Source organism: Solanum verrucosum, unplaced genomic scaffold, assembly GCF_900185275.1.
Source record: "Solanum verrucosum unplaced genomic scaffold, falcon-dt-bn FXZP01000060.1, whole genome shotgun sequence".
Classification (NCBI taxonomy): Eukaryota; Viridiplantae; Streptophyta; class Magnoliopsida; order Solanales; family Solanaceae; genus Solanum; species Solanum verrucosum.
In genome coordinates, this window is record NW_026020129.1 from 5893546 (window position 1) to 6470261 (window position 576716).

At 32.8% G+C, this 576716-nt stretch overlaps 49 protein-coding genes, 3 non-coding genes and 2 pseudogenes across 64 annotated transcripts in view; 27 read left to right on the top strand and 27 right to left on the bottom strand.

Moving 5' to 3' along the window:
- Positions 1 to 645: 645 nt before the first annotated feature.
- LOC125827062 (uncharacterized) lies at positions 646 to 61250 on the top strand. Its single transcript, XM_049506420.1, has 52 exons — positions 646 to 875; positions 3005 to 3108; positions 4198 to 4332; positions 4415 to 4465; positions 5496 to 5590; positions 5656 to 5773; positions 6481 to 6582; positions 6666 to 6851; positions 6955 to 7115; positions 8064 to 8234; positions 9526 to 9618; positions 9719 to 10040; positions 10589 to 10693; positions 10770 to 10865; positions 15513 to 15580; positions 17802 to 17922; positions 18003 to 18206; positions 18317 to 18520; positions 18619 to 18728; positions 19282 to 19375; positions 19453 to 19551; positions 20184 to 20345; positions 20435 to 20509; positions 20587 to 21039; positions 21126 to 21473; positions 21562 to 21693; positions 24645 to 24758; positions 24835 to 25019; positions 25250 to 25358; positions 25801 to 25944; positions 26019 to 26315; positions 27012 to 27659; positions 27773 to 27967; positions 29356 to 29459; positions 39995 to 40284; positions 40375 to 40456; positions 40536 to 40850; positions 41108 to 41948; positions 47445 to 47608; positions 48339 to 48495; positions 48827 to 49096; positions 50787 to 50984; positions 52893 to 52935; positions 54862 to 54983; positions 55108 to 55566; positions 55666 to 56439; positions 56538 to 56611; positions 56714 to 57062; positions 57140 to 57238; positions 57334 to 57489; positions 58079 to 58260; positions 58359 to 61250. Exons 1-52 carry the CDS (start codon positions 779 to 781, stop codon positions 61054 to 61056), a joined length of 12975 nt encoding a protein of 4324 aa, XP_049362377.1. The 5' UTR covers positions 646 to 778; the 3' UTR covers positions 61057 to 61250.
- Positions 61251 to 62733: 1483 nt separating this feature from the next.
- Positions 62734 to 67607, top strand: LOC125827075 (uncharacterized). 3 transcript variants are annotated; one of them, XM_049506437.1, is made up of 8 exons: positions 62734 to 62886; positions 62967 to 63032; positions 63267 to 63320; positions 64474 to 64566; positions 64644 to 64709; positions 65665 to 66273; positions 66548 to 66619; positions 67211 to 67607. In XM_049506437.1, the coding sequence occupies exons 1-8, from the start codon at positions 62782 to 62784 to the stop codon at positions 67442 to 67444; spliced, it is 1299 nt and encodes a 432-aa protein (XP_049362394.1). In that variant the 5' UTR covers positions 62734 to 62781; the 3' UTR covers positions 67445 to 67607. The 3 variants fall into 3 exon arrangements, with proteins under 3 accessions (XP_049362394.1, XP_049362395.1, XP_049362396.1); XM_049506438.1 differs by having other exon boundaries at positions 64492 to 64566; XM_049506439.1 differs by having other exon boundaries at positions 64504 to 64566.
- Positions 67608 to 68317: 710 nt separating this feature from the next.
- On the bottom strand, positions 68318 to 75887 carry LOC125827082 (uncharacterized). The gene is made up of 13 exons (XM_049506445.1): positions 75732 to 75887; positions 75539 to 75586; positions 74488 to 74536; positions 74359 to 74407; positions 73012 to 73082; positions 72321 to 72379; positions 72004 to 72105; positions 71589 to 71646; positions 71274 to 71410; positions 71088 to 71144; positions 70139 to 70236; positions 69132 to 69337; positions 68318 to 68626 (listed from the first exon to the last, which is right to left on the bottom strand). The coding sequence occupies exons 2-13, from the start codon at positions 75548 to 75550 to the stop codon at positions 68556 to 68558; spliced, it is 969 nt and encodes a 322-aa protein (XP_049362402.1). The 5' UTR covers positions 75551 to 75586; positions 75732 to 75887; the 3' UTR covers positions 68318 to 68555.
- A 16552-nt stretch (positions 75888 to 92439) lies between these two features.
- On the top strand, positions 92440 to 95996 carry LOC125827073 (beta-amylase 3, chloroplastic-like). Its single transcript, XM_049506435.1, is given in 5 exon segments — positions 92440 to 92847; positions 92849 to 93033; positions 93602 to 93812; positions 94572 to 94682; positions 94768 to 95996. Coding segments are annotated over 5 exon segments (1638 nt in total). The 5' UTR covers positions 92440 to 92508; the 3' UTR covers positions 95560 to 95996.
- Positions 95997 to 96364: 368 nt separating this feature from the next.
- Positions 96365 to 241677, top strand: LOC125827093 (60S ribosomal protein L37a). Of its 3 annotated transcripts, none has more exons than XM_049506456.1 (6): positions 96365 to 96374; positions 239461 to 239499; positions 240033 to 240072; positions 241048 to 241136; positions 241256 to 241338; positions 241413 to 241677. In XM_049506456.1, the coding sequence occupies exons 2-6, from the start codon at positions 239497 to 239499 to the stop codon at positions 241474 to 241476; spliced, it is 279 nt and encodes a 92-aa protein (XP_049362413.1). In that variant the 5' UTR covers positions 96365 to 96374; positions 239461 to 239496; the 3' UTR covers positions 241477 to 241677. The 3 variants fall into 3 exon arrangements, with proteins under 3 accessions (XP_049362413.1, XP_049362414.1, XP_049362412.1); XM_049506457.1 differs by lacking the exon at positions 96365 to 96374 and adding an exon at positions 114506 to 114515; XM_049506455.1 differs by lacking the exon at positions 96365 to 96374 and having other exon boundaries at positions 239401 to 239499.
- Positions 96916 to 117566, bottom strand: LOC125827094 (uncharacterized). 2 transcript variants are annotated; one of them, XM_049506459.1, is made up of 3 exons: positions 117398 to 117566; positions 117128 to 117248; positions 96916 to 96966 (listed from the first exon to the last, which is right to left on the bottom strand). In XM_049506459.1, the coding sequence occupies exons 1-2, from the start codon at positions 117463 to 117465 to the stop codon at positions 117131 to 117133; spliced, it is 186 nt and encodes a 61-aa protein (XP_049362416.1). In that variant the 5' UTR covers positions 117466 to 117566; the 3' UTR covers positions 96916 to 96966; positions 117128 to 117130. The 2 variants fall into 2 exon arrangements, with proteins under 2 accessions (XP_049362416.1, XP_049362415.1); XM_049506458.1 differs by lacking the exon at positions 96916 to 96966 and adding an exon at positions 115053 to 115103.
- LOC125827072 (beta-amylase 3, chloroplastic-like) lies at positions 110375 to 114034 on the top strand. Its single transcript, XM_049506433.1, has 4 exons — positions 110375 to 111052; positions 111648 to 111858; positions 112618 to 112728; positions 112814 to 114034. Exons 1-4 carry the CDS (start codon positions 110529 to 110531, stop codon positions 113603 to 113605), a joined length of 1638 nt encoding a protein of 545 aa, XP_049362390.1. The 5' UTR covers positions 110375 to 110528; the 3' UTR covers positions 113606 to 114034.
- Positions 127145 to 135357, top strand: LOC125827085 (novel plant SNARE 11). Its single transcript, XM_049506447.1, has 10 exons — positions 127145 to 127315; positions 127426 to 127518; positions 129724 to 129817; positions 129916 to 129953; positions 131253 to 131341; positions 132339 to 132418; positions 133635 to 133691; positions 133799 to 133891; positions 133976 to 134050; positions 134976 to 135357. Exons 1-10 carry the CDS (start codon positions 127239 to 127241, stop codon positions 135063 to 135065), a joined length of 786 nt encoding a protein of 261 aa, XP_049362404.1. The 5' UTR covers positions 127145 to 127238; the 3' UTR covers positions 135066 to 135357.
- LOC125827077 (probable serine/threonine-protein kinase PBL19) lies at positions 141342 to 145981 on the top strand. The gene is made up of 5 exons (XM_049506440.1): positions 141342 to 142324; positions 143239 to 143499; positions 144077 to 144199; positions 145078 to 145557; positions 145647 to 145981. Exons 1-5 carry the CDS (start codon positions 141965 to 141967, stop codon positions 145650 to 145652), a joined length of 1230 nt encoding a protein of 409 aa, XP_049362397.1. The 5' UTR covers positions 141342 to 141964; the 3' UTR covers positions 145653 to 145981.
- On the top strand, positions 151779 to 152421 carry LOC125827092 (uncharacterized). The gene is made up of 3 exons (XM_049506454.1): positions 151779 to 152129; position 152289; positions 152327 to 152421. Exons 1-3 carry the CDS (start codon positions 151779 to 151781, stop codon positions 152419 to 152421), a joined length of 447 nt encoding a protein of 148 aa, XP_049362411.1.
- Positions 152472 to 154758, top strand: LOC125826677 (SNF2 domain-containing protein CLASSY 3-like; the record flags this gene model as incomplete). Its single annotated transcript, XM_049506033.1, has 2 exons — positions 152472 to 152813; positions 152935 to 154758. Coding segments are annotated over 2 exons (2166 nt in total), but the record flags the coding sequence as incomplete, so codon positions are not given.
- LOC125826678 (SNF2 domain-containing protein CLASSY 3-like) lies at positions 155872 to 158739 on the bottom strand. The gene is made up of 2 exons (XM_049506034.1): positions 157831 to 158739; positions 155872 to 157644 (listed from the first exon to the last, which is right to left on the bottom strand). The coding sequence occupies exons 1-2, from the start codon at positions 158737 to 158739 to the stop codon at positions 155872 to 155874; spliced, it is 2682 nt and encodes an 893-aa protein (XP_049361991.1).
- Positions 172817 to 175010, top strand: LOC125826680 (uncharacterized). Its single transcript, XM_049506035.1, has 4 exons — positions 172817 to 172847; positions 173486 to 173595; positions 174103 to 174924; positions 174966 to 175010. The coding sequence occupies exons 1-4, from the start codon at positions 172817 to 172819 to the stop codon at positions 175008 to 175010; spliced, it is 1008 nt and encodes a 335-aa protein (XP_049361992.1).
- Positions 190567 to 197851, bottom strand: LOC125827069 (protein NETWORKED 4A). Its single transcript, XM_049506429.1, has 5 exons — positions 197789 to 197851; positions 194836 to 194939; positions 194408 to 194481; positions 194166 to 194274; positions 190567 to 192553 (listed from the first exon to the last, which is right to left on the bottom strand). Exons 3-5 carry the CDS (start codon positions 194420 to 194422, stop codon positions 190833 to 190835), a joined length of 1845 nt encoding a protein of 614 aa, XP_049362386.1. The 5' UTR covers positions 194423 to 194481; positions 194836 to 194939; positions 197789 to 197851; the 3' UTR covers positions 190567 to 190832.
- On the bottom strand, positions 197314 to 197405 carry LOC125827228 (U6 spliceosomal RNA; annotated as a pseudogene).
- On the top strand, positions 221467 to 226317 carry LOC125827066 (SNF2 domain-containing protein CLASSY 4-like). Of its 2 annotated transcripts, XR_007442965.1 has the most exons (4): positions 221467 to 222899; positions 223733 to 225574; positions 225707 to 225810; positions 226142 to 226317. XR_007442965.1 is itself a non-coding variant. In XM_049506425.1 (2 exons), exons 1-2 carry the CDS (start codon positions 221487 to 221489, stop codon positions 225572 to 225574), a joined length of 3255 nt encoding a protein of 1084 aa, XP_049362382.1. In that variant the 5' UTR covers positions 221467 to 221486; the 3' UTR covers positions 225575 to 225650. The 2 variants fall into 2 exon arrangements, 1 of the variants encoding a protein (XP_049362382.1); XM_049506425.1 differs by lacking the exons at positions 225707 to 225810; positions 226142 to 226317 and having other exon boundaries at positions 223733 to 225650.
- Positions 227942 to 238158, top strand: LOC125827063 (eukaryotic translation initiation factor 4G-like). Of its 2 annotated transcripts, none has more exons than XM_049506421.1 (11): positions 227942 to 228059; positions 228178 to 228418; positions 230177 to 230262; positions 231486 to 231608; positions 231904 to 231971; positions 232090 to 232146; positions 232668 to 233472; positions 233589 to 233953; positions 234129 to 236818; positions 237404 to 237595; positions 237662 to 238158. In XM_049506421.1, exons 2-11 carry the CDS (start codon positions 228231 to 228233, stop codon positions 237966 to 237968), a joined length of 4881 nt encoding a protein of 1626 aa, XP_049362378.1. In that variant the 5' UTR covers positions 227942 to 228059; positions 228178 to 228230; the 3' UTR covers positions 237969 to 238158. The 2 variants fall into 2 exon arrangements, with proteins under 2 accessions (XP_049362378.1, XP_049362379.1); XM_049506422.1 differs by having other exon boundaries at positions 237404 to 237563; positions 237662 to 237783.
- On the top strand, positions 229184 to 335661 carry LOC125827081 (serine/threonine-protein kinase SAPK3-like). The gene is made up of 10 exons (XM_049506444.1): positions 229184 to 229187; positions 332239 to 332381; positions 332883 to 332957; positions 334208 to 334309; positions 334408 to 334461; positions 334543 to 334635; positions 334720 to 334812; positions 334947 to 335051; positions 335152 to 335250; positions 335346 to 335661. Exons 2-10 carry the CDS (start codon positions 332259 to 332261, stop codon positions 335619 to 335621), a joined length of 1020 nt encoding a protein of 339 aa, XP_049362401.1. The 5' UTR covers positions 229184 to 229187; positions 332239 to 332258; the 3' UTR covers positions 335622 to 335661.
- LOC125827074 (uncharacterized) lies at positions 242598 to 246738 on the bottom strand. The gene is made up of 3 exons (XM_049506436.1): positions 245393 to 246738; positions 243631 to 243889; positions 242598 to 243204 (listed from the first exon to the last, which is right to left on the bottom strand). Exons 1-3 carry the CDS (start codon positions 246523 to 246525, stop codon positions 243025 to 243027), a joined length of 1572 nt encoding a protein of 523 aa, XP_049362393.1. The 5' UTR covers positions 246526 to 246738; the 3' UTR covers positions 242598 to 243024.
- LOC125827084 (receptor-like protein 43) lies at positions 258568 to 264854 on the bottom strand. The gene is made up of 3 exons (XM_049506446.1): positions 264045 to 264854; positions 258777 to 258957; positions 258568 to 258651 (listed from the first exon to the last, which is right to left on the bottom strand). The coding sequence occupies exons 1-2, from the start codon at positions 264796 to 264798 to the stop codon at positions 258788 to 258790; spliced, it is 924 nt and encodes a 307-aa protein (XP_049362403.1). The 5' UTR covers positions 264799 to 264854; the 3' UTR covers positions 258568 to 258651; positions 258777 to 258787.
- Positions 265097 to 267239, bottom strand: LOC125826681 (receptor-like protein 7). Its single transcript, XM_049506036.1, has 4 exons — positions 267071 to 267239; positions 265916 to 266677; positions 265217 to 265715; positions 265097 to 265142 (listed from the first exon to the last, which is right to left on the bottom strand). The coding sequence occupies exons 1-4, from the start codon at positions 267237 to 267239 to the stop codon at positions 265097 to 265099; spliced, it is 1476 nt and encodes a 491-aa protein (XP_049361993.1).
- LOC125827070 (NAD-capped RNA hydrolase DXO1) lies at positions 268547 to 283739 on the bottom strand. Of its 3 annotated transcripts, XM_049506432.1 has the most exons (14): positions 283235 to 283739; positions 275875 to 275938; positions 274051 to 274286; positions 273336 to 273401; positions 273162 to 273240; positions 272956 to 273035; positions 272837 to 272860; positions 272441 to 272565; positions 271528 to 271744; positions 271392 to 271445; positions 269638 to 269684; positions 269100 to 269184; positions 268953 to 269016; positions 268547 to 268851 (listed from the first exon to the last, which is right to left on the bottom strand). In XM_049506432.1, the coding sequence occupies exons 1-14, from the start codon at positions 283646 to 283648 to the stop codon at positions 268730 to 268732; spliced, it is 1677 nt and encodes a 558-aa protein (XP_049362389.1). In that variant the 5' UTR covers positions 283649 to 283739; the 3' UTR covers positions 268547 to 268729. The 3 variants fall into 3 exon arrangements, with proteins under 3 accessions (XP_049362389.1, XP_049362388.1, XP_049362387.1); XM_049506431.1 differs by lacking the exon at positions 275875 to 275938 and having other exon boundaries at positions 283171 to 283739; XM_049506430.1 differs by lacking the exon at positions 283235 to 283739 and having other exon boundaries at positions 275875 to 276429.
- On the bottom strand, positions 302902 to 309263 carry LOC125827086 (calcineurin B-like protein 1). 2 transcript variants are annotated; one of them, XM_049506448.1, is made up of 9 exons: positions 309070 to 309263; positions 307884 to 308024; positions 307119 to 307201; positions 305738 to 305797; positions 305352 to 305460; positions 305189 to 305241; positions 303577 to 303657; positions 303252 to 303364; positions 302902 to 303167 (listed from the first exon to the last, which is right to left on the bottom strand). In XM_049506448.1, exons 2-9 carry the CDS (start codon positions 307960 to 307962, stop codon positions 303104 to 303106), a joined length of 642 nt encoding a protein of 213 aa, XP_049362405.1. In that variant the 5' UTR covers positions 307963 to 308024; positions 309070 to 309263; the 3' UTR covers positions 302902 to 303103. The 2 variants fall into 2 exon arrangements, with proteins under 2 accessions (XP_049362405.1, XP_049362406.1); XM_049506449.1 differs by having other exon boundaries at positions 307884 to 308019; positions 309070 to 309246.
- A 2776-nt stretch (positions 335662 to 338437) lies between the features above and the next one.
- Positions 338438 to 338509, top strand: TRNAG-UCC (transfer RNA glycine (anticodon UCC)). The gene has a single exon. It is a non-coding gene; the product is annotated as a tRNA-Gly (tRNA).
- Positions 338510 to 345454: 6945 nt separating this feature from the next.
- Positions 345455 to 346687, top strand: LOC125826895 (uncharacterized). Its single transcript, XM_049506238.1, has 2 exons — positions 345455 to 345767; positions 346499 to 346687. The coding sequence occupies exons 1-2, from the start codon at positions 345455 to 345457 to the stop codon at positions 346516 to 346518; spliced, it is 333 nt and encodes a 110-aa protein (XP_049362195.1). The 3' UTR covers positions 346519 to 346687.
- A 1293-nt stretch (positions 346688 to 347980) lies between these two features.
- LOC125826885 (uncharacterized) lies at positions 347981 to 353205 on the top strand. Its single transcript, XM_049506228.1, has 5 exons — positions 347981 to 348533; positions 349542 to 349640; positions 350143 to 350187; positions 351570 to 351707; positions 352741 to 353205. Exons 1-5 carry the CDS (start codon positions 348138 to 348140, stop codon positions 353092 to 353094), a joined length of 1032 nt encoding a protein of 343 aa, XP_049362185.1. The 5' UTR covers positions 347981 to 348137; the 3' UTR covers positions 353095 to 353205.
- Positions 353206 to 354560: 1355 nt separating this feature from the next.
- Positions 354561 to 361110, top strand: LOC125826880 (DNA repair endonuclease UVH1). The gene is made up of 11 exons (XM_049506222.1): positions 354561 to 355212; positions 355435 to 355739; positions 356524 to 356738; positions 357127 to 357203; positions 357423 to 357587; positions 357915 to 358263; positions 358339 to 358706; positions 359701 to 359811; positions 359895 to 360155; positions 360240 to 360463; positions 360570 to 361110. Exons 1-11 carry the CDS (start codon positions 354637 to 354639, stop codon positions 360778 to 360780), a joined length of 2862 nt encoding a protein of 953 aa, XP_049362179.1. The 5' UTR covers positions 354561 to 354636; the 3' UTR covers positions 360781 to 361110.
- Positions 361111 to 361922: 812 nt separating this feature from the next.
- Positions 361923 to 361994, bottom strand: TRNAW-CCA (transfer RNA tryptophan (anticodon CCA)). The gene has a single exon. It is a non-coding gene; the product is annotated as a tRNA-Trp (tRNA).
- A 6364-nt stretch (positions 361995 to 368358) lies between these two features.
- Positions 368359 to 371611, top strand: LOC125826882 (cationic amino acid transporter 6, chloroplastic-like). The gene is made up of 5 exons (XM_049506225.1): positions 368359 to 368720; positions 368992 to 369214; positions 369355 to 369685; positions 369813 to 370041; positions 371040 to 371611. The coding sequence occupies exons 1-5, from the start codon at positions 368363 to 368365 to the stop codon at positions 371609 to 371611; spliced, it is 1713 nt and encodes a 570-aa protein (XP_049362182.1). The 5' UTR covers positions 368359 to 368362.
- Positions 371612 to 373934: 2323 nt separating this feature from the next.
- On the bottom strand, positions 373935 to 376630 carry LOC125826894 (cationic amino acid transporter 6, chloroplastic-like). The gene is made up of 5 exons (XM_049506237.1): positions 376272 to 376630; positions 375766 to 375988; positions 375296 to 375626; positions 374932 to 375160; positions 373935 to 374506 (listed from the first exon to the last, which is right to left on the bottom strand). The coding sequence occupies exons 1-5, from the start codon at positions 376627 to 376629 to the stop codon at positions 373935 to 373937; spliced, it is 1713 nt and encodes a 570-aa protein (XP_049362194.1). The 5' UTR covers position 376630.
- Positions 376631 to 390966: 14336 nt separating this feature from the next.
- On the top strand, positions 390967 to 392965 carry LOC125826886 (deoxyhypusine hydroxylase-B). Its single transcript, XM_049506229.1, has 2 exons — positions 390967 to 391025; positions 391519 to 392965. The coding sequence occupies exon 2, from the start codon at positions 391706 to 391708 to the stop codon at positions 392708 to 392710; it is 1005 nt and encodes a 334-aa protein (XP_049362186.1). The 5' UTR covers positions 390967 to 391025; positions 391519 to 391705; the 3' UTR covers positions 392711 to 392965.
- A 344-nt stretch (positions 392966 to 393309) lies between these two features.
- On the bottom strand, positions 393310 to 398762 carry LOC125826887 ((S)-ureidoglycine aminohydrolase). The gene is made up of 13 exons (XM_049506230.1): positions 398551 to 398762; positions 398319 to 398447; positions 396958 to 397045; positions 396796 to 396872; positions 396083 to 396122; positions 395819 to 395885; positions 395147 to 395232; positions 394906 to 394987; positions 394627 to 394683; positions 394257 to 394295; positions 393886 to 393956; positions 393646 to 393699; positions 393310 to 393560 (listed from the first exon to the last, which is right to left on the bottom strand). The coding sequence occupies exons 1-13, from the start codon at positions 398609 to 398611 to the stop codon at positions 393491 to 393493; spliced, it is 921 nt and encodes a 306-aa protein (XP_049362187.1). The 5' UTR covers positions 398612 to 398762; the 3' UTR covers positions 393310 to 393490.
- Positions 398763 to 399710: 948 nt separating this feature from the next.
- On the top strand, positions 399711 to 429416 carry LOC125826877 (uncharacterized). 2 transcript variants are annotated; one of them, XM_049506219.1, is made up of 35 exons: positions 399711 to 399960; positions 400913 to 401006; positions 401951 to 402045; positions 402178 to 402698; positions 402802 to 403012; positions 403112 to 403417; positions 403997 to 404150; positions 404259 to 404396; positions 406768 to 406849; positions 408005 to 408255; positions 408341 to 408454; positions 408748 to 409010; positions 410714 to 410962; positions 411045 to 411200; positions 411959 to 412099; positions 412203 to 412442; positions 413390 to 413517; positions 414282 to 414405; positions 417556 to 417717; positions 417843 to 417990; positions 418133 to 418233; positions 418927 to 419079; positions 419468 to 419515; positions 419889 to 419996; positions 420874 to 420948; positions 422260 to 422310; positions 423232 to 423375; positions 423471 to 423598; positions 425509 to 425596; positions 426061 to 426120; positions 426188 to 426440; positions 427240 to 427391; positions 427499 to 427569; positions 428297 to 428453; positions 428914 to 429416. In XM_049506219.1, the coding sequence occupies exons 1-35, from the start codon at positions 399808 to 399810 to the stop codon at positions 429082 to 429084; spliced, it is 5490 nt and encodes a 1829-aa protein (XP_049362176.1). In that variant the 5' UTR covers positions 399711 to 399807; the 3' UTR covers positions 429085 to 429416. The 2 variants fall into 2 exon arrangements, with proteins under 2 accessions (XP_049362176.1, XP_049362177.1); XM_049506220.1 differs by lacking the exons at positions 399711 to 399960; positions 400913 to 401006; positions 401951 to 402045 and having other exon boundaries at positions 402463 to 402698; positions 402802 to 402876.
- Positions 429417 to 430183: 767 nt separating this feature from the next.
- Positions 430184 to 434469, top strand: LOC125826881 (subtilisin-like protease SBT2.5). The gene is made up of 9 exons (XM_049506223.1): positions 430184 to 430305; positions 430399 to 430549; positions 430653 to 431065; positions 431239 to 431334; positions 431427 to 431496; positions 431610 to 431892; positions 432271 to 432605; positions 432882 to 433149; positions 433717 to 434469. Exons 1-9 carry the CDS (start codon positions 430184 to 430186, stop codon positions 434406 to 434408), a joined length of 2430 nt encoding a protein of 809 aa, XP_049362180.1. The 3' UTR covers positions 434409 to 434469.
- A 5-nt stretch (positions 434470 to 434474) lies between these two features.
- LOC125826682 (uncharacterized) lies at positions 434475 to 437855 on the bottom strand. Its single transcript, XM_049506038.1, has 4 exons — positions 437751 to 437855; positions 435431 to 435688; positions 435080 to 435256; positions 434475 to 434747 (listed from the first exon to the last, which is right to left on the bottom strand). Exons 1-4 carry the CDS (start codon positions 437853 to 437855, stop codon positions 434685 to 434687), a joined length of 603 nt encoding a protein of 200 aa, XP_049361995.1. The 3' UTR covers positions 434475 to 434684.
- A 362-nt stretch (positions 437856 to 438217) lies between these two features.
- LOC125826890 (light-harvesting complex-like protein 3 isotype 2, chloroplastic) lies at positions 438218 to 440241 on the bottom strand. The gene is made up of 3 exons (XM_049506232.1): positions 439684 to 440241; positions 438797 to 438934; positions 438218 to 438690 (listed from the first exon to the last, which is right to left on the bottom strand). Exons 1-3 carry the CDS (start codon positions 440093 to 440095, stop codon positions 438440 to 438442), a joined length of 801 nt encoding a protein of 266 aa, XP_049362189.1. The 5' UTR covers positions 440096 to 440241; the 3' UTR covers positions 438218 to 438439.
- A 2533-nt stretch (positions 440242 to 442774) lies between these two features.
- LOC125826888 (ATP-dependent Clp protease proteolytic subunit-related protein 4, chloroplastic) lies at positions 442775 to 449511 on the top strand. The gene is made up of 8 exons (XM_049506231.1): positions 442775 to 443078; positions 445450 to 445650; positions 446498 to 446553; positions 448012 to 448138; positions 448483 to 448560; positions 448737 to 448850; positions 448939 to 449054; positions 449128 to 449511. The coding sequence occupies exons 1-7, from the start codon at positions 442818 to 442820 to the stop codon at positions 449008 to 449010; spliced, it is 909 nt and encodes a 302-aa protein (XP_049362188.1). The 5' UTR covers positions 442775 to 442817; the 3' UTR covers positions 449011 to 449054; positions 449128 to 449511.
- A 4375-nt stretch (positions 449512 to 453886) lies between these two features.
- LOC125826891 (expansin-like B1) lies at positions 453887 to 457607 on the top strand. Its single transcript, XM_049506233.1, has 4 exons — positions 453887 to 454100; positions 455181 to 455287; positions 456129 to 456440; positions 457242 to 457607. Exons 1-4 carry the CDS (start codon positions 453959 to 453961, stop codon positions 457440 to 457442), a joined length of 762 nt encoding a protein of 253 aa, XP_049362190.1. The 5' UTR covers positions 453887 to 453958; the 3' UTR covers positions 457443 to 457607.
- Positions 454788 to 454861, bottom strand: TRNAD-GUC (transfer RNA aspartic acid (anticodon GUC)). The gene has a single exon. It is a non-coding gene; the product is annotated as a tRNA-Asp (tRNA).
- Positions 457608 to 459144: 1537 nt separating the features above from the next.
- Positions 459145 to 461793, top strand: LOC125826893 (expansin-like B1). The gene is made up of 4 exons (XM_049506236.1): positions 459145 to 459280; positions 459589 to 459698; positions 460539 to 460850; positions 461388 to 461793. The coding sequence occupies exons 1-4, from the start codon at positions 459145 to 459147 to the stop codon at positions 461586 to 461588; spliced, it is 759 nt and encodes a 252-aa protein (XP_049362193.1). The 3' UTR covers positions 461589 to 461793.
- A 3272-nt stretch (positions 461794 to 465065) lies between these two features.
- On the top strand, positions 465066 to 466891 carry LOC125826892 (expansin-like B1). The gene is made up of 4 exons (XM_049506234.1): positions 465066 to 465223; positions 465313 to 465422; positions 466136 to 466444; positions 466517 to 466891. Exons 1-4 carry the CDS (start codon positions 465088 to 465090, stop codon positions 466715 to 466717), a joined length of 756 nt encoding a protein of 251 aa, XP_049362191.1. The 5' UTR covers positions 465066 to 465087; the 3' UTR covers positions 466718 to 466891.
- A 1479-nt stretch (positions 466892 to 468370) lies between these two features.
- LOC125826884 (3-isopropylmalate dehydrogenase, chloroplastic) lies at positions 468371 to 476314 on the bottom strand. Its single transcript, XM_049506227.1, has 7 exons — positions 475972 to 476314; positions 474514 to 474834; positions 474274 to 474435; positions 474115 to 474189; positions 473823 to 473932; positions 473659 to 473731; positions 468371 to 468791 (listed from the first exon to the last, which is right to left on the bottom strand). The coding sequence occupies exons 1-7, from the start codon at positions 476140 to 476142 to the stop codon at positions 468600 to 468602; spliced, it is 1104 nt and encodes a 367-aa protein (XP_049362184.1). The 5' UTR covers positions 476143 to 476314; the 3' UTR covers positions 468371 to 468599.
- Positions 476315 to 477489: 1175 nt separating this feature from the next.
- On the bottom strand, positions 477490 to 482393 carry LOC125826879 (histone-lysine N-methyltransferase, H3 lysine-9 specific SUVH8-like). Its single transcript, XM_049506221.1, has 3 exons — positions 482307 to 482393; positions 481482 to 481563; positions 477490 to 480780 (listed from the first exon to the last, which is right to left on the bottom strand). The coding sequence occupies exon 3, from the start codon at positions 480735 to 480737 to the stop codon at positions 477576 to 477578; it is 3162 nt and encodes a 1053-aa protein (XP_049362178.1). The 5' UTR covers positions 480738 to 480780; positions 481482 to 481563; positions 482307 to 482393; the 3' UTR covers positions 477490 to 477575.
- A 9038-nt stretch (positions 482394 to 491431) lies between these two features.
- LOC125826883 (GATA transcription factor 26-like) lies at positions 491432 to 499317 on the bottom strand. The gene is made up of 8 exons (XM_049506226.1): positions 498811 to 499317; positions 496074 to 496442; positions 495147 to 495576; positions 494750 to 494822; positions 494233 to 494336; positions 493770 to 493956; positions 493541 to 493661; positions 491432 to 492049 (listed from the first exon to the last, which is right to left on the bottom strand). Exons 1-8 carry the CDS (start codon positions 498848 to 498850, stop codon positions 491760 to 491762), a joined length of 1614 nt encoding a protein of 537 aa, XP_049362183.1. The 5' UTR covers positions 498851 to 499317; the 3' UTR covers positions 491432 to 491759.
- A 13713-nt stretch (positions 499318 to 513030) lies between these two features.
- Positions 513031 to 516373, bottom strand: LOC125826573 (uncharacterized). Its single transcript, XM_049505924.1, has 3 exons — positions 516117 to 516373; positions 514709 to 514819; positions 513031 to 513523 (listed from the first exon to the last, which is right to left on the bottom strand). Exons 1-3 carry the CDS (start codon positions 516231 to 516233, stop codon positions 513296 to 513298), a joined length of 456 nt encoding a protein of 151 aa, XP_049361881.1. The 5' UTR covers positions 516234 to 516373; the 3' UTR covers positions 513031 to 513295.
- Positions 516374 to 516907: 534 nt separating this feature from the next.
- Positions 516908 to 519792, bottom strand: LOC125826787 (bax inhibitor 1-like). Of its 2 annotated transcripts, none has more exons than XM_049506129.1 (6): positions 519517 to 519792; positions 518595 to 518738; positions 518375 to 518466; positions 517567 to 517753; positions 517311 to 517466; positions 516908 to 517217 (listed from the first exon to the last, which is right to left on the bottom strand). In XM_049506129.1, exons 1-6 carry the CDS (start codon positions 519631 to 519633, stop codon positions 517167 to 517169), a joined length of 747 nt encoding a protein of 248 aa, XP_049362086.1. In that variant the 5' UTR covers positions 519634 to 519792; the 3' UTR covers positions 516908 to 517166. The 2 variants fall into 2 exon arrangements, with proteins under 2 accessions (XP_049362086.1, XP_049362085.1); XM_049506128.1 differs by having other exon boundaries at positions 518375 to 518469; positions 519517 to 519716.
- Positions 519793 to 520807: 1015 nt separating this feature from the next.
- LOC125826683 (uncharacterized) lies at positions 520808 to 527399 on the bottom strand. Its single transcript, XM_049506039.1, has 15 exons — positions 526887 to 527399; positions 526736 to 526797; positions 524557 to 525528; positions 524398 to 524464; positions 524240 to 524302; positions 523362 to 523425; positions 523149 to 523242; positions 522975 to 523058; positions 522805 to 522894; positions 522683 to 522710; positions 521875 to 522396; positions 521745 to 521806; positions 521398 to 521507; positions 521225 to 521312; positions 520808 to 521134 (listed from the first exon to the last, which is right to left on the bottom strand). Exons 1-15 carry the CDS (start codon positions 527326 to 527328, stop codon positions 520808 to 520810), a joined length of 3075 nt encoding a protein of 1024 aa, XP_049361996.1. The 5' UTR covers positions 527329 to 527399.
- A 1141-nt stretch (positions 527400 to 528540) lies between these two features.
- On the bottom strand, positions 528541 to 534196 carry LOC125826406 (vesicle-associated protein 2-1). Its single transcript, XM_049505727.1, has 7 exons — positions 534101 to 534196; positions 532440 to 532510; positions 532253 to 532334; positions 531216 to 531325; positions 530998 to 531117; positions 529452 to 529526; positions 528541 to 528816 (listed from the first exon to the last, which is right to left on the bottom strand). Exons 1-7 carry the CDS (start codon positions 534156 to 534158, stop codon positions 528670 to 528672), a joined length of 663 nt encoding a protein of 220 aa, XP_049361684.1. The 5' UTR covers positions 534159 to 534196; the 3' UTR covers positions 528541 to 528669.
- A 2213-nt stretch (positions 534197 to 536409) lies between these two features.
- Positions 536410 to 539931, bottom strand: LOC125826407 (50S ribosomal protein L19-2, chloroplastic-like). The gene is made up of 5 exons (XM_049505728.1): positions 539793 to 539931; positions 539409 to 539711; positions 539036 to 539122; positions 538807 to 538940; positions 536410 to 536664 (listed from the first exon to the last, which is right to left on the bottom strand). The coding sequence occupies exons 1-5, from the start codon at positions 539814 to 539816 to the stop codon at positions 536556 to 536558; spliced, it is 657 nt and encodes a 218-aa protein (XP_049361685.1). The 5' UTR covers positions 539817 to 539931; the 3' UTR covers positions 536410 to 536555.
- Positions 539932 to 547505: 7574 nt separating this feature from the next.
- On the top strand, positions 547506 to 548348 carry LOC125826409 (lysine-rich arabinogalactan protein 19). The gene has a single exon (XM_049505730.1). It carries the CDS (start codon positions 547647 to 547649, stop codon positions 548106 to 548108), a length of 462 nt encoding a protein of 153 aa, XP_049361687.1. The 5' UTR covers positions 547506 to 547646; the 3' UTR covers positions 548109 to 548348.
- Positions 548349 to 553646: 5298 nt separating this feature from the next.
- LOC125826684 (uncharacterized) lies at positions 553647 to 555157 on the bottom strand (annotated as a pseudogene).
- Positions 555158 to 557099: 1942 nt separating this feature from the next.
- Positions 557100 to 558684, bottom strand: LOC125826387 (uncharacterized). The gene is made up of 2 exons (XM_049505697.1): positions 558169 to 558684; positions 557100 to 557741 (listed from the first exon to the last, which is right to left on the bottom strand). Exons 1-2 carry the CDS (start codon positions 558658 to 558660, stop codon positions 557100 to 557102), a joined length of 1134 nt encoding a protein of 377 aa, XP_049361654.1. The 5' UTR covers positions 558661 to 558684.
- Positions 558685 to 564858: 6174 nt separating this feature from the next.
- LOC125826388 (uncharacterized) lies at positions 564859 to 566408 on the bottom strand. The gene is made up of 2 exons (XM_049505698.1): positions 565880 to 566408; positions 564859 to 565494 (listed from the first exon to the last, which is right to left on the bottom strand). The coding sequence occupies exons 1-2, from the start codon at positions 566369 to 566371 to the stop codon at positions 564859 to 564861; spliced, it is 1128 nt and encodes a 375-aa protein (XP_049361655.1). The 5' UTR covers positions 566372 to 566408.
- An 8670-nt stretch (positions 566409 to 575078) lies between these two features.
- LOC125826384 (monooxygenase 2-like) overlaps positions 575079 to 576716 on the top strand; it is a 2864-nt gene continuing 1226 nt past the window's right edge. The window contains exons 1-5 of the mRNA XM_049505694.1: positions 575079 to 575311; positions 575564 to 575710; positions 575994 to 576059; positions 576144 to 576309; positions 576488 to 576716. Coding sequence (XP_049361651.1) covers positions 575148 to 575311; positions 575564 to 575710; positions 575994 to 576059; positions 576144 to 576309; positions 576488 to 576716 — 772 coding nt within the window. The 5' untranslated portion in view covers positions 575079 to 575147. The remainder of the gene's footprint in view (positions 575312 to 575563; positions 575711 to 575993; positions 576060 to 576143; positions 576310 to 576487) is intronic.

Below are 576716 nucleotides of genomic sequence, written 5' to 3' on the forward strand. Positions count from 1 at the left end.
TTTATGTGCCTTACTATATAAAAAAACTAATTTTTTCTTGCACTTATACATACCCAAATAAACTAGATAGTTTATTCTTCTTTCCCATAACATCCGTAAGTCGCATTATATTTAAACTTTCATAAATCATAATAATAATCTTTTTCTTAAGAACACCTATTTTGATATCCGAGAGAGCCACTTTTTCTTTAAATCATGATTAGATCTCATTTCCTACTCCACTCGATGTCATGAACATACTTGTCTTAGAAAAATTGATTTGCCTTAAACTTTTTTTTTAAAGATTAAACAATGTTAATATCGATTTCAAAGTCAAGGGATGAGATCTAACTTAATTAATGACCAAATTGAAATTTCTAAATAAAAAAATAATTAATGCTAACACGTGAGTACCACGTGATTAGCCATTGCTTGATCTTTAGCTTTTAAAAAAATCACTCGGCAAGATATTAGTTGCTCCACGTGTAAATATTATTATTTTATATTATAAATTATAAATGGAGTATTAAATTAAATAAATTAAAAGAAAAATCTCGAAAACCTCCTCATCGTCACTTTGCGTTAGCTTTGAAGAACTGAAAAATAATAAATTAATTAGAAAAAAAAAAAGAAGGAAAAAATACGTGCGAGACTCTTCCACCACTTCTCTCTTTCTTCGTTCTTCATCGCTATGAGGAAACTTGCGGAATACTTCAATCGGTTCGTTCACTGTATATATAGAAACTTGTAGAGTTTCACAATCTCAGTGTTAGAAGGTGATTAGTAGAAAGTCGGAAAGATGTTGGAAGATCAGGTAGCGTATTTGTTGCAGAGGTATTTGGGGAACTATGTTATAGGACTTAATAAAGAAGCACTTAAGATCAGCGTTTGGCAAGGTTTGTTATTGAATCTCCTCAATTGAATTTGGAAATGTTATGAAATGATGATTTTGATGAGCTTTTATGTTATTTGTGTGATGAATTTGTGAAATGTATGCTTTTAAATGGTGTAGATTGGATTAGAACTGCTTTGTTGTCCTGCATTTACAGCATAGGTTTATTGAATGTTTAAAATGTCTTTTGGGATTAAGCTTTTTTGCCTGATGGAATTAGAGACTCGAGGCGATTAATCCATTGAGAGTGTGGATGACTGCTATTTATAGTGGTTCTGTTAGGAACTTTGTATCACTATGGTTTCGAAGGATCATTTTATGGAAGATCTTAGGCCTAGAAGGTTCAGGACTGTTGGCAAGTGAGTGAAGTGAAGTATTTTTGAAATTGAACAAGCTAGAGTAGGCATCTAGAGTAGTCCATTATATGGAAGTGGATGATGAAACAGTCATGTTGCCAAGTGGTAAAGTTTATCTTTTGCACAAGAGCTATACAGTTCATGTGGGCTATTTTTCCTCTATTAAGTTAATGGTTTATCATGTAAACATAACTAAGGGATGTGAATTTGCATAGAATCAAGATAACATGATTTAAGAAAGAGAAACCTGCAAAAATTCCCAATGAAACCCCATAAAAAAGTAATATATGCTTCTAGTTCATCCAACATACAATTTAAGTGGTCGTCAGGGTAATAATAAGTCATTATATGATGACAAGTCTGACCTTTAGATCAACATTGGTGTCGGATACCTGCACCGTGTTCGAGTAACCGGGGTTCAACAAGGACCAAGATACATATCAAGCATCTCTATGTACTTGATATCATTGTTTTTGGCACTGGTCGGTGTCACAAGTAAATTGGGAAGGCTCTAAAGGGATTCAACAAATGGGGCTAGGAAACTCTAGTTAATAAACTGGGAGGACGTTACATCTCTAAATAGATGAGGGATCTTTGGGTGAAAGGTCTTCGAGTTTTCAACAAGGCCCTACTAAGAAAATGGTTATAGAGATTTTGGATGAGCAGACACTCAATGGAGGGAGGGGGAACTTGCTATGGGATTCAGCAATATGGGGTTAAGAAACTTCATTTAATCAGCTGGCATGGCGTTAGAAATTGGAGGTGTTGTGGCGCAAGGTCTCTGAGTATTCAACAGGGTCCTACTAGGCTAATGGTTATGGAGATTTGGAATGGACAAGCATACTCTTTGGTTGAAGATGATAGTGGAGAGGTATGGAAAATTGTGGAAGGGAAATGGAGGACTATAGACATCATACTTGCATTTGTATGCACACATTAAAAGAGTATTATGAAAGAATAAAGATTATTGGTGGCGTAATATTCAGGTAAGGAGATGGGAGCAGAATCAACTTTTAGAATGATTGATGTGGAGAAGAAACACAGCGATTCACATTCCCAAACATTTACAGTATCTCAAGTTAAGCAGTGATTACAGTATGACAAAATCGAAAGACACAGGAGGGAGAAGTATTGGAACGTAAAATCAAGGTAAGGATTAGTGTAGCTAATTCAATAAGTTGCTTAAGATTATGTGAAGACAAATCAAATGACAATTGGCACTAAAGAGGACACGAATCCAGGACAGGGAAGAAAACAAAAAAAAAACAAACAGTAAATTTCAAATTTGCCAAGCACGTAAGCATATTGTTAAAGTCATATGAATGATTTATCAAGCCCAAAGAAGCCGCATGTCCAATGAAAGTTCACCACAAGATCCATGTCCAAAGGGCTACTTCAGCTCCTACTTTCTATTGAGATGAATGATATCAAGTCAGATTAGTGATTCTTTTTTGGGATAATAATTCTAGACATTGTTTATGTACAAGTATGATGATTTATAAATAGTTACTTGGTTTTGTTCGATTTGTTTTTGTATAACAACAAATCAAATCACATATTTGCGGGTCGAGCAAAAGCAGTGGTGCACTTGAACGTACATACATCCATCAATGGATGTGCTCAGCTTTTACGTCTTCTCCGCAGTTTTTTGGGGATGTCATTGTTTGTAAAACAGTTCTTAAGTGTTCTCCTTTACCATATTCGTGGCAGTTAAACATATACTTTTGTGGATTAAAAATTTTGCTTGGTTACTAACACATTGTGGTATATGTGACAGGCGATGTAGAACTAGTAAATATGCAATTGAAACCAGAGGCTCTCAATGCATTGAAGTTACCTGTAAAAGTCAAGGCAGGATTTCTTGGATCTGTGAGACTCAAGGTTCTACCCCTAATATCCGACTGCTAATGAGTTGTTTTGAAGTTTTGAGTACCTGAAAATGAACTGAGTTTTTGGTTGGTCTTGGCTGTGGATGTTTTTGCTTATGACTAATATTTTAAGCTCGAGGGCATACTCATAATATTTTGAATCGTTTTTGGTTGTAATTTTTATCCCACTGTTGTGTGATCTTGGAAAGCAAGTGCCCACATCACAGTAATTAATAATTTAATATAATGATGAGTCGGTATCATTTCTACAAGGAGGATTGATTGGTTACTGAGTACTGAAATAATCTCAACCCTTTGACTTAAAATGAAATTTGAGCTGAATAAACTCATGACATCAAGAAAGCAAGCTAAAATCTGAATTAAATCACCCTTTAGACATATCATTGCATAGTAATTTCGTTTTAACCTTTATTACCTGTTTTCTTGAATTTAATGGTTTAATTTGGTTGTTCTAAAGTGCATTATTATCCAAATTCATACTATAACATATATCCCTATGGACATTGTTGTTACTTTTGGAACTAACCCTAATATATGAGCACTCGTAGTTTTGTAAGTATACTTCCTATTTTACAAGCAAATCAATTCAAGTGTAAATTGTCTACATAAGAACCTTTTGGTTTAGACTTTTTACCAACTCTTGTGTATGACACAGGAAAAAATGGGACAAAAGAAATAAAACCTGAAATCATAAAGGAGACGTAATTTGTAAAGGAAAAAAATAAAAAGGACCCAAGGAAAAAGAATTGTCAGGTCAATGAATTATATCATTTTAAACCTTTTCTTATCGAAGCTGTGGACCTATTTAACTCTTATGCATTAAAGAGAGACCCTATATATATCATTGCACTTAAAGCACCAACAAACTTGGTTTGATATAGTTACAGTGTGTCCACCCGCCAGGGATTCTTATTATCTCTAAATATTTCATTCCTTTTCCCTTGTCTTATGATTTCTCATCAAAAAAAATTTTCTCATCATTTTCCATTTAACATTGGGACAGTTGGTATCCCCTTTATGGGCCACTTGTTAATTAGAATTTATTGTCATTTACATGTCAGTAATAAGTCCATAATTACAGGTACCATGGAGCAGGCTTGGCCAAGATCCAGTTCTAGTTCACCTGGATCGTATTTTTTTATTAGCTGAACCAGCAACCCAAGTTGAAGGATCTACCGAAGATGCTATCCAAGAAGCTAAGAAGAGTAGAATACGAGTAAGGTTTTGAATCTCAAGTAAAATACTTTGCATGTCAACAGGAAATGTTTATTGATATGACCTCTTTTCCTTGCAACTAGGAAATGGAAACAAAGCTTCTGGAGAGTAAACGAATGCTAGAGACGGAAATGGTATATTTCTTTTTCTTTTGTCAAATGCATAAAACCTTTGACGTATGTGTGTCAACTTGAATGCTTTAAATGATGGGTTCATTGATTGTATCTGTCAGTGGTAAACTGTTTATCTGATACCAGCTTACTAATTTGATTGGTGAACACTGGCTCTTGCTTTCAGATGTGAACTTGTGGGTTTCGTGAAATAGCGATTTGTTTATTTCTTGCTCTTGATGAAAGTGAACAGTGAGAGATACAGATAAGATGCTGTTGATTAGCTTCAGTAATTGCAGTATAATCTAGTTGTTCTTAGCATTATCTGTGCATCTAGATAATGAAATGGAGAAGAGGCATTATAGTTTCTGTTGAGATATAATATAATTAAATAAACAAATGTGTTCTTTCTCTAACAACTTAAGCTTCAACATGGTGTCAGAACAGCCAGAGTCCTGGGTTTGCACACCCATTATTAAAAAGAATCACGTGCATGCTCATGAAAAAGAATCAGGCCCACATGTGAGAGACATGTTAGATATAGCATAATTAAGTAAATGAATGTGTGGTCTCTCAAACAACATAAGTTTCTGGATGAGATGGTCACGCACTTGAACAAATTCTTAAGAATGTGAGTTGGTTTCAGTATTATCCATGCTTAGCTAGAAGTAATTAAGAAGTTGAACTGCAGTTTCTTTAGAAGGTATGATTATAATTCAAGGATTCTAGTGATAGTATCCACATCTTTAAATGAACTGAGATTTGACATCAATTATAAGATATTCCTGACTCTTGTTGTGTGTGGCACTCATAAATGCCAAGTTCGATTGAGTTTTACCATGAAAGTGACCCAAGTCTGCTTGGTATGTTCTGTTTTAGTTGTTTATTTTTAATTTTTTACTATTTTTAAGGCATCCTCTTTGGTTCAGTTTATGACATAACCACCAATGGGGAACAAATGGAAATCATATTTCTAGCAGGGAATGGTGGTTTCATAGAATATTGTCCATCATCATCACTTTAACCAATTTTCTTTTTTGCCTTTCTCCTCAAGAATAAGTCCTGGTTGGGGTCTTTGATCAACACAATAATTGGGAACTTAAAGCTTTCAATTTCAAATATCCACATCAGATATGAAGATCTTGAGAGGTAAGGAGGTTCAACTATTGATTTCTTTGAGTTTGTGATGAAACTGACTAGCTTTCACCATGCAGCAATGCTGGCCACCCTTTTGCAGCTGGTATTACCTTAGAGAAACTATCAGCTATGACCGTAGATGATAGTGGGAGTGAAGCCTTTGTAACTGGAAATGCATTGGATTTCATACAGAAGGTCAGTCTCTTCTCTTTCGCATTTTAAGTTAATAATGAAAAGACATAAGTTCTTAACCACCCCCACTCAATGACCTTACATTTCCGTTATGCATTTATAATCAAGCAAACCCCTTATTCAACCTCCCCACATTTCTCGCGACTTTTCGCCCTCGTTGTGTTCTGATTATAGCTGATTAGTTAGCAACGATAGACGTGCAAGACTAGTGGTTTTCACTGAAACAGTTTTAGTATCTCTAGTACTCTCTTGCCTCTGATTGTAGCTCTTCTGTGAAATCATGTCTACAATGAACAGAGGGAACTGAGGAGCTTTCCTTTCAAAAGTGGAGAGGAATCAGTTTTAGAACTGGAGTAAGAAGGAATCCCTTGTTCTGGCCAACTTACTGTGATCAACTAAATATTATGTAGTGCCAGTTGCATATAATTTCCATGGAGTTCGGAAATACGCAAGTCTGCTGTAGGTCCCAAAAGAGAGAAAAATAAGTACAATGTAACTGTTATAGTTTTCTATCTTAGACTGAGATTCACCAGTAACGCAAGTGTGTACTTACATGTGAAACTGTCAAGTCCATATGTACTTAATGCAACTTTAGTGTCTTGTCTAAATTTTTATATGCTGTGATAATTCCTTCCTGTGTTTTCTTGATAAACTGTACTTCTGTTTTCTTCTTTCACACTTTTTATTGATTTGTTTTTTGATATGTTAAGTCTGTAGAACTTGAACGGCTAGCTGTTTATTTCGATTCTGATATCACTCCATGGCATATTGACAAACCATGGACAGATTTGCTACCACAGGAGTGGGTCAAGGTACATTTTAAATGTTCTAGCTATCATTTGGTGCCTGCTCTTTCTGATCTGTTCTTATTCCTAAACCTAGTTCAATTCCTTAGATTTTCAGATATGGAACGGCTAATGGTAAACCTGCTGATCACATCAAAGAGCATTCTTACATTTTGCAACCAGTGACTGGGAACGCTAAGTTCTTGAAACAGCGCCCTAATCCTTCACGTGATAATTTGGACCCTCTTCAAAAGGCAGTCGTGGCTCTGGACGATGTGACTCTTTGTTTGTCAAAGGCTAGTCTTGCTAACTTTTTTTCTCTATTTTTTATTTCTTATCCAATGCGGAATTAATTCTAGCTTGTATTGGCTTTTTTACTTACTTCGGTATGTTGTGCAGAATGGCTATAGGGATTTATTAAAGTTAGCGGAGAACTTTGCTGCCTTCAATCAACGGTTGAACTACGCTCATCTTCGTCCACATGTTTCGGTGAAATCTGATCCAAGGTCTTGGTGGAAGTATGCTTATCAAGCTTTATCTGTTCAGATAAAGAAGGCCAGGTATCTAACTAGTTTCTTCAAAAATTAAGAGACTCACCAAACTGTGGATTATCTCTTACATTTTGATATTCTCACAACACTCTGGTTAGAAGGCTGAAGACCAATTTAATAGGCCTAAACAAAGGTGACGAAAGAGTAGTCAACATGTTTCTACTTGTCCCCATAATCTAAACATTTAACATATTTTCTCTATTTTGTTTCTATTGAGCGAAATTTATAGGGCTTTTAGGAAAAAAGGTGTTAACTTTTAGAAGATGTAATGTCATTCCCTCTTATTTTCCTTATATAAGTCATGTAGATTTATATATACACACTAGACACAAGTGCCCGTGCTAGCCGGACCCGATATCTGTTATTTTTTTTGTCTCGCTTTATGGGACATAGATAAAATTTCGAGAGTCAATTAAATTTTAATATGATTTTTAAATATTTTAAATTGTTAATTATTGTAATTTATAGTACTTTTTACGTAATTTTTAAGTAATATATGTTACTTCCCTTGTCCCAATATATGTAGCACAAATAAAATTTCAAGTGTTGATCAAATGTTGTTAATTATTGAGATATACAATACTTTTTACGTAGTTTTCAAATTAAATAATACATGTTACTTCTTTTGTCCCATTTTGTGTGACACAGATAGATTAATTATCAATCAAATTTTTTATATGTTTTTTTTTTAAAAATATTTTAAGTTATCAATTATCATGTTTTATAGTATTTTTTTTACGCAATTTTTAAATATATAAAAAAATTAAAAAGTATGACGAACAAATTAAAACGGAAGAAAAAAAAGAGAAATATATATGTATGTAGGTGTGGAACCACACAGGTGATGCAGGCATGTTGACCATCACCTATGTGGTTATCCACACTTATACACTAGTAGTGGATGTGGAGAAGATTTGGTTCTTAGTCTTTAATTAATTATGCAATTGTTGTTTGTAGTGGGAAGTTGTCATGGGAGCAGGTCCTGCGGTATACAAGGTTGCGGAAGAAATATATCTCTTTGTATGCTTCATTGCTGAAATCCGAGCCTGATCGGATGGTAATAGATGATAATAAAGATTTAGAAGAACTGGATCGCACACTTGATGCTGAAATCATTCTTCAATGGAGGTAATTTGTGTTGCAAGTTTTTAAAAAATATTATTTCATGAAGTTTGGCTAATGGACTACATCAATTCAAAGGCTATATGTCAGTGTGCTACATTGTGGGATTAAGTATCTTTCAATTAATCCTGACTACGTCATTGGATACAGTTTTGGTGAGCGGATATCTTTAGTCAATTTTTCAGGTGAAATCTGAGTTATCTACCTCCTTCCCCGTTATTCTCTCTCTCTCTCTCAATGAGTCTGAATAAGTTCTCAGGGTGTCAAAAGAAAGAGAGGGAAAAAAGGACACACAGAAACCAAGGTTCATTGGATGTTGTAGATAGAGCTTATCAATTAATCAGAATTCTCAAATGTCAGTCATAATGCCTCAGCTTGCTCTTTTGTGATCATGCCAGTTAGATACCACTTTGGTTAAAGTTGTAGTTTCCATATATAATTTTAGACCAAGTAACTGCTTCAGCTAGCTATTGGGGTTGTGTTAGGTTAAATATTCATTTTTTATTATGGTACTAGAACCAACCTTTGGTAAGCCCATTCTTGCACCAGATTAATGTTCATGTGTGGACTTCAAAAAGTTCAGTTACACATGAGGGAGGGTATTTACTTGGAAGTTTATGAAGGTTTTAGACTACTACACTCGTAGTATATTCAAGCTTTGGATAGGATATTCATATTTTTCGGATGGTATTAGAGTTGGACCCGTTCATGATGTTGGACCACCCATTTTATGTTACTTCACGATCTAGATGTTTAGCCAGGCAAAAAGGGGGGGGGGGATGAAGTTTGAATCCCACGTGTAGGTTCCTTCAACAACAACAACATACAGTGAATTCCCCCTAAGTGGGGTCTAGGGTGGGTAGAATGTACGCAGACCTTAGCACTACCTCATGGAGGTAGAACATGTAGGTTCCTTCGATATTCAACAAACCTCACTGCTTGAGCTAGCTTTATGGTTGATTTAGGTCTAAGGTGCATTCTTCTAAAGTATACCCTATCATTTTTCTTTCATGTATCTTTAGCTTGATTTGTTCATTTGATTGAACAGAAACTTATTGATTGAGTTATTTTATTCCTTCATGATATGTCAAGTGTTTTGTAAAGCAGTTCCTAGGTTTAAGAGTGTTCCAGAAGGTTTTACTTGTGTTTAATTAGTTAAATAATGGTTAATGCCATGAAGAACCATGACAGCCCTACCTACAATGATGTTTATGCGCAGAAGATGTCCTGCCGATGATTTAGAATTTAGACGGATTTTTGTATTAGAGGCTGACCTTTATTTTTAACTTTTCAACAGGATGCTGGCACACAAATTTGTGCAGAAGTCAGTAGAGTCGGATTCTTACCTAAAAAAACAAAAGTCAAAGAAATCTTGGTGGTCATTTGGCTGGTTAATACTGGATCTCTGTAACCCCTTAGTTTCTGTACTGTGAAGTGCTTTTCTTTCTTTTTTCTTAGTTGTAGTCTTATGTGGTTGACCAATTTCTCAGGTCCAGCCAATCAGTTGACGATGAAAGTGAGCAAGCAGAGTTTACTGAGGACGACTGGGAGAGGTTAAATAATATAATTGGGTATAAAGAAGGTGAAGAAGAACCACTGTTGGCTACTCATGACAGGAGAGATGTGCCACATACCACCTTGGAGGTTCACATGAAGCACAATGCCTCAAAGCTTAGTGATACTAACAGCTGCCTTGCTGATTTGTCATGTGATAACCTTGATTGTTATATAAAGCTTTATTCAGAAGCAAAGGTTTTTGATGTAAAACTAGGATCATATCAGTTATGGTCTCCAAATGGCCTTCTTGCTGAGGTAAGAATCTTCACATTCAATTTAGAGCAATGTTGTCAAAGGCGCGCTTTAAGTCTGCTTAAGCCTGAAGCGAGGCACAAATCATGTTGAGCGTTTTGCTTCACTTAGCGGGCGTTTATGTGTAAGGCTCTATGACATACCTTTCCTAGCCAATGAGCATAGTCTTGAAAAGGCGACACCAAAAAATTGACATTTCACTTTATCGTAATTTTTTAAAATTTCTTTATATTTGTCGTTCATGCTTATAATTATTAGTGTTGGACTACATATACACATTTGTATCCCCCCCCCCCCCCCCCCCCCCCCCCATTTATGCCTTTCTTCGTTTAAGCCCGAGCTTTAATTGTTATAGAGAGGTTGGGGAATTGGGGATATACAATTCGTTCTTTTCTCTTTAAAGATTCCGTACAGTGAAAAGTTGATATCTGAAAGCTTGCGAAATGTTGAAGTAGATCTTCTATTCTCTCTCTTTTTTTTTGGGCTGGGTAGGGTGGGGGCGGGGGTTTAAGTTAGACAGCTTCATTTATGGTAATTCATTTTTTCCTCAGAGTGCAACTGTCAATGATTCCTTGGTTGCTGCATTTTGCTACAAGCCTTTCGATTCCAACATTGACTGGAGTTTGGCGGCTAAAGCTTCTCCGTGTTATGTGACAGTAAGCTGAAGGTTTTATTTTATTTCACCAGTTACAACAGTTGAGCGTTTCATCTGATCAAAATTTTTTTCCGTAGTATCTGAAGGATTCGATTGACCAAATTATCAACTTTTTTGAAAGTAATGCTGCTGTGAGTCAGACCATAGCTCTGGAAACAGCTGCTGCAGTACAGGTTAGCTTTAGCTTCTTATAATTTTCTTAGTTCCAGATCCCAATTTTGACATTTTTACTTCTCCTTTTCCATCTGTTCTGCTCACTGGTCATTGAATTGTGGTTTAGATCGCAGCATATTTCATGGTCATAAAACATTTGCTTCTTAAATCCTTACCAGAAAAAGGAAAATTTGCTTCTTAGGGGAAGTTGTCTCGAGCATTACATGCTCATTTGTTGCTTAGGGGAGTGAATGAGCAAGTACCTGAGAACAAGATTTTTCTAGTGCGCTCCACTTCATTTGCTTGATTTTGTTGTTCTTGGCAATGAATGGGGGTGAACCAGTAAGAAGTTACTTCTTTATTGTTAGCTCTTCTTCTTTTATCAAAACAATTTTAATGGAGGTGCCCTGTGGCACATTGACATTATGGGCATTGTATATGTTTGAAAGTAATCCCAATGAGAAGCTTGAAAAGGTTCTTGTTCTATTTTCCCCTGAAACTGAAAGTATGATTGTTGTAACCAATTGGATCATGTGATTGCACGTAACTCATTTCCATGGAACTTGCTGTTCTCATGCTTCTGAGAATACACAGATTGGTAATGTGCTTAGCAGAGGTAAAACTTTGGCGGTGTGTGCTAAAAGGTGACATCTATACTTGAAGTAGTTGGGTAAATGATGTGAGTGTGGCAGACCATTAGCATGCACACAGGGTGTGGAGGATGGACATTGCAATGCACACAGAAAGCACCAGTGGATTGCACGAGTGGTAGATGGCTTGATCCAGGTATAAGTGTGCAAACACGTGGCAAAATTGGCAAGGGTGTGAACAGCTCTCTTCAGGACATTGTTTGATGCTATTGGCTGCCTTTGGCTGGTGGTTGGGACGGTCGATCACTTGTTTCTTAACATTATTTGCTGTTGAATTCAACCGACTTGGACGGGGAATTTTATACATGGTCTAATTTTGGGTGAACATGGGTGAGGGGACCGTCTTTTGCTAGGAGTTGTTCTTTATTTTAGATAATGAAAGCATTCCATTACTACCAACCCAAATCATATGGCAAGTCTTGATTATGATTCTTGCTAATGTGCAGTTGGATCTTGGTTGCTGATAAATCTTTTTGAGAGTGATTTGCTTGATTAGTTCTTCAAGTCATTTTGGACTCAATGGTGTCTACAAATTAAAAAAAGGAAGACGACAAGTGTATCCCTTAAGATTTTCTAATTACACGATTACAAGTATTGAGAATTGTCTGTTCAGTATGAATTTTTTTTCTATATTTACAGTCTTAACACCTGAGCAATGCCTTCATGTAGATCACCTGTTATATGGTATATCCTCAACATAGGCAACCAAAAAGATGCGTGTTTCAGACAATGTCTATGAAGCATTGAATGATCAGCTTCAATTCAGACATGCCATATTTTTGGACTATCGTACTAAATGGTCAGACAATGCCCATGGTGATAACTTGAGACCATAAAGATCGATGTAGTTGACATATCCCAGGAGTAACAAATCCTAATGGTATATGTAAGCTTCGTCATCAACATCTCCCAGAAGTAACAAATCCTCATGTTTGCTCTATGTAGACTTTGTCATCAAGTTCGAAAAGAGGCCAGTGAAACATGGTTGTTATGGAGATTAAGGAGGCGAACAAATACAAGACACAGAGGAAAAGTATCACAAAAACCAGAAACTTAAGTATATGTATTGATTACTAGCCTAGCTTTGAGACAATCTGTCTTCTCGTGGAGTTTCATCCTTGGTATTAAGGAACTATCCTGCAGGTACCATTGTTTTGTGGGATAGTCATTCCTTCAATCATGACCTGAGAGGCTGAGACCAATCAGGGAGACCAATTGCTTCTGTGTAGTCCTATATATTTGGACAACTAATGAATCTGTAACAATGTCATAACCATTTGCATGGACCCTCCAAAATGCTTCTACGCCTGTGTCAGATCCTCCAAAATTGCGCAACTTTTGGAGGACTCGACACGCACCGGACCATATTGTTGATGCTCATTTGAGGTTTGATTTTATCCCAAAGGTGAACCCCAGGCTGGGCACTTTCTCCACTCTTAGTTGATTCTTTAGTGTAGGTACCAATACCGAGACATTAAGACAGGTCACTGATCACCCATGGATGCTATTTTTGGAGATGCATCACTACACAATAGACAGTAGATATCAAAGTGAAATCAGTAATAGAACTATATGAATGACTTTTAGAGATAATTTTTTTAGAAATGTAGTATGCAAACACCTAGTCACTTATATTTGGAACTGTTTTTTTATACTTCAGTATGATATAATGTAGACTACCGGGAGTACATCACCCAATGGAATTTGACACCACTTTTGTGTCGAGGACTTGATTCTCGTTTCATTTCCTATCTGTGATCAAACATAAGACGTCCTCCAGACATTTCATTATGTACTTTCTCAAAGTGACTCTACATGACATCATGATTTGTCATATATAGCTTCGTCCCTAATCTTATCTCTCCTAGTATGCCGACATCCATTTAAGCATCCTCATCTTTGCTACCTTTATCTTCTGCACATGAGCGTTCTTGAGAGAGATCAAAAGTATCAATTGTTGAATATCTTAAATCTCTCAATAACTTTCTTTGGAAAAGGGTAATTGTATTTATATCCATAATGGCTCAGCACCATCAAGTAAGTTCTACGGGAAAAGGTTACATTCACAAAATAGGATTATAGGGGATCCTATGTACAAATGCTAACTTATAAATTGTCAAAGAAATCTACTAAAACTGCTATCTCCCTCTTTAGATCCTGCTTACACCAAAAATAAAAAAAAGATTCAGGCAATTCATCTTAATTTTGTAGATGTGGTTGCTTTTGTTCTCAAAATGTCTGAGGTTTCTTTCTTTCCATACTGTCCACCCAAATACATGCTTGGGATTCTCTGCCCCTCTTCTTCCAATACTCTTCCAGTTCTTTAAAAGTTCCAGGGTTGTTTTTGGCATTCCCCAGTTCACCCCAGCATACCAAAGAACGTATGCCACAGATTTTCAGCTGTCTCACAATGCAGGAAAAAATGCTCATTGTTTTCAGGTTCCTGTCCACACAACAGATATGTTGAGCAGATTTGAAGACTTCTTCTTTGTAGTCACTCCTGAGTTAAACAAGCCTTCTGACTTCCAACAGCACAAAACACGCTATTCTGGTAGGAATTTTAATCTTCCCGATGAATTTCCAGGGCCATTCCATTGTCACACAATTTCTCGTGTTCATCTTCCAGTAGACTGATTTAACTAAGAAGGATCCTTTGCTGGAATGGCTCCACACTGGTTTGTCCGCTACATCAATAATGCCTTTGAATGAATTCGAACACTGAAGCAATATAATGGCTCTATCCACTTCCCAATCAGTTAAAGCCCTTCTGAAATTCAGCTCCCATCCATTCTCCATCCAGGTTTGCCCTACAGTTGCCTGCTTTTGAAGACTCAAATATAGAGATCTGGAAAAAAGTTTTTCAAATTATTCTGATCAATCCATCAATTATCCCGAGGAAGCTTTAACACCATCGCCCACTTTGATTATAATATTGGTCCAGAACTTTGGCCACATATTTCTAATGGTCTTCCAAAGACTACATCCATATGTACTTTTCACTTCTTCAGTTGTCCACCTGTTCATTAAACCATATTTTTGTGTGATGAATCTTCTCCCCAAAGATCTGTCCTCTGTCATGAACCTCCATAGCCACTTTTGTTACAAACTATTGTTATGAATACTCGGTCTTTTGATTCAAGGCCACCATGGTTCTTCTTGCTACAAATTAGAGAATCCCATCGCAAAAGATTTGTTTTTCTTCTTTTTCTTTTGAAAATTACCTGACCAGAGCCTATTTTTGTTCTTCTTCTCTTCACAACCATTCCATAGAAAGTCTTTTTTTTTGAAAATTACCTTTCGGACCAGAGCTTATATTTGTTCTTTTTCTCTTCACAACCATTCCACAGAAAATCCCTTCTTAATTTTTCTATCTTCCTCTCTACCCCTCTAGGGATAGGAAAGCATGCCATCTCGATAACATGTTATAATTATATTAGTAGAATAGGATGAATATTAGCATCTATTGGTGTGGCTTAACGGTTGAACTGGAGAAAAACTATGGGAGACCAAGTTTCATATCCTGCAAAGGAAAGAACCTAGACAATCCTTCACATTTGCCTATATCTTGGTAGTAGGTAGAGATATCGATATGACCTGTGCTGGTGGAAGATATTGAGGTGCGCACAAGTTGGTTTGATTCAATCAATATCAGTAAAAAGCTGAGAATAATTTCGTATTGAGAAAGGTAAAAGAGAGGCCTTTGAATCATTGTGGTATCGAAATAGAATTGAAACTTCCATTGGAAATAGTTAGAAACAACCCAAAAAAGGAAAGGTAAACATTTTGGGATAGGGAGACTATTACTTTTAAGACGTTTCATGTATCACCTTTTTTATCAACTTGTGCAGTTACTACTTGTTTGGTAGGTTGTTTCTCACTATAACCTAGTAGTATGGATATTAATGTCTTGAAAATGTTGAATTATTGAACACATATAAGAGATTATTGGCTTATATATGTATTCCCAATTTATCATTTGAAATGTATTGGTAGATGATGTAATTGCCTTATTGTCAGATGACAATTGATGAAGTCAAACGAACTGCACAAGAACAAGTAAACAGAGCTCTGAAGGATCAATCCAGGTTGGATACTTCTTCTATTTGTTCAGCTTGTATCTTGATATTGTTGAGTTTACTTGTCCTCACAGTGATTTGAGAAGTTAAAAAGAAATATTGTTACTTGTTACCTTTGTCAAAAAAAGAGAGAAAAATTGTTACATGTTTTTTTTTTTTGATAAAGTAATAACATTTCATTAGTGAAGGGCATGAAAACCGTATACAAGGAATATACCAATAAGTAGACAACCTCACAAAGAAAAGGAAAAAAAATTCTCCCTATAAATGTGCCTGATGTAAAGTGTAGGTGGTTTTGGGGAGGGATGGTGTGGTGAACAGGGATCTAGTGTTGAGGTTCAGTGACCTAGGATTCTAGGCATGTCTGGCTATAACTCTGTCAGGTTTATCTATCTTTTGCAGTTTAATGTTGTAACATTGTCAACCCTTGAATGGCCCAAATAAATCTAGTACCAGTAGACATTGACATGTTGTATTCTTTTACACCATCCACTATGACTACAACAACATACCCGGTGTAGTCCCACAAGTGGGTCGAGGAGGATAGTGTGTACACAACCTTACCCCTACTTTTTGTTGCTTTGCAAAGGTAGAGTGGTTGTTTCCAAAGGACCCTAGCCCAAGTAACCGCATATAAAAATAATATGAGAAAGAAACACAACAGTGAAGAAGTCATGTTGAAAATAATGGAGAAAAGAACAGTAGAAATAACAAATAATATGATAGCCTAAGCAAAATGTAAAAAACAACGGGTAATTAAAAAATCAAATAATAAGATAGGAGAATAATAATAATAATAATACTGATAGGAAAAACTAGACAACACTCAACTATCTACTAACTTTCTACCTTAATCCTCGACCTCTATATCCTCTTTCTAGGGTCATATCCTCGGTAAGCTGTAGGTGTGCCATATCCTGTCTAATTACCTTTCCCCAATACTTCTTTGATCTACCTCTACCTTCCTTTAAGCTCATCATATCCAACCTCTCACACCTCCTTATTGGGGTTACTGGGGTATATGAGCATCTTATTTTTACATGTTTAACAATCTCAGTCTCGCCTTCCTTATCTTGTCCACCGTAGGGGCCGCTCCCACCTTATCTAAAAAATCCTCACTCATAACCCATTTCTCCTAGTATGCCCACACATCAATTGCAACATCTTCATTTTTGCTACTTTCATATTTTGCTTTCATATTTTGGACGTGCGATCTATTGACCAGTCAACTCTACGCCTCATACAACATAGCTGGTTTAACCACAATTCATAGAACCTACCTTTAAGTCTTGGTGACACATTCTTATCACACAAAACACCGGATGCAAACATCCATTTCATCCACCACTCCAATACGATGTGTAACAGCCTTACTGATCTCACCAGTATCCTAGATTACATACCCAAGATACTTGAAACTACCTCTTCCAGAGATAACCTGAGTACCCATCCTCACTTCGACATTCGCCTCGTGAGTTATGTTATTGAACTTGCACTCTAAATACTCTGTCTAAGTCTTGCTCAAATTGAACTCTTTAGACTCTCGGGTCTGTCTTCAAACCTCCAGCTGATTGTTAACTTCGTCGCGCGTCTCGTCCATCAATACTATGTCATCCGCAAATAGCATATGCCACAGTAATTCGTCTTTATCTATCACCAAGGCAAAAAAGAACATGCTAAAAGCCGATCCCTGGTGCAACCCTATCACGATTAGAAGTGCTTCGAGTCCCCTCCTACTATCCTCGCCCATGTTTTGGCTTCATCGTACATGTCCTCATTCACCCTAATGTAAGTTACAAGTACCCCTTTTAGCCTCTTAACATCTCCAAAGAATCCCTCTTGGGACTTCGCGCTTCTTCTCCCTATACTGCTCCACCAATCTCCTTACGAGATGAATGACTTCTGTGGTTGAACCCCTGGCATAAGTTCATATTGGTTCTCGGTAATATATTCACCCATCCTCACCCTAATCTCCACCACCCTCTCCCAAACTTTCTTAGTGTGGCTTAGCAACTTGATACCCCTATAGTTGCTACAATTACTAATATCCCCTTTGTTCTTGTACAACGGGATCATTGTACTCCACCTCCATTCTTCAGGCATGCTAGACGTCCTAAAAATGACATTAAACAACTCAGTCAACCACTTCATTCCTGCATTGCTTACACTCTTCCTGAAGATTAATATTGATATCCACTGAAGATTAATATTGATATCTGCTTTCTGCCAGGTTTTTCTTAGATTTGAAAATTGCAGCTCCAAAAATTACAATTCCTACAGATTTCTGTCCAGATAGCACTCACTCAACTAAGCTGCTTCTTGACTTGGGAAATTTGGTGATTTCTACAAAGGTATATCTTAGGATCGTCTATACTATAGGACTAGATATCCCTAAGTTGGCTAATGTGCTGTGTTTATGCAATGTGTGCAGGATGATTCTGAAATTGTTTCACCTGAAGAGATGAATATGTATGTTCAGTTTGATATGGTCTTGAGCGATGTTTCTGCTTTCCTGGTTGATGGTGATTATTATTGGAGTCAAACTCCAACAAATGGAGTTGGTCCATCTAGATCCACTTTTGTTACTTTTTTGCCTGTTATTGACAAGTGTGCTGTGGTTCTAAAGCTGCAACAGGTGATTGCACATTTCTTCTGAACATGCTGTTACATTCACATAATATACCTTAGTATGTTTTCACAGCTTCTACTTTGTGTACAATGCTTTTCATAATCAAAATTTTCCAGATCCGACTAGAGAATCCTGCCTTTCCTTCGATGAGACTTGCAGTGCGTCTTCCTTCTTTAGGATTCCATTTTTCTCCTGCTCGGTATCATCGGTTGATGCAAGTTGCAAAGATATTTGAAGCAGAGGAAATAATTGATTCAGATGTTTATCGGCCTTGGACACAGTCTGATTTTGAGGGGTGGTTGTGTCTTCTTACCTGGAAGGTTGCTTTCAGATCAACATATCCATATTTTCTTGCAGACTAATATGTGCCGTAGTTAGTTGTACATTTCTGATGATTGTGATTTCTTTTATTCTGTAGGGTGTTGGTGGTAGGGAGGCTATATGGAAGCGTAGATACCTATGTATTGTTGGATCCTTCCTTTATATACTGGAAAATCCTGGCTCTAGATCTTACAAGCAGTATATCAGGTAAAGACTTTCGTGCATGTTTGGCATCACCTAATCAATCAAGTTACAACAAAACACCACAAAAGCAACTACGTAAGGCTGGTCAACATCATTTTTTTTTTGAAATTTTGGATAGACACGACCAACTGTATGGAGTTGAAGATCTCATGGGTGTTAGGTGGATACTTAATATGATAAGGTTTCCGGAGGAAGGAGTGCAGTGTAGGACGGTGTCTAGGGCAATGGAGGATTTTTCGGAATTTTTATAAACAATAACTCCTTTTTATTGATGCAACAAGAACAACATACCCAGTGTATTCCACAAGTGGGGTTTGGGGAGGGTGGTGTGTACAAATCCTTATCCGTACCTTGTGAAGGTAGAGAAGCTGTTTCCAATTTATATTTGATAATTAATGGAAAAAAAGAGAAATAAAATAGACAATGCCAAGATTTTTGATGGTCTTCTTGTGAAGCCTATCTAGGTTTTCTGATTGTAATTCTTATTGGTCAGTCTTCTCCATCTTTTATCTGTGCAATGTATCCTTAGCTTCATTGTTGTACTGCCTTATTGCAGTTTACGAGGGAAGCAACTATATCAAGTTCCTCCAAATGATGTTGGCAATGAACAATATGTGTTGGCTGTCTACAGTGCTGAACGATCCAACAACGTACTTCTCTATCTTTGTCTTTTTCTGGTCATGCAGTTTCCGGTTTCTGACCTTGCTTACCTTATTGTCACATGTAGATTGTGGAAGATGCAAATGCATTAATATTACGTTGCGACTCTGAAGATTTAAAGAAGACATGGCAGAGTCACTTGCAGGGGGCCATCTATCGTGCATCGGTAGACCTTCGTGCTCTTTCTCTTATGATGATTTGGAATAAATTACTTATTGACATCCCAATGGTTAGAGGCGTAAAATTGTAGTTCAAATTTCTTAAGTCAGCTAACATCCTTATGTGGGTGTCTATGGTGAAATAAGAATTGAAATGCTATTAATAGTTTGGTATAAAGGTGAAAATGTGGTAAGAGTGGTCAGCGGAATTTGATCTTGGAGGCTTAAGTGTGATAAACCTGTTGGATGCCTTGAAACTTGCAGGAGTCTCTCTGTCTCTGTCTGTCTGTCTGTCTGTCTCTCTTCTAATTTCTTTCCTCTGGATGTTGTTAATAGATCGAGATCCTAACTATAAGTAAATGGGATCAATTAAAAGCAATGGAAAAATAGGTTTTTGATGTGTGATTAAGAACTAGGACAATACTGTCTATTTAAAAAAAATAAAAATTTCCAAGGATTTGACAAATTAAGTCTTCAGAATTTTAGGAGCCTGTATGGAGTGTCTAGCATGGTTGCTATCATGATGGTACTCTTTCCCCCCTTTGTGGGGTTGGGTGTTGTAGAGTGGAACAGGAGTATATATTCATCAAGTCCTAACATGTTGTGATGGGAATGTTCTCAAAAGTGAGGTTTCGTGCAGGGATCAGCTCCTATAACTGGTTTATCTGAATCATCATCCGAGTCTGAAGATTATGAAGCTGATCATGCAGGCAATGATATAATTGATCTCTCACAAATGGAGAGTCTGTATTTGACCGGTGTTCTTGATGAGTTAAAGATGTCCTTCAATTATAGTCATGAGGTGAGTATGGGTGAAAGCTATCAAGAACATTTTTTCTTGTAAAATAAATGACCACACTGACAGTGTAATGTGCTTTCCACTTTCTCTAGCATGATCAGAGTTTTACTAAGGCACTTCTAGCTAAGGAAAGAGGCTTATTTGAATTTCGAGCAACAGGTGGTCGGGTAAGACTACTGCAAGTCTAAGGTTTCTTTTTTCCTATTCTTTTGCTTAAATGGTTTAAATTTAATGTCTTACACAGGTTGAACTTTCAATTAGAGGCAATGATATTTTTATAGGGACTCTCCTGAAAGCTCTTGAGATAGAAGATTTGGTTTGCCGGACAGGGATGTCTGGCTCTTGCTATCTAGCACGATCCTTCATCAGAAATATTACTGCAACCCCCCTTTTAAATGATGTTGAGACCCAATGCAGTGAATCTAGTCAATATGAAGTAGAAGAGGAGTTCTATGAGGCATCTGAAAATTTAAATGACCTGGTTGATAGTCCTTATTCTTCGGGAAACTCTTTACCTTCAGAAAAGACCATGTCAAAGGCTCCTAGTTTTAATCGTTTTGCTGGTCTTCTGCCTATCAATTTTAACGATAGTGGAACTAATCCTGTAATAATGAATGATACATTAGATAGTTTCGTGACGGCTCAAGTGGCTATTTATGACCGGAAGTCACCTCGCTATACTAGCACTGATACAAAGGTCAGCCGGTATTTCTTATGTGACTAAATCTGTCTGCTTAATTACACTTAATGATTTCTAATTTAATTGCTTGTTGGTTATTACAGGTAGTTGTCACACTTGCTACCTTGTCTTTTTTCTGTCGTAGACCAACAATACTGGCAGTAATGGAATTTGTAAATGCCATTAATGTGGGGGAAGAAATCCCTGAGTCTTTCAGTGACACTTCTTCATCAGCCATTACACAGCATGATTATCCCAAGGAAAATGTGGTTGATTCTCAGTTATTTGAAACAATGGATGTGCCTGCAGTGAAGGGTTTGCTTGGGAAGGGGAAGTCTAGGATTATATTTGGTCTGACATTGAACATGGCTCGTGCCCAGATTTTGCTGATGAAAGAGGGTGGATCTAAGCTCGCTACCTTGTCTCAGGACAATTTTCTTACTGATATCAAGGTCTGTTGTTTCTATCAATTTTGATTATTTCCATTGTGATATTTATCATGTGAGTGTGAATTTTCAATCTTGTTTTCTCCTTTGCCAGGTGTTTCCATCTTCTTTTACAATAAAGGCATCTCTTGGAAATCTGAGAATTAGTGATGACAGCCTTCCTAGTAGTCACCTTTATTTCTGGGCATGTGATATGAGGAATCCTGGTGGTAGTTCTTTTGTAGAGGTAATTCATTGTATAGCTGGTGTGGTGGTTTTTCTAGCTATTGCTGCCGTTACTATCATTGATTGCTGTTGTCGTGACTGCTGTCTTTATTGGCTATGCCTATAGTAGTAATGAAGTTTTAACATCCAATTTGCCTAGTTACTCCCGCAGGTATGATCAAAATAGTTGGTGTGCACTTTTCTGGTTTGATACTTTAGCAACCTTTATTTAAAAGAAAAAATTAAAAATCCTTTCACTCAGGGTGTGGCCTAGTGGCCAATGAGTGGATGCGATCCTTGGAGACCTAGATTCTTATTCCAGTAGAGACAAAAACAGCAACACTAGGTGATTTTTTTTCCATCTGTCTAAATCCCTGGTAGGCAGAGTTGCCCAGTATCTGGTTTGGCGGGAGATAAGATGTACCTGAAGGAATAGTTGAGCTGTGCAGAAGCATGCCCTGACACCACCAATTTTTTTAAAAATAATTGGGCACATTGAGTGGAATTCTTTCATTACTTTTGGTTATTTTGTCACCGTCTTGTTAAATGTTACTTTGTTGGGGAGAAGGTTTCATCTTCTGAGGTGGGACACAATAATCTCTCCAATTAGGGATAGGGATTTTTGAGTTGTGTATATGAAGCTTTCAGTAGACACAGTAATCTCTCCTTTTCTTGATCAGCTGGTCAATTTCTTTTCATAGATGAAAATGAAATATAATATCATCAACAAAAGCATGCCAAGAATGATTTAAACCAAACACATCAAGGGAGGCATTTAAATAATTGGGTGTGTCGCACCATAGCACAAAATTTGCATAAAAGCATTAGAAACTTTTATGAAGTTCAAGACTTGGACATTTTCATCATTTAAGTCTAATCATGGAGCAAACCATGCAAACTTGTTTCGCACATGCAGGGAATCTCATTTTAAATTGTTATTTTCAAAGCATGAGTTGATTTGAAAACACACAAGAAGCTTATAGCTCGACATGCCTCAAAGTCGCTCTAGTTTAGCTGAAAGTTGTGTCAGCCGCCCCAATGATACTCAACAACCTCAATCTACATACACAAACTCATGTATATTAACAACGTATCATGACCATACTAACTTAATTAACAAAATGTTCGACACTTAGATTAAATTCTTAAAGTCTCCAAATTTAACACATTCAAGTGGTATAATGCTCAACTGCCTCAAAGGTCGGTCATGGTGTTATAAAGGTTTGGATGTAAAAGAAAAAGATGATTGTATTCACGTATAACATGCTCTTTATATAGAGCAGATACAAAACTGAAAATACTAATCTGATAAGGTACAAAGCAGCAGAAAACCTAGAATACAGGAAACTATCGGAAATCCTAAATAATACCAATGACTAACCATGTATTATTGAACCATCAGATAGCTGAAAAATAGGAAGCTACTAACAAACTCCTAAACTGAGGGTATAACATGTATTATCTGTTAATATGCCCCCGCAAGTGGGGGGTGACTGGAGCAAGCCTCAGCTTGTGAAAATGGCGTAGAAAAGCTGTACGCTGAAGAGGCTTGGTGAGGACGGCAGCAACTTGATCAATGAAGTGAAGGTGATGACTGATGAGCCTCAAGTGTCTTTTGTTGAACTTGTTCACGAACAAAATGGAAATCAATAGCTACATGCTTCATCCTTCTATGAAAAAACAGTATTAATACAAATGTAGGTGGTGCTAACGTTGTAACAGTGAACAGTTGGTGGAGAGATGGAATTGACAAGCATGAGTGAAGGTTTTCTGTTACAACTAAGTGGCTCCTAACATGGAAAGGAGGTAGTCTTGGTAACTTCCTGTCTTTCAATTTATATAGGTGTTTGCCTAGGCATGGAGATTAAGAGAGAAAGACCGACTTTTGGAACTTGTGATCTTAAATATGTTACTTTGGTAGAAAGGCATGTCATTAAGGTAAATGACAATTATAATATTAGATTATTTTCAAATATAGAAAGGTGCAGTTCTTTGTGGAACGGACTATTAGAGAAATATTTACATAAAATTGAACTGAAGGGTGTTGACAAAGGCGTGGCCAACTTGCAATGAAGTTTGGAAGTAAGGCACAACACAAGTTGGGCGTTCGGATGAAGGTGCTAAGATCTGAGGCATGCACTTCAACAAAAACCTGGTGGAAGGCACTAAACAACAAATATAGTACGGAAATTCTTTCTGTGAATAAATAAATGTAAATGGAAAATTGATCCATTAATTGTTAAGTTCATGGATGGCTATGTAGTAATTCAAATTCAAATTCAAATTCAAGATTGGGAAATTAAAAATCTACTGCAGGAAAAAAAACTAGGCATTGAATTTGAATCAAAAGAATATTTTGCATCAAAATGGGAAATCTAAGAGGTTTTTAAACTCTATTAACATTAGTTTTTACTTCATTTCATTTGATTATGGATTTTTAAATTCCTCTACTTCTAATTTTTATTTATATTGTCAGTTTTTTTTTCTTGCATCTTTTATAGCTTAATTTTTGGCTTCATCATGCGTCTTTCTTTACTATAATTTGTGGTTTAAATCTGAACATACCTTTGGTGCTTTTTACGCACCTTTGAAGCACGAATAATATTCAGGAATTGTTGAGTTACACCAACCGCCTCGCTCTCCCTTATTTCTAATATCAATGAAGGAGTGGACATTAACTTGTGCAGACTTCTAGCCAGTTCAGACTTTTGATCGTTGAGCATCTACTGGTTCTTTCATTGAACTATTTTGGCGGAGATTAAACTTACTGTTCGTTGAATAATTTCATGCAACAGATATAGTAAAATAGAAAAAAACCAACAAGCTGTTTGAACAATGTTGGCTTCTCTGCCACAAATTTGCTTTGTTCTTGATTTTGTATCTATTCTTTTGGTTTGTCATTCGATACACTTCTGTGGAGGTGTCTTATTTATTTTCCCGAAACTAACTGGTCACTGTGTTTGTGGATTGCAGCTGGAGTTTTGTTCATTCAATGTTGATGATGAAGACTATATGGGTTATGATTACAGCCTTAGAGGCCAGCTGTCCGAAGTGAGGATTGTTTATTTGAATCGCTTTATCCAAGAGGTAGTAAAGCTTTAAATTTTCTATTTGGCTATTCTTGTGTTATAAATAATGTCATAATATTTTGATTTTCCTGTAGATTGTCAGTTACTTCATGGGTCTTGTTCCAAACAGTTCCAATGATGTTGTCAGAATAACAGATCAAGTTACAAACTCAGAGAAGTGGTTTACAAGAAGTGAGGTTGAAGGATCGCCTGCTTTCAAGTTGGATCTTTCTCTAAGAAAGCCGATAATATTAATGCCTCGAAGGACTGATAGCCTTGAGTGAGTTTACAATTCTCTGGTGATGCTTTCGAGTCACTTTGTTAAAATATGCACCCATCACCAGTTGTCTAATTTTAAATTTTAATTTGCTGCCAATTTTTGGTGTATCTTCATGTTGATATCCATGTCTCTGTATCGCGGTGATATGTGGATTAAACATTTATGAAAGGACCTTTAGTAACTTTTGTATAACAAATAATCACAGCTGATCTCATAGTTTCCTCTTGCAGTTATTTGAAGCTTGATGTTGTTCACATTACTGTCCAAAACAAGTTTCAGTGGTTTTGTGGTAGCAAAAGTGATATGAATGCTGTACACCGGGAAATATTAACTATATCTGTAAGATCCTTATGTTTATCTCTGTTTGTAAAGTTTTTGATGGAGATGCTAGTTGCTAATATCACAATTTTCTACCTGATTTGGAAATTAGACACAGACTGAGAATTAAGTAGTCTAACTCAATAAAATCTCATTTTTGCCGTCAGATTTACATGCTTTTGCATGAAACAGAATTTGCATATTACCAATCAAAAAAACCCGTTTGAAGCTCAATTAATGCATGTTGTAACATTTGAAAAGATTTTGCGATTTGTTCAAAGAGAATCCTTTAAATAGGGAATTTGTAGATTGCCGTAGATTGTTAATTTGGTGGGCTTGCTTTATAAGCTTAATGGTAATACAGGCAGATACGACAATAGTCTACTATTTAATTGTCCCTTTCTTGAAGTTGCTCCAATACGTTGTTCAGCTGAGAACATGTCTCCAATATGCCTTCCTTTAGGTCGAAGATATCAATTTAAATGTGGGTGCCGTCTCCGAATTGGGTGAGAGTATCATCCAAGACGTCAATGGAGTTTCAATTGTTATAATGCGATCACTGCGGGACCTATTACATCAAATTCCTAGTGTTGAAGTTGCTATCAAGGTACTTTAATACAAAAAGTTATCTGACTGTTGTTTTCAAATTTTCCCAATTTTCATGCTGTCTGAAAATTTCAGATTGAAGAATTAAAAGCTGCTCTATCAAGCAAGGAGTATGAGATAATTGCAGAATGCGCGCAGGAAAATCTTTCAGAGACTCCTAATGTTGTGCCGCCTCTGATAGATGACTCCTCATCACCTTCAGCTGACAAGGCACAACATTTATCAGCGAGAAATTCTGATGTTGTTAAATCTGAAGCTGAAGATAAAGATAAAGATAAGTGGATTGTAACCAAGGTCTCTATTGCTATTAATCTGGTTGAGCTTGGCCTTCACTATGGATTGACAAGGGATGCATCGCTTGCAACGATGCAGGTAACTCAGTTTGAGGCTCCTTTATTTAGGTTTTAAAAAAAAATATTATTACCCTTTCAAATTGTACATCCATCTTCTTGCTATTCAAGTTTGTTGAATTTTTGATTCTGTGAAATGAAAGAACATTGTTCTCTGATGTTTCTTGGGTCAATAGTTGTCAGTTAGATGATATAATGGAAACATATCAGGGAACAAATTTTGCTAATTTTCAAATGCATTTTCATTGAAGACAGTGTGAGGGAATTGGTCTTATTGCATGTTTGATCTTTGTTTGCCGTTTTTGTCTGATGAACAAAAGTAAATTTGAGCAGAGGCAGATACTAAAATACAAACAGTTGGGCATGATGTTGCATATCACCTTCATTCTGGTTAGGCAGTTTTGTGAAAAATGTATTTTCTCACTTATTGATGAATTGATCTCAAACAAATATGCATGAAGTGCAATGCTTTGGGTAGTTGTATACATACTGTGATGACTCAATATCTATCTTGAATTATCTCTTTTTAAATCATAAATTTTGCACATCATCAATTATTGATAATAATTAAATAGTCATGGAATGAAAAAATAGTCTAGTGATAAAATTTTGGTGTCTTGTTTGGTTGCAAAGTTTGGGATAACTTGTTCCCAACCAAATGACCCCTTAATTTTATGCATGCAAAATTCTGAATCCAAATCTTATTTTTGTTTTCAAGGTAAGTGGTCTGTGGCTTCTCTACAAATCCAATACAGTGGGAGAAGGCTTTTTGTCTTCAACACTTGAAGATTTCACCGTGATGGATAATCGTGAAGGTATAGCACAGGAACTCAGGTTGGCAATTCGGAAGCCGGAAACAATTGGGTATAATCCTTCACAATCAGTGGCTGATGCTGGTGCATATGCTGGCATGACCTTCAATACTATTAGTGACGAGGACATGAAACTTGTACCTGCAATGGTTATTCTCGATGCAAGATTCAATGAAAATTTGACATCGTTTTCTCTCTTCATTCAAAGGCCACAACTTCTAGTTGCGCTTGATTTTTTGCTTGCTGTTGTGGAGTTTTTTGTACCAAATGTTCGAAGTATGCTGGCAAATGACGATGATGGAAGTTCTCATACTGTAGATGCTGTTATTCTTAATGATTCAGTTTTTAACCAGCCTTCTCCGGAACTCTCACTCTCTCCTCAGAGACCTTTGGTTGCCGATGATGAAAGGTATGATCTTTTCATATATGATGGCAAAGGTGGAATTTTGTTTTTGCAAGATAGGAGAGGAAAAAATCTCTCTTGTCCGAGTGAAGAGGCTATAATTTACGTTGGAAGTGGAAAGAAGTTGCAATTTAGGAATGTTAAGATCAAGGTATGTCCTCTAGACGCATGATTCACTTATTATACAAATATTAATTATGAAGCTCTATTGTTTTGATGGCGATGGAATGGCTAAGTTGATTTCCTTTTTCTTTTGTGGTTCAGAATGGAAAATATTTGGATTCATGCATTTTACTTGGATCCAATAGCAGTTATTCTGCTTCCGAGGATGATGAAGTCCTCCTTGATGAAGCTTCATGTGTAGGACCATTGGAGGATGATTCTGGAGAGACTGTGGATGCTGTGCCATCACAAAATCCTAATGTCAGCAGATCTACAGAATTGATATTTGAGCTGAAGGTAAGATATTCTCTTACTTTTTATGTTTTCATTGGCTTCTACATTTCCGTCATTTCCTTTTTCAAAATGCTTTGAACTGTTTTTCCTCGAGCCGGGGGTCTATCGGAAACAAACTCTCTACCTCCAAGGTAGAAGGGGGGGGGGGGTAAGGTCAGCATACACTTACCCTCCCCGGACCCCACTTTTTGCTGTTACACAGGGTATATGAGTAGCATTAATATCAGTAAAAGATTTTCCTTCCAAAGCAATACACTAAAATGGTTCATGTATGGCCTTTCTACAAATGTAAGCATAACTGCATAAGTCTTTCACCTTACCTTAGTTTCTACAATCCAAAAACTCCGTGATGAGAAACTCTTCTTGTCTATGATTAAATTGTGATACACACCATGGTTTACTCACTTAAGAATGTTTGCTGCTCTCTGGTGTTCATGTAACCTTTCTCCAACAGGTGCTATTTGTTTGTTTTGTTTTGGCAACCCTTTTGTCTCTTTTTAAATTAGCATTTGTGTTTAGGCCTTCCAGTAAATAGGAATGGCAGTCCATAATCTCATGAGTGACCTTAGGTTCAGATTCATGGGTCCTCTCAACACAATCAGTTTGGAGATAAGTATCTCAAAATGTGTTGGGAAGTTGTGATTCTAAATGATCTTGACTACAGTACGAATCATCAAAGCCTTCTAGACAAAAATGTTATCTATACTAGGATTCTTAGAACCAAAAATACAGTCTTCTCAGGGTCTGCTTTCTTTTTCTTCTCCCAAATTTACATCTTTTAAGCAACTTTTTGTCACACTTTTTTCTTCTTCTCCCAATTTTATCATTACTGACATGATCTACATTAGAAGAAATGCTGCCATTTATATCATCGGGGCTTTTTCTTTAATCCTTAGAATGTCTACAATCTGGATAGTAATTTGGCTCTATTATACATTATATATGTCTTGCTGTGTATATGTCGTTTTAGCATGTGATGTTTGTTAGCACTATATTTGATTCTACAATGGAGTGGGATGGCTTAAAGGGGGAAACACCCTTGATTTGCTTCGTGTAGTTTGAGTTATCATGTAGATACGGTCTTTTTGATTCAACTTGAGGGGAAGTAAAGTGGTATGTTTCCATGTTTATGTCTAACTTCATAGCGATTGGAAAACTGACGTAAACAATTACTGAACCTGTTCACTTTAACTATTCCTTGTCCTTCATTTCCTCGCTAAGTGATGGAAATGACCATGAAGATCCTGTATCATTTCCATCTCTCCAGCCTTTCATCCCGACCAAACTTAGTGTTAATGATCTGTGGTATATTGAATTCACAGTAGTTATTTTATAGAAATTTAAACTTGCTACTTGTATTTTCATTACATTTTATGGAGAACTCAATACAGGCTATTGGTCCAGAGCTTACCTTCTATAATACATCAAGAAGTGTGGGAGAGTCTGCTGCTCTTTCGAACAAATTATTGCACACACAGTTGGATGCATTCTGCAGGTCGGTTCTTTCTACTGACCATTACAGTGTGTCGTTTTTGTTGTTACTTTTATCTGTTGGGAATTGAATCTTTTTCATATTGCAACCTGATTTCATGGAACTTCCAAGTTGCATATGGAAGTCCTCTTATCAGCTGTCTTGGGACATGCTAGTTGGTTCAGTAGGCCTATTTTTTTTTTTTTTTCTTTTATTATTATTTTATTTTTTTTCCTTTCCTTTTTCTCTAGAATATTGCTTATATTTGTACTGATGATTTCTCTGATAATATGTCGATTGGTTAGAGTATTGACTCTATGTTTGTTGAATTAGTTTCTAAAATGGTTGTCTCGATTAGTTTTGAGAAATTTTGATGGTGTAAGCTTCTAGTGTCAATAAGATGATGACAAAGGTCCATCCAGTAAGCTCTCTTTAGTTTTTGATTATGCTGTTGATTCGGATTAAGAATGCTTAATGGAGATACTTGACAACACCATAGTATTTTGAATGATTTGCTGCTCTCCCAGTTTTTCTTTTTTTGTATGACACATGAAATCGGACCACTTCATCAGTTCTTCTTTCCCGTGTTACTGTGATGGTCAACGTAAGTTTTGGTAATGCATTACTTATCCTGTGTAGTTTACTAGGTTTTATGAAAGAATTTATGCATCCAGCCGTAATATATAAGTCGGGAGAGTAACTAAAAATCTTTCAATTCCCTTGCTATAACATTGTATTTCCGACTCCCTCCTTCACATGTAGCCCAACTTTTGGGTTCTAATGTGGTGTTGGTCTATTGGATGTGAAACGGTTGTTAGAACAGGCTTACAAAAGGTTGATGCTGATACCTTTTAGAAAATGCTTACGCATCTAACCAAAAATCTTAAAGGAAATCGACGGTGTAGCTCAAGATATTGGTAAACCCTCTTTATGTATTCCTTTGGTTGACTTTATATACCTCGACACAATTATTTATCACAATCGTATTCTTGGTTTTGGGTAGGCAAAAGTAAGGTACATTGCCTTTGAGCCCTGAGCGGAACTTGTGTAATTGGTACCAGTGCTATTTGCATTCGCTACTCGTAGTATTTTTTTCTTTTGTATGGTTACCATTTTTATGTTCCCTTGTAAGTGTCTTTTGTTGTTTAGGTTTTTGAAAATAATTCTAGGTAAGAGTAGTTTGATATAATATTTAAGAGACATTTTGGGATGCCTTTGTTGCGAAGTCCTCTTATATGACCCTATCACGGAGACGAGAAACTGGAAAGAGTATGCTTTTATTGGATGGATTGTATTTATTTTATTCCCTCGTCTCTCCAGCATTTTCCTTTGTTAGTACATGTCCTCTTTTTTGGATTGCTAAGGAGGTAAATCAGAAGAATGAACTAGTGATGCCAACTTCTCATGAAAACGGGTGGCAATGTGCGGGGTGGTGGTGGGGCTTTATAAATTTTGTCAATATATATATATGTTTGTTCACCATAGGACAAAGATCATCGGGTTAATCCTGTATAAAGGATGAATCTTCCTTACAGTCGAACTCCTTTAACCCGACTATTTCTAGATCTTTAGTTAGTAGAATGGTTTCTGGAATGGATTAACCTTCCCAATTTATGAGATGCACTTTTCTTTTTAGTTTGTCCAAACAAGAATGATATCTCTCATAATTAGAAATAACTAGTTCTCAAACGCACGTGTATTTCATGCTAAATAGTATAAATGTTCTAAAAGTTCAAGAATTTGAACTAAATTTTTTTAGCCCAAATAATAATACATTTTTTTTATAGAAAATAAGAAGTCTAATGGAGAGAAAAAACACACAAACAGAGATTCAAAGAATAAAAAATCGAGTCCACCGTACCCCTCTATTTATAGCCAACGAAGGATAGTATGCACATGTGCTTATTGTGCCTTATCAGAAAAGTCTCAACCCTTCAGAAAAGTTAGTACCCTTTGAAAAGTCACAATTCATTGGAAGTCACAATCCTTCAATCTGTAAAGGTGCCTGATATTTAATATAATATATATATCTATCTTCTATCTTTACTACCTTAAAAGCATGAGCTCTCAAACTTGAATGTTGAATTACTATAATACCCCTATTTAAAAATACTCAGTTTATTTTATTTATTTAATCAATTGTATTTTATTAAAAGTAGATATCTTTTGACATTAAAGGGTTGTGACTTTTCTGATGAGTTGTGACTTTTCTGAAAGGTTGTGACATTTTTGATGAGTTGTGACTTTTTCGAAGGGTTGTAATTTTTTTAAAGGGTTGTCACTTTTCCAAAGGGTTGTGCCTTTTCCGATTAGATGTGACTTTTCCAAAGATTTTGACTTTTTCGATGAGGAGTAAATTTTTCGATGAGCAGTGACTTTTTCGGGTTGTCACTTTTCCAAAGGGTTGTGCCTTTTCAGATGAGATGTGACTTTTTCAAAGATTTTGACTTTTCCGATGAGGAGTAAATTTTTCGATGAGTAGCGACTTTTTCATTGGGTTGTGACTTTTCTTATAAGGCACAATTAATACCTATTCATACTACTATTTGTTAGCTATAATAGATGGGTTTTCTCCCCCTTTTAAACTACGATTTTTTAAAGTTTTCTGCTCTTCTTCTTAAAAAATCTCAAGTGTTATTTGCAACAGTTGATTAAGTTTGAAATTCACGAAATTTGAGGTACCACATAAGAAAGAGTTGGTGAGCAAATTGTAGCAAATCATTCATCAATTCACACTCATATTTTCCTTTTACGATATTCATCACATACATACTTCAATATTATTTTATATCATTTTAGAACATTAATACGCTTTTAATTAGCCTACATATTTTATTTATTAAAAGAAGACTTGTTTCCTTCGAATAGTCACACAATTTCAACCTTCATGTTTCTTCGGTCATAAATCACAACCATTCACTCTTTATAAATTCTTGGAAATCTTTTTTTTGTGACAATTTGAGATCATTTAAAATTTTCATAAGTGATTTATCCCTAAACCATTGATATGTTTCGTCGAGGTTCTTAGCATTGAAATTTTGGTATTGACTTTCTATTAAAGAAGAAATGAAGAGAACAGAGAAATGTGCAATTAACTATGAACTTTTCTTCACACAGAAAACTTGTGTATATAGCGTGTGGGGTTTTTCATTTCTTTTTTCTTGTTTTGTTTCTTTAATTAATTTCTTTTGTGTTTTAATTAGAGAGAGAATTTAATAATTAGTGTTCACATAATGAGTGAATAGTGACGAATACACACATTGTGGATTATTTTTTATAATAAAATTAGTAGATCAAGTTGTGGGAGAGACGATAATAATAAACAAATACGACAAAAAAGCACATGATTGGGGTAAGTTATTTCTTTTTGTTTTTCCATTTTTTATTCTTTTCCCCCAAACGAAGAGTTTCTTCCTAATTTTGCTAAAACAATTGACATCAGCGCAATCCATTGAGTTATTAGTTTTGATGTTAAGTCCACTATTTCAAAAATAGATTTTCATTTTAACTTATAATATGATAATAATTAATTTTTAATAGATAATTTAGTACAAACGAACAGAGAAAGTAAAGTATTGGTGGCAAGAGATTTCAATCAGATGGAACACTAGAGTGAATATAACATGAACATATATTTTCTTCTTCCTTCTTCATTGGCTATGAATTGTTCCATATATATATATATATATATATACATATTTTATATTTATATTGAGTATGAAATTTTTAAATATGAACTTCCTCTTATTTTGTGTTCATTTTAATCTGAGAAAATGGTATGTCATAAGATACACTATTTGTTAGCTATATAAAAATAGATATAGTTATTCATTTATTAATTTTTTTTGGTGAAATGGTCTGGTGGACCCTTATACTTGTATGTGTTTGTATTGTGAACCATTCTACTTACTCATTTGTCATCTGAACCCCTGAACTCATCAAAACGCAATATTTTAAACACGTTTTTTACCACTCAACTGTGTGTGTATCACAAACGCCTGCCACGTAATTTTAAAAATAATTATAAAATGACACGTATGATTATAAAATGACACATGTATATATGGTCACTCCATGTCACTTTTCCTTTTATTATATTTGATTCATATACCTATACTTTCTCTTTCCAATTTTTATTTCAATTTGCCATTGCCATCTGCATCTCCATCCCCACAATCTCATTTCAACTTTTTCTTATCTTCCTTACCCTTTTCCTTTTTCCAACCTCTTCTACTCTTTCCATTGAAGTAAAAAATGTTGGCACGATTTAGGTTATGTTGGATTGGGGTTTTGGTGGTGACCGGTGGTGCTAAGGAAAAGTGGGGGTCTATTGGGTGGTCTGATTGTTTCTAGTTGTTCACAACTGGCGGCGTTGTGAAAGTCGAGACTTATTGGCGGAGTTAGTTTGGAGTTTTTGTTGTTGTTGTTGTTGGTTCTCATTTATAGTTGTTGGTTGAAGCTTGTCGGAAATGGTGAGAACGAAGGTAGTTTGGTCGGAGAAGGTGAGGAGGACGAGAAGAAGGCAATAAGTTTGGGTTTGGTTTGGAACTGAAACAAGGGGTCAATGTCAAAAATTATTTGAGTTTTTTTGTTTGATTTTCAACTTATCTAGGTAGGTTTTCGAATTTATTTTCGAATTTATTTTCGAATTTATTTGTTGTTTAATTTGGATTTGATCTCTATATGTGTCTTTGTTTGGTTTTGGGGTTTTAATCAATTAGATTGACTTTGTTGAAATTCTTTGGGGATTTTGCATTTTTGTGCCTAATGTTAGTGTAAGATATTTCAGTAGTAGTGTTATGCCTTCCATGGTGTTTTTCATAGAAAAAGAGAGCCGTATAATAACAAGAAACAATAGAGAAGAATTTTTTGGGAAAAAGATCGGAAAAGAGGCCAAGAAAACCTCAAATTTTGTCCAACAATGGTGTTAGATGCAAATAGAAAGATGATGGCTTCACAAAGCCCTAATGTGACTGTTAGACCCTTTTCCAAGGGTCTCACGCTTCTAATAGGTGTGTGTCACACGCTCTTTAGTAGTAACTGCCACATAGGATGCCAAGTCAAAAAATGTGTTTAAAATATTGCGTTTTGATGAGTTCAGGGGTTCAGATGACAAATGAGTAAGTAGAAAGGTTCACAATACAAACACATACAAGTACAAGGGTCCACCAGACCATTTCGCCATTTTTTTTTATTGAAAAAGTTTAATGTTTTATATCACGATACAACTTCTATAAGATACAAGATACTTTTATTAGACTAATATGATATGTCCCTGACAGAAAAAAGGAAAAGACTACACTTCCGCAAAGATAAGGTCGAAACTTAAAGAAATGAAATATTTTTCACCATATGTATATATTAACATTATTAAATTATGCTACTGAAGTATGTATATCTAAAACAAAGAATTGATCAAGCTAAGTATTTGACTACACTCCAACCTCTATTTCACCATCATTCGTTATTACAACATTTCACTGTAACGACATAATAATCTTAGAACTAATTTTGATGTTATATTTTTTGTCTCTATAACATTGTACTTAATTATAACAGTGTTGACCTTCACTATAAGAGTACTTTTTTTTTGTAAAATTACCTCTCTATGAATTACTCAAATATTCATGATATACTACGTATAAAGATAAAACATTGAAATATTTATGGTAATTGTTATTAGTAGCATGCACATACTAAATTTTAAGTATGAATATTAAGAGAAAAATTGTACTTAAATGGTGTTCGTCATTTATGGTCATTACCTCAAGAGGAAAGACTATTGGTGACCTTTTTTATTTTGTTGGTTAAATTTGCTTACAAAATTGAGTGAAATAAAAAACAATACTACTAAAGAAATGTCACTTTCTCTCCATATTTAAACTTTGAATGTATTTTGAAATGTTTCAATGATTTTGTACATTTTGATCTGAAAATACAAGTAACTTCATGACAATCTTGTTAGAATAGGAATAGGTTTATACAATCCTATTAAAATAGGAATATGTTTATACAATCCTATTAGAATAGGAATAGGTTTATACAATCCTATTAGAATAGGAATAGTAATAGAAATAGAAATAGGAATACTAAATAGTATCCTACTTGGTAAAGGATTGTATTCTAGGGTCTATAAATAGGGTCTTTATGTAATAATGTTAACAACACAACAATTCAATAATATTCTTCTCATATATTTTTCACATGGTATCAGAGCCTCTACGATCTTGGTAAACGATCAAAGTGATTCCGCTGCCGGCGGGCGGCTATTACTCATATATGCCGCCCGTCTGGCCAACAATTATGTTAGCAAAAGTTGGGTCACCATGTATCTTTCCGGTGACTATTTTCTCATATTTGATTTATTTAAGCACTGTGCCATCATTCCGGTGACTACTTTCTTATATCTAACTTGTAGCACCGTGCCATCTTTTCAGTGACTACTTTTTTATATCTAATTTGTGTAGCACCGTGCCATCATTCCGGTGACTACTTTTTCATATTTAATTTTTGTAGCACCGTGTCATCATTCCGGTGACTACTTTTTCATATTTAATTTGTGTAGCACTGTGCCATCATTCCAGTGACTACTTTTTCATATATAATTTGTGTAGCACCGTGACATCCTTCCGGTGACTACCTTTTTTTGCATATCTTATTTGCGTAGCACCGTGCATCTCTCCGGACTACTTTTCATAATTAATTTGTGTAGTACCGTGGATTTTACCGAACTACTTTCTCATATTTGAGTTGCATAGCATCATGTCTTTTTAGTGACTCCTCAGATTTGATTTGCATAGTTCCATTCGTCTTTCCGGTGACTCCCCAAATCTGATTTGTGTAGGGTTGTGCCATCATTCCAACCATACCTATATAATTTCTCTTTTTCATTAGGGTTGTGCCATCATTCCGACCCTACCCATATTATTTCTCTTTTTCAATAGGGTTGTTCCATCAATTCGAACTATCCTATATTATTTCTATTTTCTAGTTGGGTTGTGACATCATTCTGACCCTACCCATATAATTTTATTTCTTAGATTGTGACCACTTTTAGCCATCAAATCTAATACTCCGACATATGAGCATGTTCTGGCCAGTTTTTCGATGACTTGTTTGATATCGACTCGTCTATTGATTTCAACATGATCCATATACTTTATACTAGATTTTGAGCACTTACAACGACCGTTGCATTGTGAAGAAGTCTATATGGAGCAACCACCTAATTTTGTTGCTCAGTGGGAGTTTAGTAGCCTTGTATGTTGATTAGGTAAGTCACTCTATGGTCTGAAACAGTCCTTGCAAGCTTGGCTTGGGAAGTTCCAATACTGTAATTTTATCACTCAGTGTTTTATCAAATTCAGTATTTCATGAGAAGACCAAGCACATTGAGATTGATTATCAATTTTGTGAAGTCGAGTGATCAACTTGCAGATATCTCACCAAGCCCCTCATCAGTCCTCGTGTTAATTACATTTGTAACAAGCTAAGTACATGAATTGTATGCACTAGCTTGAGGGGGAGTGTTAGAATAGGAATAGGTTTATACAATCCTATTAAAATAGGAATATGTTTATACAATCCTATTAGAATAGGAATAGGTTTATACAATCCTATTAGAATAGGAATAGTAATAGAAATAGAAATAGGAATACTAAATAGTATCCTACTTGGTAAAGGATTGTATTCTAGGGTCTATAAATAGGGTCTTTATGTAATAATGTTAACAACACAACAATTCAATAATATTCTTCTCATATATTTTTCACATGTATTAATCATTTAAAGCATTTGTCCTATGTTCTTTCAATTATAATTATTTACTAAAAACCTTTAATTTAGGAGTATTAATTTTATTTCACAACATCGTATACTATATAATATGATACTCACTTGCAATGCACATGCCGTGAAGCTAGTAACATAAAATATAAACATAAATATAAAATATAGAAGATTTACCAATTGAGTGTTATTAATTGTGATATTATAGTAATTTAATATTCAAGTTAGGGGTGTTTTAAGTTGGGGGTGTTATAATCATGTAACATTCAAATTAAGGAGTTCATACTTTTAAGGTAGTATATTTAAATATGAGAGGAAACCCCTCTATTTATAGTCAAAAAAGGATATAGTATGAACAAGTGCTTATTGTGCCTAATCAGAGTCACAACCCTTCGGAAAAATTACAATCCTTTGAAAAAGTCACAACTCTTCTGAAAAATCACAACCAAGTTAAGGAGTTCATGCTTTTAAGATATCATTGGAAAAGTCACAACTCTTCTAAAAAGTCACAATCCTTCAATGTGAAAAGGTGTCTGCTTTAATATAATATATAAGTAAATAAATAAATTTAGAGATATACTGAATTGAGTGTTTTTAGTTGCAGGTATTATAATAATTTAACATTTATGTTAGGGGGTGTTTTTTTGGGGGGGGGGGGTATTATAGTAATTTAACATTCAGGTTAGAAAGTTCATGCTTTTAAGGTAGTATAGATAGATAGATAGATTCAACTTTAAACTTCCTGTTTTACTCTTGTAAGACGCTTTATAGCCGCACAAATATCTATGACTTCGTCTCAAAGAAAATATCTATGGCTTATACATACTGCTACCAACATAGACTTTATGCTAATGAATAAAACTTACCATTCTCAAAAAAAATATCAATGACTTGTTTTATACCACAAATTTTAAAAGTTTTTCTTTCTTGAACTCCATACTCAGTGAAAGTGCATCACATAAAATTGGGGTGGAGAGAGTAGTTACCAAAGACTGGTCAGGTTAATATACTGACTGACCGTTCTATCAGCTGTCTTTCTAGTGTCCAAGAGCTCATGTTCCCTTTCATTTGCAAAGCAAGCTTTTTTCCAAGATTTTTTTATGGTTTGAGGTTCACGGCAGACTAAGCGTCATCCAGAACTTGTTTCAGTTTAGTGGTAACAAAGATATATTTCTTTGTTGGTGTATTATGTGTAAGAAAAAAGATTGTCCAGTTGTGTTAATTGTCTTTTTGAAAAGCTTAACGGTGTTTTCACTGTGGAGGAAAATGTTTTCCAATTTCTTAAAAATAAGGAAAATGACTTCCCCAATGAAAGTAGGGATTACAATTTTCACAAGTGGCATTCCACAAGATTGTGTCCTGCCAACCCTCCAACACACCTCATCCTCACTCCCACCCCCGTAGTCCTCCCATAGTATTGTCTAGATTATATACAAATTCTTTTAGGATAATATTTTTTGCTTACTTACCGACCACAAGAAAATACGTAAGAAAATCACTTATTTTTCTAACAAGCATTTTCCAAGAAAATATTTTCCTTCGTACTGTGCACACACTAAAACTATGAGAGAAATGACACTTCTATTTGTTTTAGATTTGCAATGCGTTCCCTCATATACGAGCTTGATTTCCTTTTATGGGCCAAGTTTGTGTGCTTTCTGATGATGGGTGACTGGTATTTGAAAGGGAAAAAGGGCACTTATAGCCCTCAATCTTGCGATTTAGAGCAGATATACTCCTCATTAAAACAATGTTGCATATATACCCTCGTCATCTAACAAATAGTGTACATACCCTCGTCGTCTAACAAATGGTGCATATATATCCTTTTCGTTAACAACTTCACTGTGTTAATTTTTTTTTCTAAAACTGATTTTTTAGTTTAAAAAATGGGGCCAACAATTTAAATGACCCAACTTTAGACAATACGACCCGAATTACACTTTAGGTCCAAAATAATGACAAGTTATTGCCACGTGGTAAATAATGAAAAGGATAAATATGCACCATTTGTTAGATGGCGAGGGTATATATGCACCACTTTTCTAATGAGAGATATATCCGCTCTAAATCGCAAGTTGAGAGGTTTATTTGTCCCTTCTCCCTATTTGAGATACTGGATATCCACTTGCTCAGGTCTCAAGTTTAACTGTGTGAATCACCTTATCTAAACTCTTAAGCTATCAGGAAATGATTTGATTCATTTATTTATGTTTGGAACTATGATAAATCTCTCGTTTGGTCTTCACATTTTGTTTTTGATTGGGGACTACAATGAGGTGTTTGGATTTTACATTTGGTGTTTTCATCAGTCCTTGTGGCTTTCACTGTAATGATTAATGGATTTAGCTCGAGCTCGAGTGCAATGCAATGTTGAAATAAAAAATATCCCCCGCTGTATGCAGGGGATAAGCACAAGGCTTTGCTTCCACTTTTTCTTAATATTACCTTTAATTTCAAGTTTTAGTGTTGGAATTGAGGCGTTATAGTAGTTGTTGTTGTTATCGTCGTTGTGTGTTAGTTTAGAATGCTAGAGTTTGGCGACAATCACTCACATTCTTAAGTAAGATACTATCTTATATTAGACAAATATCATATGTATTGTGGTTAAGCTATAAAAGGTGTCATGCATTCATAAATAATCAATTAATCCGTATATCTCTTCTATCTATAGTTTTGACACTAACTGTAATTTGAGGACACCTGGTTGTCTGTTGCTCTGCTTTCTCTTAAAAGGTATTATGTAACAAACTTGGCTGTGATGTTTCCAGGATTGTTCTAAAAGGTGATACATTTGACGTGAATGCAAATGTTCTTGGATTAACTATGGAGAGCAATGGAGTCAGAATAGTGGAACCTTTCGATACCTCTGTGAAGTTCTCTAATGCTTCTGGAAAGTCAAATATACAGTTGTCTGTCTCCAATATTTTTATGAACTTTTCGTTCAGCATCTTAAGACTGTTTTTGGCAGTTGAGGATGATATCTTAGCATTTTTGAGGACCACATCAAAGAAAATGACTGTGGTGTGCTCCGAGTTTGACAAAGTTGGGACTATCAAAAGTAGGAACTAGTGCATCCAAGAGTAATTTTTTTCCCCTTGTGTTAAAGAGAGGTCTAAACTGATGAATAATGTTGATTGTTTCATCACAGGTCCGTGTAAGCAAATATATGCTTTCTGGAGAGCTCGAGCTCCACCTGGTTATGGAACAATTGGAGACTATCTGACACCAATGTTAGTAAATTTCCCCAGATTCGTTCTCTCTATTACCTTTGCAAATTTGCCTGTGATACTAACTGCTCTAGTTCAACAGTGACAAACCACCCACAAAAGGAGTCATTGCTCTGAATACCAGCTTTGTCAGAGTAAAGAGGCCTCAGTCTTTCATGCTTATTTGGCCCTCACCCCCCTACGAGGATGGTGAATTGGGGCCAACCACGTGTTTATCTAAAGAAGATAGCACTTGTTCCATTTGGTTCCCTAAAGCACCGAAAGGTTATGTTGCAGTGGGCTGTGTAGTCTCTCCTGGAAGTATGGAACCTCCAATATCGTCTGCCTGGTGCATCTTAGCTTCTTTAGTTTCACCATGTGATCTGAGAGATTGTGTTAATATTGGCATGATGAATCGGTATGTGAAGTTATTTATTTGTTTTCTTTCTGATTCATGGAATCATAGGTACTGGAACTAGTATATAAGCGATAAAGAAAATTTATTCTCATCTTACTCATTTCTTCCAAATTGCATTCAAGTCAAATCATACGACTCATTGGTTTTGCATACTTGTACATATTTTACCGGTCTGTAATGCGGTTACCACTATCACTATACATGCTTTTCAGTTCAATATAGAATATATTCTAATCTGTACTTAGTCTTGCTACCAGATCTTCCAAATTGGCATTCTGGCGTGTGGATAATTCCGTTGGTACCTTCCTGCCTTCAGATCCGACTACTTTGAAGATGTGTGGCAGAGCATACGATCTTCGGCGTATTTTCTTTGGGCTTCCCAGAGATTTTTCTGAAACATCAAAGAGCTCAGAAACTGGGGTTTCGTCTGGTCAAAATCACGCAGTTCAATCAGAGAGGTCATCTACAGTAAACTCTCGTCGCAGAATTGAAGCCAATGCTACATTTAGGCTAATTTGGTGGAATCAAGGTTCTGGATCTAGAAAGAAATTATCTATATGGCGCCCTATTATTCCTCAAGGGATGGTATATTTTGGTGATATTGCAGTTCAAGGGTATGAGTCTCCAAATACTTGCATTGTACTTCAGGATTCTGATGAGCTTTACAAAGCCCCTTCAGATTTTACGCTTGTGGGACAGATAAAGAAACATAGATCAGTTGATGGTATATCTTTTTGGATGCCCCAGCCTCCTCCAGGCTTTGTATCCTTGGGTTGTATAGCCTGCAAAGGAGCACCAAATCAATCTGATTTTGGTTCCTTAAGATGCATCCGCAGTGATATGGTTGCTAGTGATCAGTTTTCGGAACAAAGCATTTGGGATACATCTGATTCCAAATTCACGAGGGAACCATTTAGTTTGTGGGTTATTGGAGATGAGTTGGGACCTTTCATTGTTCGCAGTGGTTTCAAGAAACCTCCAAAGAGGCTTGCTTTAAAGCTTGCTGATCGAGATATGGCTAGTGGTTTAGAGGATATGGTGGTTGATGCAGAAATCAGAACATTCTCTGTAGCCCTTTTTGATGATTATGGTGGCTTGGTAATCAATTTATGCTTTTCGGTAGCTTTAGTTTCTGCTGCACATTTCTAATTGCCAAATTGGTTAAATTAGTTGTATTATTGATAGAACAAATTGCAATTGTTTGAAAATACTACTACTAGGTTATAGAACAACAGTGACATACCTCATGTAGTCTCACAGGTGGGGTCCACAGAGGGTAGAATGTAAGTCGACCTTACCTCTACCTTTGTAGGGTTGAGACACTGTTTCTGATGGACCCTCGACTCAAATGAGAAGTTATATGAAGCTGGGTTGCAAGAAAAATATGTGAGCAAAATATCAAGAAAATGAAGCAACAAATAGTAGAACACCTTACTTTAGATGCTGAAGAAATTACACAATTACTAAATACTACTAGTAAGAGCCTGTTTGGATTGACTTATTTTAGGTGCTTTTCAGGCAAAATAGCTCTTAAGCACTTTTGTAGTGTTTGGGTAAGATGAAAAAAGTGTTTCTAAGCACTTCTTTTTTACACAAATAATAAAAATAAGCCAAAAGTCATATTAGGAGCTTATGCTTATAAGCCATACGTTATAAGTCAATCCAAACAAGCTCTAATCTGGCTACAAGAAGATGGGTCTAGCCCTTACCTCTCCCATCTAAAGGGCGACAACACCCGACTATCTACTAACTTCTACCCTTATCCTCGATCTCCACACCTTCCCAATCTAAGACTATGTACTCAACAAGCTAAAGTTGTGCCATATCCAGTTTTATCACTTCTCCTAGTTCTTCTTCGACCTACCTCTATCTCTCCTAACTCTTGATATAGCTAATCTCTCACACCTCTTTACTGGTGCAGGTCCATCCATGCATCTTCCCTTCATATGCTCGAACCGTTCTAGCCTCGCTTTTCTCATCTTGTCCGATACGTGGTATAATGTCATTCTTAATCATCTCTCCTAGTATGCCCATACATCCATCTGAACATATTCATCTTTGCTACACTCATAGAAGGCGCTCTTGACTGGCCATTTCTTCGGCTTATACAATAATGATGGTCTAATCACCCCTCTGCAGAACTTACCCTTAGCAACACATTCTTATCGCACAGTAGCCCAAATGCATGCCTACATTTCACCCATCCACTCCAATACGATGGGAGACATCATCATCTTTCTTCCCGTCTCCTTGGATTATGGACCCAAGGTACTTGAAACTTCCTTCCTTAGGTATGACTTGTACATCAATCTTCACTTCCACCTTCGCCTCACGCGTAATCCCTTGAATATGCCGTGTCAATTCGTCCATCACTATGACAAATTATAATAGGCTAAGGGCTGATCCCTGGTGTAACCCCATCATGACCGGAAATTTTTCTGATCATCTGTGTTCTAACCCGAGTCTTGGCACTGGCATGCCCTTAATTACCCTAATATAAGCCACAAGTACACTTCTCACTTCCAAACATCTCGACCTCCCTAGGGTCTTTATCATATGCCTTTTCTAGGTCTATGAACACCACATGTAAGTCTCTTCTTGTCCCTATACTGATCCAACAATCTCCTTACAAGATAGATGGCCGTTGTAGTTGATCTCCTTCCAAGGTTATTGGTGCATGTAACCTGCAAAACCTTTTCTGTTCTACTTGTATTACTATTTACTAGATGGTTCTCATATATTGGCATCTCCTTCTTGTAATATCAAGAATACATGTATCACCTTTGATGTAGTAGCATGTGTTAGAATATGAATAAGTTTATACAATCCTATTAGAATAGGAATATGTTTATACAATCTTATTAGAATAGGAATAGAAATAGAAATAGGAATACTTAATAGTATCCTACTTGGTAAAAAATTGTATTCCAGGGTCTATAAATAGGGTCTCAATGTAATAATGTAGACACAACAACAATAATATTATTTTCCTATATTTCTCACATAGTATCAGAGTCTCTATGATCTTGGTAGAAAATCAAAGAGCTTCCGCTGCCGACGGGTGGCACCCATATATGCTGCCCGTCTGGCCAATGATTATGTTAGCAAAAGTTGGGTCACCATGTATCTTTTTTAGTAACAACTGTGAACATCACCATTTCATATTTAATTTGTATAGCATCGTGCCATCCTTTCGGTGACTACCTTTTTTGCATATCTGATTTGCATAGCACCGTGCATCTCTCCGGACTACTTTTCATATTTAATTTGTGTAGTACCATGGATTTTTCCGAACTATTTTCTCATATCTGAGTTGCATAGCATCGTGTATCTTTTTTGTGACTCCTCAGATTTGATTTGCATAGTTCCATTCGTCTTTTCGGTGACTCCTCAAATCTGATTTGCGTAGGGTTTTGCCATCCTTCCAACCCTACCCGTATAATTTTTCTTTTCCAGTAGGGTCGTGCCATCATTCTGACCCTACCCATATTATTTCTCTTTTTCAATGGGGTCGTTCCATCAATTCGAACTATCCTACATAATTTCTATTTTCTAGTTGGGTCGTGACATTATTCTAACCCTACTCATATAATTTTATTTCTTAGATTGTGACCACTTTTAGCCATCAAATCTAATACTCTGGCATATGAGCATGTTCCGGCCAGTTTTTCGGTGACTTGTTTGATATCGACTCATCTATTGATTCCAACATGATCCATATACTTTATACTAGATTTTGAGCACTTTGTTGCTCAGGGGGAGTTTAGTAGCCTTGTATGTCGATTATGTGAGGCACTCTATGGTTTGAAACAGTCTTTGCAAGTTTGGTTTGGGAATTCCAACACTGTAATTTTATCACTCTGTGTTTTATCGACATTATGAATCAAATTCAGTATTTCATGAGAAAAGATTAAGCACATTGAGATTGACTGATGTTAGAATAGGAATAGGTTTATACAATCCTATTGGAATAGGAATAGATTTATACAATCCTATTAGAATAGGAATAGGTTTATACAATCCTATTAGAATAGGAATAGGAATACTAAATAGTATCCTACTTGGTAAAGGATTGTATTCTAGGGTCTATAAATAGGGTCTCAATGTAATAATGTAGAAACAACAACAATTCAATACTATTCTTTTCCTATATTCCTCACATGGTATTAGAGCCTCTGCAATCTTGGTAGAAAATCAAAGAGTTTCCGCTGCCGGTGGGTGGCTATTACCCATATATGCCGCCCGTTTGGCCAATGATAATGTTAACAAAAGTAGGACAAAATGATACATGCATGAACCCCATGTTCAAGGGAAGAAACTCAGTCAGACAAGTCACCATGCATCAATTTTCGGTGACTTTCTAGGGTTGTTTTGTGTCAACCCCATATCCGTTGGTATTTGTGTAGCATCGTTCCATCTTTCCGGTGACTACTTTTCATATATAATTTATGTAGCACCGTGCCATCATTCCGGTGACTACTTTTTCATATTTAATTTGTGTAGCACTGTGCCATCATTCCAGTGTCTACTTTTTTATATTTAATTTGTGTAGCACCGTGCCATCATTTCGGTGACTACTTTTTCATATTTAATTTGTGTAGCACCATGCCATCCTTCTAGTGACTACCTTTTTTGTGCATATCTTATTTGCGTAGCACCGTGCATCTCTCCGGACTACTTTTCATATTTAATTTGCATAGTACCGTGGGTTTTTTTCGGAACTACTTTCTCATATCTGAGTTGCATAGCACCGTGTGTCTTTTCAGTGACTCCTCAGATTTGATTTGCGTATTTCCATTCGTCTTTCCAGTGACTCCTCAAATCTGATTTGCGTAGGGTTGTGCCATCATTCCAATCCTACCTATATATTTTCTCTTTTTCATTAGGGTCGTGCCATCATTCCGACCCTACCCATATTATTTCTCTTTTTCAATGGGGTCGTTCCATCAATTTGAACTATCCTATATAATTTCTATTTTCTAGTTGGGTCGTGACATCATTCCGACCCTACCTATATAATTTTATTTCTTAGATTGTGACCACTTTTAGCCATCAAATCTAATACTCCGGCATATGAGCATGTTCCAGCCAGTTTTTCGGTGACTTGTTTAATATCGACTCATCTATTGATTTCAACATGATCCATATACTTTATACTAGGTTTTGAGCACTTTGTTGCTCAGGGGGAGTTTAGTAGCCTTGTATGTCGATTATGTGAGTCACTTTATGGTCTGAAGCAGTCTTTGCAGGTTTGGTTTAGGAAGTTCAACATTGGAATTTTATCTTTGTGTTTATTGACATTATGCATCAAATCCAGTATTTAATGAGAAGACAATCACATTGAAATTGACTGTCAATTTTGTGAAGTCGACTGATCAACTTGCAGATATCTCACCAAGCCCCTCATCGGTCCTCGTGTTAATTACATTTGTAACAAGCTAGGTACATGAATTGTATGCACTAGCTTGATTGGAGTGTTAGAATAGGAATATGTTTATACAATCCTATTGGAATATAAATAGATTTATACAATCCTATTAGAATAGGAATAGGTTTATACAATCATATTAGAATAGGAATAGGTTTATACAATCATATTAGAATAGGAATAGAAATACTAAATAGTATCCTACTTGGTAAAGAATTGTATTCTAGGGTCTATAAATAGGGTCTCAATGTAATAATATAGAAACAACAACAATTCAATACTATTCTTTTCCGATATTTCTCACAACTGATATTATGCATCAAAATCTTAATGAGAAGACAAGCACATTGAGATTGATTGTCAATTTTGTGAAGTCGAATGATCAACTTGCATACATTTCACCAAGCCCCTCATCGGTCCTCGTGCTAATTACATTTGTAACAAGCTAGGTACATGAATTGTATGCACTAGCTTGAGGGGAAGTTTTAGAATAGGAATAGGTTTATACAATCCTATTAGAATAGGAATAGGTTTATACAATCGTATTAGAATTGGAATAGAAATAGAAATAGGAATACTTAATAGTATCCTACTTGGTAAAGGATTGTATTCCAGGGTCTATAAATAGGGTCTCAATGTAATAATGTAGACACAACAACAATTCAATAATATTATTTTCCTATATTTCTCACAACATATAAATAAGTTCCCAATTTCTACTACTTGTAACATGTCTGGTCAAGCTGTCAAAATCAGTTTATTTTGAGAAGATCTTCATATTAAAAGTGTTTTTTAAACAAGCTCTTTGGGACAGTAGCAGTGATTGGCCAATATTTTAAAGAAGTGTTTTGTGTCAAACTGCGAAAAAGGATATGCTTATCAGTTGTCAATTCTTTCTTATATGGGTATTCTTGTCATAAAAAAATCTAAAGCACTTATTTTTAGGAGAAAGCTTCAAACTGAAAGACATCTTCCACTACTATTCTAAAGCATTTAATTTCTTCACGAACCTAAAAAGAAGTGCTTTATTGAAAAAAAAAGCACTTCTGATCTTTCAGAAGAAACAGGCTATTAATGCTTCTACATGCTATTTGTTATTCTGGATTACATTAACAGGGTATATCCATTATTAATTTATATCTCTTTTTGTTCTACTCAATTCGCAGATGGTTCCTTTGTGTAACGTGTCTTTCAGTGGCATAACTTTCAATTTACATCAAAGGTCTGACTATCTGAATTCCAGTGTGACCTTTTCCTTGGCTGCTAGATCATACAATGATAAATATGATTCTTGGGAGCCTTTTTTGGAGCCAGTTGATGGATCATTGAGGTTTTTTTCTATCTACTTTTTTAACTTCCACTACTTCTTTCATTATTATTGTAACAATTCTACTGATGAGTAAGATGAGTATAAGCTACAATTTTTTTCCTTGAAATGGAAACTAGAACTTTTAGGACCCTGGTACTCTACCGTGACACATCGTGTGAAATGTTCTCTTCCTCTTCATGATTTTTATATGAAATCCTTACATTACTTGATCATGGAACTACTGATTATATTCTAGTTATTTGATCATTTGAATTTTTTTTCGAAGACAGAGATTAAGTTCACACCCCTTGAGGTGTGTCTTCCTGGGCCCTGCATGAATGCGGGATGCTTTGTGCACCGGGCTGCCCTTTTCAGACAAAGATTAAGTTCCTTTCTTGTCTTGCCCAAACATTCTGCCTTGATATTTTGGATCATAAGACTGGAACTGCAACTTTTTTCAATCTTGCCATTATAGCATGAGTTGTATCTATATGGGAACTATCAAACCATTTGAGTCATTCCTATTCTGAATTCTGTGTTTGTTTCTCTTAGATGGTCAATCTTTGCTTTTGTCAGATGTCTACTTATATTTTGGTTTCAACATTCACTACATTTTTTATTGTAGAGATTTAGTTGCTGGGGGGATTTTTTGACCTAGCATATCAACCTCCTTTTCTGCAAAATGTTTAGCATGTATGAGAGCACCTCAGTTTGAGGATTTATTATCTGGAGTGATTTTTTAAATATTCAGGTACCAGTACGATGTCCATGCTCCTGGTGCAGCTTCCCAGATTCGTCTTGCATCTACAAGGGATTTGAACTTAAATATATCTGTGTCTAATGCCAACACAATATTTCAGGCCTATGCCAGCTGGAATAACCTCAGCCATGCCAAGGAGTCCTACCAGGCAAATCTTCTTTCTTTGATAAATATTCTAACCTGGTATCAATTTCTTCAGAATGGAGCACCCAAGCTTAAAGAGCACCCATGTTTAAGGATCATTACTTACACTAAAAATTTCTCTCCAGCTACCTGCTGTTACTTGTTACATATACATGAGATATTACCATGTGATTCATTCCACTGAATATCTTAACACAACATTTGAGTAATTCAAGAAACTATTCAAACTAAAATATGCAATTCACTATGCTTCATGAGATATTGTATCAGATATCTTGTATATCCTCCTCCTCCTGTTAGTAATGTTTCCCTATTTTTCTAATTTTATTTGACAGGATGCAGTCTCACCAACTGGAGGAAGCAGGTCCATCATTGATGTTCATCACAGAAGAAATTACTTCATTATCCCACAGAATAATCTTGGTCAGGACATTTTCATAAGAGCTACAGAAATCAGGGGACTACCCAGCATAATTAAAATGCCTTCTGGAGATAGCAAACCAATTAAAGTACCTGTTGCGAAGAATATGCTGGATTCACACTTGAAAGGAAGTTTTTTTGAAAAAGGCAATACAATGGTGACAATAATCATAGCAGCTGCAGAGGTATGTATCCAGTTTCTTTTACAGTGGTAATAGAAAACTAAAGATTTGTGTAAAATACATCAGCTCCTTCATAAATGACAGTGTTGTGTTTAATGGAGGACATGGAAACTAGGAAAATTTACTCGCTGTTTCACAATAGATGCTTGTGGAGCTGCATTTGCTGCTACTTTTAAGTCATGAGACTTGCGCTATTTTTTATGCTTGTCAAAGATAGATTAATAGAGAGAGAGTAGAGACAAGATGAATAAAATCATCTTCCTGACTTCTGGTAGTAGTTAGGGTTTAAGTGATTTGCTTCCTAGAAACATTTACCAGGGAAATGGTTGTGGAGATTCTAAATCTCTATCTAATGATAAGAAAAAACAGGTACGGGATGACTCATTCAAGTTCTTGCAAATTCATATCAAGTTTAGCCTTCTCTGGCTCCACTTTCCGTGAGAGCAGTCGTTGGTACATTGATTAAGATTTGGGAAGACCATGTGATTGGGGATACCTTTTTTCTGTTGTACTCATGACTCTATCAACCTTATGCTGTCTGCTTCAGAATGCAACCCTTTTTCCCCCTCTGCTCAGTGGTATAAGAATTGTTTCTCCTGGGAGTTCCAAAACTTTCAGAACCAAAATAATAGTAAATAGTTTCCTAACTGGTTTGTCTTTCTAGACTAGCATGATCCTTTGCCATTTGTTGGAATGAATCATTTGGAACTGACGCTCATCTAGGAAGTTCATTTGCAAAAGTTTTTCCTTGAAGCAATATCTTATCTGAATTAATGTTCTTGCAATCCTTAGTTGGTATAAACATAAACTAGAGAACTATTGTGTTTTCTATTATAGAAGATGCAGTGGAGGTAACCTATATTGTTTTCTGGGTCTATCCAGTGTTATTTATTTCACTTGAGGCATGCTTATCCCTATAGCCTAAGTGAAACCCGTGTTGTGTGCTTCTTGTTTAAGGATGCTAAAGCAGATGTCAAGAAATAAAGGCATACACCTCATCAGTCATGAGCTGTGTCTTAAAAAGGCGGCATCAGACAATAAAAATAGTTGTCAGAGTGATATATTGAGTGCTAACAGAACATTATAAGTGTTTTTTCTATGATTATAAACAATTTGAAATTTTTTATACTAGAAATCTAGTCTCTAAAATTTTCAAAAACTTTTTAATGGATGAAATTAAAAAACCCGCCTCCATCAATAGTTTATCCGACCCAAAATAATATACCCTTCCCATGATAACTTTTTGTTGGAACCAGCTAACTTTAACCAGTTCGGCTCATCTATAAGATGCTGATTAATTTATATCTGAAGTCTTTGGAAGCCTGTAGTCTTAGTTATTGTTGTTTGTAACTCATATGGACGCTTTTTTATTTTTATTTTTTAAAACAGGTAGCATTTTGTATTCAAAAGCAGTACATAGGTAGTATTGAAAAGTCATATTTACAAAGGTGAAAATAGATATAAAGTATGCCACAAATAAGATCAAACTAAAATGGTATCTAGGACATCTAGGATTGATTCTGTATCACCAGAGTACAGTTTTGTACACCAAAAGCAGAATAACAAATCTTAATCTTCTGTACTGAATTGCTTCTATCCTCAAAACATCTGTCATTTCTTTCCTTCCAAATTGTCCTCCATATACATGAAGGGATGATCCTCCATTTCTTACATTGACGCCTTTGAAATGCAGTTCCAACAGGTTGAAGGCTTGTCTTCTCATGAGTATGCCGTAGAAGTCCGTCTTGCTCCAGATCAGAGTCACCCTTGTCCATCTCTGTCCATTCAACAAAGTGCACGCACTCGTGGCAATAGCTCATATGGTTCTATATCTTCTGATATAATCTCAGTGAAATGGAATGAAGTATTTTTCTTCAAAGTTGATTCACCGGTCTGTACTTTCTGCCTCTGCAAAGTCTCATAGGACGTACATCATGAATTCATATTACTATTATATTGCATGTTCCTGAAAATAATATACTTGCTGCATATATTGCATGTCTGTCTGCTCATAGAATGCTTAGTGGCTCTGAGGTGGTCTCTTCTTCAAAATTTATTCAATTAATCCTTTAATTAAGAATCATCTAAGGATTCAGATTCAAGAATTGTTGACCATAATGGGGAACTCTAATTGGGTTCTCAAGATCCTTATATTAAGTTGGTTAGTCATACTTTCGATAGCTTGAATTGCCAAGTGGTTGAAAGAAGCAAATGCAAATGAGAGAGTCATTACAACGTGTAAGCTTAATGTGAGTTGTAATGATGCAGAAATGGAAGAGCTTGGAAGGTGTTGAGAGTAGGGTATTTTGTACTCCTTTTTCCTGTTTTCTTTCTTTCTTTCTTTTTTTTTTTTTTAATAGGGGGGAGGGGTGGATTAATATTTGTATCATCTTCTGACATTCCAAGTTTTGTAGACAATTACATGAACTTCTTGGATAGAACTCCATTCTGTGCTGCTGACTTTAGTGTACCTGTTGCTTATATGCTTATCCATCTTTGTTGCAGAAATACAGTCTTTAAGGGTTTACTTATGGAAAATGGCTTTCACCAAAACATAAACTGCTCATATTATGCAAACAACTGTGACCTTTTATCTGTGTTTCCTGCAAACACATCATTTTATGTTTGCTTCTGGAGTCAGTGGAACATGCATTACATTGGTGGGACCTTAGTGAGTACAACTGTTGATCATGTTGCACCTGTCAGATATAATAACAACACTGAATGGTTCTCTGAGTCAAGGTTCCTCAATGTGCTTTATTATGAGGTTTTCTGATCACTGACACAAGGAGAAAATCTATTTGACTTGCGTAGTACATTGCCCTCTCCCTCTCTTGCATGTGTGCTTGGTTCCTCTTAGGATCATATAGAGGTTTACATAGGAGAGAGAGAGAGAGAGAGAGAGAGAGAGCATATCAAAAAGATACATCTTCTTTCCATTGCTTTAGGTGAGACCAAGGTTGTACCTGTAAGGCCATGCCATTATGTTAGATCTCAAAAGAACATAGTAAAAAACATTAGAGACTGGAAGGTAATTTCTGAATTTTGATGGAATCAAGTAAATGAATAATTTTGTTTTCCAAATATGGATAAGGGGCACTCGTCCCCCATCCACCCCCAAAAGCTCTTTTTGCCCTCCTATTTTTCTGAATAAGTTGTAGCATTTTCCATGTACGTGTACGAATCATAGTTGTTGATGGATGTAGTCATATTTACTTTTTAGTTACTTTCTGTCATCTATGTCCAACACATATAACACATCTGCAACTTACCGAGGACAAACCTTAGACAGGAGGGGATGGAGGTCACGAATAAGGGTAGAAAGTTAGTAGGTAGTTGCGAGGTGCTCCTATTACTAGCCTATTCATGTCCTTGGCTGGGTGGATCTCCGTGTCAGTCATAGTATTAACATATTCATGCAGGCTTTGGTTTTGGGCTTTTGATTATCATCTGTGGTTTACTGTGGACTACACCTTGTTCTTAATGTTACGGTTTCTTGCATACATGCTCTGCACTACTTTGCTATTAGCTGTCATGTTTTTCTTTAAATTACTGCCTTGATTTGCTTGAGCCGAGAATCTCTCGGAAACAGCCTCTTGACCTTGGAGAGGTAGTGGTAAGGCATGTGTACACTCTACATTCCCTAGGCGGATTTCACGGGGGTTGTTGTTGTTTTTACTATGTTTTTGGCTACTAATAATTGTTTTGCGTGCTTCTTATCTTGCAATTTATTTAACGTCAAGCCTTTTCCTCATCGTTTTTTGAAAATTTTCATTGTCATGCTTCTATTACCAAACAGGATTTCTGCGATCTGGAGCTTGTTGTAATGGATATGGGAAGAGGTATTTCTTAACTACTATTTTGTCGTTTTACTGCTTCCTTATTTTCATAGCTCATGCAATTTAGAGTTCCAATATATCCAGAAATCTTCTCTTTGTTGGTCTCACTCGAAACAGGCAAACTTTTTTGAATTTGATTAATCAGAAAAACATTTGTATTATGAGTGAAACGATTGTGAAAACATTATCACGGTAGTGGCAAGAAGCAGTAACTGGAAAGTCTAATTGCATTCTTGAATCTGCTTACCAGGAAGGATCAGAATCTGGTTAATTGCAACCAGCTTATGTTTGGATAAAAGTTAAATTAAGACGTTTAGCGATGCATGCTAAAAAAGGCCTTGTATGGATTCTTTTGTTGCTGGAACCTGCATATTAACGACACCATCTACCAACTATCTTCCAAAAAGTACATAGCAAATTGAATTTCTAGTGCTTCCACTTCATTCATAACTGATTGTAAGTGAGTAACATGATACATTTCCCAAGTGAATAGCTTGATGTTCTTATGGATTTGTTGATCTTTTATGGGATATTCATGTCCTCATTTATTTGATTAATTGTGTAAGTTTCGTCATAAATAAATTACCCATGCCATGGAAGTGAATTTAGGGTGAATCAAGATTCACCCGTCCTTTTCCCCATCATCCCTAACTCATTTACATTCCCTCTATTCATCCATTACAACAATTAAATCTTTGGAATTCAAACCAATGATGATCAAAATCTCTTAACCACCTCGAGGCGAACGATAGCCCTAACCTCAATCAAAGGGGTTATTTCCACCATGGATAATCTACCCATACCATATTATCACAAATTCATCAAGCCAGGTGATATTTGTGTTAATATCATAATATAACACAAATAATCCATATAATACTCTCTTTGGTGGTTGGGTTAGGATTTGGGGTCAAAACATCTTCAATGTCTTGTGCCCTAGCTTGGGTGTAGGAAGAATGGGGCGAAAATCCCATCTTTCAGATTTTCATATTGCTAGTACATCAGATAAGTCACGTCATGGTGTAGCCATCACGTGAAAGGATTTCTCTTCACGCTATGGTGCACATGTCGTGTGCGTGAGTGCTGAATCATCCCGGCACTACAATGGAGGCTTACTGTGCTTCCCTTCATTTTTTAACTTCAATGCTCCTCCCTTTATGCTACCATATCAAGCCCACTCATTTCTGATTCTTCCCAACAAACAAATCATTGTTCCACAATCGACACTATGTTTAAGCAACATATCCAACCCCAAACATATAATAGCATTAAATAGCACATTTAGAAGCATGAAATGGGTTTAAAAGTGTATGGGTTTGATTGAATAATGAAGGATTTTGTACATTAGTGAACTTGTCTCTTAACCTTATTTCCTCTTTTATGCACCCACGAGGGCGGGTAGGTGTAGAAGATTGCATGTCATTTGTAGAAAACCATATCTTTTTGTAAGATTTTCTACTTATTGGTATAACGTTTTTTTAAAAAAACTTATTGTTAATAGTATCTTATACCTGATCAAAAAACAAGCATATAGGAGCATGCAGGGCTTTACATTTGCGTGATATTTTCTTGCAGTGCTTGTGAAAGAATGGAATATTTGCAGTAGAAACCTGTTTTTTAACCAGCTCTGTTACATTCATCCCTCTGAGGTGTCCCTTTCTGTTGACATAGTTTTCTGATTAGATTTATTCGTCATAAGCTTAAGCTCATTTATCCAATCGTAAATATAGATATTCTCATCAACTATAACTTTAGTTGAACGGGAAATTGGAAGAATGTGTGTTTGAAGAAATAAATGTTGAGAGCCTGTCAGAATTTCTATTTATCTTTTTGTATTTGTGTCTATATCTTAAGCGTCTGAGTTGTCCATTTGATACAGATTAGACTTATGTGTGGTGCTGTATTTTTAATTTGAACTGTTCTTTGCAGGTTATACTGTTGGTTATTCATTAGCTCCGCTGAACCATATATTTAGACCCCAAGAGAATACAGCGTCTTACAACAGTTCACTTGAATTCAATTGGCTAGAGTTGTCCTCTTCGGGGTCTACGGTGATTTTCTCTTCTGTTCCTTCTTCTTTTTATATTGTTCCTGAAAACAAAATAGGAATTGCTTTACGGTGTCCCGTTTTGCTACTTTTTTATGGCGTCTTGCTTATCTCACCATGAAATGCAGATGATAACTAGTGAAGGAAAAGAAATGAAATCATCAGGAAGAATAAAATTAGCTGCTTACTTGTCTCCTCAACTTGAAGTTGGAAAGAGTGAGAAGTCCTATAACACTAAGGCAAGATCTGGGTTTATCCAGATTAGTCCTACCAGAGAAGGACCTTGGACTACTGTGAGGCTGAATTATGCTGCACCTGCTGCTTGTTGGCGACTAGGAAATACTGTTGTTGCCAGTGAAGTGAGCGTAGCTGATGGAAATCGATATGTCAAGATTAGATCTCTGGTTTTAGTTCGTAATTACACAGAATTTACACTGGATTTACAGCTTAAGCTCAATGCTTCAAATGAGAAAAAAAGACATGATAATGATGAGACACAAGAGGTTTATGTTGATGAAGTTGTGACAGATGAGTTTTTTGAGACCCAGAAATATAATCCTGATATTGGGTGGTTTGACGCTAATGAGGTATGTATACACATTTTATTGTTTTTTTACCTGTATTTTAAGTAGCAATTGGCTTCTCTATTTCTGGTCTTAAGCCATCAATTTCTGTCATTTGGGTAGGGGACAAATGAAGTTGAGCTTCCATCGGGCTGGGAATGGGTTGATGAATGGCATGTAGATAAGAAATCTGTGAACACTGCTGATGGATGGGTTTATGCTCCAGATTTCAATAGTTTGAAATGGCCAGAGTCGTCCAATCCACTAAAATCTGTTAACTATGCAAAACAGAGACGGTGGCTTAGGAACAGGAAAGGCAAGTCAAGAGATCTCAAGGCTCAGATTTATGTTGGGCCTATAAGACCTGGGGAAGTTGTTCCGTTGCCTTTATCTGTCCTGACCCATTCTGGACTATATGTACTGCGAGTGCGGCCTTCATACTTGGGAAAAACTGAAGAATATTCATGGAGTTCTGTAATGGATGTGTCTGGAAACACTCGGGATCTTGAGATGCCAACAGAAAACGCTGGAATATCTGTATCAAATCTCAGTGAGTCTGAGGAACTCCTATACTGCCCTGCAATTAGTGGAACCTCATCCAACAGTAACCGGGGCATGTGGTTTTGCTTGAGTATACAAGCAACTGAGATCACAAAGGACATGCACTCTGATCCAATTCAAGATTGGACCCTTGTGATCAGGCCACCCCTTGCGATTACCAATTATCTTCCTCTTACTGCTGAATATTCTGTTCTTGAAATGCAAGCCAGTGGTCATTTTCTCACTTGCGTTAGAGGGATATTTTCTCCTGGTGAATCTGTCAAGGTTTATAGTGCCAACATAAGGAATCCTTTGTACTTCTCGTTGCTTCCACAAAGAGGATGGTTGCCGTTACATGTTAGTTGTTGTGATAACTTTGTGTTCTCTTCACCCAGTTGATTCTTGATGCCTTTTAATGCACTGTAATGATGCTAACTTCTTAACGTTCTTTACAGGAGGCTATACTCATATCCCATCCTAAGATGGCACCTTCAAAGACAATAAATCTAAGAAGTTCAATTTCTGGAAGGTCTCAAAGAAAATAAGATAGCTGATTAAGTTCTTTCTTCATTTTGTGTAAAATGTTATTTTAGTTTTCATTCTTAATTCTTTAAGCTACTGGCACTTGCAGGATTGTTCAAGTAATTGCTGAACATACGCATACCCATGAAAGGCCTCTGCAAGCAAAGATTACCAAGGTCTATGCTCCTTTTTGGCTTTCAGTTGCACGATGTCCGCCAATTACTTTCAGGCTTATAGACTTGAATGGTCGGAAAACAAAGAAGAAGATTGCTTTCCCTTTGCTATCTAAAAGGAATAATGATCTTGTCCTAGAGGAGATCTCTGAGGAGGAAATATATGAAGGAAATACAATTGCATCTGTTATAAACTTCAAGTTGCTAGGCCTTTCAGCATCAATTAATCTGTCGGGTGAGAAGAGTTTTGGTCCTGTTAAGGATCTTTCTCCGTTGGGTGACATGGTAAAGAATCTTTATCCTGTGTAGTATATGTTTTATCCGTGTTTAGAAACCTATCCATAATCCGTCCTCAATATTAGGATGGCTCGTTGGATTTCTGCGCCTACAACAATGATGGAAATTGCATGCGGCTTTTTGTATCATCAAAACCTTGCCCTTATCAAACTGTTCCAACGAAGGTTCTGTCTCAACAGCAGTATCAGCTTCGTTCTCTTAACTCCTATAGAATCCAATTCAAACATCTCTATTGAGTACTTACCAGCTCTTTTGGCAGGTTATTACTGTTCGGCCATTTGTTACATTTACCAATAGACTTGGTCAAGATATATTTTTGAAATTGAGCAGCGAAGATGAGCCAAAGGTTTTACGTGCATCTGATGTCAGAGCCTCATTTGTATATCGCGACACAGGTGGACCTGATGAACTCCAGGTGAGTGGATTCTCTGTACTGTGTTATCTGAACTTAAAATTAATTAAAAAATGCCTATGGGAAATACATCCTTAATATTGGTGTCTTACACTTTCTTTTTGGCCCTCTACTGAAACCGTGAGGCGTGAATGATATGGTAACGAACTGTCTTCATTTGGCTTTGAACTTCTATATTTCTAAGAGGATATATCTCTCAGCCTTATGATTTTCATTATATATTTCTCATTTGGAATTTAGTATATTTATGGTGCTATAAAGTATCTTTTTCTGCCATTTCTGATGCATTAATCAAAGTAATTTTGTTCCACTCTAGACGCTGCCATAAACGTGTTGACTATTTGTTTAAACAAGGTACTATTAGGGTTACTGGTGTGACCATAGATTATGGACCATGGCTGTGCTAGTTTGAAAAAGTGGATATGTAGTAAATTTCCTGGTGAAGTTTCTTACGTGTTCATTTTGGAAGGAAGGTGTCAATAATACCACATAATTCCTCATTTTTTCCGCCTACTTGATTGTTAGTTATTGCAGTTTTTGAGAGTTAGCTGATAGCAGGCAAATTCACTTACAATTTAATATCAATTTGAAGGTCCGACTAGATGATACAAATTGGTCATTTCCTGTTCAAATTGTTAAGGAGGACACAGTTCCTCTTGTCTTGAGGAGAAATGATGGCACGCGGAGGTTTTTGAAGATGGAAGTCCGTGGCTTTGAAGAGGGGTCACGTTTCATTGTTGTTTTTCGCCTTGGATCAACAAGGGGTCCAATCAGGTACCTGATTAATCTTTGTTTAGTTACAGGGCTCTGCTACTTCAAGCTTCTGATTAATTCAAATCTTGTCTCATTAATCAACTATATATGCTTGATAGGATCGAAAACAGGACGAAGAGGAAGGTCATTAGACTTCGGCAATCTGGATTTGGCAATGATGCATGGATCCAGCTATTGCCTCTTTCAACCACAAACTTTTCATGGGAGAATCCCTATGGCCAAAAACTTATTGATGCTGAGATTTACAGTGGCAATAGCTCTAGGGTCTGGAAATTTGATTTGGAGAAGTCAGGGTTCTGTTCTGAGTGTGATGGATTAGGCTTGCTTTTCCATGTTATAGATATGGCTGATGTCAGGGTTGCTAGGTTTATCGATGAGGGAGCAGCATTATTAAGTTCAAAAGAAGGGAGCACGTCTCTTGCAGAAGTTGGAAATCTTGGCAGTTCTCACATACAGAACCAGATGCAGGAGAATGGATCTCATTTAGAAGTTACAGTTGAGTTGGGTGCAATTGGGGTTTCTGTTGTGGACCATAGACCCAGAGAGGTATTATATTTGTATCTAGACAGAGTATTCATATCCTACGCTACCGGATATGGTGGTGGAACTACTAGCAAGTTTAAGCTTATATTGGGGTACTTGCAGCTTGACAATCAACTTCCCCTCACATTGATGCCTGTACTTCTGGCACCTGAACAAAACATTGATATGCATCATCCTGTCCTCAAGATGACTTTTACAGTGCGCAATGAGAACATTGATGGTGTTCAGGTATACCCATATGTTAATGTAAGGGTAACAGATAAATGCTGGAGGCTTAACATTCATGAGCCGATAATTTGGGCTTTTGTAGATTTCTATAACAATCTTCAACTGGATCGCCTACCCAACAGTTCTAGTGTCAGCCAGGTTGATCCTGAAATACGTGTGGACTTGATTGATATATCTGAACTAAGACTGAAGTTATCATTAGAGAGTGCACCTGCTCAAAGACCAGATGGGGTTCTAGGCGTATGGGGCCCAGTACTGTCGGCTGTTGGAAATGCCTTTAAATTACAGATTCATTTAAGAAAAGTGATCCGCAGAGACAGATTTATGAGAAAAAGCTCGGTCATTTCTGCAGTGGGAAACCGTATTTTTAGAGATTTAATTCATAACCCTCTGCATTTAATATTTTCAGTGGATGTGCTGGGTATGACAAGCTCAACTTTAGCCTCTCTCAGCAAAGGCTTTGCTCAACTATCAACAGATGGACAGTTTTTGCAGCTGCGTTCAAAGCAGATATGGTCAAGAAGAATAACCGGAGTTGGTGAAGGGATCAGGCAGGGGACTGAAGCCCTGGCACAAGGTGTTGCATTCGGAGTTTCTGGGGTAGTGACAAGGCCTGTGGAGAGTGCTAGACAACATGGCCTTCTTGGCTTTGCCCATGGGCTTGGACGAGCTATGGTGGGATTCGTTGTTCAACCAGTGAGTGGAGCATTGGACTTCTTTTCATTGACTGTCGACGGGATTGGTGCAAGTTGTTCTCGTTGCATTGAAATCCTTAGCAACAAGACCACCTTCCATAGGATAAGAAATCCCCGTGCTATTCGTGCAGACAATATACTTAGAGATTACAGTGAGCGAGAAGCACAGGGTCAAGTGATACTACACCTTGCTGAAGAGAGCCGTCATTTTGGTTGCACTGAACTTTTTAAAGAGCCTTCTAAATTTGCCTTGTCTGATTATTATGAAAATCATTTTATGGTTCCCTATTCGCGGATTGTTTTAGTGACTAATAAACGTGTAATGCTTCTCCAGTGTTTGTCTGCTGATAAGATGGACAAGAAGCCCTGCAAAATCATGTGGGATGTACCTTGGGAAGAACTCATGGCACTTGAATTAGCTAAAGCTGGCTACCCTAGACCTTCTCACTTAATCATCCATGTAAAAAAATTCCAAAGGTCTCAGAAGTTTGTCCGGGTAATAAAGTGCAACACTGAAGATGAAACTGAGGTGCCTCAAGCTGTAAGAATTTGTTCAGTTGTGCGTAAGATATGGAAAGCATATCAAACTGACGTGGCATGTCTACAACTAAAGGTTCCTTCAAGCCAGAGACATGTATCCTTTGCATCACATGATAATGATGGAAGAGATTCATTTAGCCAGAAAAAGCCTATAATTGAATCAAGGGGGCTGGCTTCCTGGGGTGCTGTCTCCGATAGAAGGAAATTTGTTCAACATGCTATCACATTTTCTAAGGTATGGAGCAGTGAACGAGAGTTGAAAGGTCGTTGTACATTGTGCCGGAAGAATGTTTCAGAAGATGATGGGATCTGTAGTATCTGGCGCCCTTCCGGTTTACCCCATGGGTACATCTCAATTGGGGATATTACTCATGTTGGTTGTCATCCTCCTAATGTTTCAGCTGTATATCGTTATTCTGACAAATTATTTGCCCTCCCAGTCGGCTATGACCTGGTGTGGAGGAACTGCTTAGATGATTACACCAATCCCATATCAATTTGGCATCCTCGGGCTCCTGAGGGCTTTGTCTCTCCTGGATGTGTAGCTGTACCTGATTTTGCTGAGCCGGAACCAAATGCTGTATACTGTGTTGCAGAAACATTGATCGAGGAGACGGTATTTGAAGAACAAAAGATCTGGGAAGCACCAGATTCATATCCCTGGGCATGTCATATCTACCAAGTGCGCAGTGATGCACTTCATTTTGTTGCTCTCAGGCAGCCCAGAGAAGAATCTGATTGGAAGCCAATGAGAGTTATCGATGACCCACAGCTTCACATTGAGCCGTAGTAAGTTTGTTTCATTATATTCCAGTTTCTACTAACCCAATAAACAAAACAGCTTTCTTGATTTTGCTTTTCCCTGTTGGAGAAATACTGGTTTGTGGCGCTACTTCCATCTTAATTGAAAAGTAGTCTCGAGTAGTTTGTACAGTCGAAACTGTGTATTGATGTACATAATTGTACCATTGGGATCACAATGACATGTTATGGATCTTCCTCAGAGGCTCCCCTTCCCTAAATTTTGGTACTGATCATTTTACAGCAATCAAAAGCTCCTTTAAGCTTTATAGTTATCGATGTTGCAGTCTTCATTTTTCATTTATTTCCTATGTTTACTGAAATCTATGATGGTTAAAGGTAGTTTATAAGGTATTTATTTTGCCTTATATGCACTTTAGCATTATTTCAAAATTTATCAACGGGATCTACGCTAGAAAGGTTGCAAGATCTGTGCTATATATTTTTCATGTCTTCTTATTTGTTGAATAAACTTTAGACAGGAAAAGGTACTCAAAATCGTTAATTCGGAAGGATTATGTGCATCCAATTTCTCTAAATGCTTAATCAATTGAGATCCTAGTCGATGATAATGTTGTTAAAGAGTATATATCCCTTCTAAAAATGTGAAGTTCGCTCATCAAGCCTTAGATTTTGTAGTTTTGATAAAATCACGGTTACTTATTTTCATACCCTAATCTACATCCTCAATCGACGATAATTACCTTCACTTAATAATTTAAGAGTGTGGCCTAGCCGTCAAAAAGAATTGGAGAGGGACTGATAAAAAGTCCCACATCAATAGAGGAATGGGAATTTGGTCTCCATATATGGACTTGGGACAAACCTTCCCTTATGAGTTAGCTTTTAGGATTGAGTTAGGCTCAGGTGTCATATCTTTACATAGTATCAGAGTCATCCCAATTTATTGTTCACCTATATTGGGCCTCCATTTAGAGAGATAAACATATACACAAAAGGAGAGGGATGAGAGAAGGGAGCAGATAATATTTTGATATTTTGCAATATGATAAATTAATAACCATAGTTTTCTCAACTTTGGCTTACATATGAGATATATATAAATTCAACTTTTCAAGAAGCAACTTAATTACATCATACAAACACATTAAATGTTTAAATAATTAACATAAAAATCAATTCATTACATCTTACAAACACCTTCAATGTTTAAATAATTAACATAAAAATCTAATTTAGATAGAGTAGTCAAAATTTCAATGTCTAGATAATTAATTTTATACACTTCAGTACAATATTCGATATTTTTTTATATATAAAAATCTCAAATATTGTACAAAACACCACAACATCAAAAATTAGACTTTCATACGATAATTCAATATATACTATACGATATCCACCCCCCTAATAAAAACGAGCGAATTAATGCTAGGATATTTTATTTCTTATATTATCAACCAAATCAAACAGGACAGATGTCTTCCCTTAATTGGTGTTCAAAAAGTTTCTTGCAAGACGTTCTTACGTTTAATGTCAACAACATGTTCATAGTCATTTAAGTCCCTACTGTCGGCAAAATATAACCAAAAGAACCTCAAAAATCAAGATATTCACATAAATGCCATTACCCGCCTCTCTCAACTTCATTCAACTGCAACTATTAAATTCCACCACTATCAGATCACACACTACACTACCAGAATTCTCTCATAAAAAATAAAACAATTCCCAGTTGTTGATTTGATCAACAATGGAAGGTTTAGTAAAGGGGTTGTTGAATGTGGCTTTTGGCAATGATGAAAATGAAAGAGACAATCAAGATCGTGATGAACGGTCAAGATCCAGTTGGGCGCAGGTTAGCACTCATGACTGAGACTCTGTAAAGATTCAATCTTTTTTAACTGTATGCTTATGGGGTTATGTTAATATGTGCAGGTGGTGACAGGGGAGCAGGAAGATGATGGGGTTAACAGTGATCGTAGAACTGGATATAATAGACAGGTTAATTTGGTTTTTCTTGATTTTTTAGAATATTAGTGTGGAATTTGATTTTAAAGTTTTGATTTTTTTTAATCCTTTTTGATAATAATAATAATAACAAACATAGTGTATCCCACGAGTGGTTCTCAGGAGGGTAGAGTGTATGCAGATCTTATCTATCTTGGGAAGATAGAGTGTTTGTTTTTGTTAGGCCGTCGGTTTTAATACCTTTATAAAAGTTTGAATTTTTGGCAGGATGAGAGATATGGGAGAAATGAGGAATCAAGGCCTCACGTGATTCCCCAAAAGGTACATACAAGTTTTTTTTTAATTATTGGTTCTTCTTTGTTTTATAGTGTCTTCAAGATTCTATGGTGTAAATGTCATGAATATGAGACTCCCAATTCTTGAATTATATGTTTTTTTGTCTCAAGTTTTCCTGTTTATAGAGTAGCTTTTGTGGTCATATTGTAGTTTTTTTGGTAAACTTTGAATATTTACAGTACTGATTAACTTGCTATTGATCTCTAGATTGAGTCTGTTTTTGTAGTGTGATGGGATTTCTTGCTTCATAGAATAACCCAAATACAGTGAGACTGGCCCGAATAGAGTGCGAATGGATATAGAGACTCATATAGCTAAAGGTGAAGCCAGGGATTTTTAATATATGGGTTCTGGACCATTGTTCTTGTTCCTTACTAGGTTCTAGATAGATTATTGTACATATCAAATGAATTTTTTTAACACAAATACAGAATTTGAGCCAAAGCTATTGGGTTCAAACCAGGGGAGGAGTTAGGATACCTCTAAACCCCCTTAGTCTAAAAATTATACTATATTTACATTGTCGAAATTATTCTATATATATATATAGTAGATATTGAACCCCCTTGGCTTCTTCATACATTTACTTCCTTATATTTTGTATCCCCTTGGTGAAAATCCCATTTCTGCCACGTGTTTGAACCCAGTTACTAAAATTGTGCCTTTGCCCCTGCATATAACAATTCCCAACTAGTTTGTGACCGATTTATAGTCATCCTTGTTGTTTTATTAGTTAATCCAAAGAATTCGTTTGGTGGTGTGATGGGATGGGGAAGGAGAAGTGTAATTGTTTTTCTCTTCTTGTTTGTGCAAAGAAGGTGCAGGGCTGCTTGTACAGTTGATTTATGCAATATGAGAGAACAAGATGCAAGTGCTGAATTGATAAGAAAAAGCTCTTGGAATGGTATTGCATGTGATGCAATTTTTTACAACAAGTAACTGTTTGAAAGGCAATAAAACTCGGCTTTAATTTTTTCATATGGAAATTAGTTCTAAACTAAAAGAACATCGTCTTGTATAAGATCTCAAGTGAGTTGAAGAATGAAGTGATAAGTATAATCATGTCACGAGTGTGAAATATTCATGTAATCACTGTGTAGTAGTATGTGGTTTCTGTTTGAACAATAATTGTTCTCAGCCGTCTCAAAACATGCAGGCTTCACCTCAGGGGTACCAAAGAAATGAAGACGAGAGGAGAGACAATGTCAACCAAAGCAGTTGGAAGCAAAAGGTTCGGTCTTGATCAATTATCATATTTATTCTAATCTCCCTCATGGCGGTATTCTCATGTTTTACTGGTATCTACAGGAGGACGAGGGAAACAATGACGGCTGGGAGACAGTCCAGAAAAAGCCTACTAAACGGCACCAACAGGTATTGTTTATGTTTTACAACTTATAGAACTATTCTACTGTCTAATCAAAAAACAAAGAGTGGTTGGCTTTCATCAAGACAAGTTCTCTTCTCTTATACAAGGTAGAAGGATGTGATAAATGATAGCATCTGGTTAAAGAACTATAGTAAAAATCCAAGTGTTAATAATTTTCAAAAGAAAAAACTAAGTGTTAATGTTTTTTCAGCAATTGAACACAAGTGAAGATAAACGTGGATCATAGGGTATAGAAATCATAACTAACCATGAGGTTATAACTAGGCTGTGGAATGTCTCTGTCGTGGGAGTAGGCTGAGTTTTCAAAATCTTTCTTATACAAATTTATGGACAAGTGAAAGTTAAGTGAGTATGAAAAATTTTGAGATATCAACTTGATCAAAGATTGTAGGTTGTGCTATGCAATTTTAACTCCATCTTGTCTTCCCTGATTTGATGGTTTCAGAACAGTGCAATGGTACCGTCTTACTTGTGAGGCTTGGCAAAAAACTACTAAGAGATGTGAAGACATCTATAACTCTTCTAACCTTCATTTTGCCTTCCCTCTAATGATATCAAATCTTAGGAGCTTTATATAAAGTACTTCATGAGCATAAATGGGTGGTAATTGATGTGGAGTGGAAACCTATATCAACTAACAGATCATTTGAGAATACCTTGGCATTGATAGGTTTGAGGGGGAAAGGAGTTCCAATGGCAACCGTGCTTCTGAAAGCATTGGAGCTTAGAGTTTACAAATACTAAAAACTAAACTTTGAAGCATTCTAAGATCCCTTTCCACTATACAAAATATTCGTCATTTTGAAGTGTACTTGCTAGTTCCGCTCTTGTTGTTGTTGAAATAACTCTTTACGGAAATTGGTGACCATGTTCTTTTCTTAAGATTATCTGATCTTAATTTATGCTTATCATATGAAAATTATGAATATGCTGCAACAGGTAAAAATGGATTCTTGGAACAATTACAAAAAACCTCTTGATGAGCAACATTACTCTAATGAGGTTGAATATGGAGTTGACATGGAACCCTCCAAAGAAGAGCTATCAGACTTATCGAAAGCTTGCAACAAGCTCTGGGAACTTGATCTTAACCGCTTAGTTCCAGGGAAAGATTACCAGATTGATTGTGGTGAAGGAAAAAAGGTGTACAATAAAGATGATATGGCAGAAGGATGCTTATTTTCCTGGCTGAATGACGATGTATTTAACAAGCCTTCTTATTCTCGTTTCTGTTCCCTTTTGGATAATTATAATCCACATCAGGGTGTTAAGGAGAATGTAACACCTGAAGAAAAGCGAGAACAAACAGCATTCATAGAAGAGATCAGTAGAACTGCACCAATTAAATATCTGCACAAGTATCTGTCATTGAAAGGCATAGTTTCTGGTAATTATGAAGAATTTAAGAGAATGTTGACACGTCTCTGGTTCGACCTTTATAGTCGAGGTGGTACATCCGCTAGCTCTTCAGCTTTTGAACATGTTTTTGTTGGAGAGATAAAGGAACGCGGGGAGAAAGAGGTGTCTGGATTTCACAACTGGCTTCAGGTGGAATTCCTGCTTTTCATTTATATTGTATCTATGACATTACTCTTCCCCTCTACTTAGAATTAGTTGTAAATTGCAAAGGTAATGTGCATTTTTAAATTTATTTAGTAGAGGAACACGACAAATCAGTCATCGTTCAATAGATTTCATAGCTTGTACCGCTTATCCTTAGTTTTTTGTCCTTTTCACCATAAACTGCATTGAAGTGCAGAATCTGAGCTGTGGAAAGTGTAAGAAAAACTTACATTCTTCTTACATGTTTTATCCTTCGCAGTTCTATTTAGAGGAAGCTAAGGGCAATGTTGACTATCAAGGATATATTTTCCCCCGAAGGCGTGGAGAGATTGTAAGTCATACCAAACTTTAATTTAGTTGTCTAAGCAATAAACAGAATTTGATACCTGATGCATGATTCACTAATCTTTTCTGAATTTAGCAAGTGCTCTAGTAAGAAACTATATGTATTGGTACATGCCGCAGAAAAATGGCACTTTTTGATGTCAAATACTCCCTCCGTTTCAATTTGTTTGTTTAGTTTCGACTTGGCATGGAGTTTAAGAAAGTAAAGAACTCATCTGAATCTTGTGATCTTGAACTAAAGATATGCAGAATGTACCAAAATATTCTTAAATCTTGTGGCCTTAAACATGTCATGTGGGAAGTTGGAATTAAAGAGTTACAGAAAAAGGAAAAAAACATTCTTTTCGAATGAACAAAAAAGGAAAGTAAGACAAACAATTTGTACCGGAGGAAGTAACTAACAATCTCTGGAGAAAATTTCATTCTGTAAACAACATTGTCATATCATATGGAAATGCAGAATCTTGTTCAAAGATGCTGATGTATTGGTGTAAAAGAGTATATCTACCTTAGTTTTTTCCGCCATCTATTTGTATTCATTCAGCATGTTAACTTAAGTTCTCTTTTCCAAATGCAGCCCGACTCAGAAACTCAACTACTCACTATACAATTTGAATGGAACGGCGTCCTCAAATCTGTGTCAAGCAGTTTGATTGGAGTTAGCCCCGAATTTGAAGTTGCCATCTACACTCTCTGTTACTTTGTTGGAGGGGAGGAAAACCACGTCGAGATTGGTCCATATCCTGTTAATATTAAATGTTATCGATTGGGAGATAGCATTGGCTCTGCTTTCCCTGTGGCTGAATGTTGAATGTCACACACATCATTTCTGTTATCTCCATTACTGGACCAAATATGTTTGTGGGATTTTACCATTTGTTTAAGAAATATTCTTGTCTGGTATTATCCGCGCTTCTATTGCTGTCATATTCGAACTGCTGGTGAAATGAAATGCTGAATATTGTTCTGTTCTATGAAGCTAACATAAAGATTGTTGCTCAGCAGTGAACACTTTGGGAATAATTTGCAATTTTATTTCTTGATATTGATCAGTTCTTCTCTTTTCATTTTGTTACAAGTCTTCTTCTTTCAAAAAAACTAGCTGGTTGTCCCTTTTTGGAACACCTGATTAGTAAATGGCCCTCTTTCAATTTCTTTTGCAACTTATAGATCTTTCAAACCATAAGAATATCTTTTGAGCAAACTGAAAATTTTACGAGAAAACACTAGACCATGTTGTAAAATTCTATTTGTTCTTGCCGAAGTTAGATGATATTCAATTGGCAAGTAAGCACTCAAACTTTAAGAGTACACATCTAGACACCTTAACTAGCAACTAAACACTTTAACTTTCCCCAGTATGTCTCGTAGACATCCAACACTGACATGATACATGAATTTTAGTGGCGTCAAGATGACCATTTTGTAATAGAGACGGATTATGATGTGTAGATATGCATACTCAAAGTTAAAAGTGTTAGTTTGCCAGCTGAGGCCAAGTTTGAGCATCTCTTTATGTATAGCACTTCTATAATGGGGACAATATCTAAGTGAAGACTAGAAAGGGACATTTGCAAAAATCAGCTGTTTTGTCCTTCTCTGAAAAGGGCTTTTCTTATTCTATCGTTAGCTTACCATTTGCATAATAACTTGCCCCACTGCACTGTAATTTGAGAAAGCAAAATGTGATGATTGTAAATTCTATTCCATTTCTTCCCCAAAAACATAATCGTTAGAACAGATAACAAAGGCAAATTTTCCTGAACTAAGTTTAAGAGTTGCCAAAAAGAAGGCGTTCACGCCTCACTACACTGGATTTTCAGACTATACATGTATAAAGGGGAAAAACATTCAGTTTACAACCAGAGCATTCGCTACACAGCATGCAACAAGGCGCTACTACAGGTCACGAATAACTACAACTATGTCGAGCTTGTGTGGGGAAACATGTCCTGCAGAGCTTGAGGAAGATTCAAGACAATTTCTGCATATGCTGCAAAAAGCAAAGATGTCAGTTACTAAGCATATCCCGATCGATACATAAAATTCAAATCAACATCAAAGAAGCTTCGGGAGTATTTTAACACAGATATTTTGTCACCAGAAGACTTCTCGTGATTTAGCCTTTAAATTACCACATAAAAGAAATGCTGATTACAAGTGATACTTGAGGCCTTGTTTGGTCTTTCAATCTGAGGTAAAGCTAACTAAGTATGCTCGTATTGCTGTAACTGTCTTCTTAACCTTTTTTATGCTTGACATTACTTATCATTCTAGCAACTCAATCTCATAAACACCAAAAACTCAAAGCAGGTATAAGGAGCTCTTTGTTTTGTTTTGTTTTTCAAATTAAAGGTTAACACAGAATAGTACATAGTAGGAACACCTCATGAATAGTACAAACATATAAGGAGTTCTTCATGAAGGACACAGAATATGCATTGTCAAACAATTTATACATATAGTAACAGAGGGGAATTCCGAAAAAGAAGCAAAACCTTCTGGCAGACTCATGGTTCGGAGTGCATCCTCTGCATACGTCAAACGCGCTGGGATAGGGTGACTTCCAACTCCATTTCCTTTCAGATGCAGGGCAATTTTATCAGAAGATTTCTTCGATTGGTGCATAGGCCATGCCAGGACACTAACCCCAGTGGGAAGTGTAGAGATCAGATCTGCATATCTCAGACTCACTGTCACCTTGCTGCAAGGACACAAATGTTGGTAAGAGTTGGACCTTGCAAGTTAACCCATAATTAAAATATGTAGAGTACTAGAGTAGCACTCTCTGTAGTAACCAAGATTACAGGTCAAACATTTGCTTTAGACAGACATACATATAATGAGATAGAATGAAACATTTGACCAAAAAAATTGTTAGTCAGAAGCACACAAAGGCAAGTCACATATACCCAATCAGAAAATGAAGAAATTTGCTACATATCACGCCGCTTCAACGCATTCCCCTCTCTCCCCGGTATCGTCCCACACAGAAAGAAAGAGCCCCGGCCCGACCTCTAGGTTTCCCCTACTTGCTGCGTCAAAAACTAAATCACAAGCTTCAATCAAAATATTTTCTATTGAGATTTCTTTCAATATCTAGAATATTGCCCTTTCTTAGATAATTATTGATATGAAGATTGCCGGGTATATCAACAAAGTTGTGTTTGGACACAACAGGAGAATGGAGGCTGTGCTATAGGCTGATAACATTTATTTGTAGTTACCAAGTTAAATCAAGTAGTGCACCACTAGAATTAAGTGTCATTAGTAGTCTTGTGGAAGTACCGAACAGAAGAATTAAGTGAACCAGATTATGTTGTTCAGCCTAAACAACATAATCTGGTTCACTTAATTCTTCTGTTCAGTACTTCCACAAGACTACTAATGACACAGGAAAGATCCAAGTTGGAAACGCCAAAATAAAATAAAAAATTCAAAGTCAACCTCCAGTGAAGCACAGTGAAACAGAAGATACAATAACAGAAAGGAAGAGAAGGCATACGAATCAAAATCTTCAATCACAAACTCGATCATATGGTATGGAAGACTATGATAGAGTTCACCAATTTGATTTCCATACAACTCTTTAATAAGCCGAACCTGCAAAGAACAAGTTGTATTTCACCAATACAAATATGTCACTGAAATATATTTTGATAGGTAAAGTAAATTTATACCTAAACGGCACTGAAGAAAACCCTATTAAATCACTAAAATAGCTAGACACTCCCTATGTTATCCATCATACGTTAACTTCATCCCCTCAACACAATTCCTTCCAAATACTAAAAACGTTGTTAATTTTCTTGTCTTGAATTTCTGAATTACAATTACATCCCACAAGCCTCACCTCTTTTCTTTTATTTATGAAGCAATGAGAATTCATTAAAGGCATCAAGAAGATGCATCAAAAGTTACAAAAGACTCAGAGAATGAGATTGCTCCTGTAAAACAAAACTATACTAGTCTAGCACCAGGGAACTAACACATTCCAGAAAATAGTCACAACTAGTTACAACTTACAGGAGTCTGGTCTAGCCAACAGAAAAGACTAAGCAAGCTTTTTCGTTAAGGACATGATATTTTTTTTCTGCTTTCCAGTTAATATCTTCTATTTCTAATAATTATCTTTATTACAATGTTAAGCTGAAATCCTCTCTATTTAGACATCTAGGTTCCCTTTGCCTTGTTTATCCAATGTCCAACCCAAAGATGATTCCACCTCTTCAATTCCACTACTGCTCTGCCCCTACTTTTTCCAAATTATTCCACCAAATCTTCTGTGAATCTAGTAAACGATAGAAAAATTTGAAGAGTCCCCAGCAAAGTTGCAAAGGAGAGTATGAGTGTGATTCAAGCCCATGACTGAGCAAGAAACAGATGAGTAATATCTTTCACCAACAAAAGAGGGAAGAGCTCTGGTACTTCATTATTTTTAAGTTAGGGCATACCTGTTCCCGTCTATCTACATAGGCTTGCAACAGATCTCCAACATGGTCAATAAATCTCTGAAGAAATCATGAATCCAAGTTCAGAAGTATCCAGTCAGTACTATGTATGAAAGAGCTAGGATCTAATAACAATGAAGCAATGACATATTAAAACAGGATCTAATACAAGTGATGTAGTCATCATACTATTGCATTTGACGAGAGAAACTCGTTTTCAGCTTCACGTATTGGCAAGAAAAAAGGGACTGTATGTTCCAGAACAGTCATCTTCTCCAGAAATGACTTGCTCTCAAGCACACAGTGGTATAGGTCACAAGATTCGCCTGTAAATTAGACAAATTGACGTCATTCACCAGTAGTCTAGATGAAAAATCAAAATTTTGACCCAACTCCAACACAATAAACTTCATTTGGGAAATTTGTACAGGTATATCTAAGTATGTATTGGAATGCTCCCACTGGAGAATTGTAGCCGCCACTAGACAATAGCACATGAAGTACCTGCAAATGAAGTATCATATTGTATGCCTATCCTTGCTCCATCCAAGCAACAAATAACCTGCACGAAGAAAAAAGAACAAACAAAGGGGTAAAACAAAGTCAGGTCCATATCCCTCACAATTCCAATCCCTATCAGCACTGCCAACTTGTTGTGATAGTAAAAGTAAAAAACAATATCACACAAGATAAACTGAACTATACATCAATCAGCATTTAGTGGAGACCTAAGATGCAGAAAGGAAAAGAAAATACAAAGCTACTCAAATAATAAGAGTTGATCAACAAAAAAATTAGACATTATGAGAAAATTGTTTCACAATCCAGAAATCTGAACAGGTAATAACTTAAAAGTATCTTTCAAAAATAATTTCTCCTAATAAGCCATGATAAATTGTAGTTACCAGGCACAACTTACCTTATTCCCAACTTTGTAGGTAATTTTATCATGAAATGGAATTGGCAACTGGGTTGTATCCCCTGGCATTTGCATAGCCTTTCTCTCAGCCTCCATGTGTACCTAAGATAAATTGAATCACGTAACAAAAAACATGTGAGAGAATCTGAGAACAAAAGCAGAATAGTTGATCAGTAAGCTAAAACATGCAGGTTTCTGAATCCGGCATCCACTAAAGTGATGAGAGAAAAAGCCAGATTACTGGTTCCTTGATTGGGAAGGAAGTATCTTAAGGAAACATCAAGTTGAAGCTGAACAAATAATTTAACCATACATACCCGCTCTCTTATTGTTGCCAATAAGCCATCATTCCATTGCTCACCTTTTAAGATGAGTTCTGCAAAAGAATTAAATGAGACAGGAATATCCTATTGTCCAGACTAGAAGAAGTACATTTGAAGGACAACTGAAGACCAACCAGGATTGATCAAGGAATAGAACTCATCACTATTTGTAGAACGACAAGTAACATAAGAGTAAAAAAGCAATGTTTATCTATAATAAGCTACCTCCACCGCATACATCAGTTACTGAAACAACTATACCCTTTAAGGACATAGCTCAAGCATCATGAATTCAACAATGATTCAAATGAATGAGCAAGTCGAATTCCTTTTCTTTTTTCCTTTTTTCTTTTTTTGATAAACAAGTTACAAGGTAAATATTAAACTTCATAACAATATTTATTTAAGAAGCTTTTTTTTCAAGTAACAATTTTTAATAAACTTGCAGCCATATACTGCTGTTATAAGGTAAGCTAAGTAGCTTAGATCAGATATCAAACATGGTACAAAAAAAACGCAGAAAATGACAAGGGAAAATCAAGTACGAGACTAAACATTACGTCCCATACCAAAAATGAATCACTCCAGTACTATTTGTGTGCTCAGAACCTAAATAGAACACAAACAAGAGCAAGAGAAAAAGCAAATCAGAATACGATGTGCTCTATAATTCTACCAAAGTTACCTTGAGTTTGAGAAGCACGTGCGGCTTCAAATTCCTTTTGTAGACGATCAAAAATCGACTTATCAGAATCCCTAGAAAAAACAACTCATATGTTTAACTCTTCTATAAATAAAATAGATGCACCAAGTCAAAGAGTATTTCCTTTTGATCAACCATTCAACATGTTTTTTCAGATATTACATGCTTTGACAGAATGAATTACAGGAAATTCTGTTTATTAGTCCATTTCTGTGCTAAAAAGTTCTCTCATGATCATCAAGTAGATTAAGTTGATGATAAATCTTCTTTTCAACTTTTCTAGCTGTTTTTCCCTTCTCTTGAACTCCTCCATTCTTCCTTACCTTTATGGTCCTCTATTCACATTCTTCAATTAAAGAATCAGGGGCGGAGCTACACTAGCGGAAGGGTGGTCAGCAAAACACACTTCGCTGGAAAATTGTACTATGTATAGGTACACTATTACATTTACACCCTCTGTCCGAATTTATATGACTCACTTTCCTTTTCGGTCAGTCCCAAAAAAATGTGGATATATTATTAAATGAACAACCTTTAAACAATTCAGAGAGTTATGCCAGCGGTTAAGGGAATTCAAAATGTCATAAAGGTCACAGGTTCGATCCCCAAGTTTATTATTTTGCTGCACCTAACAATTACAAGACTTTTAGAATAATCTTGTTTTTAAAAAAAGGGAAAACTTTAAAAAAAAAAACACCAAATGTTCTATGACTTAGCTAAATTATTAGGTAGTGAGAATTAAAAATTTATACCCAGTGGTTTGGGCTTGGGACTTCCATGTTGGAGGTCTCAAGTTCAAAACCCCTTGCCAGCGAAAGCAAGGAGTTTGCCTTCTGGGTCGAGCTCGTCACACCGGGCTTGCCTAGTGCGGGTTACCTCTCCTATGTGGTTTGCGAGCTATTGCATAGGAGCGGGGGTTTTACCCTGTGCACACCCAAAGGGTAGCGGCTGTGGGTTTCCCCTGTCATCAAAAAAAAAAAAAAAAAAACTATGTGCACCCCCTCGCCAACTTCTTTAAATTATTTATTTTTTCAAAAAAAACTTCTCTAAACTATTTACTGCATATTTTTTAACACCCTTAAAGAAATTTTTGACTACGTCACTGGTAGTCATCCTACGATCACATATATCCAACCTGTGCGGTCTACTCTTCAGCTCCTTTCTTAAACTTCAATCTAAAACGGATGCATAATATCTTTGCTTGCAAATTTTTACTATGTGTCATTTGGTTAGAGCGAAAATTCTATAACAGATGTGAGATTTATTGAAAAACTTGAAAACTCATGTATATACCAGTAAAAGGAATTATGTATATCTTAAATCCAATACCTAGAAAGACGCTCTGCTAGCTCCGAATGTCTTTTAAGAACATTTGAAACTGCCAGAAAAGGAGCAATATGAATATGGGATGATTTAAGGGCCAAAAAAAAACATCCACAAAAATGAAGAGAAGGTTACATCTAGCGCGTACAGCATCCAGCTTTACATCCTCCTCTCGCATATAATTCTAACATGCAGCCAATGAAAGGTTATAAGCATTGAAAATATAAATAATGTCCAATAAAACATTGCAAAAGTAATTCCTTTTCACTTCAAGAAAGGTCATAAGCATTTAACAATATAAATAAAGAGCAGTAAGGAATCGCCAAAGTTAATCCTTCCACTTCCAAAAGAAGTGGATACACATATGCACTCACAATTTAAAGCACGTGTTTCAAATAAGAGTGCCATTACTGAACAATTACTGCTAATTCTTCACTTATTTAATACGTTACTAATGACGTGGAATGAGCTACTTGAAAGAGTAAGTTAAATCTTCAGTAGATATAATATGTTCACATGCCCTCAAAGGAGAGGTTTAGCGGTCAATTCTCAATAGACACAACACTAAATGAGTTCTTGCCTTCTGCCTAATCCATGGTAAGCATAGACCAGTAACAATGTGGGTAGGAGTTGAACATAGCTGATACCATGTCTACTACTCTAGCAGGATTTAAAACTCAACAAGCTTTTCCTCTCCCCTAACTGATCTTCCTCACACACCCAAAAAAAAAGAAGAAAAAAAGAACATTGTGGTGTCAAACCTAGACAAACTATATTGCTCGGATTCTTCAAAAATGTCAACGGGTGTATATTTTCGGAGAATCCGGCACGAGTGCAGAAACGAAAGTGAAGAATCCGCAACTTAGCAGACAGATGCATGTATCTAAGAGCAATAGATATAACAAAAAATTGTCTGAGCTTTTTCTAACATGAAGGGATGTTAAAACTTATATGCTCAACAAAAACACCTTATTGTGGAAACAACATTAAGACAAACAATTCTGATACAAAGGGGGGCAAATCAAAAACAAAGTTCCTGTAACTGTAATCAATTATCACAAAGTACTCAAATTTCAAAAACCAAAAAATAAACCCCCAACCCACCCCACCCACCACCCAATTACCCCATACCTCATACATGAAATGCTCTAACATTAAATAAAAATCAAGTCTTTAACAATATTACCACTTCTCCCATTCTAACAGCTTCACTCCTTGTTCCCAATTTGATTCACTGCAAAAAAAAAAAAAAAAAATTAACAACGCATACAACTGAAGAACAAACAAACATCTATTGGGTCACGTCAAAAACACGAATTTGAGTTGTGCAAAATTCAAAAGATGAAGAAAAATTGTTAAAAAAAAAAAAAAAAACTCACCAAGAGTTGATTAAAACATAGAAGCTACTGTAATCTTCATAAACTGAATGAATAAAAACCGGTCGTCTTCCGATTTCAGCTTTTGTGGATTTTCTCCGGATGACGGTGGCCGGAAGTAAAAAGGCTTTGTTCTTTGGGTATATTATTTTAGTTGCCTTATTAGTTTGATGAAATTTTATTTGATGCCTCTTTAGTTTTAAATATTACACTTTTCAACCTCAAAGTTTCTGAGTTTTCATAGGAATCTCAGAAGAATCTGGTTGTTGGTAATGACTTGGCAAATAATAATGATGATATTAAAATTTGTCTCATGGAAAGGAAAATAAATGTTGTATTGTACTACCTAGGGTGTTTGTGGTTCGATTTAGATCAGTTATTGGTTAAATTAAATTCAAACCAATTTAATCAGTTTTTTAAAATTCTAAAACCAAACGAAAAGAATAATTGTCGCTTTGGTTCAGCTTTTCTGGTTTTTTCGGTTTGAAAGTAATAAATTTTTTGAGGACATATGTATCTCGATAGACACAAAGGTGTACATGAACAACCCACAGGAAATTTATGGTCGGTTCAATTAAGCAATTAAGCAATACTAGAGTTATTATTATACAAACAAATTGATTCAAGTAATATAAAGTGTGACTATCTTATGTGAGGTGTGGTAGATAAAGACTAAAATAATGAATTTTGATGAACTTGGACTTAAGATTGTAATAGTTGGGCTATAATTTAAGTGTTGGACTTGAGAAATTGTAAAGTTAGACTTAAGCTAATTAATATTTAACAAAATATTAATATTTTATTTATGAATAATATATAAATAATTATAAAATTTATATATCTAATTTATCGATTCGGTTTGATTATTTTTGCGGTTGTTTTTTTATAAAATCAAATCAAACCAAATAGTATCGATTTTCAAATTTTAAAACTAAACCTAACCAAACCAAATATCGGGTTTTTTAATCGGTTTGATTCGGATTACAGTTCATTTGATTTTTTTACCACAACCATGAATAGCCCTAGTACTACCACCTATATATTTGTTAAAAACTTTTTTAAAAAAATCATTACTGAAATATTTATCAAGAGAATTAGTTTCATTGGTCACTTATAATTAAAAATATATATTTAAGAATTTTTAAAAGAGATTTTCATTATTCTTTAAATTTTATACATAAAAGGATTTTGATTTTTTTTTTATATTTATTTTATATTTTAAATTAGAAATGGAAGTTTTATTTTCGCATCTTGTTTGAAAAAGGCACATGACTTTTCTCCTAACGGCACCATTATTTTTTTTAAAAGACACCAAGTTCACATATTTATTGGCTATAAATTTAGAGATCTTTGTCTTAGATTTCAAAAGGTTAGAAACATTGAATTCTTCTCCTCCTCTTTTCATGCATTATTTTTTTTTTTTGAAAATAAAAAGTAAAGTGTTAGCGTGATTTGTACTACCTTTCGAATTCGTTGTAGTTTTATAATTTGAAATTTTTCTGTGCTAGATGTTTTGTTTTGTTTTTAAAGGAATTAATTTAAAATTTTAAACAATAATGAGAGCATTAAATTCTTTAAAGACACACAATGAAGATAGTGGATTCAGAATTAATTTGATTTTACCACTTTAATTACATATTTTGCTTTAAGAATCCCAAAGATAACAATAGATTTGGAGTATTATTGTTCATAAAAATAATTTATTTCTCAAAACAAATTTCCTACTAAAAATCTAAATTAATCGAAAGTCAAAGTGAATATCGAACACATGTAATAATTTTTTTTTTTAAAAAAAAAAGAAGAAGCATATTGTACGTTATTCATACGTATAGGGGGGAGGGGCGGTGGGCATAATCATTTTTTTGTATACAAATAATAGGACAAAAGGTCCCGAAAATAAAAAAGAAATAAAACACTTTGGTGAATTAGTTTATGCCACAATATACACACTATTAGTATATATATATATATATATACTTTATACATATATGATAACAATCAATTATATAAATTTAAATGTTGAACTTGATATAACATTGATTAACATTGATTAATATTGACACAAAAGTATTTGCTCATACAATTAATTCACTGATACAAACTGTATTCGTTAATACAATTGATATAACATTGATACAAATGATAACAGTAAATTATACAAACATAAATGTAGTTGAACTTGACATAATTGTATTTGCTGATACAATTTATTCATTGATACAAATTATATTTGTTAATACAATTGCATTCATTGATATATATGCATATTAATTAAGAAAAAGTACGCAGATAAGCAAACATATACTAGTCAATTAGTTAACATAGCTACAGTTGATTAAATTATCATTCGCCACTAAGACACAATCATAATTTCCACATCCAGAATTTGTATAATTTGGCTTCTAATTGTGTAAATCTAGAATTTGTATGATTCAGTTCCTAACTATAAGGAACCAAAATTTTCCTAATTGTATAAATCCAGAATTTGTATATGTTTACCCTAACTTGTATATAATTATCACGTTGGTACATTTAATTTGTATAAATTCTGAAAAAATCCTAAATGTATGAATTCAGAATTTGTATATACTTAGTTTTTTACCTTGTTTGTATATTGACAAGCGAATTATACAAACGGAAATATCCATAACAAACGAAACTATAGCTATGAAGTGTTGTCAACTGTAGCTAATGAGACTTATTAAGTTTAATCTGTTTGTTATTTATGAAATTTCTTCTAATTACATATACATAATTATCTAGCATGTATACAAACACAAACACTGATATATATACATACTAGTTCATATATACAATTATCCAACAAATATACAAATACAATTCGCATCTCTCCTCTCTCTACCTTCTCGCTAACTCGCCTCTCTCCTTCATCTCCCAATTTCGCTCACCTCTCTCCCCTTCTAACATATAACTACGAATTGTAATTAAACAAACTATAGCTATTTTGTCTCATTATATATATATATAATAACTATTGAGTTTCTTCACACGGTTTTTACCTTTTTTTATTTTAAAACCTTTTTAGTAAAAGTTTTAATTCCGCCACTAACTCTTTCTTGTAAAATAGAGAAAGACACCAAACAAGTAGAGTTATTGACGTTGCAAAGAGGGAGAGCCACAAATTAATCACAATAGGAAAATGACAAACAATTAGCTCTCGTTTTAGGGGACCCTTTATGGTAATAATTTCAAAGGGAAAAGGAAGAGGATTCCGGAAAGAATCAGACCATAAAATTTTAATACGCAATGTTATTTTGTATTTGTATCCGAGATTATTTTCACAATTTAAATTCATGATATTCTAATCATATGACTTTAGTTTTATTAGTTACTCAAGACTCTTCCTTATATACCATCAAACAAAGTCATTTATAGGTCCTTGTGGGATTAACATGAAGGGAAAAGAGTAAAAAATGCCATTAAACTATGTGAAAGGAACAAAAATTCCTATATTTATAGTTTGGCTCAAAAATCCCCTTGCCGTCAATACTTTAGTTCAAAAATGCCCTTACAGTCAATACTTTGATCCATAAATGGGTCAAAAATGCAATTTTCCGAATACATATATATTTTTTTTTCTTTTTACAGCACATCTTCTTCCTAATTAAAATACTATTAAAGAACCACGTTCTTGTTTTCTTTCTTTTAAAATCACTTTAACAAATAAAAATGTAAGAAATATTTTTTTCTTCTTACTCTCATTTTATCAATTAAAATAGAATAATTTCATGTACCCTTTCGACAGATAATATATGTCATATATATAAGATCATAGTATATCCATCATTAATTTATATTTATATAACGATAAAAAATAATTATAATAAAATAAGAAATATTTTTCTTTTTTTTTTTCTGAATTGAACTAAGATAAACATTTGCCAATTTAAAAAAAAATATTATTAGAAAAAAATGTGTTAAAAATAAATAAACAATATAATTATTTGGAAAAAAAAAGTATTTTTGACCCATTAAATAACCATAAGGGCATTTTTGGACCAAACTACATACGGGAGGATATTTTTTGTTTCTTTCGTATAGTTTAAGGACATTTTTTACCCTTTTCCCTATAATTAATAAGATACAAACGATTTAAATTACAAGGATGATATTGTTTAATAGTACTCCTACTAACTTACCTAAGATGTTTACTATTGGAGAATATCATAATAATTGTAGTATTTAATTTTAATGTATGTGTGCTATAATTGTTATAGATCTTCTGATTTTTTTTTAAAAAAAATTAAAGGGTTTTTGAGCTTGTTATTGGATTTGGTAGTCTTAACCTTGAGTTGTATTTTGAACTTGCGCATTTTTGTGGCGTTTGATCCACAAGCTCTCTGACATTTTGTTAGAATTCTGGTGCATTTTTATGATTATAAGGTTTCCTATTATATATAGTTGTATGAGAAAGAGTTGTGATGAGGACAAGCTTCCTTCCGTCAATCTGATTTAAGTAATACGACGATATTTGATTGGTCGAAACATGTCACTTGTACACAAATGACATGTTTTTATTGGGTTTTGATTTGGCTAGTGGCATAATTCATTGGTTTCTTCATTTGACTTGACATGCTATATCATTTGACACGTGATATCAAATTGGACTTCTAAAATAAGATGACATATTGACCTTAGCAATATGGGTTCATCATTCGAAATTCAATTTGACGGATTAGCCTAATAAATTTAAATTTAATATAATATATTTTATGATTCATATTCAATAAATTTTAAATGATTATCATGAATGTAGAATGTAGATGGGACTATTTCATTTTGAATTTGAACTTTTCCTGTTCTCATTTAGTAACAAGCTCTATATATATAAGAACATTTACATGATAACAAATAATCAACACAAGAGGATAACGTTTAATTTCCTCCACAAAATATTACTAGGCAGAAATTAAATGGGAGGAACATATATAGACTTAAAATAAAAATGGCCAAAAAAGGCCAAAATCTATCAATTCACCTAATAGCTGTGACAAATTGGTATTTTCTCTCCAATTAAAATAAAGATTTCAATAAAATCTTTCGGTACTCTCTATGTTTTCATGTTTTTATAATACTAGTGAACTTATCCGCGCTTCGCGCAGTTATAAAAAATGATAAGATGTCGTTATGTATTTATCTAGACATATAATTGTTTTCATAGAGAAAAACATTTTGTTAGTAGTTAGATAACTTCCAACAAAGTCATAAGTTACTCTTTTGAACTAAAAAAATATAATTAAAATTACGACAATATTTTTTTTTGTATAAAATAAAAAATAAAGAGAGATCATAAAGAGAACTATCAAAAAAAAAAAAGAATGCAACATTATTTTTACCCTGGTTACTATCCTAATCATTAAGAAATAAAAATAAAAAATAAGAAATCAATACACAATCTTCCGAACCCTTGTTGATATCCATTTCCACAAGTTGATCACCAATCAATAGTTTTATTCTTCGAGTCAAATTAAAGAATGAATCAAATAAGTATCGTAAACATAACAATTTAAAAGGCTAATATGATCATTTGTCCAAAGTCTTACAATGCTTTTATTTATAGGACTATAATATGAATAACAAATAATGTCAAGAATATGACTATTAATTATTTAGAGATTATGATAATAAAATCATGAGAGTAATGTAAATAATGACCATTAAATTTTGTATTAAAGAATATAAATGAATAGTTAATTGACATATTTATTATTCTACAATAAAAAATAGAGAAATTACAAAAATAAAAAAAGAAGAAAATAAACAGAATTCTTAGCCAAAGATTATAATAAAGATGAAAAACTTAAGAGACTCAAGATATTATTGTGTAGATTTTAGTGTTATTTAAAACTTGTAATGAAATATTTTATAATTGAAAATTCATGGGGAAAAAATTATATTTAGACATTTTAGAGGAACTAAAAAAAAAAAAAAAGAGACAATTATGTCCAACAAAGTCACAAGTTACTATTTTGAACCAAATGAAATTATAAATTTACGACAATCAAAACTTTATATAAAATACAAAATAAAAAGAAATCATGAGAGAACTATAATAAATAACTAAATAAATAATAATACAACATCATTCTTACAATCTTAATTATTAAAACATTCAAAAAAAAATTATGAAATCAATGTACAATCTTCCGAACTCTTGTCGATATCAACTTCCACAAGCCACAATTGTTAGGGTTTTGTCCTGATTTTCTTACCTTATTTTAAGTTTATTTTTTTTCTAAAAGAAAAGACAAAACATTACCATAAATGTTTTTACTTTTCTTGAAAGGAAAATATAATATTTCTTTCATATTTGGTTTATTCTTTCCTTTTAGAAAAATGTTTTGGAGTAGCTAGTTCTTTTCTAGTAGGAAAGGTTTTAGGACTCTATAAATATAGGTTTGTTCCTTCTAAAACAATAACATCCACAATGTAGTCGTTTAAGAGTCTTGTTATGGGGAGATTTATTCTCTCTAAAGTTTCAATGTTTTTCTTTATATTAATTTTGATATAATAATATTTTGATTTTTAGTATAAGTTTTTTGTTATCTGATTTATCAACTATATGATTTGCAAATTGTAAACTTCCGCATGACGCCCTAATCACCCTCATAACCCAACAACAATCACCATTCAATAGTCTTTATCTAATTCTTCAAAAACCAAAGCATCAACATAATAAACACTAAAAACATGACAACTTAAAATGTTAATGTGCTCATTTCAACAAAGTCTTACAATATCTCTATTTATACGACTACAATATAAAATACCAAATAATATCATGAATATGACTATTAATTATTTTAGAGGTTATAATAATAAAAAGTTATGAGAGTAATGAAAATAAAGATCACTAAGTTTCACATGAAAATGACTTTTTAATAATTTGACACTGAGTATTTGATATAAAATTTTGCATTACTTGAAACTCTTGCCAATTTCTTACAATAAAATTCAAGTAATAAAAAGTACGACTTACATGTAAATAAAAAAGGAAAATAATTATATCTTTCCATCAATAATCTTGCGGGAGCTTGTTTAAATTTTCTAACTAAATTGTCAGATTGAAATTCGATCAGTTTATCAAATATCATGGAGAAAATGATTTTTCCCATTCAAAAAAAAGACACCTGCAATAAAAATATGTAAATTTCATATTAGTAAAAAAATTGAAAGCAATATATAAGCTATAAAATGCTATTTATTAAGTTACAAAAAAATTGTGATTCTTGATCAAAAAGATGAGCAAGTTTCACCTAGTTAATTCCTATTCCTAACTCAACTAATAAATTTGATGTTGTAACAAAATTTTCTAATGCCTCTATTTATAGGACATAATATGGAATGCCAAAGATATCATGAATATGACTCTATTAATATGAATTAGGAGTTATGATTATCAAAAGTTCTTAGAGTAATGAAAATAAAAACAATTAAGTTTTTATATTAAAGAATATGAATAAGTGGAGTAGTAATTGAGACATCCATTTTATACAATAATAATTAAAAAATAAAAAAATTTCAACCGAAGATACAAAAGATGAAGAATAGAAAAATGAAAATAAAATAATCATCTTACATTTCTCAAAATAGGTTTTTATAAGTGTGATTTTAAGGAGTTATAAATTTATAAATTAAATAATTTGAAGGTTATGAATATGAAAGGTTAGGAGTTATAGACCTTACTAAATTAATTAAGATTTAAATTTATGTAATTGAAGAGGTGTGTATTAAAGAGATGATTTTATAAAATAAAATAATTGAAAAAAATAGACAAAATGTCAAAAAAATCACAAAAAAGATAAATAGAATCCTTGGCCATTGAGAGGTGGCACATCACTTTTTCATTATCTAGCTTTATATAGATATATAGACTAGTGAATTTAATCGCGCTTCGTGCGGTATGTTAGTAAAATTTAAAAATATTATTTTGTAAATTAAATTGAAACAAATGAGAGAATTTAGTTTGCGTAGAGCTGCAATGTTTTTTCATATTAACAAATGATACCAAAGAACAAATGAATTATCAAGATAAGTTGAAACACCACTAAAAGTAATCATGAGAAAAAAGTAATTGACATTTTGAATTAGATTTGCCCCGTAAAAAAAATAAAATGACTATGATCCTATTTTATGAAATTGACTTCTTCATTCTTTACTAAGGACATGTTACACATTTTAAATTTGATCAAGACTAATTTATTTAAAATAATGAGTTCAACGAAATAGTACAATTATTCTTATACATGACCAATATCAAATTACTCTTCTTTTTATTCTAATTAACTTTTGAGAACAAAAAAAGACAAACTTAAGATATTATATTAATTTCAATTCCTTGACATTTAGTTAATTTAGAATTTTCAATTTAAAAATAAAATAGAAGATAAAATATATAGTTGAACATAATAACCTTGTTTATATTTTTAACATATGAATAATATTGTCTTAATTATCCACAGACAAATATTGTTAAGCTTAATTTTAACTCTCAATTGTATATAATAGCACCTAAATGACAAATACAATGCTATCATTCATATATACTTCTATATGACAAAAAAATAAAAATAAAGTTGCTATTAAAAATACTTTTTCTTTAGCTAAACTTATAAATTTATAGAGATGAATGATGCATGAAACACATTAATATGACCATTGGATTGAAATAATTTTTTATTTTATTTAAAAACTGATAATGAAAATTTCAAATACAACTTTCCAACTTGAAGTTGTATTTCAAGTTTGAAACTATTTTTCCCACTTTCCACTTTTTAAGTTATATTTAATTAAGCAAATTCAAGTATAAATACTTATTGCAAATATAATCTTCCTAAAAAACAAATAACATGATTTTAAAAAAAAATCTATGTCCGATCGAACACCTACTTAAAAGGTGAAAAAGTTATTTTAGGTTGTGAATGGACTTTGCATATTTAAAATTATATCTCGAATAAAGAATTTTATAAGAATAATATTTTGCATCATCTTTATTCTTACGTTCTTTCTTCCCCTTGTTTACTATCACGTCAATCACCCATTGAATTTCATTTTAAACAATATGTAACCCATGAAAATTCACCATTACATGCAATTAAGATCAATATTAGAAAACAAACAAAGTAAGTAAGGACATAATTAAAAAAATCAAAAAGAAATATAAATATTGGCAAAGAATATGGCATCATAAATAACCTTTGCAATTTATAGAACTTCAATATAATTTTCAAATGTGTTTTGCTTATTTCAACACAGGTTCTGAGCTTTTAAGTATAAGGCAGTGTTTAGATTGATATTTTAAGAAATTTATAAACGAAAGGCAAAAGTTGGAAACACTCAACTTTTGGTTTTTGATTTATTTTTTAAAATTCTTTCAATTAAGCATGTTTTGTATTTCTCAAACATTTTCAAAACTAAAAAAATAAATTAAAAGCCAAAAATAACTTAAAATAAGTTAATTCAAATACCTCCTCCAAACACACCCTAAGTAACGTAACTTTTAAAATTTTAAATCAGTAATTGTTGTTGTTGTTGATGTTGTTGTTGTTGTTGCTGTTGTTGTTGTTGTTGTTCAAAATATTTATAATTAAAAAAAAAAGAGGCAAATCAAATTCTGTAAAATTTGTTTTGCAATTCTTATTAAGTGATAATAACTTATTTCTAGGATGAGAAATAATAAACAAAAACAAAGAAAGGAAAAAAAAGTGATTTAAGGAAATAATATCAATAACATTAATGATGAGATTAAGGAAAAGAAGTAAAAGAAATTAATAGTAGTAATGATGGTAGAAATTAAAATATGATCATTTAATTTTAATATTTTATAAAATTGTAAGGTAAATTTTTCAGTCTATTAAAATTAGAAAAAATGTCTAAAATAAAATAAAATTGAGGCGTATTTTTTTTTTGGAAGAGTAGCTTCATTTTCTGAGGAATTATTATTATTATTATTATTGTTGTTGTTGTTGTTGTTGTTGTTGTTGTTGTTCAAAATATTTATAATTAAAACAAAAGAGGCAAATCAAATTCTGTAAAATTTGTTTTGCAATTCTTATTAAGTGATAATAACTTATTTCTAGGATAAAAAAATAATAAACAAAAACAAAGAAAGGAAAAAAAGTAATTTAAGGAAATAATATCAACAACATTAATGATGAGATTAAGGAAAAGAAGTAAAATAAATTAATAGTAGTTATGATGGTAGGAATTAAATATGATCATTTAATTTTAATATTTTATAAAATTTTAAGATAAATTTTCCAGTCTTTAAAAATTAGAAAAAATATCAAAATTAAAATAAATATCGAGGCATAGTTTTTTTTTGGGAAGAATAACTTCATTTTTGAGCAATTATTTTTAAAAAAAGTCAAAATAATTCATAAAAGATAATAAATATTAATATTAGACTAAGATGAGTGTCACATCATATTTTTTATTTCAACTTATTATTACATATAAATATAAACCATTAACAGAAGAGATGATTAAGAAATAATAAATCAAATTCTGTAAAAATATATGTACAATAATTCAAAGCTATTTTGAGTTTTTGTAATTAACACCCTTCCCTTGAAAAAATGAAAATGTAAATATGATGGAGGGCTCACATGGCGCTAGCTTTCGTAGAGAACTGCTTGATAGGACTATCCTTTTACACGAATTTTTAATCTGGTCAGTTGAGCTGAATATAATTAAAAAAATTCATAGCGGAAGACATACACAAATCCATTATTAAATGGATATAAAATTATAATTTGAAGGAAAAATAAATAACGCAAGGATTATTGAAAAATAAAAAAAAATGATTTAAGAAAATAATATAAATAACATTAATATGAGATTAAGGTAAGAAAGTAAAAGTCATTAATAGAATTGATGATGAAATGAACTAAATATAATCATCTTTTCTTTTAAAATTAAAAAAAAATGCCGAAAGAAAACTATAATTAAAAATAAATAAGAAAAATAAAATAAACTTTAATTAAAGGCATATAAAAATTAAGACAAAATAAAAAAAGAAAGGAACTAATAGAATAAAGAAGTTTAAGGAAATAATATAAGCACCGATTTTTTTTAAATTACAAAAAAGATTTTTTGCTTATTCTCCTCCAATTTGATATGAATTCCATAAATAGATTGATTTTCCTCCAAATAAATCTTCTTACCCCCTTGAAGCAATAATCACTCTTCCCGTTAATTTCCAGCCAAATTTAAAAGTTTCTCTCAATATATATCTCCTTGTAGGAGGAATGGTCATTCTTTTAAAAAGTCTTTATTTTAAAGAAAGACTTTTGCTACATGACATTTCTCCTTCCAATATCTCAATAAAAAACATGAGATAATTTCTCTTTTCTTAAAAAATTACAAGGCCTAGAAATTTGTTAGACATTTCAACATTGGAATTGGATATCCATATATTCTTCATCATCGTCGTCGTCATCATCATCACACCATCAAAAGAAGAATGAGAGGCAAAGTGAATGATTTCATTGTTATTAATTACAAAGCCTAGAAATTTGTTGGACAACGTTGAAATTTGATATCCGTATATTCTTCATCATCGTCGTCATCATCATCATCACAACATCATAAGAAGAATGAGAGGCAAGGTGAACGATTTCATTGTTGTTAGTTATAAATACTCAAATATATTTACTTTATAGGCTAAACAAATATAAGTAGTTATGAAAAATGAAAAGTTTTTTATCTTTTCATCTTCATTACCTAAATATATTAGTGTAATGGAAGTTTTTTTATCTTTTCATCTTCCATTCACTTAAATGTATTTTAGCGTAATGAAACTTTTAAAGAAACGTGATTAATTAGGTAATGCATTTAAATACTTTCAATTTTTTGAAAATACAAATAAAAATAGAAAAGAATGATAAAAATTTCAAAAAAAGGAAATAAAAGATAAATAGGAATGTTGGCCATAGAAAGGTGTCACATCAGATTGTTTAGATTCAGCTTTATATATATATATATATAGAAAGAGAGAGAGAGAGAGAGAGATAGATAGATAGATAGATTTGACCTTGGAATATCGATTTTGGATGATTTGATGTCCTAATTTCAAAAATTAAACTATCCCACGATAATAATGACAATAATATATTCAGTAAAATATTTATAAATGAAATTCGAAATCAGAATGAGATATACGTAAATCTTACTGATAATTTTTTTTTATTATTATTATTATTTCTAATGGGTTCTAAACTCAGTCAATTTTTTTTTTTTTTTAAAAGCAGATTTGACTAACGCAAAAATAAAAACTACGACGACAACAACAACAACAGTTGGTATTTCCTTATTCCTTATTTGGTTTTTAATCTCAGAATAAATTATATTAGTATTAGTAATTGATATCGGAATAAGCTTAGCTCATTCAGAGGATGAAATAATAGTGTTGAGATTTGTTACTTGGAATAAATTATCTCTGCTAAAATGTGAAATAATAGTGTTGAGATTTATTATTCGAAATAAAATTATCTCTTGCTAAAGGGTGAAACAATAGTGTCAAAATTTGTTATCCGAATAAATAATAAAAATAACAAAAATACCCTTAGAATCCCTCTACTAAATAAGGTGGATGATTTTTTCTAAACAAACATTTTCCTCTTAAAAATTGTATATACAATGCATGTCTTAGATTGAGTTGTTTGTTTATATAAACTTCTATTTATATTGTTGAATAACTTATAATTCCTAGGTCAATTTAGTTCTATGGTTGACATATTTTAAGAAAAAAAAATATTTTTTAAAATAATGAACAATGGAAACATAAATCGAGTCATTCGAACTGTTCAAAAAGAAAGTCAATATTTTCATTCAAAAATATAGAAGAAATAAAAGTTTGAAAACAAGCGTCAAGCAGCAACATTTATTATTTATTATTCTTTCTTTTATTCTGGGAGAATTAATTTATATCTGTTTTTTTCTTATTATGAGTTAATAAGGGAATAGAGAAAGTTCCATTTCACAACAATGATCAGGAGGTACATATGATTTTATTTTATTTTTAAAATTCCAAGATAATCCGCATAGTCTGCAAATCATACGTGAATGTAAACCGTATTATAAGACAGCTTCTACACAATAGACTTGACTCAAAGGCATTAAAGAGGGATCGATCTCAAACTAACTGTGTGAATGGCCACCCTCCAAACCAATTGAGTCATCAATATATTTGTAGAACAAACGTGGAATGAATAGCTAGGTTTGATTGTTCAGCCAAAAATATTTATATATAATTGCTATTTGCTAGTCAATTTTTTTTTTATATATATATATTAACGTTTTTTTTAGGGGCGGCTATTTAAGTTAAATGCAAATAGAAAATATCCAAAAACAACGGCCAATCCATCACGGCACCTTTTAAACTTTTTATAATTACTCAAAATTCAAAAAGTTATATTTTTCTTGATAATAAATCAGCAGTGTGTAACTATCTATAACTTGTAATAATAATAATTATGGCGAAAAAAGAAAAAAAGAAAAGGAAAACAAAGACTTCATTTTCATATTAAAAAAAGTGGTATATAAGGGAAATGAAATACCCCGAATTTGGTGCAAATTATTAGTTTTGTCCTCAAACTTAGATACACCCTCGATGTGTCACGTGACATAGCAAGTGGTGTCAAACTCTCGGAAAAGCAAAGGGCTAATGTTGAAAATATCCTAACTTGGCGAGAATTTAAGGATATATTTCACTCATTTTGCAAGATCTGGAGTGTATTTAGGTTTAGTTAATCAAATAAAAAAATATTTTTAAAATAATCAATAATTTAAAAATAAAACTAATAATTTGCATCAAATTTAGAGTTTTTCGAATCCTTCTGTTCTCTTAAAGAATTTTTAGTTTTGGTTATCCACGCAAGTATGAAGTGCTCATTTTGTTTTTTAGTTATAGGTCATGCAGAAAGTAGCTAACTTTTGTGGGGTTCCGATAATTTTGGCAAAAGAAAACCATTAATTGATTATCGCCAAAATTATGGCCAAAAATTTAGTGGAAAAAAAATAAGACCAGATACCTCATTATTTGCCATTTATTTATTTTAAACATTTATTTTGACTATGTTACATTGTTTTCATATACACCTTTTTCATAGATTTAAAAAATTAATGAAACTTGAGAAATATCTTGAAGTTAAAAGTCTTAGAAATATCTACGAATATTGTGCTTTATGCATATAAAATAATAATAAGTGGAGTAATATCTTATCTTACCGTTGAAGCATATTCTAAATGCTGCTTTTCATTTGATAAAAATCTTTTTGGCTTCTTTAATAACTAAGATATCCTCAATCATATTATGTTTAGCTTAAGTTTTTTAAGATTATCACTGAAACCTCAACTAATTTCATAGAGTATTTTTTTCTACTTTTCACCAGTACAAATAACCTTATGTTTCGCCTTCACTGAGATTTGAACATACAACATCATAATTTTAACTCAATTCTTTGATCGTTAAACCACACTCTCGAATGCCTCCCCACCCCACCTCAGCAAAACGTGAAAAAAGGGATTGGGGAGGGGGGGTTACTGGTATAAACTTTTTTACCATATTATATTAAAAACACAGCAAAAAAGTGGGTGACATATTGGCACTATGCACCAAAACAATGAAGGTGACTCAGCAACTCAAGGACTTCTGTTTCATCTTTATCCACAAAATATTGGGTACAGATAACTTGAAAATACCAATAGCAGACATGCCGTGTGGATTTCCCCTTATATTCCCAAGAATTTTAACTTACATAATATTACACGGCTAATATAACGATAACAAAATCAATGTAATCCTACAAGTGAAGTCTATGTAGGATAGTATGTATACAGACTTTACCTTTGCTTAGCAATGACAATAAATTCAATGTAAAATCATAAGTGGAGTCTACAAAGGGTAGGATGTATGGAAATTTTACCTTTGCTTAGGACCGACAACAAAATCAATGTAATACCACAAGTGGAGTTTACGAGGATAGGATGTATGCAAACTTTTATTTTACCTTTACCTTTGGAGTTAATATCTTAAAATGTAACTCAACTTTAAAAATTTATTTAGTAAATCATTGAATTTTATTTTATATCAATAAAATCACTCAACTTAGACTTTTATATCAATAAAATCAACTTATCTTACCTCAAAATATACCTCTAAATGTGAATTTCCTTCATCTTCCTTCTTTTTTTTTGTCCCTTATAATTCTAGTCAAAATTAATGAACTGACTCAATGTATCAATTCTTAACAAACATGAAAATCAAAATTGTTCAATTCATACTAATTAAGGACTATTCAAGCTAATAAATTGACAATCTATGACGAGATCCCATTCCCAACTTCATCAGCAAAGATCATCTCCAAAACAAGCCAAATAAAGCTCTTATAAATTATTTTTAATTTTAATCCCAACACATTTTAGCTGAACTTCACAACATCTATTTCTTTTTGGGGTCTCTTTATTTTTTTGAAAAACTCTTTATAACTAAATTAATAAATAAATAAAAAAATTAATTCCATGAGCTGCCTGAGTGTCGTAAAGTTTCAACCTAACATACAATAATTAAGGTGATGATAGCTGATTACTTACTAGATAACTTACGTAAACAACATATTCACGGGATTAACTTAAGAAAATTTATAATATTGCTCCAATTCTGGAGGAATTAATATTTATATTGCAAAAGTTGTCAAATCGGAAATTTCATTGTACGGGTTATTTGGCACTATATTTGAAAGAATGAATTTATTCACTCTTAATGCTTAGAATTAAAAGTGATTTTATTCATACAAAGATTTAAGTTGAGTGATTTTATTGATATAAATGCCGAAGTTGAGTGATTTTTTTGATACAAAACAAAATTTAATAACTTTGCTAGATAAATTCATAAAGTTGAGTGACCTTTTGAGATATTAACTCTTACCTTTGCATGAGAGAGGGGGTTGTTTCCAATACACTCCCGGCTCAAAAGAAATGTAACTAAAAAAGTAAGGAAGGAAGAGAAAAAAATTACCAAATAGCAATGTACAAAACCTACCAACTTTTTACTATAATCCCCTACCCCCAAATTTTCCAAAGGTCATGTGTAAAGCAGATGACATAATCTTTGACTGGATGTATAATTTGACAGTTTTTCTTTCACGTTGAAATATTTTTTTATTGACTTGGTGTAATATTGACAACACAAAAAGAGGAATATAAAAATGGTTGTTTATATGTGTCACCACGTCAAGTAGAGGACAGACTTTGAAAAAGGCATAATATCTAAAATGACCCTTAACTTGGCGTCAACTGGCAACTATGACATTTAATTTTGGGTGTGCACAAATAGACATTTAAACTTGTATAAAAATTGAATAAATAGACACATTCGTCCTACATGACAAGTTATGTCCTACGTGGCATTCTACATGTACTATGCCATATAGGACACGTGTGTCTACTTGTTCAATTTTATACAAGTTTAAGTGTCTACTTGTACACACTCAAAGTTGAAGGGCATAATTATTCGTTGAAACCAAGTTAAAAAGTTGATGAACTTTTGCACTTTTTTTTTAACATTCTAAATAGATCCCACCACCAGACTTGTCTCCTTCATGCACCTCAAACCTTTAGGGATCTTGTTTCTATATCTATAAATACACATTACCTACATCTTCTATTATCAGCACAAATCATCACACATATACTCTATAATAAAAAAAATACACATTCTGTTTATCTATTTTCTATTATCAAAAAACAGAAATAAGAAATGACTTTAACACTTCAATCATCAGCTTCTTTTATCAGTTTCAAAGAAACCAAAGGTGTTAAAACACCTGACGAGTTCTTAGGAATGGTTTCTTTTGCACAAGCCAAGCCATCATGCCGGCTAGTCGCGAAAAGTTCGATGCAAGAAGCTCAACTCTCCCATGAGAGAATCATGGAAGTGAAGAAAATTGAGAAAAGAGAGAAGCTACATGAGTTACCAGCTAATCACAGCAATAGAAGTACAAGGGTACCTGTTTTTGTGATGCTTCCACTTGACACCATGACTATGGGAGGGAACTTGAACAGGCCACGAGCGATGAATGCGAGTTTGATGGCGTTGAAAAAGTTCTGGAGCTGAAGGGGTGATGGTGGATGCTTGGTGGGGATTGGTGGAGAAAGATGGACCTTTGAAGTATAATTGGGAAGGATATGCTGAGCTTGTAAAGATGTGTCAAGAACATGGATTGAAGCTTCAAGTTGTCATGTCTTTTCATCAGTGTGGAGGAAATGTTGGAGATTCTTGCAGGTACTAATAGAAAACTCTTTTCAACAGTTGTTTTGTATCTTGCTATTTTACTGTTTTGTTTTCTTATAACTACGCATCAACTACTTTACTTTTGAGCCGAGGATCTATCAAAACAACCTCTCTACCCCATAAAGGTATGGGTAAGGTCTACGTACATCCTACCCTCCCCAAATTCCACTCGTGGATTACACTGGATATGTTGTTGTTTTAGTACACCACTATTTGCATAGATTCATGACTTATCTAGTTAAGTTCTGATGAACTAGGAAAGTTAGCTTTTCAGTTCTTATAATTCCAAATAACAACACCAGTAGTGTCATGTTAGTACTGTTTCTTAGATCTTTCAAAGGAAAAATATCCAATGGACTTATAGATCGTAGGTTTCTAACAGTTTTCAATCTTTGGTTATTTTGACCAAAGTCCTATTGTGCTGCAATCTTAAGTACTACTAATAGTTCATAGCTCTTAGAGGGAATAATTCAGTGGGAATTAGAATGTCTTCTTACATCTAGACTCTCAGTTCTAGAAGAAATCAAACTATCTCTAAGAATTGTTATGGATTTTGCAGTATTCCTCTACCTCCATGGGTACTTGAAGAAATCAGCAAGAATCCTGACCTTGTCTACACAGATAGATCAGGCCGGAGAAATCCTGAGTATCTATCCTTAGGTTGTGATATGTTACCAGTACTCAAAGGAAGAACACCTATTCAAGTATACACCGACTATATGAGGAGCTTCAGAGAAAGATTCAACGATTACTTGGGAAACGTCATAGTGGTAAGATTTCTGCTTTACAATCAATCACATATCCTATGTTATTACTTTAGTAGTGCACTTCATATTAATTCACCATACCTTAAAGCAACATCAACTGAAAACTTTAAGTATAAGCTTTAGAAATTAAAACACTCAAGCAGGGATAAATTGATATATCTTTAAGGGAGGAACATGAGTTAGTTGGAAACTGAAGCTGCTAATTAATGTAAAAAGAGAAAAGTTTAAACATAAAAACCACTGCAGGTCATATTGTCATAGTTCCCTTTTTGGATAGAGAATAAATAATTCAACCAAATCTAGAAGAAGTATTGGCTGAAGTTTAATCTGAAGTAATCTAAACAAAAACAGATCAGGCAATTTTTCCAAAAGAGAAAAAGGTGGATAAGAAAACAAGTAGAGAGGGGAGCCTGGTGCACTAAGCTCCTGTGCGCGGCATCCGGGGAAGGGCCGGACCACAAGGGTTGAGGTTGTTTCCACAACTCGAACCCGTGACCTTTTGATCACGTGGCATCAACTTTACCAGTTACGTATGGCTCCCCTTCTGGATAAGAAAACAACTGAATAAGCAGAATCAAAAAGTTGCTTTATGTTAGTGTCATGTGGTCCACTTAATTTGCTGGTTACGAATCTAAAAAGTAGACCACTAAAGTAAATAGAATCATACAAATGACACAGGGGACCTCCTTATATACCCATGTTGAATTTTCCAAGCTAAAATGGTAGGAAAACTTGAAATTGACATTCTGTTTTCTTCTATAGGAAATCCAAGTGGGAATGGGTCCTTGTGGAGAGCTAAGATATCCAGCCTATCCAGAAAGCAATGGTACATGGAGGTTTCCTGGAATTGGAGAATTCCAATGCTATGACAAGGTAATTACTTGCATCTATGGCTCGAAAAAAGTAGGAAGATCTTCAGATGTAGGATAAAAAACTAATGTCTTTTTTGTTAATGCAGTACATGGGAGCTTCATTGGCAGCAGTGGCCAAGGCAGCTGGAAAGGATGACTGGGGCCAGGGAGGGCCTCATGATTCTGGGAAGTACAACCAGTTTCCTGAGGATACTGGATTTTTCCAGAGGGATGGAACATGGAACAGTGAATATGGACAGTTCTTCCTAGAGTGGTATTCAGGAAAGCTACTGGAACATGGTGACAGAATACTAGCAGCAGGAGAAAGTATATACCAAGGAACTGGGGCTAAATTATCTGGAAAGGTAGCTGGGATTCATTGGCATTACAATACTAGATCACATGCTGCAGAGTTAACTTCAGGATATTATAATACAAGACACAGAGATGGTTATCTACCTATAGCACGTATGTTAGCGAAACATGGTGCTGTACTTAACTTTACATGTATGGAAATGAGGGATGGTGAACAGCCCCAGAGTGCAAACTGTTCACCAGAAGGCTTAGTTCGACAAGTTAAAACTGCAGCTAGAACTGCTAAAGTAGAACTTGCTGGAGAAAATGCTCTAGAAAGGTATGATGGAGGAGCATTTTCTCAAGTTTTGGCAACAAGCATGTCAGATTCTGGAAATGGATTGAGTGCATTTACATTCTTGCGAATGAACAAACGGTTGTTTGAGCCAGAAAATTGGCGGAATCTAGTGCAATTTGTGAAGAGCATGTCTGAAGGAGGTCGAAATGCTAGCCTTCCAGAGTGTGACTCAAGCAGGACAGACCTCTATGTAAGATTTATCAAAGAGAGTCATTCTAAGAAAGCTACAGAGATTGCAGTAGTGTAAAGATACGGAACTGTATACATGTAATATAGCTATCCCATTGTAGGTTAGCAAAGAAAAGTGGCACATAGAGTACTAAAGTGTCATACTCATAGCACCTAGAAGAGTCCACAAGAATTTGAGCCTGTGTCTGAAATTAAACTATAGAAGACAAGAAAAAGAAGCTAAGTATGCCAATCTTTGCCACCCTGGTTCAGAGGTTGTGAAGCTCTGGGTCATTGGGACAGTGAGAACAATGAGACAGTATCATACAAAGATTTGGATAAGCATATTCTTTTCATTGTACAAAAATTTTAAAAAAAAATCTGCCTTCCACATTTATTATTGAAGAATAAAGGAGCTAATAATATTGCTTCCTACAGATGCATTTTCCTGTTAATATTTACACTTTCTTCCTTCTAGATATTAATTATCAACGAGCAACATGCTTGAATGACAAACATATTGCTACCCAATGGATATTTCAAGTAGAGAAGATCACACTACCCTATTCAATGTATATAATCATCTGAAGCAACAACCGATGCTGACAGATTAGAAACATATCAGCAAGATGGTGATAATTTCAGGCTTTCGAGCCTCCACGGAATTATTTTTGAGCTCTTAGCAATTAACTATTTAACCATGTTTATGAATATTAGACAGTTTATTGAACAAGGCTCACCGCTTGAAGATATTTGTCACACATATGTAATAATGTTAAGAGCTTATATAACAAAGAAAAACTAACAGAACTAAAGTTCAAGTTATTCCAGATGCAAAAGGTATTGACACAATTTTACAAGATCTTTCGAGATTGTACCTTTTCTCACCCTTACAAGAGGAACAAGCGAACAATGTCAACGTCCCATGAAAGGCAAATACAAATCGGGATGAATCTACGATGGAAAGACCAAGTACATGTCAAAAACCAGTTATCAGAGTCTTCACCTTTTTAATCAAACTGGATTTACAAGAGATCCTCCTCCCTCCCAACCTCAGCACAAAAAAAAAAACATAACCCATTCCAAAAGATTTATAGAACTAGAATAGTGACCAAAATACTACTAACATAAAACTTCCCAGATAGAGTTTCTACTGCAGAATTTGAATGGTTGCATGAAATGTACAAAATAAGCTAGTAATCAAGAATTACCATTCAATATCCAACACAATTACACTACCTTCTCAATAAAGAACATCATTATACAGACTTCTGTCTCAATTGTAAAGGTGATTTAGTTATTATGAACAAGGAAGTAAATTTTCCAGCAGAAGAACAAGAAAAACATGAAATCTGAATTGTCCTCACGGTCTCAAAGAGCTTCCTGCCAACGTCTATGTACCTTCAATTGTCTCAGCTTCAACAAGAAATGAGGGATCATTCTCTACTATCGTCCAAAGTCGCATCATCTTACTTTTCCTTAGCACCTGCAAATTTGAAGATAAAGATTAAAAAAGGATTGCTTTTACGAAAATTAGCTAGATTATTTCTGGTGAAGAAATGTGATGGAAATTGCTTTGTCTATTAACAAGATGTAGCTGGTTCATTTTTGAGGATAAAAAAAATTGAGGATAAAAGCGAATTTTGTTACAATCTCAATGAAAATTCAAGAAATATTGAAATAAATAATGAAAGAGGACGTAGTTGTACTCCACAAGATGTGTGTGCTTAACTTTTGTAGTAGTAGAACTCTCCAAACAGACCTTGAACAACCACTTCCATCTTCCCTTGCTTGAGTTCAAGCTCATCATAGAAGACCTTATTTTCTTCATCATTTTCAAAGCAATTGGAAAATTCCATGTAAAAATATATAGTCCCATTAGTATTATAAATTAATAATTATTTAAAAGTACAAATATATCTAAGATAATTTAGTGAAATATGATTCTATTGTGTTTTGTTTTTGTTAAAATTTAAGTCTAGTTGAATCTCATCTCTAACTTTGCTTATTGCATCAAAATTTTTGATGTTGTCTTTTCAAACTGCACCATAAAAATGTGAGTTCTAGATGCGATAATTATTTCTTATACGTAGCTGGTTTCAAACATAAGAAATATATATTACAATTAATCAGACATACATTGTACTTTATCTATGATAATTTTTGTTACGTGAATTCAATAAATATAATACATAATTTAGTAAGATACAAATTTTACTGTATTCATTATACTTTATGTATAGTAAAACAAATTTTATGTGAATTTAATAAATACGATACATAATTTAGTAAGATGTCATGATTTTGATGTGACCAAAATTGACCTTTATTGAATCTCAAAACACTCTTTAAATTAATAAATATTAATTTTTCTATTAAATAATAGATCTACAAAATAATAATATTTAATAGTTCCACCTACACTAATTTTTGTGAGGTTTTACTTTTTTTGTTTTTTGTTTCTCAAAGAACGACGTGAAGGCCATAAAATATTAATACAACATTAACAAACTTCACAACATCAACTCCAATGAAAATACAAATAAATCTCACCTTCAACTTTATATTTTTTTGCATAATCAGGTAAAGTGAAATAATAGCAGTAAAAAAAACATGTGCATACCAACACTTGTTTTCAATTTTAAGACGACACACATGTACATTATAAATGTTTTCATTTCAACCATGTGCAGAGGAAGATTACTCCACTCATGCTAGACAATCAATCCATTTGCGAAGAAAATTACATATAGAATTGTGCATGCAGATTAAGCTCTTACTTGTTATCTGGTACCATATATCAAATGTTTCATAACATAGAGTAAGAAATCTATAGCTTTGATATCAAATGATACTTTGGTAATGAATGAAAAGCTAAATGCAAGTGCAGATAAAGAGCCAACAATATACATCTATTATCTATAAACAAATTACAGCAAATAACTTTTTTGCTTTTGTTTTCTCCTTTGTCTTGGAGAGGCAGATACACATATCGCATACGTTGGCGGATTTAAATCCAAAGTTTCTTTGTCAATTTCATTTTCATTAGAAGAAAAATAGGATGGATATGTAAATTCACCTTTATGTCTCTGCAATCTGTTTTATTTTGAAAATATAATTGGACTGATTTTGAGTCGCCACTTAATTTTTAAGAAAAAATCAAGAAAACTATTCAATTCCACAAGACAAAAACAGAAATTTAGTGAAAACTTGTAAAGGGGTTCGAGGTTCTTATTAGCATTTCGAGAAGGGTTTGAAAGCACCCGAAATGCCCGCTAATACGCAGTTATCCGGCAATTAATTATCTGGCTAAAATAATTTTAACTTAGCTTGAATCGCAAAATTGAACTATTTTGTAGTTAGAACTATTTTAAGGGAGACAAAGAAAAATATTGAAATATTATCTAAGCGAAGTATTTTATAAAACTTATTTATTTGTTAAGTCAAGTAAAGAATGAATAGTTTAGTTTAAGCGATTAATTCAGAATGAGCATCCTTTGGGGCATTGATTAGGAAACCTTAAAATTAAATAAGCACATAAGAACACGTTATAGCAAATAAATAGATAAGGAAAGAAGATTTGGGCCCAAGTCTGGATTTTCTGTCCGCCTGGGCCAGTATTTGGGCCCATTTTCATATTGGGCCTTCGGCCCATTTGAGTCGCCTGCACCTGTCATTTACTAACGTTAAAGAAATATTTTTCTTTGGGCCTTAGGTCCAATTTTTTCACCTGTCCTAAAATTCTAACGGAGTAATAACAAAATTAAATAATAAGAGCTTAGGCCCAAAACAACAAAATACAAAACTGAATATGGGGGCCTTTAGGCCCATTTCCGTATACACTAGGTGTATACTAGTGTATGCAATCAATTTCCGGGGACTTGTTCTTTGATTCCATTTGGCTGGCCGACTTGAAAGGAAAGGATTTGAACATAGAACTCGTCAATGCAAATGGCGATGGAAAGAGTCTGTGAGGACTCATAACGGATGTCACATGCAACACAAATGAATAAAATATATAAGTATAGCTCATTAATCCCTTTCTTAAAGCAAGAAAATAATAATTTTTATATATATATATTAAAATAGAGCATTATGATAGATTATAAAGCATACAAGTATTATGCATCAGTGGACCCACAATGACTCGGTATAGATGTAGAAAATAAATTGAAATCTTGGAAGGAAATATTACTAAATGAACACTAAACTACAAAACATGTATACTATAAGGGCTCGTTTGGTGTGAGGGATAATACCAAATAGTCCCGGGATTAAATTATAGTACTGCTTATTTTGTTGTTTGGTTGGCAAGTTCGGGATAACTTATCCCGGGATTAATAATTAGTACCGGGATAAGTTATCCCTCTCCTTGGGTGGTATAGTAATCCCGAGATAACTTATCTCGGGATAAAATAGGTAAATGACAAAAATGTCTCTTTCAACCCTTTTGTTATATCACTTTTTACATTAATGAAGGGCATTTTTGTAAACAAATAAATTGTTCTTAAAATTTATTATTTTGAATACAACAAACCAAACACTCAATAAAAAAAAATCCCAACACAACTTATCCCATCATAACTAATCCCAACATAACTTATCCCAACATAACTTATCCCATCATAACTCATTTTCAAACCAAACGACCCCTAAGAGTGTAAAGATATCAAAGGAGGGACATAGTTTTAAAAAATACCAATAAACTATGCTACATCAAATATAAATAAATAAAAAGAAAAAGCATAAACAAGATAGTGTCCAGAATTGATAATGAAAAACTCTTAATTTTAACTAACTCTTAATAAGCATGCTCACTAACAAGTCTCTATATATATATATTTTTTTTTTACTACACTTGATATTAACAAAAGGCTCTAATCAAATTAAAAGAATCTAAACTCAAGCTTAAGAGACCATTTTTGATAGAATAGAATTGTGACAAAAAAAAAAAAGACATGCCTTTATTAATCAAGCAGTGCATAATATGAAACAATCGGTCAAAATATTAGAAGAAACTACCAGCCCAATACAATATTATGAAAAACAAAATAATGAACAAATAAGGACAACACTCAGGCTCGCAAAAGACAACAAAGCTCAGACTTACTCTTGACATGATAATAAGCTAACATTAGCAGAAATCTGTAGCTACGAGTCAAATAGAGAAGCAATCGAAGACCAAAACTACTCAGAAGATAAAACTCACAATAAATGATTCAGGCCGCACAACAGACAAGCTCAATATCAAAATCCAAATAAGTTTTAAACCATTCCGAGTAGAACAAAGCACAAAATTAGCCGTTTTCAAAACAAAATAGGCCCATATCAAAGTCAAGAAACTAATCCAACGGCATTTCGCTATTTACATGGCAGCCCGTCACTATTAACTCGAAATAATCGAAGGGAAAGCGAAAGAGCAAAGGAACAGGTACCTTCTCTGGAGCAGTGAACTCAGACGAACCAGTAGAAGCGAGGATGGTTCCACCAAGACACGACTCCAAGAATTTCAGCAAAAATCAAAGCAGAAGCGGACAAGAATAATCAGAATTTGTATTTTTTCCTCTCTGTGATTTAAGAAACTTATCCAAATACTAGTGTGTAGCCATGTAACTATAACTCTAATGTATATTTTCGTTTCTAATCCTCGCCCCTCCTCTCTAATACTGAAAAGAAAAAGAATATTTATAGGAGGAGATTAGGGCTCATTTTCGGGTAAGAAGAAGGGCCCCAAATCAAAATTCAAAAATAAAAAACCTTCCCCAATTCGGACAAACATCCTTTTTCTGAGATTTTCGCCCCATTCCGAAAAGAGGAAAGGGGAAATCAACGTTTGGGATCAACGACTTGTCCTTGGGCGTCGACGTGTCTCGATCTCGCAGCCCCAAGGACAGAAACACGTGCTTTCTGTTTGCTGTTGCTTGTGTCGACGCTGCTGTACGTTTTTTCTGGGCAGCTGGCTCGTTTCGGTCATTTTCTGCGTGAAGAAAAAGGGGGAACGTACAGGGGTCAGTTTGGGGTGTATGTTGTCGGTTGTTTTTGGATGTATGTTGCTGGAATTTTGGGTTGTTGTAATATTGTAATGGGCTGGGTTATTATAGGAATGGATTTCAAGGAAAATGGAATGGATTGATGATGGTTTGAATTGGAGTTTGAACGAATTGGGCTTGGGAATTTGAATAATGGGCTGAAAAAAGTGAATGGGAATTGGAAAAAATGGGCCAAGATGTTGGTCAATTTTTTACTTAAGCACATAGCCACATTAATTGCAACTTCGACCAAATTAAGGTAATTAGTTAATTCGGCTAGAGCTTAAATAAAATGAATAAATATAACTAATTAATGAGCTTCTTAATTTTAACAAAATAAAATAATTGACTCAATTATAAACAAATAACTCGAAATTATAACTATAGCTTAAAGTAAATTAGTAAAACATTTTAAGATGATTTTCAAACATTTATAAAATAGTGTGATTGTAAAAATATACACATTTATTATTTAAAATGGTAAAATTACTTTTAAAAATAACTTGGAAGTATTTTGAATTTCCTGAAACTCATTAATTCAAAATTATAACCATCACTAATAAAATATAAATATTTTTGAGATATTTTTTGCATATTCATAAAATATACTAATTATATACATAAAAACATATTATTATTTAAAATTTACAAAGTGACGCTATTTAAAATGACTTTCAAACTATATATATTTTATTATATCTTGAAACTTTACAAAATTAATTATTTTAAATTGTTTGAAATTGAGGAAGCTCGGTGATTAATTTATATTGTGGAGGTCCAAAATTAGGTGTCAACACAATCAAAATAACTCCCCATTATGTGTAATCCTTGGAACTTTTTCAATAATATTCACAGTCAACATTCTCTTACAAGAAAAATGTTTGATACAAATTGCATTTTGAAATGACCAATAACAAATAAATGGACTTTCTTATATAATGTCATGAAATTTGACTCTTCATAAGGCAGATAACCAAGCCTAAATACAAAAAGATATTACATCATTAGCAAGAAGCAATACAAAAATAAAAGTTATTGATTTGAGGATATGAATAAAATAACTTATAGGACAAACTAATGAGCACCTTTGGAGTCACATAATTTGGTATTCCACAAATTGTAAGTAGTAGTCCATCTTCATTAAAAAATAAACGTCAATGAACTTAATATACATTAAGATACAGTGATGTAGTTAGTATTGGCAATTTATACAGAAGTGTTGATACTTGATCTAGTTGATACTTGATAGATCAGATTAAGCAAAAAACGACTTTGTAAGAAATAAGAAGTTTCCATAGGTGAACTTGTTGAGACAACATACTCAATCCAATATAATAGTTTCAAATATTCTTAGGAGTGCATCTCACTGACAGTCCACCAAGCATATACATGCCAACATGAAGAAAACTACCATTACTTTGAGCAAAAAATTGAATGTCAACTTTGATTTTTATTATTTTTTTTAAAATGCAATTACTTCTTAACATATAAATTTGAAACTAAAATTTCATATTCAAATCTCCCTTTTGTACCTTTGCATCTACTGGATGCCTTAATGAAATCTCACTTACTTCATCAAACAAATAATAATTACAGATTCAACTTATATTACTCTAAGCAATCATATTTTTCGTGACCATGGTGAAATAAATTTATTTTTTACACTTGTGATATAACAATATTTGTTAATCATAGCAAAGCCTACAACACCACACTGACAATACAAACATATCAAGCCAATTAGTCAAGCTAAAACTACTACCTAAAATTCATGATCCATCTGTATTATAACTGGTCAAAATTTCAACTATCTCGGCTGAAAGAGTCAAGTCAGATTCAAGAAACAAAATCGAAATACAGAATGAACAAAAAACTCCACCACACTTACTAATAATGGTTAAGTTGTGCGGACTCTTCAATTTTGATTGTGCAGCAGTGTTGGATGGTCCGAAATATAGTATTTTTAGAAAATTAAGTGCACACCCAATTAACATCTATAAAGAGTCCAAGCAACTTGAAACCTTGAATAATTAAGAAATGTCTGAACTATGACAGAATGTTATAACATTACCAACATAAAGTTTGAAACCGCATCAATCTCCTTTGGTAGGTCCGTTAACAACTATTTATAAAAGGCATGTTCAACAATTTCAAGTTTCAAAGACATTTGACAATTAAACTATGGTGAATAAAGTTGTGTTATATTTCACCTAAGACACATCCTGCTTTATTTGTACTGAAAAGAGAATTTTTTGTTATAGTGAAATTTTTTTAAAAAAAATCTGTACTTTTTTGTAAGTATAGAGTTGCAAATAGCGCACCTGGGCTATTTGCACTAATAAATATTACACTTGTGGTAGTGAGTTTTAATATAAATAAATATTTTGTACTAAAGTTATTTTACAATGATATGATTCAAGCATATGAGCAAATACTATCATCTACGCCTGATTTTTCAATTTTGCAATCATAAATAATCTTCAACACAAGGTACTTTAATGGAAGAGCAAGAAAAAAAAACTTGCACGAATCACATAACTTGTTGCTTTGGGCCAAATAAATCCTAAATAAACTAAAAATCATAATAAATAGCACCAACAATGTATGCAACTAATTGAGTTACCACAGTACTGAATGTTGTGTTTGGTAGCTAAATGGTCTCTGTTGGTGTATTGTATACCCCAATAAGTTGCATTATATATTTCAAAATTGTTGAAATGTAATAGTGAATTTTGTCATATGTATACCACTATGTTATAAATTATACCTATACTAAATAGACAACAACAACAACAACATAGTCAATGTAATCACACGGATGAAGTTTGAGGTATCAAAAATACATCACCACACAAATTTTAATAAGTTTATATTGATGTGTTTTGCTCTGTCTACGAAACATCTAATAAACTAATTGAATGTAAATGCACTTTACAAATAAAAAAATATATTTTATTCATTGAATGCAAATGCACTTTACAAATATTTAAACAGAACACAACTATTGCTAATTGTTAAACAATGGAGGCCAATTTGTCTACTTGTAATAAACTCTGTGAGATATCTATTTAGAAAAAGAATATTTTATGAATGTTGGAGGTGACGATCTAATTTGGGCCTTGAGAACATTGATTCCTCATGTGGGCTTGGAGGCAAACAAGTCGTGAGCTTTGCGCTTAATGGGCCATGGTCGGAAGCCCAATCCCCAGATTTCTTCTCTATAGAAACAGAGTTATAAATTTGGAGCCCAACACAGGCATCAACAGTACCAAACAAACAAACAAACAAACAAAAAAGGGCTCCTCTACACTTTTGTCTTATTTTGTGTTGATCTTTAATTTGTTTGTGTTTTATGTTCGTCTATAATCTATACTTATCTCTTTTAACTAATAATTAAAATTAAAATCATTGTATCATAATAAGACATACTTCAATTTCTAAGAAACTTATACCTGATTAGACATAAGTTTGGAAAAAGAATAGAGTTAGAGGGCTTGTGAAAATGCCATCTCAACTCAATGAGAATACCAACCAAAGAGCCAAATCCAAAAGGGGAAGAGGAGAGAGGGAGTATCCAAATTCCTACCACTCACTAAAGATGAGTTGGCTATTTGAAATAGAAAGCCTCCTCCACCCACTCTTCACCACCAACGAATCTTTTTCTTTTTTCTTTTTCATTTTCTTTTTACATATTTAAAAAACAAACGAATCTTTTCTTCTTATTATTATCTCTTCTTCCATTCTTCTCATGTAATTGCCACTATCTTATTATCTCGGAAAAGCTTCAACAATAACAATCGACACTGTGCTGCTTCCACCTCCGATGTCCACCAATGACGCCAAACCCTCAAAGATACCTGCACAACAATAAGAAATCAACAAATTGGAGATCAATCTCGAATCGATAGCCATTGCATCGTTGAGAACACCATTGAACTCTAGCTCTTCATCAGTACCTTTTTGGTGAATACTTTAAGAAATCCGTACATATAAATTGGGTATCAAAGAGAAAATAGGATTAAATAATCGATTTCTACGCAAACAAGTCAAAATACATATATAAATTGTGGTCTAAAAGTTGAGAAATACTCAATTTATGGAAAAAGATATGAAAGAAGAGGACTGAAGATAAAAAAATAAAAAATCAGAAGAGAAAAAGACACTTACCGGAGAAGATATGGAGACAACACTGAAGAGTAAGCAGTGATGGGAAGAGAGGAGGTCTCTTTATTTGTGTCTAAAGTGTAATTCTAGAAAATTCCCTTTTATAGTCACATAGCTAGATATTATTTAGTAGTAAAAGACTCATTTATCCTTGGCTGTCCTTGGGCTTCTCTTTCTAGAAAATTCCTCTTTAATGTGTGGATGATAGATAGGTAGATATTATTTAGTAGTAAAAGACTCTTTTACCCTTGGTCGTCCCACCTTTCACTCTTCTATAAAAATAAAATAAAAAAAATAAAAAAATAATATATATATATATATAAATACTAGATTCTTAAGGCCCGTGATACGAGCCCAATATAATCGATTATTAATCATTATTTAACAAATATTAAAAGGCACTTCTATAGCATTCCGGTCAATATTAATTAATATTGATTCTGGTAAAAAAAATTAGTATAAAAAATATTAAAATAACCATCAAAGAATATAGTGCATCATTGCATTGAGTTGCTCCTTCCTTAATTAAATATCTTAATTTTGAGTTTTGGATATGAAAAAAATTCTTAGTAGGGACCACAATATCCGAATGTGCCCTATTTCGACGCACATTAGAATTAATCGAACTCCAATATGAATATTGAATACTGAATAAAAAATATTAAATTAAATTAACCCAATAATATTTTTAAGTATAATTGGTATTAAGGATGGGTAGATTCATTTTTTTAAGTTGTAAAACACTCAAGTCTAATATTTAATTTATTTAGTTTTTACTATAATGACACAAATTTATTAGGATTCAATGTTAATTTGTCTGTTAGATTGAATTATATCTTATATAAAAATCATGAATCATTATGTATTATCATCTTGAAATCTATCGTATTCATTTCAATTAATCTGTCATATTTTTCTTTATAATCTATTAAAAAGTAATGTTCCTTTTTTTTCTTAGTTCCAACTCCACATAACATATTTAGGATCACAAGATTAAAAGACATTTACTATATTTCACACATTTTTAATTTAGAACCACAAGATTAAAAAATCTTTCTTAATTTCTTAAACTTCATTCCAAGTCAAAATAGAACAAACAAATTGAAACGGAGAGATTATTCCAAGTCAAAATAGAACAAACAAATTGAAACAGAGAGATTAATATTTTTTATTTATCACACACATAAAAAATCGAACTAAGTAGCATGTTTCATTATCACATGAAGTTCAATATATGTATAATTTATCTTAATGAACATAATTTTCTTAGCATGATACAATATATATTTTTTATTCTCTTTTTTTCATGCACAATAAGTATTTTTTTTAGCAGGAATAAGTATTTTTGTTATTTTTATCAGTTTAGTGAAAAATTTGCAAACAATCACAAAACATAAATGCATTTTCTCTTCTTTTTTTTTTTTAAAAAAAAAATCTATCTAGAATTAAATGTTAAATTAACATGTTATTTTGATACATATATCATTACATATCGTATTGATTTCCTTGCCCAACTTTTTTTATCTTATTCCGAAATTTATTCATAATTTTTGAAATTACTATTAGGCATTTGCTATTTTTGACATCTCTTTCTAAATATTAATATACTTAAATTTATTTACTTCTCTAATTAATGTACTGATTTTCATGTGTTTCGATTCTTATCTTCTTATTTGAGAAAAAATAATAGCAATATTAAGTAAATAAAGTAAACAATCCACTATAATTAATTAAATTTTAATCTACTTAATCTTAAAATTTAAATTATTTTACTATCTGAATATTCTTTTCATCAATGTACGTAAATTGAAAACGAAGAATACTTATTATTTCTCTTCAATGCCTGATTCGCAAAATTTTAAAACTATTTATTTTAAAATTTAGTGAGACTCTTAGTTTACTTTAATTTCATTTAATTTATCTATCCATTTTATTTATTAATTTTTATGGTCCCTAATTAAAATATTTTTATTTTTATTCATTTAATACATTTTAAATATGTTTGTTTCTTTTTGTATTTATTTTAGTGCAAAAAGTAAATGTGTTAATGTAATAAGTATAAATTGAATTAAAAATGGGTCCCATCATGTTTAGATAGTACGACCACTTGTGATATTTTTTGTGTTTTTCATGATAGGAAGTACACGTGTCTATCATAATTATAGCAACTTGGTTGGGTATTTGGGAAATTCAATAATTTTGAAGCAGAAAGTACAGCTGTTCTAAGCTGATAATTTTGATAAAATGACAAAAGTGCCCTTGGTCGTCCTGGTCGTCTTCACCTTTCTATACAAAAATAATATATATATATATATATAATAGATAGAAATAATAGAATAGAAAAAAAAGAAAAAATCAGAAGAGAAAAAGACACTTACCGGAGAAGATATGGAGACAACACTGAAGAGTGAGCAGTGATGGGAAGAGAGGTCTCTTTATTTGTGTCTAAAGTGTAATTCTAGAAAATTCTTTTTTTACAGGTATTATTTAATAGTAAAAGACTCATTTACCCTTGGTTGTCCTTGGGCTTCTTTTTCTAGAAAATTCCTCTTTAGTTTGTGGATGATAGATAGGTAGATATTATTTAGTACTAAAAGACTCTTTTACCCTTGATCGTCCCACCTTTCACTCTTCTATATAATAGAAAAATATATATATATTATTTATTAACTATTTTTTTGAGGGCGGCTATTTAAGTTAAATGCAAATAGATAATATCCAAAAACAACGGCCAATTTTTAAACTTTTTATAATTACTCAAAATTCAAAAAAGTTTTTTTTTTCTTGATAATAAATCAGCAGTGTGTAACTATCTATGACTTGTAATAATAATAATTATGGCGAAAAAAGAAAAAAAGAAAAGGAAAACAAAGACTGTTATAAAATATTATAGTGTGGATGTCCACTACACCAAGAAGTTACTCTCACCCATTATCTCCATTACTTTCCTCCATTATGAAGATAATCATAACCTCCAACTTTATAACACCATTATTCTTGTAACCTTTCACTTCCATAACCTCCTCCATTATATTCATGTTAATGTCATGTTTATGACTAACATTTTGTATGCCTCTATGTTACACTATAAATAGAGGCATAAGGGTTCATATTGTATACACTTGAAGACTTGAAATAATAAGAAAAACTCTCATCTCTTGTCTCCCTACTTCTATTGCTTTCATCTTCTATATTTCTTGTCTTATTTTGCTTTAGTTTTACAACAAATACTTCATTTTCATATTAAAAAAGTGGTATATAAGGGAAATGAAACACCCCGAATTTGGTGCAAATTATTAGTTTTGTCCTCGAATTAGATACACCGTCGATGTGTCACATGGCATAGCAAGTGGTGTCAAACTCTCAGAAAAGCAAAGGGCTAGTGTTGAAAATACCCTAAACTTCGCAAAAATTGAAGGGTATATTTCACTCATTTTACAAGATCTAGAGTGTATTTAAATTTAGTTAATCAAATAAAAAAATATTTTTAAGACAGTCAATAATTCAAAAATAAAATTAATAATTCCTATCGAATTTAGAGTTTTTCCAATACTAAGAGAATTTTTAGTTTTGGTTATCCACGTAAGTATGAAGTGCACATTTTGTTTTTTAGTTATAGGCCATGCAGAAAGTAGCTAACTTTTGTGGGGTTCCGATAATTTCGGCAAAAGAAAACCATTCATTGATTATCGCCATAATTTAATTATGGCTGAGAATTTAGTGGGAAAAAAATAAGACCAGAGACTTCATTATTTGCCATGTATTTATTTTGAAGCATTATTTATTTTGACTATGTTACATTGTTTTCATATACACCCACCTTTTTCATAGATTTAAAAAATTAATGAAACTTGAGAAATATCTTGAAGTTAAAGGTCTTAGAAATATCTACGAATATTGTGCTTTATGCATATATTATAATAATAATAAGTGGAGTAATATCTTATCTTACCGTTGAAGCATATTCTAAATGCTGCTTTTCATTTGATAAAAATCTTTTTGGCTTCTTTCATAACTAAGATATCCTCAATTAAATTATGTTTAGCTTAAGATTTTTAAGATTTATCACTGAAACCTCAACTAATTTCATAGAGTATTTTTTCTATTTTCCACCAGCACAAATAACCTTATGTTTCGCCTTCACTGAGATTTGAACATACAACATCATAATTTAACTCGGTTCATTGATCGTTAAACCACACTCTCGAATGCCTCCCCCACCCCACCTCAGCAAAACGTGAAAAAAGGGTTTTGGGCGGAGGGGGGTTACTTGTATAAACTTTTTTACCATATTATATTAAACACAGCAAAAAGGTGGGGCACTATGCACCAAAGCATAATATATAAATATGACCCTTAACTTGGCGTCAGCTGATAACTATGACCTTTAACTTTGGGTGTACACAAATAGGCACTTAAATTTGTATAAAATTGAGCAAATAGACACATTCATCCTACATGACAAGTTTATGTCCTACGTGGCATCCTACGTATACTATGCCATGTAAGACACGTGTGTCTACTTGTTCAATTTTATACAAGTTTAAGTGCCTACTTGTGCACATTCAAAGTTGAAGGGCATAATTATTCGTTGAAGCCAAATTAAGGGTCATGTTTATGTATTATGCGTTTGAAAAAAAGTTGATGAACTTTTGCACTTTTTTTTTAACATTCTAAATAGAGCCCACCACCAGACTTGTCTCATGCACCTCAAACCTTTAGGGATCTTGATTTCTATAAATACACATTACCTACATCTTCAATTATCAGCACAAATCATCACACATATACTCTATAATCAAAAAATACACAGTCTGTTTATCTATTTTCTATTATCAAAAAACAGAAATAAGAAATGACTTTAACACTTCAATCATCAGCTTCTTTTATCAATTTCAAAGAAACCAAAGGTGTTAAAACACCTGATGAGTTCTTAGGAATGGTTTCTTTTGCACAAGCCAAGCCATCATGCCGGCTAGTCGCAAAAAGTTCGATGCAAGAAGCTCAACTCTCCCATGAGAGAATCATGGAAGTGAGGAAAATTGAGAAAAGAGAGAAGCTACATGAGTTAACAGCTAATCACAGCAATAGTAGTACAAGGGTACCTGTTTTTGTGATGCTTCCACTTGACACCATGACTATGGGAGGGAACTTGAACAGGCCACGAGCGATGAATGCGAGTTTGATGGCGTTGAAAAGTTCTGGAGCTGAAGGAGTGATGGTAGATGCTTGGTGGGGATTGGTGGAGAAAGATGGACCTTTGAAGTATAATTGGGAAGGATATGCTGAACTTGTAAAGATGTGTCAAGAACATGGATTGAAGCTTCAAGTTGTCATGTCTTTTCATCAGTGTGGAGGAAATGTTGGAGACTCTTGCAGGTACTAATAGAAAACTCTTTCTAACAGTTGTTTTGTATCTTGCTATTTTACTGTTTTATTTTCTTACAATTCCGCATCGACTACTTCTGTTTTGAGCCGAGGATCTATCAAAACAACCTCTCTACCCCACAAAGGTACGGGTAAGGTCTACGTACATCCTACCCTCCCCAAATTCCACTCGTAGATTACACTAGATATGTTGTTGTTGTATTAGTACACCACTATTTGAATAGATTCACGAATTATATAGTTAAGTTCTGATGAATTAGGAAATTTAGCTTTTCAGTTTTTATAATTCCAAATAACAACACCAATAAGGCACTTCCTGTCATGTTAGTACTGTTTCCTAGATCTTCAAAGGAACAATATCCAATGAACTTATAGATCTTAGGTTTCGAACAGTTTTCAACCGTTGGTTTGAAATGGTTAACAGAATTTTGACCAAAGACCTATTGTGCTGCAATCTTAAGTACTGCCAATAGTTCATAGCTCTTAGAGGGACTAATTCAGTAGGAATTAGAATTTCTTCATACATCTAGACTCTCAGTTCTAGAAGAAATCAAACTGTCTCTAAGAATTGTTATGGATTTTGCAGTATTCCTCTACCTCCATGGGTACTTGAAGAAATCAGCAAGAATCCTGACCTTGTCTACACAGATAGATCAGGCCGGAGAAATCCTGAGTATCTATCCTTAGGTTGTGATATGTTGCCAGTACTCAAAGGAAGAACACCTATTCAAGTATACACCGACTATATGAGGAGCTTCAGAGAAAGATTCAACGATTGCTTGGGAAACGTCATAGTGGTAAGATTTCTGCTTTACAATCAATCACATATCCTATGTTATTATTTTGGTAGTGCACTTCCTATTAATTCACCATACCTTAAAGCAGCATCAACTGAAAACTTTAAGCATAAGCTTTAGAAATTAAAACACTCAAGCAGGGATAAATTGATATATCTTTAAGGGAGGAACGTGAGTTAGTTGGAAACTGAAGCTGCTAATTAATGTAAAAAGAGAAAAGTTTAAACATAAAAACCACTGCAGGTCATATTGTCATAGTTCCCTTTTTGGATAGAGAATAAATAATTCAACCAAATCTAGAAGAAGTATTGGCTGAAGTTTAATCTGAAGTAATCTAAACAAAAACAGATCAGGCAATTTTTCCAAAAGAGAAAAAGGTGGATAAGAAAACAAGTAGAGAGGGGAGCCCGGTGCACTAAGTTCCCGTGCACGGAATCCGGGGAAGGGCCGGACCACAAGGGTTGAGGTTGTTTCCACAACTCGAACCCGTGACCTTTTGATCACGTGGCATCAACTTTACCAGTTACGTATGGCTCCCCTTCTGGATAAGAAAACAACTGAATAAGCAGAATCAAAAAGTTACTTTATGTTAGTGTCATGTGGTCCACTTAATTTGCTGGTTACGAATCTAAACAGTGGACCACTTAAGTAAATAGAATCATACAAATGACACAGGGGACCTCCTTATATACCCATGTTGAATTTTCCAAGCTAAAATTGTAGGAAAACTTGAAATTGACATTCTGTTTTCTTCTATAGGAAATTCAAGTGGGAATGGGTCCTTGTGGAGAGCTAAGATATCCAGCCTATCCAGAAAGCAATGGTACATGGAGGTTTCCTGGAATTGGAGAATTCCAATGCTATGACAAGGTAATTACTTGCATCTATGGCTCAAAAAAAGTAGGAAGATCTTCAGATGTAGGGAAAAAAACTAATGTCTTTTTTGTTAATGTAGTACATGGGAGCTTCATTCGCAGCAGTGGCCAAGGCAGCTGGAAAGGATGACTGGGGCCAGGGAGGGCCTCATGATTCTGGGCAGTACAACCAGTTTCCTGAGGATACTGGATTTTTCCAGAGGGATGGAACATGGAACAGTGAATATGGACAGTTCTTCCTAGAGTGGTATTCAGGAAAGCTACTGGAGCATGGTGACAGAATACTAGCAGCAGGAGAAAGTATATACCAAGGAACTGGGGCTAAACTATCTGGAAAGGTAGCTGGGATTCATTGGCATTACAATACTAGATCACATGCTGCAGAGTTAACTTCAGGATATTATAATACAAGACACAGAGATGGTTATCTACCTATAGCACGTATGTTAGCGAAACATGGTGTTGTAATGAACTTTACATGTATGGAAATGAGGGATGGTGAACAGCCCCAGAGTGCAAACTGTTCACCAGAAGGCTTAGTTCGACAAGTTAAAACTGCAGCTAGAACTGCTGAAGTAGAACTTGCTGGAGAAAATGCTCTAGAAAGGTATGATGGAGGAGCATTTTCTCAAGTTTTGGCAACAAGCATGTCAGATTCTGGAAATGGATTGAGTGCATTTACATTCTTGCGAATGAACAAACGGTTGTTTGAGCCAGAAAATTGGCGGAATCTAGTGCAATTTGTGAAGAGCATGTCTGAAGGAGGTCGAAATGCTAACCTTCCAGAGTGTGACTCAAGCAGGACAGACCTCTATGTAAGATTTATCAAAGAGAGCCATACTAAGAAAGCTACAGAGGTTGCAGTAGTGTAAAGATACGGATCTGTATACATGTAATATAGTTATCCCATTGTAGGTTAGCAAAGAAAAGTGGCACATAGAGTACTAAAGTGTCATTCTCATAGCACCTAGAAGAGTCCACAAGAATTTGAGCCTGTGTCTGAAATTAAACTATAAAAGACAAGAAAACGAAGCTAAGTATGCCAATCTTTGCCTCCCTGGTTCAGAGGTTGTGAAGTTCTGGGTCACTGGAGACGAGAAAAAGAAGCTAAGTGAGTCGACCTTTGCCACCCTGGTTCAGAGGTTGTGAAGCTCTGGGTCATTGGGACAGTGAGAACAATGAGACAGTATCATACAAAGATTTGGATAAGCATATTCTTTTCATTGTACAAAAATAAAAAAAAATCTGCCGTCCACATTTATTATTGAAGAATAAAGGAGCTAATAATATTGCTTCCTACAGATGCATTTTCCTGTTAATATTTACACTTTCTTCCTTCTAGATATTAATTATCAACGAGCAATCTACTTGAATGACAAACATATAGCTACCCAATGGATATTTCAAGTAGAGAAGATCACACTACCCTATTCAATGTATATAATCATCTGAAGCAACAACTGATGCTGACAGATTAGAAACATATCAGCAAGATGGTGATAATTTCAGGCTTTCAAGCCTCCATGGAATTATTTTTGAGCTCTTAGCAATTAACTATTTAACCATGTTTATGAATATTTGACAGTTTGTTGAACAAGGTTCACCGCTTGAAGATATTTGTCACACATGTTATCTTCTCAGCCACAATAAGAATGTAATAATGTTAAGAGCTCATATAACAAAGAAAAACTAACAGAAATAAAGTTCAAGTTATTCCAGATGCAAAAGGTATTGACACAATTTTACAAGATCTTTCGAGATTGTACCTTTTCTCACCCTTACAAGAGGAACAAGCTAACAATGTCAACGTCCCCTGAAAGGTAAATACAAATCAGGATGAATCTACGATGGAAAGACCCAGTACATGTCAAAAACCAGTTATCAGAGTCTTTACCTTTTTAATCAAACTAGATTTACAAGAGCTCCTCCTCCCTCCCAACCTCAGCACAAAAAAAAAAAAACATAACCCATTCCAAAAGATTTATAGAACTAGAATAGTGACCAAAATAATACTAACATAAAACTTCCCAGATAGAGTTTCTACTGCAGAATTTGAATAGTTGCATGGAATGGACAAAATAAGCCAGTAATCATAACATTCAATATCCAACACAATTATACTACCTTCTCAATGAAGAACATTGTTATACAGACTTCTGTCTCAATTGTAAAGGTGATTTAGTTATCATGAACAAGGAGCACATTTTCCAGCAGAAGAACAAGAAAAACATGAAATCTGAACTGTCGTCACGATCTCAAAGAGCTTCCTGCCAACGTCTATGTACCTTCAGTTATCTCAGCTTCAACAAGAAATGAGGGATCATTCTCTACTGTCGTCCAAAGTTGCATCATCTTACTTTTCCTTAGCACCTGCAAATTTGAAGATAAAGATTAAAAAAGGATTGCTTTTACGAAAATTAGCTAGATTATTTCTGGTGAAGAAATGTGATAGAAATTGCTTTGTCTATTAATAGGACATAGCTGGTTCATTTTTTAGGATAAAAAAAATTGAGAATCGTGGCTGGTTCATTTTGTTAAAGTATCAACTATCAACTAATTGGGATCAAAGTAAAGACTACGCAAAGGCAATAATGACATGTGATTCAAGTATTCATGAACTCTGAAAGCTTTCAGTTTTCATCCCTATTTGAATTATAGTTGAACCTGATTAGAAGAGGACAGGGTATCCTCAGTATAAAGGAAGGCAAAAAAAGTCGCCCTCAAGCCTTTGATCTAGTGGTCAAAGCACGAGTTCAAACCTTGCTGCAAATAGAAGACTGGAATTTTAAGTAGAGAAGAGTAGAGGGTCAAACAAAATCACCATGTTGGCCCTCGTAGATTTCTTGGTTATAAAAGAAAGGCAAAGAAAATCATAGCAGCTAGTATGCCCCAGTATTCTTGTACTGCAATTATTTCATTTTTCCCTCACACTCTTCCACCAAAATCTCTGGAAAAAAACACACTTTTTCTAACTTTTCTGGGTGATAACCAACTAAATAATTTATTCACCTCAGAAACCAAAGATAGAACAATCAATATCTTTCCTTTTCCTTATTGAATGTCTTAGCTATTCCAGCTAAAATGAAAATAATACATGTTTGGTGAACTTTTGTAAGAGTGCAGACCAGTAGACCATGCCATATGTCAAAGTCCTGGTCATAAATAGAGCTAATAAACCTAAGACAAGAAAATAAAACTAGAAAAAAGATTGCCCCTCTCGCAAATCCTTAAAGAATTTGTATAAACTAATTAAATCGAAAGATGCTCTAAATTCAATAAGAAAAAGAATAAATTTACTAGCATTTGTTTAAAAAAACTTGCAACCTTCCTAAATTTATAAAATTTCTTACCTTTTTTAATAAGGTAAGTTACAAAATCTCTTAACCTATAAAATTTCCGACACATAAACAACCAAAATGGGCAATGTTCTCTTAGTATCATCCATCAATACAGGCATCCCTAAATCACAATGTCATCTTTAAGTTAACAAAATTGTAACAACAGTTTTTCCATAGCCGATACAAGCATCGTAAACTAGTAATGACCATGTTGTGACAGAAGCACAGACCAAAGTAGAATCATGTCTATCCATCACAAGTCGATATACTACTACTGATAATAAAGTAACTAATCGCATTCATATCATAACCGTTTTTCCAAGATTCATCACCTGAGCAGCTAAGGCTTCTAGCACATTGCAGTCAAATCCAATAAACAAAATACATCTAAGTAAGCCTAGAGTTACATTACATCTATACTAAGTTGTTAGGAACTATTCATCTCAAGTTAACAAAATGATAACAACAGTTTGTCCATAGCCTGTACATGCATCGTAAACTAGTAATGACCATGTTTTGACAGAAGCACACACCAAAGTAGAATCATGTCTATTCATCACAAGTTCACATACTGCAACAGATTACAGATAGTAAATGAAATAACGGCATTCATATCTTAACCTTTTCCTAAGATTCATCATTGAGAAGCTAAGGCTTCTCGCATATTGCAGTCAAATCCAATTAACACAATACATCTATGTAAGCCTAAAGTCATATCACATCTACACCAATTAGTTTGGCACTAGTTACCAACCCGAAGTTAACATTCTTAGCATTGACCATCTTAATATAAACCCCTCCTTTTCGGATAAAGAAGAAGTATGTAACATATACTCCCTCCGTCCCAAAAACATGTCACCTTTCTATAATTAGAAACAATCTAACTTTAAAAATCCCACTTTTTTTTACCCTTAATGAAATGATTCATCACACAAGTGGTCAAGGAGTGTTTTAAACCACATATTTCAAAAGTGCTATATTTTCTTTCTTAAACTTTGTCAGTGCCAGTAAATTGGGACGAAGTGAATACATATTAAAGGGGGTGGGGTAGAATACCTGCTACTCTTGAGAGTGAGAAGGGGTAGGTGAAACGGAGTCAGAATTTGAATTTCGAAGATCTTCAATCAAACCTCCAAGCTCCTTCCGAGCAGATTCTCTCCCAAACATGAACCCATACCTATAAATAATAACAAATTCGTCGATCCAACCAAAACCCACTTCTTAGATTATCTTTTTATTGAAATTGAACCGTTTATCTGACAGAAATTGAGCTGAAAAAAACGTTCTTTAACATAGAGAAAGATACGTATAGAGGTGATTTATTACCAGCCAGAAACAGCAGAAAATACACCTGAAATTGCAATTGTCTGAAGGAGAGTGAAGCCCTTCTGCATATTTACTTATCGAATTAATGTGAATGTCTTCTTTCTTCTCCGGCAAGATCAAATTTTTGCTTCTCTCTGCAGAGTCTGCACGAACAGTTCTGGGGTTTTAGGAACTGAGTTTAATGCAGATTTCAAGATTCACGAAGGACTAAAACTGAAATATTTTTCGTAAACTTAAGTCCCACTACTTTATGTTTTTTTATGGATAATAAGATCATGCTATATATATATATATATATATATATATATATATATATATATGAGTTTAATGCAGATTTCAAGATTCACGAAGGACTAAAACTGAAATATTTTTCGTAAACTTAAGTCCCACTACTTTATGTTTTTTTTTTTGTTTTTTTATGGATAATAAGATCATGCTATATATATATATATATATAATTAAGGGGTACAGTAGTTTCATTAACCCTATATGGGTTATTAGTTACAGCCAGATTTCCGAAACAAGCTAACTTATTACACGTAGTAAGCTTAACTAGTCTAGAGGAAGTTACTTTGTTCTTGTCATTTGTAAGCTGGAATTTGACAATGTTCGGAGGGGATTAAAAGATGGTATCCATATTATAACTTGTTAGCTTGGAACGCTGCTTTGCCAAAATATTTGCTACGTAGTTCCCTTCCCTAAAGTTGTGGCGGACCACTGGATTCAGCAACCTCTTCAACAGTGACCTGCAATCAAATATAATAGATTCGTAAGGTGGTTGAGGATGGTCTAACAGTCTTAATATCTCAATGTAGTCTGTTTCTACTTCTATCGTGCCCATTTTAAGAGAGTGAACCAAGGAAAGACCCATGTGAAAAGCTTCTAGTTCGGCCATGGCGTGGTTTTGTGCCCTACTTTTGTTTAAAAAATGCCAATAATCTAGTCGCCTGAGTGATTTCTAACGACACCATCGATGTCAGTTCCCTCCTCTGAAGTGGTAAACGCGCCATCCACATTCAGTTTAAAGAAGCCAGTGGGAGGTTGATACTTCACACAGATCTTAGTATTTTCCTCCTTACCAGAAGAATTGGAGAGGTAGTGAAATTCTATGGCACGATTTTTAATAGTGTGGGTGTTGATCATGGTAGTGAGGTTCTTGAAAGTATTATCGTTGCGATTCCCCAGAGTTGCCAAAGGGTTAGGGGGAAGAGAACAACCCAAGGATAATGAGTGTTTAGGTTGGGAAAATTTAAGTTTCTGAGGGTATAGAGCCAGTGATTATTGTCCCTTTGGAAAAAAGAAGTATTTAAGCCCAGATCCAACCAGCATTTTTTGGCAATGTAACAGTGGAAAAAAATATGCTCAATGTTCTCCTTGTCACATTTACAAATAGGGTTAATAGGGTCAGGGAACATGTCAATACGATAGAGATAATCTCTTGTGGGAAGTCTGTTATGGGAATAAAGCCAAAGAATTTTTTTTATCCTATTATGGGTTCGCAGGTTCCAGAACCAAGAGAAAGTGAAGCCACAAGATACTGGAGGGTTGATAACATCATACACAGACGTAGTGGAGATATTGACATTGGAATTGGCAGCCCAGTGTGGATTATCGATGGCCCCCGCGATAGGATTGGGGCAAATAAGGGAAGTTTTCTCAATAATATCTCCATTAAGGTTGAAAGAAATTTTTTGACCAATCCCTAGCAGAGCCATTTCATAAAGTTGATAGATTAAGAAACTCTTCTCCCTTATTTAGAGGGCCTTGGACAAGTTGTCTAAGAGGGGGAAAGGATCCAGCTAAAATTCCAACAATTGATATAAGTACCCGTTTCTGGGGTTCAGGCCATAACTTTGGAGCAAATGCTCCCCCCAAGGTTATGTTTTCCCAAATAAATAAATGAAGGCTTACTAGAGCGTCTAGGGCAGTTGTATTTTTTCATGAGAATACGGGACCATAAGGAGGAGTGATTTTTAATGAGCCTCCACGATAGACCAGTCAAAAGAGCAATATTTTTATCACAAGCCTTTCTTAACCCTAAACCACCCTTATCCTTGGACATGGTGACAATATACCAAGATAAATAATGCAATTTATGCTTAACGCCAGAAGAACCCCAAAGAAAGTCCCTTTGGATCTGATCAATACGATGGCAGACTGTAGTAGGCAACTTAAAATATTGCATAGAGTAAGCATGTATGGAATTGAGCGTAGAGTGAACAAGTGTTAACCTACCTACAGGAGTTAAAAAGTTATGTTTCCAAGTCAAAAGGTTATTGATCATGTTGTCAATGATATCCTGAAAATCCGTAGCTTTTGGCTTATGATTGAGGATAAGAAAATCAAAATATTTGCCAAAGTGGTCAGAATAGCGAAACTTAAATAAAGATTGCACTAGATCATTAATTGAGGAAGAACAGTTCTTAGAGAAAATGGCCTTAGATTTGTTAGAGTTGAATTTTTTACCAGACAGTTTGCAGAAAAAAACCATACATGAGTACATGTTATTGACAGTTTTGGCATTAGCCTTAGCAGCAAGGGTTAAATCATCCGCGAAGAATAAATGGGAGATTTCAGTGTTGCCCGGGCAAAGGGGGACATGATCCCACTTGAGAATATCCACTTGATGGTTGATATAATTCGAAATGAGCTACATATAAAGAATGAAAATATACGGTGTCACCTTGTCTTACACCCCTAGAGGGCGAGAAATAGTTGGTTCGTGAGCCATTAACTAATATAGCAGTTTTTGAAGTAGTGATGCAACTCATGATAAGCTTAGTAATGTTGGAAGGAAATTTGAAAAAAAGAAGGGCACGGTAGACAAAAGACCATTCCAAATGGTCGAAGGCTTTCTCTAAGTCTAGCTTAAGCATGAGAGTGCCATTCTTGCTATTGGTACGATTAATGTGATTCATAAGTTCTTGGACAAGAATTGCATTATCACAAGCTCTCCCTCCCTTGAGGAAACTAGTTTAGTAAGGTCCAATAAGCTTGTTTAAAAAGGGTTTAAGTCTATTAGCAATAATTTTTGTGATAGTCTTATACACAGTGTTGCACAGGTCAATATGGCGGAATTTTTTTAAAAGGTTAGCGTTCTTGAATTTCGAGATGAGGCAAAGTAAAGTTTTGTTTAAATCTTCCAGGATAGTATAAGTTTGGAAAATGCGATGGGAATAGTCGCGCACAGATTGCCTAACAGTATCCCAATGGGCTTGGAAAAAGTGAGGGTGAAGACCATCGGGGATGGGGGCTTTGAAGGGTTTGAAAAAGAATAAAGCTTAAGTAATTTCATGGTCTTGGAGATGGGCGTCGAGTTGGGAGAGATCAAGCCTATGAAACTTTTATTTATATGAACCAAGTTGAAGTTAGAAGAACAAATATGATCAGTAGTAAAGATAGAGTTAAAGTAACCAGAGACATGGGATATAATACTAGCATAATTGGTAATCCATTCATTATTAGCGTCCTTGAAATAAGTGATCCTATTACGCCTTCTCCTATTCAAAACAAACATATGGTAAAACTTAGTGTTAGCATCTCCATCATTAAACCAGTTAATCCTAGATCTAATTTTCCAGAAGTTTTCCTCAATTTTTAGATAATCGTTATATTCTCGAGAAAGCGTATGCTCGAGATTCTGGAGGAAAGAGCTGTAAGGATAGGCTGCGGATTTTTGGATGTTGTCCAGTCTTCGAAGAATGGCTTTCTTTTTTTGAAAAATATTGCCAAAGGTTAGTTTACTCCGGTAGACAACTTTGATCTGGAAAAAAGTAATGGCGTCAGGTAAAGTTCTATTGGACCAACAATCAGAAACGATATTCTTGAATTGAGGGTGATTAACCCAAATTTTTTCTAATTTAAAGGGCCTACAAGAAGGGGTTTGGTAGTGATTGGAAAGCTTAATTAAAAGGGGGTTATGGTCAGAATGAGTTTTGGGGAGGTAGGTGACAGTAGCATTGGGGAAAAGATCTATCCACTCATTATTTGCAAAGCTCCGGTCCAATCTTTCAAGGATAAGGGTTGAATTTTTTCTATGGTGGTTAGACCAAGTATATTTACAACCTTTAAAATAGAGGTCCACCAAATTGCAATTATTAGCACACGCCCTAAATCTAATACTCTTAGAAATACTGATATTCCTACCTCCCCACTTATCCTGTTGGCTCAAAATGTCATTAAAGTCTCTAGCAATAAGCCAGGGGCCATTATAAGAGACAACAATATTCTCTAAACTGCTCCACAACATATTTCGTTTTTCTAATTTAGTGCTAGCATAAATAGCAGTAAACCACCAAAAATTCTTACTAGGACGAACCTGGATCATGCCATGAAGCTCTTGAGAGGAATGATTAATGCGGTTCAACGTAACCATGCTGGAAATCCAAAACAACACAATACCCCAGACCTGCCTTGTGCAGGGACCTCATAATAGTCATCAAAACCAAACTCATCATTAAGATTAATATGGTTTTCCATCTTAGTTTCAAGCAATGCAACCATGCATGTACTATGACTCCTAATGAGCTCCTTAAAGTTTCTCTTAAAATCATCACTATTAGCACCGTTAGTGTTCCACACAATGAAGCTAGATGGTTGATTCATTAAAAGACCGCTCATTGTTGGGCTATATGGCCCCTGATTTTCCTTGTTCAAGAAGCGGCTACGATACATGGTCGGGGTCATCACTACTGCATACTTTGCTAGGGCAGTGTTCAGTGGTGGCTTGAGGTCGAATGAGCATTTTTTCGGGGCTACTGGCAGTTGAGAATGTATTTTTTTGTCCTCTTTTTCAGGGAACATCATAAGGGCTGAGTTTCGAAAGCTTGAAATTTCTGTGAACGAACTCGATGGGACTGGAATCACGCTTCCCTAGTTTTCTCCTAGTGGTGGAGGAGGAGGAATATCCATGGGAACTGGGTTTGGGATCATGATGGGGTGTCCCTGGATCACTGACATTGGTTGCCACGGGAAGAACATAGGGTTCGAGTTTATTGTGTCCTGGGGAGTAAAGAAAGGAAGTTGCACCATGTTTATCATATTTGGGAAAACATTAAGATGATGAGGTATGTTCCATAGCGCTTGCATGGTGCCGAAGAAGGGGGGGGGGGGGTACTTGTGCTGGTGATAGAGGATTCATTGTATTGGTCAACCACATTTAATTGACAAAGTTCTCCATGGCTAGTTTCATCCCCTCTGTGATCAATTGGGTTTTGAGTTCTGAAGTATTATGATGGATTCTACCATTGATGTCCATAGAGAATAATGGTGCATATCCTTGTAGTGCCATCTCCACCCATGACATGAGTTTGGTGAAGAGGATGGACAGGCTGAGTTGCAAACAAAAGAGGGGTTTGTGGAGGTGGTTGCGGAGTGGCTGAGAAATTGGGGTTTTCCATCCTCAGGTTGAGGTTCGATTGTGAGCGTGAGAGAGGATGAAGGCGTACCTTCTGATGGATCGGAATGGAAGCTCGGAACATGGTTGGTGCTATTAGTATTAGTATTATGGAAGGAAATTTTTTCAAAAAGGCAACGGAAATTTAGAATCAAATCAAAATGGCAATATTTGGATGGAAGGATGGATGTCGTTAAATCATTGATTATTAAGATTATTTGTTTATACATAATCAGCTCAACTTGATTAGACAAATAAGAGCAATTTTAAGATTATTTGTCTATACACAAGTATGTTTAGTTGCTAATAATTTTAATCATAAGCCAGTAAGCAAGACAGTTTTAAAAAACAATTTATTAATATTAATTAAATATTTATGTATATGTATATGTTTAGTAGGGAAAAAATTCAATCTTATCTTTATTGAATAAGGAATAGGAACACGAATAAATATGAGTACGTTACTTCAACTAGCATATGCATAGTTTTTATTAATACATGTTTGATCGCGTATTATTATTTCATTACGATATTATTATAATATAGAAGAGCCAAGTTGAGGACGACCAAGGGCAAATTTGTCATTTCCTAAATATTCTAGAATATTTGTTTTTATGTTATGACATCAAAAAAATGGTAATAGATTTATAATGACAATACAACCAAATATCTTTTCTTAAATGCCATGTGTATCCTAATGATGTGACATTTAATATGGACCCACAGTTTCAATCACATTTTCTATATATATATTTTTTTCTCTTTTTTTCTGTAGTGTGAAATTTCATTAAACCAAAAATATCTATTAAACAATGGCATTTTAGTAATTTTAATATTATTTAAGGGCAAAATAATAATTGTATAATTAATGACCAAAATGAAATTCTAGAAGAATCCATACATGCCTTTACTTTTAAAACTAGCCCATAAAGATGTTTTTATAATTGTGTTAAAATGAAAAGTTTCTATTAATTAACTTTTTACAAACAATAATAAATGCTAAGCTTGTTTTGACATGTTTTTGAAAGAAAATTTTGAACTAATTTAAAATAAAATGTGTTTGAATAGTTAATATTTTGTTCCTAAAAATACATTAAAGGGTTATTGCGTAAACATATTTTAATATTATGTTACATAATATGACCACTAAATTCGTATCTTGATTATTAAAATAATCTTTAAAATGACGTATCAATATTTTTTAATTAATTTGAAGAAATATAAAATTACGTGACTAAAAGAATGAACAATGTTTGACTATTAAGAAATTAATGATTTGATAATGTATTCATCAAAAGATTAAAAAATATAAAATTTTCATTTCTATATAGAATATTCTCTTAATATCAAATATGATAAACTACTTAACAGGGAAAATTTGACAAGAAAAAAAAATTAATATTCAAATTCTAAGGAATATTAAAATACAAACTAAAGAAAAATGAGTAGTTAAAAATAAAGAAAAAACAAAAAATGAAAATTTCAATAGAAAAGGGCTTGAGAAATATAGAGGAAGAAAAAAACTAAAAAATAAATAATAACTTGAAAAAGAAAAACAAGTATATTGGTTATTTTGTGGGGGTAAGATTCAAAGTTTTCTTTTACGGCATGATATTTAGAGTGTAGTATCAAAAAAATTTATTAATATAATTTAGAATATAACATTATGTCAATTGTTATCGTATTTAAAAATAAAATTGCTTTCATGATTGTTTTTATTTTTGTGGAGTTAGAAATCAATATTTTAATAAATACTATCAATAATTAGAATATAACATTATGATAATTGTTATTGTATATAGAAATAATTGATTTCATGATTGTTTTTATTGTTGTGGAAGTTAGAAATCAAGTTTTTTAATAAATACTTTCAATATTAAAACCAAAATAAATAGAAGTATTTCTATTATCGAAGACAATAATGAAATGTATCACAAAATTCACCGACAAAGCAAACTACAAACACATTATACTTAAGTTGAAGCAATAGAGATTTGAAAGGCTTTGAATCGATCTTTACGAATTGGTTGACCAATGATTAGTATTTTATCAGATGCAAAACTTATGGTGCAAGTATTACAAAAAGAAGATGATAACATTGTAAAAAATAGATACCACTTGCGAAAATATATAAAGATCGATGAACTTTTTCAAAGATATCAACATTTTATATATTCCTCGAATGCGAAATGTTTTAACTCATAATCTAACACAATTCTCTATTTCCTTGCTGCATAGAATTTTTTGGAATTCAACTTTCTCAATTTGGGTTGTAAACGACGCATTTATGTCGTATGAACATTTGAAAAAGATTATTAAGTAATATATTGAAATTGTTTACTGTAAAAAAATAGTACAAAGTATAGAAATCTCATATAATTAGAGGCTAATTACATCCTATCCCAGAAGTTTCCTCAATTACAAAAATCTCGAATTTTTCGTTGCTTTCGAATACATTCCTTGGTTGTCTAATACATTACTAATGATATATATTACTTCATGGGAGGGATGTATCCAAGAGGGGATATCTATGATCCGAGAGGGGATGAATGTATTCGATAGGGAATAAGAATATATCCGAGAGGGGATTATGATATATTAAGTTGTGAATTTATGTAATTTTTTCAACAAAATATGTGAAATTATATTGGGCCCGTATCACGGGCCTTAAATTATCTAGTATATTTTATAAATATCAATTAGCATGAAGATGTAAAGTAATCAAAACTGAAAGATTTATTTTTTCTATTGGTGCATCAAACAAGTCTTCCTTATATATTAACTTATATACCAAATGATGAAATTAAAGTCATTTGAAAATTATATGATAGAGACATAAACCCAACCAAAAGTAACATATACTATTCGAAATAGACTACTGTCCCCATGTCTATAATATTAGATTACAACTGGCCAATGAGAAGTATTTTATATTGAAAAAATATAATAATGTTTTATAGCTATAGTTTTGATAAATGCGCTTCATAAGTATAGTTCTATTTGCTATGGAGGTTGTGGTTTGCATATTTCTGTCCGTTTGTATATTTCGCTTGTGAATATACAAATGGGTAAGTATATACAAATTCTGTATTTATACATCTAGTAATTTTCCAAAACTCCGTTTGTATATTTCGCTTGCCAATATACAAATAGGGTAATTTATTATGATTTTTTCATAAATCATATACAAATAGCTAGGGTAGACGTATACAAAATTTTGGATTTATACAATCAGAAATCAAATTATACAAATTTTAGATTTATAAAAGTCAGGCGAATAACAAAGATTGGGAAAACTGTAATCACGAATTACAATTTTTTTAAACTATAACTATAGTATTTTTTTTTCAATATGTAACTATAGTACCTAATATAGGTTAAATGTTTTTTATCCTACATAATTTTTCCTTTTATATTCCGATCATAATGGAAGACCTTTACACGATAAATAATTATTTTTATTAATTAGTACCATATAAAAATTACACATTACTTATCGTTGGTGATTTATATTACACCAACACAACTATACTGATATAAATATCATATACTTATCGACTATCTTAAATTTAGACAATCAGATATACGTTAGTTAATTTTGTTTTCTTAGTTTTTCACCGATGCTTGATGTTTATATTAAAATCCGATTATATCTGGATTCGCACCGTTTAGAGCCTCTTAAAAAAAATTTCATATGATATTCGATGTTCATATTGAAGCCCAATTATATCTAGTTTCGCACCATGTAGGACTCCATTCTGAAGGAAGAATTTTTCCATATGGCTCGAACCCGATATAACTTTCAGATAAAAATAACTTCATCCACTGCATCACATTATTTGGTGGTGGGACGATTTAACTTAATTACACACAACTACCTGAAAATCCGAAACAAAGTAAACGCATGGTGGAACCCACCAATCATTTTCAGACAGCCCCAAATTGAACTTCCTAAAACATCGGTTAACATTACTATTGCTATTAATTAGTGTACTAATTAATTACACTAATTACTAATCTTTGACTAATTAATTCCTATTTTCCTTTTTTTTAAAACCTTCTTCAAAAACCCCTCCAAAACGCTCAAGCTTTTAAATTCTCAAAAATATTCGCCGAAAATATAAAAATATTGAAAAAAAAAATGCCTGCAAATTCACGAGAACAGCTCATACATGGTGGCCTTCTCATTTCTTCTATGTAATAATCAAAAAATCAAAAAATTTCAAACCCTATAATCTCAACTTTCATCAGATCCGTAATCAGATCCGATCATTTTTTTCAATTTTCTTTGATCCGATTTGAATCTGCATTGTGTGATAATCGAATTTGGAACAACGGAAAGTTTCAAATTTTCCGATCTGATTATTAATTCGTTTGTTTTTGCAATGTTTTGAGGATCGGCATTGTTTGTGTTTATTGTGATTTTGTTGCCAATTACATTGAGGAATGGCTTCGTTGTCTGGCCTTAGCGAGGAGCTTGGGGAAATCGAAGGACAGATTTTGGATATTTTTCGAGCTCTTTCGTAAGCAATTTTTGTTGCGTTTCTCATATTTATATATATAAAAAATGTATCGCAAGTGTTGATTGATGTGGATTTTTTTGTTTGTTTGGGTATTTGTATTGTGTTTTTAGAAATGGGTTTCAGAAATTAGAGAAGATTAAGGATTCGAATAGGCAGAGCAGGCAGTTGGAGGAGCTAACAGGAAAGATGCGAGAATGTAAGAGGTATTCATTGCAGATCCCTTTTGGTGATTTATCAATGTGTTTAATTTTTGCAATCTGCATTTGCATTTACTGTAAAATAGTGAACTTTGTTTTTGATGTAGAAGAAAAAAATGATCTTTTTGCTTTCATGAATAGGATTTTAGACAGAGAAATTGTCAATAAAGGTGCTTACTTGCTGGGATTGGCTGTACGAGTCCTCCATATCCATTTCACTTCAATATTGTGAATTTTTTTCATTAATTGACTAGTTTTACTCTGCCTGGTCAACCTCCGGAACCGTCCTTTATTTGAGTTGGCGCTGAATGGGCAATGTATGCTCCTATAAAATGTGAAGTTCAAGCAGGTGGAGTTGATTGCAGTTCGAATTGTGTCCAAATGATACATATTTTGAACTTAAAAGAAACAAAAAATACCTGTCAGGAATTGTCACGTTCCAGTAAATGGCAAAGTAATGTAGTTTAATACCATATGCCACTTTTTCTTTCTTACCCCTCCTCCTAGGAGCTCCCACCTTTGCAAAAGTTTAAAGAGCCATGAGGGTTTTAGCTGATGTAGGAAGATCTCCTTGTAATCTGTTGGATAAAAATGGAAAAGAATCTAACTTTTGCATCATATTTTTTGCAAATTCTGATATTTTCAGAATTCTGATTAGTGAGATCAATATGAAGTTGTTTCATGTTAACAAACTGTCTAAGTTGATCGTTCAATGAGATTCCAAATAACTGTGATTCCCTTTTCAGTACTCAGAGGAAAACAAATACAGTATTTTGCATGAACTTCCTGCTTAACTTTGCATTGTAAGATGTACGTCAGGTTGATTGTAGAATGCCAAACTATATTACTTGTAAGTTTGGATCATGTAGCTAGTTTTGGAACTTGGAAATTGCAGATGAAAGGAAAAGTGGTTGCCCAAGGTGTATTTCTGCAATTGGATGCTAAGAAATTAGTCAGGAAGAGTACCCAAAGGTCAATAAAGTGGGTGCAAAACTTGGAGACTAGAGTTCAAGTCCCACGAGAGATAAAAATACTTGGTGATTTCTTCTCATTTGCCTAAACCTTAGTGAAAAAGTTATCTAATACCTGTATTGGTGGAAGTGAGAACAGTCGAGTTGCGCACAAGTTGTCCTAGACGCTACCATTATATATAAAGAAAGACAAAATAAGTTAGTCAGGGAAAATTTGAGGAAACGGGTGAAGAAAACATTATTGTTTATAGGAAACAATCCACAAAAGATATGTGAGAAAACAAACAGAAAAAAGTTGTCTCTCATCAACAATTCCGAAACAGAAGATTTGTCTATCTAGGTTTTCTCATTTACCGTTTTCATCTCCACGCTAATTAAGTTTTGAGCTTCTGAGAGAGATGAACTTAACAAAGAACATTGATTGGCAACCATAATCACTTTTCGATCTCTCCGCAACAAGAACAGTGATCCTCAATTTCCTGGTTATTCCTGTTTGAAGAGGAGCCTTGGAGAAATATTAAAGTTGTCTTTGTGTGACCTATAGGTCACGGGTTTGAACCGTGGAATCAGTCATTGGTGCTTGCATCAAGGTAGATTGCCTACATCACATCCTTAGGGGTGCGGCCCTTCCTAATCCTGTATGAAAGTGAGATGCTTAATGCACTGGGCTTTCCTTCTGTTTGATGCCACCATTGGTTAGCGTTATGTTCTTGAGAGTTGAGACATCCAAAATGGTTGAAGAAACATAAAGTTGTTGGATTTGATTTACTTTCCATTGTTTTGTTATTTTTTTAATTATGAACGGGATCCTTGGAGCAACGATAAAGTGTCTCCGTGAGACCAATAGGTCACGGGTTCGAGCCGTAGAAGCAACCACTAATGCTTGCATTAGGGTAGGCTGTTTACATCATACCCTTGGGGTGCGTCCCTTCCCTGTACCCTACTGACATGGGATAGTTTGTGTACCGAGCTGTCCTTTTTCTTTTGTCTTGTTTTTTTCCTATCAAAGTTTTGAGATCCAAATGGAATGAAAAAGCGTTGAAGTGTTTCTAGTGTGTAATTGGAATCCTTGTAGTCAATTTGGATTATGACAAGCATGCAAGATTGATTTGGAGAACCTTTAGTTGATGTCTCCCTTTATTTTTCCTTGAAAATTCTGGTAATTGAACTATATTGATATACAATCATGCACTGACAGATAATTAATTGGATATGCAATGATGACTAATTACTTTGACAGGCTTATCAAGGAGTTTGACAGAGAAGTAAAGGATTTGGAATATAAAAGTGATGCAGATACTACCAAGATGCTGAGTGAGAAAAAACAATCAATGGTCAGGTTCATTGGGAAGCTTTTCTATATTGTTGATGCCACATTGAATGGAGCTACTTTTTTCTGAACTGATCTTTCTTTTCTCGTCTTCCTTTGCAGATCAAAGAGTTGAACTCTTATGTTGCTCTGAAAAAACAGTAAGTTTTATTGGTTAGCTTTACACATTTTCTACTTCATTTTATTAGTCAGTTGGTTTTTGAACTGATTTACTTTTTTTAATGATTCATCAATCAAAATATATGCTTTCTTCAAATATCTTGGCGCAGAAGGATTATACTTCTTTTGTTCCAGAGTGAGTTGTTTGTTAGCACCTTTACAAATTACAGTATTACGAGTCTTCTCTTTCCCACCATGGAACTGCCTTTCAAATTTTATATTGTTAGCTTTGCCTTGTGGAAATTGAAAGGTCCCTTCTACTTCCCTAAAAAGTCTTATCGCAGTCCCTTACGTCCAGGACAGCTTGATTGGATGTTAGACTGTAATGCTGGTGAAAGTGGATGCAATACTTTAAACAGTATATCCTTGGATGTGCCTGCAAGGCTACAAAAATGAATTTTCTTTCCTCAAGACTTGATGCCCACAAATGAACCTAGGAGTATGCAGCAGAGTTAGAATCATTAAATTTAACAACTGATAAGAACATAGCATGTCACTTGTATATTCACATGAGGTTCCTGACTTGGACATAGTACAAGGTTTCCAGCTTATTTATGAGTTATTCAAACTCAAATATACTCCTTAGATTGTGATACTAGTTGAAGAAATTGACAATAAATTATGTTTCAAGACGTGGATTATTCATGTTAATAGTTAGTCTTCAGTTTTCTAGGTAGGTGAATTTGGTGAGAGCCTAGAGGCTGGAAATAAACATAGAGGTCTAAGATTATACTTTTTTACTGCTAAGTATTACTACTCAAGTCGGGTTAAAGAATAAAGATTAAGGGTGCGTTTGTACAAAAGAAAATGCTTTCCATGGAAAACGGTTTTCCTAGAAAATATTTTCTTGGAAAACAAGTGAATTTCTTACTTATTTTCTAGTGTTAGGTAAGTAAGCAAAAAAAATACTATTCCGCAAGCATTTATATGTAATATAGCAAAACACTATGAGAGTGAGATGGGGTGGGGAGGAGACAATGAACCTGGAATGACATATGGAACTTGTTTTCCCTACTTTCACTAGGGAAGCCATTTTTCTAATTTTTATGAAACTTGTATAGGAATGAAAATGTTTTCCTCCATACCAGACACACACTAAGACTGTTTTTCCTTTGAACATACAGAAGTAGAACTTATGTTTTTCTTTATTGATAAAGTGAACTAGAACTTGTGTTCGCATTCAGACGAACAAGAAAACCCCAACTTTTTGGTTTTGTTGTATATTGTTTCTCTTATTGCTCTGTATTGTAGACTTAATTCTTATGTATGTGATTCTCTAGATATGCAAGCAATATTGAGAACAAGCGAGTAGATCTTTTTGAGGGTCCCGGTGAAGGGTTTGCTGAAGAGAATGGCTTGCTAGCTTCAAGTAAGCAAATCTTTCACTTTTGCATTTTTAATTTTATTCATCCTTCATTTCTCTCTTATCACTCTCTTCTTTTGTGCTGCATTTTGAATTTTGACATATATAATGCTTTCTTTTGGACTGATATACGATGTATTTCTTCTTGGCTCTCATCTGATGATTAGTAGTCCTATCTTTTTTTATTGTTCTCACTTGTTTCTCAGCTGAAGAGCTGGTTTTGAGGTTTCTTTTCTGTTATTTGTTGGTGGAATGGGGTAGTGGAAGCTGTCGTTGAAAGAAAACCAGTTCTTGCTGGTAGGGTCTGGTTGAGATTGATACACAATTTAGAAGGTTACTTTGCATAATTCCAAATTATAATAAGCGTCTTTCTACAATTGCTGAAAATGTCTCATAACTCAAACTATTAGAAACAAAATTTTTCCATGTTCATTTTTTGGGCTTATGGTTAGTGTCAAAATTAAAGTTACACTAGACAACTCTGATCACTTACTAAGATTCAAAATGAAAGTTATTGATGCCTTAGCTTCCTCACCATTAAACCAATGTACGATTTAACCTTCACTTTTTGAATTGCCACAAGTCAAATTGCATAGTGGTGATCGGAAGACTGTAATTTAATCAAAGATGCATCCTCTATATACGTGATATTTGTATGGGAAGCACAATTAAATGCCAAAGCTGATGAAATGAAAAGTATGGTCAAGAGGGGTGTGATTCAGAGTGACATTCTTTTGTCTGGTTCAGATGTTCGGAATTATTTAAGACAAATCTGAAAGTAGAGACTAGGTTGTCGTGTATGTTGTCGCGATGCAATCTGATATATGAATGACTTTTTTTTTCTTCCATACATATGCACATATACATACACCACATTTTTTGACAACTTGCAATGGAACTTTGACCTCATTGATTTTTGATTATTCCTTATACATATGTTTTAAAATAATTTTCAAAGAAATTATTCCTATATAACTTTCTGAGTGCTGATATAACATTGCAGATATGAGCAATCAACAGCTGATGGATCAAGGAAATAGGATGATGGATGAGACAGATGAAGCCATTGAGAGGTCAAAAAAGGTTGGTATATCATTAATTTTATTTTTTTTGTATTGCTAAGATGAATCTCAAACCATATCACCAGTTGGTTCATGATGATTTTAGTTGCCCTTCCCGCCATTTCCAGACTAACAAATTATACGATGAAGAAATGAAACATCTACGATAAAGAAATGAAGCACTATTATGGTCCTTGCTTAAAATGTGTCCGTACCTTTTAGATGAGAAACATTTTGTTTCTTTTCATTTTATTTCCATTTTTCAGTTTTGGAGATTGTTGTTTCTTGGGAGATATTTGATAGTGTCTTGGGAGTTCTAATCACGATTGAGTCGGACCTGGCTTGTTCTGTATTTGGTCAAGTGCAAATCCCTTTTTGGATTAAAGTTAGTAAAAAAATAGGACAGTCTAGATTCATATCACTCAATTGGGAACTTAATGTGGAACTTAGCTGAGATTTGGTTTGATACTGAAAAAGGGCATCACCTCTAACATCATTTTTTACTCATTGCAATATCATACTTCATGGAATGCTATCATTTGCTTTTTCTGTGAATGTTTTGGACTAATGGATTCCCAAGCTAAGGTTGACTATAACATCGATTCAATATCAATTATAGCAAAAGGAGTAAATGAAATCTGGATCAAACGAGTATAATCCCACAAGTTGGGGTTTGGGGAGGTGTGCGTAACCTTACTCCCTTACCTTGTGAAGGTAGAGAGACTGTTTCTGATAGACCTTCGGCTCAAGCAAAGTATAATAATAAAATCAAGTATGGAAAAGAAGATACAATAGTGAATGCTGAACATAATGGAGAAAAAACATTAGTAGTACTTTTTTTATTATGAAAATAAATGTCTGGCAACAAAAATGGGAAATTACAAATTAAGATAAATTACTAATTGAGTAAGACTGTTATAGAGGGGTAATTTTACTAAGAATATGCTGTTATAGTGATGGATTTTGTTGTTATAAGTAAAATGCTGTTATTGAGGTTCCAAAACAAATCCTCAATATTTTGTACCACTAAATGAGCAATGAAGTTTTATGGTATCTTAGACAGTAGATTAAATAGCGACGGTTCCGTTAGTGCATAATGCTTATTGGTATATTAGTCTATTAGGAGCTAGTTAAAGCAAGGCATATGATGCCATTTGAGAAGCGTCTCCTGTGAACTAGGGTTTTTTACTTGCTTCATTGTTCTGTAGAATGGCTTTTACATGCTCTTTTCTCCACAGGTGGTTCATGAAACTGTAAATGTTGGAACTGAGACTGCTGCAGCACTGAAGGCTCAGGTATATTATTTGGAGAAAACTGACATGTTTCAGATGCAAGACCGTAATTTTATATTCAGTTGTTGCCCTTGCTTTGTCCTATGTCTTATATTTGCCTGCTTGCCCAGACTGAACAAATGAGCCGGATAGTCAATGAGCTAGACTCAATCCATTTTTCAATAAAGAAGGCTACACAATTGGTCAAGGAACTTGGTAGGCAGGTCAATTTCTAAATTGTACAATCCCTCTGTCATTACCTTTTCTTTTTATGTCATCCTGTGACTCTAAATAAGATCGTTCTTTAGGTTGCAACTGATCGTTGTATTATGGCCTTGCTCTTTCTGATTGTGATTGGGGTCATAGCAATCATTATTGTGAAGGTCAGATGTCTTTCCCCTTCTTGTGTAGTGTTACCAAGTGCATTTGTTTTTCATGCCCTTTAACATTCCTCAGTCCTCACGTTAGTATTATTTATCAAATATATTTGCATAGTAAACTATATCCAAGCATCATGTTGGATTTTATCAATCGTACTTAGTTTGCCACCTACAAATTCACCCAATTTGCTAAACTGTAGCGGTCTTGTACTTGACAATGTTAGTACAATACTGTAAATTACATTTGTTGCTCTATTTGTCTATGTGCCCATCTAGCATTTCATGGTACAATTTCTTGTACCTTTTAACTATAAAGCTATTAGAGAGCCTAATGGCCTACTTCAAACTATCATTAGAGGTACTTCGGCGCATTAGCAGATGAAGTGTCTAGCATAGCATAATTAAACTTCTAGTTTTCCCAAAAAAAAAAGTGCTATTGCTAGTTATCCTAACAAAGGCTTTTCTTATACATCCAATGTTAGTGCTGTATTTTATGAATGTTCACTAGCTAGTCCAATTATGAAGTACTGCATATAAAAGTCACAGTAGCACATGGGAAAGTGCAGCTAAAGGTGGGTAGCTGATCTTTGAATAGGAGATATATGATAATTATGGAAATTCCGATGAATAGTTTCATGTAAGCAACTTGCATTTCCATTATTTTGTCATGAATGCAGCATTACCATTCACTTGTTAGAAATGTGTTCCCGAAGGGTCTTTACTAGAGATACGACTTTCAACTTTAGTCCCGGCTGGTAGCAGCAATGATAGTGATTGAAATAAAAGGCGTCAATTTATAGAGACTTCAGAATTGGAGATGTACCATTTGATGGAACCCACTGTTCACTTCTTCATAAGGCTTTATCATTGATATTTGGTGCAATGACATATCTTGAGGCTAAAACTGCGTTAACTTTTGGATTTGCAGATTGTAAACCCACATAACAAAGACATCCGGGACATCCCTGGATTAGCCCCTCCAGCACCCAGTCGACGATTGCTTGCTTATCCTTACTGAAATCTGGAAGCCTACCATATTCACAAGGATAATACAATCTACTTCCCAGCGGATTTACTTGGTTTTTGACTTAAGAACGGAGAGTGACCGAGCACACGAGCAAGGCAAGGGATGAAGGAGAAATGCCTGGTTCAGAAAGAAGAGTCTTCCATCTTCTCTCTGGTAATGATAGTTTTCCATTCTTTGTGATGTTTAATGAGATAGATTCATATGATATTTGTTTGTATGATTATTATCTTTAATTCTAGTTAACTGGAACTTTTCATTGAGGAAAATTTGAACTACACAAAGCTTTGGAACTGGTTGATTTGTCAATAGACCAGTATTGTATAATAGCATCATTAATCTTCATTATACTTATAAACCTCTTTTAGTTATTGTTCAATTATTCCAACAAGTTGATGCTAATCACTAGCAAGATATTATTTGACAAAAGCTTTGGTGGAAAATAATTTGAATTTATTAGGGTTTTGATGAATGGTTTTCCAATTTAGTGTGTTTGTCAAATTCGACTAGTTCTGCCATATTGCATTTTTTTCCCTTTTTTGTGGTCAATCTCAGAAATGTTATCTTTGAAAAGTGGAAATTTGACAAAACAGTCACAATACTGATTGCTATGACCCCAACCAAATTTGATATTAAATTATGAAATTGAATTTATATATTAAACAATTATGTTAAAATTTGGGTTTGATGGCAAACCATCTTTCTACCTTTTTGAGGTAGGGTGAAGTCTGTGTAAATTTTATTCACTTTACTCAGTGAGATTTTATTGGGTATAGTTAAAAGAAGCTAATATATTTCAAGTAGTTAAATTATATACGTAACAGGCGCTTAAAGAACTTATCTAAAAAAATTTAAATGAAATTTACCAAATATGATTAAGGTAAAAAAAGGACATGCACGTGTGAAATTTAGCCTCTATATTTGGTACCAAATTTTATAATTGTCAGAAATTACGTAGTACTCCATATTTTAGTGAAAAAGTAAAAAAGAAAAAAATCAACCAAATCAGCAGACTGTTCACCAGTTCACTTAATAAGTCAAAGAGCAGTCCTAAAGTTTCATGTCTCATTATCATTGCACTTATGACACTAATACATACTACTAAATGGTTCTATAATTTAATACTTTTTAAATTTTATTTTACTTCATTTCAAAAAAAAAATATTATTTTTTCCTCAATCCTTTATAAAATTAAATAATGTGTTTAATTAAAATTTCATATCTAATAAAAAATAATAAATTAATAACACAACTTTTGATTTCCTAGTAAATGGGATATGCGAGTAGTAAAGAAAGGCATAAATTTTAGGTAGACATATGATATCATATCATTAAACTAAAATTAACGTTACATGTAAAAGTTTGACAAAAATTAGTGTGAAAATTTTTTCATTCCACAAACAAGTGGAAACAGAAAATTGAGGACGAAACTTTATTTCATTATATACTCCTTCCATTCACTCACGAGTGTTAATTTGATTAATCTTTAAAATTAAATTAATTTATCGAAAAATATATAAGAGATACAATAAGTTACCATCCTTTTTATACTAATATAATAAAAATGATACTATATATTAAAATATTAATTAAAATCTATACAATTTAACTTTCGAAAGAAACGTGACAAATAAAAATAAACCAACTATATTGTGGTTAGAGATCCAACATTTATAGGTGGGAATGGAGACTCTTAAGTCTTAACTGGAAGCATTAAATTAGTCATGTAGAACTGAATTCATGATGTCCAGAGAGTTAATGCACAATGATTTTTTGGCCTATGTAAGTGATTACCTCAGCATCCTATGTAGAATTTTACGCTTTTATTTTTCATATTTTATTTTTTAAGAATCAAACATTATATATTTTTATCATATTAATATAAGAAAGATTGCAATTTGTACAGTTTTTTAAATATCTACATTTTAAATTGAAAATATCAACATAATTTAATTTGATTTTAGTTTTAGAGACTAGTCAAGTTAATTCTCATAAATCAAAACGTAATAAGTAGAATGAATAAAAGGAGTACAATAATTTAACATGTCACCTTCTTGAAAATGAAAATCTCTTGATAATTTTTTTTTTCAAGTCTTTAGCTGATTTATGTAAAACAAATTAATATTAATCAATGAATTTCGAAAATCAATTACTTAAATACAAATTAATATTAATCAATAAATTTCGAATATTGAATGCTGGAAGAAAAGAGAAGGTCCAAAGGGTGAAAACTGAAAATCATTGGTTGGTCTATGAGTTTAATTAATGTTGACATATGCAAGAAAAAAAAAGAACTAAAACAAGGAACAACAGCTCATTATTAGCTGTTGTTGTTACTATACTTTTCAATATAAGTAATACTTTTCAATAATAAGAATTAGGATAAAATAAATTAAATGTCAATTTTCATAATTGGTAGACTAGATAAGTTTTGTGTTTAAATAAAATTGATAGTGTTGGAATTGCTTTTTTTTTTCTTTTCATTCGGTGTTTGATATCTGTTTTGACCTTAACTAATCTAACTTTGAAATCAAACATATTCTATCAAAATAACTTTATTTCTCAATTTAAACTCGAACTGTTTAATTAAAAACTTATAAAATACTTACCACTCGAACACGAAATAGTATGGTAGTTGCCAACCTTATTAGTGGAACTATGGAAGATAGAAGCAAACCCCAAGTCAAGTAAAAAACAGGTCAAATTCATGATACCTTTGTTGAATAAATTACAAGATATATACATATACAATTAAAGAAAAATGCCCAGCCCCAAATATTTAATGAGAGCATAGATATATATTTTTCACTTTGATTACTCATAATTAATATTTTATATTTCAATTTAAATATAATTACTGTATTTCATTTTAAGCAGTCAAATTAATAGTCTGTTTGATCAAGCTTTTGAAAGCAACTGTTCTGAAAATGTTTTATACTTTTCATAAAAAAAATATAAAAGTAACTCGATAAAGTATTTTGCGTGAACAATTTATCAAATTAAATAAAAGGATTAGAAATCCAATTTGAACACAATTATTAATGATATGAATAAGCCGAAAGCTAATCCAATTTGAACAAATATTCCACAAGGAAAGATCATAACCTACTTTTCTTTTTTTGGCAAAACAAGAATATGGTACAATATTTAATTAGATAATCATGGAGATGGATTTTAAAACTTTTAAAACTCTAAACCCATAAGAAACACATGCAAATGCATCTTATATAATGATGATAGTATTTGCCTAAACATGATGTTTAGAATATTAGTATTTATGCATATTGTATATTAAATTTTTTATTGAGTGGAAAAATAGTTTGATTGGAATATCACTATCAACAATAATATATTCAATGTAATTTTATACGTTGAGTCTGAAGAAAATAAAGTATACGCAAACCTTACACTACCTTATAGAAATATAGATGTTATTTCCAAATTCCAAAAGGTCTCAATTCAAATAACGCTTTGAAAGTTATCGAGGTTTACAAAAATAAAACGATAAGTATCAATCATTTTTGGACGTTCATACCAAATACGTAAATTGAAATAAGATTTGGTGGATTTTGTTTTTTAACAAAGTATAAAAATATTCAATTTCTTTTGTTTTTTTGCAAAAATTAAAAAACGAAAATCCTAAACACTTTTTGAAACAAAAGCCACCACACTAAAGTAGTGATAAAATAATTGAGATTCTTCGCTCTTTAACTAGAAATCTCAAGTTTGAATTTTGAACATGGAAAAAATTGTATTAGAAGAATCACCTTTAAAAATGAACCATTTAATATTTGAATGAATCTGAATTAACAGACTTTTTGATACTTTTTTTTTAATTTTTCATTCGATATCTGATATCTATATTGGAGCTCGATTAAATCTGAATTCGCGCTGAAAAGTTTCACACTAAAAGATAAAACACTCCTAAATAAAGATAATTCTATATCCAAAAACTCAAATCCGAAATCTCGAGGATGATTCCAACACTTCACAACTCTCTTTTACATTGGTTGTTTTTGTCTTACGTCGTCCTTCGAGGGCATTTAAGTCAGACAACTAATAGTACTATAGTAGTAGTTTTATTATTGGACACCGACTTTTAAAAAGCCAACTACCTATTTGTAGGGGGTGAACATGACAAGGTATTAATTAACAACTTCGATAATTTTAATTTTCTAAAATACTACTTATATTATTATTCATATCAAATTAATGTAGTACTCCGTATGATTTATAGTTTTAAAAATTAATTTTGATATTTTGAAGTATGAGAAATTGATAATTATAATTTATTTGATTCTGATTTACATATATACTCATATAATAGAAAATTCCCAAGTAAACTATTTTATATATTTGTTTTTTATTTTTATATACATATATTTTCTCTTATTACAATAAAATAATATATATGAATTGTATGTATAACTTCTCTTTTATTTTATTTTGATTTTCCATCCGATGTCAGTAGCATACATTAGAGTCCCGATTAAATTTTGATCGTGCATTGCAGGGTCCATTCAGGAGTGACGCTTTCAACAAGATTTTCTCCATAACCAGGGTGGAACCCAATTTTTCTGATTAAGGGTGAAACAATCTCATCACTGCACCACAAACCATATTGGTGTATAACTTCTATACTTTGATATGATATTTAGAATTTCAGTATTTGTTTTATATATAAATATTGAATATCGTACATGGAATACCAAAAGTCTTTTATATTCATATTCAAATACCATAATACCGATATAGCAGAATAAAGTTTTTTAATTCGCATTAATAATTCAATATCTACTGTATGATGTCCACTCCTACCTATTTATACTTTTAATTCTCAAATCAGTCTTATTTAAAAATATCAAGATTTCAAACTCCCTTGTTAGTAATTCCTCATTATCTTTTACCACTAATAGATGTGGTGCATTGAATGAAGCTGCTACTCCCTTATCAGAGTCTCGAATTTAAGCCTCTTAAGTATGAAAAAATCTTGATAGGGAGTGCTTCTCCCGAATGGAATCCTACGCAGTAAGTATCCAAAATAGTTGGACTCCAAATCTCCAATATAAAGCCGGTATTGAAACACGGGGTGAAAAATAAAATAAAAATTCCTCATCTTTAATTCCTTACTTAATGTACTAATCTTTCCCTTTTGAAGCCTCAAGACTGGACTTGCACCAAAACGCGTTCAACGGTCTTTAACTATTTAGAAATTTCATTATCAAAGAAAATAAACATAAAAGAAATTAATCTATTGCAAAATCAACACTATTTTTTTTGTTCGAAAAATAATAATAAGTTTTTGTAATGATTAATAAATTAAACATAAGCAGTGGAAAACATAAACACGCTGTATTTGACATTTTCTCGTCAAATATTTTTATCTTAAAATCTCACAAACATCATTGTCAAATATTGGTCCACTTGAATTATGAATTATCCAAGAAATCCTCATCAGACAACCAGCAAGAAAATTAAACAAAGAAAAAAAAAAGTACATGAGAAAAGTCTTTTTTTTTCCTATTGGAACATGGTACTCATAGTAACTTTTAAAAAAAAGTAGTAATATCATAGTACAATAAAAAAAAAAGTTAGGACCTGTTGGATATGAGTTTTTTTTTGTTTCCAAATAAATTACATTATATATTAGAATAATGTTTTGGATAATATTAAATAGGACAAGCTGATTTGGATAAGTGATTTTTTTCCCTCACTCACAAAATTTCAACTTATTTTTCTCAGTGTAATGCATTTCCAATCAGTTCAGAGATTGATAAATCTTTCATAAAAACTTAACCAAGCAATAAAGTATCTCATATTCTTTTCTCTGTTTTAAACTGTCTCGCGATACCCTCTATAGCTTGACAACAATCCATTGACCAACTCCAAGTCCACTAGAAGCAACCCCTATTGTTAATCTAACAACAGTAACTAAAGCGACAAAAACTAGTAGATTCATTATAAAATCCTTGAACCTATAAAAAAGAAAAGAAGTTATTGACACAATCCATCAATAGATTATGACTTAATTATTAATTATTATCATATATTTAAAACAAACCAGACATCCAACAAAGGTAATTGATCCGTTAATCGAAAACTCATTTGATTTTAGAATGAATTCATCCTATGTTTGATTTGAATAAAATCGCGATATGACTTATCCCAAAATATTTATATCGCGATATAATATACAGTAACTTATTTTAAAACCAAACAAGACTCTAAAAGAATAGGTTGATTCATTTCTCCATATTTTCTTGGTCATCGTCTTCAATAGCACATCAATATTTTTGTAGTCTTCTCAAGTTTTGTCCTTCCTTGCTCCTTTTCCTTTCATACACGTTAACACGCTCTCTCTCTCTCCTTCTCTCTCTATAATCTTTACATTCCTATGTCACGCTTGTTAAATCCATTTTCCACATTTGACTACTTATACAGCTGCAAAATTCTTGTTTTTTCCCCAATTTTTACAGTTTATTTCAATATATATTGCTTATTCTTTACAATTCTGAAGTGGGTTTCTGAGTTTTTCTTGTTTTTCTTCTGTTTTCTCATATGGGTTTCTCTGGTTTTTGAGTTTTCTTGCTTTTTTACTGATACCCACTTGAAATTTTGTCCCCTTTTGGTGTAAAGCTACCAGTTCCCACTTTTTGATTGACTTTTCTTTGTTCCTTTCTCACATATTTTCATTTTTCTTTGCTTATCCTAGTTTTGTTCCTATTTCAGCTGCAGAAAGTTGGTATCTTTCCATTATTTATCATCAAATTTTGACTTCACCAAGTTATTGACTTGATAAGAGTAGCAGAAGCTTAAAGAAAAAAAAAACTTTTTTTTAACGCTATTGGGGTTTTTTTAATTCAGGAAGTTTCAAGATTTTTGCTTTAAGAAAAATGCTGAAGTGTTTTTATATATTCAAGGATAAATCGAGTTCCCGTAGGAGAGGGGAATCAGCACCAGAATTGAGTAATGAAAGTAGGAGAAATGGTAATTCTGAAGGAAATAGGGCAACTAGGTCTACAGGTTCAGTTTCATCTCCTCGAAGTATACCGGAAATGTATAGAGAAAGAGAGCAAAATTTGAGGGTTTTTACTCTCTCAGAGCTTAAGGAGGCTACAAGGAATTTCAATAGATTGTTAAAGATTGGAGAAGGTGGTTTTGGGAGTGTATATAAAGGTTCAATTCAGCCTCCTAATGGAAAGGGTGATCCTATTGTGGTTGCTGTTAAGAAACTCAATACACTTGGATTGCAGGTATAAACTTTTCCTTTGATCTGTGGTGTATGTATCATTTTCATATTCGATACGAGCAGGGGCGGAGCTTGGTAGGGCCAAACCCCATTACACTGTTGATACATGGTTAAAGTTATGTTTTAAGTATATATAGTAGATGTTGAACTCACTTTGCCGTTAAGTTTCTTGCTTTATGTAAGATCAACCTTGTTAAATGTTGCAATTTAGAGATTTGTTGTAAAGAGGTAAAATTTTATTGGAATCAGAAGTGATTGAGATAAGTCGTATTTGTGACTGCATAAAACAGAATATGCGGTGGCATATGAGGTTTAAATTTGGGCCGAAAACTTGGAAAAACTATTTGCATATGCATTTTTATGTTGAATTAAGTTTTGTTATGTATGACAAATGCTTGACAAATATAGAATGGCAAATGGTAGACTCACTAGCTAAGCTTATTTCGGGACCAAATAGTTGCCATCTCTTTCAAAATGGAGGCAGTGCCATGTTAGCATTGATTGTAGGTGTTAAGATTAGTATAATCAGGCTCTAATTAATTAAGCTAGCAACACGTGTTGCCTTTCTTGCTTCTTTTCTCCACGTTTCCATAATTGATACGTTGAATTCCATGATTGATTAACTTTTTTCCTCTTTACATCTTCTTTTTATGTACTTAACCTATTGAGTACAGAGCCATTGTGATTCCCACAGGTCTAGAGTTTAGAGCAGCACATTTTCCTTTCATTACTGGTTATGTGCTCTATTTTACTTGCCACATATGTTGAATGAGTTAGATGAATTAAAGAGTTCAACGTCCACTTTTGTTTGGTTGTATAAGTTCACTGCCCTCTCTATATGTTATGACATCTTGATTCTTTGTTGGTTTCTCTGTCGCTCTGACAATAAATGTTGCTAATTCTTCATATACTATGCAGGGCCACCGACAATGGATTGCAGAAGTTCAATTCCTCGGAGTCTTGGAGCACCCTAATCTTGTTAAACTTCTAGGATATTGCGCTACAGATGGGGAAAGAGGGATTCAGCGCCTGTTGGTTTATGAATACATGCAAAATAGGAGCTTAGAGGATCATCTGTTCAACAAAGCTGTACCTGTAGTTCCTTGGAGAACAAGATTGAAAATTATCCTTGGTGCCGCGCAAGGGATGGCTTATCTGCATGAGGGACTAGAAGTCCAGGTATGCTTAACTACTCAGATAAAATAATTACACTTCAAATTCTGCTAATCAGGTCACAATTGATTTTCTGCTTATGACATTGAAAACACATATTATCTGACTTTGCTAACAGAGTCGTATCCTTAATTTCAGATGCCAAAAGAAAATCCAGCTGATAATTAGATATATACATTAAACTTGTTTATCAAGCTCTCTAATTACGTGACAATTTTTTCCATTTAATCAAGTTGATGAATTTGTAGCAGTGTGTTGTCAGGGGTTAACCGACATGCTTTTCTTTCTTAACATTATTAGGAAACTGGCAGATACCTGTTCCATTTACTGGAAAAATGCAACAAATAAACTTCGTTAATTCACATGTATCAGTATTTCCAACTAAGTTCTGAAGCCAAGAAAGATAAAACGAGTAGGCGTGGTTGACAAGAGATAGCATGTTTATGATCATAATTAACACCAATTAAGCTAAAAGCATTTTGTGCTCCTAAAAGCATCTTTCTTCTTTCTATCCCTATACAAAACTCTTGAACTTTTTCTTTCATTTCCTTTCTTAATGAATACTTTTTGGTTAAAATTGAAGGTGATATATCGAGATTTCAAGTCATCAAATGTGCTTCTGGATGAGAATTTTAATGCAAGGCTTTCAGATTTTGGGCTTGCAAGGGAAGGGCCAGCTGGTGACCGCTCTCATGTGTCTACCGCGGTAAGTGATGACAATGTTCCATTTTGCATGGATGCTGAATTTTTATAGTGAACTTCCCTAGAAAGAGGGTGTGGTAGGGGTTTGTTATGCCAAATTCTGTACATTCGAAATATACCCGCCTTTTTGGCTAATGCTTGAAGGGACTGCATTTTTATGTCTTCTTTTTGCCTAAGTTACTTGGACTTTTCACTTTCGTGCCGCACCTGTGTCGACACGACGTGGGTGTGGTACCAGAGTTGGTCAATCTATTTTGGGGACTTTGACCAAAATCAACAGAGAAATTTGGGATAAATACAATGATTTCTGTAATCAGGACAAAAGCTAAGATGAAATTGAAGAAAATATAGTGCTTTGTATGAAGACTGGAAAAGAAAAGTAATTTCTATGTCAATCCTTTTCCTTTTATCACCTTCAGGGATTCTCCCCTTGATAAATATTTTTTCCTCAGAATACTTTGTAAGTTTTCCACATAATATCTCATAATTTAGACATCTAACTCTAATTTAGATATTTGAATCATTTTTAGCCGAATCCCCACACCTGTAGGCCATATCTAAACTTGGATTTGGACCCTTGAATCTTAAGATTTAGATCATGAAGGATCCGACCTTTGGATCCACACCTGTATCAAACACCTGCACATGAGTCCGAGCAACTTAGCTTCTCGCTATTGGCTCATATTCCTCTTCCAGTCGCAAGTCACCATGCTGTTTGTTTTCATTGATCTCTAGCTATTTATGTAACCATGTGCTTTATTACTTTACTAGCTGGTATAGTTTATCTTTAGTTATTTTTAGGCCCTGAATTGCACAGGTTAGTCATTCTTTAGACTTCTATTCTCGTGGCCTGATTGTTAATACGCAATTTTTTGTTCTTAGCCGGTGGGGACTTTAGGATATGCTGCCCCTGAATATGTTGAAACTGGACATCTATCAGTTAAGAGTGATGTATGGAGCTTTGGAGTTGTTCTCTATGAGATCCTCACAGGCAGGCGAACTTTGGAAAGGAGCCGTCCTGTGATCGAGCAGAAGCTTCTTGATTGGGTAAAACAATTTCCTGCTGATAGTAGAAGATTTAGCATGATAATTGACTCGAGGCTTCGAAATGACTTCTCACTTATTGCTGCTAAGAGAATTGCAAAACTGGCTGATAGCTGCTTAAACAAGAACGCCAAAGAGCGGCCAAAAATGAGCGAAGCGGTTGAGATACTGACACAGGCAGTACAAGAATCACAAGAAACAACTTCTATTGAAGCTACTGGTGTAGGTGCATCTAGGCCTACACAACTTCCCTTACCTAAACAACTCAAAAAGAAGACCATCGCTGAAACTGCAAGACCAATGAGCCCCTTAGCTCAGGCAAGTCTACTCAAATATGGTCTATACTAGTTAGTCAAAATAAGCTAATATGAACCTTTTTGTCTAACTTTCTTTACCTGCTATTTCAGGCTTGAAGGCTCCACATATCGCGGAATCAAACTTATATCAGCCTCAAAATTGAGATCCTTATGCACGGAACGAGTAAATTTTTTCTATATACGTATATATATGTTAAGTAATATTCTTTGGCAAAAGAAATGGTCTCTTCATGTGTACCATTAGTTCTTTTTGATTAAGTATGTTTACACTAGGGAGAGTATGGCAAAAGGAGGGAAGTTTTCTTTTTTCTATTATAAGTGATACAAGTACTTGTAAGCTCCATAGTTAGGACTTCTACTCACTAGTGTGTGTTTGTGTAAATAAATCCATTTGTTTTCCAAGTTATCAAAGTAACAAATTTTGTCTCTTTATTCAACTCTTATTTGTGTGGCATCCAAAAATCTTAATTATAAAACTCCGCATCTATTCATATATGAGTTCTGAGACTTGGGATTTGGACATGTGATTTCATTTCTTTGATTTGAAATCAAAGATGAAATCAATATTTGAACATGCGATTTCATCTCCATCTAAATTCTAAATTCTCCAAAAAACTTGATTTGGGAATTTCATATCATGATTTCAAATATTTCATATATAAAAATTGATAGATATTTTTTTTTGAGAATACTATAGGAGTTATCTAATATTCTATCAAAGAAGATGAACTTGTGGGTAATATACTGTATGTAAGACTGACAGGCTTCCAATGAGGCTTTAGGAGTGATGAAATATTCATGGAATATAAGCATGATGATATAATTACTAATGATTTGACCAACAAACGACTCAATAAATATAGCAGACTACAACTTATGTTCAATTTTTTTATTGAACTAAATTTTATCGATAAATGCTAATATGTTTTTTTAAGAATAGCTTTGTGATGATGTATTGTACTTTTGTTATGAACTTTTTTTTGGTATGGAATTTTTCTTATTTGGCAAGATTGTATAAAAAATTGAGACAGTTTTGATAGTTTTCACAACTTGTAATTTTATTTTTTACGTTTATGAGCAAAAAATACAACTTAAAAATTCAAATTGCATGTTCAAACAAAACTTCAACTTCATCTTATATTGATTTCGTATCAAATGGCCAAACGGACCCTTAGTATTTTATAATGGGGGAAACTAAACAAATGCCCCATAAATACACATTAATTACAAATATATACCCCTTACATTGATACCCCCTAAATAATTACAATAGATGCCCCAAGTGATAATTTCGCGTAACTGACATATATACATATACTGTATTGGTATCATTAATGTTTCTTGTTCACACCCTGTACTCATTGGTAAATGATACTGTAAGAGTATATATTACCAAATTATCAGTCTTAATGATACCAAGACATCATATATATATATATATATATATATATATATATATATACACACACACTGTGATATCATTAATGTATGTTGTATATAAATTACTCATTAGTAAATGATACTATAAAAGTATATATTATCAAATGGAAATATATCTCTAATAAAGGAAAAAAGAAAATAAAAAAGAAGAACAAAGAGATAAATAATAAATATTACCAAATGATATCTCTAATAAAGGATAAAATGAAAATGATAAAGAAAAAAAATAGTAAAATTGTTATCAAATTGGATAATATGAAGAAAAAAAAGAATAAAAATAATAGATGAGAAAAGAATAAAAGAGAAAATAAAAATAATAAATAAGAAAAGAACACAAGTAATTTATTTTATTTTCTTAAAAAGATTAAAATATAGAAAGAGAGAAAAAATAAAAAGAAGATAAACTAGCCAAAATAAATAAATAAAAATATTACAAAATTGTAACTCTAATAAAGGACAAGATGAAATAAAAATAAAAATAATAAATGAGAAAGAATAAAAGAGAAAAAATAAAAGTAATTAATGATAAAACAAAAATAATAAATTAGAAAAAAACAAAAAATATTAATAATTTGACAAAAGTTTTGGGCGTATTGTGCCTAACTTTTAAAAGGCTAGAGGCGAAATTGGGCCTAAATTTAAAAAGGACTGAAGAGAAATTTGGCATAAACTAAAGGGGATATATGTTGTAATTTATTGAGATTAGTATTTGGGTCAGTGAGTATTTCCTGAATTAGTTTGAGTTGGGCTATAAAATTGTAATTATTTTATGTTTTGTGGTCCATTTATGTAGTTTCCCCATTATAATGTACATATATAGTTGAACTAGACGATTGTTTTTCAATTTTGAAAATTGTATACAATTGTAAATATATTTTTATATACATTTTTTTAAGTGTTTAGGTTCTCCGCATGACAATACTTTTTCTTTTCCATTTTCCATCCCCGCTAATTGGAGCCCAGCTTAAAATCTCTGGTTTAGGATAAAAAAATACTTACCACTCCACCACAATTCTGGATTGTTGGTCACAAAACAACACTTTCCATTGAACAACCAAGCAGATATAAGGATTCTAGCTCATGCCCACTTAGAATAGATGTTCCTCATTTCGTTTGTGAGAACATGGAACATTAAAAAAGCTAGGGATATTACAATATAATTAGACAAATCGCCAAAAAATCATCCTTGTCAATTTAAGAAGGCTCATAATGTGAACCTATTGAGAAAATGCAAAAGTCAAGGCAAAAGAGAAAGACATGAACATACATTATGGTTAATCAAGAACATATCATGAAAACCTCATGTAGGCAAGTTAATGGGCCTCGCAATGACAAACTCATTACGATAGGGTTAACTTAATCAGGCGATAATTAGGGTTCGTGTCAGAAGTGAATAATAAGAGTTTCTCGACTAAATAAGAGAAAGTTAAAGATAGAAACGAAAGAAATAATCTAGAGTTAGCACGTGAGATTTTGAACTTTGAAGGAGATTTGGACCAATAAGACAAGAATCAATCCTACTTATTGAGGTATATTGTTAGCTCTAATCCTAGAACGTTTGTCTTCGTTTACACTATTTTTTCCTATTCAACTTTCTACCTTCAAATAGCATAAATGAAGACATACATTCTAGGATTAGAGCTAACATAAATGAATTGCAAAACATCAGATTGTAACAAACAACATGCCTCAATTAATAGGGCTGATTCTTGCCTTCTTGCTCCAAATCTCTTTCAAAGTTTCAAATCCCACGCGCTAACTCCAAATTACTCTTTCGTTACTATCTCTGACTCTCTCTTATTTATAATCAGAGAACCCTTGTTATCCGCTTTTGACGTGAGCCCTAATTATCGCCTGATTAGGTTGACTTTTTCGTAATGGGCTTGTCATTGCGAGGCTTATTAATCTGCCCAAGTGAGCTTGTCATGATATTTTTTAAACTTTGTATCAAATCAAACATCACATGAATCGAGACGAAAGGAAAATATTCTTTTTGACATAGTTATAAGTTGTAAAAAATTCATACCAAACACTAGGTGAAAAATATATTTTTTTAAAATGAAAAAAGTCAAGGGTTCTTGCTTCATATCATCCTCGTTCCTTTGAAGCTAAAGAGATATTTCAATGTCATAAAATGCACAAAATATTTATCCACTTTAGTCTGTGAAGATTTTTGTTTTTGTACCATCTGAAAGTGATATTACTACACATTTTTTTCACTTTATATGTGAAAGAAATTTTTTATATACATTTGTAGAAAAAATTTGACGTGCTATATATTCTCTCTCATTTGTAGTTTCTCCTCCTTAACAAAACCTAAAACTCCAGCCACTCCCCTCTTTTTGTCACGTTTCTTTTTCTCATTCTATATTAGTGTATGTTTTTTCGATCAGTCCTTGTTGCTCTATTTTTACGTATTTAGAATAGGTTTATCAATATTTTTAGCCTCTTGGGAATATTCACAAATTTCCCAAAATATTAATTATTTTATCGTTTAATAGTTCATGTGTTATGTACTTATGTTAAATTGTATTATTACTTCAATATTTGATGATAATACCTCTAGAAGTACTCCAAATATGACATATTTCCTATAAAAAGGAACATTTTGATTAATAAAAGATAAAATATACCGAGTTACAAGTGTCAAAATCAAAATTTATTACTAACTCAAATACCAAACTTGCAATATTAGCCTTTGTAATTAATTTTGAATTATGACATTCTGGTCACAATAGAGTTTCACACTATTGGTCACCCACCCCGCTATTCTTCAGGTACGAACTACATAAACTCGTTTTTATGCAGTAACTCACCAATCACACAAGAGATACTAATTGTATTAGGCAAATTCGATGCAAAGAACATGACTGAGAAGATGTTGTCAAGTGAAATCGTTTTATGGCCTACCACCCTCTATTAGGGCTGTTCAAAATCAAATCTAAATTGATAATCCGAACTGATAATTTGCTTATTGGGTCAATGGTTCAGGTTAATGGCTTAACTCGAGTCTCAGTTTACCATAAACTTCTTATCGGTTCGGGTCTCGGTTTGGCCATATTTCTAATTGAGTGCCCGATAATCCGATAAGAAGTTTAATTAGTTACATTTTATATCAGTTAAGGCCTTAAGACACGTTTAGCCTTTAGGGTTTACATTTCAATCTTCAGACTCTTTACAGTAATTTTATAGTTGACACTAAAATTTCATAATAATATTCCAAAGCTGTGATATCACTCTTTGATTCACTGTCACTACTCCCACGCGGGCGACTTATTTTGAATATCATTCTCTAAGTGTCTAAATTGAGGTTCAAATGGTTGGTTCCGTTACTTTAAGTCTTTGTTTTTATCTTCTCATTACAATGAGCGATTCAGTAAGATATACCTGCAATGTTGCAATATTACCATTTGCAATGAAAAAGTTTTTATGGTCTCATGATCATTAGTGGTTTTCGTTAGTAGTGTTGCATGTAATGGTTTCTCTTTATAGTTCATATCAAAATTGGCTTGGTTGTTATGAGGAATTCTTTTGAGTTTGCCAGATTAGGCAATAATAGGCAATATTGACATCTCTGTCCAGGTTAATATGAAGTTTTATTAAGTGTTTATGTAGTAATGGACTAACGGTGAAAAGTTCATCAGTGACTACTGGCTACTGTGTACTGTTGATTAGTGAATAGTCCATTAGTAATTCTCAATGAAAATTGTGCGAACTGTTAACGATTAAATCGATAACCGAACCGATAACGATCACTAATCGATAAATTGATATCTTAACGGTTCCATAATGGTTGAGCATGATTACAAACCGATAACCGATAAGTAAAACCGTAAATTCCAAAACAGAACCAAACCAACCGATACGCAACCCTACCCGCTATATTAATTCAGTCACCTTTGTAACATGCTCTAAGAAAATTTTAACACCCTTTGTCACTAAGTTGAGCAGAACATTTATTTTTCAAAATTATTTCGTTATTAATTTACTTTTTCTAGGTTATAAACAAACCCGAAACCTTTCAGATCAGTGGTCTATAATCATCTATCTCATTCTTTTTTTTCTTAAAACCTAATATGATGAAATATTTTTCTTAATCGATCGCTAATTTTTTACTCGAAGTAATTATAAAAATTTACACAAATAAGAGCGACGACATTCAATGTAATAAAATTATAACTACAGGATATGAATTAAAACTAAAGAGCGTAGCTACGATCGTTCCCACAATTTTGAAAAAAATTATCTAATTAAATTAAAGTATACCCTTGCTAAAGAAAGACAATTTTTTTTTGACAATTCATGTGACCCAGTTGGAAGAGTTAACATTCACACTTTACATCGTTCTGAATAGTTGGAACTTGGAATATTCTAATGTATCACAAAATGCACGCACTTTACATAAGTTTTTTCTGTCACGCTAAAAGGCTTGTCTAAGTCACGTTTTGCTTATGCTGTCACTCTATCTCCTTCTATATATATTTGTGTCGATGCATTCAAACTCATCACTCTCTATTACTCTGTTTATACCGTTTCTACAATTCAAAGCTATCCATTCTTGATTTTCCGGCAGAAAAAAGGGCCTTTCCATATTACTCTGTTTTTTTTACAGTTTGGAAGAATTCAAAGCTATCCATTCTTGATTTTCCGGCAGAAAAGGGGCTTTTTTTTTATTCAGGTTAGTATTTGTAAATGCAGTTCAGTCTTGTTGTTACTGTGAAGAATTTCTTTTAGAATTTTGATTGATAACGGAAATCGTGTATTTTGTCTCAGGTGCGGAAGATGGATTCAGGGGATGGCTCTGTTTCAAAGAGGAGGACTAGACAAGAATCTTTAAAATGTATGGTCGAGATAATTGAAAAGAGGAATGAGTTGAGTCAAAGTGGGAATTCTACGAATGGAAGGAAAAGAAAAAAGATGGAGACTTCTGGAGGTGACGAGAGAAATGTGGAAAACAATGGGAGGAGGAAGTTCAGTCGAGGAACTTCTGAGTACTTCACAAATCAGACATTCGTCGAGGAAGTATCAGATGATGATGATTCGTCATCGGAGGAGACTGATCCTGATGTTGATATTGTTGAGGAGGAGGAGGAGGATAGTGATCCTGATGTTGTAATCGTTGCGGAGGAGGAGGTGGAGACTGAACCTGATGTTGTTAACGTTGTGGAGGAGGAGGAGGAGGAGGTGGAGACTGAACCTGATGTTGTTAACGTTGCGGAGGAGGAGGTGGATGAGGAGGACGAGGAGGAGGAGACCGATCCTGATGTTGTTATTGTTGTTGAGGAGGAGGAGAGTGATCCTGAGGTTGTTAACGTTGCGGACATGTGCAGGACAGGGGACAAATCCAAAGAGTTTACTGATACAACCTCATATTCTAAGTCGGAATTCGAATCTTCAACTGATGCTCTTCGAAAGAATCCGATGAAGATTCTTGAAGAGTCTGAGTTTCTGAAGTTTATTGTTGATTCAATAAAAAATGTCCATGATCGTAATGAAGTCATTCCTCCAGAAGAGAAGGAACATGTTTCTGTCAAAGAAACACTCCCTTTAGTATTTCGATTTGAAGACGAGGAACCTCTTCCCCCAGAGAAAGAAGAATGGGAAAAGGAAATTGAAGATCTTTTTTCTGAAATGAACATGTGTATCTTGGAATCACATATTGGATTTACGAATCCATCAGTTTCGCCAATGCAGAGTGGACGACTAAGTGACTGTCAGATGGGAAACCACAAGCTTAAGCTAGATGAACAAATTGGACTCATCTGTTCAGTTTGTTCATATGTCCATTTGGAGATGAAATACATCTTCCCTAATTTTGTAAGTATACGAGTTTTGTTCTGTCAAGCACTTATCTTTTCAAATATTTTTGTAAATACATCTTCCCTCCAATTTATTTATGATTCACTCTTAAATTCTTGAACTTATGTGTCATCTGCAGGTTCAGAGAACTCAAGGGAGGTACGAAAGAAAATGCTTTGGAGAATCCCCATCAGTCTTGGATGTTGACGGTTTCAGAGTTCCTGATTCTTCAACAGCTGAGGATTCTCCTATTTATGGAGAAGGAACCGTGTGGGATTCAGTTCCCCAAAGTGCCAAAGCTACAATGTATCCTCATCAACGTGGAGGATTCGAGTTCATGTGGAACAACATAGCGGGAGATATAAAGATTGAGAGGCTGAGAGAGCCCCTATCGGAGAGTAAGGGAGGGTGCATTATCTCACACCCACCTGGCACCGGAAAAACCCGACTCACCATAGTGTTTCTTCAGTCATATCTAAAGCTGTTCCCACAGTGTCGGCCTGTAGTCATAGCTCCATCAAATTTGCTTCTTAACTGGGAAGCGGAGTTCCAGAAATGGGCGGTGGACATTCCCTTCCACAACTTGAACAGCAAAAACTTCTCTTTAAAGGAAGATGAAGGTACTGTTGGTGTCTTTCACTGTTTATCCGGTGCTGCGAAAAAAAATCCACACCTTATACGGATGGTGAAGCTGAAATCCTGGGCGAAAAGTACGAGTATTTTGGGAATCAGCTATGATTTGTTCAGGATTCTCACAGGAGAAGATGGAGAGGGTTATGCCAAAGAGCTTAGAGAAATACTCCTAAAGTTTCCTGATCTGCTGGTCCTTGAAGAGGGGCACACTGCTCGGAATGAGCACAGCCTTGTGTGGAAAGCACTGAAGAAGGTTGAAACAGAGAAGCGCATACTTCTTTCTGGAACTCCGTTCCAGAATAACATCAAAGAGCTGTACAACACTCTCTCTGTAGTTAGTCCAAAGTTTGCTGCTGATTTGGAGCAGAAATGGGCTTCTCTTAGCAGTTCAATTGACAAGAATGCCCGAGCGTTGGAAGAGCTTAGGGATATTATTTCACCCCTTGTCCATAAATGTAGCGAAAATGTAAAGAAGGTAAGCCTTCCAGGTATACGGGATACAGTAATACATTTGAAACCCACAGACTTGCAGAAGGAGTTGCTTAAAAGAGTTCCAGAGAATCCGGGATCCTTTTATGAACAAAATCTGATGTCTCTGATCTCTGTTCATCCTTCATTAGTGGCAAATAGGAAGGAGTTCTCTGAGTTAGAAAGTCAGCTCAAGGAAAGAAGATGTTGGTTGGATCCTGATATTGGGGTAAAAATGAAATTTGTTATTGAACTGATCAGACTATGTGGTGGGTGGAAGGAGAGGGTTATAATATTTAGCCAGTTACTTGATCCTCTAAACCTGATCAAGGAGCAGCTCAATTCTCTCTTTAGCTGGACTTTAGGCCGAGAGATTCTCTATATGGATGGGAAACTTGATGTAAAGCAGCGGCAGATATCAATAAATTCTCTTAATGACCCTAAGAGTGATGTCAAAGTGCTTCTTGCATCGACAAAAGCCTGCTCAGAAGGGATAAGTCTAATAGGGGCCTCAAGAGTGGTTTTGCTTGACGTTCTCTGGAATCCCTCTGTAGAACAGCAAGCCATCAGTCGAGCCTACAGGAATGGTCAGACAAAATTTGTTCATGTCTACTGTCCAGTGACATCGAAATGGGAGGTTGACAAGATCGAACAACAAACAAGAAAGAAATATCATTCAGATGTACTTCTGTCCAGGAATGAAGAGAACACTTCATGTTCTGTGTCAGAGGATAACATACTTGAATCCATGGTTAAGCATGAGGGCCTCCGTCATATTTTTGAAAAGCTATCTCATGCACCTCGTGTGGTGCCTACTACATGCTTTAATTCTGGTAGCCAACCTTCAAAAGGGAGTAGTTAGGTACATGAGGCAGTCCGTCTTGTTTAGTGTATTTTGTTAACTTGCTAGTCTTAGTAAAATGGCTCAAATGTTTTATCTCTTTCTTGTAAGGCTAGGATGTTGTTACTGTGAGACATTTTTATCTTGTAATCTGATTCTTAGTGGAGAATGCAAAATTTATTTATTGTGCTTTATCTTAGTTTTGAAAAACTAACCCTTAGTTTAGTCCTAACTTTCGCTTACACTGGTGCTTATCGTATAATTCTTTAGCACTGCTTATTGTAATAGGTTAAGTATAATGGTTCCATCACTTCTGCTTGCACAATGATCTGAGCTTGCATGAACTCAGTACTTTAAGTCAAAACTGTGAATCAAGTGCTTCAAACTAGAATCACGATAGATTGTTAGAAACTAAACACTGGTCTGTCGAAATGATTCAATTTTCTGAAGCCTAATCTGTTCTCTGAAGCTTTTCTATCAACCTCACTTGTGTCAAATTGATTACAACTTAATTACCATCGAGACTTCGTGGTATATTGGTATGTTGCTTCACCATTCACAGGTGCAACATCCTTCAGTTTATCTTTAGATGTAACGAAGCCTATCAAACTCTGAGGAAGAACCAACAGTAGATCGTCGAGTCTTTGAAGCCACAAAAGTGCAGCTGCATCATTAGCTGTTGGTTGACTAACTTCTCTGATGGAAGGAAGCACAAATTTCTCTTTCCAAATAAAAAAAGGAGCATTCAAATTCAATTATAAATATTGAAGGAAATCATAAATTTGGTACATAGAAATCCGATATGAGTATACACATAGTATGACTTCCAAAAATGTGTATATAATCCAACACATTCAATGTATTATTTTAAATATAAATCTACTCTCATAAGAACATAGAACATCCTGTGGGTGATGCAAAATCCTATCTGCATTCTTCGTAAACCAGGTGTGAATCTGCACATTCTTGCCTCCAACCTGCATTCTTCGTAAACCAGGTGTGAATGTGCACATTCTTGCATCAAAGTGACTGAAACCAGAAGGAAAGGAATAAGATTCAAAGATAGGTAGTAAACAAGTCAGATTACTTCATGTAGCAGCAAACGAGAAGAAATTAAAGCACATACTAACCTAATTAACTGCTCGGTGCATGAGATAGGTCTTCAAAAATATGTCGGAGGCCCTCATTCTTAACCATGGATTCTAGTATGTTATCCTCTGACACAGAACATGAAGGATCCATCTTGACTTCATTCCTAGACAATAGTACATCTGACTGATAACTTTTTCTCGTCTGTTGTTCGATCTTGTCAACCTCCCATTTTGATGTTACTGGATAGTAAACATGCACAAATTTAGTCTGACCTTTCCTGTAGGCTCGACTGATAGCTTGCTGTTCTACCGAGGGATTCCAGAGAACGTCAAGCAAAACCACTCTTGATGCCCCAATAAGACTTATTCCTTCCGAACATGCTTTTATTGATGCAAGAAGTACTTTGACCTCACTCTTAGGATCATTAAGAGAATTTATTGATACCTGCCGCTGCTTTACATCAAGTTTCCCATCCATATATAGAATCTCCCGGTCTAAAGTCCAGCCAAAGAGAGAACTGAGTTGCTCCTTGATCAGCTTTAGAGGACCAAGTAATTGGCTAAATATTATAACCCTCTCCTTCAGCCCATCGCATAGTTTGATTAATTCAACAACAAACTTAGTCTTTACTCCAATATCAGGATCCAACCAATATCTTCTTTCACTGAGCTGACTTTCTAAATCAGAGAACTCCTTCCTGTTTGCCACTAATGAAGGATGAACAGAGATCAGAAACGACAGATTGGAAAGGGAGCCCGGATTCTCTGGTATTCTTTTAAGCAACTCCTTCTGCAAATCTGTGGGCTTCAAGTGTATCACTGTACTCTTTAAACCCGGAAGGCTTACCTTCTTTACATCTTCACTGCACGTATGCACAAGTGGTGCAATAATATCCCTAAGCTCTTCCAATGCTCGGGGATTATTGTCAATGGAACTGCTAAGAGAAGCCCATTTCTGCTCCGAATCTGCAGCAAACTTTGGACAAACTATGCTGAGAGTGTTGTAAAATTCTTTGATGTTATTCTGGAACGGAGTTCCAGACAGAAGTATCCGCTTCTCTGTTTCAACCTTTTTCAGTGCTTTCCACACAAGGCTGTGCTCATTCCGAGCAGTGTGCCCTTCTTCAAGGACCAGAAGACCAGGTAATTTGAGAAGCATTTCTCGTATCCCTTTGGCATTGCCGTCTCCATCTTCTCCTGTGAGATTCCTGAGCAAGTCATAGCTGATTCCCAATACACTCTTACTTTCAGCCCAGGATTTCAGCTTCACCAAACGTATAAGCTGTGTATTTTTTCTTCCTGCATCGGATAAACAGCCAACGACACGAACTGTAGCTTCTTCTTCTTGGGAGGAGAAATCTTTACTGTTCAAATTGTAGAAGGGAGTGTCCACCTCCCATTTCTGGAACTCGGCTTCCCAGTTAAGAAGCAAACTTGATGGAGCTATGATTACAGGCCGACCCTTCGGAAGCATCTTCAGATATGACTGAAGAAACACTATGGTGAGTCGGGTTTTTCCGGTGCCAGGTGGGTGTGAGATAATGCATCCCCCCCTACTCTTAGATAGGGGCTCTCTCAGCCTCTCAAGTGTTATAGCTCCAGCAATGTGTTCCCACATAAACTCAAATCCTCCACGTTGATGAGGATACATTGCCGCTTTAACATTTAGGGAAACTAAATCCCACACTGTTCCTTCTTCATAAATAGCAGAATCTTGGTCTGCAGAAGAATCAGAAGCTCTGAAGCTCTCAACATCCAACAGTGATGGCGACTCTCTGAGATATTTTCTTCTATGCCTTTGTCGAGGTCTTCTAGCCTGCAAATGACACATAAGTTCATGATTTTAAGAGTGAACAAAATATAAACTAAAGAGCATGCCCGTTTAATTGGGATGGCAAAGCTACAGAAAAAACTGTCATAAATTTAGATTTAGTAGAATGTGTGCAGCAGATTTTTTATTTTTTTAAAAAAGTGCTTGACAGAACAAAACTCGTATACTTACAAAATCAGGAAAGATGTACTTGATTTCCAAAATCACATGTGAACAAACTGAACAGATGTGTCCAATTTGTTCATCTAGCTTAAGCTTGTGGTTCCCCATCTGACAGTCACTTAATTTTTCACTCTGCATCTGCAAAACAGGTGAATTTGTAAGGCTTATTCGTTCTTCCAACATACACATGAGCATTTCAGCAAAAAGATTGTCGTTTTCTATTTCCCATTCTTCTTTCCCTGGGGGAAGAGGTTCCTCGTCTTCAAATCGAAATACTAAAGGAAGTGTTTCTTTGACAGAAACATGTTCCTTCTCTTCAGGAGGAGAGAGTTTATTATGATCTTCACAGTCCTCTTTATACGAGGATTTACACTCCTCGTAATCAGACTCCTCCTCATCCGACTCCTCATCATCAGATTCCTCCTCATCAGACTCCTCATCATTCTTATTCTTAGACTTGTCCATAGAGCGTGGCCGAAGAAAATATGTTCGGCCTTTGTTGTGGTTTTCACTCTCAGCAACAAGTTGAGGTACAATAGCTACATCAGGATCACTCTCCTCCTCCGAATTATCAGATATTTCCTCACAAGTTCCGGAAATGAACTTCCTCCTCTTGTCACCTCCAGAAGGCTCCATCATTCTTCTTTTCCTTCCATCCTCTCCAATATTCTCCACAACTTCACAGTCCTGTTTAGACTCCCCGTCATCACTAAGAAGAATTGGACCTTTGTTGTTTTCACCCTCAACAGTAACTGGAGGACTCCCCAATGGGATATCCACGACGAGCCATTTCTCATTAGTCCCATCGTCCACCCATGTTTTACACCCACATTCACAAGCTGTGTATCCCTTTTTGGTAATGGGACGTTTACAATTTCGACAAAACCATCTTGAAACAGAGCCATCCCCTGAATCCATAAATATGCACCTGAGTCAAATCGCATAACCATTAGCATACTAAAAATTGATCAGAAAATAATTAAATTTGTTTTAGACTTCCAAAATGACAAATATTTTGAGAAAGAGGAAGTCCAACTAAAAGAATAGTGTGAAACAAAGGATAATAACATCCACTACATCAAAAATGATCTTTATCGGCAATTTGTTAATGGCAATAGCTCAATTGCCGCTAAATATGTAGTTTTAGCGGCAATTAGCACTCTTTGTATATCTTTCTGAAGCCTTTAGCGACATTGGATCTAATGACACTTAACTAATGTTAATAAAGACTTTAGCACTCTTTATTAATGTGTCTATTTATTGCCGCTAAAAATTGTTTTTGTTGTAGTGATGTAGGAGTGACAAACGAGCGAGTTGAGTCGATCGAAAACGAATTAAACAAAAATGGATAAAGTACTCGACTCGACTCATTTTTAAATTGGTAAAAATAAGTTACCCAATGGATAATATGGATACCCATATTATAGTAGAGATCTAGTTAAAAACTTTGAAAACAAAATATTTTTAAAGTGTTTTTTATCACCCCACCCCCTTCCAGCCCACCTGCCCCCTATCCCAAAAAATGAAAAAAAAAAGTTTGTTTTTATTAAAAAAAAATTAATTCTTTTTTAAAGTTTTTTTTTATCACCCTACCACCCCCAACTCCCCACGCCCCCTATCCCATTTTTTTTTTTTTTTTTTTTGAAGTTTTCTTACCACCCCACCCCATCCCCCTTCCAGCCCCTTCCCCAAAAAGAGTTAATTTGTTTTTTAAAAAAAAATAGATTTTTTCCTTACCCCCACCCCACTCCCACACACTACCCCAACCACCTACTGCCAAAAATATACATTAACACTATCATTTTTTTTATGAATCAACATTTTTTACCCATTTAACTATCACTTTTAAATGTGTAATATGAATTTTATTCGTTTTTACCCATTTTATATGCGTTGAGTTTCCAACCCATTTAAAATGGGTAAATATGGGTGAATACCCATATAAATTATCCATTTCGTCACCCCTAATAGCATGTATGGATTGAATCTACTATAAATTTTGATTTTGATAGTTATGAAATATGTAACTAAGACAAATATATTGAAATAATAATGTAATTTTAGTGATTTATATTCACATTAAAGTTTATTCAAGTAGTCAACTAATTTTTTTATAAATATTTTTTACTTTAAAATAAAATATCTGATTATGTCATCACATTGGTAAAATAAAAAAATGACACATTAATTACAACGTAGGCAGGGGAAGAGTGTAACACCCCGGATTTGAGAAAGGAAAAATTTCAGATTTTCAGAAGTTGCAGGTGCTACCGACGGAGGCTACGTACGGACAGTAGGTGGGGTCCGTGGTTGGCCACCTCAACTTTCCCCCAGAATTCCTAGAAAACCCTTGACCAACGGCAGGACCTACGGACCGTAGTCCAGGTCCGTGGATCAGACCCCATATTTCAGCCCTCAGATGTCAATCAACGACTGATAGGACAGACCGTTAGTCGACCTATGGTCCGTTGGTCATATCCGTCGATGGGCCAGTCGACTTTTAGTTTAGGGGTAATTGGGTCTTTTCTTAATTATTTTATCCCCTAAACTACTTCGTTTTGGTCAGTTTTAGCCTATTGTTCTAGTCAGATTTTACCCTAAGCCATTATTCACTAGAATTCACCAAGCTTAGAACGAAAAAGAGAAGAAAAGAGGTGATAGCTTTCTCCAAGAACGCAGTAGGCTTTCCTCAGTTCCATCCCCGAAATCAAAAGATTTCTCCACTAAATTCGTCACCAGACATGTGTGATTTCACTATTGGGTTACTTTCGTCTACTAGGTCCCTAAAATTCAGTTTGATTCTTGATTCGCTATATCTTGCGTAGACATAGGGTTTCTAAAACCTTAGATAATAGTTGTGATTTAGCTGTTAGAGTATTCCTAATCAGATTATCATGTTTTCATTATTGTTACTTAGTTATTTGCATGAAATTCAGAACCCTAGTTGTGTAGATTCTCTTAGTTCATGAATTACACATGTTAGGTCAATTAAACAGATATATATTCTCCAGCTTCGAATGTCACATTATCAGTATATAATTGTTACATTCTCAGATTTGCATGTCAGTATTTTGAGCTATTCATACACAATTCAAGTTGGGAGTAGGCTTAGCACTGAGTGGACTAGGGTTTTAGCGTACCCTCATAGTCCCAGAACTACGTGCCCCCGTAGGTTAAGTCCCCTATGTGGGCATCAGATTTAGTGATCACGCCAGTCATGCTTTTATACCCCTGACAAGGTATATCGACCGCTTCGATATGATGTATACATCAGACTCCACGTTTAGCTCACGTGGTTTTATGTTGGTTAATAGTAGCTCCCACAGTCAGACTCTAGTGCATTTGACCAGGTTTTCAGTTATATTTCAGTAATTAGTCTCACCATGTCATGTTAATAATCAGTACTTGGTCATTACATTCAGTTCAATTCATTTCAGTATATTTCAGTATTTACATTATGTTCAGATTATATCATTGCTCAGTTATGCTTTGTTCAACTTACATATTTGTTCAGTTATATTTTATATCCTGCATGCTCAGTACATTCCAAGTACTGACGCATACTCTGCACTACATCCTTTCATGATGTAGGTTCAGGTCCTCAGCATTCAGATTATGCGTAGATCGGTTCCCGATCCATACTCAGTAGCATCAGTGGTCCTCATACTTCGAGGACAATAGACATGTTTTTGATTTCTGTCTTTTATTTCAGTTTCAGTTTTGCTAGGGTTAGTTGGGGACATGTCCCAACAACTCTAGTCAGTTAGAGGCTTTTTCAGACATAGTTTTAGATTCAACTTTAGCATTTGAGTGATTGTTCAGTATTACTAAACTCTTAGAAGTTTATTATATATCCAGATCAGTAATGGGAAATTTTTAGGGGTTATGAGTAAAATAAATGAATTGCAAATACCTCATTTATCATAAATGACATACCTCAATTGATCGATAGAGTTGATTTTTGTCTTCTTGATCCAAATCTCTTTTAATGTTGACAATCTAATGCGCCAACTCCAATTCTTCCTATCTCTATTACATCACGTTCTGGTGTGTGTGTGTGGGGGGGGGATTTAACGTCTATTGTTGTCTTTTATGATTGATTAGCGGGGGTACCTGAGAGGTAATGATTTACGCTGCGGCACTCTCTCTTATTTATAGTACAAAAAAAACCCTAGACGTTCTCTTTCAACATGGGCCCGAATTTGGGTTTCTTGTGTTGGGCTTCTTATTATGAAACCCATTGACTTGTCTAGCTAGGTATGTTTTTCATGATTGGTCATAATATATATTTTTCATGTCCTCTCATGCCGAGACTTTTATCTTCTCACAATAGGGTCAAATCATGAGCGTTTTTGGACTGTCGGTGGCGGAGCTAGAAAATTTATCAAGGGTGTCCAAGAATAATTTTTTTGATAAGTGAGGTGAATGTTATTTTGTTCAGCCTAACAATTTTGGCATGAACGATCCCAACATTCTATCAAATACGAACAATCAATATGTTTTTTCTTCTGCATTGATTTTATAATATAAAAAATATATGAATTACTATGTATAAAGTGAAATACTAATTGATCAAACGAGCCTAGATTTATATAAAACACAAATCACACGATCAAATGATTTTTTTTTTTTTTAAAAGTGATTTTTTCAAAAGTACATTCGATATTGGATAAAATTAAAATTATTATCTATTTAATCACATATTTCAAATAAATTATTTATGTATGTATATATAAAACTCTATATTGATTTAAATGGTAATATTAAGAATTAAGAAACTTGAGAAATATTTAAGATTTTTAGGTGAACTAAAATTAATAATCTAAAATTAATGTATTTGTTTGATGCAATAATAATGGTGTGTGTACAAGTGGCATGTTGTCAAAATAAAATAAAATAAAATATTGTGTTATAATGGGGTTTGAACTCACAACAACTTGATTCAAATGGACAACCTTTACCACTGCACCAAAGGCTCAATTTTTGTCAAGGGTGTCTAACTTTAAATATATATATCATTTAAAAGCAAAATTTGACATATATATACAACATAATTTTTCAACGAAGGGTGTCCAGTTGGACACCCTGGGGTGGCTATAGCTCAGGGTCATCTTAACCACTAGGTCACTAAAGCCATCGCTTGGGCCCCCATATTTTTTTTGGAGGAGGGGCATTTTAAAAAAAAAAATACTTATACATATTATTAAAAAAATTATATGTACTTTTAATTTTTTTTAAAAAACATATAAGAAGTATAAAATAAAATAAAAAATGACCGTTAGTTTTCCCACTTTTTTAAAGGAATGGAACATTTTTGGGAATAATTTCCTTAAGTGGGACGTTGTGTTTCCTTATTATTTCCTAAAAATTTGACCCTATATGATTATTTGTCTTATACTCATCTTTTTTATTCTCTATTTTATTATTTTTATTCTCAATATTGAACTCTCTCCTACAATTTTTTTTTTGATTTACTGTTGTTTACAAGTTACAAAAGAACAAAATTTGCTTTTGGATGTCTTCTTCAAAATCTCAAGTGCAATAAGCAATCATTATATTGCAGGAACTCAACAATATTTCGACATTATTATATCAACTTATCAAATTCGTGAGCCAGATTTTATTATTCTAACTTTATTTTATAGTTTTTCTTGAAAATTTGTTATTGTTAATATTCTTAGTTCATAAGTATATATTCTTTTTTTAGTTATTATTAAAAATTATTCGATTTAATTATGTAAACTAGAAAATATGATTTCGATTTTACCAAAAGAGAGGAATAATACAAGTAGAATATAATGATCTAATGAAAATACTCAATTAAATAAAAAGACTTGATTCTTTACCTAATGCGTATATTGCTTAAATAATAATGTTAACAATTCCTGTAACCGCTGCCTCAATCGAAAGAAGGTTTTCAAAATTAAAACTGATAAAATCTTATGTAAGATCAATATATACAAATTGATTATAAAATCATAATTAATGACTTCGCATCTAAAAAGCTAGAAAAGTAAATTTTAAATAAAAGTATATATGATAATTTATTTATTTTTAAAAAAAAATATTAGGTCCCTCATTAAGGTTTGACTTAAGGCTCCCAATCTTGTTGTGTCGGCCCTACTATAGCTCCGCCCCTAGGACTGGTAATGTTGGATTATATGATATTATTCTCTCATGATTTTTTTTTTTTTATGTTTATGAGCAGAAAATACAACTGAAAAATTCAGATTGCATGTTCAAACAAAACTTAAACTTCATTTTATATGATTTTGTATCACATGACCAAACTGACCCTTAATATTTTATAATGTACATATATCGTTAATCTAGATGATTTCATCAAATTTTGTACAATTTTGAAAATTCTATACAATTATAAATATATTTTTATATAATTCTAAGGGAAAATGCATAAGTACCCCCCAACCTATGCCCAAAATCCCAGAGACACACCTAACATTTACTAAGGTCCTATTACCCCCCCCCCCCCCTCGAACTTATTTTATATGTAATATTCTACCCCTTTTTGGCCTACGTGGCACTATCTTGTGGGCCCATCGCATGTTGACAATTTTTTCAATGATAGTGCCACGTAGGCCGAAAAGGGGTAGAATATTATAGATAAATTAAGTTCAGGGGGGTAATAGGACCTTAGTAAAGGTTAGGTGTGTCTCTGGGATTTCGGGCATAGGTTGGGGGGGTACTTATGCATTTTCCCTAATTCTAAGGGAAAATTGCATGAGTTGATAAACATTATTTGTTTCATTTAATTTATTGTGCGTGACTATAGTTTAATATAATTTGCTATTAAATATAGGGCCCACACCTACTTTGTATAATGAAACAAAAATAGTCTTCCCGGCTTTTGTATACTCATTTATACAAATACAATTTCATCTCTCCTCTCTCCATTCCCTCATTCTCTCTTAAAATCACTCATACACATCCAATATTTGAATTTCAAAATTTATACTCTCCCTCCTAATCATGATTCATTATTGCACGTGGCCGTCCAAATTTTCGCTGGGTTTAACACAAGATTTTGCAGGTAGCCGTCCAAATTTTTGTTTGGATTAACATAAGATTTTGGAGTCAATGCAGGGTCTATTGCAAAATCTAGAAAAATTGAAGAAGAAAAATATATTCAAGAGTTGCAGCAAGTTATCAATAATGCTAAGACAAGCAACATCAAAATAGTTGAAGGGGGAATAAGAGATGATTCATTAGATCTGGACAGATCTAGAGAATCACAACTATTCGTATAAACCCTAATGTATCGCAATTTGTATATTTATTAGTAGTTATTATTTATACACATACAAAATTGTGATTTAATTCCATATATACACATAACTATATTGATGTGTGTGTGCGCGTGGGTGCGTGCGAGCGTGGGTGCGTGCATGCGTATGTGTGAGTCAATATTCATAAACATATACATTTACAATTTTATATTATACTAGTTTTGAGGCACGTGCGTTGCATGTAAATATCAAACTATGTACTACATTAAAAAATAATGTCAATATTATTAAATCAAAACTTTAAGTAAACTACTATAAATACAATAATAAAGAATAAGTTCCTATGAATAGTGGATGTAAATCTTTTTATGATTATTACTAAAATTGTCGAATCAATATTCGCAAACACCTATAACTATTTATAATATAAAGCTAGATATAGATAAGGTAATGTGGCACCTCTCTATGGCATCCAATTAGATTTATCTTTTTTCCTTCTTCTTTTTTCCGATGTTTTTCTCATTTTAAAATTAATTGTAATATGTAAAAATAAAAATGTCACTCTTAAAATCTCTTAGTTAGACCTCTTAAATGTAGTTTCTCCTCCCTCCCCTATAGAGCATTACTTAGTTATTATTGTATTGTTGGAGTTTCTGCTTTTAATATAATATAAATAAATAAAAATTGATATAAAATATAGAAGATTTACAAACTACATTGAATGTTTTTAGTTGAAGTATTATATTAATTTAACATTTAAGTTTAGGAGTGTTCAAATTTTACTGAACTTTGAGATTCTGAACATCTGTAAATCACACTGGAGTTTTTAAGAAGAGTAGAAAACTTAAAAAACTCGTAGTTTAGAAATGTGAGGAAACCTCTCCATTAATAGTTAACAAAGGGTGGTATGAACATGTGTTGATTGTGTTTAATCATAAAAATCACAATCCTTCAGAAAAGTCACAATCTTTCGGATCGAAAAAGTCACAACTCTTTGAAAAAGGTCGAAACCATTCAATGTGAAAAGGTGTGTGCTTTTAAAATAAAATAATATAAATAAATATAATATAAAATATAGAAGATATACTAAATTGGGGTGTTTTAAGAAGAAGAACAATAGAAAACAAAGATTTGTAGTTTAAAAATGTGAGGGAACCCCACTTTTCATAGCCAACAATGGGTAGAATGAAATTTTTTTTATTGTGTCTTATCAAAAAGTCACAACCCTTAAGAAAAGTCACGATCCTTTAGAAAAGTCACAACCCTTCGAAAAAATCATAACTGATCGAAAAAGTCATAATTCATTGGAAAAGTGACAACCTTAGGAAATGTCACATCCCTCTAGAAAAGTCACAACCCTTGGAAAAGGTTATAACTCATCGAAAAAGTCGCGAATCTTTGAAAAAATCACGACCCTTCAATGTGAAAAGGTGTCTACTTTTAATATAATATTATATATATAAATAAATAAATATAATATAATATAACATATAGAAGATTTACAAACTCTCTTAACATTTAAGATAGTTCATACTTTTAAGGTAGTATAGATAGATAGAAAGATAGATATAGATTTGACTAATTTAAATCTGATACGAAATTTTAAAAAATAAAGAATACTTTTAATTTATGAATATGTAGACTATACAAAAATGTCTTAGCAAATAAATTGGAAAGGGAGGAGTACTTATTTAGTCTAGTTTGGACTCTTCAAACAAGTTTTTGATCAAATCCTTTTTCTCCAACAGTTTGAGACTTTTCACAGCTTGAACGCCAAGTTGTAGTTTGTGCAACAAAAAATCATTGAACTTCTTGTCAAGTAGAAGTTGTTGCAAACGTATATTTATTCCAATGAAAATGAGTACACATTAATTATCTAGATAGTCTTCTCGTTTGAAGTTGAGTTATTCCATTCTTCTTGTTGCATCATTTTTTGTTGATCTATCTTATTTATGAACAAAAAAATATTGTAATTGCATAATTGAACAATTCTCACAATCTTCCTTCTTTTAAGAAGAATAAAAAACTGACAAAATTTGTAGTTTAAAAATGTGAAAAAATTTCCCTATTTATAGACAAGGATGGTATGAAAAGTTGTTTATCGTACCTTATCAGATAAGTCACAGTCCTTTACAAAAATCACAACAAAAATGTCACAACTCATCGAAAAAATCACAACTCTTTAAAAAAGTCACATCCTTCGGAGCAATCACTACCCGTCAATGTGAAAAAGGTGTCATCTTTTAATATAATACAAAACAAAGAAATAAAAAAATATAAAATATAGAAGATATACTAAATTGGGTATTTAAAGTTGGGTATTATAGTAATTTACATTCAAGTTAGGGAGTTCATGCTTTTAAGGTAGTATAGAAGATTTAGATAGATGGATTAAAAAGACATTTAATTTAAGGAAAAACATGCTACATGAAGCGCCCCTCTCACCACCCCCACCCCCTTATCATATAAGTCACAGTCCTTTACAAAAATCACAACCATTCGAAAATGTCACAACTCATCGAAAAAGTCACATCCTTCGGAGAGGTCACTACCCGTCAATGGGAAAAAGGTGTCATCTTTTAATATAATATAGAAGATATACTAAATTGGGTGTTTGAAGTTGGGTATTATAGTAATTTAACATTCAAGTTACGGAGTTCATGCTTTTAAGGTAGTATAGAAGATTTAGATAGATAGATGAAGAAAATATTTAATTTATGGACAAACATGCAACATGAAGTCCCCCCCCCCTCCCCCTTTATTAGATAAGTCACAGTCCTTTACAAAAATCACTATCATTTGAAAATGTCACAACTCATCGAAAAAATCATAACTCTTTAAAAAAGTCACATCCTTCGGAGAAGTCACTACCCTTCAATGTGAAAAAAGTGTCATCTTTTAATATAATATAGAACAAAGAAATAAATAAATATAAAATATAGAAGATATACTAAATTGGGTGTTTGAAGTTGGGTATTATAGTAATTTAACATTCAAGTTAGGGAGGTTCATGCTTTTAAGGTAGTATAGAAGATTTAGATAGATGGATGAAGAAGACATTTAATATAAGGACAAACATGCAACATGAAGTCCCCCTCCCACCCCCACCCCCCCAAAAAAAAAAAACATTAAACAGAATAAAAACAAAAGTACAACATATAAATTGGAACAAAGGAGTACATATTAAATCTAGTTTGGACTCTTCAAACAAGTTTATGATCAAATTCGTTTTCTCCAACAGCTTGAACACCAAGTTGTAGTTTGTGCAACAGAAAAATCATTGAACTTCTTGTCAAGTAGAAGTTGTTGCAAAAGTATATTTATGCCAATGAAAGTGAGTACACATTAATTATCTAGATAGTCTTTTCATTTGAAGTTGAGTTATTCCATTCTCCTTATTGCATCAATTTTTGTTGATCTATCTAATTTACCGATAAAAAAATAATGTAATTGGATAATTGAACAATTTTCACAATTTTCTTTGTTTTAAGAAGAAGAAGAATAAAAAACAAACAAAATTCGTGGTTTAAAAATGTGAGGAAATTCCTCTATTTATAGGGAAAAAAAATAGTATGAAAAGTTGTTTATCGTGCCTTATCAGATAAGTCACAACCCTTTAGAAAATCACAACCATTCGAAAATGTCATAACTCATCGAAAAAGTCAAATTCTTTAAAAAAGTCGCAATCCTTTGGAGAAGTCACTACCCGTCAATGTGAAAAAGTGTCATATTTTAATATAATATAAAATAAATAAATAAATAAAATAAAAAATATAGAAGATATACTAAATTGGGTGTTTGAAGTTGAGGGTAATATAGTAATTTAATATTCAAGTTAGAGAGTTCATGTTTTTAAGATAATATAGATACAAATACAAATAGTTCTATATTTTATACAAAAAATTGTATATTTATACATATGCATATACTCTTATATAGTTATTAATTTGTATAAATATTGGTGTTATTATTGTAGTAGAACTCATTTTGGACAAAAATATTTTATTAAAAACGATTAGCGTGAATCATGAGATTCTAAAAAAATTCTATTACCGTATTTAGTGTCCATTATACATTTATTAAAAATAAAATTTGTACAAATTTAAAACAATAAAATCGAGATACACAAATCTAAGGCTCTATAGCAAACAAAACTATAGTTATGAAGCGTAATTAGATAAACTATAGCTATGGAGCATTATTTACTTAAATTTGTTTGCCATATATGAAATTTACCCATTTTTAAATTGTCAAGGCTCTCCACATGACGACACTTTTTTTTTATTTTCTATCCAATGTCCACTACCCACATTGGAGCCCAACTAAAAACCTCTTGTTAAGGATAAAAGAGTAATTGGCACTTCATCACACCCATGAGTTGTTGGTCACAAAATGACACTTACCATTGAACAACCAAACAGACATAAGGATTCTAGCTCATTCCCACTTAGAATTGATGTTCCTTATTTTATTTTTGAGAAGAGGGATCATGTCTTTACCATGAGAAGACATTAAAAGAACTAGGCAAGTTAGAATACAATTAGACAAATCGCCGAAAATTAAACCTTATCATGAAAACCTCACGTCGACAGGTTAATTGGCCTCACAATGACAAGCCCATTACGAAAAGGTCAACTAAATCAGGTGATAATTAGGGTCCGCATCAATAGTGAATAATATGGGTTCTTTGACTATAAATAAGAGAAAGCCAGAGATAAAGACGAAATAAATAATCTAGAGTTAGCGCATGAGTTCTTGAACTTTGAAGGATATATGCACCAAGAAAAAAAGAATCAACTCTACTAATTGAGGTATGTTGTTTGTGACAATGTGATGTAATTGCAGTTCATTTATGTTAGCTCTAATCCTAGAACCGTTGTCTTTATTTATACTATTTTTTCCTATTCTACTTTGAAATTTTTTTTCTTGATTCGAAGGTCTATCATAAATAACATTCTACCTTTGTACATTCGAGGGTCTATCAGGAATAACAGTCTAAATTTAGTGTAATCCCACTAAGTAGGGTCTGGAGAGAGTAAAATGTATACAAACCTTACTATTACCTTAGAGGCAAAATGTTATTTTTGATAGACCATCGGTTAAACATAAACCGTCCAAAGTAGAATAGGGAGAAATAATGTAAATGAAGACATACATTTTAGGATTAGAGCTATAGCATAAATGAATTGCCATTGCACCAGATTGTCACAAACAACATACCTCAATTAGTAGGGTTGATTCTTGCCTTCTTGGTCCAAATCTCCTTCAAAGTTCAAAATATCATGCGCTAACTCCAAATTATTCTTTCGTTTCTATCTCTGGCTCTATCTTATTTATAGTCAGAGAACCTTTATTATTCGCTTTTGACGCGAGCCCTAATTATCGCCTGAATAAGTTGACCTTTTCGTAATGGGCTTCTCATTGCGAGACCCATTAATCTTCCTAAGTGAGCTTCTTCATGATATATCATATAAAAAAGGAACATTTTGATTAATAAAAGATAAATTATACCGAGTCATATATTACAAGTATCAAAATTTATTACTAACTCAAATTGTTTTACTAAGAAAATATATATATATAAGAAAAATGACTAAGTTTTTGAAAAATCGATTAAACTTATGATTTAAGAAAAATCGAATTTCCAAAGAACAGAGTCGCCACTTAATTTGTTTAGTAAAAATCAAGAAAAAACTTAAGGTTCTCAAAAGATTTAAACAGATAAAATCAATTGAAAACAAAAGGGTTTGAAGTTCAATGTACATTCCGAGAAGGTGTTAGTCCCTCGGAATGCCCGCTAACTTGCAGTTAACCGGCGATTTGACTAAAAATGATTTTGACTAATTTTGAAATTTTAAATATGTAAAAGAACTCATTTATTTTAACTAATTTTGAAGTTTTAACTAAACAAAAGAACTTGTTTATTTTAACTTATTTATTTATTACTATTACTATTACTATTTTTATCATTTTATTTATCTTAGGGGGGAATGAACTAAAGGGGAATTTTGAATAGACTTGAGTGTTGGCAAGACTAATGTTAAAATAAGATCTAAGTAATAAATAAAAATAAAAATAAATATATATATATATATATATATACTTTAATTTGGAAAATAACATGAGATAGCAACCTTTGGGAATTTGATTAAATTAAACCATAAGATAATCAAGGTCAGTCAAATAATACAATATAAATAAAGGAGAAAAAGGAGAGAAGATTTGAATTTGGGCTTTTTGCCCATTTTCACCACTTGGGCCTGCTGAAATTTGTCCAAGGCTTTGGGGGGCCTATACTTCAATTTTGGGCATGTACTTTCTGTATTATACCCTGTGTATCAATGCTTTCGTTGTGTATATTGACGTATACCGCTGTATACAAGCTACATTTCAGCTTGTTTTCAAATTTCCAGAACATGAAAATCTAACTTTCAGCCCGTATTCATCAATTTCCAAACTGTGCACCTGCTCTTGATGGGCTGGCTGGCCCCAACGATAACATAGAGCCTTTATGGCTCGACTCGGAAATGCAAGGAAGAAAGTCCATCATGGACTCAAAGGAGCTCACACAACAAAACGAAAAGACACGAATTAGCATCCGAAATGATAAAACTAATGAGACACGACTTAAAACAAAATACAGATCATGTGACTTTGAGCAAGACAATTGCCCAAGTATCATGTGACTTTGAGAAAGACAAAAAAATAAACTAACTTGATAAATGACAAAAGAGATAAATAAATTAACAAACAGTGCTAGAATACTTAACAATGATCTGCATACACCTATGAGCAATAAAATCTCCAAATGTCGATAGAAAAATCATGCCACATAATCAATAAGTACTACACCTCATGCTATAATCAAAATTTAACTCTACCAATGGAACCTAATATTGCTAGTTTATCATGCTAAAACACAAAATGCTATTTGAAGATGGTAAATCATTTTGGAGAGAACTATTATTATATTTAAACAACTAAAACATGATAAACATCTTTACTCAACTTAACTTGCTTATAAGCACAAATAGGCAAAGACAAAACAACGTCCTTGGAGGATAACAATACCGAACAGCAGTCCTAAAACAAAATAAGACGCTAAACAAAGTCTCAAGACGAATTACCACACTCCATCAAAGTTATAGTCACACATCTTGAATGGCCAAGTCGGATTTTCAGCATTTAACAAGAAAGCAAAATAAGAGCAGTGAAAGGCGACATAGTCGGGCAAAAGACATCAAACAGTAAGAAGAGCAACTTCACGTGCTAATAGACCATGAGATCATGAACATGAATATTAAATGACATTCCGATAAATGAATTCAAAATGAAGGATAGTGAAATATATTTAAAGTAAATGCAGGGAGCAGTGAAGCTTGACATGAGACGAACAACCGTATCACATATATATTAGAGACTTCATTGGAATGAAATAAACCATTTAACATGATAGTGTTAACAACCTAAACAAACATATACCTTAGTCCTTACGCTTGACTACAGTATAGACGAAATAATTCAGACCCAATGACGTTGAGCCGTGAGTTTGAGAAAAAGGAAAAAAAAAAGTAAAATAGCGAAGGCACGCCACCATCAAATGCAAACTACAAAAGTTTTGGCTTGTCCGAATAATGGAATCAAATAAGAGCAAATGTATCACATTGAGACATCAACAACCCAACGATAACTAACAGCAAACAACTATATAATAGAGCTTTTCCGACATCAGAAAACAGCACATCGAGATGGAGAAGGAGACGAGGAGAATGCCACAAAGTAAGTAGTATTACCTCTTTCGATGCAGCGAACCTGAGATGAGAATGAGCAGACGAGCAGCGATTCCTCCACCAACGACCTTGGTATCAAGACAGCTAACCCAAAACGCGAACCAAGATAGAACAAAGATTTCCTCGCAACTTCAAATGAGAGAATCGGCTAAAATTTTCTTAGATATGAAAATGTTTGTTCGAAAGAGAATCCCAACTTCCTGTTTTTACTCTCAAAAATTTTAAATTACAAAATCTCTAACGATTGTCTAACACAAAAATTTTCAAACTAAAAAAAACAACTCTCCCCTTTCACATTGAAACAGTAAAGAGTTATATAGAGAGGAGTTAGGGTTCGGATTTTTGGGGGGGAATTCCCGTCCAAATTTTCAAGAATAGAGTCTATTTTTGAAATTCAAACTCCTAATTCCTTTCACCAAATCGGCCAAACACCCCTTTTTTTAAAGTTTCGTCCCCATTCCGAAAGAGGAAATGGGGACAGACGCGTGCTGCTGCGACTGTACTCGTCTGAGAGGGACATTAAAGGAAGAAACAAGGAATAGTACTACCTTCTGTCTATCTCGCTCGGGAGTTGTTGTTGCCGCTGTGATGTTGTTGTTTAGACTGTTGTGTTTCTTTGATTAACAGAGGTGGGCCGGGTCATTTGGTATGGGAGTGGGCTGTGGGAATATTGTATTGTTGAAGGAATTGGAATTGAGTGGGCTGCTGAAAAATATTTTATGCAAGCCCAAAATTTGGTCCTTTAATATAACCAAATGAATTATTGATTTGACCAAATTGTATTTCACTAGTGAATTTGGTTAAAACTTAGATAGAATGAATTAATATAATTAATTTACGAACTTCTCAAACTTAACGAAATAAAATAATTAATTCGAATATAAGCTAACCGATTTCAATAACTCAAGATCATAACTATAAATTATACTAGATTAAATTAATAATCTATTTACTAAAACAACATAGAAATCTTTTGATATGATTTTCAAATATTTATAGAATATACTAATTATATATATAATTATATGAAATACATTTATTATTCGAAACACTATGAAAGTCGATTAAATATTACCTAAAATAACCTTGAAAAGTATTTGAATTTTATAAAACTAATTATTCTAAATCGTTTGGAAATCGAGAAGCTCGAAAAAATTATTATTGGGGAGGGTAAAAATTGGGTGTCAACACAAATACCAAACGTGCGATATTAGCCTTTGTAATTAATTTTGAATTACAAAAAGAAGGAGACTTCTGGAGGTGCCGAAAGAAATGTGGAAAACAATGGGAAGAGGAAGTTCAGTCGAGGAACTTCTGAGTACTTAACAAATCAGACTTTCGTCGAGAAAGTATCTGTTGATGATGATTCGTCGGAAGAGGATATTGATCCTGATGTCATTATTGTTGAGGAGGAGGAAGACAGTGATTTTGATGTTGTTATCGCTGCGGAGGAAAAGGAGGTGGAGACTGAACCTGATGTTGTTAACGTTGCGAAGGAGGAAAAGTTGGAGGAGGATGAAGAGGACGAGGAAAAAGAGAGTGATCCTGATGTTGTTATTGTTGAGGAGGAGAAGAGTGATCCTGGTGTTGTTATCATTACGGAAAAGGAGGAAGAGCAGTTGGAGAGTGATCCTAATGTTGTTAACGTTACGGATGAGGAGGTGGACACTAAACCTGATGTTGTTAACGTTGTGGAAGAGGAAGATGAGGAGAAGGAGAGTGATCATGATGTTGTTATAGTTACAGAGGATGAAGATGAGGTGGTAGAGAGTGATCCTGATGTTGTTAACGTTGCGGAGGAGGAGGTGGAGACTGAACCTGATGTTGTTAACGTTGCAGAGGAGCACGAGGAGGAAAGTGATCCGGATGTTATTATCGTTACGGAGGAGGAGGAGGAGGTAAAGAGTGATCCTGATGTTGTTGACGTTGAGAAGGAGGAGGGGGAGGAGGTGGTGGAGACTGAACATGATGTTGTTAATGTCGCGGAGGAGGAGACGGAGAATGAGGAGGAGGAAAGTGATCCTGATATTGTTATTATTGAGGAGAAGGCGGCTTCTATGTTGAATGCAACAAATAAGGTTATTTCTTCTAAGTCAAATATGTGCAGGACAGAGGACAAATCCAAAGAGTCCCCTGTCCTGCACATGTTTGACTTAGAAGAAACAACCTCATCAATTGCATTCAACATAGGAGCCCCACATTCTCCTTAATGATAACAATATTAGGATCACTTTCCTCATCCTCATTATCCCCCTCCTCATCCGCAACGTTAACAACATCAAGTTTAGTCTCCATCTCTTCTTTCTCCTCCGCAACGTTAACAACATCAGGATCACTTTCAACATCCTCATCATCCTCCTCCATACGATAACAACATTAGGATCACTCTCCTCCTTCTCATCCTTCTCCTCCGCAACGTTAACAACATCAGGTTCAGTCTCCACCTCCTCCTCATTCGCAACGTTAATAACATCATGATCACTCTCCACCACCTCATCCTCCGTAACCATAACAACATCAGGATCACTCTCCCCCTCTTCATCCTCCTCTACAACGTTAACAACATCAGGTACAATATCCACCTCCTCCTCCACAAAGTTAACAACATCATGATCACTCTTAATCTCCTCATCTTTCTCCTCCGTAACGATAACAACATCAGGATCACTCTCCTCCTCCTCCTCAACAATAACAACATCAGGATCAGTCTCATCGTCCTCCTCCTCCTCCGCAACGTTAACAACATCAGGTTCAGTCTCCACCTCCTCCTCCTCATCCGCAACGTTAACAACATCAAGTTCACAAGTTCCTGCAATGAAATTCCTCATCCGAATTATCAGATATTTCCTCACAAGTTCCTGAAATGAACTTCTTCCTTTTGTCACCTCTAGAAGGCTCCATCATTCTTCTTTTCCTTCCATCATCTCCAATATTCTCAACAATTTCATAGTCCTTTTCAGACTCATCGTCATCACTTAGAAAACTTGGACCTTTGTTGTTTTCACCCTCAACAGTAAGTGGAGGAATCCCTAATGGTATATCCACAACGAAAGGCCATTTCTCGTGAGTCCGATCATCCACCCATGTTTCACACACACATTCACAAGTTGTGTTTCCCAATTTGGTAATGGGACGCTTACAATTTCGACACAACCATCTTGAAACAGAGCCATCCCCTGAATCCATAAATATGCACCTGAGTCAAATTGTATAACCATTAGCATACTAAAAATTGATAAGAAAATAATTAAGTTCGTTTTAGACTTTCAAAATGACAAATATTTTGAGAAAGAGGAAGTCGTACTAAAAGAATAGTGTGAAACACCAATGTGACCAAATGTCATGATTCAAACTTAATAACAAGGGATGATAGCATGTATGGTATTGAACCTATTGATAAATTTTGATTTTGGTAGTTGTGAAATATGTAACTAACACAAATAAAGTGAAACAATAATGTAATTTTAGTGATTTAATTTCACATTAAAGTTTATTCAACTAATTTTTTTTATAAATAATTTTTACTTTAAAATATATGATTAGGTCATTACATTGGTAAAATAAAAAAGGACACATGAATTACAATGTAGAGGTGTGTTTGTAAGGAAGGAAAAGGTGTTCCATGAACAATATTTTCTAGAAAGATAAAATGTGTTTCTTATTTATTTTCTTGTGTTTAGAAAAATACTCGATTGAGTTAGTTTTCATTTGGATTAGTTCTGGAGGGATAAAAAAAATAGGGAGTTAAGTTATTTAAGTCACTTAACATTTTTTGAATTATTTTTAAAAATAATTTTATTTATTTGAACATGGTAAATAAGAAACATTTAATAGACGACGGGGTATATCTACACCATCTTTTTTACCGAAGGGTGTATCCGCTCTACACCGCATAGTTAGGGCAAATTTTGGGGTTAGGACTAACATAAATGAACTGTAAATACCTCATTTATCATAAATAACATACCTCAATTGATAAAGCTGGTCATTGCCTTCTTTATCCAAATCTCTTTTAACGAAGAAAATTTAATTTGCCAACTCCAAATCCTGCTATATTTATTACATCAAGAAAAAAGGCGTCTTGTTGGTGGCGGCGGTGGCGATGGTGGGGTAGGGAGGGATTTATTGTCTATTGTTTTTCTTTTATGATAAATTAGCAAGGTGACCTAAGAAGCGATGGTTTACGTTGCGGCAGATATAAGTGATTTGAGTAATCTTTCCTCGTATATAGAGTTAAGAAAAAACCCTAGGTATTCTCTCTTGTCACGAGCCCAATTTGGGCCTGACAAAATTGGTTTCCTTGTAATGGGCTTCTCATTGTGAGTCCCATTGACCTGCCTATGTAAGCTTTTTACGATATTTTCATGATTGGCCGAATATTTTTTTTTCATGATTTATTATTAACTATTGTCTTCTATGATAAATTAGCAGGGTGACCTAAGAAGCGATAGTTTACGTTGTGGTAGATATAAGTGATTTGAGTAAGCTTTCCTCGTATATATAGTTAAGAAAAAACCCTAGGTATTCTCTCTTGGCACGAGCCCCAACTTGGGCCTGACAAAGTTGGTTTCCTTGTAATGGGCTTCTCATTGTGAGTCCCCTGACCTGCCCAGGTAAGTTTTTTACGATATTTTCATGATTGCTCGTAATATATTTTTTTCATGTCCTTCTCCTGTGCCTAAACTTTTGTCTTGTCTTCTCATAATATGCTCAAATCATGAGCGATTTTGGACTCGTAATGTTGGATTATATGTTATTCTCACACGATTTTTTAAATGTATTATAATTTTTCTAGGTATTTTAATACCTTCACATGATGAAGACATGTGATCATCGTGAGCAATTTTAGTAGATTGTTTTTAATTTTCAACCTTCACATGATGTTTTATTATGTTATTTTGTCATTTTAGTACACATCTAAATAATACTAATCGTCTATTATAATGTCAAAACATTCATCATGTGACATTAGTTCCTCATTGATGAAACGTTAATCATGCAATTGGACATGTAATTAAAATTTACAATCTAATTGGTTTTACATTGCTCTTGTCCTTCTCTTGTGCCTAAACTTTTGTCTTCTTACAATAGGCTCAAATCATGAGTTGGATTGATAATGTTAGATTATGTGATTCTCGCATGATTTTATTAGGTGTATTATAATTAGCCTAGGCCTTTTAATACCTTCTTAGGCTGAAGACACGGGATCATCATGAGCAATCTCGGTAGATTCTTTTTAATTTTCAACCTTCACATGATGCTTTATTCCACTATTTTGTCATTTCAGTACACGTCTAAATAATACTAACCGTCCATTATCATGTTGTAACATATATCATGTGACATTAATTTCTCATCGATGACACTTTTGTCTCGCAATTGGATATGTAATTAAAATTTAAAATCTAGTGGGATTTGCATTGCTCTTGTCATTCTCTCGTGCCTAGACTTTTTCCTTCTCACAATAAAGCTAAATTGGTTATGTTGGATTATATATGATTCTCGTATGACTTTTTAGGTGTATTGTTATTTGCCTAGACCTTTTAATACCTTCTCACGATGAAGACACGGGATCATCATGAGCAATTCCGGTAGATTCTCTCTAATTTTCAACCTTCACTTGAAGCTTTATTCTTATTTTGTCATTTTATTATACTTCTAAATAATACTAACCATCTATTATCATGTCGCAATATACATCATGTGACATTAGTTCCTCGTTGATAACACTTTAGTCATGCAAGTGGACATGTGATTAAAATTTAAAATTTAATGGGTTTTGCATTGCTCTTGTCTTATCTTTCATCATAAATTCAAAATTGAAGAGTTTAAGCCTCATACATTATCGTAGTATATCTCGGAGATAAGACACAAGTATCTCTTAAGCTATAATTGAAGTTTCAGCGACGCCTCTGAAATTACTATGATTTCAAATAGTAGAATCAATAATGAGCAATTATATTAGAAAATCAAAATAGTAGGGCATACAAGAAAACCCTTTATTTTGGTCTTACTAATTGAAATTGTAGATATGAGGCATGATGACGAACTGAGTTCCTCACTATTAGGGATGTTCATGGTTATGGTTAAAAAACCAAATCAAACCAAATCGCAATCCGAACCAAACCGATTAAAAAAATCGATATTTGGTTAGGTTTGGTTTTAAATTTTGAAAAACCGATACTATTTGGTTTGGTTTTTATTTTACTAAAAAATAACTGCCAAAATAACCAAACCGAACCAATAAATTATATATATAAATTTTATAATTAATTATATATTATTCATAAATAAAATATGTTAAATTTTAAGTAACTTAAGTCTTTAACTTTACCATTTTCTCAAACTCAAACTTAAATTTTAGCCCATCTATTACAATCATAAGTCCAAGTCCATCAAAATTCATTACTTTAGTCTTTACCTACCAAACCTTTCATAAGATAGTTACACCTTTTCCTAATTGAATCACTTTGTTCGTGTAATGATAACTTTAGTATTGTTTAATTGCTTAATTGAACCAACAATAGGTTTTCAGTGGATTGCTCATGTACTAGGTGTTTGTGTCTATCAAGTTACGTATGTCCTCAAAAATTTATTACTTTAAAATTGAAAAAACCAGAAAAACTGAACCAAACTGTCAATAACCAAACCGTTGGTTATTTTTTTCGTTTGGTTTGGTTTTAGATATTTAAAAAACCGACTAGATTGATTTGATTTGGTTTTAACCAATAACTGATCCAAACCGAACCATGAACACCCCTACTCACTATGATAGCCTTGCATACCTAGAAGAATAAAAATTAGAAAAAGGAGCCTGAAATCTTAGATGACTCTACTTAAGGTTTGCCTTAAGTTTGGGGAGTAGAATAAGAGAGAACTGAGATAACTACCGTAATATCCTCCCCTAATAGATGTTAAAATATCGTGATTAAGACTTAGGAAATTATTAAAAAGACATAAATACCCTTAGAAAAACTCTTATAGATCAACTGATCAAGTCCATGACCTTCCACGATTCATGAAATTCTTTTGTGGAATGAAGACACTTTGCCATCTTTTAAGTTCTCATCCACGAGTCCATCCATGGATCGTAGAATAATCCACGGAATGTGGAGCGTCTTCCTGGAACTAATTATATATATATATATATATACACACATGTGTTGACACCATTTGACACAAGTTGAAGGTTTAGTGTATTGGTTAATGTGGTCAATTTTTATTTTTATTTGAGGTTGTGTGTTCTTCCCCGACTAGCAACATAACAATACATTTTGACTACTACCATTTTGTTTCATTTTTAAACGACACACACTTCACTTATAATTGCACACTTGTCGAGTTATAATGTAAATACCTTTTGTTTTTATTAGTAAGGTTTATTTTGTTATTTTTTTCAGATGTTTTCTTCTTTATATTTATGCACCCCTTAATGAATTTTTTGGGCTACATCACTATTATTAGGTGTGGCAAGAATGGAATGCCCGAATACTCCAATAGAAGCAAAGGAACGTTGAGGCTATTGTGAAGTAATTTGTACAAGTGATACATGATTGAGGTATAATGAAATGAGGCAATGTTGAAACTGAAGCTTGATGGCATGAATTACTATCCTTATAGCGGGAGGTAGATCTGTTCTCTACATTGAGGAGTCACCAGACCCCAAAAACTTTAGAAAAAATCTTGTATATGTTCGAGGGTACTCCTTGAAAATGATAATATAATTTACTTGACACCCTGAACACTAATAACCTTAGGGGGCACTAATTGAGAAGCTAGCTCAATTTTCTTTTGTGCCCCATAATGTTATAGGACAGTGCGGGCACCTACCCTATTCCTAACAAGAAAGGTGAATCTTTACCACTTAATCAAAAATATGTGGAAAGCCAGAGGCAAATCTTTTACTAAATAACAAATATATTTGGGAAAATGCACAAGTATCCCCCCGAAATGTCAGAGACACTTATACTATACTAAGGTCCTATTACTCTCCTCTCCCCCTCCCTCTCCCGAACTTATTTTATAAATAATTTTTCTACCCCTTTTCGGCCTACGTAGCACTATCAACCAGATAGCTTGAAAAAATTGTTAACACGCGCTGGGCCCAGAAGATAGTGTCACGTAGGCCGAAAAGGGGTAGAAAATTATTTATAAAATAAGTTCGAAAGGGTAATAGGACCTCAATATATTATAGGTGTGTCTCTGAGATTTCGGGCATAGGTTGGTCAATTAAGGTTAAATCATGCAACATAACATAGAAGTCACAATAATAATTATGAACACCCTATACCACCCCACTCACCCTTATTCATCATACTTAGTTTTCTAACCAACAAGATCTTTTAATTTATGAGACAAGTGTATTAAGTGATTAGCCCCATCCATTAATCCCACAAATAATATTAGAAGTACATTATTACACACCCAGTCACCCCCTTTCATACTTAAATCGACCATTCTACCATATAACCATGAGCACCAAAGAGGAATTCATAATGCACCAAAAAATTTCATGACATAACCACACCCTATCAACTAGATGGCAAGACATGATAAGTGCTAACACTCCTAGATGTTTTGATGATCTCCTCACAAGTACAAGGACCTGGTCCTCTGCAGAGTATGCTCGTCCAGTGTCAATATGTTGTACAACTGTAAAAGCTGTCTGCGTCAAAAAGTTGGTGAAGCTGCAGAGTACTTTACCAATCAGAAGCAACGAGGTTGCTTGTTCAATTAAGGGGGAAACACCAGTTATTGAATGAATGTTTGTTCACTCACGTGAGGAGTTATGCAGGTTGTTTGTCATCATCAAAAAGGGGGAAATTGATAAGAGCTTATGCCTTTTGGTGTTTTGATGATCTCTTCACAAGTGCAGGGACCTGGTCCTCTGCAGAGTATGAATACTCGTCCAGTGGTCAAAGTGCTGGACAACTGGAAAGCTCTCTGAGTCAGAAAGTTGGTGAGCTGCAGAGTACTCCACCAATCAGAAGCAAGGAGGTTGCTTGTACGTTTGGTAATAACTCTTCATGGTATATATCAAACAACATACAACAATATTATTCATTCATTCAAAGAGAGAGATTTTCAAGCTTCAAAACAACAAGGGACCTGATTGAAGTGTTGCGATTTACTTTATGTACCAGCTGCTTTTGTTTGCTTGTAATAGTTCTGATATTGTAGGATTCGTTTTACTTGTGAAAGAAACGTTTCAAACTTGTTTGAATCATTGTAAGAACTAGGTTAAGGGTAACTTAGGTTCTTACTCTAAAAGTCTATATTAATCGGTTAGGATTAGTATAGTGGGTGGTGTTGTATCCGCTTAGCAAAGTCTAAGTTATCTAAAGGTGATAGCTTAGTGGGCAGTGTTGTATCTGCTCTGGCTCATCTAAGTAATAGGAGGTATTGCTTAGAGTTGGGATTAGTAGCCTAATCTCGGGTTGTAAACTTGCTTTTACTTTTGCTTGAGAAGATTAACGAAAGAAGTTTGAAAAGTCCTAGCAGGCCAGGTCGTGGTTTTACTACCTTGATCAAGGAGGTTTCTATGTAAAGTTGTTGTGCAATCTTTACTTTCAGCACTTTGTTTATTTTCTGTTATTGTAACTGTGCTGAGGACCTGGTCTCATCTAGACTAGTGGACGCATACATTCCAACAAGTGGTATCAGAGCTAGACTTTTCAATTTGGTTAACACCAAGAAAAGGAAAGATCCAGAAGGAATGACTGCTCCACCCAATATGGAAGAAGTTCAGTCTTTCACCAGGCCACCGCGTTTTAATGGACAATACTATGGCTGGTGGAAGAATCGAATGCATGACTACATCAACGCTGATGACTCTGAGTTGTGGGACATCATCATTGATGGACCATATATTCCTACTAAGGAAGTGAAAGACGGAGAACTCACTACAACAGTTGTCAAAACTAGAAAGGAGTACAATGAGATGGACAGTAAAAGGATAGAGAAGAACTATAAAGGAAAAAAGATTCTAGTGTGTGGGATTGGATCCGATGAGTACAATAGAATTTCTGCCTGTGAATCAACCAAAGAGATATGGGACTGTCTCCAAACAGCCCATGAGGGAACACAACGAGTAAAAGAGTCTAAGGTCGATATGCTTACGACTCAATACGAGAATTTTTATATGAAGGAAGGTGAAACTATCTTTGAAATGAACTCAAGATTCACTTCCATCACCAACGAACTAAGGTGCTTAGGTGAGCCCATTCCCTTTAGCAAGCAAGTTTGCAAGATTCTCAAGGTTCTTCCCAAGTCATGGGAAAGCAAAGTTGATGATATAACAGAGGCAAAAGATTTGAAGACACTTTCTATGGATGAGCTGATTGGAAATCTCCAGACCTACGAGATGAACAAGAATAAGTGACGACTGTGAAGGAAGGAAAGAAGGAAAAGTCCATTGGTTTGAAAACGTCTCAAGGTGAGGTGACTGAGGAGGAGGATGAGATGTCATATGTCACTAGAAGATTTCATAAAATTATCAAGAAGCATGGAGGCTTCCAAAAGAAAATCTCAGCTAGCAGAACTGCTACTGCAAATGATCTCTGCCATAAATGTGGCAAGCCTGGTCACTTCATGAGGGATTGCCCCAGTCAAAAGCAGGAAACTCATGACACTAGACCGAGCAAGAGGGACCTAGTCCTAGACCATGCTCGGATGAAGGCCCATGCTGATCAGTTGGTGAGAAAAGCCTTTGCTGTGTGGGGAGATGATTCAAGTGAGTCAGAAGAAGATGCAGAAAGTTATGAAGATGTTTCAATGATGGTTATTGAAGATGATGAAAATGTCTTCAACTCCATTTTCTTTTTAATGGCTTAATCTGATGATAAAGAGGATCAAAATTAGGTAACTCTTCTCGATCTTAAAGATGATTTAGACTCTCTTCCCATTAAAAATTGAGAAAACTTGCTGCTCTATTAATTGATTCGGTTGATGAACTGACCTCTGAAAATTTGATGATAAGTGAAAAGTTGAGTCTGTGCGAAGATGAAAACTCAATTCTTAATGCTCAAATGTCTGAACTGAGTATCAAGATAGGTATCCTCGAGACTGATAGTCTGGAACCCAGTGAGGGACATGGTACCTCAGTAGGTGGAAAGAGAAAGCTTAGCATCTTTGAGGTAGAACTGGAAGAAAAGCTTAAAATCTTTGAGTCCAAGTTAGTTGCTTCTCTTGAAACAAATTCTCAACTGAGAAAGGATCTGAGTAAGGTCAAGAAAGAGTTAAGCCACTCTCTAAAATGGACTGACTCTTCTAAGATACTCTCTAATCTATCTAATCAGAGTTTCAATGGAAAGAAACAGTTGGGACGTAGACCAATAGAACCTCCTTATAATCCTCATAACAAATATGTGTTTGTATTTGACAATCTTTTGTGCACTCACTGTGGTCGAAATGGTCATTTGAAAGAGAAATGTGAGAGTATGAGAAAAGCTAAAGAAAGGCATGTGAAATCTGTTAGATCTGAAAATGATGTTAAAAAGGACACAAGGGACCTGATCCCAGTTATCGTTTTAGCAGAACACTTTACCTCCATAGACAGGAAGGTTTCTCATTAAACCTTTTGACAGTTTTTGGGAACTCCGTTTGAAGTGGGTTCCTAAGTCTAATAAGTGATTCTTGTGCAAAAGAGAGGGAGCAGTCAATGTTGGTACATGTATAGTGGACGCTCAAGGTATATGACTGGAAATACTCTAAACTTCCTCTCTTTATAAGCACACCAAAGTGGTGGTGTGTCATTTGGCGGTGGAAAGAAAGGTTTTATTCTTGGTATTGGCAAGATATGAAGAACTGCAGATCATTCCATAGACAGTGTACACTATGTGGATGGTCTGAAGTTTAATCTCTTAAGTGTGTTTCAAATTTGCGACAAGGGAAATGAAGTCAAGTTCATGTCTGAAGGGTGTGTGGTTACAAACTGTGCAACTAAGAAAATTGTAATGTCTGCAAAAAGAGTCAAGAATGTTTATGTTGCTGATCTAAATTCTATTGAAGGAGACAACTTGTCATGTCTGAGTGCTCAAACTGACGATGCAAATCCTTGGCATAGACGACTGGGTCATGTAAATACCTCTTTACTTAACAAGCTTGTTGCTGGGGACCTGGTCCGCGGACTACCAAAGCTGAATTTCTCAAATGACAAAGTCTGAGACGCCTGTGCAAAAGGTAAACAAACAAAATCTTTTTTCAAGGCAAAGAAGAGTGTGAGCACTACCAGACCTTTGGAACTTCTCCACATAGATCTGTGTAGACCTGTCAGAATTCAAAGCAGATGAAGTAAAAAATATTTTCTTGTAATTATTGATGATTTCACCAGGTACACCTAGAATATGTTTCTGCGAAAAAAAGGATGAGACTGCTGGAATTTTGATTACTTTTGCCAAAGATATCCAACTAAAGGTGTCTTGTCAGATCGTTGATCAAGAAAACTCCCTATGAATTGTTGAATGGAAGAAAACCCTCAATTGCCCATCTTAAGCCATTTGGGTGCAAATGCTTTGTACTAAATAATGGAAAGGATGACTTGGATCAGTTTGATGCCAGGAGTGATGAAGGTGTGTTTGTAGGATACTCTTCTACCAGCAAGGCCTATAGAGTGTCTAACAACAAAAAACTCTATGTGTCGAAGAAAGCATTTATGTGACATTCGATGAATCTGAGAAAATTGATGATCAAAGGGAAACCATGATATGGAAGAGCTGATCTAGGAATGGGAAGACAAGGATATCCAAAACCCTGGAAACAAACAAGTTACAAAGGAAATTGTTGCAGACCTCACAAGAGCACCTGGTTCTCTTGATACTACCCAAAAGGTTCCATCTCAAAATTATGAAGATGATGATACTGAATCTGATGCTGAAATTGAAGAAGAGTTGATCAGAAAGTCCAGATGGAAACATCAATGCAAGAAGAACTCCATCAGTTTGAGAGAAGCAAAGTGTGGCACCTGGTCCCCCGACCTATCAACAGGACCATTATAGGGACAAGATGGGTCTTCAGAAACAAACTAGATGAACATGGGACAATTACCAGAAAAAAGTCAAGACTCGTAGTGCAGGGGTACAACCAAGAAGATGGTGTGGAGGTAAATCAGACCATGTACAGGGGAATCATTGGATCACTTTTGTACCTCACTGCAAGCAGGCTGGATATAGTGTTCAGCGTAAGTATGTGTGCAAGGTTTCAAGCAGTACCAAAGGAGTCTCTCCTGAAGGCAGCCAAACATATCCTGAGATACTTGAAGGGAACTCAGGATCTGGTCCTTTTCTACCCAACAGGTGACTCATTTGATCTAATTGGTTTTGCAGATGCTGATTATGCAGGTTTTCTGGTTGATCAAAAGGGCACATCAGGCATGGCACATTTCCTGGGATCAGCTTTGATTTCATGGGGAACAAAGAAGCAGGATTCTGTGGCATTGTCTACTGCAGAGGCAGAGTATGTGGCTGCTGCATCATGTTGTGCACAACTGTTATGGATCAAGCAACAGCTAGAAGACTTTGGTGTACTTTCAGACACCATTCCTCTCATTTGTGATAACACTAGTGCCATGAACATGGCCAAAAATCCTGTCCAGCACAAGAGGACAAAACACATAGATGTGAGGCATCATTTTCTAAGGGACAATGTTGAAAAGCAAAATGTGGTGATGAAGTTCTGCAAAACTGAAAATCAGTTGACTGACATCTTTACAAAGGCATTGAGTAAAGAATATTTCATTAAAAACAAGATGAGGCTGGGGATGCACAAGATTACCTGATTCCTTGACAAAGTTTGCACAAAAATCTTCTATTTTGACTATGTTACGGAGGGCATGTATCTATACTTGTTTTAATGCTTGTCACTTAAGAATTCACTTCTGGTACATTAATGCAGGTATACACTCATGGTGTGTCTAGCTGAAGGGAAGATTAAATCATACAGACATGGTTGCAAACTAAAAAAGGGACCTGGTCCTCCTGAGGTTAGTATCACGTACGCTACACTGTATGTATCTCAACATCACTGCCACATGTCTCTCGCCCATTCATCGCATCAGTTTCATACGTCTTTTTGCTTTTAAACCAAAAGGTCGTTACTGTTTGGGGACCCGATGTCTTTTTGGTTTTATATACTACTTCTCTTAGTGAATCAAATTACAAAATCTATTCAAACAATTCTTGTTGAAATTCACTAATCCTCTTTCCAAAGCTTTTCTCTCTTTCTCAAAATGCCTAACTCTAATTCTTCTTCAAAGATCCCTATCTCCCAAGAAGTTGAAAATCCTAGTTCATTCAACTTCTCTTTTTCTACTCCAGAAGGCTGCAAAGAAATCTCCTGTGAAAAGGGAAAAAGTTAGAAAAACAGGTGGCTGAAAATTAAAACTCATAAAGGGACCAGGTCCTAGTGTGCAAAAACAAAGTGAAGAAAAGGAAATGACAAGGGAGGATCGGATAACGGCAATGGAGAACCAGAAGGTTTTGAATGACAGAGTCTTTGACCCTGATATTCTAACCAAATTTGGAATGTCAAATCTTTTTTATGTTATCTCCATCAGTTGCTTTTTGAGTTCACCAACAAGGTGTTAGTGCCCAGAACTGAAATGAGAACAGTGGCATCTGTTGTTGATCTTTTTCACATGGAGAAGCCTGATGAACTTGAAGATATCAACCCCTGCCATTATGCTGGAATGTGAATGTGTTGAAGGAAAAGCTAGAGGCAGATCTCAAGTGGCAGATGTTCTAGAGTAGCAGGCTGCTATTAAATGGGAAGTGACGGATCTTACTGAGATTCTGAATAACAAAGAGATTGAAATCGCTACACTGAAGTCTGAATTACAGAAGGCAGTTTCGAGGGGACCTGGTACCAGTGATGGAAATTAGCAGGTGTTGTAAAAGTTGAGGGATGAAAATAAAAGGCTGCTGAAGACAAATGCCTCACTCAGTGAGGAAGTTAAGGCAAATGAGTGTCTGTCTCTGTTTATGCGCACCCTCAATCCTTTTCCCCCTCCGTCCTAAAAGTGTCTTGTTTCCCTAGTTTCCCTCTCTGGTCTTCAATCCTAATTAAAACTCCTGTGGCTTTTTGTTAGTATGACAACCTACAGTGGTCAGTATATATGGTATCAACTCTTTTTTGTTTTGTGCCCTATTCATGTGTGGTTTAATATTCTCTTTATGCTTACATACACATGTTCTGTGTGGCCCAAGGCCCTGAATTCTTTATTGCCTTGCATTTAACTTGAATATGTTTACTGCTTCACCTTTTCAATGATGTCAATAGGGAGAAGTTTTGTTGTAAAGGTTGGCTGTGGAATTAGGGGCATTGAACTAAGGGGGAATAAATGTTGACTGTGAAATTAGGGGCATTGAACTAAGGGGAACATACTAAGGGGGAACATTGCTGTTACTGGTTGTTTGTCATCATCAAAAAGGGGGAAAATTATAAGTGCTAAAACTCCTAGATGTTTTGATGATCTCCTCACAAGTGCAGGGACCTGGTCCTCTGCAGAGTATGCTCATCCAGTGTCAATATGTTGTGCAGCTGTAAAAGTTGTCTGCGTCAGAAAGTTGGTGAATCTGCAGAGTACTTCACCAATCAGAAGTGACGAGGTTGCTTGTTCAATTAAGGGGGAAACACCAATTATTGAATGAATGTATGTTCACTCACGTGAGGAGTTATGCAGGTTGTTTGTCATCATCAAATATAAGGAAATTGATAAGAACTTATGCCTTTTGGTGTTTTGATGATCTCCTCACAAGTGCAGGGACCTGGTCCTCTGCAGAGTATGAATACTCGTCCAGTGGTCAAAATGCTGGACAGCTGGAAAGTTGTCTGCGTTAGAAAGTTGGTGAGCTGCAAAGTACTCCACCAATCAAAAGCAAGGAGGTTGCTTGTACGTTTGGTAATAACTCTTCATGGTATATATCAAACAACATACAACAATATTATTCATTCATTCATTCAAAGAGAGAGATTTTCAAGCTTCAAAACAGCAAGGGACCTGATTGAAGTGTTGTGATTTACTTTATGTACCAGCTGCTTTTGTTTGCTTGTAATAGTTCTGATATTGTAGGATTCGTTTCACTTGTGAAAGAAACATTTCAAACTTGTTTGAATCATTGTAAGAACTAGGTTAAGGGTAACTTAGGTTCTTACTCTAAAAGTCTATATTAATCGGTTAGGATTAGTATAGTGGGCGGTGTTGTATCCGCTTAGCAAAGTCTAAGTTATCTAAGGGTGATAGCTTAGTGGGCAGTGTTGTATCTGCTCTGGCTCATCTAAGTAATAAGAGGTATTGCTTAGAGTTGGGATTAGTAGGCTAATCTCGGTTTGTAAACTTGCTTTTACTTTTGCTTGAGAAGATTAGTAAAAGAAGTTTGAAAAGTCCTGGCAAGCTAGGTCGTGGTTTTACTCCCTTGGGCAAGAAGGTTTCCACGTAAAGTTGTTGTGCAATCTTTACTTTCAACACTTTGTTTATTTTCTGTTATTGTAACTGTGCTGAGGACCTGGTCCCATCTAGACTAGTGGACGCATACATTCCAACAAGACATGCAGCAACTCAAGGGTTATATAGACTCAACAATGGAAACAATCATCTCAAATAATTAGCATGCATGTCTATGCACATCAACATCATCACATACAGTAAAACCTCACTAAATTAATATAAATGGGGCCGTGAAATATTATTATTTTGTAGAGGTACTATTTGATTGATAAATTAATAATTATTAATTTATAGAGTGTTTTTGAGACTTAACCTTGTGATACTGGGATAATAAGAGATTTCAAAATGTATTATCGGAACATATTTTATTGTAGGATAATTAAAAGGCTATGAAGTGTGACATGAAACTGATCCAAGAAAGATTATTGTTTTGTATGTTATCAACTTTGTAATCCTGGCTTGGACGAGAAATGTTCAGCAAGAGACAACAACAAATTATTTTCGACATTGCAAAATTTGTTTGGAGGATGAAATATCATAGAATTTGAATGAACCCACTTGTGAAAATGTCATTCATAAACTTGAGGTAATGATCAATGATCTCATACCGCAATAAAATGGACATCAATAACCTATTGGATTATCCAGGTAAAAATGATACATATTCAGAGGTCTAAAGCTTAAAAGAAATTGTGGATACCATAAAAATCAATGTTGATAATGAAGTTGTAGATGATACAATACCTTTAGAACCAGTTATGCGTAAGGAAACACTTATCATCTAGAACTCTTCACAATTTTATGGAGCAATTAAAAAAGACAACATCAGGACTTTTGGATGCAATAAGAAAAGTTAGAGATGATCAACTTCAACTAGATTTAAAGTTTACCAAAAAAACAAAACACAATAGAATCACATTTCACTAAATTATCTTAGATATACTTGTAGTTTTAAAGAATTATTGATTTATACCATTTGTGAAAATATATTATCTTATTATCTTATCAATATAAGTGATTTTTTTCTTTGCCTCAAGTCGAAATCGTAGGAAAATACTATCTTAAAGAGATTATTAATTTACCGAATATTAATTTGGTGAGGTTTTACTGTAGTTCATCTCATCTGCAAAGGGAACACAATTTACAAGATGTGTTGTTATACATTGAGTTGTTCTATTACCTACTTCCTCTGTGCTTCGAATTGTGTCGTTTCTTCAGCTTGACGGTTTCAGCCATAGTTTGGTGCTATGGTTGTTCGAAATTAGACTTCATACAAAGCTGAAATGTTATTCATATTGGTTTCTGTTATGGTAAGAAAGTGCACAGATATTTAGAAAACCACAACTGGTATTCCTGCAATTACAGACATAGAAAAGCTGGAATACTGGGAAGGCAAATGCCTAACAAAAGGAGCTATTGAACAAAAGAAAAACTGAACCCTAAACGAAAAGCAAGAAGGTAAAAAGGTGTTTTGGACAACAAAAAAGCAGAGTTTGAGATGATCATAACGTCTGCTCACCATCACTAATGGACTTAGGCCGCCATTACAGGTAGTCTCTTATGCTCCAAAGCTTGTCGAAGCCTTTGGTAACCATTTCTATAGTGCTCGAGTGAGAAGCAAAGCTGTCTAATTGCTTCGCGTTTCTCTTCTGCTCCTTCCAAAACTATTTCCTTTTGTCTCTCTACTTCTCTTTCCACTTCTTTAACTCTAGACCTCAGCTCTTCTACCAATTTACGGGCCCCTTCAGTTTCGGAAATCAACTTGGCATGCTCAATGTGCAGTTGGTTCAAATGGTTGTTCATTTGATCAATCTGATCATCTTTAGAACTTAGATCTTCATCTAACAAGGCAACTCTAGCATTTAGGTCATCTTTCTCTGTTTCCAATGCATCACATTTCTGGTATAATGCATCAAGGTTTCTGTTCAGTTCTTCAATATGGTTGTCCCTCTCAGCGATGGTCAACTTTAACTGCTCGATTTCAGATTTTAGGAGCATTTCCATTTCTTCTTTCCCTGCTACAGCTCGTCTAACATCCTCCTCTAATGATTGGCAACGTAGATCCATTTCTTTGATATTATCCTCCAAATATGCTCGTTCCTTCAATAATTTGGTAATTTCGCATTGAAGTTCCAAGTTTTCTTCTGCCAAAGCCTTGTTGGCATTTGATATTGATTCTTTCAGCCCTCTGATTTCTTGATCACGGTCTGACAAATTGGATTTGTACCTCGCAATTCGGTCCTGCAGCTTTGAGACCTCTCGTTTCTCTCTCTCAAGTTTGGCTTTCCAGCCAGAAACATCTTTCTGTGCTGATCCAAGCTGATCATGAAGTAATTTTACGGAGGAACCGTTACTTTTAAGTTCCTCTCTTAAGCGCTCCACCTCCTTCTCTGAATCATGAAGCTTCTCTATCGTTCTCCTTAACTCTTCCTCAAGTGTTCGGATCTTAGATTCTGGGTCCAAAACTTGTGGTTCTTCCTCTGTAGCATTCTCTTGCAGCTCCTCATCAGAAATTTTAGCTTCCTGTCCAGCAGTAATCTCATTGACGTTCTTCACGTAGTCCCCTGATACATACTTCTGAAGCTCAATTCTCAACCTGCTAATCTCTTCTTCTGATAACCGGATCTTTTCTTTTGCATTTCTAAGGTCTTCTTCATACCCAGCTATCCTTGCGATAAGATTATCATTGCCCACATGTGATCCCCTAAAGGAGCTCTCAGAGACCTCTTCATGTTGCTTGCGAAGCTTCTCTTTCACGTCGCGGAGCTCAACCTCTAATTCACCAATCTTCTTACGCAACCCATGGTCATCATCATTGCTTATTGTACTTGAGTAATTATTGATAGACGAATCATCTGATTCAGATTCAGAATCTAATGTTGAGGATTCATCTCCTTCCTTGGCCAGATCCGAGCTACTTCCGCCTGCGCCAAGAAAAAATTCAAATCCAGCAGCACGAGGACCAGGTTTAGGACGGCTTGGTCTCTGATCAGGAGAGGGCAACCTGGAGGGTGGTTCAGAACCCACGTCAGAGATGCCTGACCCCTGTGATTGAAGATCTGAAGGAATATTTTTCCGGAGCTCCCCCGTCACATGATCATAACGCTCGGCTAATGACCGGTACATGCGGTAGAATTCCTCAACAAGTGTGATCAATTCTGGCCTTTTCTGATAATACATTTCTGCCCTTTTAGCAAATGAATCTGCATCCTCTTCAATGAGTTTCAACATCCTTTTGACATTCTGGTCCATCTCTGAAATAATAGACCTATTTGTCATTTTCTTGTATGCCATTTTCTCCATTCAACATAAAAAATTACGAGAAACCACTTGGTAATTAAATTGCCAAAATTAGGTGTTTTTACGGTGCATTTTCCCCAGGAGGTCTGTGTAATAGCTAGTAACCTCCTTTGAGATAAATGGATGAAACTGTTCAAAGTTTTTTCATGGAATCACAAACAAGTACGGTCAATTGGCCTCCGGTCTTCTATGACCATTTTACTTCTTTTTTTCTGACCGTTTTACTTTAATACGGAAACTATCAAATAATTTGAGAAATGTAAAATATAGAATTTGGACACGAAAATCTAAAATTTTAAATACCATAATAGTGTAAGACCAAATTATTATATCATACGATGTCATTAGAATTACCAAAACCACAAAGCATATTGAATGAAATATTTATTTTTGTGTTGCTTAAGAATAGGTCACAATGAATGGAAGTTCAAACAGACACGTTGAAGTTCCAGGTAGGCTATGACTCTACTCAAAACACATTTGATCCACCTTAAAATGATTTAACCAATATTTTGATGCGTTGGGATCATGACCTATGCTTTTAATTAACCTGTTTTGACCCCACCCATCTTGATCCACCGCTCAGTTCATGCCCTATTTGCAAGAGATACATTTAACACCTATACAAGGGGCGACGCTAGGATATAAGGCCAGGGCAAGGGAAGCCAATATGATTTTAAAATTTGTGCATGTAGGCAAAATTTAACACGGGAAAGATAGCTTGTTATTTAGAGCTAGTGATTGGAACATTTGCAAAAAAGAAGTTTGAGCATTTCTTTATCTTCACGAGGTATAGTCAAAGAAAAAAAAAAACACCACCAAGCTAATAAGAAAGCAGAAACTGCATGCGGTATAGTTAGAAAAAAATCACGGATAAGTGTTGAGCATTTCTCTATCTTCCAAAGTTTCTGAGATTTTAGAATTCTTTCCTTTTTAGGTGCAGAAATAAAAATTGTTGAATTTTGTACAGAATATCTTACAAACAAATACCTCCTAAGGCTACCGATTAAATTAATGTGTTAATGGTGGTACAATTAGACTACTATCATAATTGGTCTAAATGGAATGATGGAAAACAAAGAAGAAGACCCCTACCATAATTTGCGCCAGTGTTGTACCATTAGTAGACTACCATACTTCTAAATTTATTTTTTGTTCATATTTAATAGATTTTTTAGTACAAATACATGATTTGGTCAAAAGAACCCGTAAGTAACCTTCTAGCTCCACCTCTGACAAGAGGTTATATGAATTATAAAACTACAGGAATATAGTAGCTATCTGTTATTATGCATTCTAGTAATAGTCAAATCTATTTGTCATAATGATCCCTAAGGGGAAATATTAGAATGCCCGGTGAGTAGCAACTCGTATTACTCACTAGTACAAATTTCAATATCTTGCACGTGTGTGTGTCTTAAATGCATAAATGATTCCCTGTTAATTGAATTCAATTAGTAAGGTGTATCTATTTGGATGGTCTATTTTTGGCATTTGCAGAGTAGCCAAATACGAAATTAAAGGATTTGACAAGGATAAGTAAGGTTAAAGAAGACAATAGCTTACGTTCAAGATTCTCTTGAAGCCACTTGCAGTTTTTGGGATTAATGTGGCTATCCCACCACCAAGCATGTGATTTCTTCGACTCCATCCTCTTCATCTTACTAGACTTCACCTGAAAAGGGAACTCACTCTTAATCTCATGGACAATAAAAACATATCAGAAAGTAAAGAGAGCAAACTTAGACAAGGCAAGCAATACTCATTCAACATGTTAACTGTAAAGTTATGGAACAGAGATATCTTACAAACGTTGATGCCATTCTGTCGAGCTTGTTATTCAATACAAACCCCTCAACTCAAAAAAGTTAAAAAAGATTGCCTGCATAATCATAAAGGTGACGTAAGCCAAACTATCAAAAGTCAACCTCAGTAGGATATATGTTTCTTTGTTTTGGAATAACATGTTTAACAAGTATGGAACAAAAGGTATTTCTACTACTTCACTTCGATATCTGCTATGATGAAGGTTAAAATTCTTTTTGAATACTTAATTTCTGATGGTTGTTGTCTCTCATTTGTTACTTTAAATACAATGTTTGTTTTGATCATTACTTAAATTTTATTGTATGTCTTGTCAAATTCATCTTTATGAAACGATGAAAAGTTCCATTTTATATAACGACCAATTTGACAAGCCCAACAGGCCAGCAGAAAAAAATAAACAACTATGCACCTCCCGTGGACGCCACACACAGAAGGAGCACGGGAAGTTCGATATCTAATCCCACAACTGTCGACGGCTATATTCACGTGTTAGTGTTCTTCCTCATATCATGCCTGTCCAAAAAAAATATAAGAACTACAAGTAAGCCATTCATCTCAAATCTTTAATTATTTTTCATGCGTAAAAGATAGTCAATTACGATATATAACTAAGAAATTATATTTCAACAGATAGGTAACGAAATACAAAGCGTTGATTTTCAAGATAATAATATGAAGTGGGGAGGAGGAATGTATGGTCATACCCAAATCAGATAATTAAGAGATTGAAAGTAGATTCAGTAAAGACAATATTCATGGACACATACAAAGATTCAATAAATGATTTCAATCAGAAAATCCCCAAAAGAACAATTAACAAAAGGAACTAAGTTTTGCAAAATGCAGGGAGAAAGGGCTCAACTTGGGGGGACAAAGCAGGAAAGACAAAAAGAAAGCTAATGATTTTGAGAGGAAAATGCTAAAAAATTGAATCTCCGGCAAAGGAGAGGCGGGAGAGAGATGCTTTCATTCACTTGGAACTACATAATAAATCTCATTTTTGAAAGGGAAGTGGGGAGGGAGTAGGGGCCCATAAGAATATAGAGAGAGGGACAAACTTACCAAACTAATTTGGATTTGTTCACATGGCACTCCCTTCTTTCCAGACAATAGTAACTCACTCTTTCATTTTAATAGCTAATCATTTTCTTTCTCATAAAACCATGTCATGTTTATTACCAAAAAATATATGATTTCTGTTGGTTCTCTGAAAAAGGTGTGAGACTGTCCAGATTGAAAGGACTAATGTGGAATTTGATTTAGCTGATCAATCTCCACAACAAGTTGTTGGGAGTCTAAATAGAAGTACATTAGTTAGGTACATGAAAAGTCTGTGACACAAGATCTGAGTCCTCCAATTAGATGCCATATTACCTTATCTTTTGCATAATAATTACATTGAGTTCCAGAACCATCTCAGCCACATTCTTCCAGTTTCGCTAGCATAAGATACTCATAATTGTCTATCAAAAGGTTCCTGAGGAGTTTATGTCAAGTGAGGATTTTGTGCATCAGCCGAATTGCTCTATTGACTATGTTCTTAATAATGTTTCTACCGTATCATTGCATTGTCATTTAGGGGGTTTTGTAATGGAAATTGGACGAGCCAACTGCTCGTGTGTTTGCCGGAGAATGCTTTGCTTTTACTGGAGAATCAATGGGGTTGTTGAAACGTTGCCTATTCTTGGAAGTGACAACTGGAACTATAAAGAGTGTTGCACAAGGACTATTACATTCTGTGAGAAAATGGGGTGGAAGAGTTCATTTTCTATAGACTTCTGCTTGTTCTCTTGAACACGTTGTAGAACACATTGAAGTTTTCTTTTCCTTCTGCAATCACTAGATATCTTATCTTGAACCTTGAGGACAAGGTTCTTAGTGAGGATGAGGTTATTGTTATGAACCCAACTGTGGACTTGGAAGACCAAGCAAGTCATAACACAGTCAATGGTGGACATGGGCCTGAGGTGAGTTTGAAGCTAAGTAAGAGAATTAAACAGCGCAACAAGAGAGTGGATTTCCTTTCCAGTTTAATCTTTCCATTCCATTGTTATGACCTGTTTAGATGGCTTATAGCTTATAAGCATAAGGAAAAAGGTGAAAATCCTAACTTATGACTTTTGACTTATATTTTTTAGTTTTATGCCGCCTTAAAAACAAATACTTAAATGCACTTTTTTATTTTACCCAAACACTCAAGTGTTTAAAAGCTATTTTGCCTTGAGAACACCTGCGAAAAAGCTAATTCTAACAGGCACTTATTAATCGCAGCAGTTAACATATATTGAGTTGAGTTGTAAGAGGTAGTGTGGTAGGGGTGTAAAAATGAGCCCAAACATAGCTACCCGCTCAGAATTTTATGGGTTTGACTCAAGATGATTTGAATTGGGTTCAATCTCAATACATTAAGCCTAACACATCTTAAAAGAATTTTCAATTGAGCCCAATTTAATCTCCAATTTCAACCTGTTTTAAACTCTTAATTGTATTGATGTAATGTATGTTCTTGTATTTAAATTTTATAGGATTTATCTATCCATTTGTAATTTTTTTTAAATAATTTTCTGGAGTTGATATTCAAATTGTAACTATAAAAGTTAAATAACAATATGTTAAAATTATTGAGATTAAGCGGGTCATGACCCAACCCGTTTTTTTGTCCATTTGAGTCCAGCCCATTTAAGCCCAAAGTAAACTTTAGGGAGCCATGACTCAACCCGATTTCTATTTCAACCCATTTTAATATATCAAATTTCAACCCAACCCAACCCACCCATTTGACACCCTAGGTCCTAGGTAGCGGTAAAGTCTACATACACTCTAGTACTCTACCCTCTTTATACCCCCACCTTGTGAAACCAGATAGCATGTTGGTTTTCCGATGAAGAAAAATTTGAACTATTTCTCGATTTGTGCATGTCGTCATGCTAAAATTCTCTGTACCATTCCAATTTTATGGGAGATGTCCCAAAGGGACATATGTTGGTGTAATTTCCTTTTTCATAGTTGAAGTGTTTGTAAACTTGTTTATTACAAAGGGTTATGGCCTAAACTTCTCTCTCTATGCAAGGAAAGAAATAAACTGTCAGAAGATGATAAGATTAGCTTTTGGTCCAGATCTCTCACTTTCATCAAACACTTCATCTGCAATGTCAACTCCTTCATATCCTTCCCCTTTTACCCCAAAAATCGATAAAACTAAACTAGACTTAAACTAATCGAAAAATTCAATTCAATTCAACTGTCAAAACCGAAGCCAATTAGCAATTTAGAATACAAATTTTAAACCTTTCAAACTTGAATAAATAACCAAAAAAATAACTAAAAAGCAAGAAATTAGACATTAGAAATGGAAAACTAACCAGTTGACAGGCAGAGTGATGAAGAATCCAACAGAAGAAATGGTGGAGATTTGAGAGAAATAAGGGGCTTGTTAACAAAGTCAAAATGACAGCTGAAGTAGGACTTCAATGACCCTTATTGTTGTTATTAATTAAATCTAGCCACGTCTTTAACACAACATTGTTATTTTATTTTTGTTACTTTGAGATATTTTTGACCTTTTTTTTTTCAACCACATCTCTTTTATTTATGTACACAATTTACTAAATAATAAATGAAAAAAAATGAATAGTCACGTTGGTAAACTAATAGTCACCGTATGACTCTTTATTCTTATTAAATACTTTTTAAAAAATGCAATTCTTTAGTATTATATAAATTTTTTTATCAAAAATTATTGAGATAGTCTCATTTTATTTTCCGTGTTTGTATTTGTTGATGCCGGCTCAATGTGAACGAAATAAAATTCGTTTTGAATAGTTTTCATGAAGGAAAGTGCAAAAGAAAAAGATATGTTATTAAAGCCATACGCCATTTGCGGCAATTGTCGTCATTTGTGATACACGCTTTCTCCTAAATTTGGAATTTGTCTTTTTTAGTTTGTTTTAAATTTAATATTTTTTTAAAATTTAATTTTTATAGAATTAACAACTATTTTAAAAAGGGATGTTTGGACTTTGATTGACTTTATTTAAGTATTTTTTTTTGTTTTTTTGTTTTTGTCTAGATGAAATTGTTTAAATTTGTCTTTTCTATACACATTTAAAAATAAAAATTAATAATTTTAAAAGTTAAAAGCTACATTAAATAAGTCAATTCAATCACCTTCTATAATTTAAAATTATAAGATCAAAAAAATATTTTCTTAAATTACTTCATATCAAGTTAAAATCAAATAAATTAATTAAAACGGTGATAATATGTATTTTTGGCTTAGGGCAGTATTACTTTTGGTGTAATTTTATTGACCCTTTTTTGTTTGTTTTTTTCTAATGTTTTTCTTTGGCCCAATAAAAAAATTGTTTCCAAATACTATTTGCTCTCTTCCATTTCTCTCTTTTATTATATATGAATTTCTTAATTTTTTTTTTATATAGAATTAACAAGCATTTTAAAAAGGATGTTTGAATTGACTTTATTTAAATAGTTTTTTTTTGTTTTTGTCTAGATGAAAGTGTTTAAATTTGTCTTTTCTAAACACCTTTAAAAATAAAAATAAAAAACTTTAAAAGTTAAAAGCTACATTAAACAAGTCAATTCAATCACCTTCTATAATTTAAAATCATAAGATAAAAAAAAAAAAATTCTTAAATTACTTTACATCAGGTTAAAATCAAATAAATAAATTAGAGAAAATACATAAAAAAAAACCTGAACTTGGCAGCATAACTTACTTTAGCACTTAAACTACACGGGTGTTTATTTACCCCCCTAATTTCATTTCGTGTGAATTTAATACCACCTTAACAAATGACGTGGCAAAAAAAGAAAAGCAAAAAAGTTAAAGGCGCGTAAATCTTTTTTTTTATAGAAAAATAATGGTCCCACTAGCATATATATATATATGTTGTGTATTTTTCTAATGTTATTAATCGTAAATTTATTGTATCATTATTTATGTCTATCTTTTCTCGTCCTTCTATTTTTATTTTTAACAGATTTTCTATGCATGTGATACATCCTTCAGCATAGCAAAACTTACATTTCGCCCTTTTTTCTCTACTTGGATACCATTTACATAGAATACATTGGTTACTATCTATTCCTTTATTCCTTTCAAATTCATGGGTACATTCTTGTAAAACATTCATCATTGTATTTATTTGTAATTCTTCTAAGTCTATATTATTAAATTCTAGTCCTATCTCATTTATTAATTCTTCATTAGCTGAATCTGACTCATCAGATCGTGTTGTTTCTTCTATTTCTACACTTACTATAGAATATATGCTTTCATTGTCTGACATGTATTCATCTACATTAATTAAAGTTTCTTGAAAATCTTCTATTAATTGAGAATTTCTAGTTCTACTATTATTTCTTTTAGGACATACATTTGCTAAATGTTCTATACTTCCACACGTGAAGCATTCTAGCTTATTTTTATAATTTCTATCATTTCTATATTTTCGAACATGTCTATCTTTATTTAGATAAGGTTTCCTGGCTGAAGATTTTCTTAAATAGTATTTTTTATTATACTGCTTATTATAGTAGGGTTTATATTTCTTGTATCTTTTCTTGGGTTTATTTTGTCCTTTATCATAACTTTGGGTTGTATACATGACATTTTTACAGAAACTCATTTCATTCTGTTTTAATTGTTTCTGTATTTGTATATTTGTACATTTTTCTGTTAAGACTTCCATTATATGTTGTACTTTGTGTCCTATTGACCATTTACCGTTTGGATTCTGTATTACTCCTTCTCTTTTATACCATTTTTCTTCTATTTCTCTGCCTAAGGCTCCTGGTAATTTATTAAATAACTTTTTTCCTAATTCTTCATCAAAAGAATTCCCACTAATTGTACAATAATAATAATAATCTTTAAGAAAGTTTTTTATGTGGAACCAACTTGTAATACTTAACTGTTCTAGGTGTATTAAAGCATTTCTTTGTAAGACTACTAAGCCACTATTAGGGTCTTCTCCTGTAATTAAACTGTGTATTTTATTTGTAAAATTATACGGGTTTGCTCCCAGGTTTACTAAAGCTTGGAATTCTTGTGGGAAATTAGATTTATATGCTTCCCATAAGGCCTTTGCAGATTCTCCTAAAAAAGTTTCCATATATTTATACATTGTTTCTGCGTCTGCATCTTGGTATGTTTTTATATAGTCTGCTACTACTATTCCTTTCCATAAATCTATTACTGCATTCCACATTTGAGGGTCATGTGCTGCTATGTTTAATATTTTTCCTTTACTTCCTCCTTCTTGTAACCTAATGGGTTCTTCTATAGGCATCCTTCTACCCATTGGTCTTACGTTTTCAGTTGCTGTGTCTGGGTTTACCCTATAGACTCGTCTTCTTGGTACATTTCCTATACTTGTGTCTACTGTATGGTGTTGAGAAGTTCGTTGGAACGGGCTAGCACTTGAACTAGTAGATTCCATAAGCTCTTTTTGACTTATTATAGAATCTCTTTCTATTTCCTCTTCACTTTCATACAGATTTTCTAGTATTGTTTCAAGATTTTCTATTTTGTCTTGGTTATTATATTCTTTTCTGTATCCTAGATTATCAGTTCTAAATTCGCATGTTTTAAAATGTCTGTCTACTTCAAATATACCCATATTTCCTGTTTTACATCCTTTACATTTAAAGGTTATATCTGTATTATTATTATATCTTCTTTCGGCTTCTTGCAAAGCTTCATCTACTTCATATCCTTCTTGTATTATTTCTATATTCATAAACTCTTTTTCTTCTTCTAATTCTAACTCTTCTTCTAAGTTCGTTTGATTAGAATAATTATAATTTGTGAATCTAATAGATGTTTCTCCTTTTGTATTAGTATACATTAGATGAGATTCTGGTATGAGTACTTTCTTTTTATTAAATTGTTCTAGGTTCCATTCTAATCCTGCATATTCTTCTGGATTTATTTTTATTGGTTTTATTAATTTTATTCCTTTGTTACCCATTACCTCTACTACATCTTCTACCTTTAATCGAAACCTTGTATTACTTTTAGATGCAACTTTTCCAATGAAACCTATACACATTAGTAAATTATTTCCGCTACTCATTTCTTCGTAGCCTTTAGTCTGGATTCCTATTTTTATGTGCTTTCCGAATTCTCCTAGATTAATCATAAAATCTGGGCTAATATAAAATATTCCTCCATTATTGGTCATATCTACTTCTGTTAACCCTATGATCGATTTCTTTAAGTCAGACCATCTATCATCGTATATTACTATTAATACTTTAGTTCCTAGATTTTTTCTGGTTAATCCTTTTAATCCTACTACTATTAAGCCCATGTGCATTAATGTTAGTCTGTTATGTATAATTCCTCGTAAGGATTCTGGGTTTATTAAATTCATAGTAGCTATTTCTTTTCCTATGGCTGAAATTTGTTCTTCTCTATAATGTCTATATAACTGATTGCTTCTTTCAAAATATCCTGTATCATATAATATCTTTGGGTTTAGTAGGTTCAACTGATTCTGTTGGAATATTCTTAGGTCTTTATCTATATCTATTACTTCATTTAACTCCTGGATTTGTTTATCTTCTTGCTTATTTCTTGTTAATATTCTTGATATAAAACTATTTCCTATTCTATTATCGGAAAAACTTACTCGTGGTCTTTCTTCGGTTGTTGTTCTTCTACCTGAAAGAAAGTCCATTTTTGGGATTTTCTAACTATAGTTGGTTTCTCTTTAGGTGGAGTAATTTCAATATTTTTTAATTGATTTATTAATTCTTCTATTTCAGTGTTTTTAGGTTGTTCTTTTATAACTTCTTTTTCTTTAATTATTTTATCTAGTTTTTTATTTAATTCTATCAGTAATACTATTATAGTGTTATTCTGTTTAATAATTATTTGATCTGATTTACTTGAAGGTTGGTGGTCAGACAATCCTTGTGGATCTGGTTGGATACTTCCTGCAAATTTTAAGGCTTTTGTATAGGATGGTTCTTGGCATAAATCGTTCATGAAAGGAGTTTATCTTCTAGTTGTTGTATCGTCTTTTTTAACTCAATAACCTCAGTTGTTACTAGTTCGACTTGTTCTGTAATCTTTTCAATTAATTCTGTTGTTTTTATTTCTAACTCTTTAGGCTTCTGTGTTATGGTCTTTATTAGTTTTCCTATTTCAGTCTTTGTAGGTATTTGTTCTATATTAAACTTATTATTTAAGTATTGGATTTTTCTATCTAGTTCTAATTGTTGTGATTTTAGAAAATCAAAGTTTTGTCCTAATCTTTCTAATATCTTTTGTTGTTTATTTTGAGTTATTTCGTTTGTTTCTAGTAATCTTACTATATTCTTTTCCTTTTCTTGTGTTTTTTCACTAAAGTTTATTATAAGATCTATTATAGTATTGTATTGCTTATCTTCTGAATGTAAAAGGTGTTCTCCTTGACTAAAATTGCACCTTATTACTGAATTTTCTTTTAATATTCTGTATTTCTTTTCAGGGTAAATTCTTAAGTCTAGGTATTCTAATTGCTTTAATGAATCTATTCTTGCTATCCTAACAGAATATCAATGTTATTAATTCTTTTCCTTTGATTTTGTATTCTACTATTTGCGTATTGGATATCACTATCGATGCTATGTAATTCCCACTTTAGAGCGCTTAACAATTATGGGTTGACTAGTGTTTGTCTATTTACTGAGTATAAACCTCCGTGATTACAAAGTCTATCAGCTAAGTCTCTTGTCTCTAGTACTTGTAAATATATACTTATTGCTTGTTTTAATTTTAACAATTCTAATTTTATTTGTATTTCTCTGTATAAATACCAATATTCTAGTCGTAGTTGATTAGCAAAAGGATGTTTTTTCATATATTATTTTTGTCTTGACCTTAACTGTGTAATAAATTTATATTCTAATCTAGATATTATTTCTATTAGAAAATCTAACCTTATATTGTCTTCTTTAGTCTTATTCAGTCTCTTGTATTCTAAATATAGACTTTCTAACTTTCTTTTAGTCTCTAAATATGTCTGAGTACTACGTAGCGGTCTTCTCATTAAATGATTACTTCCCAAAAACTTCTCGCTCTGATACCAAAGTACAGTAAATACAGTAAATACAGTAAAACTTCTCGCTCTGTATTTACTGTATTTTTTGTATTTACTGTATTTACTGTATTTACTGTATTTACTGTATTTACTGTACTTTGGTATCAGAGCGAGAAGTTTTTGGGAAGTAATCATTTAATGAGAAGACCGCTACGTAGTACTCAGACATATTTAGAGACTAAAAGAAAGTTAGAAAGTCTATATTTAGAATACAAGAGACTGAATAAGACTAAAGAAGACAATATAAGGTTAGATTTTCTAATAGAAATAATATCTAGATTAGAATATAAATTTATTACACAGTTAAGGTCAAGACAAAAATAATATATGAAAAAACATCCTTTTGCTAATCAACTACGACTAGAATATTGGTATTTATACAGAGAAATACAAATAAAATTAGAATTGTTAAAATTAAAACAAGCAATAAGTATATATTTACAAGTACTAGAGACAAGAGACTTAGCTGATAGACTTTGTAATCACGGAGGTTTATACTCAGTAAATAGACAAACACTAGTCAACCCAGAATTGTTAAGCGCTCTAAAGTGGGAATTACATAGCATCGATAGTGATATCCAATACGCAAATAGTAGAATACAAAATCAAAGGAAAAGAATTAATAACATTGATATTCTGTTAGGATAGCAAGAATAGATTCATTAAAGCAATTAGAATACCTAGACTTAAGAATTTACCCTGAAAAGAAATACAGAATATTAAAAGAAAATTCAGTAATAAGGTGCAATTTTAGTCAAGGAGAACACCTTTTACATTCAGAAGATAAGCAATACAATACTATAATAGATCTTATAATAAACTTTAGTGAAAAAACACAAGAAAAGGAAAAGAATATAGTAAGATTACTAGAAACAAACGAAATAACTCAAAATAAACAACAAAAGATATTAGAAAGATTAGAACAAAACTTTGATTTTCTAAAATCACAACAATTAGAACTAGATAGAAAAATCCAATACTTAAATAATAAGTTTAATATAGAACAAATACCTACAAAGACTGAAATAGGAAAACTAATAAAGACCATAACACAGAAGCCTAAAGAGTTAGAAATAAAAACAACAGAATTAATTGAAAAGATTACAGAACAAGTCGAACTAGTAACAACTGAGGTTATTGAGTTAAAAAAGACGATACAACAACTAGAAGATAAACTCCTTTCATGAACGATTTATGCCAAGAACCATCCTATACAAAAGCCTTAAAATTTGCAGGAAGTATCCAACCAGATCCACAAGGATTGTCTGACCACCAACCTTCAAGTAAATCAGATCAAATAATTATTAAACAGAATAACACTATAATAGTATTACTGATAGAATTAAATAAAAAACTAGATAAAATAATTAAAGAAAAAGAAGTTATAAAAGAACAACCTAAAAACACTGAAATAGAAGAATTAATAAATCAATTAAAAAATATTGAAATTACTCCACCTAAAGAGAAACCAACTATAGTTAGAAAATCCCAAAAATGGACTTTCTTTCAGGTAGAAGAACAACAACCGAAGAAAGACCACGAGTAAGTTTTTCCGATAATAGAATAGGAAATAGTTTTATATCAAGAATATTAACAAGAAATAAGCAAGAAGATAAACAAATCCAGGAGTTAAATGAAGTAATAGATATAGATAAAGACCTAAGAATATTCCAACAGAATCAGTTGAACCTACTAAACCCAAAGATATTATATGATACAGGATATTTTGAAAGAAGCAATCAGTTATATAGACATTATAGAGAAGAACAAATTTCAGCCATAGGAAAAGAAATAGCTACTATGAATTTAATAAACCCAGAATCCTTACGAGGAATTATACATAACAGACTAACATTAATGCACATGGGCTTAATAGTAGTAGGATTAAAAGGATTAACCAGAAAAAATCTAGGAACTAAAGTATTAATAGTAATATACGATGATAGATGGTCTGACTTAAAGAAATCGATCATAGGGTTAACAGAAGTAGATATGACCAATAATGGAGGAATATTTTATATTAGCCCAGATTTTATGATTAATCTAGGAGAATTCGGAAAGCACATAAAAATAGGAATCCAGACTAAAGGCTACGAAGAAATGAGTAGCGGAAATAATTTACTAATGTGTATAGGTTTCATTGGAAAAGTTGCATCTAAAAGTAATACAAGGTTTCGATTAAAGGTAGAAGATGTAGTAGAGGTAATGGGTAACAAAGGAATAAAATTAATAAAACCAATAAAAATAAATCCAGAAGAATATGCAGGATTAGAATGGAACCTAGAACAATTTAATAAAAAGAAAGTACTCATACCAGAATCTCATCTAATGTATACTAATACAAAAGGAGAAACATCTATTAGATTCACAAATTATAATTATTCTAATCAAACGAACTTAGAAGAAGAGTTAGAATTAGAAGAAGAAAAAGAGTTTATGAATATAGAAATAATACAAGAAGGATATGAAGTAGATGAAGCTTTGCAAGAAGCCGAAAGAAGATATAATAATAATACAGATATAACCTTTAAATGTAAAGGATGTAAAACAGGAAATATGGGTATATTTGAAGTAGACAGACATTTTAAAACATGCGAATTTAGAACTGATAATCTAGGATACAGAAAAGAATATAATAACCAAGACAAAATAGAAAATCTTGAAACAATACTAGAAAATCTGTATGAAAGTGAAGAGGAAATAGAAAGAGATTCTATAATAAGTCAAAAAGAGCTTATGGAATCTACTAGTTCAAGTGCTAGCCCGTTCCAACGAACTTCTCAACACCATACAGTAGACACAAGTATAGGAAATGTACCAAGAAGACGAGTCTATAGGGTAAACCCAGACACAGCAACTGAAAACGTAAGACCAATGGGTAGAAGGATGCCTATAGAAGAACCCATTAGGTTACAAGAAGGAGGAAGTAAAGGAAAAATATTAAACATAGCAGCACATGACCCTCAAATGTGGAATGCAGTAATAGATTTATGGAAAGGAATAGTAGTAGCAGACTATATAAAAACATACCAAGATGCAGACGCAGAAACAATGTATAAATATATGGAAACTTTTTTAGGAGAATCTGCAAAGGCCTTATGGGAAGCATATAAATCTAATTTCCCACAAGAATTCCAAGCTTTAGTAAACCTGGGAGCAAACCCGTATAATTTTACAAATAAAATACACAGTTTAATTACAGGAGAAGACCCTAATAGTGGCTTAGTAGTCTTACAAAGAAATGCTTTAATACACCTAGAACAGTTAAGTATTACAAGTTGGTTCCACATAAAAAACTTTCTTAAAGATTATTATTATTATTGTACAATTAGTGGGAATTCTTTTGATGAAGAATTAGGAAAAAAGTTATTTAATAAATTACCAGGAGCCTTAGGCAGAGAAATAGAAGAAAAATGGTATAAAAGAGAAGGAGTAATACAGAATCCAAACGGTAAATGGTCAATAGGACACAAAGTACAACATATAATGGAAGTCTTAACAGAAAAATGTACAAATATACAAATACAGAAACAATTAAAACAGAATGAAATGAGTTTCTGTAAAAATGTCATGTATACAACCCAAAGTTATGATAAAGGACAAAATAAACCCAAGAAAAGATACAAGAAATATAAACCCTACTATAATAAGCAGTATAATAAAAAATACTATTTAAGAAAATCTTCAGCCAGGAAACCTTATCTAAATAAAGATAGACATGTTCGAAAATATAGAAATGATAGAAATTATAAAAATAAGCTAGAATGCTTCACGTGTGGAAGTATAGAACATTTAGCAAATGTATGTCCTAAAAGAAATAATAGTAGAACTAGAAATTCTCAATTAATAGAAGATTTTCAAGAAACTTTAATTAATGTAGATGAATACATGTCAGACAATGAAAGCATATATTCTATAGTAAGTGTAGAAATAGAAGAAACAACACGATCTGATGAGTCAGATTCAGCTAATGAAGAATTAATAAATGAGATAGGACTAGAATTTAATAATATAGACTTAGAAGAATTACAAATAAATACAATGATGAATGTTTTACAAGAATGTACCCATGAATTTGAAAGGAATAAAGGAATAGATAGTAACCAATGTATTCTATGTAAATGGTATCCAAGTAGAGAAAAAAGGGCGAAATGTAAGTTTTGCTATGCTGAAGGATGTATCACATGCATAGAAAATCTGTTAAAAATAAAAATAAAAGGACGAGAAAAGATAGACATAAATAATGATACAATAAATTTACGATTAATAACATTAGAAAATAGAATAAACGACCTAGAGCAAAAGGTAATGTCGTTAGAAAAAGGAAAACAAAAACTTGAAGAAAATACAGAATAGGTTCAAAGAACAGAAGAATGGGGGATATACAACACATCTACCCAAGAAGCAGAACTAATGAACATAGAAACTAGAGAAGACCATTATGAAAATTTCATATGTAATGAAGATAAAAAATTCACCACTATTAAAGTTTTAGCTAGACTTAAAATACAAGACGTTGAGTTAGAAACTTTAGTATTAGTAGACACGGGATGTACAGGTAGTATAATAAATAAAAGGATTTTACCCCCAAAATTAATCAGAACATTAGACAAGCCAATTGCAGCGATGCAAATGGATGGAACATACAATACCTACCAACATTATATCGGAAAAACTCAGGTAAGTTTTATTAATACATGTAATGAATTTTATAAACCAATGTATACACTTGACAGGATATGGGTAAGAGATCTAAACATAAATGTAGATTTTGTATTAGGATTAAAATTTATGATACAAAATAACGGGGGAACATTAATTACAAGAGATGGGGTAATATTCTTTAAGCATCTTACTTATACATCGGTACAAACTATTAAATTTGAAACAAAAGGAAGACAAGTTGGTATATCTCCAAGCACTTCTGAAAAGGATAGTTCACATATATGTTGTAAAAACTGCAAAGATAAAAGTCAATGTTGTAAAGATTTAGACCAAACAGAACAATACGAGGAAGAAGAAGAATATGATATAAGAGAAAAAGATTATACTCTAATAGAAGTAGAAAATGAATTCTATAATTTCCAAACCGGAATCAACAGGATAGGTACAATTAGAAATCCTAAAGACCTAGAAAACATAGTAAAAATATTAGACGAAATGGAAATAATAGGAGAAAAGCCTTTAAAATACTGGGAAAATAATAAAGTAGTATGTAAATTAAATATCATAAACCCCGAATACATAATAAAAACAGCTGCCATTGAAGCAACTAATCAAGACTTGGAAGACTTTAGTGTACAAATAAAAGAATTACTAAATTTAGGAGTAATAAGAAGATCTACATCAAAACATAGATCAGCAGCATTTATGGTTAGAAATCATAGTGAAATAGTAAGAGGTAAAGCAAGAATGGTAATTAATTACAAAAGACTTAATGATAATACAAGAACTGATGCATATAAATTACCTGATAAAAATGAATTAATCAATCGAATCCAAGGAAAAAGAATATTTAGTAAATTCAACTGTAAGTCAGGATATTGGCAGGTAAAAATGCATGAAGAAAGTATAGAATGGACAGCATTCACATGCCCGGAAGGACATTTTGAATGGTTAGCCATGCCATTTGGACTAAAAACTGCCCCTCCAATATTTCAAAGAAAAATGGACACTATATTTGGTGACTATAAAAGGTTTGTCTTAGTATATGTAGATGATATCTTAATATTTAGTAAAGATATTAAAGAACATTTAGGACATCTACAGACAGTATTTAGATTATTTGTGAAAAATGGAATAATAGTAAGTAAAAAGAAAATGGAATTATGTAAAAACCATATAAATTTTCTAGGAGTAACATTAGGAGAAGGTAAAATCAAATTACAACCACATATAGCAACAAAAGTTTTAGATATGCCAGATAAATTAGACAATACAAAAGATTTACAAAATTTTTTAGGACTAGTAAATTATGCTAGGAATTTTATTAAAGATTTAGGAAAAATAGCAGGACCACTATACTCTAAAACAGGTAGCAAAGGGCAAAAACATTTTAATATAGAAGACATTAAATTAGTCCAACAAATTAAAGAAAAAGTTAAAAATATTCCAGAATTAAGTATACCACTAGAAACTGATTATTTAATAATTGAAACCGATGGTAGTTTCCAAGGATGGGGAGCTGTGTTAAAAGCTAGACCCAATAAATACAGCGACAAGATAGAAGAAAAAATTTGTGCTTATCAAAGCGGAAAATATAAAGAAAAAGGAAATATGAGCAGCATAGATGCTGAAGTCTTAGCAATAATATATGGTCTTAATAGTTTTAAGTTATATATTTTAAATAAAAATGAAATATTAGTACGAACGGACTGTGAAGCCATAGTTAAATTTCATCAAAAAATAAATCAAAAGGCCAGTAGCAAGAGAAGATGGTTAAATTTTATGGACACTATATCTATATATCCAAATGTTATTTTTGAATATATAAAAGGAAAAGATAATAGTCTAGCGGATCAGTTAAGTAGATTAAATATTAAAATAACTTAAGTATACTTTTTGTTTTCAGCATGAGACCAACCAGTACAATAGACAAAGGCAAAGGAGTAGCCTCAACATCAGACACATACGCTCAGACTGTATTAGGTAATATGAAGTTTAGACCTCAGACATCATCAATAGATATGATAGATCGTATTTACTTCGGTAAGCATAATTTAATCTGTTACCCGAATTCAAATTTATCTTTTAGACAATTGCCAGAATGTGTGTTAGACAAACCTCATAAATGCTTAGCAGACAATTTATGGATGGCATATAATAAAAAGGACAATAAATATTTTATAGCTTCATTAAATGCTTTATGTCAATACTTTACAGACAAAAGTAGAGATAATAAATTTAAATATTATGTGGTAATACATGGTAAGACTAACGGTATTTTTCAAACATGGATAGAAGTAGTAGAATCTATAAATGGAGTTAAAACTCCTCTTTTTAAAGGTTTTAATGATTTTAATGAAGCACTAGACTATGCAAGAGGGATACTTGGTCCAAATTACTATATCTCTCCAGCTCTCAGACAAAATCCCCAAAAAACCCCTCAATACAATATCCAAAAAGACACCGATAAAATAATCTTTTGTGACCATTGTTCTTCCATGACCGAGGCCTTCAAAAGATTAAATGCAAAGGTAGAAGCATTAATCCAAGAAAACACTAAACTAATGGAGCAGATAAAATCACTCAAAGGTAAAGACTCCATTCAAAAGATTGATATCAGTACACAGACCTCAGAAAAGAGTCTTCCATCTCTCGAAAAAATGGATGAGCAGGGTGTGCATTCCCCAACGAATGCAAAAAGATCCACTGTATCGGATAATAATGATACAGCTAGTCCGGTTCAAACGGTAGCCGGTAAAGACACATCAAACCCGTTTATGGCTGTCACTTTGCCAAAAAGTGAAGGTGAAGGTTCTTCATCCAGACGCAGGTTACCCAGATCATTTATTCCGGTAGAGACAACAACAAAAAAGACTATGCTCCATAAAAAGAAAAAGCATGATAAAATAGAGAGCATAATAAAAAAGACTTTAGAACAATTTTTCCAACAGGGACAAGATAAACATGTAATTACTCCACCAAATCCAGATCCAAACGGAGACAGACTAGTACCAGATACAGAACAAAACAGACCTAATATTAGTCCAAGAAATACTAATAATAATATAACCAGATCCAACAGCTCAGGAGAAGAAGACTATCGAGAACATTTATATTATCAGGATGTTCAAAATCCAAATGCAGATGATGATTCAGGAATGAGTTTTGATTCCGAAGCCCTCCACAACCTTGATACATGAAGACAAACTGAAGAAAGAAGAAGGAGAACAAGACAAAACAAGATAATAATTTATAGTAGGAATAAAAGTGAGCCATGTGGGTATGCCCACATTTGTCATGTGAGTGCTTACTTTATCACTATCCTCCAAGGAGGAAAAAACTGATAAGCACGCGTCTGTCTTATTTTGTATGAATATGTTAAAGTCTTGTGAATTATTTTGTGTCAAAGTCTTGTAAAGTAAGAATAATGCATGTGCGATGGGGCCCAATGTGTACCCGGCATGAATTATTCGAGCTAATGTTGGCCAATTTTAGGCCGTTACTTTTTATTCTATTATTTTAGTGCGTCGGCCACGTTTGGCCACAAGGATTCTTCCACGTTTTATGTTAAAACCCCCCTCAACCTCTATATAAAGACACTCCTCTACACTTAAGAAGAAAAAGAAAAAAGAACCAGAAAAATACACAACATATTCCCCTTCCCAATGTTCCGAAAAACCATCTCCCTTACTCAATCCAAAAACTCCTAAAAATCCCTCTTGTAATATCCAGCTTGTAAAAAAGTTTGTTTTAAGTGTGTAAGAGTCAGTCGGGGTTCCCGAAAGGGAAACCTCTCTCAGTCTAAGTCATGTAAGTCTTTATGGTTCCTGTATTTTCCCTAAAAATATATGTAAATTATGTTTGTTTGTTTTAAATTAATGTTAAATATGTAAATATATTGGTAAAACTACCCTTAGTATATGGCTAGACTTTTAACTTCTTAATAACAACGATGGATTAACCTGTAAATTCCTAGGATATTTATAAGGCCTTAAAAAAGTCCGCAACATTCACAGGACATATTATTGGTCGTTTTCCGGGGTGGGGTTAATGAAGAAGTTTTTAAGAATACAGGTTAAAAGGAAGAGATGAACGGGGTAGTAACTTAAAAAAAAAAAAAAAAAAAGTAAAAAAGGGAAAAACAGGACACATATAAGATAAACATGACCAGACACGAGTAAGAGGGAGTACTGAGTAGGATTTACAAAAATCTGATTTTCTGTTATTCTGCTATTTTGCCAATCTCTGCTATATTAAGTTCTGTGTTTGTTTTTATTTTTGCTAAAACCTGTCTGCTATATTAAGTTCTGTGTTTGTTTTTATTTTTGCTAAAACCTGTCTGTATTTTCTGTATTTAAGTCTGTTTAAATTAGCTGTATTTTTTGTATTTTCTGTAATTTTTGTATTTTCTGTATTTTCTGTATTTACTGTATTTACTGTACTTTATATATATAATGAAAAAAAAAAAAAACCCCACCTACCTCATTCTTCTTCTTCTTCAAACCCCTCCACCCCTTTCTCAAAACCCACCCTCCCCTGCTTGTCTCTTCTTCCTCAAACTCCCACCGCATCCTACCCCAACCCCGACCCATCCTCTTTCTCCTTTATCAAACTCTACATCCTATACATTTTTTTGTTAAACAAAAATAGAAAATCACATTCAAGACCCACATAATTTTTTTTATTCTTTACTTTTGAGATTCGATTTTTCTTAAAAAATAATTAGTCGTCTAACTTTAAATGTTACTTATTCTATACATGAATATGCATTAAGAAGTGAAACAAGAAAAGTAACAGAAAATCTAAAAAATTAGCAGTTCGATTTTGCATAAATTTAAAATCGCCATTGTTGATATAAGTTGATAGTTTCACCTAGTTGGGAAAAAAAAAGTACGGTGATTGATATAAGTATTGATGGAAGTACTAGTGAATAATTACAAAGCAATGAAAAATAAAATGAATCAATCAATGTGAAATTTTGAATGTTAAGAAATTGACCCAAATGAAATAATGAAGAGGGTAGGTGAAGAGTGAAAATAATTTTTTTTAAAGATCTGGGAAAGTAAAATAAAGAAAAAATATATTTTTTCAATTATATGACATGTCATCGATGTGGCACTGAGGTATCACTTAGGTTGCGCGCGTGCACTTCACCCATGAATATGAGATTGATATTGTATATGTAAGGTGCTATTAAATTCACTTGCAATAAGATTAGGGGTGTAAATAATTATCTGTAAAGTTAAAGTACTAAAGTAAGTTATGTTGTCAAGTTCAGGGGGGATTTTATGTATTTTCCCAATAAATTAAAATGATGATAAAATGTATTTTTGGCTTAGGGCAGTATTACTTTTGGTGTAATAATTTTATTGACGTTTTTTTGTTTGTTTTCTTCTAATGTTTTTCTTTGGCCCAATAATGAAATTGTTTCCAAATACTATTTGCTCTCTTCCATTTATCTTATTTATTAAAATGATGTAATGTAAATTTGTTATTCTATTTTTATATTTTGATGATTCATTATGTTATTTTTTACTGATAATTATCATTTTAAGTTAATGTTCTCTTATTTTTATTTTCATTTTGTTTCGACCCTTAAAGTGGAATATCCTCTAAGAATTTTTAATTGATATAAATTTTTATTAAAGTTGGAAGTATAATTTGTCGAGGTATTCTAGCTTCGTCTTTTTTTACCTTTTATCATATATTTTTTTAGTTGTGCAATTTCACAAGTGAGAGTCTTTGATATGCACACGTCACACATAAATTTATATAAAATTAAATAAATAGACATGCAACACAACATGATAACTCACCTAAGATACACTCAACAATTAGACATGTGCATGCTACCTAACATTTTGCGTGAAATACTCTAATCACCTAAACATAGAGTTGCTTATCGAATGGTCAGGTGGATATTGATTTTTAAATTTATCAATCCGCTAGCCAATCTATAAGATATTTTGTTAGTTGGGTTACAGATTAATAATTATCAGAAGGTTATTGAGCAGTGTATCGGCTAACCTTTAATTTCTATGATGCCTTTTTTTCCGATGAACATACCTTACAAAAAGAATGACTTTTAAGTAGTAATAAGACCAAATGGATAAATTGATCCTTTATTTTTTAAAGCAAAATAAATAATTATAGAAAAGTAAATAGATTTTCATTGCTCTACAACTTTAGCCTTTAGGAGTTAGGACTAACAAATGAAAATATATAATTACTCTTATATATTATGAAAAATATATTAAATGAGACAATTTACCTAGGATGAAAATGTAAGTACGGTAACTCTTAATGGGTTAACGGTTATACAATAAGCAAACTCAATAATCCACCCCACACCGATAAGCGAAATCCCAATTGTTTATTCGATAACACAATACCAATAAACCAATTTTACAATTGACTTATCGGTTACCATTTGAATCGGAACACCCCTACAATTACATGAGATTCACTCGTCTGATCATAACAAATAACAGTAATCAGGATTCCTTTTTATTTATTTATTTTCAAAATTAGACTTCCCCTTTCATGAAAAGTTGTGACTTTTATAAAAAGTTGTGATTTATATGAAGAGTTGCAACTTTTATGAAAAGTTGCGACTTTTATGAAAGGTTGTGACATTTCTGAAGGATTGTAACTTTTTCAAAGAGTTGTAACATTTCTGATAAGACACAATAAGTATTTGTTCACATTACCTTTTGTTGTCTATACATAGAGGGATTTTCTCTCATTTTAAAACAACGAAAATTCTGAACTTCTTCTTCTTCTTCTTCTTCTTCTTCTACACAATTAAATATTCGTATACTTTACTCATGTTGAGTGGCTCACTGACACCATTGTTTTTGTATCAATACACTGGTGAATAGAATCGTTCCACCCTGAAAGGATCTATTCATTTAAACCTTGGGTACTACAGGGTAATAATTTTCTTAAGGGGACACTGTACATTCAGTGGGCTCAATTTTTTCCTTTCTGTTTCATTCTATTGTTACAGATCCTAGTATGTTTTTTAGAGTCAGTAATTTATGCTTGATATTAATTATTGTTTTTGAGTACATGTTTTAAACTTTGTTGTTTATGTTTCTGCAAAGTTATCGTTATAAGTATTTGTTAGTACAAATTAAATAATACGCGTTAATTGAGTATTCATGCAAGTTTTCTCTACTGAAATTGTTGAAGGTACAATAAAAAAATTTCTTAAAGATCTATGCTACCATCTCTCGAAGACAAAATTCAAATTTGGTATGTCATTGTAAGGACATAAAGACATTAAAAACTTTATCGCATATTAATGTGCGAAGTCAACCAGAAAAAGAAGACAAACATTAATAAACTTTTGACATGGGTTCAAGGATGTATCAGATGACCTATAGAGGAGTATGACTAGACTTGAGCCTCTTTTAATCCCAAAGTCATAAATAACTACACAATAAATTAATTGCTCATATTATATTTGAAGTATGGACATATTCTCAAGTTTACTACAAGTTGAAAATACTTTTCTTGAAGTAATAAATATGTTTATCGACACAACAATTGGAATAGAAGTATAGTTTCAAATTGAACTCCATGGTATGTTGATTTTTAAAAAAAAAACACCTAAATAAACTAAATAATTTTATGTAATATTTTCCCCTTTCAAATATATATAATAAGTTGAATTTGTTATCCAATATAAAACATTTTTCCTTTAATTTTTCATCTTAATAATTACTTATGATACATTTAAATAGGGAACTTTAAAATGATATATGTAAAGTAAAAGGTAGGGCTGAAACTTTCTACATGTTGGAATTGAAATATTTGTTCACTTTTTTCAGCCTTTTAAAAAAATTTTATCCCTTCACCAACGATCATTTATTTATTAGAAAATTTAATATCACAGGTTGATATTCATTTGATTCCCAAAATATCAAATAGTAACACTTCCTGAAAGCAAAATGATAAATTATAAAATCAAATTAAAGATAATATAGTGTTTTAGTCTTAACGACCGATTACGTATTATTATATCAATTTTGTGATAAATTATAAAATCAAATTAAAGATAATTGCTATAGTTTGCATAATTGCGCCCTATAACAAATTTTATGTTTGCTATGGAGCTTTTGATTTGTATAATTCGTTAGATACATCCAATTTTATACAAATTGTTCAGTTTTGTATAAATTCATTTATACATTGTAATTTGTATAATAAGATTTGTACTTGTATAATTATAAGTGCATAGGACTAAAATATATGTATTTGTATTTGTATATACAATTTTCTCTCGCTTTATACAAACACAAACGCATTTTATACATTTGTATATCGAATGGGTAATTGTATACCGAAAATGACTAATTGTATACCGAACCAGATGACAAAAAAATGGGATGTTTGCTGCAAATTACAAATAAAAAACTATGGCTATAACATTTAATTTGAATTAATAATTTGTCATTTCATACAATTTTCCCTATTAAATTTTCGCACGAGGCACGAATAATTTTACTAGTACAATAATAAAAATAATTACTAGGCAAAAAAAAGTATCATATATTTATATAAAAGAGAACCCTAGGCCCGCCTATGTGACGCCACCATAAACCAAAATTCCCTTTCAATTTATTTATTTCCAAAACTAGTCTTCCTCTTTCATGAAAAGTTGTGACTTCTATGAAAAATTGGGACTTTTATGAAGAGTTGCAACTTTTATGAAAAAATATAACTTTTATGAAAGATTGTGACCTTTTCAAAAAATTGTAACTTTTTCAAAGAGTTGTGACATTTCCGATGAGGCACAATAAGGATTTGTTCACACTACTCTTTGTTGTCTATAAATAGAGAAATTTTCTGCCACTATTATTTGTAGGTTTTTTTCCACTCTAGGGTAGTCGAATTCAAATACATTAATTAAGATTTTTATGAAGTTTGTTTCATTCCTCAAAGTTTTCTCCCTCCTCTTTCATGGAGCTTAATCTTTACTATAAGTCATAGTGATTCATGTAACTATGACAATTTCATTTTGCTATTTTGGTGACTTTTATTTAAGGGCCCGTTTGGCCATGTGATATGGTATCATGATATGGAATCATGAGATAAAATTGAAGGTTTGTTTGGACATGCGATATGAAATTTTTGTGTTGTATATTTTCTCATAAACATAAAAATCCCATAAGTTGTAAAACTATTAAAATAGCCTCAATTGTTTATTCAATCTTATCAAATAAACAAAAATTATAAAATCGCATAATAAATTATTACAAAGTTATTTGTTCTTCAGTTAAATAATTGTTTCATCTAACTTTAATTTAATTTTAAAAAATTGAACATAAATTGTACTTGATATGTTCATATCTCTCAACTACTATTACAAATAACCTATAAAGTAGAAAAAAAACATAGATTAGTGAGTAAATATTAACTTAGAAGTTAAATGCACTAAGATAAAAATTAACAAGCATCACTAACTTCTAACCATTTACAAGAAAAATCAATAGTTAAATATTATTGAATAACGAAATTTTAAAAAGTTACCACAAGTTTGAGTCAAAAACACTTCTAATAAAATTTAATCAAAAAAATTATAACTAGTCCACTTGACTAAATATTAATAACTAGTTGATCAAACTTTCCTAAGTCCTCAATCAATTGGACTTGATATCCTTCAGTCATGTGAACGAACATTTTGCAAATACTAAGATTCAGAAAGTGCGGCACCGCCAATGAAAATTGTCTTTTATCAATATTATGCTTAGTCATAAGATTAAGACGTTTTTTCTTATTATGAAAAATCAAAAAAGTATTACTCCTTTTGTTCTCATTTATATTCACCAAATGAATTTCTACTTTATCATTTATATTCACCAAATTTAAAGTGATAATAAATTTTATATTGGTGAGAATAATAAATTTTAAAAAGTAATGATGTGATTATAAATTTTATTTACATATGAAACAAATGGTTAGTAGATATAAATGTGGGGTTGTTTTAACAAAGTATAAACTCATGGATCAATTATTGTATTAAAATATCTCAAATCATGATATGAAATCACATGGTGATTCCATATCATGGTTTTTCGAGAATATGATATCACCTCTCATGATATGAAATCATGAGATGAAATCAGCATAAAATTGCATGTCCAAATGCTGATTTCATCTCACGACACCATATCGTGATATGAGATCGCATGGCCAAACGCCTACTAACTATATTAAAAATTTCAGCAAAGATGATTAAAAATTGATCTTCTCTTTTGTTCCTTTCTACATGTTTCTTCATATAAACAAAGAAATTTGATTTCAATTACAAAGCGACATTACTACTCTTGCACCTCTCAGTCCACAACTCATAACACTGGTGAAATGATTGAATTCATTACATTTGGTTCTTTAGTAAACCAAACTTTTATTTCTGCCACTACTTTTTGTAGGTTTTTTTTGCTATAGGGGAGTTGAATTCAAATACATTAATTAAACTTCTTATGAAGTGTTTTTCATTCCTCAAAGTTTTCTTCCTCCTATTTCATGAAACTTAATCTTTTACTGTAAGTCATATTGATTCATGTATCTTTTGCAACAACTTTTTGTTATTTTGGTGACTTTTTTCTAACTCTGTTAAAAATTCTGTGAGGATGTTTGAAAATTTATCTTCTCTTTTGTCCCTTTTTACAGGTTTCTTCATATACTTTTTGAGAAAATTGCTTGTGGTTTGTGCTATATTTTATAGCACACAACAACAAATATGTGATAACTAATACGGAATCAATGATGAAATTTCTTAAAAGAACCAAAATGATTGCTCTCTTGCTTACCACAATTAATATATTATATTTTGATTGTTTTTTCTTATGTAGAAACATTTTATATGTCATTGCACTCTTCCTAGAATATTAGTATAGAGATAATTAATACACTTTTTTTAACGCAGGTTAACTAATTAGTCATATTTCTTCGTCTCTTCTTTTTGTGCATAATAAGAGATCAAGTTTTCTTGAACCTAACAAATGTCCAAAATACACTATAACAAAAAATAGTTTTTATCGGCAGTAAACATGCACATTAACGAAGGGTGCTATAGCCTTTACCGACATTAGTTAATTCTCATTAGATTCAATGTTGCTATCGACTTTAGGGACATTTATAGAGAGTATCAATTGCCTCTGAAAATACATATTTAGCGACAATTAAACTATTAATTTTCGTTAAAGATCATTTTTGCTTTAGTGACAACTCTTTCTTTTGATAAAGTTTTTTGTTTTTTAGATAAAGAAGTAATAACTTTTTCTTTTGACTTCTTTCAATTAAATTTGTTAACTCTAAACTTGGATACAACCTTTGAAAAATATGTTAAGCAACATGCCTTTTTCTTCTTGATTGTTAAGCAACATGCCTTTTGCTTTAGTGATAACTCTTTCTTTTGATAAAGTTTTTTGTTTTTTTGATAAAGAAGTAATAACTCTTTCTTTTGACTTCTTTCAATTAAATTTGTGAACTCTAAACTTGGATACCACATTTGAAAAATATGTTAAACAACATGCCTTTTTCTTCTTGATTGTTAGGAAAGTAAGGTCGTCTTTATTATTATTTGTGGATATTTGTGAGTTCAAGTGCTCACAAAATCATGCTCTGAGATTTTAATATGCTATGTGTCAAAATTTTGGTTTAGAATATCCAGCTGTGAACAGTTCCATTCAGATGTCACCTATTACTTGATTGATAATTGCATTAATTCTTTGTAACTGCATACTATAACCATAACAATAAATATGGTTCAATTCAAAATAAGGTGGGGCCGGTGATATGAAACCTAAGCAATACTAGTGACTATTTTGAGACAATGAGGAAAAATATTTGTGATGCTAAGAATTTTAGTGTCACTTTAAACATTTACATGATACGGCATACTATAATAAAAAAGAGATTGATGGAGATTTATAAGAAAAGAGCCGAAGGTCCTTTATTTGAATTTAGCTAATTATGGTTTTTTTGTCTCTTCTTTAAATCTGATGTCTGATGTTGTTCTGTATAACTTTTTGGAATTTAGAAAATTTGATTATTGACCAACTATTTTCATGGACATTTTCTTAGACTTCTTTCTTATACTTCAAAATCTCTCTATGACTCATAATTTTTAGATAACAAGAACGAAAATTAAAAAAAATATAGTACTTTAAGATTTCGGAGAACTGCTTTACTTTAAGACAAACTGTTCTTGAAAATATAGTCTATGTATCGAAAATATGAATGTAACCGAATGAACATATGTAAGTTTAATAAAATAGTTCAATCCCGTGCGAAGCGCGCACCTAGTATTTTTAATAAACTAAAAAAACAAATCTGATTTCTAAACCCTAACCCAACCACCCTCCCCCTTTCTTCTCCTAGATTCAGATTCCACCCCCATCCGTCGGCCGTCCCTAAAACTCCAAAATTTCTTCTTCTTTCCCTTTTTAATTTTGAATTTTTACATCAAATTCATTTTTTTCTTCTCGATTTGACCTTTTGGGGTTTTAAATCTAATAGTGTCTGATAGAAAAGAGGCAGGAAAAAATAGAGAAAAAGAACAGCAGCAGCAGTCACCATTTTTTCCGGCGAACAAAACTGTGACAGTTGTTAGAGTAAAGAAAAAAAAAATTAAATATATCTATATAAAATAAAAGTATTTTAAATATTTTTACATTAAAATAAGTAAAAAATTAAAAATAATAAAGTTATGATTTTTAACAATGTGACAGTGTATTATATAAGTCAATCAATTGTAAATAAGTGTCGTCTAGCCGATGGTGTCGGAATTTCATGCCAGGTCAGCTAAAAGTGTATAATAATTATATATGTTAAAGTTGAAAATATGCTGACAAGTTTGTGACTTTAGCCTATAAACTACCCCCTGTTTCACTTCCTTAGCAAAACCAACCACCTCCGCCTCTCTATCTCCGCCTCTCTCACGGCAGGTTTTGTTCAGAAAAAGGTTAGTCTTTTAGTTACTTTTCTTTTATCTCATTGTACACTAGTGTATGTATGTATGTGTGCATTCAATTTTAGTTTTTTAATCAAGAATTGGGAGTTATTTTGATTCTTGATTTTCCGGCAGAATAGGGTATTCGTGAAAGAGTGTTCATTGATGCATGTGATTGTTCTGTTATGGGGATGTTGTTTCTTGGTTGGGTTAGGGGATTTAGTTTCTGGGTTTTTTTTTCTTTTTAATTGTGCTAGTGGTTGTGTATTTTGATCAATAAAAATTGTGTATTTTGCATCAGGGGTTTAGTTATTCTGGAGGATGGATTCAGGGGATGTGTCTCTTCCAAGGAGGAGGACTAGACAGCAATTCTTGAAATATTGGGTTGAGTTAATTGAGAAAAGGAATAGTTTGGGTCGAACTGGTAATCCTACTCAGTCTTCGACTTGTTCGGTGAATATTGTAGAGGATGTGAGTTGTGGGAGGAAAAGAGATAGGGTGGAGGAGAACACAGATTCTGCAGATGGCAAGAGAAAAATGGAAAAATCAGAAGATGGAAGTATGGTAAAGGTGGACAATGGGAGGAGTAACTTCAGCCCAGGAACTTGTGAGTCCATTACGAAACCGCCTTTCATCCACGAAATATCTGATGATGATGGGGAGGAGGAGGGGAAGGAGAATGATGTTTTAATTGGGGAGGCTGCTGCAGGCTCTGCTGTAAATACTGGATCATGTTCAGTATCTTGGTCCAATGTGGGCTCTGTTGGGTTAAAGAGTCCTATGTTGAATGTAGCAGATGAGGTTGTTTCATCCACCTCAAGCATGTGTTGGACCGCAGATAAATCAGAAGAGGTTGTTGTTCCAATTGCATCTTCTGAGTCAGAATCTGAAGCTTCAAGTGATGAGGATAATGATGACTCCGAAGATGAGAATTACCAGGTGAAAGAATCATCAAGTTCTAGTGAATCTGATGATGTAAGAAGTGATAAATCGAAAGATGATGAGGAATCAAAAGATGGTGATACATTGAAAGATGATGATCTGAGTTGTCCAACAGAGCAAGAACACCATGAAGAACGAAACAAGGAGTCAAATGGTGGGGAGCTAGTACCTCAGCTTGCTGTTAAGGGTGAAAAGAACAACAAAGGCCGATCTTATCTTCTTCGGCCGCGCTCACTTCCTAAGTCCAAAAAGAAGAAGTTAAACCATGGAAATTGTAGCAGCCCGATTCTTCTTAGTGAATCCTCATCTGAGGAGGACTGTGATGTTGATGAGTCGGTGCAAAATGTCGTTCAAAAGGATGCTGTTCGAAAGGTTAGAAAGACTCGGAAGAAGATTCTTAAAGATTCTGAATTTCTGAAGTTTGTCGTTGATTCTATAATAAATGTTGATGATCATGATAAACTAACTCCTCCTGAAGAGAAAGAACAAAAGGAACAGGATCCTGTCAAAGAAGCACTTCCTTTAATATTCCGGTTTGAAGACGAGGAACCTCTCCCGCCAGAGAAAGAAGAATGGGAAAAGGGAGTTGATGATCTTTTTGTTGAAATGGACATGTGTATCTTAGAATCACGTATTGGCTTTACAAATCCATCTGATTCACCTATACAAAGTGAAAAAATAAGTGGCTGTCAGATGGGGAACCACCAGCTTGTTCTAGATGAACAAATTGGACTCATCTGTAAAGTTTGTTCCCATGTGCATTTGGAGAGCAAGTACATCTTCCCTCCATTTGTAAGTATACGAGTTTTATCCTGTCAAGCACTTCTCTTTTCAATTAGGAACACAATTTACAAGATCTGTTGTTATTACTTTAATAGATCCCATCTTTATCTTAATGACTGTGTAGTAGTTTTTATTTTATTCTCCTGCAAACCTGCACATATACTAATCTAAATTCATGGCAGCTTTTTCTATAGCTTTGCCAAGCTGGAAGTACTGGTTGTTTTTAGCTGTTAGGATGATTGAGATCTGAAAGCGTGCTTGACATAGTGCATGATAACAATAATGCAGTTGGTTCTATGCCTCAAAGATTCGTAATAAGTTCTTGAATATGTAAACTTTGACAGTTTGCTATGGCCTAATAGTTTCTCTTTCGGTTAAATGGACATGCTAAAAATTTACAGCAATAAATGGAATTAGTTCAGTCAATTAGTTTGTGAGTTTCTTTGTCCATAATTAATACGTATTTATTCTTGATAGTCCATAATTAATATTTATGCTTGATATCCCTAGTTACATGTTCTTTTACCATCCTTTTTCTTGGTAAATAAGTTTTAACTTTATTACCAAATAAAAACAGTTTACAGCTCTAGGAAAAGAAAAACCACAGGACTATACAAACCATAGCCTGGGATAAATTACAACCCCTAAACATAAAGTAAACAGTATGCATCAGTTAAGGATAATAATTTAGTTCACGCAAAATTAGTTTGTAAGATTTGTTAGTTCATAAATTAATATTTACACTTGATAGCCCCAGTTACATGTTCTTTTGCAATTCTTATATTTGATTTTATGAACTCTGCTCTCTAATTTATTTTTTGTTCACTCTTAAATTCTTGAAGGCTGAGAGAACCCGAGGGAGACATGAAAGAAAATATTTTGGAGAGTCGCCATCCCTCTTGGATGTTGATGGCTTCAAATTTTATGATTCTTCTGCCGTTCATGATGCTGCTATTTATGGGGAAGGAACTGTGTGGGATTTAGTTCCCCTTAGTGCCAAAACAACAATGTATCCTCATCAGCGTGAAGGATTTGAGTTCATGTGGAGAAATATTGTTGGAGATATGTATCTTGAGAAGCTGAAAGAGCCTATATCTGGTAATAGGGGAGGATGCATAATCTCACATCCACCTGGCACAGGAAAAACCCGTCTCACTATAGTTTTTCTTCAGGCATTTTTGAAGCAGTTTCCAAAGTGTCGGCCTGTAATCATAGCTCCATCCAATTTGCTTCTTAACTGGGAAGCCGAGTTCCAAAAGTGGGAGGTCGACATTCCCTTCCACAACTTGAACAGCAAAGATTTCTCTTTCCAGGAAGATGAAGCCACTGTTAGTGTCTTCCACTGTTTATCCCGTGCCGGAAAAAACAATCCACACCTTATACGTATGGTGAAGCTGAGATCCTGGGCTAAAAGTAAGAGTGTTTTGGGAATCAGCTATGACTTGTTTAGGATTCTCACGGGAGAAGATGGAGACAGTTATGCCACAGAGATTAGAGAAATACTTCTAAAGTTACCTGGTCTTCTGGTCCTTGAAGAAGGGCACACTGCTCGGAACGATCAAAGCCTTGTGTGGAAAGCTTTGAATAAAATTGAAACAGAGAAGCGCATTCTTTTGTCTGGAACTCCGTTCCAGAATAACATCAAAGAGTTGTACAACACCCTATGCGTAGTTAGTCCAAAATTTGCTGCAGATTTGGAGCATAAATGGGCTTATCTTAGCAGTTCCATTGACAAGAATGTCCGAGCATTGGAAGAGCTTAGGGATATGATTGCACCACTAGTCCATAAATGTAGTGAAAATGTGAAGAAGGTAAGCCTTCCGGGTATAAGGGATATTGTGATACATTTGAAGCCCACACATTTGCAGAAGGAGTTGCTTAAAAGAATTCCAGAGAATCCAGGCTCCTTTTACGAACAAAATATGGTGTCTCTAATCTCTGTTCATCCTTCATTAGTGGCAACGAGGAAGGAGTTCGTTGACTTAGAAAGTCAGCTAAAAGAAAGAGGATGTCGGTTGGATCCAGATAATGGAGTAAAAATGAAATTTGTTGTTGAACTAATCAGACTCTGTGGTGGATTGAAGGAGAGGGTTATAATATTTAGCCAGTTACTTGATCCTCTAAACTTGATCAAGGAGCAACTCAATTCTCTTTTTGGCTGGACTTTAGGCCGAGAGATCCTCTATATGGATGGAAAACTTGATGTAAAGCAGCGGCAGATATCAATAAATTCTCTTAATGACCCTAAGAGTGATGTAAAAGTGCTTCTTGCATCAATAAAAGCCTGTTCAGAAGGAATAAGTCTTATAGGGGCCTCAAGAGTGGTTTTGCTTGACGTTCTCTGGAATCCCTCAGTAGAACAGCAAGCCATCAGTCGAGCCTACAGAAATGGTCAGACTAAATTTGTTCATGTTTACTGTCCAGTGTCATCAAAATGGGAGGTGGACAAGATCGAACAGCAGACAAAAAAAAAATATCATTCAGATGTTATTATGTCTAGGAATAAAGTGAATACTTTCAAGATGGATCCTTCATGTTCTGTGTCAGAGGATACCGTACTAGAATCCATGGTTAAGCATGAGTGCCTCCGTCATATTTTTGAAAAACTATCTCATGCACCACGTGTGGTGCCTCCTACTACATGCTTTAATTCTCGTAACCAACCTTCAAAACTGAGCTGTTAGGTTAGTATGCTTTCTTCTTGTTTGCTGGTACATGAAGCAACCAGACTTGTTTAGTTTATTTTGTTAACTCCCTATCTTTGGAAAATGGCTCAACTACTTTTATCTCTTTTTTATCAGATCGGTTCTTGTCAGATCGGTTGGAGCTTTTTTTGGGTTGTGAAGGACACTTGTTAGGACTTACAGCGGAGCCTAGAAGAATTTTTGCAGTCATCCTTTTATGAGGTGCTTCATGACAGGTACACTACCATGCTATCAGTAAGCATATTTCTGAAGATTCTAAATGATGTATTCACAAGAACTCCTGTATTTATTTCCTCATTACATAATACCGATGAATGATCCCAGGACATTGGAGAACTTCACTAGTAACTAGTGCCCTGCCTTTATCGATAAGCAAACTAGTTAATTTGCCTTACTGTCATAAACTGGAGAACACTCTTAATAAAAAAAATATCAGGAATGCTACGATTTTAGACATGAAAGAACTTTTTTTTTTTAACGATCTTATCTTTTTCTTATTCCTTTCCTTCTGGTTTCAGGCATTTTGGTACAATTCAAGAACGGTAGATTCACGCCTGGTTAATGAAGAATGCTGATAGGAGTTTTCATCACCCACAGGATGTTCTTGTAACATTGTTTTGCCAGACATTTTTTTGTTTCAGAACTGTGAAAAATCTCAGGCTCTTCCATCTGTGTAGCATATTCCTCAACACAATTGTATTTTGGCTTAAGTCTCTTGGTATATATGAGTCCACTTGTAGATAGTAAATTGGCTTGATGCTTATTTATATGTTACTTTGCATTATATTTTATGGTTTTGATAGTTTATTTTCAAAATAATTAAGTGAATACTTTATTTAACAGTGATCACAATGCCTTAACATAAACTTTCAAGTTATTGTAGTTGTGAAGTGCCAAAAGCTTGTGTTCTTTCACATGTAAATGACACACTTGAGTAAACAATTAGTACAGTTTGCAATTTAATCATAGTAAAATAAGGGAAAATAATAAAAGAATAAGAAGGGGGTAAAGTATATGATATGTGTTTGTTAATAATCTTTTAAGTACTTAATTACAGTTAATTTTTTAAACAAAACATATATTGGGGAAGGGGGATTACAAGGTCGAGAATGGAATTATCACTAATAAGGTAAAAATTTAGGTAGCATGTCAACGGGCTACTAAAATTCCCTTAAGCATGATTACTTTAAAAATATTTTTACCTTATTAAATTACTTAACTATAATAAGTTGATATGATTTAATGTTATCTATGTACGTAGTAAATATTCCACCCTTCGATTTTAAAGCTTCATTTTTTTTGCACTTAAAGAGATTTGAATTTTAATAGTTTAGAGTTTTAGACCTTAGTCATTTTAGTGCATTTGTTTACATTAAGATTTAAATACTCTTTTGGTCTGAATAGATCTTAATCATTAATTTTTTTTAATATTACTATGAGGTATTTTGTGTGAATAATTATCACCATCACTCTCTCGATAACCACCATCCATCACTACTAACTACCTTTGTCATCACAACTATCATTACCACTGTCAACCATCACTGACAACTATCATAACTATCAACCACTACTATCAATCGTACACATTCTTCAGTCATCACCATCAACTACTAGCATCAACCAACTTCATCATCATAATCACCAATTCATCACCATCATCACTATCAATAACTATCATCTGTCTTTGATTTAAAAAAAATAAAAACAATCACTACAACACTAACCACCTCCACCATCACAACTGTCACCACCATTACTAGCCATTAATACCCATTTGTTACCACAATCACTACTATAGTCATCTCCTCCACCATCCCAAGTGGACATAAATATTTTATTTTTTTATCAAATAATACTTTCTTTTATTACATTTGTATTCTTTCAATAATTTAATTATATTAATTATGTTTATAAATAAATAAACTATACACATTCATATATAGAGAAATTAAATAAACACTCTTAATATTCAAATGTCTTATTAACCTTTCGCAAATTCGATTAATTCCTCACTAAAATTTTCAAAAACTGGCAACTTTGAATTACCAACACAACCAAATTAAGAAAATAAACTTCCATTAATCTCTTGTGATTTAGTAAAGAAATAATTTAACCATGCAAAGATCTAAATTATTGATCTGATCCCAAAACTAGGCAAAAGAGTTTGAAAGAGTCTCCTAATCTATAGCCCTCATGTATTACTCCTTTCTAAACTGTTTTTTATTTTTTTATATAAAAGTTTAAAAAACGAATTTAATTAATTAATAAAAGAAATAGTCAATATCATGATCCAAAAACATTTCATTTCTAACATTATTATTATTTTTTAAAAAAATTGTTCCTTTTTTTCTCTCCAATTTTTCAGAGTGTTTTTTTGTTGCAGTTCCGTAAAACACACACTCCCTCTGTGATCTGTTTTTCCCCATTCTTCTTCTCAAACACATGCAAAATCAAAATCCAGGTATATATGTATATGTATAATGCATGGATTCTATTTCATTATACATTACGTACACTATATTTCTCTTTGATCAATTGATGAATCGTTAATTTTTTGTTTTTTGCCTCTTTTTTGTTAGTGTGCATGTGATGTGCGAAGAAATTTGAAGAGAGAAGGGTAAAAGAGGGTTACATGCAGCGCAGGGGTGATCAGAAGAAAAGTGAATCACAGAATCAGTATAAGAAAAATAGTAGAGTTGGTGGTCGTTCACCATCAGCACAGCCGCAGTATCAACGGGTTACTTCTGGAAAAGGCGGTGGTAGCTCTGTTCTACCTCCTCCTTCTCCCGATTCCGATTCCTCTTCTCCCACCACGCACAGGTATTTTCCTTCTTTTTTTTTTTTTAAAGGAGTAAGAGCAGAGGTGGAGCCATTATTAGGAGTTTGGGGTTCTAAATTTTCTTTCCCTTCCTTACCCACTGAGTTGTCAATCAGTTTTTTCAGGGTTCACAAGTTAATACATATATATTTTTACTTAATTTTCTACGGAAAAGCTATCTACGGAAATTAACTAATTTTTGGGTTAGACTTATCATAGCGTTTGGTCATGGAAATTGTAAGTATTTGTAAAAAAAAAAAAAAAAAAAAAAAAAAAAAGTAGTTTTTGTTTTTAGAGTGAAAAAATGATAGTATTTGAAAATTTGAGTTGTTTTTGACTTTTTGTGAGTGATTTGGAGTGAAAGGTTTTTTTTGGTTTTTTCAAATTTATGAAAAAGTGAATTGAATTCAGAAAAATTCAGGAATTTTATAGCCAAACGTGTTTTTTCTGAGTTCAACTCCGGAAAAAGTATTATGTGCTTATCAAGGCTTTCCCATTTTGTTTTGCACTTGAGCCAAGGCCTTTAGGAAATATCGTTTTTACCTCCACAAGGTAGTGATAAGGTCGGCATATGTTATACTAGAACTCACTTGTGGAATTTCGTTGGCTATATTGTTGTTGTTGTAACTCCAGAAAAAGTAGAAAAAAATTCATGGCCAAACACCTAGGTATGGAATTTTCACACTTCTACCTACTTGGTCCCTTTATAAATGTGGTGCTTTAGAATACTGACTAGGAGGGTAAATTTAACTAATTTATTGGTGTGATTTAGGGCCAACAGTTTTCTAAGTTTTTTTTTTTAATTATACATTTGAAAATTGTGGTTAGAAGTACTACAAGTCATAGTAGTTGATAATTGATCAAAATGTTTTACGAAAAAATAAAGGTCAAAGTAAAACTTGTTTGAGTCTTCAAATAAATTGTATTGATGTCACATAAATTGGGATATTTGTGGAATGAAACAGGATGAGATAGAGCAGAATGGATGTAGATGATTCGTGGTAATTGAGTTCAACTAGTTTGGGATTGTGTCGTTGTTGTACTTATGCATGTTTGTCAAACAAACAAAGCTTTGCCTTTTCTGAATATGATAAATGAGTACTATACAAGAAAAGTTTTGACCTTAGTTAGGTGATAGTTTTAGATAATCTGTTTTGCTCGGTAAGAAAAGGAAATACAGCAATAAGTGCAGATTAAAACTGAATTAATCTCTTATAAGAAGTAGGAGATCTGTTAAGTTTTGATTTTTCTTGCCAATTTGCATTGGAAACTTGATAGTTTCCTGTGCATGTGATCGAGCTCCCTCATCTGAATTCATAATTCACTGCAAAACATTATCCCGTAATTTTACTATTTGTCTCCTAATTGTTTCATTATGCCTCAATGAGTTGGCTGAAGTTGAGTTTGAACTGCTTCTGAGTTGTTTTAGTTTCTTGACTAGAACATTACTTTATATCATGAAGTTATTGATCTAATTTGCTTATTGAGCTATTTCGTTATTGAGGATCTTCTTATCGGGTAATAATCTACACACTGCATGCATCTGAATGTTTAGGTCACACCTGCATGCATCTTCTTTGTGTCCTCATGGAAAAAATTCTATAATTGTTGAACTTTGTTCCTGAATGGAATTTGACATTTATAATGCTTAGGTCACACCTGCATGCATCTTCTTTGTGTCCTCATGGAAAAAATTCTACAATTGTTGAACTTTGTTCTGTTGAATGGAATTTGACATTTATAATGATTTCTCGTATTAGCTTCAAGAAGTCTGATGGAGAAACAGGTCCACTGAAAGTGACTGATGCTGTGCAAAATGATGCCCCTGCCAGAACCTCAGGATCAGGTTTTTAATTTTCCTCTAACCATTCACTATTCATCTGCTTAATTGTGCTTATGTCAACAACTATCAAAATTCTTTCTAGCCTATCTGCATTGCATACTAGTTTACTGAAAAACATATTACCTTGTTTGAAGCACTTTAGATTTCACAGCCGTTTCCCTTCATCACTGTTGATGAAACATCCTATGCATATTGAACACTTCAACTTTTTGTTTGTTTGTTTGTTACTATTGGATTTTCTAGATGCGTCAGTGAAAAGGATATGGTAAAACCATTGATCTTTGAAGTCCAAATGTTCTGAGAGTCTGTAGGTTAATAGGCGAAATGATGATGAAAAGCTTCATTGGTCTAGGGTAAAGAATCATGAATCAAGATAATTAAAATCTGCCAGTAGCAACTTCACACGGAACCATTTTGGGAATCCTGAAATGGGAGAACTTAAAATCTCGAATCTTGAATCTAGTTTCTTTAAAATCTGGTTCATATACCTTTCCAGAATTGAAAACGCAATGTTTCTAACTAGAGAAAGATTTACTTTAACTTGTAATAGAATATACAATGCATATACTAAAGATCTTACTGTTGCTTTTGTGGGCTTAATGTGCTGATCAGACAGGTATAACTTTTTTCTCTTCTCGTTCTTCTTTAGGTTTTCTTTTTATTTGTTCATCTGTTTGTTTGTTCTGGTTTGCCTCTAAATGATGCTGCAATTCCAGCATGCTTCCTTAAATTCGTCACTTCCAATGGATACGACATTTATCATTATAAATGCTTCTTGAACTTAAAAGGAAACAAACAGATTACTACAAATAGGTTATATGGACTGCAATTATTTTAAACATCTATTTTAGAAAACTAATTGTTGCTCATTTATGGCATGATGAGGAATCTTGTACTAGATATATTATAGTTGTGGTTTTGGTACATAAGTTATGGTAAGTGGAAAATTGGCAAGTCATTTAGTATTCCTTAAAGGAGAGATCAGATTTGGGGAATCTGTGGATCGGCGTCTGCAAGGGTATATAGTTCTTCTCATATCTTGCTTTGTGTGGTTCTCTTGCAAGCACCAGCTTTCTTTTCCTTATTTTCAAGCATCATACCTCTCATCTGTTTTTTCATTGGTTATTTCAATAAATCAATGGAAAGAATAAATCGCTGTGAAGCTATTTTTTCTCATTATTTCATGCATTCTGAGCTTTCTGGATCTTCAATTTCTCTAACTTCAGATAAGTTAGTTGAGCCAGCAGATAGAATCAGACATGAAGATAACCAAATTGTTTCTAGTGCTCTTTCTTCTCAACATACATCTTCAGATTTGGATCCGTCAGCTCCCAAGACCCCCATGAAAGGTATTCTTGCTGTCATAAACGTTCGTACGTGATTAGACATTAAATCATATCCCAATCTATTTTCTCTTGATGGATTCTGTGTATGTCTGTAATTGGACACTCAAGAGTGTGGAATCTCAGTAAAAATGGGAATGAATTGAACGGTGGACATATATGTTTATGCCCACTACATAGTTGGACCTACATCAATGGACTTGCGTATCTGCATTGCTTGTTTCGTATTGCTAACATTTTTAGGATCTCCGATGTTGTTTCATTTACTTGTGCTTCCATGAACTGTGTTTGTATTTGGCAGATGACACTTCTAAAAATGTATCTCTTCAATTTGGAAGCTTTACCCCGGGTTTTGTGAATGGAATGCAGGTACCATACATAAACAAGTCATTCATATATTACATGTGCTTTACGGGATTATGAATTATTCTATAACAAGAAAGATTACATTTAACTTATTATTAGCTAATTTTCTCTTAAACTTCAGATTCCTCAAAGGACCAACTCAGCACCCCCCAACATGGATGAGCAGAAGCGCATTCAGGTAGTGTAAGCTGTCTAGTGATTCCTATGTGTTTTATCTGCAGATACTACTTCAGATTGGATTGTGTAACCATCTCAATGAACCAAATCACAAAAAGTTCACACAAACTAGATAATAGCATGGAGAAACTTGAACAACTCCTCAAATGAGTTACTATCTGATGTTTTAGTGCATTATTTCTGACTGAATAGATCAAGATAAAGCCTTGAGTAATATATTTCTGCCAAATTAAACTTCTCTTCCAATATCGCATGTGGTTGATTGAGAAACCTGTTCTCAGAATTTGGGCATGTATCTCCTCAGTGATAGAGAGAGCTGGTTGTGGGGATTGTCATGGTCTAGCTGTCTTTCTTATTGGTACATGGTAACCGTAACTTGAACCTGTTTTAAGCCGAGGAAGATCATGTTTTCCCTATTTGTTTCAAGAACAACGTTTGTAGTAATATTATGGGTGTTTTCTACTTACTAGCTCTTTCAATTGCCAAAGTGATGTTCTGGTAACGCAACATTCTGTTTTGCAGGCACGATCTAGTCCTTTTAGACCACTGCAGCTTTTGCCTTCTTCTACTCCACATCAGCCGCAGCTAAGAGAGGACATTAGGAAGCCGATGAATAAAAATCCTGATCCTCAGCATCATGAAAGAGATCTACCTGTTCATGTTCAGGTTCCAACAGCTCTGGCTGTCGGTAGCATGCACAAGTTATCTTCTCTCCCTTTTCCGGGGGTTCCAGTCAATCCTCCTTTTCTGCAGCCTCATGGTCCTGTGCAGTTCGGAATGCCTGGACCACAGGTTCAACATCAAGGAATACCTTGTTCTTCGTTCCCAATGCCAATGCCAATTCCACTCCCAGTTGGAAATCCCAACCAAGTTAGGCATCCCCCATTTGTCCCTGGTCTCCAACCTCACCCTATGCAGCTTCAGGGAGCAATGCAACATGGACAAATGATGAACTTCCCTTCTAAATTTGGTCATCAGCTGAGCACTCCATTTGGCAACATGGGAGTTGGGATTCCACCACAGTTTGGGCAGCATGTTAGGAAGGTTAATTCTCGCAAATCTGTTAAAATTACTCATCCTGACACTCATGAAGAGTTGAAACTAGATGAGAAGGTTGACATGAAATTGGATGGTGGTTCATCTGGCTTGGCAATACATCATCCTGGGGGCTTACCATCACAGCCTATGCATTATGGTCCCTCTCACCCTATGAGCTTTTCCCCACAGATGTCCCCGAATCCTATGTTCTTACAAAACGCTCCTTCAGTTCCTATAACAAACTCCCTTGTGGCTCCCTGCGCTCCCGGACTAGGATATAACTCTTCAGGTAGGAAAGATTACTAACTTTTGTTCGTGAATGTAGTTTTAAATATTTATATGCTTTTCCTATTTCCTATCTGCAACTTTAATGTATGTGTGTGATTTCTGTTTCTCCAACTTCAGTTCAATTGGCAATTAACCAAGCTCCTGGCTCTGTTAGAAGAGAGGTTTTGGCGTCTTCATATCCAGTTTCCATGAAGACAGCAGAAACAGAAAAGGCACTGCAACCACCTTTGAGAGTTAACTCTAGTGAAGAGGGATCAAGGATTCTCTCAGAAACCTCTGTTGAGGCGCCAGAATCTGCCTCCAAGCCAACACCTTTTACTTCACCCTCAAGCAAATCACTTATTTCTGTCGATATACCTCCTTCTGGTAGTGCTACATCTATAGGAAGCAATGTTAACCATGTTCGAGGAGTCAATTATGTTGAGAACGAGTTGAAGAACCCTCCAAAGAAAAGCCAATTGCATCCTCAACAACTCCGAGAGGTATGTTTACTTTTATGATAGTGCAGTTTCCACATGTCTTCACATCTCTAGTCTCTCTCAAACTACCCATAGGGCCTACTTTCTGGCAAGGGGAGACCTTTGATTTTTCTGATTATTTCTTATTTAGTTAAACATGACTCGAGCATTCTCATAACTTTGTCTTTCTATGAATCAGGAAGGAAATTCCGTGTCCAAATCGAATCCTACTCCAACAAATTCAGCAGACTGTATTTCTGAAGGTCAAAATGCTGTAACTATAGAAACCCAAGCAGCAGTGAAAGAAACTCAAATTGAAAGAAACTCAAATGATAGGAATGCATCGGATCAAGTATCAAGCACAGGGGGCTGTGAAACTAACAATGTGGTTCATCAGTTGTCACATTCTGCTGCTTCCTTATCAGATTCCAATGTTTCTAAAATTGTGGTGCCTATTGCTACAAATAATAATAAAGAAGTTTTGCCTTCTGCATCTGGAGCAAAGTATAATGAGGATTCTCATATTCCTACTTCACCGTCATCTCCATCATATACCAAAATTAGGGGAAAAGTCTCAGAGGAAACAAAAACTGAATATCGTCGTGTTCAAGGATCAAGTCCAAAGGATAAACATACAAATAAGGTGAAAAGTGCAAACTCCAGGGGAAATAAAAAGAGAAGAGAAATTCTTCAGAAAGCTGATGCAGCTGGAGATACGTCTGATCTTTATATGGCATTTAAGGGACCCAAGGAGAAACTACAATCTTCTGTTTCTTCAGGAAGTGTTGAGAGTTGTTCCAGTTTCACTGCAAGGAAGATATCATCAAGTTCCAATGAAGATTTTTCGGCAAATGAAGATAAAAAGAGTACAGGTGAACCAAACAACTGGGAAGATGCTGCTATGTCAACTCCAAAGTTGGAAACTTCTGGTGACAATAAAATTGTTAATGATAATCTTAGGCATCCAAATGGTGGAAGTGATACTACAGGACAAATGAGATACTCAAGAGATTTCCTTCTTACCCTTTCTTCTCATTTCGGTGATCTCCCTGCTAATTTTGAAGTTCCGTGGCATATGGTGGAGGCCCTTTTGAGTCCTAACTGTAGCATTTCGAAAGGGGTAGATTTTAACAAGAATGGTCCAAACTCCTGTCCTGGACAAATTAATAGCAGACAAGGCAGCTCTTCTTGGTCTGAGAACCGTCCTACTGGAATGGGAGATGATGGCAGGTGGACTAATAAGCAACATATTGATATCAACCAAGGGGGAAATGCTAATGGTGCTCGTCCGGGTCGAGGAAACCACAAGAATATGAGGAATCTACAAGGACAGCCAGCTAGCCAATATGTATCTGTGTTTCCTGCTGGAACAATGCTGCCATTAGCCTCTCAGGGAGGAATACAACATATTCGGTCCGATGCCAACCGCTGGCAGCGGGTTTCTGGCTCCCGAAAAGGTTCATTTCCTTCTCACTCTCCACTGCAAGTTATGCACAAAGCTGACAAGAAATATGAGATACGCAAAGTGACTGATGCAGAAGAGGCAAAACGTAGACACTTGAAAGCTATCCTCAACAAGCTAACGCCACAAAATTTTGAGAAGCTGTTTGAGCAAGTAAAGGAGGTTAATATTGATAGTGCTACCACTCTTGCTGGTGTCATTTCACAGATATTTGACAAAGCTCTAATGGAGCCAACATTTTGTGAGATGTATGCAAATTTTTGTTATCATCTAGCCGGGGAACTTCCTGATTTTGTGGAGGACAATCAGAAAATAACCTTCAAGAGACTGCTCCTTGATAAATGCCAGGAGGAGTTTGAGAGAGGTGAAAGAGAAGAAGCAGAAGCTGACAGTATGGAAGAGGATGGAGCGGTAAAGCTGTCAGAGGGAAAGAGAGAGGAGATGAGGTTACAAACACGAAGAAGGATGTTAGGTAACATCAGATTGATTGGAGAATTATACAAGAAGAAGATGCTTACAGAGAGGATAATGCATGAGTGCATCCAGAAATTGCTCGGGCAGTACCAGACTCCAGATGAGGAAGATATTGAGTCTCTCTGCAAGCTTATGAGCACTATAGGAGGAATGATCGACCATTCCAAGGCAAAGGATTACATGGACGCGTATTTTGATATGATGACGACAATGGCTAACAATACAGATTTGTCTACTAGGGTGAGGTTTATGTTGATGGATATTATTGATTTGAGAAAAAATAAGTGGCAGCAAAGAAGAAAAGTAGAAGGCCCCAAAAAAATAGAGGAAGTGCGAAGAGATGCTGTGCAAGAACGTCGAGCTCAGGTTGGTCGGTCCCCTCGTGGTTCAAGCACTGTTTCCTCTGCTAGAAGAGGGCTGCCTGCAGATTTAAGTCCTCGTCCATCCATGTTTTCTTCTCCAGCTCCTCAGATGACTCCATTTCGTGGAATACCATCACAAAATCGTGGAGTTGGAAGCCAGGATTGCAGGTTAGAAGCTAAACATCCACATGAGAGTAGGACATCATCAGCTGCCTTGCCACAGCGATCTATTGATGATAATAAAACAATGAGCCTTGGTCCGCGGGGAGGCCCCGGAAGGGGAACGCCTTTCAGGGGTCAAGCAATGCATTCTGCTGGTCCCGTGACTGCTGGTGCTGGTGGGTGGTCACCATACAACTCAAGACAAGAATCAATATCCAAATATGCTCCAGGGACAGTTGTGAAGCCTACTGCTAATTATGCTCGGCCAAACCAACATGAGCACGCACATTATGCAGAAAAAGAATTAACAAATACAAATCGTCCTTTTGGGAGATCTGCCGAACCACCAGCGTCAAATTCACCAGGAACGATATGGTCTGAAGAACGTCTTGGAGAAATGTCGATTGCAGCTATTTGTGAATTTTACAGGTATAATTTCTCTCGTCATTGTTTAATTTTTCCACACCCTAATTGCTAACCCTTTCTTTTACGGTGAATCCATGAAAGGAGTTGTGTTGAAAAATATACAAGTGACAAGTGCATTACCGATCAAAAAATGTAAAGAAAGATTACAACTTGAGGACTTTTTTCAGAATCTGCATCATAGCAAGAGTGTAAAAGAATCATCTGAAGGAAATGATAAGACCGGCTAATTAATTATGAAGTTTACATTCTTGAGATATGATAACTTTTATAGACTTTATGCCCCAGTTTAATTAATGCGATCAAGTATTTGTTGCACATATCTGTAACGTGAAAGTTATTTTAGTAAGGAAAATTACTTCTATGATTGTAGCTTCACATTCAGGGAGCCGACATTTTTAAGAAATTCGTAGCAAAGAAAACTACTAACAACATTTACATAATGTACATGGAGTTATTCTTTCATTCTGTTTGACTACATGAGAGAAGATCCATTCAAGGATTTCATTTGGATAATCTCAAAATCCTGCTCTTCCTATACACACCTTTTACAGCTATAAACTTATAATCCGTGTGATTTTCTGGTTCCAGTGCAGTTGATGAGGACGAAGTTGTTCTACGCATTGGAGAATTGAACTCACCAAGCTTTCATCCAATGATGCTATCGATATGGGTAAATGACTCATTTCAGAGGAAAGAAAGGGACAGAGATCTTCTTGCTCGGCTTCTTATCAGTCTTACGAAGTCAAAGGTGGTACTGGAAACCAAACATCTCATTAAGGGGTAAGCTGACTATTTCTTTTCTAATGTCATCCGACTCTTTTCTTATAACTTTCTTACTCTTAACAGGTTTGAATCAGTTTTAGCTACTTTGGAGGACGAAGTTACTGATGCTCCAAAAGCAGCTGTATTTCTTGGTCACATTTTCGGTAGATTAATCAGCGAAAATGTGATCTCTCTGAAAGAAGCAGGACATCTTATACAACATGGTGGTGAGGAGTCTGGTCATCTTCTGCAAACTGGATTGGGATACGAAGTTCTCGAAAGTACATTTGAACTTATAAGATCAGAGAAGGGAGAATCAGCCTTGAAAGATATCTGCAGCGCGTCCAGCACACAGTTGGAAGATTTTAGACCACCTGTTCTGTCCAAATGAACCAGTTTTTAATCATTAGGTGGTGACAATAACCTTTTTCTTTCGACCTGGTTAATGGTTATTCATTATTTTACCTAAGAACAAATGCAGAAGCAGGACAACTGAATATGCAGAATATTTTGTGTAATGCTTAGGCATGTATACGTGACTGTTGATATCAACTTTGTGAAGCATATATCAATTTGGTTTACTGGGCTAGGTGTTTTCCAAGATAGTTTAATGTTCTAGGTAATTTCTTCACTTATGTCCAAGCCTTAGTGGTCAGGGTTATTTTGTACCTGTGTTGGTGGGAGGTAGCAGATACTTTAATCAAGGTGCACGCCCTTGGCGATAATCCTAATCCCCCCCCCCCCAAATTACAACCAATTCTCACTTCTGAATTAAACTCAATGAAACCACCTCCCCTTTTGTTTTTGAACCTTGGTGGGGAGGTAGCAGGTACTAAACGGATGATTAGATGTGTACATAAGTTGGTTCGGACACCGTCTTTATATAAAAAAAATGATATATATATGCATCAAAGTATCTAATGTTATTACATAGGTGTCTGTCCGGTGTGTTATTAGTATGTAAATGCACATAAGCCTAAGTGGAGCACAAATATATTTACCATATGAAGATTGATAAATAAATTGACTTGGGAATTAAGTTTGTAAAATTTGACATAAAACCTTTTTAGTTCCTAAAACAGATTGTATTCAACAGTTTAAATGTAGAGATTATTAGATAAGAAATTGGCAACTCAACGATCGTATCAAAAAATGTAGAGATTGTGCACCAAATGTGGGAGAAAATCTTAGTGAACAACTAGTTACAGGAGTTGTTGATTTTTTGTACCAATGGATCTTTCTAATAGTATTTAAAATTTGACAAGTGTAGCATATAGTAGCTCAAATATGAGGTCCAATTTATGACAATAGTGAGTTTGTTTGTGAATTAGTCAAATAAGATGACTTTTAGAAATTATAGGGTACGAATCACATTTCATGTTTGTTTTTAATAGAAAAAATTCAATCAAACATGTAAATTATTTCAAATATTTTCACAAAAATTATAATCAAATTCAACTTAATAAATTTCAAATAAAGTGAAAACTATTTGAAATCTATCGCGGAACACCTACCAAATTACTTCACTGAAATATAAAATTTTAAGGGAGTTTTTCACAAACATCCCGTGGAATACTATTTACTTTTTTTTTAATCGTATATATAAATCATGCACTCATTACACACAATTATACATATATCATACATCTGCGGGTTATTTTTTAGTTTAAGCGGAAGTGATGCAATTTACAGAATTGTCCAACTTGGTTAAAATTAGGGTTTTCCAAAAAATAGTTCAACAGGCCCAAGATGGTTTACAGATTCGGGTCAACCCGAAGATAACAAATAATGGGCCGAATCTTGTCCACAATGCAACTAATTATACTTCTTTTGACGCTACAAATAAAAACCCTAGTTTTTCTTTTGCTCTTATCACCCTTCAGAAGCAGCCGCTCCAAATCCTCCATCAACAGTAAAAAATGGTACACTTTTTCCTCTATGCATTATGCTTAACTTGTTAAATCTGAGTTTTTATTTGTTCAAAGTGTCAAAAAAACTGTTTTTATTTGTTCAATGAAGCTGTTTCCTTTTAGTTTTTGCGTTTTTTGGTTAATGATGAAAAGGGTCGAATTGTTATGTGGAATTGTTTTTTGGGTTATAGTCTGTTAGAGCTATTCATGAGGTTTATTGAATGTTACTGGAGAATGCCAAAGATTTTATTTTTTTGGGAAATGGGTATAGTGTATGATTTATTGGTAATTTGGTTGTAATATTTGTTAACCCGGAAAAGCAAATGGTAGTATATGTTTCAATTGTTCATTTAATAGAAACTCTCAGTAGAATATATTGAGATAATGACAAATGCAAATACAATTTGTGTGGAGGTTGTGAATAGGTAGAGTTGTTTAGTCTACTCTATAATAGGGAGATGGGATGGTGTAGACAGCACTAGCACATTGAACTTGAGTAAAAGTTGCAGCTAGTTTTAATGTGAAATGTGCTATTTTTGCTGCAGACTAAGAGGACCAAGAAGGCTGGAATCGTTGGAAAGTATGGTAAGTATTACAGCTCATTTTAGAACCTTGCGTTTTGCGGTGATGAGGATATGTTTTGGTAGTATTGTTAGCCTCAAGGCGCTTTCTACTAATTTAGTGGTTTAATTTCTCTATATGTTTTGGTATTATTGTTAGCCTCAAGGTGCTTTCTAGTAATTTAACAACTAAATTTGATCAAGTGGTTTAATTTTTCTATCTGATCTGCTTGGTTAGGAATTTGATTCATTCTACCATTCCTTAAAATTGTTTTTTGCTACATTAGCAAGGCATATTGGAGTCCTTCTAATCCAATACACTTATGATATCTTGTTAGGAGAAATTGTCTGCAAACTGTAGGTTCCTATTAGTATGTAATTTTCTTAGTTTGAACTGTTAGTATGGAGCACAGATAAATTATTATAGAATATCTTTGAAAAATTCTTCAAGCTTAAGAAAAAATGATAAATAATAATAGTCGGAGATGATGGAGTAAATAGACTTTGTGAATTCTGCAGTTTTGAGGCTTGTAATAATATATAGAGAAATATGATGATGAGATGAGTGTTGCATATGGGCATCAAATCTAAACTTAGAAGTTATATCTCCTAGCTTTGCTTATCCTTTTGAAGTTTTGCTTAGATGTTTCTGTTTAGGCTGTGTCATTAACACTGAAATAGATGGTATTGATAGTGAGCAAATGTTTGTTTCCCTTAAGTTTGAGCTGCTGATTGTTACTGTTAATCAAGCATGTTCTATTTTATGCCTGGATTAGATGTATGAAGTGAATGGTTATGTGGGATTGTAGGTCAGGCTAGATGTATATGGTTTTGCAACCTGACAACTTAAATTTTGTTGATAACAGTATGCCCATGAGCTGGAATCAGTTCTTTAAATGGCCCTTTTCATCTGTTGCAGTTGCATAACTGAACTATTGAAAAGCTTCTGTTTTCTTGTCTTTACATTTATGTTTCTGATTCGCTTGCCTTCTACGCTTAGGTACCCGTTATGGTGCCAGTCTGCGTAAGCAGATTAAGAAGATGGAGGTTAGCCAGCACAGCAAGTACTTCTGTGAGTTTTGTGGAAAGGTATGGGCCTGGCTCTGTGCAGTATAATAGTTTTCTTGGCTGCATTTGGATTACTGTTGTATTATAAAGAGTTCTTAAGTTTAGGATTCTCACCATATATATATATACTTGTTATGCAGTATGCAGTAAAGAGGAAAGCAGTGGGAATTTGGGGTTGCAAAGATTGTGGCAAAGTCAAAGCCGGTGGTGCTTACACATTGAAGTAATTACTCTCTCAACTTCTATTGTTTTCCCTTTGTGTGTGTCAATAACTAATCTCTATTTCCTTTTCAATAGCACCGCGAGTGCTGTTACAGTTAGGAGTACAATCCGAAGACTGAGGGAGCAGACTGAGAGTTAGAGCAATTGTCCCCTTCTGGCGGTGCAGCTTATTATGTGTCTACTTATTTTGACATGTTTTTCAATTTTGAGTATTTTATGTTGTGAGATCAGACATGTTTTTCAATTTGAGTACTTTATGATGTTCTGAACCATCTCAATTAGCCATTAGTATAAAACTGTGTTTTCCAGACAATTATTCACTGATGCATTTTGTTGCCATTACTTCTTTATGCCTACTGAAAGGCTTCGTTGCTGGTTGAAATTTGACGTAATTGGTAGTAAACTGATATTTTGCAAATCACTGAAAGGAGGAAGTTTAGCTCAGTTTTTTAAAACCATAGTACTTTTTCCATTTCAATTTATGTTATACCCTTTGTCTCAAATTATGTCGTTTTCTTTTGAAAAATAGTCGTCCCAAATTATTTGTTGTTATAGAAGTTCAGGATAAGATAAACTTTTTTCTTTTTTCATTTTATCATTAGTATAATTTTGCTTCAAGACTACAAAGTCTTTGATTATGGAGTGTTGTCAGTTCTTGAAGCTGTTGATATAGTTTATTCCAAGCTGTTTACTTAGACATTTTATCCATTTCTATTGATATGTTGACAAGGTGACCTTGGCAAATGATATACTCATTATTGGAGATTACATATAAATTAAATAAATACTCAATGGAGATATTTTATAACTTGCATATATAAATAAGGTTAATGTAGTAAAAAATTCCTTCTAATTATGTTTCTCAAGGAGCAGATATAAGGCAAAAAAAGGATAGATATTTTGAAACGAAGAAAATAACATTTTACTACTATTAATAAAGAAAAATATCATTCAGTTTAGAACTGTGTTTTGATTAAGTGGCTGAAGCTATTTTCCCCTTCCCCACCAATTATTGAAAAACACAAAGCCTTAGTTATAGTGGGAAGGTTCCCTGCTATTGAACACTACTTTGGCTACTTGATTATCTGACCTCAAGTCAACCTAGTTCCTACTAAAGGAGTAGTGAAACGGAGCCAAAATTTTCACCAAAAGAGATTAAAATATAAATAAGTGAAGTTCGGATGAACCTCCTCAAGCCTATCTAGCTCCGTCCCAAGGGTGGAATGATACTTTCCACCTATCGACTTAAAATTCTGGATATGCTGATGAAACAAAATTTATAAAGTCATTTGTTAATACAGCATATGTTTAGTTACTATTACTTTATACAACACAACACAGCACCGGTGTTGAGATACAAGCTTAGAAACTTGGCCATTCTCTTATGGCAAAACACAGAAAACAGGAAACTATCTACACTTGCTGGACAGCAACAACAAAAAGAAAAGATAAACGACCTACTTACATCTGCAGTCTTTTTTTTTTGTTGCGCTCTTAGCTCCTATAAGAGGGCGCACTATATATGCATATTAGTAAAGGCCTAATGAAAGGGACACGATAAACTTGCTCCTCAATCAGCTCGTTGCCTGTTGTGGTTCCAAGTTGGTCCCTGGTAGTCTCGGTCTCTGTATCTAAAAACAAGACCGTTGAGAGAGTGCAAAACCATAGCCTCTGCCAACTGAGGGGTTTACACAACTGATAATGGTGAATGGCAACTGTCTCCATTCTGATGGATCTGGTTTTGGACAGCTTTCACAGCTGCTACTCTTGCTGCAGTGGCGGACTTGTTGGCAGAAGAAACAGCTCGTTTTGCTCTTTCATCCACCTTTGGCACATTAATAGCTTTCTCAGCAGCTTGTCTTGCTTCCTAAGAACAAGGAAGAAAATTTATGAGCACATTGAGGTAGAGATAATAAACACAGCCAAATTTATGAGCACATTGAGGCATTGCTGAAGCTTCAAAAAGGGGATTGGAAGCTTCCGCCAGAACACCCTCTCCAGAAACACAGTCAAAAAAGGAAATACAGAACTGTTGAAACGAGAGAGCAATGGGAGGAGCCAAATTTTGCAAATATATTTGCAGCCTGGTTTCTTAAAAAGGGAAAAAAAGAAGGGCCATTTTGTAAGAACTGTCAACTAATTTAGAGGTGGTTTGTGTAACCTCTATCAGTACAAGTTCAAACTAAATTTCCAATTGTGAACAATGGCGAAGTCCGTACTTTTTCCAGCCACTTATTCATTTTCTTCAATGTCCCTACAACATCCTACTATGATCAGGAAACAAGATTATTACCTGGACTGCATGAAGCACTTTAGAATGGTCAATTGCAGAAGGAGATCCTGGAAGGGTGCCAAGACTACTTGAAACATTCAGAATCCCATTTTGCCAGTGACCAGACTGAGTTTCCCCATTTCTGAAAGTGTAAATGCCAAACCCTTGCCTCTTCCCCTCATGCCAGGCTCCTTCATAGCGATGTCCATTTCCAAAGTGGTATACTCCAAAACCATGCATCTTATCTGCAAAATACTCTCCAGCATATGTATCCCCATTTCTGCATGGTCATGCAAATCAACAGACTGGTGAGAAGAAACGCATGCACTGATATTCTCCCAAGAAAGAGAACAGAGAAAAGAAAAGAAATACAAGAGTAAGACAGATCACAAGAAAGAATGAACATGGGTCAAAACAATTTGGCTTCCCCTCATTAACATGACTATCCATGTTTATAATTCCGAGGGCTGCCACGATGCCATCCAGTCATCTTTGTTTATGCTAACATGGCTTGGCTTGGTTGGCCACTTCCCTCTCCCCACCCATTAACTATCTTGAGTTATACTGAGTGCTACATAAACAAGAAACTAAACCTAACTAAGCAAGCAGCTATCCAATTAAGTGATAAGAGTGTGTTAATTCATTTGAATAATACATGAGAAAAGAGGGTGAGAAATGACAACAGAAGAAACCATGGAATTCCAGGCTCCCCATGCGCAGTCAGCAAAAGAATCCTGAAAGTAGACTCCTTGGACTGGAGCAGACAAAGAAGCTAAGCAAGAAAGATACCCTAACATAGAGGAATCAAGTATTAGCAACAGAATACCACCAAGTTGAACTAACCTCAACATGAAGAGGCAGCGCAACAGGATAACTCCAAGTTGAACTAACCTCAACATGAAGAGGCAGCTGGTGATTTCACAAAAGCCAGTTCAGGGTACTGCAGTTATTGCCTGTTCTTGGTCCTCGAAGAATGTCTTTTATTGAGCGTTAAAGTGTAGGTTAATAACTTAATATCTTAAACTTTACACGTTGCTTATCCTCACATTTATAATAATTAAATGCATCATGATCCATAATGTATGTGGGAACTTGAACATATTACTTAGTATAGTCACTATATACCCTAGAGCACCGATAAGCAAGTACACTGAAGCTAAGACAAAGAAATACTTGATACAAAATTATGTTTCCTATTGTGCATGTCAAAAATATGGAACTATCCCAACAAAACTTGAACCAATTGAGCCAACAATGTAGCTCTTGGAATGTGCATGAATTCTAGATGCTACAAGGAAAATTCAAAAAGATCTCTAATCTGACATGATTAAGGACAAGGCAAATGTAGCCGAAGCACATATAACCCAAATTTTGAGAAAAACAAGTGAAAATACTAAGCCTTAGCCATTGAGAATTCACATGAACAGAAAAGCTCTACTTGAAGAATAACAACAACAACAAACCCAGTGTGGCATCTGGGGAAGGTAGAGTGTACGCATACTGTACCCCTACCTTGTACGAGATAGAGAGATTGTTTCCAATAGACCCTCGACTTAAAATAAAGCATTCCAAGCAGTAAGGAAATGCAGAAATGAGAGCAGTAGCAACAATGAAATAATGTGAAATGAAGAGCAGTACACAACATACATAGGAAAGAATAGTAATGACAACAAAATAATGCGATAATCGAAGCGCACACACACACAAACATACTTGAAGAAAACATCAAGTTAATAACTAGAAATTCAAAAAGAAACAGTTGCAAATGCCCTCAAGTGGTTACCTGAAATGATAATGACCCAATCCATGTTTGACACCCCACTTAAACTCCCCTGTATAACTGCTTCCATCTTCACAAGTATGAACCCCATATCCATGACACTGCCCATTACACCATTCCCCAGCATATAGATCCCCAGTATAAGACCTATACATCCCAACTCCATGTCTCAATCCCTGCCTGTATTGCCCCCTATACCTGCTCCCTTTTGACCACGTTTCGACCCCATATCCATCATATTTTCCATCTATCCAATCACCTTCATACCTCCCATTCAAACGATAGTAATAAACCCCACTTCCTGAGCATTTCCCTTTATGAAATTCACCCTCATACACATCACCATTGCTGTAAACTTGCACCCAACAACCTGAAACTGGTTTCCTTTCTTGTTTCGGCTTTGAACCAATTGACCAAACAACTGAAGGTCTAGACTTTGAGGCAGTAGGTGATGAATGAAGATTGATAGACAAAGTTCTAGCAAGAAATATGCGGATAGAAGGAACACAAGGGAGAGCAACACAAAGTGAAACCACAAGAAAAGCAATTACAGCAACAATAAACAGAAAGTAAATAAAAGAACCCCAGTACTGAGTTGAAGTCAACAAGTAAAGAGAAGGCAAAGACAACAATATAAAAAGCTTCAAATGGACTCTAATCCAAGAAGCATGACAAGAGTGATGAAGGAGCCTTAAAGTGATCCTTTTTGTAGCTAACAACACAGGAATAGAACAAGGACATAGAAAAGACTGATTTGATGAAGAGCTAGACTTCAACACAGTAGATTTGAAATGATTGTGTTGTACTTGTTGGTTAACAGATGAAGATGGGGTTGGGGAGTGATAAAGATTAGAACTTTGAGACATTATTGGCCTTTTATGAGGTGTTGACAAAAGGGTTTTTCCTGGTGATTGATTCTGGCAAATAGGTTCATCCCTAAAGTGAATCTGATTGGTTGAAGAATCTGGTGATGGGATCTTGATTTGGAGATTAATCTTGCAAAAATTCTCAGATGGGGTTGACTGATTTGAGGTAAAGATTGGATTTTGATATTGTTTTTGATTGGAAGAGATGAAATTGGATGAAAGGTCACTGTGTTCTTGACCTATCTGAACTTCAAGATTCTTCTGATGCATTTAACGTAAGCTAAAAAATGGAAACTTTTTGTTTTTTCAACTCAAAAAGTTCAATTTTTTTCAATTCTTATAAAGATTTGTGATCTATTTCTTCTGTGGGTATTTGTGCTTTTACAAGTTTTCTGGTTTTGATAATGGCGGTCTAAGATTATTGTATTTGGTTTTTTTTTTTTTTTCAAGAAACAAGACCCAAAGTGGGGTTAAAGCAGAAGCAAAAAAAATTGAAGGTTGGATAATGGGATTTATTATTTTTATTTATATTTTATATTTAAATATAAACCCATAATATTGGTTACATTTACTATTTGGCCATTGAGCTTTGGTTATTACTTATTACCCAAACTCAAATATTTCTTCTTTGCACCAAAATGTTTGGGAAAATGTTACCATAGGTACCTAAATGATAGAAGAAATGTAAACTAGTCCCTAATGTTATACTACCTAATGTCAAGAAATTCTTAAGGTAACGATTGATAAAATGAGTGAACTTTAGAGATTAAGGTTCGAATCGCAGTAGATATGAGAGAAGTTAAGTGATTTTCTTCGATCTATATAAGTTTTAGTGGATAAAGTTATTCGATATTTGTGTTGGTATGAAGTAATATATACATAATGAAATAATTGAGGTGCGCGCAAGTTGACTCGAATATTATCAGTTAAAAATGATAGTTGATGTTGGCTACTTCCTAGTGTAAGTCCTTGATTGTCATACGCTGCAAGAGTGCAGCTATGTTATAATTATCTTATCTTGGTTAAGAATTTTGATATCTTATAAGAGAGATGTTAATAGAAAGATATTAGGTGTATGATTTTTTGAAAGGGGTTAGTGATCGATCAATCGGTATTTTTGATAATAAAGTTATACTAGCTACTCTAATTTTTTCTATAATAATTGCTAGGTGATCGAAAATTTTAGTATTAATCATTTTTCTTTTTTGATGTTTTTATTTATTTTAAGAACTTGATTAATTTAGATTTGCGTTGAAAATCAACTTTTAAAGTAAAGTTCATGTAAGAAAATTTTACTTTAGAAAAAAGTGTGCTTCGATCCCTAGTTTTCAAAACTCGAAACCTCTTATTGATGGCACTTACCGCCTTATCTTTGGAGGTATCCATGGTAGAACTAGGATGTCGCAAGGGCATCGTTCTTACTTCTACCTATATTTATTTCGTTATATTTTAATTTTTCTTCATGAAAATTATAACTTCATTAACAAGGATATATCTATTTTCATTTATTCTTAAATCTTATAGTACATTGAATATGTAGCAACTATCAAAAGTTGGAAACATCATATTCTTATAATTAAGGAGTTTTTGTTTGAAAAGCCATAGATAATCAAGATAGAGACGCATTATATTAATAATTAATAGGATTTGTAAAAGACGTATAAGAAAATGAAAACGTTAATCATGTAACAGATTCCTTTTATCAAATTGCACTAAGTCAACATCTATTCTTTATAGTCACAAATATTTTCAAAATCCTTAATTTCTTAGTTGAAGCTTAATTATACGCAATATAAATACTTAAAGAAAAATATTAAAAATATTCATAAACTAGTCGTGAATTATTAGTTTCATTTTTGAACTATTGACAACCTTAAAAACACTCTTTTACTTGACTAACTGAACGTAAATACACCCCCCGATCTTACAATATGAGTGAAATACACCCCTAAACTCTCGTCAAATTTAGGGGTGTATTCAACGCTTCCCTTCACTTTTTTATTAAGAGTCACATGTCATACAAGAGTTTGAAACCACTTGCTATGTCATATGGTAGATCGGTGGTGTATCTAAGTTTAGCTAGTCAAGTAGAAGGATATTTTTAAGGCTATCAATAGTTCGAGTACAGAATTAATAATTTGCGTCAAATTCAGGAGTGTTTTCAACACTTCTCTAAAAAAAACAAGTAGCGTATTAATTCACATGATAAAACAATCATTTTTTGAAAGAAAAATGATAAGATCATTTGGTTGACACGTTTCGTTTACCAACATGAATTATGTCGGGATGGTTAGAATTCTCCACCTTAATTAAAGGTTTTGGATGGGTTCATGTCCCTGAGAATGAAAAACTCTATTGGCACAAACCTCAGAAATAGACCTTACAATGTGCAAATTCAAATTTAATCGGATCCCATAACACATTGAACACCTATGCGATTTATAGTTTATAGTTTTTTAATAGACATCTGAGTACATCATCCATGAAGAAAGCAAAAGTATTTAATTAACGTGATAGACTAAATATCACAAGATTAATTAATTCAATTGCAACTGGCACCAAAATGTTTCCTTTTTCTCAACAATATTTTTCTTATAATTTGGTGAAGTTAAAACTAATTTAGCTATTAATTAAAGCTATTACCATCATAACAACGAGGCAGGTCAACACATCATACACTATAATTTTTTTTTAAAAAAATATAAGTGTTGTTAGGTACATAATCTATTAGGATTTTGATATATAATATTTTATAAACTCAATAATTTGGGTTTGACAAAATCCAAAATCTTAATTCGTTTATTGTGTTAGGTGAAATAAATGGTGTTGGACGGAATATTTCTGGATTATTTTTTTTTCATATATGCAATGTTATAAAAATCAAAGATTACTTGTCAAGAAAGGAAATACCAATTTAATAACACTACAATTAATTTATTTCCTTTTCTTTTTCTCTGAATCATTTATGTAAAAAATACTTCGTCAACCATGTCAAATTAATGATAAAAACATACACCTTTCATTTCAATTTATGTGAGATTGTTTGATTAGTCGTAAAGTTTCAAAAATAAGAGAAAATTTTGTTATGTTTATGAAATTGTCCTTAATAAAGTCACTTAAGTGCTTACTTTTAGTTATTTTTTTCTTTCACAATAAAGTGTTAAGTGGGACATAAAAGAGAAAAATTAAATTGGTACCATTAAATAGTTGTCAATAAGGAAATGTGACATTCTATTTAAAACAGATTAAAAAAGAAAAGATATCATACAAATTTAGATAAAAAAGGTAGTATTTATTAAAGTAATATAACAAAATAGGTAAAAATGCTTTTATTGTTATTTATTAACTAAAAAAAAACCTGAAACTCGTGCTTGGGATGATACTAGTGTTGATGGAATGAATTTCCTTTTACGATTGGTTTTGAAAAAGCAACTCAATGCACAAAACATCTCTCGTATTAACAAAATTTAGGGAAGAATCTTACCTTAAAGGGTGTGACTAGAAAATCTAATCTACTTTTTTACTCAAATTTATGACCTATAAATCACACTGAGATAACTTTATCGTTGCTCTCAACTTCTCTTCTCAAGAACAATTCCACTATAACCATATATTTTACTTTAATTAATTAATTATTTTAAATAAATAAATAAGAAGAAAAAATGTGTGGCAATTTTGAAATTGGGCACAAATATCGAGGTGAAATATTTGAGGTTTGTGGTCCCTAATCCCAATGATTTTGCTTAGCGTATTCTCTTCTCTGCATCTCTTGCGGGTAACGACAAGAGTAATGAAGGCCCATTTAATTACTGTAAAGGCCCAAGTCCATATTAACGGTTCTAACTGATCCAAAAGATATGCCGCCAAAACCAAACCCGGGCCCACTCTCCACTTTTTTCCTAATTTCCTAATTAAAGAGCTCCTATTTTTCCTTTTTTTTTTCTTTTCAAAAATTGCTCGCGAAAATAATCCAATATGACCACTTTTAAATTAAATAGAGAAAAAAAATTAAAAAAAATTGTAAAAGGAAATATATAATTAAAAATAAGTTTGTAAAGAATTGTCAAATTAAATTTCTCATATTTCTCTTGTTAAGTTCTTTTTAATTCTTTTTATATTATTGAAGAAAAATAATGTGTGGTCAAATATTTAAAAACCTTCTTATCAAGATTACAACTATTGTAATGGATCAAAAATAGATGGTAAGGAAAAGGTTTAAATTTTAAAATACTTCATAAAAGATTGCTATCATTAGAATATTATTCTATTATGATAATATCATTCAACCTATTATTATAAAAAATATTTCGGATAAAAATAATAATTATATATATACTTCGTATATGTCTAGTTTCATTCAAATTTGTTAAGAAAATACTTTTTTTCGAGAATTATATTAAAAACAATCTCTTTATTTTGTTTAAAATAGGAAAATTCTTCAAAAATATCAGTAGGCTTGCAATCTGGTAAGAACATACTCGCATTTTTTAGACATCATTTATGAGATCATACAGATTATGTTATTATTGACGATTTGATGTTATCACATTTCTAGTTTCAATAATTTATTTGGTTTTAATGATAAATTTTGATAGGAATGCACTATACGAGTGGTCAATTTTCCATGAAGTAAAAACTTTCATGATAATAACTTAAGATATATCCTACGATCATAAAGTGATTTGATCAAATGTACAAGCTTAAGTGTAGTTAAAATAAGCCAAACCAAATAGATGCCTTTGAATATTTATTTTATATTTCTATTTTTTATTAAGTTTGTCCTTTACTAGTACTCAATTAGTGATGAGAATATTCGATGATTTAAGAAGTGACTTGTTAATAATTCAGATATTCATAACAATGAAAATTTACCAAATAAATGTCAATTATAATTTATTATTAAGTATACTTATAATGTATAATGTAGTTATAATTTTTATTTTCGCACATAAAAGTACAACCCTCTTAAGTTATATATTTTTGTTTTTCATTATCATGTATGAGCTCAAAGGTTCGACTAATTTAGATTTTATGTTTGAAAGGTTTCACTTTCAAAGAGTAATCGGTCTCTATAAAAAGCAATCATATTTTCAGAGCTTGAGTTTGAGACCAGCTTGGATCAAGAACATATTGAATGCTTACAAATTAACTCTGTACATTCGTCTTTCTTTAAAATTGAATCAAATCTTAATACCGTTCTCTTCGTCCCAAAAATACGTTTGCTTCTCGAGAATTAATTTGACTAATTTCTAAAGCTATATCAAACTAGGTTAGTTCAATATTTTAAGATTAAAATTTTAGATATTAAAAAACGATATGAAAAGTACTATAAGATGTCATTCTTTCATATCAATATGGTGAAAAATATATATTAAAATATTAATCAAATTTTATATAATTTAATTCTCGATAAGCAAAATGAATATAAGTTTTTTTGAGACGGGTAGAATATAATGTAAGTTAGAAACACTTCATATATGTATTGATATAATGAACATTTTTCTTTTAACTTTTCAAGATTACATCCCAGTCACGTGGTTAATAGTCGAATTTCTTATCCTAAAGCAAAGATATTTATTATATCTAAATTAACACTAATTAATATTAAAAGCTTTCACTAATACTAATAAATAGGTCTCATAGCTTCTGAGTCACTAATACTAACCATTCACGTGCTTTCCAATAAATTATTGTGCAAAGTGCAATTTCTTAATATGAAAAGGAAAATTAGGATCACAATTCAAATATAGGATAATGCAAATTGCAATGGATAAGAGAGTTGATTTATGACTATTTTCTTGCTTTTTAAGCATGTTTCCTTCATCATTATTGTGACATGTTCACAATAAATACAAGACAATTTTTTCTCTTTCTTTTTTTTTCTCGAGGCATTCGGTACTTGTTTTAAAATTCGACTAATTTAAATTTACGTAGAAAAATCTTGCTTTGAGAGTAAAGTACTCATTACCATAAACAATCATATACTCAAAATTTGAATTTAAACAATAGCGAAACCACATGCAAAGTATAAGGCGATCAGTTGGATAATTTTGAATTTTTTCATAACTCTTTAATTATTATTTTGTATATGATATGTTTAAAATTAGAAGATTAAAAAATATTTCGTTATATTTTATATATTTTAGCTAAGATTATATAATTTTTTTTTAAAATTTCGTGTTATATCAAATTCAGTAAAATAAATTTAAATAGTTTACAAAATGTTCCTATCCCATCACCAAAGCACACTTGACCACTACATTCAGGAGATCTTTAAAAGAACGACTAAATTAAAAGAAAAATAAATTATTACTATTTGATTAGGATAAGAAAGAAAGAGAAATATTCCATCTGTTACGTACGTAAAATTATTTTCTTGTTAGTCTATTTTTTGAAAAATAATATATTTTTTATTTAGTAAGAAATTAACTTTAAAATATTTTATTTTGCTTTTAGTAAAATAATTTAGAGTCACATAACAATTTATTTTAGATCATAATTAAATTTTAAAATTTTCTATTTGTTTATTAGATTTTATGTTTAATCAAACACCATTATATGAAATCGAAACATAACTTGGACACCTTTTTTTTTCTCTCTCTTTGATTTACCTTTTTTATATTTTGGGGCCAGTTGATTCATTATTAAATGCTGACAACTAACATGTTACAATGTATTCAATATATTAGAAAGACATAATTGAAGGGTCACAATTTGAAGGATCTTTTTTGTTTTGAGCTATAGATAGTAGCTATGGCTAGCTACTTTACTTCAATTGAAACCAACATATAAATAGTTGTATAATTTGTCTTCATTTCAACATAATTATAATGCAATTTGAATTCTGAATTAATGTAGCCAATCTAGATGATACCTAGGAAGCTATGATCACTCCTACCACTAGTATATATGGAATCCATTAATATATATACTACTCTATAATATGACATCTTCGATATTTTAATGATATTATATATACTTAGAGATTATAAAGGTGTATCGAAAAGGTGAGAATGACTGAATTTTGACCTGTTAAGAGATTGAATTAATAAATATTTGGGTCATCAATATGTTTAATTGATTAAATTGAAATATCTAACTTTAATCAAGTTTACATAATATTTATAGTTATTTTCTTAATATTATTAGTACTAAATATTTTTTTTTAATTGTTAAGGCTATACCTAACACATATCAAAGAAATAGTTTGTTTAGATAAATACTTCAATTTTTTTTTAATTGTCAATTTGATCTACATAATCAATCTAACTTTTAGATTAATATTTACAAATTCATTCCCAGCTCAACCCGCCAAAACTTGGAAGTAGTCAAATTTATGTTTAGTAAAGCATAAATTCTTTAATTAAGATTGCAAAGTATAACTTGTGCAATATATAAGCTTGTACCACATAAAAAGATTATTTATTTTGAGAGACTAAAATTAAAGACCAAAGCAAATGACCGGAAGAAATATTCTTTTGTGCTTGATAATGGGACATAGTAATTATGAAAAAGAAAATAATTCCTAAAAAGTCATTTTTAGAGTCCACATTGTCCATTTTTCAACAAAGATTAATTATGGAGAGGTTAAAATTAAATTACTTGTAAGTGGAAAATAATAATATAATCTTTAAACTTAGTTGTCAAAGAAAATAGGACAAGTACGTCCTTATCAATGGCGGGGGTTTAATTAAAGGGTAGATTCATTTATTTAAAGTTTGAAAAGACATTCCAAAGTTTATGATCCATACTTATCAAAAGAATGTTAGTCGATTAGCTGCCTATATTTGACTCTAATTCATCACACATATATATGTCAATTATATTGGTCCCTTAATCATTATAATTTCTATACATGCATGGTGGTGGTGTGTTCGTGTATTGATTTATTTTATTTGGTGTTTGATATGTATTTTTGAAATAATTTACATTACATAAGATCTTTTATGCCAGGGAGCACTTCTTATGAATATATTCTTAATTCTAATATTTTCAAGTTATTGCGTTCTAAATAATAATTTGTATATATTCAATAAATTCTTAAAATAAATATAATATTTGAATCAAAGTTACTGAGTTCAGATGATTTGATTTAATAAAATTTGAAGCAAATTAAGACTTTTATGTCGATGGAGCTAGTGTGTTAGTAGATGCATAATTTTTTTTTCAATTCGGTATTTGGAGTCCCGACTAAATTGGGATTGCGCACTGCATGACTCTTCTAGAGGTGACATTTCTAATAGGATTTTCTGCATACCAGAACTTGAACCCGAAACTTCTGATTAAGGATAAAACAGTCTCATCATTGCTCCACAACCATATTGATTTAGTAAATGCATACTCATCATAATGGATGTACATAACTCTAATTGAAAGGAATTATTTTTATATCTTTTTCTATACTATTGTTGTTAAAGTTATTAAGTATGGTTTATCTTGACGCAAATCCGTTTTAAGAATAGACCAAATTGAACGTTTGCCACTGTTAGAAGTTGATGTTTTGACAAACTCTCTACTTGCCGTTCACACTCCACGGTATGTTACTTGCATTGGAACTCGATTAATTCATATTCCTATAGTATGTAAGACACATTAAAGGGGAAATGCTTTCTATATACACCAACTTCTACTTTTTTTTAATTCGAAATTTCTTATTAAAGGTGAATGAATGATGAATTCTATCCATCCCATCATAATCCTTAGTGATAAGAAACTGGTTGAATTGATTCACTGAAATAACTTAATTGGTACTCCTTCCGCGTCTTAATCTATGGTACACTCTCTTTTTTTAAGTCAGTTCCAAAGGAAGACATATTCTTCTATTTAATAATAACAATTCAACTTTAAAATGCTCATTTTACCCTCGAGAAGAAATATAACCATATAAATATTTGACTTCTTTTAAGTCACAAATTTTAAAAGTTTTCATTTTCTCAAAAATCCATATTAAATTAAACATCATCCCATGAATTGAAACAAACAAACTACTTTATGTCCCTACATCTTTTATTTCTACTTTACTGGAGAATAAATTTTTGAACCCAAAAAATGAATGAATATAAAAATTAAAATCCTCACACACACAAATGTAGATATATAATAACACAGAGAAATATCCAAAGATGAAGTTTCCACATATTGTATGATTGTGCAAATAGGATAGGCTTTGATTAAAATTGCGTTGATCATTCATCAATTCTACATTTCCTTTTCAAGATCAGCTCACTTTTCTACATGGGCCATGACACACATATTATCATTGTCCTTATCACCCCTTTCTCATTTTATTGTCTCCTAATGGCCTCTAAGGGGATATGTGTTTCAACATTCATGTTTTATCACTTCTATATCGCAACAACAATAATATATTTAGTATAATTTTACAAATTGAATCTGAAAAGAGTAGAGTATATATATATATATATAATGGAGATAGATAGATTGTTTTCGAATAATCCTCAATTCAAATATATCAAATTAAAATTGAACGAGGAAATAATAAAGAAAATATGACATCTAATACGAAAAACAATACAAAACATATAGAGAATGAATAGTAATAATAACATCATATGGTAACATACGTAAACAGAAGAAATAAAAACTGTGAATAAGGCTAATACTACGATGTTTATTACTTCTATACTAGAAAAAATAATGCATTGTTTGCTTTTTTTTGGTTGAAAAAGAAAACAATTGATAGAGGTATAAATTTCTTTCTTTTGATGTGACTATCTTTTGTCTTTATTATTTATATATAATAATAAAATAAAATAAAAAATGACAAAGCTAAAGATTAGATAAGAAAGATAAGAGCATGGAATTGGCGGAAATTATATATTCGTTTAGCTATTAGTAAGTACAAATAATAGGGATAATGGTCTGAAAAATACCTCAACTTTGGTCGGATTTGCTGTTGCGATACTAAACTTTCGTAAGGACCTATTACCTCCCTAGACTATTTAAAACCGTATTTTTTACCCCCTGAACTATTTAATAGTGTATTTTAAAAGTATATATGTGCCCACATGGACACATTACTATTTATAATTTTGCATTATTTTTTATGTTCACGTGGGCAAATATATTTGTTTAAAATACGGTATTAAATAGTCTAGTGAGGTAATAAGTCCTCATGAAAGTTTAGTATCACAACAACAAATCCGACCAAAGTTGAGGTATTTTTCAGACTCTTATCCCTAAATAATACTTGTATACATTGTATGTTACAGTGCTCTCTATTGAAAGAGAATACCACTTTTTTTATTTGTAGAAATATTAATCTTCAGATTTAATTTTTATTTAAATAATATGTCTCGTCGAGTTGGCTCGGCTCAATTAAAACACGGTTTCAAACGGCCTGGTGCGGCTTGAGGGGAAGTTGGTTGGGGAAATTGGAAAGGGGTCTGGCCGGATGAGGTTTTGGATCCAGTAAATCTTCCCATGTGCAAGCTTGGGTCTCGGTCCACGGTGCACCAACTTGGTCATCAAACCTTGATAATCTTACTGAATTCAGTAGCTTTGATTCAAATTTTGTATTTATTTTTAAAATATTATTAAATATGTACAAATTATTAATATAAAACTCAATAATTTAGAAAAGCTAAAAATCCGAACCCATAAACCTTCAAATAAAAAAGAAACGTAGGGAGTAATATGAAGCCGCATTTTTAAGATCTCATTTCGTTTTCAAAGATCAAAATAATTGAAGTTTAGGTGCTAAACATGATAAGCACAAATTGTTATTGTCCTCTTCATGTGGCACAAAATTTTTAGAAAGTAAAAAAATACTTTTTGAATTTTATGATTTTAAATTAAAAATATATTAATATATTTAAATGTTCTTTAATTTTATATTCTTAAACATGTCATGGAAACTAAGAAATGCTAAGATTAACTTGTTTAAAAGAAAGAGTTATTTAAAAAAAAAAACGGATTAAAAGAGAATAACAAAGGGTGGATCAATTTTCACAAATTTAATCATAGACCATGAATTTCTTGTATGTGGTGGTTGGGTTTACGAGGTTCAGATTTAATTGGGCCTGGTTTTGGGCCGTCGGGGTCTTGCATAATATGGGGACTTACCAATAACAATCAAATGAGATTCTTACGTACATAAAATGTATTGATTTGATAATTTTAATTTTGAAAAATAGTATATTATTTTTACGATATGGTATATTGGTAATCATCATTTGGTCGAACTCAACTTATATATGTGAATTATGACTTATATTTTTTTTAAAAACGTCTCAATTATATCATACTAACACCTTATTCATATAGAAATATTCAAAAAAATAGACAAACAATTTTTTTAGTTAATCAATCACCTAAAAAGCACATTTCAATCAAGATAGAATAGTCAAAGTTTCAATGTCTAAAACTTAATTGAGGTAAAGAATTTTTTTTCGATAGACCCTCAGTTCAAGGAAAAAACACAAGTCAAAGCAACATAGAGAAATAAACAACGGAAAAGAAAAAGTATTGACAAAGTACTATAGACAACCTTACAAATCTTCCTAAAGAGTAATCGTAACAAGTTTTTTAGTCATGAAATCAACGATTAATACCTGTATCACACACCTCTCGTAGTACATATTTCTTGAATTGTGATAGTAATAAAGATGAAGAATACTTTGTGCATCGGGATGTCCGGGTGCATAAGGGCCAAATTTTAAACATGTTTCCTTATTAAGATAGAAAAAGCACCCAATTTTTTCTATTAGTACTATAGTTAGAGAAACGAAAGAAAAATAATTGAGCTTTGAGATTACAAAATGGAGACTGCGTTAGCGTTCTTCAAAATTCTTAACCAGGTAAACTTCTACCAATACTTTAAAGTTTTGGGATTTTTCTCGAGTTTTTTTTTTTTTTTGGAATTGCAGTTTGAAATTTCTGCATTAATTGGGACTATCTTGATTACATCTTTGTTGTAAATTTTATGTACTAAAAGATATATTCTTTAGGCTTATTTTTGCTAAAGAATCTTGGATTTTTTCGAGTTTCCGTCTCACTTAGGACATGATCCTTGATATTTGCTTCGTACATTTCCTTTTTGTGTGACTCAATTTGAATTTGTAAGTAGGGTTGAGCTAACTTTCAAGAATAAAATGGTCCTTTAGAGAGCGAGATAGATATAGATAACAAAGGATTCATATTGCCAAACTAACAATACAATACAATATAATACGATACATTATGAGACAACCATCCAAACAGAGGGTAGGGGTTGCTATGTCTATAGCTAATTTATTATTTGCCACAAAACTATAGAAATCAACTGTAACTTATTATGTATTTGGCAACCATGTGAACAAACAGATGCATCCATTGATATTTGCCAGAACATCAACACTAACTTGCTAATTAATTTGTGCAACTCTCCAGTAACCTCTGCAGAGACAAATTGAGTTTTTGAATATTTAGGAAAAATATAAACAATTGACATATAGTTATCCAATAAACAGCTACAGAAATAGTGTTGTTCCTCATACAAAACAAAAGATTTTGATGCATACCTGGTATATTGCTAATTCATTCTAAGACCACGTCTTTGACGTCTCTTCTTTTGCCTTGTTCGCTTCTTAGCAGCAATTTGTTGAGCAATATCTTCAGCAAATTTCACATACCATTTTGGTTTTTCCAATAGAAACATTAGGCCTCCTATCAACAATCCAAATATCATACCACAACCATAACCTATTACCACTGCTTCCCATGTGAATCCGCTCATAAAAAATGAATCATCATCATCATCATCGTGTTCAAGTGGTGATTCATTATTGTTTCCACATTCTTTTGACAGTGGAAATCCACATAAATCAGGATTTCCACAATACGAATCATTTGGAAATGTATTGAACTGTTTCCCAATGGGAATGCGCCCAGCCAGATGATTGTAGGAAAGGTTTAAGACCTCAAGAAATGTCAAACTCGACAATTGACCTGGAATTTCCCCAATGAGTCTGTTCCATGAAAGGTCTAATGCTTCGAGCTCATGCAACTTTGCTATTTCTGCAGGAATATGACCACGGAAGCTGTTGTGAGACAGGTTGAGTAACACAAGTGACCTCAAACTTCCAATGGAATTTGGAATATCTCCTTCAAACCTGTTGCTTGATAAATCAACACTCGTCATAATTGAAGTGATTCTCATATCAAACTCATTACCTTTTATCACCAGACTAACATGGTAAAGGTAATCTCTGTGAGTCCTATTAGTAGCTCGAGTAATTCCTGGTTTTTCTTCATCCACATCCATCATACCTCTAAAACTTTTGAAAAGATTTGATGACAAAGTTCCTGTGAACCCATTGAAAGAAAGGTCAAAGATTCGTAACTCAGGAAATGGAAATTCCGACTCCAAATCACCAATTGAACCATGAAAGAGATTTGATTTAAGAATCAAAACTTGTAGGTTTGGAAGTTTCTCCAGCCATATGGGGAACGTGTCATTTAACTTGTTGTTCCCCAAATCAAGAGCTTCCAAGCTTGTACAGTTAACCAAGGATCGCGGGACTTGTCCCCTAAATTGATTGCCGTATAAACCAAGATATTGTAACCCTGTAGGTAAGAATGTTGGTATCTCTCCATGAAAATTGTTTATTCGCAAGTCTAAAACAAGAATGGAGCTACTGAAGTTACCCAAACATCCTGGAATTGAACCACTGAAGTGGTTCTGAGCCAAAATGAGGAATTCAAGGTAAATCAAGTCACAAAAGGATTGATGCAAAGGCCCTTGAAGAAAATTGTTCTCCAAATTAAGGTATTGTAAGAACCCTGAGTGCCATACTTGTTTTTCAAAGCCTGTGAGGAAGTTATGAGAAAGATCCAGTCTACCCATGCTTGTAGAAAACATCCAATCGGGAATTTCACCTTGCAGCTTGTTGTATGAAAGATCAATGTTAGAGTATTCTACATAATTACTCTTGAGCTCATTTGGCAATTTCCCGGTTAATTGATTGTGTTGAACATTTAAAGAAAACAAGGATGGAAGATGGAATAACCAAGGGGGTGTTGCGCCAGTGAAGTAATTGAAGGACAAATCAAGTATTTGTAGCTCTTGAAATCTGCTTATATTAGAGGGAAGTGGTCCAGTTAGTGAATTGTTTTGCAAGTATAATAATTCAAGGCGTGTCAACGTTGCAATTGAATCTGGGAATGGGCCAGTGAAATTGTTACTTTGAAAATCTAAAGTATCTAGCTCTGAAAAGTTGGCAAAGATGTCTGGAATCGAGCCTTCAAAATTAATGGAAGAGAGAAATAAGTAGCTAAGTTTGTTCAGCTTTTGGATAGTTGAGGGAATATTTCCGGTGAAGCTGTTAACTGAAAGATCCAACTCTCTGATTGCAGTGAGGTTGCCAAAGGATTCTGGAATCGAGCCTCGAAAATGGTTGTCAGAGAGATCTAAATGAACAAGTTTGTTTAATTTTGAGATAGTTGAGAGAACATTACCAGTGAAGCTGTTACCTGTAAGTCTCAACTCTCTGATTGCAGTGAGGTTGCCAATGGATTCCGGAATTGAGCCGGATAAATTGCAATACCGGAGGTTCAAATATAAAAGAGAATGGAGATTACCAATTGAATGAGGTACCTTCCCAAATATATCAGTATCGGAGAAGTCCAACGCTAAAATACTTCCACTGAAACTCCAATTGAAATTCGGCAAAGTGCCTGTTAACGGATTCTCTCCCAATATCAGCACTTGCAAGTTTGGTAGATGAAAAATCTGAGACTCACTTAGGTTCCCAAAAATGCCGGTGCCTTGAAGATTTAAGTACCTAAGGGAAGAAGAAAGGTTCTTAGGTAACTCAAATGGTGCGTTAACGTAGTCAAGCAACAGTACCTCCAAATTGGTTAGGTGCGTTAACGTAGTCAAGCAACAGTACCTCCAAATTGGTTAAGTCTTGAAGCAAACTTCTGAAGGTTGTTTGACCAAATTGGAATACAGCCAAATGCCAGGAGAGGTCAAGTGAAACCAATTTAGACAAGTTTGATAATACTTGTGGGATGTGCATTATATTTCCAGAATGCAAAAGATTGAGATGCGTCAAACTACTGAGTTCACTAATGTTATTTCCAAGTGGAAAGTCACTCAACATGTTGAAGGCAAGGTTTAGTCTTTGGAGATGACCAAGTTTTTTTAGGCTGCTGTTAGCATGGATGGTTCCCCAAAGACAGCTCGAAGAAAGATCGAGGCCTATGACATGACCCGTAAATCCATCACAAGTAACACCATCCCATTCACAACAATCTCCTGTAACATTCCACGACAAATTCTTGGTTCGGGCCTTGTTGTCACAGTACTCAGAATTTGAATCAACTCTGAGTTCTTGCTTAAATTGAAGCAAATAAAAAGCTTCATCGCGAGCACAGAGATGTTTCCCAGCATATGTAAGCTGAGATTGTTGGGAAAAAATTATAAAAAGTGAATAGAAGCAGAAAGCTATTAGCAATTGTTGGCACTCCATTTGATATATCTAACTAGCTACGAACTTGTTGTATATATAGTGTGATCAATAATGCATTATTGTTGTTGACCCAAGTCAATTTCCTAAAAGAAAATTGCCAACTCCTTTAACAACCATAGAAACAGTTTCTTCCAATGAAATTACATAGCAGTAGCAAAGAATAGGTGCAACTAGGTGTAATCAAACGGGCGGATTGGGCTGAATGGGTGCAACTAGGTGCAATTTGAGTATGTTTGTCTTATTTTTGAATTTGCACGGAATTTAAAAAAATAAAGAAGAGTTTTGAATTTTATGATCTTAAATCAGCCAGACCATTAATAAGTATTGGTATTTTGCTGGGCAGAGCTGCCCTGTAGATTTTTTGTTACGATATAGTGATATAAGAAGATGGCTTTTTCATAGATCTTTATTATATAATTTTTATACTATTTTATTTAATATAATCGACTATAATAAGAATATTTTATTTTCCAAAGTCACATATCACGTTTACTGAGAAGATTCATTTATTACTGTAGATCAACAAAATTTGATATTGTTAAAAAAATAAATATATGGTTCACAGATATTAAAAGAGTATTTGATTTACGCAACCACCTTTTCTAGGATGGATTGTGTTTAAACTAGGCTTCTATTATAATACTACTCTAATATATTTGTATTGTCCTATAAAGTTTTTTTTTTCTAACTCTAGTATCATTTGGACAAAAATATTCTATGCAATTGGCATAATTATATATCTAGTGTAATTTAGCAAAGTAGTTTTGAGGAGGGTAAAGTATATGTAAACTTTACTTCTATCTTAGAGTTCAGGATATTGTTTTTGATAGATCCTTAGCCACGGTAAAAAAAAAAACAGTCCAAAGTAGTATACAAGTATAGAGAAAATAAAAAAGTAATGACAAAAGTATTATAGATAACTTTGACAATCTTCTTGAACAGTTTTCATAACAAAAATTTGAGTCATGAAAGCAACTATTAATACTTGTATTAAGTTAGCTAGATTATCCGCATCACATTTCTTGAATTGCAATCTTTCTCAATCCTATTAATGCAAGATATTTTGTGCATCGGGCTACTTGACGGCCACCGGGGCAAATTAAAACATGTTTCCTTATTAAAATAGAAAGCACCCAATTTCCTTTATTATTATCCGTTTCTACAGCAAAAGAATTGAGCTTTGATGGTAGGGTTTAGCTTCTTTCTAGAATAAAATGGTCCCAAATAGAGTGAGATAGATATTGATAATAGAGTAATCATATTGGACTGGAAGATGAATTGTAGCAACCCAAAAAATTTTTGCTTACAATGAAATTATATGCACAAAGAAAGGGTGATTTACCAGAATGACCTTGAAAGTTGGATGATCTTGAACTTCTGACCTTGTTTGTTTTGTGGGCGAAACTTTAAGCTTTCCGTTAAAAGGCAAAAGAGGTTAAAAGTTTAAAATCACTTTTCAAGGTCACTTAGTGTAATTTCCAACTCTTGCCTAGTATAAATCTAGCGATTAGGGATGACAATGGGCGGGGGTGGGTTAAAGTCTTGTCCCGCTAAAGTTTGCCTCGACTTGCTCTGTTTTGCTGTCTGCCCTGTTTCAATTCTGCCCCATTTGGCCCTGTTTAGACCCTATTTACATATCAATTGATTTTGTTATCAAACATTAATTTTTTTTCGATTTAATGACCGATATCTTCAGTGGCAATATAAAAAATAGATCTCTGAAATAGCCTCCATGAAAGTTGTAGTTGGGCGGCCTCAAACAACAACTCTTTAGTTTACTCGCATTGTAAACCAAACCAATTGAGATGTTGACACATTTTATAGTACTAATTTCGATTCATAGGCTTCTTTTTCTATTTGAAACCGTATGTAACTTTTCAATTAACCATATGAGGATTTATATGTTGCATTAAACTAGTAGATAATAGAGGATTCATATTGCCGAACTAACAATAAAACACAATACAATATGATACAATACATTACGAGACAACTATAGAAATCAACTGTAACAGATGCATCCATTGCTAATAAACTTGTCCAACTCTCCAGCTACCTCTGCACACACAAATTGAGTTTTTCAATATTTAGGAAACTATAACAAAGTTATCCAATAAATAGCTACAAAAAGTTTTGATGCATACCTGGTGTATTACTAGTTCATTCTTCTTTGACGTCTCTTCTTTTGCCCTGTTCGCTTGTTAGCAGCAATTTGTTGAGCAATATCTTCAGCAAAGTTCACATACCATTTTGGTTTCTCCAGTAGGAACATTAGGCCTCCCATCAACAATCCAAATATCATACCACAACCATAACCTATTACAACAGCTTCCCATGTGAACCCGCTCATAAAAAATGAATCATCATCATCATCATCATTGTGTTCAAGTGGTGATTCATTATTGTTTCCACATTCTTTTGACAGTGGAAATCCACACAAATCAGGATTTCCACAATACGAATCATTTGGAAATGTATTGAACTGTTTCCCAATAGGAATGCGCCCAGCCAGATGATTGTAGGAAAGGTTTAAGACCTCAAGAAATGTCAAACTCGACAATGGACCTGGAATTTCCCCAATGAGTCTGTTCCATGAGAGATCTAATGCTTCGAGCGCCTGCAACTTTGCAAATTCTGCAGGAATATGACCACGGAAGCTGTTGTGAGACAGGTTGAGTAACACAAGTGAGCTCAGACTTCCAATGGATTTTGGAATATCTCCTTCAAACCTGTTGCTTGATAAATCAACACTCGTCATAATTGACGTGATTCTCATATCATACTCATTACCTTTTATCACCAAACTAATATTGTAAAGGTAATCCGTGTCAGTGCTTGTACTTGCTGTTTTTTCTTCATCCACATTCATCATGCCTCTGAAACTTTTGAAAAGATTAGATGACAAAGTTCCAGTGAACCCATTGCAGGAAAGTTCAAAGATCCGTAACTCAGGAAATGGAAACTCAGACTCCAGATCACCAATTGGACCGTGAAAGAGATTTGATTTAAGAATCAGAACTTGTAGGTTTGGAAGTTTCTCCAGCCATATGGGGAACGTGTCATTTAACATGTTGTTCCCCAAATCAAGAGCTACCAAGATTGTACAGTTAACCAAGGATCGCGGGACTTGTCCCCTCAATTGATTGCCATACACACCGAGATATTGTAACCCTCTATGTAAGAATCTTGGTATCTCTCCATGAAAATTGTTCATTCGCAAGTCTAAAATAAAAATGTAGCTATTGGGAGTACCTAAACATCCTGGGATTGAACCACTGAAATTGTTCTGAGCCAAAATGAGGACTTTAAGGTAAATCAAGTCACAAATGGATTGATGCAAAGGCCCTTGAAGAAAATTGTTTTCCAAATTAAGCGACCACAAATCCGTTGAACTCCATTCTTGTTTTACAAAGCCTGTGAGGAAGTTATAAGAGATATCCAGGCTATGAATTCTCAAAGATAATATCCAATCAGGGATTTTGCCGTACAACTGGTTGTATGAAAGATTAACATCAGTGAAATCTGAAGAACTTCTCTTAAGCTCATTTGGCAATCCAGTAAATTGATTGTGTTGAACATATAAATTAAGCAAGGATGGAAGAAGGAATAACCAAGGGGGTGTTGTGCCAGTGAAATAATTGAAGGACAAATCAAGATTATACAGCTCTTGAAGTCCGCTTATATTAGAGGGAAGTGGACCAGTTAGTGAATTGTTTTGCAACTCTAAACTCGCAAGGCGTGTCAAGGTTGCAATTGAATAGGGGAATGGGCCAGTGAAATTGTTTCTTTTAAAATCTAAAGTATCTAGCTCTGAAAAGTTGGCAAAGATGTCTGGAATCGGGCCTTCAAAATTATTGAGAGAGAGAGATAAGGAGTGAAGTTTGTTCAGCTTTCGGATAGATGAGGGAACAGTTCCGGTGAAGCTGTTAGTTGAAAGCTTCAACTGTGTGATTGCAGTGAGGTTGCCAATGGATTTCGGAATCAAGCCTTGAAAATGGTTGAAAGAGAGATCTAACTTAACGAGATAGTTGAGGGAACAGTACCAGTGAAGTTGTTACATTGAAGCGTTAACTTTATGATTTTTGTGAGGTTGCCAATGGATTCTGGAAATGAGCCTTGAAAATGGTTGTATGAGAGATCTAAATGAACAAGTTTGTTTAATTTTGAGATAGTTGAGAGAACATTACCAGTGAAGCTGTTACCTGTAAGCGTCAACTCTGTGACTGCAGTGAGATTGCCAAAGGATTCTGGAATCGAGCCAGATAAACTGTTGGAAGAGAGATCTAAATAGCAAAGAGAATGGAGATTACCAATTGAATCAGGTACCTTCCCAAAAATACCAGTATGGGAAAAGTCCAACTCTAAAATACTTTTACTGAAACTCCAATTAAAATTCAGCAAAGTGCCTGTTATTAAAGGATTCCATCCCAATCTCAGGACTTGCAAGTTTGGTAGATGAAAAAGCTGAGAATCAGTTATGTTCCCAAACATGTCGGTGCCCTCAAGACTTAGTTTCCTAAGGGAAGAAGGAAAATTATTAGGTAACTCAAATGGTGCATGCACATTGCGAAACAACAGTACCTCTAAGTTGGTTAAGTTGTGCAGAAAACTTCTCAAGGTTGTTTGGCCAACTTGGATGAAATTCCAGGTGAGGTCAAGTGAAATCAACTTAGACAACTTGGATAATCCTGGTGGAATCATCTTCCCTTTCAGAAATCCAGAATCCAAAAGATTGAGATGCGTCAAACTAGTGAGTTCACTAATACTATTTCCAAGTGGAAAGCCATTCAACTCATTGAAAGCAAGGTTGAGTCTTTGGAGATGAACAAGTTTTGTGAGGCTATTGTTAGCATGGATGGTTCCACTAAGACAACTCGAAGAAAGATCAAGTCCTATGACATGACCCGTAAATCCATTGCAAGTAACACCATTCCATTCACAGCAATCTCCTGTAACATTCCAGGAAAAAGTCTTGGCATAGTTGTCTTCGTCACAATAGTGAACATTTCAACCAATTGTGAGTCCTTGCTTAAATTGAAGCAAATAAAAAGCCTCATCGCGGGGACAGAGATGTTTCCCAGCATATGTAAGCTGAGATTGTTGGACAAAAAGTGAATAGAAGCAGAAAGCTATTAGCAATTTTTGGTACTCCATTGGATATGTCTAACTAAGTTGGAACTTGTAGTATATCCATCTTTATATAGCAGCAGGGGTGAAACGTGTAACGCACGCACGTTCCCTCCCAGAACTAGTTTTTATACATACAGTATGATCACCCAAGTCAATTTCCACCTTCACCTAGTACACGCACCCAAGTCAACATGACGATTCATACATAATACTTTTTTCATTCTCACTAATAAACTTCAAAACTTGAATCCGCCTCTTAGCAGCCCTGCATAGAGGATTTTCCTTAGCCAAATTCAAAAATACTGTTGACTTGAAATCGAAAATGTACACATATCCCTGTGAATATATTTCACCACACTTGTGATTGAACCTATCAACCATGTTTTCTTCTTGCACACCTCATCAAGTGGAGATCAGACATATTCAAATGTCATGATTAATTCACGATAAGAGATCATTATTTTTCTAAGTTAATGGTTTTGGAACAACTTTCCATTTCATAAAGTCTACACCTTTATGTTTCTAAAATAAAAATTGCCAACTTGAGATATACCCTAACAACCATAGAAGAAGTTTCTTCCAATGAAATTACGCAAAGAATAGGTGCAACTAAGATTTTTAAATGGGCGGGTTAAATTAGATTTAATAATGTCAAAATAGGTTAATAAATAGATGGATCGTTGATCCACTTTAATTTTAGATTGGGTGGAAATGAGCTAAAAAGGAGGTCATAACCTCATCCGTCTAATTCTTACAAAGTTTTATATTTCTTTTTAGTCGGTCTCAAAAAAAGGTACATTTTTTTATTTAGTAATAACTTAACCTTAAAATGTCTATTTTATTCTTAATAAAATATTTTATAGTCACACAAACATCGATCTCTGACTTATTTTAGAACACAATTTTTTTTTTAAAATAATCTTTTTTTCTTGAACTTCATGTCAAGTCAAACTAGATCACATAAAAATTGAAACGAAAGTATCAAGTGTTCTTATATTGGGTGTGGTACGTTACAGAATGAGTTATTATTTTGCCTCTTGCCTCATAATTTTATACCATCGATCAATTTAACTTAATCGACTATGATAAGTAAATCTTTAATTTTGCAGGTCACCATATCATATTTACTGAGAAAATTTACTTTATAACTGTAGATCAACATAATTTAATTTTGTAAATAAAATAAAATAATCAACACCTTGATCTAATTACACGCACCCTTAAACTAAATTACAAGTTCGTTTTAAGTTTTAACGTAATTCAAACGCATAATCCACTGTCAGTGCGTGTGATTACTATTTTTTTGACAAAAATGAATGGCAATGTTAATTTACTTTTTTATTTCTTCCAATTAATTTTGTTAACCCTTGAAAATTTGAGATCAATTTGAAATCGAAAGTGCATACATGTCGCTCTGAACACATGTAACTCCTGCAGTATATTTCACCACACTTATTGAACCCTATCAAACCCTTCTTCATGTAGAGGGTGCACCTTTGTATCTTCGTCGTCTTCATCATCGAATCATCTTTATTTTCAGTGTTAATAGTAAGAAAAAATATCTTTTCAGATAAAGCTATAATGCATCCTTGGCAACTTCTTTCAAAAAATCTTTGTAGATATTGAGATGACTTCCTTCGAATACACAATTAAAAGAACAAAATTGAGAATTCAAATTCTTGTGACCATTTCAGTTTATAACTGCTACACTGTAGTGTCATTATAATTTGCTCCGGTAAGACTCGATGTAACGGAGGTGTAGTTTCTTGCATCATAAAAAAAAAAGGAAATTTACAACTGATTACAGTTGATACAAAAATTCCGCAAAAGAAAAGGGGAACGTTCTTACTCTTTCATCGAACATCGCTATGCTATGGAATTGTTGAAGAATTTAACTGTTGAACATGGTCTGTTATTGCATCAGGACAGGACTGAGCTTGAAGAAGCTCCAAACGCGTAGAATGTTGCGTAAACTGCAATATGTAGTCTTCATCTGAAATCACAATATCGTTCACAAATAAACAAACTAAGCATCAGAGATCTGAAAACATTTCAAATGACGAGACACTAGAGAAGTTTTACTCGTGTCCTTACTTTCTTTTACTGTCCCGTAGAGCCAGCACAAGACTTCGTCTGCAAATGCTAAGCACACTCCACCCTACCACACCAACAGCCAAGAGACATGAGAACTGGAGTTTAATTACCAGGCATTTATGCATGTAGAAACAAAGAGATTAATACCTGCCAGTAATTTTTCATCTTTACTCTGTGTGTTATATCTTTAGTTCTCAATCTTTCTGTGCGAACTAGACGACCAGCATCATCCCTACAGTATAACACAATTACAGATTCATAAAGTTAACCTTGCGTCATTTATCAAAAAATATTTGTACAAATTTAATTTAGGTTGTAACCAGTCACACTGTAAGAACACACTAGTAATTAAGATTATGAAGATGATTACTGAGCATTTCTTTTATTAAATAAGTAAAAAATTTCATCACTAAATACCAACAATCCCATTTTTTTGTTCAGAAAAGTAACATTCTCATTATTTGTTGAAAATTAATGCAGAGACGAAAGAGAAGAAACTCGTGACACTAAGTTGCATAACAACAACCGCCAACCCAGTATAGTCCCACAAATGAGGGGTCTAGGAAGGGTAGGCATTACCCTTAAGTTGCATAACAGATTAAAGAAAAAGAGCAAGATCTGTACCTCAAACCTTAAAAAAGGAAAAGCAAAAGCAAAGATGGAAGATCACAGCATGTAAATTTACCTAAAACCAACAACAATATAAGGTACACCCGCAAGAAATGACTGGATCTGCAACAAAGGGAATATACATAAGTAAAGTAAATAGAAAGCTAAAAAGCTTCAAACAAATGAAAATCTACAAAATTTAAGATATACTAGGTTTAGGCCACATGGTGCAGGGCTCGCAAGTCCCTCACAACCTTTGCCACTTGTACTAGGCCCTGAGGGCTGAAATACTGGGAATATATGAGGTGCACATAGTCTTTTGATAAATGAAGTACAATCTTTAAAATTATTACATTGATTCCTCACTATATCTAACTGTGTTCTGTGAATTTACTAGATTCCGGACAAGTGATTGCATGAACCAAGTTAAATCAATAATCAAGTTTGAATTGATCAAAGATAAAAACAATTAGATTTCAGACTGTTCTGGACTCAAGAGAAAAATTAGTACTCTCACGGTCCCATTTTAACTATTGTTTTGGCTAAAAAAGATCATCCTAGAATTCAAGACTAAAGTAGAAAATTGTTTCCAACTCTACCTTTAATGTTAAAGAAGTAGTCCCTCTGTCCCAATTTATGTGACACTGTTTGACTAGATAAAGTTTAAGAAAGAAAAATTTCGAAATTTGTGGTCTAAAACAAACCTTAGACGCTTGTGTGTCAATAAATCATTTCATTAATGGTAAAAGGAAATTTTTCAAGTAAAGTTGTTCCTTACAGACTAAAACAGAAAGTTTGCCAGATAAATTGGCACAGAAGGAGTAGTTCTTTTAATACATACTCAAAAGGAATCTAATAAATAGGGGTAACTTAGCAAATTATATCTTGTATTTATTATTTTTCTTGATGGGCGTGAAAAGAGCTAAATCCGATAGTTAAAACAGGACTGAGGGAGTATTTCTTATGCAAAGAGGTTTATATAACCTACAAAGTCATATTCATAGCATCCACAATGAAACAGGATAAAATGGAAACCCACTACATGATGGCAGAAAGCAAAGCTTCACTAAATTTCCTTGTCTAGATAGAACTTCCCTAAATTCATGCATATAAACTTAAATTTGGAGATGCCAACAACTCTAAGGAAGCCTGCATTTATCAAATTTATCAATAGTTCCAGTTTCTAGCACAAACTTGCGTTTCCTTCTTTCTTTTTTTTTCCTTGGGAAAAATAACTCATAGTGCTGCCGGTACTATTTCACAAGGACGAAACCTTGACTCCACAGTTCATGCAAAAAAGAACAAGCCTACTCAAGAAAAGAATGTGTAATGATCTCGATAATACTTTCAATCCTATACACCTCCCCCCTCTTTCTACCCTTTTTTTTTTTTTTGATGACAAGGGAAACCCGCAGCCGCTACCCTTTGGGTGCGCACAGGGTAAAACCCCCGCTCCTATGCAATAGCTCGCAAACCACATAGGAGAGATAATCCGCACTAGGCAATCTTGCTTTCGCTGGCAAGGGGTTTCGAACTTGAGACCACCAACATGGAAGTCCCAAGCCCAAACCACTGGGCAAACCCCTTGCTTTCCCTTTTCAATTATTCATTTGTCTCCTATCTCTTCTTTTTATTGGGTGTGATATTTGTCTCCTATCTCATACATCTCTTAACATAATTTAGTTTTCACTTGGAATAGTAGCAACATAGAAAAACTTATCCTTGTGTTAATGTGTTATTGATTTGGCATTTAAAGCACACATAAATACGCATAAGATGCATGAAAGAATCTGCTAAAGAGCATGAAAGATGTGTTTCCATCGTCAATACCCAAAACTTGAGCAATTTCTCCCTCTCGTACTTTTCCTCTGTATGATACTCCAGCTGTAAATAACAGAAATAAGATATAAAAGTTAAATATCAGAAAAGAATGAAGAGAGAAAGAGATCCCAGCAGGAAGGCATACCTCGCGACTAGTCTTTAATTCCACATAAAACCTCCTCCCATCATCAGTTGAATCACAGCAGTCCATTTCAGCCCCCATTAAAACACGATGTGCTCCTAATTTTGTCTTAACTACAGCACAATATTCAACATTGGCATCAACATGATGTATCCCTTCTCCATCAGATCTCCGAGGATCTTCTGTTGCAAGGCTCTCGAAACAATATCCCCAGTAACACCTAGATTAAAGGGGAAAGAAGCCTTATTCAAACATGAAAAGCATATTTAGTCAATACTTCTAATACATAATAACAGATACTTTCTAAACAAACTTTCTTATAAACAAAAAATATTTTTTTCTAAAAAAGCAGATTACGTTTTCATGTTGTCAAATTTTAAGTTATGTGTAACTATTTTGATCATAATATAGTTAGTGACCAACTAGAATTATTTATATCTTTTCATTTCCCCTTATACTAAATTCTTTTAACAAATAAAAAGAGAAGAATTTATTCTAATAAACTCTTTGACATGAGCAGTATAAAATGGATAATAAAATACTCAGTGCTGAATTCACTGAAGAACTTTGTAATTAGCAATTTATGCCAGCCAAATATTAATTACAACAGAGGCAAGTGATACAGAGTGTACAATTTATGGACATGGAATCCCAACTTCATAGTTAAGCCAGCAAAAAAGGAAAACAAAATGGGAAGGTGGAGAAAAGGAGAGAAATTGCATCCTAACTCCATCGTTAATCAGGAATATGGAAATCAGCTGCTCTTTAGTACTGTGAGCCTTTCTTTTGGTTGGAGAATTATTATAGAATCTAAACTCAGCCAACTAAAAATTATAAACCTTCTGAGACGGTTCACATTATCCACAAGTATGCACAATTTTTCCTAAAAACAAGAATTCAGGAAACATTCAAGAACCTTCTACGGTCCAGCACACTCTGTGGCCGTTCTGGCAGTTTATGTACGTCAAGATACACAAGCCCCTTTCTTTTGTGCACTCCCATTTCCCAAGGTTCATTCCTGAGATAAGCAGTAGCCATTATCTGCAGACAAAAAGGACACCCAAGACAAGTGTTAACAGACTAAAGTATCATGTCAACTGAAAATTATATCTGGATCTTGCCATCAAGGACACCAGATGACAAGGTATATAAATGAATATTAATTTGTGCCCGTTAAAAAAACAGTTATTGCTGAAAAAATGAACTATTAATATATTGCAGCTTAATGATCTTCTCCATAATCAATATTTGATACTCTGAAATTGGTCATGCTGCATTATGGAAGCATCAGTCAGAGGAGATTCAAAGTTACCTTATTGAGGTTGTTGCGATAAGTCTGACACAAGGAAAAGGAAAAAGTAAACCACCGTTAAATCAATTGCCAAACACATGGAGTTCTGAAAACGAAGTACAAAATCAAATTTTTCTTACCACGAAATGCATTCTATCAAGTGGTATATTTTTATTCCTGATACTGGCCAATAAGTCGCCAAAACCTTGAGAACCCAAATCTTCCAAAGAGACAGATCTGTCAGATTATACACACAGGTGCAGACAGAAAACAGAAGAACTCTGAGCCTAACCATCAAGCATCTAAAAGTTTCATATTCTCTATACTTCATCCCTCTAGCATATACCTTTCTTCTCAGTAAAAGTGTCAAAACCTTGATTCAGGTCTGCCCCAACATCTTCAGTAATTAGACGCTTGAATAGCCTCTGATATAACAAAGAGAATGTGCTATTATGATTGGTCATTCTGGGTTTGTAATATTGAGATGTAATTAGAAAAGAAAAAAAGACTTAATGCTTACCAAGCTGCGGTCATCAAAGTAGACATCTCCACCTTCAACTCGACTGAAGCACGCGAGTTCACATGGCTATTTATCCCATAAATTAATTACAATAAATTAGAAGAAAAACCAGTTTTACATGCAGAGGTGTTAAAATGTCAAGGGACCAAGAAGGTCCGAATTTTTAAAGGATGTAAGAGGGAGGGGAATCATACAACACCACAATCCATTTATTCTCCAATCAGGAGCAGTCCACTCCAGTTCATACATGTCATGACTAACCAGCAAAGTTTTTTCTGGGAGAATGTAGTGTTTTATAGGCTATAGCAAGGGACAAGTTGAGCCCCATTCAGCGGAGAAATATTAAAATTATATAAAAAATATTCTAGAGAATGAATGAACCTCTAGCACTACAGAAGCTTAATTTGTTTAATGACAAAATACTGAGTATCAGAATGGAGTCCAAATGGAGCAGGAATAGATATGGAAGACTCACATAGCCGACCCCAACTAATTTGAGACTGAGGTGAAATTGTTGCTATTTATACAGAATCGATGAACCCACTTGACACTTGACACAATGGTTAAACCCCAGTACACGAACAAAAGCATAATTTAAAGTTAAAGTTGTACATTTGATCAGCCCAGGTAGCTTTAAAAACAGCTTGGCAGAAGTCCATGTGCTTAGCTAGGGTAGTTTGGCAACAAAAAGGAGAAAACCAGGGAAAGAATCTACCTCTTGAAAAGCTATACATTTTCTTGCTAATGTTTCTTCACTCTTTGCAAACTTCAATTCAGACACAAAGCGTTCATCACGATGGCCATTGAAAAACTTGGAACCATAACCATAGTTCTGCCTTGGGGGATAAGGTCCTGGTCGTGGAAGGATGCCAGCTCCTCTATCATTTTGCCAGCGACCCCGGCCAAATCCTCCCCTTGTTTGGTGGTTAGTGTTACGTATAGGGGGTAAAACTGCAAAAGAGAATGAGAAAGAAGAGCTTAAACAACAATTGACTGGATTAATCGAATATTAATCTAAATGGTGGAAATTGAAACTAATGTTAATGTTGATTATGCATGAGCAATTTCTTTTCTGTAGAAAAAAGTTCCTAGGAATATGGAACCATAGGCTTTTCCTTTTAAGCTTCTCAAAGAGCTAAATCACTGTTTCTCACAACACAATTAAGATTGGCATTCTTCTTTCACAGTTCCAAACCAAGCACCAATCATTCAATTGTTTTTCGCTCATACAACAGAGTGCCAATATAGGCACATCTCCATGAGTATTAACTTAAGTAAAAATATATATGGACATTAAGTAGTTTTTTCACGAAGTAGAAAAGTCAAGGCCATCTAGACGCTATTTAAATTCCTGTATACTTCTACTTTAGATCTCTCATAAAACAGCAAACATGACTCGTGTTGGCAATTTGAGTAATTTATGGTTTTGAACAGCGAAGACATTTTCTGCTTAGAATCTTGAAAATCTACAACTCTTTGATAGCTTTTCACTATGCCAATTATCTTAAACAGCAGATTGAGTTCTCTGTGAGATTCCAAACTGAAGAATTTAAAGACAATGAACTGCATATCACCAAATTCAAAAAAACTCACTAGATGATATCTATAGCAATATAGCATTAACAAGCTACTTCAGTACCACATATCAATCAGAAGCACAACAACAAAAGATGCTCAGCAGCAACAATGGACTACATTCTGTCGGAATCTATTCTGCTTTGCAATTAGAATTATGCAATACGAACAATCAGTTTCATCAAGAAAAACTAAATTATTCCAAATGTAAATTAATCAGCTTATGGCTTCTCTCTTCAACAGAAGAATTCATGGATTGAAAAAAATTGGCTGATAAAATCCCTTGTTCACTTTTCTGCTCCCCAATTAAAAACTGGAGGCTTAAGAATGTTTAAAAATAATTCCTTGCTCTCGTCTGTTTGTTTATGAAAAAAGCTCAAAAAACAAAGAAAGAATTCATGTGTTATCCAGCATCCACAACCAACCCATACAAAAACGCAAAATAGAAACAAATCGAAGAAACAGAAGCAAAATACTCAAAAGTTCCAAAATAAAACCATTAGAAGCATCCAAAATATACACCCCATCAATCAGAGCAAACAAAAGGCAAGTTTAAACACCCAAAAATCAGCTGGAATCCTAGAAGCAAAGTGCTCAAATCAATCAATCAAACAAAGCCAAAACCTGCAAAGTTCCAAAATTTAACCCTCAAAAACATTTCAAAATTACCCTCCTCTCTAAGACCAACCAAATCCCCAGTCAAAAATATCCTAAAACAAGCTCAAAACCTACCCTCTACCCTCAGAAAGTAGGGTAAGGTCTGCTTAACACTCTACCCTCTCCGAACCCCACTTGTGGAATTACACTGGATATGTTATTGTTGAGCTCAAAACCTAGAAATGAAGAGCTCAAATAACTGAAAAGTTCCAAACTTTAACCCTTCAAAAAAGAAAAACTCATCTATCAAACCAATTTAACATTGCAGCAAAATGTTAATAAAAAAGGGACAAAATTAACAAATTACCAGGAACTGGGAAACGACTCTTCGAAAGTGTTTTAGCATAATCTTCGTTATCAGACCCAAAAAGGTCCTTATAATCATCATCATCCTCTTCATTCTGATGATACCCACTACTATTATTATTATTATTATTATTATAATCGTTATTACTATGAGAAATCACTTCGCCGGTATCATCCTCGTCTGCTTCTCTTTCACTCCCACTTCCACTTCCACTTCCACTACTTCTACTCCTATTAGACGATGACGAACGCGAAGAAGAACCCGATGAAGACGATGACGATGCGGCGGCGCCGGCGGCGCCTGAAGAAGTAGATGATGATGATTGTGATGCTGAAGATGGTGATGATTGATTACTCTCTTGCCGTTGCCTTTGTTCTTCTTCATCCTGGTGGTTTGAATAGTTTTCTTCTTCCTGTTGTTCGTCTTCATCTTCTTCTTCTCCGAATAAACGTTTCAAGCGATTCGTCATCTTCGCCTCCATTGTACAGGCGGTCGATTGGTGGTATAACGGCGGAGTTGGTGGGTGGCTGGCTGGCTGTTTTCCGATTTCGATCTTTGCTAGTGTTAGCGTAACAAATTGAGATGTTTTCCGGGAGTTTTTGGTATTTATGTAATGTACAGGGGATATAGTGCAAATATTGAAAACTATGACCCATGGGCTTTATTAACCTGAAGGTCTCTCTCAAGTCCAATTTGTTTTTCTAGGGCCCAATTAGACATTTATATGATGGGCCATTTTGGGCACTATGGCAATCCTGATTTTGAACCCATAAGTACCGAGTAACTTTGTCGACAAACTTTAGACGATGGTCGATAAATAAAGATGATATTCTTTTTTCCTTTTTGTATAAGCACTTGGAGTTCCGAATTTTGCAGATTTTTTTCAAGAAAATAAATAAACAAGAAAGAATAGGAAGAGAGATGAATTTAGTTAAGTACTATAGTAGCTAGTGAATATTAGACAAACTTAGAATAACAACAACAGTATTACAAGTGACTACAACATATATCGGTGGATAATGATGAATCTACGTGACAAAACCTGCTAGCATAAATATCTATTTATGTATACATACATTGTTGAGAAGTTATATGAGTATAGTATACCACGATACAAAATACAAAAAAGATTTTTACACCATCAGATTACATGTTGTGTAGTAGGTAACATACCTCATTATAAAGATTTCATATGAAATCAAACACATATATGAAAAGTACGACGAACGATGAACAAATCCTTGAGCAAGCAGTATTGATTTGATATAATACTTACACTGGAGGAGAAATTAAGGGAGTTGTTCGAGTTTCGGGGTATTGGTCTTGTTCATGTTCGTTCATACTATTGTTGTTGTCAAACTCCCCATTGATGAAAATGCTAAATCTTGGAATTGTAGAGAAAATACGCATAATCCATTCGCGAAAGCTGGTACATGTATTGAAAATCCAAGAAGAACATGTAGAAAGTGTAATGGTAATGAAGAAAATGTACCAAAATAACATTTGTGGGAGTAGAAGTGAGGCTAAACATAGGATATAAAAGGATTTGTTGAAATATCCTGAATTAATATGTATCGTCGTAATTGGATGATGAATTGTTATACGAATGATGGAGAAAAGGAAGGAAAATAATAAAAGGAAGAAGAGTTTGTTCATAAATTCTATGAAAGTTGGGTAATTGGGATTAGGGGTGTTCATAGTTTGGATAAAAACCGATCCAAACCGAAAAACCAAATCAAACCGATTAAATGAACCGATTTAATATGGGTTTTGGTTTGGTTTGGTTTTAGATTGTTAAGAACCGATAGTATTTGGTTTGGTTATGGTTTTGTTCGAAAAAAATCGAAGAAATAACCGAACCAACAAGTTATATACATAAATTTTATTATTATACATACATAATATATTATATTCATAAACAATTTTAAAGATTTTATATATGTTTCATCAAAATTTTATTTTTATAATTTACTTATGAAAGAAAAAAGTCCAAGGTGAGAACATTTTTCTTATTGGTTTCATGTATATAAGTGTCTATGAAAAATCTTTGTGGGACTAAAAATGTCATTGTCTCTTCCTTCTATGCCAAAATAGTGAATTTTGAAGTTTTATTTTGTAAATTCAATGATCGAAAGTTCTTTAATGCCAGCCATTCTAACTATTTTTTGTTTGAATGGATTGTTGTCACTTTTTTCACGTTTTGAATGAATTATTTATTTTATTTTTATGTATGGTTAATAACCGAATCAAACCGAACCAAAACCGAAAACAACCAAACCGATAAATGTATATTATATTTGGTTTGGTTTGGTTTTGATAATTTTAAAACCGATTAAATTGGTTTGGTTTTGGTTTTGACCAATAACCGACCCAAACCAAACCGTGAACACCCCTAATTGGGATGGTCAAATATATGGAAAGGATCCCAATTATCAGAAATAGATAATGTGGATTTGAGGATATTAATTATAATCAAGATCAAGTATCTTAGATCAAACCCCATTAATTCTTTTAAGCTTTTGAGTGTCTTCTTAATTTTTTGGGTCATCTTCTTAATTAGTAGGAAGTATATATAGTCGTAAAATACCAAGTGGATGTTATATAGTCGTAAAGAGATCTATAAATCATAAATTTGAAGCACCAATATAAATGAGTGTGGGACCCAACCACATGCAAAATCGAAATTTCGATTCAACTTACATGTTCCACAATCACACAACTTATTTGTTCCCCAAACATATAAAGTTGAAGTTGAAATCTCCATTTTGCATGTGATTGGGTCCACACTCATATATTTATATTGGTGCTTCAAATTTATGATTCATAGATCTCTTTCTTCTATATAAAGAATTTAAGTTAGAGTGACTATTATATCTATCTATATATAATAGGAAAGGAAAAAAGTCATATGTCAGTACCACAATTATTCTTAAATTTTAGTTCTAAAACTGATATTTTTAGTTAATTTAAATAATAAATTTAATGTTAAAAACAAATAACAATATAAAACAGTTTTAAAAAAAACAGTTTTGAAACTTAACATTTAAATTCAATTTTAAAAACCAATAACAATATAAAACAGTTTTTGTAAATTAAAAAAAAAAAACAGTTTTGGAACTTAATGTTTAAATTCAATTTTAAAAATAAATAACAATATAAAAAAAAAATTAAAAAAAACATTTTGGAACTTAACGTTTAAATAACTGTAAAGCATATTTAAGAAATATAAAAAATTGTAAAGAAAAATATAAGAAATTGTTATATCAAAATTGTTTATAACTTTACTATATCTTTGGAAAGTTCAACTACTATATCTTTGGAAAGTCTTCAATAGACAATGTCAAATAAATATATTTTTTTATTACTTCACAATCTTTTATTCCATATTGTGTTTTTTTTTTTTTTTTGGTAGACCATATTATGTTATTTTTTTCCCTATATCACTTATATCGTATAGTGCACCCGTAATTACGAAATATAGTGATAGTTTGTGTACTTGTAATAATAATTTATTTAAATTGGAGTGGGAATGTGACCCCTTAAATAAATTTGGTCAGCAGAGTATTTATGTCAATTACGTTAGCATATCCGAAAAGGACTCATGTCACATGGTTATAACAATGTCATAATATTAAAGATTACTCATTCAAGAAAAAAAGTTAATCAAAATTGCTTTAAAATAGCAAAATAATAAAATAGTCCTCCGTGGGTCCCCGATTGAGAGACAGCGAGTGTGTATCACTAGGTCAGACATGCATCACTATACTTGGCATTGCATTCTATTGCATTGCACATATTTATCATTAGTGAACTTGATATTGTGCTTTGCTGATCTTATGAGTGTCTTTCTGTGGAACTTTGATTGATGAATATTGAAAAGTAAACCAAATTTACTTATAATAATAATATATGAAAGAGGCTAGTAGCAAAGCTGCTCTTCATCAAACATGTGCTTTAGCTGGTGAACCAAAAGCCAGTCCACTTTATAAGTTTGAATCAAAGCAAAACAATTTGTTATATGTCTATCTGTGCTGAAAATGTTTGCAAGTAAGGATCCAATGGTCACCATCTAATGGAAAAGAAATTGAGGTGCTTCTACTTGAATTCTGTAGGAAATTATATTATATTGTTAGAACATTGTAACGATTAGGTAATGACTATAGGCTAATCATAGGGGGTTGAGATAACATACAATGAATCATTGGTTTGGGAGTAAGGTTTCACAATCTGCACGTCATCTACTAAGCTGTCGATGGAACGAGTTGGTCTTTTGCTTCTTTTCTTTTCATAGTTATTACATTATAATTCAAATTTTGCTATATTGAGATAAATAATTAAATATAATGGTATAAAATTATATGAATACCATTAGATTGATGATATATGGAGAAATTGAAACTTAACCCTAGACTTGAAATTTGGAGAAAATTGAAAGGATTGACATGTTATTGGCATCAAGATTAGAAATTTGATTATAGATTTGAGTGAATTTTTGGGTCTAGGCTAGACAGAAAGTAATGTGGGTGTTTTTAGTTTAAAAACCTTATTGTGATTATTAATGTGAATAGATTGCTTTGAGTTGGAAGTTCAACGAAAGGGGAAAACTCAAATCCCTGAGTAAATTCTTATTTGATTCAGGCAAGTGGATTTTCTAAACTCTTGTTAAGTGTATGGAATTCTTGTATTTCCTTGTAATATGTGTTTGGGGGTAACGAGACTTGGTGATGGGTTGGCGTGTCCACATTGATTAATTCTAATGATGAAAAAGGGGTAATAAAAGAAAATGTGATTAATTGTTTGTGTGTGATGTGTTGAGAATGGTTTGAAAGGTTTGTTGAGTCATTGTTGATGTTGTATCATGATTGTGTTGTTGTGAATTGTGCAATGTTATGAAAATAGTCATCTCTTCATTATTTGTGTGAACATGTCATTTGCATTGTTCTGAGACATGGTTGTGACAAGTGTTATGTGAATTGAAAAAAAATAAGAAATTCAAGAGGATGTACCATTTCGGGGGACGTATTGCACGCCGCGATAGATACTATATTTCGAGGGACGTATCGCGTCAAATTATTGGATAAGTCATATATTTGTTTTTGAAAGCATTTTCTTATTGGTTAAACCGAAAACCGAACCGTTAAAGACCTAAAACCGATAAACCGAAAACCGATAACAAATATCTTATTGGTTTAGCATATTTAAAAACCGAAAACTGATAAACCGAACCGATAATACTTATAACCGAACCGAACCGACCGATACACACCCCTAATGGTAATGGAGAAAATGTACCAAAATAACATTTGTGGGAGTAGAAGTGAGGCTAAACATAGGACATAAAAGGATTTGTTGAAATATCCTGAATTTATGCGTATCGTTATAATTGGATAATGAATCATTATATGTATAACGGAGAAAAGAAAGGAAAATAATAAAAGGAAGAAGAGTTTGTTCATAAATTCTATGAAAGTTGGGTAATTGGGACGATGATCAAATATATGGAAAGGATCCCAATTATCAGAAATAGATAATGTGGATTTGAGGATATTAATTATAATTAAGATCAAGTATCTTAGATCAAACTCCATTAATTCTTTTAAGCTTTTGAGTTTCTTAATTTTTTGGGTCATAATCTACTAGTATATATATTGTCATAAAATACCAAGTGGATGTTATACTCTTTTGACTTTGTTTGGGTTAATTAGGGTTGAAATTATTAATATGTAACATATTCACACGGTGACACATATTCTTCTTTCTTTCTTTAGTCTTTCTCGACATGACTTTTTTTTTTGTATACTTAGAACGTGTAAGTGTAATTTGGTCCAACTTTTAATACTTTTCTAATGTTGATACTTAAATAATATTGTAACTTTGCTTTTTTGTAGTTGTACTTTTTAAATTTGCCTCAAAATTGGGTTTGGATCCCGTCCAGTGGGGATCTCCTCCAGTGCCTCCAGTAGGCCTTTAAATTTATTACACGTGTCTAATTATATTCAATGGACTAGATTAATTTTACTAACCAAAGCCGTAAACTTCCGTCAACAACATGTCTCTCTCCTTCTATCTCCCGTTGTCATACCAATGTTTAAATTCCTGTATACTTCTACTTGAGTAATTTATGGTTTTGAACAGCGAAGACATTTTCTGCTTAGAATCTTGAATATCTACAACTCTTTGATAGCTTTTCACTATGCCAATTCTCTAATTGAGTTCTCTGTGAGATTCCAAACTGAAGAATTTAAAGACAATGAACTGCATATCACCAAATCCAAAAAAACTCACTAGATGATATCTATAGCAATAACATTAACAAGCTACTTCAGTACCACATATCAATCAGAAGCACAACAACAAAAGATGCTCGGCAGCAACAATGGACTACATTCCGTCGGAATCTATTCTGTTTTGCAATTAGAATTATGCAATATAGAACAATCAGTTTCATCAACAAAAACTAAATTGTTCCAAATGTAACTGAATCAGCTTATGGCTTCTCTCTTCTACAGCAGAAATTCATGGATTGAAAAACATGGGCTGATAAAAACCCCTTGTTCGCTTTTCTGCTCCCCAATTAAAAACTTGGAGGCTTAAGAATCTTTAAAAATAATTCCTTGCTCTCGTCTGTTTCTTTGCGAATAAAGTTCAGAAAACAAAGAAAGAATTCATTTGTTATCCAGCATCAACAACCAACAAATACAGAAACGCAAAATAGAAACAAAACAAACTCACTCCAAACCACAACAGAATTTTGGGGGAAAAGAAAAAAACATTGTGTATTTACTCCAAAGTCGAATAAATCAGAAGTAACAGAAGCAAAATACTCAAAAGTTCCAAAATCAAACCATTAGAAACATCCAAAATATACACCCCATCAATCAGAGTAAACAAAAGGCAAGTTTAAATGCCCCAAAATCAGCTGGAATCCTAGAAGCAAAGTGCTCAAATCAATCAAACAAAGCCAAAACCTGCAAAGTTCCAAAATTTAACCCTCAAAAACATTTCAAAATTACCCTCCTCTCTAAGACCAACCAAATCCCCAGTCAAAAATATCCCAAAACAAGCTCAAAACCTACCCTCTACCCTCAGAAAGTAGGGTAAGGTCTATCCTCTCCGAACCCCACTTATGGAATTACACAGAGTATGCTGTAGTTGAGCTCAAAACCTAGAAATGAAATGTTCAAATAACTGAAAAGTTCCAAACTTTAACCCTTCAAAAAAGAAAAACTCATCAATCAAACCAATTTAACATTGCAGCAAAATGTTAATAAAAAGGGGACAAAATTAACAAATTACCAGGAACTGGGAAACGACTCTTCGAAAGTTTTTTAGCATAATCTTCGTTATCAGACCCAAAAAGGTCCTTATAATCATCATCATCCTCTTCATTCTGATGATACCCACTACTATTATTATTATTATAATCGTTATTACTATGAGAAATCACTTCGACGGTATCATCCTCATCCGCTTCTCTTTCACTCCCACTTCCACTTCCACTTCCACTACCACTACTTCTACTCCTATTAGACGATGAAGAACGTGAAGAAGAACCCGATGAAGACGATGACGATGCGGCGGCGCCGGCGGCGCCTGAAGAAGTAGATGATGATGATTGTGATGCTGAAGATGGTGATGATTGATTACTCTCTTGCCGTTGCCTATGTTCTTCTTCATCTGGGTGGTTTGAATAGTTTTCTTCTTCCTGTTGTTCGTCTTCATCTTCTTCTTCTCCGAATAAACGTTTCAAGCGATTCGTCATCTTCGCCTCCATTGTACAGGCGGTCGATTGGTGGTATAACGGCGGAGTTGGTGGCTGGCTAGCTGTTTTCCGATTTCGATCTTTGCTAGTGTTAGAGTAACAAATTGAGATGATTTCCGGGAGTTTTTGGTATTTATGGAATGTACAGGGGGTATAGTGCAAATATTGAAAACCATATATATGATCATGGGCTTTGAAAACCTTTCTATCAAGTCCAATTTGTTTTCTAAGGCCCAATTAGACATATTTATGATGGGCCATTTTGGGCACTATGGCAATTCTGATTTTGCTTGCCTAAGTACTGAGTAAATTTGTCCACAAACTTTGGACGTTAGTTGATAAATTGAGTTGATATTTATTTTCTTTCCTTTATTTTATAAGAACTTAGAGTTCTGAATTTCGGAGAAGCTTTTTCAAGAAAATAAACAAAGAAGAAAGAAGAAGAAGAGGGGATTGAATGAAATTAATAAAATACTATTACAACAACAACAATATTACAAGTGACAACCATATATCTCGGTGGATAATGATGAATCTAAATGACAAAACATGCTATCTCAAATATCTATGTATGTATACATACACCATTGAGAAGCTATGTACTATATCACGATACAAAATATAGAAAGAGTTCTACACCATCAGATTACATGTTTTGTACTGCAGAAGGAAGCAAGCATTATTGATTTGATACAATTACACCGGAGGCAGAGGTAGAGGATTATTGTTGTCAAACTCCCCATTGATGAAAATTCTAAATCCCATTGGAATTGTGGCGAAAATACGCATAATCCATTCGCAGAAGCTAGTACATGTATTGAAAATCCAAGAACAAGAAGATATAATGGTAATGAAGAAAATGTACCAAAATAACATTTGTGGGAGTAGAAGTGAGGCTAAGCATAGGATATAAAGGGATTTGTTGAAATATCCTGAATTTTTTATGTGTATAATCGTAATTGGATGATGAATTGTTATACGAACGATGGAAAAAAAAGAGGAAAATAATAAAAGCCAGAAGAGTTTGTTCATAAATTCCATGAAAGTTGGGTAATTGAGATGATTGGCAAATATGTGGAAAGGATCCCAATTATCAGAAATAGATAATGTGAATTTGAGGATGTTAATTATAATCACGAACAAGTATCTCAGATCAAATTCCATTAATCTTTTTGAAGCTTTTTTTGAGTTTCGTCTCTCTTTGGGTCAGATTTTGTAGATTTTGTGCTGATAAAAAAAGCCCATAAGACGTGTTTTTATTTATACACAAATTTAAGGAGTAAATTGTAGGGTGTGTAGACTTTTTTAATTTAAAAGTCTACGGACAATTTATTTAAAATAAGCTGTCTTAATCCAAATTTTAACAAAGTGAGTGTTTAGCTGTCATGAATCCAAATTTTAACAAAGTATGGTGTCCAAATTTTAACAAAGTGAAGGTGTTTAGCCGTCTTAATCCAAATTTTAACAAAGTATGATGTAAGCTGACTTAATCCAAATTTTAACAAAGTATGGTGTAAGCTGACTTAAATCCAAATTTTAACAAAGTAAAGGTATAAGCTGTCTTAATCTTTGAAATTTCATTTTATTTGGCTGTTTTCATTATATATAAAAATTTGAATCAACTTCATGTATTACATATAATAAGTCTACAATTTAAAAGTGAATAACATCCCAATTATGCTCTTGATCTTCCAGCTATCTGTGAATGAAATTTACATGCGACCTGTAATTCTTTCCTTCTAGATACATGCAATAGTTTTAATTGATGTTGTCATGTATTGATTTTTGACATGTCATTCGTTCCTTTTATATACTTGTTATGTCATAAATTTTACTGTTTTTAGAGAAACCACCTCTTAAAATATTTCAAGTATAAAATACTTTTAAAAAAATACTCAGAAAACATCTCCACCTAATTTTTTTTAAAGAAATTAAAAAAATTTAATTTAATTATTTTTTAACAGATTAAATCTTTATAAATTTTAAAAAAATGGGTAAGAAATTCTTTTTTACGCTTCAAAAAGGTTTTTAAGACATTTGAACCGTCCGCTAACAACAGTTATCCTACGACTTGATAAAACATCTTGACTAACTTTGAAAAGTATTTAAAGGAAAAAAATCATTTGAAAAGAATTGAACGTAAAACTTTTCAAAATAATTTAGAAGGACAGTAAGCTTCATCAAAAGTGATCAAATAAAGAAAGCCAATTAAATGAGATTTGTTTAAGTGAAATAAATTATCATAATAAGAAATGGCTCATCTTTAGGAGATTTAATTAAATTAACCAATCAAATAAAGGTTAGTAAATTTTACTGTATAAATGAAAGTCACCTTTTAAAATATTTTAAGTATAAAATAAGAATTGGAAGTTGATTATACTGTATAATTTATAAGTTCTTTTGTCACTTGTTTCTCAATAGTGTCATAAATTTTACTGTATAAATGAAAGTCACCTTTTAAAATATTTTAAGTATAAAATAAGAATTGGAAGTTGATTATACTGTATAATTATAAGTTCTTTTGTCACTTGTTTCTCAATAGTGTCATAAATTTTACTGTATAAATGAAAGTCACCTTTTAAAATATTTTAAGTATAAAATAAGAATTGGAAGTTGATTATACTGTATAATTATAAGTTCTTTTGTCACTTGTTTCTCAGTAGTGTCATAAATTTTACTGTATAAATGAAAGTCACCTTTTAAAATATTTTAAGTATAAAATAAGAATTGGAAGTTGATTATACTGTATAATTATAAGTTCTTTTGTCACTTGTTTCTCAATAGTGTCATAAATTTTACTGTATAAATGAAAGTCACCTTTTAAAATATTTTAAGTATAAAATAAGAATTGGAAGTTGATTGTACTGTATCAACACCTGTAATTATAAGTTCTTTTGTCACTTGTTTCTCAATAGTGTCATAAATTTTACTGTATAAATGAAAGTCACCTTTTAAAATATTTTAAGTATAAAATAAGAATTGGAAGTTGATTATACTGTATCAACACTTGTAATTATAAGTTCTTTTGTCACTTGTTTCTCAATAGTGTCGTAAATTTTACTGTATAAATGAAAGTCACCTTTTAAAATATTTTAAGTATAAAATAAGAATTGGAAGTTGATTATACTGTATCAACACTTGTAATTATAAGTTCTTTTGTCACTTGTTTCTCAATAGTGTCGTAAATTTTACTGTATAAATGAAAGTCACCTTTTAAAATATTTTAAGTATAAAATAAGAATTGGAAGTTGATTATACTGTATAATTATAAGTTCTTTTGTCACTTGTTTCTCAATAGTGTCATAAATTTTACTGTATAAATGAAAGTCACCTTTTAAAATATTTTAAGTATAAAATAAGAATTGGAAGTTGATTGTACTGTATCAACACCTGTAATTATAAGTTCTTTTGTCACTTGTTTCTCAATAGTGTCATAAATTTTACTGTATAAATGAAAGTCACCTTTTAAAATATTTTAAGTATAAAATAAGAATTGGAAGTTGATTATACTGTATCAACACTTGTAATTATAAGTTCTTTTGTCACTTGTTTCTCAATAGTGTCGTAAATTTTACTGTATAAATGAAAGTCACCTTTTAAAATATTTTAAGTATAAAATAAGAATTGGAAGTTGATTATACTGTATCAACACTTGTAATTATAAGTTCTTTTGTCACTTGTTTCTCAATAGTGTCGTAAATTTTACTGTATAAATGAAAGTCACCTTTTAAAATATTTTAAGTATAAAATAAGAATTGGAAGTTGATTATACTGTATAATTATAAGTTCTTTTGTCACTTGTTTCTCAATAGTGTCGTAAATTTTACTGTATAAATGAAAGTCACCTTTTAAAATATTTTAAGTATAAAATAAGAATTGGAAGTTGATTATACTGTATCAACACTTGTAATTATAAGTTCTTTTGTCACTTGTTTCTCAATAGTGTCGTAAATTTTACTGTATAAATGAAAGTCACCTTTTAAAATATTTTAAGTATAAAATAAGAATTGGAAGTTGATTATACTGTATAATTATAAGTTCTTTTGTCACTTGTTTCTCAATAGTGTCGTAAATTTTACTGTATAAATGAAAGTCACCTTTTAAAATATTTTAAGTATAAAATAAGAATTGGAAGTTGATTATACTGTATCAACACCTGTAATTATAAGTTCTTTTGTCACTTGTTTCTCAATAGTGTCGTAAATTTTACTGTATAAATGAAAGTCACCTTTTAAAATATTTTAAGTATAAAATAATTTTAAAAAAATATTTAGAAAAAATCTCCACTTTTTAAAAGAAATTAAGAAAACTTAATTTAATTGTTTTTTAACAGATTAAATCTTTATAAATTTAGAAAAAGTGGATAAGAAATTCTTTTTTACGCCTCAAAAAGGTTTTTAAGACATTTGAACCGTCCGCTAACACTAGTTATCCTACGACTTGACTAAAACATCTTGAATAACTTTGAAAAATATTTAAAGGGAAAAAAAACCATTTGAAAACAATTGAACTTAAACTTTTCAAAATAATTTAGAAAGAAATACAATTCAACAAAATGCAGGGATGGTGTCCGAAATGGACTCAGATGAACGTCACATGTATCAAAATAAGGGAAAAGTAATTAATGGAGGGTTTTGAACAATTCACATATGCAATTACGCTTTCAATTAGGAACAATCAAAATATAGCTTAACTCAAGATATCTACAAATTACTACAAGCACCAAAGAAAATATATAAGCATATGAAGTATTACTAACGCCCACCACGTGATATACTACATACCACTTTCAATAATTTCACTTTGACAAATTAGCAAACATATCATACTTAGTCATATGAAGACTTGAAACAAAAGGAAATTACTTGTGTGATTATTTAGAGGAAAAAAAATAAACAAAGTAGGGGATATCGACAAATTTGCAAAGCTAAAGTTTTGTAGAGATTGGTTACTTAGCTAAGTTGGTATTTGAATAGATTTTGACCCTAACAAAAGCATACGAATACATAAAAAAGATACAGTTTAAGATTCAAGACCATGAACATATAGATTATAGACTAGTTCTTAAAGAGAATCCAGTGTTACTGAATCTTTATTACACTTCTCGAAAACAAAAAAAAAACTTATTCACTAAAAGGACAGATTATGCAATAGTTAAGAATTTATTGAATTACAAATGACACTAAAGTGATACCAAAGAAAAATAATCGTCAAGTAAACATTGAATGCACAACTACATTATGAGTATTAAGATATTGAAACAAAGTTCCAAAACATATAATTCTAATTTGAACATCAAAACAGTGCACTTAGAGATCATTTTCAAAAAAAGATGTATAGACATAACACATTTATAAATATCTTCTCTACAACAAAAGAAAATGACTTTAACAAAGAGAGTCATTTACTACAGAGACAAATTATGACTAATTTCGATAACGTAAACAAACACATTAATTGAAATAAATTAGGATTGGCAATGAATATTACCTTTCTCGGAGCAGCCACACTAGGACGACGAGCTTGACCGTGAAGCTTCTGCACCACTGTGAGCTCTGTTTTTAGAGGGTGAAAATCTCTTGCTTTCCCCCTCTCTACTCTTAAGACTTTCCTACTATTTTTTCCAACTCTATACCCCCACCCCCCCACACACATTAAAAAAGATGTAGGTTTATATAGAGGGATTTTGGGTTGATTTAGGGAGAAACGGTCGAAATTTCAATTTTGAAATTCAAATTCCAGCGTTCTTTTCGAAGCAACAGTGAAGGTATGGGACGCGGCTGCTGCAGGTGCCACTGCTTTTCCGGATTTGCTGGGATTTGAAAGCTGCTAGCTGGAGAAAAAGACGTTGGCGTACAGGGTGGGGTCGCTGGGTACTGAACTGCGAGGAAGAAGAAGAACAAAGGGTTGGGTTTTGGTACTGCTGCTGTTTTGGTATTTGTATATTCGTATTGTTGGTTGTAGGCTGCTAATAAATAAGAAATGGGCTGGGTATTGAACTAGAGGTGTTTGGGCTGGCGTTAGATCTTTAAGAAATAATCATATTGAGTTTAATTTAGATGAATTAATATTAATTAATTAAGGAGCTTTTTAATCTTAACAAAATAAAATAATTAACTTAAATGTAAATTATTTAACTCAAAATATAAACTATAAATAAGCTAAACTAATTAACAAATGTTTAACAAAATCTTTTTGAGACGGTTTTTGAATATCCATAAACTATACTAATTATATACAAAATTATATAAAACATATATATTATTTAAAAATTATAAAGAAAAAGAGACAACTATTTAAAATAACTTGAAAAATTATTTTGAATTTTATAAAGTGAATTATTTCAAATCATTTGGAATTTAAGAAGTAGATGATTAATTTTTATTGTGGAGGTTCAAAATTGAGTGTCAACATATGTCATTTTATTTGTCTAAATTTATCACTTTTAGTTTCTAATTTATCATTAACTATTATCATTTCGCAGTATACTTTTCAAAATATTGACTTTATTAAATAAAATTGTGATTCTATTTATTATTTCTCGAAAGTTAAGAAGTCACAAATTGTGATTCTATTTATTATTTTTCAAAAGTTAAGAAGGGTGACAAGTCAATACTAGACAAGTAAATACTTCTTCCGTCCATTTTTAATTGTCATGTTGCGATTTTCGAAAGTCAATTTAATTAATTTTCAAAGTTAAATTAGATTTCATTAATTTGATATTTTAAACAAAAAATTTAGATATTCAAAAACTATACGAAAAATACTATTAATTGCAAGTTTTTGCACATCAATATGATGAAAAATAGATTGTAAAATGTTAGTCAAATTTTTTATATGTTTGACTCTAAAAATGGAAATTATGACGATTAATTGTGGACGGAGGGAGTATAAACAAAGGGCGTACAATAGTAATATTATAGTAGAGTAGAGCAAAGATTTGAACATCGCATGACTTAATCATATTTTAATATATAATTAACACGTTTACTTTTATTTTGTGATATACAAATTCTCCAACCATATATAAAAAGATATAGGGAAAACTGTACCTGAAAAAGAAAAACTATTTATAAGCAGTTACTCCTTTACTTTCGTATCACTTGTTTTTAACTATCAATGTGTGTTTATTGTCTGGTACTATCAAAGTATATAATGGAACCAAAGAGGAAGAAATCGTGCTTAAGTGAAAACACTACTGTGTTACTCCTTGATACCATTAGATTTATATATATATATATATATACACACACTCTGATGACATTGAGGATGAACAAACAATGTTTCAGTAAAAAGGTTGTTCTATTACTACTTGAAACCATCAGAGTATATATATACTCTGATGGTATCAAGGATGAAGAAGCAACGGTTCAGTGAATAGAATAAAGGGACAGTTGAGTAAATAATTTGAATCGTGGGTCCAATTTGTGTAGTTTTCCATAAAGATATAAGTATAGGAGACAATAACAAATAACTCAAGGCATTAAATTATGATAATAAGTTCATATTTCGAAGAAAAAAAAATCCGAAAAGAAATAGGAAATAATTCAATTTTTATTTGAAGTTTTTTTTTTATAAATTCAATTATTCTTTTATTATTATTGATGATATATAATTCAATTTTCCTCATGCTTCAACAATTTTATTGAGTATAATATCCGTGTTGTTTATCATTTTTATATTTTATTTTTCTATAATTTAATTAAAGACGAGGATTTCCATTTACAATGTGTGCTTTAAGATATAAAAAAATCTATATACACGGTCATTCACTATTTATGGATATGAAGTTCTTTGTGCCCTTTAAAGTAATATATATATATATATATATATATATATATATATATATATATATATATATATATATATAATATCTTTGTCTTGAATAATAATATTATTAATAATTAACAATAGGCATGAAAATAATAGCACATTTTTATTATATATATACATGAACCGATCAAGAATTGATACGTATAATGCATGTTTCCTCTTTCTTCATTACAATCAAGTCATTTAACAAAAATATTTTAGGAAAAATCGTTGCCAAGGTAGTGATTTCAAAAAAAATAAAATTATTAATCGAGGAAAACGCTGCCCCTAGAGCGATGTAGGGAAAAAAAATTCGACTTAAAATCGCTACTGTAAAAAAAAGAAAAAAATGTTTGGACAAAAATCATTGCGTTTATTTTTGACGGAGTAATGGCGTCAATATTGTGTTAGAGGGAAATCGCTTCGTCAAGAGCGATTTTTCCCTTTTGATTTTAAAAAAAATTGATATGCCCTTTTGGAATTTTTGACAATTTTTTTGGCCCTTTTGACTCCTGCCTCATATTTATGTTACTAAATTACTTATTTTTTGTGTTGGACCCGTGCTTGCACGGGCTTGCTATCGTCTAGTAAGACATGAAATAAGCCAATTACCTTAATTTAAGTTGGACTGATTATTAATTAAATACGGAAAGAATATTACTTTTTTCGTCTCAAAATTAGTGTTACTTTAGCAAAAATAAATTATCCCAAAGTAAATGTCATCTAAGAAATTCAAGACAAAAATTAATTAGTAGAGATAATTTAGTGAATTGCATATTATATTTATTAATTTTTTAGTGAACCTGACTTTTTGTAGCGCTTATTTTGAAATAATGAAAAGAGTAAAAACGGCTTCAGCACTATATTGAAATTCAAGCAAGTATTGCTATAAATTATTTCAAACTCAAGGAATGTTTTGCGCAATTTGAACTTTTGAACGTTCAACCTCTACAATTTTTTTGAAATTAATATCATAAATAAATGTATGTATCATTAATTAGAGAAATGGATATCATAAGTGAAATAATGATAAAATATTTAAGTTTGATATATGTGTCAATTTTAAAATAGATATTATGAGTGAAATATCTATGTGGAAGAAAAAACTATTTTGATTTATTACACCTCTTTTAAAGAACAAATATTTCATCCAAAGGACGAACAAATCTTCCCTCCAGAGGGTGGAGCTAGATCAGAGTATCGATTATGTGTTCGACAAAACACAATAACTTTTAGTAAAAGTCTTATTCTTCTACGAAAGAATACACTTATGTACAAAAACTTTTTCATAATTCAATAAGCTGCATTCTTTGAAATTCAGAATTTTGTATTAGTCACGAGTTAATGTAGTTAGACCGGAGACAATAGATGAATTGTTTGAGCTTGGGGTTGCTGGTCAAACTCGGCATTGATGAAAATGCAAAATCCTGGAATTGTAGAGATAATAAGTAAAGACCATTCCTTAAAATTGGCAATCCAATTAGAAGGAAGTGCCATAATTGTAATGAAGAAAATGTACCAAAATAACACTTGTGGGAGTAAAAATGAGGCTAAACATAAGATATTAAAAGACTAGGAGAAATTTTTTGAACTTATGTGTATTCTCATTGGATGATGAATTGCTATACGAGTGGTGGAGAAAATGAAGGAAAAAAAAGAAGGAAAACAAGCCTAGTCATAAATGTCATGAAACTAAGTTGGACAGATATATGGTAAGGATCCCATTCATTTGAAATAAATATGAATTTGAGAATATTAATTATAATTAAGATCAAGTATCTTTGATCAAACTCCATTCTTGGTAAACTTTTGAATCTTTATATTTGAGTATGTTTACTATAGTTTCTAATTAAATCAATATATATATATATATATATATAGCAAAGATAAGATGGTCGATCAAGAACAAAATTGTCATTTTGGTCATTTTTTGAAAAATGGCTTTGCTCATTCATGCCAACTATAAGACCCAACACATTAAAAGAGTGAAAAGTTGGGACAATCGAGGGTAATTCAGCTTAAAATAATTGTACATTATGCGGTGAAAGTATAATTCACAAAAAAATTTGGATAACATCAATTTATTTATTGGTGTATCCCTCACTAATTAAGTCAAGTGTGCAAAGATATGATTTGAACTTATTATATTTTAGTTTAAAAGTTACCAAATATTTAAGATGAAAGCTTGTATATCGAAGTTTAAACCAATGATTTACTAAATATCAACAAGAAATAATCTTTGCATTATCATCATAGTATAACTTGTCTTCGAGTCAAATAACCCCCTTAGAGTACTATAAATTGCATTTCTTGTGGGTTAAATTTTGGGATATACAACCTATAATGGATATCAATTTTAGCCAAAGATTAGGCTTAGCAACTAAAGCCTAAAAAATTGGTAATGAATATACACATTCTACCTAACGACTAAAAATATAGGAGAACGCAACTCCTAATTACACAATGGTAATGAATATTCAACTTCTAATTTCACGCTAATATTCCTTTCCAAAATTTAAAAAATCCGTCGAACAAAATCGCAAATATTCAGTATCATGAGTACAAATGATTTTATCGCAGTAACATGTACAACCCTCGTGTACATCATTGTATACCCATGTATATCATTGTTATACTTATAACAGACAACTCTATATCGTGTTTCATATATGCATGCAAACAAATTTAAGCAAATAACGTTCCATAGCTATAGTTTATCATATATGTTCCATGGCTATAATTTAGTTAGCTATAAAGCCAGTTGGCGAAGTGACGTTAAGCATCCTTAGGGTCCAGATTAAACAAAAGAAGGGAAAGGCCTAAGCAAAGAAGGGTGTGCCTTAGTTCAGTCCAGTGGCGGAGCCAGAACTTCGACTAAGGGGTGTCAAAATATAAAGAAGTAAAATCGCGTAGAAGTTAAGGAGTGTCAATATGTAATATATACACATAAAAAATAATTTAACTCTAGCTACACAGTATAATTTTTCGACGAAGGGGTGTCGGTCGACACCCCTCAACTACATGTGGCTCCGCCACTGGTTCAGTCTCGAGGACGGGATAATAGGGGCGTAGATTTGTATATCTCTTTTTTTTTTTTTTTTTAAATTTATACAAAAAATTTTAATAAATAGATACATACACGCTAAATACGGTGACAAAAAATTTACAGAATCCCATAATTCACGATAATCATTTTTTAATAAAATATTTTGCCCAAAATGAGTTCTACTACGATACTAACACCAATATTTATACAAATCAATTTCTATATACAAGTAGATGCATATGTAAAAATATACAAATATTTGTATAAATATAGAACTATTTGCATTTGTATATAATTATAAATTGTATATGTATATGAATATATGACTTAAATATACAAATATATAAATACATCTCAATATAGTTATGCATATATGGAATTAAATCACAATTTGTATGTGTATAACTAATAACTAATAAATATACAAATTGCTATATACCTTTAGGGTTTATACGAATTCATGTGATTCTTCAGATCTGTCCTGATCTAATGAATCATCTCTTGTTTCCTCCTTCAACTATTTTGATGTTGCTTGCCTTAGCATTATTGATAACTTACTGCAATGTCATTAGGCCAGTCTTTTGTTGGATTTCAACTCTTGAATAGATTTTTCATCTTCAATTTCTCTAGATTTTGCAATAGACCCTGCATTGACTCGAAAATCTTGTGTTAAACCCATCGAAAATTTGGACGGCTACCTGTAATAGTGAAAATACGATTAGGAGGAAAAGAGTAAATTTTGAAATTCAAATTGGATGTGTATGAGTATTTTAGGAGAGAATTAGGGAATGGAGAGAGGAGAGATAAAATAATGTTTGTATAAATGAGTATACAAAAGCCGGGAAGGCTATTTTTGTTTCGTTATACAAAGTAGTGGTGTGCCCCATATTTAATAGCAAAATATATTAAACTATAGTCACGTACAATAATTAAATGAAATTATACTCTCATTGAATAATAAACTAGTAATATTTACCAACTCATGTAATTTTCCCTATTAAATATATCAATGTATATCAAGCAAAAGATTTTTGTGATATGCAAAGATATACCCGAGATATATGAATATAAAGTGGTATAGAGTAAATTTCAGATATTTGACCCATTGGGCCGTGTAATTTGGACTTCAAAATTGAAGTTTCAATTTGAAATTTGTGTTGGTTTTGAAATTTTGATTCCTATCACAAGTTCACCTTAAAGATGTCGATTCTAAATTTGTGATTTCAATTTTTTTTTTCTAATTTTAAACTTGGCACATAAGTTTATATTTCATAAAAGTAATAATCATAATTTTAATTTTTGCAAAAAAAGAAAAAGAAAGACTCATTCTCGATATGAAGATGTTGTTTGTATCATGTGAGAGGATTATATTAAAAATAGTTAATTTGTTACTATTATTCATTTATTGAGCTAGTCAAGATCTTTATAAGATTATGTGTATTAATAACATATAATGTAATCGTAAATCAATGGAACAGTTACATTCATCTCATCAAGCACTCTAGCATATGAAATCCTCTCCAACTTTTGAGGTACTCTGTTTGGATGGTTGCTACGTATTGTTTCTTTATGTATTGTATTGTATTGTATTGTTTTAATGAATACAATGTTTGGGTAGATTATATCATTTTCCGTCATTGTATAATGTCACACATCAACAATATGACGAAAAAACCTAAAAAAAAGTAGGATACGTAGTAAAGCTACTATAAAACGGTAGGGTGAAGGATTAAAAATAAGACTTTTCATTCCAAATAAATCGTTATTCAAAATGAAAATTTTTGTTATTACCAATGAACGTAACAATACGATACAACAAAAATTTACGTGGGTTTTGTCTATATGTATATTTTATGCTAGCTTCAAGCTTTGAGCTTATTCTTACTTTCGTTAAAGTGATTATATATCTTTTCACTTAATTAAGTAGCTTGAATGTGCAATTAATTAGCTTCTAAACCTCTCTAGCGCATGCATAATTACTATGTCAACATAATTTGGACATTATTTTCTTTGATTGTTCGTGTCGTTTTTGCACAAGTAATGACGTACACATATTTTTTTCTAAGTGATTTCACCACTTAAAGGACAAAAATGACTCAAGAGGAAAATTTGTGACAAAATCAAATAGAATAAAATAAAATAATTATTATGAACAAATAAAAATAAAACTTCAAGCACATAATAAAAAAAAGAATAACAAAACAAAAATACTAACATAATGTGGAGATTCGAGATGTCGAATGACAATGAACATGAACTATTTTTTTTTTTGAAGAAACTCAAAGTCACGAATATATAAATAGAAAGAGTCAACAATAAATTTTTTTTAGCTATAATTCTAATTGATAAAGGACTCAAAGATTTTATGCACAATGACCAACGCAATTAGCGCATCTGTCGGTAGAGGTTCAGATAAAGTAAGTTTTATTTCAATCTAAAATAAAAAGTAGCAGGTATATTTTGAATGAATTAGAGTGGGTCCGTAGGTTTTTAATAACGACCCTACGTTTTTTAATTCAAAGCTAAAATTTAAGAGAGAGAAAAACAATTTAAAACTAAAATTTAAGAGAAAAATAAAACAAAAAATAAGCGCTTTAACCACTTGTGCTGCGAGAAATTTTGTACAAGAAAATGTCCTTTTAATTCCTTATATCGTTTTACTGTTTTCTATTTAAAAAATATATATGTATATTTTAGTAAAATTTCCAATAAAGTTATGTCACGTGACAACCCTTTCAACAACGTAGATCCACCCCTTTGCACAAGAATCATATGGTTAGTTATCTTTGTTGTATCGTTTCAATTTATCTAACGTGTCCAAAAAGACTATCTTTAATAACATATGCATTACAATCATCTTGTAAAGGGATAGATAGAAAAAAGTCTACATATATAGATAGTACCATTGTAATTGTTCGTATGTTTTAAGATTCTTTGTTGCCAATTTTTGCAAAAAAACACTATGATCGACACAGATTCATTTATAATACTACTACTATAGTTTCCGTCTTTTTCCTTCCTTTCTTCTTTTATTTTTTGGATTATGTTAAAAAATATCTTGAAACTATTTGAAATGAATAAAAATGTCATTAGTTGATAGTTTGGTCCAAAAATATCTTTAATGTTATTTAATGGGTCAAAAATGTCATTTTTCAAATAAATATATTATTTCTAATATTCTTTTAAACACATTCTTTTCTTAATAATGATTTTTTTAATTAGAAAATGTTTAGGGAAAAGATATAAATTCACCCCTGAATTTATCTTAAAAAGTCAGTTAAATGTTTAAACTATCATGGCGACAAATAAGATCAACGGAATAGCAGTGGTGGTTGGAAGGTTGGTGAAGGGGTGGGGGACATGGATAGCAAATTAAATCAAAGTTATTACCCTTTTGATATATAAGGGTGGGGAGCAATTAATTTTTCTTGATAATAATTGTTTGGAAATTTAGGGGTTGACTCTTCAATGTTCTTTTGATGCTAATGGGTTGTAAAATTTAGATTACCAAAAGTACTACCTTTTTTGGTGAATCGGTGAGAAATCTATATATATAAAAAGGAGGAACATAGGTGATGTGACACCTCTTTATGGTCTCCATTCATATTTATTTATTTTTTCTCCTTTTCTTGACACTTTTTCTTATTTTTTTTAATTATTTTTTTCTTGCAAAATCATCTTCTTAAGTTATACCTCTTCAATTTTATAAATTCTATTCTTAAATTAGTATTAATAATATTCACAACTCCCAATCCTTTCATATTCATTACCTCTCAAGCTTTTCTTATTCATAACCTCTAATTATTTAATGTAGAAGGTTATATTAACACTATAAAATCACAATAAAATTGTGTGTTATTTACAATATTTTTAAGCTTTGAGGTGCATTATCTTTTTCAAATATGATTTCATATATTACTTTTAATTAGCAAGTAAGGCTAATATGTCAAAGCATATTTTTGTTTCTTCCGGATAAATTATTTTGGTTTGTTATCTTTATGATTCTCTTTATAACCATAAAAATGGAGATTCATTTTAAGACTAATAATTTGTTATTATTTTTCTTGACTCTTGTATATAGGATGAAATGAAATCATCCAGAGATGGAGCTTAATGGATTTTGAGCTATATAGATTCAAATTGATTATTCTTTATTTTTTTTAGGTGCTTAAGAAGTAATGTTTCTATTATATTATTTTCTTTTGGATTATTTATGTTTTTGTCAAAAATGATTATGTGTAGCAGGACTTATGATTAAATGCAATTTTCTCTTTATTCTTTATCTTTTTCTTCTTTGCTAGATAATTTTTAAACTTATTTGATCATATTTTGCAGATCATAGGAGATATATCAATAATGAAAATGGTTAGACATTCTTGCATAATTTGATTTTACAAGGTAAAATAATTTTATATGTCTAATATAATTACAACTCTTTTTTTGTTGAAATCATACATTTAATAATATTTGTTTGTGTTCGTGAAGATATAAATCTTGAGTTTCTTAAAAAAAATTATTTAATTAATTCTCTTTAGACCTCTATTCTTAGATAATTTAATTATATTATACTGATAACACTCTACAAAAAAATTATTTGTTTAAGTAAATTCATCTCTCACTTTTTTGTTGATAATATTAGTTTATTGTATTTGTGGGCTATAATATTTTAAAACATAGAAGCAGAGTCAATGGATATCGAAATGCTACTTAAAGAAATACGTACATATACTTCCATAGTCTGGTGGAGCAATTTTTATTAACAAAAATGATAGAACATGAGAATGTAACGTTAATTTATAATTTTGAAAATATAGTTGGTTTTATTAAAAACAAATTATTTATTAATGTGTAAAATTGCCGTCATTAAATTTTTTGTTTTTGTTGTTTTCTAGGAGATTTCAGGTTGTTTATTAATAAGTCAAGTTGCATTCTTTATATTTTTCATCTTTGTTGTTTTCCAGGAGTTCTCAAGTTATTTCAAAATTGCGATTAATTTATAATTTTAAAAATATAGTTGGTTTCCTTGATTTCTATTTACTTATAATAAAATATCTGTCTCAATAACTCTAATTTGTTTGTCTTTTCATTTTCTATAATTAATGTTCTTTATTAGTGTAATAATGTACAAATATTACTCCTATTATGTTACAAACAAGTCCAAAGCCACATTCTTAATCCTCTTAATTACTGTGACTCTTTATTCTTAGGAATTTATTATATTGAATATAGTATTTATTTAAACTGTGAAATATACTTTTTAATGTTTTTGTGTATAAGCCAAGCAAAATTAAAAGAAATAGGAATTTGTATGCGTCATTTTTTTGAATCTTTTTGCGTAGTTAATTCTCTCTTTTGTTCTCTTTTATGTTTATTTTTAAATTTATTTTCTTACATTCTTTTGCTTTCCCAATATAAGCTGTCCCAAAAATAATTGGATATCTGAACCTAAATATAATAATAATAATAATATATTAAGATATGGAAACTAACTAATTAAGATTGTTATTTTTCATCATAAATGTAAACTTATTGTTATTTAAAATTTAATTATTAAAAAGTTATTAATCTAATATTAAATTAATCTAATATTGTACAATAAAAATAATTAAAGTATGTGATGATTGGGTGACGACGACGTCAAGTCATAGTGATTGTGGATGATGATTAAAAATAGTTTTGGGCTAACGATGTAGTCATGGATAATAACTATTAATGGCGATCTGAGTTTACACATTGTCAAAAAATTATAAGAATATAATTAAAAAGATCATAAAGAAGCAGAAAAGAACGATCAAATTTCAAGTTTACATAAATATAGATAAATTATACTAAAAAAGATCCCAAATAAAAAAGAAAAAAACTATCACATCTCAAGTTTACATTCCAGTAGTTCTAATATTACCTTCTCTTTTTCTCCATGAAATTTATTTTTAATATTTAACTTTTAGAAGTTCACATATATTGATTTCTTAATGAATTTCATAGCTAACCTAAATATTTTTCATAGCTTCTCTTCTATGAAATTCTGTGATTAATAAAAAATTCTTTTTATTAAAGTAATTACTGATATTAGTATGTAATTTTATTTTAATTCTTTTTATAACTGCGCGAAACGAGACTAAGTACACTAATTAGTGGAGAATTCTCAAGTAATGATGAATTGAGTGAGAAATTGTAGAGTTGTGATAAGAAAAAAATAAAGAAGAAAAAGTCTAAAGGAGAATTAAGAGAAGGTGAGCACGAAGGAGGAGAATAGAGCGGGGTGGGGGTCAAAAAATTAGTTTTTTTTTTACTTTATTTTCGACTCAAAAGTGCCTATTTTTTTATTATTTAATTTTATTTTTATGTCACTTCTAAGGTGGTATTAGTTACACTTTTAACAAGAATAAGTGTGCAATAGGTTGTCATGATAGTTTAAGCGAGTAACTGATTTTTCGGGACAAGTTGAAGGGTGAATTTAATGGGGCCTTTTTGACCCATTAAATAACAATAAGATCATTTTTGGACAAAACTATTGAAAACAAGGGCATTTTTTTTACCAAACTATCAACTAAGTACATTTTTGTTCAAGTAACATAGTTTAAGGGTATTTTTGACTCTTTTCCGTTTATCTTTTTTGATCGAATAATTATAATTTTGTAGAACTTTACGAGAAAATCATTTTTTGGTTTTTTTCTTTGTATTTTCTCACGTTCGTCTCCCTCAAGGTAAATAAAGAAACAAGGACCAAAAAATTAAACAATGATTGATTAATTAATTAAATGGATTACAACTTGATCAAGAGCTTTAGCGACATAAATTTAATTAAAATGTGTGAAATGAATAACAAAAGTCTGTACCTTGATTAATTTCTAGTGGATGCAGACAAAATTGTGAAAAAAAAAATATAAGGAAAAAAGATAGAACACATAAACAAAATACATAAATTGCCCACCTCATTTCCGATCAAAAAGTGTTTGTGAGACTTCGAAAAGACATTCACACTTTGATTCGTGAGCAACTTCACGAGAACATTGTGAAAGGAGAAAATGGTGATTGTACTGCTCATGAAGTCTTGATAAACCCTTGACGAACGTAACAAAAGTTACTCGATACTTGTGTCATCAGTAGCATCTGTAATAGTAGGCAGTGTCCTATAGAGTGGTAGTTGGTAATTATTCCCAGCATTGCTATCAAGTTGAGCACGGATAGAAATTGTAAGGACAGGAATTGTTGAGAGTATGTGAAGAGTCCATTCCCATAAATCAGAAATCCAATTAGAACAAGACATGAATAATAAAGAAAATAAAATAATAGTGAAAAAAATATACCAAAATAACACTTGTGGGAGTAAAAGTGTGACTATAACAAAGATACTAAAGAACTTGGAAAAATTTCCAAATTGTATTTCTATACTTATAGGACGATTAGAATAATTAGTCATGTGGATTATTCTAATAGAAATGATGGACAAAATAAAGGAAAGTGATATAAGTAAAAGAATCTTATTTATGAGTATGATGAAACTAAATAATATTGGATCAGAATCATAATATAATAATAAATGAAAAGGATCCCAATCAGAAGAAGTGGATTTGAGGATGTTAATTAGCATCAAAATAATGTACCTTAGATCGTAGATTCTCATGATTAGTTACCCCTATATTTTCCGACCGACTGGCTAGAGAGACAGATCGTTTTTGGTAAATCCTCAACAAATAGTCTAAGAACTATCAAAGGAATATATTCAGAGATCAATCAATTGATCAAAATTTGTATTTGTCGATTCCCCTCTCTCTCTCTCTATATATATATCTAGGGTTGTAAAAACTTCGAAGATTTACACATGACGCGTGAAACACAAAATCAACCTTTTAGATTGACTTAGGCAACTCATAAGCACTGGCTTGGTTAAGGGCACCCACCAGAACCGTAGCGAAAGCTACAACACACAAAATCAGCCTTCTAGGTTTGACTTAGGCAAGGCTAGGACCACGAACATTGAATGCAAGTCCTTTATTGCTTCATTTCTATGAAATTTCATGAAGAATAGTACTATATCTTTTTTATGCTGTAGTCTCAAAATTTCTTCTCATCTATACAAGTAAAAAGTAAAAGCAAATTCAAAATTTTATAGATTCCTCTTATTCCTTTTATTTTTGTTGGGGTGGAATTTTTATGTTTGTTTCCGTCTCTATTTTTCTAGCTTCGTACGTGTATGAAAGATCAGAACGATCAACTATGTTGTTGGCAAAAAGCAATTTATTTAATTATAGGATTGCTATGGGGAAATAATTTAGACATTTCCTTGCACAAGAATTGTACGTAATCTTTTCTGTATCGTTCCAATTTATCAGTTGTGTCCAAAAAGACAACCTTTAACATATGCATTACAATTATAGCATGTAAAGGGAAGGATTGATTGATAAAAAGTACACACTATCTATCAGCAGGTTTAGCAATGATAAAATCACTCTGCAATAGGAGGGTGGAACCCTCTTTACGCGACGTGATACACTTAGCATTATCATCAGCTCAAATTTCCTGTATCTCTAAAATAAGACCAAAACTAGAACAACATTTCACACATCGAATTAGCTAGAGAAAAAAATGAACTACATTTCCTAGTGTTATGTAGCAACTTCATCAACTTCAGAATGGAAGACGAAACTAGGAAAAGTAGTTGTAATATCCCTGCGGAAAACACAAAGTCTCATCAGACGACAACATCATCAGCCAATGTATTCCTGATGTATTAGTTGAGAAACTGTGGTTTACCTTAGATAGGGAAGTGTCATTATCTTTAGTAGTGAAGGGTTTTGGCTCACAAAAATTTGCCATTCGGATTTGTCAATCTTACCGTCCTGATTTGAGTCTGCTTCCACAAAAGTCTACAGACAGAGATAACAATCTATGGTTATTCACAATTCTATGAGAACAATAAAAGCAAGAGAACAGTTCCGTGAATGAAAACTGCCTTCTCCTGGTAACGCAAAATGAATTGGTCTCTTAACCTCGGGGCCCTCTTTTTAGACAGAACAATAGAGGTTTCTATGGTTGTGTCTAGGACAGTGAAAGTTTAAAGAGTCATTTTGTAAATTACCTTATCAAGTATACTCTCTATGGTCTCATCAGCCAACTTCATCTCAGACTCGCATAAAAGTGCAATCAACATTTGTTTAACCTGCCAATTTTTTTGCAGATAATTAAAAAACCTGTACACATCAAACTAGAAACAAGAATTTAATTATAGCATCGTATGATCTTGGCATAACCCTTCATCAACTTTAGAAGGTAAAAGTAAATAGACCAAAAACCTACTGATTCAAGTCCCTACATAGCTGCAAAGAATTTCAAGAGAAGGGTGGGAACGCTACTGATTGTATTTAGGCGAATAAGCCACTCAGTAAATACAAGTAGATGGAAATGCCTCAGTAAAGTCTTGTACAAAAGTTTTTCAATTCCTTTTTTGATAAGTGCATCTCGTATGAGTGATATTACAACCTAAATATAAGGCACAAAGCAACTGAAAAATAGACCAGGAAAGGAAGAGTAAATATTGAATGGTATTCTATTCCTAGAAAGAAAAAATCAAGTTGCCCTCTGATACTATCATCGCCTCTGTGTCAGTTAAAGTTTCTCACATTAGTCAAGGGTGTGAATTGTAGTTTCTTTATAAGGTCTGGGGCTAGTTTTGTGGCTGCAGTTAGCCCTAAGGCCTGAATTAAGTTTCTTAATATGGTATAACATGCAAAGGTCCCAAGATGTCTCACTTTCAAGTTTCACCCATTATAAAAAAAAAAATAATGTCCACCTTCTCTAGCCTCTCTACCAAACCGTTTTGAAATTGGTAACATGCCTCTCTACCATACCCTTAGAAAGTGACAACGGATAACTTCCATTACTAAATGGAAGAACTTTTCAAACTAGTTGATAGTCGTTCCCTGGTTGCACCCAACAATGGGTTCAAAATTAATAAATCACATGTTTCTGTTTTTGGAACATCACATGTAGACTTTTTTGGGGGAGAATCACTCGACAAGGGGCCTCCCTGTGAGGTCAGGTGATGGTCAACAACTCAGGCAGGAAATGCTGAAAATCGGCTAACAATGCAGACTCGCATATTAGTTGAGGACATAAGTTGCCGTATCTTTTATATAGTCTTGGTCAACCTCACTTGAGCCAGCTTTCCGGGTTGAGTTAGGTTCAAGGTCTATTTCTCTTAACAGCTTCATACTCATTTTCTGGTGAAAAAGGGACAAGTGAGTTGTAATCAACCCCGTGTTTGGTCATAAAATATCTTAAAGTGATTGTCCATGGTTAAAAGTGCCAGAGGAAAAGAAGAATTTTGGCTTATTTTAAGAAAAAATTAGGGGTAGGGGAAGGGGAAATGGGAGAGGGGATTACAAGGTGGGGAATCGAACCCTCACCAACAGGTGAAAGTCAGGAGCTACTAAGATTCCCCAGTTTTTGGCTTTTTAACTATCCACTGCAGAAAATTTGGGGAGCATTCATTATGCTCTCTAGACAGAATAAGATGAAAGGGATCTTATTTGTGTCAGCGGACAGCACTACATTCAGTGCCACAAAGAAATTAGGCAACATGACAGATACAACTTCAACTCTTCAGCAAGTCGAACAATAATGAGATGCTTATATAAAGTTGCTTTTCCACAGAGAAAAAAGAGAAAGTATGTAAGGAAATAGTGAGATACCTCTTGCCTCTCAATAAACCCTGTGCCATCTAGATCATAAAGCTTAAACGAAACTGCATGGCAGAGAAAATTTGAGTTTCAATAAGACTACTTTTATGTTAATAATGCAGTAAATTGAACAAGTCAAACCGGCAAATATACAGTAATCTTTTCTGTAACTTACAATTGACTTTCTCTTCTTGTGGGGCATTTGGGTGGAAGACATGAAGTCCCTTCACGAAATCACCAAAATCAATGACCCCTTTTTGCTTCACATCAAAGAGATCAAAAATCTACGAGCAGAGAGTTCCAAATGAAAATTAAAATCCCATAATTCAATAAAATTTAGTAGCTGTTCATGCAAAAATATACATTAACATAATATGTTGCCAACTCTGCATGTGATCCTATAATCACCAGAATTTGGATATCACTACAGCTGTTGTTATAACTTATATACATAAGTCATAACAATATATGTATACCTGAACAACTGTAATATAGGATGCTAAAAGTCTCAGAGAGAGCTAATCAACCAGTATTTTATCAAAACGAACTGAAGCATCCTACCCGATTGGCAAAAAGGTTTTCTTTCTTTCTGTTCTTGAATAAAGCCAACTGAAATTCTTCCTGCACATCCACCGTGATTTTTCAAAGTATAAGAAAAGTATATTTATATTTTGATAATTAATCATCAAAAGTAATATATAATACATGTTCAGTAATATCACAGTTACATTGTTTCAAGGAAAACTACACTAGATCACATAATGCTGAATTTGCAGTAAGCCAAAAGATTTGCAAACAAAGCTATAATATGATGCTTCAGCCAAACAAAGCTATATATGATGCTTCAGCCATGTCCCCGACCCCGAAAGCATAGCATAGTGGTTGAGGCATGGACACAAAAACTTGGGAGGTCCCAGGTTCAAAACCTACCTGCTATACTAGGTGAGACTTGTGAGCCCACCTGCTCCAATCTTAGTGGGAAGAATTATGCTAGTAACATGTGCTTGTGGGCTAGACAGGGTGTCCAATTAATTAGTAAAGGCATGCAAAAACTGACCCAAAAACCGCCAATATAAATGACGCTTCAGTCTACTACAACCATGCAGTTTAAGCAAATATTTTATAACTTCCAAGGATCCTTCTTTTTTAAATAACAATGGAATTCGAGTAGACTTTTGCATATCTTTGACTAATCAATTGTATACGTGCTACTTCCCACCAATAGAGGTACAATTTCTTAGGACCTTAAGGTGTATAATATGACAGACCAAATGAAACTCAACATCTAGGAAAAGAAAATTATATTGATCTTTTTTTATTAAAAAGGAAAAATTAAGCAATAATATAACAACATTGTCACTGTTTATACAATTAGATTGCTTCCAAAGAGAACTGTGCGACATTATGTAATGCTGAATTGTAGGATGCTGAAATACAGCCAAACGAAGCCCGAGTATGAAAGTTCAGCTGTCTACTACACTACGGTTTTAGCAAATACCTTCTCAAGAACCTCAAGTGTGGGATGTGACAGGAACTACGAACTAAATATCTAGGGAAGTAATAACTTTTACCTCATGCCCAGGAAAAATGACAATAAGAGACAACAGGACGACCATTTAGGCATTGCCAAGGAAACTTTCTCAATTGCTTTTCCATCTAGAAATGCTTGTTCTGGAATACCCGTAAATAACAAATGCATTTCAATTTATTGTTACCAATCCAAAAATTCTTCAAAAGCTACCCCCTTCTGGTGATCAACTATAAATTACAAAGACGGAAAAGAAAAAAGAGAACTGTGTAACAGTGACCACGTGATGATTAGAGACACAGAAATCACATGCCTAGTTATGAAAGTAATAATTGTGAAACTCATCTGAAAGGATGCACCAGGATTCACTAAAAACCACCAACAAGATTAGATTCACCAGTTTAGCAGAATTACCTTGCTTATTAGCCCATCATCAATTACCGAACTACTGATACTCTTGAACAGCTCAAACAATGCTTCAACTTCACTAACACTAACTGCAAAAGCAGAAAACAAGAGAAAGTTAAACAAATAAATGAAAGGAATGAAGGAGGGTTGGATACTAGAAAGGAATCCCAGTTGTGTAAGCACACTACGCGCTACAACTGTCTAATGTTTTAACTCTCAGACTTTAGGTAATTAAAAATTAAAATTAACAAGGGAAAAACCAACAAACCTAAGGATAGAGCCTACACTGGAAGATTGTAAACCAAGTACCTTTTGGTTCTATTTCTTAGTACTACACAGGAAATCTTTTGCATAGATCACAAGACATCCGTGTTTATATTTTAGGTGAAATCATTCAAAATTTTCATCTTTCTAGGTTGGTTATGTTGCTTCTTCTTTCATATATTTCCTCCTCATCAAGCTCACAAACTCATCTCACCATACACGGAAATAAACACCTCAAGGCTCAAGCTATTGCAGATCTTTAAGATAGGAGAACGCTATAATAATCGTGCCTCCTCCAATACGAGGAGGAAACTACAGACACTCCAAACAACGCATAAACAAAGTATATGGTGTTAGCACCTTAAAAATGGAGAGGAAACTTGAGATCATTGCTTAGACTTCTATTCAGAAACACACTGCTTTTTCATTGCATCACTTTATTCGTGAGACAAGTTCAAAATGTATCACATAATATGTACACACTTAAAGCATCAATTAGTAACTTACACGCTGTTTGGGATGCAAGGGCAATAGGATCTTCGTGTCCACGGAACTGCTTTTTCACCTTAGAATTAAAGCAGCCCATTTACTGGAGAATGGTGACTGAAGAAGAAGCACGACTAGACAAGCGCCTAGAAACCAGCTTCACTACAATAGACCATCAAAACCATCTTAACGTTGCAAATTACACGAACCAAAACCACATGCCAATGTACAACACAATTAGTACATTAACTCCGGCAAATCCAATATGACCTATCTCTCCACAACAAAAGATAGAAAAAGAACCAATACAAATCAATTCCATACATATCTTACATAAGAAGTAACTGAACTGTGGACAAATGTTGTATACTATACAAGCTCATATTTTTCTCACTTCCGCCACCTCATTGATACCTCATAAAGATCCGAGTTTTACCAATGAATTGTTTTTTAAGCAGCAACATTAGTAATTACTCAAAAATCATCACCCACCTAAGAACATGGCAAACTAAATCCGAAAGGAACGATAACAAAAAACAACAACTGAAGACTAAGAATAATTACTAACAACTAAAACCTGTTCCTAGTGACAAGAAGCAAACAGTGGACTTAAGCAATAAAAAGTTAAATAACACAATAACAACATACCCCGTGTAATCTCACAACATACAAAACAATTACTCTCTCAGTTTCAATTTATTTGTCTTTACTTTCCTTTTTAGCCTGTTTCAAAAAGAATCTCTTTTTTTTCTTTTTGAAAACTCTTTAATTCTAACTTTCCGCATAACATGTGTAAAACAACAAGACATTTGGATACATTCTACGTAACTTTAGTCTAACCCCACAAGATTCAAAAGTCTTTTTAACCCTAACCACCCACCCACACCCACACAAACCACTCCACCATCACCACCAATAGGGTCACCAAAACACTCCCAAGTGAAATTTCAAGAAAACCTATACTTAAATTCTTAATACCAAAAGCAAAGATCAAAACTTTAACATGTGAAAGCTTCAATTTTGATCTCAAATCCAAAAAGGGGTCATAAATTTCAGTACTTCTCATCGTTTCTCTCGCTCAATCACATCACTAACCTTAAATTTTTTTCCCCAAAAAAAAGAATGTAACCCTCAGAAATCCATATACCCAAAACAAACATTATACAAAAAAAATCGAAAAAAAAGAAGATGAAAGTTGGAAACATACCAAACAAAAAGATGCAAACTTTCAAAGGGGTTTTGATAAATCCATGAATAAATGTGTGTATATCTATGTAATCTATATGTACACACACATCTACACCGGTGATATGATCAACGGCTGTGATTGGTTCTCAGAGAAAAAAAAGTTGTTCTTTTGAAGAAGAAGAAGAAGCTGAGAGAGATGGAGAGCAGAAGAGAACAAAAGAGGGACAATGAAATAGACACTAGTGGAGGTACGTGATGAACACGCGCATCTATAAGAGAGTGGAATTGAAATTGATTTTCCACGTGGACAGTTTGTCTTTCTTTTCTTTTTTTTTAAGTCAGTGTTCAGAGCTCACATTAAAGCCCGATTAAATCAAGATCGCATACTACAGAACTCATTCGGGGGATGACGCTCTTAATAGGATTTTCTTCGTATTTAAAATTTGAACCTGAAATCTCTAATTAAGGATGGAACAGTCTTACTAATAACACCACTAATTCATTTTGATTATGTGGCTTTAGATTTATGGAAGAAAATAATTAAAATAAAATTAGAAAAAGTAGAATCTAAATTGATTCGAAAACTTGACGCGTGTAAGGGAAAAGTGTTTTATAAAGTAATTTTGTTTTTTAAAAAAAATCTATAATTAAAGAAGGATGAATTACTACTCCCTCCGTTCACGGAGTTAGAAAAAGGAAAATATTTTAAAAACCATAGTGTAAAATAAATTATGTATCTATAAATTATTTCATGATAAAATGGCATTAATTAAATTATTACTAAATATAATATGTGACATTCTTTTAGGTAGGAATGTGTAAAAATCAAACCAACCGATAAATCGATAAAAAAAAAATGTTATTGATTTATTGTTATTGGGTTAATGGTTATTTAATAGTTTTATAAAAATAAATTTTTGGGTTATCGGTTTGATTTTGATTTTTTAATATTGGTTTAGCCGATAACCTATTAAGATATAATAATTTATTATTTTAATTTTTAGTCATACATAAATATCAAACAAAAAATATCAATATAATCACTGTATTAGACTATAATTATAAGGACCTTACACAATTGCATTTACCCTTTAGGTTTTAGTATTACTTTAATCTTTATGTTCACAACATCAAAACCTAAAGAACTAAGAATGGTGACGGCTAGGGTTTGCAACGACGACAAGGGTTAGGCAACGGCTAAGGTTGTGAATTGTGAGTATTTGTTATACTTTTACTACACTAAGCATAACTTTTACACTCAATGAGTAATTTGATTTCTCTCTTTTTTATTTCACGTCAAATTGTTAGATAACTCATATATTTGTTTTGAAAATATTTTTTTATTGGTTAAATCAAAAACCAAATCATTAAAGACCAAAAATCGATAAAACGGTAACAAATATCTTATTGGTTTGGTAATCTGTTTAGCAAATTTAAAAATCAAAAACTGATAAACTGAACCAATAATACTTAAAACCGAATCGACTGATACACACCCCTACTTCTAGAAAAGGACTAAAAAAAAAAAAGAATCATATAAATTAAGACCGAAAGTATACTATATAAAAGGGGCTATAACAAAGAATTACTATTATATCGAAGCAGACAACTATTTGTCTTCTAATCAATGATATTTCTGAAAATTTAGTATTTTTAAAGTTTTATTTAGGTCACATAATTTAAGACATATATATGACCGTGCTAATACAGACTAAACATTTTTTATTAATAGAAATAATTACACTGCGTTGTTTGGCTTATTTAGTAAACAAAATAATCAATAAATGTAAAAGTTTTTATGTTTCTATATGTATGAAAGAAAAATACATGTGCCTATTTGATTTTATAAAAAATGAAGAAATACGTTAATGTGGATTAGTTGGAAAGAGTTTGTATTAGGTAAGGATTGGATAACGCTTTTAGTATTTTGTAAATCCTCTCTTTCATAAGAAAAATGGATTAAAAAGTATTTTAATTTGTCTTATTAATTTATATATTTATTTTTCTATTAATTTTAATTAACCTGTTCCAACAATGTATCTTGTTATTATATTGAATAAGCTTTTAACTTTAACATTGCTTTAAAATTTATTTTTAGTGGCACTTCCATGTCTAATCATGACAAAATGAATATCGCAATATTAAGTAGGCGTTTGGCCATGCGATATCATATCACGATATGGTGTCGTGAGATGAAATCAGCGTTTGGACATGCGATTTTACGTTGATTTCATCTCATGATTCCATATCATGAGAGGTGATATCATATTCTCCAAAAACCATGATATGGAATCACCATGTGATTTCATATCATGATTTGAGATATTTTAATACAATAATTGATCCATGAGTTTATATTTTGTTAAAACAACCCCACATTTATATCTACTAACCATTTGTTTCATATGTAAATAAAATTTATAATCACATCATTATTTTTTAAAATGTATTATTCTCACCAATATAAAATTTATTATCACTTTAAATTTGATGAATATAAATGATAAAGTAGAAATTCATTTGGTGAATATAAATGAGAACAAAGGGAGTAATACTTTTTTGATTTTTCATAATAAAAAAAAAACGTCTTAATCTTATGACTAAGCATAATATTGATAAAAGACAATTTTCATTGGCGGTGTCGCACTTTCTTAATCTTAGTATTTGCAAAATGTTCGTTCACATGACTGAAGGATATCAAGTCCAATTGATTGAGGACTTAGGAAAATTTGATCAATTAGTTATTAATATTTAGTCAAGTGGACTAGTTATAATTTTTTTGATTAAATTTTATTAGAAGTATTTTTGACTCAAACTTGTGGTAACTTTTTTAAATTTCGTTATTCAATAATATTTAACTATTGATTTTTCTTGTAAATAGTTAGAAGTTAGTGATGTTTGTTAATTTTTATCTTAGTGCATTTAACTTCTAAGTTAATATTTACTCACTAATGTATGTTTTTTTTCTACTTTATAGGTTATTTGCAAGAGTAGTTGAGAGATATGAACATATCAAGTACAATTTATGTTCAATTTTTTTTAATTAAATTAAAGTTAGATGAAACAATTATTTAACTGAAGAACAAATAACTTTGTAATAATTTATTATGCGATTTTATAATTTTTGTTTATTTGATAAGATTGAATAAACAATTGGGGCTATTTTAATAGTTTTACAACTTATGGGATTTTTATGTTTATGAGAAAATATACAACACAAAAATTTCATATCGCATGTCCAAACAAACCTTCAATTTCATCTCATGATACCATATCAAGATTTCATATCATGATACCATATCGCATGGCCAAACGGGCCCTTAAAAGAACACTTTTAGAATCAAATGATATATGTATTTAGTTTTGGACTTTCATGTGCAATATATCTCGTAATTAAGTTATATTTGAAATTTTAATGGTTAAACATTAATTTCAAATAAAATGGGTAAAATTTTCCAGAAAAAAAAGTTAAACATTCTGATGGTCAAACGAGTCTTTATTTTCCATATAACATCAATGATTTGGTGGTTAGTGTAACTAATTAATTAGATTATCTTGAATTAAAAAATTAAGGAATGGTCCTACGAGTAACATGCCGTTGTTTATTAATTTTCTAGTAATTCCTAATGTATGGTATCCATAATATTGTCATTAAATTTCACATCTCTTCGAGCTTTTAGCAGTCCTTATTAATGTTGGTACATATATAATTAAACAAAGGGGACCATGACTTTTTTTTTGGAACCCCAGGATAACCCGCAACCACTATAATCTCTGCCACAGTCTCTACCCTTCGGCTGAGCACTCTGTGGTGAGCACTTTGTGCGCACTGGGTAAACCCCCATTGTGTAATAGTCTGCAAACCACACAGCGGGTGTAAACCGCATTAGGCAAGCCCTATGCGACATGCTCGACTCAGAAGGCATTGAGGGAGGATCGATCTCGGATCATCCGTGTGGATAACCGCCGTCCAAACCAACTGAGTCATCCCGAAGGACAAGGGAACCATGACTATATATGTTAGATATGTGAAGAAAATTTTATATATAAATTAAATATATTAGATAAATATTGTTATATATAACACGATCCTCCTATCAAAATACAAACTCGTTGCACAAGTAGCGATTTTTTAAAAAAAGAGAGGAGAAAATCGCAACCTGCACAGCGAGAAAGAAAGAAAGTGAAATATATATCTCGTTGATTATGCAGCGATATTGTTCTAAATCTTACGTCGTTAACGACTGTTAAAATCATAACATATCTCGCTCCATGATTACCATCAAATTGTCCCTTTTGGTTTTAAAAAAAAATGAGTGTCATTTATGCATTTTAATCGAAAGAAAAAAATGGTCATTTTAGCTCCGGACTCATAAATACAAGTACTATATTATAGGCCTATAATAGATTAGGGTTTAGATTTATTTATGGTGTATAAATAAATGTTGTGATTAATGAGAAAGTTAGGTAAAACAAATTCCTAATAAATAGTATCTCTTCAATTTTTTCTAATATCTTTTATGATAAGTTAACTAAAGTTTAATGATTCATAGTAATAATGTCGATAGTTTGAAGGAAAAGACGTAAAGCTTTAAAACCTACAACTTCAACATGTAAAATGATTATGTAGTAATTACATAAATTTAGCCTATGATATTTTAACTGTTAATCTACGTTAGTTATCAACTTTTCGGTGATTGTGCTGAAAATTATTACTACTAACTGTAATAAAGTTGGTGATTTTGATTTCTTAGTTTTGAATTTTTTATTTTTTTTTGTTTTTGGTACTCACTTAATTTCAACTGCAATTTAAAGGTAATATTAATAACGGTAAAATGTCAAAATTGCCTTTTAGTGGCGATATTCTGGAGTTTGTGGATCGCCGCTAAAGGTTCAGTTTCTTGTAGTGAATTCTAGTTATCAATGCTTAGGGGAGAGATTAGTCCCTCGTGATTTGTTACGTCACTAAAAAATTAAGTTGTTAACTCTTGTGGGTATTATGATCTATTGAAATATTAATTTTTTTGTTAAATATATTAAAAAATAAATTTTAAATTCAGTTACTATTGCTTAACAGACTATAGGTTTTGTTTTCGCACTTTATAGGCGACAATCAAGGTAGGTTTTCACATGTGAACTTTCATCTTTCTTTATCCTTTTCTTTTCATGCCACTATAATAGGTTTTTTTTTTTTTTTTTCAAATCATCATTCGATGATTAATATTTTTATTGGACCTTAATTAAATTTAGATTCGTATCAGAAAATTTCACAATTAGAAGATAAATTTTTTTCTAGTAAAACGATTTATATTCAGAATTTAAATTTGAGACTTTTAATTAATAAAAGAGAAATATAACTATATTTATCGCTCTATCATAATCCTTCTGTCTTAATGGTAGCTATTAGCCTTATAGGCTTATAGCATGCCTTCATTGTTTAACATTACTTTATGCAGTTCAATCATGTGTTGTATTTTATGGTGGAAATGTATTAAGTTTGTCAAATTACTATATTTGTTAATTTGCTACTAGTATTTTTTTTAAACAAAAATAGGATAAGAAACTAATTATAGAAATTTCAGCTTCTTATTCTATTAATTTTATCTGATAGTTTATTCAATTACCACTTAGTTTCATTTTATTTGACTCCTATATTTATTTTTATTGTATTCAACTATCACATTATTTTATTATTGTTATTGTTTCTCTTTTGTAAAATTTATATTGCTTTTCTTTTTGACCATTATGTTTTCTCCTTTATTTATTATTTTACTTTTACTTAAATTTGATGTATTCGAGTTGATGATCTTACGGAAACAATATTCTACCTACACGAGGTGTTGTTAAGGTCTGCATACACTTTATCCTCTCCAGATCCCACTTAGTTGGATTTTACTAGGTATGTTGTTGTTGTATTTTAACAAAGCCCTTAATATTAAATAACCATATATAAAGTAATATTAATAATATTTAGAGTTTCAAAACATGGTTAGTTTAGTAAAATATATCATCTCTAAGCTAATATTTCTCCAACAATGTGTTAGATCAACAAGGGTCAAGTAATATGAAAGGAAAGAAATAATTATTGCATGAGATACCAACAATTTGGTAAAGAAAAGAGAGATACTGGGAATTAATTGAATTTACACTTATATTAATGGTTTAATTAATTATTATTATTTTTAAAATACTTGATATTTTCTTATAAATTGTTGGTATTTCACCTGTGATTGTGCCATGAATTCATCAATTAACATGTTGGTGGATGCTCAATTTTTTATAAACAAGAACAAGAATCGTTGCTTCAAAAAATCATAAAGATAAAGTGCATAAATAATTTATTTCCACCACACATTTACTTTTGTAGCATGATATTAATTAAGCCTTTCTAGTGAAGCACTACCAATTACTTGATTTTTATTTCACCAATATTATTGAAAAGTTTACAAATCGAAAACACAAGAGATACGACTTATAAAATGCATTTTAGAAATTCAATTTAAAAAACACATTTTAAATCGCGATTGGAGGATCGCGCAATCAACATGTCTCATTTGACAAGCTAAATTAGATCGTTAACCAAACTTCTTTATCGTTTAAATTGGACCCACGAATTTTTACTCTGTCTATTCAGCAAAAGAATATTCTTTGGACATTCAAATCTTAAAAAAAGGGAAAAGTAGAAATAGCAAAAACTCTTCATGGACTTTTGGTTCTACCCAAGTTGGTAAAATTCTTCTTATTCTAAACTTTTTATTAAAAAAAAAAACGTGGTCAAGGGGGGGAAAAAGTAAAAGTGTCTTTAAAATTATTTGAAAGTTTAAATAATATATATTGTCAACTTTTATATTGTCACTTTATCTTTATTTATTGAAATGATAACATATTTTATTAAAGAAGATATCAAATTTCACATTTTAAGAATGTTTATACATTTATGATATCCCTATCATTTGAATGACTTAATTAATGATGTAAAAATTATTTATAGTAATATAATGGAGTATAAAATTTAAATTTATTTTAAATTTACTAATTCAGCTATCTAATAGACTTGTTAATTCCACGGTTCAGAAATAAAGAGAAATAAGTTTGGAATGGTTGGCTATTGATGGTGGTAGGTTTTTTCAATAAATGGTGCTAGGCATATTAGGTGTATCATGATTCTTAAGTCTTAAGCAACAAGTTAAAAATACATTAATTAATTAGTTGTTGGGCTACATAGTGCCATTAAATATATTTTTGGGTGTATAAAATGTAATTTTCTTCCATTGGTACTTTGAAGGCATGAAAAATGTTGGTTTTCAAAAAATAAAAGCTTAATATATTGACAATCCCTTAAATTGGTCAACAAGTTCATTTAGACATCTGAATTAAGATTTGTTTCAGTTGAAAACCTAAACACATGACATGATGAAAAAGTATTCATATTAGATTTTTTCGATTCAAATTTTGGAATTTTTTTGCACGTGTTCACCTCCTCCTCCTTGTTTGGATTTGGTTATAGTGAATTATCTTAGTAAAATACCTCATTCTGGTTCATGGGCTTAACAAAACTCATTGTTCTTATTGGGCCTTATTATCTCGTGAAGGCCCTGGATTCTATTCATTGGGCCCAACACTTTTGTGTTAGAGAATCCTTGATATCCAATTGTTTGTATTTGTATTGTAGTTCGATGTTTTAAAAAGTAGAAACGTGAGGCGAGACATTTTACTTAATATATAATGAGAGTGCAAGACGGATGTAAGTCCCCTCACATGGGCGTAAGCCTTATAAATCTTTAAATTTATACAAATTAATAAAATAGCGTAATCACATCAAAATGTGGGGGGGGGGGGGGGGGGGATATATTTAAAGTTTGAGACAATCAAAATATTAAAAGAAATTCATAGAAAACAAATATTATGTTTTAAAAAAAGCATTTCAAGTTGCACATTTTACCTTACTAAAAAGTAAATAATCAATAAAACTTTATCAACGTAACAATGTCATAATATTAAAGATTACTCATTCATGAAAAAAAGTTAATCAAAATTGCTTTCAAATAGCAAAATAATAAAAATATTATAATTTTAAGATACATGACTAAAATAAGAAGACCAATAGCAAGTGAAAGTACAAATTTTGGCTATCTATTTTAAGAAAATGATTTTCACTCACAATATTCTCAAGTACTCTAGTAAATATGCAATGTTATAGGCATTTACAACTCGTTATTTGAGTTAATTACTCTTTATTTTTATATTCCTTAATGGAAACTTTATTATTTTATTAAATAACACAATTTTAAGGATCAACAAAGTTACTTAAGAATTTAATACACGATTCACATAAAATTATTAGAACAAACTCTAAATATTGAGCGTTAGAACAACAGATCCACATGTATATGTGGAGGTGCACGTGCACCTATTAACTTCAATATATATAGATATCAATGCCCCCATGAAAATCATAAAAGGAACTTGATATCGCTAATACAAGCTAAAGCATTCAGCCATCCACCCACCCAACTAAAGTTCGATCCCAGCTTTTAGAGCTCTCATATTTGATCTATATAAATATGTATATTAATGTATTTAAAATTTTCAAATTTTAAATTCGCCTTTGTTAGACGTGTTTAGGCCACCCCGAGCCTTAAGTGCCTCACAAATCACAAGAGATAAAGCTTAGTATAATAGAGAATCGAACCTCATTATGTAATATTCTTTCTTCTCGTCCTTCTCTCTGTCCCACATTCCCTCTAAAATAATATTACTAATAATAAATTCTTAAAAGGAAAATAAAGAATATATATATATATATATATATATATATATATATATATATATATATATATATATAATAAGTCACAATGCAAACATTTTTATAGTATTTAGTTATATTGTAACTATCTTGTTAGCTTTCAATCAAAATGAGTACTTCTTTGAGGAAATACATAATTACCCCATGGAACTTATACCCTTTTTTTAAGTAGACACCTTATGTTTGCGGGGGTCCTATTACCCCACGAAATTATCCAAAATCACAATAAATACATCATTTTGACCCGTTTCAAACCCATCAGTGTTGTCACGCAAGTTGAGCGCGTCAAGGAATAAAAAAACAACATCCAACCAATGTTAAACCACCATGTGGCATTCCCAATTTGAATTAGCTTCCTCATTAAGTAGACCATCTTCCCCAAAATTCTCCATTGTTAGCCGTTAGATTTCTGCAATTTTTTTATTTTTTTTATTTTTTTTTGTTTAAAATCTGTGATTAGGTTTTGAGGGAGAGATGTCAAATGCAAGCTTGAATCGCATTTGTAATGACGAGAACGATCCAATGTTGCATTTAACAATGCGATGCAAACATGGAGACTTGATGCAATTGCAGACTTCGTGGTCTGAGGACAACCCAGCTAGAAGATTTTGGTCCTGTCCACGCTTTCGTGTAAGCTCGATACATATTTCTTTACTCTTTTTTCTTGTTCAATGTTTCAATAAATTCACTGTGTATGGCCTATTTTAGGAAAATTCATGCAAGTACTTTAGATGGAGGGATCTTGAGGAGATTGATATGCGATCCAAGTCTGTTATTCCAAGATTGGCGAATAGAATTAAGGAATTGGAAGAAGCATTACAATTCTATAAAAGTAAAGAGAAGATGAAATTGTTGGAGAAGAAAGGTGATCAAGTATGTCATGATAAGCTAATCAAGAAGAAGAAGAAGATGAAATGTAGCATCTTGAATTGGAAGCTTATCATAGTGCTTGTCGCAGTGTTTTTTCTGATTTTAGGCATTAATAAGAATGTAAATGCTGAAAAATGTAGTTGTATGCCATTGGAATTGCCTTAGTTGTTATTTGTTGTTTTCGTTTATGTTTGGTTGTGTAATACATTGGAGTTTGTTGTAGTTGCTTCTTTTTTCTGGTTTAAGGCAAGCTTATTTGGTTGTGTAATACATTGTTGTTTTTGTTGATTTTTGGTTGTATAATACATCTATTTTGTGTGATATTGTGACCATTTAACAGTAGACAGAACATTGTAATCTCTTCTGCCAACTTCCTTTCATACTTGATCGAAAGAGAATAATCAGAATGACAATCATTGTGACAAAATGAGAACTTCATTTCATTCTTACTGAAAGTTTGAAGTTAATACAACTTGATTAAATATTACAAAGAAGAAAGTTGCATAAACAAACTTGGCAAAACACAATTGATACCCAATAATCCACCAAAATATAGTTTGGTATCAAGAAAAGTGTAAATAACACAATAATAACCAAACACAAAAAAAAAAAACAACCACAAAGTCAACTATCTTTTAGTAGTTGAATTGCTTTGGCTTTCATTAATAGCAGCAGTTGCAGACCTTGTTTGAATTCTTTTTTCACCCCTTATTTGTTGAAGTCTATTACTCGTAATGGCTGATTTTCCCTTCCATTTCACTCCAAAATGTGGTTGATAGCCAATATCTCCAGTAACTTCATCAGACCTCCTTGGAACTCTTGTACCAATGTCAACAACTCTACGACTTTGCATTCCAGGCTGTATAAATAAACCACAAAGGTTAGTAAAAGTATATGAAAAATCATCATCACCAACCAATAACAGTTGTACTTACATTAACAGTTGTAAAACCATCATCACCAATCAATACTCCAAATCCTACCATCCTTGACCTTTTAAAAGGTCTTGAAGATTGTCCACCACTAGTGCCTTCATTCTCATGATTTTTTTGAGGCATACCTATTCCCCTGCATCTTCCTCTATTCATTCCTTCATTCACTTGGTTTTGGTGAGGCATCTCTCTTCCGTTGCTTGTATTTTCATTTTCTTGAGGCATTCCCCTTCCTTTGGCGCTCCTTCCTTTGCCTCATCCTTGAGGCATTGTCTGTGTGCTCTCCTGCCTTTCTTGAGACATCCCCCTTTCCTTGGCCCTTCCTCTTCCTCTGCCTCTTCCTTGAGGCATTGCTTGTGTGTTCTCCTGGCTTCCTTGAGACATCCCTCTTCCCTTGGCCCTTCCTCTTCCTCTACCATTTTCGTTATTTGATCTGGCCTGATTATTATAATACAACATATTAGTATATATTCAACTAAATATTAATGAGAATTGATACATTTACCTGTGGTTGAGTAGAAGTTGTTGCAGTTTGAGTTGGAACAGTTGGAGGAATAGGACAACCTCTTTTATTGTGGCCCTTTGTATGGCAATTGCTACAAGTCATAACAGCTCCACATTTGCTAAGCTTACCAGTTCTCTTTGTTTCATTTGCCTCTTTCCTTCTAGCTTTACTTGGTCTTCCAGGCAACTGTTTAACTGCTGGTGGTTGAACTCTTGGATTAACAGATGGTGGCCACATATTCATATTGTTCATTGGCTGGATAACATATTCATATGTCCTTAGGTAGGTTTCCTTGTGATAACAGCTGGCCACATAATGAATTGGTTCATATTGTTTGTAGTGTAGGGCAGCAACACCATGAGGACAAGGTATGCCCTTAAGCTGCCAAGCTCTGCAACTACAGGTGCGCCTAACAAGGTCTACACAATGTGTAAAGCCTTTGTCTACAACCTCAAAACCCCTTTCTCCATTCCATGATATGTTACACTGCATTGACTTATTAATGTTTTGTTGTAAAATCTTAAAAGCCATGGGAGAAATATCAGTGACCCATGTGTTTGAGAACTCTCGTAATTGACCAATTCTTTTCATCATCTTTATCCTAATCTCTTCTAGCATTGTAATGATTGTCTTGTATCTTGCAGACAATATCCATGAATTGAAGCTCTCTGCCATATTGTTATCAACCGAGTCACATTTGCTATGTTCTTGGAAGTATTTTTTACACCACCTTTCTACATTGTAGTACAAAAGACCATCCAAGCAGTCACTTCCCAATTTCTTCATAGCATCTATGTGGTCCCTCAATTCGGCTTCAAATGTAGATTTTGCAATCTTCCAGAAAACATTTCTTCTCTCTATTCCCTTCCAATTTTTGCACCAATTTGCAAGGACATGTCTAGCACACATCCTGTGTTCAGCAAGTGGTAATAAATCTTCCACTGCAATTTCCAGTCCCTATTAAAGAAAGAAAATAAACATATAAAAGAGTTAATGTGAATCAAAAAGTAAAGATGAATGTGCATTAATAACCAAGGACATACCTTTTGCATATCAGTAATCAGGGTAAGTTCATATCCTACTCCAAGATGAAGATCATTCTTCACTAGAGTCAAAAACCATGCCCAAGTAAATTTATTCTCAACCTCAACTATTGCCCAGGCAATGGGCAACATTTGGTTATTTCCATCTTTGCAAACTGCCACCAATAATTGACCTCTGCAAACTCCTTTGAGAAAACATCCATCTAGACCAATGCATCTCCTAGTACCTCCAAAGAAAGCTTTCTTTAAAGCATGAAAGCACACATAAAATCCTTCAAAGATTTTATGCCCAGTTTCAGCAATTTCTCCAAATTTAACAATACAAGTACTACCTGGATTTGTTCTTAAAATCTCATCTCTGTAATAAAAAATTCTACCATACTCAGCAATATGATCACCCATAATCTCTTTTAACACTCTAGCTCTAGCTCTTCTCACTATTGTCTTTCCAACTTGAATATCCAATTCTTTTCTAATAAGCTCTTGCAACTTGATAATTCTGATGTTTGGCTGCTCAGTTATTCTATCCTTGTATCTAACAGCTAGAACCCTTGAATTGCACAAATAGTTATGAGTTGAAGACACACAAATATGGATAGGGTTGTAGTTTTTAACCACAAAATCTGTAGTTTGGCTATCCAAACTTGCAACCAATAACCAAGGACAACCCTTTTTGCAACACCTAACTCTTACTCTTCCAGGCTCATTCACATATTTCTCAATTTGAATTTTTTCTTGAACTGCATATTTGGTTACAGCTTCCCTAAATTCTCTTACATTTGCAAACACCAAACCTAATTCCCAAACAATCTTCTCAAAAGTTGGATAAAAAATAACTCTGTTTTTTTTCTTCTTTCTAACAATTTGTTCAACCTCTTCACCATCTCCCCATCCTGTTTCTTCTTCTAATTCAAAGCTAGGAGCTTCATCACTAGGATAGTAAGGTTCATCACCCCCTAACTTACCTAATAAGCTATCCTTACTGCCAACATTTGTTTCATCATATCCTATATCTGGGCCCTTTTCAGTAGTATGAATCTGTTCTGTAGTTGTACCTCTAGTTCTCCTGTTTGACCTGTTGAAATGCCTTCTTGAAGCCCTAAAATCCCTATACTCTTCATGAACATCACTATCTAAACTCTCTTCACTGCTATACACTTCAGATCTCTCATCTGATTCATTATCTGATTCATCATATGATTCATCATCTGAACTTTCTACACTTGGATTGGAAGGTTCAGCAGCAGGATTAGAAGGCTGATAAGAAGTGTTAGAAGGTTCACTAAGAGGATTAGAAGGCTGAGATGAAGTGTTGGAAGGTTCACCAAGAGGATTAGAAGGCTGAGATGAAGGGTTGAAATGTTCAGAATGAGGACTAGAAGGTTCAACAGGAGACTCAATTTCATTAAAAGATGTAAAAGATTCCCCACCTACCCCACCTACACCACTGTCCATCACATGGGGGACATAATCCAAAGCCAATGGAGCAATTTCTGGCTCATTAACCTCATGACAGACATAAACATCCATTCTATCCCCATTTTTAAACATAGAGGAAATGTCACAAATAACCTTATCACTTTTAACTTCAACCAAAAAGCCATCGATTGGAGATCTAATAAAAAAGGAACAATCTGTTGTATATCCTAAGTCCTTTATGTAGCCTTTCAGTTCAAAATAAGACATTCGATCAGTGTCTACTTCCAAGAATTCAGTCACAGACCCACCAACATAATCAGATGGGGGACCAAACACAATTTTTCCCCCATGATACCATCTCAAAGTTATAAGAACAAATGACATTGTAAGAAATCCTGAAAACACAGTTACAAACAGATCTCAGAAACACTGAATCAATGAAAGTTACAACAATATTCAACAACAACAACCCAATAACAACAACAACAACCCAACAAAGAAATACACATCAACTGCAACAGGCCAACTTCCCAATAATATATATGAGTAATATACACAACAACAACATGACGACAAACGAAATACGCATCAAACAATATAAATAAACTAACGACTAATCACTACAAAATTCACTTACAATGTAAAATAAACTAACCTATGAGTCTTCACTTCTTCGTTCCGCCACCAATATTCAACAAATTTCAACAAGCAATGTTACCAACTAGCTTTGCCTCATGAAATTTCTTAGGGTTTTGATCGGTTGAAGAGGGAGAGACGAGGGAAGGTGAGAGTGAAATGGGTTGGAAGTTTCTTTGGGTTTGGGTTTGGGTTTGGGTTTGGGTTATGGGTTAAAAAATGAATGGGTTAGGATAAAACCCGGCCTTTGTTAAATGGGTTGTAACGGGTTGGAGGTGTGGCACACGCTCTTGGATTGAGAGCACTGATGTTGAAAAAATGATGTATTTATTGTGCTTTTGGATAGTTTCGTGGGGTAATAGGACCCCCGAAAACATAAGGTGTCTACTTAAAAAAAGGGTATAAGCTATTTATTACTCATTCCTTTTGAATTTGTTAATCTGATTTTGATCTGACACATAGTTTACGAAAATAAATTAAATTTTCAGAAAAAACAACTTGAAGTTGTCCCAGATTTTCAAAAAGACACTTTAACTTTGGGTGCGTCCTATTACCCAACAAAACATTCAAAATCACAATAAATACACATTTTTTACACAATATTTCCACTTTGGACAAAAATATCCTTTGAATGTGCAATTTCTTAAAAACAAAATGTCGGACCCATTATTGATGTATTGAAGGATGCTTTGGTAATTTCCTATGATGAATTCGTTTTGTTTGTTTCTTTTAAATTTATTTTACTATACTAAATAATTGTATAAAATATTATGAATCACGATAATTAATTACTTAAACATTTTAAAGATATAAAAATATATAAAAGATCTGATTGACTCTTCAAATTTTACCGGTGACACATAAATTGGGACAAATGAAATAATATATATTATTTGAAAATTTCTTAGAAAGTACTATAAATTACAGTAATTAACAGCTATAAATATTTCAAAGACAAAAAAATTGATTGAATCTCAAAATTTTTTTAGTACTACATAAATTGAGAAAGAAGAAATGACCTCTATTATTTGAAAATGACGTAAAAGTATTACAAATCATACCATAAGAATTAACAATTTAAAATTTTAAAAGACTTTAATGCTTTATACTTATTCTATTTTCACTTTGGACAAAAATATCCTCCCAATATGCATATTTTTTTAAACAAAAAGTGGGACCCATTATTGATGTATTCAAGGATGCTTTGGTAATTTTCCTATAATTCGTTTTGTTTGTTGTTTAATTTTTTTTAAATAATTGTATAAAATATTATAAATCACAATAATTATTTACGTAAATATTCAAAAGATATAAAAATATGTAAAAGATCTTATTAACTCTTCAAATTTTATCGGTGACACATAAATTGGACAAATAAAATAATATATATTATTTGAAAATTACTTAGAAAGTACAATAATTTACAGTAATTAACAATAGAATATTTTAAAGACAAAAAAATTTGATTGAATCTCAAAATTTTATTAGTACCACATAAATTGAGAAAGAAGAAATAACCTTTATTATTTCAAAATTGTGTAAAAGATATTACAAATCATACAACAATAATTAGCAATTTAGAATGTTAAAAGACATAAAAAAAATTTTACCATAGTTAACAATAATTAAAAATTTAAACTATTTTAAATTAATATTAAAGTTTGATTAACTCTTTAATTTTATATTTGTCACATAAATTGAAACAAAAAATAATACATATTGGGCCCGTGCTAGCACGGGCTCCGATGTCTAAGTATACTAGATATGAGACCCCGTGCCAGCACGGGGCCCAATATATGTTACTGTTTCTGTTTTAATTTATGTGGTACATATGAAATTTGAAATTAATCAATTTTTTAGTATGTTTTTATATATTTTAAGTTGCTAATTATTTGTATTTAGAATATGTTTTACGTAAATATATTAGAAATCACAATAATTAACAAGTTAATATAAAAAAAAACTTATAAAAAATTCATTGACTTTTGAAATTTCATTTGTATCACATAAATCAGGACCGAGTAATATATATGAAAATTACATAAAACGTACTATAACTCACAATAATTAGCAACTTAAAATATCTATATATCTATATTTCTCCCAATTTATGCGGTATAGATGAAATTTTGAAAGTTAACAAAAACTTTTTATATGTTTTGAAATATTTTAAGCTATTAATTATTATGATTTATAATACTTTTTACATAAAAAAATTATTTATATAAAGTATAAAAGAAAAAATTTAGAAAAAGGAAACATAAATGTCAGCAGGAGTCCAATCTATGTTAATTTCTATGTTTTAATTATTGTAATACCGATTGAATTTGGAGAGCCAACTAAAAATTTTGAAAGGATTTTTTTTATAAATTTTAAGTTGTTAATTATTATAATTTATAATATTTTTATTAATTTTAAACCAATATATGGCTTTCTCTGTCTCAATTACATGAGACATATGGAATTTGGAGAGTCAACTAAATTTTTTAAATATGTTAAGTTGTTAATTATTATATCTTATAGTACTATTACGTGATTTTCAAATAAAATATGTATTTTTTAATTTCAATTTATATGTCATTGATATAATTACATATATTAAGTAATGAAGAATTAATGTGTAAATTATGTGACACCTATGAATTTTGGACTGTAAATCAAATTAGTTATATGATTTTAAAAAAAACAGTTAATTATTACAATTCATAATACTTTTTATATATTTTTTAAATGATATATATATATATATATATATATATATATCTTTATGATATTGATATTAGTATTATAATAAATTAAATTTTATTATTTTAAATTTATGATCTGAATTGTCAGCCTATGCCACATTATAAAATGTTCCAAAGTAGATATCAGATTTACAAAAATGTCGATGCCAGCTAAAGTAATAAAATAACATCTAAGGGCATGAACCTATATATGTATATATAAAGTTGAATATTGACAATTTGATGTGGCATCTCTCTATGACCAGTATTTGTATTCATATTTTTTTCCCTTTTTTGACATTTTATCTTTGTTTTGTATTTTTTATTTGTACTTAAAAAAAATGTATTTATGTCATACCCGATTAATTATGCCCTTTATAACATCCATTACATTACACTAATATAAATTTAAGTAAATGAAAATGGAAGATGAAAAGATAAAAACTATTCATTTTTTATAACTGTTTATAATTATTTAGCCTATAAAATAAAAACAAAATAGTTGAGCATTTGTAACAAATAAGAACAAATTTCTTCACTTTGGTTCTTCTTCTTCTGACGATAATGATCAATATATGGTATCAACTTTTGTCGCTAAGATGTCCATCAAATTTCTAGGTCATGTGACTTTTTTAACAAAAGAGAAAGAGAGAATATCTCATTATTCTTGTGAAGACATTGATGTAAAGAAAGAGATTATGTAACAAAAAATTCTTTTCAAAATAAAAGACATTTTGAAAAAATGTTTATTCCTCCTACAAGGAGAGAAAATTCATTGTGATTGAGAAATTTATAAGAAGCCTGATTAGTGTTTCAAAGGGTAAGAAAAATTATTTGGAGAAAAAATCATTCTATTTATGGAATTCGTATCAAATTAGGAGGAGAACAAGCAAAAATTTATTTTGTGACTTGAAAAGAGAGAAAATTAGATATTATTTCTTTCAACCTCATTATTCTTCTAATTTCTTTCTTCTTTTATTTTGTCTTGATTTTTTGTATCTTTAATTAAAGTTTTTTTTTCTTATTTATCTTTAATTAAAGTTTATATATATTTTCTTAAAAAAGAATTTAAAAAGATGATCATATTTAGTTCCTTTCCTCATCAATGCTATTAATCTCATAATTAGTGTTATTTATATTATTTTCTTAATTACTTTTTTTTCTTTCATTTAATTATTTATTTGAAGAAATTAGTTATTATAACTTTATAAGAATTACACATGTATTTTTACATAATTGATTTGTTATTTTAAAATTTTTTGGATCATTCTTCATCTTAAAGTTTCTATCTATATGTAATAATAAAGCTAAAATAGAAAATGTGGGGTGACACCTTCTTAGCAATAAATACTTATTTATTCTGATCAATGTTTCTGACATTTTTTGTTATTTTTTCCTTAAAATAATTGTTGCCTCGATTTTTAGTTTTAGTTTTATTTTTGTAGCATTTTCTAATTTTAAAAGATTGAAAAATTTATATTGAAAATTTACAAAATATAAAAAATGATTTATTTAACTCCTATCATCATCAATATTATTATTAATTTGTTTTACTTCTTTTCTTAATCTTCATTTCATCATTAATGTAATTTATATCATTTTCTTATATATATATATATATATATATATATTTGTGACATTTCTTAGAAGTTAGGATTACTATTTCTATAATTTTTAAAAAATTTGAATTCTTTTGTCATACTAAATACAACATGTTTTATTATAATTACATTTAATATATTAATCAATATGTTGTACGAATGAAAAGAAAATTATCATTTCACAAAAACAAAGGTTAAAATATAATTTATTATGATTAAGGAAAGATAAAATTATTATTCCAATATCCATAAGCATATATAATACATTAAAAATTAATTGAAAAGCTGTAAATGGAAAAGGAATCACCATTTAAGGAATCATTATTTTTAATTTTTTGGATCATTTCTTCATGTAAAAGTTTCTATCCATACGTAACAATAAAGTTAAAATAGAAAATGTAGTGACACCATTCTTACTAATAGATAGTTACTTATTTTTATATTTTTTTTTTGACAATTTTGGTTATATTTTCTTTAAAATAATTATTGCCTCGATTTTTTTTTTTAAGCTTTATTTTTAATTTTAAAAGATTGAAAATTTTATGTTAAAAATTTTAATAATAGAAAAAATGATTTATTTAACTTTTATCATCATCAATACTACTAATTTTTTTGACGTTTTTTCTTAATCTTCATCTTATCAATAATGTTATTTATATAATTTTGTTTAATCACTTATTTTTTCTTTTTTAACTCTTTATATATATAAAGTTGGATATGTAAATGATGATGTGACATTTCTTAGAAGTTAAGATTACTATTTATCTAATTTCTCCATTTTTTGAGTTCTTTTGTCATACTAAATACAATATGTTTTATTATAATTACATTCAATATAGTAAACAACATGTTCTAGGAATTAAAACAGAATTATCATTTCAGAATAATAAATGTTAAATTATAATTTTATTATGATTAAGGAAAAATAAAGATATTATTTCAATATCCCATAACCACATTCAATACATTAGAAATTAATTGAATATAACTGTAAATGGAAAATGAATCACGATTTAAGGAAAATAAATGTTTGCAATACCATAATAATTAAGGAGAGAGTAAGATATTATTTTAATATCCTAATTCGGAACTTTTAATCTACTGCTCAATTAAAAATAGAATGCATTTAATAACATCAAAAAGTTATTAGTTTAATATTTTTTCTCATTGTACTAATTCAATTCAATGAAACTTAATTTTAAAGATAAAATAACAGCTTCATTTTAATTGTTGTCAATATATTTGAAAAAATTATTGTGAAAAGGCTTTTCTTGCACCTTATTTTAATTTTCATATACTATTATTATTTTTTCTGTCATTTTTCAATGAATTTTATTTCAATTTAAAATTTAATGTTTATTCTTAAAACTCTGACGGTACAAATGAAGGTGGAGTAAAATATAATAAATGATGATTCTTTTACTAAATAAGAAGATATAACGAAATTGAAAGGGTGACGTTTTTTTTTTTTGTAAATGGATAGGAAATTCTATTAAGGTATCTTTATGTCATTATTCAATATATTTTTAATATAAATTTCATTTGTTGATGCGTTTGTTTAGTACTCCCTCTGTCCCTAATTACTTGTTTACTTTTCCTTTTATAGTTGTCTCTAATTACTTGTCCATTTTGACAAATCAAGAAAGAATATTTTTTTTACCTATTATACCCTCAATTAAATGAGCAATTACTTTGAAAATTGCAGAACTTTTCATCTACTTCATAATTAATAGGGGTAAAATGATAAACTGACTATGTCATTAATTGATTTCTTAATAAATGCGTAAATTTAAAAGTGGAGAAGTAATTAGAGATAGAGAGAGTATTACAGTCTTATTTGACATTATGAGATATTTCTTAGACATTTAAGGAGAATGGTAGACCGAAATATATATTATATATTAAAGGATGAACTTCATGCAATGGAAGAATTTGTTATTAGCAAATATATTTTAACTTATTTGATAAAAAATATATTCTTCCTCATTTAATAGATGTAAAATTTGAAGCTTTATTTTTTTTGACAATCTTCATATTATTAAGACAAATAATAATATTACAATTAAACAACAAAGTAAATATAAAATTTAAAAAAATTATTTAATTTAAATGATCGCGCGAAGTGCGGCCAAGTTCTCTAATTTAAAACAAAAAAGTAAAATTTAAATGGGTTTACTATAGAATTCCTAGAAATCCAACTTGAAAAATTATGCTAAAAATGGAAAATAAAAAGTGAAATAAATTTAATTGAGAGTTATCCTTCGTCTGTCCCATTTTATGTGAGACTTTTTATTTTTCTAGAATCAAATAGTTTAAGTTTAACCATAAATTTGCGTATGATATCTTCATTTTTTTTTTAAATTTGGACAAATTAGATAAATAGTAATGTTAGCTTCTAAGAAATGTGACATCATCATTTACATATCCAACTTTTATATATATAAAAAAAGAGTTAAAAAAGAAAAAATAAGTGATTTAAGAAAATTATATAAATAACATTAATGATGAGATGAAGATTAAGAAAAAACGTCAAATAAATTAGTTGTATCGATGATGATAAAAGTTAAATAAATCATTTTTTCTATTATTTAAATTTTTAACATAAAATTTCCAATGTTTTAAAATTAAAAATAAATGTTAAAAATTAAAAATAAAAATGGAGGCAATAATTATTTTATTAAAGAAAAATATGTAGAAAAAGTAGAAGCCAAATGAGTAATAATAATAATTCTAATAAGGACTAATGAGTAATAATAATAATTCTAATAAGGACTAATGAGTAATAATAATAATTGCAATGTTAGTCCTTGGTGTTAGTCCTTCTATTAATGTACAATTGTTTTTGCACATTGTACAACTAATTAATGCATTGAAAAGTTAATGTACAAAATTGTATGCATATTGTACAAGAGTATTAATGCAATGTTGGTCCTTTCCAACTCTCACTTCTAAATAAGAGTAATATAATATATATATTGAAAGGGAGATGTTTTCAAGATTTATAAATATTTTAATATAATATAATATGAAGAAGTTTTGGGGTTAGGTGTTCATGTAATTTGGACATAAAACAAATATATAGCAATCATAAAAAAGAATGAAAGCTACCAACCGACCACCAACGCTAGGATCCAAATCTTATCTAACTTATTTGCCAAATATATTCAATGATTTCCATTTCCCATCATACACTAAAACTAAATATACTCTATCTGTTTCTATTTATGTCGTCTTTATTAAAAATAAATATTTCTTAATATTTATTATTTCACAAAAATTAACGTATAAATAACACTATTTTTTCTATTTTACCTTTGAGAGTTATTAGTCTTTAAAATATTAATTTGACCAATATAAGATCATTAAATAATTTATTCATGTTCATTGATCAAATTACTTAATCAAAATAAATTAATTTATGTTCATTTATTGAAAACTCGACTTCAGGAGAATACTAAATAAGAATATAATGATAAACTTACCTAGTTTCTTAAGAAACGTAAAATCTAATGGTGATATATAAATATAATTTGTCGAGTGTACTTTTTTTTGGTACCAAGGTTATCAAATATCAATATCTTTGGTACATTTGCTTATGTAGAGATCTTTAATTAATATGTAGTTTTTTAATTAACTTGAAAAATAAGGTATAAAAACATATTTTTTAAAAACTTTCTCATAAAAGTCGGCAGACTTAAATATAAGGGTGGCTTATGATTGGATAATATATTCTTCAATGCTACCCCAAAAGTCACAAACAAGGGCCCCATTTTCGTTTCGTGACTATTTCATTCCTAATTAAAAGTTTTAAATTTGAGGTTTAGATATAGAAATTTTTTTATTGAAAGCGTTACTTTTTAATGGATGCAATGCGCTTCCAAATTTAGTTGAAGCTACAGTACAACATCGAACACCGAATATAAAACCAAAAACAAGGGTCCCATTCTCAGCCCACGTTTATTAAAATGGTTGAATTTAAAATTTTACTTTTTTTTTTTTGGTACATTGAATTCAAAAGTTTATCCCATGCCCAAACTTAAATAATTCATCCACCTCAGCCATAACCAAGTGTCAGATAATCAATCACTTCAACACTTATTGAACTTTGAAGCCAACCCCTCAAATATTAAATTAGTTAAATATTATATGTGTCCTTTAGTTTAACCAATAAAACATTATATTCTCCAATTGTTTTTTTGTGTACATACTTCAACTGATTTTTGCATTTTGTCATCATTTACTATAAATTGCAGTACAACTGAGAGTTGTTGAAAACAAGGATTGGTTAGAAACTGAACTTTTGGTTGTTAAAGGTTGAGTTGTTTTTTTTTTGCTTATTCTTGATTTAGGTATTTCTTACAAGGGAAAAAGATTGAGTCTTTTTGGTTATTCTTGATTTGGGTATTTCTTTCAAGTGAAAAAGATTGAGTTTTTTTTGGTTATTGTTGATTTGGGTATTATTTCAAGTGAAAAAGATTGAGTTTTTTTGTCTTTCTTGATTTGGGTATTTCTTTCAAGTGAAAAAGATTGAGTCTTTTTGGTATTCCTGATTTGGGTATTTCTTTCTAGTGAAAAAGATTGAGTCTTTTTGTTATTCTTGATTTGGGTATTTGTGTTCTTTTGAGTTTGAGATTTAAGAGCTTGTGGTGTGTGATTTTGGATTGGATAGAATGGAGGAAAAATATGAGCTTTTGAAGGAACTTGGTGCTGGGAATTTTGGAGTAGCAAGGTTAGTTAAGGATAAGAAGACAAAGGAGCTTTTAGCTGTCAAATATATAGAAAGAGGGAAAAAGGTAAGTTTTTTTGTTATAAAAAAAGTTTGTTTTTGTACTTTTGTTTGTAGATGCTGTCATTATATTTCACTTTGTTAGGTTAAGGATTGTGTTGGATTTGCTTATTTGGTTGATTTTTTACTGAACTCCTTTACTGGTTCTACTCTAGAATTTGTGTTAGTTTGAGGTTTTGGGACTTTTGAGTTTGCAAAGTCAGCTTTTGAGTTTTTTGCAAGAAGTGTTTGCTTGAGCTGAAATGTTACAAAAAAGAAAGTTTTTAAAAACTGATTTAGTTTGAAATGCAGTTGACATTGTGTTGTTAGTGATTCAACTATAAGCCAAAGTAAAAAGGAGCAATTTTGGCCCATTGCAAAAGCTTTTTTAAGTACAATATTTTTCTCCTCATTTACTAAGTTGTGTCAAATGCTTTCAGCCTGATGTAGTTGTTATTGTTACAGTATGTAGTGTTTTCTCCTTTGATTCTGTTAGCCTGATGTAAAGACTGCTTTATTCTTGTCTCAGATTGATGAGAATGTGCAGAGAGAAATTATAAATCATAGATCGTTGAGACATCCGAACATTGTCAGGTTTAAAGAGGTAAATACTTACTTTTTATCAATTTGTTATGAACCTGAAAATTGCATATATCCATCTGATGTTTACTGTATATATTCTTTTTTATAATCACATTGTTAGCAACATTATTACCCTTTCTGATGTTGGGTTATGAAGGGTGATTAGGGCGTCATACGGAAGCTTACAATTGCAATCAAGACGGTGATAAATTAGATGACAAATAAACCGATACTAAAACATAATATTATTAATATGAAGACTAATTTAAAAGAAAAATATTATAACTGTTGAGAGAATAAATCTCCCCATAAACTAAACCCTTTAAATGTCTACATTGTGGATTCTATTGTGTTATGCTATGAGAATAGGGATCTTCAATTTATAGATCTCCAAACATTTCCTCTAAGGAAAGAATAAACCAAATATGGAAGAAAATTATATTTTCCTTTTAGAAAAAGTTCAAGCATTTATGGTAATACTTTGACTTTTCTTTAAGGAAAAAATAAACTTCAAATAAGGTAAGAAAATCAGGGTAAAACCCTAACATTTGAAACAAAAGGCTTGGACTTGGTAGAGCTTAGCTTGCTAGTTTAGAGATAGCGATCACTATGCTTGTACCGAACCTGGATAGATATGATTATCATATGGGGATGACTTCCCAGATTAAGTGGAAATAGAGATAAATTGCATTAGTTCTCTTTTGTTAGCAGAGTGTATATTGAGTATTTAGCCACCCCTAACTTGTTTGGGACTGAGGCGTAGTTGTTGTTGGAAATAAAAGTACATTTTAATAGTTCTGTTTTTAAGTAAGCAGAGTACATATGAGTAAAATTCCTTGCAGTTATTAACTTAAAACTTCAAAACACAATTTACAGGTCCTGTTTTAGTCTATTCATAGCAATTACATAATCCCCTCTTAAGCAACTGTAATATTGGGTGTTAAAGATGGATTTTTGTGGAATGCTAACGATGAGTTCATGGGGATGAAACTTTAGTTAGAGATATGTGATTGACCCAATTTTTGTTGTAGTTGGCCTATGGATTGATTGTTTTCTTCATCTCTTTCTTGCGCACACTTATCTATGCTTTTAGATTGCTGAGACTCTGCAATCTAGTACTTCAATCAACTTCTGTTCTGTTCTATTATTCTCGTTTTGCTGTTGATACTTGTCCATTAGACTACTTGGCACATATATTTAATACAATGTACTCAATGGATCATTACACATTCACAGTTACATCACTTACATGGCATACTCCCTTTTTTGTAGGTCCTGGTTACTCCGTCGCATTTGGCAATTGTTATGGAGTACGCAGCAGGTGGAGAACTTTTTGGTAGAATATGCAGTGCTGGCAGATTTAGTGAAGATGAGGTTAAGCAGATATCTCTAATTCCTCGTATTGTTCTATGTTTGATGAGAATGATCATGTTGTACTAATTAACTTCATTTTTTGTGTCAACAAACAACAGGCTCGCTTCTTCTTCCAACAGCTTATATCTGGAGTCAGCTACTGTCATACCATGGTAAATTTGAAAATACATAAACATCTTGTTAAATGCTCATCTTTCTAGTCATTCTCAAATCGTGTTTTTACTTTCTCGTAGGAAATTTGTCACAGGGACTTGAAACTGGAAAATACTCTTCTTGATGGAAGTCCTTCACCACGTCTAAAAATATGCGATTTTGGTTATTCCAAGGTTTGTTCTTGACTTCTAGTTATGAAGTTTACTATGCTACATTTAACATGATGTTAACTTACTTGTATATACTTTATCATGCAGTCTGGTTTGCTGCATTCACAACCAAAGTCGACTGTGGGAACTCCTGCTTACATTGCGCCTGAGGTCCTGTCACGAAAGGAATATGATGGGAAGGCAAGTTCTCTTCTCAGACATTGCTTTAGTTTTGTCACTGATTATTACATTTAACATGACGCTAATATATTTATATTCTTTTCGTGTTGTTTCACTTGAATACTGTGCTCATGTTATCGTTATGCATTTTTCAGATCGCAGACGTGTGGTCATGTGGAGTGACACTATATGTAATGTTAGTAGGAGCATACCCTTTTGAGGATCCTGAAGATCCGAAAAACTTCAGGAAAACCATTGGGGTGAGTACTTCTTTCGAATGTTTGAACCAAGTACAAGTGTGTTGAAATTTGTAAACCGTAGTCTCAATTAACGACTAAAGAATCTTTTATTTGTGTTCAGAGAATAATGAGTGCCCAACACTCCATACCCGATTATGTACGAATCACACCAGATTGCAAGAACCTCCTTTCGCGAATCTTTGTTGCAAATCCCTCTAAGGTAAAACTCATGACTTAACTATGGTTTGTTCATTAACATAACATGTATATTGTTGACTTCAATTTGTGCATTAAACGTTCGAATTCCCTATTCAGAGGATAACTATTCCTGAGATAAAGAAACATCCTTGGTTCTTAAAGAATCTGCCAAAAGAACTGATGGATGTTGAGCACGCGAAATTCGAAGAAGCTTCAGAGCAACTACAACAAAGTGTGGAAGAAATCATGAAGATGATACAAGAAGCTAAAATACCTGGAGTAGTGTCAAAATCTGAAGGGAAAGATCATGCAGGGACAACAGAACAAGATGATTTAGAGGAAGACCTCGAATCGGAAATCGACAGCAGCAATGACTTTGCTGTTTATGTCTGAGGATGAAATTTTATGATCAATTTGGACTTATAAGAGAAAATGTTTAATGTGTAACTCTATGAATTGTCTATTATGTTGTATAGAAGAGTTATGCACAGAGCTATTTACTGAGTTCTAAGTGTGCATTTCAAATTTGTTAGATGGATGTAATGTTTGCTACAAACAGATTATGTAACTTTTGAAGTTTTAACAATTGGTATCTGTCTAACTCATCTGTCTAATTCGGATTCACGTTGTGTAAGCCCCAAGTGGGGGTAAAGTGGTCTCAATTGTAATGTTCTACGGTTCCAAGCTAGAATTTGAAACCTCTAGCTTAAATGAAGAGATTATACCATCACAGCACAAGTTGCATACGTCGTTGGATCGAAGAATTACTTTATGTTAAATGATACTTTTCACTCATATATATTAAATTTTGTACACTTCTAGTGAAATTCCTGTCTATAGAAAAGCAAGGTTAACTAAAGATGGGAATGATTTGTCTCATATCATTTCCATTGACTAATAAGTAAAATACGTGTCCAAGATTGAATGATCTTCAATTAATTGATGCTAATAATGTATGCAATTATGAGTTCGAATTGTGAAATTAGTTATTAATATTTGCATTAGAATAAACAACCTACATCTAGACACAATTCTTTTCCAAACTGTATGAATACGAAATGCTTTGTGAACCAAACTACTTAATTTTTTTATAATGCATACCTAACTTAACATTTGAAAATAACTTCTTTCATTTTCTAGTCTATTATTTCCAGGACTATTAAGACATTATTAACGCCGCCTTCATAGTTTATATTAATGGACTAGAAAAACAAGTTAATTTATGATCTCAAACGAATTGACTTCATCGTTAATTCTTATTTTATTACATAATATATATGAAATCCTAGCCGCCATAAAATAAAGATTGCCACCAACACAATAAATTGCAATTTATTGAAGGATTAAAAAGAATAATATTGATATCCTCTATTATTGGTGTAAGTACAACTTTACAACCTAAACCTATTTAAAATTAAAATATTATAATATGTGTTAAAATAATGGAATTAGCTATCTTATATAAAAGTTAAAATAGCTATAATCTCATGGGATGCCTCACCCCATAAAAATTCTTGTCTATCTTATCCTGGTAACGCTAATTTTTAGCTAGCAAGTTATTTAGTAACTTACGATGAATTAGTTGACATGAGTATAAGATCAGCGTTCAGAGCCATCATTTTTTAAAAAGTGTCAAAGGATACTTTTTTTGTTTCATTGAAAATTACTTTGTAAAAATAATATATGTTGAATTAGATAACTCGATAATAAATTTGATTGAGAGTACTCTTATGAGTATTATTAATCAAAGGACATATTTGCACAATTTTACATACTTTAATAGCATATTTAGTATTTTTTTTATTAGATTTATTAAACATCTAATTAGATTAATTGATGGGTATCGTTAAAACAAAGATAAATTTGATACAAGCATTGGATGATAAGGTGCATATTTATGCTAGAATATTAGCGACGAATATATCCGTTAAATTTCACATATTATTACTTATTAGTATGGTCAAAAGAGCCTAATGACAATTCTTATTTTTTTAGGTCTGAATTTCCCTTTAAGAGGAGGACTTTGCTATGGGGTCTTTGTTAGTCAAGGAGAAGTCAATGCACTTATTCCAAGTTAATTTCTGCGTTTCTAAAGGGTCATGTGGACTTGGATCAATCTAATTAAGGTTGAAAATGAATTCTTGAGTTCTTTGCCTTTTACACCACGTATAGTTGTTAGGATTTTGCCTTGATTTTCTTATCATAATTTAAGATTTATTTTTCCTTAAAAAAAGTCAAAGTATTACCATAAATGTTTGAACTTTTTTCTGAAAGAAAAATATAATTCTCTTCCATATTTGGTTTATTCCTTCCTTGGAGGAAAAGTTTGGAGATCTATAAATTGAAGATCCATATTCTCATAACAGAATACAATAGAATTCACAATGTAGTCGTTTAAAGACTTTTGTATATGAGGAGATTTTCTCCTAAACATATTTATGTTTTTTAATATTAGTTTTCAATATGTAGGTCACTTGACCAAACAATATTAATAATATATCATTAGTATATTTTTTATTTTTCGTTTGATTTATCAACCATTTGATTTGCAATTGTAAGCTTCCGCATGACGCCCTAATCACCTTCAAAACCCAACAATAGTTTCATAAGTGAGATTTATGAATAATAGAATGTACGTAGACAGCAGACCTTATTCTTATTTTTGGGAAGGAAGAAAATTTATTTTTGATAGACCCTCAACTCGAAAAGGAAAAAAAAGATCGAAGCAAAGTTGCAAGAAAAGAATATCGTGACAACACATATAACAAGAAATAAAACAAAATATCAAGACACGTTAGAAAAAATAAATAACAATAGCAACGTGACAAGATATATAGACACATCTAAATCTAAAAAAGTAATAGATAACAATTCCGTTCCCAAAGGTCACCTTTCGTTTTGTCCGAAAAATGGACAAAAACTACTCTATTTATTAGAAAAATCACCTTAATATATGTAAGATAATCAAACGTATATCGAGAGTACTAATAATATTATCATTAAAAGTTGTGGTGAAATGATAAGTATTTCTTCATTCTTAATTTTAAAAAATCCCAAGTTCAACTTTTAAGACATGAATTTTTTAATAGTCTTTGATAAGAAGCGCTTTAGTCTCCAATGTAGATTTTCTAACGAGAGTTCAAATTAATCGGGCCTCAAAGCATGTAGTGAATAGACAAAAAATATAATAATAACACTAACAAACATCAGCGTTTGTAGTCCAACGGTTAGGATAATTGCCTTCCAAGCAATAGACCCGGGTTCGACTCCCGGCAGACGCAGCATTTTAATTTTTAAAATTTATCCCTACCTATTAATTTCAAATATATTGTCCCATTAATCCTTTTTGTAAGGAAAAAAAAAATCATAAAATATAAACATTTTCTGTATTTAAAGTTCACATATTCTTGTACATATGTAAGAGCTATTGAGACATTTATTTATTTTGAAGATATACTTTCTCGTTTCTAGAGATAAAGTAAACTTGTTAAAAAAAAATTCAATACTATCATATGTTATACTATTGATTTCGTTAGATGTGTTGATATAATATTGAATCATATATGTCTTTAATATTATAAAAATGACTCAAATTTATTGTTGACTCGATTCATCGAACTCACCACATTAATCCTTTTTCAATCTTCTACCATTACCCAAAGTCACCAATATTTCACACACATGTAACATCACAAATCACAATCAACAGTAAATCATGTACAACCTTTTAAATGCACATGTGAGCATATAATCTAAAAAGAAAGAAATATGAAGGTTTTTCCACGAAAAAGAGATAATGAAGGATCTGTTATAAAATAAATATATTACAAGTTAAATAATAAAGAAAAAGAGAAATAGAGTAGTATTGTTTTTCCTTTCAATGTATTCAATTTTCTACAGATAAAAGGAATGTATATATAGCAGGGGCGGAGCTACATTAAGGCAAGGGGTGTCAAGCGACACCCCTTCGTCGAAAAATTACATTATATATATATATATATAGGTCAAAATTTGATTTAATGAATATATATACAACAGTTGACACATTTTGACATAAATTGAAGGTTTAGTGTAGCAGTTAAGGGGTTGCAAAAGTTATTTGTGATCGTTTGTTTAATCCTTGATAACAATATTTAGTCATTTACCTTTTTATTAAATTTTGAGGGTAAGAATGTGTTTGTAATCCTTTGTGATCAAGAAGAAAATCTTGAAAGTCATGTCTAAATTCTAAAAGTCATGAAGTGAAAATCCATATTTCATTATTTACAACAAAATTTGCAATGTGTGAATATTGGAAAAAAATGGCCTACGTGACTACTAGTCAAAAAGAAGTTAAACTTTTTGAAAAGAAAAATATATGGGTAATAATAATCCCTTCAACACTCCAAAATTGTGTGGCATAGAATAGGGTTATTCAAAATCAAATTAAAACAAATAATTTGAATTGGAAAAGTTACTATTAATTTATTGATAATAAATTAAACATGATTTAACATGTTTTACAAATTGATAATTGATAATCGATAAATCGAATCAATAAATGTTAAAATTGAATCAAACTGACTGATATGTAATCCTAGTTAAACATAAATTTTTACTACGGAGATTCAAAATATGAGGAAGTAAATATAAAGTCAAAGAAAATTCAACATAAAAAAACATTTTTTTAGTTCTTTTTTTAAAATGAGGGTACAGGAAGGGGGAGAGGAACACAATGTGGGAAATCTAATTTTCACCATTAAAGTAGGAGTTCAGGTAATCGTCAACTGAGCTACTAAGATTTTTCATATAAAAATAAATAAATAATAATTTTAATCATATATAACCACTATAATTTTCTATCAAAGTGAGTTCAGATGAAATCCATCTATTCGGCTAAAATCTAAGTGACATGGTGAATTTTTATATATAATATATATTGGGCAAGATAATCAGAAAAAGTATATTAAATATTTTTTTTAACGAATTAGAAATCACTTTTTCTAGGTATATATAAAATCTCATATTATAAAAGGTTTCTTTTATTCCCTCCTAATAACTCTTTTGTGATACAAATAAAATTAAAATTAATTAACTTGTTCTTACAAAAAATAATTTAGAAATTTGTGTGACACTTGAATAAAATTTCTACCAAAAAAATAATAAAATTAAATATTTTTCTCATTACACTACTTAATTAATTATAATACGATTAAAATAAAACTTGAACGACCATCTCTACTATTTAAGATTATAAAATAAAATAGATAAAATTTATCCATCTTTGATCAAAAATCTCGGATTCAAAATTATTTTATTCCATCCAAAATTTCTACCTAAAGAAGGAGACTTGACTCCTATGATAAAGAACAAAGTCATACTAGTCAATAAGAAATTAAAAGGACGTTACGCGTTCCTTACCCAGAAAGTTAGGTAGGGCCAAAGGGATTCAAGTTTCTTTTGACGAAAAATAATATTTTTTCTGTTTTATTTTATGTAGTATCTCTTTCTTTTAATCCATTAAAAGGAATGTTACTTTACTGTAATTAGAACTAATTTAACTTTAAAATTTTGTTTTTACCCTTAATGAAATGATTTATAACCACACAAATATCTGAGAATTCTTTTAAACCATAAGGGGTCGTTTGGTTTGAATTCAAGTTATGATGGAATTAATTATGATGAGATTAATTATGATGTGATAGATTATGATGAGATTAGTTATGATGGGATATGTTATGATGAGATTATTTTTTATTGAATGTTTGGTTTGTTGTATTCAAAATAATAAATTTTAAGAACAATTTATTTGTTTACAAAAATGCCTAACAAGTGATGTAACAAAAGGGTTGAAAAAGACATTTTTGTCATTTACTTATTTTCCCGAGATAAGTCATCTCGGGATTACTATACCACCCAAGGGGAGGGATAACTTATCCCGGTACTAATTATTAATCCTGGGATAAGTTATCTCGGACTTGCCAACCAAACAACAAACTAAGTGGTATTATAATTTAATTCCAGGATTATTTGATATTATCCTTCACACCAAACGACCCCTAAGCTTCAATGGGACGGTAATCCCATGCCAAGTCATACGGTGCAATATAAAATGGGACGGTTCTATGTCCCAATTTATGTGACACATTTCGGATTTCGAGATTCAAACAAGTCTATTTTAATCGTAAAATTTTATATCTCTTCTAAATATTTTGAATTGTCAATTATTGTGTGACCTATAGTACTTTTTTCAAAAAATGAAATGTGTCACATAAATTGGCCTAGAAGCTTCTATGTTTTTACTCTCGTGATAACTCGAACTCACAATCTTAGGATTGAAAGTTAAATCCTTACCATCTAAACAACTTCCTTCAATTTCTTCATATTCTAAACACGCTTAATTAATACAAAACCTGACTCCGCCACTACTACCCACTAATTATCAAGTCCTATAAATAGAGGGGATAATCTATTGTGAAGTGAATTATAAAATGTCATCAAATATGATGAATAAAATGATTTGGAGTATGGTATTGGTAGTGATATTATATGGTAATTGGGAGATAAAAATAGTAAAGGGAGAGGTGAGTGAATCAATTTGTAGAGAAGAAAGGAGAATTGGTAAAAAAGCATGTCTTGTAAAAAAATAGTATTCAGTAATTAACTAAGAGAAACATGTTTGTACTTTTTTTTTTTTTTGGTTACTATGGACCATTTGGAATAAGTCCGTTTTTTTTATGCTTATTACGTATTGATTCATAATATATCATGTTGTATTATATTGTATTGTTTAAATAAATACAATATTTGAATAAATATATCGTTTTACGTCGTTACACTGTGTCACACAATAACAATTGGAGCTACTATAGAAAAAATTGAGTAAAAGTAAATATAAACAAAATAAGAAAATAAATAAATAAAGTAACAAGATTATCACACCAAATCAATCATTACGTAAAACAATAATTTTCGTCATTATCTAATAATGAATTTAACGATACGATACAATATAATCATCCAAACATGGTTGTGTTGTTACTCTAAAAATCTTTGATTCAGTTCTTTTATATTTATGTATGAATGTATGAATATACTAGATATTTGATTTAAAATATATTGATTAATACACTGAATGATATTGATTTTAAATACACAATAATATAAAATTGATAAGTAAATCTATAAAATTGTGAAACTCAAATGCATATTAATTAATAGTTGTGTTGATAGTGATATTTGCTTAAACATATAAGTAAATTATATTTAAACTTTATTTTCATCAAAATAACGCGCCTAAAAGGATTAATGTATCCATCAATATTGCGATTTAATTTAGAGTAAATATACCTTTATTAAAAAGTAGTGCATATATATATTCTTGTCATTTAATAAATAGTGCATATATATTTTCGTCATCTAATAAGTAATATATAAACATACACTATAATTTTGATAGTTATAAACATATATAAACACTATAGTGTTGATAGTTAATATATTTTTTTTTAAAGGCATAATTTCAGAAACCTCCCTTCAGGTTTCACTCTGTCACACTCACCTCTCTCATGATTTACGATATTACGCTTACCTCCCTTATTTTAATTTATTTGTAACAATTCTTTTAGCCTATTTATTATTAATGTACAAAATCATAGTTTGACCAAATTGCCCTTTGAAATATACCCATTGTTTAATTAATTTATAAACATCTTTTCTGAAGAATTACTTTAGCAAAAAAAAAAAAAAAACTTATTACATGACTTCAATTTTTTTTTTTTGTAAATTAACTTTATAATAATGCTAAATTGGGGTATTATTCTTTGTGAGTACCGTATATTTACTCTATATATAATATATTTAGAAGTTCTATTATGCATGAAATTCGTCATTCAAAGGTAATTTAGTGACTATGACAAGAGAAAGAGATGATAGAGATAATTGCAACGACTTATTCCAAATTGGTGATAAAATGTATTTGTATTTTTCTTCCTCTGTATTAGGGTTGATTTAATGCTTATTATTCATCATTTTTATTAGTTTCTGGGTGAATTAGAAATAGAGATTAAAGTTTCAAAGATTTTAATGAACAAAGTGAAAATATACGGCTAGTTTCTTGAGCAGAAAAAAACAAAAGAGAAAGAAGGTGGAACTAGTATTTTCCAAGAAAATTCTCAATGATTTTTTAACCAAGGGAATTAGGTTTTATTTTAAAAGAATTTGTAGGTGAACATAAACTTAATTGATTATAAGGGGTAAATTAGTCATACTTTAGTATTTTAAATTAATAATAAATATGTTTAAAGAATTGTTACAAATAAATTAAAATAAGGAAGGTAACTGTAATATTGTAAATCACAAGGGAGATGAGTGTTACGGAGCAAAACCTCAAGGGAGGTCCCTTTTTAAAAATGGAGGTACAGGAAGGTAGAGGGATGATAATTTTAATCATATATAAATAATATATTTTTCTACCAAAGTGAGTTCGGATGAAACCTGTCCACCTACTAAAATCTAAGTGACATAGTGAATCATCACTTTTATATATATATATTGAACAAAGATAATCATAAACAGTATATTAAATATTCTTTAAACGAAAATATCACTTTTCCTAGGTATATATAAAATCTCATATTATAAAACGTCTCTTTTATTCCCTCCTAATAACTTTTTTTTTTGTGATACAAATAAAATTAAAATCAAGTAACTTATTTGTTACAAAAAATAATTTAGCAATTTGTGTGACACTTGCAATAAAATTTCTACCAAAAAAAAGAGAGAGTACAATTAAATATTATCCTTGATAAAAAATCTCCAATTCAAAATTATTTTATTCCATCCAAAATTTCTACCCAAAGTGGGAGACTAGACTCCTATGATAAAAGAAAACAAAGTCATACTAGTCATTAGTCAATAAGATATTAAAAGGAAGTTGCGCACTCCTTACCTATCAACTGCAAATCTAGGTAGGACTAAAAGGATTCCATTTTTTTTTATTTTTTTTATTTTTGGATGAAAAATGATATTTTCTTCATCCAAAAAAAATGTCATTTTACTATAATTATAAATAATTTAGTTTTAAAATTTCTTTTCTATTTTTAACAAAATGATTTATAACCACATAAATATTAAAGATTCTTTTAAATCGAAAGTTTCAAAAGTCTTTATTTTTTTTTCTTAAACATCGTGTCAACTCAAATGGTGCCACATAAATTGAAACAGAAGGAGTATTTTTTAATTCCTTCTAGAAGCTTTTATATTTTTACTGTCTTGATGACTCGAACTCACAATGTTAAGATTGAAAGTGACGGATACTTCGCATCTAAATGGTTTCTGAACACACTTAATACAAGACCTGGCTCCACCACAACTATCCAATAATTATTAAGTCCTATAAATAGATGGGATATAAAATTAAGTAACTTATTTGTTACAAAAAATAATTTAGCAATTTATGTGACTTTTAAATAAATTTTCCACCGACAAAAAGAGACTAAAATTAAATCTTTTTTTTCATTATCCTTCTTAATTAATTATAATACGAATAACATAAAATTGAACAACTATCTCTACGAATATAAAGATTATAATATAATAGTCAAAGATTTATCTATCCTTAATAAAAAAAATCTTCAATTCAAAATTATTTTATTCCATTCTACCCCAAAGTGGAAGACTTTGACTCCTATGATAAAGAACGAAGTCATGCTAGTCATTAGTCAATAAGAAATTAAGAGGAAGTTGCGCGCTACTTACCTATCATGCGCAGAGCGTAGGTCAAACCAAAGAGATTCAAATTTTTGTTCGAATCGTTTTATTTTATGTGATACATTTTTTTAATTCATTCAAAAAATGTCATTTTACTATAATTAGAAATAATTTAACTTTAATTTTTTTTTTCTATTCTTAACAAAATGATTTATAACCACATAACTATTAAGGATTCTTTTAAATTGAAAGTTTCAAAAGTCTTTATTTTTTTTCTTAAACATCGTGTCAACTCAAATGGTGCCACATAAATTGAGACAGAAGGAGTATTTTTTTATTCCTTCTAGAAGCTTTTATCTTTTTACTGTCTTGATGACTCGAACTTACAATATCAAGCATCTAAAAAGTTTCCTTCTATTTCTTCGTATTCTGAACACGCTTAATACAAGATGTGGCTCCACCACAACTACCCACTAATTATTAAGTCCTATAAATAGATGGGATATAATGTATATGGTGAAGTGAATCATAAAATTATGATGAATAAAATGATATGGAGTATGGTATTGGTAGTGATATTATTATATGGTTTGGAGATAAAAATAGTAAAGGGAGAGGTGAGTGAATCAGTTTGTAGAGAAGAAAGGAGTCTTGGTAAAAAAGCATGTCTGTCTGTATTGTTTGGAAGTAATCCATCGGCAAAATGCTGTGAAAGAGCTAGAGTTACTCATTGGGAATGTCTTTGCCCAATTGTTACTCCCAAATTGGTCGCCATGATCAACCCAAAGCGAATTATTCGCCTTATTCAAGGCTGCGGACGCACCGTTCCTCGTAATTTTAAGTGCGGAAGTAAGTCACCACATTTCTGATTACATCTTATTTTTGTTGATATCTTAATTTTAATTTGTTCTTCAGCAACTATATATATACTCTCCCTGTCCGATCTAATTTTCTTTTTAGTTACTTCCAAAAAAAATAACTCATTTCTATATTTTTTCTATATCAATTTATATGACTCATATTGACTAACTTTAAAATTTGCATTTATCTTAAATGAAATGACTTATTTTAAACTATAAGTTTTAAAAGTTACATATTTTTCTTCTTAAATTTCATGTCAAGTCAAATATCTTATATAAATCGGAATGGAGGGAGTAATAATTTAATTTTAAAATATCTTAATAAAATAATTATAGCCAAATAATATCTATCACTCATTTTAAACAACAAATTAAATTATTATTTTTCTTAAATTTCATATAAAATGAGCGAAAAGTGTAAATGTTTTCTCTATTTCTACTAAGAAAATAATTTTCTTTTTAACTTTTAAGAAACTTATTTCCTCGGTACCAAACACACCCAATATTCTTGTGGAGAAAAAACATGGTTTTGTTGGAAATATATTTGTTTAATTTTTGGACAATTTTTTCACAAGTTCATATTTGCAGCAAAAATAGTGGAGGTTTAAATTTCTTAATGATAAGAATTACTCTATTACACATGCTGTTTCAAATTTCAATTTCAATATATATAAATATATCTGTCTTATGTCTTTTTTTGTTTTTTTTTTTCTCTTTCAGGTATTAGAACTCCACCTTAATTCTGGGATGCATGTTTAATTAATTATTATGGTATTAGTACTATTGTTCTGCATAATTATGGTATTCTCGTAATATAACTAAGAGAAACATGTTTCTACTTTTTTTTATGGACCATTTGGAATAAGTTCGTTTTTAGGTGGTTGTTATGTATTATTTCAGAATATATCATTGTATGTATCATACGGTGTTATCTTAATAAATTCAACGTTTGAATAGATTGCATATTATTTTACTTCATTACATGATGTCTCATATCAACAATTGGTGGTACTACAGAGAAGTAGTATAAACGATAAAATATGATTGTTAAACATAAATAAAGATAAAATGAGAAAAAAGAGGAAGAGGATAACAATACAAAAATCACACTAAATCATCGTTACACAAAACAAGACTTTTGATATTTACTTAATAATGAATTTAACGATACAATGGATTAAAATTTAAATTACATCTAAGCAAATATTTTATTTCAACTAACAACACAACACAACACAATACACTTTTCCAAATGGTAAAATTGTGTTGTTAGTTCTAAAAACCTTTGGTCCACTTTTTTTAATCTATACACGGATATAGTAGATACTCCATTTGATATCGAATATTAATGACAAAATTAATATCATCAAACACACTAAATGAAGTTAGTTTTAAATATATAATAAATAAATGAAATTGTGAAACTCAAATACATTATAATTAATAATTGTGTTGATAGTGGTAAATGGTAATTGCAGAAATATAATAATTAATCACTCCTTTTGTTCTAATTTACGTGATCATTTTCACTTTTTAAGAGTCAAATAATTTAAGTTTGATAAAAAATTACGCACAAAATCTTCAATTTTTAAAAATAAAATTTATATATTTGTAAATTGCGTAAAAATTGTTATAAGTCACAATAACTAACAATTCAAACTAATTAAAAAATATAAAAAAAATTTACCATAAAAAATAAACTTATTTAAATATCAAAATCTAAAAATACCGATACCACCAATTTTAAAACAAAAGAAATAATATTTAAACTTTATATTCATCAAAACAATATAATACTACGGTGATGCAGGTAACAAGTAAAATATAGATAAAAAAATGCAAAGAAAATTCAACCCGTGCCAAACCCATGATCCTAGATTCCTCATTGTACTGCTACTACAACACTCTGCTTGACTATTTCCAATTGTAACATTTTCTTAAACATTATTATTGTTTTTTTCGTCTCAGTTTATATGATTAATTTTTTTAATCAGTTCAAAAAAATAATAAATTTTAAAATATTTATTTTATTTTTAATAAAGTAATTTCTAATCGCATAAATATTTATTACTTATTTTAGATGATAAATTATAAAAATTATATCTTCTTTCTTAAATATATACCGAATCAAACTAACTAATATAAGTTGAGACGAAAAGAGAGTATAATTCATTTCCATAATCTCTTCAAATTTTAATTATTCATCTTATAGTATAATAAAATTACCTTATTTTCTTACTCTGCTTCAGTATCTTCAAGGTCAACGATACCACTAAACCAAATCATACAAAAATCTCAGAAACCAAATCGAATCAGCCAAATTCGTTTCTGGGTTTTCATCTCCACTCATCAATCTCAAATGGGTCGGAAGCCAAATGATTCCGAACCCACTCGTTGTGCTACTATGATCCTTCTCTTGATGGGTCTTTTTTCGTGTACTGTCGTGTACATTTTCATGTCGGCGGTGATGAGACCCACCGGAAATTCGGCTGTTGAGCGGTTGGCGGCGGATGACGGTGAATTTGGCAGCGGTGGTGGTGGTGGTGGAGTGGAGGGTGGTGGATGTTGTAATGGGATCGAAAGTTTTGAGCTTTGGGGAGCTGCTGTTAAGTGGGGTTCTGATTTTAAGGTTAAAAGTTCTAAGGAATGTTGTGAAGCTTGTAAGGATATGTGTACTGGTAATCACGGGCCTTGTCTTTGTGATACATGGGTTTTTTGTGGAGATGAAAAAGCTTGTGGTGACAAATTTGGTGAGGTGAGCTTGGGAATTTTTTTGCTATTTTTGTCCTTTTTACTTTTTCGGAATCTGCGTATATTTTACCCTCCCCAGACCTCACGTGTGTAGTTGTAAGCTGTTGGCAGTTTGAAATGATTTACATAGTGTCATTGATTGTGCGTTTATTGTCCAATTTTGACAAAACCATGCAAATTTGGACCTTTAATTATGAATGATCATTCAATCCTAATGTAATAAGATAGAACATGAGTTTGTGAATTGTGATGTTGGTTTATATACATTTTGTCATGAAAATTATGAGTATTTGAAAAAAAAAAGTTTTTGATTTCAAAGTGAAAAAATTATATTCGAAAATTGTAGTTGTTTGTGAATTTTCGTGTGTAATTTGGAGTGAAAACAGTTTTTTTGGTGTTTTTCAAATTCCGGAATTTTATAGCTAAACGTGTTTTTCGGAGTTCAACTCGGAGTATTTTGCTTGTGATTAGCTAGAAATGCCTGCCTCAGATGTTGTATGGTGTGTTTAAATATGGCGCATGGATTTAATTTCAGCATTTATGTAAAATAGGTACTTTGTTTTTCAGCTGACCATAATTTCTAAAATAGTTCAAGGAACACAACAAACAACCACATGAACCTGTCGTTTTCCTTGACAATCTGGAGAATTAAATGAGAAATTGTCAGAATTAATCTCTTTTCTCCTATTGAATATTCAAGAATAGGAGGTCCAACTGCTAAGGTTCCAAAACAAACCAATTGGGCTTCCAGAATAAGTTTTTCGAGGTTAAAACAGTTTACTGAAGTTCGGAAAGTTAAAAAAACTATTGCCCGTTTATAATAGTGAAGCATACTCCAGTTTGAGAGAAGTCCTCATGTACTTAAATTTGGCATCTATTACTTCTGCATTAATTTTAGATAACGTTGTTGTATGATTATCTTTTGGTATTTTTAGTTACTTTCTGAACTAATATACACAATGTAAATGGGAGTTTGACTGTTTGGTCTGGCATGTTTTGCTTCATGCTGCAGTGCTGGTTGAAAAGGCAGAAAGATACTTTGTCTCCTGACAAAATGGATGAGGGCGACAAGAGTATGTGGACGTCTGGCATAGTTTTCGGGAAAGGAGAGGTATACCACTTTCTCAACAACCTAAAATGTACTGCCATGTTTCTCTGATAGCATTATTTTTCTTCACTGTCCGCTTGTAAACAAGTAGATTCAATTGTGAGAATAAGTTTTGGAACTCTTTGCAAAGATGCCTGCAATATTGAAACGTATACTACAACAGGCGTCACCCGTGAGACATTGCCATAGACATTTTTGCAGATTAGTCTTAAGATTTACTACTTCCTATTTTTACTTATAAATCATTGTTTATAATGATTGAATGCTGATTTATTAATAGGTAACTTTTTAGATTCTTGGGGAATGTAATGCATCTAGGTTTATTTCTCTTGGTAGCTTCTCTGCTCTGTTGATTCTAATGTTACCTCATATTTTTTCTTGCTGCATCAGGGAAACCATAGAACTCTTTCATTTATGGAGAAATCATATCAGTATTTCCGTATTATGTTTGATATTTAATGTACTAACTACAAAAAAATTTCTTTTCAATCCCGCTTGTTTTTAGGGAATTGTCGCATTGGAAACAGAATTTGGTGCTATTCACGTTAAGGTATGTTCTGTTTCTTGATGAATGCCTACTTCTATATATCTTGGCACAGAGAAATGACAGTATCTAAACAAATGCTGCGAAAGTGCAACTCATTCTAACTATGCGGATTAGCCTTTGGAGTGCATTTTGAATAATTTGGCTTAGACACTAAATTTTCAGTGTCTGCCAAGTGCCACTGATTTCTCTTATCTAAATATGCATATATATGGATGGGAATCAGCTTGTAAGAGTGCATACATTTCCAAAATAGTTTGGGCTACTTCAATATGCTATATTGTTATCTGACTTGAGGGATAGTGGGATACAATACAAGTGCATGATGAAAAGGTTTTGATTGAATCCAGGCAATGAGCAGTAGTCTTTTAGTTTTAACTTTAATAGAAGGATACTTAAAACGTATCTCCGCCAACATTGAGATGTCTTTGGAAAAAGTAATAAATTAAAGCAATCGTTTCTGGAAGTTCTTGCTAAAGAAGTTGATTAGCTGATCATCTTAATTGAAAATATTGAGGCGTAAGCAACTGCAAAGTTACGAAGGAGGAAGGAAAACCTGTTAGGTGATCATGGTTCTGGATCAATAAGAAAGTTCATGACCAACAAGAATTGTAATACCATTATTGCATGCAAATATGGTAGAATCAAGAATGCTGTTGATTCTTTATGTGATTTATCAAAAACAAACAAACAGATAAACATGTTGATTCCTACTGTGACCCTAATGAACCAGGTCCCCTTTACCATTTTCATCATTCTCATTTTCTGGTATAATATGATACTCGGAAAATTAACAAGATAAAGCATGTTAAGATCAGCATCCCCTAATGATCCATTTATGATTTTCCATCTAGGGTATGTTGTTGTTGTTGGCTTATCTCTACAGCTAATTGCTATCCTTGATAAAATAACTATTTGCCTGTCCAGAATTCTACTTTTTCTTCTTGTATCTCCCCAATTTTAAAACAAAATAGTAATAGATAAGGAATGGGAAGAAGTAGAAGGATAAGTAGAACAAAAGAGAGAAAATCTGAGAGCTGAGGACCCCGAGGCACACACTTTTATAGATTTTGCATGGCCTAGTTTATCAAAACATGAGGAACACGTGCTTTTTATAAGCTTCTATCTCCTTAAATATGACCACTACTAGTGAGGACTGTACCTTTTTCAAGTCTTCTTATTTCTTAAAGGTATAGGGTAAGATTTGTTCGTATGGGAGGGGATACAGTATAACTTTATATCGAAATTTGTCATCCATAAGATGTCTTCAATACTGTATCAGTTTTCAGTGTCACTAGGCTTAGTTATCATCTAATCTAGTCCTTTCCCTTAACAAGGATTTTCTAATTTCTGTTGATATTCGTGTCTGTATTTTCTTTTTTCCTCAGCTTTTGCCAGAATGTTCCCCACACTCTGTTTTTAATATTCTGGAGTTGTTGAGGTTTCGACACTGTGCTGGTTGCCAATTTTTTCGTGCGGAAACTCGCGGACAAGTTTGGGATGCACGTGGAGATCACATAAAAGATGTAAATTTTCATCTCTCTTCTACACTATTACATGTGACTTCTAATCCAAACAGCTCCATTTTGATCGCATGAGTAAGATAAATTATAGTAACTTGTCTCAATTTGGCTACTTTGACTAAATGGAGGATTAAGAACAAGTGTTCATGTTATCAATTTCAAACTTCCCCCATCCCAATTTTTATGGCACTCTTTTTGTTGAAGTTTTCTTTAAATTCGATTGATACATTTTCTTCTAAGCAACTTTTTAAGTTTCTATTTAAAGTTTTTTTCCACTACTATGTATATTCTCTCCATGTCACATTTTATGTTAACTATTACTACTAAGGGAATTCTTTTGCAACGATTACTTCAAACGTTTTTTTGAATATTTTTTTATATAAAAAATGTGATTTATGTAAATTCTGACTATCTAATTTTATTTCATAAATTTGAAGAATCAATATCTGAGTTTATGCTGAAAATTAGAAGGTTTGACAAACTCTGGCATTTCGGGATGGAGGAAGGAATATACTAATCAAATTAATATCCTACATGCCATGTCCAGTCAAATAGTGTTCACATAAAATGGAATGGCCGAGTACCATTTTGACTTTGTTATATACGTAGATCTGGAAAAACATGGAATGTGAGAGAAAGGTTATGTATGTATATCCTCCGTTGCTAAAAATGTTTGGCTCCTTCCTCTGTGGAACCCAAAATTGTGTCCTATTTCCTCGTTCATATCGCTATGTATTACACATTTTGTATGTAGTGGCATTCTACAATTCAACTTCCTTCCCAACTGATATGGCTTGTCAAAGCTCTTGGGAGCACGACATGAAAAATTAGTTGCTGCTGATAGCATTTTGCTTATTGCATCTTGTGGTTGAAGATAGATTGTGTAAATGAATTTTCATCTAGTAACGTCTCGTGTAAGAGATTTTCTCAAGTGCATTAGTCATTCTGTGCTGATGTTTGTGCACTCATATGCTATCTTTCCGCTAAAAACTTTTAACTTTCCTGACTTCTTTGCATCTGGTTTACAAAATTTCAGGCATCTTTTGGCCCTCCATATGGTTTGTTACAAGGAACTCTTGGTGCTGAAGGAATACCACTCGAGACAGTTCCCAGTGAATTCTGTCCTGAAATAAGACGGGGTTCAGTTGCATGGGTTGGTTCTGGCCCTGAATTCTTTATAAGCTTAGCAAACCATCAAGAATGGAAAAACGCGTACACTGTTTTTGGCTATGTGCTGCCGGAGGACATGGAAATCGTAGAGAAAATAGCTCAGCTCCCCACGAAATCAGATATCTGGACCGGAGTTAACGTGACAATCTTGGAGAACCCTGTACCTTTGAATGTACGACGAATCAAGTCCAGCAATGATGATCTGAACCTCAGTAGTTAGCACTTAAGGATCTGTATGATTTGCAAATTAGCACAATACTGCTACTTTGTATATTGAAATTATAGTTTTGAAACTGTTCTATGCACACTTCTATACCCATGTTGTAATCAATTTTGCAGAGCATGTTTTCATAATTTGGAAAGAAGAAATAACACCTTGAATTTTGTTGGCTCCAAGTGAATTGCCTATTACTATATGTTTGGTAAGACAAATATTTTTCGCAATTTATTTTTTGGGAAAAGGGCCTGATATACCCCTCAACTTTGCCATTTGGAGCTGATATGCCCCTCATTATGAAAGTTGCTCATATATACCCTTACCGTTATACAAACGGCTCACATATACCCCTACCGTTACAAAATGAGCTCACATATACCCTTCATTTAACGGAAGTGAAAAAATTAGTTTTAAATTTATATTTTTGACTTTTAATTTTCTTCAAAATTATTTAGGGGTATATATGATTCTTCTAGCAAAGTTAAAAGTATATTTTAATCTTTTTCATACATAAATTAATTTTTTACTTCTTTGATTATAATTATTTGAGTTTCTTATTCTTATTTTATTTTTTTCTTTCATTCCTTAGTGTAAAGAAAAAATTTAAAACTATTTTTTGTGGCTATATTATAATTTAAAACTATTTTTTTTGTCTATATTGTAATTTGATTTTTGTATTTGAAGAAAAAAATTGGTCATCTATAATAAGTTTTACAAGAATATTAGTGAAACATAAGTAAATCTAACCATCAAAATAATAAATCTAAATTAGTCATTGAAACAAAAAAAAGTCAAAAAAAAAAAAATGTTTGAGGAGGATTAATTATACTCATATGGGATTATATATATATATATATATATTATTTTTTTTTAAAAAAATAATAATAAAAAATTAAACCAAAATTATTTTTTTTCATTTCCGTTAGAGGAAAAGGGTATATGTGAACCATTTGTATATAACGAGGGATATATCAGCTCTAAATGACAAAGTTGAGGGGTATATCAGACCCTTTTCCCTTATTTTTATATAACAATATTTCATTGTAGCAGTCAAAAGTATCACATCAAATGACACTATTATAAAGAGATTAATTTTCTTCAAATGTGTGTAAAATTCCACAAAATGGGTTTTGAGAGTGTAGAATGTACACAAATCTTATCACTATTCAGGTTTTGAGAGCGTAGAATGTATACAGATCTTATCACTACCTCATGGAGGTAGAGTGACTGTTTCTGAAAGACCTTCGGCTCAAGTGCATCAATCCAAATGCAATAAAATTTCTCGATGAGTACATAAAAATGTTGAAAGGTTGCTCAAGTGACAAAAATGGAAGTATGGGTAGCAAAAGCAATACATTTTCAAACTGCAGGGGCTAAACTCAGATTTGAGATTTGGCTAAACCCCAATTTTGCAAATATTCTCATATATATATCATCACTTTGAATTTTTCCAACAAACTCCACAGCTACCTTCCCGCCACCACCATCTCCGCCATCATCCACCATGATCGCCACCGCATAAGGCTGAAACCTAGATTTCAAAATATGGTGCAATTTCACGAGCATATAATCACAGAACTTCTAGAAGATTCTATTGGTGGTTTAGTAGTTACTTCCTCAGGTCTCGGTCTTCATAAGCTCATATCCTCCCTTTTCCTTCTTCACCACCACTCTCAAGGCTGTTTACTTGTCCTCTCCGCCACTCCTCCTCAGAAAAGCTCAATCTTACGAAATTACGAAAATGACATTCAATCCCAAATCTCCGGTGAAGTTTCGAATTTACCATCAGAGATCACTTCCGACTTACCGGCGAACCAGCGGCTGGCACTGTACACTTCCGGAGGGATTTTCTTCATCACCACCCGGATTCTTATTGTTGACCTGTTGACTCATCGTCTCCCGACGACTGCTGTTGCCGGACTTGTTATTCTCAATGCTCATTCGCTTTCGGATACGTCAACAGAAGCGTTTATTGTACGTATTTTGCGGTCAACGAATCGTTCTCTTTATGTTCGTGCATTTTCCGATCGTCCTCATTCTATGGTTTCTGGTTTTGCTAAAGCTGAGAGAACGCTTAAATGCCTTTTTGTTAGAAAGCTTCATCTTTGGCCTCGATTCCAGGTAATTCCTATAAACTCAATTATGGAAATATGTAGGCGTTTGGTATGAAGGGTAATAAACCAATTACTTCATGGTTGTCCAGTAATTATTTTAAATTAGCCTAACCTCTTTTTTCCAGTTTGGTCGGATTATTTGAAGGGCCAGTCTATGAGCTGGGGGAGTGGGGAAAAAAATCTGAACTTGGGATAAAATGGTTTGAGTGGTTTGTTCTTGCTGTTTCAGGTTTATGTATCACAGGATTTAGAGAGGGATCCACCAGAGGTTGTGGATATAAGGGTACCGATGTCAACATATATGATTGGGATTCAGAAAGCAGTGATTGAGGTGATGGATGCATGTTTGAAGGAAATGAGAAAGACTAATAAGGTGGATGTAGAAGACTTGACAGTGGAGAATGGTTTGTTTAAGTCGTTCGATGAGATAGTGAAAAGGCAGCTAGATCCCATCTGGCATACCTTAGGGAAGAGGACGAAGCAGCTTGTTTCAGACTTGAAGACATTAAGAAAGCTGTTGGATTACCTTGTTAGGTATGGAAGTTGGTGTTTTCTTTCACGATCCTTTCCTTTTACTCACTATTTTGTTGGTATTAGATGTCTATGAGATATTTCTTGTCTATCTATAAGAAAGCTAGTAGATGGCACTTAATTCATTGAGCAAGAGGGTTTTTAATTGTTAGTTCTTTTCTGCGACATTGTCTTTGTTGTTCATTGGTAAAGATGCTATTATTTGATATTTGGTATTTATACTCTTGATAATTACTGCATCTGGTTATGGCTCATGCAATATTCTTACTCTGTTGATTCGAAGTGTATATTTGTCGGGTGTCAATTAGAGCAAAATCCCAGCGCGCAATCATATGTTATTAGAAGTATGAAAATATCAAGTTTTTAATTTGGAATACTACCACAAATATAAACAATTGTATGACTTGTATGCTTTACTGGTTTTTAGACAGTTTTCTGCTCATAATAGGTGAAAGTATCAAATAGTAATCTCTTGTCTAAAATAAGTTGCCTACTTTCTCTTTTTCAGGTTGTCTCAAAATCTTGCCCACTTTCATTTAATGGAATGTATTAGTGCGTTTCCAGTACTACAATAAGTTTTCTTAGACCCACTTTTACTCTTCTTAATAGAAGTTTATTCCATATTCTGGATGGAGGATATAATAGGATGGATCTACTTGGTTGCTAGTCTGAATCCGATGTTTATCCTAGTTTAGGAGGAGGGTAGTGGTGCTGTCTGTGAGGTTTGCTTCAGTGCTAATGGTTCTTGTATTTGTAGTATAACTTGATCTAATTTTTATATGAGTAGGTATGATGCTGTAACTTACTTGAAGTATCTAGACTCACTTAGAGCATCAGAGAGTTTCCGGTCCGTCTGGATATTTGCAGAGTCCAGTTACAAGATCTTTGAGTATGCTAAGAAGCGAGTTTATCATTTTGGGAGGACAGATAGTGGAAAACTGGGCCTGAGCAAGACTGTATCAACCAAAAAGAGAAAGCTTAATGACAACAAGAAGGATGAAGGTGTGTATTAGCAGTGCTGGCACTTTCTTTGTCAATTGGTTTCTTAGTTTATTTACTTAATTAATGATAGACTAATTTTAATAACTTGAATGCGAGGTAATCATACCAATCTCAAAATGGAGTTAACCCTGCGCCAAATTCCCCACTTTTCTAAACCCCCCCCCCCCTCCCAAATTTTTTTTTAATAATAATAATTAAAAAAAATGGGCAAAAGGAAGCACTTTTGAAGTTTTACAGTGGTGGAATTTGAAAAAGGAAATAAACAATCAAAATAGCTTAAGGTGTAAATTTTCTAATCTGAATCTTCCTGTTGATCATTCAATAGTAGCGCAACAGTGTAGAGCTGTAAAGCATGACATAGTTCCTCTTGTTTTTGTATGTCTCAAAGATCAGTCAACAAGTACAGAGACCAGAGTTGTTTTGGAGGAAGTCTTGGAGGAGCCACCAAAGTGGAAGGTCTTACTTGTGAGTGAGTGACTTCCATTTTCTCTTATCAATGTAACCTTTGGCAGTTGAAGAATCAACTTTAAATATACTGTATAACAATCCATGTTTACTTATTAATACTATTGGTTTCAATTTGGGTTGCTGGTTTCTGCCTAAGTAAAAATTTATTGCTTTCTTGGGTTTAATCCTAGATAATTTTAGTCAACTAGGATTTTACGGGATTGATTTGTTTCACAGGATGTCCTAATGGAGATACAAGAGGAAAGAGATAAACATGCATTGTCTGGAGAAGAGAAAGATCATCTGGGTGATGGGGATGATAATGGAATTGTTTTAGTTTCTTGCAAAGATGAATACTCATGCATGCAACTCGAAGATTGCATCACAAATGGCTCACAGAAGGTTTTTCCAATATCTTATCTTTACCAAGCCGCACTTCTATTTTCTTCATTTGTTCAGTTTATCTTCCTTCTTTTTTGGGTATAGATATATATTTATTTATACATCTTAGGCGATAAGGGAAGGTATATGAGCCAATCTTGATAAAAATTGTTAGTCCCAGTACACGAAAAAGAATAGCGCGAACGAATTACTGCAAAGTTATACTAAAAGGTTATTTGAGACAATCTAATCTTTTCTTAATAATAACACAAAAAATGGATCTATGTTGATCATGTTTTACTGTGCTATGCACAATTGGTATCTTAATACATTTTGTACATTGGATAGGTCATGCGTGAAGAGTGGGAAAAGTATCTGTTGAGCAAGGTACAGCTGCAAGCATTGCCAAAACGCAATGCCAAGAAAGCTAAAGAGCCTAAAGGGTTTGGGGTACTTGATGGTGTTGTTGCATCAGCACCTGGAAAGAAAGCAGAAGTTAGTAGCACAAGCAAGCAGGAGCATGATGCTCTGCTGGCAGCTGCATCGGAAGTTAGCAAAAGAATCAACAAGGATATTGTTGGTGAAGATGATAATCAGAAACATGTGGATGGTGGAGGTTCTGTAAAAGGAAAGTCTAAAGGAAAGAAAAAGAAAGGTTCAGCTGGTGAAAAAACCAACAATGATGTGGCACCTGAAGGTAAATCTGATACTTTTTCCTCTTACAACAGATAAAAACAAATGAATTAAAGCTAACGTTCCTGGTATCTCCCAGATGATGCAATGGAAGGCGGATGTTTGAATGAAGTGTTTCTTCGAAAGCACAACCAAGGTCTGAATGCTGAGTCTTCAAGAGAAATGAAGAAGCTCCCACCAGTGGTTTTCTATGCCTTGGAGAGTGATAAAAAAATTCTTGATATTTTGAAGCCCTCTACCATTATTGCTTACCATCCTGATATTGCATTTGTGAGAGAAGTTGAAATGTATAAAGCTGAGAACCCTTCAAGAAAGGCTAAGGTGTACTTTCTCTTCTATGAAGACTCTACTGAGGTGCAAAAGTTTGAGGCAAGTGTGCGTAGAGAAAATGGAGCATTTGAGTCCCTCATAAGACAGAAATCACTGATGATGATCCCAGTAGATCAGGTTAGCTCTTTTCTACTTGTAAAGATCCACTCATCAAAATATCAATTTGCACTGTCTGGCGGGGGTGGGGGTGGGGTGTAGTCTCATCACTGATGCTTGAGCTTTGACAAGTTCTAATTTGTTTGGTTTTCTTCTTCCCATTTCAGTACATCTTTTTGTTTCCTGTTTTCACAAATTCTATGCTTGACATAATAACAATGTCATTATTCAGTAGCTGGTTAACTTCTTCGTAACTAATAGTCTGTTTGGCCGAGCTTCCAAAATCTGGTTATTTTGAAATGTTTATTTTTTTGTCAGAATTGCTTTTCAATTAAATAATTTTCGAGAATTGCAGTTTGTGCTTCTCGAAAGTACTTTTGGCAATATTCGAGCATCAATTTGTGCTTCACCAAGATTCTAAAAGTATTTATGGAGAAAAGCTACTTTTTCAATTTCTGATAAACAACTTTTTCTACCACTCAAAAACAATTATTTTTTTCCTATAAACTTGGTCAAAAGGGTTTAAAATAAGCACTTTTGGTTGCCAAAAGCTTGGCCAAACAAGCTATAAAAGATTAGTTTTTCATTCATAACTGAAAGATATTTATTCATACAAATTTTGAGGGTGCAATATGATATGGTAAAAGTAAAGATGCATGAATAATTTGTATAATGTAAGAGTGATCTGCCTAGGATGTGGAGTCCTTGCACAAAAATTAAAGAATTTTAAGAATTAGATACTCAATATGTGCATTAATTTTTCATCAGTGAGTGACTTGTATCTCGAGCCCATAGTTGATTTTCAGGTGTAGAATGAGATTCCCTTTAATCTGCAACCAAATCTAAAATGAAAATAGTTGTTCAATAGCTGCAGAAATGCAGTTCTGTAATCTGAGCTCTATTCTTCCTGATTTTGGTAATTGTCTCCACAAATTGGCATTCTTTTAGGAGAACCGAACTTTTTGTACTAGTAAATGCTCCTCTGTTTTGGGATTTAATTGTGGATAATTATCAGGATGGACGTTGTCTGGGACTGGATTCCTCCAATGAGCCTCAGTCCGTTATACCTCAAAATCTTATAACCAGAAAAGCTGGTGGAAGAAGAGAAGCAGAAAAGGAAATGCAAGTACGTATTTCCATGTTTTTTTCTGTTGATAATTACATAGTTGCACGACGTCATCCCAATACAAAGACTTTCTTTTTAACCAGGTCATTGTTGACATGAGAGAGTTCATGAGTACTCTTCCTAATGTGCTTCACCAGAAAGGCATGCGCATTATACCAGTGACCTTGGAAGTTGGTGATTACATACTTTCCCCATTGATATGCGTAGAAAGAAAGAGTATCTCTGATCTATTTGGCAGTTTTGCATCCGGCCGTCTTTACCACCAGGTGGAAATGATGTCACGTTATTACCGGATTCCTGTTCTTCTTATTGAGTTTTCACAGGATAAAAGCTTTTCATTTCAGGTAATTGTGCTGTGTATATTCTGCTTTGGGTTTATCTGTGTTTTAATAATTGATTTTCTTGATAAGTTCTCGTTTCCTTTGTAGTCTGCTGGTGAAATTGGTGATGACGTAACCCCAAATAGCATTATCTCAAAGCTTTCCTTGCTTGTTCTCCACTTTCCTCGGCTTCGTATCATCTGGTCTCGCAGTCTGCATGCAACAGCCGAAATATTTGCTTCTCTTAAATCAAACCAAGATGAACCTGATGAGGTCAAGGCAATTAGAGTGGGTGTACCATCAGAAGAGGGTGTTATTGAAAATGATGTCAGGTTAGTTCTAAAATTATATTCTGCTTGCTACAGGTTGAAAAATCTATAATTATATTCTGATGTTTAGCAGCTTGATAACATTCTTCTTGACTTCACTTTTTCGTAGAGCTGAAAATTACAATACATCTGCAGTAGAGATGTTAAGACGGCTGCCAGGCGTAACAGATTCTAACTACAGGGCAATAATGGATGGTTGCAAAAGCTTAGCAGAACTTGCCATGCTTCCAATGGAGAGATTAGCAGAATTGATGGGTGGTCAGAAGGCTGCGAAAATGTTAAGGGAATTCCTCGATGCAAAATACCCAACCTTGCTGTAGCTCCCTTCTCCATTGGATTACTTAATGCAGTTGTTCTAGGGAACGACCTAGCTATACTGTTGTATCATCATCGGCGCATCCCCAGATCTTACCTGCTGGGAGGAGATGGGAAAAAGTTTTCATGGCCATCAATTTCCACCATGTAGTTCTTAGGTTACATGATCTTTATTGCTTTGTTCATTTATTTATTAGAAGTTAGCTGTCACTGCAATTTGTGAGCTCAATTGTAGAGCTTTGCAATTTTAAAGAGACTTTCTCTGGCATGATTCTTTCTGAAAGATTTGTTCAATGTGCAATGGAATCAAAAGGTGTGAAGCCAAGATGTGTCTTTATGTTATGGTTTGTCTGCTTGTGCTATCTTTGATGTCACTAAAGTAGTTAATATGTGGAATGGGATAATCTTTTCAATATGATTTTTACTTGATCTACATTTATTTAGAAGTTCACTTTACCTCCTAGAATCACATGAAATAAAGAAGTCAATAGAGCAAAATATATGACTTAATGGAAGAAAATTTTCCATAGGTGATGATAAGTTTTGAGTGTTTTCTTGGATAGTTATAGCACCCCTTAGGTTTTGGGTCAAAAATGAGAAAATTCTTTTGCTTTTTTAGGGGGCTCTCAAGAAAATAAGTAGTTTGTAAGCTGATCGTCAAGAGCGTATTCTGTTGATGTTTGGTGGAATCATATCATTCATGGGCGGATCTAAAAGGCGTGAAGTGTTCACCTGAGTCCTCTCGATAAAAAAATATACTAAAGAGGATCTAGGAAGGAGTGAGGTGTTCACCTGAGTTTGTGTTAATACTTGAAAAATCTGTTGATGTTTGGTGGAATCATATCATTCATGGGTGGATCTAGAAAGGAGTGAGGTGTTCACCCGAGTCCTCTCGATAAAAAAAAATACAGTAAAGCGGATCTAGAAAGGAGTAAGGTGTTCACCCGAGTCCGTGTTAATACCAAAAAAAATGACAACAAAAAGATACTAAAGCGGATCTAGAAAAGAGTGAGGTGTCCACTCGAGTCCACGTTAATACCCAAAAAAAATGACAAAATGACAAAGGAGTGAGGTGTCCACCCGAGTCCGCATTAGTACCCAAAAAAAAATGATAACAAAAAGGAGGAACCCGTATGGATCGGGGGATTGAACCCGACGTGAATCGAACACGCAACCTTCTGATCTGGAGTCAGACGCGCTACCATTGCGCCACGGATCCGAGATGTTGATTTTCTGATCATATATTATAAGTAATAAAGCTAATAACGTGGTCATGATTCAATCAGCCAATGCAATACCACTTTCTCTCTTTTATTTTTTTTATTTTCCCTGTTTGAATTATGATTGGACACCATGAACATGTAAATATTCGATTTATTAACGTGACGTGTTATGATATTTTGATATTTATAAAACAATAATTTGGTCTATATACAAGCTAGAACCATACCTACTTAGGTTCAAATATCTATATATATACAAGCTAAATTAATAGTTTGGTAAGTTGCTTATAAATGAATTTTAAAGATGATCTAGAGAAGTGAATAATAGGATACTATGTAAAATAACATATACATCAATCGTCATTCGTCACTATAGAACTATGGAGCATCGAACAAAATTAATTAAACATTAACAAAATAAATGGGCTACAATAAATCGAAAAATGGAAATAGATTGTCTACTTATTGTCCGACTTATCGAAAATGAGAACATAAAAGTGTCACCCCCTTTGCGCTATCATTAAAAATGGTAAATATCATATATTTTTTGGGCAAATAAAGACCACAAACATGTCGAAAAAAATGATAATTTGGGAAAACATGCTAAAGGAAATAGAGTTCTTAATCTCATTTAATTTCAAATAATTAATCCTAATATTTTCTAAAAAATAAAATAAATTTTAGGATTTTGATTTTTGATCACAAAAGTTAAAATTCTGGCGGGGTGCAGCATGCATGTTCTTGAAATGTTGTTAACCAGTAAAAGGACAAATGCTATTGGAAAAAATCAAATCTCATAGTACAATAGAAAAGGATTTTTCAACTCAAAACTTCAATACGTCCATTACCTTTTTTTTTTTTTCCTTCCTTAGCCCGACTAATCTGGATTCGCATCGTGTAGAGTCTCACTTAGAGATAAACATTCTCTATCAAAAGTTTTTTCATATTCAAGATTTAAACTCGAATTGAGAGAATCAATCACATCCACTACACCAATTTTTGATAGTAATATGTCCATTAGTTAAGAATGATCCAAATAGCAAGATTTTGTTTACAAAAGGGCCCCTTCTATTTATTTTTTTTGGACATATTAGTTGACTCAGCATGAAGTTTAAAATAATAAAAAAGTTTTTTGAATTTTGTGAATTAAATTAAAAATATGCATAATATATTAAAATATTTTTTGAATTTTGTGGTTTAAACATATCATATGAGATGTTACTGTTGAGGGAGTTACCAAGGTATATAAAGTAGCACTTTTCATTTAAACAAACTAAGAATTTAAGGGAGTAATAACAATTGAATGTGTAGTTGTGAAAGATCGTTCTTTAGTTAATAATCGTGGTTTCAGGGCCAATTTATACGTACATTTTAATTAATTTCTTAAGGTACTTATTGTTATATAAGTGTGAGTTCATGAGTCATCATAGAAGCGCCTTTTGGATTTAAGCAAGACGATAAAATTGTAAAGCCCAAAAATATTGAGGTGATTTCGAAATATCAAACCAAATTAGACAATACCCCGAGAATTGTGCTTTGACCATGACATAATGCTTATATATATTTATTTTGCAAATACATAAATAAGTCCTTTTTAGTACCCATACTTGTTCTTCATAGTCATAATTATTGTCACACATATATTCTTTCCAATAGAACTATAGAAGATGACAAGTTTATTGTGTGGTGGGAATTAATTAATTAGTGAGCTAATAATCCAATTTCTGATATCCATTTGCACCATAAATATTGGCTTTAATTTCTAATATCAAACATAAATAATTGGATCAATAATGAAGATATATAATCATTTCCTATATATATATATATCATTTTATGTTTTACTTCAGTTGAGTATTTATATTGAAAATAACATTTATATAAAAATTATTTTTCTCAGATCCTACTTATAATTATACTGAATATGTTACTATTATCGTAGGGTCATGTGAATTTCCCCTATCCACTCTTTTTCCTACCTCTCCCACAAAAAGGGAAAACAACAACAAAACACCAATATCATATGCTATGCTGGATGCCATTATATATGTTTCATTGGCCCAATAAAATATCAATGCATGTGGTAATAATAATATTCAGAAGGTTAATATTCCTTTCTGATTTCATGTGTAAATGACTAGCTACTTGAAAAAGAATGCTTGCTGTGAATGATCCATCATCATTTGTTCTTATCACTTTCTTTTTGTTTTGGTCTTCCTATTCATCATCACCAACACAACATATTCAGAGAAATCTTATGAAGTGAGGTTTGCATATAAGAGAATAGAGTGTACGTAGATTTCATCTTTACCTCTTAGAGACAGATGTCTAACTGCTTCTGAAAGACTCTCGGCTTAAGTGAAGCAAATCAAAATAGTAATGGTCTAATGGAGAGGAAAAGCATGAAAAGTAATTGCAAAGCAATGCAGAGCATATATGCAAGGCGTTGTATATAACATCATCAACAAAGTGCGACCGTCTAAACATAATAAACAACATAGGATTGATAACATATACTATAAGCCAAAAACTACATGAATAAGTTAATATTACGACATATACGATGCTCTAGACTACCACTAAGTTAAAGACTATAAAAATAGGTTAATACTAAGACAACGCTCGACTACCTACTTATAACTCTCTACTCTTATTCACGACCTCCACAATACTATCCTATCTATTGTTTAATATTCACTTTAAAATTTGATTAATTCATATTCATACCAGAAAGGTCAACATTGGTGGTAAAAAGTCCTATCAAAGATAATTTCATTATCAGGATTTGAGCAAGTTTTCTAATTAATAATTAAGAAGTACTTACCAATTCATCACAATTTTTGATTTCGACCTATATTTTATGCAATTCCTCTAACTAAAAGGAACAATAGTTACTACTCTCTATATTTCAATTTATGTGAACCTGTTTAATTAAATACAATTTTTAAAAAATAAAATAAAATATAATTCTAAATATATCATAATCTTTATATGACTATACAAGACAATAGGAGAGGTGAGCAATGAGGTCAATGAGAAATTAAATTCCTAGTTTATAGTGCCCCCACTTTGTTTAAAAAATAATACTAATTATATTATTAATAAGTAAAAGGCTACATTTGATGTCTACGACTGCTAATTCATATATTCTCTTTGAGTGCAACTTAATTAATCACCAATAAGATTGAAAAGCTCAACAAAAAATTCCACTTCCCCTTAATTCTTTTCTTTAAAATAGTTAACAGTGTATATGCTTTCCCACTGTGTCAAATCTTATTATAATGCTAATCTTAATTAATGGAAGTTTAATTCTTGGTCTTAATCATCAGAGTTTTGTCATTACTCTTATGCAATTGTTTGTATGATCCTAAATGAGTTTTGGACTTTTCTGGAATTTGGAAATGTGGAAAGTGCCATTTGCCACTACTTAATTATTTGTTAGTCAAGAGGGATATATATTGTGACACGGCTAGAAATAAAGGTTTTTTCCACTGCGAATCAAAATTATGAAATATGATTTTTCCATCTATCTTCCACCGAATCAATTCATTGGGAAGAGACACGGTGGGAAATAGATTTTCGCTGAAATATTGAAAAACTTTCTAATTTTTTCGGGTAAAAACACTATTTTTTTTTATTTTTCTCGCTGATTCAATCAAAATATATGTGAGAATAGTTGTTGAACGTTTCATAATAGAAAAATAGTGATTTGTTTTTAGTAGTGTGGTAAATCATGGCCTAGTTGCTAGAAATTTTGTTGTGTTAATTCACAGTCTATATATTTAGTGACTATGAATGATCATGGTTAACGTATAATAATTGGTTAAAAACTAATTGCTCACTTTCAATAGTATTTTTTTATGTTGCCTCTTGACGTTAATTCTTGTTCAGAATGACATCATGATATTAGATATAAAATTGGTGTATGTAAAAACATTTTGTACCAATATAGTTTAATGATACAATTTGGGATTTTCATGAAAATTAGGAAGATGATCTAAGGTGTTTTTTGATATTTTTTTAATAATCAGGAAAATATTATTCTAAAAATATTTCTATATACAAACCTTATAAGGGTGACTGGGTGAGGATGGAGTGGGGTGGTTGTTTTCTAAACTAATATCATGAAAGTCTCTTTTCTCAATTTTGAAAAAAAAAATATAATTTTTTTTAATAGAAAGTGTTTTTAAAATTTCGACCAACAAAATATGAAAAAATTTGAACACATTCTTTGAAAAATGTTTCATCTGTCAAAACACACCCTCATTCAAGATATCCATATTAACTAACTTATCCATAACTTTGAAGAAATTAACAAAAAAAGGTGTGGTGAAAAAAGAAAAGGAATCCAAGGTTAGATAGATATGAGAGGGATAAAAGCTTAACATAATATTCTTTAATTTTGTGTTGTGATTGGTCCCATAGCTTTTTTGTAATAATAAAACTTTAGATTTGGGAAGAGATATTAGCCAATTGACAATTCTCAATTACATTACTTGTACAGTTCTTAGATTTTATTCTCCAAAATAGAAAGTGTTTTTTGACTCTCCTTCCATCATTTAATAGGAAAGTGTTTTCTATTCAATATGTGGTATGTCTGATTAATTTTGAATTGACGTTGAAAAGTTTCATATTAGGGATAAAACATTTCTTAACAAAGTTGATTTCATACCTGAGGGGATTTGAATTCTCGAGACTACTTCTGATTAAGAATGAACATGTACTTATCACTCCACGGCAAGCCTGATGGTAACATAGAAAGTGTTTTGATACACCTATTGTGTGAAGACTTCTTCCAATATAATTTAGATTATAAGTTTTTGGTATAATGTTTCATGACATGTTATATCCTTATATACATAGCTACTACAAAGTAGTAGACTTTATGAAGGGTACTTTCTAGAAGATATCTAGCTAGGCTTAAATAAGTTGTGTGATAGAAAATTCTACAACACTTGTTAATACATGGTTCATATATATTAATAATGGAATTATGGATATACTTAAACACAATTTTCACTTGGTGTGATTTAATTTTTAATTCTCCAATAATTGGTGATGTAGAGGTAGTATCCTCAATTATCTACTAACACTACATTTAGAAATAGTTTTTTTTTCCTGAAACAATAAGAAATTTGTGTTATAACATAGGAGTATATATTTTTGTCTCCATCTTCATCAAATTCACTGAAAAAAAGATATGATGAAAAACAAATTCTCATTGAAATACTTGAAAATATTTATGAAAATTGTAGAAAATTTATCTTGCACTAATCACTAGTATTACATAAACATGTACAAATATAAAATACAAAACCATTAACGAGGAAGCATAATTGATGAGTGTGACAATTAAAATTAAGAAAAATGAATTGGAAGGGTTCAAGTCCAATTATTCTCAATGAAAGAAATCTTTTGATTATTATTATTAATAATAATATTGCTTTTAACAAAGAATGAATGCTAGTCACACCTTTTTCAAATTCAAAAAGAATAGGTCAAACTCCCTCTTCCTTTTGTTTTGTGATTCCTCTAGCCATTTATGTTTGGACGTAAAAATTGTGATTTTTTAAAAAAAATTACTATTATATTTTATTTTCAAGATAAAAATGGCAGTTGAAATTGTGTTTGAACATAAATACAAATTAAAATTTCCTTTGAGTGATTTGAAGAGAAAATTATGAAAATCGTTTTTTTAGAGTTTCAAATTCCAGTTTTGAAATTCAACTACAAAATTATAACAATTTTGTGTTCAAACGATTTTTTTTTGGAATAAAGTTTCGAAAAAAGTGAGAATTATCTTGTGTCAAACGAGCATTAATTATATTAAAAATCCTTAATTGGACCCTTTTCACCTTTCATTGCACGCTTTTTTTTTTAATTAAAAAAAAAAGTAGTGTTTTTTTTTAGGGAAGGAAATAAAGAAACAAAGGATAAACTATAAAGGATAGTTTGGTACATGAGATAAGTTAGGATATCCTAAGATTAAGTTTGAATTAGTTTTATACTCTGTTTGATTGACGATATAAATTTATTCCAAACTTAATCGTGATATATCCCATCTAATGGAAACGGAGACTAATTATATTTACAATCCTTAAATTAATGGAAACCCTTTAGGTGTAACTATCCATCAACCAAAAGTATACGATCTGATGAGATAGATGAGACTCTTTCACTGTTAGTTAAAGTTTTCTTCTTCGGTTCTTAAAAAAGAAAAAAAAAATCCTAATAACTATATAGTCAGACTAGTAAGTTCCGGATATATAACAAAATACTTACAACAAAAGATGTTATTCCCATTGCTTATATAAAACCTTGTCATTGAAACACAAAGAAACCACATTACACTCAAACCAAAAAAATGTTTTTGTTCACTTACCTTAATTCTCTGTCCAAAACACCTCAAAAGCTAAAGAAAAGGATGTTAGCAACATGGACACCAGACCAAGAACTCAACAAAGTGAGACTAAGGTCTGGTGCTGACATGAAGAGGAAACTTACATGGTATGATTTAGTAGCTCTTGGAGTTGGAGGAATGCTTGGTGTTGGAGTTTTTGTTACTACTGGACCCGTTGCTCGAAAAACCTCTGGCCCTTCTGTTTTCATCTCTTATATAATTGCTGCTGTATCTGCCCTTCTATCTTCCTTGTGTTATACTGAGTTCTCTGTTGCTGTCCCTGTTGCTGGTGGCGCTTTTAGTTATCTCCGAGTTACTTTTGGTAAGGATTTAACTTATATATACTGACTGACACGTCATCTAAAGATATCAGGTAGGGTTGATTTCTCAGACTGTCACTCAACTAATAGTTATTATGTTAGAAAATCACTTTACTTCTTGATTCCAATTTTTTCAACAAAAGTGACTTTTTGAGAAAATAACGGTTAGTTGAGTGACTATCTGAGAAACTAATTCGATGAAGGTAGATAGCAAGTTAGTATAGTACTCCATGTTGTTATAGATATTAACATGATGAAATTAAATGGATGCAGGGGAATTTGTAGGATACTTTGCAGGAGCAAATATATTAATGGAATATGTGTTATCAAATGCTGCTGTTTCAAGAAGTTTTACAGAGTATTTGTCATGTGCTTTTGGTAGGAATGATCCAAATTCATGGAGAATTCATGCACATGGTTTAATGCAAGGTTACAACATGTTGGATTTCCCGGCAGTTGCGTTGATTATTGTCCTCACTATTTGCTTGTGTCATAGGTATGTTCGCTATACAGTCATATCTCTTTATAACAACGTTATTTGTTCAGATAGAAAATAACTGTTATAGAGACGTCTGACTGTACTATAATTTGAGTACTTTTTAGTGGTTTTTTGATAATGATAGATCTATTTTGCAGCACTAAAGAGAGCTCAATGTTGAACCTAATGATGACAGCCTTCCATGTGGTGTTTTTTGGATTTATAATAATAGCTGGATTTTGCAATGGGAAGGTTGAAAACTTAGTAAAACCAGGAGGAATAGCTCCATATGGTGTTAGAGGGATTCTTGATGGAGCAGCCATAGTTTACTTTAGTTATATTGGATATGATACAGTGTCAACCATGGCTGAAGAAATTAAAAACCCTTCAAAGACTCTACCTTTGGGAATTGTTGGCTCTGTCCTCATTGTATCTGCCCTCTATTGCCTCATGGCTCTATCTTTATGCCTTTTGTTACCTTATAACATGGTACGTACGTCATTCAACTGACTTATATACACTGACAGTATAAAGAATTTATCAATGAAATTTTACTTGTTATATGTATCAGATTGTCTGGTGTATAGAAGTTTAACTCGTTTATAAATGTTTGTAGATCCCAGAAGGAGCATCATTTTCCGCGGTTTTCGAGTTGATGGGGTGGAAATGGGCAAGCAATGTAGTAGGGGCAGGTGCAAGTTTAGGGATTGTAGCATCTCTATTAGTAGCCATGCTTGGACAAGCAAGGTACCTTTGTGTCATTGGGAGGGCTAGACTTGTACCTTCATGGTTTGCTAAAGTACATCCTACTACCGGCACGCCACTAAATGCTACCATCGTCTTAGGTAAGTAGTATCATTACGTTGAAATTTATTAGATATAAAAATAATTTTATAGTAGCCACTTGTCAAAATTAAAGGGAGAAGTTGTATTTTTTTTTGTAATTTTGTATGTTTGTGGTGGCTATTTTTTTTCTTTTTTTTTTATTCATTTGTTTTTCTTAGTGATAATCGTATAATCCTATTAATTAAAACACCTTTTTGGGAAAGCTTATATCACAAGGAACATGCAAGGGCCAATTAATTAAGTCGAGCTAATTAAAAAAAGTAAAATCCTATAATATATACTCTGTTCCAATTTATGTGACTTACTTTCTATTTTAGTCAGTCTCAAAAAGAATGACGCATGTCTATATTAAATAATAATTTAACTATAAAATATCTATTTTACCCTTAATGAAATGATTTACAGTCACACAATTTTTTATCATTCATTTTGGACCACAAGTTTTAAAAGTCTTCTTTTCTTTCTTAAACTTCATGCCGAGTCAAACTACCTCACATAAAATGGGACGGAGGGAGTATATTAGTTGAAAGAAAAAAAAAGTATCCCTCCTTTTCCTAGATTCCCCCTTTTTGAATATTTATGGTCTGTTTTGCTAGTATTTATAGGCATCAAAGAATAACTTTATTTAAACTCTAAAACAAGAAGAAAATTTTCAATACGCATCTTCTCATAGTTTTTAGAATATAGTCAACATCGAAGTCAACATGATTCAAAATATGAATAAGTAAATACACAAAGAATTCGAAATTGTTCAATATCTATTATATATACATAAAATAATTTTAATCACGTTTATAATTTTTCGTTGAATGAAGTTCCGGTCTACCTAGCTCCGCCCTTGACTATAGTAAGTTTAATGCTAAGAATCTTAATCATTGAACTCACAGAATTTAAATCCTACATCCGCCTCTATGCAATGCACGTAATCTAACAAAACATCTTCTTCTCAATTCTTATCATATGGCTTTTGTACAATAATTTTGTTTCTATTTTTCAGGTATATGTCAAGCATCAATTGCATTATTCACAGAGCTTGATATTGTAATTGAGATGATCTCCATTGGCACATTACTAGTATTTTACTTAGTATCAAATGCACTTATATTTCGTCGATATGTTATACTTAGCAAAAATCCACCACTTCACACTCTCTTATTCCTCTTCCTTCTTTCATCCACCTCTTTTGCATTCTCATTATCATGGAAATTCAAACTACATTGGTGGAACCTCATGTTGTTCGCGGGACTTACATTTTCTGCGACAGTCATTTTCCAGTATTTTGTCCCTATGATCATTACGGAACGACAAGAGAGTTGGTTGGTCCCGTTCATGCCATGGCCCGCTACGATATCGATTTTCCTAAATGTTTTTCTCATGACAACATTGAAAATGGTGGCATATAAAAGATTTGGTATATGGGCTTGTGTTATAACAATGTTTTATGTACTATATGGTGTCCACTCAACATATCATGCTGAAGAAATAGTGGAAATGGTTGTTGTTGATAATGTGAATGTCAATTCTTCCACTCAACAACAAATTACTAAGGTTGATATTCAACTTGTTTAATATATAGTACAAAATTTCATTGCCTAGGCATGTTTAGTGCTCTATATATACAGTAAAAGTAAAAAAAAATGATTTTTTTACTGGACAAGGGTAAGGTGGAATGTCCCCCCTTGTCATGTATATATATTTGGTTATGATATATAAGGGAGGCGTCACCGGAAGGCGTAGTTAATTTCTCAGACAATCACTCAACAATTAGAAAGTCAGACAATTTTATTTTGTAACACAAAAATTACTCAAGTAATGATAATTATACATGTTTATTTATAGCGAAACAATAATTTTGCATAGACGTATATATATATATATATATACTATATAACTAGCTTTATTAGTTTGAAAGAAACCTAATCTTCATCATTTTTATCATCATCCTCATATATAATTTGTCCTTCACATATTTAATCTTTAGCGTATCATACCATAATCATTAGATCGCAAAGAAGATTGACAGAAAAATATCATCCCGAGGCGTTGGAAATTCAGATCGGCTCAGAAAATCACTCTTGCTATTTAGTCCGGTCATTTTCGATGTGGGAAAGAATCTTCTTGAAAGACATCTAGCGAAAGAGGACTAGGGCATCCCGACAATTATATACCTGCTAATCCAATGTCCACCCCGCCGGCAACTGAATGGATTTCTTTTTCGGGTTCCTTTAGTTGTCTCTATGTCCCTAGCGGGCTGCGATTTTATAAAAATAGTTGGGAGACATGGTCCAAGCCTGGTGAAAAAATGAAATAAAAAAGATTATGATGTAAAAATCTTGCGACCTTGTTTTTTCGATTTCCCGATTTTTCGATTACTGCATGTTGATTATATAAGTATGATATATTTATATATTCTATTTTTTTTCTTTTTTAATGGCATCATCCTAATTACTCCTCCATTTCAGTTTATATGAACTCACTCTTTTCGGTATTTTCTAAAAATAACGATACATTTTTTTAATTTAAAAACTATTAATTCTAATTACATGTTTTATTTTGCTCTTAATGAAACTTTTTTTTAATAACTAAAGGAATGTTATGGCATATTTAAAGTTACAAATTCCAAAATATTTAGGGGTCGTTTGGTAGGAAGTATTAGGAGAAATAGTCCATGTATTATGTATGGTATTATATAATACTATGTTTGGTAAGAATTTGGACCTATGTATTACACCCTACATGGCATTAGAGGATGTATTACTAATACCTTCTATTTGGAGGTATTAGTAATACATATGATTTAATACCATGGGATAAGTTTATGTAAAGACAAAAATATCCCTCAAATCATTTTGATCATTTTGTTTATTTTCTTGATTTTATGTTTTATATTTGTATTAGCAAATTAATTTAAATAAATTAGCATATAAATTATAGAGAGAGTTGTTTGTTACTAAATAAATTCAATACAATTTTTGAAATGTGAATTTAACATTTACTAATTAAAAAGGTAAATATATCACCACATGATGTTTCTTAATTGAATGTATAATATATGTGAGTGTGGTTTTCTAATTATTTGTATTTTGAACAATTTATAAAATTGCATACATATTAAAACTATAACTTGCAATTTTTATGTGTAAATGTAGATGGTTTACTCAATTTTACTAAGTATTGTTTACCATCTTAGCGGTTTTAAAAGTAGATGATTTATCTTTTTTAAATTGAAAAATGTCATTTTGTGAGTGCTAAATTTATTAAAATGACAATTATTTATCCTCAAATAATTCAAGTGAAAAAATAGCAATCATGACAACAAAATTGTTCTTCACCAAGCTAGAAAAAATAACATTGTCCGGCAATTATCTACCTTGACCCAATTACATAATAATACAAGGGTATAATTGTAAATAAAGCTTTTTATAGAGTTTTAATCCAAACACAAGATGAAGTAGGAAATAATGAATCAAATACTTGATAAAAATAAATCTTGCATTACTAATCACTTCACTATTAATCTCTGCATTACTAATATATGCATTACTAATCCCTGCGTTATTAATCTTTGTGCCAAACGACCCCTTATAGTCATACAAAATTACGAATGTTTTAGATCATAAATCTAAAAAAAAAAACATTTCTTTCTTTTAACTTTAACTTTGTGACATTTCAAACTGCATATAAAGCGGATCTGTATGGTAGCAAGGGAATTCACCTGAACCCGCTTAGCGAAAAATTCATTTTATATCATGACCAAATATATATACATGATGATAATTGACAAGGGGGGACATTCCACCTTACCCTTGTCCAGTAAAAAAATCATTTTTTTACTTTTACTGTATATATAGAGCACTAAACATGCCTAGGCAATGAAATTTTGTACTATATATTAAACAAGTTGAATATCAACCTTAGTAATTTGTTGTTGAGTGGAAGAATTGACATTCACATTATCAACAACAACCATTTCCACTATTTCTTCAGCATGATATGTTGAGTGGACACCATATAGTACATAAAATATTGTTATAACACCAGCCCAAATCCCAAATCTTTTATATGCCACCATTTTCAATGTTGTCATGAGAAAAACATTTAGGAAAATCGATATCGTAGCAGGCCATGGCATGAACGGGACCAACCAACTCTCTTGTCGTTCCATAATGATCATAGGGACAAAATACTGGAAAATAACTGTCGCGGAAAATGTAAGTCCCGCGAATAACATGAGATTCCACCAATGTAGTTTGAATTTCCATGATAATGAGAATGCAAAAGAGGTGGATGAAAGAAGGAAGAGGAATAACAGAGTGTGAAGTGGTGGATTTTTGCTAAGTATAACATATCGACGAAATATAAGTGCATTTGACACTAAGTAAAATACTAGTAATGTGCCAATGGAGATCATCTCTATTACAATATCAAGTTCTGTGAATAATGCAATTGATGCTTGACAAATACCTGCAAAATAGAAATAAAAATTAAACTTCGTGTCAAGGCAAAATCAGACAAATAAAATTGAAACAGAGGGAATAAAAGTTATTCTTTGATGCATATTAAACATTAGTTTGTTAAAAAAATGAGAAGAAAAAAGGAGGAAGACTTTCTTGTGATATAAGCTTTGCTAAAAAAGGTAATTTATTCTTCCAAATATATATATGACTATTTTGAAGATAATATATAGTTAACTAACTAATCTACTTTAATCATCACCAAGGAAACCAAATGAATAAAAAAATGAAAAAAATACAACAACCACAAACAAGCAAACACACAAAAAAGTTATTGTTAGTTGATTGATTCAATCAATTAAAAGTGTATTTTTTTTCTAATAATTTAAATTTTTAGATGAAATGATACGACTGATCTTTAGTACTGTTACTTACCTAAGACGATAGTAGCATTTAGCGGTGTGCCAGTAGTAGGATGTACTTTAGCAAACCAAGAAGGTACAAGTCTAGCTCTCCCAATGACACAAAGGTACCTTGCTTGTCCAAGCATGGCTACTAATAGAGATGCTACAATCCCTAAACTTGCACCTACCCCTACTACATTGCTTGCCCACTTCCACCCCATCAACTCGAAAACCGCTGAAAATGATGCTCCCTCCGGGATCTACAAACATTTATAAACGAGTTAAACTTCTATACACCAGACAATCGGATAGATATAACAAGTAAAATTTCATTGATAAATTCTTTATACTGTCACTCTGTCAGTGTATATAAGTCAATTGAACGACGTACGTACCATGTTATAAGGTAGCAAAAGGCATAAAGATAGAGCCATGAGGCAATAGAGAGCAGAGACAATGAGGACAGAGCCAACAATTCCCAAAGGTAGAGTCTTTGAAGGGTTTTTAATTTCTTCAGCCATGGTTGACACTGTGTCATATCCAATATAACTAAAGTAAACTATGGCTGCTCCATCAAGAATCCCTCTAACACCATATGGAGCTATTCCTCCTGGCTTTACTAAGTTTTCAACCTTCCCATTGCAAAATCCAGCTATTATTATAAATCCAAAAAACATCACATGAAAGGCTGTCATTATTAGGTTCAACATTGAGCTCTCTTTAGTGCTGCAAAATAGATATATCACTATCAAAAACCACTAAAAAGTACTCAAATTATTGTTCAGTCAGACGTTTCTATAACAATCATTTTTTATTTGGATATATGACGTTGTTATAAAGAGATTTGACTGGATAGCGAACATACCTATGACACAAGCAAATAGTGAGGACAATAATCAACGCGACTGCAGGGAAATCCAACATGTTGTAACCTTGCATTAAACCATGTGCATGAATTCTCCATGAATTTGGATCATTCCTACCAAAAGCACATGACAAATACTCTGTAAAACTTCTTGAAACAGCAGCATTTGATAACACATATTCCATTAATATATTTGCTCCTGCAAAGTATCCTACAAATTCCCCTGCATCCATTTAATTTCATCATGTTAATATCTATAACAACATAGAGTATATAAACCTTCTAGCTACATTAATTCATCGAGTTGGTTTCTCAGATGGTCACTCAACTAACAGTCATTATCATTTATCTCAGAAAGTCACTTTCTTCGTTGAAAAAAATTGGAATCAAGAAGTAAAGTGACTTTCTAACATAATAACTATTAGTTGAGTGACAGTCTGAGAAACCAACCCTACCTGATATCTTTAGATGACGTGTCAGTCAGTATATATAAGTTAAATCCTTACCAAAAGTAACTCGGAGATAGCTAAAAGCGCCACCAGCAACAGGAACATCAACAGAGAACTCAGTATAACACAAGGAAGATAGAAGGGCAGATACAGCAGCAATTATATAAGAGATGAAAACAGAAGGGCCAGAGGTTTTTCGAGCAACGGGTCCAGTAGTAACAAAAACTCCAACACCAAGCATTCCTCCAACTCCAAGAGCTACTAAATCATACCATGTAAGTTTCCTCTTCATGTCAGCACCAGACCTTAGTCTCACTTTGTTGAGTTCTTGGTCTGGTGTCCATGTTGCTAACATCCTTTTCTTTAACTTTTGAGGTGTTTTGGACAGAGAATTAAGGTAAGTGAACAAAAACATTTTTTTGGTTTGAGTGTAATGTGGTTTCTTTGTGTTTCAATAACAAGGTTTTATATAAGCAATGGGAATAACATCTTTTTTTGTAAGTATTCTGTTATATATCCGAAACTTATTGGTCTGACTATATAGTTATAATATCCTGTAGGACCAACTAAAAGAGGAAGCATTTGCTATTAGAATTTTTTTTCTCCATTTATCTTAGGAATCAAAGCAAAAAACTTTAATTGATGTTGAAAGAATCTCGTCCATCTCATCACATGTCCCATGATTTGTTTGAAAGTACAACCTTGTCCTTTGATTCTTTTTAGGGTGACCATTATACCCTTATGATTAATTCTTTATCCTTTCCTCAGCTTTTTAGAGCACCAAGACTCAAAAAGACATTATAAGAAAGCATGCAAAGAAAGGTGGAAAAAGGATCCATTCTTAGCTTGTAAGAGGAATCACAAAACAAAAGGTTGAGGGAGTTTGACCTATTCTTTTAGGAATTTGAAAAGGTGTGACTAGCATCCATTCTTTGTAAAAGCAATAATAATATAAACATTTCTTTTCATTGAGAATAATTGGACTTGGACCCTTCATATTTATTTTTCACATATTCAGTGTAATTTCACTAATGAAGTCTGAAGATGATAAAAATGTACGCAGAATGTTTCCCATAATAGATTATTATTGCATCTAAGGTTATTTTAGTCTTATTAGTAGACAATTGAGGATAATGCTTTTTAGATTACCACTAATTAGAATCAAATCAGCAAGTAAAATGTGTTTAATCCATATCCAAGTTGTAGAATTTTTTCCATCATACTACTTATTACTTAGCCTAGCTAGCTAGCTAGAATTGGAATGTAGCCCTTTTAAAGTCTACAATATATTGTAGCTCTATAGGGAATATACCACATGCATTGAGGGCTAAAGCCATAGAATTAATTTCTACAATTAGGTGAGAAGCCACTGACTTAATGAAAATCATGTTGACATTTAAGGTCATTCAGGCCAAATCCAAAGGGATCTTTTAGCCTTGTTGCTCTGATCTCCACCTCAAATTATCTGTTGTGATTTTGAAGACATAAATATTTTTGAAGACAACATACACCTAAATAGAAAGATTATATCTTAAGACATAAATAAAGATAAAATGATCAAAGAACCCACTTGATTACAGTTTTTTTTTAGGGACGTATAAAAATGAAACACAACATATAACTTGAAATGGAAAGGTGCGGGGGGGGGGGGGGGGGGGGGGAGTATATTCTACCTATGCTAGAAATTTGAATGTAAAACCTCATGATTCTAGCTTAAAATCTTATCTCACGGATTACTAGACCACACTCTCGGATCTAGACGAATATGTAATATAATTATATACCTAATTTAATAAAAAATAATATTATATTATCAATGCATATAAATTAAACTTTTCTTTAATATAGATTAAAAGACAAAGTTGAAAATTATACATTGGCACCTGCTTTTGCTATGCTGTTTCTCTTTGTTCTTTCACTTTCATCTTCTAATTTTAATAAATGATTTTTAAAAAAAAAGTCAAAAAGACACCTCTTTTTTCTAGAATAAAATCCAAGAAGTGTACTAGTCACATAATTGAGTATTAATTACTAATAGATTTCCAAATCTAAAGTTTTTTTTTAATTACAAAAAGCAATCGTCGAATCACATGACCAAAGAAGATTATGTTAATTAACTTTTTATCCTTGTCATAACTAAGTATTAGCCAATGAAAAAACCTAAGTAGTACCCAACTCTAATTCTTTTTTATATATATAATTTTTCCGAAAATTCCCAATTTTTTATCAAAGTTCAAAGTTCAAACTACAAGTATAGATTCTGGAGAAATTATTTATAGATGAAACATATATTATTTTATTTTCAACTCTTTATAGGAGTTTTTAACTTTTTGTTTTCTTGATAAATCAAACCCAAAATTTTAAGATTAAAATTGAAGAATACTAATTACCACTTAAGCAACTCCTCTCGTGAAAACTGAGAATTAGTTATCTCATAGGAGTCCGCTTAATACCATGATGTCATTCTTAACAAGATTTAACGTCAAGAGGCAACATAAGAAAAATATTGAAAGTGATCGAGCAACTTGTTTTAAACCAATTATAATTTAACCATGATCATATATATAGTCACTAAATATAAACTATGAATTAATACAACAAATTAATTTCTAGCAACTAGGCCACGATTAATCAGCGGTGGAGCCATAATTTTCACAAAGAAATTTAAAATATGAAAAAATAAACACGCAAAGAAGTTAAAGGGGTTAAACATCTACTATGTACTTAAAAATAATAATTTTAATCATATATAATAATATAACTTTTTATCAAATAAAGCTTAGATGAACCCGCTTGACTATACCTAACTTTTTGAGTCTCGACCACAAATAAGGAGTGGTAAATGTTCCTTTCAACATTTCCAATTTCTAGATAAGTCCAAATTTCCAGTTTCATTTAGGATCATACAAAAAAATTGGATTAGACTAATTAAAAATACTCTGATGATTGAGACCAGGAATTAAATTTCCAATAATTAAGATTTGCATTATAATAAGATTTGACACAGTGGGAAAGCATATACACTGTTAACTATTTTAAAGAAAAGAATTAAGGGGAAGTGGAATTTTTTGTTGAGCTTTTCAATCTTATTGGTGATTAATTAAGTTGCACTCAAGGAGAATATATTAATATCCTTTCACTAATTAATTAATATTATTATTTCAACAAAGTGGGGGCACTATATAACTAGGAATTTAATTAATTTTTCATTGACCTCATTCCTCACCTCTCCTAATGTTAGCTTAGTGATCAATTAGCCTTGAGTATCTATAGCTTTAATGAGATTGATACTCCTAAACTAATAGTGACACATCATATGCTTAACGTTCTTAATTCTTTAATCTCGTCTCAATTTATGTGATTCTGTTTGAATGCAAACACAATTAGTATTGTACACTAAATAATTGGGATTATTATAGAAAATTTCATAAACTTTAAATCTTAGATTTGAGACCATAAAAAGGACATTTCTTGCTTGTTTGAAGTCATATTAATTAGGCTTATTTTTCCCCACCTGGTGTTTGGAGCCCCGATTAAATTCGGATCGCGCACTGCAGGGCCTATTTGGAGGTGGCGCTCCCAACATAACTTTCTCCATACCCAGGGGTTGAACCGAGACCTCTGGTTAAGGGTGAAGCAGTTCCAACAAAAATTTCTCCATATTAGACTCTTTTTTTTAATAAGCAAAGAAGGGGAAAGACGGATAGGGCTTTAAAAGACACTACAACAAATATGATATATAACTACGAAATTATTAGCTACGACATCAAATTCGTCACTAATTGTTTTCTTTTAGTAACAAAATTTACTTTTCGTGCTTAAATATATGAGACACATACTTTTAGTGACGAAACATAAAAATCCATAGCAAAGTTTTGTCCACTAAAGTTTCCCACCAAAAAATTAATTGGCGCCATTTGTTAAGTAGTGTTAGTCACGAATTTAAAGTTATCAGTGACCCATTATTTCGTCACTAATAATGTATCTAATTCATGACAAATTATTTTGCCTTAAAATATATTAATTTTTGAACACAAAAAAAAATTCATCTAAAAAATTATGTTGTTACAATATTGACAAATTAGAGTTCGTAGTTAAATATTATAAGTTTTAGCTATAAAAATTTAGATTTAACTATGACATTTATTTTTGTCACTAATAATATAAATAATTGGTGACAAAGATTTTATTGTCTCTAATCAATCAGTGATTTAGTGACAACAAAAAAATTGTCACAAAATGTGTAAGGTGTTAAATAGCGACGACTTAAAATTTGTAGTGAATAATTCAACTATTTGCTACGAAAAAAATCCATAGCTAAATACAACTTTTTTTGCTACAATTGTTCATAATTACAAGTGACAACTTACAAAAAGAATAATCCAAGTTCTTCATAAGAAATAGACAGAGTCCATTCGTTAATTGGCGAGGGGAAATATTAAAACCAACAAATTTGATCGATTTTGTAAAAATGAAAAAGTTCAAGTCATCAATTTTCTTAAATTATGCAATTGTTATACATCATTTGAAAAATACAATCCAGGTTATAAGTACCCTGAGTGGGTTACAGACTTACGATTCTACCACTATATTGCTAATATTTGTTGGTTTATCACTTTTGTTTTTTATTTGATACACTTTTATTGATAAAGACGATAGAAAAATAATTCCTCAAGTCTTCGTGCTAATTTTTTAGCGTGTTTATTGATTTGTGATTGGTAAACTGCATAGATTAAGTCGATCTATTTGCTTTTGCCTAAAAATATGTACATATTTAATAGTAATTTCACATACGTACGTAGAGCAACTATACAGAGATAATATCGACTTACAAAATTAGACTTTGCAAAGGTGCGAAATATTTCATTAATTTCTATTAACCTTTTCCATCAGTGTGAAAATTGAAATAAACTAAAAAATGAAAGCACAAATGAAAGAAATGAACCAACTAGAATTTCAAATATATTATGATGAAGTACTATAGTTATGAGTATCGATTTTTTTTCAAAACAATTGATTTACTGATCGAATTGAACTGATTATTTAATTTTTTTAATAAAATCGAAAGTTTAATTTTATATAAATTTATAATTGTACTGAATAATTTATAAAAATAAATAAATAAAATGACTGAATCGTACTGAATATATTTAAAAATATTTTAAAAAATATACAGTTTAATTAAAATATAATCTACATTTGAATGAATTGTGGGTGTTAAATTTCATAAATTTGTGTATGTGTATAAATAATCATATATTATATTATTTCTACATAAGTTAAATTTGAAATAAGTGAATGAAGTTAAAAATAAAATAAAAATGAGAGACAAGAGAGAGTTGATCGGATGGTAAACACTCCTCACTTCCAACCCTAAGGTTGTGGGTTTGAGTCCCCAAGAAAGCATAATGTGGGAGCCCCTCCTGGGGAGAGGTTAAAAAAAAATGGAGATGAGAGATAATAGGAACATTAACATTTTTTATAATAATAAATTTATCTCTAATTAATACATTTAAGAACAAAATAATTTTTTTAATACAAAATATAGTCATAGTGACGAAATTAGATTTTGTTCAACTACGAGATACATATAACTTTAGAGACAATTGATGTCGTCATTGATTGAAGTAAAATAATTAGCGATGATATAATTTTGTCGGTAGTAATAACCTTTTTAGTGACAAAGCATACTATTAACTAAAAAAAATATACTTTTTACGGCAAATAAATTTGTCACAAATGTTTAAGCATTATTTGGGGATGATTTTTCTTTTTGTAGTTAAATAATACTTTTAGCGACGAAGATGACGAAATTATTTGCCCCTGATAATCAAATTTGTTGTAGTAAGATAAGAACTCCAACACTAGCTGAGGTAAGAAAAAGTCACTCAGTAAATCGATGAATTATACACTTGGAGATAGGAGCAGGGGCATTAAAACTATACAAGTTCTATCGAAAAAGTGAAGTCTAGGGACAACGAATGTGAGGAATGACATCTCCATCCTCCATCCTACTAAAAAAGTTTGTAAACAATGAACATGCTAAATACCAACCTTTTTAAAACTTTTTTTTTCTCAAATTTCGTGTCATATTAAATAGAGATTCACGTAAATTGAAACAGAGGTAATAATTATGGTTCCTTTAGTTAGAGAAATTAGATAAAAATAATTCCATGCCTATCCAAGTACTATATATGATAAGTGCAAGGATCACTCACAACATGCCTTCTTCTCAAGTTGTCCTTTCTATACATGAAATCACAAAGGACTTGAAACATCCTAAAAACATATATAATGGCATCCAGCACAAAAAGATTTAGTTTGTTCTTTTTTACTTTTTAGGGAGAGTCATGAGATCGAGTGGGTCAAGGTGGATCTAGTCTTATAGCTAGTTACGGATTCACGTGAAATCTATAGCTTCTACTCACGCTTTATGTTTTTGTTTAGAGATCATCAAGTTACTATATATAAATATTTAACTGTGAACGCGGTTATTATTATATATATCGACTTAAGATCATTATAGTAATTTATAACTTTAAATTCTGAATTCGTCTCGATAACATGTGGGGAGTCACATGAATCTCATGGTTGAATATAATATGGAAGAAGATCACAGAATTTTGATAGGAAATGATTATAACTTCATTGTCCATCCAATTGTTTTTATTTAATAGAAAAAAAGCCAATATTCATGGTGCAATATATTTCAAAAGTTGGATTAGCTAAGCAACATTACCACCATACAATGAAAATGGTCACCTTCTCTTGCAAAGAATATTTATGTTTACAATTATATATGAAGAACATAGGTCAAAATAACCTATTTTCAAACGCAACTCTCAAGGTATTGTCTGCTTTGGAGCATATATTTAAAATTTTAAATAACATTAACGCTTTCTAATCACAAATATTAAAGATATTTTTGACCATTTTCCGTAAAATGAATAAAGGTTAGGTGTGTGATCACAAACCAATATATAGCAATGAAAATCACAAATAAGTAATATGGAGCTAAAAGTGGATTTATGTCAAACACACAAGACCTCACCTGTAAGCAAAGAAAACAAAAAGTGCACTTATACCTAATAGGTTACAGCATTTAAGGTTTTGTCATGTTATGTATTGCTTTTAGCAATAATCCATCAATCACAAATTATAAAAGGGAAAAAATTACAAAGATATTGATCTTGATTTAATTAAGATATGGTCTGCCATCAACCAAAAGAAACATATATCATGATCCAGTTGTAACAACAAGACAAATATAGAAATTTGGTAAAATGCTAGTACATTTACATTTATATATATATATATATATATATATATATATAAATAATAATAGATATAGAAATTGATAATGAGTTCTTCCTAATATGTGCTAATGATGTTGCTTAGTGGTCAATGAAATGAATTGTAAATCATAAGATTTAAATTTGAATATTAATTAGCAAAGACAAAATTACTAGATAATTTCTTCTCATCTGCCTAAAGGAATGGGTAAAATCTCGCCATATATATGCTCGATAAAGGCAAAAATTAATCGTGCATGTATAAGTTAACCCCAACACCACAATTATAGAAAAAAAAAAATCAAACAACACATGTTGCTTGGAAAGAATAAATTTGGACAATTTTTTTATGAAATAACCGTTAGCCAGAAGGGTATTTTTAAAAAATATATTTAACTAGTTGGAGAGCACTTTTTAGCTAGTTGACTAATGGTGAAAGAATTTTTGGAGCCAAAAATATAATAAAGAATATAATAAAGTTAATCTATTTCAAATAATTCAGAGATATTTTTAATAATTTTTTGGGATAAGGGTCTGTAAAATATCTCAACTTTGGTCGAATTTGTTGTTGCGATACTAAACTTTCATGAGGACCTATTACCTCCCTAGACTATTTAATACCGTATTTTTTACCCCCTGAACTATTTAATAGTGTATTTAAAGGTATATATGTGCCCACGTGGACACATTATTATTTATAATTTTGTATTATTTTTTATGTCCACGTGGGCAAATATATATGTTTAAAATACGGTATTAAATAGTCTAGGGAGGTAATAGGTCCTCATTAAAGTTTAGTATCGCAACAGCAAATTCGACCAAAATTGGGGTATTTTTCAGACACTTATCCCTGTTTTTTCCTATAATATATAGATAGAGTTAATTTAATAGTTATAACTTCATTTTTGTTCACCAATTGTGTTTGTTTAATAATAAATAGAAAAGCCAATATTCATGGTGCAATTGGATCTAAAGTGAACTCCTTTTCAAATTCAATGGCTAGTTGTTCATGAACAAGTATACTCACCCTTATTCTTTTTAAGATTCAACGTATTCATTGAGATTTGTCTAATCATTGTATTAAAAGACGTATGTTTTAATTGCAACTAATATTTATGTTTTAATGACTGAAAAACAAGAGTGAGAAAATTTTATTTTGGAAAAAAATAAATTGGAGCTTTCAATTTAAAATCTTAAAAATAAATTATATAAGTGGAATAGCCCAAGGCTATTACATTGAAAAATAGGAGACAAGGTAAGTACCTAATATTTGAATTAATATTATATAATTTTCACTTGTTTTACTAGGATTGTGATGGAGTGGTAAGTACTCCTTCATCTATAATCAGAAATCTCGAATTTGAGTCTCTCTAGGTACAAAGTTGCATTTGTTAGGGAGCGCTTTATTCTCTAATCTGAGACTTTTCGGTGCGAATCCAAATTTAATTGAACTTCAATATGAGTACTGGATATCGAATGGAAAAACAAAAAAAAAACTAGTTATTTTTGCAAGTACAACTAGGTCATGTAAAACCTAGCTAGTTTATTTTCTTAAAAATATAGCAATATAGATAAAGGAAGGTTAATTAGTGGTATATGATCACAAAGAGGTGATATGGAATTAAAAGTGGATTAATGTCAAATACAATACCTCACCTCTAAGCAAATATATTTGAGAAGACAAAAAGGCAACTTAACCTAATTAGGATACAATGGTCTGCCATTAACTAAAAGGAAACATATCAATTGTAACAAGAAGACAAACAGAATAGAAATTTGGTATAAAATTTCTATGACCTACACATTATTGACAAAATCTGGTAAAATTTCTTGATATAAAAATGACACCTAATTTTTCAAAAAATATATTTTGTGATCTTCATGGATTATTATTATTAATTAGTTAATAAGGATCTTACTTTAAAAAATTGAATTCAACTAAGATATGCTGCTTAGATAGAGGAGGGGAAATGGGGTTGATTTACATAAATGTGCCTTTTTAGATATTTATTAATTAGATTTTGTTCTTATGTTTATAAGTCTGCAAATATGATCTTTGAAAAATTATTGGTTGGAATTAATAACATTAGACTTAGATCTAATATTTGTTCATTCAATGCTTAACTATCTAGATAAAAAGAAAATATTTGACTCTCTAACTTTTGTAATAATTTACAAAATTTTATATTAAACCACCATTTAATATTTTTGCTCAAAAAATCTTTATCCAAGAGATTCATATGTTATAAAAGAAAATCATATGAATAATATTATGGAAAAACTACCTAATTATACAGAAATCTCTACTATATTTACTAATTCTCTCTATAGTTTTGAAATAATTGCGTATTGTCTCACTAATTAATATAATTTTATACCAGATTTTTAAGTCATATACATCTAGATACATGTAATTTTGCTACCACATACACTGAAATAGGAAGAGAAACGAGTGAGATAGGAGGGAGGTGAACGAGATAGTTTATGCATCTCATATACATGTGAATCACAACAGCTACATATATCTGGAATACTAGATACATTCTAGGTACATTCTGAAATACAAATACATAGGAAGAAAAACGAGCGAGAAAGGGAGATAGACGAGCAAGAAAGGAGAGAAGCAAACGAGAGACTCAAATATATACGAATCCACCTAAATATAATAGAAGTATATCTAAAATAAATTGCGCCTAATTTTAACCTCATATATTCGAGATTAAAACTTTCTTAAAGCCAAAATTGGGAGTTAAGTGAGAGTGACAAATTAACATCACATCACATCTTTCAAAAGAGAATTCCACTATTAACTGTCTGCATAAAACTTTCTTGAACTTTTCTTCTAATTAAAAAACTAAACTTTTTACAACTATAACATCAAACTCACAGCTCAGAGCATTCCACTTATATAAGAGTCAATTGAGGCCAAGAAAATAAAATTGGGCCCTTTTCAGCATTATCCTTTGGTGTACTTGTACATGACAATCTTTCTATTTGGATCATGGCATTATTGGAAATGCTGCAGCCTAAGAGTCGTTTGGTATTCGGGATGAGATATCCGATGAAATTATTTTATTTTATTTTTCATATGGGATATTAATTCATCATTTCAGTATAAATGGTGACATTAAATAATCACGAGATTAGCTAATAGCTTACACCAATCATGGAATAATGTAATCTCAAATTTTATCTCAAAGTTGTTATACTTATCTCACATATCAAATGACACCTAATGGTATGACATAAAGTTTGGGTTAAAAGTCCTCTTTAATTTTTAGCAAATTTTATTTTTCATTATAAAATGTAGTGGAAGAATTATAGAATTCTCTTATTTTTAATCAAAGGTTTTGCGGAGAAATTTTGATTGGGGTAACGTTTCTCCCACCTTATACAACAAAGTCTGAATTAATCATGGACCTCGATACAAAATCAAATATTGAATGGAAAATTAATATCTTTTTTTCTTCCAATAGCTTTTGTGGGATATAAGTATTAATTAAGGACATAAATTAGTTGACTAAACTTTATCATCATGATTGCATAATCCATTGTTGCTTGAAATAGTACAAAATTGACAAATCTTGAAATCAAATCTAGAAATTTGTCTTCTTCCTCAACTAGAAATTTAGAAAATCACAATATAATTTCATCTAAAATAATATTTTTGTGGCATATTTTTCTTTTTAATCTGTCTCAATAAAATTATCAATGTTCTATAATTAAAAATAGTTTTACTTTAGAATATTCATTTTACTTTTAATATGATGATTTAGCTACACAAATTATTAAGGAGTGTTTTAAACCTGAAAATTTAAATTCTACTTTTTTTTCTTAAATTTTATATCAAATTAAACCATGCCTAAATCGAAAAGGAGGGAATGCTACTATCATCAAACTTCCCACCTATTCATAGGGTAATTGACCCTTTTAAAGCTAATTGTCCCATTTAAGATTTTAAAAAAAATTATATTTAATATTTATATCAAATTAATATATATGTATTTTATCATGATGAAGTAATATGTGAGTGAAATTCATATTGATTAACCCTTGTTAGGTGATAAAAGACACATGTCATACTATTATTAATTTATTATAAATATCGAATACGAATAAATACTTATCCTACAATTAATATCATTTGCATTAGGTGAATTTGTTATTACCTAAAAGGGTATATTATATATTCCAAAAATAAAGCCACTTGACATGCGATGATATAGTATTATATATAAAGTAGGAATTTTTGGCCAAAAACATCCTTAAATTATACTCTCAACTTAAACTACATCCTCAAATATTTTTTCTTAACAGAAAATGTCCCTCAATTATTTAAAATTTGACAACTTTCATCTTTTTGTTAAAATTTATCAAAAATTAACAAATTCTTCACAAAAACATGTACGGTTCACACAACTCTCAACAAAAGTCCCTAAATCAGTACTCCCAATAAATCAATTTTGTTCATTCTACATACATCTAAAATAAAATATTGTGATTTTTTTAGCAACAACGTTTTGCATTGTCTTCCTTTAATTAACAATTTTGTTTTTTATTTACTTTCATTTGATTTGATATAAAAAAATTCTCAGTTGAAATATTTTCTTCTCATTGAATCTGCAAAAAGTGGTGTCGGTCGGAGACTTTTACTTCTAATAATGGATACGAAACTCAAGTACTAGACATCAAACTTAGTTGAATCTTGATTACCTCAACTATCAGCTTGCCCCCAAAAAAATTATTGATCTAACGACATTTTGACTTTTCAAGGTGAAGATGGTGTAAAATTAAGCTCCAACTCCATCCTGTTGATAAAGGAGAAGAGTAGATCATGTCTCCCCGTAGACTCACACTATCCTAACATTATTTTTTTAACAGCAAACAAGGGTCTCTAAAAATATTAATTTTTGAAAGCTTTTTCCAACAAGTAATAAAATCATAGATTTTTTTTTTATGAGAATAGAATGAATTGCATATGTTTTTGTGTGGAATTCGCTAATTTTTTTGACAAATTTTAACAGAGAGATGGAAGTTGTCAAGTTTCAAATACTTAAAGGATTTTTTTGTTGAGAAAGATAATTTAAGGATGTAGTTTAAGTTGAGGGTATAGTTTAGAGATATTTTTAGCCAAAAACTTAACTTTAATTGAGACCCACCTATTCATTAACTTAAATATCGTCTTAAATAGTTACACATTATTTTTATTTCTCTAAAAACATAAAAAAGATAGAGAGCATATCCATTTACATCTTTATGCCTTTAATTATAAGATAACGAGAAATCAGTATATGAGCTTTTAGCTTCGCCAATGAAAACCATCAAAAGTTATGTTATGATGGAACAAATAGATGATTCTTTTAATTTTAATCAAAGTTTTTAGAATCTATCTTCGTGAATAGAAAAAAATAGGAAGCATTATTTCTTTAGTGAGGCTGCTGGTATAATATGTGATTTGAATTAATCAAAACCCTAAAGCAAGTATCAAATATCGAGTTAAAAATGATTTTAAAAAAAATTATATGTAGGTTAATTTAAGGGAGGAAAAGTCATTTTAAAATTAAATCTTTTAAGAATAGCAGATAATATTTTCAAATAATCAATATTCCATCAATATAGGTTGTGGTACACTGGTTGAGAGTGCTTCACTCTTAATAAGAGGTATCGGATTCGAGCTCTGAATATGAAGAAAATCTTGTTGGAAATGCCATTTCCGAATAGGTCTTGTGTGATCCAGATTTAATCGGAGCTCTCCGAACAAATGGAAAACCAAAAAAATAAAATAATCAATATTCCCAAACAATAATATAATGACTTCAAAGTAGGGAAAAAAAAAAATATTCGCCCGTTATTCGCAGACACCATTGATTCATTCATGGCTAGATAATTGCCATGTGGAATTTTATCAACCATACAATGTAACGCCTTCCTATTTTACTCATAGAAAGTGCAAACATAAATATAATTTTATTATGAAGAGAAAAAAATATTATGGAAAACACATTTTCCCATTAAATTGATTCCAAGGTTAGCATAATTCCCAAATATATATATATATATATATATATATATATATATATATATATATATATTTTATTTCGTTTAAAAAGGATTGCATTTTTTATAACAATTCTTTAATTTTAAATTTTTAAATAAATATATTTAATATAACAAAATTAACAGATATTTTGATACTTTAAATATTTATTTAATTTAAAACAATAAATTTAAAAGTCTTTTTTATTTTCAAAAATTTCGTATCAAATTAAAACCAAACAAACAAACTATAATAGAAAATATATACATATTAGTAAGAAGTAGAAGATATTTGAAAAAGAGAATAAAACCCTAACTTCACATTTTGGAAAAGCTTCTTGGAGCCGTTTAGACAATTTTTGGGAATAAGCTATTGAAGAATGTCTTTTACACAGAATTTAGACATAATATATAAACGTATTTTATAATTTGATTTTAATTAATATTCCTATCTTTTAATTTTGAGTATACATAAATAGACACTTAAATTTATTTAAGATTGAACAAATAGACACATTCGTCCTACATAACATACGTGGCGTCTTACGATTATATCACTTAGGACATATATGCCTACTTGTTCAATTTTATACAGGTTTTAGTATTTATTTGTGCATATCCAAAGTTTGAGGGCATAAATGTTAGTTGAGCCAAGTTAAAAGACATATTTATATATGGAAAAAAGGTTCATCGAATTTTGAGAAAAGACTCATTTATGCCATCAGTTAAAAGTTTGGCTCATCTACGTAATTTCTGTTTGAGAAAAGACTCATTCATACCATTATTTATTAACTAAAAAGAGTTTCATTTCGCAAAATCTTTTTTTACATGTGGTCAATTATGATCCGGTCACGTCATTAATTCAATTATTTTTTTAAAAGGAAAAAGGTTCAAATATGCCATTGAACTTTGAGGAAAAGTTCATCTATGTCATCCGTTGAAACTTTGGCTCATCTATGCCATTTCAGAATTTTCAGTTAACAAATGATGATATGAATAAGCCTCTTCTCAAATGGAAATGACATAGATGAGCGAAATTTTTAACGAATGACATAAATGATCCTTTTTTCAAAATTTGATGATATATTTGAGTCTTTTCCTTTTTATATTATGCCAATTATATGAATTTGAATAATCTTTTTTAAAAAAATATTTTAAATTGTCATTTGTTATAAATTATACTCTAGTACTTTTCAAAGAGAAAAAGGCTTAAAATGGTCCTTTATCTTTGGGCTCTGAACTAAAATCATCCTTATTCTTTAATTTAGATCACTAATGGTCCTCCAATAATGAAAAACAGTCCAAATTCTAACTGAGACTTACGGCGTTAAAAAGGAATAGAATCTAATCACGTGTTGTTCACGTGCTTCCATTCCAAACAAAAAGAAAACACGCCGTCTACCTACATCTTCTTCCCCAAAATCAAGCCCTAACCCTCCAATCGCCGACGTAGAGTTCGCCGGAAGAGCTAATGATATCACAGGTCTGTCTTTCTTCTACCATAATCTATTTTAGTGGTTTTTTTTGTTTGATTTCACAATTTGATGCGTTGTTTTCTGGAGAGGATACCTTACCTCGTGGAGATAGAGAGACTGTTTTCGAAAGATACTCCGTTCGTCAGACTATGAATGTTTCTCCTTGTGGAGATGGTCAGACTGATTTCATAGTTGTTTATAAAAATTATTGTCTATTTTGTTAGTGTCACTCTAGGTCTTGAAGTTGGTGACTTGATAAACTTGATTGAGAAAGTTGAGCCATAATGTTCAGCAGATTGTTGCATTGAAAGTTGAAAGAGTCTGTGTGGAATACACTTTTTATCCTAACATTTATTATTCCAAGTAATTAAAACTATTGCGAAGTAGATTCTGTTTTTGCTTTCACTTTCTTCTATGCTCATATATATATAAGGGTATACTTATGCAACAGATACAACATCGTAGTTTCATTTTGTCTTAATGCAGTTGTTTCAATTGCAGGGATCAAGATCATGTTAATGTTGGTATCAGAGTGATAAAGAAATAGACTCAAGATCTAAATTTGGTTTAGTAATCACTTAGCTGCATCTGCGCATAAATCTCTTGAAGGGGACTTGCCAGAAGTTTGGTCGAGTACCAAGTGCCAACATTATTCAGTGAAGTTCTCCAACCCTGAATTTGGCTATACATGGAGGTCAGTGTAGGTGAGATTGGAAATGTAGTTGGAGTGGAGGACCAAGATGATCTTCTGAAAAGTTCATTTAAAGTCTCTCAGGAGATGGAGAAGTTTCTATGTGACAGATTGCTGGACCCAGACCAGCCAATTTCAGAGCGTTTCAGAGCTCTTTTCTCTCTAAGGAACCTTCGGGGATCAGGTCCACGAAATGCCCTTATCAATGCAACAAGGGACCCCTCAAATCTCTTGGCACATGAGGCTGCATTTGCACTGGGTCAAATGCAAGATGCTGATGCCATTCCTGCTCTTGAAGGAGTTCTATTTGATTTCTCCCTGCATCCAATTGTTCGGCATGAGGCTGCAGAAGCACTTGGTGCAATTGGCATAGAAAGTAATATTTTACTTCTAGAAAGAAGTTTGGCTTCAGATCCAGCCCAAGAGGTCCGGGAGACATGTGAACTGGCTCTTAGTCGAATCAAAGAACTGAAGAATGTAGGAACTGATGATGGCTCCTCAACAATGGCACCGTCACCCTTCCTATCAGTAGACCCTGCTGCTCCTGCTTCTTATTCCTCTGTTGAGGACTTGAGGGAAGTTCTTTTGAGTGAAGAAAATGGAATGTATGAACGCTATGCTGCTCTTTTTGCTCTAAGAAACAATGGAGGAGAGGAAGCTATTTCTGCAATTATTGCATCCCTAGGTTCAAAGAGTGCTCTACTAAGGCATGAGGTTGCGTATGTATTGGGTCAGTTGCAGAACAAAAGGGCTTCAGATGCCCTGTCTATGACTCTTAAAGATGTCAATGAGCATCCAATGGTTAGACATGAAGCAGCTGAAGCTCTTGGTTCTATAGCAGATGCCGAATGTCTTGCTCTTCTTGTGGATTTTGCCAAGGATCCCGAGCCTATTGTCTCACAAAGTTGTGAAGTTGCTCTTAGCATGCTTGAGTTTGAAAAATCAGGGAAATCCTTCGAGTTTCTCTTCATGCAGATGCCTCATGCCGAGCAGGTCTCATAGGAAGAGTGTCTGGCTACACTTGAATGCTTGTCATGTCAGCTGGTTTCAGAAGACATTTCAGTTCCTGTGCAATTATCATTGATCCAGTTGTAACTGGTTTCATTACTTAGAATATTTGGTTGGATTACATAATTAAGTTTATCATAAGGTCATTTTTGGACTACTAAATATACATTAGATCACTAAACTTGAGCTACTTTGTGGACTCTTTATACGTGAACCATGAATCAAGTAATATTGAATTAGATCCACTAAGCTGCTGAATTTGTTGTTTGCTGCTTGAAGTTCTCTTTCTTTTCTACCCTTTTAATGCTGTATTGTGTGGGGATTGAATGCTCTTGATATTTGGAGAGTTCAAACACTTTATATTTTGAGGTGTTAACTATTGTGACTTGTACTACTTTTTGTGTAGTTTCTAGATCTGAATTTTATTTAAAAAATATCAAAGATTCTATGTTCCAAAATCACACCAAAAATAGGATATTCTGAACCAGGACACAGATTGAAATCGAAGGAGCATCTGTTATCGAAATAGAAAAAAAAAATGGCACATTGCCCTTCTCATACTAAAGATAACATGTAAGTATAACAAGGCAGTCAAGAATAACAGATCTGGCAATGTTTTATTTTGTTTTCCACCAAGCATTCACAAAATAGACATAAGATTTGCGGTTGGGGGTGGGGGGGGGAGGGGAGGGGGGGTCAAAGGAGAAAATGTGACATTGCTCAGCATTGTTGAAATTATGCTGTTTGAACCATACTCAGAAAAGATGAATGTCACTACAGTGGATTCCTATTTACATCTTTATATATCAAGTAGCGTGAACGCGTCTTGCCCAGAGCAGCATACCTGAAAGAAAGAGCAAAGATATCACTAAGATATTCTTTCACATAGTTGCAGGCTTGCAGCACAAGGATCCCCATCTCTAACTTACCATTGAGGTACAAATGGTGCCATCCAAATAGCATCACCTGCTTGAATTGGGTACCTATAATCCAAAAGAAAATGGGAGAATGTTAGAACATGATTTTAGAAGGCCTATGAAGTGTTCTGAATTAAAGAAAGACTTTGTCTACACATTTTATCTTCCATGAGCCATAGTGCAAGGCACACAAGTAAATGATTCCAGGACATATTATCAAATCCAGCTCAATATATAGAGCTTGATTCATACCAGCTATCACTTAGTCGATAAATGCCTTGCCCCTCCAACAGCAGCAAACCATGCTGGTTATAATGAACTTCCTGCAATCCAGCCAATAATATACAAACTTGAAGTAATTGCAGGTGAAAAACAATTCCATTCTCAAGTATATTGTGAAGAACAAGCAGATGCCAGTTAATCATCTAAACTAATGACTAATGCTGCAAAATATTGTTAAATTTTTTTTTGAGAGAGAATGGTAATGGAGAATGTTGCTATATGCAATCTTAAAAGAACTTTTGCCTTGCTTATAACACAGATCAAGTCCTTGGTGATGTTCAATGTGACTGAACTAGGAGAACCAATGAAAATGAATAGATGCAATACTAGTGGAAACATACCTTGACATTGAGGAATTCTCCTGGTTGAAAATCCATGATCTTCCGCAGCCATAAATATGTGTCGGAAATAAAAGGGAAAGAAGAATTTAGGAAAATACACAAGAACATCAAAGTTAGACAATTGTATACCTTTAGTTCTATATATATTAGTTTGCCTGCGGGTTAAAAATTACTTTGTATACACTTACGGCCAGCTTCAAGGAACCTCATTGACATTTAAGCAAAATCTTCATTCATTTACAGAAGTTTTATATTAGCCAATTCTACCAACTCTAAACAAGCTCATATATCAGAGTTAAAACATATCCAGAGTAGAATAAATTAGATAGATAATGGGAGAAAATAGCCACAGACAAGTGGTAGAACTCACGTGTATATTGAAATCATAAGCTAAAGACGTTGGAAGAAGCTTCCTTAGCTCAAAAATCTGGCAACAGACAAGAAAAAGAAACATAAAGGATGTTATTATGTTCTATTTCAAATGAAAACCAAAACTCTAAATCAATAAGGAAAAGGAAACCTCATTTCTCTCTGTAAGGGATTTAAATTTTAGAAATTTGAACAGTGAGAATAAAAGAAACAGAACAACATAGTTCAAATAAGGGAATCAATTTGTATTTTAGAGAAGTAGAGCTGAGGAAAACGGTACCTCGCCAGGAGTTTCAAGAAGGGGCTGCTTGTCTGTTGAACCGACAATTTGCTCAGTAACATGATTTTCCAAGCCAGAATACCTTAAACAAAGACTTTGAGCATTTAAAATTTTAATAGACAAGAAACTTGGTAATCAAAATTAGATGTTTGAAAAATAATGCATGTTGTCAGGATGCCATAAGTCATTTCGAGTGTACAGAATGATACCAACATGAGGTACCATGAAATAAAAGACTGACCTCCTTTCAAATACAACAAGAGTAGCAGCTGCATCAGTTTCCACTGTGTGATCCAAATTGGGGGGCAGATAAGCATACGAATCAACCTGCATTTATAGTGAGAAAGCTTAAGAAGTATACAAGTTTCACTCAAGATGTCTCAGAGAGGAAGAGGCAAGTGAACCTGAATACCAACCAAATATCTTAAGTAATGATTAGAGTAGACCAAGACCTATATAAAATTCTTTTGAATGTCCTTATCTGCCCGAATCGGGAAACCATTGAACTCAACATCTTCCCACACGTGTAACCTGATTCTAGAGTTGATGCTTCAACTTGTGATTTTATAGGGACTTATGAGTTTGAGAAATGATTGTTAAAGATTGACTTTGATACCATATGAAAGCTAGGAGTAAGAGCAAGGAGATAACAGCTTATATGTCTTTTATTAAAGGAACTCATTATCTTAAGATAGACTCCTAATCGACAAATCACCATGCCTCATCTTCAATAGCCGAAATTCTAAAATATAGATGACATCCTGATTGACACATCAACTCAGGTTTCTACCTACTTTGGTACTTAAGAATCTATGTTCTGACCAAAATATTACACCAGTTATGCATAACAGCAGCTTCACAAACTTCCTTACAGTATAAAAGAAATTGCAGGCTAAAAGTATGGTTGGCGTACTTTCAGTTTGTGGACATTCCCGGATATGTTGGTGAGAACCGCACTTCCGTGGACCACAAATATGAACCTGATTTTGCAAGAGTTAGAAATACTATATAATGGAAGTACTAGAATTTTTTGTTTACTTGTGATTATAGAAACAGTAGTGTAATTAGAAAAATGTTGCACAAGATGCTGTAATTGGAAAAAACATGCATCAACTTAAGATGAACTCTGCGTCAAGAAATTTTGGGAAAGAGAAACAAACATCAAAAATCTTCCCACCGTTCAACATCACTAGGAGGAAGCCCTGATTTTGAATTTTCTGCAAGGAGGAAAAATTGCAAATAATTACAACCAAACATTCATAAAGCGATTACAGAATGCACCATGCAAATTTTCATGCTATCATATTTTGGCATTGGAGCTCAGGATAAAGACTACTGTTTGTAGCATGATGTGCCTATAGATTCTTCGCACTCTTGTTAATTTAAATAGGATATAATAGACTTTAGAAGCCTTTGTTTTGGTCTTCATAGCACTTTCTCCGATTATTTTTTTTCCTTTTCTTCTGAATTGTCACTTCTCTTAAATTAGGGGAATACCAGTGGTGGTGCTGAGTTCATTGAAGGTTGGACCCATATATATATATATATATATATATATATATATAAATGTAGTCATAATGGGGATCCAAAAGTTGCTTTAGATCACAACTACAAAACCTAGGTGTGGCATTCTTGCATATTTTTTAATCCCTTTTAGGATTCCTAGTCGGCCATTGGACAATAGGAATGCACCCACATTCCTAGTTCCACTTTTAAATTTTTTCGCTCAGCCCCTCCATAAAACTCCTTTCATTTTAAGAAGGCAAAAAATAGAGATGCACGTCCACCATCCTCGCAGACTCTTTTGTACTTGATCGGAAAGCAAATCACTGAATAACATATATGCATGAAAGCTTAAATGACTCCAACATTGGAGCATTAAGAAGATACCTTGCATCTTTGCCAAGTACATGACAAAATGCGAGCCAATTGCTGGTGTGATTAGATAGGCGCCTAAAGTATTTGTCCTGCCACATTGTTTTTTAGATGAGCAATTAACCAAAGATATATCAGTCTATCAACCAGATAATGGAAATGGTTAGTCGAGCATACCAATCAGGTAGAGGGCTAAATACTTGGCTTTCAGGAGTAATGAAAGCATGGTCCTTCTTATACACACTACGAGTAAAACCCGGCAAGTCTGCAAGCACACAAAGAATAAACGAATAGCTAAATCAACAGACCAAATTCAGTTTCATCTACACCATCATTGTCACAATAACATTTCCAAGAGCACCACTTGAAAATAATTGCTAAAAGATATCCCAAACAAAAAGACACCCGATATATAGTGTGATCGCTAAGAGAATAGAACAGCATGGTCAAAATCAAACAAGCAGAGTAATAGCATCCAACAACCTCTTCCTGGCACACCATTAGCAAACAAAATTTAGTTATATACATTGACACATTTCTCAAAAAGTTATCATTGAAAACAGAAACCTTCACATAACCTATTTTGATTTATCTGTAATCTAATTTGAAGTAACTTGATATTTTATTTTATTTTTAATAACCGGGAAATCCCTAGGATTAGTGGCTAATGTGTTCGAAGCTCGGGGCAAAATGAGCTCGCTCCTCTACCCTTCTCCGTTCAAATAACATGTTTTTATCCCATGAGATGCGCCTAACCCACACATCACAAGCTGCACTCTTGTCACTAGACCAAAGACCTGGGGAAGTAAGTAACTTGATAATGTAGAGTGCATAAGAATTGCGCTCTTACCACTACATCAATGCCCTGGGGGCAGTAACTAGCTTGATATTATTCATTGTATAAGAATTAAATACTTATCCAGTTATTCAAGAATTGCTATGGTTACAAGACATGAACTTGATAAATAAGATCCACATTAGTCTAATATAAGCAACTTGTAATCAGCTTTTAAATGACTAGATATTGTTCAGTTTATAAGAAATAAGCACTTATCCACTATTTCAAGAAATACAACAACAACATACTAGTGTAGTCCCACATGTGGGGTCTGGGAAGGGTAGTGTGTACACAAACCTTACCCTTACCTTGGGGATAGAGTGGTTGTTTCGGATAGACCCTCAACTTAGGTAAAAGCATTACAAAGCCGTTCGATTAAAAAAACACAACAGGAGTGAAGAAGCCAAGACAAAATGCTAAAGAAAGCATGACAAAGCATACTAATAAGGAACCGTCAATAGAACAAAATAATACCACAATCGAAGTGCAAGAAACATTAAATAGTAATAGAAATGGAATAACAAGAAACTCCCAGAGTAAAACTAGGATTACTAGTATGAAAGAACAATATTTCACAAAATGCTATGGCTAAAAACATGAACCTGATGAACTCAACAACCAAAAGAAATGAACTTGATGTCTTTAGTCATTTTTCTCTTGTTTCCAATACTATATAATGGAGCCAAACAAGGCAACTGACCTTGAAGATGAGAAGGGGAAAGTGTGGGGTTAGTAACTTTCCAGTAAAGCGGCTGAGAATTGGAATCAGCATCAATTCTTAATGGTGCAGAGCAAAACCCATCTTGGGTCAAGACAGTTTTCACAAAACCTGAAAGAACATTAACATATAAAGACACATAAGCAACACTACACAGACAATACTGAACTTTAATCACCTAAAATGCCAAAATAAGAGTGGAAAATGGGATTACTCAAAGTTGTAAAGAGAAAGAAGAAAGAAAGATATGAAAAAGTTGAAAAAGATTGCATCATTGATACTATTATTGCCCAAGATAGACTCAACAAGTCCAGATTTTGAAAGGTTCTTATTAATTGTTTTGGGATTTTGTCTTCTTTTTGTTTCAGCTCTGATTATGTTTATGGGGTTTCTCAAACTTGAGTGGTGGCTAGTGTGAAGATGAATAAGCTGCCAACTGCTATATAATCCCAAAAAGTTTCAATTTTTTTTGGGAATATACTGAATCTTACAAGCTACATGTGATACTTTTGGATTTCAGTTTTTTGTTTCTTTTGAGGTTTGTAAAATTCACAAAAGGTCCCTCTATCTTTTTCCTTTTTAATGAAATGATTTATTCTTTTATTTCCCTTTTTTTATTATTACTTTTGATAAAATGAATACAATTACTAAGAAATTCTAAGAACATAAGCTACACCATTCTTGTACGATGATTTAATATAGTTGAAATAACTGAATTTGAGGCTGTTCAATCAAGTAAAAGAAACTGAATGAAATTTGTAACTGTCTCAATCTTGTTTTTTTCGTTTTTCTTATGTTTATAACCTTTTTTTGATTAAAAAAAAAAAACACACATTTTTTTTTTGTTTCTATCCAAATATATACATTGTTAACTTTCAACAAATATCTACAATCTTCAATAAGTGTCTTTAGATAATGAAATTGTATATCGTCTTATTTAAGAAGTTTGACATTAGTAGATAATTTCATTTCTACTTCTACTTCTTTATATCCTATTGTTTTAGTTAATTATAACTCTCGTTTAATGCTCCATAACTCAGTAATAAAATTTGAGATAAGTCTCATTATCTGAATATCTACTTTCCTTATCATCTCTAACAATTTTATAAAAGGATAATTTGTATCTGTATGCTAATATTACGTTGACTTGTCCAATTTCTCCAAGGTAGAAAATTATTAAAGAAGATGCATATTTGAGACAAAAATACAAGTAGGGGGGCTCTTTTGAGAAGAAAAGTAAAAGATGATATGTATATGATAATTTACAAACCTCGAGGTATATTTGGATATTTCCCTAAAGTTATAACATACATATGCAAATACAAAACAGTAGGAGGACATATTTCAAAAATTCAAAACTTCTCCCTAAACCCCCGGCTGCTGGCGCTTTTCTGGGTTTAGGGTTTATAGGCACAAAAAAAGTTAGCCGTTAAAATTCCGTTCGCCGGAATTGGACTCGCCGATAAACTCAATGGACCCAATAGTTGATTCACTGCTAATAAGTTTCCAGCAGGTACCTCCGGCAGCAATACCGGCGATGCTGGACTGTATATTGGCTTCAACAAACTCTGCTCCGTCATCAATTTTCTCTAGTCTACTGGAAAAGTTCCCCAGTTTCAGCCAGGTATGCTGGTTCTTTTTGCGACATTATTACTTTAGCTTGTAATTGGCCAAAAAGGAATATTTTTTATAGTCTTCTTGTTTTATGTGATAAAGCTTTCATTTTTAGTCTGTCCATAGAGAATTCTGATATAAACTGAGCTTAAACAAAGATGGTAGAATGAAAGTAGGGATTTTTACACAAATAGCCACCTGGATTCACTGTTTGCTTTTCCTAATCAGTATACATAAATTATAGGTTGTGTAAATATGGCTCAGTGTTGCCTATGTACTGTTGCAGTAATATACAAAGTTACCTGTTTCAAAAAAATTATACGTTCATTATTCACGGTTATATATATACTATACATGGATTATACGTATATTATATATTATACCAGCTATTTTGCTGCACAATATTTTAGAAAAACTAACAGAGGCAGTTGCAGGATTTTAAATTTGTGGGTCCAGAACCCAATTCTCCTTTGTAATAGTATGTATGAACTTGGTGTGAATTTTTATTTTCTGAAAAATAAAACTATATATATAGAGAGGTTGAATTGGACTTGCATCCGCTTTGTGCATCCCCCTTTGGATTGTTTCTTTTAAGAAATGGTTTTTTGTTTAGTAAATTGTTCTCGTATCATAATGTAAAAATGTTAAAAAGAGGAAAAAAGGAATGTGAATCTTATCTCTGCGATAAGGAAAGATTCACATATCTTCTATATGCTTCGTTAGAGATATATCAATCTTAAAGCTTCACTGGAATCAGATTAGCATACCCTTTTTTCTTGGAAATAAATCCTTTATCATTGTTTAAAATATGCTTTATTGTTATCTTTGACCATTGAGACTTGAAGTTTTGATATCATTTTCTCATTCTTTTTCTGTGTACTATATTCACATTGATGTGGGATTTGGAGTAAGAAATATTTTGATTGTTAAGTATTCTTTAGTGTTTGCTGCTTTTGGTGTAGGGTATAATAGATGGGAGCAAAGATTTGGATTTTGAACAGCGCAATTGTATTGTTTCATTTGTTAGTGCAACCTGTCATCTTCTGAAGAAGTCAGGTCAGTTACATTCCTCGAATTTGTTTCACATCAGACTTATTTATCACTGTGCTTTAATGATCACTTCCATTTAAGTAAGAAATAGTTATAATTCAACAATTTTTTACCCCCACTTTTAATAATTCTAATCTGATCCCCATATATCTCAGTAAAATGTCCCTATTCAAAAGTTGAATTATGACTATTTCTTACTTGAAGCTTTAAATATAAATTTCTTTCAATATGAGATTGAAGAAATAAAAAAATAAACCGGAAGGCATTTATAAAAAAAACAGCGAAAGAGATCATTTGGACAATTATAATTGAATAGCTACTTTGACATTTCATTTCATTTTTTCCTTTCCCGATTAAAATGTATGGCTTTCTTTTGCATACATTTTGGTTCCTTTCATAAAATAATATAGGATTCGTCATTTCACATTGTTCCATGTCAGATAGACTTTGGTTTGAACTATTCAACTCAATCCATTTGAATATAGGAAATAGTAAATGGGTTAGGCACAAGCTCAAGAAGCTTACAGTTGTCAAACTTCAAGTGCTAGATAGTAGTGGACTAGTGGGACAAGCATTATGGACCCTTAGTCAGCTTGGTAAATTCACCTTGACTGAGTGGTCATCAGTTAACCACTTTAAATACTGCTGCAGTTAAATCAATTACATATAAAACATAACGCATATCAAAATAAAATTATTTAAAATGTCTACTTGGGCTTGCCATACAGAAATTTAGGATTTGCTTTTGGCTGTTCATATATGTCACATCATTATGGAGCTTGCCTATCTAAGGATCATATTCGTTCCTCCCGATATTTTAATCATTGTGGTCTGTGAGGCTTGGATATATTAGTTTGTGAGCCAGATATCTTTTGTTGTGTTCTAGTTATAGGCTTCAAATATTTTCATTTGGCCCAAAACTTTTTACTGGCTTTATACCTTTTCTACAGGAGCTGAGACTAGATATATGGAGTTATTGATTTGGAAAATATTTCTTCCCCTGATGAAGCTGGTTCATTCCAATGACCGTGAATTATTTAACAAGGTAAACATGTTCATTCAACTGAATAAGGATGCAGTTTCAAAAATCTGTGGACTTTATTTTATATGTGATGTGATTTATTTTTGTGAAAATTTTGGTCCGATGTTCTCCCATTAAACGTGACGATGGATATAGGTTGCAGGTATGACCTTCAGTGTTGTCGCAGATACAAACAGTTGGGAGGTTGTTGAAGTAACCATTATCCCGTTTTTGTTAAGATTGGTCGGACTATCTATGGGTGAGATTCAAAGCGAAGAGTTGGATGCTTATAAGTTGTGCCTGACTTCTAAAAATTCAGAAGACCAGCATTTGGAGCCACAGTGCACACTATATGACAATCTTGTGCACTGCAATCCTAATTATTTCCCGTTGCCTGTTTCTTGTCATATTTTAACATTGATACTAGATTCTTCTCAGCAAAGTTTACATACAGTGAGATCAGTATCTGGATTGGATTTCGTAGATGAATGCTGCACAGATAAATTTTCTGCAAATTTTCTCTGGGATCTTTGCAATATTACCATTAAAATGCTTCCACAAAGTGTGGAGCATCGATCTTCTGCAGTTACTTTTTTCCTTCCCTCCATATTCAGAGCACTTGATTCTCATTCTGCTTTTGAAGTCTCAATTAATGGACAGAACTATATACTTTCTCGGTAAAATTCTCTTGCTTTTCCATTGACATGAAATGATGATTACTGGTTGACGTATAAGTATCTGAATTCTGGACTTACGCCACTAGTTTAATTGTTGTTTTAGGAAAAGTATTTTAGAGAAGCTATGGAACAGTTGCAAGACATTGTTTTCTTTGGGGACCCTGGAGAGAAGAGATGCGTATGCTATACTTTCTCTGTACCTGTCTTTCTTTACTTATACTGATGAATGCCAATATAGTTATATGAGTAGCACGACAGAAATATTTAATTTGAGAGTTGAGAAGCAATTCTGGGATGAAATGAAAAAAGGCTTGGTATGTTGTGTATCTACTATAATGTGTTTCCATTGTTTGATAGTAGCGCTTGCTACAAATATCTTGTTTTCTGTTATCTAATATCTGTAATCTTCTTAGGTTGATAAGGAGAGCTCAGTGAGGAAGCAATCTTTATATATTTTGAAGAGAACCATAAATTTAGACGAGAAAAACCAGTATCAAACTAGTGTTAAAACCATAGACGAGAGAAGTTTAGCCCATCGTGGTATGACTAAAAGGGAAAGGTGGGCTGAGGAGGAAGCTATGTCCCTGGGGGTTGGGAAAATTTGCAAGACAAGTGATTTCCTCTCCAGTTGCTACCAGAAATGGGAGGCATTTTTTCTTCTTTATGAAATGCTCGAAGAGTATGGCACTCACTTGGTCGAAGCAGCATGGAATCACCAGGTTTGATCATATGTGTCAAATACTTTCACATTCTCTTTGCTACCTGTGAAACATCCTTTGGCTATCAAAAAGCAATTAATGTAAAGGAATTTCCCTGAACGCTCATGTTAGGGTTCTTTATTAATTTATTGATAAGAAATAAAGGAATTAATTTTAGGTGTCTTGCTTGACTAGAATGTTGATCATCAAAAAGCAGTAAGCAATGCACTTTGTAGACGATACTGTGATGAAGGAATTTCCTTGAACTCTCATGTTAGATTGCTTTATTAATTTATCGATTAGAAATAAAGGAATTAATTTTAGGTGTTTCTCTTGCCTAGAGATTTGAGATTTTAAAAACTCAAACCAATAAAGTAAAAAGTTTGTGATTTAGGAAATCTGATTATAGGTCAGTGGATGGTCTTATGTTCATTTCTATTCCAGATCATTTTTCCTTTTGACTTTATGCATTTCCTTATAGGTTTCCTTTTTTGTGTAATTTGATTTGCTGCTGAGGTTTATCGATTCCAGTCATATGGGATGTACCATCACTATCACATACTAACAGACACTCTGCTGAATGATTATTTTTCCCTGCAGATGACCTTGTTGCTTCATTCCTCTTCGTCTCCAGAAAATTCGGTAAACACTATCAATGGAAATGTGTGCCGCACTTGGATGGATAGTTCAGAAGAAATTTTTGAGTGGTTAGCTGTATTGTGGGAACGTGGTTTTTGTCATGATAATCCTCAAGGTAGAGGGGAAAAACTAATAGACTGATATATTTGGTAGAGACTAGATCATGTAAGGATTTGCCTTTAATATTCTGCTACATTTTTTATTCCTTTTTTTTTCATTGCAGTTCGGTGCTTGGTCATGCAGTCGTTTCTGAGTACAGAGTGGACAAAGTACAACCACTGTGCAAAGTTGGTTCCACAAAATTTCTTAACTGGTTCACTTGTAGAAGGATTGAATGATCCTGTGCACAACAAAGATTTTGGTACGTTTATCTCTATATCACTTGTAGCACATGTAGGTCTATGTGGTTCATATTTTCCTTTGTTGCTAAAGTGGCGTTTTACAAGTGTGCGGGTGTGGAGCAAATAATAGGCAAATTCAGGATTCAAAGTTTATGGGTTCTGAATTTGATGTTTATGAGTTCTGAAATTTATTATATGTACATATTAAGTGAATTTTAACACATATACAAGGTTTGGACCAAAGCTAATGGGTTCTTCTGAAATCCTTACTTTCCATGCAAGCGCTGCCCTGATGCATGGTATAGTCATCATGGCTTTTAGCATACCTCTGGGTCAGGGAACAAGTAACCAATCTGAGGCAGAGGCACTACTTTTTGATTTGAAATGGTGCACCAACAATGGTTTCTACTCTATAGTTGAGGTAGATTCATTGCTCCTTCAGAACTCGATAAATGATATTTGGGCTACTCCTTGGAGGATCGAAGATGTTGTCAAAGAGATCAAGGAATTAATTGTCATACATAGAATCTCTACTCAGCATTGCTTTAGGGAGGCTAATAAAGTTGCGGACAAACTAGCCTCCCTAAGCCATAATGTTACCAATGTACACATATATTCCCAATTCAATGCAATTCCAGGGATAGTTAAAGTCTTCTAAACATGGGCAGATGGAAATTTCCTTCATTTAGAGCCGAGAAATGTAACCTGAGTTTTTTGATCTATAATCCCCCATGACCTTCTCCCCTTTAGAGCTGCTGAATGTTTTGTAGCTAGAGATCTGATTTTGCTCATTTTTATCTTTGGTTTGTTTATTTTATTTATTTTGATAACCGAGAAATCCATTTGTGACCCGCTGCCCTTTGGACCAATCACAGCCTTCTAAACTTGGTGGATAGTGGGCCTGCCCTTCTACCCTTCTCCACTTAAATATCGGGCTTCGCTTTGCATGGTGTGGGGCTTATCTTTGGTTTATCATTGTAACCAATCTCTTAGGAAGGCTCCCCCCCAAAAAAAAAAAAAAAAAAAAGCGATGCAAATGGAAGACGAATGACCTCTGCTACCTTGGATTTGGGTTGCCTGATATTGGAATTTGTTGACACATTAGGGCTAAAGCTTTAGTATTATGAAACTGGCATATCAAAAGCTTTTAAATGAATAACTATTGGCAGGCCTCTGGTTTTGATGTATGAAGGAAAATATTTGAGTCAGGCTACTCCTTTCTCTCCTGGAAAATTAGTACTCAAACTGTCCATTTTTTATGTACCAAAATGAAACAACGGCACTTATCATTAGTTTATACTTCATGGGGTGGGGCTGATCTTGGAATAATAAGGGGTCTTGGAAGGTGGATGAAGGACTCAAAATATTACACTTCCCTACGAGTGCGGATCATGGAGAAAATATCATGAAGGGAAGAGTTTAATGAGAATGCATCATTCAAGGTGGATGATGGGAGTAGGGTAAGTTTTCGAGGACTTAAGTGTGGAGAACAGATTGAGTATCACATTCCCAAACATAACAGAATTTCATGCCAAAAAGGAGATGCCATTCCAGCAGCTTAGCTCAAAAGAGATATCATGGAGGCAAAAGTCTAGATGCTTGTGGTTTAAAGCAGGGACAGAAATACTAAATTCTTCCAGAAGGTTGCTAACTCAAACATGAGATAGAACAACGTCGATAAACTACTAGTGAGGAAGGAGATTATTTTAGATAAATAGCTCATTAAGGAAGAAATTCTTACTTTCTATCAAAACCTTTACAGAGAGGATGAAAATTGGAGACCTACAACAAGCTTCAAGGGGAGGAGAGTGTTAGCTATTGATGAAAAGGAGGGTGGGGAAACTACCTTCAGTGAAGAAGAAGTGCTAGCTGTAATCACATCTTGTACCCCTGATAAAGCACCTGACCCAGCTGGTTTCACAATGACCTTCTATCAAAAAAAAATTAGGACAAAGTCAAACCTGAGGCTCTTGGTGCACTCAATCACTTTCATCACAACTGTCATATGGTGAAGTCCTTCAATGCACATTCATTGCCCTCATCCCAAAGAGAAAGCAGATGCCAAGAGTCAAAAACCAAACCTATGGCTAACCATCAGTTCATGCCCTTGATGGAAACTAGTCAATGAGTTGAAGCCTAACTTCTGGTGAAGAAGATCAACATATTCATTGATGTAATTCATACCTGACATAGTGATGGACTTCCTAAGCTCCTTGAGAAAAAAAAAGGAGAGAAATCCTATGTTTCTTTTCTTTTGGTGCTTGGATAATTAATATATTTCATTATCTTAAATGAAGATTTAGCAACATTCTATTGCCTTTCACACACACAATGCTGGAATACACGTATCATGACTGTGCTGATTCTTTTATTTGTGCATATGTTTCATAGGTGTAAGAGGAGTTTATTCTACCTGGACAATTGAAGCTGCTGGCCAATTTTTTTCCCGGTACAGTAGTTATCTGGATGAAAGGTATGCTATCACATATTGATAAGTTTTTACTTAGAATTATACGGATTAGTATCCTATAATTTTTATTGAGATGGATCTAGTGGCGATAGAATGCTATTAATGAGTTGGAAGAGAGTCAGTCTTATTAAAGGGATTGCATGCATGACAGCCAACTACCTAAACTAAACCTTCTAGGGAAATAGTAATGGAAGTTTTCAGTTGAGGAGAATACTTTGTGCAAGTAAGTAACTAAAGTGAAGTATAGGAAAGTCTCCATGGATGGTGTCTTGACGAGGTGATTCAAACATATGGGATTACTTATGGAAGAGACTATAAAGGGGATAAAAGAGTTCAGTCAGTTCGCAAAATCTGTTGGCTACTTAGTTCACATAGGGTTCAATTCCATTTCATTTTTCCTGATAAAAAAATATCTGTAGGTTACTCAGTAGGAAAAGGGGACTTTTTCAGGTTTTGTCTTGAAGTTCGGCGTGGTGATACTGATCTAAAAAGATGAATTTTCTCATCTGTTTTCAATGGAAAATGCTAAAACAGCCACATTACCCCATATACTTAATAAGAAACATTGTAGGTACTCCAGAAGTTTAACAAAAACAAATAGTTAATCCTAATCTACACAATCATGTCTTGCTTCTCATGGAGAATATTTCTGAGCAAACTTCAGAAGGAAAAGTTATCCGTGAGGAAGAGAGATGTTTTTGCAACAAAAATAAAATTTGCTTAGTTTGAAAGCATAATCTAGCTCGTTAACAACTGTTCTGCTACTATCTGTTGGTTGTTTTCTATTTATTGTCTCTTGTACTTCCATTACGTCTTTTTTAGTCTGTTTTTGTCTTGAGCCGAGGCCCGAGGGTTTATCGGAAACAACCTCTCGACCTCACCTCTAAGGTAGAGATAAGGTTTGCATACGCTCTACCCTCCCCGGACCCCACTCTGTGGGAATACACTGGGTATGGTGTTGTATGTGGGTCTACACTATATACAAAATGACTAGCCTTGGATATGGAAGTTCATGTTTTTTTAATCTCAATGGATCGCACCTCTTCTAAATCTACATCACCGAGCTACATAGACTTCCACTTGATTTTTATTAGGAAAACCATCATTGGACTGGTTTTGTTAAGGCAATTTAATAGTTGAAGTTCCATTTGATGGCAGGAATGGGGTTGCTTTTTTGAAACGTTTGGCTTCCGTTGCTAAGAGGCAATCTTTTGGACGAGCTGGATTAATGTGTCTTACAAAGTGCATTTCTTCAGCTGCTTGTGGTATTGGACAATGCAGCGATAAATCACCAGTCATTTTGCAAGATAAGGAGTCTTACCCAAGTGATAAAGTAGACTTGCTTGACACTTTCCGATATATTATTGAAAGCTGTAAACAACATTTCAATCCCTCTTATCGGCACCAAGGTACATATAGATTTTTGGTAGTACTGAACATTTCAACATCAGTATTTGAATTCACAATTATGGAAATCCATCTTGTTTCTTTCAGTTTGTGAGAACATTCTAGCTGCTGCTGTTTCTGTGGTGATTCCTACTGATGTTCCTCTTGAAACACTTTTACTTTTCATTTCAAGCTTGCCGCGAGAAATTACTGATAATGGAGGTATGTCAATGACACTCACATCCTTTTAGCATGCTGTTATCTCTTTATGAATATTTTTGGTTCATCTTTCGTCTTTCTTTATTAAGCTAATATCACTCAGGTATTTACCCCAAGTGACCTTTTATTAATGAATAACTCTAATGGAGAAGTACAAGCAATGAGCCAAGCCTTACCTTACCTTACCTTTTTCAAGCTTATCTGTGGTTCATCTATTTGCAGATATTGATAAAATAAACTTTTTTTTCCAAATGCATATATTGATAAAAAGGGTTCTTATCCTTTGCCAATTATAGGTTCTTTGAGATTAAAGGTACAAGAATGGCTTGGGATGAGCGTACAGAAACCTTCTACATCTGACTGTCTACAAACAAATCTCAAGCTTTTGGAATCTCTCATTGGTTACCAAAGAAAGTTGATAAGTTCCTGTCATGCAATTGATATTTTTGTTAACTATGATGACGAAGATTTGGATTCTTGGGAAGCTGAGGCAAAAAGATGGACAAGGGTGCTTTTTCTTGTTATCAAGGAAGAGGAGGACTTGAATCCAATATTCAAGGTTTGCTTTTTCTTTGCTTCTTAGAAATAATGACCAGGCAACTCCATAATAATTTACAGTTATTTGCACTATTTTGGCAGATTATGAAACACACAACAACAATTAAGCCTCAATTGCAAATTAGTTGGGTTTTATCTGAATCCTCTACGCCATTCTGATTCATTTGGACTAGTTTAATCGCAATACTCAATTATTTGTCTTTTAAATACACATTGACTTTTCTCTAACACTGAAGGTTCACTTTGTCTTCACTGCTGATATAAATCTCTGCACTAACTAAAGGAATCTTGTGAAACGCCTGACTTGTACAAGTGACCAATACGACTAAACTTCAATTCCAATTTGTTAGTATCTCTATATAGATCTTTTGCTTCATTTATGTTTTGTTCTTTGTTAGTTCACATGGATTCAAGAGATTGTAAATGTTTTGACACAAACTGCCTTTATGCGATTTTATCTTGTTCGGTACTCTTCTAACACCTCCTATCATCAGTGTGTAATCGTTGCGTTTGAAGGTTTATCTATGATATGGCAAGCAATTTGAGGCGACCTTCTCTCATTTATCATTTATGTCTTAACTTGTACCATCGTCGAGTATGATTTATGATCCTATCTTCTTTTGTGAAATACAACAGTAACTGTAAATGGCTAATATCATATTTTCAACTCGATGCTTGCTTTTTTGTGTGTTCATGTGCGTTTCCGTCTTTATCTTTTTTTGGGAGAGAATTTGGATGGGAAGTAAACAAAAAGTTCAGGGAGGAAAACTGGGAGCTGGACTTGTGGTTGAGAATATCCTATTTCTACTTTCTTCTCCTGTCTTCATTCATTCTAGACTGCTTTTTCACCTTAACTAGATGTGTCCTAAGCAGGTCTGTTCTCTTTCATCATATAACATTGCATCAGTTGGTGTTAAGTGTCTGGTTGTGTTAGAACTCAACAAAAAAAAGAGTGTCTAGTTGTGTTAGAGCGATTCTTAGAGATGACCAAGTAAATGAAAGTTGGTCTTGTGATGGCGTTCTATAAATTTGCTAGCTTATCCATAAGTTCCTGTAAGATGTGTCGAGCTTATTGGCCTGTGAATTGTGTAATAGTTTATGTTCCAAGTTGTTGTAGGGTTGTAAACTTGAGTAACTGTAGATCACTAATAGCATATTTTCATTTCAATACTTGCTAATATGTTGTGTTCATTTGCTTGCTTGTCTTTATCCTTTTAGGAAATGAAACGGGATGGTGGATAAACAAACAGTTGAGTGAGGAAAATTGGGAGTTGGAATTTTGGTTAAGGAGATCCCATTTTTAATTTCTTCTCGTCTTCTTTCACTCTAGGCTGCCTGCAAGCCTTATCTAGCTGTGACCTAAACAATTTTCATGTGTTTCACCGTATTACATTGTATCAGTTGTTTTGAAGTGTCTGATTGTTTTTGAGAAATTCATAGGACTTACCAAGTAAATGAGTGTCAGTTGTTTTGAAGTGTCTGATCGTTTTTGAGAAATTCATAGGAATTACCAAGTAAATGAGATTTGATCCTGTGATGTCTTTCTCTAAATTTGCCGTGTTAGCATAGCTGCATAGGTGCCTGTTTGATGTGTAGATTGTATTTGTGCTTCTTTTTAAAAAAAAAAGAGTATTTGACCTTTGAATTATGTTATAGTTATTAGTCCCAGTTACAGGCTTGTAATACTTGTAGCAACATGTGCAGTTTATTCAAGATCATGCTGCTAATGTATGTGATCGTAGCAACAATTTGGAGTGGGTACCAGTAAAGTTGCTCATCCTTCTTTTGAGCTTCATCCATGAGTTACAAGTACTCCAAGGGAGATTGGTTGACTGCTTGAAAACAGGAAGCTCGAAGACAAGCCTTAGCATTTCTGACAAAATTGACCAATATTCAATGATGAAAAGCTCGACCATTTTTGTGGTGTTCTCTCAATTATTTTTCTCTATATTGGTTAGTTACCAGGAATCTTATCTGTTATTTCATTAATGGCCTTTATAAGATTTCTCTAAAATCCTGAACTGCCTGCCTACAGGATGCACTAGTCTCATATGCTGGAATGTCGTGCAGCATTTTTTGGTCAAAACACATGGAAGAGGGTGGAGATTTTTCTGGCTCCATCCGAGGCAGGCTGGGGGGTCCAAGTCAGCGTCGGTTGTCGTCTTCATTGACCAGTTCAGTTTTGCAGGCTGTATGATCCTTTATGACATACTGTTATGGGCATGTATACTGCATTCATGCAGGCCTTTGATGTTGATGTGTAATCTCTATAATATCCTTTTGTCATGGTTATATTTTGAATTAAATACATCTTATTAAACTAATAACCTCTAGCAGTTAGGGTCTCAGCATCTAACTTTTTGATATGTATGTGAGATATGAAGCTATTAGTGTCATGATGGAAATCAGTAATATTTTCTGGTCAGACTCTTTTGATGCATTCACTAATGAAGAAGACAATCATTTGAATTGAATTGTACCGTATTTATATAAGGATATTGCATGATCTGCTCTCTGTGTCTAACTTAACCTTTGTTTTCTTAATCCTCTATCTTCTTTCAGAATTCTTTTCTATTGTTTTATTTATGTAGTTCGTCATAAAACTTAATTTGAAATCTCTCGGGGATATATTCATTTTTCTCTCTCAGGTATATTCATAATTGTTGTCTTTTAATTCTTTGTTAGATATGGGGGGTACATAATTATCTCTGTTAAACATCCTAGGTGTTTGATCTTTTGATAAATAGGGTGTATGTGAAATTGTTGCTGTAAATGGCTCAATATGTTTCTTCACATAAAGACACGTTTCTTATTGCTTCTCCATAAACATGTGAAGGATCAACCAATCATTTCTCCTGTTTCCATATTTGCCTAGTTTGTGTTTCTTTTCTTTTCTAGCTATCAGATTTATAAGTGACTGACTTTGTGTTCTAACAAACCTTTGGATAGGTGACGTCTATAAAAGCGGTTGCTTCCATCTCCAGTTGGTCCGCACAGTTTGGCACCGATGCTTCGCTTGCGTCTGTTGTTACCTATCTGTGGAACGTTTGCTGGAAGATGAGTAGTACATCTCCGGCATGTAGTTCAGAGGTAAGATTTGGAATCCTGGATGTGCTTAGGCATACATTAAAATATAATAGCCAATTGATTTGAATATCTTGCTTCCATTGTCCTTTTTTATTTCCTAAACCAGCTTGAGGCAGAAATATACCTAGCAGCGTATGAAGCAGTAGCAGGTGCTTTGGAAGGATTACTGTCCATGTTCAATCTGCTGTTAGATCATGTCACAGAAGATGATGAGTTAACTTCATTTAAAGCTGATGGTAAACCAGTCTTGGATTCCTTACTCAGGACTTTGCTTCAGAACATCAACAACATAATTGCAGTCGGAAATTTGGCACGAGCTCGACGATCAGTTCTATTGAACTGGAAGGTGATCTTCTTTGCCTTTACTTGGTACATGCATAAGGGTATATATTAACAAGGAGATTATATCTTGTGTATTGCACATGTAAAATTCATTTTAATAGGTATGCAAAAGGCTGAAGGGAGGGTGGTGATGTCATTGTGCAAAAGGGTTGTTCGAAATAGTTCGTGGTATAGAAGCAGCACTAGTAATACTTAACATCTCTGATGCATCATCACCTGAAAATGAAAGTAAAGAAAAAAAATAAAAATTGTCCTAAACATCTCCCTGTAGCTCGAGCTTGCAAGCTAACTAGCTTTTGCATTGCCTCCAGAAGTAGTCAAATGAAAACCCATGGCAGAGATAAAGAATGACATAGCACATCTGGAAAAGCTGGTATATCGGTGTTTCAATTGGAATACACAAAGCAGGACATATGTCTTAAATTTGAGGCTAGGAAAAAATAGGCAAAGTGCACATAGAAATAATAAATAATGTAGTACAGATAACTATCTTGAATACTATCTGTGTTCATTTTGCTACCTAAGATGCAAGTTTCAAATGGATCAAGTTGGATTGGTGGAGGTATGGATAACAAAAAAGAGGAGAAATAATAACCTATAAAAAAGGCTTAAAATAATTTTAGTTTACTACCTTTTGTTTGAAATATTGGGATGTCAAAAGAAAAGAGAAAGATTGTTAGTTTTGGCAAGCAGTTTGAGTATAGTAAATATAAGCAGGTAATTGTTAGGGATAATTTTCTCCATTGAGATGTTAAATATAACTTTTAGTCCCAGTACTTGCTTTGATTCTATTTAATACTTTAGAGGATCTGTAACTTTGTTAGAGTTTTTTCTTCTTTTACTTGTTCTGGTTTGACTAACCAGCATTGCTCTTTTATACTAGGGATTTCACTTGTGGTTGTTGAAATTGATGTGCTTCCATGATAATGTGGTCTTCTTTTATGATTTCAGTGGATATGCATTGAGTCGCTACTATCAATTCCCAATCATGCACTTAAGAGTGGAGTGCATTCGAGAAAACATAACTCTTACTTCTCAGATACAACACTTATATGGACTTTTGATGATCTTGTTGACAGGTATGCAACAATATGTATCTGCTTAGCAATCACTTAGTAGAAATTATTTGGGTTAATTCTACTTTACCTTTTAATTATGAGTTTTGTACTCATAATTCTCTTCCTTATCAAAGTCGACTTCTACCACAAATAAATTGAAATGGTGAGGTTAGTTTATTATCTAAACTATAAATAAGATGAGTTGTGCAACCCTTTGCATTAAGATTTCCTGTCACAATAAATTTTTCAATTGCCAAATAAAACTTTTGTGCCGACCTCATCAATTCAGTAACCAAAGCTTTTGACATCCTTCCGTATTCCTAGCCCCTTGTGTATCCTGCTCCCTAGCTTTACAGTTATTATGTCCTCCGTTTGCTAATTGTCAACCCCATGTCAATATTTTTATTCTTGTAATCCAACCTACATGCACCGGCCTCCCACCTGCAGGACCTTGTAGTATTTTTTTCCTTAAGTTTTGAAGTTTAAACTAGGCTACTGTGGGAAACCTCGACTCTTTTTGTTTTTGGTAAGAATAATTAGAGTTTGATTCATTTTAATTGCGAAATTGAAGGTTTATTTGTACAATTTTGATTGTAAAGCTTAGTAGCCAAAAAAATTATTAAACACGAAGTGTATTTTTAGTGAGCTTCTTTTGAATTCGTCAACATATTGAACTTGTCAATAAATTTTAACCAAGATCTAGGATCAGAGCCCATTACCAAACTTTTTGCTTGTATCAGCTTCATACATTTACTGCTAGTGAGGTCTGATTGATATGGTTGCAGCCTTGAGAATGCTGGAGACGCTTCTGTTTTACCCATGCTGAGATCTGTCAGATTAATCATGGAGCGGTTAGCTTTGGGAAGGGAAGGTTCAATGGTTTCTGCTTGTCATGGGATTGACATCCAGGTATGCTTAACCTGTGGTTTTGATATGTTACTTTCCTTTATTTCAAGTTGTATGTTGTTTTTACTCATCAATTAAAGTTAATTTTTTCATGTTGTGCAACTCATTAATCAACATAAATCTCTTCAAGACAAAGAATAAGTTAAATGAGTTCTAGTCTCTTAGTTGTTTAATGATATATGCCAAGTGTGCGCCTAACCTAGCAGTTTAGGAAACTGGAGGGAAGATATTGAGACCAGAGTTTGAATTCTACAACAACCCAAAGTGTAATTCCACAAGTGGGGTCTAGGGAGGGTAGAGTGTACGGACCTTACCTCTTCCTTGGGAGGTAGAGAGGTTGTTTCCAATAGACCCTCGGCTTAAGGAAAAGCATATCAGTACAGATAAAAAAAGAAAGAGGAAATACATCAAATCCCCCCTGAACTTGGCTGCAAAACTTACTTTAATACTTTAACTACATGGGCGTTCAAATACCCCCCTAAACAACTTTCAAGTGAATTAAATACCCCCGTAATGGCTGATGTGGCAAATAAAAAAAAGAATAGAGCATAAAAAATTAAAAATTAAAGAGAAAAAAATAATTGGGCTACTTTTATTTTCTTTTCGGCCAATAAGAATTTTTCTCTTCATCTTCCTCACACCCCACCACCCCTATCCACCAACAACCCTAGCCCTTTTTCTTCCTCACACCCCACCATCCCTTGCCACCCTCAGCCACCACCTGCACGGCTGCACCACTTCCTCATTTTCTTTTTCGAACTCCCTGCACCACTTCCTCATTTTCTTTTTCGAACTCCCCTTTTTCTTTTTCTTTCTTTGAAATCCTTCACCCTCACCCTATTTCTCCTTCTTCAAACCCTCCATCCGCACCCCTCTTTCTCCTTTTTTCGAACTCCACTGTCTCAGCCACCATCTACCTCATCCCTTTCTTCTTCTTCTTTGATGAACCTCTTTCTCCTTCTTCGGAACACTCATAACCCTATTTATTTTCCATCGCGAATAATTTCAAATTATTCTCACTTATTCTTAGATGTGATGAACAACGAAAAAAATTAAAAAAATCAGCAACTTATTCTTGCTTCAAGATCACTACTTATGAAGGTGTCTCTTGATTTGATGAACTTAAAGCTCTTTTTTGTGAAAAATTTATAATTTTTTCATCTCAAATTAAATTTTTAGTTGTAACTATGTATTTACTTTGATAATGTGCCTTAACGATTGAATGTTTTAGTGAAAATGGTCTTGAGAATTTTGGATCTGTGGAGTTTGATCTTCTTTGAGAATTTTTTAATTTTTATTTTTCTTTTTTATAATCTTGGATTAATTTTCTTTTTCTTTTTTCCTTTCTAAAATTGTGAATTAAGAAAACAAAAAAGGAATAAAAAACTCAAAATTTAAATAATTATCAATGTGGCACAGACATGGCAGTGACATCGTACTGAAGTGTCAATGACATGGCGTGGGTGGAATACTCTTGCCATTGTGAGACAGGTCTTATAAACTTAGGGTGGATTTAAATTCACTTGAAATGAAATTAGGGGGGTAAATAATTATATGTAAAGTTAAAGTGCTAGAGTAAGAACCCTCAGGGGTTGGCCTGCTGGCAATTGACTTGAGCCTTGGGGTTTGCTCCCTTTCAAGGTCTCAAGTTCGAAACCCACTGGGTGCAAACAATTTCTGAGGGCCATCGGACTGGGTAAAACCTGAATTAACCGTGGTGCACTTGCGGGAAACTCCTTGCCGAGGGCCTGTGCACCCCCGGGATTAGTCGGGGCTCAAAGAGACTCGGACACCCGGTGCAAATCAAAAAAAAAAAAAAAAAAAAGTGCTAAAGTAAGTTTTGCTGCCAACTTCAGGGGGGATTTTATGTGTTTTCTCTAAAAGAAATAATGGAAGTGAAGAAATCATGGCAAATACTACAGGAAGCATGACAAAGCATTTTTGGAAAAAAACAATCTAAAAAAAAAAAGGATTTTGGAAAAGAAGGAACTATAACTGTAGCATAATAATGTGATAATTGAAGTACAAGAGATAGTAGATAGTAATAAAAATCGAAGGACAATAAACTACACGGGAAATACTACTACTACTACTACTACGAGAGGATAAGCAAGATAACGCTCCACTACCTACTAACCTTGTACCTTAATTTGTGTCCTTCACAACCTCCTATCTTAGTTCATGTCCTCGGTAAGCTGCAATTGCGTCATGTCTTGTCTAATAACATTTTTCGAATACTTCTTTAGCGTACCTCTACCTCTCCTGAAGCCATCCATAGTCAACCTCTCACGCCTCCACACTGGGACATTGTGTCTCTCCTCTTCACATGCCCAAACCATCTCAGTCTCCCCTCTGCATCTTGTCTTCCAACGCTGCTACCCCTACCTTGTCCCCTATATCTTCATTTCTAATTCTATCACTCCTAGTATGCCCGCATATCCACCGAACATCCTCATTTACTTTCATATTATGAACATGAGAGTTCTTGACTGACCAATACTCCATCCCGTATAACATAGTTGGTCTAACCACCATGCCGTAGAACTTGTCTTTAAGTTTAGACTGAATCTAGCTGCTTGGGGCTTTAAGAGATAAAATTTATGAGCGCCACTGATTTCTGACTTGTAGGATAGTCGTAACAGCTGGGGTAGACAATTTTCCAGATGCAATCTACACCACCGTATGTTTGCTGGCAGACCTGTACGGATCTTTCTAATGGCATAAAATAATATTCCTTCATATCAATGCAGACTTAGCTAAAGATAGGGCACAATAGGTTTTAGACTTGGTAGAAAACTTCTATCAAAGGAGAAGTGGAGATTCATGTAGCTGACCCCGACTTGTTTGTGTCTGAGCGTAGGTGTTGTTGTAGTGACAGTTTAGGTATTTCTGTAGTAAAAGAGATATTGAACTAGGTGTGGTGTTTATGGAGATAACTATTGTGTCAAGACTTGATAATAAGATTCATTGTGATCCTTTACATCATTCAATTTTGGTGTTGGAACAGGGAACTAGATAAATTTTCATTTTGCTCCTCCCTTGCCCCTTTCCAAAATGATAAATCAGTTTTGACTTTCTGCTAATAGGTTGGCATTTCATGTGATGTCAGGTGAATCACCTGTTGAATATTCACTAACTATGGTCTCTACACAGATGATGTGGAAGCTGGTGCGCTCTTCTTGGATTTTACATGTCAGCTGCAAAAAAAGGAGAATTGCTCCAATTGCTGCACTTATGTCTGCTGTGATGCACTATTCTGTTTTTGGTGATGAGAAGATGCATGAATATGAGAATGCACCTGGACCTTTGAAGTGGGTGGGTAGTCTCCCTCCCTTCTATGTGTTTGTGCTATGTTTTTAGTGATTCTGTGCTGATAAATTACTTAGTTCATTTGCTTACCAGATTTTTTGGAAAAGTAACTACATTCTCCACTTCTGCAGTTTGTGGAGAAAATACTTGAGGAGGGCACTAAAAGTCCACGAACCATTCGGTTAGCCGCATTGCATTTAACTGGACTTTGGCATGCTTGTCCAAGTATTATAAAGTTCTATATGAAAGAACTAAAGTTGTTAACACAATATGGTTCAGGTATGTCCTTAATTTTCATATTATGTCAGTGATCATGTTATTGACTGTAAATATGTAGAGTAGTTTCCTTAATGTCATTTCAGTATCTTCCGATGACAGTGAACTTGCTCTTTTTTGCACGTGCAACTTCATCCCTCTTCAGTTGCATTTGATGAGGATTTTGAAGCTGAATTGTCTGAAAATCGTGATGCCAAAATTGAAGTATCAGTTCTGGCTAAAAGCCCAGATCCTGAGCTGACTGAAGTAAGTTATGCCATCTCTTTTTTGAGATCACCCTCTACATGCATGAACCTCTCTGGTACAAAAGAATGAAGGCAGCTCACTGATTGATGTCATTTTATTGTTCTTAAACACTAGAAGAACGCTGACCGTATTACCCCTAATTTTGTCACCTCTGCTGATATTTTGATCATTGTTATGGCACCAGCCATCTTTATTTTAACCAAAATTAAACTGAGCTCCAATGAGTTGCCGTTTCTGTTTGATCAGCAGCTGTGCTTTTAGGCAAGCCATGTTATAAATGAGAATTGCAGTTTCTGGACTTGGAGTTTCTTTGACAAATTAACAAAAGGCTTTTATACAAATTATTCCTTAATTTTCTATTTCAAGTTTGTTTTTGCATATGAAGATAAAACTTAGTCGACTAGATCTATTTAAATTGGAGAATCTCATGGTTTCAGTGAGTTGTTGATCAAATGCATTTTATAAGCGACTAGCGCTTCATGCTTTCCATTTTATTTCTATCTATGTTTTCTATTCTTAGCTCAATCTGTTGGATAAAAAGTAGTATAGTTTATTCCAAAGTTATTCTTCTTTGGCTTCTGTGAACAGTAAATAACGTTAGTTAAATTTTGGCTCCCCTACCCTGCACCTGGAAAATGTCCTAACATTCAACTAGTTTCTGATGGGAGTGATCCTGTGCTGTCTTTGTACCAGGAATTTATCAACACAGAGCTGTATGCACGTGTCTCAGTGGCAGTTATGTTCTCCAGACTTGCAGAAATAGCCAGTACGCACAAAGAAGATAGAAACGGTAGTGATGCTCTAGTATCTGGCAAGATGTTCCTACTCGAACTTCTCAATTATGTGGTATTGATTCTTCTCTTATCATCCTTCTTGAACCCCAACTCCCAACTCAATACGGAAAAAAAAAAGCAAACTTCTAGAAATTATGAGGGTTTAAAATTTTGGGTATTATTTTTTTTAGCTACTGTTACACCATTTTTTTGGTTAGTGTATAAACTTGCAACTGAATACCTAATTCGAGTATATGTCAACTTATAGACAGTAACCGCTTGTGTACTTGCATATCATTAAATAGATAAGAAATTACACATTTATGGTTAAATATGTCATGTTTAATACTACACAACAATGTTCGCAACTAGCAAGTGCACGTGAATTTCGTACATTGATTGTTGACTATGCTTCACGTAACTTATCTGTGGAGGTACCAACTTCTAGATTGTTTATGCAGGTGAACGACAAAGATCTTGCTAAAGAGTTGTGTAAAAAGTACAGTGCGGTAAGTACTTCTTTTGTTTTTTCCTATAACCATTCTAGTTCTTGTGATTTTTCTTGGATGCGTGTGTTCTGCCCCTCTGGTTATAAAATTTTCTAGTTCAAGGAGTTCACTGAACGGCTCTATTGATATTTATCTGAGTTAGAGGATGCTTTTCAGTAAATCTGAGAGTAACAAATATGCAAGCTGCACCTTAATTCTGTTTCCATCTCTAAATTTGCGAGCTTTTCTTTACCAGTGTTGTGATATTAGCCCTTATCCTTTTTTGGTTTTTGCTCAAATATGTAATTATTCCAGAACTTCCTTAGTGCTGTTTTATAATGCTATTATCTTTCTGTCAGAAAGTTTAGCCCTTATCTTTCGTCTTCCTGGGCAGATTCATAGGCGCAAAGTTCGTGCATGGCAGATGGTATGCATTTTGTCACAGTTTATTGATCAAGATATAGTCCAGCAAGTTACCCATAACTTGCATGTATCTCTCTACGTAAGAACTTCTGCCTGGCAATCTATTTATTGCTCTTTTATATATTTGAATCCTGATTGACTGTTATTGCCACCCGAAAGAAGAAAGGAAAAAAAGGAGCCCAATTTTGCTGACCTGTCTTAAGATAAGAATATTACTGGATTTTTATAACTCTAGGTTTGGAGATGTTTGTGCTAGATATTATTCATAGACTTCCTCTGTTGCCCTTTCTAATTGTCACTGTTTCTGTTCCGCTGAAAATTTGGGATTTGCTAGCTATTCTACATGGCTCTATCCTACTTTATCTTGGACATTTCATTTTTCGGGGTATTTCCAGAATTTTTATGCACATCTTATAATAAGAAATAGACAAGCTGCCGCCGGATACCAACATTGTGGTATAGCTACCAGATGAATAATAATAATGATAATTATTCTTGGTATAATATTTTTGCAATAAATACATTATTAATAGGGTGCTGGAAGTCAAGCTACAATGGTAAATTTTATAAGAAGCTTTGGATGACTATCCGACTAAGTGTTGCATGGAATATATGGAAAGAAAGGAATAGGAAATGCTTCGAAGACAAAAAGGAAGTGATTCAAGTTGTTAATTAACAGAAAATTTTCCCTCCCCAAGCCCCCCTCTTATCCCCTTACCCCCACGAAAAGGGGGAAAACTAGAGAAGAACAGGTGATTTGATTTAGGTAGTTTTGGTTCAAAATTCTCAAGAATTTCATTAGCATCTGCTGCTTCATGCAATATATACAGTTATGTGACATATTTGTTTGTACATGAAAGTCAATATTAGTGTCATATGTGCTCAAATGATTGGCTTCCTATATGAAGCAGCTCCATTGCTGATCCTAATGATTCTTACTGTTCTTTTCCATGTAGAGGAACAATTTCCCTTCGGTTCGACAGTATTTGGAAACTTTTGCGATCAATATCTACTTGAACTTCCCTTTGCTGGTATGGAATTCTCTGATAAATTCACTTTTTAGGTTCTATTCGTAAGATTGGACTTTTCCATGTTGTGCCATTTGACATTATGATATCTTGTGTGACGATTAGCTTATTTTTCCTTATTATGCGATATTCTCCTTTTTCCTCCAGTTCATTTGTGTTCCCTTCATGTTTTTGTTTCTGGTTTTTCCCTTTCCACATCTGTGACATTCTGAATATGTGAATGTCCTGGTAGAATAGTTATGCTAATGTTTCAAATGTTCCTATTTATGCAAGTGCAAGGAAAAGTAGTGCCAACACATTGTGTGGGCGTGCAATTCAGCCCTCTTTTGGGCGTGAATTTCATCTTTTTGGGGCTTGATTTTTCAGCACTTTGGGCATGAAAATAAGCTCTTTGGGGCTCCATGTGGGCCCCAATCTTCCTCCTCTCGGGCATGAACTTGGACCATGAAATATGTATAACACTTGGTCCACTCATCGCGACAATTCCTGAGCTCATTCGTGGGCTCTTCTTCCACGATAAGCATTGTCTTGATCTCCCATTGAAGCTCAACAATATTATCTTGCATCTCCTTAACTTCCAAACTTCATTCAAGTCCTTTAATTATAGATGCCACCATGGATGCTATCAGATGACGGGTCACACAATTCAATATGATCCCAGAGTAAGTCTCACTCTACTCTTGGTTTCCCTAATGTGAGGGCTCCCATGTCATGTGTCCACACTCTATTATGTTCACTCATAATCAAAAAGAATTTTCACTTGTTGGGCATATGAAAAACATCAAGTGCGCTCATGAGGGGGTGTATTGAAAAAGCAAAAAACATATGCACTCTCGGACAATTTAAGCTTTTTGATGAGATGACCACAAAATCAATATTATGGTTATCTTAAGTTTGGACTTTTGCTGCACATGCAGTATGGATTTAGTATGAGATGAGCTTTCCATAAGTCTTTGATACCTCTACAGCATTATCCATCTCTATTTACTAAGGAGTTGTTTCTCGAGTTACCAATGATTGTTTCTGTTGAACAAGTATTCATAATGATTAGGTTATTGTTGAAAGTAACGAAAATCATAAAGAATATTGTGTATAATATTCTTACTGATTATGTCATAATAATAAGGAATCCAAGAATTGAGAAACTTAGTTTATGTACCCCAAAACTCCTATATGAAAAAGACTTGTTGTGAATACTAAGTTGTTACCTACTTAACTATCAAATTCTACATGAGTTTCCCTTTTCTCGTTGCCAAGAATCTTTGCTTTATTTGATAGATGAGGGTTTCAGTATTATTCATTTTTCTTTTGCAGGTTGGGCAAGAATTAGTACCATTGCTGCGAGATTATAATATGCGGCCTCAGGTGAGCTTTTTCTCATTCCACTTTCTAACATATAAGATGTTAATACTTCATACTTACAGACATTACCTTTATCAAAAAAAATACTTCATACTTACAGATAAATTGGAATGGTATAGCATAGGCTAGTATGATACCCACACAAGTCACAAGGATGATATGCACTGAAGAATAATAGATAAATCTTCACATTTTTAGCCTCCCCCTTATGACTTTCGTCACTTAAAAATGCCGTCACAATTATTGATTTTTAATCTGTCTTTTGTGGTCGAATTTGGAAAACTAATGGAAAAGCTTGTACTTAGAAGGTAGTACAAGTTACAACATCCTTTGATTGGGCAACAAGACATCAAAATTGCAAATGCTCGTCTCTGCTGGACATCGCAGTTCTTCATTCTTCCACTGGAGAATATAATGTATAGTGCTGCTACAACATTCGTTGTGACTGTTCTTCAAAACAGGAAACTGTTTTTTTTTTCTTCAATAAACTAGCAATGAAAGTTAGTGCAAACTTTATATCACAAATTGTACTGATGTGAAAAATTATAGAGGCAGTGGAGGGGACCAGCATGTTAATATTTTTGTTTGCTTGTTTGATAAATTAGCACAACTTCAAATCACTTTAATTTAAAGTGAAAGAAGTACTCTGCCCTCATAGGGTAAGGGATTTGAAAATGCACTGACCAAATGATTTGTCAAATTGTCATACATGTCCATTTTTGGTAGGGGAGGTTAACTACAGCTATCTTCTTTTGGTGGACTGAGGTAGAAGTCAGTGTATATTAATTTTGCTTTGTTATCATGTGTACACTGACCAAATGATAAGATATGTAGTTTACTACTACCTTCAATTGTACTAATTAATTGTTGCCTATCCACTAGCTATGACAGAAAACATCACCTTATGTTTTCTTACGGTTGCAGGCTTTATCTTCCTATGTGTTTATAGCTGCAAATATCATCCTTCACTCAACTGAAGAGTACAAGTCCAGACATCTGAGTGAACTACTACCTTGTATAATTCCTTTGTTGACCTCACACCATCATACTCTACGTGGTTTCACCCAGGTTAGTTCCTTTGTGTTGTGGACTTTGTGGTCTATGCTGAGCATATTAATTGTCGCTGTTATTTTAAGTGGGGATGTTATGTTTTTCCTTTGTAGTTATTAGTGCATCAGGTTCTGCAAAAATTGTTGCCATCAGATTCTAGTTTCTATGCAACCATGACTTTAGAGGAAAAGTGCTTTCAAGATTTGAGATCGTACTTGCAAGATAACCCTGACTGTGCGCGGTAAGTTTTATTGTATGGGATTGTCTAAGATAATATTTCTTCTCTTTTTTTTTACTTTTTTCATTCCTTAGTGTTCCTTCTAGCACAGACGAAAAAAACACCGTCTCACAAAAGTATTTTATGTACAAATATTGTGACAAACAAGGGTTGAGAAAGAAGTATATATCAAACACGGAACAAAACAGAAGTATGGGCTTAACTATTCATCACCATCAAATCAGTAGAATCTCATCCTTTATCACCAAACTGAAACTTAAAGTTACATGTAATCACTTATGGAAGAATGGCAATATAGAACAGGTTACTATTGATAGGGAAGGCGGTCACTAGACTATCTGCCCAAATTTAAATATTTTTCCATTTCTACTTTTTTCTTATTTTCCTTTAAATTTTTCTTTCTTTTCTCATCTTCTTCATTTAAACCAACTGATATTTTCTCCAACCCAGTTCCACCCACCTCCATCTCCAACAAATTCTTCTCCATTTTTCTATAACTTTTTGAAAAACAAAAAAGAATGTATGATTTTCATAATTGAGAACAACCATTATCACTGATACACCACAACATCAGCAGTAATATTTTTGTAGTTTTCCAGTTAGACAGAAGGATTTGGGGGTTCTTGTGGTTCTCTGTTTGCATAAGTACAAAGATGTTGTCTAAAATTAAAGCGATACATATAATCTTGCATCAATTCTCCCTTGATTAATTGATTTTGCAATGAATATGTGAAAGAATTTTGGGATCTAAATCACGTTCAAGAGCTTCATTTTCTGAAGCCAAATGATAATATGCTTGCTGAGCAGCTGATAGCTTCTTCAAGAGTTTGAAGCAAAATGGCTTTGAGTGGGAATCTAAAAAGGGCTAAAAGAACTGAGTTGGAGTTGATAAGAGGAGTTGTAGATGCTGATATTTAATGTTTTCAAGATGGATTCTTTCCAAAGTGTCATTTCTTGGCTATTTTGTTTGAGGATGTTAACTTTTCTATTTTCCGCTGAGATTCTTGTTTAGTAGTTGAAATATTCATCTTTACTAGTAAGAAGGTATATAAGTTAGGAAGAAAAATAGAAAACAAGATGAAAAAAACTAAAAAGTAGAAAAATATATAATCAATAAAAGAGATGTCGTAAAAATTGATAAATGGAAGTAAAATAGTACTCCCTCCGTCCCATTTTATGTGGCACCCTTTCCTTTTTAGTCCGTCCCAAAAGAATGTCACCTTACCATAATTAGAAATAATTTAACTTTAGAATACCCCTTTTACCCTTAATGAAATGATTTTCAACCACACAAATATCTAAGAATTATTTTAGACCACAAGTTTCAAAAAGTCTTCCTTTTTTCTTAAATACTGTGCCAAGTCAAATGGTGCCACATAAAATGGGACGGAGGGAGTATTAAAAAAATAAAAATTATGTGGCAAAAAATGATTGTTTCATGACATACACTGCTTCTGTTAAAACTGGTGTTGGTCACAAAAGGTGGTATTTCTACCATTTCGGACAATTACTGGGGTTCACATGACCCCCGCAAAAAAAAAGAATATGAATTATCCCAAAATAAAAGATGTAATTAGTCAACCTAAAAAAGTACATGTAGACCTATTAATTACAAACAAGTACAACTACTAGAAATCAAACCAAGGAGGAAGACGAATTGAACTCATACATGGAATTTTTACCTTGAAGAATCCTAGAGAGGTTCAACTTTTCTAAAGCACTCCAAATCTTGATGTTACGATGGAAGTTTCCAATATCACGAGTTCCTCTCATGCCTACATCAAGTTATAATATAATTATGATTTATGGCATTACCCAGTGTGCAGAAAATGTAGTGTATCTATATAATGTGCATAGACTATGATTAGAATGTGCATAGACTTGAACTAATCATTTGTTTCTTTCTGCCACAGGTTAAGAGCATCAATGGAAGGTTACCTTGATGCTTTTGATCCAAAGAAGTCAGTCACACCGGCTGGAATTTTCAGTACTCGAGTTGAGGTGAGGGATTTGCAGATTGGGCTAGGCTTAGAGTGTTCTCTCCTTCGGCAGATGCATAGTAACATTAGGAAGATTTTTTTTTTATTATTGCCTAATAGCTGATGTCAACTAATATGTTTATGCTAGGAAAGTTGTCCTTTTGATTGCCTTCCTAACTTCTTAATGTGAACCATATGTATTTTACCCTTGCAGTTTCAGAAGCACTGGAACTTAAATTTGTTGATCCTTGTGGTACAACTGCTAATATGAGCATAAAATTGGCGTAGTTCCTTACAAAGCTTAATCATAACAATAATAAAATAATCCCTTTTATTAACTGTTGTCGAACATACATTTCACACTTTAGCTCAGTGAAAGCAAGTATGCCAAGTCAGGCATAGTGACCATATTTCTCAGTTGTCTTTGCCCACGTACTATTTCTAATTTCTGAAAATATGCCCTTTTCTCACTGGTGATATATGTAGGAACTTGAATTCGAATGTGTACCAGCAACCCTCATGGATCAAGTAACTAATTTTCTAAATGTAAGAGCTCACTTTCACTATTTTGTTGTATTTCGTGGTTTTGTTGCTCACTTCCCTTTATTTCCAGGAGACTAGGGAGGATCTCAGATGCTCAATGGCCAAAGATGCAGCAGCTATCAAGAATGAGAGCTTGCTTGTTGACAATGATGGAAAGGGCAAAGAGACATCTGGAAATCTTACTGGAGGGCAAACAATAGTTCTGCCAGTGCAAGATATATCACTAGATTTCCAGAGGAAGATTACTGTTTCCAAACATGAAATGCAAAGTTTTTCTTCTACCGTCTTGTTGGAGAATGAAGGACCATTAAATTCACTACTAGGTAACTGAATAAAATACTGATTTCGTATTGATTTGCATCACAATTTGGTATGAGAAGGTGAATTACACAGAGGAAGCATTATATAAACTGACCGTGCAAATAATTCATTAGACCAATAAGTTCATTGCCAGAATAATTGCTTGTGACTTGCATCATGTACGTAATGTGCTTGCCTGGAATTTCCCCCCAATCCCCATCCATTCTCTCGAGGAAAAGCATTTTTATCTCCTCACTAGTTTCTGTTTATGTAAAAAAATTGATGAGCGTGGTGTCTGGGCCAGCTTTCACGTACCTCGACTAATTCCACAGGATACCTCTCACCTCCCACCAACAGCAGGTACCAGATAACTCTGTTCAGGGAAGAATCACCTCGTATCTTTTGTTTCTGCTGGGACTTGAACTTGAGACCTCATGATTCTCAACCTTTTCATTGACCACTAGGCCACACCTTTATGTAAAATTTATGTGCTCCTATTGATGTCACAGAAAGGCTGCCTTAATGCCAATTTTATCTCTTGTAGCTGCTTGTCACTAACAAATAAAGTTCAAACTCCATTGCTAGTCTTTGAATAAATATATAGATGCAAGTTCACCTTAAATTGGATGTGATGCTATCGACTTCAGGAGTGACGTGCTGCAGTAATAGGTTAAGTAACTATATGAACTTGTATGATATAGTAGTCATGTGGTGAAAGTTATGAGAAGGGTATTTCCATCGCTTTCCATAATTTGTATCTCATGTATTTTCAAGATTTTTATTTCATTGATTGTCCTACTTGGTGCTTCTCTGTCAATGCAGACATAGAGAAGGAAGATCAGCTTCTTGAGAGAGTGCTGCACTCGAAAACTGTAGCTTTTGAGAAGTCGAATGCAAGTCAGCAGGATATTATCCTCGTAGCATCACTAATTGATCGGATACCTAATCTTGCAGGATTGGCACGTACTTGTGAGGTGTGCAATCACGCTGTTGTTTCTATGCCTTGTGGATTTGGGTGTTAGTATGTGCATGTTTTTTAGTTTCAGAAGGTTCATTGTTCTTTCCGATTGACTTGTAACAGGTATTTAGAGCATCTGCACTTGCCATTGCAGACAAAAACGTAATGAAAGACAAGCAATTCCAATTGATCAGGTTTTGATAGTATTACTTTCATCTTTTGCTTTGTTTAAATTGTATGTGCTTGGGCTTTGCTTTAATTTTTCACGTTGCAGATGCAAATAAATCTGAAGCAAGCCAGGTTGCAGGGAAATTGATAAATTTCCTATCTCATTCGTGTTATGACATAACATATTTAAATAGAAATAAAAAGTCCTATTTTTGGGTGGATTTAAAATGAATTAGAATTAAGAAATAGGATTTTAGGGATGAGCAATAAATTAAACAAACAAACCATGGATAAATATAATGAGGATCTGATGACATCCTTAAATAGAATAAAGATGATGTGGTTTGAAAGAATAACTGAATTGCCTGATATAATGAACTAGCCCACAAATTCTTTTGAAGTCTCTTAATATTTCATTTCTTTGTGCAAAATTTAATGGAATGTGCCTGTGCACTTTGACTTATAGATTAACACTATGGTCAAGGTGATTTTAGTGAAAGGAGCTGCATATTTACACCAAAGGTGATTTTAGTGACTTAAAGGAGGTTGAAATTTCACAACTTGCAAATCCTCGATGTAAAATTTTGTTTTTGTGAATAGGAATTTTAGATCAGCATTACGAATGAATGGGAAAGTACCTTGATAGAGAAAGAATGTTTTTTCTAAGTTGGAGAGGAAATGCTTGGTGTTATATAGATTATCTTGATTATGGCCCCCTTTGTAGTTGACTGGAATTATTTGTTGCATGTGTAGTGTAACTGCAGAGAAATGGGTCCCCATTATTGAAGTCCCAGTTATTAGTATGAAAGTTTTCTTGGAGAGGAAGAAGCACGAAGGTTTCTCCATCTTAGGTCTGGAGCAAACAGCAAACAGTATTTCTCTTGACCAATACGAGTTCCCTAAGAGGACGGTGAGTTTCATACGGTCAACATGGTGTTTCTTCTTTCCTTCAGTGAAAATTATTATATAATTATCTACACCAGTTTGATTGTAGATCTTCACTCTTGTTTCAAATGAATGGCCACGTGCCATGTGCGTAAATAGCAAGACTTCCGAATTAGCGGATCCTTCTGTTTTCTGTTAATTTTAACTGCTTCTACCAAATATCAATATTTTCTAATGTTTATAATTTGTTTACCATGTGGTAAGAAACATGTGTATATCACTAGGTTGACAATGATACCAATCTTTAATAAAGGCACAACTCTACTTTTTGAAAATTCTCTTTCACGAAATGATACCAAAGTTTATGTTTTTTGTTACTGTTGTTTATTCATGATTCGAAAAATAAATTGATATATTGATGTTATTTATGATTTCTTTAAGACATTACCTTTGTAATAGCCTGGTGATTGGTTGAATATTTGTAGGTCTTAGTCCTTGGCCGAGAAAAGGAGGGTATACCAGTGGACATCATTCACATCTTGGATGCTTGCATAGAAATCCCACAGTTGGGAATAGTTCGATCACTCAATGTTCATGTCAGTGGTGCCATTGCACTTTGGGAATACACTAGGCAGCAAAGATCCAGTAGCTGCTGAATTACACAATAAAAACTCCCTTTGGAGTGCACGATAGCTAATTGTTTCTATCATCCTCATATTTACTGTATAATTACAGATCACATATGTTATATAGAAAATACACGTACATGTACCCCTCTGTATGTGGTGCTATTGTTCTTGAGGGGCTCCAATTTGTGTTATAGAAGATCTCTGCAAGTAATCTGAAGTTGAGGGAACAATCCATCATCCTTATGTTTCTTATTGAGTATGAGTAGATTTTTCCCTCATTGTGTTGTGTTTATTTCTCCAGCAGGTTGTATACAATTTACTACTAAAAGTTTTGATAATTCAATGAAATTTGCAAGTAATTGCTTCTTGTTTTGAAGTATAGTTAAGGCTGATGATTCGAATTTTCTTCCTTTTTTCCCTGTACACTGTACAGCCACTATGAAACAAGAGCTGGTCTCTTGTTAGGCCTTTAATTTTGTTACCTCTTACTGGAGATAACTGTCAACTCTATTAAGAGATTACTCAAACTACCTGATTTCTCAGGTTCAAATTTATGTTACCTATGGTCTTTGGGGTCAAGTTTGCGAGTGACTGGAGCAAAGTCCACTTCAGGCAAATGTGACTACCTATACTCCAACTATAGGCACAAGGGCATAGCGAGCAGCCCGAGCACAAAAGAGGAATTGCATGCGTCTCCATGAAGAATGAAGTCTAGGGTTAGAAAGAAGAGTGGTGTGAGAACATTGTGTGAAAAAAAAAAAAAAAGGAATGCAACTGAAATTTGCAAGACAAAAAGCCAAAAGGTTTAGACAAGCAAAAAAAGAAAGATATGAAAGTTGGAAGAAATAAAGTCACTTCAATCAGTGGTCTCGGGTTTGAATACCGCCTACAGAGTCTCTTTGATTGAGTGCAACCCCCTTATCCCATGTGTGCATGATGCCAGAAAATAAAGATTAAAGTAGAAAAAATCCAAATCATAACCATTCAAAGCATGAAGAAGGGATGCAAAACCAAATGGACAGGGGAGTGGTTTGGAAATGAAAAAAGCATGCATGCAAAACAAGAGTCTTTTAAAAGTGACTACTTTACCTCTCCTTCAAATGTCTAATACACCAGATCTCTAGTAATGGCAACCATTTTAACCTTCGTTGCGCTCTCTTTTATGACTACATGGGTGCCCTTATTGGCAAATGCAAAAGTCTTCATAGTTCTAATGAAAGATGACCCTTTTGTATCTACAAAATCAAAGTAAAAACACTTGCTTCTTCCTTAACCTGATTTAGTTAGCCATTAAGCATGCACTCAGATTTATTATTGCTATTGTGCCAATCTTTTTTGCAGGAATTTTGAAGATATTGATATCTACAAAGAAAGGATGAGAAGACAACATGACATGCTTCTAGGATCTCTTCTAGAAAAAAGTGTTTATACCAAAGTTCACAGCTATACTCATTTGATCAATGGATTTGCCATTCATTTGACATCTGATGAGGTAGGTATTTGACTTCATCGATACTGATGTCTAAAGATTTTCGTATTTTTGTTCTGTTGACTATCTAAATGGTCAATGAATTGTAAGTATTATACTGCTGCAGGCCCTTGATATTCTGCGGAATGTAGAAGGTGTTAGAGCCATTTATGAAGATGTAAAGATGAAGAAGCTGACAACGCATACACCTGACTTTTTAGGACTTCCTGCTGGTGTCTGGCCTAAGTTAGGTGGCCCTACAACTTCAGGGGCAGGCGTTGTGATTGGTATGATTGACACTGGAATCAATCCGTTCCATCCTAGCTTTTTGGCTCAAGCATCAAATGGTGCTGGCCGCGGTACAATTGTGAAAAGTGGCAAATTCAAAGGGAAGTGTGTGACTGGAGATAGATTCCCGGAAACAGCCTGCAATAGCAAGATAGTTGGAGCACAATATTTTGCAAGAGCTGCAACTGCTGCTGGCGAATTCAATGCCTCTCGTGACTATGCTTCCCCTTTTGATGCTGATGGACATGGAAGGCAAGTGACTTAATATTTAGTATGAAAAACATACTTAGCAGTATTGTTTAGTACCACTAACCACTGAAACTGAATTATGATTGAACTTTTTGACCATTATTGTTTTGTTTCATTTGATATTTTTGTACGATAATACATGTTCATAATCTACGAAAGAGGTTTTGACATAGCAGCCATACAGCATCAACTGCAGCAGGAAATCATCAGGTTCCTGTCATTGTCAACCATTTCAACTATGGTTATGCAAGTGGTATGGCTCCAGGAGCAGGGTAATATGCATATTATTTCTCTCTTTTTATCAAGAATTCTACATGTGAAGTTTGATCTTGATAAAGAAAAACTGTGCTGCATCTTCTAACAGGATTGCTGTGTATAAGGCCATGTATTCTTTCGGAGGTTTCATGTCAGATGTTGTGGCGGCAGTCGATCAGGTTGAAAATTATAGTAGATAACATATTTATGCATCTTTCCCCTTTTTAAAGCTTTTTACTTGTTAAAGTAGCTAATACTCCAAGGTTATCTTGGCAACATTTTTATCATTTAGGCAGTAGAAGATGGAGTGGATATACTTAGCCTTTCTGTAGGGCCAGCAAGTGTCCCTACTGGCCCTTCTGCTTTCCTCAATGTTCTGGAAATGCAGCTTTTATTTGCAACAAGAGCTGGTGTGTTGGTTGTTCAAGCTGCTGGAAATGGTGGTCCTTCTTCAACTTCCATTCTTTCCTTCAGTCCCTGGATCACTAGTGTTGCTGCCTCCACTACGGATCGTAGTTATAATAATTCAATTGTTCTAGGCAATGGACAAAGCTTCTCTGGCAGTGGACTTTCGCGTTAAGTCCCTTACCCCTTTCTTGCTGTTAAATTTCAGTTATTTTCTTTAGAGTGAAGGGTCAAAACACACCAAAAGTGTCCAGGTATTTCAATTTTGACACCTGAACCATCAGGTGTGCGAGTCGAGCTTCCTACCATAACTATCACCAGCTATTTATCAAAACACATCTCAACTATCGCTTGTTCCTTTTTTCTACCTAAGCAATGGTGATATTTCAGGTAAGAAAAGGGAACAATTGATAGTTGATGTGTGTTTTTGACCATTAACTCATTACTTTATTAATAAATAACAATTGATGTCTGCATTATCTATATTACAGTGACTGTTTCTCTTTTTTTCGTCGCTGAAAATGTGGCCTTCACATCTTACTTTGCAGCCCCAACCCTTTCAGAAGTGCGTTTCCCACTTGCTGCTGCATCTGATGTTTGTAAAGGGAACACTTCTTCTGCTCTATTGACAGTTGAGAGCTGCCAGGAGACAGAACCATTCATTCGAACATTAGTGCAGGGGAAGATAGTAATATGCACATATACATTTGATTTTGAATCAGAGGCGGCAAGCATAGCCACTGTTGCTGATACAATACAAAAAGTCGGGGCAGCTGGTTTTGTACTGACAATGGACCCTGATATTAGTTCTGAAAAAATTAAGGGAGCTACAATGACTTTGTCAGTACCTGGTCTAATCTTGAACAGCATGGAAGCCTCTACGGTATTAATCTCACATCCATAACCACCAGGATCACCATGAATGGTTCTCTTTATGGATGAAAAATAGAAAATATGATGTCACAAAACTGGTTTCATCTGAAACCGTAAATAGTAAATACTGTACATTTCTTGGTTCAATCTTCAAGAACTCCACGACTTCGGGAAGTTCAACTTAATCTATAGATATTCAAAGCAATCGTTTGCAAGGGCCTAGAATATATCTTGATAAGGCTGTCAATTGTCTACTAATCCTGATATTCCTTGTTGTCTGGTGCAGGCTTTGCGCGAATACTATAACTCGAACACATTAAGAAGTAGAAGTGGAAGGGCTATTAGTTTCAGGGCTACAGCAAAAATTTTAGATGGGAGACAAGCCAGCTATAACAGTCAGGATCCAGTTGTGGCATCGTATTCATCTAGAGGTCCTGATGTGAACAATGCACTCTTAGACACTGCTGATGTCCTTAAACCGAACATCATGGCTCCAGGATCCTCGATATGGGCATCTTGGAGCCCTAATAGTGAAGGAGATCAATACATCAAAGGTATGATTATACAAATTCAGCTTATTTTACACACTTGGACAAGGCTACTCATGAATTATCCAACATCAACCTTGTATTTTGGTATCTGAGGGTATGGAGGTTAGGGATTAGGGTAGAAAGTTGGTAGGTAGTTGAGTTTTGTCTCATTTTTCGGCGGGATTATGTTTGGTGGGAGTCTGGAAGCATTGTGTATGTCGTAGTATTAGCCTTATACATGTAGTTTCTTGCTTTTGATAGCTGTTACCATCTGTTGTCTTTTGTGTTTCAGTTACCACATTATTTTGTTATTGTTACTATTCTTTTTCTGGATGCCATGTACTGCTTTCCGTATTAATTGACCTGTTTTATCCACTGTTGTATCTTCTTTTTCATTACTACTTTGATTTGTTGCACTTGAGCCGAGGGTCTTTCGGAAACAACCTTTCTACCTCCACGAGGTAGGGTAAGGTCTGCGTACACTCTACCCTCCTCAGACCCCACTAGTGGGATTACATTGGGTATGTTGTTGTTTGTTGTTATTATTTCTTATTTCAAGAATTGTAATTTGAAAACACATCCTTTTTCCAGGACAGAATTTTGCACTTTTATCTGGAACAAGCATGGCTACTCCACACATTGCTGGAATTGCTGCTCTAATAAAACAGAAGCACCCTGGGTGGAGTCCTGCAGCCATTACGTCTGCGATGATGACAACTGCAGATGTAACGAATGGCTACTCTAGTACCCCTATTTTAGCCCAACAAACCAACCAGCTAACTCCTGCTACTCCTTTTGATTTTGGAGCTGGGCTTGTCAATCCATCTCGAGCCATTGACCCTGGACTTATTTTTAAGGCAACTTTTAAACACTATGTGCTGTTTTTATGTTCAGTTCCAGGAGTCGATGAAATGTCTGTAAGACGAGCAGTTGGAGTTGGATGCCCGAGTAAGAAAAAAGCATGGTGCTCGGATTTAAACACGCCAAGTGTGACAATTTCAAATTTGGTAGGCTCAAGAAATGTGATTAGGAGGGTGACTAATGTTGCTGGTGTAGATGAAACGTACCAAGTGATCGTGCAAGAGCCTCTGGGCGTGAGTGTTTCTGTAAGGCCACAAGTGTTTAACATCATTGCAAAGGCATCAAAACATATTACCTTTGTCCTCAATGCAACTCAAACAACCAATACTTACTCATTTGGTGAAATCGTGTTCCAAGGTAACCAAAACCATACTGTTCGAGTGCCTTTGGCTGTGTTTGTAAGCAGCACTTTACATTCATGATTCTCTTGTATATATCTTCATAAAATAAAGTTTTGAATTCTAGCATACACTGTAATCAGACTGTAATCAGACTGTAATGCAGTTTACCTAAATAAGAGAAAATCATTCAGGTAACCTTCTTCTAAGCTCCAATAAATAGGGGAAAGTAAAAGAAGTAAAATGAAGTTGATCAAAGGAGACATGAAAGTAAGATTTGATAGCAATTATCACTCTTCAGTTTGTTAATCGATGAACCTTCGAATGCCTTGATTCTTGGACTCAGGTGTGATCGTTTGTTCATCGATGACTCTTCCATAGTGTAGCAAAAACTTTGGAGAATAGTCCAGGCTTTCTTTGAACCTGAGAGAAAGAAAGTGAGTGTTTTCTTATAAAACAGTGATTTCTCAAAAAGCCAGAGTTGTATATTACTCCCTCCGTTTCAATTTGTTTGTCTTACTTTCTTTTTTATTCCGTTCTCTTTCCATTTTTCATAACTCTTTCATTCTAACTTTCCACGTAACATGTTTAAGACCACAAGATTAAAGGACATTTTAGTACATTCTACATATCTTTAGTTTAAGTCCATAAGATTCAAAAGTCTTCTTTACTTTCTTAAACATCGTGTCAAGTCAAAACCAGACAAACATATTGAAACAGAGGGAGTATAACTAACTTTACTGTAAGTGACTTACCTGAAAACTTTTCACCATGGCTTTTATTTTATTGGTTTTAGAAGCCATATTTTTCTTCTTCTTGGATTTCTTATTCTGAGTCATGAATGACCTGAGGAACCTTGGCATTACAAATTTCCAGTTCCCCATACAAGCTGGTACACTTACATATTTTGGCTTGTTTTTCACTGCAACAATCTGGAAAAAAAAATACTTTTGAGGACAGTAAGAACCATTGCTCATACATAAATGTGTTAAAGATAGTTACAATTACGTTTATCATACAACACGATAAAATTCTTTATGCTGTCAATGTAAATAAGTTAAATCCTTTAGCGAATGCATATGTTAGTAAGATAAGAAGTTTAGAACCTGAGAATTCTGTCTTTGGACTTGCTGTGGAACTAATGGTGTTGATGGCTTTGATTGATGATTCGAAGCTCGTAGATTTCTTGAGTATTCAAGAAGTTGAGCTTTTCTATTGTATCCTCCACCATTTGCAACATGTCTAACATGAAGATGTTGATGTTGATAGTGATGAAATTTGTTGTTTGTTGAATTGCTTCTCCTTCTTCTTGGACCCTCTACAAGAACAGCTACATATACAGTCCTTTCTCTCAAATATGTTACCTAAACAATCCACAAAGAAAGAATTAAGCATCATTTTCTCAACAAAAAAACTAAGGATGATCATATCACTAACCATTCTTGGCATTTTCTTTTTTATTGATTTCGTTTGCCAGAACCAAGGGGTCTTTCTGTAGACACCTCCACGAATACTTGTTTATCCTCACAGCTGCTCTTTCCACACCTCCGGATATCGAGGGGAGTGAAAGAAGTATAAGTGAAAAATTTGGTGTAAAAGGTAGAAAAACGAAATAGGAAAATGTTGGTTGATTTGTTTATAGAAAGTGGAATGCAGGCCTAAAGAAGAAAGATAATTAAGTCTTAATTCATTGTTAATATCGTAACCGAATAATATTAAAATAATTAAGGAAAGGTCCTTCCAAATATGAAATGTAAATTATGATTAAGATATATAATTTTAAAAAGTAAACAATGAATTCTACTTTGAAAAGGATGTACCACTATTTTGTTATTGCTTTATGTTTACTTTTCTTTCTCCATTTGTCTTTATCATTTGGTTGATGATAAAGTAGAAAATGTTGTGTTTATATGGTTACTTAATAGGGACATTTTATTCATTAAACTTGATGAATCACATAGGAGCATCACTCTCAAATGAGCTCTGAAATACTCAATTCAAATTTAATGAGTTTCGATATGGATTCCGGTATAACATAATAGTAACAAAATGGAATATTTCTAGTTAAAATTTTGTCCAATAATAATTAAAAGCTAATCGTAGGTAACAATCTACAATGAACATGGACAGGTAACTTGAGAAGGTGGATAATTAATCTATTGTAACTGATAAATAAAATTTTAATTTAGTTTACCAGGACTATACATGCTTAGACAAAAAGATAATTAATGCAATATTTAGAAAGCACAACTTTTTTTGCAATTAGTGTCCTTAGTATGTTATCTTGAAGAGGTATTTCAAATTTCTCATAAATTCACAAAAAGACCAAGAAATTAAAAAAAAAAAATCTCAAAGTCAAGTGTTTCCGACGTTTTTGGTAATCAACTATTTCACAAGTTTGTTCATATCATCATACGTAGAAGATATACATTACTAATAGCCCTCGAATCACGGATAAGATTTAGGTGAGAAGAGTAAAGAGATAACAAAGTTATACTCACTAATATTTTTATTAATAAAATCTCTATTTCATCATATTTCATTTGTGATCCCAATCAATTTCCATCACTTTAAAATTTGTTAGAAATTTATTACAAACAGATCTCATTTGCAGCAAAACACAAATAGGGATACTTTGGTCATCCATTAGACCCCACTATACCAGCCTATGGTTGGTAAAAAATCTTCTATAAAGTGCTAAGAATAGAATGAAAATTCACTTGGGATACCTTTGATTGTTACATGTTAATCTTCCTCATTCAACCTTTTGGAAAATCTCCCTTTATAGAGAATTTATATCTAATGAACATCCTTTTACATATTACCAACTTCCTCAAATGTTAACTTAGCCATCAAAATCTTCCTCACCATCCAAACTTATGATTTATAATTGATGAAGAAATAACAACAGCATATCCAATGAAAATCTATAAAACGGGATTTGAAGAAGATAGAGTGTAAGCAGTACTTATCACTATTTCTTTGAGGTAGAGAAGTTGTTTCCGAAAGATCTTCGGCTCAAGCAAATCAAAATAGTAATAAAACGAAAAAAATGTAGTATGGAGAACCATGATAACAAATAGCAAAGCAATAACTATATGCAAGGAACCGTAACAATAACAAGAAGGTGCGGTCACCTAAACATAATAAATATCAGATGATATAGACCAAAGACTACATGAATAGGCTAATACTACACCAACACGGTGCTATTTACTACCACCGGCCCAATACATGAAAAAGCTAGTAATAGGACAACTCTTAATTACCTATTAACCTTCTACCCTTATCCGCAACCTCTATACCCTCTGATCTACGGTAAGCTGAACATGCACTATATCGTGTCTAATCACCTCCCCCCCCCCCAAATACTTCTCCGGCCTACCTTTGTCTCTTCTCAACCCCACTATATCCAACATCTCACACCTCCTCATTGGGGCATCTACACATCTCCTCTTCACGTTCCCAAACCATCTCAGTCTTCCTTCCCTCAACTTGTCCACCACAGAGGTCACTCTCACTTTGTTCCATATATCCTCATTCCTAATCCTATCACTCCTAGTATGCCAACACATTCATCTCACCATCCTCATTTCCGTTACTTGCATCTTTTGAACCTTTAGAGTTCTTGATTGGCCAACACTCCGCCCGATATAACAAAACCAGTTATAATTGATGAAGAAGATGATTCTAAAGCAATTGCTAGTGCTTTTTTCCCCTTCCTTTTTTTTTTGTGCTTAATTCAAGGGCACCTGGGGGAGTCCACTGCAGACTTACCTTTTGCAAATATGAACCTATCTTGTTCCAAACCTGAGTAATGCCTCAAACACTAAAGAAGAATAGAGCTACAGTATCTACAAAAAGGCTTCAGTTTGAAGCATGACTCAGCAATCTGACAAAATAATATCATAGATCAGCTAAGAGATTGTTTACTACAGAAAAAAAGAGAACATATTTTACTGTCAAACAACAAAATAAGAAAGGAAAGAAGATACATTTAGAACTAAACAAAATGGTGAATACAGATTTTAGGCTCTCTTTTGACTAGCATTGTGTCATCACCTAATCGCAATCTTCCAAATATATGAAAATCAAAGCTTAAGTGAGAAATGTGTTCAAGAGTCCTTTGAACTGCTTGAGTTCTCGTCTTGCCAAGACGCTTGCCATTGCTTGTCATAAAAAGTAGACTCATCCACCAACTTTTTGAGTGTTTCTATATCCTCATTCTTGCGTATCAGAAGCACACCGGCCACAGCTACAAACAATAGTGTTTTGCAAAAGAAGTTGCCCATTTGGTCAACAAGGCCTACACCAGTCAAGCTATCCACAAAATAGGCCATAAAGAAACCAACCATTGCAGCACGACCTGCATAAGATTTACAAGCTCTATTAGTTCTGTTCAGTAAAGATATATCTAGAGGTTCGTACTTGAGAACTGGAAAAAAACTGCTGGAAATAGGGTATGAGCAAACCATTGAGAAGTTCAGCTTCAGGGAGATGGAATCTCTTCATCCATGCCCACCAAGGAATAATGGAAGTGTCAAAAAGCACAGGTTCTTCATTACTTGATGACTCTGGGTTATCTTCCAACCATTTCCTTCTCCTAACCTCTGCAAATGAATAGTCATTCGATTGATATTAAATCAAGCAATATCATATGAATAATGCCCCAAAAAGGATGCCTAGAGTAGGTCATACGGATGATGTTTTCCACTCGAGCTAACACAATGTATGATTGGGAGACACCTCTATTGTAACTTGTAAGTACACAACAGAAACGAAAAGTTAAAAGCTTTACGGTGTATTACAGCTTTTGAGTCGAATGTTAACTGCTGCCTGACCATAAGACCAGAACACCTCAGTTCAAAATGAAATGAAGGAAAAACAGCAATACGTAACCACATTGTTTTCTGGCTTAATTCATACACATATCTCTAATTTAAGATCACAAGATTCAAAAATCTTTCTTTATTTCTTAAACTCCGTAGCCATTCAAATTTAGACACTTAAATTGGGACGGAGGGAGTAGAGAGTTTTATCTCTAGGTTCCTCCTAGTTTTTTTCAGTGTTCATCAGCTCCCTTGCTTATGGACTTAAAGACAAAACTACAGCAACCCCTTCTTAGCAATGCATTTTTTTCTTCTTTGTATAGTCCAAATATCAGTATTAGACAAACTCTTCATGCTATTCAATTTAGGGGAAAAGTTGTAGCTGCTAAAAGCTTCATCTGGAACAGCATTTGTGTGTAGCCAAACTGAAGTGCAATTATTGTAATCATAAATCAAATAATTGAGCTAAAATAAAAGCATATCAAAAGAACACAAATCAAAATTAGTGGAAAAAAGGTTTAATCAATTACCAGCATCAATAACAGAATCCCAATGGGTCTCTCCATCTTTCTGAAATTGCTTCAAATCCCAAGTCCCACCAACCCATCTCGGATCTTGAAACATCCTCACAGTCTCCGGTGCCGGAGCTCCGGCGGAAGCCACCGGCGGTGACCCATTAGAGCCTACAGAAGCCTCATTTGATTCCTCAACTTCCACAGCACCATCCTGAGCTTTTTCTTCGGGTATTTCCTGCTCTACAGCAACAGAAGAAGTAGAAACTACACCACCTGACCCATTATCAGTGGCCTTCGGAGAAACCAAGAAAGAGAGATGGGGTTTCTTGAAACTTAGAGAAGGATAAGGTTTGGGGGTTAAGTGGTGTTTTGAAGGGGAAAGAGTAGGGAAGTGAAGTGGAGGAGATGAGAATAAGGCCATTGACATTCTTGTGGCTGATTGAAGAAAGCTTAAGCAAAGAAAAAGAAGAGCTTTCAGGTCATGGCAAAGTGATCTTTCAACAATCCTTAGCCGCAGAAATGAGCAAACGATTTCTTGGCTGTTACTTACATATAAGAGTCTTAAATTAAACATTCCAGATCGACTAGTAATACCTAAACATGTTCATTAACTGCGTCTCCAACTTTTAAATACGCACCAGTAGACATGTATTTTATGTGACAATTCGTATACTACGTTTATGTCACATAATTGTTCCATTTTATAAACGTTGAAGTATTTACTTATGTACATTTAAAATTGAATAACATAAATGACTTTTAATGCTAAATTAAAAGGCATATTTATATATTATGTCTTTCATATTAGTTATTCATTGTTATTGTTATCTTCTCCATTATGTTTAACATGGTTGCTTTACTGTTGTACTTTTTTCTATTTTATTATGTGTTTCTTGAGTCGAGGTATCGAAAATAATTCTCTAGTTTTATAAGATAAAGAGTTAAGTTATGTAGACACTATCTTTTTAATAGTTTCTTGTAGAATTACACCGAATATATTAGTGTTGTTGTAGATTAGTTATTTAATTTGTAGTTTTGTACTTTTTTAACCTATTTGCAACTCTACTTTTGCCTTGAAGACCAACTTTGTGTTGCTAAATAAATTTTAAGTTTAAATTTTGTGTATAACTTTCTTATACTAATCAAGTTAAGTTAACCTAATACGTATAACTCCTAATATCAAATTTGATGCGAAAATAATCTACATAAAATTATAAAAATATTGTTAAGATCGTTTACATCGTTAATGTATAACGTAAACTCAAATAAATTTTGAGTATTTTTTATTATCCTATCTTGTTATGTTAATCAACAATCATACTTGTGTCAATCTAGGATGACAAAACAATTAGTTCATCAATCTTAAGTAGCCAATGTATATTATTTACTCTAATTAAATCTCTGATAATTATAATTTATAATCATATATAAACCAGTTAGCAACCTAATTAACCTAGCTAAATTATTAGGCTTAAGGATGAATTTCATTTTTTTTCAAATTTGGACCACACAATGCTATTTGTTTCAACAAAAGTTTGGCAAAAAAAAAAGAGGTAAGGTTTGAGATATGGTAGGCCAGCACAGATTTAGCCCAACTTTACCCCATTGGCCCAACTAGATTTACTTCAAGCTCAATACAATTTTGATTCATAGGGGTTTTCATCTCTCAATAAGACAAAAAATAGTTCAATAAGTTTGGTATTTGAAATTTAAAATTGTCATATTAAGATCAAATTAATTAAATTTGATATGATCTGATATTTTTTTTCTTTTTGTCATCGGCTTCAATTTACAACACAATAAAAAGGTGTATAAATGACTTTTATAGGTTGTGGTGAATATAAGAGTCGTATTAAGTGAAATATTGATGCTTATGACCGGAGTTGTTCACAGTTTGGATAAAAATAGATTCAAATTGAAAAATCGAACCAAATCGATTAAATGAACCGATTTTACTTAGGGTTTGGTTTGGCTTGGTTTTAGATGTTTAAAAAATCGACAATATTTGGTTTGGTTATGGTTTTGTTCAAAAAGAAACGAAGAAATAACCAAACCAAACCGATAAATAATATACATAAATTTTATTATTATACATACATAATATATTATTTTTGTAAACAATTTTAAAGATCTTATATATGTATTCATCAAAATTTATTTATAATTTACTTATGAAAGTAAAAATGTTTGAGGTGAAAACATTTATCTTATTGGTTTCATGTATATGAGTGTCTATGACAATTTTTTGTGGGATTGAAAATGTCAATGTCTCTTCCTTCAAGGCCAAAAATAGTGAATTTTGAAGCTTTATTCATAGTAAATTCAATGATCGAAAGTTTTTATGTCAGTCATTCTAACTATTTTTCGTTTTGAATGGATTATTGTCACATTTTTCACGTTTTGAATCAATTATTTCTTTTAATTTTATGTATATGGTTAATAACCGAACCGAAATCGATAACAACCAAACCGATAAATGTATATTATATTAGGTTTGGTTTGGTTTTGATAATTTTGAAACCGATTAAGTTGGTTTGGTTTTGATTTTGACTAATAACCGACCCAAACTGACCTGTGAACACCCCTACGTAGAGGTGTTTAAGTAAAATCAAAAGTCAAATTAAATTAAAATCCTATTAAACCTATGAAAGAAATTAACTTATGGTTTGAATAATATTTATCATTTTCTTAATAAATGAATAATATTTTGAGTCAAATGATTGTCCATATATAAAAATTGGAAATATAAATAGTGTTGTTGTTCAACTCTCAATCGTCTAAAACATGATTTATAGATTGCCTAGACTATAAACACAAAATTATTCGTGTGATTTACAAAATACCTTGAAAATAATGATATTAAACTTTTGACTTCATTTTTTCTTATAAGTAAAATTTTAAGTTTATCAGTTTTATTTCATAGGCAATATTTTTAAATTGTTTATATTAAAATCTCGCCAATGAAATAAACAAAGGTTAAAAGTTCAAGAACATCTATTTTGGACATCGAGTGTAATAATTGGATCGGCCCATCATATGCATGATCATGGGCTTTAAAAACGAGTCGGGTTAACCCGAGTCTTCATCAATTCAATCCCCACTCCCTAATCCAATCCTTCACTCTTCACTCTCTTTGAGTTTCAAACACAATGGAAGCTGTCACTATTGCTTCCCATTTCTCACCGGCTACCGGAATCCGGTTATCATCTCCGGCGAGTTGCCGTGCCTCAGCTCCCAAACGGAATCTCAGATTTTCTCCTTCTACGAAATCTTCTCTATCGACGAGCTTTATCTCCCCATTCGTCGGCGGCAGTCTATTCTCGGACTTATCGGGTCAGAGAATTCGACCCGATTCTCTTTACCCTTCTTCCTCAACTGGCTTTATCCCCAAACGTGCCGTTGTCACTATGGTAACGACTTATTTTGACTTCTAATTTTGTTCTGTTGTTTCTACTTTAAACTCAAATTAGTGGTTGAGGCATAGATAAGTATGTTTTTTAGATACTTAAAGATGATAACTTTAGCATGATATGTTACTTATGGGAAAGCTCTGCTGTGATGATAGGTTTATGGGTATCACACATTAGTTGATGCTACATAGTAAGGAGGGTATGAATAATGGTATGTCTATCATAGTGCAGGGATTACACTATGTAATTATGTGTTAATAGAGAAAGAAATGACAGACTTAGGAGATCATTTTTCAAAATTAGTTCAGTAAGTAGTGTGGACATTCGGGTGAAATTGAGGATTTTGTAGGTGGTCCAAGCTACCTAAGTCATGCTGAGTAGAGTTACATAGTACTAATGTAGTTGTGCTGGTGGGAGGTAGTATGTACCCTGTGCAATAGTCGAGGTGATCACTAGCTGACTGGGCACCAACGTTATAGGAAAAAAAGAATAGTATTGAAACTTATAACTCATCTGCCCTCAGTTGTTGGATATGATAGCTTCTGCAAGAGAATGTTGGCAGGCACTTAGCAGTTTGTGTCTCAAACCAAAAGGAAAATGCTTGGTTGATTTTGTAGAAACTGTTGACTCGAAACTATAATAATTCATGTGATTTGGTTTCTGTGTCATATTTATCATAGTAACCTGAGAAGGTTTTGTACTTCTGTAAAGTGGATTGTGATAATCTGTGTAGAAATATCAAAAGAGGCCACCATTTTAAGACATCCAAGAAGTAAACTAAACATTGTAAGAAAATGGTAACTGAGCTAACTTCACAATACATATATAAGTTCAGATGTTTTTGCATATGTCAAAGTATCCAAAACATGAATTAGTCAACTAGGAAACTGAAATCATCATACCGGATGACTAGAGCTACGGCTTTGTTTTTTCCTTCTTTTTTTTGGAAATACATAGGATGGTTTTGTTTGAATAATTGAATTTAGATGCTAAGCCGCCAAGTGAACTGTAAACACCCAAGAATGTGTCAAAGAGCTTTATGGATTATGGAGAGGGAGTTTAGTTGCTTAAATTAAATCAATAGTCCATATATAAAAGGAAGAAGTTAATAGTTAGTTCTTTCTTTTGAGAGATTTGGACTCTGGATATCATGGATGAGTGGTTAAGCTCCAAAGCTATATTATGCTATTGTCCATATGGATTCAATCATGTGGTGCTCTTTTGATGAAGAAGGGATAATCAGAAGTCATTCAGTAATTCTAAATCAGGTTTAGAAGATGATAGTAGGTGATGGGAGTTCCCATCATCTGGGACGTAATCATTTAGAAAACATCCAATTGTTGTGTGACAACTCTTCCAACTGGTAACTGTTATTGCCAAACTAAACTCCAAACTTTGCAGTTATGGTTCAGCAGCTTTATATAACTTTAGGCAGTTCAAAGATTAAAATGGTCAGGAAACATGGACCAAATGGTCATGCCAGGAAGTATCAAGCTTGCTCTGCTGTCCCTAATTGCATATTTTGGAATGCTAGGAATGAGAGAAACAATAGGTGCTTTAGTGATAGGGAGGGACAACATTTCAATTGTAAAGGCCAGATGTTTAAACGTCTCTATATGTGGAGTAAGAAGAGTAGTGTTTCTGATTGGACTCACTGTTACATTTTATGCAGTCCTTAATTCTATAAAAGGATGCTCTATTTGTAGTTGTAAATTTGCAGTACCTTCTTGGTTCTATTTAATAAAATTCTTACATTTTCATCCATAAAAAATACAAAAAATATTAACATAGTCAGACTCAGGCCTAGTCCATTTGATCATGAAGAGTTTTAAGTAGCTGTAAGGCCTGAATAAAAGACATAATTGATGAGTTTGATGAAAGAAGACGTACAGGAGAAAAAACAAATAGGACTAGGATAAAGCAGAACAAAACTTGAAACAGTTTTACGTGACTGCGATTGCTTATTTAGGAACTCTCTTCAAACTGGTATGATGTCTTGGAAAAATGATCTGCAGTTCATCGGGTTAAATGTTTCTTACCACTGGAAATTTGTTAGATGGTAAGTCTGATGACATAGGAGAAAAAGGCTATTTTCATAAACTGCTGATGATAGTCTCTATTAACATTTGGGTCATTAGAATAGGAAGTAGTGGAGGCAGCGAGCTTGGAGGAAGTATTCTTGCAAGTGTTATCAGTTGATACGTTATTATCACAAACTTTTGTATGTATGCCTACAGATCTAAAAGAAAAAAAGAACACTTCTGTATGTTCCTTTTTATCCTCATTAATGTGATGGAATTTGAATGGGAAGTAGTATCAGTATTTTCTACCGACTTTAATGCTCTAACCATGTCCACGTTATTGGTGCCAGGTTATTCCTTTCTCAGGGGACCCATCGCAGGAACATCCTCCAGATTTAGCATCTTACTTGTTTAAGAATCGAATCGTTTACTTGGGCATGTCTCTAGTTCCATCAGTGACGGAATTGATTCTAGCTGAATTTCTTTACCTTCAGTATGAGGATGAGGATAAGCCAATCTATCTTTATATAAATTCTACTGGGACTACCAAGGTTAAAAATGGTTGCTTTCTTTCTATTTGTGTTGTATTTTTTTATCATCTCATGTCCTTGATTTCCTGGTCAAATGTTTAGCTGGTTGTATTGGAGTTTTTTCTTCACTAATTTTCTAATCACTACTTTTTCGAATGAGATAGCTTTATAAAAAAGGTTGAAGTTTGGTCTAAATGTAGCAAATGAAGAGTAGTTTTCAATTTTCATTTCATTTAATAGGTGCTACTCTGAGGTTCTTCTGTAGGTATTGCTTGCTAGAGGATAAACTCGAACGGGTTAAAATTTATTGCAACAGGCACTGTGCGTCTATGTCAGCGGGTGCGTGTCGGAATCTCCAAAAGTAGTGTATTTTTGGAGAATCCGTGCGGCTGTGACATCGAAAGTGAAGAGTCTACGCAACTTAGCTGTATGTGATCTGTGTTATGATCATGTTTAGAAACAACTAAAACAGTGCGGCTGTGGCATTGAAAGTGAAGAGTCCACACAACTTAGCTGTATGTGATCTATGTTATGATCATGTTTAGAAACAACTAAAACCCCTTTGTTTTTCCAATTTGACCCTTGTATTCTTCCAACTTGAAGTAAGTTGAGTATGATATTGACAATTCATTTGAAAGCCACTCTTGATGCATTTCTAGTTTCAGAAATGCACTATACGGGCAGTTCTATGAAGGTAAATTGCTGTCTCCTTCGTTTCTCTGGAAGCACATTTTGAGATCCTTACATTTCAGCTGTTGTAAGCTCAGTTTGAGTTTCTACTAGGCTTAGTTTGAACCTTGTTTACTTTTGATTACATATAATGCAGACATGTTTTTATCATACTTCTAGATAATTTTCTATTTTACAGGGTGGTGAAAAGTTGGGTTATGAGACAGAGGCGTTTGCTGTATATGACGTTATGAGGTTACATATCGCTTATCTATCCATTTTGCTCATTTAAGTAATATTTGAAGACGTCTGTTTAGTGTTGTTTTTTGTTTTTCTTTTACTAATTTGTTTTTCTGGTAGTGATTCTATGATAAAAGACCGGAATGATAAGATTTTTGTGTAGATAGAATTTTGATTCTTCAACAAGATAGATTCAGAATAGATCCTTGAAGTTTGGTTGTTATTTTGGAATCTTCAGTCATTCCTAATATATCTTTACCAGAAAAAAAAAATGTAAAAGTGTTTCAACCTTGGTAAGGCTCTCTCAAGTTATTAGTTGAGGTGATGAAGGTGCACCGGGAATGAGAAAGCTGTGATAGGTTGATCTGCAGAGAAGTATGGTTCTGTTTGTTTGTTCAGAAGGATATTCACTAAGAAGTATATTGGGACAGAGGAACGGAGCCATAGTGCTCGCTTTCATTCCATATTCTAGCTGTTCTAATAAATTACATGACAAGATGCAACTAGAGAACGCAATGTAAAGTTATTTTGGCAGCTGAATTTGTAGGATTAGAAGCTGGATAATTTATACAAGTAAATAGGAGTGCAACGTAATTTCGCTCATCAAAAATTGGATATTCAAAACAAGAGTGTGGATGGTTTAAACCCAAGTGTTGTAGTATATTAGCAGTGTGTTGCAATACAAAATGTAGGTCTCCAGTTGATATGAGCAATTGCCTTCCTGTGTTTCCTATTTTGCTGCTTTCACAATTCACTAGACGTTTGAGTGTTCCTTGCTTGCACCAAAATGTAAACTTAGACTCTTCTGTTCATACTAAACTATTTGTTATCGGAACTTATAATTTGTATTAGCCATTATTGAAATCCTTTTATTTAGCTAAGGTTTATATTAAGGATCTAAAATGAATGAATAAAGTTGTCCGTTCTGTAACAGTTAAGTTTTTTAGATGAGGTGGTTCACACAGTTCAACATAGTTTTTAAAACAAGCAATGGTCCTTGGTTTGAGTCTCCCCATCCATCAAAAAAATATTTTCACTTGCTTAACCTATGAAAAAGAACCATGCTGTGTGTGAGAGGGCATGCCAGACCTAAAATATATGAAGTGTCCAATCTCTAACATATTAAGCTTATAGATGCAGCAGTGCCCACAATTCAACATTTTGTATAGATGTTTCTCAGCAGTTTCATAAGTAATATTGTTTTTCTCGATCAAGTAATAATTTTCATATATTTAATACTAAGTAATATTGTGTAAAAACTAAAAATGGATTTTAAGTTACATCAATGGTTGACATAACGACTTATTTATATAGATTAATTATAGGTGTTCTCAGTATCAACACTTTCTGAAATTTCTGCTCTCATGCCCTTGTTTCCGCTACACTTGAGGAACTTAATTATATAATTGTTCTTTTGGGACTCCTTTGTTTCTTTTAGTAATCTGCAACAGACACCTTTACTTTTTGCTGCAGTTACGTCAAGCCACCTATATTTACTCTCTGTGTTGGGAATGCATGGGGAGAAGCTGCCTTGCTTTTAGCAGCTGGTGCAAAAGGAAATCGTGCTGCACTGCCCTCATCTACAATTATGATTAAGCAGGTCATTTGGAGGCCTTTTGTGTTTCCGTCTTCCTTTCTCCCTGTTTACTCCCATTTCTTGTTTATATCATCTAAAATTTCCCTGTAACCTGGGTCGAGCTCGTTGCACCGGGATTGCCTAGTGCGGGTTACCTCTCCTATGTGGTTTGCGAGCTATTGCATAGGAGCGGGGGTTTTATCCTGTGCGCACCAAAAGGGTAGCGACTGCGGGTTTCCCTTGTCACAAAAAAAATAAAAAAATATTCTCTGTGACCTGTCCCTGAGTTCCTCTAAAAAATTCCAATCTTGCAAACACAGAACCATGATATTAAAGATAGAATTGCTAATGCATATGTATCTTTGCAGCCAATTGCTCAGTTTCAGGGTCAAGCAACAGATGTTGAGCTCATGCGGAAAGAAGTAAATAATGTCAAAGCGGAATTGGTAATCCTTATAATTTCTGTTAAGCTAAGTGTTTGCTTACCGTGACAAAAGTTCAAGGGACAACTTTGCTTTTAAAGATGTTCATTTTCTGCTTTGCGATACACATTTCTGAAGGATCAAAGATGAGCACTATATTAATTTGCCTGATTTTCTAACTTCACACATTTATTTTTAAGGTGAAATTGTATTCAAAGAATACTGGAAAATCACCTGAGGAGATTGAAGAAGACATAAGACGTCCAAAATACTTTAGTCCTAGTGAAGCAGTAGAATATGGAATTATTGATAAGGTATCTCTATGAAGTAACTAAAAACTTTTCAACTTGTTTCCTGATATTAAAGGACCTGCAGTTCACATTGTAACTTAAATGTCTATAGGTTCTATACAATGAGAGGGGAAATAAAGATAGAGGAATTGTATCTGATCTGAAGAAGGCCCAACTTATCTGAAAGGAGTCAAAAATCTCATCAGCCATGAAACCACAGGGATTGAGGTAAGCTTCACTTAGCTAATATTAGTTTTGCTTTGCAAAGTAAGCAATCTCAAATATAAAAATTCATTTCTAGGCCCAGGGTGGCATTTGGCATCTACCTTTCACCGGCAATTCATCAACAAGGCTATTTCTCATCATGAACGCTCCCTTAAATCTACAGATTGCCTCAAACTTTATTAGAGGCCACCAGTTGGGACAGCTATTGTACTTGTTTTATACAGATCCTAGTCACTTGGATTCTGCATTCTGTGTTGGCTCAACGGAGTAGCTTATAGAACACGTGTAAAGTTTGCAACTATTTTAGAATGTTTAGTTCTTAAGATGTACCAACATTTCATTAAAATGTTCTAACTGCAAGTCTTTACACCAATTTGTTAAGTGGAGATCTCAGAAAGGTGAAACAATTAGACCCAATATGTATTTATTGAATGATAAAGCATCACAACTACTTAGTTCATCTTTCTTTTGTAACAATGAGTAGCAATAGTTTTGTTAGCGAAGAAACTGTGACCTTCACTCTGGACCTTTCCATCACTCCACGAAGTTCACATCCTCAATCAGACAGATGTTTGCATCTGCAAAAATCTTCATTCCTCTCCGGCACTTTACTTGAGTGCTGATGGTTCCCATATTTATTTAACTGAATGATACACATTAGCTTGAGAAGTGAGACATCTGGAAAGAGGGGAGTTGCTAGTTTAACTTGGTGGGGGATTTTATGCTTTACAACTTGCAACAACAACTTTTGATTCTTCCCTTTTTGTTGGTTGATAGTAGCTTCATAATTACAACTTTTCTCTCTTGACTTTTTCCTGTTTGAGCTTCTAATGTCATTACAGCTGACCCTCTCCATTTTTATCCTAAAAAGACAAGTGTATGAAACAGATATTAAGTGATGACAGGTTGAATTTGAATTTTAACAACTGATGTCTCTAGCTCTACAAGTGTGTAGATTATTTTTCTTAGTGGAATGGAGCCACTAATGGAAAGTGCAATTTTGCTCACCAGTTCAAGTCCATTAAGGTCACTGTCCAGCATTCTGGTATTCTGTTTGTTTACTCTTGGTATTTGCTATCAGCTTCTTGATCTATTTTTCTGTTTCATTTTTTCATATATGGTGCGAAAATACAGAGATTTCAGTTGCGAACTTATTATGTTAACTGTGATTTAATCCAAGAGTCTATCTCAAACAAGCTTCTCTTATCTCTACGAGGTAAGGTAAGGGATTACACTGAGTATGTTGTTGTGATTTTTTGAGTCTTTGAGAGGGTGGGTAATGTGATGGTTAACGTGCCTTTTACGATCATATGGGCAATGGTAGGTGCTTGGCAATATATTGCAGACACCATTAACAAACTTAATAAGATTATCATTGAAATTTTGTGATGGTAGGAAATTTGTTTGTTAGCTTAATTAACCTTTGTTATTTATTTGGTTCCAATACAATCACATTCCTTAAGAGTTTTTTTTAAAAAACTATTTCACCCCTATTATGCCTTAAAGTATCTTCTTTTTTTTTCCCATTAAATGTCTACTTTATTTATGTGTCATCTTTTTATAATTGAGGTGTCTAGTCTTCAAGAACAATTACTAAAATGAAAAAAAAAGAGTAACTCTTGTAAGGACAAATATTTTGAAACAACTAATTTTAGAAATCATGACAGATGATTTGAAATGGAAAAGTACCTATGGTGAGGCATTAATTGTCATTTAGACAACATGTGGCACAAAGTATTTTTATGTAATGTAATTAGGATCTTAAATTTAGAGATGCCACAATGAAATAATATCTAGAAGCCAAAACAAGACTTTAATAGCATTACTAGTGTAAGTTGAGTGACCATTCAAACGTTCTAACTCAATTATGTGCTTTAGTATATCATCATAATTTATACATGGTAATCTCCAATTTCAAATATCATTGTACAATTGACAATGCATTGATTAGATGAAACACCAATCAAATAATAAAGCATTTGAAAACTCCAAGTGGATAACAAATATTGGAATTCACCTACCAATTAATCTTGATAGTACATGTATACAATTAGGGCTCTTTCAAAAAGTATTTTTATTTTAACAAAACAAATAAGGTTCTTGAGTGCTTTTCCCCCAGATTTTGAGTCTGGTTTCATAATTTGTTATCAGATTCTACGTATAGTCACTGGATATGACTTAGAGCATTTACTTTATTTGATAACTTCTTAGTGCGTTTGAACCAAACATAGGGATATTCCAAGTTATCTTATTAACCCAATTGCTTTTATTGGTTAGTATTTCAATCATATATTCTGACCTGGCAACTTTATCCAATCTTGCATTAGTAAGCAAAATCTTGAGGGATGTTTGGATTCCATCAAGGGTGTGTTCGCTATGAAAGAAAATGTTTTCCATGAAAAATAACTTTTAGAAAATAAGTCAGTTTAGTATTACTTATTTAGTAGTAAGTGTATATATATAATTTAGGCAAATACTACGAGAGATGAGAGTGGGGGTAGGGATATGGGATGTGAGGGATGATGGCTATGGAGGGTTGGGTTCGGGTGAAGATGTGGTGTGTTGGAGGGTGGGGAGGACACAATCAATGTAGAATGTCAATAGTAGAACTTGTTTTTCTAATTTTTTGAGAAATTTCATTTTTCTCATCTTTAAGGTGTTTGTTTTCCTAAAAAAAAATATTTTAAAAATATTTAACCAACTGAACATGAAAAAAAGCTTTTTGGCCTTGTAGTCCTATCTATCAATAAGGATTGTTGTAGGAGTTTATAACTATATAGACTTGGGGTAAAGCCAAGTTTATTTGAAATTGAATAATTGTCTTTCCATATACTTTGAATCTAATCTTACCCCATCTGTTAGGAAAAAGTCTTGTTTTTACCTTTAATTCCTAACGAAATTTCAACCTAAAGTATAACAAAGATTGATTTTGAATTGTAATTAAAAGTAGATGAATAAGTTTAAACCTTTTCCTTTGAAGTATTTCGACAAGTGGAGTACATTCATTATATTTTGAAGCTTTATCAATGAAAAGAGAGGATATGTGACGATCTAACTATTAACGACAAAGATATGAATGAACCAATATAACTAACGGTAAAATTGAGCAATTTCAAATAATATAAATGCAAAATTTGACCCTTTTTTTCTGTACTTGAAAGGATTACTTCACCCATATTCACCACCTTAAAGATTTTGTATTTTTTTCACCTTGAAGTTCTAAGCTAGTATATATTCCACTTTGGATTATTTAATTGAATGACTTGCACATTAATTAATACTTTTGAGCATTTGTCTATTGGTTGATCAAATTTGCTAGCAAAAGTTATAAACAAATATTGGCTAGCTATGAGTGATAGGATTTCGTGAGCAATCGTCATGATTACGTTTTTCATAGTGTAAATTAATTAGTACAAGATTTTATGACATAATCAAGTATTATGTATGAATTAAGGTACTACCTATAATGAGATATTATTTTAGGTAACTATAACAAAAATAACTTTCAGCAGTAATAAATGTGCATCAAGTACTAAAGACTTTACTGACATTACTTAATTGTCATTGGATCAAAAGTCGCTAAAGACTTTAGGGAGATCTAAAAAAGTGTTAATTGCCTCTAAAATATATTTAGTGACAATTAAGCTATTACGGTTAATTATACAAATTCCAGTTGTACTTCTTTTCCTTTTTTTTTTTTTCCTTTTTATGATTTTTATTCCTTAGCCGCCACACTACTGTTTTTAAGACACTTAAGAGGATAAAGAGGAACCAAAATTAAGGGACCAATCTACATATATAGTGGCCACTCTATATTTTCCTAACTAATCAACTCAATATAGTAGCTATCGTAAGGATTTAAGTTATATACGTTTGTAATATACATTTTATACCATATTTGGTCGCAACTGATCATCAAGAAGTGTGATAGGATGATTGTAACTTCTTTATCATATCCATAAGAGGTCTCAGATTTGAACCAAAAACTTTTAATAAATAAATAACAACACACCCTTCTTAAATTGGTCGTGTCTATATATGTGTATATATATACATACATATATATATATATATATATATATATATATATATATATATTGCTTTAATCTAAATTGATAAAACAAAGTACATTTTAGATACCAGATGATTCATAAAAATGAAGAGAATCTTGGAGAATTTTCGTATGATAAGGTTAGAAGCATTATACACACACATTAGACCTGGTGATTCCCTGCTCTTTGATTTGTGATTTATCGATTACTAAATTAATGAAGAATATAACCTCTAAAATTTACTATTTAATCGATCAACATGAGATTCATCCTCTATTAGATCAAAGATATTTTTTTTAAAATCGGATTATAAAATTAAATTGTGAAACATTAAATTGGTACAATGACATTGAACACTTAACTGATTTAAAATACTCAACGTGAAAGTGATTAAAAGTGATAATAAAATATTTTTACATTAGAAAGAGTAAGCAAAGATATTTATTGTTGTCGATAGTGGAAATTAAAAATATTTAATTATTAGTAGAGAATAATTATTTAATAAGCAATGAAATCGTAAAGTGTCATTAATTGGAGTAACGCGTGATTGAATTATATTATAAAGTGCCAAAAATAATGTACTTATCAAGTTTAATTAGTTCTTAACCCCATCTTCCACTTGCTTAATTCCCTACTCCTTAGTGGAAGAAATCATGTAGAAATTTTAAAAAAAAATTATTATATATATATATATATAAATATATTTTATATTTCCCTTAATGGCTGCTTTCTATAGTTCAAAAATTCAACTATATATATAGCCTTTACATTTCATCACTTCTCATCCACTTCTTGGAATCTTAATATTCCTTTTGAATAATTTCTTATAGTAATTTTGAAATTTTATCATAAGATATGGTTTTCAATAATAGCCATTGTATAATTTTTCTACTTGTGACAATTATAATTTATCCTGCAATTTGTTATGGCCAAGAAGCAAATTCTCTTTACACTAGAGCTACTTATTATGGCAGCCCTGATTGCTATGGAACCCCTAGTATGTATAATTTTCTCCTTAATATTTTAATTTTCGGTCTTTTATATATATATATATATATATATATATATATATAAAGATGTGTCCATGCGTGATAGAAATATATTTTTTATATGTATGTAGTCATGGCAAATGGGATTAATTGTACGTTTAGATTGAGTTTGAACGAGTTAAAAATAGGTTGAAATGTTATGTTACGTAACCAACATGCTCATATTTTGAAATATGATGTTTAGAAAGAGTTTAGGTGACAAATGATTTGATTGATACTAAGAAACACGAAAGTGTGTAGATTTGCTCCCTTCTTCTTTCGTCCTGAGTCACAAGTATATATATTGTACTATCAAACGAGCCTATAATTCGAGCCACATGTAGGAAAATTTGTACGTGTGGTTCTGGTCGTGGACATTGGTATATATATTGTACTAAATTACCAATAAGTTCCTATAATTCGAGTGTGACAATTACAGTCTCGTTTTTTTTCTAATAGATATCGATCTTCGTTCCAAACCTTTCTCTAATAATAAGGTAAGCTTGAAAGCCGCCGCCCTTTAAATTTAAAGGAGCGGGCGCGGATGGCGCGAGATACGATAGGCTTTGCTTTCTTGTTGCCCGTTGGGAATTAAATTATGCTCTCTGCCCCCCTTTCACAGAAAATGGAGAGATGAATATATTTATTGAATCCGTCGGGACTGACGGGGCTCGAACCCGCAGCTTCCGCCTTGACAGGGCGGTGCTCTGACCGATTGAACTACAATCCCTCTCCTTGTCGAAAAGTATTTTAAGCTATCAAATGTTGATCAATCGATCTGGAAAGCTTGGCATTTCGAATCCCGTTGAATGGCTAATCCGGAGATCTACGAAGGAACGTCAAAAGCGAAGGCAGTCGGTCGAGTTGAAGCGGCGCATTCCCGCAATTTAGGGTCTGTTCAAACAGACCCCGCCAAGAGAATTTTTGTGTTCTTTCGACCGCACTAAAAAAATGCATTATTGTTTTCATAATAGTGTTGTAATTTTATTTAATGCTAACGTCGTAAAACACCATCATAAGTGTGATTGTTATAACAAAAAAAAAAACAGGTGGAGCATGTGGATTTGGTGAATATGGAAGGAAAATTTATGATGGCAAAGTGAGTGGAGTCTCTAGGCTCTACAGGAATGGAACGGGATGTGGTGCTTGCTATCAGGTATATTAATTATATTATAAAATACTCCTTTTATTTTAATTTGTTTAAGATTATAATATTCAAAAATCTTCTTTATTTTCTTAAATTTTGTATCAAATTAAAATAGGATGTTCAAATTGAAACAAAAAGAATACGTAGTAACTTTACTAAACATAATAATCCATTTAGCTAGTTTGAACTTCAAAAACTAAAGGTAATGAAAATGACACCCACATAACCATATACAAGTGTACCACTTGACCTTATGAGAAAAGGCTCATCTATGTCATTATCTGTCAATTGAAATAGTATATATGAGCCAAACTTTTAACAGATGGCATAGATGAGCCTTTTCTCAAAGTTCGATGACAAATTTGAGTTTTTTTCCTTTTAAAACATAATTTAATTAATGACGTGGCCGAATCATAATTGACCACATGTAAAAAATAATTTTACAAAATCAGAACTATTTTTTGTTAACAAATAATGAATGAATGAGTCTTTTCTCAAACGGAAATGACATATATGAGCCGAACTTTTAACGGATGGCACATATGAGCTTTTTCTTAAAATTTGATGGCATATTTGAGTCTTTCCTACAATAAATTACAGTTGAAAATAAATTGACAAAAATGAATAAATAATCATTTAAACCATGCGCATATAGCCCAGCAGTATATCTTTAAAAAGGGTTTTTCAGGATCTTAATTAATTTTTTTTTTAAAATTGAACCAAAAACATGATTTTTCTATCCATTTCCCGCTTCACCAACTCCCTAGAAAAAAACACATAGTGAAAAACAGATTCTCGTCAAAATAATGAAAAACCGCGCTTTTTAATATTTTTTGTAAACGTATTACAGGTTAGGTGCAAGGTACCAGGTCATTGCACAGATGAGGGTACAAAAATAGTAGTAACAGATCATGGTGAAGGTGACCATACAGATTTTATACTAAGTGTACGTGCTTATTCAGACATGGCTACCTCAGGAATGGCTAATCATTTGTTGGCTTATGGTGTTGTTGACGTTGAATATCGAAGGGTACCTTGTACGTACTATGGTTACAATTTAATGATTAAAGTTCATGAACATAGCAGATATTGTAACTATTTGGCTATTGTACCAATTTATCAAAGTGGTGCATTTGACATTGAAGCTGTCGAGGTTTGGCAGGTACGTACGTTTAGTTAGAGGAGAATTCTAAATTTAGATTCGATTCAGTATAATTTGAATCATAAAATGAATTTTGTTGAACTCACAAAACGAGGCCGCTTAATAAATCCTCCACTTGGTATATATAACTATGTGATATGTAACATATGTACCACTTCATATATGTTTTCTCCAATCAAATTAATAAATAAATATTGTGCCATATTAACTAATTTATTGAATAAAGTTTAATTTGTGTCTAAGTTAATTAAGGGTGTTTCAAGTGTCAGAACTAGGATTTTCAAAAAAGTCTAAAATATATAAAGAAGTAAGTAAGCGCATGACGTAGTCACGAATATATATACTATCTATTACATATATATAAAAGAAAAAAAATCTTATCTTATCTTATAGATATAATATATAATTTTTTGACGAAACTGTTTAATTTCACTACATACCAAAGGGAGCAAAATAAAATATTTAGATCACCTATATATAAGTATATATTGGTAATTCTCTCTCATTATTTGTTTAACTAGTGTGATTGCTAAAGTATTATCTAAACTATCTATAGAGTTGATTTCTAAGCTGATTATTTAACTAATAGTTATAATTTCAAGAAATCACTTTCTTTGTTGAAAAAAATTAGATTCAAGAAGAAATATGACTTTCTGAGATAAGAACTATTAGTTGAGTAACGATATGAGAAATCTATCCATAAAAGATTATATATATCTACACGTAACGTACTAACATTGCATATAAAGAGAAATTAGTAACCTGAAAAATAAGACGGGGATTGTATGTATGTATGTGTAGGCTGATTGCAAGGAATGGAGGGGTATGAGAAAGGCCTATGGAGCAGTATGGGACATGCCAAATCCACCAAAAGGATCACTCACTTTCAGAGTTCAAGTTAGTCTTAATGGGGAGGCAGCTAAATGGGTCCAATTGGCTGATGTTTTACCTGATGAATGGAAGGCTGGCATTGCTTATGACACATACCTTATGCTAGACTAAATATGTTTATTTACTATGTTGTATAATCTCATGTGGTTTGCAAAGTGTTTTATTTGAAGATTTATCAAATAAACTATAGAAGATTAAGTAAATTTGTAATGTACTTGTAGGGTATGCATTGTGGTGAATTGTGTGTTTGATATAAATAAATAGTCATAAAGTTTATCATCGGTTTTCTTTCTCATTTATGCAATGCATGTGTTTTACAATGATGCACAAATCAATACAATTAAAACTCATGTTTAATTGGCAATACACTGAACTATTGTCACTTTTCGTAACATCTTGAAATGTTTCAAACTTTTATCTCATAGCCAAAACTAATTTAAGTACCTATTATAACTATAACTTATTTTCGATACAGTTATTTTCTTGAAGAGTTTGTTAAGCTAGGACAAAAATTCAAGACTATTCTAAAAGAATTAGCTTAAATAGTTATTCACTTAACTAATTAAATTAAAAATAGTCGTCAAATATTTATATATATATAAAATCCTAATATGTGTATAATTTATGTATACCGCTTAGAAAAAGTAATCAGTAGATCTCTGACTTTGCATGAATTAGATAAAAAAAAATAAAAAATTGTGTTAGGTTGAATTTTAGCAAATATAAAGCTACTACGTTGGCATGAAACTATAGCTAGATTCTACAAGCTTCTAAATTGATGATGAATGCTAAAATTTTAAGGTGGATGCTCTAATCAAATAAGTTAGAATTAAGTAACTTGTTCGGGGCAAAAAAATAGGATTGACTGAATTAATAAATGAGCACGTTAGAGGTTTAATTTTCGAGTTGATATGACTTGTGTCAAATTGGGCTAAATAATAAGTTGGGTCTATCAGAAATAATATCTTGACCTTTCAAGCAGGGGTGGAGCTACAAATTTGGTACAGATTCGATCGAACCAATAACTTTTACTCAAAGAGTGTATTTTTATTAAGAGCTTTATTAAATACATAGAAATATTAAATTTAGAACCTAGTTAATTAGTAACATTTGACATCATCGTTAAGAAATTCAAAACCCATAAGATACAAATTCTTACTTCACATTTGCTCCCAAGATAGGGGTAAAGTTTGGCCGGATACACTACCAAACTCCACTTATGGAATTATATTAGGCATATATGTATATGTATGTATGTTTAACACTATAACTAGCCCAAAAATTATTCGAGAATGAATTAGACGTATCATATTTTCATGAATTAATTTTATCAGTCCAACTTTTTTCCAACCACTAATTAAATTGCTATCTAGCATGCACCATTTGGCATCATATAAATGAATTGCTTATGAACTTCAACAGGAAACACACCAACACCACACATCATTTTTCACCCAACAAGTAGACATGAAATGTACATATTCAAGCACCAACAAGCTTAAACAAAAATAGAAGTGCACAAATTGATGCATATATGTCATTTTCATGGCCCTTTATGTAGGTTTAAAGTGTTCAATAATTGAAATGAACAAAATGAAACTAATAACGTGTAACATCAAAGATCTTAAAGGCTATTCATTTATTTACATTTGGTTTCCACTGTCCATAGTGGAGATGAAACGTGGCTCCTAATATGAATCTCAACTCCTTACAAATTTCACTATAAATATGGAACTTTTCTTCACTTAATTTTCATCATACAAAGTCTTCAATTAATTTCTCACTTGCTAATTATTTTGTGAACAAAAAAATAATGGATCGTTCACTTAAATATTCTTGCATTTTTATGTGCATGAATATTATTATGCTTCTGCCAGCATTTTCCTACAGCCAAACCTTAGTTTCCAAGGCATCATTTTATAGTACTTCTGATGGCATGGGAACACCATGTATGCTACCTATTAATCTTTTTCGGAAAAGGGTCAAAAATACCTCTAAACTATCGTAAAAGATTTAAATATACCCTTCATTCACTTATTTTGTTAAAAATACTCATCTACTTGACTAATGTTGAACACTTGAATATCACATTATGCTATAGTTCAGGAGCATTTTTGGCCCTTTTTTTGGTTTTTTTTTTATTACCAAATTAAAAAAGAACACGTGAATATCATATATTAATTAAACGCGACATTTTCATCGATTATTACTATAATTGTTTTAACATTAATTTTGATGTATGTGTATATATGATTAGCTGGAGCATGTGGTTATGGAGACTATGGTAAAGATGTGAACAATGGTGAAGTGTGCACAGCCTCTAGGCGTCTCTACAGAAATGGAGCTGGTTGTGGTGCATGCTACCAGGTACCTACTAATTTTACTTTTATCGATAAATATTTGTAGTTATTGTTTATGTGACATGATATATTATTGTCAGTGTTTATTGAAAATGGACCCCCTATAATATACCAACGAAGTTTAAATTTATGCACTAACGATATGAAAATATAATCAATACAACTAGATCATTTAAATGATGATTCTAGAATAATTGATATAATGATAACCTGGTATAGAAGATTATAATAGTATGTTTGGTCAAGTTTTCAAAATCAATTCAGTTTGAAAAGTATTTTTTAATAAAGCACATTTGGTGAGAAATCGTTTGTGTTTGGCTAAATAAATTCAAAAATATTTTTAAACAACAATTAATAGTTAATCAAGTTTTTAAAGACTACTTTTTAGCCTTTGACAAACATTTTTTGCTACCTCAAAAAAAACACTTATTTTTCTCAAAAACTTGATCAAACACCTCACTTTGTTAAAAATAAACACTTCTTGAAAATAAAAATAAAAATAAAAATTAGTCTCTCAAAAACTTGACCAAACAAATTATACGTCAATATAAAAATTCATTACATTATCGGTGTACTTAAATCCTTGCCTCAAATCATATACCGTGTAAGATAAAGCAAACACAAGATATCAATTAGTACCTATAATGTTTCTCATTCTCTCCTAAAATATTGTCGCGCTTATGTCAGATTGTTCAAACATATACTACTTTTAAAGAATCTGACACACACTTATTGACATTTTAAAAGAATCCGAGCAACATAGATTAGTACTAGACTACTAGTATGTCAAAAGTCTATTTTGTATTATGGAGGTCAATAAATTTTAATTAATTTAATGTAAGTACAGGTAAGGTGCAAGAACAATGCATTGTGTAGTGAAGAGGGTACAAAAGTTGTGGTGACAGACAGTGCAGATGGACAAGAAACAGATCTAATTCTTAGCTACAAAGCTTATGCAAAATTAGCTAAAACTCCAAGTTTGGCAGCTCATTTATGTGGAAAAGGGGTTGTTGACATAGAATATAGAAGAGTTTCTTGTGGTTATGGTGGAAATCTTATGGTTAAAATTCATGAAGATAGCAAGTATGCTGATTATCTTGCTATTGTTGTATTGAACCAAGGTGGTGCAACTGACATCCATGCTGTTGAAATCTACGAGGTATTATAAGATCTACGTATTCTCTACTTTTTTGTAAATTTTCACTGAGTTTATTGTTGTTGTAGGATTTGTTGTTAGGAGCTAGGTTTAGAATGAGTGTTAGAAATGGCAAATACAATTTGAGATTATGACATGTCTATTGACTAATTGACCTCAACATCAAACTCGAAATGACTCATCAAATTATTGAATTTATTAAATTGAGTGATCAAAATAGAGTGTATATAACCTAATGAATTAGAAATGCATTAATTCTAAATTCAAAAATACAAAATTGTAAATCGTATGAAATTGAGATGGTTCAACTTTGGAGTTAACTTATCGATCCGTAGACAGTCTATTGTATACCAGCTCACCCCATCTTTTAGTTTTTAGGGAACGATAAGTTGGATCATATCTAATCTTGATCCACCCATTCTCAACGGATCAAGTCAGGATCACATGTTTACTTATTTCACCTAAGATAATAAATATATTTGATTGAACTCATAGAATGATCTCGCGTTTAATAATATTTGATTGTTTGTATGTACGTAGGAAGAGAGTGAACAATGGATATCAATGAGAAAGGCATATGGAGCAGTGTGGGACTTGTCAAGTCCACCATGTGGAGACCTTAAAGTAAGATTTTTAACAAGTACAAGTGTTGAAAGCAAATGGGTACAATCAGACAAAGCTGTTATTCCTGCTCAATGGAAAGCTGGACTTACAATTGAAACTGACATTCAGCTCACTTAATTAATTAATATATGTACTTAATACTACTTAATTTGGGCGATTTCTTGTTTAATTATCTAGCTAATTTGAAAAAAATTAAAAATGTATTTCTATGTTGTACTTTTGGCATTAATAGTGGTAACTTGCTAAGTGTTATATGTATGTTTTGTATTTCTGTTGTCGTCAGAACTATGAATAAAAAGTCGCCATTTGCATTTTAGTATAACCATTTTAGATTTATTACTATTCGTCGTTCTATTTTAATTTATGTGAATTGCCAAAAGAATGACAAGCTTTTACACTTTAGAAATAATTTTATATTTATTTGTTGTTTTATCCTTAATTAGAAGCTTTATATATCTATATGTATATATATATACTAGATACAAAAGTTCGGACAAGTCCGAGTCCAATATATATTATTTTGTTTGTTTTGATTTTATAATTTTATCGTCAATTATTTTTATAATATTTTAAACATATTTTTTAATAAATAATATATGTGACGCTTGATATTTTGAGAATCCTAATTTGGAAGCAGCCACAATAAATCTAAAATGACTAAATTATCCTCAAACTTAGGATATTTCCGGGAAGCACACGTCGACCGAGACGTGTGCGCTTATTCCCTCTTATATATCAGTAGCGGATATATATATAACCACATAAATAAATTTTATCATATGTATATTTCTTGTTTTCTCATATAGTATATTAAAGTATCAAAATATTTTAGAAATTCTATTTCGATAAAAGAAAATAGCTAATTATTATACTACCAATTAAGAACATTGTTATTATAATAAGATAATTTTATAAAAAGTGTACTATTATACGAAACCGTTATTGTTGTTATATGTGAAAGAAAATGTTATAGAGAGATAAAATATAACATAAAAAATTAATTTCAAAAAAATCATTATTACAATGAAGTATTATTATATAAAAATGTTGCTATCGAGATGTCTAACTAATTTAAATTTATATTCTTAAAAGCTAACTTTGGTTATTCTTTGCTTCGAGTTCACGTGACATGGAAAAAAAAATTAAGTTGAAGACTATATACAGGGGCAGCTGGTTAGGCTTAAAAGGAAAAGTCCTTGGCTTTAGGCCCCAAATTTAGGGGGCCCATTTTTTAGTTAATTAGGTAAGATTAAATTTTAAAAAAATTATAATGAAGACAATAATAAATGCAAACGGCTGGAAAAAAAATGCAGACGGTTGGAAAAAAAATGCAGACGGCTGAAGTGATATATATGAGTTATGACTATGACTTTTTAACTTTCCAATAAAAAGTTGTGTACTTTTTTCTTAATGTACAAGTTATTTTTTTTTCTAATTTTATTTTTATATATTCTATCCTCCTCCCTTCCTCTCTTCTATTTATTCTCACTTCTCTTCTCTGAATTTTAATTTTACATCTCTCTTATTCAAAGCTTAAGAATTTACTTGTTCTATTGATAATTTATATTTTAAATTTGGAGAAAAATATATTGCAGCAACCCGAATCATTTAGAGTTGATTACTTCTTATACATAGTAGACCAAGCCATCTTTTCACTTCAAAATAGATTTGAACAATTTGAAGTATATGAAAATATTTTTGGTTTTCTATTTAGTGGGAAGAAATTGAGATCATTTGATGATGAGAATTTTAAAAAAATATTGTCTTAATCTTGAATGTTCCTTAAAACATAATACTCACTCCGATATTGACGATTTAGATTTATTTTTTGAATTAAAAGTGTTAAGGGAAATCATAAAAGTAGAAGACAATACTCTAATTGAGATACTCAATCAAATAAAAAGACTTTATTCATTTCCAAATGCTTACATTGCTTATCGAATAATGTTAACAATTCCCGTAACAGTTGCCTCAACTGAAAGAAGTTTTTAAAAATTAAAAATAATAAAATCTTATTTAAGATCGACAATGTCTCAAGAAATATTAAGTGGTTTGGCTATATTATCGATTGAAAAAGAATTACTAGAAGAGATTGACTACACAAAAATTATTAACAACTTTGCATCTAAAAAAAATAGAAAAATAGATTTAAAATAAAAATATTTATAATTTTTTTTAAGGCCTCTAGTTTGAGTTTGGCCTTAGGCCACCATCGGGTTTGAGCCGGCCCTGACTATATATTACGTCTTTTACTTTTATAGAGTAGTAACCTTTTTTTTCTTATTGTACGGAGACGTGTTCCAATTTTTTCTAGTTGAATTGGTCTAAACTTACCCGTCTAATTGAACATTTATTTTCAACCCATAATATTTTAATCATAAGAGTATTTATCTATGAATATTTATTTGTTCTTAATTATCTCATTTAGGCTGTGTTCGATGGAATGGATAATATTTTTCAAAAAATATTTCTAGTATTCAATTGGTAAATAGAAAACATATTCCAAGGAATTATAAGAGTAAATAAATTAAAAGTCTAACGATCAAACAATAAATTAATAACATTCCCGTGTGACATAATTTAAATTCCCAAACAATGAGCTGTTGACCAGGTTTTAAGATAATATTTAGTATTATTTTCTCTTGTCTTAATTGATGTGATCTATATCACTATATCAAAAATGATTGTAGTGGCAATTAATTAACGGTAATATCTTAATTATTGTCGCTAAATATGTATTTTTAGCGACAATTAGTATTCTTTGTATATGTCTCTGAAATCTTTAGCGACATTGAATTCAATGACAATTAAGTAATGCTGGTAAAAACTTTAGCACTCTTTATTAATATGTATATTAATTATTGCTGCTAAAAGTTATTTTTGTTGTAGTGTATATTTCCTATTTAATTTGTTGCATCCATGAAAACATAACTTGTCGAATGCTCATCACCATTCATTTAAATCAAAAGGCGTGTGAAACTCTCGCCACTACTCATTTAAAAGGATAACTTTGACACTCTTAAACGTTAAAAATCTTCATTATTTTTTGAACGCTACTCTTTTGATCATCCTATATAATTTGTTGTTCACCTTACTAACAAATTTCTTAACATGTAAATTAGAAACGACACTTCTTATTTGTGATATTTTTTAAAACGCGTAGAAAGAAAAAGTGACAACTAATATAAAACGGAACGAGTATTACATTAAATGGTACGGACGCGGCAAAAGAAGGTACTAGCATCCATTGATTTTGAAACAATGACAATTTTTAGCACCAAGTATTGTTAATTAAGATCTATGGGATTTAAATAATCATTACTAATTAGCTATTTGTTGCTTCAAAGAAGATGCTAATCAAATTCTAAACTTATCTTAAAAAAAAAGTTTTTCTTTATTCTTTTTCATGATGTGATCCATATTTTATATAATTTGGGTCAAAAACTTTGAATATTTCTTTTTCAAATAAAATAATTAAAACTAAATCAAGACTAATACAAAGTTGGCCATATAGTCAATACCTGCCCCTTGTAACACACAACTATAAATAAAGAACTTTATCTCTACATTTCTCATAATCCAAATTAACACTTCTTTACATTTTTAGCTTTAAAAAATGGCTATCTCTTTCAACAATTGTTCCACTTTTATGATATGTATAATTTTACTTTTGCCTGCATTTTCCTTTGGTACTGAAAATTATTATTCTAAAGCTACATTTTATAAGACCTCTGATGGCAAAGGAACACCTAGTAAGTCACATTTGATTTTTAATTTTTTTCCTTTTAAGATAGATTGATTGATTCAACATTTGATTAATTTGCAACATATATTTGATCAGCTGGAGCTTGTGGTTATGGAGAGCATGGAAGATATGTCAATGATGGACTCGTTACCGCCGCGTCATGGAAGCTCTACAAGAATGGAGTTGGATGTGGTGCATGTTATCAGGTATGCAAAAACGGATTCAGAATTTGAACTTTATAGATATGAGTTGAGGATCGACGTTATAATAGTAGTACTCCATTTGATCTATCGAAATATATATTATTTTGTACTTTTTAAAAATAAAATACTTATACATATAAATGAATGTATAACATATACACATATGGCTAGTTTAGTAAACCTTTGAATTGTCTACACCAACTCCAATTAATTTCGAATCGATAAACAAGTTATATATACATATATTAGTGTAAACTTTTTTGGGAAAACAGACAAATATATCCCGAACTATCGTAAATGGTATGCGGCCTGTTATCCAAAAACTAGAGCATATATGCCCTTCACTCTAACAGAAGACTAAATAGGGACACGTGGCACAATCTTATTCGTCGATCCAATATTTATTAAATGTTGGGTCGGTGGATAAGATTATGACACGTTTATGTTCGTTAGTATAAATGATATATATGCTCTAGTTTTTGGACGGCGGGGGCATCAATGTCCCAAAAGTATGACGGAGAGTATCTACATACCATTTACGATAGTTCGGGGGTATATTTGTCCTTTTTCCCAAATTTTTTTTGCAAAACTAACATATATAGTGGGAAATTACCAATTTTATCAGGTAAATTTCTAATATTTGTCATTACGATTTACTTGTAATTACCTTATAATAAACGTGTTTGCGACTACTTATTATCAACTATATATTATAGGTGAGGTGCAAGGACGAGGCACTATGTAGCAACGAGGGAGTTAAAGTGGTGGTGACTGATAGTGGTGAGGGGCCCGGAACTGACTTTATTCTTAGCTCAGACGCGTTCGCCAAAATGGCAAAGCATCCAAAGCTAGCTCACATGTTGTTCCCAAAGGGAGTGGTTGATGTTGACTACAAAAGAGTTTCTTGCAAATATGGCAATCTCAAAATCAAAATTAATGAACATAGCAACTATCATGGCTACCTTGCAATATTTCTATTTAACAATGGTGGCTATGCTGATATCATAGCAATTGAAATCTACGATGTATGTATACATATCCTCTTATTTTTTTAAATCACTTTTATCCAAACACGTAACTAATATTGATATACACAGGTAAATAGCTACAAGTGGATACCAATGAGGAGGTCATATGGAGCAGTTTTTGATTTGGCAAATCCACCAATGGGAGATTTGAAATTAAAGATTCAAATAAAAGAAGGTGAAAAGACCAAATGGATTCACTCAGACAAAACTGTGATCCCAGATTATTGGAAACCTGGCTCTATTTATGAAACTGATATTCAGATTCCTTGAACAAATACAAAAAAATGTGAGACATAAAGTTGTTAATTTATATATTATGGTTTGGAGTCAAATAAAGTAATTTGTCTAGGGTTATCAGCAGCCATTGTGGTTTTATTAACCAAATGTTTGTGTTAATAAGGCTGATCAAATTAAATTCGTGTAAAAATAAATAAACTATTAATGAAATTGTGTTAAATATGTTGGTGTGTATATGTAGTTTGTCTTCATTATATTGCAATACTTTGTTACGTACATATGAATCGTAGAATCCTGTGGACCATTTTGAACACAAATTGCATCTTTATTTTGGTCGAGAACACATATTAAGAGGTCGATCGATATATACAAGAACACATATGATTCAATCAATCTGCTTAAGTTTGGACAAATTATATAATCAATTAATGACTCGATCTTTTATATATTGGACTTTTAGATAATTTTGAACTTCTCAATTTAGTCCAATTAAAAGTTAAGTTGATTTGGACTAATTATATAACTAACCAAATTGAGTACTCGTGAAAAACTATACTTTTTTATTTGAAATGTTATATATATAACCACAACACTAAATGTATCCTTAATATTAGGACATCATTTAGATTTTGTTGATAAAACTTATGCAAATATAGTCATTGAAAAATTACCCTTTAAAACAACATTAGACTGTTATTACCTGGGGACGTGCAAGAATATTTTATTACTTATATAGAATTAGTTGATTCTTTTCTTTATATGAAACGAGGATAAAATAATTATGCACCTAGCTCAGAATTAGTATCTCACCCACAAGCGGGATGGTCTATTAAAAGGAATAAATTAGTTAGTCAATTAGGTAGAAATCCTTCAAGCCTTAACAATTGGGTAGAAGTGACAAATTGTATTAAATAGGTTAAAAAATATTTTCTCAATAGTCCCAAACTTTTAACTTATACACTTTAGTCCAACAACTGTCGTAGTTGTGGAGACAACTTTTTTAGTCGTTCGACAACTTCAGTAGTTGTCCAAACAACTTTAGTAGTTGTCCAGACAACTACAAAAGATGTTATTAGTTGAGTTTTTTTTTATTAATATTAAAGATAAAAAAAGTAGAGAAAAAGTAATGAGATCCACTTGTCCCTTTTTTTTTAATTGAAAACCTGTAAGGCACTTTTACCTCATTTTCCCCCCACAAGCCACAACTAAACTACCCCTAAAAATTAGAAGGTGGTGCACAAAATCATTTTCTCACTTCAAAATAAATATAAGTTATGTATAAATTTAGACATTTTATTTACTGGGAAAAAATCAAGATTATTCAGTCAATGAACTACTAAAAATGTCAAAAATCAATCTCAAACCGAAAGTTGGGTAAAGTTCTAATCGATTTTTTTCAATCATACAATAATTTAAAAAATGCATCTTTTAGGATTCAAAACTTCACCTCGACTGTGGTAGAATGCACTTTTATCACTAGATCATTTGAACTTGTTGATTTAAGACAAAAAGAATTATTTATACTTCTTAAAATATTTTTTTGTAAAAAATAAAAATTCGATCTCACTTGTTGTAGCAATGCCTCCAAGGCAGAGGCAGACCCACCGTCATATATGGGGTGCACATGCACCCGTTAACTTGCAAAATAAAATCATGTGCATATATGTATATCTATTTTGAGAAACTGTCAAAAACTAGAATATAATTAACAATGCACTCATGAGTGCTCTTGTGCCGTTGGTACAAGCTAGAAGTACCACCCATGAGATCAGGGTTCAAATCCAGCTAGAGATCCCAATATTTTCATTGTTTTTATTTTAAGTTTATTGGTTCACCCCCAAGTCTTCAAATCCTGGGTTCGCCTCGGCTCCAAGGTCACTCCAACTATCAAAATTGACTATATATATACACATGTTCAAAGATGATCGCAGATGGCATTTGTGAACTCAGTCGTTGTAGCAGTGCCTCCAAGGTCGCCAGTTCGGTACTTTCCCTCTGCAATTGTTTTTAGGATGGCATCTTGGATGCGTTCAGCTTTATCATGAAGCTCTAGATGACGAAGCATAGACACAGAACTCAAAAGCAAAGCAGTTGGATTCGCCAAATTCTGCACACATAATTTTGGATCAACAAATACGAAAAAACAGGGGTGGGCATGCCTAATGAATGGCAGATGAACAAGAAAGTGCACTATATTTTAAAAAATGAATGTGTGTCAAGCATACACTGTTTACATCCTTATTTCATATTCCAACTAAGTGTGGTCTTCATCATAGACACCAAAAAATTTCAGATAAAGAATCTTCTAATTAAGACCAGAATATACTTCTCAGTTGCTTCTCAATCAACATTCAGTTTTATAAAGGGGGAAAACAGGGACCTAGGATACACTGATACAAAAAGGAAAAAGAATTTTTTTTAAAATGGGCAGCTTAGTACAAGAAGCATCCCATGTTAACGCAGGGTTTGGCAAACAGCCGAACCCAAGAGGGTGTAATGCAGGCAGCCTGCACCAACAAAAGCATCACTGGCTGATTCCATGGTGTGACCTATATAGGTCACACAGAGGCAACTTTAATATTGCTCAGAACTCCCTTTGTTCCAAGAGAAGGGATAACTGTAAAATATTACTAGTATTCTCTATTCTTGGTGCGTAAGGAAAGCAAAGCACATATTAGTGCAGTAACACCTCACCTTATTTCCTATGTCGCGGATATGCTTTGCTATTTCAGTAGGAGAGCAGACATGCAAGGATGTACATGTGTTAATTAGGTACCACAGATATTAGTAAAAGGTTTTATGGCTGCCCACGTCACTTCATCTTGACATAGAGGATAGGACTGGACTATACCATCCTTTATATAGACAAACATAAATTGTTTTTACAAAGCTTCTGGAAAAACATTTCTTTAAAAAAATGAAAAAAATGTTCAAGAGTTCAGATTTTTCACTATTCCAGCTACAGTACAAATTAGCAAAACAGTACTGATACAGAAACCTTCAAATTTTCTCAATTTTATCTTAAAATTTGAATAAGGCTAATTTTCAGATGAGGATGTGTCATGTGCATCACAAAAAAAAAAATTGTTCAAAAAAGGACTAAATGAGGCAGGGCAAGGCGAGTCAAGGATTGCCCCGCCCCGTCTCATTGACATCCCTGGTAAACAGAAAGTGGCTGTCTTTTCATAAAATAGGTTAATTTATTAGGTGTCCTCATCAGTTTCCAACTTATCCACAAACTAACTCGCCATCTATTGACAGATTTTATCCAAACTCTATACAACAACATACCTAGTGTAATCCCACAAGTGAGGTCTAGGGAGTGGTGTGTACGCAGCCTTACCCCTAAGCTGAGAAGGTAGAGAGGTGGTTTTCGATACACCCTCGGCTCAAGTAAAGCATAACAAAAATCAAGTAGGTAAAACAAATATAGTAGTGAAGAATCCACACTGAAAACAATGGAGAAGAGAACGGTAGCAACAACAAATCATCTAATAACTGAAGTAAAGAAGGCACTAAATTGAAGAATAAGATAGTACAACTGTAATAAAAACAATACTGATAAAGAACTAGACAGCACTCGACTACCTACAACCATTCTATCCTAACCATTGACCTCTACATCTTCCTATAGGGTTATGTCCTCGGTAAGCTACAACTGTGTTATGTCCTTTTTAATCCCCTATCCCCGATACTTCTTAAGCCATCCCAATTGAAAATAATTTATCCTCCTAAATAGCATTAAGCCAGAATTATTTGAACATTGTTTGAACCAACCCCTTGGAGACAATATTTTTCTATACTATCTTTGATGCACTGCACCTTATTTTATAGTGTGCTTTGCTCATCAGTATCAAAGCAGACTAATCATCAATATGTATTCATTGTGCATTAATTATTTCTAATAAGATTGAAGGACACCCTAACAAACTAAAAAGAAAATACTCTTCTTATAGTCCCACATTAATAGACTGCAAGCTGATTTAGCACACTCGATGTGAGTGCAACACTACATCAAAAAAGTAATAACAGTAGCTACAGCTTGAACAATATAACGAGGAAACGTAAAGTTATGTTTTTAAGATAAAGATAAGAAACACAAAACATATACATACACATAGTCACATACATATGTGTATATACGGGCACATGCACACACATATATAGATACATACATACATAAATATATATATATATATATATATATATGCACATATAAATAAATGTGAGTGTGTGTAAGTTGAATGGAGTTAAATATATATATAAGTTGAATGGAGTGAAATATAATTGTCTGAAAATCATTGAATCACTCTTTTATCTAACATCAAAGTTAAGAAATGACACAAAAATTTGACTTCTATTTGGGGAGTGATACAAGAAGACTAAGTTGCTCGGACTCTTCACTTTTGGTGCCGCACCCATGTCGACACGACGTGGGTGTGGAATTTGTGTCCAATTTGGTCAACTGATTTTGGGTACTTTGACCAAAATCGATGAGGAAAGTCTGGACAATTTTAATGATTGTTGTAATCAATACTAAAGTAAAGGAAAAAGATTTTTTTTTAAAAAGGGGGCAGCTTAGTACAAGAAGCATCCCATGTTAACGCAGGGTCTGGAGAACCGTCGCACCCAAGAAGGTGTAATGGAGGCAGCCTACACCAACAAGAGCATCAGTGGCTGATTCCACGGCATGACTTATAGGTCACACAAAGGCAACTTTAATGTTGCTCAGAACTCCCTTTGTTCAAAGAGAAGGGATACCAAAATATTAGTATTCTCTATTCTTGGTGTGTAAGGAAAGCAAAGCACATGATGATACAGTAACACCTCACCTTATTTCCTATATCGCGGATATGCTTTGCTACTTTAGTAGAAGCACACATGCAAGGATGTACATGTGTTAATTAGGTACCACAGATATTAGTAAAAGGTTTAATGGCTGTCCACTTCACTTCATCTTGACATAGAGGTAAACAGTAGGTCTGGAATTTATTTATTATTTTTTTTGGGGGGGGGGGCTAATCCATTTTTAGTTCTTTTTCATCAGTGTATTAGTTAGTTGTTTGTTTGTTGATCTCCTTAGATGAAACTTTTGCTAGTTTATTTGTCTTTCTTGACACTTAAAAATCTCTGTGGGGGGGTTCAAATAGGACTGAACTTTACTATCCTTTAGGAAATACAGACAAACATAAATTGTTTTTACAACGCTTCTGGAAAAACATTGCTTTAAAAAAATGTTCCAAGAGTTCAGATTTTTCACTAATCCAGCTACAGTACAAATTAGCAAAACAGTACTGATACAGAAACCTTCAAATTTTCTCAATTTTATCTTAAAAATTGAACAAGGTTAATTTTCAGATGTGCATCACAAAAAAATAAAAAATTGGTCAAAAAAGACTAAATGAGGCAATGCAAAGGTGAGTCAAGGATTGCCCCGCCTCGCCTCATTGCCATCCCTGGTAAACAAAAGGTGGCTGTCTTTTCATAAAATAGGTTAATTTATTATGTCTCCTCATCAGTTTCCAAATTATCCACAAACTAAATCACCATCTATTGACAGATTTTATCCCAACTCTATACAACAACATACCAAGTGTAATCCCACAAGTGAGGTCTGGTGAGTGTGGTGTGTTCGCAGCATTACCCCTACGCTGAGAAGGTAGAGAGGTGGTTTTCGATACACCCTCGTCTCAAGTAAAGCATAAAAAAAATCAAGTAGGTGAAACAAATATAGTGAAGAATCCACACTGAAAACAATGGAGAAGAGAATAGTAGCAACAACAAATCATATAATAACTGAAGTAAAGGAGGCACTAAATTGAAGAATAAGATAGTACGAGTGTAATAAAAACAATACTGATAAAGAACTAGACAACACTTGACTGCCTACAAACATTCTATCCTAACCATCGACCTCTAAATCTTCCTATGGGGTTATGTCCTCGGTAAGCTACAAATGTGTTATGTCCTATCTAATCACCTATCCCAATACTTCTCGTTTTCTTTTTTTTATGACAAGGGAAACCCGCAGCCGCTACCCTTTGGGTGCGCACAAGGTAAAACCCCCTCTCCTATGCAATAGCTCGCAAACCACATAGGAGAGGTAACCCGCACTAGGCAAGCCCGGTGCGACGACCTCGACCCAGAAGGCAAACCCCTTGCTTTCGCTGGCAAGAGGTTTCGAACTTGAGACCTCCAACATGGAAGTCACTTCTTAAGCCGTCCCAATCTAAAATAATTTATCCTCCTAAATAGAATTAAGCCAGGAATTATTTGAACATTGTTTGAACCAATCCCTTGGAGACAAGATTTTTCTATACTATCTTTGACGCACTACACCTTATTTTATAGTGTGCTTTGCTCATCAGTATCAAAGTAGACTAATCATCAATATGCATTGATTGTGCATTAATTATTGCTAATAAGATTGAAGGACATCCTAACAAACTAAAAAGAAAATACTCTTCTTATAGTCCCACATTAATAGACTGCAAGCTTATTTAGCACACCCGATGTGAGTGCAACACTACATCAAAAAAGTAAATAATAGTAGCTACAGTTTGAACAATATAAAAGGAAACGTAAAGTTGTGTTTTTAAGATAAAGATAAGAAACACAAAACATACACATACACATACATATGTGTTTCACACACACACACATATATATGCACATATAAATAAATGTGAGTGTGTGTAAGTTGAATGGAGTAAAATATAAATAAAAGTTGAATGGAGTGAAATATAACTGCCTGAAAATCACTGAATCACTCTTTTATCTAACATCAAACTTAAGAAATGACACAAAAATTTGACTTCTATTTGGGGAGTGATGCAAGAAGTCAGATACCCACCCAATAATTGATTGAACTTGGTAATGGTTGATGGTTAAATGAGATACTGAATACAGAAGCATCAGGCTATAAGAGTAAGGCAATATTCTCATGGGACATGATATTCTATACGAATACAAACCTTTCCAGCAATATCAGGTGCTGAACCATGCACAGCCTCAGCAAGGGCAATACCTCCCTCGCCAATATTGCAACTGTAGGAGAAATCATCTTTAGGAAAAAAATAATGAGACAAAATGAACTCAAATGGGACATCAGATACGTATAATGAAAAAAATGGCATACCTTGGAGTTAAGCCCAAACCACCTATCAAACCAGCACAAAGATCACTGATTATGTCACCATAAAGGTTAGGCATCACCAGAACATCAAAAAGTGCTGGATTTTTCACAAGCTGTACGCATGAAAAGGAAGTATGTTATTTCACCACATATTTCTAGATACTATTTATGAAACTTTAGAATGAGGCTTGGTCCAATACTGTTAAACATTTCATTGAACTCATTCAAGGTTGTTCATTAAGATGAACATGTTTAGTACTGGAGTCACAATGAAGTGATTGGTCTTTGATCATACCATCATACAGCAATTGTCAATGACAACTTCCTCATACTTTATCTCAGGGTACTTTTCCGCGACCTCTCGGCAACACTGGACAAGAAGAAAGAAAGTTAACAACATAGGCTGGTTAATAAAACATATAACTATAATGAGATGCCAGACATAAGGATAGACCTTAAGAAAAAGACCGTCTGTCTTTTGCATGATGTTGGCTTTGTGAATTGCAGACACTCTCTCTCTTCCATGGGTCTTGGCATAGTGAAATGCATACTCTGCAACCCTTAAACTTGCTTGACGGGTAATGATCTTGAGACTTTCAACCACACCTCTTACTACCTGATAATAAATGCCAATGAATTTGAAGATCTCAAGAAATAAGCAGTTTTCTATTAAATAATATGGAAAGATACTCACTTGATGTTCAAGACCACTGTACTCTCCTTCAGTGTTCTCTCTAATAGTGATGAGATTCACATCATCATAGCGAGTCTTATATCCAGGTAGGCTGTAGCAAGGTCTGACATTGGCATATAGATTTAACTCCTTCCTCAATGTAAGGTTCAAGGAACGATGACCTTTTCCAATAGGAGTGGCCATTGGCCCTTTCAGACCAACCTTATTCCTCCTCACTGATTCAAGACTTTCCCATGTTAGAAAGCTGTTGGTTCTAGGGTCTATCTCCGTCCCCACATAGTGTTCTTCCCATTCAATTGGTACCTCAGCAACCTTGAATATCTGTAGTTTTAAATAGGATTTAGCAATTTATAACCCCAGACTTAATGAAGTACTGGAAACCCTAGCTCCAAGGGAGTCAGAGGCAGATAAAGAGTAACTGTACTGAGTTCATTTGAACCCCGTGCTTCCGACACTGAGCATATACCTATGTTTAAGACTTCACAAAAAGCAGCAAATAGTAGATACGACCCATGATTTTAAAATACAGTTGGGTCAATGCTAAAAAACTTAAAAGTTGAACCCTTAAAACTTAAATCTTGGATTCGTCACTGAGGGAAGCAAATCAACTTTCATTATTGTGGACAATCTAGTCTAGAAGAAAAATGTCAAGCAAAATAGAAGAATCCAACCAAACATAATGCCCGTGAACCTCCATGCAGGATTAGCAGAAGAACTCTTTGTCACACACCTTAGTACAATTAATAAGGACAAGATATTTACTTGTCCATTTCATTCCTAAATGATTCGACTAGCTGATAAGAGCATCCGAAATATAACCAACAAGGAAAGTAGCCTATCATTTCATCCAAAACAAAAAAGAGAAGCTATGAAGCCATGGTACCAAAAATGCATTTAAGCTTCCTGCAGCTATGACTTAGTAGGAGTGTCAAAATAATCACAACAACAGCATACCCAATTTAGTCCCACAAGTAGAGTCTGCAGAGGTTAGTATATACCCAGCCTTGCCCCTACCTTCCACAAGAGAGGCTTTATCCAAAGGACCCTCGGCCCAAAGCACAACAACAACATACCTCTGTATTCCCACAAGTTGGTCTTACAAAGAAAAAAAACTTGCAGCAGGCGACAAGTGAAAATTTCAACCCCTATGAGGAAAGGTACTGCATTATCTCAAGACAGCCTCACTCGCATCATAATTAAAAAAGACAAATGATGATGCTACAAAGTCTTGCTTATTTCAACATTCGGCATTAATTAATTATGAAAAGGGAGAATTTCACGAGTGCTACAAGGAGAGCCAGAGCCCAAACCCGAGGTTCAACCTAGCAAGTATACAGAGAATTGATGAACAGTAACAATATGAAGCGACAACGGTACAAACCTCTAATAATCGGCATCTAACTATATCTATGGAAACAACAAGAGAAAGGAGAACAAGTATTGAACGAAGAAGCAGACCTGCCTGACGGACTCGGCGATTTCAGGTCCAATACCATCGCCGGGGAAAAGAGTAGCGCGGATCAAGTTGGAATTGGATTCGGAAGTGAAGGTCCGATCGAAAAACCTAACAGAGGATGCAACTGAATCAGCGCGGCATCGAAGGAGTCTTTTCGCAATCTGAAGAGCCATTGCAGATCCTTAGAATTGCAGAAATTGTTGATGTAAAGGGAGTGGACTAATTTAACGAGTATGCGAAGGGCGAAAAAAAGATGGTAAAAGGGAAGAGAATAGATGCGACCTACAAACAGAGGACAAAACTCATCCAAACCCAAAGAATACTTAGGAAAAAACTAGTGGTGTTTCGTTATAATACTTGGTAAATATATTTGCTAAATATTCCAAGTTCTCAAATATTAGAAAATATTAGTATTTGGATCAAGTTTTAATATTTGGGAATTTTTAAACATTTAAATATTATCTCAAATTTTTATATTTTATAAAAAAATATCCATTATTTATTAATTCCAACTAATATTTGTTACTTCTTCCTCCGAAAAAGTTTGAGTTCTAATTTGAATGATAAAATTGAGAAAAAAGAACAATTTGTATTTAGTGAGTTATAATTATAACTGAATCAGTAACAAGTTTGTGTATGCAATTAATGTATTGTCTTGCCTATATTGTTATTTTGTTATTGTTGATTGTTATCAATTATATTATAAGGTTATTTTTTAACGGAACATATTTATTATAAAATAAGAATATAAATGTACGGGTATTTTTAATAATGTTTAGAACTTATGAGTATAAATCATATTTTTTGAAATAGTTAAATATTTTTGAGAAAAATTGGGGTCAAACACATGGTGAAACTTCACCAAAAACTTCAGGCAAATATAATTTGCCAAGAATATTTGAGAACTTGCCAACTTGGGGCCAAACGCTAGCTAAATCAAAGGAAACTACACCACAAAACACAAAATAATTACAAGTAAAAATTACATAAATCTCACAAAATTAAGAGCTAATTATTTCATGTCCCTTGTTTTTTTTTGTATTCGAGAGGAGATTTTTGAAATTTTTTAAATTGTAGGAAATTTTTAAAATTATGATAAAATACAAGTCTGTAGAGAACATATAGTAAGGTGCACAAATGTTAGTTGATCAATGGGGCATATGAGCAGATCAAATCAAGGATTTCAAGTATGTGTGTATATTTGTTCGAGCCAAAAGCTGTTCAAAGAGGGCACTTGAGTCGGCCACAGAAATTCTGCATCCTCCATCAGATATATATATATATATATATATAACCATCATGCTATTATTTGCAACTGAAAAGAGAAAGTAATGTAACCAGACTCATGCAAGGAGATTGGAAAGCAAATTAACTTGTTCAGGCACATCTAAGATCACACAAAAGGGCCAAGTACTAGTTCTGATTATAGGATCATACGAGTCAGCCCGTACAAGCTTATTTCTCCATGAACATACACCCTATACGATATAGCATATCAAACTAACCAAAATGAAGAAGCACTACTATTTCCAGATGAGGACAAAAGAAAGACAATCAGTCAAGAGTAACTCATCTATTTAACTTCAACAGCTAAATTTTATAAATCCTAGTACATCCTACCAGAACAATCTGAAGATCCACAAAAGCACCTCTTCACCTTGATCTTGCCACCAGAGTCATAAACCTGATCAACAACATAGTTGTAATGGTAAGAAAGCTCCTTCAAGGGAGGAATATTGTCTGCCGCAAAAAGCATGATATGGGGCACTCTCTTATCCTTATGATCATAGACAACATTCTGTGCATACAAATTGGGGGAACAACTGTGATTGATGAATCGTCCTACATTTCCATAGCGAGCTGCATCAATGGTATAACCACCCTCTTCTACTAACTCATTTTGGTTTGCTTGTCCAGAAGAGTTGGCAGTATAACCACCATAGTTCTGGCCAATATCAAAAAGATATTCATCCATGCCAATTCTTCGTTCCGCTTCTGTGTCCTCAAGAAGTTGTCCTGTATACTCACAGATAAAGGTTCCTGAAGAGATAGAAGTTAGAGCTCTCACACCCCAGCCCCTTGTATCTGTCTTGAAGATCTCCAGTGGAATTTTAATACCATGTTGGCTCACTCTATTATAGCACGAAGGAGGGCACTTACAATGAGGACCACACTCATATACAAGAGGCTTCACTTCAACAATAGCCCCATTACGATTGTAAGGGATCTCACCTCCATTTTTAACTGCACATGAGCACCTCTTGGCATCAGAACATCTACCAATACAATCACAGCCTTTAGGTGGAGCAGGGTGGAAACCAACTGGATACATCATGTTCTTGATATACTTGAATGGTGGGGGTTTCTCACCATCAACTGTGTTCACAGCTGCTATAGGTAGTGACTCCTTTCCTTCTGTAATATCAGGAACACATACACCATGCCGCACTTTGGAATTTTTTGAAGACTGTACTTCTTTCCAAGTAAGCTCTGGCTGTCCAGGAATTCTCACCAACTTGAACATAAAGACCATCTTACCATGTGGCCCTTTTTCTGTCCAATAATTCTCAACAGTGTATAAGCCATCATACACATAAGTAGTCACCACATTAGGTCTTCCACCCGATTCAGGAGTCCTGATCTCCTTAGATCCACGAATCACCCGAACCGGATTCCCTGTATGTATGCTATTCTTCAAGGCTAAATTACCTTTCACAAGTTTCTGGTCTTCAGGAATTTTGACCTTGCCAACCACATTTCCACCTTGACCAGAATAAATCAGCTCATCAGCATCTCCCAAATCATCATCATAGGCTCCTGAGGCAACAATACTAGTTGCAACCAGCAGTTCTCCCTTAATGTACATGGAATCAATACCAGCCTGATATAAGCGATGAACTCCCACAAGAGCAAGTTCAACCCTGTATTGGAATGCATCTCCTACTTCAACTCCTGGAACTTCTCCCAGTATCTGTGTTCCTGTATTAACTTCCTTCCCTTTGGCTTTGACAAGTTTTGCTGCTTGAAGATCAATCCTTCTAAGTTTATCTTTTTGCTTAGCTTTTAATTCTGCAGGTCTTGACATTGATTCTTCCCCCTGTAAGATTTTTCTAAAGTGAGACTGAAACAGACGAAGAGTCTCTAAAACTTTACTACGAGCATCACTGCGACTGGAACTTTTTGGACCAAAAGGTGGTCGAGTCTCATCAAACTCACACTTCTTCTGTCCAATAGGAGAATCTTCAGGTTCTGCTTCACAATTCAAATTACGAATTCCATCATTTCTGGAAACCGGTGCACTTGGATATTCTGGCACAGCTTCACCAACAAAACCTGATCTACTCCTGCCAAACAGTCTCTCTGGAAATTTTGGTTTAGGAATACTTTTTCTGGCAACAACTACGGACATCCTCTGTCGATACATGCTAGGCTTTTGAACTTGGTTTCTACTCATCAGGCAATCTAAACGAGTTTGCTCCTTCTGCCTCCAGTCCTTGTTTGTCTCAGCCATCAGACCTTGCACAATTTGCCTAGGAGTTTGCTTCTTCTGCCTCCATGGAGAACAACGCTCATCCATCAACCTATGCACAACTGGCTTAGTAATTTTATCTCCAGAACCAAAACCATGTCTAGCAGTAGTCGCCTTTTCATGTTCATTCCGTGAATACACAATACTCTGCTTCCGCAAAAATTTCCCTGTATCATCATTCTCCTTTTTCGTCATTGTCTCTGGCAACATTACAGTTCTTTCAAGTTGGCTCCTTCTAACATAGTTATCTTGGACACCTTCTGGGTCATCAACGTGAACTGTTGCTCGTTCTATTAAACTGCATTTGGAACCAGTAACCTCTGTCTTACTCCACGAATCAGCTTCCCGACTTGCGGTCAACCCCAGGGGCAATGTCCCAGTATCCATAACATTTTTCGAAGTCTCAGTCACTTCATTTTCTGTAACTCCCTTATCTAACAGAATCGCTCGCTTGCTTGCTTCACTACCACCCAAACGATCCAGTTTAGTTGGCTTAGGAGCATTTCTTCCACAAAATGGAGGGAAGTCACGAACAGCAAAAACTCCTCTTCGGCAGTACTTTTTCTTTGGTAAGGGGGAAATATTATCCTCAACACTTCCATTCTTGATTTGACACTGAGGCAGTGACAATGTTTTCGAATCACAAACAGGAATCGCCCTATCAGTCACACTGCCAGGATGCAGCACATGATCTTTGTACACACCGACTACATTTTCAACCAAAAATGAGCATCTCTCAACATCAACTTCCGTCCCTAATTCATCATACCCAATGACTTTTGCTTTCTTGAGCAATGACATTTCACTATTTTTATGATCTTTAGACAACTCAAATCTAAGCGATTTGTCATGACTTGTAGGTTCTTCCAACCCATTTTCTATCACATTAGTGGTTCTGGCTGACACATTCCCTACCAACTTATCCAATTTTTCATTCTCTTCCATGTCAAAGAGACAGTCCGCAACTTCAACAGAACAGAACTCAACCCCAGTGTTAGGACCATGGGCCACCAGAGTGTCAGCCATATTTTCACTGATGGAGACCACATCATTTTCCTTGTGGTTCAAGTCAACTTTTGGAGTATTTCTACCACAACCTGGGGGTAAATCCCGCTCTCCGCAGACAATCCGAACTTTATGTTTTGGCATAGTTCCAGAATCCAGCAAATGATAACCATTTACTGATGACCGCTTCTTCACACATTGATCGGATAAACCATCATTTGAGAATGACACCATTCTCCACCAAATGAATGAATCCTTGTTTAGGCAAGTCAAAATGCTGAAACGACAAACACGATATGTCAAATATACCAACAATGAAGAATCAAAAGCTTGATGTAAAATACTATGATTATTTAAAAGATGGGCATCATCCTCTACCATTTTTAAGTGTGAATTGTGTTAGGTACTTAAACTGTTAAAAAAAATTTGGCTAAGTATATCCTACTATAATTTGCTTTTATGTGGCAAATCAGAAGTGAGACAAAATATTGACCATCACATATGGGTACTCAAAAACAAAATGTCACACTGGTCATGTGACCTTTTCCTAACCAAATTCTGTTAATGACTGAAACTTCCATTTTCTCCAAGAGTAAAAAATAAGCTTTGTATCCTTTTTTTTCTTTTTTACAAAAAGCACCACAAATATACCAACAACAAGAAGTAAATGTCAGCTGAACAGGGCTCAAATTCTAGCTAACCCTTAATATATTCACAACCTATTACCAAGAGAGCACCCAAAAATACCCAGAATTAAGAACATTTCAGCAAACAAAACGAAGCAAAAACTGATCCCAAGGCCTATCAGAAACAATCTCTCTATCCTCCCCAAACCCCTCCCCCCCTCTGTGGGGACTACACTGGATATGTTGTTGATTTTGTTGTAAACAAAATGAAGCAAAAACTGATGAAGAATGTAAAAGCATGTTAGGGTTTTACATGCTGGAAACAAGCAGAAAATAAGGAAGTAAATCATACCGATTTGAGAATGAACTTCACGCTTCCCACTTCAAAGAACTAGATAATAGTTGATCCTTCACCACACAACCAGCCGCTTTTGCTGCAAAAGATAGAAATGCAAAATCATGAAAACCAGTTTAGTAAAAAAGCAGAGATGACATGAAGAAGACATAAAAACCCAAAAAGAAGAACCCAAATGGGGGTTGCAAGCAAAAACAAAAATTACTACAGCAATGAGTCAGCTACCAATTCATGTAACGAGTAGAAAACTGAAAGGGTATTTGATTAGCAAGAATCTGAGCGTGGGCTTGTTATGATTTTGAGTGTGTGCGACAATTTAGGGGTTCATGGATAGAAAAAAAAGTTCAGCATGAAGAACAAAAAACCCAGTAAAAGGAGTGAACCAGAAAACCCACAAAACTTCACAGCATTTGACACAAAAACTCACTGAAACAACAATATAAGCAAATGGGTGTTCCAAGCAAACACAAAAATTACCAGAGGAAGGAAGCAAAAAACAAGCTGAAACTTAAACAAGCATTTGATTAACAAAGAATCTGAACGTGGGTTTGTTATGATTTTGAGTCGGTACGGCTATTTAGGGAATCACGGGTGAAAAAAAAAAACAGTTCAACTTTCAGCAAAAGGCAAAAATGGAACTCACAGCTAAGAATGAAGAACAAAAAACCAAAAACCCACAAAGTTTCACAGATCATATTTACACAAACTCATAAAAACAACAACAAAAAAGCACAAAAACACAAAATGGGGTTTCTTCAAGCAAAAAAATTGCCTGAAAAAGGTGTAAAAACAGAGGAAGAAGGAATCAACTGAGTGAGCTACCGATTTTCAGAAAATGGAATAGGCATGTGATCAACAGAGAATTGTGAACGTGGGTTTGTTGTGATTTTGAGTGGGGACGACGATTTAGGGAGATTCATGCCATGGATGGAAATGGAAAATGGCGTCTCTTCAGCTTCCTGACATCTTTTTTGGTCACTGTAACTGTATTTTTATTGGAAATAATATCCGAAAAAGGAGGTTGCCGTACTGTAATACTTATTTATTGTCTTTAAATAAGTATTAACATTAAAGTTCAATTATATTCAGATAGCTAATTCAATGTAAGTTGATAAATTACACAAAGTTGTGCAGGTAAAAATACAATTTAAAAAAAATATATTATTTCAAATGTATTTATATATAATTTAAATAAATATTACTTCATTTATTTACTTTTACTTGTCACTTATTTCAAAAATAGAGTATTATGTAGTGACAAAGAGGTAGGAGGAGATATAGGGGGTAGGAATGGGATGGGTAAAGTCATTTTCGTCAAGAATATTATTTTATTTCTTCTTAAGAAACTTATTTTCCTAATTTTGATTAATGAAAAATTAAAAAAATATCTTCCTTCATATTAAGCATAACGTGATCATGATATTGATTTTAAGAAGAAAAAAACGTTTTTAATCTTCAAATTATTGATAAGTTTTGATTTTGAATCTTATAATTTATGATATGATATATATTAAAATTTTAATCTATTTAAATATATATATATTTTTATTCATATAGTGTAAAAAAATACGTTATATTTAATCATTTATAAAACTATGTAACCATATAATATGCAATAACAATTTAACATGAGCATGAGTGATTAAGTTATAAAATGATTAATTAATTATGATAAATGTTAGTAATACTTACAAACAATAAAATAAAAAAAATGTAAAATTCAAATTATTAAAAATGATTAAAATCCAAATTTACCAATAAGAAAATCTAAAAGGTTACTAAACCCTAAAATTTTTATAGGAAAATTGTAATATAAAGCGTAAAATTGTCTTTATCTTGCATTAATTAGTTTAATTTATTAACTAACTTTACACTGGTAAGACAATATTGAGAAATGTGTTAAATGAAGGACCAAAATAATTGGACAATAAATTAAATTTATATAAATGTTGACATCAAAACTTCTTAAATGTTAAGCAAAAAAAAATGGATTGAATAAAAAAAATGTTTCCTAAATGGAAAACGCGGAAATTATTTGTTGAAATTTTTGTTTTTTTTCTTTTTTTGGGAAGTTGATATTCATAAGTTGGAAAAATGATTTTTAGCTATTTTTATGTTTATTTTCGAAGACCGGTAGCTGTCATTATTTTCGAGAATGTACACTATACTCAATTACTACGATTATTTCGGTAAAGAAATTTAAAATACGAAAAAAATAAACACAAAAAAAAAAAAAGATTCAAACATCTATAATACAAACATAAAAAATATTATAATCATGTATAAACATTATAATTTTCTAGAAATTCAAATTCTTGATTTTACCTAGCTTTGCCCTTAATTGAAAGTCAACGAAAATTACAGAATTTCAGCGACACAACTCATTAAGAAAATTATATTTTTCAATTCCGTCAAGAATTTAGTGAAAAGGGTTTCTTTATGTCCATTGAAGAATCATGAATCCCTTCACAAAACTTTCTAGTTTCTATATTTGGTATGTGAAATGCTGAGACAATAATTAAGATTTATACTGTTTGTTCAAATAATTCTACAAATATGATTTGTAATTCATACACTCCACATTTTCACTATTAATTGTCACCCCAGAGTTGTTATAAGTCATTATCAATTATCACTCTCTATCAGCTATTACCATTATCCTTAACTATAGCTATCGCCATAGTCCGTTATCATTATCGTTAACTATCATTTACGATTCAAGAAGTTACATACATGTATCTAATTAGACCCTTAATCTACTTCACAAGACACCATAATCAAATGTCATCTTCAACTAGAAAATAAATTACAAAATAAAACCATCACATACCTGATTTGTTGAGAGACAAGAATTGTTTCTCTATGCTTTTTGGCTAAGCTATAGTTGTTATGCCCCTATTTAAATAGGGCAAGAGTATGGCAACAAGACTATTGCAAATATATATTAGGTTAGGGTGAGTTGAAAATAATCCTGAATTATTCAAAATATTTCAAAGATATGATCAGTTACGTTTTTTCTAAAAATGTTTTTATTGGTAATTTACTGGATTAGAAAGTCAAAATATGTTAGATTTACTTTCCGTTACGTTTTTTCTTAAAATGATTTTACTATGGGAAAAAGGACAAATATACTCCTGAACTATCGTAAATGGTATGCAGATATCCTCCGTCATACTTTTGGGACATTGGTGCCCCTGTCGTCAACAAACTAGAGCATATATGTCCTTCACTATAAGGGAAGACTAAATACGGACATGTGGCGCAATCTTATCCGTCGATCCGATATTTAATGAATGTCGGGTCGGTGGATAAGATTATGACATGTGTATGTCTGTTAGTATAAAGGGTAAATATGCTCTAGTTTTTGGACGGCATAGACATCAATGTCCCAAAAGTATGACGGATGATATTTGCATACCATTTACTATAGTTCGAGGATATATTTGTCCTTTTCCCCTTTTACTATTAGTCAACTAGATTAAGAACTCTCTCGAACTAGTCAAATAACTCTTAAATAGTCTTTTCCTATTTGAATCACGGCAATTTCACCTTCCGTTAAATCGTAAAGCTATGAGATCGCTTTGACTATTTTAAATTATAATTTTATTTTATATAAAACATTATTGTCAATATTAATTTTTCAATTTTAAGTCATTTTCTTTAAATTTGAAGAAAATAAATTGATTTAGAAAACATTTAAGTCAACTAAACATGAGAAAATTAGAAAACACTTTCCAAAAAATATTTCCCTTTCATACCAAAACACCCTTAAATCCAAATCATATTGACCATGACTTTTACTACATAAAAACTAATATTTGAATATTTGTATGAAACATTATAAACATAAAAACTAAGATAATATTTTTCCTTCGATCCCGACTTGAGCCAATAGATTAAATCACTTATTTCGATAAGATAAAAAAATAAAGTATTTTCAGAAGCCCCCTTTATAGATATATGGCCCCATTAATATTATACATTAATAATTCTTTAAAAGTACAAATATATCACACAATTTAGTGAAATGTGATATTTTTTGTGTTTTGTTTTTTATTAAACTTTAAATCTAGTTGAAGTTCATCTCTAAGACTTCAACTTTTCTTATTACATCCAAAAGATCTGGTGTTGTCTTTTCAAACCGCACCATAAAATTGTAAAAAGGTTTAAACACTATAAGTGTTTCCTTACACATAGCTGGTTTCAAAGGTATTGTATCATCTACTACTTCATCATTAAAATTGTTTTTTATGGTATCCACAATTTCTTCTAATTTGTGGACATCTAAATATGTATCATTTTCACCTGGATAATCCAATAGGTTATTGACGACCATTTTATTGCGGTAACAGAGATCATTAATCATGACCTCAAGTTCATGAATAACGTTTTCACAAGTGGTTCATTCAAATTCTCTGAGATTTCATCCCCAAACAAATTTTGCAGTGTCAAAAATAATTTATTGTTCTCTTGTTGAACACTTGTCGTTCAAGCCGAAATTGCAAAATTGATAACATCAAAAACATTAATCTCTCCTAAATTAGTTTCATGTATCACTTCATAGCCTTCGTATATTCTATGATAAAATTTGTTCCGATAATACATCTTGAAAACTCTTATTATCCCAGCATCACAGGGTTGATTCTCAAAATATTTTATAAACTAATAATTATTAATTTATCGATTAAATAATATCTCTATAAAATAATAATATTTCACGATCCCAACTATATTAATTTAGTGAGGTTTTATTAATATATATAAGTCAAAATATTCTCTCTTAGAACATAGACTCTTGTGGGGAAAAAATAATTCTTGAAAGTTATTATCGAGAATAACATTATACATAAACTCACGATAAAAATTTAATCAAAATCATCCTATCATATCAGAATTGTATGCATTGTTTTATTAGAATACCATTATTTTGAATAGTGAAATAATAAATATTATAAGCAATGTGTTATATATACTTGCGCTTATTTTAATTTTACTTTCATATTGAGTTGAATTTGAATAATTCAGATTCACGGTCATTAAGTGAAAATAAATAGGAAAAGGAATATAAATGTTCTTAAGAAACAAATTAATTACCCGTGCCTCTTAAATTTTAGCTTAATGTTTCCTTAAATAATTATACAAATAACCACCATTTTGGGCTAATATTAAACGGTGCAACACTCTTTTCTTTTTTGGTCTCTTAGTTGTCACCATCTTGATTTTATTGTATTTATTTTTGTCCACCTTACTTTAATGTCTTCATTCCTTTTTAGGTTAGTTTAACTTTTGATCCATTTTTTGTCTTTTATATTATTTTAAATAAAGAAAAAATTACTTAACTACATATTTTCTTTTACCCTATTTTCTATTATTTCCTACCATTCGAAAAACTTTTTTTCTCTCATTTTTTTCGGATACATCACTATATACTATCACCCCAAGATTTATTTTGTGATTTATCAATTGCAAGTTATTGAAGAGGTAGTTCTTCTCCATCCATTTTTTTCTTTCACTTCATCAGGTATTAATTTTTTATTTTTTATTTTTTTTTAGATTTTTCATCTACAAATTTAGTCGAAGAAGGATGCATCTTCAATTTCAAAATCAAATTGTGGAAAAAATGCCCAAAAAAGGGTTGGGTGGAGGGGGGGGAGGAGGTCGAGTTGTTGGTGGCTTCGGTAAGGGCTTTGGGTCGAGATCCATGGGTAACGTCATTGTTGAAAATGAAAAAAAAAAACTACGAAAGTTGATACAGAGTAAAAGAGAAAGTGTAGAAATATTTCTTCATCATTCTTTTTTTTTGCTTTCGACAGATCATAATGTTGATTTTTTTTTTCCAATTTTTTGTTGTTCATCTTTTTCTGATACATATGGGTACAAATTTTTTATGTATCTAGTTGTTTTTGTTTCTTAAATTAATATATAATGCATTTGTTTCACCATTATGATACATTACAATGTTATCAAGAATTATTGGTGGCTCCGGTAAGGGCTTTGGGTTGAGATCCATGGGTGACGTCATTGTTGAAAGTGAAAAAAAGCTACAAGAGTTGATACAGAGCAAATGAGAAAAGTGTGGAAGGATTTCTTCATCATTTTTTTTGCTTTTAGCAGATCAAATTGTTAATTTTTTGTTGCTTTGAGCAGATCTTTTAATGTATCTACTTGATTTTGATTCTTAAATTAATGTATAATTCGTTTGTTTCACCTTTATGATACATTACAATTTCATCGTGTATAGTATATCGTTTTCAAATATTAGTTTTGATACATAACCCTAATTTATTTTAACACAAATTAGTATGTATAATGATCATAGTCATGTATTGGATACACAACTATTACATATTTCGTTATCTTTTACTACCGATACATACATGATACACCCAGCCTTATTCAACTAGTAGAAGACTGTATTTGTAGACATTATCAAAAATTACCGTTGATACATTAACACTAATATTTTATAATAAAATCTATTTGTATCATATTCATAGTTAAGTATATGAACATAACTTTGTTATGTATCAGATGTTGCGATGTATCACATGTTGTTAAGTATCTGCAACACTGTTTTATAAATAAATCAACGTATATCATATTCATAGTTTTTTATATGATACATAACTATATTAAATTGTCAACTTTTTAAAAATCTATTACGATTTGGATGAGATTTGAGAGAAGAAAATTTGGAATTTGAATTGTTTGAAGCTATTATTTGGGAGAGATTGTCATCAATTAGATTTGCATGATTTGGGGAATTGATATTTAATTTTATATCTAATTTCCTTTTTAATCTCAACAAACTAGTTGTATATTGTATCAAATGTGATGTATCCAGAAGAATGAGATGTATCCGGATGGCAGCAATTTTAGGGCATTTTTGTAAATTGGATAAGAGTAGGGATAAAATGTAATTTGATCCTTACACTATGGGATTCCTAAAAAATTTACAAAAATAAAAACATAATACATAAATATATTATTTAACTTAATCTTAACTTATATTTATGCCCTTCAACTTTTGACATGGACAAGTAGATGCTTAAACGTGTACAAAGTTAAGCATATAGACACACACCCTACGTAACATCCTAAATGGCAATTTGCATCCTACATGTATGGCAATTTGCATCCTACATGTATTATGTCACGTAAGACTCATGTGTCTACTTGTTCAATTTTATGCAAGTTTAAGTGCATTACCAAAGTTAGAGGGCATAAATGTAAAACGAAACTAAGTTAAAAGACACATATATTATGCCTAAAAATAAATATAGTAACTAACGATAGTCTCATAAAAATATAGAAAAAAAATAAACGTCAAGAACTTTTGATCCTTATTTTCCCTTTGGATAAATCTTTAAAATCAAAGTTGTTAAACGTAATTTTTTACCAATAGGATAAACGAGGTCAAAAGTTCAAGGTCACACATCTTTAAAATCATTTCCTTGAATCATATGAAAAAATTGAGGAAAAGCCCAAAGAACGACTTCGTTTTACTACCCCAGACAACTATCAGCGACCGTTGATGTAAAAGGCGGGAGTGGACAGAAAAGGCGGGAAATATTTTAACAGTTAAATAAAATCCTCTACTAAAATAACCCCCAAACTCCTTTATATTATACTTTCGCCACGCTTATTCGTCTTCTTCCCCCCCAAAAAACCTCTCCCAAATACTCACAGAGAAAGAGATTTTCGCAAACATGAAGAAAGCAAAAGACTTAGAAGAACTCATCAAGTATTGCGAACCTCATTCCGATGCTCAGGAGGAATTACTAAACTGCCCTTTTGTGTATGAGTACGAGGATACTCCACAATCCTCGGCGTCGGTGGCAGCGACGCCGTCAGAGCCCACCGGAATACTCATGTTATCTGTTCCATCTACTGATACAGATGGACAAAGTTCCCCTCCCGAAAACGAAGAGTTCGAAACCCCACCGGAGCAAAACAACTCGTCCGAGTCCTATTTTTCTGGCTCCGATGATCCGAAACCGAGCACGAGTGCAGGTGTAGATTGTCAACAAAATAATAACGGAGATACTGAAGCTGTGAATCATGATAATCCGGAGGTTGTAGATTTGGGAAATGATTCTGATGATCTAGGGTTTCCAAATCGCCGAGAAGTTGATGTTCAGGATACAGGTGAGTTTGAAGAACAACTGCAGAAGAGGTATAAGGTTTCTGAGGAGGATTTGGATGTAACGAATTCAGTTCAGAGAATAGTGAAGAAAGAGCCAATTGTGATTGAAATTAATCAGACTCGAACTCAGGAAGTAGATACGGAGGTGATAGGAGGTGGAATTGAAAGAAATGCAGATTCTTCTACTGTGAAAATGCCTGAGAGACGCGAGGAGGAGGAAGATGGAGGAGAAATGCGCGATAATGGTGAAAGAGGTGTGGATGACAATGAGACATTGAATGGTGGTGGCACTAGGGAAATGGATTGTGATGGAGTAAAGGATGGTGTTCGTGAAAGAGGTGCGGCGAGTATGAATTTAGACGTGAATGAAAAGTTCAATGGTGTTTGCGCAAAGGAAATTCATTCAAATGGGATAACAACAAGTGTTGGTCTGGACGGTGGTGGTGCTGGAAGTAATAAAGGAAGGCGTGAATTGCCATTATCGATGAGGGGAGAAGACAAGAGTGTTGGATCCTTCGAAGAAGTTGGGAGGAGGGAAACCACGAAAGGGAGGTTTAAGGATTTAGTGGAGGCCTTCTCTATGATTGTCGGGGATGTGAGTGGTGATGACAATAATGATAAAAATGGTGCTGATTTCCTCGAGACTGCCAAGAGACGCGGATTGAGTTTTCCTCGGCCTAGATGGTGGCCACCGGAGGGATTTGCTGATTGATTCACTATCCAGTGAAGTACATCTTTTTGGAAGACATGGAAGAGTTCAGGAGAGAGAAGGGTTCACACTAACTGCATATTCGATAACCAAGTCCGTTGATGGTTTGGATACAAGTGTGAAAGCAATAGCTTTAAGCTACTACAATGATAGTAGTTCAAATTGATTGAATCTTTCTCGATCATCCAGGCTGGAGTGATACGTTCATCGTGTTGACTTCACCATTTACTGAAATTTGAAAGAACATTAGATGATGCTCCAAACTAGTACATTGCTATCAAGATGGTGTTATTTATGCAATGAAATGTATAATATGATTGTTTGTGTAGAGATTTCGGCTAAAACTTTGAGACTTTCTGTTGATAATGTTTGATTGGTGGTGTGTCAATCATATGGATGCAGAGATATTTGAAGTGTTTGATCACCAACGCCTCTTACACCTATGGAGGTTTTGTATTGCTTCTTTTTCTAAAATGAGAATTGTTCCTTCTTTTATGAATTAGGTGATTCCATAAATGGGGTTTGGGGTATTGTAGAATTAGGTGATTTCTTTCCGTTTGTCTAAAGCTTTGATAGACAATTATTTGATACATATTATGATAGAAGATAGCGACTTTGGAATCCTTAGGCCTCGATAAAGAGAACATACTAAGCAAGCAACCCCGACCCCCCACCCACCCAACCATTCATACACATCATTATTTGCCTATATGTGGCATTTCTATCAATCGGTGAAAGACTCGCACATACTGAGAGGGTACGACTTCAAGGGATGGACTTGCTTGAACAGCCAACCACGTGCTATTCTTTTAGAAGATGAAATCCAAAAGACCATTATTAACGTGTAGTAGATGGCCCGAGTGGGTAAAAAAAGGTTGGTAGTAACTTTTCATGTGTAGGATGGAAATTAGGTGGTGACTAATTAGGTAGTACATAAATTTTAAGCAACTTCATGATGAGATCTGTCATTGCCTAATCTCAGTTTGTTAGAGGACTCTTGTTGGTGTCCTAGATACAAATTTCTATCACACAACAGACAAGTTTGGCAAAAGGATAAGCAAGGAAAGACTTAACAATCATCATCAACAAAACTAAAAGACAGAAGGGTGTCCTCAATTTAAGTTAAAAGCTTCAGTGCATACAAAAATCTCTAGACATCACCACCTCTGCATTTTCAGCTATATTGTACAATTTGTCAACCTATACAAAAGGATGAAAAACAAGCATAATATCCATCCGCTAAATCCAAAATTTCGTTTAATATTAGGTTACCTGCAAAAAGGCAAAAGGCAACCATCTGAATCCCTTCGCGGAACTTTCTATATTTGGTATGTGATATGCAGAGACAGTAATGTGGTTTGGCCCAATAAGGTTGTAAATACGCTACAGACAGAAAGCCAAGTGTGATAGTGTTGTGTTTCTAGGGGTGGATGAGGTGCGGGTATATGGAGCTACTGCTTGTGCTTGCTTGAGCTGCAAAACTAGCTGTTGGTAGGAGGAGTTCTGCCTGAGGGAAGGAGCTGTTGGATGGCACATCCAGCAGCAAGTCCTGATCAGAACTTTCATTTGTAAAACGGAAGGAATTCTCAGATGGCAATGCGAAAAGGCTTTTTGGACTGAAGCAAGAGCTATCATTCTCCATGATTTCCTTCTGTTCGTAGCTGTTTTTCATCGCCACCCTCTTGGGGCTCTTCATTGTTGTTTTTACCCCTGAAGCAAAATTCAAATTAACTGTTATTTCCGTCTGAATTAAAAACAAGTTGAACAACACACTACACAAAAATGGAGAATAGGATAGGTTTGATTTCTTCTGAAAACAATCAATCAACTAAGCATTGATCCTGCTGCAATGGGGGTATAAAAAGCTCATTTCGCAAGAAAAAATAGCTTCTAATAGCTTAGAAAATGCTTGATAAAAGTTACGTACCACAAGACGTTAGTATCCTAATTGTTATCACACCTTTTATATTATCCCTTCATGGTGGCATGGAGGACCGGGGTGGATCATGTGGTCTAGAAATACTGATTTTCCTATTTAACATTTTATAATGCTTACCTAATCATATAAAGTTGTGATTTTCGCAAATAGTTGTTTTTACTATTACAAGGTATCTGCCAGGATGAAGGGCCAAATATACTAACAAAAAAAGTAAATAAATGGAGAAATAGAAAGAGAAGCTGAGATGTACTTGCTAATTCGTTCACCATTTATTTATATTGATTTCAGTTTCAATTATTGCATTTCCTCCTAGACGTCAAAATGCACGAACTAGGCTTACTGAGTAATCTTTAGACGAGAATAGGCCGTTGCATAGGATGAACATATTCTGTTCTTACCAGCTAGATAAAGACGTTTGTGTAGAATAAAATAGTTGGATAATTCAGTCACCTCAGTGCGTCAAAAGCCAATGGATACCAAGATGCCTACCGTGTTCACAATTTTCTTATGCTCCTTCCCCAGCTTCTACAACTTCTTTGTATTACCCACATGATCAGTGGCGGATCTATGCAGAGGTTTGGGGGTGCCACGCCACCCCCGAACTTCGACGGAAACTCTATATAAACATAGGTATATATATATATAATATTTATATAAATATAAAGCGTGTCACCCACAAAACAAAATTGTCTTGTGGTGCCATGGTAGGAGGGCAACTTTAGAAGGCTGATGTTGCGGGTTCGAATCCCATTTGTACCTATTTTTTTGAGAAATTTGATGCAGACGTTTTTTAAGAAAAAAAAAAAAAGGCTCCAAGCACTGGCACAATTTTTATTTTTATTTTTTTATAATTGTTAGACTTAAATTAAATTAATTACATTATTACTCCTTTGACTTTTCTTTTATTTGATTAAATACTCAATAAAAGTGTAATATCTTATTATTTACATTTTATTGATTGATTTATGATATATATCGAAAAGACAAATAATTTAATCAAATATAAAATTAATTTAATCGATAAGTCTATTTGGCACCCACGGACTCTAAATCCTGGATCCGCCACTGCACATGATGCAGTACTCTTAACATTTTAATGAAAATAAAGACCCGAGATGTAAGTATCTACTACAGTCTATCAGGAAAATTTGAAAAACTCCAAGTATCTTGGGGTAAAACTTTGTTATATAAAGAAGCTAGTCTACCAGACAGGAGGATTCGTAAAATGCCATAAAAGAAATAAAAAGAGACATGCAACGAACCTAAATATTTTGGATATTGCCCATCGCGTGGTCTCTTCATGTTCACTGAATGACCTGTGCCAAAAACATTGCACCCTCCAGCAACTTCAGAACTACTGCTACTATTTTTACATTTCATGTCCTGACATAGAAGTAGATTAGTTTTAAACTTCTATCTAGCAAATGTTGCATATAAGAGGGTGGATCGCTCATTGAATTTTCATATGACAAATCATAAACAAGGCCTTACCTTAAGAAGATTAACTTGTTCCACCCACTTTGACTTCATTAAATAGCACAACATAAACCTCTTCAGGTTTCTACATTCTTCTACTGTCACCCCAGATAACGAGTTATCAAAAACGCCTTCTGCAAGTAGTTTCTGGAAGGAAGACAAATTCTCCTCAAATTGAGAGCTCTCGAACATGCCCCTGAGACTGCAGAGAGAATTGAAAATAGGAATAAGATCAGAGCTCAACAATGCATTCTTCAATCAAGCACCAGCACTTTATGGTCCAAGTTCAACATAACCATCAATTATATTTCTAAAGCCTGAGTAGCACAACTGAGAGAGGTGAATCAAAAGAACAAGTGGTAAGCCCCAGAAATGCAGCCTCTCAGTCAAAAGATAAGTTCATTCCTCCATTTTTCTGGAAGGTTTTTCTTTTAATCAAATGCTCTTGTAATCCAAAGTACAAAGAGATCGTACAAACCTCTCGGGAGGTGAAAAAGAATCAACTGGAGGTAAGTACTTTAGTAGTTGCTGTTGCTCATCACTTGACAGATGCCTTGTGAATTCTTCATAGTTAAGTACATCCTGCATAAAGAATTGCCGTCAATCAGATTCATTTCTGCATATCGCTTATCTAAGAGAGTGTAAACTGTAGAGTCATGTTTAGATTCTTAAAGTAACTATTAACAACTAAAAACATGGTGAAAAACAAGCTCGAAAATGGTTCTTTACCATTATAGAGGAAGCTTATCCATGCAAACTACCATACTGTAAGAATTTTCAGGTTAAAGTTCATGCATAATGACAATTACATGTAGAAGATAATTATAACTCTATGCAGAGAATACCCAATTCAAAAGCCTGAGACGTAGGAAAACAGTGTGGAATAGGAAAATGTTCCATCTACACAGACAAGTGACCTTGTATGAAGCATGATATGGTTGTATGATATGAAGCAATCAAAAGTTATGCATGAAATAAAAGAGGCAGTAAGATACCTTAAGGTCTATGTGGCACAATGGCGAATTATGATGTCCGAGAATCTGCAATTTTTCAAGGTGGTCCCTGCTCCTGCAGTTCAAGATGAAATCAGAAAGATGGGAAGTATACACCATCTCAAAGAAAATAGTACCAAAGCTCTTAGACTATTCAATTATGTATCTGAAACCACCACAAGAATTCCGTTATGACATGTTGCAGGGAAAACATGGACCATATCATGTTAACACAAGTTTCTGTTCCACATATCAGTCTATTTGTGTAGCCATACCCTGTCAACCAATAGTAGCACAGTTATGCATTTTAACACTATATCCTTTTGACTTCTTTTGGGACACGTGGCACAGTGTTTCATTCTCAAGGCTATATGCTATCCAGCTATAATGAAGAAAGTACCTTTTAAACTGTTCATGTTCCACTCCTTGACCAGAAGGCTTCTGGGTTCTCTGAATTACCAGGTTTGATGAATTGACACCCTTACTAATATTTACAGGTGGGGTAGTCAATTGTGAATAAGCTTCATTGGATGAATGGTGCTTGTTGTCAACCGACAGAGAGCTGGCTTCTGATTCTTCTTCTCTACCTATAGCACTTGGATGCCGAATGAGCACACTTCCATGTCCTATTTCAACGGAGACCATCGGCTTGTCACTTTCAAGAAGCAAATCTTCTTCAGAAGATCCAGAGAAGTATGAACATTGTTGTTCATGTAAGATGGTATACAGGTCTTTGGTAAGCTTTTCAACTGAAGATTGCTTTGGACGATTGACACATGTTCTCTTCCTTGAAGGCACCGTTGCATCCCATATATTTGATTGGGCAGGGCCTGAAAGCACCATAAAGGGGTAAATATTTCATGCAGCTAGAGTGAGAATTCAGTAAAAGGTGTATCGAACAAAGTCAGGAAGGATGGATTGACAAAAGATACCAATACAACTTTGAAGACAATTAACTCCTTGAGTTTAGGAGGTCAATTGAAAGAAGTAATATAGCTTGACCACTATAGAAGGTGCAGTATGATATATTGGTATAACTGATCAAAGATGAAGAAAAAAGGAGCAGGTAAAACCAACAATGACCACCTGTATGATTTCTCTGGTAGTTATAAAAGATTGTATTAGTGTACAGATCTATATCTTGAGGATACAAGTCATTAACTTCTATCGAAGAGGATGATCTTCACAGAAACTGAACACAGACCTTTTGGGAGAAGCAGGAGAGAGTTGGTAATATTTTTTGAAAGGTAGGAAAAGTTGGCAGTTTAAATGAGAGAGGATGCAGCTTAAGTTGCCGTTTGCATGCCTGCATTGCAAAAGAATCTACCTGTCAAATCACTTGCTTCAGCACTACCAAATTGTCCATAGCTTTCAGTGTTTGACACGGCAGAGCCGGAACTTGACCTATTGCTTGTATCTTCATCTAAAGCCTTACGGTGGAAACCCTGATGATATTCAGGAAGAATTCCAATTTCAGGATTATCATGACTTTTCTTTCGTTTCAGCATCTTGACCTCTTTGTTCTTAACAGGAAAGTTTTTGAATCTTGAGACCCTGTAATCTTCAAGATCATCTGGTTCAGCCCTTGCATGCAGAGGAGTGTAGTTTACCAGTGTCCCTTTTGTTCGCCACCGAGATCCACATGCATTGCAAAGTATTGGCTTCTCTGGTGGTCCATTACGCCAAAGAGGAGTGCCTGCAGCATGAATTCACCATTTAAGACTCTACTCCAATTACATAATGTGGGAAGAATGAGAGGCATCTAAGAAGTATGACAATCCGGAAATAAATGATTGCAGAAACATCTTGCTCATTCCATAACAAAATAATAGTGTAAGCATGTAATAAGAATTTTAACAAGAATATTTGTGGCGGAGAAAATGAAGAGACAATAGGACAGAGTGGGGTAAGTAGTGATTATATACACTGCAGGATGCTCAACATTCCCAAGCATGGAAAGAAAGAAGAAGGATCCAATGAATCGAAACTCAAAAACAACTATGAATGTAACAAACAACTTATGGGTTAATTAAAAGAGAAAATATCTCCTCCAAATTCACTTAATTTGATTAAGAAATTGCTCCTATATAACTAAGAGACAGATACCTATGCAGAAGTCTATAAGCATGGCAGTGGTTCATGCTGTTGACGGGAAGTTAAATTTGTCAATGGATGACCTCAGGGAGCAAGAAAACAAGAAAGAATTGGAGAGACAAGGAAGAATCTAAAGTAACTAAGAACAAATCAAATTTTCATTCCCTGATTTGCATGAGCAAGAAACACAGAGGCAGAAATCATTATACTGAAAAATGCAGTATGATGAGGAGCTGAACAAAGAGATAAATCAAGGTAAATCAATAATCAGGGTTAGAAGAGAACTGAGAGAGGTGTCCAGAAAGCCATAATGAAGTTCTCCAAACAAGAACTAAGCTGGAAACCAAACAGCACATTGAGGAGCTAAAATAGATAGATTTGCAATTAAATAGTGGCATAGGACAGACATCTAAGGCTATTTACTTGAAGATATTTACATTCCCTCGAAATGGGCCATAATTAAGTATCGCCTATAATATCTAGCCAAGTTTCAAATTATTATTCAAACCAGTTTATTTGCATTCTTGCAACAAAATGTGCTAGACCAGCTGATGACAACGTAATAGAGTCTCCAATGTAACAAGTCTTTTCAAGACAACTTGAAATGTTACAGAGACAATGCGAGCAACATATGCAGCAAAAGACAATAGGGTAAAGAAGATATCATCCAATGCCTGGAGGATCTTGCTGCTTCTAACTGTAGTGCAGACATTAGGAAGTTTTTAATGAACAGATAACAAGAACAAGTGAAGGAGGAGAGTATGAGGTCATATTAAGTTGAAAACAATGAACGCGATTCATGGGGATTACTAAGATAGGAGCGAAAACCCCAACCCTTTTCTAGTGATCACTCATCAAGAGCATGCTACTAAAACAAGGGACCTGAAGCCAAAGTTGATAATGTATAACTTTGAAGCAATGAAACACAAATGTCCCTGGGAAGAGCATCCTTTAATCAAATGGACTGACAGTTTGCTTATATGGAATAGGGAAATCCTCCCATCATTAGTTAGCTTTTGGGGTTGAGTTAGGCCACGTGTCATAACTTTACATGGTATCAAAGCCACATTCATCCCTGTTTGGGCTCCCGGTCCACGCTCCAACTGAGCCTCGGATGTGAAAGGGGTCTTAGAATCCCACATTGATTGGATAATGGACCGGTGGTTTGCTTATATGGACATTGGTAATCCTCCCCTTGCTTGCTAGCTTTTGGGTCAAGTTAGACTCGGGTGTCAAATCTTTACAAATCACAAAGATCAGATTCGTGAATTTAGAAATAGACCAATCAACATTTTCAAGTCATTTTTGTGCTGCTTTCATTCCCTAAAGAACCATATCAATGCCACCTTCAGCAAGAACTCAAGTCTGCCCAAACAATACATTTCTCTGGAGAAAGATTATGTCTAAACTTAATAGGGAATTGGAAGATCACAAATGAAGGAAAATGGATGCAGAGAATATTGAATACAATCAAAACATCTCCCAATTGCATTGCCATTTGAATGGAATTACATTGAACTCTAAATTGCCTAGTTACTAAGAGACTCTTGGCTAGATTTCAGAAGATACTGGAGAAGTCAATGGGCACTGATAAAAAGAAGATTGGGAACCAAAAGAAATCCCAGTTTCAGAAACAAATTCCAACTCAAAATCCACATTGAATTCCAAAAATGTATTTGTAGTCTATCTATTCAACAACCCAATAATCCAAACAAAACAAAATTCAAAAACCAAACTGAATAAGATGAACAACAACACATATTCCTCATATTTTTCCCCTTTTCAGAAAAAACCACCATATGGGACATCCAGTATTTTCATAATTCAACAACTAATCTAAACAAACAACATCATATAAAGTAACAAAGAACAATTCTATACTGGTAACAACCAAAAAGACTCAATTTTTCTTGAAAATTTCAAAACTTTATTATCAAAAACTTCAACACAATCAAGAATCATTAACTCACTTGTAACACCACAGTGATAGCAAGGCCCTTGCTTTCCCATCTTTCCAATATAACTTTTTTTTCACCCTTATACAATTTTACAAAACTGAAAATGCAAAAAGTTACAATTTTTTTTCTTCTTATACAAAATAAAATTGTATTATCTAGAAGTTTTGATTATTCCCTTCAATCCCTTTATATCAAATATACATATGGGTTCTTTTCTCTTGAATAAACCCAAAGAAAGTTATACAGAAAACACCACAACCAATAACAACAACAACAACAAAAAACAAGACTCAAAAGTAGTCTATAAAAAGTCCCAGAAAAACCACTGAATAGAGCAAAAATTGTGAAGAAGTAATTAAAAGATTGGGATGGGGTTTGTTGTTTTTGAGGTGAGAATAATAATAGAGTGGAGAAAAGAAAAGTCCATTATAAAGGAATCTAATAAATGGTTGGAAAAGAGGAAGGTGAAAATGGGGAAGAAGAGAAGGTGGGTTGTGTTTATTATGTATGACCTCTTTCTCTTTGTTCTTGTGTACCTTTTTTATTTTTTATTTTTTTGTATTTGAAGCAATTGTTTCAACTTTTCTTGAAAAAAAAAATCATTTTTTTTTTATTTTTGATAAATAAAAGAGATCTACTTGTAGTGTTTCAATTCCTTTTTGTTGAAAAAAATTTATTGTGATTTTTGAAGGATATTATTGCTAATGTCCTTGTTGACTATATACTTTATTGATAACTCCTTTACATGTGGAATTTTTCTTGTATCACTATTTGCTCACTTCTTCAAAATTTATTTTCTTTATAAAAAAAAAATTGATCATTTCTTGAGGGAAAAAATTAATATTGGTTTGTTTAAGTTATATATTGTGAGTGTAAAAAATATTGTATAAGTTATTTTTATTTATTATAGTTGGTAACGTATTTTATTTTAAAATCACGAATATGAATTACCTTTAGGGACCGATTTAGCACATCAGATATTTAATAATTTTTATTCAAACTTTATATATGTATTAAATATTCATTACAAAAATTATAAATATTTGACTATATATCTAATTATTGTCCTATATTAATTTAAATCATTATAGAAATTCATAAATTTTAAGTAACAAATATATCTCTCTTTAGATATTTTTGGGATAAACTGATTATGAAAAATAAATTACTAACAATATATAACTTAAACTCGAAAAGAAAAAAGATCGAATTTAGAAGAACTTAAATTTAATTTTTGCTTTAAAAATGACATAATATTATCATAAATTAAATGGAATTGAAAAGCAAGGCAAGAAAACAACAAAAGAGAGAAAGAAACAAAAGAGAGTTTGTTTCAACCTTTTTCACAATCTTTTTTTTTTTCCATGTATATTTATTTAAAATTTATATTATTGTTTTTTCAGGTATAGGATAAGTGTATTATTTATATATATATATATATATATATATATATATAGTTTAATATAAATTAGTAGGTCTTTATCTTTGAAGGAGTTTGATTTGGTGCAATGTGTGTCACTCTTATTGGAAGTTAGAACTGAATTCTGACCATTGATCTATTCCATGATCTTATTTTGGGGCTGGTGGGTCCCACTATGACATGGTATGCACTGACTAGGGTTCTTATTTTTAACTCAACTTTTTCTACCAAAAATGGCTTGTCACTATTTCTGATTTCTGAATTGAAGTTACACTACTAAATAGGTGAAATGATTATCGTGTCATATAAATCGAGACAGAGAAAGTAATATTAGGTTACAAAAAGGGTCTTTTATATAAAATTGATGTAGAGTATATGTGAATTTAAGATCTAAAGTCGATTAATTCAATGAATGTTTTTATTATACGTATATGATTGAACTTTCTAAGGGACTTTATATACATAGTCCCTTAAAGTTAGCATCTATTATCATATAGACAATTATAACGAAATCGCCTAAAATTCTTTTTCTCTCGATGATAAAGCTTATCGTCCATCATCTCACTAGCTGGCCTTGCCTCCATTATTTTGAAGCTATATTTTCTATTCGTAGTTTGCATGAATTTGTTTGGTACTGCCATCAAATTTGTGCTTTACCTCTAGATGAAATGATTGCCTCTGCTTGTCGGTTTTTCTGTGTGAGCCTCTAGATGCCTCGATTTTAAATTTATCTTACTCTTTTTTGGTCTTTTCTACAGATTCATATATATGAAATAAAATAAATTCAAGAACGTTATTAGGTCAGAGAAAGGTTTGATTCGTAAGCTAGCCCCCTTAAAACCTGTCAACAAAATTGAAAAACTCAATTATTCACATGCCACTTGTGAAAATCCTCAAAATATTAAGGATTAGTAAAAAATTCAATTACACCAAAATATGAGAAGTTATAGTAGCATATTGGTGCAAAGTTTACTTCCATTTTCCAAGCTCATTGATAATTACGCTTTTTATTTAGGACTTTAACTATTTAATTTTAATTTAGTGAACTGTTTCCTCTAGGAAACTACATTTTCAATTATTATTCTAATATTTCATTGAACTAAAAATCATATTATTATCACCTTAAGCTTCGATTTCAATTAAACAATGGAGCAAAATGAATAAAATTTGGCAACCAAAAATAGGGATCGTTTTGTAGTTGGTCAGAATTTAATTATGGAGGCATTAATTATGTATTTTCTATTTTGAATAAAATAATTTATATATTACAGATCAAACATCATATTAATTTTATACATAAATAGCATATTTTCTAAATAACTATCAAATAACTTATTTCTTTACTAGCTACCGAACAATTTTTTTTCCTTGAGTAAAGTGCATATATAGGGCTAGTAATTAGTATTATTGCACGGCGCCTACAATAAAATAAAATAAGTACAATTTTCTTAAAGAATCAAATTCAATTTTTAACAATAATCAGTTCGAATCATTATAATATTTTACATTTTTTAATCATCAAAAAATAAAATGCGTGTAAATATACTCATAGAAACCAACTTAATAATTGTATTTCGTTTTTAAGTGGTTAATTTTACAAAAATGGAGTGATGCTTTACTAAAAAAAATGGAATTAATTTTCACATTGACATTTTGATTTAAGAAGAGGTTTCAAATTTATAAATTTCGAAACAACTTGATGCTTTAATTAACATATTTTCAAGTGATATTCGAATAAATATAATTAAGTAATTAACCGTTTAAGTAAAATCTAATACAGTGTATGTATAAGAAATCTAAATTTTGTTAAATGTGCCTAAACATAAAATTCATATGTATCTATTAATTAGGGCAATAAGGGTGTGCTCGTTACAAAAGGTAAATAGTTTTCATCAAAAATATATTTTGAAAATGTTTTTAGAAAAATAAGCGAATTTATTTATTTATTTTATTGTGTTTGGAACGTAATGGCCTAATGAGGGGAAAGAATTCATGAGACAGCTAATCAAGATCGGTGACTGAAAAATACCATCTTAAAATAATTGTATATAATTTAGACAAATATTACGGGTGATAGGGTCATGAGGTGTGAGGTGGTGGAAATGGGACAACATGGTGGGTTTGAATATGAGACATGAAATATCACTTGTGAAACTTGTTTTTTCTATTTTCATTAGGAAAGTCATTTTTCTTATTTTTAATAAACTCATTTTTTTTAAAAAAAAATTAATCATCGAACATGAGAAAATTAGAAAATAATAAACCCGTGTACAAAAACACCCTAAGTGAAAATTGTGTATCCACTATGATGCTTAAGAATTAAGAAAAACTATGAGCTGTTACATCCCTTCATTTAGGTATACTGTATACACTTTTAAAATATTTAATTTAACTTATATTTATTATATTGGTGAGAGGGTGGAAAAGAAAACAATAGTTGAATCACTACAATCAGATTTATGATAGAGTCGTAAGTGTTCATTATTAATTAGAGGTTTCATATTTGAGTTTCTTTAGGTATAAAATCGTCTTGATTAGAGAGCAGATTATCCTATAATGTGAGACTTCTTAGCGTAAATTCAAATTTAGACGAATTTTAATATATGTATCGAATATCAAATACAAAGATAAAAAAAATATTAATGTCAAACATGTAAGTACCATTCACCTCCCTCTATTTGTACTTGTGTGTAGTCTCTTTACCACACTAAATAGGGACTTATTTATTCAAGGATTGATTTGAATAAAACACTTGCTTTGCCCTACCAAAATCCTTGCCCTCCTTGTTGGGTTGATCAAATGGAATTTATGTAATTTATTAAACTTCAAGCATATTCCAAAAAATTAAACAAAATGACAGTAAAGTGTGTATATATATATATATATATATATATATAGTAGAAAATAAAAGAGAAAAAGTAGAAAGATAATATTAAAATTACACCTTGATAGCCATGAATTCACCCTACAAGTGTACATGTTTGTTTGGTTATTCTTAAAAAAAAAAATATTAAATATAAAAAACGTCTTTCAATAATTAAAAAAATTATATGAATGATATTTCAGATCGTCTCTTTCCATCTTCAAACAAACTTCACTAGTCATCTATGTCCTTCGCAGCTTCACCCATCCTGCCTTGGCCCAACCACCACCATCGCTCACTCTTATTGATAATGTTTGTCTAAATTATATAGGGAAAAAGAACAAATATATCCCGAACTATCGTAAATGGTATGCAGACCGTCATACTCTTAGGACATTGGTGTCCCTGTTGTTCAAAAACTAGAGCATATATACCCTTTATACTAACGGACATACACGTGTCACAATCTTATCCACCAATCTGACATTTATTAAATATCGGATCGACGGATAAGATTGTGCCATGTGTCCCTATTTAGTCTTCCGTTAGAGTGAAGGGCATATTTGCTCTAGTTTTTGGACGGCATGGGCACCAATGTCCCAAAAGTATGACGGAGGGTATTTGCATATCATTTACGATAGTTTGGGGTATATTTGTCCTTTTTCCCAAATATATATAAATATTGGGCTATTGAGTTATTAAATTGTAAAATATTAATTGAAAAATTTATTTGTTTTTTGAAAAATTATTTTCACGGAAAACAATTCCTGAATTTTGCACCATCATGAGCAACATCCAAAGGTATGACCTAATAATCAACAAAATGGTTGTGAATTATGAAATTTCAATTCAACCCCACCCCCATAAGCAAAATATAGTAAAAATTTATTTCCATCTACACAAACTTTGTAGAGTTATATGATACTTGTGTTAATAAGCACGGGTGGATCCAGGTTATCAGATCAGATGGTGGGTTTCTCGAAAACCCAATATTTTTGTATCGAAACTCTATATTTATATTGCAAATTCATTAATTATAAAAGTTGATAGTTGAAAACTCTTAACTAAAAAAGTTGTTGGTTCGGTGTCATAGAAGGGGTCCCATTTCGATGCTCTAGTTCTTGACATTGGATTGAATCCGATTGTTTTACTGGAAATTCACAAATTTAACATCTTGAATCCGTTTGAGAGACGAGAGAGTTGCTCAAATGGTAAGCACCCCTTACTTCCAATTTGAAGATTGCGAGTTCGAGTCACAAAGGGAGCACAGCGAATGGAAGCTCCTAGGGAGGGTAAAAAAAAAAATCCATTTGAAATGAGAGTCCTATTCAAAAATCTTATTTAATTATATCGTATAATTTTTTTACGAAAGAGAAAGTTGAACAAGCTACGTTGAAAGCAAATGCATGTGCAAATCTCCCCTTGTTGCTCCTCTTTATAATTCACAAAATCACCCCCTTTTCTAAAAAAGAAAAAGAAAAAAAAGTGAAAAAGGACTTAAGAAAAATGAAAGATTAGGTATCCCACTTGGTCGGCTAAGGCATTTACCTTTGAGTTGGTTTCACTTATTCATTATTTTATTATTATTTTTTCTATTTTTAGTAAGGTAAAAAAAAACAAATATATTTATTTACTTAATTAATAAGTTATCACTATAACTAATTAAAGTCTAATTAGCAGGTAAGATGACTTGCACTATATTTTTTTCATATTTTTTTTACACATCACATGTTTTGGTACATTGCATAATATTGAAGAATCTAGCCAACTTGGTCCACTTAAGTTGTTTCATTATATGCCACTCCTTTTTTTTTTTTTTTTTTTACAAAGGTAATATATTATATATTCTTTAATTAAAAATATTATATTAGTAAGATAATACATATTGCTGTCACAATTAGTTAGTTGATTCCACACAATGTTTTGGTCTTAATGTCTTATAGTACCACTTTCTACTTGGCATGTAATATTATTCTTTTCATCCTTTTCTTATCATATATTTGTCTGTTTTTTTGTCCATTATTATTTCCTTTTAGGCTTCCAAAAGATTATTCACATATTTTCATTTTTTTTACTTACATATATTTTATAGTTAAAAAAAAAATATCACCATAGAGCTATCAATCTATGTATACCTCCCTTTAGTCCCACCCAATGTGAAGAAGAAGTGATTCCCTCTGTTTATATTTACTTATTGATGTCTGACTTGATAAACCTCTTAAGAAATGTTAAATAAATGATAATTTTATTATAACACAACTAACTGATATATGTTGAAAATGAATAGGAAATAATTATAGTACTAATTATGTATAAGGTGAATTATGTTTAAAATAATATATTATCTTTTAATTTTTTTAATTTGAATAAGTAAATATGAATATTTATTTTTGATATAACGGACAAATAAAAGTGAACAACAAAAAGTATTTTACTATGAGTATTTACTTGTAGATTGAATTTATGTACATGCATATATATAGGAATCAAAACATATCTAGTTTTGTTTTCTTTTCAATTCGGTCTATTTTGGAAGGTAACATTGGATTTGTCACGCTCGCATTGAAGTTGTAAATGAATTCAATTAAATTGTAAATAAATATTTTTTTATTTTATGGATTAGACAAGTCAAGATTGGAAAAAAATAATTGAATTGGTTATTTTATATTATATACTATGTATCTTAGTAGTGTTTGGCCCTAGATTTCGAATATTTTTTATTTTATTTAAAATTTATGGAGTGAAATTGAAATTTGAGTTATGCTTAATTATACTTTCTGAATATGTTAATGTCTTTATATGCAACTTCAATAATAAAAACTAAATTGAAAACAAGTTAAGTTGTTTTCAAATTTGAAATGAATTTAAAATTTTAATAATCAAACACAAATTTTCAAATTAAATGAAAAATTTATTTCAAAAAAAAGTAAATAACTTTTAGAATAATTATATCTTAGTCATCAATTAATGTTGATACTTGATAGTCAATCAGCAAATGCCACCTAACTGTCTAGAAATTCAAGATATTATAAATAAGGTAAATATTAACATTGACAGTATATTCAGGGGTTTTATTAACTTAAAAAGTTAATACAGGGGCTCGGAAGCAAAATTTAGAGGGGATGTCTTTTTCTAAAGCTACCAATTAGTTGGGTGGCTTCTTTTTAAAATTTAAGTTAATTAATCTTTACATAATTAACATGGACAAGTAAAGTATAGAATTTAGTTCTTCGTTTCTACAAAATATTAAAAAAATAATAGGAGTACGTATGTAATCAAAATAATTACCTCTAACTCAATTTTATCGTGAATTAGTGAGAAAATTTTGTCATTTTTTTACTCAATTTTCATCGTGAATTAGTGAAAAATTTATGTTATAAAATATGCTTTTCAATTCATTTTCCATCGAACTAGTTCATTAAGAAAATGCATGATAGAAAATCGATTTTTACTGAAATAATGAAAAATTTCCTAATTAATATTTTTAATGTTAAATGTTTTTAATTTTTAACAGATTACGAGGAAAAATAAAGGGAAAAGGGTCAAATATGCCCCTAAACTATTCGAAAAGGACTAGATATACCCCTCGTTTAAAGTTTGGCTCACTCGTGCCCTTGCCGTCCAACTTTTCGTCTAGATATGCCCTTATGGGCGTTAAATGCCAAATGGAATTGCCATGTCATTTTAACATTTCCACGTGGCATTTATATTAAAGGGAAAAGGGTCAAATATACCCCTAAACTATTCGAAAAGGTCTAGATATACCCCTTTTAAATAAACTACCCGACCTGTTTTCAACAAAAAAAATTCGGTAAATCCCGAAAATAAGTAATTGACTAATAAAAAATAGGAAAAATATGAAAAAAAATATATAAAATTAACGCCAAAAATTCACAAATAAATATAGTAACCTTAAATTCAACAATTTTAACAATTTTTTTAAATTTTTATTTTTTTCGATAAATCCCGAAAATGAGTAATTGATTAATAAAAAATATGAAGATAACCTAAAAACTTAGCATAAAGTCATTTTCATATTTTTTATTAATCAATTACTCATTTTCGTGATTTATAAAAAAAAAAAAAAAAATTTAAAAAACTGTTGAATTTAAGGTTACTATATTTATTTGCGAATTTTTGGAGTTTATTTTTTTTCTTCATATTTTTCCTATTTTTTATTAGTCAATTACTCATTTTCGGGATTTACCCAAAAAAAATAAAAATTTTAAAAAAATTGTTGAAAACGGGTCGGTTAGTTTATTTAAAAGGGGGGTATATCTAGGCCTTTTCGATTAGTTTAGGGGTATATTTGATCCTTTTCCCTTTAATATAAATGTCATGTGATAATGTAAAAATGACGTGGTAATTCCATTTGGCATTTAACGCCCATAAGAGTATATCTAGACGAAAAATTGGACGGCGAGGGCACGAGTGAGCCAAACTTTAAACGGGGGTATATCTAGACCTTTTCAAATAATTTAGGGGGATATTTGACCCTTTAAATGAAAATTCTAGAGTTTAGGCTCGCCGATGACAGGCTTAATGCCCTACATGTTCACCTTTAATTTTAAAAAACATTGGTACAAATATGTCAATTTTGATGAAAATAATTGAAGTATGCAATTAATACGAACTCACAAATAATTTTCTAATTTTCTTTTCAATCTTGTGAAACTAGAAAATCATATGAATAGAATAGTCTTTTATACATTATGAATTGGCTAGTTATATATTTGATCGATTGGTCAAAATAATATATATAAGTGTAGTCTTTTTAATTCAAAATTATCAAGCTGTTCGAAGATAAGTCGATTTTTAGATTTTTAAACCACCATAAGCTTTAGCAAAAAAAATCATCATTATCATTTCATGTCATTTTTTAAATGTATTTATCCTATTATTGTTTGCTAATCAGGTGTTATCATCGTATTATAACAATTATTTCGACGTCATAACAGAAGGGACTACCAATTCATTTGGATCAGAGAATCTATGAAGGAAATCTGATTTTAAATTCGCAAAAACCGCATGATTATATAGTCAAAAGGAATAGCCGTGCCTAAAATCATCTCAAACGCTACTAATGTAGTTAAACTATTTCTTTGAAAAGCTCCTACTAAGATGAAAAATTCTCTCCAATATCAATCAATTATTGTATCCTTTTAAGTAAAAATGATTTTTTGTTTGTGACAAAGATAAGGACCACTTATACTTTGCCTTAATGATCATCCCAACTAGATTAAGTAATTAAACTCATCACTTTATTATATTGACTTCGTCAAATACCTAATTTTTGTACTGAATAAACATTTTTGCGTAAAGATAAAGGAAACACAACATTTAATAACTTCTGACCATTGTTTTCATGATAAAATCCAAACTAGCCAGTCATGAAATTAGGTCATTAGATTAAATCAAAGTATTTTTTTCGTTTATATTTACTTGTCCACTCTATTAAAAATGACCATCTACTTTTACTTATTCAGATTAAAAAAATAAGTGATAATTTATCCTTATTAAATACTCCCTTAGTCCCTAATTACTTGTCCACATTTGAATTGACACACCTATTAAGAAAATAATTAATGACATGACGAGTTTACCATTTATCCCTATTAATTATGAAGTGGATGAAAAGTTCTATATTTTTAAAAGTAATTAATCATTTAATTGAGGGTATAATAAGTAAAAAAAATTGTCCTTTCTTGATTTGTCAAAATGGACAAGTAATTAGGAACAACTATAAAAGGAAAAGTGGACAAGAAATTAGGGACAAAAAGAGTACTCCCTCCGTCCACAATTGTTTGGCAGGTATACTAAAAATAGATGCCCAAGATTAATTGTCAATTTAAACAATCAAGAAATAATTAGTCACTTTTTTCCAATTCTGCCCTTAATGATTGTGTAGTTCAATTGAAAAGTTATGTGGACTTTTGGTATTCTTGATATAGTAGGGTTATATTAGTCAAATTACACCTTGTATTAAATTTTCCTTGAGGGATGTGCATGACCTTACCCTGACAAACAATTGTGGACGGAGGGAGTAATAACTATAGTCATTTTCAATGCATTTCTCAAGTTATCAAATTTATTATATTCGAAAGATGGTATAATAAAATTACTATTATTCTATTTATTATTTAAATATATCAAATTAATACTGAATAGATAAAAATAGACGGACAGAACGAGTAGTTTAGCCTAATGAATTAACGTGGTCTATGATGGTGAATAAATGGATCATGGGCATTGTGTCCAACAAATCAACAGATAAACTAAATAATTGAATACTGATCGGTGTTTTATTTAATTAATCAAAAAATTAAGAGAGAGAAAGGCTTGAAATTCCCTTAAATTGATAAAATATGTTTCATTATTATTAGTAGGCACATGAATTTGGGGATTTACATTCTACATAAAGTAATCTCTTTGATTTTGTTTTTTCGTTCATTACGAAATTAATAAAAATAAAATTAAAAATAAAAGAACAATGAGTATTGAGAAATCTATATAGAAAAATGCTAGAACCGAAGTATATTTTCTACTTCTCTTAAAATAATTTTGGAGTGTTAGAATATTTTTTAAACAAATATTTTATAAAATCTACTCTCTTTTTTAGCATAAATAGTGGCTAATTTATACGGTCAAAACTTGTTATAACAATATTTCACTATAATGACCTTATTTTATTTAGAATCAATATTTCATGTTATATTTTTCTGAGCATATTATGTATAAAATAAAATATTTAAATATTTATGATGATCATCATTGATGTTATGCATATATTATTTCAAATATAAATATCTAAAATAAAAAATAATGTATTTAAATAAAGTCTATTAGTTATGGTCATAACTTTACGAGAAAAGATCACCAATATTTGTCTTTTTATATTATTTTTTGGGTACACTATAGGTCTATATCATTAAGTTATTTTTTTGCTTACTCATCTATAAGAAATTTCCAGACAAACATTATTACTATAAGAAATTTTTCTTGTAAGATTTTTTATTTGTTTAAACGGATCTTTAAACCTTAATTTAAAATTTAATAAATTATCAGAGAAATAAAAAGAGAATCATCTACTAAACAATTATCGATGGTATTGAATTTGTATTATTTGGGTCCTAGAATTGAACTTTTTCTAGCATGGCCCAATATAAACCTTATAGGTTGTGTAACCGATAACCCGATTCAATTTTTCCTTTAAGAAATGAATAATAATAATAATAATAATAATAATAATAATAATAATAATAATAATAATAATAATAAAATTTGGATATATAAATTAAAAAGACCAAGAAACCCCAGAAAAGAATCAATATCAATTACCTGCCTTTAGTTGTCATGAAAGGTTGTTTGTCTATTTTTTAATTTTTGGAAATGGTAAATTTAAAAAAATAAAAATCCAAAACTCATTCATAAGCAATATAATCGTGGTGTTTAGCTAGTTTACGCTCATCTCAACTAATTACAATATGTATATATTACTTCTCATCAATATAACTATCTGATAACTTTATTTATCAAAATTTGAACGTATAAGAAGAAATCACCTAATATTCTTTTATCTTCCCTAAAACTTAAACCTGAAATATCATAATTTTTAATTCTAACTCATTAACCACTTCTGAATTAACATAAAAATCTTGTGAATTTCCAAAAAAAGATAACTTGAATTATTAATGGATCAAGGCATAAGGACATCTCAATTTTGTTTGTTTTTCAACTTTGGAATGCTTAATTAACTTTTATACTTAATTAGTCTAATGATATGAGGTCATGGGGTAGTACTATGGCCTATGGGTTAGTCAATTATTTATTTTCTCGATTTTTTCTATATGCTAATGTTTCATTATCATCAAACATATGATGGATATGCTATAGTAGTTTGTTTCTCTGTCTTTTTTCAATTATTATTAATCTTTTCCTTGACTATAAGAATATCTATTTTTTTATAAAAAAAAAATAGCTAAGAGAGGGTTAAGTTATAATGATAATAGACTATGATTTAAAGTACAATTTATCGGAAAGAGATTAATGTTAAATAGTAAAAAAAAAATTAATTATGATTTTTAAGAAATGTGTAAAAGAAAAATGTGACAACTAATATGAGAGAGGGTATTGATCAAATGTCATTTTTCATTGGGTTTTTAAAATTTATTTATAAAAAACAATAATCATCTTATTTCTGCTCATAACAGCAGGCATGATAATCATTCATTTTTACACCAATTTTGTTTAGGAATATAGTAAAGCACAAACAATATAAAGCACAAGAATCAAACTTGCAACAATTAGTATATTTTACATGCTTTTAATCATGAAGCTATCGCTCTCATGTGTTTACCAGATTATTTTTCTTTTATTCAAAAGTAAATGAGTGCAATTGGACCATTTGCATTCAACAGAATATAATGAACAATATATAAATCATTTTTTCTTTGAGGCAAAAGAAAATGAGAATATTTCAACATTAGGTAAAAGAGAGTGCTTTAATTAATTAGTGGGTTAATGAAAAGGATCAAAATAAGATTAGAGACTTGTAAAGAAAAGACATCCAAAAGGATATATACATGTGATGAGTGCTGATAAAGATTGCATATTGATGAGACATTCAACATATATATATATATCTTTCATGTGACCAAAAGTATATGCTTAAGGGGTGTGTTTAGTAAATATGAAGGAAAATAATCTTTTTACAAAAATAAAGGAGTTTTTTTACTTATTTTTTAATGTTTGATAAGTAAGTAAAAAAATATTATCTAAATATAAGAAAGGTTTGGAGTTAGGACGTTGGGTGAATAGTGAGGAGACAAAAACTACCTCCTTTATCTAATCGATAATACAATAAGCAAGCTCACACAGACAAAGCTAAGAGCCTAAGACTAAAATGAGTTGAAATGATTCAGAGAAGAAAAAACAAATAAGTATTAGGGAATAGGGATGCACCGATAATAAAATGTTATCTTTTCTTGTGGATTAATCCAGCATTGTTTGACTTACAACATTTTGCTTTTTTTAAAAATAAAAAATGACTAAAGGTTAGAAATTTATTTTAAAAAGATACATGGATAAGATATATAAGGAAAAACCAATCAGAGATAACTTCATTTTTTCCCCCCTTTGTTCTCTGAGTTTTTTTTTTTTTTTTAAAAAAAAATCTTTTATTTGGGTGTATCTTAGTGATGGTAGATAATAGACACGAAGACAACCAATAAATCCCTTGTTTGATAAGTAATATTATAAAAGTGGACAAATTCAATTGAACTGTCTTTTGGGTTGATTTGGCAGCTAGTAATTTAATATTATTGATTTCCGGGACTCGTAGAATTACATAAAAAAAATATTTACCTAGCATTTAATTTATGCTGAGTTTTGAATTTGAGATTCTCAACTATTTCATTGATCACTAGGTCATATTCTGGATGCAATTAAATTGAATATATTGTTATTGTTACTGTTAATTTAATATTTTTGATATAGTCTATGCACCTTTTATTCTTTTTTTTTTTTTTTTTTTTTTTGGGGGAAGAGGGGGTACTATTCTTGGAGTTCTATGTGGGTCATAGTTATGTGGCAAATGAAGAAGATTTAAATATTTGGGATCATGAGTCTTTGTTTAGAGTAAATAATCTTTTATCCACCCCCCCACCCCCCAACCCCCAACCCCCACCCCCCACACACACAAACAAAATCTTAATTATTTCTACTTCTAGACTTTGTCAAAACATCAAAGGAACAAATCAAAGAATAGGAACTTCTTGGTTTGGGCAGCCCCTTGGTCAGTCCAACTTCAAAATATTATCTGTTGACAACTTTGAATTTATTAATTTGAACTCTAATCAACAAGTTTGAATTAATTTGAACAATATTCTTGGTGAGGAATAAAAACACCTTGATGACTTCAATGCAGGGAACATAAAACTTCCTTGTATTTGTGGTTAAAAATCCACTCAAATATGTATAAATAGTTTATCAAGAATAAGTTGTATTTCCTAGAATTCAGAACTCGTAAACTCTAAATCCAATCTCCTCCCTATGGAGGCTTGTCACTCCTTATTGTTACAAATTCATCCGATGCTTAGGACAGGACCTGATTTCTCTTTCTTGCATTTCCAAAATAATGCCCTTCAGAGAAGCAAGACTATATGAACTCTTACAGTACCAATTTCGCAAGCAATTAACTACTCTACAAAATTATCTTACTTCTGATTGAGTGTCTCTGTAGATGTTTTCTCTTGGACATGTTTGTTTGTGTTTAGCATTTGCATGTTTTTCTGTTTCTCTGCTTGAGCCATCTCAACAAGTGCTTGATTCTGCATGGCCTCCATCATCTCATCTTTTCTCTTCTCATCTCCCTTAAGTTGCATTTTCACTACTTCCTCTGCCTGCTGGTCTAAAGGCTTGAAATAATCAGTTATAGCTGTCTCCTGAAAATATTCAACCATTACTCAATCATATCAATCACATCAATAACACAGGAGGCACATACTATAAGTAGCAGAAAAGTCATGAGTTGGAGAAGATCGAACCCAGCCCTATTTTACATTCAGCAAAATTAAGTTCCTCCTAACACCATGAGACAATAAGTGATTCTGACTTAACAGATAGACGAGTATGGATCGGGAGTAATATTGATCGACACTCATGAGCCACTTGGCTTATTATTACTAGCATGGCCCCTCTCCCTTCTTTTCCTTCTCTCTCCCAGCTTTGGAACTATACATTCAATATCAGAGTATCAGTGTACGGAGTGATGTAGTCCTAGAAAACATGTTATTAACCCCATTCTGACCCTGCCAGTTGAACGGGAAAACTCCAAGGCAGATAAGTAACATCTGCTCCAAACAACTTTGCCGGTGAAGATAACAGCTTTGACTTGAGAATTCATGAACTGCCTGTCTGCAGAAAGAAAAGGGATGGCGAGGGATCCAGATTTTCTGAGAGGAGTGAATGTATAGTAAACGTACAATGGCACTAGGGAGTAAATAGACAACCAGATAAGAGAAGGATATGCAGAGACAGGAATAAAGAGAACAAACACACTTCTTTGTTATGGATAGGTGGGAAGTGAAAATTTTATCCAAGGGATTCATTCTTGGAATTAACCACGACCAAACACTAAAAGAGATGGCAAAGAAGTTATAATAAACACGAGTCTTAAAGAGAAGTAAATTGACATCAGTAGAGAACTTGGCTCTTCTCTACTGCAAACTGAAGCAAAAAGAAAGCAAGGGATCCATCCTAATGAATTAACCTAATTCACTTTGAAGCCTGTCACTTGACATTTTTTTCTCTCCCACTGGCAATTCAACTTTTCTGACAGGTCAGTTCAAACTAATATAAGCCAACGCTATGTTATACCATTTCAAATTTGACATGACAATCTTATCACCTTATGTTATTCACCTATATGTATTGAGCAATTACTCCTACGTTACACCTTTTTACCACACTCAATAGAGTAAGCTATTCAAACATTTTAATCTAAAAAATGCACCATTGACAGTTTCACTGTTTCTAAAGTGTTATAATCAGAACGATTAAGGCAATTGGCAGCATGCTTCACAATCACGAAACATTAGAAATAAGAATCAAGAAGATTGTGAGCTTACAGTATCTTCTAAATTCTTATTTAAAGCTTGCATCTCTTCCACCATGCGTCTAACTTCTGATAAAATCATCTGCTCGGGAATCTTCCTTACTGCTGCCTTCCTCTCTTCCGCCTGATCAGACACACATTCATACAGAGACAGAAATCAGAAAAAGGGTTTATAACTAAAAGCATGGCATAAAAAACAATCTATCAACTAATATTTTCAATGACTGCAATTTGTCAAATTTCTTTGCAATAATTATCAAGGATTAATTTAGTCTCTAGCCACTGCACGTATAGCGCATCTTCTATACTTTCCAGGTGGGTCATGGGTGTACTGGGAACTGGAACCAAACTTAAAATCATCAGGGGCCACCCATTTCCTACACAAACTAGAAAACCCTGACCTTCAACCAGGGGGCCAATCCAGGATTTTAATGACGTCGTGCAAATTACAAGTGCACACATTAATCCAGGATTTTAATGACGTCGTGCAAATTACAAGTGCACACATTACTCTCTGTTTACAATGTGTATTAGAATTATTTTTTATGATGACCGTGGTGTTCGGGTCAGCTTACGCGCACCTCAACTAATTCCACAGAATACCTGTCACCTCCCACCAGCAACACGTACCAAGTAACTCTATCCACTTAGGCTAGGACAGATGAGAAGAATCACCTAGTGTTTTTTTATCTCTGCTAAGTTTTGACCTTGAGACCTCAAGGTTCTCAACCACTTCATTCACCACTAGGCCACACCTTGGGTGCACAATGTGTATAGACTTCATAAATACTTTCTGAAATTTTTATCTCCGCCAAGTTTTGACCTTGAGACCTCAAGGTTCTCAATCACTTCATTGACCACTAGACCACACCTTGGGTGCACAATGTGTATAGACTTCATAAATACTTTCTGAAATTTTTGATATAAATATAATTGGAACCGGAGACTGGGGAATCAGCTGCCGATCATGAAGATGTTCCTCTCCCCACCCTCACCAATCGAATAAAATAAAAAGATTCCTGGATGCTCAAGAGAAAAGGAAGCTTGTGATAGCGTATAAGTATGCCTCAATGAATTCTTTAACCCAAAGACTGAAGATTGTACCATCTATCCAATACAAACTTGCCCTGGAATAGACACACCAAAACAGTATAACCACAAATCTCAGGTAACAGATAAAATTAAGGTCCAATAGCTGCCTTTGGTGATTTAAAATTGGATTTTTCCAGTTCAAATAAAGCTTAGTGTAGGCAAGATTAAAGCTTTAGTATACCATCAAGTAGTAACATGAGACTAACAATTAAGAAGCCATATAATCCCAAAGTTGACTGCAAAACCATGTTAATTTATAATATATCTTTGCCCTCTTCCAATTAACTTAACTTACACATTTCTAAGTAAAAATAGGAATGAAGAAGAACCTGTTGAAGACGTTGTTGAAGCTGTAACCGATAGGATCGGATTTTACGCTCTTCGTATCCTGAGAGAACCCTAATATAGAACATCGCCTTTCGTCCGAACTCTATAAGCTTCTTCATTTGCTTAATTATTTTTTTTCCTATAAGAAACCTCACAGCTCCAATTAGGCAAAAGGAGAAGAATTGCTCTACTGGGAGTAATTTTCCTCTAGAGTTGGAAAAATTGGATTCACAGTCCAGCTGATGAAGAAGAAGACTAGTCGCTCGCTCTCTCTGGGTTTTACTGCGACATGGATCATTTAACCGGGTCTGTCCACAAATATGATCCGTTTTCCATCCTCCTTTTTTTCCCTTTTAAAACTGGTAGAATACTACTATCATGGACTCTTAATAAAAAAATAACGTAAGGCAAATGAATTTATCCTGAAATTATTTTATTTTTTATATATTAATTTAATAATATTTAAAAATTAAGCAAAACGTATTACAAATTGTACTTCTTCTCCAGACAAATTAAAGAGTCCGATTGACTTAATTTCATGTTTGCCCCTCATTATCAGTTAAAAAACTGAATCGTAATCCATCCTATTGTAGTTTTTTTGGTCATACTTCCCCCTGATACCATCAACACCCCAGTAGTATAAAACTTTCTTAAATTGTTATACAATTTATGCATATACTTGTCCTACAACAATAGCATCACTCAACAGACGGTGAATTAGATATGGGTAATGGAAATTGGAGGATCGATAACTAACTTCGGGGTTGTAAATAACTGAAAACGCAGAACGAACGAATAGAGAAAGGAGATGAAAAAAGAAATTAAGTACCGTCTTCAATATTATAACAAGGAACTTCTCTTATCAAATGTTAAAAAGCTTCAAAAGATAAAAAGACTACATGTCAATCGCAGCCATAATGGCATGTCACACGATATTGTATCACAGCCAATGCTAAAGCTAGTATCAAACTATTAACATGCTTGTTTCAGGTGAACACAGTGTTTTATGAAAACCACACAGGTTATAGTCCCAGTAGCCCATAGAACCAAATCTAGTTTCTCCTCTTCTTCTTCTTCTCTTCTTTCTCCGATGCGTTCTTTAACTGCAAACAAGGGAAACAAGAGTCAATTTAATGGCCAAAACATCAAAAGATCAGACATTTCAAGCATAACCATTGAAATATATCTCCCCTTACCATGATGATCAGAATGCGCACAAAAACAGCAACAAAATCTGTGAAGAGGGTCAAAGCATGCTTAACGTAGTCCATATCACCCAAGTGAGCCTTCTCAATAATTTCTTGGGTGTCAAAGACAATGTAGCCCACAAACACCAAGAGTCCAAAATACAACTGCCAAATAGGAGGTGTGGTGTTAGTGGAAGAAAAATATTAGAGCAACTTGCAAATTAAACGATGCTAAACTGCAGCATGCAGAAAACAATGCATATACCTCAAACTTGAAAACAGCCATGGAACCACCAAAAATGGAGGATGCGAAGTGCAACCAGAAGAGAAGGGAGACACCAGATGAAAGAAGGCCCCCGAGGTACAAGTACTCCCTACGCCTTGCCAACATGGCAGCAGCTGAGAAGCAACCAAAAACCACAGCACAACCTACAAAAGCACCAAACACAATGCTGCAATGGGAGAAAATGATGTATCAGAAAAGCTGCTCTCAAAGATGTTATAACATTGAAGCTGTTATATAGTCGATTTTAATATATAAGAGAATTGCACAATTCATACAAGGACAAAGAATTCCACAAGCTACTACAAGAAAACAGTAATGAGAAATGCTAAATTACAAGAGTCACACTAAACACTTCCCTGATAATGCAACAGTTAAAATCAAGGATCAGACTGTCACCAACTGAATTAGGTTGGATTGAACCTGAAAAAGACAGCATTCATTCTACTCCCTTTGCGGGTAGAGTTCAACTCTACCCAAGTAAATTAGGACATATTCTTGTGATGCTTTAGCATTTAAGAGAAAGGAAAACACAAATACACAAAATGATGCATTCAAATGCAGAAGACGCTGCAATTCAAATCGAGTACTGAAAATCTAAAGACCCAACCTAATACCCTAAGATCACACAACAATGTGGTCCCACTTCCGACTCAAAAGCTGAAAATCCCAAAACAGTGGATTTTACACAGGAAGCACAACATAGAACACAACTGTCAAAACTAACACACCAGAGAACAGGAGCAATATTTTCAAACAGAAAAAATGACAATAAGGAAGGGAGACACACCTTGGATCGAAGTTAATGCCCAGCTCAATCAGAGGACCAATAGAAGCGCCTTCAAAAAGTGCAGCTGCCATCAGAAGAGCCACCCTTTTTTGCTGCTCAACGAAATAACGAAAATATAAGTTCAAATTCAATAACAGACATAACCACAAAAGTGCACAACTAAACGAGGCCCACGGCAAGCAACTGCTAAGGTTTGTAAGGCAGTAAAGTTGGTGTGTACCTCTTGATAAGGAGGACTTGACAGAAGCCACACCATGCTTCCCATGCAAGCCAATGTTGTGAGGAGGCCACCGATATTCCATAGAATGTGAAGGTAAGCCCCAGCAGCTGATGCCACTAAAGCACAGCATAGCGTCAGGTAGACCTGTAACCATAAAATTAATCAAAATCAAAATACATACACAAGCCATGGTAAAACGACATGTACTGAAAAAAAATACAAAGGGAGATATGTGTAACAAATTCTTCCACATTGATACAATTCAACGCAAAAATTCTTTCTTAATTTATCATGAAGTCACAAAACTAATCAATCAAAACGTTGGTTCAGGAACGATCGTCGGATATAATGGTTATTTAAACACGAGTTTTTGTTGATACATACACACACATCCAACCAACGGTGCAGCTCATTTAAATATCTTTTCTTATGTACAAAATCTCTGATTAGTTGCCAAAGAAACATCCAACGTAATACCAAATTTTATTTAACTAACTCATGATAGAATGAACTTCAAACCATGTGGAAAAGAAGGAACTATACAACAAAACTTCAATTTAATTTTCTCTCCTTTCAATGTCAATAAGGAGAAGGTGAAAATTAGGGCTTCCACAAATTTCAAAGCAAAACTAAAAATTAGGGCTTCCACAAATTTCAAAGCAAAACTAAAAATTAGGGCAATTTTCAACAAACAACAAATAATCCGATAAGTTACGTAGCCGCAGGGTAAAACAATTTGATTCTAATCACTGAAAGCGTTCCAAATTCAACCGTGCAAATAACAAAACAACAATCGAACCATAAGAACTCTCAAATATCAATAACCTAAAAACAAACCACAATATCTACCTAAAAAGTTGATAATACCGTAAGAAATCACATATCTGTAACAAAATTAACAGAACAGAAGAAATAAAAATACCTGCTTGAGATGAGTTTGAACGAGAGGTGAGATCTGGCGAAAGTTCTTGAGAGAATCATAACTCCAGCGGTTGCGAGAGGCAGATTGCGAGTCGAAGAACGATGTGAAACCCTCCATTATTCTATTCTTCTTCTTCGAGTTTTTGGAACTGAAACGAGCAAAGGATATTTATCTGAACGTACACAATGTTTGCTATACCGATATGCGAAAGTCTTCTGCCTGTAAGGCGTTGATGATGCGTTTATATAGTGCTGATTTTCGGATAATTGGTCGCTTCTCGAATTTACAGGAAATTCAGTTCTTGTAACTTTACATTTATACCCTCAAAGATTTTTTTTTCTTTTCTTTTTTTACATATCGGATATATTTAATTAAAAGTAATAATTACTTTTGTAAATACTACAAAATAAATCCAATAAATTGCATATTAACAAGTAATTTTAGTTAGAAGTTAATTAATTGTCTACGTTTGGTAATAAAAAATTTATCGGCTAGTCACATTGTCTTTTGTCATTGCTTCTGATTTTAAATAAATTATGGGTGGATAATATCGTATACGATAAAAAAAAAATCATGCGTTAATTGATAGAAGTGATGCAATGTTTAGCATTCCACAAACTAAACAAAATTATATGGGCTAATATTGACGAAAGAAAAATGAAATTTGAAGGGAGCAGTAATTTAATTTAATGTTTAAATACAGGGGCAACTAAGGGAAATACTGAGTCGTTGGGTTCAGAAGAAACTAGAAGAACCAACAATTGTATAAGTATTACGTATGGGTTAAGTTATAAATTATCTCAAAAACCACAAGTTGGTTTTTGATAGAATTGACCGGGGTGTCACCTCTATGTTTACACGTATTTCAGCCAATTGAAAACTGCCATGTCATCAACAACATTTATTCTCCTTTTCAAAGTCTCGCACTCAAAGAGCGTGTGTTAAAAACAAAATAGTCTACTACTTGTAAAAGTAAGCTTCCTTGAACCTTCAAAGAACTAAAGGAACAAGGAGTATGAAGAATCTGCTTGCCTTTTCTTGCAAGTAAACTGATATGGTTCACGCATCACATAAACACCTAAAGCTGTAAAACGCTTTCATTCACTCCTTTGAATGACAACAAATGATTCCAGTCACAGTTAAAAAAGGAAGCAAACAATAGCCTTGAGTTTCTATTAACGACTTATAGATACAACATCAGTAAAGCATATGACTACACTAAATTCAAGAGTTGTTGAAAGAATTACATGCATTGGTTAGATATTTTTACATGACAACTGGTAAAAAGGCTTCAATTAGCTACTTGTACTTTGTTTACAATACTACACGACTGAGAACTTTCTGGTAGAGTAAGTGTAGATCCTAGGTCTTGGGACTCTTGGCTAAACCTTAGACGATGCAGCTTCTGCTTTCTCCAAGTCTCGTAGCATGGAGTAAAGAACTCATGCCGGAGGGCGTCCTCTGCACTAATCCTCAGTCTTGGGTTTGATGTTAAACATTTGTCCACAAGATCAATAAGTGATTGGGGAATGATCTCCAGAAAATCTAATTTTCTGGTGTTTCTTGAACACCAATCTCGTAATTTTACAGGCGATAGAGATTTGGTGTCAAATAAATCCTGTTTCATGGTAATGTACTATTCAGAACTATGCATATGGAGCTGAATGAAAAAAAGAACAGTTCAAGAAAACAATGGAATTATTAGTACCGCTGGAAATGAAGACTCTCGGTTGTGTAGTTTGGCCACTTCCCACAAGTCTTCACTTCCTTTCAATTTCACTATTTCCTTTATGTTCCTAATTAGATATTATACAATGGTTAGCAAATTCCCATAATCATTTATCTTGTTCAATGGCAATGAATACAGACAAAGTTTCTTACTGGTCAGGATCTCCAGCAAATGGTGTTCGGCCAATAATGAAATAGAGTAAAGTGACTCCAGCTGACCAAATATCAAGTTTTGTACCTTGATGTACAGATCTGAATAGCACCTGTTCATGCACCCATTACGAGTCCTCGATCAGTGGAATAAGCAAAATAAGATGATAATGGCCAGTGATTTTTTTTTATTATGTATTAAAGGATTCTGACTTTTATGATGATGATGGTGTTAAGATGACTGCTATATTTCAACTTAAAACAAAAGGCAGCATGAATGAATATATGGGCAACAGGCTAAATCACAGTGAGTGAAAATGAATACAAAATTAGCTAATTGCTATACTAACCTCTGGAGCTCTGAAACCCTTAGTTCCAACACAGGGTCCTTCTCGCTTTTGCATCCGGTCCCCTGGAAACAGTGGAAAATAAAACTCAGACCACAGTTCCGACCAAAACTAGTTACACAAAATAACAGACCTTTGCTTTTCAGTAAACCAGCACCACCAATGGCAATTCCAGATGAATGCAACGGCATTGGAGTTATGTAATACTTCTTTTCTACTTTTCCTGGAGTTGCAGCAACCCGCTTTCTCTTAGAAGTTGGACCATTCGTATCTACATGGCTTGAACGTTGGCGTACTTCCTGCACTAGGTTAATCAGCTCCTTCCTACCAGTACATGGAAGGGGTTCTCTCAACCTTTCTGCTGATGGAGTCCTATTGCTTGTGGCATCCTTTGCTGAGGTTACCCCCGAACCATCAGCACCTTGACTTTTTCTAATACTCCTATGTGCAATATCAGTGCCAACCTTTTCTTGGTCAGCCTTCCTTTTAAGGTTTTTGGATCGTATTGGAGACTTAGCGCCTTTTGTTGCTTCCTCATTGATGCCTTCCTCAAGTTTTACAGTTGAGAATCTTCTCTGTTTTATTGGAGGAAGAGACTTGGCAGGGGAAATAGGATCACTATTAAAGCTTGTGGCATGGCTTGACTTTGTCTTGTCTGTGTATTATACATATGCAGTTCTTAGTGAACATTCAATTGCTAATATACAATAAAAGAGAATGTAATGAAGATTGAACTTGAAGTATTCAACACTATTGGAAGTTAAAACAGTCTCAGGGTCACATTTTAATAGCGATCTTGGGATAATGTTGCATTTTTGTCCATTTTCCCCTTAAATAAGCTCATTCTTCTGTTGAAGAGAAACTTAAAATCATAATGTAATGGGAACTTGGAAGCACAAGGCATCTTTCAAGCGAAGGAAAACAACACGAAGAGGAAGTACCTGATGTTCCATATTTTTGGTGCAGATCCTATGTAGTAAATAGATAAGGAAAATCAATTAGATTGTTCAAATTCAACACATAACAGGAAGGAAATTTCTACGAAGTTGGATAGCCCACTCACCAGAGCTAGGTTAAAGTCAATGAGGTAGCCTTTATCAACCTTTCTTGAAAAAAGGAAGTTTCCAGGTTTAACATCTCTGTGAACAATACCCTGCGTGTAAGAAAATTAGAAGTTAGTTGTGTTACCAGGAAATCCATTCAGTTCACTTGCATCTTTTCTGATATTCTTACCTGTTTATGTAAACCAGCAAGTGCCCTGAACATGCAAAAGCCATACCACCGGAGCTGGGAAACATTCATATCCCTTTTCAATACCTTAAGTATGAACCATGACAATAAACATGTTAACATAACAACTATTATATGTTTAAACTAGATAAATCAAAAGATTAAAGAGAAATCAACCTCTGGTCTATCATGCTCGACATGCTCTAAAACAAGGCAGTCAGAATTTCCATTCTTGAATGATCCTTCATACTTAATGACACAGTTCTTTCCCCTGTCATAAAGCAAAGGTTTTAGAAGCATTCCCATAGTGCATAAATAGCTATAGATATAATATATGCATATATTCATGCTGTATCCATGGCTCCTCAAAACAATCTCCTACGTCATTACCCAAAGCGCTCGAGCATCTTTAACTCATTATGGACATGTTGTGTGTTAGCATTTGGGTGAGGACCTGCAAAGTCACAATAAACTTCTCAATTATATTGATCACCATAAAAGCATCAAAATTGGTCCCCAGTTAAGGCAACTGAGGGCCATACATGGATGTGTATCAGAGAAACTCAATGATGAAAAGAGCATAGATACTCCATTTTACCATTTCTTTGATAATGAAACAATGTTTCAGCACGGGAACAATGCACAAGTGTTTAAACAATGCCTCAAACTGATATAGAGACACAAAAAACAACACACAGTGCCACAAACAAAACAGATAGTTCTACTTCTCAATCTTTTTGGGACTGACACACTTCTCTTTTTAGTCAATCACAAAAAGAATAACACATTTTCTTATTTGGCAAGCATTTAATGACCCTATCAACATTTTACCCATGTTGGGTTCCACTTATTTGGCAAAAAAGTTCATAAAGTACATTTCTGTTAAAAAATTAATTAGTTCCAAGGATAGTTTTGGAACATAGCAATGTCTTTCCATATTTCTGAAACTGTGTCAGTCAATCTAATCACATAAGTTGAGACGGAGGGAGTAATAATGAAGACAGAAGAATGCCTCCAATCTTTGATGCACCACCAACCTATACTACAATACGTTCTCCCTTTGACCTTGCTCAATAAGGTTAACGAGTATCGACCTACACCTTTCCACAGATATATCATGGAAGTTAACCAGTCAAGTTCAACAATATGGAAGAATGAAAACAGCATTCAACTGCTAAAGGATCCTAAAATAGTTATACGATCAGATATAGCAAATCAAAGAAATTTAAATTTAATATAATAAGCAAGTGTTTGGGTGTATATCATACATTTAATTGCAAATTTCACTCCATCACTCTTTCTCCTTGCCCTGTACACCGTCCCATAACCACCTGCAAATAGTCATCAGGATTGTTAAAGGCATAAATTGATAAAAACTTCAGAATAAACATTGCTACAGATTGAAAGCCAGTCAAAGGTAAAATACCTGAACCCTCTTCTTCCTCCACAATATAAGAGTCAAAGTTAGGCAATTGATTTTGCTCCGATAGGTTCTACAAAATAAGCACCTTGATGTTTACATCATGATTTTACAGCAGTAAGCTTACCAAATACAAGTCAAATAAAATGATGCGCTGGAGCTTACTTTTGCAGAGTTACATATGACATTCTCCCCATTTTCTTTTGGATTTTCCTTCCTCTCTTTAATTCCCATACCCAAGTCATAGTTCTGTTTGTGCTTCAGCTTCACAGGGATTGACGTTGCATCTCTTCTAAGTTGCTCTTTGTTGAGAAGCAGACTGGCGGCATTATGATCCTTTGGTGCCTTGGAATTCTTCGGCTCCCCATGATTTAATACATCCCTCTGAAAGGATTTTGAATTGGGGAATGACTTTCCCAGCTGCTTCTGACCAAAAGATTGTGTGCGCGCTAAGATGGCATGGCTCTGCAGAGGCTTATCATTTTTCGCTGTATCTATGTGGAGAAGTGAAGTCGAGCATTCTTTGGTAGCATTCTCTGCAGGCAAATCATTTTGAGATGATATGAGCGCCTTTGTTGTATGAGTCTCAGTGCAGTTAACGTTTATATTACTAACAGGATAAGAAGCCGATTCTTCTTTGTTGCCTTCCACAAAATTTTCCTTTTGAGTCATCCTTTCAAAGTTGTAGACAGAAGCATCAGCTGCAGATAGCAAAATTTCCATTTCTTTGTCCACTATAGTACAGGAATTTATGCAAGAGTTTATTTTCTTTTCTGTAGTACCAACCATCTCAGAAGCTGAACTGGCAGGGTGTGGATTAGTCTGAAGCATGGAATCTGTGATACGTTCAACTCTTGTTGATCTAGGGAATCTGAACAGGCTATGACTAGGAACTTTAGATTTACAAATAGGAATATGTACAAAATTTGCTTCATCACTGTTCTCTCCCCTCTCTAACGTGTTTTTGCATTCATATTCAATACTCTGAAGTCCAGAACTTGATGATCTGGCACTACCAACAATTACCCAAGAGGTTCTGAACATTTCATAAAATTCTCTGAAATTGCAATCCAATGACAATGGTATTCTTGTCAACTGGTTCATGCCACACCTCGAATTGTCATTGGGGAGATATGCCTGTACCAGCAATGTTAGAGACAACAAAAATGAATATTTTAAACTTTAGCATAAAGTGGAACAAAACAATACATTCTAATGAAAGTCAATTAAGAAGAAGAATCATACAGATGGTGAGGCAAAGCAAGATTACCGGCCAAAATCCCAGATCTCCCTCAGTCTTGGACATAATAGACAGAAAATTCTGAGAAGACTAGTGTGTCATATTATCTAACAGGCCCTTAGTGATCTTCCATATTATTATTTGATCCCAATTCAAGTTCTATAAGAAAAAATTGCAGTTGCCTAATTAACTTTTCATATGAATGATTTCTCCTCTTTTTTTTTTTCTTTTTTTGAGACAGTCTCCTCTTCTTTTGAATCAAAAGCGATCTGAAATCATGAATTAAGAGGGGGATTTTCACTGCATTATCCCTTACCTATGAAGTGTGTGAATTATCCATTTAAAAGTAAAAGCAATTAGAGATTAGAGAATTTTGATTATTTATATAAGGATTGTAATACACCCTCTGACGTGCAAGCCTAATTCTTCTCTTGGTCCAAGTATGTGAAAAATATCATGTTGATCTCAAACTCAAAACCTGTCTACCTGAGGTGTATAAACCATATCACCCAAAAGCTTAAACTATTAGGAAATAAACACTTCTATTTATACATATTAGTCGCTTGCATTATTAATCAATAGCTCAAGTGGACAGGAGGGCATCTATTCCATGTCATTTAAGTCATACACTAATACAAGTTTCTAATTATCCTTTCTCATATTGATTTGTATATGCTGTGAAGAATGGGAACTTCATGAAGAGCTGTAATTGACTATTAATTGGCCTCCCAAAAAGGGAAAACTCTCCTAATCATAGAGTCTTTTAAGTCTTATATTATCTATAGGGCCTCAATGGCCCAAACATTGAGTCTGCATCTTATATGCATCAGAATTCAGATCTAATCCTAATCTGCTCAACGCAAACTTATCACAAAAATCTCTTTATTCCAAGTCTAGACACTTCTAATGTTTTCACCAATTCATGTTTAGAAAACATTGACATTTATGTCGTCATATTAACAATCTCATTCACATATTTCTTATCTCAATTGAATGCTAACGCTAATTCTAAAGGTTAGACAAAATATCAGCATGCAGTACACCTTAACTAACTACAAAGGCTCACAAATTTTCAAATTAAAACATCAAAAGCTCCAAAGTTACCTGTCTGAAAATCCTCCGTGCCATCGAAGGCAAAGGCATCATCATCTGACTTCTTCCCTTACCTGAAATAATCAAACAAAATACTCAAGTTAACCATAATCATAACACATAGACTAAAAGAACAAAAAATACTGGAATTACCATGTCCTACCATAAAAATAATTGAAAAGTCCTCTTTTATTAACTACTTGTGAATACTCAAACTCCGATCCAGCTCTCTTCCTTTTCCTATAATAAGTCCTAGTTATACACTCCCTCTGTCCTCTATCCTGGAGCTCCTGAAACTCCAACTGAGGTACAAAAGCCGTAAACGCATCCGCATTCGCGAAGAATTTAACGGTTGATGTGAATCCGATGGAAGAAAACGTGACTAAGTAATTATTCGTCAAATGGAGAGGAGAATTAGGAATCGAACAGAGAAATTCAATGAACTCCGGTGAAGCTGAAAACAAAGTGCATTTGGATGAAAGCTCCGATGGCTGAGCTGGTCTTCCTGTTGATAATAGAAGAGCGAAAATGTGCCATGCTTTATGTACATCGGAAATGGCAGTGGCGGAGTCCGAGTCGGAGAATGAGGTTAATTGAAGTTCCATTGATTTTCAGATCTGAAGATGGAGAAAAAACATGAGGATTTTGCTTGCAGAGAAATGAGAGAAAGTGAAAAAGGAAATGCAAGAGATGAGTGAATTAGAGGGAGAAAGATAGAGGAGCGGGAAAATGATTTGCTGTAGGGTTTGATAATCCCGCCAATTTGTTTTATCGGAAATTGAAAAAGATTAAACAAGAAAAACATCAAATAAAATAAGTCAAATAGACAGAATTTTGGGCTGGGCCTTTAAATTGGACAAATTTACCCAAATATATCTATAGAAATTTTCACAAGTTATCCTTTTGGGACCGTAATTTACTATTAATTTAAATTAAATGTTATAGTCATAGTTTGTTTTATTTGTAATTCGCAGTAAAATATCCATGTTTTTTGCCATCTGGTGGTACCCCACTCGGAAGGTATATTTGTATATACGAATTCCCTTTATACAAATATGTGTTGTATAAAAATTAATTGTATATATATAGCATTTGTTTGTATATAATTTATTGTTTGTATATGTGTCATAGTTATATATAACAAGACCTATCTGTATAATCTCTTTATGTATATAAGTAGTAATTTTGTTTATATACAATTACTATGTTTTAGTTTATTTATACAAATTCAACTTTAGATTCAATTTGCTGTTTATACAAGACATGTTTGTATAATCTTTTTATGTATATATGTAGTAATTTTGTTTATATACAATTACTATGTTTTAGTTTGTATACAAATCAATATACAGATTGCCGAAATATACAGATCAAGATATGACAAGTTTTTATGTATAAGTATACTGAAATATACAATTACAGATTTTTATGTATATGTATACCGAAATATACAGATTCATAGTCATAGCAAACTTGGAGTGCAATTATACAAACTATAGTTATAACATACAAGTATGATTTTTATGTTTGCTAAACCTAAAATTTACTCTAGCTCTTGAGATTGACAGAATGAGTACTTAACAAATTATATGAGTTTTCTTCATAATTCTGGCACTGTGGCACATAAGACAAGCAAAAAGCTGCTGATTTCAAGAAAAAAGAGAACATATATGAACTGAAAAATGGTGAGAATGAATACAAGGTATCATATCATAAAAATGATCAATTTACACAGAAAGAACAGAGCCAGCGAGCTCTACAGCAGTTCACCAACACTAGAAATTTTACAGTAAACTAAAAGAAAAACTATAATTCCACATAAAAATGATCAATTTACACAGAAAGAACAGAGCCAGCGAGCTCTACAGCAGTTCACCAACACTAGAAATTTTACAGTAAACTAAAAGAAAAACTATAATTCCACGAACGAGGGGACTTGGTTTTTCTTAAAAATCAACAATTTCTGTAGAAGGTGAAGACATCAACAGTTTAAACAGAAACCCAACCATTAACCCAATGAGTCCCACCAGAAGTGCAAACTTTAGAGAGAAGCCTAAATCACTTCTCCGCCTTTTTTGTCTCTTCAGCACTTCCTGTAGTTCAGTGAGGCAACATATATGAGAGCAGTGGCCAACTATACGAAAGGAGATGCATGCAAGACGATAATAATTTAACTTGAGGTTTCATTTATCCACAAATGAACAGTCTTAGATCCAGATACACGAGAAATTTATGAAGGTAAGATTATTACTGTTGATCTACAACTATCTTTTTCTCGTGCTTTTTTTTTCATTAAGTTGTAGTTTAATTTCTACACAACCAGATAAATATACGTCCAAAGCTTTTGTTACATACTCCTTTATCTGCTTCAAATAAATCAAGATGAGACTAATCAAGTTGCTATACTCCTTCTTCCCATGTGAAAGGGTGATTTCAAATCTTTCCATCTCCTTTTGGTTCACAGAATTATCCTGTCTTTGGCCTTATCTAATGACCGTGTATAAGGACCCAAGATTATAATAAACTAATTGCAAGTCAAACACATCATTTGCAATTCATCTTCTGCTGCTTTTCATGTATCAACTAGGATTAATCGGATCAGATAGTTCTATATATTGAGCTACCTTTATGTACTAATATATGGTACTATTAATTTGGACCAGCATATATTCTTACATGAAAGTAATTTTCATAACCAAATAAATAGAAAAATGTGTAGTACACTAACCAGTTCCTGTTGCAACTGCTGCGTTTGTCGAAAAAGTGCATCCCTTTCATCTCTGGCACGCTGCACTGCTTGACTCTATACCATCAAAGAAAAAGCATATATAGTACAATATCAAACTAGGGACAAAGATAAAATTCTGCATCTCATGTACAAACTTGGAGATGGCGATAGCATTAAAATCTTTTGTGGATGCATGATTTGCAGGACTGACTAAGTTTTAATTGGCCAACATAAGCCTCCAATTAATAAGAGCTAAAATACCTATCTAAAGTCACAATATTTCTTCGTCCCGAATATCGATAACAGAGCTTTATACACTATGCCATGTCAGTAACGAAAGCTTAAACTGGGAATACTTCATCCACAATTTTGACTGAATTCTATATCTAGAGTTGCAGTTCTCTTTTCTCAAGTTTGAGAAGTAGAACCATCTGTTTTGAAAAGTTTCATCTGGAATCAAGTGTGGGGATACAAGGCAAAGTGGCTCCGAAAACTACTCAAAGATGGTATATGGCCCGTGATTTGACCAGGGTTTATGGGGATAGTCTAGGAGATCAAAGGTCATGTTGAATTTCAAGTGACTGGTGGGCTTAGTGCCTTAGACAACTTCCCCAAAAGAAATTCTGTTAAAAAATAAAAGCCTTAGCAGTTGCTACATTCTTCAAATTTAGTCTTAGATGGGCATCTCCATATGAGGTCTCAATTTCCTCAAGTAGTTCCTGAGGAGCAAGAAGAAAGAGTGTCTCCACCAAGGAAAAAGTGGTCAGAATCACGTTTTCACAAGGACCATCCTTGACAACCTAATTATCAAGTAAACCTTACACAACACTATTTATTACAGGTTCCACAAAGTTCTTTTATCTCTGTTCTTCCTCAAGGAAGGGAAAATATCATTGACACAAACAGCTATTTAAATAATAAAAGATCTTGTATCTTCTATTTCTTAATGGTGTAATGTTTCTTCTTAGGATTTGTTATAAGCAAAAAAAATACACAATTTTCCATCTAGGAAGGAGAAGCGAGGTGAGATAGTACATATTTGTTCTTCCATTATCATTTTATCCTCAAAAGACAGGACAATAATTGTTGTTCGTCCTCTCTCAATTTTCTTTTTGTCTTCACCAGTTTCATCAGGAAAATCTCGCAAACCCTCTCATCACAAAGACACAAACTAAAGCAAACACATAAAGCACCTAACCCTGTCTCACACCCATTATCTAGAAAAGCCAAACATTTAAATTGAGCATGCATAGAAAATCAATGGAAAGACTACTTGCATTATGAAATCTAGCAACGTATGGCTCTTATATAGAGGAAAAGAAAAAGGGAAAAAGACAGACTGACAAGTTTTTAAGACTAAAACTTGTTCAAAATCTCCAGATATTATTAGAGAAACTTGAGTCCAGTTTTCTTGAAAATCTCATGTGCATATATACATTTCAGTCACCAATCATTATATCCTAAAAGATCGAGCATCATGACTTTTGGAAGAAGAAAGTAAGGACTTGAAATTTAAATTAGACTATGAGCTGAATTCAGAACTTACAGAGTTGCCATCGGAACTTTGTTTAAACGCATTTTCAGAATGTCCCGGAGATGAGTGAGGAGAGATGTAAACAACCCTTAGCTTGCACTCTTCTACATTTCTTCCACTATCCTTATTAAACTGGATTACGAAATAGTAGTCAATAGCATAGAGTGAAAATAAGAAGATAACAAACATTCTCACTTCAATCATGATACAGAATTCCATCAAATTTCTACAGTATCTGGAGGAAGTTCATCAGCATCACTATTCACAATGGTGCTCTGTAAGAGGAACTTGTCCTTGCATTGCATGTCCGAGGGATACTCCTTTTGAGCTTGAAGGGTGACTGGAGACATAATTAAGTTAAGAACAATACAGGATGCAACCACTCATTAAAAGGGTATCATTTTCCTTTATTGATAAGTGAAAACATATAACAATGTCAATGTCAGGATGGAATTATGAATTGCATGGACAACTGAGATGTCACAAGAAGAAAATATTGAGTACAATGAGGTGCACTAAATGGATATTTAACTGCATAGGCATCCTCTTAACAAAAAGAGACATCACATAAGATTTCCATGTCACAGACTACAAATGGCCAAGTTGCAGAAATATTTGTCACAGAATACCTGTTCTCTTGGATTATTTTAGTATATGATTAGTATAATATCCTTGTTCCTAGACTTTCACCATATATGAAGGACGTAATCATCATTGCAAATGGCGATCCAGAATTTGAAGTTTATGGCTTCCTACAACGACCTCAAGTTAATATACAATAATACTTGGGTTCACAGTCAAGTATTTGAATATTTAGTGGATTTCTTAAGACAAATACAGGGTTAGAGCAAAAGCTATTGGGTTCTCGTGAACCCGTAGGTTGAAGGCTAGATTCCCCCCAATTTGCAATAAAAGGGGGTTAATATCTGCCATGGAATAAATCCAACAAAAAAGAAAATTGTACTGCGCACGAGACAATACACTATAAGCCATTAGAATGATTCCAAGTCACAACTCTGAAAGATAAATTCATCCTACCTAAGTTTGAAAATCCAATCAGCAAAAATGAGTAAATTGATCCAAGCCAATATTTGAACATCATGTGCATAAATTTAATGCTAATTTACTATATTTTCTGGCTAACACTAGAAACTTTTGTGCAGGATATGTTTGCAAAATATTCTGCTATTACATTTGAAGCTAACTGTGATATAAAAGATTTTAGTGGTTCTGAGTCCTAACAGAACTTCAAGATTCAGAGTGGCACCTCGTATAAAACAGGAATCCCAAGGATGTATGACACCCGTGTTTGGCCGAACAAAGTACTTCTTAGGAGAAGTAGTTTTCACCTAACAACGAAAATAAAACAGGATATATCTAGATATGAGTTGTAATAGTCTTAAAAAATGTGATAAAGCAATTGTGAGATTTTGAAAAATTCAGATAAAGCATACCTTGAAAGCAACATAATTCTCTGTGCTGTTTGTAACTTTAAGATCACAGTAGCTTTGTTTCTCCTGCTCAACTAATACAGGAAAGCCAAGTGATATTAGTTATGATAAGTGTATGCTACGAAAAGTACCAATAGAAGGCATCTGATCTACAAGCCTCAAACAAGGAAGAAAAGAAACAACTCCTTCATGCAACCCAAAGAACTCACAGAAGACAAAAAAAATTGCAAAAACATGTAAAGTACAAAGGTCTCAATCATGTTGCTGGTTTAGTTGTGCTACTACTGATATGCTCTGTTGCATAAGAACATTAGTATTTATTAGTTGCAAAGGAACATTACTAAGATATTACATGTGTGAATGTGCGCTAGAGTCCTCCAATCACTTATTTTTACATCGCAGCAAGACATGGTAACTCTGGCATTTATTTATCGTTCTTTATGGAGTGCAGTGGATTATGACTAAATACTAAAAGAGACCTTTCAGAGCTGGGAGGTGTACAAAAAAAAAGAAGCAACTCAAAATGTGGAGAATAGTTCTTTTGTTCATTCTCTGAACTGTTTGGTTGAAGACGTCCTTGTTCATTAAGGTTTTGATGTAAATTGAAGAATGTATGACTTTGATTTTAATCCTGTACATATTTTGGAGCATCTATTTGGTACTATGATTAATTAAATTATCTTTCTTACTAAAAATATATATAGGAAGTATTCATATAGCTGATCTAACTTAGTGAGATACTTAGTTCTCAAACTATATCAACAGCTCTGAAATTTTATACTTGACAAGTTGATTTTCTACTAGCGCCAAGCTTTTAGCTTCCATGTTTGACACATACAATTACAGAAAACCATGCCTAAGTTTTCCTCTCTTATTAGTGATGATGTTGTCTGGGCTAACTTGCGGGCACCTCAATTATTTCACTGGTATGCGACCTTCCACTAGCAAATGTACCAAGTAACTCTGTCCATCCAAACTTAGGAGATACCATATCTTATAGTTTAACTCAATCATACTGATTAATCGCTTAGAGTTACTCACCCCAATATAAATTGATACACAATCACTCTTTTGGCTCGGTCAAATTCACAATTGAACTCACAATTTGCACAAAGAAATTGACGAAAGAAACATTTAACAACAAAACCTTACATGAAATCCTTTTAAAACTTCACCCATAAAGTCACTCTCTTGTCATTTTATTCTTTTATCTCCTTTTGATAAGCAGTCACCTCGTCTCATAAACCCTTTTCCTGCATCCAGACTCCCCACCCTCGACCACAAGATAAGCTTAAAAATAGATCTGATCAGGATGTGAGCTGCTCATCTATTATTTCGTCAAAACAATTTCACCAAAAAGTTCATAATTTAAGACAAATTCACATACTTTCAGGTCTGTAAATGATCAATAAAACACAAATTAGATCGTTTTCCCCCCTGCATACAACCCTCCTCTATTTCTTCTTATTTTTTATTATCTCTCACACATCTGTGTAGATAGAACTCAATTAACAAACAACAACATTATATCCAGTGTAATCTCACAAGGCGACTAACCAAATCAAAATTCCAATTTTCATCATCACAATAAATCCAATTAAAACAAAAAAAGGTATAACAACCGCAAAGACAGAAACAAAATATCAGAGAGATAGAGAGTTTACATTGGAATTTGAGTTCCTCAGGACTAACAGATATAAACTGGTTTGTAGCACCAGTCATGGTGACGATCGAACCTCAAAATGATCAGCTATCAAAAACCTAGAATTCCAAAATACACACAAACCCTAGATCACACAAAAATGCATCAAATAGTAATGCTGTATAGGAGATGAAACAAATACCTTTTCACCGGAAAGATCTGAGAGTAGCTTTACGGAGAGCTCCGAGAGAATGAAGAGGAAAAAAGTGAATATCTTAGTTATGAAGGTCTGTTATAGAGAGGTATGAAATGAGAATACTAATGATGGAGGTGGTGGAAATGATGGCACGACACATGGCTGAACTGTGAGGAAGCTGACGTCCGATTCTAAAGTGAATGTTACCACACTACTTGCTTTTCTTTTTATTTTTAAAAAAACGCAAATATGTCATCGAATTTTGATACTAGGCTCGTTTATGTCCGTCGATAAAAATTTAATTCATTAGTTGAAAATATTGAGGTTTTAGGTTCAAAATTCAGCGATAGCAAAGAAATATTAGGTAATTTTTTTTATCCGTCTTAGCTTTAGTATCTGGTGAGATGTGGTTGGTTAGGAATATAGATTCTGAGACCCCTACTCTTGAGTCCGCTCTGATTGTAAAGGAGTGATCGTTCCGATATTTCTTTTGAAAGGGAAATAGACTGTTGTATGACCAAAAGTTGATCTGGATACCACAATCATTAAAAAATAAAATAGTTTGGATTTTGCAAAAGATCATTTTATTCATGATTAATTATAATTCGGTCACATCATTAATTAAAAAAAAAGCTTAAATATATTATTGAACTTTGAGAAAAAAATTATACATTTTTTAAAAAAAGGTTTGACTTATTTATATCAAAATTTTAAGTATTTGAGCTTTTTCTACAGTATTATTTATATCAAAATAACTCAGCAAATGCTTCTTTTTTTTCTTTTCTTGTTAGATTTTCGAGAGGTTTATTAAATGGCTCTGAGCTACACCATTTATTGTTTTACGATTGGATGCTCAAAAAATTTCAATGGGATATCAAACGTAACGTAACGTAGCTATATATTTCCGTTTCAGAATTTGTGTTGAGCGAGATGAAAATTTAGCTTCAAAATTCAAAAGTTATGTTATAAAAGATATGATTCAATTTATATAATTTATGTAGTGTATTATACAATTCATGTAACATGTTAGATAACTTGATTCCTGATATATTTATGTTGAGCGAAATTAGGTCATAAATCATATATAAAGATATTATGATCCGCAACTTTTTGTTAAATAAGCCGTAAAAAAAAAAAAATTACTTCTATTATATTAAAAGACAAAAATAAAAGATTTCCAAAAACTAAAATAGTTCAGATATTGTCAACGTATTTTCTCAAAAAAATCAAATCTATATAATACCTTAATAAGTTGGGTATCTCAAAAGGAATTTTTTATTACACACTGTTTTTTAATATTGCTTTGTGGGACACAAGAAAATTCCTTTTTTAAAATTTATTCACTCATTAGATATATGGGAAGCATCTACTCTAGTTTTTTTTTGTTCGTATTACCTAATGTAGACTTTTATTAATGTATAAATAACTAAAATTAGTTGAACATATATGTAAACAACCGACAGTGTATATTATTGGATATATAATGAGGCAAGTCGTGCCATTTATTCTAATCTCAATTAAAATTTTAACATTTGTTAGAAATAGAATTATACCGATATTAAATAATGTTGGTTGATTAATAAAATAAACATGTATTTAAAGTACATAGAAAATGATATTAAATCAATTTTTCAATGTCAAAGATTCTTTTTATGGAGAAAGAGTTTGAAGAGAAATCATTTATTGTCTTAACGAGGAAATTTCTTAACATGATATTAGAGTTAGACTCACTCTAATTCTTAATTTATTCGATGTTAAACCTCCATCTTATAATGTTCATACTTCAATCATCGTGTCTGAGTATATAGGGATATGAATCTCACATCGGTAGTTACATGGTTATATGATTTTTAACAATAGATCACCTGATAAGTTAGGTCCAACGTCCATTTTAGAATAACATACCTTATTCGCGGGCGGACCCACATAGAGTCCGCCGGGTGCCCGAACACCCATTAACCTCGTCTCGAAATATATCTATCTGTACAAACAACCTTTTAACTCCACCACTTTCAAAACACTCACAACCTTAAAATCCTAGATCCATCACTGACCTTTAACTGAAAGAGTAGTTGAATACATCATCACGTGCATTATGAGGCAAAACTAAGCACAAATTGAACAGCAGACTGAAATGACTACACAAAAAGAATGAATAACAACCTATTAAGCAATGTCAGATGTAAATTACACTTCCAAAACTGAATTGCCAAAAAGAAAAGGTACAAAAATTGTCAAGGAAAAGGACAGTTGAAAGAGGCCAACTATAAGGACTGGGCTCTCATTTGAAAGTGGAGAGCCTTGGGAGCTTGTCGCGCAAATAGTACAATCTTGCTCGCCTGACTTTTCGGTGCTTAACTACTTTGAGCTCCTTGATATTTGGTGAATACCTGTCATCAAAAGCAAAAGGAGAATGATAACATAAGGTTTCATTTTAGTATCCAACTTTCGTGCACCTCAACTAATTCCACGAGATACATGTCACTTCACACCAGCAACATATGGAAAGAATACAAGGATTTATCCATGCACATTTAAATGAAGAAAGTTCTTCCTTTTATCCGTGATTCTGATGGAACAAATTTGACATAAAACTATGGAGCAACTCTATAGGAAGTCGAGATTACATTTCTAAACGATACTTGACATTCAAATTATATTTCCAAGCTTTAAAAGGAGACAGGAACGAAGATGTCCAGTGTACGAGCAACTCAAAAGGAAGTCAAGATTACATTTCTAGATGATACTTGAAATTCAAATTATGTTTCCAGGTTTTAAAAGGAGACAAGAACGAAGATGTCCAGTGTAAGAGCAACTCACTGAGATAAGACGAATAGGGAGGTTGTTTTCAAAGTTGTGTTCTGTTCCAGAGATCCTTTTTCACTTTTTAAAGTTAAATCACATATCCCCTAACTTTTAGCAAGTTGCGGCTTTGTTCCCTAAACAACTTGATCTGTGTCAGTAATTCAAAATGATCCTCCCACTACTTCTCCAATCTTTTCACTTGGAGCACAGTGGCAGCCATGATCAAAATACCCCAAGGGAAAAAAAATGAAAACAAAAATAGGTCTTTCTTGTCGAGGGGAAGTGTTTTGAACTACTATATGTCTATATCAGATGGGAAACAAGAATGATCAGAAGTACAAAGACCGAATTCTTCCAATATTTCAACAAAAGGTCTAACACCATTCGTCAATTCTACTTCATCATATCACCAGTAACTTGCATGTCTGGCTAATGACGAGAAAGGCAGACAGCGAACAAGAAACAGAATATTTATGGTGAATAAGTGCTGTGGGACAAAGAAGACTTGCCAAATACCGATTTGCCAGTCCACTTAGTTAATTGGTGTTTGTTTTAGTTCAGGAATAGCCAGAATTAAAAGGGCATACAGGTTCTTGAGTTGATATTGTGTGAGGACAAGAAACGTGCAGGTCTTCAAGAGTTTTCTGACATCGAATAGCTTTCTGAGGATGCTAATAGTCAAATAAGATGGTTTTATATGCAGTAACTTTTTTTTCTTATTTATGAGGTGAGTGGGTTATCGTTAAACGCATCCAGGGAATCAAAAGTTCCAAAAGAAAAGAAACTGTTAGCTCAAAAACATAAATCTAAGGAGCTTAAAAAATCCAAAAAGAGATCTAAGTTATTTCCAGGGGAAAGGTTAGACCATCTAAGAAGGCTAACCAAACAACTAGCCCTGAGAGAGCATATATGAGTTGAAATCCCATCAAAACATCTCCTGTAATACAGGCAGGAACCATGATCCAGATTTTCCTGATGGGTTTTTCAACTTTCCTAGAGCTCCAACTAGGACAAGAGAAGATTTTGTTGGTACAGAAGGGATACAGAGAACGAAAAATAGGCCAAAGTCCCCTAAACTGACTACAGATCACTCAAGCTCTCTACAATTCCCTAACGAACACTAATATTTTTCTCTTCACCACACCCTATGCCGTAGCCAAGGGACAAGCAAGTAGGCTACACACCAACCAAGTGGGTGGCCACATAAATTTGCGTGTTTAGATAATCGGTCAAATTTGTTCAGGTATTTCCTGTTAAACTAAAACAGATTTAAGATCAGTTTGACATCTGATTTTCACACCCAAGGAATTGCATCAATCATGAGTGCTGCCACATCTCATATACGTCTTTTCTATGTTGATAATGAGTTGACATACTAAGGAATAAAAGTAGGAATACATAAAAGTATTTAACAGTAAGAGGATGTTCAAGTAAAAAACTATAGATAGAATAGGGCAAGGTATTCAAATAGCTATCTTCGACTTTAAGGCTCGTGTTGCTAAGTTTCAAACACATTTCCTAAAACTAGCAGACAGTTCAGAATCTTTTTGCTGGTTGACTATGAGACACTGTGAATGTCACTTTGAGCTGCAAGCATATCATATCTTAGTAGTGCTATATCGTATACCTCTACCTCATTCTTTTTTGAAACAGGTACTATATGCATGAAGAAAATCATAGACAACCTTGCAAAGCCAACACTTTGAAGTACAGAAAGTATGACTTACACTGGGAACACTATTTCAACTCCAACACCAGCAATAATCCTCCGAATGCGAATTGTCGTGTGGATACCAGCATTTTGTTTTGAAATGACTATACCTTTGTAAATAGACAATCTCTTCCTATTCTCTGGTACTTCCTACAAATTCATAGACATCCTTCAAATTAAACTTTTGGCGGTGCAATCTACCTCAACCAATTAAACCAAACAACCAACATACAGATACTACTTACCAATTTGATCTCAACAACATCACCAGTCCTAATGTCTGGTGTAGGCCTCACAGTATCTGATGCCTCAATTGCTTGCTTGTTCAATATCTACTCCCAAATTAGTGCAACATTCATCAAATTAGCACAAAATTATGTTTCCCAGACTTCAGTATACATTTTTTCATGCAAAATTCAAAAACTCTACACAATTCAATTCGTTATATCCATTTCTTTGTTCTCAAACCTATCAAACAACATACCCAGTGTAATCCCACTAGTGGGGGTGGACCCAGACCTTATCCCTAGTAGAGAGGCCGTTTCTGAAAAACCCTCGGCTCAATAACAAAGTCAATTAATCAATTACAAAAGAAAATACTGGGTTTAGACAAATTACCCCCATTATATCTCCGAGCTTAGCCCTCGGCTTAAATGGTGGTCTTTCCTCTGTTGCAACTGCAGCTTCAGCTTCAACCTCAGTTTCTGCGGGGGCCTCTGTCTCAGTAGCTTCCGGTTCCCCTTGAGAATCAGCTTCAGCTCTAACAACAAAAGAACGACTTCCCCACTTTGAACTTAACAACCGAGAAGCAGAAAACAAGGACACATTCAACTGAGAAGGTTTTCGAGAGACGCAGGCAGAAAATGCCAGCTTCTGTGGAGTAGTACATCTTGTGGGGTTTCTTGGAACCACAAATAAAGCCTGTAAATTCAATAAAGCACAAATTTTTAACACAATTCAAGAGTCTAGGTAAGTGAAAATTTGGGAAGTAAAGAAGCAGACCTGAGGCAGAACAATGGAACCCATTTTGGGTATGAACAGTGGAAATTTAGGGTTCTTTTTTGTTAAGAGTTAAGAAATGAAGGAAGAAGAATTCATGGAAATCAAGAAGACTTGTTGCAGGAAGGAGTAAGCCTTATCCTATTAACGATGTTTGCTGCAGAATAGCGTTTGCTTATATGGGTATTCGGGTCGGGTCATCATATCCATTCAGATTGGTATTCGGGTCGGATCATTGAATCCATTCATATTAGGCTTCATGGGTCGGGTGCTATTTAACATTTAGCTAAATTGAGCCTAATTTTAAATCTTTATTGCCAAAATCAAAACTCAAAGATTTAGTATGTTAGGTCAAATTTTAGAAGTGAATGTTTCGAAGTTTGAAATGGGACCTACATGTTTGAGGCTTTATATTGTGGCGGTTAAATTTCGTGCATGTGAAGTTTGAACGATTAAAACCTCAAATTTTAAGTTTGAATGCGTCTTAACTTTTAAACAGTACCCTTAAAATTGGCTATCTTCGTACAATGAAATAATTACATGATTCGTTCTTCAAATGAGTTAGTCTTTAATTTTTATTCTTTAAATTGATTGTTGTTCAAACTATGAATATAGAGATCAAGTTTAAGAGTGTGATTTGTTACTCCGAAAAAATTAATATTTGTCTTAATAGACAAAATTTAAAGATCAGCACAAAATATAGGGACAAAAGTTCAAATGACAACAGTGCCATTTTCTACTTTGACAAGCCCAAAACGCTAAGGCCCTGGCGACCTCCTTATGTCTCTTGCAATTGGGCCCTTAGTAACAAATGCCCAGTGTACGAATTGGTTTGGTTGGATCATTCCTTTTGCCACAAATCACAATAATTAGCTATCGATTCCACATTGGAGCCCTGATTGAATTCGAATCGCGCATTGTGAGGCTCATTCAGGGGTGACGCTCCCAACCGTACAAATTCAAGCACATTACAAGTTAATAAACTTAAAAGTGTAAGATTTGGGTCCTGTGAAACAAAAAAAAAATCAGCCAACGAAGAATTAGCTTTGTTCACAGAGAGTGTAATATTCTCAAATTAATTAGTTCTAACATATTACACTCTATAATAAAATTTATTTTCATTTTAAAATCTTAGAAACCGCTACATAAATGATGCAACAGACACACAATAGAGGGGCAGGGGTAAAACTAGGGGTGTCAAAATGCGCCCAAATGGTTGCGCTCAAGATAATTTGAATTGGGTTCAATCTCAACTCATTCAAGTTTTAACACATTTTAAAAAAATCTTCAGTTGAGCCCAATTTAATTTCCAATTTCAACCAATTATACGAATCTTTATTTGAATTAGTGTAATGTATATTCTCATATTAAAGGTATGAATTACGATCTATTTTACATTTTCTAGAATTTTTATATCCATGTTTTCCTCTACAACCGATCTTCCTCAACAAATTCATGTTTTTCTCTCAAAAACCATGATTCAAGTAAATTAGGTTAAGGCAAGTATGAGTTCAATCTTTTTTTCATCGGGTTAGGATCGATAGTCGTTTGACTTGAGGAAAATGGAATACGGGTGACTCTCCGTCTAAGTGGTTAATCTGACGAAAGCTCATAGTCGCTGAGAGGAAGAAAAACTTATTCCATCATTTTTGGGGGAAACTGAACTCAAGTGAAGTTAATCTGAGTGTGCATTGCACCTTTGCTACCGGGCATTGTCCTTTCACAAATATTCAAGCAATTCACCTTTTATTCTTACCGAGTTTTGTATATAAGATCTATCATCACGTCTTTGATGGGATTCTATTTCATTCCACTTCTTGGGGGTTGGAATTGGTATTTTCGGCCAATGCATGATAATCCGTAAAAAGTTGAAGAAATTGAAAACAACAAGAGTATCGCAGCTCCCGGATCCAGAGATCCCTATTCTCGAATTTGTAACTTATTTTTGTTATTTTCTTGAGTTGAAATTCAAATGGTAATTATAAAAGTTAAATCTATGTTAAAAATATTGAGATTAAGTGGGTCAAATTGGGTCGGTCATGACCCAACCCAATTTTTAGCCCATTTGAGCTCAAAGTAAATTTGGGTGGGTCATGACCCAACCCAGCCTCTATTTCAATCCATTTTAATATCTCAAATTTTAACCCAACCCGCACATTTGACACCCCAAGGTAAAACAAATATCAAAACATAACGAAGGGTAAAAATAAGCTCTCGTCAGATTAAGTATTAACCACTTAGACGAATTGAAAATGACTCTAAAGAATACGAGGGACTCTCCGTCTAAGTGGTTAATCTATGGGAGCTCAAAGTCGCTAAGAGGAAGAAAAACTTATTTCATCATTTTTCAAGGTAAACCGGACACAAGTGAAGTTAAACCGAGTTTGCATTGCACCTTTGCTACCGAGCATTGTCCTTTCGCAAATATTCAAGCAATTCACCTTTTATTCTTACTGAGTTTTGTATATATGATCTATCATCAAAAACAAATTCTACTTCATTCTCGCCTCTTGGGGGCTGGAATTAGCATTTTCGGCCAAGGCAGGATAATTCGTAAAAAAATGAAGAAATTGAGAATAACTAAAGTGTTGCAGTCCCCGGATTCAGAGACCCTTATTCTCGAATTTGTAACTTATATTTGTTATTTTCTTGAGTTGAAATTCAAATTATGGTCATTAAAGTTAAATAACAATATGTTAAAATTATTGAGATTAAGCGGGTCATGATCCAACCCAATTTTTAGACTATTTGAGCTCAACCCATATCTCTAATTTTAACCCAACACGCCTATTTGACACCCATAGGTAAAATAGATCTCAAAACTTAACGAAGGATAAAAATAATTTATTTTCAAAGGTATTTTTGACTTTTTTTGAATTTTAATTTTCTTTCGAGTCATTTTCTATCCAACCCAACTCCGTTTAATTTGTCATATTCGATAGACATTTTAAAATATTGTATTATGTGGGGCATGTATAGGCTGTTTTTATTGAAAAACTTTTCGTCTAGGCACAAATGAGAATTGACACCAAATCTTTCCTATGATTTATTCCTCTGATTATAATGGGAAAATGACCTAGTCTTTAACCTTCTCTATACTCAGCAGTCGATCGAATTCATCTCAATTCAATATTTTTGAATACATAATAAAAAAAAAGAAGTTAAATGTCAGTTAAAAACTTTAAAGATAGAAATTAAATAATTAAATTACCATTTTGAATTCACGTCTATTATCTTTTGAAACGTGCCTTATTTTCCTGCCATCATCTTTGGTTTCTTTTTTTAAAACTAAAACTACTTCTTATATTATTGATCTTTGATCAAAACTCGATATAGATATCAAATACTAATAGATACCTTTAGCATTGATTATCCAAGAAATGTACACAAGTTTTATTAAGTTTATATATTTTCCTGATTATTCAGTAATAATATTATATAATTATTCTAATTGTAAGTTTGTTTGTTAATTTAATCGAATATTTCTAGAAATTGAAATCGAAAATAAGATATATATATATATATATATATATATATATATATAAAGAGAGGATCATAGTAGATCTATGATTAGCCTTCGATCAGAATGGTCATGTCGAAGAACTTGATTCATGCAGAGAAAGAAATTTAGGATAGGAGACAGATGAAAGCAACACGAACCGTAAGATTGAATAAATTGAAATTGAATTCATAATACTGAAAAATAAAATAAAAAATCGAAAAGTTTCCCTTTCTTCCCACCTAGCTACAACTCATATATGGAGTATATGGACCAGAAAAAAGGAAAAAAAAACATTGAAACTTGTGAAACTGACAAAATTGAAAGTTATAAATAGCTATATTAGTATGATAATATTATCTCCGTTGGAAAACAATTTTCTAGTAGTAGACATATTTTTACTTAATTAATTTGATTTATACTAGTTTTCGAGCTGAGGATCTATAGAAAATAATTTTTTTAATGTCTCATAAAAATAAGGATAAAATTTACGTAATTTTTATCTTTATTAAATTATACACCAAATATATTATTATCGTTGATTTGTTGTTTGTAACTTTTACTAACGTTGCATTATATTTCGCAAGAAAAGATCGACCAGAAGAAAAAATATTTGTCTGTATTAGGGTATTGCATTGATGCTATCCTTTTCTTATCTCTGTCATGCCACATGAACAGCTAAGAATTGTTTTTTCTTATTTTAAAAAAAATAAATTGACCATAATTGAATTAATTTGTGTGATCTTAGATATAATTCGTCCACAACCTTTATTTTTCACTAGTACATTTTTGATGTAGACATCGAATACTAGTAAGTATTTATTGAAAAATAGAAAAGATATGTTTATTCTTCTTTTAACAGCTAAGAAATTAGAAAAAAGATGGCTATACATAATTAAACGACTACTAATGGCCTCAAAATTTTGCCATTAATATTTCATAGTCCCACATAATTCAGCTATTCTATCTTCTTCTTAATTGATCTTCTAGAAAGTTCTAAGATATCAAAATGCCAACTATCAGACACAGGCCACTTTGCTATGGCACTTGACACTTGACATTTTGAAAAGTAGTATAATCGTACTGAAGTCAGAAGTTTTACTGAGGGCCTGTTTGAAAAGTAACTCTGGTAATTAGATTTGGTGTAATTAGGTGTAATTATAGTGTCTGTTCTGTTTGGTTGGACAGATAATTACTTGGTCAACAGGTAATTGGTGTAATTGGCAGGGCTAATTACACTCTCCAATTCACAGGGAGAGAATGTGAATTGCTCATAATTGCATAGTAATTACCTGCCAATTACTTTTTAATTTCTTCTTTTTATTTTTTTGTTTTAATTTTTTTTCTATTATTTTAAGTTCTTTTTTTATTTCTATTATTCTAAAAAAATTTATAAGTTTATTTTATATTTTACATCATTGTATCTCATTTTCAACCTTACTTCACGTGATTCTATGCAATTTTTTCGTATTATCTATTTCTTTATGCCATGCTTATTTTCTCATTAGCAAAATTTTATTAGTATTTTAATTTTTAAATTAAAATAGAATTATTGTTAAGTAAGGTTATAGACTTACGTTTTCTTTTTTAATAAAAATAAAAATAAATCATATTTATGTATGCTATGTTGAAATTTGCGATAAGAGTATATTGTTAAATTTTTTGTTTTGAAGTTATAACTTATGTTAAATTTTCAGTTTCATTTGTTTTAGTAATATTGAATTCATATTACAAGTCATTTTTTAATTAGACTTGATAGATTATTTTTTTGTCAAACATTTTAATAATTTATGATATTTTATTTATATATTAATATTTTTATCAAACATGCATTTCACGATGTTCGTAGAAACTTCATACTTTTAGTTTTCATGATCAATTCAGTTGAAATATATTAATTTGAAAAAATATAAATCAATTATGTTTTCATAATATTAGTTAAGAACATATGTTTATTAATTAATATATTTTCAAAAAATAATATATATCTTAAATATATAATTTAATATCATTTATAAAGTTTCTTATTTGTCTAGTATAAATTTTAAATAATTAATTTTTATTTTTAAAATTTAATAGTATAATTTTATGATTACAAGTGTGCATCTAAACAGAACATTCAGTATAATTTATTGGTAAGGAGGTTCGCAAATATTAAAGGTGGATTTACGATCTATAATTTATTGTTCATGTGTATTATTCATGGTCTCTCCATCAAATTAGGTATTTCAATTTATGTACATATTTTCAAGAATTAACTTTCTCCTTTTGAGTCAAGGGTCTATCGAAGATAACTTTTCTATCCACAAAGGTAAGAATAAAGTATGTTATCTGTATACATCTTAACTTCTTCAAATCTTACTTATAAGAATTACAGTTGTTTATATGTTGTTGTTGTATAGCTTAGAATGGTTCTATTAATATTATTTGTTGACACTCATATTTCAAAAGAATAAATAATGCACTTGATTACGTTGTTGAGTTATTTATCTATTGACGGAACAATGATCAATTCCCTCTTTATACTTTTTTCCTTAGTTCTTTAATGATTCAATATCTTAAAAATTTTAGATTCGCCTCGCCACAAAAATCACAATAATATGTTCTCATTCTCTCTCTCAGGGAATAGTTGAAATGCTTGTACTGATATTTGGTTATTGTTCTAAGTCAACTAGTCAATGAATGAAATGCAAATTAAAGCCTGGTATATTATTGGTCTTTTGTCCTTGTGAAAAAATAAATAAATCAATTCCTAATTTGCGCCTGCATTACGCACTAAAGAAGTGTTTTTTTGGAATATTTTCACACTGATTTTGACACTTATATTTGGTAACATCAATTTATGTAGATTTAATTTTGTCCAATTAATAAATTGACTTTTTTCTTTAAATATTATTATTATTGTTATTTTGGTGTTAGGACCATCTCCTCTTGCCGCAAACGCGACGATTATTCTCACATGTTGGCCACAGCTAGCCCACAAGAGAACAAAAACTTAGACCAGTTCGAGTTCGTTCGACACACGTTATTAACTTGATCATAATTTTTTCAAATTCAAATATTTTCAAGGAGGAGGGATTTATATTTTGAACACACGTTTGAATTATAACTACGCCTTATGCTCAAATAACTAGCTAGGGTTAGTTATTAGTATTTATTATATATTTTTTCCGACCTATTTCGCTCTTATTAAAAAATTCTTTACCATATCTATCGACTTATTACATGAACATCCTTACAAACAGACTAAATATTTAAATAGCTCTAAACAAAAAAAATAATATAATGAATTTAATGCAAGTGCATGTGCATTGTGGAGACATGCCATAATTCCATCATGAATGATGTCAAAATTCATATGGTAGAATTTGTTCTGATGTAAATTATTCTATTTGGATCATATATGCTCCAATTAATGGTCTTGTGAAAACTCATGAGGTCCTCAACCTCAACCACTTGTTTGCCAAGTCTTGGGACCCTCATATATATTACATGCAAAACCTTGTATTTTTTTGAATTGCACATAGCTATATATGATACATGTACCAAGGGTAATAATGATACTGTTAATTTGTGCGACACACTTTTTTTTAGTGTCTTTTAAAAGAATGTTAACTTTTTATATTGAATTTTAGAATTTTCATTTTATCCTTATTGAGATATCTGATTTTTAGTCACACAAATATCAAATGCTTATTTTAGATCATAAATTTTAAAAATATTTTTTTTCTTCTAAAAACGCTCTTTGTATCCAATCAAACGATATCATATAAATTGAAACAAGAGGAATTAGTCTTTCTACTGTACCATCAAAGGTACGTAGGGGCCGAGCTATCCTTATTCAATGGGGTCAATTGGCATTCCTATCATCCATGAAAAATTATATATATACTTATATAGATAAGTCAAAAGAATACTATACATTGGATTCCCTTGATATATTGTAGATGCATATTTTTTATATTTTGACTCTTGTTAGTAAAAAAATTAATTCCGTCTTTAAACTAGATATGTAGTAAAATTATAGGATTCCTTCGATCCTAAGCAAGACTCTCGAATTCAAGTCCTGAAAGTGAATAATCTCTCAATAAGAAGCGCATTAGTCATTGACTTTTTATTGAATCTACTCAATGTGAATTTGAATTAATCAGACCGACTAAATTCCAATTATAAGATGCCTCAAGGAAGAAAAAATCGAAGTCTTTCTACTATACCTTGTCTATATATCAGCATAGTCCTCAAACCTTTACAATACCTACAGAATACAAACTTCCTCAAAAGACAACCTTTGTGTGTGCACTCTCTTCAAGAATTCTCTCATTCCTAAACAAAACATCCTAAGAGAGTCATCAATAATCATGGCTCTCTTACATCCTATGATAATTTTCTCTCTTTTTCTTACATTTATAGCCCTTTCTGCTGCCCAATCCCCCATGATGGCCCCATCAATGCCACCATCCACCATGTCAATGCCACCTACTACTTCCACCACCACTCCTCCACCAATGTCCACCATGTCACCGCCACCATCCGCCATGTCACCACCACCACCACCACCACCATCCACCATGTCACCTCCTCCAATGAGCCCAATGGCACCATCCATGAGCCCAATGACGCCAACCATGAGCCCAATGGACTCACCACCGCCCCCTGCAGGCCCTGGTATGGCCCCTTCTATGAGTACGCCAATGCCTGCACCAGGACCTATGGGTGGTGAGCCAATGGCTCCTCCAGCTCCATCTAGTGGATTTGTTCATGGAAGTAGCATCAGCATGGCCATGGTAGCAATTCTTGGAAGTGTAGCACTTTTTTTCTAAAAAATTGAATTTGGTCATTTTATTTAATTTGCTTTCACTATTGTTGTAGATTACAAATAATTTACTTTTATTTGTTGTACTGTTTTACTTTCAATTTCTTCTATTGTTCTTCTTTTCTTTCTTTCTTATTTTTGTCTCATTGTATTGTTGATTTTGTGTGGAAGGATAAGGAATTTGAAGAGGTCTGATTGGAGATTTATTAAATGTTACATTCTCTATATGTAACATTTTCACACTTTTAGCTTAATAAGACAATATTCTCAGTTTTCTTTCCATTTAAGTTAAATTTCTACTTCAATGCAACTTGTTCTTTTCATTTGAATTTCCAAGTTATAAGATATTTAATTTGGAGTTTTAAGTTATATATACCAGTACTGTAGGAACTTTATTTACTATTACGTTAGGAAGTCATTCAAAAAATATCTACATGTAAGTTTTTTTGAAATTATGAAACTTGTAATTTTGAAAAAAGATTAGTTACCTACTATAACAGGTAAAAATGAGCTGATAGTATAAAATTTTGTTGTAATAATAGTGTATATAACTTAAACTCTTTAATTTGAGACTAGATGTGATGCATTTAGTTTCCTAATCTAGAGGAGATAAGGGTTTAGTTAGATAATGTCTTCTTCTTTTTTGGCAAAGATGGCTAAGTACTAATTAACAATCTTTTATGAGTTGACAATGAAAAAGGAAATTTGGGGAATAAAAGATAAGCAATTGGTGGTGGAATGATGATGAGGAGGAAGAAAAGGTTGGTTTGCTAGCTGGAAGAATAAAGCATTTTATTTTGATTACTATCTTTTGAGCTATGGGGTAAGATTGGTGTGGATGACAATTGATGAATTTATTTAGAAAGAGGAAGTATATATCTATTTGGCACATCTTATGTGTGTCAAAAGTAGAATGGTACTATTTTTGTGGATGCACACAAGCATGGGTAATTGGTTGTTGAGAGTGGGGCTAAGCAACAACAAAGGGACATAAACAAGATTGTGACTTGCACATGGAATGTTAATGCCCTTCTCCCCACTACTTTGGCAAATACTAGCCTAATGACTAGTACTATAATCAAGGGCGGGTCCAATATTTAAACTTGATAATTCGATCTTTAATGAATTCATAAATGCAGTCACGATTTGATACTTATAGATTCAAGGGTTCTAGTTCTTTAAGTTATTGAGTCCTAAATCAATAATTTTATACATATTTAATAAACTTCTTAAGACAAATTCAATATTTTAATCAAAGTTGATGAATTCAGTTGATACATAACCAATACATTGACTCCGCTCCTGAATGAACCCCTTTTTTACAATATATATAAAGTCAATTTTTTTTTGTATGTACAATAGCTAATGAACTTCTTTGATGAAAATTGTCTTCACCACCATTGTGTTTGAGATTGGGAGTTCATAATCTAATATTTGTTGAAAGTTTGTAGGTTCTAATCATATTATAGTTTTTTAAAGCTACAACTTAAACTAGGGCATTGCCTAGATGGAATATTGAGAAATATTCCATTTTCAATTAATTAGGGGTTATTTGTTTGGTGGATGAGTCATTAAATAAAAGTAGATGTAGTTAGTGTTCTCTATGTTTCTCATGTCTTACATCTTAAAATTTAATCAAGTCATGTGGAGCCTTATATTTCAATGAGTAAGCACTTTGAACTAGGATTTAAAACAAAATTAATCACACAAGAGAACATAAAGTGTGACTTTTTGCCTTTAAAATTTTGTAGGTTATAAGCATTGGATTCCATCTCAAAACCTAAAGGATCATATTTATGATCAGAATCAACAAAAAAAAAAAGCTTTTGTTATCTTTTGCTTTTTTTTTTAAATCCTCAAAAGGCTATATAAGAAAGTTGTCATATGTCCTTTTCAACACCATGAAATTATAATTTGTATAACCCAAGAACATGTCAGATTGTAATTGGAGAATAAATACATCACTTACCCTAATAAAGACCTACCAATTAAAGACAACTTCGTACTTTAAAACTTTTTTAAAGACAACATTATTTGAGTGTAACATTAATAAACTATTTTGACTTTTTATCCTCTTTCTCTTTTCAAATAATTGTTTTCATCAAACTATATTATTTATCGGGGTTAAATGATAACATACGTTAAGACATATGTTATGCATAATTATTGAATTGATGTAAATATCAAATGTGTGAGTGGAGGGGGGAATACAGTGAGATTCGAATCCCTGTTAAAATAAAGGTGTACTGAATAACTCTCTGACTAAATACAAGATGGGGTATTGTTATTTGTTAAGTAATAGAGGTAAACAATTACCAACTGATCTACTAAGATTTCCCCGAATTCTTGTGGTCATTTTTTTTTATGTCGACCTTTTCTATAAGATAAAATTCCAAAGAATTATCAACAAGCTCTCAATGAAATAAAAAAGATGATCGAATCAATACAGAAGCATTACAAGTGGTGGTGGACAAGAATGTCAGCTTAAATAATGTGAAAAATATTGGTGAGTATCCGATACCTCATAATTAAATCGGTCCATGCAAAGTAAGTTTTATGATAAATAACAGATGAATATTTTTTACTATCCCTCGTTGATTTTAAAAGATGGCAGGATCATATTAGCCTATTGTTGATTAAAGGAAAACTTTGACATATAACATTTTTAGGATCGTTAGTGAAGTTTATCTATTATGATGATTTGTCATATGAAATAACTAAACTTATTTATTACTCCCTAAATCCCAATCCATGTAGTTCTAAACTAAACTTGCAGCATTTTTTTTCAACTAGATATGACTTGGGAAATCAATGTATTTTGTTTATATGAATGGTCATTATTTTTTGTGTTTACATATAATTTTGGTGATTAAGTCATCAGATTCATATATACATGTGTATACATATTTGATATACAATGTATAAGAGGTATTACTCATAAGGTACATGTTGATTGGTAATCATTGATCTGTTTGCATCTAATGAATTAGTATACATTTGTTTATATTAGTATCTTTATCATCTAATAATTTTGTATATATTTGTATCCATTAATCCATTTTCACTTAATAAAAGATCCAATACTACTGCAATAATAGAAAATTTTAACTAAATACATGCGAATTATACTTGATACACACTATATGCATGTATCTAGTGTGATTCACATGTATCTGGAATACGAGACACATAAGTGAGATTTGTCTATATATTTTAGATACATGCGAATCACGCTAGAGATACATACTTTGTACATGTAACTAGTGTGATTCACATGTGTCTGGGATACCAGATATACAAGCAAAATATGAGAGTGGCAAGCGAGATGGGAGGGAGGCGAGGGAGACAAACGAGATTTGTTTGTATATCTCAGATACATGTGAATCCACTTGAGTACAGTGTATCTAGAACAAATTACACCTAATTTTGACCTCATGTATTACGAGATACATGTATCTAGACACACCAAATTCTGGTAAGATACATATTATTACAAATTAGTGTGTATCTAATTAATTAGCTCCTAAACTAGTGAAATTTCTAGAAGTTACCCGACAAAATTACCCAAATTTGCGCTGGATTTTAAATGCCTATGTAGTGTCATTATTTTAAAGGAAAAATTACCTAAATACACATCTTATTTTACTATATTTTTTAAAATTCCCTAGCATTTAAAAAAAATTCAAAAATCCCCTCTTGGATACATCCCTCCCCTCTCCGATACATTCCTCCCCTATATATTCGGATGTCCTATCCCCTCTCTGATACATCACTCTACCCTCGGATACATCCCTCCCCTATGTAGCTGGATGTCTATTGATGTATTCGGAAGTCCAGTGATATATCCAGAATCCATAAATTTTAAGAGATTCTTGTAATTTGAAAAAGCGTAGAGAAATAATGTAACTAGTTCTTAACACTGAAATTTAGATGATTTATACTAAGGCTTTGCTGAATTGAACTTGGGTAAAAACTTGTCAAATTTACGTATGACTTATATGAGCGTTTGTCCAGTAGACTAGAAAGTGGGTCAGGAAAGGACATTGGGCCTGGATAAGTCCAAATTAAATGGGTCGATATGTAAGTGTAACTATATATTCATTCCCGTGATATACACTCGTTGAAGAAGAAACTATTTAATTCTAATTTTCCACTTGACGTATTTAAGAGCTTGAGATAACCTTAATCAAAGGAGGAGGAAGACACGGAAATAACCCTAAATCGAGGAAGAGGAAGAGGAATACACTCGTTGAGCTTGTTTTGTTTATGATAAATCTTTTTAATTCTAACTCGCATTATATTTAAAAGTAAAGTATTTCGATCGTTCGATCTTGATGTTGATAGTGAAAAACTCAACACAACAACTCAACACAACCATCACATCAATTAGTCACTTTTAAAGTACCATTGTGCAACCTAATTTAATTTGTAGTAGTACTATTTAATTGATAACTTAGATGTATGTTGTATCGCAAATTTATCCAACTTAAACAACTTGTAACACACACAAATAATTAATTATTAGGATAGCTGACCTAATTTATTAACTTTTCCCTTCTTTGATCAGTACTACACACCAGATAGCCAAATCAAAATGTTGTTGATTCTTTTGTATTTATTTATGGTAAAAGTGCACAAGAAAATGATTTTAGATATAATGGACGAGAACACATTAGAATTATATTTTTTTTCTCAAGTTTTACATTTTAACTATCTATTTTTTTTTACTTGAATGTACTATTAACAGCTATGTATTAAAACACACTTCAATTATCAGTTATTCATTTTTCCTATCTGAACGATGATTAAAGTTTAGGTAGAAAAAATAAACAAATGATAACTAAGGTGTGTTTCGGGACAATCGGTCACAACTCACAAGCTATTATATGGACCTATTCAAACATAAAATAAACCTCAAAACCACAAATGCAACCAAAATAGTGCGACTGACTATGTAGTATTATTTTATCCCACATTTGGTTAGAGGTATTAGATAGTGCTTAAATTATTTATCCCACCATTTTTAATATAATGATGAAAAAAGTTATCCCATTTACATGGATAATTTATCCTGAATAATTCCCAAAATATTTTGTTCCAAACTAAACGACCCTAAATCAACAAAAGAAATTCTACTTTCAACCGACATGACAATCAAATTAATGCAAAATCACCAACAAAAGAACTAAAAAATAAAGTCATATGCCCCCCCCCCCCCCCCCCCCCCCAAACCTCCCCAAAACATAAAACAAATAGAATGAAACCTTAGAAGACCTATATTATAAGAGCACATGCATGTCAATACGACAATAAATATTAGACTAAAACAACTTATATTCACACTTTACAACATAGTGAAAGAGAAATCAAGATATTTCTAAAATTGCGTTCATAATAAATCATATATTGGGTTGATATAAAGGAAAATCAAAAACAAAGCAAGCATACAATTTACAATATTCATTCTTTTCTCGATATGCTGAGATCTGCAGGTTTGATTAATTCAGATTCGTGTCGAGTAATCCAGCAAAAGAGTAAAACACCCTCTATGGAAAGATTTAATCTCTCATTGTAACTATAACATTATTTTCAGAGCCACTTTCATCACCAAGAGATGGAGTAATCAACACAAGATCTTCATTTCCTGGATTAATTATCCAACATGAAAAATGGACAGCCTTATTTTCTTCATTAAACCTTATATTATCAGCTAATCCCAAATCATCCCAACAATTAGCTGAAATTAATCCATTTTTAATTGAACCAAATGGATTAATCCCTTCTCTAGTAAATGTTTCCACATTAACATCCTCTGAGGTTTCTCTAACAAACAAACACAATTTTGTAGACAAATTCTTACCAAATTTGTTCTCTACCTCTTCAACACATTTTTCTACAAGATTATTCTTGTGGATATCATCACTTAAATTCAAGAATTTCAAGAGTAATTTAAAAATAAACGTATCTTTAACATGGTAATTACTTGTGTTTGAGCTCGAATATAAAGTTGGTGAACACCCTTTTTTCCTAAGATTTGGTAGGAAAAATGTCGGAATTTTAGTTGCATCTGCCTCTGATACCATATTGACGTGAATTTTGGACCATCTATTCCAAAAACTAGTTATGGAATAAGGATCTTCTAGAAAAAGGCTAGAACTTATCTCAATCGAGTATCTTCCACACTTGAAATTTGTCACCTGAAAAAAAAAAGTATGATCTTCTATATATGAGCCTTGGAATTTATAACAAAATCTCAAAAAGTCATTAAAAGTTAAGACCATACAAATATTTCAAAGAATATGGTAATGTTTTTTCTAATAACTCACAAAAAATTTCACCTTCTACACTCAAACTTCTATAACATACTTGGTTTAAAAAAAATTCGACTGCTCTGACTGTTATAGTATACCTATTATAACATTTGATATTTGAATATATTTGGTTGTTATAGGTTCCAACGCAATCAGGTAAACCAAAAAAATGAGATGAGTCTAATTTTGATAACATGTTTTTTTTTTTTTAAAGTGAATTTTAAGTCTTACTCAATCGAAAGTTAGCTCCTGACGTGAAAATTGAGACCAAATAAAAAAGTGGTGAATATTGAGTGTTTGGCTCATGAATATCATCCCAAAAGACAAGCTGACCTTCTACATTTTTCTTTTCCTTAAGATGAATAAAATCATCAAAATTCATTGGCATTTCAGCTTCAATCAATCTAACACCAGAATCATTTGACACAATTTCAAACTCCCCATAATTATTATCATTTTCTCCTATACTTCTAAGTCTACCAGCAAGTAATGGTTTTTCAACAAGTGCCTTTCCTAGTGACTCCTTAATCTATCCAGCGACAATCCATCCTGAATCCGTCTCTGACGCCTTGTTATAGCAAAACACCATGTGAAAACGCCTTTGAAAATTGCCTGAGCCAGAATTTTCACCAATGAGAACTCGCCGCGATATCCTTGGATCAGTTTGCTTCATTGGCGCCACTGTTTGGATTGCTTCAATTTGCAAGTTGGAGACAAAATTATGTGCCACTCCAATATTTGCCATGTTGAAAATTAATGTAAGCAAAATGTTTTTAGTTCAAAAGATTATTTTAAGAAATGTATTTGAAAAGCGAAAACTAATTAAGAAAATATTTGTTGGAGAATTGATAAACTTGGCAGCCATTCTTTTACACCCTTCTTGCCACTTGTCCTCTTCTTGATACTTGTCTTCTTATGGAATTTTGCATGAAAACCAACTTGCTGATTTTGTATCCTCTATAAGATAGAGAAGACTTGTTTAATCCTGAAACATATTTCACATCGCTGAAATAGTTTTTTAAGATAGTGTTTATCACGATTCAAATATTAATTTTATGTACTATTATTATATACCATCATAGTAATATTTATCTTATTTTCAGGACTACTTTTTTACTAAATAATAAAGTTATCTATTATTATTATTGTGAAATATTTTAATTATTTCCCCAACAATTAAAAGAATTAAATGTATCTTATAAGTAATTGTGCATTACTAGGCATTATATAGATAAAGAAAGAATGCATTATAGAATTGATGAAATCAATGTAATCAAAAATTGGTTGATGCAACTAACTTTCATTAAAGATTAGACCAAAAAAAAGAAACTTTCATTAAAGGATTGTACTGGAAACTTAATAAAGGACATTTTCCTAACATGTTTGGTTATCAGAACACAAACAACTTTACCTTCCATCTAATTGTATGCTTCCTCCGATCCAATCCGTCCACTTTTACTTATCCATTATACAAAAAAATATATTTTTACAATATATCAAGTGAAAAACATATCATTATTTTAAATTTTATCCTTAGCATTAATTATTACCTATTCCACAAATTATTTTCCAAGACCTAAGATTAAACACCAATTAATATAAATATTGTGATAAAATACTCATATCAATCATTATATTTTAAGGGACGTGCAAAATCTAAACATGACAAGTAAAATTGAATAATTTATACCATAATAATTAATCCGAAAATATTTTATTCCAAACCAAACAACCCTAAATCAACAAAAAATTCTACTTTCAACTGCCACAATCAAATAAATGCAAAATCACCTACAAAAGAACTAAAAAATAAAGTCATATGTCCCCCCCCCCCCCTCCCCACCCCAAACCCCCCAAAACATAAAACAAATAAAATGAAACCTTAGAAGACCTATATTATAAGAAATGGACCACAAAAAAGAGCACATGCATGTCAATACAACAATAAATATTTGACTAAAACAACGTACACATAGAGTAACACAAGTAGCAACGAAATCACATACATGAAATCAACACTCTAAAATAGTAAAATTAGTTAATTATACTGACTATTAGGTGATAGTTCAGATAGAAATTCAAACTTTCAATAGTTCAAGTATGAATCTTACAAAATTGGAATAATTTTATGTATGTTTTTTTTTTTTCTAATCTTTTAACTCTTTTATAAATTCGTTAAGTTTCATCGAAGATTTACAAATATTTACTAGTAATGGCCCCTCTTTCTAAAAACATTTCTAAACAAGCCCTCAAGCAAAGTTTTTAAAAAAGAGCTTTGATAACAAAACTTCTTGGTCGGAACCTAATATACTTTACTATTTATTCCTTATTGAGTCTATTTAACACGAATTCAAATTAGTAATAATAATCGAACTAGTGTAGTTCAAGTATTAGATGATTAAACAGAAAATTAAAGAAATTATATTCACACTTCACAACGTAACATAGTGAAAGAGAAATCAAGATATTTCTAAAATTGCATTCATAATAAATCATACCATAACAATACTTTCATATCTTGGGATGATATAAAGGACAATAAAAAACAAAGCAAGCATACAATTTACAATATTAAATCTTTTCTCGATAAGCTGAAATATGTAGGCTTGATCAGATTCGTGTCGAGTAATCCAACAGATTCGTGTCGAGTAATCCAACAAAAGAGTAAAATGCGCTCTATGGAAAGATTAATCTCTCATTATAACTATAACATTCTTTTCAGAGCCACTTTCATCATCAAGAGATGGAGTAATCAACACAAGATCTTCATTTCCTGGATTAATTATCCAACATGAAAAATGGATAGCCTTATTTTCTTCATTAAACCTTATATTATCAGCTAAGCCCAAATCATCAGAATAATTAGCTGAAATTAATCCATTTTTAATAGAACCAAATGGATTAGTCCCTTCTCTAGAAAATGTTTCCACATTAACATCCTCTGAGGTTTCTCTAACAAACAAACACAATTTTGTAGACAAATTCTTACCAAATTTATTCTCTACCTCTTCAACACATTTTTCTACAAGATTATTCTTGTGGAAATCATCACTTAAATTCAAGAATTTCAAGGGTAATTTAAAAATTAACATGTCGTTAACATGGTAATTACTTGTGTTTGAGCTCGAATATAAAGTTGGTGAACACCCTTTTTTCCTAAGATTTGGTAGAAAAAATGTCGGAATTTTAGGTGCATCTGCCTCTAATAATACCATGTTGACGTGAATTTTTGACCATCTATTCAAGAAGCTAGTCATGGAATCAGGATCTTCTAGAAAAAGGCTACAACTTATCCCAATTGAGTATCTTCCACACTTGAAATTTGTCACCTGAAAAAAAATCATTTATTAAAGATCTTCTAGCCCTTGGAATTTATAACAAAATCTCAAAAAACCATTAAAAGTTAAAACCATACAAATATTTCAAAGAATATGGTAGATGTATACGTTTTTGCTAATAACTCACAAAATTTTTCACCTTTGAATAGAATGTTCTACACTCAAAACTTCTATAACATGCTTGGTGTCGAATTTTTTCGACTGCTATAGTGACTGAGTATTATAGTATACTTATTATAACATTTGATATTTGAATATATTTGGTTGTTATAGGTTCCAATATCAGGTAAACCATAAAATGAGATGAGTCTGATTTTAATGGCATGATTTTTTTAAAAAAAAAATTTAAGCCTGATTCAACTCAAAGTTAGCTCATGACGTGAAAATTGAGACCGAATAAAAAAGTGGTGTGGCTAACTTGGACATAAAAAAGTGGTGAATATTGAGTGTTTGGCTCATGAATATCATCCCAAAAGACAAGTTGGCCTTCTACATTTTTCTTTTCCTTAAGATGAATAAAATCATCAAAATTCATTGGCATTTCAGCTTCAATCAATCTAACACCAAAATCATTTGACACAATTTCAAACTCCCCATAATTAGTATTATTTTCTCCTATACTTCTAAGTCTACCAGCAAGTAATGGTTTTTCAACAAGTGCTTTTCCTAGTGACTCCTTAATCCATCCAGCGACCATCCATCCTGAATCCGTCTCTGACGCCTTATTATAGCAAAAGACCATGTGGAAACGCCTTTGAAAATTGTCAGAGCCAGAATTTTCACCAATGAGAACTCGCCGCGATATCCTTGGATCAGTTTGCTTCATTGGCATCACTGTTTGGATTGCTTCAATTTGCAAGTTGGAGAGAAAATCATGTGCCACTCCAATATTTTCATTGCAATATGCCATGTTGAAATTTATAAGAATTAAATGTATGTTATAAGTTGTGTGACATTACTAGGCATTATATAGATATAGAAAGAATGCACTATAGAATTGATGAAATCAATGTAATAAAAAATTAGTTGATGCAACTAACTTTCATTAAAGATTAGATCAAAAAAAAAAAAAACTTTCATTAAAGGATTGTACTGGAAACTTAATAAAGGACATTTTCCTAACATGTTTGGTTATCAGAACACAAACTACTTTACCTTCCATCTAATTGTATGCTTCCTCCGATCCTATCCGTTCACTTTTACTTATTCACTATACAAAAATATATATTTTTACAATATATCAAGCGAAAAACATATCATTATTTTTAAATTTTATCCTTGGCATTAATTATACCTATTCCACAAATCATTTTCCAAGACCTAAGATTAAACACCAATTAATATAAATATTGTGGTAAAATACTCATATCAATCATTATATTTTAAGGGACGTGCAAAGTCTAAACATGACAAGTAAAATTGAATAGAAGGAGTATCAAATAACTCACGCAATCAACCTAGCTATTATTGTCAACCTCTCACACCTCCGATTACTAGGGCGCGCATCTGTGCTCCTCCTTTTTTAATATTCAAACTATCTCAGTCTTACTTCCTGTATCTTGTTTAATTTATCACTGAAATTACTCTTATATATATTCATTCGTAATTTTATCTCAGTACATACATCTACAGATTCATCTAGAGCTTGAAATTAAAGATATTTCTTTATATATGAACTAGAATTATTGGTGTTCTTTGTTGGTATGAATATAATGTCCTTCCAAATCCTTTCTGCCGGTAGGTAAGTATTTATTCCTGGTCCTATGTATACGAGGACTGAAAATTGTTCGTCTTCTTGTCTATTTTTTTTAAAAAAAAACTTTTTAAGGCAAAATCAAAATTTTAAAACACAAAAATATTAAAATTTTCCTTGGTATTGTTTGAAATTCATAAATGAAAAAATAGATAGAGAAAATGGTCAAAAGCCCCACTAATATATATCCAGATTTCCAACTACACACTTCAACTTTACGGGGTCCTATCACCCACCTGAACTGTTTAAAACTGTAATAATTACACCCTTAAAAAGACACAACCACATCTATCTTGGCATGTGAACTTCACACGTTTGACATGTGGAAACTGATTAATTTATTAATCTTTTCAATTTTTTTATAATTCTTTTCCACTTTCTCCTATACTCTCCCAATTTCTTCGAATTCCTAAAGTAAATTCTTCCCCTAATTCTTTCAAATTCCTATTGCATTGTGAGGAACAAAGATAAATATTGATAGCAAGAGCTTGTCAAGCAATATTCAAATTTTTCTTGTCGGATTGAAAAACAAACTAAAAGAATCCGAGCATATGTTGCTTCGTCGAGGTTTTGCTTGCTTTACTGGAGCTCGTTGGTCGGAGTAGTGTAGCCGCAAGGTTTTGTTATTGTTGTTGTAGGCGACCTCGATGTGAGAACAAAGGTAGATTTTCATGGTGGTTATCTTGAAACGAGAGAGATAAGAGGAGAGGGGGAGGGGAGAAAGGGTTTTTGTTGGTGTTTGGGTTTTGCCGGAGGAGGCGACAATGGTGACTGTTGATCGAGCAACAAAGAGAGGATAACAGAAATACAAACTAAAAAAAGTGAGCAAGGAAAGATCGAGGACGAATGAAGACAATAGCAATGCCATTAATGGTGGTCAACCGAGACGAGTACAATCCTCTTATTGATTGAAATTTGAGATTGATAATTAAAGGATCTATAAATAAAAAAGAAAAAAACATTCTCATTTGGGAGTTCAATTGAATTTGATGTAAACCCAATTTATTTATTTATTTCAAATCTGATCCAGATCTCTTTTTTTGGATGATATAAATACATGTCATTTTATCTTCAATGGAATTGATTGGTTCTTAAAAGTTTTTACATGAGAGTTAAAAAGTTTGTGTGAAATCAACAATGGTGAATCCGATGAAGAAATTTGGTTGCTATGGAAAAGAAAGACAATAAATAAGAAAAAAAATACAAATACATATATTTTTAAAAGAGATATTAAAAATAAAGTTTTAATATTTATTTTTTGTGCTCACTCTCTTTGAGAGAGTGAAATAACTCTCTTTGCCAGCTAAGCATTCAAGGAGGTATTAATTTCAGTTTTAAACACTTCAGGAGGGTGATAGGACTCCCGTAAAGTTAAAGTGTATAGTTGAAAATTCGAATACAAATTAGAGGGGAGGGGGGGGGGGGGGGGGGGGCTTTTGATCATTTTCTTAAATAGATACTATAAATTTGAGGGATAAAAATTAAAGATCACCCCGAAATAGGACAATCCATGCAAAAACTTGTCTTTTAATAAGTTCATGGGTTATTGGATTCACATGACAAAGTTTCAAATGGGCCACATAGAAAGACAAACGTTTTGGTGGAGTGAAAAAATGGCCCAACTAACTGGACCTCTTTTATTTGTCTTGATAGTAGTAGATATAGTTTAAAGTTGAGAAAATTTGAGAAATAACAAACATAACTGACATAATAACGTTCTATCATAGTTATAGTTTTGTTTGCTATGAACACTATGATTTATATATTTCGCTTGTAAATATATAAATAGAGTATTTATACATTTAGAAATTTTTCAAAAGCCCATTTGTATATTTCGCTTGCTAATATACAAACATGGTAATTTATTGTGATTTTTTGTTAAATCTTGAACAAATAGCTATGGTAAGCATATACAAATTTTGGATTTAATAACACTATAAAAAATGTTGAAACTCGATAGACTTCATTGGGTTGTCATTGATTTTCTTAAGAAAGAAAATTGACGCACTTTTGTTGGTTATTTTTCATGTATAAAATATAGGGAAACTCGCAAAAAGAAATTGTTACTTTTAAAAAAAAAATCAATGTCATTCGTCAATTTGAATTTTTTACAATAACTAACGGATGAACGAAGATTTTTAAAATTCAAAATTGCAGTTGAAGAGCATATATAGAAATAAAGAAATCATAAAATTAGTATTTTGTGTTTTAATGATGCATAAAAAAAATAGAGTTGAAGGGTTAATCTTTTATTATTTTTTAAAAAAATACTTTTTTTTGTTATCTTTCACTCTCTTAGAGAAAGTGTGATGTGCACACTCCGCCACATCACTTGGAAGTGCCAAAATGAAACATAAAAATTGGAGTTAAAGGGTTAAAATGGAACAAGGTTAAGTTAGAGTGCCAAAATGAAATTTAGGGACAAATTTAAGGGTCTGCATATGTGTTTGGCCTTAAATTATTTATCCCACCATTTTTAATATAGTGATAAAAAAAGTTATCACATATACATGAATAATCTATCCTGAATAACTTATATCACGATAATTAATTCCAAAATATTTTATTCCAAACCAAACAATCCTAAATCAACAAAAAATTCTACTTTCCACCAACACAATCAAATAAATGCAAAATCACCTACAAAAGAACTAAAAAATAAAGTCATATGTCTCCCCCAAACCCCCCAAAACATAAAACAAATAGAATGAAACCTTAGGAGACCTATATTATAAGAAATGGACCACAAAAAAGAGTACATGCATGTCAATACAACAATAAATATTAGACAAAAACAACTTACACGTAGAGTAACACAAGTAGCAACGAAATCACATGCATGAAATCAACACTCTAAAATAGTAAAATTAGTTAATTATACTGACTAGAGCCGTCAAAAAGGGCTAAGCCCATGGGGCCAGCCCGACCCAACCCGTTATTAGGGCAGGATTGGGATATGATTTTTCAAGCCCATTTAAAATCGGGGTTTATAAGCCCAACCCTTTTAGGCCCTTAGCCTTTGAGGCTTGATCGGGGTCGGGTCGGGGTTGGTCCATGGGCCAAATTATTTAATTTTAATTAAAATAAATATTAAAAACTAGAAAATTTAAATGTAACCTCTAACCTATACGGTTATAGTAGATTAGTACTACTAGACTACTAGTACGTGAAGATTTAAAAGGCTAAAGCCATATAAATTCTAAAGCCATTAATCTTAAAACCTTAAGTCCCTAAACCCTAATATCTAAATTCTTGAACTACAACTCTCTGTCTCTTTACTCTTATAGTTTATTGTCGTCTCGTTTCTGCTACGACATTGGACAATTTTCACGCATGTAACAATTTTCTTGATTTCATTTAACAAAATACTTTAAGTACGTAATTATGTATTGCTAACTAAAGTTTTAGTCAGAAGTGTTCTTTAGTTTACTAGTTTGTTTTTTAGATATTATTTACTTAAGAGATTTTTTTTTTCTTTAAATATTTATTGCTAGATTTTTTATTTAGAATTATTGAAACAATGTTACTGTTTGTGACATTGATTTGACATAAAAAAAAAAAGAGGGTTGGCCCGCCCCAGCCCTTGACCCTTCTGGGGTTGGGCCGGGTTGACCATTTTACAGCCCTTTGAAATGAAGGGCCGACCCGCCCCAGCCCGTGAAATTATTTGGCCCACGGGGCTTGGGAGGAGTAGGGCTGGGCTGGCCCGTTTTGATGGCTCTAATACTAGAGTCGTCAATATGGGCTAGGCCTATTGGGCCGGTCTGGCCTAACTCGGGATTTAATAGGGTTGGGCTAAAAATTTTGGATCCCATTTTAAAAAAAGGCTTTTCAGCCCGGCCTGAATAAGCCAGTTGATTTGTGGGGCTTGAAAAATATAGGTAGGGCCGGCCGTGGCCAATAAAAATTAATTAAAAAATATAATATAATATTAAAATTTAAAATTAAAGAGATCCAAACTCAAAATCTATTTAAAGTTTTTTAGGAAATCACTAAGTATAGAAGTTGCATCCACCATGAAAATGTACAAACACTTGTTGCTACTCGAAACTAGTTACATGATTTTTCTCAAACTGGTAATATATTTTTGTGTACATTTAAATATTACAATTGTCAATTTAGTTATTTTTTAATATTTAACTAATTGAAACCGCATATAAATTGCAGATGAAAATGAAGATGTTAAGACAACCTTCCCACAATTTGATACAAATATGCTTCATGTAGATGGTCATGAAGTGTTAGATACGTCATAGGTTTCATGAAGTGTTAGATACGCCATAAGTTTCATAATTTTTTAAGGATTTTTCTTTTTTACTTTTTTATGATTGGAATATTGTCATATTTTTTGTGTTTTATTGTGATCATTGCAAAACAGTTAGGTTAATATTTCTATTTATATATTTATATTTATACTTGAAAAAACACTTAATAAATATTATAAAGATAATTTTATTTGTGGATTTGATTAAGAAGTAGTAACACTAACACCATGTAATATTGTTTTGTCGATATTTATGATAATATTTTTAAATTATAATTTATAATTTAATTTAATAATTATAAAAAATAATATAACTTTTAAAAAAGTTGGCTGGTCCAGCAAGCCTGTAGCCCACGTACTTGTGGGTTGGGCCGACTGTTTTCTAGCCCACACCAAAAATGGGCTAGCCTGGCCTGGCCCATAAAATGTCAAAGCCTGTATGGGTTAGCCCGGATGGGGTGGGCTAGCCCATATTGACAGCTCTATCTAATACTGACTATTAGGTGATAGTTCAGATAGAAACTCAAACTCTCCATAGTTCAAGTATGAATCTAACAAAATTGGAATACTTTTATGTGTGTTTTTTTTTAATCTTTTAACTCTTTTATAAATTTGTAAGTTTCATCGAAGATTTACAAATATTTACTAGTAATGGCCCCTCTCTCTAAAAATATTTCTAAACAAGCCCTCCAGCAAGGTTTTTAAAAAGAGCTTTGATAACGAAACTTCTTGATCGGAAGCTAATATATATTACTAATTATTTCTTATTGAGTCTATTTAACATGAATTCAAATTAATAATAATAATTGGATTAGTATATTTCAAGTATTAGATGATTAAATAAAAATTAAAAGAAATTATATTCACACTTTACAACATAGTGAAAGAGAAATCAAGATATTTCTAAAATTGCATTCATAATTAATCATAGTACAATAACAATAATGTCATATCTTGGGCTTATATAAAGGAAAATAAAAAACAAAGCAAACATACAATATTCAATCTTTTCTTTGAAATCTGCAAGCTCGATTAATTCAAATTCATGTTGAGCAATCCAGCAAAAGAGTAAAATGCGCTCTTTGAAAAGATTAATCTCTCATTGTAACTAAAACATTGTTTTCAGAGCCACTTTCATTACCAAGAGATGGAGTAATCAACACAAGATCTTCATCTCCCGGATTAATTATCCAACATGAAAAATGGACAGCCTTATTTTCTTCATTAAACCTTATATTATCAGCTAATCCCAAATCATCCCAACAATTAGCTGAAATTAATTCAGTCTTAATTGAACCAAATGGATTAATCCCTTCTCTAGAAAATGTTTCAACATTAACATCCTCTGAGGTTTCTCTAACAAACAAACACAATTTTGTAGACAAATTCTTACCAAATTTGTTCTCTACCTCTTCAACACATTTTTCTACAAGATTATTCTTGTGGATATCATCACTTAAATTCAAGAATTTCAAAGGTAATTTAAAAATTAACGTATCGTTAACGTGGTAATTATTTGTGTTTGATCTCGAATATAAAGTTGATGAACACCCTTGTTTCCTAAGATTTGGTAGGAAAAATGTTGGAATTTTAGGTGCATCTGCCTCTGATACCATGTTGACATGAATTTTGGACCATCTATTCAAGAAACTAGTCATGGAATAAGGATCTTCTAGAAAAAGGCTACAACTTATCCCAATCGAGTATCCACACTTGAAATTTGTCACCTGAAAAAAAAAAAAAAGTATGATCTTCTATAGATAGCCCTTGAATTTATAACAAAATCTCAAAAAACCATTAAAAGTTAAGACCATACAAATATTTCAAATAATATGGTAGATGTTTTTGCTAATAACTCACAAAAATTTTCATCTTCTACACTCAAAACTTCTATAACATGCTTGGTTTCCAAATTTTTCGACTGCTATTATAACATTTGATTTTTAATATATTTGGTTGTTGTAGGTTCCAATATCAGGTAAACCAAAAAATGAGATGAGTCTGATTTTGATAGCATGATTTTAAAAATAAAATAAAATTTAAGCTTGACTCAACCCAAAGTTATCTCATGACGTGAAAATTGAGACCAAATAAAAAAGTAGTGTGGCTAACCTGGACATAAAAAAGTGGTGAATATTGAGTGTTTGGCTCATGAATATCATCCCAAAATACAAGCTGACCTTCTACATTTTTCTTTTCCTTAAGATGAATAAAATCATCAAAATTCATTGGCATTTCAGCTTCAATCAATCTAACACCAGAATCATTTGACACAATTTCAAACTCCCCATAATTATTATCATTTTCTCCTATACTTCTAAGTCTACCAGCAAGTAATGGTTTTTCAACAAGTGCCTTTCCTAGTGACTCCTTAATCCATCCAGCGACAATCCATCCTGAATCCGTCTCTGACGCCTTGTTATAGCAAAACACCATGTGAAAACGCCTTTGAAAATTGCCTGAGCCAGAATTTTCACCAATGAGAACTCGCCGCGATATCCTTGGATCAGTTTGCTTCATTGGCGCCACTGTTTGGATTGCTTCAATTTGCAAGTTGGAGAGAAAATCATGTGCCACTCCAATATTTTCATTGCAATATGCCATGTTGAAAATTATAAGAATTAAATGTATGTTATAAGTTGTGTGACATTACTAGGCATTATATAGATAAAGAAAATGCATTCTAGAATTGATGAAATCAATGTAATCAGAGATTGGTTGATGCAACTAACTTTCATTAAAGATTAGACCAAAAAAAAAACTTCCATTACAGGATTGTACTGGAAACGTAATAATGGGCATTTTCCTAACATATTTGGTTATCAGAACACAAACTACTTTACCTTCCATCTAATTGTATGCTCCCTGCGATACATTCACTATACAAAAAAATAAAAAATTTACAGCATATTAAGAGAAAAATATATTATCATATATTTTTAAGCATTAATTACTCATTCCACAAATTATTTCTCAAGACCTAAGATTAAACACCAATTAATATAAATATTGTGATAAAACACTCATTAATCATTATTTTTTAAGGAGTGTAAAGTCTAAATAGAACAAGTAAAATAAAATATCTCACGCAATCAACCTAGCTATCACAGTCTCAACCTCTCACACCTTCGATTACTAGAGCATCTCATGTGCTCCTCCTTTTTACATATTCGAACTATCTCAATCTTACTTTCCACATCTTATTCATCACTGAAATTACTCTTATATATCTTCATTCGTAATCTTATCTCTTATAGTATATACTCCACAGATTCATCGAGACTTGGAATTAAAGATTATTTCTTTATATATGGACTAGAATTATTGGTGGTCTTTGTTGGTACTAGGAGTGTCAAATGGGCGAGTTGGGTTGAAATTGGAGATATTAAAGTGGGTTGAAATAGAAATCGGGTTGGGTCTTGATCCGCCCAAGTTTACTTTGGGCTCAAATGGGTTGGGTTCAAATGGGCTAAAAAATGGGTTGGATCTTGACCCGCCCAATTTGATCCGATTAATCTCAATAATTTTAACAAAGTGATATTTAACTTTTATAATCACATTGCGAATTTCAGCTCAAGATTTTTTTTTTAAAAAAAAAGTAATAAATTGATAGATAAATCCTAAAATATGTTAAATAGATAATAATTCATACATTTAAATATTTAATATAGGAACATATCTTAGTAAAGAATTTTAAAACAGATTGAAATTGGAGATTGAATTGGGCTCAATTGAAGGTTCTCTTAAAATGGATTAGGCTTGAATGAGTTGAGATTGAACCCAATTCTAATTATCTTGAGCCCTACCCTTAAAATTTTGGACAAATTGGACGGATTACCTATGTTTGAGTTCATTTTTGACACTCCTAGTTGGTATGAATATAATGTCCTTCCAAATCCCTTCTGCCGGTAGGTAAGTATTTATTCCTAGTCCTATGTTATACGAGGACAGAAAATTGTTTGTGTCTTCTTGTCTATTTTTTTTTTTTTTTTTTTTTTTTTAAGGCTTAATCAAAACTTTTAAAACACAAAAATATTTAAATTTTCCTTGGTATCGTTCGAAATTCATAAATGAAAATTTAGAGACTGAATTTTAAGGACAAAAATTAAAGATCACCCTGAAATAGGACAATCCGTGCAAAAACTTGTCTTTTATTTTGGTGGGCCACATAGAAAGACAAACGTTTTGGTGGAGTGAAAAAATGGCCCAACTAACTAGACCTATTTTATTTTGTCTTGATAGTAGTAGATATAGTTTAAAGTTAAGAAAATTTGAGAAACAACAAACATAATAACGTTTTATCTATAGTTTTGATATTGCACTTCATAGCTGTAGTTCTGTTTGCATAGAGGTTGCAGTTTGTATATTTCGCTTGCGAATATACAGATAGGGTAAGTATATACAAATTTCGTATTTATACATTTAGAAATTTTTCAGAACTTCGTTTGTATATTTCACTTGCTAATATACAAACATGGTAATTTATTGTGATTTTTTGTTAAATCTGATACAAATAGCTATGGTAAACATATAAAAATTCTGCATTTATACAATCAAGAACCGAATTATACAAAATTTTGATTTATACAATCAGGCGAATTATACAAATTAGACGAATTATACGTACTTTTAATTTGAATTCTCTAGTAGATAAATTTTAGTGTGGATAATCTTAATAAATATTTTTTTAAAAAAGGAGTGGATAAAGCTTGTAGTTACTTACTGAAATATATTAAATAGAATTTTAAGTATGATGAATGTTTTATTTACACTAATAACAAATATAATGTAATTTTATAAATAGGTCTTACCTTACTTATTGGGTGAAAAGTTATTTTTCATTGATCTAGTGCTATCCACCTCCTTTATTTGCAGTCGAAATTGGCGATGTGAACGAGTAGAGTTAAACTTTTTACTCAAATTTATATTTTAAAAAAAATACCATCTATCTTTTTCTAATGAATAAAATACATTAAAAATGTCATGTCATTTTACTTTTCTGAGAGAGGAATTTTTGACAATTCTAAGAACACTAGATATGAAAGGGCCCGTTAACGGGCCCAATATTACAAATTTAAGAGGTATTTAATTAATTTTTTGAAAAGAAAAATTATCATTAATATTTTCTAATAAAAACGAGAGTAAATGATAATAAAATCACACTTTATATTAATAACAATAATAATAATAATAATAATAATAATAATATATATATATATATATATATATATATATATATATATATATAAACATATATTTTTATCAAATCATAACTTGTAACTTATTTAAATTGTCTTAATTAACAATACAATATAATATGCACCAATGGTTATTTTAACATAATGTCAAACATAATTAAACAGTTAATTTGATGATATTCTTTTCACATTTAGAGTAGTATAAACATGAAAAATAAAATAAAATTATATCTTATTTTAAGATAATAAATATTATTTTTAATTATTTATTTTTAATAGATATGAAAAATAAATTAACACAAAGAAATAGATAATCTTTTTATTTCACTTTATTTGAAAATCAACATCTGATTATGAAAATTACAAATATAACTTAAAGTTGTATTTGAAATTTGAAAAACATTCAAAACCTTGTTAATACTTTAAGGGGCCGTTTGGTTACCGTATAAGATGCATTTTTTTCTCATATATAAAAAGTTGTATCTGTTTTACTATGTTTGGTAGAAATTTTGTATTAGGTAGAAAAGCCAACATGACTTACCATGTTTGGTTGATACGTTTCTCAATATTGTATAAAAGTTATTCTTGTATTAATTCTATACGGTATATGGTTACATTTTTTGTAATCGTACATAATTAATACCTACATAACTTATGAGGGAATCTATGTATAAATTATGCATGATAAAAGATGGAATAAGTTATGAGGGTATTAATTATACATGTATTAAAAAAACTACACATTTATCCCTATTACCTTTTTATATTGAAAACTCTAGAAAAAACTTTACATAACTATTCTATTTTCCTAGCTATTTTTGTTTCTTATTTCTTTTGTATACGAACAATTTTTTATTTGTTTTCATTTGAAATCAAAATATAAATATTTTATTAATATATGAATCGGAATGTATAATTTTGACAACGCATATGCTAATCATATATTATCACCATATATTACTAAATATATTCCACATATTTAATTATTATGTATTGTTTTTTTATTTGGAATATAAATTTATATATAACTCATATATTTGGTATACTAAAAATGTACAAACAATACATGCAGCATCTTGATAGAAATTTACATTATATAAAATAGGATTTTATAATGTACTTGAAATATATTTATGGTATTTTATTTTTATAAGCTTTAAACATTAAAAAAAAATAGAGAGAGAAAAAATAAATAGAATTCCCACTTAAGTATAGAGAAGATTTCTTTCTTTCTTCCTTTTTTGGGGAAATTATACTATTTGCTTGCTTATTTATTTGTAAATAATATATTCAATAATTAATAATTTATGTATTGTAATCTCTACATAACTAAGTAATACCTACATAACTAATATTTGCATAATTAACACCAACATAATTAATACCACATAACTAAATCCTGCATAACTAAACCATGCATTACTAAAAACTGCGTAACTCTAACCAATAACCAAACAGCCCCTAACTATATTATCCTTTTTAAAATTTTATCACAAATTCTTTATTCTTATAAAAATGACCCCATTTGAATTATATTTCATAGTAGTTTATTTATTTTTTTAAAAAAAAAACACATTCAAATAATCAAATATAATTTGCAAAATCAATAGCTTGACACAAGTTCAACTTCAAAAAATTTAAATAAAGTGATATTTTTTTGTTATAGTATGTGGTAGTTCTTATATGAGATCTAATCTATGACATTATACAACTATCTATTTTGAGATATTACTTTTTTATTGCAATTTGGTTGTACGTCTCAGGTATATTAATCAAGTAATTTTTAGAAACTGAGGAATATAAACCATATTTAGAAAAACATAATATATAAATATATCTTTTAACTTGGCTTCGTCTGACATCTATGACATTCAACTTAGGGAGTGCACAAGTAAACACTTAAAATTTTATAAAGTTGAAGAAGTAGACACACGCGTCCTACGGGGAATAACACACGTGGGAGCCACATAAAATATCGCATAGGACGTGAATTATATTGTCACGTAGGACACAAGTGTAAACTTGTTCAATTCTATACAAGTTTATGTGTCTACTTTTGGATATCTAAAATTGAAGGACATGTTAGATGAAACAAATTAAATGACATATTTATATATTATGCCTTTAGAAAAAGTATATTTAAATTCTAAATATTTTTTTGCATAAAATTTAACCAAACATGACTTCAACTATAAATTTTTTAAATAAATTAAACAGTATTTTTTCATGATCAAACCACACTAAGAAAGGAAATGATTAAATGCCCTCAAATTTGAATTTTTGGTATGAAAAAATCTCATTAAAAATTATACATTCAAAAATAAAAAAGAATTTTTTTAAAAATGTATCAGCTTGAATGTACATGGTTTTGAAGTAAATCAATAAATGGGGTCCATGTAACTTTGCAATGATTTCTTTTACTCCTCCCAATGTATTGGTACACGTGTGCCCATTAAAATCCACAACTATTGACTTAGTGATGGATTCATTGGGAATTACATAAATTTTGGTTGGTTTTTCTGGAAATTTTAATACTTTATGCACAATGTACACTTAAATTAAGCTTGAAATATTTTTTGTTTGACAAAACTACCCTTGGTCGTCCAGGGCTTCACATTTCTATATAAAAACTAGATTCTTAAGGCCCGTGATACGGGCCCAATATAATCAATTATTAATCATTATTTGACAAATATTAAAAGGTATTTCTATAGCATTCTGATCAACATTAATTAATATTGATCCTAGTAAAAAATTTAGTATTAAAAAATATCAAAAAATAACCATCAAAGAATATAGTGCATTGAATGGTGTTTCTCCTTCCTTAATTAAATATCTTAATTTTGAGTTTTGGATATGAAATTTTTTTTTAATAGAGAGCTCTATATCCGAATGGGCAACTCCAATATAAATATCGAATACTGAATAAAAATATTAAATTAAATTAACCCAATAATATTTTAAAGTATAATTGATATTAGCGATGGGTAGATTCATTTTTTAAGTCGTAAAACTTTGAAGTATAATATTCAATTTATTTATTTATTACTATAAGACACAAATTTAGTAGGATTCAAAGTTAATTTGTCTGTTAGATTGGATTATATCTTATATAAAAATCATGAATCATTATGTATTATCATCTTGAAATCTATCCTATTCATTTCAATTAATCTGTCGAATTTTTCTTTATAATCTATTAAAAAGTAATGTCCCTTTTCTTTTATTAGTTCCAACTCCACATAACGTATTTAAGATCACAAGATTAAAAGACATTTACTATATTTCACATATTTAAAATTTAAAATCATAAGATTCAAAAATCTTCCTTAATTTCTTAAACTTCATGTCAAGTCAATATAGAACAAACACATTGAAACAGAGAGATTAATATTTTTTATTTATCACTCATACATAAAAATTAGAACTAAGAAGCATGTTTCACTATTACATGAAGTTCTATATATGCATAATTTGTCTTAATGAACATAATTTTTTTAGCATGATACAAATGTGTTTTTGGTTCTCTTTTTTCATGCACAATAACTTATAGGAACAAGTATTTTTGTTATTTTTATCAGTTTAGTGAAAAAATTTCAAACAATCTGAAAACATAAATGCATTTTCTCTGTTTTAAAAAAATCTATTTAGAATTAAATGCTAAATTAGCATGATATTTTAATACATAGATCATTACATATCGTATTGATTTCCTCATCCAGATATTTTATCTTATTCCAAAATTTATTCATAAGTTTTAAAATTAATATTAATCATTTGCTATTTTTTTCATCTCTTTCTAAATATTAATCTACTTAAATTTATTTTACTTCTCTAATTAATATATTGATTTTTCATGTGTTCCGATTCTTAACTTCTTATTTCAACCAAAAGAATAGCAATATTAAGTAAAGAAAGTAAACAATCTGATTACTCTTAAAATTTAAAATATTCTATTATCAAAATATTCTTATCATTAATGTACGTAAATTGAACACGAAAAATACTTATTATTTCTCTTTAATATTTGATTCGCAAAATTTTAAAACTATTTATTTAAAAATTTAGTTAGTTTCTTAGTTTACTTTAATTTCATTTAATTTATCTATCCATTTTATTTATTAATTTTTATTTTTATGTAAATATTTTTATTTTTTAATACATTTTAAATCATGTTTGTTTCTTTTTATATTTATTTTAGTGCAAAAAGTAAAGGTGTTAATGAAATATAAATTGATTTAATAAACGGGTCCCACCATTTTCAGATAGTACAGCTACTTATTTTTATTTTTTAATACATTTTAAATCATGTTTGTTTCTTTTTATATTTATTTTAGTGCAAAAAGTAAAGGTGTTAATGAAATATAAATTGATTTAATAAATGGGTCCCACCATTTTTAGATAGTATGGCTACTTATAATATTTTTATGCTTTTCATGATAGAAAGTACACGTGGTCATAATAATAATAGCAACTTGGTTGGGTAATCTGGGAAATTCAATAATTTTGCAGCAGAAAGTACAATTGTTTTAAGCTGATAATTTTGGTAAAATGACAAAAGTGCCCCTGGTCGTCCTGGTCGTCTTCACTCTTCTATATAATAGAAAAATAGATAAAAATATAAAGTTGAACAAGTAGACAAACGTGTCCTACGAGACATAATTCACGTAAGACGCCACATAGAATGTCACATAGGACATGAATTATATCGCCGCGTAGGATGTCAAGTAGGACACATGTGTCTACTTGTTCATTTCTATACAAATTTTTGTGTCTACTATGCACATCCAAAATTGGAGAACACTGATGTCAAATGAAACCAAATTAAATGACATATTTATGTTTTATGCATTTTATTTAACCAAACACGACTTTAATTATACATTTTTTTAATAAAATAAAAACTATATTTTCATGACCGAACCAGATTAAGAAAGAAAATGATTAAAAGGCCTCGAATTTAAATTTTGAATATGAAAAAAAATTTCATTAAAAATATTAAGTACATTCAAAAATAAATATGAACTCAAATTAATTATTTTATTTTAAAAAAAAAAAATGTGTGGTCTTAAATGCACAGACCTTTGAAGTGAGGCAAAAATGGGGTCCATGAGAGAGGAGAACTGAAGAGTGAGCAGTGATGGGAAGAGAGAAAATTCCTTTTTATAGCTAGATATTATTTAGTAGTAAAAGACTCATTTACCCTTGGTTGTCCTTGGGCTTATTTTTCTAGAAAATTCCTCTTTAGTGTGTGGATGATGGATAGGTAGATATTATTTAGTAGTAAAAGACTCTTTTACCCTTGGTCGTCCGGTCGTCATCACCTTTCTATATAAAAAAATAAATTTGACGACCAAATATAAAATTTGAAAACAATTAACAATCATTGAATCCAGACAAAAGAGAAATCAATAATAAGTGAATATAATATTTTTATGACACATGACATAATTCCTAATCATCTTACTTTTTGACCTTTAATACAAGTTGAATTTCCAACATCAAAGGCATTGGTCATATTCATAGCAAAAAAAAAAAGCTTTGCTTACCTGTCCATTTTTCATCAGTTAAAATTCACAATGCACCTATTTCATAAATAAAAGAGAAGTATGAACTCGGTGAAAATTATTAGACAGTCTTAAAAATATTTTTTTATTTAATTAAATAAACTTAGATACATTTACAATCTGTAACTTGACATAACAGATGGTCTCAAACTCTTTTATGAACATGAAACTCTTAATAAAAAGATGAGAGAAATATTAAATCCACTAAATTTGACGAGAAACTAGGAATCTATTTTACTCTTAATGCAAAATCGGAAATGCAACTTATAATTTATATCGAGTTGAGGGATATTTTCAATGCTTCTTCCTAAATAAAATTAAAATTAATTACAAACTTTATCACTAAATTAAGATGGCATTTACAGGCGAAGTTTCGATAGACAAGTCTTTGGAATTATTAATGTCGTGTCCAACTTGATCAAAATGGCAATACAATTCTTGGTGAATGAAAAGTCAAACTAAATTGTTTTCAAATTTTAAAATATATTTTTTTTATAAGGATTTATATAAAAGAATTATTTTTTTCATTCACTCTTTATATGTCCACAACATACATACCCTCTTCAATTATTTTTCTTCCTCTAGTCTTTTTTATCACCAAATAATTGAGTGACCATGGCTTTAATCTCTTCAATTCTACAACATGTCAAGTCTCATTCTTCATCTAAAATATCTACTTATATTCAAAGAAGATTATTTTCTAATGATGTTAGAAAAGAAAATATTGTAATTGTTGGGGCAGGAATTGCTGGCCTTGCTTCTGCTCTTTCACTTCAAAGGTTCAAATTTTCACTAACTTGTAAATTTGCATTTTCCCAATCATATTTTTTTATGACCATGGTGTCTGGGCAACCTTCGCTAGATATCTCTCACCTTACACCCGCAATAGTGTGGTGAAATTTGAACCTGAGACTTCAGAACTCTTAACCATGAATTTCAACAACCACTAGGCCACACCTGGGATGTTTTGCATTTTCCAAAAATAGTTCTTTTTTTGTGAATTTAATGATTTTGAGTTGTTGTTATTTTAGGTTTGGTATTAGAAGTTTGGTGCTTGAACAAGCTGAATCATTGAGAACTGAAGGAAGTTCAATAACACTTTCTAAAAATGGATGGAAGGCACTTGATGCTATTGGAGTTGGTGATGAACTTAGGAGTCAATTTCTTGATCTTCAAGGGTATTTTTGTACAATTTTTATGTTTTAGTCAAATCCATTGCTTATTGATTTATTTGGTCATAATATAGTATGTTGTTGTTGTATATTGAGCATTGGTTAACTGCACGATGCACAAACATGTTAGTTACTTTCAACTCAAACTCTATAATATAAGCCAAATTTCTGACTCCACTACTGACTGTACGCTTTGAAGTTCCTCGATGTTGATTTTGACTTCTGCTTAAACTTGACACGTTTTATTCAGTACACATCTAACATTTGTTGATGTCATCAATATTTTCAGGGTAGTAATAAAATCAGATGATGGTAAGGAGTTAAACTCATTTGGGTTCAAAGATGAGGACAAAAGGTAAAATGGGGATTTGATGTACTTTCTAATTGATCTTTTTGATTTTACCTTTCTTCTATTGATGCTATGAAATTAATGGAGCAGCCAAGAACTAAGGGTGGTTGAGAGGAGAGTCTTACTTGAAACACTAGCAAGTAAACTACCACCAAATGCTATATCTTTTTCCTCAAAGTTGTCAAACATTGAGACAAGTGAAAATGGTACTAATACCTTATTGCAACTTCAAGATGGTACTCGTTTATCCGCTGAGGTAAATATAATACTTCAATCCCTCATGTTATGATAAGTAATACTGAGATTTGAACTCAGGACCTTTGTCTGCTCTAATACTGTGTTGGATTGTGTGGGTCATTTCGTCTAGAAGCTTAAGTTTGTTAGAGAAAGTATAATGTTGTTTACTTAAATTATATCTTCAACGCTCTCCTCAGGTGGTGATTGCTTGTGATGGTGTCTGGTCACCAACGGCTAAATGGATGGGATTTCGACAGCCTAAGTATGCAGGGCATATCGCCTTTCGAGGCCTAGGATACTTCCCTGAAGGACAGCCATATGAACCAAAAGTAAACTACACATATGGAAGAGGATTACGCGCTGCATTTGTTCCTGCTTCTAAAACCAAGGTCTACTGGTTTGTCATGTGCAACAGCTCATCTCCAG

What these genes read in the sequence shown, in the direction of transcription:
- LOC125827094 (XM_049506459.1), bottom strand. Translation starts at nt 117,465, where the DNA reads ATGCAGAAGGGCTTCACTCTCCTTCAGACAATTGCAATTTCAGGTGTA. An exon ending in TTTTCTGCTGTTTCTGGCTG is followed by an intron (nt 117,249 to 117,397) that starts GTAATAAATCAC and finishes TATTATTTATAG; the next exon opens with GTATGGGTTCATGTTTGGGA.
- LOC125827093 (XM_049506456.1), top strand. An exon ending in TGGAATCGTTGGAAAGTATG is followed by an intron (nt 240,073 to 241,047) that starts GTAAGTATTACA and finishes TTCTACGCTTAG; the next exon opens with GTACCCGTTATGGTGCCAGT. An exon ending in GGTGGTGCTTACACATTGAA is followed by an intron (nt 241,339 to 241,412) that starts GTAATTACTCTC and finishes CCTTTTCAATAG; the next exon opens with CACCGCGAGTGCTGTTACAG.
- LOC125826409 (XM_049505730.1), top strand. Translation starts at nt 547,647, where the DNA reads ATGGCTCTCTTACATCCTATGATAATTTTCTCTCTTTTTCTTACATTT.
- LOC125826683 (XM_049506039.1), bottom strand. Translation starts at nt 527,328, where the DNA reads ATGGAACTTCAATTAACCTCATTCTCCGACTCGGACTCCGCCACTGCC. An exon ending in ACTTTTCAATTATTTTTATG is followed by an intron (nt 526,798 to 526,886) that starts GTAGGACATGGT and finishes TGATTATTTCAG; the next exon opens with GTAAGGGAAGAAGTCAGATG. An exon ending in GAGAGTCTTCATTTCCAGCG is followed by an intron (nt 521,135 to 521,224) that starts GTACTAATAATT and finishes ACCATGAAACAG; the next exon opens with GATTTATTTGACACCAAATC.
- LOC125826407 (XM_049505728.1), bottom strand. Translation starts at nt 539,816, where the DNA reads ATGGGTTCCATTGTTCTGCCTCAG. An exon ending in AGCTCGGAGATATAATGGGG is followed by an intron (nt 539,123 to 539,408) that starts GTAATTTGTCTA and finishes ATTTGGGAGTAG; the next exon opens with ATATTGAACAAGCAAGCAAT. An exon ending in GTTGAAATAGTGTTCCCAGT is followed by an intron (nt 536,665 to 538,806) that starts GTAAGTCATACT and finishes TTTTGATGACAG; the next exon opens with GTATTCACCAAATATCAAGG.
- LOC125827086 (XM_049506448.1), bottom strand. Translation starts at nt 307,962, where the DNA reads ATGGGCTGCTTTAATTCTAAGGTGAAAAAGCAGTTCCGTGGACACGAA. An exon ending in GGTTTATTGAGAGGCAAGAG is followed by an intron (nt 303,658 to 305,188) that starts GTATCTCACTAT and finishes AAAAATTGGCAG; the next exon opens with GTTAAACAAATGTTGATTGC. An exon ending in ATGACACTTCCCTATCTAAG is followed by an intron (nt 303,168 to 303,251) that starts GTAAACCACAGT and finishes TGTTTTCCGCAG; the next exon opens with GGATATTACAACTACTTTTC.
- LOC125826886 (XM_049506229.1), top strand. Translation starts at nt 391,706, where the DNA reads ATGGAGGTCAGTGTAGGTGAGATTGGAAATGTAGTTGGAGTGGAGGAC.
- LOC125827082 (XM_049506445.1), bottom strand. An exon ending in CCTACAAAGTTGGGAATAAG is followed by an intron (nt 71,647 to 72,003) that starts GTAAGTTGTGCC and finishes TTCTTCGTGCAG; the next exon opens with GTTATTTGTTGCTTGGATGG. An exon ending in ATATGATACTTCATTTGCAG is followed by an intron (nt 71,411 to 71,588) that starts GTACTTCATGTG and finishes TCTAATTTACAG; the next exon opens with GCGAATCTTGTGACCTATAC.
- LOC125826884 (XM_049506227.1), bottom strand. Translation starts at nt 476,142, where the DNA reads ATGGCTCTTCAGATTGCGAAAAGACTCCTTCGATGCCGCGCTGATTCA. An exon ending in TCGCCGAGTCCGTCAGGCAG is followed by an intron (nt 474,835 to 475,971) that starts GTCTGCTTCTTC and finishes TTAAAACTACAG; the next exon opens with ATATTCAAGGTTGCTGAGGT. An exon ending in CACCTGATATTGCTGGAAAG is followed by an intron (nt 468,792 to 473,658) that starts GTTTGTATTCGT and finishes TTATGTGTGCAG; the next exon opens with AATTTGGCGAATCCAACTGC.
- LOC125827072 (XM_049506433.1), top strand. Translation starts at nt 110,529, where the DNA reads ATGACTTTAACACTTCAATCATCAGCTTCTTTTATCAATTTCAAAGAA. An exon ending in AATGTTGGAGACTCTTGCAG is followed by an intron (nt 111,053 to 111,647) that starts GTACTAATAGAA and finishes TGGATTTTGCAG; the next exon opens with TATTCCTCTACCTCCATGGG. An exon ending in AATTCCAATGCTATGACAAG is followed by an intron (nt 112,729 to 112,813) that starts GTAATTACTTGC and finishes TTGTTAATGTAG; the next exon opens with TACATGGGAGCTTCATTCGC.
- LOC125826893 (XM_049506236.1), top strand. Translation starts at nt 459,145, where the DNA reads ATGGATCGTTCACTTAAATATTCTTGCATTTTTATGTGCATGAATATT. An exon ending in TGATGGCATGGGAACACCAT is followed by an intron (nt 459,281 to 459,588) that starts GTATGCTACCTA and finishes ATATATGATTAG; the next exon opens with CTGGAGCATGTGGTTATGGA. An exon ending in GTTGTGGTGCATGCTACCAG is followed by an intron (nt 459,699 to 460,538) that starts GTACCTACTAAT and finishes ATGTAAGTACAG; the next exon opens with GTAAGGTGCAAGAACAATGC.
- LOC125826888 (XM_049506231.1), top strand. Translation starts at nt 442,818, where the DNA reads ATGGAAGCTGTCACTATTGCTTCCCATTTCTCACCGGCTACCGGAATC. An exon ending in AACGTGCCGTTGTCACTATG is followed by an intron (nt 443,079 to 445,449) that starts GTAACGACTTAT and finishes TATTGGTGCCAG; the next exon opens with GTTATTCCTTTCTCAGGGGA. An exon ending in GCTGTATATGACGTTATGAG is followed by an intron (nt 446,554 to 448,011) that starts GTTACATATCGC and finishes TTTTTGCTGCAG; the next exon opens with TTACGTCAAGCCACCTATAT.
- LOC125827066 (XM_049506425.1), top strand. Translation starts at nt 221,487, where the DNA reads ATGGATTCAGGGGATGTGTCTCTTCCAAGGAGGAGGACTAGACAGCAA. An exon ending in AGTACATCTTCCCTCCATTT is followed by an intron (nt 222,900 to 223,732) that starts GTAAGTATACGA and finishes AAATTCTTGAAG; the next exon opens with GCTGAGAGAACCCGAGGGAG.
- LOC125826406 (XM_049505727.1), bottom strand. Translation starts at nt 534,158, where the DNA reads ATGACTGGTGCTACAAACCAGTTTATATCTGTTAGTCCTGAGGAACTC. An exon ending in TGAGGAACTCAAATTCCAAT is followed by an intron (nt 532,511 to 534,100) that starts GTAAACTCTCTA and finishes TTCCTGTATTAG; the next exon opens with TTGAGCAGGAGAAACAAAGC. An exon ending in AAAGTTCCGATGGCAACTCT is followed by an intron (nt 529,527 to 530,997) that starts GTAAGTTCTGAA and finishes TTGATGGTATAG; the next exon opens with AGTCAAGCAGTGCAGCGTGC.
- LOC125826882 (XM_049506225.1), top strand. Translation starts at nt 368,363, where the DNA reads ATGTTTTTGTTCACTTACCTTAATTCTCTGTCCAAAACACCTCAAAAG. An exon ending in TTATCTCCGAGTTACTTTTG is followed by an intron (nt 368,721 to 368,991) that starts GTAAGGATTTAA and finishes AAATGGATGCAG; the next exon opens with GGGAATTTGTAGGATACTTT. An exon ending in TTTTGTTACCTTATAACATG is followed by an intron (nt 369,686 to 369,812) that starts GTACGTACGTCA and finishes AAATGTTTGTAG; the next exon opens with ATCCCAGAAGGAGCATCATT.
- LOC125827069 (XM_049506429.1), bottom strand. An exon ending in GCTTCAAGAGAATCTTGAAC is followed by an intron (nt 192,554 to 194,165) that starts GTAAGCTATTGT and finishes CTATTATTTCAG; the next exon opens with AGATGGACCAGAATGTCAAA.
- LOC125826787 (XM_049506128.1), bottom strand. Translation starts at nt 519,633, where the DNA reads ATGGAGGGTTTCACATCGTTCTTCGACTCGCAATCTGCCTCTCGCAAC. An exon ending in TTCAAACTCATCTCAAGCAG is followed by an intron (nt 518,739 to 519,516) that starts GTATTTTTATTT and finishes TTATGGTTACAG; the next exon opens with GTCTACCTGACGCTATGCTG. An exon ending in GGCATTAACTTCGATCCAAG is followed by an intron (nt 517,754 to 518,374) that starts GTGTGTCTCCCT and finishes CTCCCATTGCAG; the next exon opens with CATTGTGTTTGGTGCTTTTG.
- LOC125827070 (XM_049506430.1), bottom strand. Translation starts at nt 276,355, where the DNA reads ATGGAGGCGAAGATGACGAATCGCTTGAAACGTTTATTCGGAGAAGAA. An exon ending in CACTTTTACTGAGAAGAAAG is followed by an intron (nt 273,036 to 273,161) that starts GTATATGCTAGA and finishes TCTCTTTGGAAG; the next exon opens with ATTTGGGTTCTCAAGGTTTT. An exon ending in AGTGTGCTGGACCGTAGAAG is followed by an intron (nt 271,745 to 272,440) that starts GTTCTTGAATGT and finishes CCTTTAATCTAG; the next exon opens with GTGTTACTGGGGATATTGTT.
- LOC125826681 (XM_049506036.1), bottom strand. Translation starts at nt 267,239, where the DNA reads ATGGTTGATAGGTTCAATCACAAGTGTGGTGAAATATATTCACAGGGA. An exon ending in TATTAGTGAGAATGAAAAAA is followed by an intron (nt 266,678 to 267,070) that starts GTATTATGTATG and finishes GGAATGTTACAG; the next exon opens with GAGATTGCTGTGAATGGAAT. An exon ending in TACAGGTAACAGCTTCACTG is followed by an intron (nt 265,716 to 265,915) that starts GTAATGTTCTCT and finishes ACCATTTTCAAG; the next exon opens with GCTTGATTCCGAAATCCATT.
- LOC125827092 (XM_049506454.1), top strand. Translation starts at nt 151,779, where the DNA reads ATGGATTCAGGGGATGGCTCTGTTTCAAAGAGGAGGACTAGACAAGAA.
- LOC125826881 (XM_049506223.1), top strand. Translation starts at nt 430,184, where the DNA reads ATGGCAACCATTTTAACCTTCGTTGCGCTCTCTTTTATGACTACATGG. An exon ending in TTTGTATCTACAAAATCAAA is followed by an intron (nt 430,306 to 430,398) that starts GTAAAAACACTT and finishes TCTTTTTTGCAG; the next exon opens with GAATTTTGAAGATATTGATA. An exon ending in TTCATTTGACATCTGATGAG is followed by an intron (nt 430,550 to 430,652) that starts GTAGGTATTTGA and finishes ATACTGCTGCAG; the next exon opens with GCCCTTGATATTCTGCGGAA.
- LOC125827077 (XM_049506440.1), top strand. Translation starts at nt 141,965, where the DNA reads ATGCTGAAGTGTTTTTATATATTCAAGGATAAATCGAGTTCCCGTAGG. An exon ending in ATGAGGGACTAGAAGTCCAG is followed by an intron (nt 143,500 to 144,076) that starts GTATGCTTAACT and finishes TTAAAATTGAAG; the next exon opens with GTGATATATCGAGATTTCAA. An exon ending in GCTCTCATGTGTCTACCGCG is followed by an intron (nt 144,200 to 145,077) that starts GTAAGTGATGAC and finishes TTTTGTTCTTAG; the next exon opens with CCGGTGGGGACTTTAGGATA.
- LOC125826890 (XM_049506232.1), bottom strand. Translation starts at nt 440,095, where the DNA reads ATGTCAATGGCCTTATTCTCATCTCCTCCACTTCACTTCCCTACTCTT. An exon ending in GGATTCTGTTATTGATGCTG is followed by an intron (nt 438,935 to 439,683) that starts GTAATTGATTAA and finishes ATTCATTTGCAG; the next exon opens with AGGTTAGGAGAAGGAAATGG. An exon ending in TGAAGCTGAACTTCTCAATG is followed by an intron (nt 438,691 to 438,796) that starts GTTTGCTCATAC and finishes AATCTTATGCAG; the next exon opens with GTCGTGCTGCAATGGTTGGT.
- LOC125827075 (XM_049506437.1), top strand. Translation starts at nt 62,782, where the DNA reads ATGGAAGGTTTAGTAAAGGGGTTGTTGAATGTGGCTTTTGGCAATGAT. An exon ending in CTCACGTGATTCCCCAAAAG is followed by an intron (nt 63,321 to 64,473) that starts GTACATACAAGT and finishes AATTGTTCTCAG; the next exon opens with CCGTCTCAAAACATGCAGGC. An exon ending in CCCGAAGGCGTGGAGAGATT is followed by an intron (nt 66,620 to 67,210) that starts GTAAGTCATACC and finishes TTCCAAATGCAG; the next exon opens with CCCGACTCAGAAACTCAACT.
- LOC125826891 (XM_049506233.1), top strand. Translation starts at nt 453,959, where the DNA reads ATGGTTTTCAATAATAGCCATTGTATAATTTTTCTACTTGTGACAATT. An exon ending in GATGTGGTGCTTGCTATCAG is followed by an intron (nt 455,288 to 456,128) that starts GTATATTAATTA and finishes AACGTATTACAG; the next exon opens with GTTAGGTGCAAGGTACCAGG. An exon ending in AAGCTGTCGAGGTTTGGCAG is followed by an intron (nt 456,441 to 457,241) that starts GTACGTACGTTT and finishes ATGTATGTGTAG; the next exon opens with GCTGATTGCAAGGAATGGAG.
- LOC125826573 (XM_049505924.1), bottom strand. Translation starts at nt 516,233, where the DNA reads ATGAAGAAGCTTATAGAGTTCGGACGAAAGGCGATGTTCTATATTAGG. An exon ending in TTCAACAACGTCTTCAACAG is followed by an intron (nt 514,820 to 516,116) that starts GTTCTTCTTCAT and finishes GTGTCTGATCAG; the next exon opens with GCGGAAGAGAGGAAGGCAGC. An exon ending in ATAAGAATTTAGAAGATACT is followed by an intron (nt 513,524 to 514,708) that starts GTAAGCTCACAA and finishes GAATATTTTCAG; the next exon opens with GAGACAGCTATAACTGATTA.
- LOC125827062 (XM_049506420.1), top strand. Translation starts at nt 779, where the DNA reads ATGTTGGAAGATCAGGTAGCGTATTTGTTGCAGAGGTATTTGGGGAAC. An exon ending in TCTTACAAGCAGTATATCAG is followed by an intron (nt 18,729 to 19,281) that starts GTAAAGACTTTC and finishes GCCTTATTGCAG; the next exon opens with TTTACGAGGGAAGCAACTAT. An exon ending in GGTGGTTTGACGCTAATGAG is followed by an intron (nt 55,567 to 55,665) that starts GTATGTATACAC and finishes TCATTTGGGTAG; the next exon opens with GGGACAAATGAAGTTGAGCT.
- LOC125826682 (XM_049506038.1), bottom strand. Translation starts at nt 437,855, where the DNA reads ATGGAACAAAGTGAGAGTGACCTCTGTGGTGGACAAGTTGAGGGAAGG. An exon ending in TCCAAAGACAGAATTCTCAG is followed by an intron (nt 435,257 to 435,430) that starts GTTCTAAACTTC and finishes TTTTTTTTCCAG; the next exon opens with ATTGTTGCAGTGAAAAACAA. An exon ending in CCATGGTGAAAAGTTTTCAG is followed by an intron (nt 434,748 to 435,079) that starts GTAAGTCACTTA and finishes TCTTTCTCTCAG; the next exon opens with GTTCAAAGAAAGCCTGGACT.
- LOC125826388 (XM_049505698.1), bottom strand. Translation starts at nt 566,371, where the DNA reads ATGGCATATTGCAATGAAAATATTGGAGTGGCACATGATTTTCTCTCC. An exon ending in CACCACTTTTTTATGTCCAG is followed by an intron (nt 565,495 to 565,879) that starts GTTAGCCACACT and finishes TTTTTTTTTCAG; the next exon opens with GTGACAAATTTCAAGTGTGG.
- LOC125826387 (XM_049505697.1), bottom strand. Translation starts at nt 558,660, where the DNA reads ATGGCATATTGCAATGAAAATATTGGAGTGGCACATGATTTTCTCTCC. An exon ending in CACCACTTTTTTATGTCCAA is followed by an intron (nt 557,742 to 558,168) that starts GTTAGCCACACC and finishes ATTTTTTTTCAG; the next exon opens with GTGACAAATTTCAAGTGTGG.
- LOC125826883 (XM_049506226.1), bottom strand. Translation starts at nt 498,850, where the DNA reads ATGGGAAAGCAAGGGCCTTGCTATCACTGTGGTGTTACAA. An exon ending in CTATCACTGTGGTGTTACAA is followed by an intron (nt 496,443 to 498,810) that starts GTGAGTTAATGA and finishes TTCATGCTGCAG; the next exon opens with GCACTCCTCTTTGGCGTAAT. An exon ending in GAACATGAACAGTTTAAAAG is followed by an intron (nt 494,823 to 495,146) that starts GTACTTTCTTCA and finishes CTTGAACTGCAG; the next exon opens with GAGCAGGGACCACCTTGAAA.
- LOC125827081 (XM_049506444.1), top strand. Translation starts at nt 332,259, where the DNA reads ATGGAGGAAAAATATGAGCTTTTGAAGGAACTTGGTGCTGGGAATTTT. An exon ending in ATATAGAAAGAGGGAAAAAG is followed by an intron (nt 332,382 to 332,882) that starts GTAAGTTTTTTT and finishes TTCTTGTCTCAG; the next exon opens with ATTGATGAGAATGTGCAGAG. An exon ending in GCAGATTTAGTGAAGATGAG is followed by an intron (nt 334,310 to 334,407) that starts GTTAAGCAGATA and finishes AACAAACAACAG; the next exon opens with GCTCGCTTCTTCTTCCAACA.
- LOC125826680 (XM_049506035.1), top strand. Translation starts at nt 172,817, where the DNA reads ATGGAGAAGGAGACGAGGAGAATGCCACAAA. An exon ending in GACGAGGAGAATGCCACAAA is followed by an intron (nt 172,848 to 173,485) that starts GTAAGTAGTATT and finishes TTTGATTAACAG; the next exon opens with AGGTGGGCCGGGTCATTTGG. An exon ending in TTATGCAAGCCCAAAATTTG is followed by an intron (nt 173,596 to 174,102) that starts GTCCTTTAATAT and finishes AATTACAAAAAG; the next exon opens with AAGGAGACTTCTGGAGGTGC.
- LOC125827084 (XM_049506446.1), bottom strand. Translation starts at nt 264,798, where the DNA reads ATGTTAAATGACACGTTCCCCATATGGCTGGAGAAACTTCCAAACCTA. An exon ending in ATGGGAAGCTGTTGTAATAG is followed by an intron (nt 258,958 to 264,044) that starts GTTATGGTTGTG and finishes CAGTGGTAATAG; the next exon opens with GTTATGGTTGTGGTATGATA.
- LOC125827085 (XM_049506447.1), top strand. Translation starts at nt 127,239, where the DNA reads ATGGCTTCGTTGTCTGGCCTTAGCGAGGAGCTTGGGGAAATCGAAGGA. An exon ending in GTGAGAAAAAACAATCAATG is followed by an intron (nt 129,818 to 129,915) that starts GTCAGGTTCATT and finishes CTTCCTTTGCAG; the next exon opens with ATCAAAGAGTTGAACTCTTA. An exon ending in TATGTTGCTCTGAAAAAACA is followed by an intron (nt 129,954 to 131,252) that starts GTAAGTTTTATT and finishes GTGATTCTCTAG; the next exon opens with ATATGCAAGCAATATTGAGA.
- LOC125827074 (XM_049506436.1), bottom strand. Translation starts at nt 246,525, where the DNA reads ATGCATCAGAAGAATCTTGAAGTTCAGATAGGTCAAGAACACAGTGAC. An exon ending in TTGGGTCATTATCATTTCAG is followed by an intron (nt 243,890 to 245,392) that starts GTAACCACTTGA and finishes ATGACCATGCAG; the next exon opens with AAATGGGGATACATATGCTG. An exon ending in AAGTGCTTCATGCAGTCCAG is followed by an intron (nt 243,205 to 243,630) that starts GTAATAATCTTG and finishes CCTTGTTCTTAG; the next exon opens with GAAGCAAGACAAGCTGCTGA.
- LOC125826879 (XM_049506221.1), bottom strand. Translation starts at nt 480,737, where the DNA reads ATGGTGTCATTCTCAAATGATGGTTTATCCGATCAATGTGTGAAGAAG.
- LOC125826885 (XM_049506228.1), top strand. Translation starts at nt 348,138, where the DNA reads ATGGGTCGGAAGCCAAATGATTCCGAACCCACTCGTTGTGCTACTATG. An exon ending in TAGTTTTCGGGAAAGGAGAG is followed by an intron (nt 349,641 to 350,142) that starts GTATACCACTTT and finishes GCTTGTTTTTAG; the next exon opens with GGAATTGTCGCATTGGAAAC. An exon ending in GTGGAGATCACATAAAAGAT is followed by an intron (nt 351,708 to 352,740) that starts GTAAATTTTCAT and finishes ACAAAATTTCAG; the next exon opens with GCATCTTTTGGCCCTCCATA.
- LOC125827063 (XM_049506421.1), top strand. Translation starts at nt 228,231, where the DNA reads ATGCAGCGCAGGGGTGATCAGAAGAAAAGTGAATCACAGAATCAGTAT. An exon ending in TCCCAAGACCCCCATGAAAG is followed by an intron (nt 231,609 to 231,903) that starts GTATTCTTGCTG and finishes TGTATTTGGCAG; the next exon opens with ATGACACTTCTAAAAATGTA. An exon ending in ATCCTCAACAACTCCGAGAG is followed by an intron (nt 233,954 to 234,128) that starts GTATGTTTACTT and finishes TCTATGAATCAG; the next exon opens with GAAGGAAATTCCGTGTCCAA.
- LOC125826892 (XM_049506234.1), top strand. Translation starts at nt 465,088, where the DNA reads ATGGCTATCTCTTTCAACAATTGTTCCACTTTTATGATATGTATAATT. An exon ending in TGATGGCAAAGGAACACCTA is followed by an intron (nt 465,224 to 465,312) that starts GTAAGTCACATT and finishes ATATTTGATCAG; the next exon opens with CTGGAGCTTGTGGTTATGGA. An exon ending in GATGTGGTGCATGTTATCAG is followed by an intron (nt 465,423 to 466,135) that starts GTATGCAAAAAC and finishes TATATATTATAG; the next exon opens with GTGAGGTGCAAGGACGAGGC.
- LOC125826895 (XM_049506238.1), top strand. Translation starts at nt 345,455, where the DNA reads ATGATGAATAAAATGATATGGAGTATGGTATTGGTAGTGATATTATTA. An exon ending in TCGTAATTTTAAGTGCGGAA is followed by an intron (nt 345,768 to 346,498) that starts GTAAGTCACCAC and finishes TTTCTCTTTCAG; the next exon opens with GTATTAGAACTCCACCTTAA.
- LOC125826887 (XM_049506230.1), bottom strand. Translation starts at nt 398,611, where the DNA reads ATGATGCAATCTTTTTCAACTTTTTCATATCTTTCTTTCTTCTTTCTC. An exon ending in TTCCCCTTCTCATCTTCAAG is followed by an intron (nt 397,046 to 398,318) that starts GTCAGTTGCCTT and finishes GTGTGCTTGCAG; the next exon opens with ACTTGCCGGGTTTTACTCGT. An exon ending in GAGAATTCCTCAATGTCAAG is followed by an intron (nt 393,957 to 394,256) that starts GTATGTTTCCAC and finishes GCTGGATTGCAG; the next exon opens with GAAGTTCATTATAACCAGCA.
- LOC125826678 (XM_049506034.1), bottom strand. Translation starts at nt 158,739, where the DNA reads ATGGATTCAGGGGATGGCTCTGTTTCAAGATGGTTTTGTCGAAATTGT. An exon ending in AGTACATCTTTCCTGATTTT is followed by an intron (nt 157,645 to 157,830) that starts GTAAGTATACGA and finishes TGTCATTTGCAG; the next exon opens with GCTAGAAGACCTCGACAAAG.
- LOC125826877 (XM_049506219.1), top strand. Translation starts at nt 399,808, where the DNA reads ATGGACCCAATAGTTGATTCACTGCTAATAAGTTTCCAGCAGGTACCT. An exon ending in TGTGTAAAAAGTACAGTGCG is followed by an intron (nt 419,516 to 419,888) that starts GTAAGTACTTCT and finishes CTTCCTGGGCAG; the next exon opens with ATTCATAGGCGCAAAGTTCG. An exon ending in AAGCAATTCCAATTGATCAG is followed by an intron (nt 427,570 to 428,296) that starts GTTTTGATAGTA and finishes TTGCATGTGTAG; the next exon opens with TGTAACTGCAGAGAAATGGG.
- LOC125826894 (XM_049506237.1), bottom strand. Translation starts at nt 376,629, where the DNA reads ATGTTTTTGTTCACTTACCTTAATTCTCTGTCCAAAACACCTCAAAAG. An exon ending in ACTATTTGCTTGTGTCATAG is followed by an intron (nt 375,627 to 375,765) that starts GTATGTTCGCTA and finishes TCTATTTTGCAG; the next exon opens with CACTAAAGAGAGCTCAATGT. An exon ending in TTTTGCTACCTTATAACATG is followed by an intron (nt 375,161 to 375,295) that starts GTACGTACGTCG and finishes AAATGTTTGTAG; the next exon opens with ATCCCGGAGGGAGCATCATT.
- LOC125826880 (XM_049506222.1), top strand. Translation starts at nt 354,637, where the DNA reads ATGGTGCAATTTCACGAGCATATAATCACAGAACTTCTAGAAGATTCT. An exon ending in ATCTTTGGCCTCGATTCCAG is followed by an intron (nt 355,213 to 355,434) that starts GTAATTCCTATA and finishes TTGCTGTTTCAG; the next exon opens with GTTTATGTATCACAGGATTT. An exon ending in GTTATTGAAAATGATGTCAG is followed by an intron (nt 360,464 to 360,569) that starts GTTAGTTCTAAA and finishes ACTTTTTCGTAG; the next exon opens with AGCTGAAAATTACAATACAT.